Genomic DNA, 534,720 nt, shown 5'->3' on the forward strand with positions numbered 1-534,720 from the left:
GCCCGTGGTTTTCCGCAAAGTTCTATCGACAAGCCACGGGCGAGCGGGAGGAAGAGGGGCTGCACAGGGTGCAGTGGGCGCATAGGGCCATCATCGATTTTCTGTCCTACTTGGCTTGCAACGGCGTGCTGGGAATTGGCTTACAGCTGGGCTGCGAGCCGATGATGGGATCGCGCCGTTGAGCGCGTGTCAGCCAAAGGATGCATCCCGCTCCCAACCTGGCTGAGGCCCCGCCGCATAAGAGTCCGGCGCCTATACAGCACCGGCCCACGAGCCCGGAGACTAATGCCGCCGCTGATGCAGCCGCCCCCGACCTCGTCCGGCAGCTGGACGGCGCCTCTCCGCCGGTGCGGAAGGACACCACCTCGTCAACGTCGACGACCGCGACCAGCGCAACCCTAGCAACCCTCGCCACGAACGAGACGCCCGGCACGCCCTACAGTGTGGATGCCTCCCCCACCAGTTACGGCGGCCAGGCCGTCTTCTCAGCCAGGGATGGGAGTAACATGGCCTCGCAGCAACGCCGTGCGAACCGGCGGCGGACCGGTCCGCTCACAGCCGCCCAGCGCGAACGGGCTCATTTAATCCGGAAGATGGGCGCTTGCAATGACTGTCGCAAGAGGAGGGTCGCGGTAAGTTTGCTCTCCGGTTCTAGTGCTGCGAGGCTACCGACTTACATGGGTCCCCTAGTGCCATCCTAATCATCATGACATGACGTGGGAGGAAGCGGCCAGGAAGTTTAAGCTTGGTGATTCATCCATGCAAGCATTTGCGCAAATGGCCGGACAACGCCTCAGTCCGGCACCGGTCAACTCAAATCACGCCTTCGCACAGGCCTCCCAGCCGATGGACTTGGACGTAGCAACCTCACAGCCCGTCCAGCCCGGCCTCGCCGAGGCACGTATTAGTCGGACACCCCTTCCGTCGGCACCGCGGCTTGAGAAGACGGTCAACATGGCGCCTCTACCCGGGTTGGACGGTTTTAGAACAGACCTCCAGGGGAGTGCGGACCGTATCTTGGCGAACTCGTCCCGCAGCCGCTACGCCGCCGTCTCGGTGCTACTAGTACGGTGGCAGGATGACGAGGACATCGAAGCTAAAAAAGCCGTCCAGGACTTGGCCAAGGTGTTCGGCGAAGATTACAACTTCTCGATTCAGATCAAATCGATTCCAACATCGTCAGATGACAGCAAGAAACCTTGGATATGGCTGTCGCGGACAGTGGCCGACTTCATTGAGGCCCCTAACCAGCGCGATGTTCTGCACATCTTTTATTATAGCGGGCATAGCTACCTGGATGGTGACCGAGACATGGTCCTCGCAAGGTTCGTGCCGTGATGTCCGCCCCTAATTGCCCCCCCCCCCCCCCCCCCCCCCCCCCCCCCCCCCCCCCTTTTTTTTTTTCTCCTCCTCTGTTTCCTTTCGCCCTTGTCTTGCTTACACGCTTTCTCCTGCCAGTCCCAAACAAACCGACCGTGCGTCGGCTATTCGATGGAGTATGGTTCAGCAATTCTTTGAGAATGCGCGCTCTGATGCCTTGCTCATTATGGACTGTGCGTACTACCCCTCGTACAAGACGGTTCGGCAGCAGGGTATGCTGGAATTGATTGCGGCGTCTGCCGGCGAGGATCATGTTGAGCTCCTTGGCAGAAGCACTTTCACTCGTACCTTGACCGACCTGCTCCGGCTGAGGGCGGTGCAGCGGTACAAGGAGCCCTTCTCGGCGGCCGAACTCCACTCCAAGCTGCTGTCTTTGTACCCGCAGCTGATACGGGAACGGAACCCCGAGAAGGAGCTCATCGCGAGCTTCCCCACCCCTCTAGGAATGCAGCTGTCTGGCCTCAAAACGTTGCCATCTGTTCTCGTCGCCCCGCTCCGGAGCGGAGAACCGCCTCCCTCGTCTCCGGAAAGCGGGTCGCATCTCACCTTGACGTTTCGTCTCGAAGATAATTCGTTCCACGTGGACAGCTGGGCCGAATGGCTCCGCCTAATGCCACAAGGGATCAGGGAAGTGCGGGTGGAAGGTCCCTATCGCAATACGTTACGATGACAGCAGATATGTCATCCCCCCACTCTTGCAAACCGACATTGCTAGGTTCTCTTTAGCAGTTTGTCGAGAAGAGTTGTGTCCCACCGCTTTCAGGTCGGTGGATTGCGTACACAACATGTCTTTTTATTTTATTTGCAAACGTTCGTCACGGATCAGCTCTGGTTTCTTCTGTTCTGTTTTGCATGATGCATATAGCGCTTCTGCATTGTCTTTTCCTGACGAGCCTACGATCACAGCCCCTCTTTCATCCTCGGGTGCAGATTGGCCCAGAGAGAAAGAGCTATTCATAGTGTCTGAGTAATTTTTTTTATATGTTTTTTTTATATTTATTTTACTCTCCTAGTTGGAAAGTGTGAGAGTGGATACCATCCGAACAGAAGAACCGAACGGAAAGTAGATTGTCATGAATGCCATCATGGGGTAAGGGGATCTTGTTCAGGCGGGCAAGGCCAGAGCTTGAATGCCCTTCTCGTCCGCTGGCTTGTTCCAGCAAGCATAGACACTATGATTACGAATTAAAGATCATCTTTCCGCTCTTTCCACTACCAGCTGATGACCCCCCGAGGTATCTCGCTCATTCTTGCGCTTCCGTTTCTAGCTTTCCTGTAGTCCCGTTTATCGATCTCCCCTTTTTGCCGAAATACGAGGAGAAAGAAAGAAGGAAAGGAAAGAACGGAGAGAAAAGGTACGTCTCATATATAACTCCGATCGATCTAAATAGTGGTATCTCTCTACTGACTACCCGACCCATGCCACACAACAGCCGAAAAAGAATGCACCTTTCGTTCTGAAAGAACGGAATAAGAATAAAGAATAAAACAAGAAACGTAGAAGACATGGGGCAAAAAAGCCTGGCTGATCACACCGACGAAATGTCAAACCTCACAAAATCACCACCATGGCAAACAGCCCAACCACCAACCCCACCATGGATCTCGGCATCGACGATCCGGCCGACTGGCTGGCGTCGGCAATCTTGAAAGTCGGCTCGTACTCGCCGCTGGCCGCCACGTTGGTGAGGGTGGCGGCGGTCTCGCCGTTCCAGCAGTACCGCTCGAAACACGAGGCGCACTCCGGGGGTGCCGGGGTGCGCGTCCGGGCCAGGCTGCGGCTGACGACGGCGCAGGCGACGCACTTGGCCCACTGGGTGTCGAGGGTGCCGTTGCCCTGGGTGGCGGCGTCGAAGCCGTTGCGGATGATGGCGTCGCGCTGCTCGGCCGTGTAGCTGGGTGTGAAGGTGCTCACGTTGGACATGGCCGTGTAGGGCGCGTTGGGGATGTAGACGATGAGCGGCGGGACCACCTGGTCCGGCGACGCGAGGGTGAAGTTGGCCGGGTCGCAGCCGAAGAAGGTCGGGCGGTTGTTGAGGCCCAGCGAGATGAACGTCTTGTCGTCGGGCACGGGCGGGAACAGCGTGCCGTTGGCGATGTCGCTCTGGGACCGGTCGTAGCTCGCGCGGAGCGCCGTGCCGTTGGGCCAGTTGTACGTCGTGTCGGCCGACGAGTCAACGGCGAAGATGACGTCCACCGAGCGGAGGGGCTGGATCAGCGGGTGCAGCGGGATGTTTTGCAGGTCCAGCCCTCCGTCGACCAGGTCGAGCTCGTACGAGTCGTGGCTCGGGTTGGTGGCCTCGTTCCAGCCCAGGAAGGGGTTCGGGGCGTACTGGGCGATGTCGTTGTCGGCTTGGTCCAGGTCTTCGAGAATGCCGGTGGCGGCTTGGATGAGAAAGTCCGGGATCCCCTCTATCGAGCTGATGTTTTGCACAAGAAACGCGTTGAAGAGGGAGCTGCTGGTGCCGAAGACGTAGCTGGCCGAGTCGAAGCCCCTGACGCACTTGCCGTCCGAGGGGATGACGCCGCCGGTGAAGTTGGAGGCGAGGTACTCCATGGGCGCGAAGCCATACGTGGTCGGGTCGAAGGAGCCCATCTCGAAGGGGTTGAACTCGAACACGGTGGCGTTAAGCGAGATGATTTGGGTGCCGGGCGCGCGGCCGTCGGCGACCAGGATGGGAAAAGGTGTCCGCGCATTGGAGAACTCGTCGTCCAGCGCGATGCTAGAGAAGGTGTATGCCGGACCGCCGTCAGGGGCGTCGATCAGCTGGTAGGCCAGCGCCCTTCCCCAGCTATGGTTGGGTTTCAAGGGTTAGCACGCGGTTTTTAAGGGGAAGCCCGTGGGATGATAGAACTCACTAGTCGGTGATGGATGTCTCGAAGCCTGCGTCTCTCTTCGCACGGACCTGATCGGCAACGTCGCCCCAATACCGAGGCGTGTCGAAGATACCGTCCATGTCAGGGCCGTCAAAGATGGAGTTGGAGAACTTCCAGATGTTACTGTCCTCCCTACCCTGGCGCAACGTCTCAACGCTGCTGAAGTTGTTGGCATAAATGCTGGTGACCAGCCAACCACCGCCTGAGAGACCGGCCCTTTTCACATCGGTTAGTAAGTGACGTTAGAAATCCAAGTTTCCGGGCTTGCGTACAAGTAAGTGCTCGCCTGGAGAAGGCCGCCAATGCCACCATTTCCCGTCGAGCCAGGAGTGCGGCTGTCGGCGGCAGAGACGAAGCCGGCGCCGTTCATCAGGGCGCGGTAGCCACCCCCCGAGACGGCAATGCCGATGTTGGGCAGGTCCGTCACATCCGAGGCCACCCTGTTGATGTAGGCCTCTGCGTCGAAACCGTCGATGTTGGCACGCCTCAAGAAGTCAATCATAGGGTCGACGGTGGCAGGGCGGCGTCTGCTGAGCCAGTCTGTCTCGCTCTTGGAGAGCGCGTTGGCGCTCCGGATTCTGGGCTTGTCGTCCGGGCACGGCACCTGGGCCGGGGCATAGCTACCGCTCGGCGCGTTGGGACGCGCACGGGGACTGATGGCCAAGTCATTGTGCCGCGGTGGTATCCTCACGGGCTCGGCGGACGTAAGGAGGGGTTGAAGAAGAGCGAGTGGAAGGAGTGCTTGAAGATGCATGGTTGCTACCGAGGTTGGTCCTCTCAACAAATCATGGAAGAGTATTGTGCCGTGGACGGCAAGTGAGCGAATGAATGAATGAATGAATAAGAAGATAAACAAGGAGAACAAGATACACGTTGGAACGAAGGCCGCGGCTCAGTTTGGACGGCAAAGGTATAAACTGCTAGGAATGCACCTGTAGGACGGAAACAGCATAAAGCGCGGTCTTGCCAAGCAACTCGGGACGGGGGTCGGGACGGCGGGAAAGGAGAGGCACCCGGGGAATGGGCGACTTATGGGCCGCTTTGGACAACTACTGCCAGGCAACGCTTTGAAGGAATGGCACGCTAAGGTACAGTACTGTACTCGTTGTCCGTGGGCTGGGTGTCGCGGCCGGCAATGGTCGAGCAGCCGCAGGCGTCAGCCGAGCCTCGATGCGTATGCGGGATGCTGAAGGTTCTGACAGCGACGGCGCCTTGGGCGTTCGGATGACCAAGGTCGGTTTGTAGAACCAAACGACCACTTACAACAAAGACACGCCCGGAGGCCGCCGTCCTGCTCCGTTTTTGCCTGACCAGTGTTAAGCTTCTGATGTTTTCAGGGGGCCTGTCGGTGCCGAGCACCCGAGGTTCGACCCTCGCTCTTTTGATGGGCATCGTTTCACGTTTCATGCAGCAGCCGCCAGCCATGTGGAGTCTCAAATCACGGTCGGGTGGCTTGGCCGACGTCGTTTCTGGTCTGACTCGAGATCGGACGGTCGGTGAACTGCGCAGGAATACATATCGGCTGCAGATACCAGTCCGTCCTTGCGGAATGTTTAGACGCTGAAAGGGGCCTTCCGATGAGCAACGGCAACGGTCTGGCAGGTTGTGTACCCGCTGCGGTGGTTGGATCTGCACGGCGGGAAGCACCACTCAAAGGCTTGGCAAGCAGAGCGACACTGAGTAAGATGAGTCCCGGATTAGAGGATTACGAGTTGCAGTGGCTTGTGTGGGGTTGCAGGGATCGGCGTGGGTGTCATGGGTATCATGGGTTGTTCCAAGAACTGCGGCCCACTTCTGAACCGTGATCCAGTACCGTGATGCGGCGGCTACTCGCCAGCACTCGGAGAAAGCCCACAGTCAAGGACGAGGTCGTCCAATGCTTGCCCTGCCGGCTTCGGGTCCGCGTAGTAAGTGCAGTGTAAGTAAACCGACCCGTACCCCGTCAGCTGAGGCCTCCTTCTCGGGACCAGGCCAACCCACCGGCCTCGCTTGGCTCGGGATCTGCATCAACGGTCTTCGTGCCCGCCCGCTCTTCTCACCCAATGTAGTAGTTTTCGAGTCGGAGTTATCCATCCTGCGTCTCCGCTCGAGACGATTTTCTACAGATGGAGGTTTTCGAGGTGCATACATCGACGAACGCATTGGAAGGAAGAAGTCAAGATAGGTCTAGGATGTAGGCATCGCGCATCCGGGCGAAACTAAGGACCGCCTCGCTGGGCCAGGCCATTGCATCACCCCAGACCCGCATTGTCAGAAAACGGGCCTCTCAGCCGCAACCCAAACAGCTCATCCGATTTCAATTCTGGTCCAGGGACTTGTCTATTTACCTCATTCTAACATCTTGCACATATGCAACAAATACCAGAATCACCGGTTCATGTGCTCGAGCCGGATGCTCACCGCTCTCCTGTGGGCCTCGAGCTCTTCGACCTTGGCAAGCCGCATCACCGCCTCCCCAACATTCCGCAGACCCTCGGCTGTCAGGTTCGAACTCGTGATATGCTTGACAAAGGATGCAAGGTTGACACCCGAGTACTGCTTGGCATAGCCGTAGGTCGCTAAAACACCATCGTCAGTAACGGATACCAACATCCATCAAGGTAAGCCACTTACGCAGCGAGTGATTGACACCGGCGGAATAGTCCCCAACGCTCTCCGGGGTCCATTCGCCAATAAAAACGCTACCCGCATTCATGACTTTATCGACCACCTTTTCGGCGTCCTTGAGCTGGAGGATCAGGTGCTCAGGCGCATACCTGTTGCTGATCTCCATAGCCTCGTCGACCGTCTTGACCCGGACGGTAACGGAATGGGCGATAGAACCGCGGACAATGTCGACACGAGGGAGCGCCATCGCCTGCCGGTGCAGCTCATCCTCGATAGCTGCCAACTCGGTGTCGCTGATATCCACAGCAATCAGAATCACCTGGCTGTCAACGCCGTGCTCGGCCTGGGACAGGAGATCCGAGGCAACGAATGCCGGGTTAGCGTCCTTGTCGGCAATAACGAGCACCTCGGAGGGGCCTGCCGGCATGTCGATGCCGACACCGGCATTTGTGTCGTTGCTGACGTACATCTTGGCTGCTGTGACAAACTGGTTGCCGGGGCCTAGGATCTTGTCGACCTTGCTCACGCTCTCGGTGCCGTAGGCCATGGCAGCCACGGCCTGGGCGCCGCCGGCCAGGACGATCGACTCTGCTCCGACCTTGTGGGCGACGTAGACGATCTCGGGCGTGATACTGCCATCGGAACGGGGTGGCGACGCGATGACGATCTTCTTGCATCCCGCTACCATGGCAGGGACACCAAGCATGAGTGCTGTGCTGGGGAGGACGGCGGTGCCGCCGGGAACGTAGAGGCCGACGGCTTCGATCGGTCTCGAGAAGCGACTGCAGACGACGCCCGGCATGGTCTCAACCTGCAGCGGCTTGTCCTCCTTCTGCGCGTCGTGGAACTTGCGGATGTTCTCGAAGGACACGTCAATGGCCTTGATCGTCTCCTCAGGAAGCTGCATGAGGGACTCAGGGAAGGGTGCCTTGAGGACTGGCGACGTCAGCGAGGTCGCCTTCTCGAACTTGTGCGTGTAGGCAAGGACGGCTTTGTCACCGTTCTTCCGGACGTCGTCGATGATCGGAGCGATGATCTTCATGATGGCATCCGACGATTTCTGTGACGGCCGCTTCAGTGCCTCGTCGAGCTCCTTCGTCGTGACCTTGGACATGTCGTACGCCTTCATAGTAATCTTCTCGGCAGAGGTCTCCTCGGGCGCCTCTTTGACTGGGACCGTCGGAGTTGCGCTCACCGTAGGCTTGATGCCCTCCTTTTCTGCCCACTTGCCCTTCGCGTCCCCGGTCCTGCGCTTGACCTTGAAGCTCTTGGCATCGAGGTTCTTCTCGATGTCGGCAAGCGTCACGCCTGCGCTGACAGCCCTGGTCAGGGCAAAGTAAATGAGATCTGCAGCCTCAAAGGCAACCTCCTGCGGCGTCTTGGCATCGCAGAGCTCTTCAGCCTCCTCCATGATTTTGGCCCGTAGAAGCTTCTCGTCCGAGAACAAGCGAGCGGTGTACGAGCCTGCCGGTGCTGATTGTTTTCTCGAGAGAAGAGTCTGCTCCAATTTGGCAATACCTTTCAGGTCCCCGAAGCACCCCGACTGCTCCAGGTGGCAGAACCGCCCTTTTTGTTTGACGACAAACTTGAGCGCATCGTTGTCGCAATCCAGAGATATCCGGACAAGCTCCTGAGTATCACCCGATGTTGCCCCCTTATACCACAAGCCGCGCTTCCGGCTTTGATAGACGCCCGTCTGCGTCTTGAGTGCCTCCCCAACACTTTCTTCGCTGCTGTACACCAGGCCCAGGGCTGTATCGTGCTCATCGCAGACGATGGTTGGAATCAAGCCATCTGGGCGGTCTGACTTCCAGGTAGCAGCGAGAATTTTGGACACTGCAAGCTTCCCGGCCTGCTGCTTGCTGGCTAGGCCCGTCGAAGGCAGGATTGGGATGGCATTGCACTGCGCCGCGACGTCAATGAAGCGCTCGAGATCGGCGCCGGGAATAGGCTTGACGAAGAAGGACCTGATCTTCTTTGCCTGGCTCTCCTGGATGAACTCCGCAGCCTCTGAGGCGTTCGGATCGAAAGCGGAGACGAGAAGGCCGTGCTCGCTGGCAACGGCCAATTGACTGGCGCTGCTACCAGTCACAACAGGGGCAACTCGGGAGCCGAACTCTGCAAAGTCGGGGAGCCGTTCGGGGCGGACAAAAACTTTGCGGGCGCCAGCGTCTAGGAGCGAGACGATATCATCGCGCGATTCAAGGCGTGTCACATCGAAAAACGGCTGGAACTCGGTGTTGTGGCGGCCGAGAAAGTTCAAGAGCTTATCGAGAGTTTGGGGGGCGACCTCGAAAAACACACAGCCGAGGCACGACACTTCCTCGCGGTTGAGCCCCTCCTTTTCACCGCCGAGTCCCGGGGGGACATTGACGCTGACGAGGAAGGGGAGTGGCAGCGTCGTCTCCATGGCGTCAATGCTACTTGAACAACGATGGCAGAGGAGTGAGGTGCAGGTAGGTATATGCTGGGCCCGCTGTGACTCTGTTTCACGGGACTTATTATTATTATTGCTGGGCCGTCACTGGGCAAAAGAAATAACAGTCATCGCGGGATTCCCGACTCGCGCTCCTGTATCGGCACCCACTGTCGAGGTGGGGTTGCACTGACGACCTGCCCCTCCTTTGCTGGGTCGTCACTTAAGACTTTTTTTTTTTTCTCCTTCTTTGGCGGGGTCCTTGTCGACAATTAAGATGTGGTCAGTGCACTGTACGATGGCCTTTCCGCGGTGGCGGATCATTGCAGGCTCCGAATCAGCCAGGGTTCCATTGGCGACTGAGGTGCCGGGTCTTGGCGCTCTGCTGGAGCATCGCATCGCTTTCGCGACAATACCTGGTAGCAGAGCTTCGCGACTTGATCAAACAACCGCCGCATTCACTCCCGTTAGCTTCGACCGTAGGGATCCTTGCCAGCTGCAACTGTTACCCCAATTGCGAAACGCAAAAGCGACTCTACTCCACAAGCTCTGTAGAGCCACGATCTCGACGCCAAACCGGAGCCTCCTTTTGCAATCATCCACTCCCACCGCCATTGTCACCGAGCTCTGCACCCCCTGTCCCGAGCGAACACCCATCAATATGTCCGCCGCCGGCGCGACGGCGCCCCAAACCAACGGCGTCCCGCCCTCCTCAGCCTCTCAATCCCAGCCTCCAAATCCCACTCCCCCTTCACAATCAACAACAGCAACCGCCGCAAACCAGTCCCTGCCGCAGCCCGGAACAACAACAACCACAACAGCAGCAACGCCGACGACAAGCCAACCGCCGCCCTCCCAATCCCAGACTCAAACCCAAACCCAAACCCAACAACATCAACAACAACAACAACAACAACAGCCACCGTCACAAAACCCCCAAGTCCCATCGCCGACGGCGAACCCGACCGCGACAAACCCGACCACGTCCGCCACGACGGCCCCTCGCCCGCGCGACGCGCGCACCCTCGAGCTGCTGCTGACTGCGCAGGGGGTGACGTCGTTTGAGCAGCGGGTGCCGCTGCTGCTGCTGGACTTTGCGTACCGGCATACGTCGGCGGTGCTGTCGGACGCGCTGCACCTGGCGGCGGACCCGTATACGTCGCACGCGGGGGCGCGGCCGAGCGCGGCGGCGGGCGCGGCGCCCGTCAACGCCGGGGACGCGGCCATCACCGCCAACGCTGTCTCGCTCGCCATCGCCAGCCGCCTGGGCTTCCAGTTCCGCGGCGGCGGTGGGGGTGGGGTCGGCGGAGGGCCCGGCGGTGGCGGTGGCGGTGGTGGAGGGGTTGGAGGAGGCGGCGGTATGAGCAAGGACTGGATGATGGAGCTGGCGCGCGAGAGGAACAAGGTGGCCCTGCCCCGCGTCATGCCCAGCGAGTGGGGCACCAGGCTGCCAGGAGAGAGGTTCGTCCTGAGCGGGGTTGGTTGGGGGCTCAAGGATGTCTGGGCTGGCCAGGAGGGGGTGGACGAGAGCAGCGGGGAGGAGGAAGAGGACGAGGACGAGGCGATGGGCGACGGGCCTGGTGGGGAAGGACGAGCGGGGGATGCTATGGAAGGCGTAGAGACGGAGGATGTTGGCGGGGATGGGGTGGAGGGAGGTACAATTGGAGATGTATTTGGGGACGAGGGGATGGAGGACGAGGAGATGGCCGAGGCGTGAGTGGAAAGAAGAGGAACCTCCTTCACCTCGCTGCTGAGAACAAGATGGTGAATGTGGAACTGATCCTTCTTTGGGATCAAAAAAAGAGAGGAAAAAAAAAGAAAGAAAGAAACCCGGGGAATGCCCGTTTTGAGCGATTTGGAAGGCGCTTCAACATTCAAGGAGACTTGTGACGATATAGGTGGTGAGTTTGGTTTTGGGAATGGGAGTTTTCTCCTCGGAAGACTCCAGCAATGGCGTTCTTCTACTACTACTACTACTACACTCCATTCCGAATTCTGGCCGCGCTTCCCTCAAGTAGGCAGTGAATCTTGGTCAAGATGTATGAGCCAGAAATAAAATGGATATACGCGTCTACCAACACAGAAATACTAATAACCAGCCCTGCGCCACGCTATGCAATATGCGGACATATACCGTCCCTACCAATGCATCTCTCCCCTATCTATGGCCCATGGAATGACCAAATATGCAGCAACTCCATCTGTCCATGTTGAATACCCATCACCCTTTGAAATGACAGGCTACCGCCCAGTCTAATCACTTCTTCCCCATCTTTAGATTCTTCACTCCGGTAATAATCTCGGCGTCCACGTCCTCTACTACCTTCCGTGACGAATTGGTGCCGCCCGCCGCTGTGCCAACTGGAGTGAGCGGCGGCTCTTCTTCCTCTTCTGCCTCTTCGTCTTCACCATCCTCTGCCTCCTCATCTCCCTCCTCATCATCAGCGTATTCGTCTTCAACCATGGACCCCATCATCCGGTCTTCATCGTAGCTCCCGCTCATAATGCTTCCCTCGCCGTAGTCGTCCGCCGAGTAACGCGAGAGGTAGCTGTCTGCGAGACCTTCGCCCATCTCCTCGTCGTCATCCTCGGCATACTGGCTATCATGGTCTTCGTCGTCATGGCCGTCGACGTCATCACCATCAGTGTCGCTGGCCGAGAACTCGTCGAGCTCGAGTGGCGTGTCGCGCCAATACTTGAAGTCGGTGTACTCCTCGCCGCCTCCCTTGACGAGCGTGCTGACGGCAGGGAAGTAGTGGTCCACGACCTCGCTCATGTTGACGTAGCTGAGCTTCATCTTGTTAAGGCTCAACAGGTCTAGTGACACTTCGGCGTTGGAGTTGATTGTGAAGATGCGAGTCCGCGGCACATCCACCGTCCGGTACGAGATCTGGTCGGTGAACCGGTTGCCGAACCCGGCATAAAATGGGGTCCTGTCCGGCCCATAGAGGCTTCGGATATCGCGCAACGTGGACATCTTAAAGATGTGGGGTTTGCGGAGATAAATCTCGCGGCGCAGCGCCGCCATGGTCCGGTCGGGAGAAAGGATGGTAGGACCTTTTGGAAGTCGGTAGCCATCCTGGACAATCCCCGCCAGATACGCCCTCGTCGTATCCGCCTGTCCCACGGACCGACTCGTCAGGTACATGATGTTGTAACCGTTGGCTACGATGTCGCTGTACAACTTTGCAACTCCCGCGTGCGTCCAGTCCCGCCCAATCATGTTCAGCACGTGGCCGAGAGCATCGGATTTGGTGATGGTCCCGTCAATGTCTGAGATGACCACAGGGGTCTCGTGTTTCCACAAGTACATGTATGCCCGGCACGTCGCCCTGTTCACTGTGAAGCTCATCGAGTTCTCGCCAGGCTTCAGGTTCAACGCCTTTAGCTGGTCGCTGGTAAGCCGCAAGGTCTTGGCATAGTTCCGGTTGGGATCGCCGGCGGTCTGAGAGCCTGGGGAGCTGGGAGGCGTTTGCAACGCCATCTGGCCAACGTCTGACTCTGTCCTTCTGTGGTTGGACGGGGCCGGAGAAGCGGTGACGTCGCTGCTATCGCTCTGGTAGCCGGGGTCGGATACAGCGTCGATGGCTAGGCCCGGGTTGCTATGTAGTGCGGATTCCATCGCCCTCTTCATGGCAGCGTCTTTTGCCTCCTCGCTGCTGTAGATCCAGAGGTTTCCTCGTTCGTCGACTCCAAAAAGGGCGCCAATATCATAGTTGCCGTCAAGTTCTTCTGACAGCACCTTCCGGGCCAGGATTTCTGCCCTGATGGCGTCTTCGTCGCAGTTCTTGAACCCCGTCATATCCAACATCAAGTCTCCGGTTTCGGTGACTCGGGTCGGGATGTTGACAGCCGACAGTTCCCTGGAAAGATTCATGGCCCGCTGCAGGGCCTCTGCAGGCGCCAGGGGAGGCGGGCTATGAGATCGTTCCGAGTATCCCGGGCTGTCTGCTTCGGTCGAATCCTCCTCACTAGATGGCTTTCGTGCCGTCCGTCGCAAAATGTCGTCGCTGTGGGGACGCAGCGGAGAGCCGTCGCTGACGGACGGAATACCCTTGGAAAGCTCAGGAGAAGTCGATCGCGGCGTGAGCAGACCTATTCCCGGTTAGCCGGTCTTGTCAATCTTTACAGCCAGGTTCCCTGCTTACCATCTCGGCCAATCGAGTAGAGCGCCGTAGGCGGCGGCCGGGTGAAGCTCGACGACCGCGCCTTTACGACGGGGTCGTTGAGATCAAGCGACTCGGGCTCTTGCAGACCAGGTTGTTGGGGGTTCAGGGGAGGGCTTGAGGCCGGTGACACCAGAGGTGACGTCTGCAGGCTCTGAGGGATAGTGTCGGTCGTCTCGAAGACGAAAAAGGCCTCGCCGCCTTCGCCGAGCTTCATCGAGTAGGGCTGCTTGACGCCATTGACCTTGAACTCGACCTTCTTTTCGTATGGGCGCAAGAGGGAGAACTTGCCAAACCGCACATGGAAGGGAGAGCATGCCAGGCTGCCATCTTCCTGCTCAACGACGATCACGTCGATGGCACCGCTGAGGGTGGCCGGATTGATCGAGTTCCATGCTGTGGAAACCGAATCGCTGAGGTTCCTGACGTACTGCATGGTATGCAAATAGCCGACGCCCGGAGGGACCTTATCCGCTTCTCGGAGAGGCTCAAGGGCGCGGCGGCCTGAAGTGCTACAAAATTAAGTATTTGCTTCCAAAGAGGAAGAGGACCAAGGCAGGAAATAGCTGGGGATCCGTTGATGGTGGTCGAAGTTCGTTTGTCTCAAAAGCACGTCGATATGCGGGATAACGTGGGCTGAGTCCGTCGCCACGTTTGGTACTGTAGGCTTCCGTTTCCGGTGCTTTGGATTCTTGGAAGATTTGCCACTTGCTGGGACACGGCGAGGAATGCGAACACAAGCGATAATTTGGAACTTAAAGTCGGGAACGACTGACACTCGAACCGAGCGGATGGCCGAGAGACGCTCGAAGGATGAGCTTGACACTGTTGGGACGACCTGGGGAAGGCCCGAAGGAGGGGGAGGGAGAAATTGGGCAGCCGTGCGTGGGCTCTTTTTCAATGCTTTCTGGCTTTTTTTGACAACATCAAACGAACGAAGACCAGCGTCTCCAACAGGTTGCGGCCGAAATCGTGGGCTATTAAGGCACAGGCCGGACGTAGCGGTTCTCAAAACGGGGTCGGCCTCATGAAGTAGCCAGGCGCTTGAGAGAGCAGCTGAGGAGCGCTAGGGCAATCACGAGGGCCTCAACAATCCCGATCGCCCCATCAGTCACCCGCTCTTGGCCGAGCTGGGCATCCCGATCGAGACATTGCTGGTACCTCGGGTAGGCCTTTTTTACGCCAAAGTTCCGCCCTAGAAACTCCGCAGACGAGGGTACCTGAAAAGTCCTGCTGACCGTCCCCTGGTATTGGACCCTTGTCGCGACTGCTTGATTCCCCTCGCTGATGTCATGGATCCTACGCATTCGCTCGCCAAAATACAAGTACAAAGACCCTGATGACGGAGAGACATCAGCATGGTTTGGAAGTTGTCTCGACGAGTTACTGATGCGGAGAATCAGTGTCACTGCAGGCACCCAAAGACTTGCGCTTCTCCGTCCGAATGCAGGGGCCGCGCACCGCGACCTGAGGGCATTGGTCTCTCGGCGGACGGCGCCCCCAGCCGATCAGCGGCGCTGCCCGCACCTGAAGCATTGAGCCACTAAATTGTGGCTGACTTGGTTGGGGAACGACAATGCAACCAAGAGGAAGCTGACCAGCCTTGGCGTGAATCCCGAGAGTTTGGTGGGAGCCTTTTAGGCGGTGAAACGAATATATAGATGATCGGAATGAGGGTTATTTAAGGCACCACCGTCCAGGATTCTGGATAGCGGGAACAACTGAGCTTTTGGGCCCGGCGGAAGGGGAGAGCGTCTTGTCAACAGAGCCACCTAACCTAATCCTCAAAAGAGAAAGAGAGGCGACGATGCTAATGATAAGAACGACGAAAACGATAAGAATTAAAATTTTTCCCACCTGGGTAAATAAGCAAGGGGGTGGCAATTAGACACCGTAAAGGCGTCCTCCTGTACGCAAGCTGCAAGACGATTTTCTCCAGCCAGAAAGCCGCTCTGTTTGCTGGGGCTTGTTTCGGTATCCTCATGCCTACCGAGACCAGCCATGGGTGGCGGGATCGAGGTTCTTTGCCGAGGGCCGAACAGAAAAAAAGCAAAGACAACGGACGGAGAGCATGGCAAGACAAATTGACTGTGTGGCCTTCTTCCATCCGGCCCCATTACTATCGGCGATCGAGGGGGTTGTGATGGATCAACGTGCCTCAAGCACATGTGGGTAACCGTCCAACACTCCGCACGAATGCTACCCGCCACATCCAATTATCAACCGGGTTCAAGGCGGCCGGCCGGCAGACCGGGGCGGGAGTCAAATCGGCTGTTCTTCCAATGTTTCGAAACACGGCCGTTTAGGCTTTTCCGACTGCCTTCTTGGGGAATGGGACAGGCGATAGGCCAGGCTAGGTAATCGCCGTGCTGCCCCGCAAGTTGGGCGAGACATGGAGAAACGGATGGAGATTTGGAGAGAACGAGACCATAGGTACACTTGCGTCGTACTTCCCGGCCTGCACCTAAGGTACTAACTAAGGTACCTGTAGTGTCATGAACTTGACCCTGTGGAGGTGTCAGGAACTTCAAGCTGGACGCTAACTTACTGTGGGAGCTGGTTGACAGCCGACCCTGCTTCCCCGGCAGGCAGCTACAGTACCAATGCCAGGCTAACTAGCCTTTCTGAAACGGCGTTGACAGCGTTGTGAGCCACTATCTTGGCAGGTACCCCCGCTAGCAGATGCGCCAACAGTCTGTTTGAGCGTTGACTTAGGTACCTGTGCGCAAACCGTTTTTGCTTGCGAAAAAGTGTCTCCAATTTTTCGGGCAATCATCCATGCCCAGCAGCAGCAACGCAGCCAAGCGAATCTCGGCTGGGGAAGCATCTTGGTTTTTTCCTCTACCGACGTCTCTGCGACTCATTTCAACCGACCCCCACTCCCTCCGTTTCCTTTTTGCCCGACTCGTCTCAGCACCCGACCTCTCCTTTCCCCGATCGCAGCGCTATGTCATGGATCTCCTGGACGTCGCTCGTTCCTACACTTCTGATCCTGTCGGCCAGCCTCGCTTGGTGGTCCACCGAACTTAACAGCTCGCGGGTCAACTTCGCAGCCGTCGGCCTCGCATTGTGCTGCTGGGCCGTCGCTCCCGAGTTTTCTCGCAACGTCACGTACTCGGTGTACGCCTGGACAGTCGATGCCATCGCTACGCTACATCTCGAGCTCCTGATTTTGCGGCATGCCAAGATGCTGTTGACGGGTGGTGCTGTTGTCTGGTATGTTGCTGTGCTATTGCCGCGTCATCATCATCGCCGCCGCTGCACCGTCTTTTACCGTACCTGCCGCGATGCGACGCCCACGCTTTCCCAGTATGCTTATTCATACGTGATCGCAGGTTGGCGCGCCGGGCGTGGCAGACGCTGTGGAAGCCAGTCCCCGAGCTGATCGGCATCCTGGGTGTCGACGTCCCCGATCCGCCAGACGTATCGCTGGCGGGAATCCGAGCCGATGCCGCGACGGTAAACTGGACGCGCCCTCCGCCGAACAGATCCGTTCAGAAGTTCCTGATCCAGGTAAACGGGGTGGTCGGTGAGTACCTGGGGAGCCGAGCAGAATCAACCACGGTTGTAGAGCCTAACCTTCGACAGTGGGCGAGGTCGCTGCGAACCAGGAGCCCGCGATTGTCGTTAGCGGGCTGAAGCCTGATCACTTCTACAATGTGCGAGTAATTGCTGTCGGCTCCAACAACTTCCAGGCCGGGAGCCGTGTTATCCGATTGAGGACGTTTGGCCGAGACGGCCGACCGCAGATTGGAAATTCCCGACTTCCATCCAACTTCGCCGCAGAGGAGCCACACGGATCCACACCGAGTGAAATCGGCGACGAGACCGGAGGGTCTCGCACCTCCTTTCCAGCCTTAGAGGCGGCAGCGCCCCCAGACGGCGTCGGTTCGCCTGCGCAGGACAGGAGCTCTGTCGCGCCGTCGGGGCCGCGCCGGAACACAGTCACTCGACGCCACTCGCCATCCACCACGAGCCTCGATCAGCCGATACGAGATGAGGTCAATGCACATGCTACGAAGACGCTGCCGGAGCTGACGGAACAGTTTGAGAGCATCCGGAAAGAGACCGAGGACGTAATGACTCTGATCGCAAAAGAGGAGGCTGACAACAGGGTGCTGTTAGAGGAACTAGAGGCTGAGAAGCGGGAAAAGAAGAAAGAGCAGAAGAAAAAGGAGGAGCAGACGGAGAAGCTCAAGCGGGATGTTAATTCAACTGATCGGACTATGCGCAATGCAATGCAGCGCAAAGCCCAGAGAGAGAAATTGCTTAAGGAAAAGCAAACCGAGAGGTCAAAGTTTCACGACAGCATTGCCAAGTGGGAGAAGGGCGTTGAGGACATGCGCGGAAGCCGCAAGAGCTTCGACCAGCAAAGGACGGAGCTGGAAGAAGAGCGGGACCGGAAGGTCGAGTGTCTCCGGTCCGACAATGACGATCTGCATGCTGAATGCTCGCGGTTAGAAGCAGAGTTGAGGGAGAAGCGGGAGCTGGTGAGGGAACTGGAAGAGGCACGGAAGAAACTACCAGGCGGGGAAGATGATAGTGAATGGCAAGAGAAGGACGACGAATTCAAGCGGGAATGGGCTCGAAGGCAAAGGGAACTGCAAGAAGCGCTAGCCCTAGAGGCAAAGCGTGCTAGGGAACTCGACCATGAATTTCGCATCCTCACCATGCAGCTCCAAGCCAACCCGCACGCGGCATATGCCCTATACAGCCAGGCAAACACGTCCGGCCTCGAGTTCGATAATCCAGCGTTCGCTCAGCCGAGGCGGCGAAGCCGGCCGAGCAATTCGCTCTCAAATGCCTCAATATCATCAACTTTGCCGGCATATTCTCAGATCGACCCGGCCGTGTCGGCGCCTACTGGTTTCGCTACTTCTCGGTCAGCAAATGCCCCTCCGGGGTTTGCCCCGGGTCCCTTCATGATAGACCTGTCGGCGGACATTCCCGGCCGTCTCAACGAGCCAAGCAACAGAACGGCCCCCGCTCCGCTTAGCCCGTCAGCTACCGCGCTTCTGCCATCGAATATATTGGCAGATTTAGATGATGATGAGCCCAGTCCGACGGCTCGATTCGGACATGACCCGTTCATGTCACATCAACGGACATCGCCCGAGGACGCTCCGCAATCCCCCGCGTCTTCGGGCAAATCCCTCAACGTCTTCTCCAGCCCCCATGGCTCGTCCAATAATCTTCCCTTTCCCCCTTTCCCGAATGACGCGTCGGATAGGATGTCGCTCAACGCTGCCGCTACCGTACCCTCGCCTATCGCGGCGGAGCCACCGCCGAACAAGCTGGGCAGCTTCTTCTCCTTCCAGCGCTCAAGGCCGGCCAAAAGCATGGAGAAGGAAGGCCCGCTTCTCGGTAGCCTCAAACAGGGACAGAGTCAGTCCTTTCCAAGGCAGACAGACGAAGATGGCCTCATAAACAAACGCCGTATCAGCCTGTCGGGCACTTGGAACGTGTTTAACCGGAACTCTACCGGACCTGAAATCACCGAAGGGCACGCCATAAACCCGCGTATGTTTTCGAGGAATCTCAACCCTTTCTCAAGCTCGCATAGGCCTGCGGGCGGCTTGTTCCCAGAGCGAGACCCCAGCAGCCCGCGGCCAGCCAGCATCGCATCCTCGGACTTTCCTAGACCATCGACAGAATCGAGTTCAATTTGGGGCCCGCCACCAGACCCAGCAACACTGGGGAAGCCCAGCCGTCTGTGGTCGCCCGACGCGCCCTGGTCTCGAAACCCCTCTCGACGACCGTCTCTGCACGGATCTCCGTCGGCGCTAAAGACGACGTTGGCATCAGCTGATGATGAGATTCTCGGCGAAGAGATGCTACCCAACGTCCGTGAGGTGGGCGTCATTGGCAGCCGTCCACCGGCGCAGTCATCAAGACCCCTCGGCAGACTGAACCCAAACGCCCCCGCATTCATCGGTTCGTTCTTCAAATCCAAGCCCGATAGGGAGAAGGAAAAAGAAGGAAAAGAGAAGACCAAGGCCGAGAAGAAGGACAAGTCCAAAGCCAAGGACTCCAAGGAAAAGCCCAAGAGCAAGGAGGCGGCGTCCACGCCAGAGACTTCGCAGGCGCCGTCTATAGAGATGGAATCCCCATCTGAGTCGCGCAAGTCCCGTGATGGGATCTCTGTGCATACGCTGGCGTCGGTCTCTGAGTCGAGGGACTCGCTTTCGCTGGACCAATCGTTCTCCAACACGCCGTCCGAACCCACAAGCGCCGGCCTCTCGGGCAGCTTCAAGGAGGACAACGTGGTTAGGAAGCTGTTTCGAAAGAGCAGCTCGAGCAAGTTCAGCCTCGCCGGACGATTGGGCGGCAAGGAGTCCGGCCTGTTCAAGAAGGGCCCGAGCAGCATCGCCAGCGGGGGCGCTTCGGACAAGGGAACCTCGATAGAGCGGACGAGTATCGGGGACTTTGATGACATTACCGACGAGGTACTGAATTCGGGTTTTCTGGGCCGCAGTTATGATAGCGTTACCAGCAGTCCGGGGCTAGGGCCGACATCAAGCGCTAAGAGCAAGGAGAACAAAGGGTCGGTACGGTGGCTCAGCAACTTCAAGAAGGGAAAGAAGGAAAAGGAGAGCCTAGAGCTGGACAGAGGCCTTTTCTCCGAGCTTGATGGGCTGAGCGAGGAGGGCTCCAAAAATTGAAGGGGCGCGGTTCATCACTGTAAACAGGTAGTTGAAGTGCATACTTTGCATAGCACTAGCAGGCGTTAGTGCTTAGAATACGAGAGCGTTTGGTTGTTGATGTCGCACATTTGTTCCCAATAAAATTTATCTAGCGAGGCCAACGTCGATGAGCTACATAAGGTACTGTACTGTACACTGTGAGTGATAGAGTGCTGTTGGGGCCCCCCTGAGACCTGGGGAGCAAGGTGTGGCTGAAGCTGTCCCTCTGTGGCGTTGACGCTCCGCGGAGCTCCAGCGGCTGCAAGCACCGTTCCAACCCGTCAATCAATCAGCGTTGTACAGTACCACTACCACCACACGACAACACCACCCGACTTCCCAGCTTAACCCTCGACAATCCGGAAGCCGCACCTGCAATTGAGAAGCGAAGCGATTTTCCGACGCACTGATACTCGAACCGCGAATACAGAATCCGGGAATCTGCACCGCTGAATGGCCGCCATGGCCGCCGAGGGCGGCAACGAGGCAGAGCGCCTGCCCATGCCGTCGCGGAACCCGCTGCCGTTGTCGGCGACGCAGGAGGCCCAAGTCCGAGATATCTTCCACGAGCGGGTGAGGAGGAAATGTGCCGACGAAATCAAAGGTGTGTGTTGCCTTTACAAAGGACCCCCCAATCCTTCCTGAAATGTCCCCCCAGCCATGCCATTCATGACCTTATCCACTGATATTTTCCGGCCCCCCGGGCCCTGCCCACACAGCCTTCGCCGACTGCGCACTCGGCCGGACCTTTACGGCGCCTTTCGTCTGCCGCGAGCTGCACCGCGCCATGAACGGCTGCATGAAGGACCACGCGACGCAGGCGGAGCAGGACGCGGCGCGCGAGGAGTGGTTCGCCAGGCGGCTGGAGCGGCAGCGCGAGCGCGAGAGGAAGGCGCGCCGCAAGGCCGAGCAGGAGGCGTTCCTGCGGGAGTGGTGGGGGTTGCCCGAGAAGGACCGGGAGCAGGCGAGGAGGGAGATGGAGAAGTTGCAGAGGGGGGAGAGGGTGGGCGGGTTTGCGAGTAAGGACCGGGTGAGGCCGGGAGAGAAGACGGAGGGGAGGTGATGATCTTGATGAGGATGATGATGGGGGTGATCATGCTGTTGCTGGTGGGGATGGAGAGAAGGATGTGGAAATGATACAATCGTGGATCGTCATTATAACGGAGCGGCAGAATGCATGCCGCTGACGGGTCTGACGACTGTACTATACACGTCCCTACCTGGTTGGAGACGGGCTGGGTAGGCGTCTGGAGTGGACGGCTCAGTGCTTGCGTCATGCGGATGAGCCTGCTGAGGCCGAGCGCTGCGAGATAGGCGTTTGATGGCATACTGATCGGGCAGGCGTCCGCCCATCCAGGCCTTGTCCCTAGACGAAAGGGGTCATGGCACACGCAACTCTGTACATATATATCTACCGAAACGGAATAAAGAGAGGAAGAACACGAGACTGGCAAGTTTATCCTGTGGCAGCGCCTCTACAACTTCGCCGCCGCTGCTTCCCCCTTTAGATACCTCCCCACCCCCTCCACTACCTCCTCCGCAACTCCCCAAGACAGCTCATACCCCCTTCCGCCCAACCCATACGCATGCATCACGAACCCGCCGCGCTTGCCGCCCAGAATCTCCCCTTCGATCCGCGGACCCCCAATCCTGGTCGGCCTTCTCCCAACGATATCCCTCAAGACCGTCAACCGCCCCGTCTTACTCCCCTCCAGAATCCTAGGATACGTCTCGACGAACCTCTTCAACAACTCCCCTCTCACTTCCTCGGACGGCTCAACCTCCCAGTTATCCAACTCCTTAGTCCCGCCGATGATTGTCCCGCCCTCGAAACCTCTGGGCACGCAAAACGTCCAGCTGCCGTCGGCATTCTGCCGCGTGACTGTCGCGTCGCACGACTCGGCCACGAGGCAGGTCTGGCCGCGGGTGATGGTCATGGCCGGGTCCGGGACGAGGCCCGTGCCGGAGGCGTTGACCACTGCCGATACCGGCGCTGCAGGCGCCTTGGGCTTTGTGTTCGAGCTGGAAGGGATCGGTTCTGATGGTGGTGGTGGGAGTGGTAGGGAGAAGGCCTCGACGGGGGAGCGGAGCCCCCGCTTGAGGGCCATGGTCTGCCCGCCGCGGTGCGCGAACCGGCGGAGGAGGAACGAGCAGTAGACCATGGGGTTGACGCACCATGTGTCGTACTCGCAGGCCCAGGCGACTTTGGGGTCGGGGAACTGGGAGGCGGGGACGAGGCGGAGAGTGCCGGGCAGGCGGAGGCGGGACGGGTCGAGGGCGAGGTATTCGGGCCCCGGCGACTCGAGGTACTCGATTCCTTTGAGGAACGTGATTCCCGCTGTTTGGGGGTGGGTTGAGTAGAGGTGCTGCATATGGGCGAAGGTCTTGAGAGAAAGAGCATGTTCACGGTGGATGCAGGGTGGGGAGGATGTATGTGGCGGAACCCAGCGGTTGTCTTTAGAAAAAGGGGATTAGATTAGTTGGTGGTTGGGTCTGGCTATGGGGTTGGCAGCCACGGGGGACATACGGGCACCGCCCCAGGGAGAGGTGTAGTTGATCTGGGCAACAGGATCCATGGTCTCAAAAGGGCCGGGGAAGTCGCGGGCTACAATGGTCACGGTGTAACCAGCCTCTTGGAGGAGGATGGCACAGCTGAGTCCGATGACCCCGGCACTGGCATTTATTAGTTGGCATGGCTCCCTAGCTATGTATGCTGGCTATGAAGAGGCGGATCATAATCACCCGATGACCACGACATGTGCAGACATTGCTCTTGTAAATAAGCAGTCGCCGAACTTCTTATTGCCGATTGTCCGATTGTATGCTCGCTCAGCGCGTCGAAAGTCGCAACACACTGGAACTGTTGAATGAAAAGAATGCGGTATATCTAGTAACACTTGAAATGAGATTTCATAGACGCCGAAGAAGAAAGCTAAGGCTGTTGTGTATCTTGATGTTTGTAGGCGTTATCTCGTTGGCCTACCTAGGTCCTGTACCTATCGTTGTGTTTGGAATTTTGGACCCGGACCCGACCTCCCCAGGTCCATCATTCCCCGCCCGCCGGGCCGGATCTTATCACCGACGTATGCCGGAACCGAGTAACCGACCCACTTCCGGTCATGTGCACTTTTTAATGTTCCACGCCGCAAACTCTCTTCTGGATACCTATCTTACGAAGGCATGAGTCTATACTAGGTCGCCCGCACGGAGCGGCCGTTTACAAACATACCTGTTAACTCCGACACGCCCTTGATGTCGAACCAGGATAATCAAGTTCGAGTAAGATCATCTACCATGTCCTGTCTAAGGAGCAATGGCCCAGGCGCCTTTCCTTACGGTGCAAAATAAAATGGGTCCCCAACGGGTTCCAGTCGCCGGAACGTCATCCCAGTAAGTGTCGCCCTCTGATCCTCTGAGAGGGCCTCTGGTCCCTGGGGACAAACTCTCCTAACTCACTATCGCTGTGATTCCAATACCCTAGTTGTCCCCGTTGCTTTTTCGTTTTAGCAACCTAGTTACAGCGGAAGATAAAAAAGAGTATCGAGATGATGGTCGAATACTCGCTGCTGTAGATTGAGGCACTTCTGTAGCAAGCCTAGAGTGTCGCTAAGACGGCTTTGGCTGTGAGGATCAAGGATCTAAGGGTAGTAGGACTAGAGTACCTGGGTACAAGCAGTATATAAGTGACGTAGGAATAAAGTACTTGTAGGGGTAGAATAGTAGTCTTATTAGGTAGTTGCGGAGACATCTGAAGAAGACGATTCTGAGTAGTTTCAATTGTTTTAAGCTGTTTTGGTAGAATTATTGGATAATTTTGTTGCAAAGGTGTGGTGTATTGGTATATTGGTCTGTGTGGCATATTTGTATGTGGAATAGGTTAAGATATATTAGCTAATATTAATAAATATTGCAACTAACTGGCGTCTATTACTGTTGTTTCCTATTACTTGTCGATATAGGTTTTTCACCCGGCCGTTGTGGTACGGTTTTCCTATGTACTTAGCAGTAGAGGGTCCGGCACACCCTGTCTTGGGTAAAGCGGTGTAGGAAGAAATAAATAATATTAATAAATATAACGTATAATTAGTTTCTCTTTGAGTTAGGGTTACTATAGTTTAGTTAGATTATTTCGATGGAGATTACGATAGTTATCGGGGATAAGTATGGTAACGTGATTTGTCTGCCGAAAACTAAGACTAAAATGATGCTATTTAGGTAACTGTCGAAAGCTAACGCTAGAACTTGCCGTCTTCGCTCGTCGAACTGCTCGGCTAAGCCTTTATCGGGCTGCTCCTCCTCGCTTCCCAGTGAAGTTGGTTCATTGGGTAAACAGAATGTTGATTCGAATGGCCTCTTGATCGGGCCGTAGTGTTTGGCAGTTATATTTCAACTAAATGACTTAGTTTCTGTTTTCGTTTCTGTATTTACGCCAATCTGATATAGATGCTCGTGAGAAAAAGAAGGAAATGATAGCAAGGAAAGAAACAATAAACTAGTAGGCTTCGGTTAAATTCTTTCTCGAGTCCTCTGTCGATGAAACGGCCACATTCGCCCCAAGTGCGCTTTGCCGTTATTTTCCAAGCTGGACCGGTTATGCCACGTTGTCTCTGCTTTCTTCATCCTTCCCCCGCCCCCCTGCCGACAACGGTTCCGTGTGTTCTGTGCAAATTCAATTCGAAGTGAGAAATCGAGCCAGGGGTAGGATGTAGTGTTCGAGACCGGGAGGAGAGCTGACTCAGGATGACTGGGTACGTCAACTATTGTGCGGATGGTCAAACCGAAACCAAAAATGCATTGCCACCACGAACTGCTAAGGTCCTAGAGGATAATTAAAACGACCCAGAGGAATGGACAAAAAAAAAAAAAATTAAAAAAAAAATTGGGAAGTGATTACGCATTTCTATATTGTTCTATGGGGCTGCGGTCGTGAGCATGTGCTGCAAGCGATAGGGCAGGTGGTTTCAGGACGGTGTTGACATGGTTGGAGGGGCTACCAGATCCCTGCCAACCGACGTCGGGAAGGCTTGAGAATTGTTCGGTGATTTTGGAGATGGCGGTTGTGATGGTGGCATCTCTGGGGGTACTGTCAGCCTGGAATGAAGGACCTCAGTGATGAAATCCTTCTACCCGAGACGATGGTGATAACACTGTAACACAACACCATAACAATCAAGACGAGCGGCATGCCGGACGGTACTGGCTCTCATCTTCCCGGGTTGGCACCTGATCGAGCTTACTGCCCGAGTTGGAGGCGGCAGTTGCTTGCCGGGCGAGCGGATCGTGCTTCTCGTCGGGAGTTGACGGGTTGGGGGGATTGGATAAGCCGATGTTGACATCTATCATCTTCCCCCCTGCGGCTGATACCTTGCCGTCATCGGACACGCACGCCTTGCTGGATCAAGCTTGGGCACCTCTGAATCGGGTGGTTGACTCGGCAAGCTGGCCTTGTTCACGCCGACGGCAGGTGTTTCCGTTCCGGGAATGCCCCGGGTCCCCCGTGTGATGTTTATCACTGAAGGGGAAGTAAAGAAAGTGCATAGCCCAATGGACAGATCTCCAGATCCTCAAAAGACTGGGGTCCTGACCACCATCGTTTTGCCAAGATCAGAGGATTGACGGGCTAGGCATCGTGGTAGCTGAAGGAGATAGGAGGGTTTCATGGTAAAATATCTGGTATAGAGCGACTGCGTCCCAAGACTATCAAGAGCCGCGAGTCCTAGGACGTGCTATGCCACTCCTCTGAGTCCTTGGAGCCATTGGAAGCTGCCCATGGTCCAAGCCCAGGGCATAGGTGCGCAAGGACTGCGGAAGCGCCACCGGACCTGGCATGCGGTACCTCTGTTGATGTTTTCATTATAATTCCTATAATGCGTACAATGCCTGTAGCGGCGAGGTCTTTGGCATCTTTCGGCTTAAACGGGGTTTTGTTGTTTTTAAGCTCCACCCTGCAATCTTCCCGCCCACCTGTCTTCCACCCTGGCTCAATACAATACATTGTCCTGCACTCGACCACAAGGTTAGATATCAAATAGCCTTTCTTCTGTTCGCCATCTCATAGCCATTCATACTGTCGGACTCGTAGTTATTCTTCCTTCTACCCTGGTTATCAGACTCCAAGATGCACTCACTCGTCTGAACGATCTGGTTGGTAACTCCAATCGACCGCCCCAGAATACTCCTGTCGCTGCCAGTGTCCTCATCCTTTCTGTCGTAATGCAATTTCAACTGGTTCCTAGAACCCGTTACAATCATCGTCGCGGCTCTTGTTCCTTTGATATGTGACCCGACTTTGGGCTCGTGGGTGACGGTGCATTGTTTAGCGGCGGATCTGACATAGTGCAGGAGAACGCGGAGGATGGGTATACAGGCGGCCAGTATGGTAGGGGCGATCTCAGCCACACTCCAGATTGCTACATCCGAGGCGACATCTTTGGACATGTTAATACGCTATGTACAACACGATCAAGCACAGAATCCGGGGGCGCGCTAGTGAAACTTACAGGTAAGGTCGTCTCCAGAGAGTGATGGAAGTTTGGTGCACTTGACAACGGCGGTTGCTGCAGCCTGCATACCATTAGCCGAATGCCTTAACTATGGAAGACGTCAAGGTGCTGTCAGCGGAAGGACAGCGGAGTATCTCACAAGATGCCTATTCTCATTGCAATCGCAACACCAAGTTTCTCCTGTGTCCTTATCCGCAAGCTCCAAAGAATTTTCCACGGTAAAAGAGCGAGCGCGGCGTCCATTCCCCCGGAGATACCTAGCAGAGAAATTCGTCAGCAACTTCATCATCTCTCGTTGCCGAAGGATCCGTTCAGGGCCACACACCAGCTGAAAAGATGAAAAATACCATCATGACATCTGCGTCCCAGCACGTTCCCGGTGTCGACAGATCCCAAGTCTTGCAGACCGGATTGCACTTAACCCAGGTGAGGAGAGCAGACAACCCCATAGCAATGTTCATCACGACGATGATTATCCAAACACACATCTTAGTATATCCTTCAGTAATGCGTAGGAGAGTAACAGCAAACGATGTCTTGCTCAAGACGGCCGCGAGCATGGAGAAGGTGCTAGTAACATTGCTAATCAAGCCGATCGCAACGAGATTAGTAGGACTGATATCGAAAATGTGCTTGCCGAAGCCCAAGGGGATCACGGCGCTGCTAGCACATATTGACGCGAGGAACAAAACCTTGTGTTAAGTCTGTTAACTGCTGTTTTGCTCAACAAAGCACGTTGGTTGATAAAAGAGCTCCGAAGAGTAGAGTGCATACCCATGATACGATCAGGATATGATCGTCCCACCATAGACCTCAATGTTTTAAACTTGCAGAATAGTCGCGGGGAGAGGAATACAGCCGACAGTGCAACTCGGAGTCAACAGACGATGTTGACTTTGAGTCCCAGATTCTCGGGCTCTGATCTTCCGGTTGAAGATGTCATCGTCGGCTATTAGGGCCGAAAATTCGAGCCTGGGCTATTGGGCTGTCTCGGGCCGATGAGCTACATGAGAGGTCAGGGAAAGAAATGAAAAGTCCGAGACTGGGGAAAAAAAGAAAGAAAGAAAGAAAGAAAGAAAGAAAGAAAGAAAGAAAGAAAGAAAGAAAGAAAAGAAAAGAAAAGAAAAGAGGGCCATCCTGATGAAGAATAGGATGGAAAATTCTATTCAATGGGATCGTCCTCAATTAGTGGACGGTGGGCCACTGTGGATGACTGACAGGGAATATGCTCGTTACTAGACCCTCACCTTAACAAAGATGTGGTGCTTCATTCATTGTAAAGCAGAGAACCGGATCTCAAGCATTTAGGTTTCTCGGAAAGGGAACAGGCCTCTTCCCGGCTAGCTACCCCGCGAACTACGGCAATTGCAAGTATATGTGGAAAACCTGAAGACTATCGCTAATGCACCAGGTGATGGCGGTCTAGGGCTAAGCACGGGCGATTCTGGTACTAGTAATTGGTGATGTCTCTGCTTTGTATTTTACGACCACGCAAGGTAGGGCCTTGCTTTGGACCTCGCAGTTCCCAAAAGGCGGTCTCGACCTTGTCGATCTCGACTTTCACTATATCATTACACTCTAGGTAAGAGGTCCCACAAATCGCAAAACGATATCGACGCCACTGTCGTTCTAATTAGATCGCGTCCCGCTCTGGGCACGCGGTGTTTCCCCGGGCCATGTCAGTAGCCCATCTCTTTAATTTCCGGGCCTATCGTCATGCGTGTTATCGAAAGCCACTTCGTGATGTCTAGTTTTTCTACGGGGCGTCCGCTTGGTTGGGGGCCGGTCGTGGTTGCTCGGCGCATGAAGCTTGCTGCAACCCAGCACCCTTTGTTCTCCTCGTAAAAAGGAACGCCGTGAAGGTAAAAGGGAAAATGCTCAATCAGTTGAATGAAGGGAGCCAAGACGTCTCCATAACCCGCCATGCCGTTAATCCGTCGCCTCGATCTCGCTACCTTGCCTACGGTTCACCATTAGTAACAACGGAGGATAAATCAGCGCCGAATATCAACTTGGATGCAATCCGCACAACCTTTCGATATTTGCCAAGCAAGTCGCAAAGCCGCCAACACTTACCCCTCGCGGATTTTGCAAGGATCACGAGCACCAGAATTGACTCTCCTTCGTGGAATACAGAACCAACAAGAGTAGGATAGAAGAGTTTCCCATCGTCCGAGAATTACAGGTTCCAAGGGACCAACAGGGCGGAACGCATGAGCTCACAGTTTCCGAGGATCCTTGCGCTAGGCACTCCACAGGGAACCCATTGGGCCATTCCTCGGCTGAGTTATCGGGTAGGTAAGCAAAGCCAAAGAGGAAAACATATGCGAAGAGCAAGGAGTGCGGCGCCCTGTTCGAGAGTCCTAAGACACATTGATCTTTGGGGCACCCAGATGCCTTAGCGCTAGCGGCCTGCCTTGTGATTTTCCGAAGTTCAGATCATCCCAGGCTTCTCGATGTTCGCACTGACATGTCTTGGAACCCCGCTGGGCACCCGCGAAGATTTGCGCTGTCTAATTAATGTATAATAGCAACAAACCTATATATCAGCAGCAGCGGTACCCAAATCCCTACAGTACACCGAATCGCTCGAGTGCTACATCTAGTGAGCAGCGGTATAACTATAATGTAGAACAATATCCGTATCTTGCAGGCTTGTTGAAGGCTATATCTAGGATCTTTCTCCTCGGCGGAAGTCTAAGTATTCGTGTAGGTAGTAACGTGTTTTATATGCGAGTGGCCCATATAGGCGAGTGGCCCACTTTAACAGATTTTGGTTGGGCTGCACGCAAAAGGAAGTTAAGAATTTGTTAAGACTCACTAACAATTTCTTGGTAGCTTTTTACGTACAGCCCAACCAAAATCTGTTGAAGTGGGCCACTCGCTTATATGGGCCACTCGCTTATATGGGCCACTCGCATATAAAACACGTTATGTTATATTAAAACAACCGCTTAAAGGCTTTACCGGAAACGACACATATACACAGTGATTATTGTCCCAATGATTGTCGCAATCCCAGCAACTATTCCGATTATTGCCTCGGCACGTAATCTACCACCGGTGTTCTCCCCGTTGTTCTCGTCACCGGACGGAGATGATCCTCCTAGGTCGGTATCAGCTGAATCTGGTAAGTAAACTCACGGTTAGCCCCCGTCGGTCCCCCTCTGCGCCGCTAGCAACTGAAAAAGAAAGGGGTTTGATACTTGGTTGATTGTGCACCGAAGTTGACTGTAGCGTGCTTCTAGGGGTTTCTGTCGGCAATATTGCAGTAAAGGACGTCGAGTACGTAATGCTCTGGCTCGCGACTTGCTAGAAGAGATAGAGGCGATTAGCTACAGCTTCGATCAACATGATAGTATACAGCTAAGTAGATTGTATTACCTTGAATTGGGCCTCAAATGTTCCGCATTCATTCCCAAAGAAAGCCATAATGCCATTGTACGTATCCACACTGTACATACCGTCGTAGAAGCTGTCCTGGGATATCATACACTTGTCGGTCTCGTCGGATATGAATTGCGGGTCGGCGCAGAAGCAGTCCTTGTCGCTACACCTCGACCCATAACACACGGAATATATTGAATCGATACCACAGGTCCTTTGATTCGAGTTCAGTTGCTGGTAGCCTTCTGCTGATCGGAAGATGACGCGGAGTTCTGGGCGGGCAAACGCTCCTGTTAGGAATAAGAGAAAAGCAACCGCCCCAACCGAGGCGGAAAACGCAATGGCCATGACTTTCTATGGACAAGTTATGACGGCACGGATCATGAATAGAATATCATCTGCGAAAGGTTTCGCAACCCGCGGGAATCGGGGTCTCTACTTTTCTATAGCTACACAACCGTGATTTTGAGGGTCAAGCCACAGCGACACCAACCCAGTTATGTCCCCTGGCGGGCGCAACTTTGGTTGGGGCGGTATTTCAGCTGACTGGCTGGAGAGTCAACCCCTGGAGATTAAGAGACCGCGATTGGCCGCTATTAGTTGTGCGAGACGGAAATAGTTTGCGGGAATGCAGGGCTTCCCGAGCTGAAAAGTGCCTTCAGCCAATGGATGTCGGGGAGGGAGCAACATGTTCATACTTTAGTAAGCCACACCTCGGGCATTTCACCATGCTTGTATCAACACGGAGCGTCGCGCCGCAGAAGAACTTGTTCCCTGCGGCACGTATCACTTGATTACCACATACTAACTACCCTTAACTCGGACAACCCGTCCTTTAAGGTTTACTGGCCTAAGACACTGTCGCGCAAAAGCGATGCCGCAATTGCCGTCCAGCAATTGCACCTTAAGTATGACACACCCCCCAGGGCGAGGTACCATCTATTCGTGCAAAAGCGACGCCGCAATTATAATCTAGCAATTGCACTTTAAGTATAACAGACACCATTAAGGTAGTCTTTCCTCCGCAACCTAGTAGTTAGAATCGTATCTCCAGCTCAAACGACAGATCTAGTTTCGGTCCTAGTGATATACCAACAAGTCCTTTATTATAGGCTAGAGGCATACATCATAGGTATAATATCCTTTATATTGAGAATATACTCTTAGGAACATCATAAGCGAGATGTAGTTAATAGTATAAGAAGTAGTATTTTTGTGCAAGATTAAAATTCGTTGTATATTCTAACTATCTTAGAATTAGCTGAGAAATTAGATTTATAAAGATATTATAGTATTTGAAAGCGAAAAAAAGAGAGTAATCTTATTGTAACGAGAGTCCCTAGGCAAGACCGGGAGAACCAGCCGAATGATGGCAGATGATGTCACAGTACTAGGGTAGATAAGAACCCCGTGGGAAACCCTCTCAGGCGGAGAACTTCTGATCCGTAAAGATCAGTCTCTCTGTAATTGATAGGAGGCTGTTCACCAAGGTATCACTTGCTGGTCTAGATCTTTTTAGTACTAAGACATCGTGATCCATCTCCCTCAACGTGTTCTTAGAACAACCTCTTTACAGCGCTTTAACCCTTATCTAACCTTATACAGTTCAAACAGTATTTGTTGCGAAGCAAAAGATGAGGAAAAAGGTCTAATTCTGCTTGTCCCTCAAAGTAAGTGAGGGTCGAAGAACTACACTATTTATATGACAATGTTGGCCCATGACAGGCCGAGGTCACGTGATGAGTACACCAATGGGCCGAGGTTCAAACCTTTCAACTCGTAACACTGCCTGTATCGCTGTATAGGCTAGTACAAATGGTGTTACTGCTTTTGGTAGAAGATCCTTACTCGCTCTACATTGTAAATATAGAGTACCCTTGAAAAGTCTGTCTGTTCGATCTGGCTGTTGGTGTCAGATCGAAAGTGGGATTGCCGTGAGAAAGGAGAGTGAAAGGATAATTCGCATTGTAGGAGCAATGTCTACGCAGCTATCGCTTCTAAGGAGGTGGTGGATGACAGTATTGAACTCTGAACCTTCCAAAACTTCCGGCGAAGCTGGCAATTTATAGGCCTTACGGCACTCCCAAACCCAATACCTGTAGCTGTATGTCATAGGTGCGTGATATAAGCAAGTGGTGCGCAGCGTTCAATCACAGAGTGATTGAACTGGCGGATCTTTTGGTTCATTGGCAGAGTGGTTTACTGCGCGCCCTCTTACACTGTAACTCTGACCCTGGCAGTACCACTAAATATATGTCAGGTGCAGGAGGAGAATTGCCAGGGTCAGGGATACGGCTACCGGCGTCGGGTGTAGGGGAGCCGCAAAGGCCTATAAATTGCCGGCTTCGCCAGAAGTTTTGGAAGGTTCAGAGTTCAATACTGTCATCTACCACCTCCTTAGAAGCGATAGCTACGCAGACACTACTCCTACAATGCGAATCATCCTTTCACTCTCCTTTTCTTACCCACAATCCCTCTTTTGATTTGACAATATAGGAAAATATTACAAATGACATGAAAAAACCTGTAAGGAGTTGTTCACAGGTACGTTGAGGGAGTTGGGACACGATATCCCAGTACCGATAAGTTAACGATTATGGGTAGAAGTCTTCACGAACAGCCTCCTTCTATCGACAGAGACTGATCCTTCTGGATCAGAAGTTCCCCGCGTGTGCAGCTGCCACGCGGAGTTCTTATCTACCAGGTAACGTGACATTATTGCGGGGCATTCGCCCAGTCGTCCTAATTCCGTCAAGAGGCTCTCGTTATAAAACCCCATATCGGGACCTACCTTAAGGGAACTAGGCCGGGCCAGGTTTAGAGCGAATAAGGAAAAGCTTTGTTATGCTCCATAAGAGCTATAGAGAGCTTCGGAGCAGACTAATCAGGAAGAGTCTTGTATAGCTATTACAAGTCAGACGTACTTAGCATGGTAGCACGTGAGTTAACTACCTGTTACACAGAATAACCACTTCGCAGTCATTCTACACTTAGTTAGAAAATAGATAGACTTAACTACACTTTTAATACTCATACTAGAGTTTATAAAGTATCCGCCACAGGGTAGTTCAGTGTGAGGACCGGCTGAGCGGGGCCAGCGTGAGGCGCGGTCCGGAAGCCTCGGAGCCGCAGCGTAAGCGAGCCTCAGAAGCAACAACGGCACTAAGCTGGAATGGCATAATTAGCGCGTCAGATGAGCGTCGAAGGAGCGCACCAGCAAGGAGGACGACAAAGCAGCAGAGCGGGGAAGTAAGCCCTAGCGATACTGTCACGGGCATAAGAAGGAAGGCGGGAGACAGAGCTTAGGAGAGAGGCAGAGTTCAATGAGACCACCACTCGACCCCTAACGAGCACTCTGCTCCTACGTTGCGCGTGCACTGCTTGTACCCAGACACTCTGGTCTTCTACCCTTGGATCCTTGATCCTCACATTCAGCCTAACCTCGCTATAGTCTCCGCAGCGAGTAGCGAATACTCGTAGCAAGTAGTACCAACTGTCAGGTGCAGGAGGAGTACTGCTAGGGTCAGGGTTACAGCTACAGACATTGGGTTTGGAGGTGCCGCAAGGCCTATAAATTGCCGGCTTCGCCGGAAGTTTTGAAAGGTTCAGAGTTCAATACTGTTGTTACATGGCGGAGGCCAGTACTGCTCAGCAGTGTCTGGGCCCACATCTCGTCAGGGATGACAGCCCAGGGGTCATCGCTTACGTCTATAAAGACCCCTCAGATTTGTTCCCAGAAGATCTTCACTCAATCAACTATCATCATATCTTACTTTGTCATAGATCATGCCAGTGTTCATGAAGTGCCTACCTCAGCGTCAAGGCTGACGCCCTTGAGGTCACCAGTTACGGGACCACGACGGAAGCCCCATGGCAACTGTCATCTACCACCTCCTTAGAAGCGATAGCTGCGTAGACGTTGCTCCTACAATGCGAATCATCCTTCCACTCTCCTTTCTCACCGCAATCCCACTTTCGATCTGACAAGTACAAAGTCTGGTATACCCTATCTTGGGTAAAGCGGTATAGGAAGAATAATAATATAACGTATATTATAAGCGAACGGTCCATATAAGCGAACGGTCCACTTTCTACAACCCTACAAATACTATCTGCAATTGCAACACAACAACACTAGGAACCAACGATAATTACATTAGAAACAGCTGAATCCGAGGATTCTGCAGCCTCCCGGCAAGTACGCGCTTTATTGACAGGCTTGCCACACACACCACAACACCGAACCTTCGTACGACCCCCCCCTGTACTACTACCTTCTGGCTGTGTATCTCCCACTACCTCCCTACCTACGGCCTTCTGGGCCAGTAGATCCTGTGCATCTTGTACAGTAAGTGACCCCCCAAGCTGTATACGTGTTCTTTTAGCTCTCCGGCGCTTGCTTAGTGCCTCGTTGGCTTTGCGGAGCGAAGAGACCTCTAACTGTAGAAGAGCAACTTGGTGCATTACAGCCATTATACCCTTGGTAAGTTGATCTACAGCAGCTAACATCGAAGTCGGAGAGCTGTTTTGATGGTTGGTAATGCGAGTCTTGATAAGTATTGACTGCGATTCGGCTTCTCGGGGATTGTGTGGCGTCTGGAAGACCCAAGGTTGTACGGTATTCGACTGTGAGGCTGGGGGTGTTGGTGTACGAAGCTGTATATCCAGGGTAGAAAGTACCCTCTCTGGATTGTACGGTACAAGGCCAGCCCTGCAAAGCCACCTTGTATATTGCTCTCTGTCATAGAAGCAAAGAAGGCCTCGCGGAAGGCACAGAGGAACTCGAGCTTGCTGACGTGGTTGATATACATACGCATTAAGTCCTCGATTTGGCGACCGTATGCCTGCTTCAGTGGCCTAAAGCAGCCAACATCAAGTGGCTGGCACTTGTGGGAAGAGTGCGGAGGCATACAGAGCGTAATGATATTGTTCTGCTTGCAGTAGAGCTCGAACTCGGTCGAGTGGTGGCTTTCGTGGCCGTCGAGGATCAACAACCGGTATATGCCCTTTTTCCGGGATTTTGAGTGGTAGTCGAAGTACTTGATCCAATCTAGGCCTACTACATTGGTAGTCCAGCCATTGTCGGTAGTCGCAATACGCCAGTTGGCTGGAAGGTTGCACTCTCGGTACCAGTTGGCAAGGTAGTAATGCCCGGCCAAGATAATGAAGGGAGGGATAACCCAGCCAAGGGCATTGATACCCTGGATCACTGTTACCCACTCGCGGTTGCCAGGCTGGGCTAGCTTTGCCTTACCATAGCCGTCGGAGGTTGTAACGACCATACCCACAGAGATAATCCCCATTATAAACCCAGTCTCATCGAAGTTGTAGATATCGTCATCCACAATACCGTACTTGGCCTTAGTGTTCTGTACGAGTGCAAACCACTCGCCAATAACCTTTGGATCCTCGTACTTGGCCCTCTGGTAGTCGTACCGACGTGTCCAACGTGTCCGGAGCTCTGGCTGGCGTTTGACGAAGTTGTGGGCCCAGAGCTTGCCGACAGGGGGCGCGTCGCGTACACGTAGTAGTTGGTTGGCCATATCTTCCACACCACTCAGTCTAGGTGGGAATGCACGCTCAGATAGTTCAACTATATACTGAACTATCGTCAGCTCTTCGAGATCCGTAAGCTTCCGCGAGTTGGCTGGAATATCGTGTCGCGTAGGCCGGCCCTTACGACGGTTACGAAGAGTAGTATAGCTGACGTTGTAGACCTTTGCTGCACCTCGTAGGCTTAGGTTTTTGTCATTTTGAAGAGCGTCAAGGGCCAGGATTAGCCTGGCTTCCTTTGAAGTAAGAGGCATGTTGGGTTGTTGAGAAAATCTGTGTTGAGTGCAAGGGTGGCGCGTCGCGTTGGAAAGTGGACCGTTCGCTTATGTGGACCGTTCGCTTATAATATACGTTATCAAAGAGCTAGAGATTTACTATCTATATAATCTAGTTAATAAGATCTTCGAATACAATACAATTTTATATAAACTTTATATCTTCTAATAAAGTTATTGAGCTTCTATGTATAGAACTTCTCGATTTTATAGTGTATAAGTGTATCAGAGATAACGTAGAGATTTTACTCTATTCTTTTTAGAGATTATCTTTTACTCAATATCTAGGAAGTATATTACTAAAATTGTAGTTCTCGAAGGAGTTTCCCAGATAACAATAAGATAGAGGACTTAAGAGGTTCATTAGAATTCTCTTAGATGTCAGTAAAGTTTACGTCAACTAGTTACTAGATATAAAGATATTAGGCAGCCTGTTTAAAGAGTATATATGTGAGGATCAAGGATCTAAGGGTAGTAGGACCAAAGTGACTGGGTACGAGCAGTGCACGCACAACGTAGAAGCAGAGTGCCCGTTAGGGGTAGGATGGTGGTCTCATTGAACTCTGTCTCTCTCCCAAACCCTGCTTTCCACCCTCCTCTTTATGCCCTGTGATGACAGCGTCTGGGCTCACTTACCCCGCTCGCTGCTCCATATTCGTCCTTGCTTGTGCGCTCCTTCGACGCTCCTCTGACGCGATATCTACGCTCTTCTGGCTTAGCGTTGTTGTTGCTTTGGGGAACCCCGCTGGCGCTGTGGCTTCAGGGCTTCCGTTCTGCGCCAACACCGACCCCACTCAGTCTGTTCTCACAATATACTAGAGTGCCTAGCTGTCTCCAAGGTACAGTTTGATATATACTAGTACAGTAATCATTAAGGTCTTTATAAAGGGGTTGTTCTGAGAACACATTGAGTGAAATAGATCACGATATCCCAGTATCAAAAAGATCTTGACCAGCGGGCGATATCGTCACGAATAGCCTCCTACTATTACAGAGAGACTGATCCTTACAGATCAGAAGTCCCTAGCATGAGAGAGTTTTCTACAGGGTTCTTATCTACCCAGTATTGTGACATTATCCAACATCATTCGGCTGGTCTTCCCAGTCTTTGTTTGGAGACTCCCATTACAATCTTCGAGTCTATAGTAGACTTTTATAAGCTTAGAAGCTTAGGAAAGGTAATACTGTTATTACGAAAATAAAAAAGAGAAGAATTGATCTCTTTGACTTACATAAGCGTCCTATAACGCAATTTCTAACTGCATACAAAGTGGCTTAGAATACCAGGCTTATAACTATTATACGTATAGGAGCGTAGCAGAGATTGTAGGAAGTATATAGAATAGTTGAAGTCTCTAAGGATCTATCTACTGTAGTAGGAGACTGAAGAACTGGCTTAAATACAAAGGAAGTAGTCTGGACGAGCTCACGTAATGAGCTGCTGAGCTCGGCGGTCAGCCGAAGAGCTCCACAAGTGCGTTTACCAGCACGATACATCAGTAATAACATAGGAAGAAAGAAAATAAACAAAGGTAAAGAGAGCAAAGTGTCGCCAACCGAATCTAAATGTGTTATGGCCTCGCTCAGCAGGAGCCGGTTTCCGTCTTGAGCGGTTCGTCGCCTGGCGAATGTCAAGCATGATATCCCAGCATTACCATCCACCTAGACGATGGGGTTGTAGAAACGGAAGCGGTACGTTGGATCGTACCTGGCCTTCAACTCGCGGAGCCTCTGCAAGCGCCAGGGCTCCTGGCCGTACATCTGCTCGACGGGCTCGAAGCCGTTGGCGTAGTTGACGTACGTGTTGACCGGCCGTCCTGGCTGCCCGTTGTTCCATTGATCTCGGACCTCCCGGGCCCACTCCCAGGCGGTCCTTTCCAGTCTCTGGTTGCCCGGAGGGACGATCGCGTTGAAAAGCATCAGGTGGTGGTCGTCGCGGAAGGGATACGCCGAGTCGGCCGGGTTCTGCTCGAGCACGGCCTTGGTGGAGTAACCCTCGTGGAGAATGCCGCACCCTGCGGCAAGCTCCGGGTACCGCGCCACGCGTCGCTTGAATCCCTCGAAGATCTGCCGCTCGGCTGTCAGGTTGTACACTTGCAAGCCTGCCGTCGCCGTGACGCGTGCATTCCCCTCCTGGCAGATGAAATCATCCACGCTGTTTTGTTGGGCCTTGGAGATCAAGGTGTAGGGGACATCGTCGCTCTCTTCGTAGACGGATTCGATGGCGCTGAACGGAGCGAGGTACCGGTTGGCTTCTCTGGCCGGTCCGCGGTAGGCAAAGGTCCACCAGAGGATCGGCTCCTCTTCCGTGATCGTGGTGTTCATGAAGAAGAACCCAAAGTTGATGGCCATGTTGGGCGGAGTAGTGCCATTGTTGTGCAGGGCGTTGAGAGCGCTGAAGACGGCCTCAAGCTTGTCGCCACGCCACACGTAATTGTGATAGTGCCAAGTGTCCGGACCGCGGGGGAAGATGTTCATTTCAAAGCTCGTGACGATGCCAAAGTTGTGACCGGCACCCTTCATTGCCCAGAGGAGATCACTGTGGCTGGTGGCGTTCACGCGAATGCTACTGCCGTTGGCCAGGACGACATTGAGCTGGCGGAAGTTGTCGCTGACCATGCCATAGAGACCTTCATGGCGTCCATGGCCACCCCCGAGACCGGCGCCCAGTAGGCCGACGCAATCGCAAGAGCCCGTAGTGGTGACATAACCCCGGTCCCAAAGGTACTTTGTTACTTGCCCGCCCTTCGTGCCCCCTCCGAACCAAGCAGATTTGCCGCCGGGCTGGATATTTATGCTGTTTAGTCTCGCCATGTTGATCTGGACACCGTTGAATTCCCCGAGAGTTCTCGAATTGCCATGGCCTCCGTTAATGGCCAAGAATTCGATGCTGTTTTCGTTGCAGTATTTGACCTTGGATCACTGTCAGCTACCTGGAGCTTGCAAACCGACATTTGGTGATGCTTACAATACTCTCAACATCGGATTCCTGGCCGGGCTCAATGACAACTTGTATCTTGGGTGGAGCAAAGTTATTCCATCTCGCCGTGGCCGCAGCGAAACGACTATCCCTCGGTCCATAAATGACAGTGGTATTGGAGACGAGGGCACCGAGCTCCCGCTGCACCCGCGGACCGTCCAATTGGCGTCGGGTTATGGGAGATGCGTCAAAGTATCGAGGGATACTAGCGCCGGCCACAAAGGCCTGTAGAGTTGCGAGGCTGTATGCGAGTGTAACTAAGGCCTTCATTTTTGATTTTTTTGGCCGTATGGCTGAGTAGCAAGGAGGGAAACTAGTTGGATACTCGAAGCTTTGATTTCACTACCTAGAATACAGGCCCAGATACAGGCAAGTTATATGCCAACCGTGAGCGACGCCCCTAGCTCTCATCGGGGCCCGCTATTCCCAATTCATGATGGAGGTTGGGTGGGAACAAGGCGCTCCTTCGCCTAATCAGCTCATCGACAGTAATGCTTAGCCTCACTCGTGCGGCTGAGGCGCAAATATTGGATGTGGTAACCAGTCGGCGTCGCGACCCGCCAGTATGGATTCAGGAACAAGGTCATCATCCGATTCATCCCGTGGCGTGATAAGGCGGATCGGATGTTTTGAATTTTCCGTCTGACAGACAGACAAAGCGGGTAAAAGGGATACAATGCCGCAAAGCCGGGGGAACCGAAGACAAGTCAAGACTGGAGTTTGACGCAATCAAGCGTCGGCTCTAAGCCTTGATCGGCCGAACGACTTTCGGCCGACGCATGTTTAGGTTGTGCTGCTCTCCTGGTGGGGCCGACATAGGGTTGAACCAGACAACCGGGAAAGCGAATGGCTACGAATGGTTACATTCGGTTTTGATTGGCCAGACGCCCCGTAGCCACCGACTATGAGGGATGTGCGGGGCCGTCTTCGTCGGTGGTCCGGTGGTCCGCCGGTCGACGCAGATGGAGCGAACGTTTTCGTTCTGGCACTGATTCCACCCTCTAGCGATCGCCCGCCTCATCCTCATTCAGGGACATGTGATCTTCTCTCGCAAAGAGAGGGTGAGTGAAACAGGAGCATCAACTATGCAGATGCTGTCAGGTTCGCTCATGGGATAGGAACTCCAGCACCAGCAGCACCACTATCATCAACGCTTCCATTATGTCGTTGTCCTTCGATCGAGTCGTTCCCATCTTTGCCGACGGATCCCCTATCCGTCCCTATCTCATCGCCTTGGTTACTGTGTCCCTCGCCCTGTACTGCCTGTACCAATGGCTTCTCCCGAAACCGATTCCGGGCATCGCGTACAACCCGGAGGCGACCAAATCGCTGTTCGGTGACGCGCCTGCCATGATCAAGGAAGTCAGCGTGACGGGCGAGTTTCGTGTTTGGTGCGCGAAGCAGATGAGGAAGATGAACTCGCCCATCTGCCAGATCTTCATCCGCCCGTTCTCCAAGCCCTGGATTCTCCTGGCCGACTTCCGAGAGTCTAAGGACATACTGATGCGCCGCCGAGAGTTTGACAAATCGTCATTCCTCTCGGACGGTATGGCGTGCATGGGCGCGTTCCATGGCATCTACATGACGGGGGACAAGTTCAAATCGAACCGCCAGCTCATCCAGGATCTCATGACCACCAGCTTCCTGAATAACCACGTCGGCCCGGCCGTCTACAATAAAGGGCTCGAGTTGATGAGGCTGTTTGAGGCGAAAATGAATCTGGCAAAGGGGCGGCCGTTCAGCGTTAAGAAAGACTTTGAGTATGCTTCTCTGGATGTCATGCTAGAGTTTGCGTTTGGCAAGAATTGGGTGCAGACATCACTGGGCCAGCAATTAAACCTCATGACCAAGCTGAGCAGCTCCGATGTGGAACTCGGTGACTTGGATCAGCCGGTCACCTTTCCATTAAGCCCCATTGCGGATTTCCTGAAATCCGTTTACGAGGCGCCCGAGATTGTGGAAAAGACCATTAATGCCCTCATGCCAAAGCTGCAGACCTGGTGGTGGTCAAAACAATCATGGTACAAGAAGATCTTTGAGGACAAGGAGCGCGCCATGAAGGAACAGATCGCCATCGGCATCAAGAACTTCCGCGCCGGGCACGTCGAGACGGGCATTGAGCACATGTTGATGAGAGAAGCGGCCAGAGCAGAGAAGGAAGGCCGGGAGCCGGATTTCGATAGCCAAGTCTTCCGAGACGAGGTGAGTTACCCTTGGAAGGGATACGGCCCGGGACATCCTGATGTGTCTGACACAAACGCGCGCAGCTGTTCGGCGACATCGTCGGAGGCCACCACACGACCAGCGGAGCGATGATGTGGCTGACCAAGTACCTGACCGACTTACCGCACATCCAAGACAAGCTGCGGTCGGTGTTGTACGAAACATTATCGGCCGCGAAGCAAGAGAACCGGCTCTTCACGTTTGAGGAGATCCGGCACGCCAAGCTCCCTTACCTGGATGCCGTCATTGAAGAGATGCTACGCATCAATGCAGTCCCCGTCACCCGCGAGGCGCTCTGCGATACCACGATATTGGGATATCCTATCAAGAAGGGAACCCAGGTGTTCTTCATGTCGAACGGCCCGGGTTTCCTGTCGCCGTCATTCCCCGTCGACGACTCGAAGCGGAGCGAGAGCTCGCGGGCGGCCAAGCTCAACGCCACTTGGGACGAGTCCAAAGACCTGACACTCTTTGAACCCGAACGCTGGCTCGTGCGCAAGAGGGAGGGCGATGGTGTGCTGGCGGACGATGTCGACTTTGACGGAGCGGCGGGGCCGCAGCTGGTGTTCGGCTTGGGCCCGCGCAGCTGCTGGGGGAGGAGGCTATCGCTGATGGAGATAAGGGTCATTATAGCCATGCTGGTCTGGAATTTCCGGCTTCTCAAGTCTCCGCCAGAGCTGTCGGGTTATTCGGGGCTCGAGGGAATTGCACGCGTCCCGCAGCAGTGTTACCTTAGGATCAACAAGTTATAATTAGATACTTGGTAAAGGTACATATCTGGTTGTTTCAGTCGTAACCAACACAGTTCTTTAGCACTGCAAGATTATTTCTTGGGAACATCAAACGTGAATTGCACATCAGAACGGTTCGCCATGTGACCTCGGTGTTGGGCACCTCGAGTACTACTAATCGTATCTAAGTTGTCCCGTAGAACTTGACGTTACCTACAGGCATAATTACCCTACATTCGGTCATCGGCCATGCCCGATGCACTGAGCAATTTCCTGTAACCCTCGTGCCAAACATCGACACATTTGGCGGCAAGTCCGATTCCGATTTCCTTCTTGAAAGAGCCATCGGGGTTCGTCTCTTCCAGCGCTGCGAAAAACCGGTCGATATACTCGTCCAGCGGCATAGGTTGCACTGCCTTGTCTTTGCCTCCTTGTAGCGCATCTGTCTTGTCTCGGTGCGCCGCGTTCAGGGGCGTGTCGATATACTGCGGCGCGACCTCGACAACATTCATGTTTTTGCAGCCGGTGCCCTCCAGCTGCATGCGCAGGATCTTGACGAAGGCGGCAATTCCGGCTTTGGCGGCGCAGTACGTCGGGTAAAACGGAACCGGAAAGTAGGCGAGGGACGAGCTTGTGAGGAAGAGATTGGTCTTGGTCCCGGACTGCGCCAGGGTTAGGAGGTGTGACGCGAAGGCTTGGGCAACCAGAACGGGTGCCGTGAGGTCCACTGTCAACTCTCGGATGATCTCATTGTCGTCGGCAGGCTGCTCGAAGATGTTGTAGTAGTTCTGGATGCCAGCGTTGACGAAGACGGTATCGAGTTTGGGAAAACCAGCTAGGATAGCTTTGACTTCGGTTTGCAATATCTCAAGGCGCGCCAGATCCCACTTTGTGAGAGACGCTCAGTTAGCAGCCGAACAGAGGCCTAAGATAAGTACCTAGCTAACACAAGGTACAGCACTTACCACCCGGAATTGGAGGCCCGGCAAGTCCCCCGCCAGCCGGGTCAATTTCTCTCTATCTTCCTCGCGCCCAGTGACAATGACCTTCTTGCCCATGCGATGGAACCGGCGTGCCATAGCTTCGCCGATGCCCCCGGCGGCACCGAGAATCAGAATTGTGTTAATCCTAGCTGACATTGTGTTCACCTAGTAGATACTACTAAAGCTGGCGTGGTACAAATTCGGAATCAGGTACTACTTGTAACGGAAAAGACTAAGGTGAGAAATCGCGAAAATCGGGTCTTCATGACGAGTTCATCAATATCAAGGTAGTGGTAGCCCCCGCCATTCTGCATCCGTCCTTCCCAGTTGCTGCGTCGTGCGCATCGGGCTGCACGGCCGAGTACTAATCAACTCATCGGCCGAGGCTGTTTCGGGCATTTGGCGGCTCAGGAACGCGGACCCTTTCTGACGAATCATACGAGACAAAAGTCGACCATATTACCGGAAAGGGCAAAGTCCACGGCCGACGAGAAGAGCAACACGGGCCTGGATCAGTGATCACTTTGGACGGGCATCCCATTGTTCATGGCACACAGTGAGACTACCTAAGTACATGGGCCTCCCCAGCAGCGCTACAGTTGCCAGGTCGAATACAACCACTTATCACGCTTAAGATCGCTTCAGGTACACCTCGAGAAGCCCCAGGGGTCCGTTGTCAAAGACGTTGCGAATCTCGTACCTCGGATCTGCCTCCTTCAATAGCGACTCGAACTCGGCCTTGGTGCGCTGCTTGGCGCCGCAGTTTACCAGCATCACCATGTCCACCTGGCGTACGATGCGCTCCTGATGACGGGGCCAGGTGCCCGGCTCCGGGATGATGATGTCGTTGATGAGCAGCGGCGTGTCCGGGCTCGAGTTCTCCAAGCCGGGAACGAACGACTTGAAGATGGTGACGACGTCTTTGTCGGCCCAGTTGTGGGTGCATTGGCGGATCAGGAAAGCAGCAGCGTCTTTGACGGGCTGCGGCTCGAAGAAGCTGTGTTGTTGATAAGTCACGCGGCCGCGGAGATGGTCGGCAAGCGACTCTTGGCCCTCGGCAAGCATGTCGGCGTTGGAGTCTTGAACCACGAAATTCAGGTTGGGATACATCTGTTGATTTCCCGCAACGTCAGGTTAGGTCAGGCGTGGCTGAAACTGCAGTGGCTGGGACAAGGGCGTTGTGGAGAGAAACGTACCTCGGCCAGACTCTTGGAGATGTGGCCGTTGCCACCACCACAGTCAACCACCGTGCCCTTAAGCGCGGACCAGTTGAAGCCATCCTTGAGCAGGTAATCGAGGTGGCGGTCCATCTTTCTTAGGCCCGCCATGGCTTTGGCGAACCGGCGGGCCTTGTCAGGGTTGTTCTTGTAGTATTCAAAAATACCGACACCATGCCGCGTGACAAAGGGGTTCAGATTTTGGTGTGCCTCGTAAGGATGGGCCTTGAAAGTGATGTTGCAGTCGGCAGCCGCCTTCAGCATCTCGTCAAGCGAGTAGTGGACGACAGCCCGCAGTTCCTCATCTTGCTGCATCACGAGAGATGTCGAGCTGTGAGAAATTACCCTTGGTCGGTGCTCCTCGAAGATGCGGTAAGTCATGAGCTGGCGGACGACACGGGCGGTGCGGTCGACATCGAGGCCGGCCTGCTTGGCCAGCTCCTCGAGCGTAATCTCGCCATGGGCTGGTACCAATTGGAAAAATTCAAAGTCAAGAGCGACTTGGAGAGCACCGAGATCGTAGCCTGTGCAGCAAAAGATTCTCAACCACTTCCTGGGGCCGTCGATGAGACGTTGCAGGTCCTCCAACGACGTCTTCAGCGCGGCGTGGAGACGGCGATATTCCGGAGTGTCAGGTGGATCCTGAGAGTCGAGCGCAAATGTAGGAGCGACGAGGTTGTTGGCCTGAAAATACTTGGTCATATCCTGACTAAGTTCGAGGATATTCTGGGCTAGGCCCAGAATCGACACATCAGTATTCGTTTGGTTGGCCATGATGGAGGGGCGGCGGTAGAGGTGAGGTCTAGAGTCGTGATGGCTGTCTAGTGCTTGGTCCTAAGGTAGGATAGGTGTGTTGCCCGACCGTAGAAGCTACAGCGTCTGGTCCTACAAAAGCCTTGAAATGTCTGATCTATGGGAGCAATAAAGAGGGTTCGAGAACTTTGAGATGACATTTGAGATCTTCGGCAAAGTACTACTACTCCCCTCGCGCCCGGGGTCTTCCAGTCTAGACCAAACCCAGAGCGTAACACCGATACTGACTGCGACGCACGTAGGTCCCTTCGGGCATACGCGGTGCGGGTATTCCAGTTGAGGCGAAATATTTCGGCGTCGTCTTCGGAGCTCCGGTTCCGTCACTTACTTATCGATACGGCCTTGCCGGTATGTCGGCCGACGGGCTTCGGCCCTTGTCACTTAGACCGCGGCCGAGAAAATCTACGCCAATCGCAAATGCAGCTGCACCCACAACAAGGTTCCAGCCTCGCATTTTACCGAGGCCTGGTGTGTACTATGTGGTACATGTTGCGAATCGAATAGTCCGGCAACTTGGCATGAATTGTGATATCAGCGGGCTCTACTGGCCACACCACTACTTCAGTTAGTACTAGTATTACTAGCAGTATCCGAAGTCATCGAGAAAAGGGGCCCTTGATCGCCCAGCAGCTATTCAACATACTTACCGCACGACTCTATTCAACATTTTCCCAAACTTTCGCTGGTCGAGATCCGCTCGAGTTCGCAATGTCTTCTCAGCGTGACCAACATGAGCCAGTGGCCATTGTCGGCATGGGTAAGTGTCTGGTAACGAAGGACATTGCCCCATTGCTGTCAGGCAGGGACAGGATGCTGAGACGCTGCAACAGGATGCCGATGGCCTGGAGGTGCCCACGATACTTCCAAATTCTGGGAGTTTTTGTGCAACAAGGTAGATGGCTGGAAGGAGTTTGACGATCCGCGCTTCTCGACGCGAGCATTCCACCACCCCAACCCGGATCGCCCAGGCGGTTTCGCCATGAAGGGGGCTTTCCTTGCGGAACAGGATGCCCGCCTCTTTGACCATTCCTTCTTTGGCATGACTAGCCTTGAGGTAGAGACGATGGATCCGTCGCAGCGGAAGCTGCTCGAGGTAACGTACGAGGCGATAGAAAATGCGGGAGAGACATTGGAGAGCGTGTCTGGATCTCGGACCGGCGTCTTTGTCGGCAATTTCTGCCTGGACCACTGGATGATCCAGTCTCGGGATTGGGACAATCCACGGCCATATGCTTTTGTCGGTGCCGGAACCAGTATTCTTGCAAACCGCATAAGCTACATTTTCAACCTCCAAGGCCCCAGGTACGTCGAAGCTCGAACGGTCGTTGGCGCCCTTGGGGAGTGGTTTCTAACTCGGTATTCTCTAGTCTGACTATCGATACTGCCTGCTCATCCTCGATGTATGCCTTGCATCTAGCAGTCAATGCGATACGGGCTGGCGACTGCGACTCAGCTATTGTTGCGTCGGCTAATTGGATTGCGGACCCCGGCGTCCAGATCGCTCTTGACAAGCTCGGCGCGTTGTCTGCATCTTCGCGGTGCCACACATTTGATGCAACGGCTGATGGCTATGCCCGTGGGGAGGGATATGGCGCCATCTACCTGAAGAGGCCGTCTGTGGCAATAGCCGATAATTCGCCCATCCGGGCAATAATCAGGGGATCCGCCGTCAACTCGAACGGCCGGACCGGTGGTATTACGCGGCCGAGTGCCAGTGGTCAGGAGGCAGTTATTCGCGAGGCTTATAGGCATGCTGGCGGCCTCGACTTCCACGACACCAGTTATTTCGAATGTCATGGCACTGGTACGTACGTTGGCGATCCGATCGAGGTGGCGGCTGTTGGGAGGGTCTTCGCGCCGGTCCGAGCAGCCGAGGATCCTTTGCTTGTTGGCTCGGTCAAGAGTAATGTTGGCCACGGCGAAGGTGCTAGCGCTTTAGCATCAATCATGAAGGTCGTCCTCGCCCTCGAGAAAGGGGCGATCCCCCCGATCTTCAACCTCGAGACACCGAACCCCAACATCGATTTCGACGCTGCCAAAGTCAAACCGGTGACAGAAGTAACCCCATGGCCCGCTGGTCGACTGAAACGAGCCAGTATAAACTCATTTGGCTATGGTGGCGCGAACGCGCACTGCATCATTGACCATGTCAACAACGTACTACCCGACTATGTCGCCCCTGGCGTCTACAAGAGCAGCGCGAACGGCGCAACGAATGGTCACACAAACGGCCACACTAATGGGCACGTTAATGGACACATTAACGGGCACGCCAATGGAGAGAGGGCTGGCAACCCGAATGGGAAATCCGTACAACACCTCCCAATCGTCAAGAGACCACGGTTAACTGCTACACCAGACGCGGCCACACGCAAATTGGTACTCCTGCCTCTTTCGGCTCACAACGAACAGTCACTCAGACTTAATTTTGAAGCATTGTCCAAGGCTATCGACAGCGTTTCGTTGGCTGACGTCGCGTATACGCTCGGCGCCCGGCGCTCTAGGTTTGCCCAACGAACCTTCTGCATCGTGGATAAGGACAGGATCCATGGGACCCTGGTGTTCGACAGGAAACCTGTGCGCGCGCCTTTGCTGGCTTCCAACCTCGGATTCATCTTCACCGGCCAGGGTGCTCAGTGGCACTGTATGGGAGCTGAATTATTCGAGTACCGTGTGTTCCGGACAGCCATCGAGTACCTCGACTATGTCCTCACCACGCTTCCCAACCCTCCTTCATGGTCACTACGCAGCATCGTCTCTGGAGACTGCGATCCAGCGTTCATTCACAAGGCCGAGATCTCTCAAGCCGTCTGCACAGCCGTGCAGGTGGGCCTCGTCGATCTTCTCGCTTCGTGGTCTATCCGACCCTCGGGTGTCGCCGGGCACTCGTCGGGCGAAATAGCTGCGGCATACGCTGCCGGTCGCATCACAGCTGCCGAAGCCATTGTAGCTGCATATCTCCGTGGTCAAGCAGTCTCGAAAAATACGCGCAATGGCGCGATGCTGGCTGTTGGACTTGGCCCCGACGCAGTAGTCAAGTATGTACAGGGCCGAGAGAATTCAGTGAAGGTGGCTGCCATCAATTCTCCCGGGAGCGTTACCTTATCCGGAGAAGAAGATGCCATTGACGAAGTGTCCGCGGCTTTGGCCGCTGACAGCATCTTCAACCGGAAGTTGAAGACGGGCGGCAATGCCTACCATTCGCATCATATGCTCCCCATCGGAGTCGATTATATCGAAATGCTCCGACAGGGGAATCAGCGCATTCAGGAACTCGGGCTTGCCAATCCGGAGCATCGGTACCAGCACACATTGTGGGTCTCATCCGTCACGCCCAGCAAGACGACTAATGAGATGGATCTGGCATCGTACTGGCGGGCCAATCTCGAGTCTCCGGTGCGTTTCTCGGAGGCGGTCGCAGGCCTTGTGGGTTCGCAAGATGTCCCGATCCACGCTCTTGTCGAAATCGGGCCCCACCCGGCGCTCAAGAGCCCCCTAGAGCAGATCTTGAAGGCGGCCGGTAAGACTATCGCGTATTCTTCAACATTGAAACGTCAGGAAGACGCCCGAGTGTCCCTGCTACAGCTCGCTGGAACGCTGTTTGGCTTGAACGCCACGGTGGACCTTGCTGCTGTCAACGCAGTCGATGGCATTGACTCTGCCGCTCTGATCCACGGCTGCACATGCACGAAGCTTCCACCCTACCAGTACACATATGGCGGGCTGAACTACTACGAGAGCCGGGCTAGCAAAGAGTATCGATACCGATCGGTCCTCAGACACGACCTCCTAGGCTCCAAGGTCGTGGGTAATGCAAAGCTGCGGCCGCAGTGGAGGAATATTCTCCGCATGAAGGACGTACCATGGCTGGGCGATCATCGCCTCGTGCCAGACGCGGTTCTCCCCGGCGCAGGATACCTGGCGATGGCAATAGAGGCTGCGGCACGCATTTATAACGAGTTCCCCGAGCCGCTGAGAATCAAAGGGTTCTCGCTCCGGGACGTTGCCATCAAGAAAAGTTTGGTGATCCCTGAGGACGACTACGGCATCGAGGTTTTGACGAGCATGGAGCTGGTCGATGTGGCTACGGCCCGTTCGCCGGCATGGGCAACCTTCTCCATTAGCTCTGTGGGACGAGAGACCAATGAATGGACCGAGCACTGCACTGGAAGTATCAAAGTTGAAGTAGACGAGGATGAGGAGCGGAAACGCGTTGAACAAGTTCCTACAACCCCACGCACGGTCGATACACGGCGTTGGTACCGCAAGTTCTTGGAAGTCGGCCTCGGCTACGGTCCCGCGTTCCAGCCCCTCTCCGATATCCACGCCGATCCAACATCGAACGTGGCTGTGGCGGCCGTTGACCTGCACACTACGTCCCTCAAAGGTGGCGAATCGCGATATCCCTTGCACCCGGCCTCTCTCGACGGTGCCATTCAGCTCGGATTGATTGCCTGCCACGGCGGGAGCCCCGACGAGGCCACCACGGCGTTTGTGCCCGTTCAACTCTCTCGCTTGTATCTGTCAAACGACATTGACGAGCTCGCGGAGGATAAGTGCACCGTCGTCGCACGCGGAGAGAGACGCGGTGTCCGCGGCGCCCATCTTGACTTGAAGATGCTAAGCGCGAAGGGAGAGGTTCTGCTCCACGCAGACGGCCTGCGCTGCATCAGCTACTCCAGCGCAGCCAAGGCTGTAGACAGGGCCTTTAGCAGTCCGTTCACCCGGCTTGTTTGGAAGCCGGATATTCGCTCGCTCAGCAGCCGCCAGGCTCGCCGCATGTACCCCCCTCCCAAGTCAAACGTGGAAAAGGCGCCCGCATGGGGTATCACGAACAAGTTGGCCCATTTCGTGGTCTTCAGCATGTACCAAGGTCTCGGGAAGCTGCGAGATAGCGGACACAAGCCTTCAGGCGACGTGGGCCACTTTTTCGATTGGATCGAGAGGAAGGGCCAGCGCGATAATTCCGAGCTGATGAACGAGGCTAGAGAGCTCGCCAGTAAAGGTGTCCTCCTTGAAAAAATTGAGGAGCTGGCCAGCCAGGCCCAAGACATCATGGAGGTCAAGATCGCCAAGCTCCTACACGACAACATGGTCGACATTTTCTTCGAACGCCGAACCGGCATGGATGTCATCATCAGCGAGGACTTGCTCACGCCCCTTTATAAATCCGGTCTCTTGATGACGGGCATCTACCCACAGCTTCATCACATCCTGGCTACTGTCGCCCATTCGAACCCTCACCTCCGCATCCTCGAGATCGGAGGTGGCACCGGTGGCGCGACGCGCATCGCCATGAAGGCCTTTAATGGCCCCAACGGCATCAAGGCCTACCGGGACTACACATTCACCGATATCTCGGCCGGTTTCCTTTCCGCGGCCCGCGAATCCCTGGCCGACTTCCGCGACATGAGCTTCTCCGTCTTTGACATCGAAGGAGACCCTGTTGACCAGGGATACGTCGAGCAGACTTACGATCTCATCATTGCATGCCAGGTTCTCCACGCCACCTCGAACATGCACAGGACTCTGACAAACTGCCGGAGACTCCTCAAACCCGGAGGCAGACTCGTCTTGGTCGAAACCAACCAGAACTTCATCGTCCCCGGCGTCGTTGTCGGCACATTCACCGGCTATTGGGCTGGTATCCCCGACGGCCGTGTGGATGCCCCTTTCCAGAGCCTGCCCGCTTGGGACCGCTCGCTGCGGGAAGCTGGCTTCTCGGGTCTGGACGTGGTGTTGGACGATTTCCCGGAGCCGCACAACACCACCTCTGTGATCCTTTCCACTGTACCGCCGGCGGCGCCCGCCGAGAGTTCATCATCTACAGTCCATGTGCTCCACAGTGGGAAGACTGCAGCTCCCGCTCTCGTTGATCAAGTCTGCATGGAACTGGAGCAGCGCGGAGTCACGGCAAAAGCAGCCCTATTTGACGAAGCTGTGGAGAGCCTTGCTCCAGAATCGCGCGTGGTGGCATTCTTCGACGACGAGCATCTTCTGGTCCATACCAATGAGAAAGAGCTGAGCATGTTCCAGCGTCTTGCCCAGAACGCCGCGAGCTTGGTTGCCCTCACGAGCTGCGGTACGGTCAAGGGACGCAACCCGGATGGCGCCTTGATTCCTGGCCTGCTCCGCGTCCTCCAGAACGAAAACCCCGCCAGCCAGTACATCTCAATTGACATCGATGCCGACAACTTTGCTGTCGAGGCGGACGATGGGAAGGATCTCGCTCGCTGCATCGTCGACCGCGAGTCCGAACTTCACCAAGGTGACTTCACGGACGATATTGAGGGCAACCCAACGGACCGCGAATTCTCCTGGCATGATGGGTGCATGTGGATCAGTCGCCATGTGCCTGACGCTGGCTTCCACTCCCAGCATGGCCTAGACCCCCGAGCCATTAAGCCCGAGCCCCTACCGCTCGGCAGTCAAGGCGCCGTACGAGCTGCCTTTGAGACGCCCGGTGTATTGAACTCGCTGTGCTTCACACCTTACAAGGAACTTCTGCAGCCGCTGCCGCCGGGCTTCATCGATGTAGCGGTCGCAGCTGTTGGCCTGAGCCTACGTGACTTGGACCACTGGACCGGCCGCGTAGATGGAGATCATCTTTCCTCAGAATACTCGGGTATCATCACGGCAGTCGGTGCTGGAGTCAACGATCTCAAGGTTGGCGACCTCGTGTATGGCCTTGGAAAGGGTCAATTCGGCAACTACACACGCGTCCCCGCTTCCCTCGCTCGCAAACTTGGCCCAGAGAGCGATATGATCCGGATGGCCTCCATGCCGTTGGCATATGCCACTGCTATTTACCTCCTGGATCACGTCGCCCACGTCAGAAAGGGTCAGTCGGTGCTGATTCAGTCCGGCACAAAGGATGATGGCCTGGCCTCGATCCATCTTGCAAAGGCAAAAGGAGCCGATGTCTTTGCCATGGTCGAGACGAACGAACAGGCCACATTCCTTGTGAGCGAGCTAGGAATGCCCGCTTCGCATGTCATCTCGACACCCACCTTGGCAGCTCTACGGCGTGCCGCGCAGTCGGTTCCAGGCGGCAAATTTGATGTCATCGTCAGCACCGCCCGCGACGAGCTTGTCTATTCGTTCTTGCAAGTCCTGGCGCCTCTGGGCCACCTGATCGAGCTAGGCCGTGTCGACTCGCAAACTGCACCGGCGATAAGTCTGGAGTCGCTCCCACGCAACGCCTCCTATTCCTCGGTTGATCCCTTCGATATCCTGGGCTCGTGTCTGGATCTGGGTGCAGAGCTCATGCAAGCCGTCGACAGCTACTACCAGAAGGGCCTGATTGAGCCGATTCCAAAGATCTCAGCACCAGATGTATCCCAGTTAGGCCCTGCTATTGCGAGCCTCCCCAACATGATTGGCAAGCTTGTCGTGAGCTTCGAGAGCCCCGAAAGTCTGGTCAGGATGACGCCCGCGCCCCCGACCGTCGCTTTCGACCATGAGGCGTGCTACGTCATCACGGGTGCTCTGGGCGGCTTGGGCCAGTCATTGATCCGGTGGATGGGTGACCGGGGCGCGAGGCACATGGCCATCCTTTCTAGACGTGGCATCGCCGACGCCAGCGGAGCGAAAGAACTCGTCGAGTCACTTGGCCGCCGCGGCATCCAGGTCGAGTCCTTTGTCTGCGACGTCAGCAACAAGGATCAAGTCATGAGCGTGATGCAGCAGATCTCTTCCAAGCGCCCCATCAAAGGCGTCGTGCACGCTGCCGTATCATACCTGGATCTCAGCTTCGACAAGCTCTCGCCGTCGCGGTGGAACCAGGGTCTAGCAGCCAAGGTGGACGGAACCAAGAACCTACACGAAGCCACCCTATCGATGCCCCTAGACTTCTTCGTCATGGTCACCTCGGCCTTGGCCGTGTACGCGTTCGCAACTCAAGGTGCCTACACGGCAGCCAACAACTTCCAGGACGCCTTCGCGCGCTACCGCCGACGGATGGGCCTGGTCGCGTCGACCGCCTCGTTCAGCCTGATCCGCGACATCACCAACGTCGGCACAAGCGACCTCACCGTCGACCTCTTCGAGCGCAACAAGACGGTGACGCTGGGCGAATCCCAGTTCCTTGCCTCGTTCGAGCCGGCGTTCTTGAACAACATCACCTCAGCAAACAACAGCAACAGCAATAGCGACAACAACGATGCCAACGGCGACAACAAAGAGGAAGAAGAACAATGGTTCGGGCAGCACGACGACCCGCTCTCCGCCGCCAACCTGCACACGTACCTGGACCCAGCGGCTATGCTAGCGGCGAAGCAGCAAGAGCTGGCCAGCGGCGGGGCAATCTTGAGCGCCGTCCCGCGGTGGTACGGGGACGGGCGGGTGGCGCGGATGATGCGGGCATTCCTCGACGCGCAGCGGCAGTCGGCGGACCTACAAGCATCAGCAGCAGCGGCGGCGGACGAGGGGTCCAAGAACACGCCGGCGTCGGTGCGCAAGGAGTTCGAGGCGGCGGTGCGCGAGGGCCTCGCCGGGCGCGCGGCCACGGTGGCGCTCGTCCAGGGCGCCATCGTCCGGGCGGTCGCCGAGATGCTGTTTGTCGATGCCGAGGGCGTCGACCCGGCCAAGTCGGTCGCCGCGCTGGGCGTGGACAGTCTGATTGCTGCGGAGCTGCGCAGCTGGTTCCTGAAGGCGCTGGGGACGAGCATTAGCATGCTGGATCTTCTTGATCCAAGCGTGTCGATTGCGACGCGGGCGGCGAGCATCACTGATAAGGCGCTGGAGCAGAAGGCGTAGATGGGACAGGCTTTTGGATAGTAGCATTTCGTTTTTTTTTTGTTTCGTTTTCCTTCTTCGGTCTTTTGGATTTGGGATGGATGATGAGAGAGTACATACCTTAGTAGGCCTGAGGATTAGGGTAATTATGACGAAATGGGGCTGCAAGTAGTAGTAGGAGTCAGGACAACTTAGGGTACCCTGCTGGGCATGATGCATGATTATAAACATCGATGATACAAAGAACATGAAGATGATCCTATTCAAGTAAGTATCGTTATAGCAGACTTGCTTAAGGTTTCGAGTTGTATTGCATTTGCTTTTTGGCCATGCGTCTCTAAGGGGGATGATATTAGATTGGCGAATAAATATGCCGCTAAATTGAGTCAACTGGGGAGCAGGAGGGTGTGATTAAGCTTCCTTAACATTGCGTATATCGCTAGCAATGCTTAAGTAACAACCTGAAAGGGGCTACGGTTTCCAGCTAGGCACTGCCGCACTAAAATGACAACATTACCCTACTTACCTGATACACCAGACCATCGCTGTACCTATCTACGTGCCAGATTACCATGTCAGCTAATGTTGGGCATAAATGTCACGAGTGATAACATCACGATAGGGACGCTGGTGGCCCAGCAAGGCAATCAAGTTAAGGGCTCTGGTCAATGATGATCGCGTATCACCGGCCTTTTATCAATCCGAACCAAGCGCTAAAGAATTGTTTGAATTTCACTTTCGTTGCTCATTGTTTCCGTCCACGCACCCAAAGTGCACTACTCGTTGCGGGGTAATCCTGTCCATCCCCTACTCAGTAGTAGTCCCCTCCAAGCTCTTAGGGCACTGCTTAGAGAGGCTTCCGCGCGACACACACCACTCTCGGAACACACAGAGCAGCGCCGGCAACCGACTCGTCATACGCATCCGCAACCAGTTTAAAATACCTAGAGGCCGCCTCTTGTTTCCCGAGCTTCGCCAAACCCTCGGCAAACTCCTCGGCCGTAAGGAGGTGCTGTTCGTTGAAAGCCCTGGCCAACTCGGGAGGATCTCCAAAGAAGTACGCTTTAGCGTCCTCAAAACCCTCTTCAGTCATGAATTGAGGGAGCTTGACCGTCCAATCGTGGCGCCCATCAGCCCAGGACCAATCCCGCAGTTGGTCCAACGCTGGCGTTTGCTGGCTGGGGTCTACTTTCTTGACGGTCATGTTGACGGTGTCGAGTTCGTCCCACTGCAGGTACCCTCCCGGCTTCAGCAGTTTTCGAAGGTTCCGGATGATGGGACTGGGGTTTTTTGACTCGACGACGAGAAGCAGCAGTCTGGTGTGGACGTAATCGTACTTGCCGACGAGGTCTTCAGGGACATCGTCGAAAACGTTCCAGTATCTCATTTTGACATTGCGGGGCAGCCATTTCGGATGGGGGGCTTGATCAAGATTGTAGTCCAAGCCGTCTAATTGCGCTTCCGGAAGCTCTCGGGAAACGTCAATGAGCCAGATGCCGGTCCCCGACGCCACTTCTGCAATGGCGGCGGTTTTCGAGAGCGAGGCTGAAATCGAGGGGTGGATGTTGAATTTCAGAGCATCTTTCCAGAGATAGAATTGCAGATTAAGACGGCTGGCTGCAGCGTGACTGCGGTCGCGGTTGAGGATGTATCCCTGGCCGTTGGTTAGGCTCCAGTCGGTCGCTGAGGGTTGCTCTCCCATTGTTAGGTCAGGTACACACGGCGTGTTACGCAGATCGCGGCTTTGCTCTAATGCTAGTAGTACGTCTATCAAGACGATTTACCGGATGCCTAGGTACCTACTAGTAGCTAAGTACTTATGGCAGCGCAGCGTGATTTCCATCCATGTTCGTCGTGGCAGCCCTGTAATGCCATTTAGATCCCCAACATCGGCCGATGGATTGAAACAAGAGGCACACCTCACCCAGGGTAAATGATCCTAGCGCGGGCCACAGGTGACTGTTAGTGGCTGCACATGCTTTTTCTGGTAAGTTCTAACAGCGGGCCTATTACCTCGCTAGGATTATTTACCTTGGGGAGATGTACAAGCGAGACCTAAGGTGGTTTAGGGAGGTAGCATTCCGTGTTTGGCAGATTGAACGGGTCGAACATCGTCCGTCGTCATTGGATCTCGGGCATTGCATCGGGCGTCGGGCGTTGGTGCCTCTAACTGCACCGCCCTCCAATAGAAGCGAGCGGAATGTTCCTGTCAGATCCAAAACAAGTGCCGCCCAAAACACAACCAATTGAGGGCCTAAACATGTAACCGTCTCCAGCTGACAAATCTGAACTTGTTGGTGATTGCCAAAAGGCATTTCTTCTCCTCGCCCTCTCATAACAGTGGCATTTTTCTACCTTGGAGCAAAACTGCCATCTTCCACAGCTTCGTCCTTGGTTAGAGCATTGCAACCACAATGGCTTCGTTCCTCATCACTGGCGTCTCTAGAGGCTTCGGGCTTGCCCTCGTCCGCGAGCTTGTTTCTCTGCCAACCTCTCAGGTCGGCAAAGTCATCGGAACAGTGCGAGGGGATGTTCCTCCTGCTCTGAGCGAGCTTGTTCAGCAGTCATCTGGCCGGGTTGCCGTTGTCAAACTCGATGTTACCGACCAAGCTTCGATAAAGAAAGCAGCAGCCGAAGTCGAAACCGTGCTAGGAGACAAGGGGCTAGATGTTCTGATCAATAATGCTGGAGTGTGCTACTGGGCTTTCAATGGAATCCAAACCATGTAAGTGTTTTGGGCGTCTAGCCCCACCTGGGCTATTTTTTGGGCCATGATGGATTGATCAACTAACAGCTAGGCTCAAAGGGATGACCTTCAAGAAAGCTTCAACATCAATGTGATGGGAGTCCACTGGGTGACCCGGGAGTTCATCCCACTTCTACGAAAGGGCACCCTCAAGAAAGTAGTCAATATGTAAGGACGATAGGCCTACCACGGGTCAACTCATCTTGAACCTTGCAATTCTGACCCGGCGATCTAGTTCAACTACTCTAGGCTCTATAACGCTAGCTCGTCATGTTGCGGGCGCTCCTTGCCCCGCGTATAAGATCTCGAAAGCGGCCATGAACGCGCTTACCGTCCAGTACGCGCTCGAGTACGAAAAGGAAGGCTTTACGTTCATGGCGCTCTCCCCAGGTGTAAGCGGCGCTCCGAACCCGGTCCCATCCTCGGCATGAGGTGACGCATGCTAACGTTGTTTTCCTTAGTGGATGAAAACCGATCTGGGAGGTGGCGACGCAGATCTGACCCCAGAGCAGGGCGCCAAGGCTTCGCTAGACATTATCTTCAACCGGAAGGACGCCAACGGGACTTTCCCGAAGGTTTTCGTCAAAGGCTGGGAGAACGCCAAAGGAACGAATGTCTATGATGGGACGGATTCTCCTTGGTAGGCAACTAGCGGCTGAGGCTTCCTGGGGTGCATACGCCCATGTATCGGTCCGACGTTGTAGTAGTACCCAAGGAACCGAGACATGGGGGCGGATGGCGGGGAAACCATCAAGTCCTCGTGGGAGATCGCTCTTGCATCTGCAAGTCAATTCAGACGCCCCCAGCAGTTGCAGCCAAATCTTGGTTAGCCAAGAGACCTTGATTTACCGGACTGTGTCGAGGATAGCGATAAGTCGGTGGTAACCACCTTAGGTATTAGCGTATCAATAAATACACTCCTTCACTACCCAAGACCAGTCTCCTTTCCCCTCCATACAGTATACCACAGCACCCCAACCCAACCCCAACCCCCCCCCACAACAAAAAAAACAAAAAATGATTAAGCCATCTTCTCCGACAGCCACTAGATTGTTTCTTGCTAATTACCCGCTGCAATGCGTAACCTAGCGTGGTCAAAATAAGGCATAGGCCGTTGAAGTGGACCCTTAAAGGTACACGTACAGGATCTTGTATCACGCAGCGATCGCATGCATAACCATTGGTTGGCACCCAACCGACATTAGTTAACGTACACTAGTCACTAGAAAACATTCAAAATATAAAAAGATCAGCTCAGTCACTCATCCAATCGACGCCAGCATATCAGTTGCTTGGCAGTCATCCACTGGTCCCGCCAAGTCTTGCTAATTCAGCCTTGCTGTTTCGTGCTTCGCGAGTTGCAACCCCCACTTCTTGTGCCACCCACCCGTCGGACTTCGTTCGGGCAATTTGCCGGGCAGGCAAGACAAAAAAGTTACACTCGACCAGCTTTAGGATCACGAATTCGATCCTTCGGCGGGCCAATGACGTACTTGACTGGTTAGGTAGCTTTTTCTAGCAATTTCCAGACGAAATCCTACGCCAATCCAAAGTTCTCCTGATGTACACAGAGGCATCCGCGTCTCTGTCAGCACTTAGCAGAGGCTGCCGCTCGACAATTAGACCACAGCAGAAGACCATGCAAAAGCAACATGGCCGGGTCGAGAGCCGGTACTACCGTTATATGCAATGGAGAACTGCTGATCTTAGGTTTGGCCGTAAGTGTACTAGTGTACCGTACGGGATGCCCATCTCCACCCAAATCGTCGAAGAGGCCACCCACAGGGGGATTCTGACTTCTGACCGCCAAGGAAAGGATCCTCCCGGTGCCGACAGCCATCCCGCTTTTAGCGTGGCGGTTGTTTTCCAGAAGGTACTGTCCCTGTACCACGTACGAACATGTGTTTTCCACGCCGCTGTGGCACGTCTCCCCTCTTCTCCTCTCCACCTCCGATCACACACACCAACGCGGCCAAATCCGGTTAGGCTCCCCGGGCGCTTGAGCATACGCGATACAATACTTTGGAAAAGGGGTTACCTTGTACTACCCCGCCGAGGCAATACTCTGCCGGGGATGCGCAATCATCCTGATGAAAACCGATCAAACACATCGCTTCCAGGCGTGCAGGTGCAGGCCGCCCATGGAGAAAGCGGTGAGTTCCGAGTCATCTCGGAGGGATAACAAGCCGTATACTCTACTTCTGACTACCGAAAGCCCTCCGATTAGCCGTCCGGAGCGCTCTTCCGACCATCATGTTACCAAAACCGCTCGTATAGATGCGGTCGAGAGATAATTATGCAAAAACAAGGCAGCACCAAGAAATCGCTTCGACAGCGACAAAGCCTGCATGCGCACTTGCTACCCCGGCATGGGCCCCACAATCTAACGCAAATCTTAAAGATCCTTCCGAGAAATGGACGATGATAAGGTTCTCGGGACATGTTCGTGGTGTCGCCGAGGCACTGAAACACTAAGTAGGGCACCTCATGGACATATTCGAAATAGAGAATGGCGGTTTCGATGATGCTGCGTCTGCGCCGGGCGTGCGGATATTGCTCTGTTGACGAGAGCCACGATGCGCCCCGTTTCTCTAGCCTTGAGAACACACCCGCTGAGAGTTCTTGTTTACCCAAGCGGCAACGGGGTGTCGCTATAGCCCCTGGAACTCTCGTAAGCGCGCAGATGTGCGGCGCAGCGCATGGCCGGTCCCGTCCTGTTTCGGTGCAGCCTCCGTTACCGACGTAGGTGGCTTACTTCATTTGATCCCTACCGCCAAACCTAAGGTAATTGGCCTCTAGATAAAACCGAGAACCCCCCCCTATAGCCAAACCTGGCGCCTGGAGTAATGGTTGTACGAGTATTGGTGTGCCTCTTCGTCTTTATCAAAAGATGAGCTCTCGAAAGCGAGTCATTTCGTCGTGTATACCCTGCTATACCCGAAAACAAAAGGTAAGGTTGGATACCTACTACTAAGCTCCTATATACGAGTCCGCCCAACGTCGTACACCAAGGCTAATCATCCGAATGTAGTGCAACCGGGAGTACCCGTGCAACCATTGTGCTCGGCGACAATGTACCGAGGATTGCGTCTACCACTCCAACGGCACCAGAACGGCAAGCCAATCGACGAGTCCGATCGCGCTTCCCGAACACCCGATAGAGGAGAGATCTAGAGACGGCTTGGGTGCCAAGCGAAGAGCCAGCGGCGGGTCACTAAGCGCGCGGAATGAGTGGAATGCATACATCAAATCCGTAATGCCCGCTGTGCCCTGGTCGGGTCCGTCACTCGCTGAGTCGTTTGGCTATTTCGAAGACAGCGGCCGGAACACGCTGGCCCTTATCCAAAGGGTGAGCACTGCAGTTGCATTGGCTTAATACCTCTCTTGCCTTACCCTCTGGGGTCCTATTCACCCAAAGACGTCGTGGTACCTTGTACAACATGAAGCCAACCGCAATAACGTTAACTCGCTTCCAGTTAGGTTTGGCCGGTACTACTACTACCGCTACTAGGAGTAATAGTGCTAGCTGTCCAACCCTTATCCCCGAGGCCGCCGAAGAAGTCCATAGAATCCTCAAGCGAATGCCCGATCCCAAGATATTAGACTTTCTGGTGCAATATTTTGTCACCGAGGTGAACTGGTTAGTTCTGCACCCAGTTTCATTACGAATTGCATCCCCCAACCACCCAACACTGCGTGCGAGAGGTCTAACCCCGTTGGCTGCACAGGATAGAGCAGTTGGTACACACCCCTTGGCTCCTAACCAAATACCAAAGATGGCGAATGATGGAGCGGGTAACCTTGGTAGCAGAAGTTGACTTTGCCATCTTCATCCTGCGCATCTGTTCTTACGCGTTGCACTTCCTCCCCTCTCCGGGCTACACCCTCGACAGGATCCGCGGCATATTACTCTCAGATATCCGCAACCTTTGCGACGAAACGGCCGACAACCTCGAAGCGATCAGCACAGCGGCAGACGGCCGGGGATCCTTGATCCGGGTCCAGCACTTGACATTGTTTGGGCTCCAATGCCATATCGAGGGGAAGACCAAGGTGTTTTGGGAAGTGCTGAGCCGCGCTATTCGTGTTGCCCAAGATGTTGGCATGGACTGCGACGCGACCAGCTCACGGAGGGCCACGGACAAAGTCGACAGGGAAATGGAACGCCGGACGTTCTGCACCCTGTATATCTGGGATAGCCTGCTCTCTCGGCAGCTGGATCGCCCGCCCTTCCTCCCGGGACCCTTGTGCCCCGAAAACCGGCCACAAGTGCACGTCCTCCGAGGGGGAGGAGACAATGTCCTCCTAACCTCGAGCCTCGACGCGCCGGATCCCTTCACCGAGCGGCTCCTCCAAGCCGACCTGGCAGATTTCTGGCGCAGGAACGGCCCCGCGCAGGGCGCCGAGTACGACATGATTGCGGCCGAGGAGCGGCACGAAAAGTTCTGCCGTGAGTATATCTCGCAGCTGCCGCCCGTCTTCGCCCTCAAAGAGCCGGATGAGACGTGGGACAAGCGCTTTCCGAAATTGCCCCTGCAGCGGATGCTGCTGCACATTGCCATCTACGACTCGATGTGTTGGAATTTTCGGCCGCTGCTCCTGCGGCGGCCCGAGGCGTTGGCTCCGTACAAATCACTGATGCTGGGCTGCCAAAAGAAGAGACTGGCCGCCGCGGCACTGCGTTCTCTGGACGCCATCACGCAATTGCATGCCTTGATGGGAGGTTGCCACACGCGTCTACCCAGCATCGTCTGGTCGACTTTTGAAGCAGCCGTTGCTCTCACATACCTTTCCACAGATCCACTATTCCCGGGGGAATGTCCCAAACAACATATCCCTCCGCCCGGTGCGCTCGGGCCGGATCCTCTGCAGGCGGGCTCGTGCAAAATCACCCTTCCCGGATGCCTGCAGGCCGTCAAGGGCGCGCTCAAGCGTCTTAAAATGCTCGCCGAGGCAAGCAGTATGGCGGACGTCGCAGCAAGCGCTTTGATCCGGCTCTTGGGCAAAGCGTCAGAGGTCATGGGCCGTACAGGTACCGAAATGGATCTTGACGACGGGGTCATGATCCGAAACCAGGATGGGGCCACAGCAATAGCAACCACATTAGCCGCTCAGAGGGGAGCAATATCAGCCACTGCGGGCGAGGCGCCTTTGATCCAAAATCTGGAAATCCGCGGCATGACAACACCAACAACTACGGCTACGGCTAGAGAGATTACAAGAGCTTCCGATACTATGGGAGGGACGTCGGCAGCGGAAGAGGCAGCTTCCTGGATTACTGGAGACATGGCGGATCTGCGTTCGGTGAATGACTTCATGTCTACAAGCCCGACGCTGGTGGTAGGGGACATGGGAAACTGGCCCTTTGAAACATCTAGCACGTACTCACAGGAGATGGACTACTGGACGGCGCATAGAGCGGATTCTGGCCACTGATTCCCCATCCCTCCCGGAATGGATAGAGTACCTAATACCAAGAATTCACATCAAACCCCTGTCAATGCTACGTACTGTATAAAACCCCTCGATCAAACGGGCAAAAACAAGCGAGTTCGAACCGCACTTAGTTCCGTTCTTGATGTAGAGAGTACAACGCCGATCATCTGTCACTGGTCTTGGAAAGACTAACTACCTAGTATAGTAGGCTAGGCGATGTCCAATAGATCGCTAAGTTCTACAGGTATTGCAAGGGGGTAGTAAGAAGGTGCAGGACTTAGCAGGGTGGGTATCTGGCATTGCCTTTGACAGCCCAACCTATGTATAATCAGTCACGTCATTTCAAGGTAGCATTGCGTGCCGCAGAATGTTAAAAGTGGTTAGCATCATGTAACAGGACGAGCCCTGTCCCCCCCCCCCCCAGCTATGTACCGTACACCTAGAGTTGTGCCGGAATAGAGGGCCGAGGGAAATCACTTAACCCGAGCACACCACGTGTACTGTTATGTCGGCAGGTAAGTCATTTAAACGCTTGGATCAAAACCCTTGCGCTGCAACGGTAAGCGGCTCGCGTGCCACAGCAGGGTTACATACTTTATGCAGCAAGAGCAGAACCCCTAAAGAAGCTTCTCGCAAGAGCGAGATGCGGTTTTCCCCTGGCAAGCCGACCGCTGGGTCGTTCGTATTCGTTCAACGAGCACCAGTAGTGCACTTTCCCTGTGTTGATATCCTGTAGCCGTTGAGTGTGCTCTGGAAGGCAATGGCTGAGAGAAACATACGGAAAAATCGTAGCAGATGCGGTAAGACTAGTCATGTCATGGGTAGTATCGTCCTTGCAATGGTGAGCCACACACACCACCCTCCCCCCCCCCCCGGGCTTCCCTCCTCACTCCATCCCCCCCTCTCCTGCATCTTCCCGTTACGGCCAAACCCGGGGTTGTCCAAATACGGTCAGTCCCGACCTGAAAGTCGCCTTTAGCGAGACGCCGTGGAACCAATGGAAATAGGTAGGTATTGTATGAAATCGTTGTGTCTATAGCTTGTAGTTACCACTACGGCGCCAAAAGCCTATTGCCCGATCCGCGTGGCATCCGTATCCAATGTCCCATCCGACTGCTCAATCGCAACCGTCACCTCCTCATCCTTCTCACCCGCCTTCCTGATCCTCTTCCAGTCGAGCCCCCAAGTTACGAGGAAAGCACAGCCGGCTGCAGCGGCGCTGATATAGTATGTATTCCGCAGCCCTATGACATAGGCGCCGAGGACGGCATCTACAGCATCCAGACGGCCCATCTGCTCCAGGAAGTGTCGTATATCCGAGGCACCGCTGTTCACAATGATGGCGGGATCAATGTCCGGGGCATTGCGAACCAAATTGCGGATGAGGCCGTCTTCAAAGACAGTCTGCGCCACGGCGATGAACACCGACCCGCCGAGCGACTGGAAAAACTGCACGCACGCCGTGGCCTGCGGGATCAGCTCCTGCGGCAGTACATTCTGCACCACGATGATGGGCGCCTGGAAGCAGACCCCGGTGCCCAAGCCCATCACCACCTGGTACCCGAACCACTTGCTCAGCGGCGTGTCGATCCAGAAAGTCGTCACCAGTGCAGCGCCGGCTGTGAGCAGGGCTGTCTCAAAGAGGATAACAGGGTTGTAGTAGCCCGAAGCCGTCACGAGCATGCCACTAATGATCGAGCTGATGACCATGGATACCAAGAATGGCAGGATTTTAATACCGGACTGTACAGCGCTGTCGCCCTGTACGGCTTGGAAGTATAAGGCTGCAGCAGACCTGAATCAGTCGTGATCGAGCGGCCTAGGTGTATAAAAGACAGGCGGAACTTACATAAATAGTAAATCATGGGAAAGAACGAAGCCCCGTAGAACATGGCGAAAGCCATGGCCGAAAAAACATTGCGATTCTTAAAGAAGCGTGGGGGAACCAGGCTCCTATCCTGCTGCCAAATCTCCACACCAGCGAAGACAACGGCACCGACACCAGCCCCGACCAGCAGCCCGATGATCCTGGAGTGGCCCCAAGGGACTTCAGTACCTCCCCAGTGGAGAGCAAGCAGCAACATGACGATAGCCGGGACGAAGATGGATGCGCCGACCAGGTCAAGCTGTGCCAGCCTGGCGACGAAGGACTCTTTAATCGCATTCTTTTTGGCCTGCGGGATGCGCAAGCACAGAATAATCACTAGCATGGCTGCGGTGCCGATGGGCAGGTTGATGTAGAAGCACCAGCGCCAGGTGCTGTGGTCGGTGAAGCCGCCGCCCAACAACGGGCCCGCGATGGACGAGACCCCCCACAACGCGCCAAAGAGGCCAAACGTAGCCGGACGCTTCCTAAGGGGCAGCACGCAGCCCAGGATCACAAAGGAGCCCGACAGGATGCCGGCGCTGCCGAGGCCGGCCACCGCGCGCCCGGCGATGAACGCCGTCGACGTCGGCGCGACGGCCGAGACGAGACTGCCCAGCTCGAACAGTGGCAGCGCGGCCAGGTAGGTGAGCTTGATGTCGAACAGGCGGTAGACGGTCCCGTAGATGGGCGTCAGCGCCGTCATGGTCAGGAGGTACGACGCGCCGTACCAGCCGATGTCCTTGATCGAGTTGAACTCGGTCGTGATGGCCCCCAGGGCCGGCGCGATGATGGTCTGGTCCAGGGCGACGAGGAAGACGGCGAGCCCCAGCGAGAGGATGACGAGCCACAACTTGGGCCCCCTGGGATATTCGGATTCATCATTGTTGTCGTTGTTGTTGCTGTTGTTGCTGTTGTCGTCGTCGTCGTCGTCGGCGTGGCTGTCGACATTGTTGTCCTGGCTGTTTGGTACTACTGCACTCTTTGGGGCAGACTCGGGCCCTTGCAGCGGTTTGCGTTCGCTCCCCACGACCGGGGAGGTGGTCTTTTCAGTGGGCGGGTGAGCTATCGAGTCGGCCATCTCGAGCAAGGAACGTCAGGGCCGATAAATTGATGCGAGCAGGATACTACTGCTGGCGGTGAGACAAAACCGGCCGGCCCTACAGGCACACAGCAGCCCTAGGGGAGCTGGAATTAAGTCTTGAAAGGAAAATACTTAGGTCGGTGGCTAAGTAAGGTAGCAATGGTAGTGTACCTATTCTCTTGCATCCGCGTTTGGCAGGAAAAAACAACGCGGCAAATGGGAGGGTGACTTTGCTCTCCACCTCAGCCAACAAGCCAACCGCCATTCAGGTACGATCTACCTACCTAATCTAACATATTCAAACTAGGCACCATGTAGTCCATCTTTGGTCGAGTGTTTCAGCAGCGAGCCGCTCAGCTGCGCGCCTCATCGCCAAGCCAGCAACTACTACAACACGAACCTACGATTCAACAGTGAGGCACAGTCTGCTAGAAGCTGACGCCTGCTCGGGAGCACTGAGAGTAATCCCACTGCACGATCAGCCCGATCGCAGTTACACGTGGCTATCTGGGAAGAGTGCAGTACTGTACTGTTAGTGCACTGTACTTCAAGCAAGGTACCCCCGCTTACCTTTCTCGGCTTGACCTGCCGCCGCCTGTGCCGCTACGGACCGATGGTTGCACTTGCTTGGTTCCAATCATTAAGGTCGGTAGTTATGCCCGACGCATGCACCGAGAGCCGTGGGAATCTCGGCCGAAGACATCTCATTGGTCCCGCTAAGCCAATGGCACATTGCCGACGGCCGGCTAGAGAATGACACGCATCACAGAGACGAACATTCACGAAATGTCGTCTGAAGACGCGCTTACGTTCCGCATCCCGACAAGAGGGATCGCTATGTTTTTGCTTCTAGTTCGACGCTCTCTGGTCTTGGGATGTCTCATCATAGACTGGAGATTCGAGGCCGAAGCGAAGCGGTCAGACAGGATCGGCCGCAGCGGCGGCGTGTCCCGTGATTGCCGAAGGACTACCCTCCTGCATGATCATCGGGGTTACCTAGAGACCCTAGTAGCCACGCTCATAGCTCTCGGCCGACGCGATATCGGGCCTGGGGGAGTGTACAGCCACTTTCGCGCTATGCTTTTCATAACCCGTCAATAGACGTCAAGCCAAACATTTCATATCCGTAATGCCGCATTCCCATACGGCTCGGCTAAGGTTAGCACAAGGGGACCAGTCCGCCGGTTCGCCAGCAGAGTCGGAGTGAGTCCACCTCTGAAGTGAATCATGCGAGAGAGTTTGACATAATCCCCGCCCAGCCATCTTGGCCATAATCACATTTAGGTACTTGCGTGCATCCGTCTTTTCTCAGCTGCAGACTACCCTACCCCCGTTGTCTGTTGTCCGTCTCAAGTTGTCTGTCAGGCAGTAGCGCAGTGAATGCTGCCTTTGGAGATTTCCATTGATTCCCGGAGAGCGCAATAACCTCGGCCCGTTCCATGCCATATCGGACTGCCATGGAGCAACGTCTGCCGTTCTTAGAGCATGTCAAGATGTCCTTCCAGGACCCCTTCTCTATTGGAACGCGCAACATAATACAATCTTTTCTGCTTGTTTGTGCGGGTACTTGGATTGTCTACCAGCTGGCCAGGGTGATCTACAATCTTTACTTCCACCCCCTGCGTCACATTCCGGGACCATGGCTTTCTGCCGCAACATACCTGCCAGAACTCTATTACGATCTGGTGAGGTCTGGCCGCTACACCAGAGAAATCCAGAAGATGCACGAGAAATATGGTACGATGCACCCTTAGTGTTCCTCCAGCCAAAAGATAGCAGCTGACATGGCACGTCCAGGCCCACTTGTTCGAATCAATCCCCACGAAGTGCACTGCAACGATCGCCATTTCATCGATGAAATCTACGCTGGAGGAAGCAGGAAGCGCGACAAACCCGAGCACCAAGTCAGGGGCAGCGGAGTGTAAGAGTCCCCAACACTTCGACGTGTATACTATTTCATAAGTACGCTTCACATCGAGCCCAGGACGCTGACCATGCTTTCCCTTGGTGTCTTAGCGCTGAGCGTGCAACTTTCTCAACCACAAACCATGACGTCCACCGAATGCGGCGGAATGCACTGAATAAGTTCTTCTCCCGCGCCCAGGTCTCACGGCTGGAACCCACGGTCCGCGACCTGGCTGAACGCCTTTGCGAAAAGATCTTGACCGTTGGGAAAGAGGGCCCGTTCGATGTAACCACGGCACTCAGTTTGTTTACCACAGACGTGATCACGGGCTACTGTCTAGGAGAAAACCTCGGTCTGATCGCGCAGAAAGGCTGGGAGCCAAACTTCCGAGAGCCCTTGTTTGCGCAGCTGAAGCTGGTATACTTGTTCCGCTTCTTTCCGTGGCTGCGGCACGCGGGATTTGCTATGGCCATGTAAGCATCTTCCTGAGACGTCATACAAAAACAGTCGTTGCTAATAGCGAAACAGGTTCACAAAACGCCTCTCAGAAGACATGGAGACGTTGTTCAATGTGTTGATTGTGAGTTCCCAACTGATTACCCCCCCCCCCCCCCCCCCCCCCCTCTCAAACACACACACACACACACACACAAAATGATGGTGTAGCACAAATCAGATGCTTACCGTTCATGCACCGTTAGGTCGACATGCCCAACTACGTCAAGAGAGCAAAAGCCAACGTCGACAAGGGCATTGACGACGGCAGGACTGTGTTTGGCTCCGTGTTGCAGTCGGATCTGCCGCCGAGTGAGAAGACTCTCCAGCGTCTGGTTGAGGAAGGTTTTTCTCTATTTGTTGCAGGCACAGAGACCGTCAGCTGGGCCTTGACAGTCGTCACGTACCACCTCCTTACTAAGCCAGCGATCCTCGAGAAGTTGACCGCCGAAGTCCGCAGCGTTGTTGACAGCTCCGGCCAGCTGCCGCAGTGGGCGGCCCTCGAGAAGCTTCCCTATCTAGGCGCTGTCATCCACGAAGGGTTGCGTCTCTCGTACGGTCTCGCGAGTCGGACGTCTCGCATCGCGACAGGCGAAGACCTGGTGTATCGTGGCACTTGGACTCCCAAAGGCCGCAAGTCACCGACTCAGGTTGAGTATGTGATACCAAGAGGATATGCAGTCGGCATGTCGGCCGTGATCACGCATCACGACGAGAGCATTTACCCAGATTCGCACTCGTTCATCCCCGAACGATGGCTGGACGAGAAAAATCAGCACAGGAAGGAACTCGATCGAGCCCTTCTCGCCTTCTCGAAGGGGAGCCGGGGCTGCATTGGCATCAAGTAAGGCGTAGATACCCCTCTTGTTGATTTTCCCGAACTAATATGTGTTTCAGTCTTGCATACTGCGAGCTTTATCTACTACTCGCGTTGTTGGTCCACCGCGTGTTTCCGCGGATGCAGTTGTACGAGACCACCGAAGCGGATATCGCTTGGGACCACGACTTTTTCAATCCGTTCCCGGTGTGGGGTAGCAAGGGTGTAAGAGCCATTATTGTTGATGAAGCGCCCCGTGAGGGGATTGCGGTCTCGGGATAAAAGAATCGATATCATTCCGAAGGGGAATGAACTACTAGTATTGATACCACTTGAAAGACCAAATAACCCTGACGGCAAAGCATACCCTGGTTAACTAATCCTCGAGCCGTGGTTGTGCAATTCACATTTGTACCTGTGAAGAGGACCGGTTAGTAGTTGCAATACAATGTCTAGGTAGAGGCCATTACAGGGTGTCAGATATCCATCAGTGGGAACGCCGCGTCTGCCATAACTAACACTACCTTGACCATTGTGAACATTGCACTCTACCAATATCAACTAGCTAGACATAGCCATGTTACTTGCTGCAAGCACAGCATATAGGGGTCAAGGTGGTTAAGGTGGCAGCAGTAGTGACTGTCTAGCAGGGAAAGTAAAGTCTATATTATTGCTGTCTTCAATTACAACCAGCGCTGAAACTAACTGAGATCATAATATCCGGCTAAGCAGTATTATAACAGTGTACATAATACAGTGTTCTGTTGCTGATGCCTGGTCGGACAATAAGGTGGCCTCATTCAAACTTGTACTGCAAGTTCTGGAAGGAAATGTCAAGCGGTAGTTAATATGGTTGTGGAGAAGTCCTTTTGCTGTTAGTTATAACCCTCTCTAATCTGATACCTATGCTCAGGGATGAGCTACGTCCTTTAGAATGTTGGTATCTCAGGACACGACCTCGTTCTTTTAGTTGATATGGTATTCAACGATGGAGGACGGATGTTGGTCATCTGGTAATAAGATACGTAGGTTAAATATCCGCAGCTGAGGAGGGACTGCTCTACGATCCGTCGTTCTGCCTTGCTTCCCACCTTGGGCACTTGCTTGCCACATGGCTGGAGCCACAACCTCTTCCACACTCAACCGCCATTACCAACTACTGTAATTGCTTCCAGTTTGCTTCCACAAGTATCACTGTATCACGGGTGTACAAAAAGTGGGTGGACAGTCCAAGCGTACATCCCGCCGAACCAGGTATGCGGACCTGAGATTAGTCGGGCCGCCGAATGAAAACTGACCTTTTCATTTTCCTACAAAAAGCCGATACTTCTCGTCCCTCAATCGAACAATTGCAGAGACCTTTTACACTGTCGCAAGCCACAGCCCTGCTCCCGCTACGGTTACGGACATGCCTCACAGTTGTTAAAAGTCACCGGTACAGCACAGAACTCATTGTCAGACTCTTTGCCTCTCCATCACCATTGATCACCGAACTACATTTACCATAGCGATCATGTTACACTAACTGGTCTTCCTTTGCCGTCGGAGATACGCCTCATGGTCCTGGGATTCCTTGCACGGGAAAAGCGCGGCCTGGTTTCTTAGGCTCTAGTCTGCAAAGAATGGGCGGAGGAATCGGGAAGGGAAATTTCGGTCGACTAAAACTGCAGGCATCTTGCCTAAATGACTTGGAGCACATGCTCAGTCAACAGAGGAGCCCGGCCACACACCTGTTCAAGTTGTAATAGACCGAATCACCATCGCGGATGTCAAACAATAACTCCGTCATCAGTTGAGCAATATTGAAACGCTCTACGATCTTAACTACCTAGAACATAGCTGGTAATAGTCTGACTCTGGGGCTAAGTATATAATCCCCTAGCGACGTGGAACACTGGTTCAAGAACTGTTATTTCGAAACCGATGATGAAATTGGAGATTTTGGTTTTAAACCCAATAACCAACTACAGGAAAGCATATATGATCTAAAACTTGGTTGGGTCAGCGGCCAACAGGTTGCTACTCCTAACAAGTTAGTTGTACTGCGATTCTCCAAGCGGGGTACGTTGACTTTCCAGGAAGTAACTCCCCTACGGTTCACCTAGTCAGTCACGAAGCTTATACTACGTTGGCAATGCCGTTATCGGTTCCGCTCCGGGGCTCTGAGAATTCTATTAGATAAGCTTATTCGACTAGAATATACAGTCTTTGAGCTATGGCAAGCATAGGATAGAATTATGAGTGGGGGAAAACTGTCCTTAGAGAATAGGGTCCCTCTAATCAGAGGGCTATACTTACTGGGATAGCGCCCTAGAGGCTGGAACTTGCTGTAGGCCCAATTTTCTTTATACTGTAAGTAGGGCCGTCCTGGCTATTGCTCCTTAGACATGACAATCAATTCAGTGCTCTTTTTCAATACCTATTGCAGGCTCAATTGACGAGTTTTCTTCAAGTACAAAGCGATCTCCCTCTGACTAGAGGGAGCTCTATCTGCGTATATTGTTTTGGCCCTGTTTAGGCTGCAGAGACCGAATTTATGGTGGTGTCGCCTGGTCTGTCTTGTCTATCTTCTCTATCTGGCATTTAGCTACTTCTGCCCTCCCCCTTGTTTTGATAAGTATGTGGGTGTAGATGTGTGTTTCTGCACCATTTTACTAGTCCTCACGTTGCGACTACGTAATCAAACGGCAGACTGTATGGACATTTGCGATCTCTTAAGCTGCTGGGGCAGCTGACTTTACATGCAAAATACTAAGACCCTATGGAACGGTAGGAAGGGGGAAGCTTGCGTCTTCATATAGTGTCATGATTTTGACAAGTCTTCAATTATCTAGCGTGGTACTTGGGCGGTGAACCTGGAGGCTCGTGTAATTCAGGCTTGGGAAAAGATCGCCTCCAAGTATACTCCATACCATTTCAGTTGAAAGTCAACCGCCGTATTGCGGTATCATCGGCTCCCATGGCAACGGTATTTGCCAGTTGTGCTTGCCCCGTGAAGTGGATGATCCAGCCCATGTGGCAGATACAGAGGGAGGGATCGATCGGTCGGAGCAGAACTGTACCTGACCATAGCTGGAGTGAGATTTCCCGAATCCGAGCCAGAACGGTCCAGTACTGGGCTGTTGCCACATTATCTGTGGGAGCTTCGTGGTACCCTTTCTTCAACACTGCGGGGAGTAAATAATGGAAGCGATATGTTCTTTCTGTCTCATGGTACCATTTTGCCAAACAAAAGTGGTCTCTGCTCTCCTCTGCCTTCTTCTCTTCGACGACAACGATGATAACAATAGCACCATCAGCACCAGCACCACCAGCAGCAGAATGTCAGTCTCAGATAACAGGTATGCCGCAGTTTCCTGGAGGTGAAACCACCAGATGCAGCGGCACATCCACGCGAAAGAAGTTCATCCCCCTCAAGACAAGATATTCTTAGACGGTGCTACAGTCAGCAATCCCATACCGCGCCTGGCAGTATATATTGGCCAGTGCATCAAGGTCGGGATTCCTTGTTCCGGAAACTAGCTTATTCAGTCCAGGGTTCGAAAGCATCTATCATGCACGGCCCATTCCCATGGCTGTGGTTCGTCCGTGCAAAGAATGGGCCCGTGAGAGGTACCCTGTCGCATCCAGACTTGAATCCCGATAATGGTATCACCATCAATGCGGAGCTATAAAATCGAAATAGATAATCGACGGCCATGCCGTGCAAACTGACGCCGTAGCATTGCATTCTGCACTCCAGATTTCCAGTCGGGGAGGCGGGAGCTATTCATAACGACAACCGGGTTTTCGAGTTCCCGATGCACGAGAGAGGCTCTGGTTCGCCTGACTAGGTAAGCAATGTATTGATGGTTGCACTCCGACTCTGCTGAAAGAAGGCGTGTGGGACGGGCCGACACGGTGGCAGTTGCTGTACCACCCTCCAGAACAAACCTTGACATGGGCAAAGAAATTGCAAACGGCCCCAGCACTTTGGCCTGTAACCAAGTTCTTTACGCCGAGTAATGCGTCGTTTGAGGCTGGTCCGGGACTTTCTTCTACTCCGATCCACTTACCGTCCACTGGCTGCTTACAGAGAAGCACTTATGGATCGTCGTTGGCTCCCGTCGTCGTTAGCCCCGGAGCTTGCACAAACTCGCCTTAGAGACAAGGTAGGGTTCTTCCGCCGATCCGTAACCAAATGATAAGATTCCGGGGAGGGAGTCGCTGGGCAGCTCTTGGGCACGCACTTGCAAAAGCAATGGAGGCCACGCGAAAACAAGGCGTCACGGATCAATCAGCGTCACGGTGACGCGAGACTCGGGTTGCAGTCGCACAGTCACGGAGCTGACTGACCGCTTTCTGCGCGCAGAGAGGTAAAAACCAAAGAAGTGCCGCCGGACCAGCCTCGTCCATTTGCTTGGGTTGCCTTGAGAGCGGGAAGGGACAGACAAAGCAAAGGCAAGAGTGACAACGTCGTTGATGGGCGTCTAACTGCAGGGTGATCCGGGTGCTGATTGGCCTGGCATCGCAGGGGTGTCAAGCACTTCCATCTATTTTGGGCGGCTATCTCCCCCTCTCCCGCGATTGCCCCTCCGTCTTCCGCTGGAAACCCATTCCTCCTGTCCACTCACAGCGCTCCAACGAACGACCAAGTCGTCCCTCGCGGCCCGGGGACTCAAACCCAGCGCTTAGCCGTGCTCGAATCTCGCTGCAATCGGAAAGACAAGCTCCCAATGGCGCGCTGCATGAGGCTAGACCAGGGCCACGATAGGCTGGCAGCAGGGGGGAGCAAGACCCTCCCTCCCCAAGGCCATCCTGAATTCTACACGCGCGATCCTCGCGCAAGCGCACACACACATACGCACACACTCTCTCCCTCTCTCACACCCACACACCCACACACTTCTGCACGTACAACCGGCAAGGTACCCTTAGCACTCGACACCACCCACTGAGAGCTTACACCGCTCACACGACGGCACGCGAGACGTAGGACAGGGGTTCAGGGGTTGAATCGCCTGTGCCTATGGCTCCTTTGCTGCTCATACTCACCAGGGATTGACGCGGTGAACCGCCAAGATGTTCTCTCTGCCGCCGCCGCTACAGTTGCCTTCCCACACCCTAATAACCTCTCGAATAAAACGGATTGGTTCCCATGCGTTGTCTGGCTCCCACGGCCTTGGTTCAATCCCCATCATCAGTTGCTGTGAGAGTCGACCGAGGGACCGCAAAGAAGGACGCCACACTCGGTCCTCGTCTTTAATCGTGTCATCTGGGATCATGTTTCGGTGACAGGTTCACTGCCAATTCGTGTGTGATCGATTCACCGCTGGCGACAGAAACTGGGGAGCATAGCCACGCCGCCATGTCGGCACCCCATGCGGCCGGGGGGTTCTCCCTCTTCCCCAACACCAGCAACACCCCGAGACCGCCATCTCGATCTCAGAGCACAAGACCGCGGGCTGCTACACCCCAGGGAAGGCCGTCTCTCTCGGCAGAGGCAACGTCACCTCGGCCGGGGGGACATGCGTCAGTGCGGAGGAACTCGTCGGCCACCAGGGAGGGAAAGCAGAGAGCAGTTTCGAACAACCCGTGGCAGCACGCGCTCGATGCCCGACCGCAGCAGTTTTACGCCGACAGCACCGTAGGCCCGTCGACCGCCGCTGCCCCCGCCGCCACCGCCGACCCGGTAATAGAGACCACAACTTCCCAACCCGTGACTGATGTCCCGCAACGGTGCGAGACAGCCTTCTCCGAGGCCCAGACTCTGGTCCGGAGTCCGAGCCAGAGATCCCGGAACTCTATCGCGAAACCCCCGTTGGCTTATGCGCCAGCGGGACCGTCTTCCTCGGTGCCTCCCGGAACCGCAATCGGCGAGCCGCCGGCACTCCGATCCATCTTCCCCCGCTACAATCATGAACTCCCACTAGACCGGCAAGAGTACTACCCGACCCAAGCAAGCCCAACCCACATCCCGCAGGCAGCTATCAGTAGACCGCTCTACTCCCCCCGAAGTGCTGCTGCCGGCGCCTCGGGCGGCCCGCGGAGCCCGGCGTATGGTGCCCAGGTTGTCAGCCCAGCGCCAACAGCAAACTCGAGCAGCCGATGGCCCGGGCATCGGCACCACGAGCCGGCCGTCATCCCACCCGTCAGCACGACCGAGGAACTCCGCGGTCTATGGAAGGTAACGAACGGCTGGAAAGCGTCCTCTCTCGAAGCGCACAACTACTGCCTCAAGATGACGGCGGCGCCGGACGCACCCATGTACACCCTCTCCTCCTCTACCAGCCAGCCCTTCTACTGCCTCCGCGTCGACCCAACCTCGGCCTCTGCCCTTGTCTCCCTCTCCCGCTACGACCCCAACAAGCCCTTCAAAGCCAACACGGCAATCGCCACCTCGAACACCCCTTCCAACCCAGGAAACTCTTCCCCTTCCCCCCGGGCATCCTCCTCGTCCAGCCGCCGTTCAGAGCACGTCACCCAACTCCACAACGTCGCCCACTCCCCCTCCACCACGTCGGCCAAGCACCAGAAATACTGGCAAGAAGTCCTCGTCACGACCCTCGAACAGAACCCCCTCCGCCGCCGCCACCCAACCAGCAGCAGCAACAATAACAACGCCAACGCTGACGCCAATGAAAACGACGGCCTCGTAGCCCACCTCTGGCCGGCGGCGGCGGCGCGCCTGGCGGCGGACCGGGCCAACGACGCGGCGACGGTGGCGCTGGCGCAGCAGGAGTCGGCGCGGCTCGTCTGGGACGCCGACAGCGGCAACCACTTCCTGGTGCACCCGGCGCTGGCGGTGCCCTTCTGCGTGACCATCGAGCGCAGCCCGGCCTACAGCCGCACCGAGTACACGCTCGAGCACCTCGAGTCGCCGGCGCACCTGGCGCGCCTGACGCGCGACGGCACCGGCGCCGGCTGGCTCGAGGTCGACACGGGCATCGCCTCCAAGGTCGACGCCGTCTACCTCGTCGACGTGGCCGTCGCCGCCCTCGTGCTGGTCGCCCATTCCGACGAGGGCTTCGTGGGCGGCGTCGAGGTGTTTGAGCCGCCCCCCGTGGTGTTCGGCGGGCCGAATGGCAGCGTCCTGGGCGGCGGCGGCGGAGGAGGAGGGGCGGGAGGGGCGGGCGGGGAAGACGGTGGGAGGACGAGTAGGGGGAGTCGGAGGCTCGTCGGGGCGGTCGCGGCTGTCGCCGGCGCGGGGAGCAGGCGGGAGAGCAGGAGGGAGGAGAAGGAGAGGAGGAAGGAGATGAAGAGGGGGAAGAGCGGGGCCAGCGTGAAGAAGAGGATGGAGCACTTCGAGATGGATCTCGAGAGCCAGAGTAGCACGTTTGGGAAGGCGAGCGGGCAGGACAAGGACAAGGACAAGATTCCCGGCGTGGCGAGGGCGTTGATTGGGCTGTTGACTGTCACGTTCAAGTGTTTTGTGTGGTGCGCGACGCTGGCGTTCAAGGCGCTCATGGCGATTCTGTCAGGGCTGGCGAGGTGTTGCGGGCTCGGGAAGCTATAGGGGATATAATCACCTAAGAGATGAAGTGAGGGATATACCGGGTTGTGGTCGGGCATTTATTCATGGTCATGATATTCTGGCGTTGGGTATTTTGCATAATAAACCTTCCCCTTGGGGAGCGAAGCCAGATTTATCGCTCCCCGAAGGTAAATTGGATGACAGATAAGGACAAGAGGCAAGAAGACAAGAAACAAGACCGGCTGTACCCCGCCGGCTACCTCTTTCTCTCGCGCACCTTGATCCTCCTCCCGCTCTTGGTGATCCCCCCTGATGTCGCCGTCTTTGCCATCTTGGCCTGCTGCAGCTCGAGTTCGTGCTCGGCATCTGCCAGCGCTTTTAGCTTCTTCTTGGCGCTTTTGAGTTTCCGCTGGAGCTTCTCCAGATTCTCTGCTTTCCGACGAGCCTCTGCTGCCTTCTTGTCGTCCACATCCTCATCCAAATCTCCCATCTCCTCGTCCTTGTCTTCTTGCTCCTCCGCCGCCTGCTGCCTCTCCTCGACCGCGTCGAAAAATACAATCTTTTTCGGCTTCTGCGGCCTCGCAGATGGTGCGCTCATCTCCTCGTCACTTTCCTCGTCCTCATCGTCCTCGGCCATCTGCTCTATTCCACCCGCAAGAATGAAGCGCTCCTCCAGCTCGCGCACCTCCTTGGCAGCCACGTTCCGCATCGTCCGTATGTACCCCAGGTCTTGAGTCTTGAGTAGGCGAACCGTGTCCATGTCCATAGCCTTGTTGCCACGGTCGCCGTCGACGGTGCCCGTGAATGCCTTGCCGCGCGACAGGGTCGAGCCGGGCCCCTTGCGCGACATCATGCCGAAGTAGAACTCATCCTCGTTGCGGTCGGCCGCCTTTTGGCGCAGCGACTTGAGCACCTCCTTCTTCTTGTTGTAGTCCTTGGCACGCTTCTGGTAGTCCTTTTTCTTCTCGAGCAGGCCGAGCCGCGCCCGTTCGAGGGGCTGTGCCCGCTCGCGGTGAGCCCGCCGCTGGACGCTGCTGGAATCAGCATTTGCCTACCCGAGGGGATCCGGAAGTATGGTTACCTGTTCCGTAGTGACGACATTGTTGTTATGGGAATGTTGAGCGAGAGGGCTGGTTTGGCTGCTCAATTGCTTGCTGCTGCAGCCAAATTTTTGAACCATCATATCTACTTGCGATAAGATAAGCAGCGCGATGCCCCACAGAAGCCAGGACAAGGGAGGTTGCTCTTCAGTCTTGGCCAAAGCTTGGCAATCCTTGTTGTTCATCCAAACCTGGTCCCTTGGGGCTTGCATTGAACAAAACCTGAACCTGATTTGTGGCCATGTTGATCCTTTCAGACGGTGGTTTGAGTGGATAATTATTGATAGGCGATTTCAGCCCCTGGTCTCGGCTGACTTTGGGCACAACGGACAGCGACGTTGGATCTGACGTTGCGGTGGCCTCGGAAAGCGAGATCTCCCGTGATATCTCAGGACACTACGATCGGCCTTCTATTCTCCTTTCCATGCGGGATTGGGCCTAATTCAATTGCATCCCCGGTTGAGCTGCAGTGACCCGGAGAAGGTGGAGAATCTGCCATTTGCCCAAACAGATTACTCTCGCTTCGCGCTTCCATCTTGGGCACGTTGCGCGGTGGGCGCGAGGCTCGTGAACATCCCCTTAACGCTTCTCTGCCTCACTAGAATGTCGTGTCACTCGTCGTCTATTCGCGTTTCACTCGCCGGCTCTATTTCACTACAGCCTCTCAATGCTACAATTGACGCCCTGGAATAATGGCCACTCTGACCGGCCGCCGTAGGTTCCAACGCCTAGCCATTGTGACAACCTTCTTTCTGGTTGCCTACCTCTTGCTTGGCCGGAAGGGATCCTCTGGGCGGCAGACAGGATGGCGGGATTGGGAGTACATACCGAGCAGCTTCGACTGGGGAAGGCGGCCACAAGCATACCCAGTAGACGGGTCGAAAAGGGTCCGTCTACCAGAAGGGATTCCCCGCCAACTGCCCCGGATTCAGCACGAATTCTCGCGAGATGAGTTGAGCGATTCGCACAACACTACCCAGAGAGAACGCCGGAAGGCTGTCAGAAGAGTGGCCAAAAGGTCCTGGAAGGCTTACCGCGATCACGCCTGGGGCCAGGACGAGGTTGTCCCTCTGAGACTGGTCGGCAGAGACACCTTTGCCGGATGGGGTGCGACCCTGGTGGACTCGCTTGATACCCTATGGATCATGGGCATGAAAGAGGATTTCTACGATGCCGTGCGCCATGTCGCAACGATTGACTGGAATAACTCTACGTTTCAGGACTGCAGCCTGTTCGAGACTAACATCCGGTACTTGGGCGGCCTGCTCTCGGCCTACGACCTAAGCCAGGAGAGGATCCTCCTCGACAAGGCGGTTGAACTCGGGGATATGCTCCACGCCGGGTTCGACACTCCCAACCACATGCCTGCCAACACTTTCCATTTCGAGTTGGCTAAAGAGGGCAAGCTGGCCGCCGGCAAAAACGTCGCCTCTGCCGCTGTCGGAAGTCTATCACTCGAGTTCACGAGGCTCTCCCAGCTCACCGGCAACCCAAAGTATTACAGCGCCATCGACGGCGTCACCAAGGCGTTCGAGGAGACGCAGGACTCCACTAACCTCCCCGGGTTGTGGCCGGTCTTTGTCGATCTCTCGAGCGGGTTCGGCGTCCGGGGAACCGTATTCTCCCTCGGCTCCTCAGCCGACTCGGCGTACGAGTACCTCTCCAAAATGCACGCGCTGCTCGGCGGCCTGGAGCCGACCTACGAGAAGCTCCACACCAAGGCCATGGCAGCGGCCAGGAAACACTTGCTCTTCCGCCCCATGCTGCCGGACCTGCCGCCCGCCACGACGCCCGACATTTTGTTCCTGGGAAACGTCCTTTCCAATGGCATGACCAGCATGCTGCAACCTGAGGTGCAGCACCTTGGCTGCTTTGCGGGCGGCATGTTCGCCCTCGGCGGGCGGCTCTTTGGCCAGGAGGACGACGTCGGGATAGGCGAGCGGCTAGCCAGGGGCTGCGCCTGGGCGTACCAGTCCTTCCCCACTGGCATCATGCCGGAATTGTCGGATATTGTCCCATGCGAGAAGAAAAAGAAGAATAAGGATGAGGACGACTTGGCTCCCTGCAAGTGGAATGAAACGCGGTGGGAGGAGCAGTGGGCGCACGTCAGCAGGTTCCCGAAGCCTTTCAAGATGATCCGCGACCCGCAGTATCTGCTCCGACCCGAAGCTATTGAGAGCATCTTTATCCTGTACCGCATCACCGGCAAGGCGGACTTGCTGGATATAGCGTGGCACATGTTCCAGTCGATCAAGGACGCGACCGAGACCAAGTTTGCGTATTCGTCTATTGCGGACGTACAGGTGACCAAGCGGACGACCAAGTTGAATCGTATGGAGGTGAGTTGCTTAGCTCAGGGTTTTTCTTAGTTGTTGTGATCTGGGGCTAACTATGTGACGAAAGAGCTATTGGATCGCCGAGACGCTCAAGTACTTTTATCTCATCTTCTCCGAGCCAGAGCTTATTAGTTTGGATGATTATGTCTTGAATACCGAGGCGCACCCGCTGAAACTGCCAAAACCGGGCGACGGCACAATGAGGGGAAAGTAGACGACATTGGCGGCGTATGTATTCGATATTATAGAGAATATGAGTTTTGGGCAGTGTGCAGTGTGCAGGCTTCCCGCCGAAGCCCAGCAGGATAGGTGTGTATGGCCGAGTCGGAGACGGACAGCCGTCTGCTCAACAGGCTCTTTCTCTTGTCCGTCCCGGCCATGAGTTTATCTCGAGACCTTTTGTCTACCCTATGGCAAACAGGTAATGTCATGCGAGAGTCCAAGGGGAATAGATGACCCAGTGAGCGCTTCACCACTCATCCCCTCCTCACTCACTCCTCGTCATCCTCCTCGGCCTCCTGCTCCCCCTGCCTAAAAATAACCTTCTCACACAACTGCAAGCACTTCCTCACCGGCAACCCAATCACATTATCCACGCCCCCCTCAACCCTCTCGATAAGCAGCATCCCGCCGACCCCCTGGATGGCGTAGCCCCCGGCCTTGTCCGCGCCCTCGCGGGTGCGCACGTAGCTCTCGATGACGTCGTCTGGCAGGCCGTCGTCGGCGCGCGCGAAGACGACCCTCGTGTGCTCGACGTGCGCCGCCATCTCGTAGCCCGGGTGGCTGGCGTCGGCCTTGGGCGCGAGGACGCACACGCCCGTGAGCACGCGGTGCTCGCGCGTGTCGCGCAGGTGCTTGAGCATGCGCACGTGGTCGGCCTCGGACCGCGGCTTCTCGAGCACCTGGCCCGACCGCGTCGCGATGACCGTGTCGGCCGCGATGACCAGCGCCGGGTCCCGGAGCTGCTGCGGGTCGGCGAGCCCCGCGTCCTGCGCGTCCTGCGCCTCGATCGCGGCCTGGTAGACGGCGAGGCACTTGCGCCGGGCCGTGGCGGCGACGTACTCCTCCGGCGAGTGCTTCTTTTTGTCGAGGTCTTCGGGCTCGGTGGAGGGCATCACTTCGAGGTCTGGGAGGCCGATCTACTTGTATGTGGATGGGGTCTGGTTAGATTGGAAGACGCCGGGGGAGGGGGTGAAGAGGGGCTGTGGCGGACTTGTGCAAGTAGAGCTTTTCTTCGTGGGGAGGCGCTGGCTAGAATCACGCGCTTGGAGCGTAGGTACGAGAGGATGGGTAGCTCGAGGGGTAGCGGTCCCCGTTTGATAGGCGCGCTCTGGCGGATCGGTATGCCGTGGGCCCTGGCAGCCGTGATGTGGTCGGGCGGGGGGTCCAAGGGGTCGGTGAGGTCCATGGCGTTGTATCCCGGCAATTCGATCGGAGACGTGTGCCTTGAGAGGTTGCGGTACGTCAGAGACGTTTATCGGGGAATCTTTGGCCTAATGTAGATGGAGCTTAACGAGGGTGGATGAGGATGAGGCGGGGCACCAGGAACAGCCGGCAGAGCCCCGCCTTACCAGAGCTGCTGCACTGCGTCATCGCCATGGTCAAGGGGGGTCCAATGGATATTCTCCGCGCCGGTAACTGGGGAACAACCGGAAGCACAGCCGAGCTGCTTGCTGCCCACTTACAACCTTATTGCGCTGTACATTTACAGAGGGCAGGGGTGCAGTACATGCACGTACTCGTAGCCGTCTACGTCCCCCATGTTCCAATGTTGCCTACCTAATGGGAATAACTAAAGTAGGGCTAAACAACTGAAGAGAAACTAAACCTTGAACACTGACAATGTGAATATCCCACATGCGATAATACCGTTACGCTACCAGAGAGGCACCTCAAAACACGAACCAGGCCTGCGTCAGAGGTAACTCGGAAAGCGGCTCAGCCGTGCACACCGCCCCATCCGCTTCGACAGTATAACTTTCCGGGTCGACCTTCATCTTGGGCATGACGTCGTTGAACTTCATATCATTCTTGCCGACGGAACGGCAGCCCTTGACAGGCTCGACCCGCGATTTCAGACCGTACGACGCGGCAGTGCCGCTGTCAACACTAGCCTGCGAGACGAAGAGCACGCTCGTCTGCGGAACGAAGGAGGCGAACATGGGGCGGGCGATGACGGGCTCGATCGTGGGAATTGATCCGTTGGGATCGCCCTGGGCTGGTCAGAATGACAGTCTAAGTCGGGAAGCTGGGAAGAAAGAGTGCCTTACCATCTGCGACCAGGAGATCATGCCGCTCTTCACCACGAAACTCGGCTTTGTCCCGAACCACGCCGGGTCCCAAACCACCAGATCAGCCAGCTTGCCGACCTCGACACTCCCAATCAGATGCGCCATTCCCTGTGCGATGGCCGGGTTGATGGTGTACTTGCTCACATAGCGCTTAACCCTAAAGTTGTCGGCCCCGGTTCCCTCGTCCTCGGGCAGCGTCCCGCGCTGCAACTTGTTCTTGTGTGCCGTGTGCCAGGTGCGGAGGATGACCTCGCCGCAGCGGCCCATGGCCTGGCTATCGCTGCTCATCATACTGATGGCGCCCAGGTCGTGCAGCACATCCTCAGCCGCGATGGTCTCAGCGCGGATGCGGCTCTCGGCAAAGGCCACGTCCTCGGGAATGTCCTTGCTCAGGTGGTGGCAGACCATCATCATGTCGAGGTGCTCATCGAGCGTGTTGCGCGTGTAAGGGCGGGTGGGGTTTGTCGATGAGGGGAGGACATTGGGATGCTCTACTACGCGGATGATGTCGGGCGCGTGGCCGCCGCCGGCGCCCTCGGTGTGGTACGTGTGGATGGTGCGGCCCTTGAAGGCCGCGATCGAGGATTCCACAAAGCCCGATTCGTTTAGCGTGTCAGTGTGTATGAGGCATTGCACGTCGAGCTCGTCGCACACGGTTAGGCAGGAGTCGATGACCGCTGGCGTGGAGCCCCAGTCTTCGTGCACCTTGAGGCCGCAAGCACCCGCAATGACCTGCTCGCGGAGGGGGCCCGGGTCGCTGTCGTTGCCTTTGCATGTGAGACCGATGTTGACGGGCATCCCGTCACAAGCTCGGAGCATCTGTTTCATGTTCCACGCTCCAGGCGTGCAGGTTGTGGCGTTCGTTCCCTCGCTGTGTATCGTCAGCCTACACCCCTGTCACCTGCTGTACGACTCGATTCGCAACCCACCTCGGCCCTGTGCCGCCACCCATCATGGTCGTGATTCCAGACGTGATTGCGTCCTCCACCTGCTGCGGACAGATGAAGTGAATGTGACTATCGATCCCGCCTGCCGTGATAATCTTGCCCTCGCCGGCAATCACCTCGGTGCAACTGCCCACGACCATCCCCGGCATCACACCATCCATGACATCCGGGTTGCCAGCCTTGCCGATGCCCACAATCATGCCATCTTTGACGCCAATATCTGCCTTGAAGATGCCCGTCCAGTCCAACACGAGCGCATTCGTCACCACCAGATCCAGCGTCTCGGCATCCGACCGCCCCGTGGCCTGGCCCATCCCATCGCGCAGCACCTTCCCCCCTCCAAACTTGCACTCATCCCCATACACGGTGTAATCCCTCTCGACCTTGATCCACAGATCCGTGCTCGCCAACCTGACCAAGTCGCCCGTCGTCGGCCCGAACATGGCCGCGTAGGCCGCCCTGTCCAGCGTATACCCCTCAGTCAAGAACGCCAAATCCCCCGCCGGCTCGAGGACATGCGCAAACCCAGCTTGCTGGAGCCTCTCCAGGATCTCATCCGCCCTCGCCAAATCCACCTTGCCGGCAGCGAGCCCATTCCCGCCCCTGATCACCCTGCCGCCCCCGATCTCCACCAGCGTCACAGTCTTGGTATCCCCCGGCTCGAACCTGACCGACGAGCCCGCAGGGATATCCAGCCGATACCCGTACGCCCGCAGCCGGTCAAACTCCAGCAGCGGATTGACCTCGACAAAATGGTAGTGGCTGCCCACCTGCACCGGCCGGTCGCCCTTGCTCGTCACCCTCAGCCTGATCCTCCGCCGGCCATCGTTCAACTTCACCATCGCCCTCTCCGCAAAAACCATCGCGCCCGGCCGCGGCGGTGCAGCCCCCGCTTCCCCCCGGGGAGACGACGCATCCGGCGGCATCGGGAACAGGTCGTTGCTCGGCACGGGCAGGAAGCTGCCGTACAGCGCGCGGGCGAGGTCGCCGTCGTCGGTGGCGATGGGGTTGGCCACGGTGACGAGGAAGGTGCCCGAGGGGAAGGTGCCCTCGACCTGGATCTGGCGCAGGGTGGCGAGCGCCTCCGGGAGCACGTGCCGGCGCCCCAGGAGGGTGCCGCCGAGCGACATGAGGTCGGACACGGTGTGTCCGCCGTCGCGGATGAGCTCTTGGAGTGTGGAGGCGATCAGGGCCTAGCGAGCGGGCAAAGGGGGGGAGTTAATACACCGTTCGGCCGTGCGGTAGGGAAAAAAAAAAAGGGGGGGGTGGTTGAGAAGGCGGAGGGGGCTTTACACTGGCTTCGGCGTGGTTGAGCTTGACGCCGCGCGCCAGGCGGCGCTGGGCGAGGAAGCCCAGCTGCGAGATGGTGAGCTTGTCGAGCTGTTGTTGGTTGTGGGCGTTGGCATTGTGTTAGTCAGTCTTCCTTGAGTTTATTTTCATAAGTAGGTTGAAGGTTAGAAGGGGGTTTATAAATCGGAGGAATTGGACTAAGTGGAGTGTAAATGCAAGTGTAAGATGTGACTGGGCCCGCTCACTTACCTCCCTTGGGACGAGGAACATGGCGTTGATTGTATGGTAGATCCCCTGAAGACGCCAGAGAGAACACGGAAGAAACAAAGTTCAGTCGGAGATTCTCTCATCAGGAAGCCTTCGAAAGAGCACACGGAGCATATGACGTGAATGAGATGGACGTCCCTTGCAGCGATCACGAGCGCCGCATTGTCGCAGCGGGTATACCCATACCCCGCACTCCTGCTGATAAGCTCACCATTTGGTGATTGTCGTATTAATGTCGACGACCATGATAAGAGCACGATGGTAGGTATCATTACAAACTATCAGGTATACCGAGTATTTTCAAGATGCCGGTCGGGTGTAACTATCCTTCCAAACGCCAGTGGTTGGTCCTGTGATCCTCTGTTTCCAAGCGCCCCGGATGTGAAGTAAAACAAGAAAAAAGATGTGTACATGCAAATAGTTAGTAACCAACATCGCTCCAGAAATGCTGTCCTTGTCCAAAGTTTTATCCCAATGTCCAAACCATGGAGCGCCCTGAGCAAACCAAGACTCACATCGACTCGATCAATTTCTCCCCTCCTTTCCCCCTCGCCAGCACCTCCATGAACCTCTCGTTCTCAATCGCTCGTATCCTACTCCTGGCTGATTCCAACCTCTCCACGCCGCGGTCGATTGTTTCGACGTGCACGCTCAGCGGTATGTCGAGCCGCCCGCTAAGCAGCCCCGGCTGAGCGGCTCTCTCCCTCAGATCTTCCAATCCGGCCCGGACCTTTTCCAACTCACCGATCAGCTCGGTGACCTGCTTGACGGCGCCCAAGCGCTGCGCGTCGACCTGCTTAAGCAGCGACAGCTGGCTGTTCAGGCTCTTGAGTTGTCTGCTGTTGCCACCGACCAGCGTCCACAGCATCGAGAGTATCTCTTCTTTGCGGCCTTGGACCGACATTTGCGTGCGCGTGACAAAGTCGTGGATAATATCTAGGTGCTCCCCAGCCTTGTGGAGTATGTGCAGCACCGCTTCACCCTCCAGGACCAGCTCGCCGACCTTCTCTGAGACCAAAGTCATGTGCTCAATGTACGTCTTGAGGATGTCCCGGTCGGAAAAAACGGCGGGCTGGAAAGGAGAGAACAGCCAGCTGGTCCATTGACCGACAAGACCGCCGCTGTGTTGGACGTCGTGGCTGCCACGGTCTAGTTCGTCGAGGAAGCGTGCTGTCCACCGGTTAATGCTGATGAGCGAATCGACGGCCGAGCCGACGTGCGTGTTGAATTTTTGGAGGTTGCCCGAGGCGGTTCCCGCGGCTTCGATGAAACCGTCGAATTCGAGGACGAGCTCCTCTTTGTGTGCGAGGTTGCTGTAGCGTACCAGCGTGCGTAGGTCGCGGATGGAGGCTTCCGAGCGCTTCATCTCCATGGGCAGAGACACGCCTTGCGCTGACTTCTCCAGGACTTGCTGGAACTCGTCCTGAACATCCATCAAGCGGTCAAACTCGACCTGCCGCTCGCGCCCCTCGCCCTGTCCCTCAGTTGGAACGAAACGCGGGCAGAAAGGCAGATCGAACCACGACACGCCCGGCAGGCGACAGATCGGGGAGAGGGACGTGTAGAGCGACTTGGTTGCCATGTTCTGCAGCATGATGACGGCGCCAAAGGTCAGGTACAACGACAGCAGAAACGCGAGAGGCTTCTGTGCGTATCGGAATGCATGCCCTACGACGCCAAACAACCACGATAAAGCGCCGATCAGATGGCTAAGCATTGGTGCTGATAGCCCTTCATCAAACGTCGTCTGCTGGTCTCTAGAATACCCGTCACTCAGCCGGACACGCCGCTCCTTGGCTGGGCTTCCAGGAGCTGCTCTCTGGCGTTGTCTCAGCCCAGGTAGAGAGGATGGTGACGTAACGCCTCTCCCGGTCGCCGCCGATCGCGTGTTTGGCCTCCTCGGGCTCTCCACGTCGACACGGGGCATGTAAAACTCGGGTTCGGGCGAGCGGTGTCTCATGGCGTCCCGCGAGCTCTGGCGCACAGACTGCGGGACAGACGGGCGGAAGGGCGACCTCAAGAGCACCTGCTCGTCGTTCTCGGCCTTGCTGAGAAAGCTCTCGATGCTGTCGTCCTGCGAGCCGCCGATGCTGAAAGGTTGGGAGCCACCGATACTGAAGGGCTGCGATCCGTACTGTTGCGACAGCGGATCGCTACTCGAGATGATGAACTCTTCGTCATCGTGTATTATGGACGTGTCAAAGCTGTCATTCTCGCCGCCTTCTACCATGCGCCACGAGCTCTCTGGTTGGAAGTCGCGCTTCTTGGATGAGCCCGCCATGGTTGCGCCGCTCCGGACTTGCAGAGCGGTCGCGTAAACAAAATCTCCCGGCGCCGTCTCTACGCCGGGCCGGATGCGATATATACGGGTTTGGGCGACGCCGACAAACGGGGGATGTCGCGCGGTCACGCGTCTCGCGTCACAGTGGCAAATGCGGGCAGTTGAAGGCAGCAGCGCCTCTTGACAGGGTCTAAGTCGTTGAAAAGTGGGGGTCAGAGATTGCGGTCAGTTCGTTTCGTGAGGTCTAAATGAGTCACTGCAGGCAGCAGAGCGTCGATACAAATATATTGTCCGGTAATCGGCGTTGGAGAATCCCAAGCAAATAGCATTTTTTTTGGTTGTAGTTGGCAGCTTTCCCAGGCTGATAAAGAAAGACCGTCAACAACAGCGGGTGGTGGTGTATGCAGGTGGATGGGGGTTGGTGGGCTGGCTCGATCTGACCTCACTGTAGATGGCGCCCCAATCATCAGTAGACGGCACCGTGCGAAGGCGACGCCTGATCAGCTGGACCGGGCTCTCTTCGAATTTCTTCGCTTGATTCCTGCTTTGATGCACCAGGGCCCCTTGCAGAGACATGGGACCCCCTGGCGCCCACACTAGTGAAGCTCGGGGACAATGGGGCTCAGTCGAGCTTGTCTTGGATCCCGGAAAAGTTTCCAGGGTTCGCACGTGCTGTACCCGTGTGCCATCTGAACCACCACACCCACTTGAGAGGGACAGCAGATCCGCAAGCATCGGTGCGGCAGTCGGCTCAGAATGTGGCTGCGAAGATGGTCTGCGCCGAGTTTTGCCAGACAAGTTAGGACAGTGCAGCGACTCCCGACGCGCCGAATCCAGCACCGCTTCTGTTCGTCGTGCGGGAGTCCGCAGTCCTCCCCGACAAAACCGCCCGCGCCGGACCATCGAGCTCTTGGCCTGCAGCAGGAACTCTTCACAACATCCATCTACAGCCCCGGGTCGCCCATTTTCCTCCCCAATGGCGCGCGCATGTTCAACCAGCTGACCGACTTCCTCCGCAAGCAATACGTCCGCTATGGCTTCCAGGAAGTCATCACGCCGACCATCTTCAAGAAGGCCCTTTGGGCCAAGTCGGGACACCTCGAGAATTACTCCGAAGACATGTACACGGTGACGAGCACCTCGCCGTCGCGCGCCGAAGTCACCGAGGGCGGCGAGGAGGCAGAGTACGGCCTCAAGCCCATGAACTGCCCGGGCCACTGCCTCATCTTCGCGTCGCAGAGCCGAAGCTACCGCGACCTCCCGATCCGCTACGCCGACTTTAGCCCGCTCCACCGGAACGAAGTCTCGGGCGCGTTGAGCGGTCTGACGCGCGTGCGCAGATTCCACCAGGACGACGGCCACATCTTTTGCCGGCCATCGCAGATCAAGGACGAGATCGACAAGACGCTGGACTTCGTCCGTCTCGCCTACCGCGTCTTCGGCCTCGGGCCCTATCGACTCACGCTCTCGACGCGGCCGGAGCAGTATATGGGGGCGCCGGAGGAGTGGGACCAGGCTGAGAGCGCGTTGAGGCGGGCCCTCGAAGCGAGCGGGCAGGAATGGACCGTCAACGAGGGCGACGGTGCTTTTTACGGCCCCAAGATCGACGTTATCCTGAAGGACTCGGACGGGAAGGAACATCAGACGGCCACCATCCAGCTCGACTTCCAGCTTCCGAAGCGATTCGGCCTGGAATATACGGCGCCGGCCCCAGAGCTGGAAAAGCGCGGCGAGACGACGACAGACCCCCAGTTACTCGCTGAGTACGGTCCAGTCCAGCCGGTGGTGATCCACCGCGCCGTGCTTGGTTCGGTAGAGCGGCTCATGGCGCTGCTGATCGAGCACTACAACGGCAAATGGCCGTTCTGGCTGAACCCGAGACAGGCCATCGTCCTCACGCTCAACGACAACGAGCCCGTTGTGAGCTGGGCACGGCACACGCGAGACGTGTTGCTTGGGCTGTCATCATCATCATCATCATCATCATCATCATCATCGACGCCCTCGAGCGATGAACCAGCGTCGCCGACCCGCCTCGCCGTCGACATGGACGATAGCGCCCGCAGCCTGGGGCTCAAGGTGCGCGAGGCCACGGCCAAGGGGTATGGCCTGATTGTGGTTGTCGGTCCTAAGGACGTCGAGAAAGGGGTCGTGTCTGTCAACGCGACCGCCCTAGCAGCGGCCGACACCAGCCCGGAAGAGCTCAAGCGTCTAAAGCAGATAACCTTTTCGCCCGAGGATCTGCGCGAGTATATGCAGTCAAAGGTGAATGCTTATGAATAACGCCGGCCAGGAATTGCAAGTACTACTGTATTATAGGCGGTGTTTTGAGCGGAGAGGTCCGTGTTTAGATGGCCTCTTCCAGGTCTGTTGTGGCGTTATGTAGGCACTTAGACAGCGGAGACTGAAAATACTCGGCAAATGTACCTACCTTAGACTGCTGTCATTGTAACTGTCCAGTGTGTCGATTAAGGGTGCCAGGCAGGGCAGGGGAAAGCGGTAGGACTAGGATCAAGGCACTGTACTGTACCTATGCCTAGGCAGATACAGTACAGTACCTTGCTCAGGGTAATAAACTCTCCGCATTTTGGGGTGCGGCCATTGCGCTGCCAGTGACTCCAGAAGGACAGCGGCGCCTACCTCACTGTAGCTTGCAGGGCACTAGACAGCTGAATCCCACCTGCAGCGTTCCATGCCTGGGGTTAAATCTGCTTACTGCGTCCTTGAGAGAATGGTCAGAAGTTTGGAGGGGAAGGTTCATGCTGTAATAGCGGAGCTTGTCACACTTGGCGGACCAGACATTTTGAGCACCTCTTGATTCTCCGGCTGATGTCATTGCCTTGTTCTATTTATTTTATTTTATTTTATTTTATTTATTTATTTTTTTCTTTTATTTTTGGCGATAATGAAGTGATCAAGTTCCTGCGACCTTTGCTCCTCTGAATCTTGTGCATCGCATTGTTTCCATCCGCGCATGAAGGCAAGGACAATCAAGATCCAGTGCAATGCGGGAGAGCACCCATGCTGGAAACCGTCGGCATCGCATTCGGAGTCGTTCACCAGGAACAGGTGCAACACAAGCTGAAATCCATTTGATGTGTATTGCTGTTCGTATGTGCCGGTACAACTGTGGGCAAGAGAAACAAACCAGAGTAAATACAACAAATCCCCGAGCCCTCGCACAACAGGGAGATACTCCTATACCCGTGTATCCATCCGCCAGTCCCCCTCAAGAAGCCGCTTCAAAAGACCCCTAAAATCCCGTATCGATCCCCGCCATTGACCCCATCCAGTAAACAAACACTCAGAACCCCAGGGAAGCAAGGCTGCATAGTTACCGAATCTAGCTCGCCAAAAGCGAGACGCCTCCGGTGTCTGCAAGGGGTCATCCCCCAATGTCTCTTGTTGGGAGAATATCATCAAAAAGAGATGAGAACGCAGGCGCCAGAGGTATCATGAGTGGAAAAATGAACCAACACTAGACAGAAAGAGCTAGGCTACCGAGAGGCCTAACCGCTCTTGGTCTTCTTACGACCAGACTTCTTAGGCTCCTCTACCTGTTCTGCAGCCTTGGATGTCCTCTTCCGCTTCTTAGCCTCGGGGCTGGCCGGGGTTGCCGCCGCCTTTGCGGGCTCTGGCTCGGTGGCAGCTGGGGTCGCCGCCGTGCTCTTCCGCTTGCGCGTCTCCTTCTTCTTGGGTGTCTTGGCTGCCGGGGCGGGCTCCTCTTCAGACGCCTCTTCGGGTGACGGCTCGGCCGCCGCCGCGGCCTGTTGCAGCTGCTGCTCGGCGGTGGCTTCCTGATCGTTGCCCGGCGTCTCCTCAGTTTGTGTGAGAGGAGGCATCGAGATGCCGTACTGATCAGCGTAGGCCCTAGCTTCCTCGTCCGTCATATTTTTGGCATCCGGGTTGCCGTGCTTGTAAGAGTGAACGCGGGCATTGTAGAGACGGAGGTTATACTGGTACGCCTGGTTCCAACCAAGCTTCTCGTTGGGCGTCATGACGGACCACCTGCGCTGGCCCTCATCCTGGACAGCGCCCTTGGGAGCTTGCTCTCCAAGATCGCTGGCGATGATGGGACGTGCCGTCTGCATATAAAGGAAGTAAGGCGTCAGAGGACGCTTGGGCGCATTAGGGTCATGGGTGCGCTTCTTGCGCTCCTTCTTCTCCTCTACCGGGGGCTGCGGGGCTGCGAGTGCAGCGGGGTTTAGGCTGGCAAGGGTGCCGGCAAGGTGGTCCAGATCCGCTCCATTCTCAAGGTTGGTGCCCTCTCCAATGAGGAGATTGGTCTGGCGAAGATAATCCTGGGAAAAGCTCCTAATCAAGTCCTGGATAGTCTGAAGTCGTTGGTAGACCTATGATGAATTAGCAAGATCTGCTCGGATTTGTCCATGACCAAGATGGTGCAGGGTTCCAGGTGGGGTGGTGAGCTGGATTCCATTGGGGGTCCGCAGCGTGTTCAAGCGCGTCACCGAAAGCAGGAACTTGTAAACAATACGGGGGAGATGGGGGCAGTGAGGGATGGCCTGCATCGCTACTAAGGCTTTGACTGAGCAAATGCATGACCTAGCCACCTTGACAATGCATGATCGCACTACCAGCAGTAGCTGTGAAAAATGAAGACTGCAATTCCACGAGCCCTTGCACTGACGCGTACCAAGCTGAGTGCCGCGGGAAGGTGTTGGGAGAAGGGCGCGTGATGGGGGTTGTTTTGTCTCGTGTTGTGAGTCGTAATCCGAACCCGCTCTGCGGGATGCGGTTACGGGTGTGGGTGTGGGTTGGAGAGAATTGGGTGGGTTGGCTCTGGCTTGCAGAGTTGACAAACACGTGCTGAAGTTGGGGATCAGGGTGTTGGGTGGCTCTTGGGCAGGGATTCTTGGGGATGACTTGCAAAGTGAAGCTATGTGCCTTACCGAATCTCTGACGCGGATGAACTGGCCAACGTCGATGACTGGGGGGACCTGCTTGAGGGCGAGGGCTGCAGGCTGCACTGCGGCGACGACGGGAGGTGCTGCAGCAGCGACGGGGACTGGCGGCTCAGGCACGGCCTTGTTCTTGGGTGGGCGCGGCATGGTTGATGCGGTAAGTGGTAAAATGACGTTGGTCTTTGTCCGAAATAATGGTTAGTGGGATGGTGGTGCTAGGTTTTTGCGACCGCGATGGTGGATAGGCTGTGCTTTCGGAGGCCAAGCGCTGGGGATCTGCTGGAAAATGAAGGGAGAGAACAGGAGGAAAAATTCGCGGCGAATTTTGGGGGGGATGGCGGGGTCTCGGAAAATATACGTGGAGCGCCTGGGAGGGGCGCCAGTGCTGATTGACCTGCTAAAAATTGGCGGGCTAAAAAATTGCCTGCGCTGAGGTGCAGCCCCGGCGCAGATGGAAATCAGATCACACGAACCGCCCGGTCACTGACACTCCCCGTCTCGGGAACTAAGCAACGCCTGACGCAATGTCAAAAAAATAGGCGCCCGCCGCGACTCTGACAGAAGGGTAAAGCCGCCAACGGGACAAACTTCAAAATGCTCTTGCCCGCCAGGTCGCGCCTGTGTATTCCGCTCTCGCAGCAGCACCTCAGCAACGATATGCCTACCAGATCTTCTGGTCGCGCAAGTCAGACATGGTACTTATGCTTGGGGCACTACACAGTACTTGGGATCAGGTACATAAGGTTAGGTACCTTAGAGGCTTGCGCCGAGTTGGTGCAATAGAAACTCGAAAATCGGAGCCAGCGCCAGCAATTCGCTACCCCACCCGGTCCCAACCTCCACTGCACAACATCACCCAGACGCTGTCACTGATCTTAGAGCGTCTCTGTCTCCCCTTACCATTCCGGTTAAAGAGATTTCAGGATTTGCTTTGGAGCGCACAGTACCGAGTCACTGATGTGTGCAATTTCAAGTTAAGTTGGCTTTTGCACACTATTATGCGCCGTCTGCGCGTCGAATGCAGTGTTGTGGGCGTTCAGCGGGCGCTTTGAATTCGAGCCGCAGTTTTCAAGGTACTGGATGCAACTATCTCGACAACCATCGGGGTACCTGGCGCCCTGTCGCTCAGCGTTCGACAGCCAGCGAAATCAGTCCCGGCAGTGTCACACGCGAGCTTGCGTGGACAGTCCTCCAAAATGGCAGGGGTGTTTCCTTTTCCTCCGCCACCTTTCTTTTGGCGCTGATTTGCGCATTCCCGGTCGGCACAACTGCCCCAAAATCAGAACGTCCCAGGGCTCAGTTTCCAGCGCGCTCGATCTTTGTTGCTCCCGTCCCAAATTGTCCCGTCGCACTTCATCCACGGCCACCTGCGACAGTGGTTGCTGTACCTGAAGCTAGGGCCGTACTGCCTACTACGGTCTGAATTTTGCACAGGACAGGAACCAGCTGCTGTTTCCAGCTCATTTCCACAAGGCCGCCTCCATCGTCGTGTAATAGGTGCCTCGAGCACGATACTCTGAACGACTGATGCAGGCATATTAGCACCCATTCACTGCGAACTGTTTTTGCTTTACGTTTGAGAATCCTCGGATACATGTAGAGCCAGAACATAATCCTGGGGCACCTGGTGGACAACAAGTCCAAATCTTGCGCAGAGCAGCATCGGTTCCGGTCGCAATTGAGTTAGCACCAGCGAGCGCGTTCCCGCCATTTGTGTAAGGTAGGTAGGTATACGTCGGAACCCCTCACCGGAGGTACTTTGCTCACGTACCTATCTCGATTTAACGGGTGCGTCCAAGCTCCGGCACTACCCAACTGCCGCTGCCCGCAGCCCATCGATCTGGGACCCTTGCCGCTGCCGGCAGTCGCTGGACGAGGGTGTTTCCGGCCTGTCAAGAACAGAGCAGTGTAGAGCAATTGCTCTAGGATCTAGGGCATATGTCATGTCAGGCACTGAGTGAAATCCGGATAGTCCCCAGCCACGGGTATGGTCGAACATGATAGCGACGATGGACACGGCAAAGCGCAAGAACCACAGGTATCCAAGCCCCACATCACCATCCTCAGCACGAATAGCAGCAGATGGAGAAACTACCACTATACGCGGAGAATGTTCAATTAACGAGCCCAGTCGCGTTATCTCGTAGGTACTAGACACTTTAGGCCAGAGAGCGGGAACGAGCGGGAGCTACCTGTATGTTGACTGACGACGAAGCCATGATGGGGCCACACCAGCACGTCCCAGACTTTGGTGGTTGGTTCCGTTGTTGATGCTGACTGACGAGTCCCTCCACAACGCGTGGCTTGGCATCTACACTTAGACTTGTAAATACCCTGGTATCTCTCGGCAGCTCACCTCAGCTGTTGCAGGGTAGCTCTCGCACCCCACTTCTGCAGCGGAGCGCGCTCTCGACCAACCCCGCTCCGCCAAAGAACCCCTCCTCCTATGCCCCGCGGACCGAGCAAGCTGAATGGGTTGGCTTGGCACGTTTCTGATTGCCTGAAACTCGTGTTATACGCGATCATCAAGATGGGCCGCACATTTAAAAAGCAGCCCGAAAGAGGCGTACCGAGCCGCTGGTCTCAACCCAACAGGAGGGCAGTTGGATCGAATATTTCTTCTCGAGTCGGCTGTGCCGAAATCTACGTCTCGCCATCTAACAGCGTCCTCAGATCATCGCGAATCCACCCGCAAACCCATACTATCATCAGAGATACCAGGATCTGGGCTGGGCTCCTCTTCCTTCCTTTGACTGCCCCGCACCGTCTTTTTGCCATCTTTTCTTGCTCGTCCTCAACTACCGCCCAGTGTGCACTTCCTTGTCCTCCATACAGCGAAACGCACCACTCACCACACATTGATTTGACTGCAGCCGTAAACATGGCGACCTTCAAACCCTACCCGTTCCTACTCGGGTTCATCGTCCTCTTCTGCTTCGTACGACCTACGCTTGCCTTCGGCGCTGGTAACATTGCTGGCATTTCCAAGATCGAGGGTCTGAACTGTACGGTGTTTCCCACCATCCGCCCAATCCTCAGCACCCCCCACAGTCACTGACTCTCCTCCTTGCGTTCAGGGCGTCACGGCGATATCGAAGATGTCCTTCTCAAAATTTTCATGGCCCGCGCCGCCGGCGGCAAGAAGTTCGACAAGCTGATGGTTTCCCGCGTCTACTTTGGCAACTGGCTTCGTGACTATTCGCAAGCCATTGACGTCGGTACTGTCAAGAGTGTCTCAGCCGAGGCCATCCGTCTCCTTCTGTGCATCCTCGGTTTCCTAACATTCGGTTATGGGAGCCGCGAATTTGAGGTCACCGCAGAACGCCTCGGCTGCTACCGTCCAGAAGACCACATCGATAACCCGAAGAACTACGCCGACAACCTGGACGCAAGACAATATGACCGTCGTCTGCGCGGCCCTGTCAATGAGCATGTCGAGCTCGCCGTTGATGAAGAGACGGGAATGAAGAACTACATTGCCAACGAGAATCTCCGCATCATGACCTCGGCAAAACACGTCCGCCGTCTATTCGCTAAGTGCATCGACCTAGGCCGCTCTTATGGGCAAAGCGGGAACAAGGAGGAGCTCTACGAAGCTCTACGTCTTCTTGGCACTGGCCTGCACTGCCTCGAGGGTATGGACAACTCCAGTGATATATCCCATCGTTCTGAGCCCTGACACATGACGCAGACTACTTCGCCCACAGCAACTACGTCGAGCTGGCTCTGATCGAACTCGGAGAACGGGACGTCTTCCCTCATGTCGGCCGGTACACCAAACTAAGGATCCCCGGCGCTCGCCGCGAGGTCTACCCGATTGTCACCGGTACTTTTGGCGGTGTTGATTTCCTGCACTCGGTCACTGGAGAGGGTACTCTACCCCAGGCTTCTGTCCCGGTGGTCACACAAGCTAACAACGGACAGTTTCTGATAAGATGATCCAGAGCGAGATTGAGGACTTGGAAGGGACCCTTGACCAGAGCCGCAACAGCGACACCAGCATCCTTCGTGACCTGCTGGACAAGATCCCTGATGGCTTGTTCGGTGGCGATGACAAGAAGGCGAAGATGGAGGAAATCGAGCACAATTCGCAAGCTGCCCAGATGGAGACCATGACTGTGTCGCCCAGGGAACCCGAAGAGTTCACCATGTACATCCAGCAGGTCTTCAGCCAGGTTATGCCCGCCATCCAGTTCCACGACGAAGTCCTGCAAAGCATCTCGCAAGCCATTTCCCAGATCCCGGTTCTGCCCAAGATCGTCGAGCAATTAGAGGAGCAGCTGTCCCTCTTCGTCTTCTCACAAATTGCCCCTTTCGTCATCCCCGTCATTGACCAGATCAAGAACGAACTCGCGACCGGCGCCACCGAGATCATCGAGAGCAGCAAGAACGAGCAGCACATCGTCTTTGAAGACGATCACTGCACCGACCCGACCCACTCGATGTTGTCCAAAGACCACTTCACCAACGTAAGCTGGGACCGGTCTCGTGTCGTAAGGACGGTGAGCTAACAACACCTCAGATTCTCAACGAGATTGCCGGCCAGACCGCGTCCAAGGTCGTGGCCTGGGTTGTCCCGCAGCTCATGGAGGCCTGGGATGACGAGGGCATGGACGTCGACAGCCTGCTCAGCAAGATCATTCACGGCGTGCTGCACCACCCGGCTCAGCGCAACATGGGCCCGGACGGTGCCGAGGAGGGCCGCAACCTGATCTTCAACAGCGTCCGGGAATGGTGGGAGCAGATGGACGAGGGTCAGCGCGACGAGTACAGGTACAAGCTGAGCCGCGAGGGCGTCGAGCGCGGTGAGAACCACAGGGAGGGCGAGCACGACAGCGGCCACGGATGCGGTAAGAAGCTCAAGATGCGCAAGAACTATGACGACCTGACGCTGGAGGACCGTATCGCCGGCGCCGCCGCTGACGCCATTGTTAGTGGTGTCAAGGAGAGCATCTCGGGTGCGGTTGGGCAGTCTGGTTACGGTGGTGCTGACCGCCCAAATGACCTCGGCGGCTTATTGGGTAAGGTTGCTGGCGGTATTCTCGGCGGCTTCAAGCGGGAGGAGACCGAGAGTTACCGGTCCAGCGGCCGCACCGGTGATGGCGGTTACGGCGAGACGACTACCGAGTACGGCCGCTCCGGTGATCGCTACGGCCAAGCCGAGTATTCTGAGACGCGGTACGGAGACGGTGGTAGACGCAGTGAATACCGCCGCTATGAGCAAGAAGATGACGGCCGCCGTGGGGAGGCCTACCGTTACACGGAGCGCAGCGAGGCTCACTATGGAGGCGGTGGCTATGGTCGCCGTGAAGAGGAGAGCTACGGCGGCGGTTATGACCGTCGTGGCGACGATAGCTATGGCAGTGGTTATGGCCGTCGGGAGGAAGATAGCCATGGCCGCCGCGAGGAGAGCTATGGCCGCCGTGAGGAGAGCTATGGCCGTCGTGAGGAGGAAAGTCACAGGCGTCGCCGGGATGACGAGGAAGAGGAATCCGGCGGTGGCGGCCTCCTCGGCAGCCTTGCGCGGCGTGCCGAGCAGGCGTTCAACGAGCGCCGGCGAGAGAACGAGGGAAGAGGCTGGGGATTCTAAAAGAGAAGAAAAGAAAAATGTCCCAAGCTTGGATCTGACCTCGCTTTACAGGCGCTGCAGACGACCTGGAGACGAGGTGCTTTGAGAAGTTTTGCGCTCCTTTGATTATCTCAAGTTTGTTCCTGTTTTGTTAAACAGACGAGTTGCAGATACTCCCCTAAGTAGCTAAGCAAATACCACACATTACAATTTCTCTGTCATTGTCTTGACGATAACCGCCAGCAACATTGAAGTGCTAACCGAGCACCGCAGCGAACCCGGGTAAGTCATTGGTTCGTTTGCAGGGTGATGACGAGTGACGCCGCCTATTTTGGCCCGCGGACACCTACCCAGATATATATTAATCTGGGGGATTTATAGTGAGCCCCTCCCCACACCTCTGACCACCACTCGGTAGGTCTCCTTGTCGTGCGGGGAGCCAAGAGCAGGTAATATACCTGCCGCTCCTTACCTGCTCGCGCTATTCTTACTCTGATCTTCCACGTACCGCAGCAAGAAGATAGAGGGAGGGGTTGCCAGATGGTGCCGAACAGATGGAGACGCATGTGTGAAGGGTGGGTGATAAGTGGACGGGGGAGAATCAGGGACGGGTCACGGCCCAGGACACGGTTCGGGGCGTCTCCCCGACAACGTGATAGGCACCCTCCACACGCCACACCCCGGTCTCTAAACTGAGAGAGTTCATATACCGGCGGCCTTTTCGGGCTGGCTATTCCCACGGAGCGGTTGCGGAGTGGAAATGGTTCATTTGGGTATAGTACAGTGAGATAGAATCTCCCGTTAATAGTGTTAAGTTCCTGGCTACTGCGGAAAAGGGGAATGTTGGTTGGGGAGGGGTATTTCTGGAGATGTTATATTTCCTGGTTGCCCCGCTCTTGGTCCGGGGATTGAGATTTGGAGAGTGACGCTGTTGTTTATCTCGCAGAGGATCTGGTTCTTTGTTGTCGTCGAGTCTCTAACATACCTACCCTATCTTTACCCCTGCTTATCCACGGTCATACGTGATTGATCACTCACAATGCATCTCCCGATCTCCACTCTCATTACTCTCCTCCCCTTCTTCCTCTCCGCCACGGCCCAGGGCCCCTCGGGCAGCGGCAAGACGACCCGTTACTGGGACTGCTGTAAGCCGTCGTGCGCGTGGCCGCGCAAAGGCAACTCGCCGAGCCCCGTCCAGACCTGCGACAGGAATGATAACCCGCTTAACGACGGCGGCAACACGCGCTCCGGGTGCGACTCGGGCGGCTCGGCCTACATGTGCTCGTCGCAAAGCCCCTGGGCCCTTAACGAAACGGTCGCGTACGGCTGGGCCGCCGTCAACATTGCCGGGAGCAACGAGGCGGCGTGGTGCTGCGCCTGCTACGAGCTTACCTTCACGAGCGGGCCCGTAGCGGGCAAGAAGATGGTTGTGCAGGCGACCAACACGGGAGGCGACCTTGGGAATAACCACTTTGATATTGCGGTTGGTTTTATCCTTTTCTTTGGTTTCCGTTGTCCACCTCCCCCCGTCTCGTTTGTGTAGCTGGGCTTCCCTCCTCTCTCATCCCCTGTCGTCGTTTTGGAGTATGAGTAGGCTTGCTGTTTACTTACGCTAAACCCGCAACAGATGCCCGGTGGAGGCGTTGGTATGTTCAACGGTAGGCTCCCTATTCCCCCTTTTCCTCTCGTCTAAGGAGTCGCTGACATGTCGAAGCATGCACCAACCAGTACGGCGCTCCACCCAACGGCTGGGGCCAACGGTACGGCGGCATCGGGTCCAAGAGCGAGTGCGAGGGCTTCCCGGCGGCTCTCAAGGACGGCTGCAACTGGCGTTTCGATTGGTAGGTAAACCCAGGCGCACCTCCCTTTTTGCTCGTGAAAAGGAGGTTGTTGTCAAGCCTCTTCAAGAAATACAGCAACTCACATAACCGCTACAGGTTCATGGGCGCCGATAACCCGGATGTCACCTTCAGGCAGGTCGCCTGCCCAGCGGCTATCACATCCAAGAGCGGATGCGTCCGCCAAAACGATGTCATCAACGAGACGCCCACCGGGCCGAGCACTGTGCCCACCTGGACTCCGTAGAGGAAGGCAAAGGTGGTCAGCTGACGGATACGTGTGCACGAGGTAAGAGGGTGACGAACCGCTGGCCTGTTGTTCAAATGTAACATTCAAGTATATGCTTGTCTGAATGTAGACAATGAAAGTACCTCCTGTGGTGAACGAGGTTTCAGTGGCCCTTCACAGCCAGTGCTACAATAGCCGGATGCCCCTCCCTAGTGGGAAGAAGTGGTCATATGAGAGTGATGCATTCAATGGCCAAGTGCGAACGCCGAGGGCTCATAAAGAACGTCGGGCGGCTGTGGTTTCAAGGGCAGAGCGCTCGGGCTTCAAATGCGTATGGTAAGGTGGCATAATTATCGCCCCCACTGTATACTGCTTACTACTACTAATTACCTTAGTATGCTGGCACCACACTACATTGCTTCCATTCCCGTCAATCAAGGGAAGATTTGGTATCCAAATCAGCGCAACGCAGGACGCTTGGTAATACCATCCTATACCTCATAATTACGCAGAGCTGCCTCCACCCTGCTACCATCTATGTCAAGATAGAAGTCACGATGCCCAGACCCACCACGCCCGTCGGAAAGGAGTCCAGGAAGGAGATGCTCAACCCCAAGCTCTACGCGCTTCTCGTCGGGACGAGGACTTCCCGAGGGCACTCCTCTATTCACCATCACTGACGGCGAGCTAGGTGGCAAGCGTTGAGGTGGAGGGGACACGGACTTTGAAATTGACACAATCGCACTATTTGTATATATTGGAGGAGCTGCGGAGCACTTTCGGGTTCAATCCTCACCAAGACTCAACTGAGCCCGGCCAAGTATATGTACATACTCATCGGGCATCGGTTCCGAGGCGGCGCCGTGAGAGCAACAGAAGCACCGGCTCCTTTGGGGGAGAAACGGCGTTAGGAGGCATCTCAACTTCGGTACCATCAAGAGATCGCGCAAAATTGGGCTAGGTGCGAGGTCTCTAGCCGGCGAATAACAACGGAACACATTGGAGAGACGCCCTGGCAAATGCTGACCTAATCAACCTCCAATGGACCAATGGTCTTACTAGGAATCAAATGCTTCACAATACACAAAGCCTCTAACATCAATCAAATTGCCTTCCCCATACACATCGCTAAGACCGAGCTCTCCTCTGCACTGCATCGCCGCACTATCGTCGCGTACCTTGGCTAGAGGTAGCAGTTATAGCGGGTAAGAGAATATCGTTAACTTCTAGCCTTCTTGACTAGTGGGCTTGACTAATCTCGTAGCTATTACTATACTAATAGCGGCGCAAACGGAGTCGATCAGGGAGGAAAATAGAACACTCGCACTGTGCCATCATGGAGTCCTCCGCCCTCCGGTCTACCATACTGGCAGTTTGCCTGAGCCTTGGCGTCCCCGCGACCCTCTATCTCAGCCTCCTTGGGGCCATGATCGCCGCGCCTTCTTTCCAGGCCCACGCTGTATACCTGCACAAGGTAACCCTCACCTGGTTCAAGGACCTCAATGTGCCAGAGCAGTTTGGCTTTGCCCACCACCAGACCACGCCCTTTTACATCCCAACCAGCGATGGAGAGAACCTGCACGCATGGCACATCCTTCCCGTTGGCGCGTTCCTCGCCAACGAAGATGCCCTCCTAGCCCAAGGACCGGATACGGGCCTAGCCGAGCGATTCCAGGACACACTAAACTTCCGCCTGCTCAGGGAGAATCCAGACGCCCGTCTAGTTCTGTATTTCCATGGCACCAGCGGCACCATGGCGAGCGGGTGGAGGCCCGACAGCTATCGCTCGCTCTATGCTGCCGATCCTGCCAACACGCACGTCCTGACCTTTGACTATCGGGGCTATGGCCTCTCGAGCGGCCAGCCGTCCGAACCGGGGCTGATCATTGACGCGCTTGCCGTAGCCGACTGGGCCATGCACACAGCGTGCATCCCTCCCGAGCGCATCGTCATCTTTGGTCAGAGTCTCGGGTCCGCCGTCGCCATAGCTCTAGTTCACGAGCTCGCCAATCCACAACGCGAGCCGAGCAACAAAATCCACTTTGCTGGCCTGGTCGTCACGGCCACCTTCTCGGACATTGCCCAGCTCACGGCCACTTATCGAATCGGCGGCGTCATCCCGGTGCTGTCGCCGGTCGCCAGGGTGCCGCTCCTCTTCAACTTCTTCACCAGCCGACTCCAAAGTACATGGGACAACATGCGGCGGCTGGGCGAATTCATCCGCGGTGCCGAGCGGTATCACGTCACGCTCTTGCACGCCGAGGACGACACGGACATTCCGATGGAGCACTCGGTGCGACTGTTTAGGGAAGCTGTGCGCGTAGCCGACGAAGCTGTTAGTAGGAATGCCAAGAACTCGGTGCATGACGGCAGTGGTGATGATGGCGGCTCTGGGGTCTCCTCGTTCGACCGCAGGATCGAGGAGAGGACCGAGGCGCGAGGGCAAGGGGGCAATGTCACGGTGTGGCCTACGCGGAAAGGCGACATCAGACTAGACATTCTCAAGTACGGAGTCCACGACAAGATCATGTCCTTTCCCGTCACGGGCCTTGCCGTGAACAGGGCCTTTATTTCGGCTACTCAATCTAGATGATGGCTGAATCGACGTTGGCTGGACAGCACCGGCCACGTTGAGGTAACACTCGGTAACAATGGAGCGCGTCTATTTCCTGACTTACATATAGATGTCATTGGGCGTTTGCACGGTAATTGGTGTAATCTGGAAACAACCAATGCGTGTTATGAAAGGCGGCGTGGATGGGAGCGATAAAGACTATGTGCAGTAGTGGTAAAGACGGAAACAAAGCACGAGTTAACTTCTATCGCTATTAAGAGGGTCTTGGCAATACTACGAGTTAGCAAAGTCCTAGCCGCAGCTTGTGTATATACCTTACATGTATAGAGTAATCGCCAACCTGCTGTCACACCCGCCAAGAAAGGCGCCAAACCTGAAGGAAACAAGCAGCGCCGAACTGCACGAATGCTCCGTGCTTGTTGAGGCCCCGGTTTAAGCAGAAACCATCTAGGCCGGCCCCGACGATGAGGACGTGACTAGCGGCCACTGCCAGCGTGGCCCCAGACATGGCGTCGGCTAATTCTGTTGGCGGCCGGGCGGTGAATTCGAATTGGGTAAGATGAGAAGAAATAGAAGAGCGGCGGCGGCGTGGATTCAGACTGGAGACTTTGCTCTGGGGGGGTTGGGGGGCGAGGTGGGTTCATGTTGGTGTTGCTGTTGTGCAGCCGGGTGGTTGACCAACTGCAGAGGGTATAATTAGTACAAGAAGATAGCACAACATATTTTGGACGATATATTAGTGATTTTCGACAATAATTACTACGGTTTATGCCAAATCTCTTCCCTGACTCGTTTTGAGATCTTAAACAGTTTGTTTCTGGATTCGAAGGGCGCATATGGGAAAGGTTGACGTATTAACAATTTATAAGTATTATTCAGAACATGTGTCTGAATTGAAAATGATAAAAGAAATTCCACTACACCAAACGTAACGTGATATCTACTTCAAGTGCAAGAATTCCGTCCCGTAACTAAGAACGTTTGTTCAGGATGTACACAGAAATCAAAATATTTGAACTAATTTGAAGTGACCGCACCTCTAGACGAGGAGGATACTCGCCAGACGCAGCGGCGAGCCGATGGCCATACCCCCGTTCACCTTGGGTGAGTGCGGAGAAGAAGCCTAAGTATATGCGCCTCATCCAGCCTTCGCTGCTTGGAGCTTTCATTTCCAGCGGGCGTCTTGATTAATTACGACGGCTTCTCCGGTAGTGACCTTTCGTCCTGTGAAGATCATGAATCAAAGGACATTGAGTGAGGAGACAGAGCCAATTTTGACTGGTCCTCGCAGTCAGTCCAGAACACGGGTTGTAGAATGCACCTAGTATACACGTGCTTCGGAAGGATTGCAGCCATATCCCCATCCGTCTGTTTCTCACATAAGCACGCAGGCTCAATACCAGAAGACCTTCTCCTCGTGCATCTTGCCCTCCTGTTCCAGCTGCGCCAGCAGCACCTTGATGCGCTGGACAAGAGCCTTGCCATAATCTGGAGTACCAAAGGGAGGAGCGGGAATGCTCAGGTCGGGTCGCAGCCAGGGAACGGGGTGGATGCTGGCCGAGGCCTTCATCATGGCCTCAATGCCGGCATCTTGGTAACCACCACCCATGATGACAGCCACCGGCTTTGTCGAATAATCGTGGCTACCCAGCTCAGAGTTCGTCTCAACCTCCTGCTCACCCTTGAAAATGGCTGGGATCTGCGCGGCGCCGGCCTCGGGACTCATGATGAAGTGAATAACTGTGCAGATATATGTCAGCTGCAAACTCTCATTCAAAATCCGGGAGCGCAGGGCGAGCAGGATTCACGAACCGTCGAATTCGGGCTTGAGATCGGCGATAACGCCGGCGCCGACGGCTTCCGTCTTGCCACATAGAATGACAGGAGCACCCATCTTGTAATAGCGAAGTGACGGAAGGCCGGCGTAGAAGCAGTACTAAAGCAACTGCGAGGGGTGTGGCAGGGAATTCAGAGAGGTTTGTCGGATGATAAAGACCAGCACGAGAGAGGGAATACCAACATCGATGAGCGGCACTTGAGACTTAGGGTATTTATCAGATGTAATGACTAAGTACTAGTCCCAGACGAGCCGCCTGCGCCTCAACCTTACATGACCAACTGCATAACAAGCGAGCGCAACAATGCGAGGACTGCTCTTGTACAGTACTTACCTCGCTTATTCCCTGCCCGCCAAATCTGGTGGCCACAACAGCAAGTTCTTTAGTACTTACGGTGTAATTCGGTTAGTAGTGGATGCTGAAAAGAATGTTCTTTTACAGCACAATATCCTGCGCTAATAAAATGTGTGGAATCTCTCTTATATATATATACCGGGCCTGTACAGTACAGTTCTCCTCTGTCTTTAGCGGTGGAACATCCGGCACAACCTTCCAGGGAAGAACGGTGTAGGGAGGATAATACTAGTATTATATACACGCACACTTATTTTCCTGTTTCTACAGGATCAAGTACCTTAGGCACAACCTATCCTGACTTTCTCCCTGTCAATGCTCTAGCTTGCTCCTCACTTTTTGCTGCTTTGGGCTTCGTGCAGTGTGGCAACTTTACCCTCTTCCCTTCGATACTAATGTCCACCAAACCATCAATCATTGAAACTGCAAGCGGTGGACGTGAAAGTTGATCTCCTAACGTCTGGCAGCGGCTGAATAATGAATTGCGTGACGTACCGAAACTTACAACACTGAGATAGTGGATCGGCGCCTTGACACATGGGCAAGGCACGACGGATATTGAGCCCAGGCTTTTACGCTCCTAGGGCTTTCCCCAAGCCATCGCGGATTGTATGGGAGACCGGGCTATGCCACGGGCAGCGGCTACCAGGAGCTAGAGGCTTGGTTTTATCTATCAGCACAAGATGTTATCACTATCGTCTTAGGGCCGAACTCTTGAAACTCTTCATCGTTCAGCAGACCCTCAAAGGCGGTGCCTTTAGTACAACATCTACGGGAAGTGAAAATCGCTTTAAGATGCAGGATCCGCCATATTCCGACCCGTCTCGGCTCGTTCCGTCCCTCGAGATAATGCTGGTCCCCTGAATCGGCGCGGTTGTCCGGCGTCCACGCGATGCCTGCCTGGTCCTGTCCAAAATCTCATCTCACGTAGTAAGGGTTCTTCTTCCTGTCGACAAGCACAAGAAGCATTGCGTGCTTCATATCCTTTTTCTTCAGTACCTGTCGAAATTCTCATGTAGAAATGTACTAGGTGTGGGCTTCTTGCGCACGCGGGTATCGGGTATCCGGGACACGGGAATTCCAAGCGCTGGAAGGGCGCTTGTGGATAGCCAAGATGGCCTTGCTAGTATACTATACTGCGTTTCATCATTGGACCCCATTTCCGGGACTACTCGTGAAAGGCGCTAATAAGAGTGGCTGGGCCTAAGGTTCCCAGCTCGACACCACAGGACCGACGGTACATCCGATCGGTCCATTTCATGACATCACTTGCTGGCTGTTCGATGATCTAGACTGTGACCATAAGACGGCTCTTAGCTCGGGATAGCCTTCTAAAGCATTTCCCCTGCTGTAGCACGCTCAGGCCGCCGCCGCCATCGACTGTTATTTCGCTCTCCGGAGTAGGCGGGACTGCAACTGGATCTAATGATTCCTAGGCATGTCTGGTGCTTGGGCGACTCGGCAGGGCGCAGCCCATGGGGGCCTGCAGAATAGACCCCAGAGCAAATCGATGCCGCGTCATGAAATGCGCCAGAACGGAACCCAACGCGACCTCGCATCCGTCTTCTACAGTGGACGCCAGGCCGAATGAGGGAGGCGTTGGCAAGAGGGGGTACGAGGATGGAGATGAAAAAGATGAGCATGGTAGAGAGGACTCCCCGTCACGCTCCCCGGTAATGGATTAACCTAGCGCATAATGGACAGGAGCAAGGTGTGATAGCCTGGGAGCCTGATGCAATAGTGCAGTGATGTGGGCCGGGTTGGTACTCAGGTGATGTGCGGTATCGTCTGCTAACACACGACGAAACACCGAAGCCATGAAGCGCGAGGCGCAGGGCGACGCCGTCTCGAGATAGATATGCATCCTAATTGCAGGTAGCGTGATCTTTGGCGCGGCGTTAGTCCCCTGAGGTAGGGTAGGTAGGGAAAAGAGTAGCGCCCCTGGTTGAGCTTAAAAAGCCCCAAGACTGCCTCAGAGGAAAATACTGTACTCACTTCCTTTCCTGGCCGTTGTGCGAAGACACGCCTGAGGCACGAATAGGCAGGGCAGGGTATTCCAGCTGGCGTTTGCGGGGTGGCGATAAGGAACCTTTATCAGCCTTGACAGGCCTGGCCAGGGTGCCCGGTCCAAGAAGCAGCCGGAGCGCAAACACCTGGGCGGCTGGGCGGCCGCTCACCCCAAAAAAACAATGTTGGCTGTGTGCCCCTCACTGGCCCTGCTGACCGTCGGTGCGCTTCTGCCCACGACACCTCCCACTTGCAACATCGATCCTTCGCTCGCACGTCGCGCCCACCAAGGCGCCCCCGTCGCAAGCATGGCTCGAGTCTACGCCGACGTCAACCAGAACATGCCCCGTACCTACTGGGACTATGACAGCGTTAATATCGGTGAGCCCTTGTCGGTCCGGCCTTTTGGCCTGCGCTTTTGCGTCGCTTCCCTGGCGGCCAACCCGCGCAAAGCTAAAGCTGCAAGCGCTGACTTTCCGTTGCAGGCTGGGGCGTCCTGGAGAACTACGAGGTCGTTCGGAAGATTGGTTCGTTGTCTTCTCCCCCCCCCCCCCCCCCCTTCTCTCTTCGTCCCTCTCGCCCGTGTCTCCCTTCGATTCGCTGACCGCTCCCGACGTTGCCCAGGCCGTGGCAAATACTCCGAGGTTTTCGAGGGTATCAATGTGGTCAACTACCAAAAATGCGTCATCAAGGTTCTCAAGCCCGTTAAGAAGAAGAAGATAAAGCGCGAGATCAAGATCCTGCAGAACCTCGCCGGCGGGCCGAATATCGTCGCGCTCCTTGATGTGGTTAGGGACTCGCAGGTGCGTCCCGCTTCCTGTCTTTCTTGTCCTCCCCGTGGTTGGACGGCGCCCAGGCCTAACCCTGCTTTCTCTCGGCAGAGCAAGACTCCGTCCCTCATCTTCGAATACGTGAACAACACGGACTTCCGCAGCCTCTACCCGAAATTCAACGACATCGATGTGCGCTACTACATTTACGAACTGCTCAAGGCGCTTGACTTCTGTCACAGCAAGGGCATCATGCACCGCGATGTGAAACCTCATAACGTTATGATCGACCACGAGAATCGGAAGGCATGAGCTGCCTAGCCCATGGTTATCTCTAGAAACCGGCTGCTAACCTGCCCTAGTTACGTCTCATCGACTGGGGTCTCGCCGAGTTCTACCACCCCGGCACCGAGTACAATGTTAGAGTTGCCTCCAGATACTTCAAGGGTCCGGAACTGCTCGTAGACTTCCAAGAGTATGACTACAGCCTGGACATGTGGAGCCTGGGGGCTATGTTCGCTTCGATGATCTTCCGCAAGGAACCCTTCTTCCACGGCAACAGCAACGCCGACCAGCTGGTCAAGATCGCCAAGGTGCTCGGCACAGACGACCTCTTCGACTACATCGACAAGTACGAGATCGAGCTCGACGCACAGTACGACGACATTCTGGGCCGCTTCCAAAAGAAGCCCTGGCACAGCTTCGTCAACTCGGAGAACCAGCGCTTCGTGAGCAACGAGGCCATCGACTTTCTGGACAAGCTGCTGCGATATGACCACGCGGTATATTCCGACCGCTCTCACAGAGTTTATCTCGCCGCGTTTTGCTAACTCGTCATGTTAGGAACGCCTCACGGCTAAAGAAGCCATGGCCCATCCTTACTTTGCGCCCATCCGCGACGAGGCTACCCTGCAGCAGTATCTGGCCGGCGGTACGCAGCCTTAGGAAGATGGAGTGATATAGGAAACGGGGCGCAGATGTGCCACTTTCTTGCTCTATTGCGATTTCCGTCTCGGCCTTGCTCCACGCAACCTGCCTTCAACGTAACTGGCGCCTTCTAAAGCTTGCTGCGCACGTTGATCGCAGACGATGGTTCGGTGGGGGCTTATTACGTTCTGGAAGAGGCATGAAATCGGGTCCTGAAGTAGCCTAACCGGAGCCCCGAGTTTGACAAGGCTGTTTTACTCCGACCGTAAAACGTGCCGATGCATCACGCAAAGGCGACATGCACGACTTCTCTGGAATGGTTGCGCAAAAGTGGCGGTCAATATGGTAGCATGGTAACTTTTTTTGTCAGCGGTACTTCAATTTCATATTTCCCATGACGTGAATGAGTATCACAGCGTACGGTACGAATTTATGGATGGTGGGAGTCGGGGATGGGGTCGGCTGGTCGGCTGGTCGGCTGGCTAGGGGAGGAGGGGGACAGGACAGGTTGATAGTACATACCCCTGTCCTTTTTCAGTTCCATATCAAGAGGAAAGGCTGCAAAAAGGGGCGTCTACCTAATCGAGCACGGGTACGGGGCGGTTTGCCTTTTTCATGAATGTCCTGTTTGCTCGCTCAAGTGGTTTTACGACCACCGGTATCCTGATGTTGATTCGTCCATCCGGGACAGCTCCCTTCAATCCCACAGTCCACACCTCGGCGCATAATCGGCAGGCGGTCGAGCTTCTGAGACATCTACCTCGCAACTACTGATAGGCATGCTATGTACTGGCTGTACGAAGTATGCATGCGTGGCACGTCCGTCCATCCGTCCACCCAACTAACCACCCTTAGCCCCACTAGGCAACCCCCCATCGCTGTCATTGTCTCACTCTCCCAACCGTCACAAACAAACAAAACAGAAGTCCCTCCCGCACCGGAACTCGCCCTCCCCACACCTCCGCATCGTCCCTCTAGGCGTCTGCACCAGCTCCCCTTCCCCTTCCCCCTCCCCTCCCTCTCCCCTCCCCGCCGTTCCAGATCTAACCTTCTCCTTCGAAGAGGACGATAAAGGCGAGGTATCCCCGAGAGCACGACCCCCCGCCGCATTCCTTCTCTTCCTTCCCGACGGGGTCCGCAGCAGCGATACGCGGACGTGGTGCGCCGCGGGGGAGGTGCGGAAGGGAAGAAGGGTGGCGCTAGCGTCGGGCGGCGGGCGCAGGAGCGAGTATGTCGAGCGCGGCGTGATGGATAGCTCGTCTGCGCCTTCGTCGTCGCCGTCGTCTCCGTCATCGGGGACGAGGGAGAGGACGCCTCGTCTTTGTTTTTGTTTCGTTCCGGCTGTTGGCGGTGCTGATGTTGATGGTGGCGGTTGGGACGGTTTGGAGCGTCGGCGGTTGGTAGTTTTTTTGACTGGGGTTGAGGGCGGCTTTGAAGAGGTTGCGGGTTGTTTGGGGATAGATGTGCTCTCGGCTGCTTGGGCTTTGAATGATGGATCGGTGAGGGTTGGTGATGGTGCCCGGTCCAAGTCACCCGCGGAGATGGGGGGATCGGAATCTGGGATCTCCAAGACTCGAGCGCGTGATCTCCGCGCTGGTGAGATATTGTGTACTTCTTGGCCATCAGATGGCGCTTGTGGTCCCTCATAACGCTTTGATTCCGTGAGAGAACTCTCGGATGCCGTTCGTGTGCGCGTACCCTGTTGTTGAGCCTCGTTCGACGGGCTGCGTTTCCTCTTAGATGAACTTGGCTCCTCTGTCTCAGAGTTCGTTCCCAAGGGCACCGTCGTAGGGGACAGTTCCGAATCCTGCTGCAGTATCACGGACTCTCCTGGCTCATGCAGGAACTTCCCCTTTGGCTTCCTTGTCTTCTGTGGATTACCAGGCGCAGAAGTTGTCCCATCACTGGCCCCTTCGGCCACCGAGCTTAGTGCCTGTGGCGCATCCCTGCCCTCTGTTGACGGCTCACCTAGGTCGTTCACATGAGAACCCACGTTATCGTCCAGCTGGGCACTTAAAGTGGGTGACCCGGCTCCCACTGGTGCCGAATAATCTGGGTCTGGGAGCGGTTCACCTGGAAGTAGCTCCCCTCCATGGCCTATAACTTCTGCATCCATGCTTTGGCAGATTGCTTCCGGTGATTGGTGTCTGGCCCTGGTAACTTTGATTGGCTTTTGGGCTTTCCGACTAGGTAATGTTGGCTCATCCTCGTCTGAGAAGGAGTATGCGGGATCCACAACGTTCCTTGAAAAGACTTCAACCGGTGCTACTCGAGCCTGGCCACCAACTTCGGGGGACAGCTTTCTGTTTGGTTCATGCGGGCTCGTGTCCTTGGCCTCTGACACGATCGGGGCTTCCTCGAGGCGGCGTTCTTCAGGGATATAAATCTCCGGAGACCGAGGAGAATCCGCGTTGCTCATCTCAGGCGTGAGAACTTGGAAGGAGCGGATGTCGGCCGGTGTTCTAGCCGCTAGTTCAACTCGTAGGATCTGGTTCCGCGGTTTTCGCGTGAATTTTCCTTCGGGCCAGGAGAGGTCGAGGTAGACATCCAGCTCCTCCGGTTGGGAAGTATCGGAGACTGGTATCGCCTGATTCGACGGCCGGGAGCTGACAGCGGCCACTTCGTTTGTTTCTGTTTCGCTGTCCTGACTGCTCCCTTGACGCATAGCTTCAGTAGCAGAGGTGATGAGGCCTTGTTTCCCTTTCACCTGATTTCTACTGTGGTTTGTAGAGCCAGAAGAAGATGCGATGGGATCTGTAAGCCCATCTTTTTCGGCCGGGATTGGTCCAAGCTGTGGATCAATGTCTCTAGCAGGAATCTGTGAATCCCTTCCTAGTCTTGTCGGACTCGCCCCCAAATGAGTCCTACCTGACTCTGGTGTGGCACGGTTTCGCTTCGACAACGGCTTCTCTTCGGGAGTTTTTCGAGTGCTTTGGCCTTTGCCTTGCGTTGCGGCGTTATGGCAGCGCTTAGGGGTCGTTATCGACGGCCGCTTCTTTTTTTTGGCCGAGAGCTGCCCGGCGGGTGAACGGGGGAGGAGTAACTTCTTTCTTATCACAACCCTCTCATTCTTCTCGCCGTTCTGGCTGGCTGTAGACAGCTTCAGAAGAATCTCATCCTCTTCATCACCACCGTGCTCAAGACTGGCAGCGAGCGACATCCGTGCCTTCTTCAGTAGTGGGGTCCCAGTCTCCCCACAGACAACACCATTTCCCAAGAACGGCGAGGGTGACGGTAACTCTGGGGCACTCCAGGCCGGATCAGTGGCGGACGCGGGAGCTGGCGCGCCATACTGCATAGGAAAGCTGCCAAATTGCATCTGACCTGGGATCATCGTGGCCGAGAATCTTGGATGACCACCCAGTAGCGGTGCCGGTGCAGGCCATCCTCTCCCAAAGAAGGGAGAAGACCCGGCCTGTGGGGGGATCAAAGGCAGCGCATCGGCCTTTCCCTGCAAATGCCTTGCCTCCTCGTTCGGCGACCCAGCTTCGGATGCGGTATGTTCGCTGTTTTCCTCGTCATCGGCGCCACCCATTTGCGCATCCTTGAGCGATTGGATGTGGCCATTGTTAACAACAATCTCTCCGGTTCTCAGGTCAATCTCGTCGCCGATGCCGGTGAAATCCTTCTCATATTTCTCAAAAATCCGTTCAAAGGCCGACTTGAGTTTGAAGGCAGCAAAGGCGCGGGAGCGCTCAAGCCGCAGGCCTGGATCTCTCCGCGCATTCACTTCTTCTGGGCGCGAGTTCAGTTCGTCGGCTTCTGAATCGTCGTCGTCGAATGGAGCCGGTCCGAAGCGTGAACGCTTGTTTGGGGGCTCCATAATGTGCACATGGCCGCTTGCGTTGTGAGCTGTGAAGGGCGTTGAGAGATCGGGTCGCGTAAATTGAATTGTTCTCGCGCGTTCAAGGGTAGGATGCTACAGTGCGTGTACGCCATCCCCACACGGTTTGGAGGTCAAGCGGTGGGGGCCGGGAAGAGCAGCGAGCAGGGTCAAGCCAAGTGAGAGAATGCGCATCTCGAAGCCATAATCAAGTACATTAATGTGTATGTTTGGAGTGACTGACCGCCCGGTTTGTCAGAAGCGTGTCCGAATGCCGTTCTCGGCGCGGCCGGAGCCGTCATCCCTCTTGCCCAACCCTTCCAAAAACACCCATAGACTCCTTCTAGTCCACCCAAACGGCATAGAACAAGAAACAAACAGGCCGATACCCAGACGATTCATCTAAACTTGCTGAAGATGACGGCAATAATAAGCAAAACGAGGACTGTGATAATGGCAATGGTAATCACCCGATTCGTAGCCATCCTGGGATATATCATGTCAGCACGTTGCAAGCTTCGAGTGGGGGGAGAAAGAACGTCGTACCTACGGGCGATCCCCTTCAGACTCTTCAGACTCCGGTCAACGTAGCCTTCGCTCTCATAGAGGACCCGTGTGGTGTGGTCGATCGTTTCGCGCTGCTGCTGCAACTGCGCGAGCGTGTTGGCGCCAATCGCCTCGGTCTCGTTTGCCAACGCCTGGCTGGCCTTGAGTCGCTGGGTGCTGCGATCCAGGCGGTCCGTCCCTACAACTCATTTAGCACACCGCACCCGCCGAGTCGTCAAACTATCGAGTTAGACACGCACCTGCCAACAACTGCTGCCTTTGCTCAAAATGCGCATCTCCCGCCGAAGAGCTTGGGTTGTCGCTGTACCGTGCGCCAAACAGGGCGCTCCTATCATCGGCTAGCGTCCGCAGCTTGCGCCGGTAGCCGTCGACATCGGTCTTGTAATCACGCAGTCGCCGGTTGATGGCGCTGCGCTGTGACGAGGGCACGTTCTGCTTCTCCATCTGCATCTGGTCGAGCAGCTCGCCCGTCTCCTCCAGCGCCCGCTCGGCCGCGCTCAACGCCGCCTTCCTCGGCTCCCCTGACAACTCTGCGATCTGGTCGAGTTTCTGGACCAGGTCCGCTTGGACCAGCTGGTATTCCGCTTCATAGTGCTTGAAGAGCTCGGTGCCGGCGTCGGTGTCGAGCGGGTTGGCCATGGTGTACAGATGAAAAGGGTGGTCGGGGCGCGGATATTAGATCTAGTTGCCTTCAAGGTTCGGATCTGGCGCAGACGAAGCGAATCGAGATAGCGATGGGAGGCAATCGGAACGGCTGGATTCGGCTCTGGCTCGTGAAAACGGACGTTTGACACGGATCGTATATCTGTCGTCAATTTAGGGCGTCGATTCTGACCACGACGGGTTCGACGAGACTGGACGTATCGTGCACGGGGGATGGCTCTCAAGGGTGTTGCTAGTGATTGACGATGAAGTTGGCAAGTCTCGCTTGCGTTGCCTGGATTGCGTTGCCTGGATTGCGGATGCGGCAGAGCTCGGGCCAAGTTGGCGGCACATGACGATCACACGGGACAGGCACAACAGGCCGGGGTCAGACCCAGCGACAAACGGATTGAACTCGCGCACTGTGAATGTGTGTTTGTGGTTCCAGCGGCAGGGGTTCGTCAGCGGGGGCCGCCTCGAGCTGCGTGACGTTGACTTCGGCAGGCTCCAGCCCGATAAAGGACTTCGATTATCAACTTTAAAAGCTTCGGGGCCACCAAGAACCACTGCCTTCGCCTGCAATAGTACCGCCTTCTGCAATCTGGGAGGGGCGTATCCCAATCATGTATTGCCAGAAATGCCGTACCCCGCTCAAGCTCGACAGCTCGCTGGAGGACCTGAATCCGGCCGCATATGATCTGTTGGTCGGTAAGCAGCATCGCCGAAGCCGATGGGTCGTCGGTTCGCCATCGTGCACCTCGCTAACCGGCCTCTTCCCCACAGCCACGCATTCCCACCAAGCTCCCAAGAAGCCATCCGCCCCTAGAACATTACACTCTCAAGACAGGGCGAGAAGAGCGACTTACGACCGAGCTGCTCGAAACGCCCCCTTGCCCACCTTCAAGAGGCACAGCGGGCCTGGCAGGGGCGATGGCCATCCGCGCGACAACTCCATGTCCTTCGTCCTCTTGACCGAGTCACAGATCGCACCACCCAGTTTAGCATTACCGAGGAGTCAGAATGTCACCAGCGCCTCTCCTCTACCGGCGGGCGGCCCTGATGGTGCGGCCGACGACGATGACGCTACCAAGTCGTACGAGATGGAGCGCATTACGAAGCTCTTCGAGATCCTCTCGGCCCGCTCCGACATTGACCACCCAGTCTGCGTAGAGTGCACAGACATGCTGCTCGAGGAGTTGCAGAAAAAGCTCGAGACAACAACACGCGAGCGAGACGCATACGTCGCATTCCTGAAGGAATCGCAGGCTAGTGCGCCAACAGACGAGGAGCTGCAAGCACGGGAGGAGGCTCTCCGCAAAGCGCGAGAGGCCGAAGCAGTCGCACGCGGAGAACTACGGCGGCTCGAGCGAGAAAAGGACTCCCTCGATGCCGAACTCGTCGCCCTGGAAGAGGAATGCCGCCAGCTGGACGCCGAGGAAGAGGCCTTCTGGCGCGAGCGTAATGCCTTTGCAAGCCGACTAGCCGACTTCCAGAACGAGCGCGACAGCATCAACAGCAAATTCGACCACGACTCACGGCAGCTCGAGAAGCTACAGCGCAGCAACGTCTACAACGACACCTTCTGCATCAGCCACGATGGCATCTTCGCCACCATCAACGGCCTCCGCCTCGGCCGGCTCTCCAGTAAACCCGTCGATTGGCCCGAGATTAACGCGGCCTGGGGCCACGCTCTGCTCCTGCTCGTCACAGTAGCCGACAAGCTAAACTACCGTTTCGAAGGCTACGAGCCCCAACCCATGGGCTCCACCTCGCGGATCATCCGTTACGACCAGCCCTCACCCTCCTCCAGCCGCCTCGGCGGTGGCGGCGGCGGTGGTAGCAGTGGCAGCGGCAGACAAGACAGCACCGGGGGTCGCAGCGCCCCGCCGCCGCCCCCGAAACGCCACGTCCTCGACCTCTTCTCGAGCGGCGACATGCCCCTGGGCCTGACCTTCATGCACCGCAAGTTTGACAACGCCATGACGGCGTTCCTGGAGCTCGTGCGGCAGCTGGGCGCCCACGTGCAGGCGCAGACGGCGGCCGAGGGGACCCCGCTGAGCTTGCCCTACCGTATCGAGGGCGACAAGATCGGGGACGTCAGCATCAAGCTTGGCATTGCGCAGGACGACGGATGGACCAAGGCGTGCAAGCTGACGCTGACGTGCTGCAAGTTCTTGCTGGCGCATGCGAGCAATGTGAGCGCCGTGGGGAATGGCCGGGTGGCGGGGGCTTGAATGGGCTATGCTAGACGATCTGTGTAGCGGATTCTTGGTGCACCGGAGTCGTGAAATTTGGGGGGGAGTTACATCTATTAGAGGCAACGGTTCATTTTGATTTACAAGGTTCATGTGCCGAAGGTACGAGCGTGGCGTTGGTCGGCAGGGTATTCATCACTCTTTGGGAGGTGGGCAAATGTGGTAAGGGTAGGGATGGGGATGGATTGCACACTTCGGGTTGTGATCATAACATCGTCAATAGAGCAATCAGCTAGCGAGCATAACACAACGGAAACCGTCAATCATAATATCTCTGAAACCGTTCCTCATTCCAATCAGCTGCCAAGGCTCGAAAGATACGACCATTCCGAATTCAAATCATCAATCATCTCCAATATCTGACGACTCTTGGAAAACATCAGAAGAGGTTTCATCATTTTCTCCATCCTCCTTAATCCTTCTTGTCACCACGGTCACCTTCTTCTCCTTCCGCTTACTGCCCTTCAAGAACTCCTTAAACCCAGCGCTCATCCGGACAACGGCGCGCAAGTGTCGGTCGGCGACAGCGACGGTCGTGTCGAGCCCAGCCTCGAGCGCTTCCGCCTCGGCTAGCGCGACGGCCGTCTGCAGTGCGTTGCGTATCTCGCGCCCGTTCCATTCGAGCTCGTGGACCTCGGGGGACTCGAGGGCGTAAGCCCGTGCGGAGGGGGGGACGTAGACTTTCTGGGACGAGTCTCGTTCTGTGTGTGTGGAGAAAAAAGGGGTTGGTTAGTAGTGTGGTTGTCAGGGGAAAGGGAAAGGAGGGCCGCAAGTAGACGGTAGTACTAAGAGTAGCAAGATAGAAAAAGATCAGTCAGACTCACCCAACCTCTCAAAGTGCTGCATCCAGATCCTCTGCCTCTCCTCATCTCCCAGGTGCTTGTAATGCAACGCGACGTGGATCCGGCTCGTAAACGCATCATCAAACGCCTCCACCCGGTTCGTCGTCAGGAACAGCACGCCCTTGTAGTACTCGAGCGCCCGCAGGAAGATGGACACCAGTCCGTTCCGCCGCAGGTCCCTCGTCTTCCGCTTCTCGAGGTACACGTCCGCCTCGTCGAGCAGCACCAGCGCCCCGAACCGCTCCCCCAGCGTGAGGAAGTAGTTCAGCGACTTCTCCACAGAGTACCCGTCCATGCTCGGGCCGATGTCGCCGCTCGTGATGGCCAGGAGGGGCCGCCGCGCGAGCTCGGCCGCACACTCGGCCGTGCACGTCTTGCCGACGCCGGGCGAGCCGTGCAGCAGGAAGATGCGGCCCTCGCCTTTGTTCTTGACAAAGTCGGACGGCCAGGGGGAGAGCTTGCCGTCCAGGGAGGCGAACTTCCCAATCATGGATTTGACCGTGAGCTTGACCTCCGGGTCGAGAACGAGGTACTTGAAGGCGTCCTGGTCGGGGGCGACGTCCCGGAGGTGGGTGATGTGAATGAAGGCTGGTTTTTCGTGGTTAGCATGCTCGAGTTTCATGAGTCTGTATGTATTGTCTTTTGGCTGGCCAGTAAAAAATCACTTACCCCATTGTCTTTCCGCGAGGATAAACGCCGGGACGGAAGGATTTATCAAATGGAAGTATAGATCCTCGTTCGGCGGCAGGCTGTCGCTTTGGGGGTCAAGGTCGTCGAAGCCTACCCAGCGGCTGGGTTCCATCGGGAGTCCCGCTTTGCTGCAGGCTGTGCACGTACAGCAAGACTGCACTTGGGGGAGCGGGGGTTCCTTGTGATCATATCGACGGTGGCGCTCGCGGCGCATGTGAGGAACAGGCGGTGGGGGGAAGGCTCCGTTTCCGAAGCGCTCAAAGCCCTCGCAATCCACAATGACGCGACCGGTGACCTACGTCCAGCGCACCTGAGGTTAGTATCCGGGGTTTGTTATTGAATGAAGAAGGCTCGGGGGGGGGAACTCACATTAACCCTCTTTCTGTGCGTCGCGTGAACTGCTGGGCCGTCGTATTCCTTATAAACTGGTTGCTTCGCAAGCTCCCAAAATACCTTGCCGAGCCTGATTTGCTCCTCGGCCATGGCTTTTGCGCCTCCCGGCACGAAACGGGCCGGAATCACGGGCAATGTGTGGATAAGCCTCTCGCCGATCCAAGGATGAATGACGGCCTTGGTTGGCGTTCGCTCCATACGGCCCTTGGAGAAGCGGATGTTCCAGAGGTATACTTGATAGCCGTGGCCTGGTGGAACGCTCTCGATACCGCTCACTATGAAGGGGACCATCTGCCCGTGTTTCTCCCTGTAGACGATCTCGCCGGGCTCCAGGAGGAGCCAAAAGAGGTCAAAGGTTGCCGTCGCCCCCAACGGGTTGGCCCAGCGGGCCGATTCTAGGGAGATCTTCTCGGAATACTTCTCCTCCAAGAACGACAAGAGCACGTCGATGTCCCTGGCAGTGGCCGCCGCGTATTCGGCGTCGTGACAGGCAGGTTGGTTGAGCTTATACTGCTCCAGCGCCTTCCAGCGGTGCACCAGGACGCAGTAAGGGGCCTCGATGGCATAGAAGGCCTGAATAACGTCGAAGCCCGGGTAATAGCCGATCACGGCGCTCAGGGCGGCGCGGAGGCGGCTGGAGCGGATCTTCATTACCGTCGTTGGCGGTCTCGGAAGATCGCGGGGAGGCCTTGGACGGCGCCGGTGCGGATCGTAATACGCCGGTGCCGGCGGACTCACAACTACGCTGGTCAAAATCTCGATGACGGGCTTCTTGTCTTCGCCGGTGCCCTCGTCGTCTGCATTCACCGCGAGATGGTCCGAGGGCTTGTCACTCTGGCGAGCTTTTGGCAAATGTCAGCTAGGATTGTTCGGAATGCCTTGAACATATTGGGCTGGTGACCATACTGACTTCCAAGGAGCCTTCCGGCGTTGTTGTAATAGTTCACCGTATACAGGACCTCCGGCACTTCGTCACCCTCAAGGACCTCCTTCCCGGGAATCCTAGAGACGAGGGCCCTCTCGCCCCCACCCGACGCCACCGGGTTGATCAAATCATAACTAGCGACGGAGCGATCGTCGTCGCTGCTGTACACGTACTGTTTGGTGTTAGTCACCTCTCTGCCATTGCCCTTCTTGTGAGAGAAAACATACCGGGTCTGGGTCCATGGGAGATAATGTGCCCTTTTCGGAAGGGCGATTTCAAGCGGAATTTACGATACAATCAAGGCCGGGAGTTCTTGGGTAGAGGGAGAAAACGAGACCGGGGGAACCTCTGATGTCGAGGGGGTTCAGAGGTTAATAAATACGCGGTGGGCGAAGTGATCATCGGGCTAGCCTCTGTTCACTGCAGGCTTACCATGTCGCACTGAGGCATCCCGCTCTACAAGAGCCCTCAGCCCTCACGTTGTGAGCCACGCAGGAGTGGGCTGCATGATGGTAACCAATCATGCCTGGATCACTCGGTGAGGGGATGCTGGGTAAGCAGCTAAGGTACATAGGCGCTGCAACCTCTTTGCCCCCACACAGGCAGCTGCTCGGATCTTAGCAGCATTGTTGCCTGGGGACAAGGCAGCTCCTCGGATCTTAGCAGCATTGTCGCCTTGGAGCACCTGCACGGTCGGGTTTCACTGAGGCGATATCTGGAGATGCTGACCACTCGTCTGTCGGCTCTCAGATCTCGTTACCGTTTTCACGCGCCTCGGCGAATCAGAATGAAGACGACGAGATTGCCCAGCTTCTGCACTTGCGTTCCGGCGCGTCACCAGCAGAGAGAAACAGGTATAACCTCCCAAAGTTCTTAGTTCATCAGGGTAGAATTTGCGTTTCGTCCTACTTTGGTAGTGGTCATGTCATTAAAGCGTGATACGTGATGGCTATGTTGGCGAACGAGTCGGGGCCGGCGAGGTGCCGGGTCCGACGGATAAAGATGCCAGACTACTTGAAAACTTTCTTCCCTGCCGCCACTGCTCGGCCTTTGCCTCGAGCCCAATTTCATAGACAGGCCAATCGGAGCAGACGGCCTGCTCCAGAGGTCCGTATATCAGTTGTTCCTCTTCCATCTCGACGTGGCGCCTGAGCAACGCGACTTCTTCGGGCGGCATCAGGCTGACTTGGAGACGCAGGACCGCCCTCGCAATAAAATGGCACCGGCCCTGGTCGTAGATTCCTTTGGTAGTCAGCATTATTGTCGACCTGCGAGACTCGAGATATGCAGAATCGGCGCCCGACACTATCGCGTTCATCGATAGGTGGTTGAGGGTGCCGAGGAAATGGATAAGGAAGCTATCGCATGCTTCGAAGCCGTGACGTAGATAGTAGAGCCGGAGAAGCGTCTCGAAGTGCGTTACAGCTTCAATGTAAAGGTCACGGGGCATCCTGCACAGCCGAAACCCTTCGCTCCCGTTGCAGTCCATGATGGGCGAGAACAGGTCGATCATAATGATGTGATAGTGCATGTGAAGCTTGAGCTGGTGCGGAAGGACAATCTTCCTCGGCGTAAGAGGCTCTGGAAGACCGTGCAACCAAGCTCGGAACCTATTGTAGAATCCAAAGATTTGGTGGACCGGCAGCCGGGCGGTCGCCCGCGGGCGCGACAACGTGAGCAGCAAGAACTCGGTGATTATTGTCCAGTAGTCGGCTTTGGCCTTGAATAAGAGGCCGTGGTAAGTTGGCAGGCGAGTTGGGTTCAAGGGATACTTGATCCACAACTCGCCGTACCACTGCGGCTGGTCCATCGGGTCGGGAAGGGGTGTCTTTGGCGGTTCCTTGATACAGGGAGGGTTTAAGTAATGGTAGCTCTGGAGACTGCAGTGATCGTCAGCGAGCGCCAGCCACGCCGTTCCACGCGCGCCTTTTCGACATTACCTTTGCCAACAGAACAGTGCCCAGGCCGTATACGTCCTGACACACTCCATCTCGGGCCCGTGATGCGCCAGCGGCGGGCCCAAGAGTTGTATCTCGTGTGCCATTTCTATAGCCTGGACGGTATAGCGCCAGCCTATCTTATCGGAGCCGTTGAGGTCGTATATAAGGGTTATCATGAGGGCAGCTTGTATCGTGGTCAGCCGTCGCTGCTCCCACTCCATCTGTCTGCGCTCCGAGTATGGGTCATCTGGGATCCACACTGGCCTCTCGAGTTCGGACTCGAGCTCAAAGAGCCTCTTGGACTCGGCAAGAAACTGGTACCCGACGTTTCTCGGATTCCAGAACTCGGCACGACCCCTGAGGCCCCGATGGCAGAACTTGACGAGGCGATCAGCGATGAACAGCCAAAGAGACGGTGGTGACTTACACATCCTAGACATAACACGGCGTTGACGAGAAGCTCGGAGCAGAAGCGAGCCTGCTCGGCGGCCATGTCTTGGAGAAAGTAGTCTTTGTGGAAAAAGGTGAACCAATCATACTCGAAGAGGAAGTAGTCGTGGAGGAGCTTGCGCATGAAGCCATCATCGCTGCTGACGGCTGTCCACCTTGACGGCTTCACAGAGTCGAGCCAAGGGTGAACCACGGTAGCAGATAGGTAGGGCTTTAGATAAGGATCCTGCTGGCCGCCCCAGTAAACCGAACCGTTGCTACTAACCCCATTCCCCGCGTCGGGGAGCAACCGATGTTGCTGCGGTTGCGCATAGGCGGGGTCTTGGGGGCCGCGTAGCGCGCACTCGTAGACTTCCGAGTCGAGGTATGGGTTGTCCGGACGGCGCAGGAACGGTGGCATGTCGGGGAGATAAGGGAACTCGTAGCGGTACCTCGCCTCGGGGACCAGGGCAAGCTGCACGAGGACGTCGCCGTAATTGACGTGGCGCAGAATGGAGCCGGCGTCCGCACCTCTGCGGATGCGCTGGAATACCTCCCCGGCCTCCTTGTCGGTCCTCGTCTGCAACACATCGTATATCTGTTCAAATGCCGATTTTTGGTTCTGAAGCTCGCTGTACTTGCGCTTGAGGGCTTGGGTGTGCGTCTCGGTGGCATTGGTGTCGAATTCACAGACGGTGCCCCGGTCGCGGCAGATTGCGCACTTGGGACGCCCGCCATCGCACTGGGCACAGGGAAGCCACCAGTTAGGGCCGTAGCCATGGAGTAGCAGAGTTTAAGAATGCGGCGCACCTTGGACTTACGCTTCCTGCATGCGCCGCAGGCCGCAGTCGTCGCCTGGCCCCTCTTTCTCCGGGCGGGCGCGGGCGGGGTGATGCTGGAAACAGAGCTGGCGGTCGATCGGGATGGCGGCTTGCTGTGGGATGCCTTTTCTTCATCAGCACTCGCGGGCAGTAGCCGCCGTAGCGGTCCCGCGGGCTGCTGCTTGTCTGGGGGAGACGCCGACCTCGAACTCAGCATTCTCGGGCAGGAGCTCTCCCCTGGTGCGGGCACGATGGCGAGCGGAAATAGAGACGGGAGCGAGTGGAACGGTTGCCGAACCCGATACCTAGCGACAGCAGCATGGTTCTACCTCGCTCCGGCACCACTTAATGTATGTACAGTTCAACTCCCTCAGGCGGTAAGCCTTGGCTGCCCGCCCGAGCCCGGGGCTTTCCATCTGGCAGCGAATCACAAACCGGACTTTCCTCCGAGCACTCTCTATTCGCCATTTCCCAACATGACAGTGATTGCCTGACCAAACCCGAGCGCCCACCGCCTTTTATCTACGGCAGAATCGAACCCCATGTCGCGGGCCGGTGCGGGGCAGCTTGGGGGCAGTTGTGGCGTTAACGATCAAACCCCGTTCGATCTCTCGGTGGATCTTAAAAAATACCGTGCATGTGCATAGCGTATGAAACCGTCATGTGAAGTTATACACGTACTGTACCTCGCACATACTAGGCATGCAGGCTATCGCGACTGGATTGAATGCTTGAACTGCTTGGCTAAGGTAGCAAACAGCAAGGCACAGCAGTCTAGCGGGCACTGAGGTGCGAGGCAACGCTAACGCCTTAAGCCATAGGCCCAAGACTCAGATCCATCTTATCTACTATGACAGCTGCAACAAGGAAACTCCTTTAAATACTAAGGGGTAGATAGTTCCCGACTAATAAGATGTTGCGTAGTTCCAGTGTGTCCCCGTTGCAATTTAGTGATGAATCTAGTTTAGTAGAGTACGTCCTGCAGGTACAGCTTGCTCCAAAATTTCCCCAGAGCGAGAGCAAGGTTTTCGCCGCAGTCGGCCCGCGGGAACCCGTTTCATGGCAGTGACTCAAACCCAATAGAACTTCCTTGCAGTTGATTAGGAGACTCAGAGCCTGCTCTAGAGGCAGCTGCCAAGCTTGGACGCACATCACGTGATCTGACGCCTGTTGGCAAGTGCTCCCAGCTGTACAGAGTGCGTCGCTCATTTGCGACACCGACGCTCTTTTCTAACAGCATTCGAAGTCACTATAACTTATACATCAGAGATTTTTTCCCCAAAGCAGCAACGGGCCAGATGGTGGAGTACGTCCCAGAAAGGTAAAGTGGCAATATCACAGGGCCCCACAGATACATTCGCTGATCCTGTACGCCAAGGCGCTATTTCAGGCGCTAAGAAGGTCACTTTTTCGCTGTGAGGCCCTCAGTTCACCACCGCCGAGCTAATCCTGCTCTCCCCTTCACTACCCGCGCCACGTTCTACAATTTCCTACCTTGACCACCCGCAACAGAAAATTGAACAGCTACTTCACAATGGCTCCTACCGTGCTGCACCTCCGCAGTGAGACCAAGCCCCTCGAGCACAGGTCAGCCCTGACGCCGACGACGACCGCTGAACTGATCAAGGCCGGCTACACCGTCAACGTTGAGCGTTCGCCAGAGAGGATATTTGACGATGCTGAGTTTGAGGCTGCCGGTGCCACTCTGGTGCCTGAGGGCAGCTGGGTGAATGCGCCCAAGGAGCACATCATCGTCGGCTTGAAGGAGCTCGAGGAGAAGGACTGCAAGTAGCAACAACCCGGTTTGGCAAACAAGAATATCTTACTAACTCTCCGAGCAGTCCCTCTCAAGCATGTTCATGTGCAGTTTGCCCACTGCTGTTGGTACCGCCACGCCGTTTTTCGGGCAGATATCTGGATTCTAACCTGGCTACACAGACAAGCAGCAGGCCGGCTGGGAGAATGTGCTTGCCAGATTCCCCAGGGGCGGAGGCACCCTGTTGGACCTGGAATTCCTAGTTGACGAACGCGGTCGTCGTGTCGCCGTGAGTATCATTCATCTACTGACAAATTATTCCTGCCAGTCACTGACCAGAACCCCCCCTAGGCATTCGGCTTTCATGCGGGCTTCGCCGGCGCTGCTCTTGCACTCGAGGTTTGGGCCTGGCAGCTGAGCCACAGCGAGCCCTTTCCGGGGGTCGAGAGCTATCCTAACGAGGACGCGCTGATTGCCAACGTCAAGAAGGCACTCGATGAGGGTGCCAAGAAGGCTGGGCGGCTGCCGCGCGTCATTGTCATCGGTGCTCTCGGCCGTTGTGGTTCCGGGGCGGTTTCTGCTCTGCAGAAGGCCGGTGTGCCCGATGAGAACATTCTCAAGTGGGATATGGCCGAGACCGCGAAGGGCGGGCCCTTCAGTACGTCCACTCCCTATACCGTTCCCATCCGTGCTCTAGGCTGACCACGTCACGCAGAGGAAATCACTGACAGTGACATCTTTGTCAACTGCATCTACCTGACCAGCAAGATTCCCAACTTTGGTGACCTAACCCCTTCCCAAACCGCACCTTCCACAGCTCATTAACCCTCTCTACAGTTAATATGGAATCCCTCCAAGTCCCCGACCGCAACCTCTCAGTCGTGTGTGACGTCTCCGCAGTATGTCCAACAAACCCTAATGCCTCTCTCTTTTCGATACCCCTTCTTGAACAAATCTAAAACATACCCTGTCTAGGATACCACCTCCCCCTTCACCCCGGTCCCCATCTACACGGTGGCCACGACCTTTGACAAGCCCACCGTGCCGGTAGAGGGCCTCAAGAGCGGCCCACCGCTCTCAGTCATCTCCATCGACCACCTGCCGTCCCTCTTGCCGCGCGAGGCATCCGAGGCATTCAGCCGTGCGTTTCCCCCCAACCTTGTCCCTGAACTTGCACGTGTGTGTGTGTGAGACAGAGAGTTGATGGAAAGGCTGACCTGGGTCCATCTCTCTCTAGACGACCTGCTCCCGTCGCTCCTCCAGCTCAATGACTGGCACAACTCGCCTGTTTGGGCAAGGGCAGAGAAGCTCTTCAACGAGAAGGTGGCGACTCTGCCGGCGAGCGCTCTGCAGAAGCGGACGAAGAATATTTTGATTAAGCTCCTGGACTGTCTGTTTGAATTAATTTGTTGCTATAGACGGCGATGAAAAGTGCTCATCTTTTTGCATTGCGTAATAGACAAAAATCGGGGTGGATATCTCAGGTAGACCAGAATCAGCATTCCTGCCAGCTACAGGCGTGCAGGGACTTATACATGTATTTCTATGGCTGGATACAAAATCATCAGAGTACAAGTGATCAATTGAGCAACGGGAAACCATAAGGAGTCACATCTTGATCGGCATCGTTGCATTCTCCTATATTCGGAGGTGAGTGCTAATGGGCAGCGCCTCGGAATGATACCGAGGATCTTAGCTTCCCGGTTAGATCTTCCATGTCACAAGAAGATCGCGTCTCCGTCACCGCACCCCACCGCATCCATAAGAACTCCATAAGATGATGAGCAACCATCCTTTCGTTTCCTGTTTTTTTCCTGTTCACGATTCTTTTGGCTGTCGTTTCCCATTACCCAGTCATTAAGCAAAGAGCTTCTTCTCATACGATTCCATGTTCACACCACCCTCAAGCTGAGCGCTGGCGGTGCGGATCTCGAATCTCACCGTGCCGTTGGCGACATTCCGGTGAAGCTCCTCGAGACTGGTCATGCCGCAATCCTGCATAGAGTGTTTGAGACCGGCGGCAAGATACGGCACAAACTTGGAGATGGGGCTATCGAGAAGTTAGCATGTCATAGCATCACCCGAATGGAACGTATGCGCACTTACCCTCTGTGCGCCACAGCGCCTGAGACACCCTGAGCAACCAGGACGCTGTCGCCCTCGGAGAAGTAGCGAGCAGTGCCAGCATTGCTTTTCTGGCTGTCCTTGCTGCCACCACCGGCCTTCTTATCCTGCATCGCATCGATGCTACCCATGCCACGGTAAGCCTTGACGAGCTTACCCTCCCTTGACACGAATGATGTGCCGGGAGACTCGGTGGTGCCTGCCAGAAGACCGCCCATCATGACGGTGGAGGCACCCAGAGCAAGGCCCTTGACGATGTGACCGACGTTCTGAATGCCACCGTCGGCAATGCAGGGCACGCCGAATTTGGCGGCAAATGAGCTGACGCTGTGGACAGCTGTCGCCTGAGGGCGGCCAACGGCCATGACTTCTTGGGTGATGCAGGCACTGCCGCTGCCCATGCCAATCCGGAGACCGTCGACACCAGCAGCAATCAGAGCAGCAGCCTGCTCTCTCGTCACGACGTTACCGCCAATAACGTCCAGGTCAGGGTATTCTTGCTTGATCCACTTGATCATCTCAATCTGGTACATGCTGTTACCCTGGCTGCTGTCGAGGACGACAATGTCTAGGCCAGCATCCACAAGTTTCGCAAGACGAATCTTATCCTCAGGCCGCGTGCCGATGGCAGCCGCACAAATGAGTTGCTTGGAATCCGGAAGCTTCGAGGCCAATGGGAAATCGACATTCTTGGTCAAGTCGGAACGCGAGATCATTGAGACGAGGTTCCCGTCTTGATCGACGATGGGGAGCTTGCCCTTCTTGGATTTCGCAAGGATCTTGTTGGCTTCGCCAAGAGTGACGCCCGCCGGCGCGGTAATGAGGTCGGTGACCATGACATTTGCCACGGGCTGATCAAGGTCTTCCTCGAACTGGATGTCACGGTTCGTGACGATGCCCAGGAGCTTGGAGCCCAGCTTGCCAGATTCTATCGAGTCAACCGTCAGTATAGAGCCAATGGCATCAAGATTGTTAAAGATGGATGTGGACGAGCAGCAATCATAATTTTCAGTGATACAGTCCCCATGACACATAGGTCGATACGGTGGAACGAAAGTTATTGATTTAAGTTTTGTAATCATAGCAGCGGGGGAGATGATCTGCGGGGAGCACAAAACTGACCTGTTACGGGAAAGCCACCGAAGCCCCACTTCTCCTTAAGTGCAAAGGCTTCGCCAACAGTCGTCTCCCGCTTGATCACAACGGGGTCCAAGATGAAGCCGTTCTCATACCGCTTCACCTTCCGCACCATATCGGCCTGGGCGTCAGGAGAGCAATTGTGATGAATGACACCCAGACCACCCTGGAGCGCCATGTGAATCGCCATGTCATGCTCAGTGACCGTGTCCATGGGTGAAGACACAAAGGGTGTCTTGAGCGTGATCCGCTTGGTGATTGGCGAGTCAAGGGTGACGGCCGAGGCGGGGAAGCCAATGTAGCCAGGGAGCAGCAGGAAGTCATTGTACGTCAGACCACCGCGGACCTTGGAGTCCATGAGGTCGTCGATGCTCAGACCATCTCGGCTCTTGTACTCGTCGAGAAGCTCGACTGCCTTTCGGTAGTCGAGGGCCGACGAGCTGGCGTTGGGACCGTTTGTTGCCGGCATTTCTGCGCAGACAGCAAAGAATCAAAGGCGACTGGGCCTGCTGAAGGGATCCGGCAAAGAAGGGTTGTTTGGGGGAGACAGCAACGACGTATCCTTGGCCAGATCAGTCGACTGTTCCCCCCCAAGAGAAAGGAAAAAGAAGAATTTTGGAGTTCGCCTCCGAAATTTTTTTATGCCAGGCCTCGAAACCGAGTGCGGGGCAGCCGCCGGGCGGTGAGTCGAGGCTGCAGAACCTGCAGGCGGCGGCGCGACGGGAATTGAGCTGCGCACTGGCCACCTGATACCGTACCTAAGTACCTACCCTCTCGTACGGGCTATTGTAGGGCCGAAACTCAACCAGAGCACGGGCACCGGCCAGATCGGATCACAGTGGAGCCAGGGATGAGGTCACCTGCCGGCCGGCGGACATCCGTTGGTTGCTGGGGAGGCGCTCCCGGATGTAAACAACAGTGGGCTTTGCCTCTCACCCCAACCACTAAACTGCCGGCCCACCCCGGTCACTTCCGCTCACATTGCGACCCAATGCCCTCACGGCTTGGGCAGAATGAGGGCATCGTCGTGCAGGCTGCGTTGCTTCCGTCCTTTCAACAGAATTTTGTGAGCTTGGTTATTGGCGCTGTACGCGGGCGTTTGCGGCGAACCTGAACATCAGAAAACAACGGCACGAATTACCTCTGATTCCTTGGGTTTTTTTCTTCGGCCGCATTCCTCGCACTGCGCTGCAACCTCGACATCGATTCGTTTGCATTGCTCGAGTGAGCATTTTCATCGAACCCAAGACCACCATTCCGGCCGCCTTGCAATTGCAGTCCTGCAGCGTCGCTCCGACCGCAGGAAATCAAACTACACCGCAACAAACCATCTAAATGTTGTTGTCGCCCGCTGCATCGCCGTGTCACCGTCATTCTGCGGGCTATAGTCCCCCACCCTGGTAGCACCCCTCCTCCTCCTCCTCTGACAACAACAACAACAAAATGTCGTCGTCGTCGTACAGGCCGCATCCATTGCGGCAATCGCAAACAGCCGACTACGTCTTCCGTCAGCCTTCCAATGCATCTTCATCCGCATCTTCGGGTTATTCCAACGCCTCGTCCGGGACCTACGAGTTCAGTCGGACCCCCAGCAGCATGTCATCCTCGCCTTCGAGCGCCTATTCCACCTACGGGCACAAGCGGGGACTGAGCGAGGTCAGCCGACGACCGCCCGCACTCAACTCGTCACACAGCTCACCGACGTCGCCCATGCCCGAGAATATTTACCACGCTGCTCGACAATCGCTCCGACCACTGCCCCAGGTGCCCCGCCCGGTGACGCCACCCCGCACTGCCCATCGCCATGATCGCGGCCACAGCATCGACATTGGGAGGCTGTCCATTTCCGACCATGAGCGGACTTCACCCACTCCACCGGCGCCCCTGACTCCGCCGACGCCACCCCCGCGCTCATCGGTCACCCGTCCCACCTCCATGCTCATGACGCGCTCTGACACTGTTCGGTTCGGAGGCGATGCGAGTCCTCCGCCCCTCGTCCATGCACACACTGCTCCCCTCACAACGCCGGACCTCGAGAGGCTCGGCCGTTCGTCGACAAACCAGCTGCGCACCTTGTCGAAATTGGCACAGTCCGGCTCTGCTGATGAGTTTGCGATTACCTCCCAGGCGCAGGAAGTCGCCGGTCTTCGTGGTCGGCGGAGGCTGCAGAGGGCAGACAAGACCGGGTCTAACAGGCCCGCGCAGCGGACAGGCGGATATGGCTGGGAAGGCCGGAACTGGATGGATAAGCAGCGGCAGTTCCTCCAGGCGTACGAGTATCTCTGTCACATTGGTGAAGCCAAAGAGTGGATCGAGGACGTTATCCAGCGCACAATTCCGCCCATCGTAGAACTGGAGGAGGCACTGAGAGACGGTGTCACGCTCGCCGAGGTTGTCGAATCCCTAAACCCCCATCGCCGGCTTAAAATATTCCGCCACCCGCGGCTCCAATATCGACATTCGGACAATATCGCCATCTTTTTCCGCTACCTTGACGAAGTTCAACTCCCGGATCTCTTCCGGTTCGAGCTCATCGACCTGTACGAGAAAAAGAATATTCCCAAGGTCATCCACTGCATCCATGCCTTGAGTTGGCTCCTTTACAGGAAAGGCATAGTAGGCTTCCGCATCGGCAATCTCGTTGGCCAACTCGAATTCGAGCACCATGAGCTAGAGGCTACGCAAAAGGGCCTCGATAAGCTGGGAGCTAACATGCCTAGCTTCGGCAACATGGGAGCCGATTTTGGAGTTGAGGAGACCCCAGAGCCTGAAGAGACTGAGGAAGAGAGGATCGATAGAGAGCTCGCCGAGAACGAAGACATGGTGGTCGACCTGCAAGCGCAGATACGAGGCGCCGTGGTTCGATTGCGGCTCGGCGACCTCATGCAGCACCTCTGGGATTCGGAAGATTGGTTGATCGACCTCCAGTCCCGTATCAGGGGCGATTTTACGCGCCAAATCATGGGTTATCGGCTCCAGATGAGACGCTTTGCGACCAGCCTTCAAAGCGCCGCTCGCGGGTTCCTCGTCCGCCGTCGGCAAGCACAGACTGAGCAGTTCTGGAAGAGTACAGAGAAGGATATTCTGAGTCTTCAGAGTCTGATGCGGGCAAACAAGGTCCGCAATGAGGTACGAGAGCAGCATTCTCAGTTAATGGTGGCAGCGGGTCCCATTCGAGACATCCAGGCAACCCTCAGGGGCTTTCTGCTCCGAGAACGCGTGCACGCTCAGCAACAGGAAGTGCAGCACACGGAGGCTCCGGTGGTCGTGCTCCAGGCTGCCGTTCGTGGCCTGTTGCTAAGGAGGCAATTGGACGAGGACCGGGAAGACTTGCAGTCGCAGGCCGGCGTCATCGCTGACTTGCAGGCTGCCGCCAGGGCTGCGCTGACAAGGAATCAGGTTGCGCTGCAAAAAGAAGCCCTCGAGAGCCGAAGCCCCATGTGGGAAGCCCTGCAATCTGCCTGCCGCGGAAACCTTGCTAGATGCAACGTGAAGGCGCTCAAAACAGAACTACATGAGCACTCACCAAGCGTGGGCCTTCTGCAGGCCCACATCAGGGCTGCTGCTGTGCGCAGGGAGATATCCGAGAAGCTCGAGAGCCTTGGTGAAGCCGAGGACGACATCCTTGCTCTGCAGTCTATGATCAGGGGCATGCTAGAACGGAAGCGCTTGTCCGAACTCCTCGACGCCCTCGACCAGCAGACAGCCGCCATCATCGACCTCCAATCCCGCATTCGCGGTTCGCTATACAGGCAACAACACCAAGATTTCTTAGGTGAGCTTGGGGCTAATGAGGAAGAAGTTGCCTCACTTCAATCGCTCGCCAGGGCAATGCTTCTTCGGAGCAGCGTCGCCGAGGTGCTCGACCAACTTGAAGAAAACGAGGAATCCATTGGCGAGATTCAGGCTGCGGCCAAGGCCTTCGTCGTCAGAGCAAAGTTCGAGGAGAAGAAGCGGTTCTTCAACGAAAACATGCAGAAGGTGGTCAAGATCCAGAGCTTCGTCCGCGCCAAGCTGCAGGGAGAGGCTTACAAGAGCCTCACTTCTGGCAAAAACCCCCCGGTCAACGCCGTCAAGAACTTCGTCCACCTGCTCAACGATAGCGACTTTGACTTCAACGAGGAGGTCGAGTTCGAGCGGTTGCGCAAGACGGTCGTCCAGCAGGTCCGGCAGAACGAGATGTTGGAACAGTACATCGACCAGCTCGACATTAAGATTGCTCTTCTCGTGAAGAACAAGATCACGCTCGACGAAGTAGTCAGGCATCAGAGCAATTTTGGCGGCCACACCAGCAGCCTCCTCGCTAACAGCTCTATCGCGAGCGCCAATCAGTTTGATCTCAAGGCGCTGAACAAGAGTTCCAGGAAAAAGCTGGAGTCTTATCAACAGCTCTTCTTCGCTCTCCAGACTCAGCCCCAATATCTGGCCAGACTCTTCAAGCGTGTGCGCGAACAGGGCACCACCGAGAAGGAGTGCAAGCGAATTGAGCACCTGATGATGGGCCTCTTTGGTTATGCGCAGAAGCGGAGAGAGGAGTACTACCTCCTGAAGCTCATCGGGCGGTCTATCCGGGAAGAAGTCGAGGCTTGCAGCACCCTCCAGGATTACCTTCGCGGCAAGTTCTTCTGGACCAGGCTCTTCCATAACTATACCAGGTCCCCACGAGACAGGAAGTACCTGAGAGATCTTCTTGGGCCTCTTATCCGAGACAACATTATCGAGGATCCCGAGTTAGATCTGGAGAGTGACCCTATGCAGATCTACCGCTCCGCCATCAACAACGAAGAGTTAAGGACTGGTCGGCCTAGCAACCGACCTCTGGACATCCCACGCGAGCTCGCCATCAAGGATCCGGAGACGAAGGCCGTCTTCATTGACCACCTGCGGGATCTTCGGGAGATTTGTGACCAATTCATCCTAGCTTTGGAGGATCTCCTGCCTCGCATGCCTTACGGTCTCCGCTTCATGTGCCGACAGACGTTCGATGCGCTTTGCCAGCGGTTCCAGCGCGAACGCCAGCAGCGTCTGTTGCAGATAGTTAGCAACTGGCTGTGGAAGTCCTATCTGCAGCCAGCCCTGACGGCGCCCGAGAACGTTGGCGTTGTCGACAAGCAACTGAGCCCGCTCCAGAAGCGCAACCTAGGCGAAGTTGCGAAGGTGCTGAGCCAGATCGCCTCGGGCAGGCAGTTTGGCGGAGATAACATCTACCTTCAGCCTCTTAATGCTTTCATCGCAGAGTCTATCGAGCGCCTTTCCGTTCTGACGGAAAACCTCATCAATGTGCCTGATGCCGAGAGCACTTTCGACATTGACGAATTCAACGACCTCTACGCCAAGAACAAGCCAACGCTGTACATCAAGATGACCGACATCTTCGCTATCCACAGTCTCATCGCCGCCGAGCTGCCCCATCTAACTCCCAACCGGGACGACATGTTGCGCGAGATCATGCAGGATCTCGGTAGCGCGAAGCATAACGAGAGCGAGATGACAGCGGCCGGGTCGTCGGATATCCAGATGTTCCTGACCCCTAAGTTGCACGACCTCGAAGACCCCGATGCCGACGTCAAGGCGCTATTCATGGAGACAAAGCGATGCATCTTGTACATCATCCGGGTGCAGACGGGTACGAACCTGTTGGAGATCCTCGTCAAGCCCATCAGCCCGGAAGACGAGCATAAGTGGCAGATGCTGCTGCGGGACGACTTCTCCAACGGCTCCAACACGCGGGGCGCCTACTCGGACGCCAACATGGTCGACGTGACGAGGATGTCGTACTACGACTTGAAGAGGATAGCGCTCGAGAACATCATGCGGCTGGAGCAGATGGGCCGCATCTCGCGACACAATTACTATCAAGACGTCCTCAACGCCATCGCGGTTGACATTCGCACCAAGAGTAGGAGGCGAGTGCAGAGGCAGCGCGAGCTCGAGGGCGTCCGGCTGACGCTGGGCAACCTGCACGAAAAGGCAAAGTACCTGGAGCAGCAGCGCAAGAGTTATGACGATTACATCGAGCAAGCGATGGCGACGCTGCAGAACAAGAAAGGGTGAGTTTCTCTTTATCGGACTTGGTCTTGCTTGAGCGAAACGGCTAACGAGACACGCAAAATTTCCAGCAAAAAACGGTTCCTCCTCCCATTCACGAAACAGTACAACCACCAGCGCGAGCTCGAGCGCTCCGGTCGCGTGCCCAAGTTCGGCTCGTACAAGTACAGCGCCCGCGCGCTGTCGGACAAGGGCGTGCTCGTCTCGTGGTCGGGGATCCACGAGCGCGAGTGGGGCCAGATCAACCTGACCATCTCGTGCGACGAGGTGGGCGTGTTCAGCATCGAGGGCTCCCGCGGGCACATCCAGATCCCCGGGGCGAGCGCGCTGGTGCCGATCGAGGACCTGCTGCAGGCGCAGTTCGAGGCGCACCAGTTTATGAACTTGTTTGAGGGGGGGTTGAAGTTGAATGTGAATCTGTTGTTGCATTTGCTGTATAAGAAGTTTTATCGGACGCAGTAGTCGGTCCGGGCGGTCAATCAGAGCGGTTTGACTGGCGGCTTCTAGTGTCTGGTTAGAAGTGAAGGAGGAGGTTTAGGGGTAGACTTTTGTTTTTCTTATTCTTCATTTTTCTTCTTCTTCTTCTGACGGGTCATTCTTTGGCTTTTCTTTGCTTGGTTTTGTACTGTTGGCAAAGAGGGAAAGACACCAACACTGGGGAGGAGCAGAGCGCGGCGCGAGTTCGGGGCTGAGCTTTTCGTTTCGTTAGCTGGACTGATGGTTGGGGGAATTGACGATGATGGATGATGGACGATGGACGATGGACGAGGACATGATGGAGGCTTGGTTGCTGGGTATTTTGTTGGAGCTGGTAACTGGGCCGAATGAGACGAAAGAATGGATGGGTGACGGGAAGGCTTTGGGATGGTAGCCTGGGTGTGTGCTAGCGCACCCGGCCGATTGCAAAATGTTATTTTACTACGGAAACTGAATGAGTGATATCTTTTTAGCTTAAATATAACCTTACTGATTGCGAAAACCGAAAAGGATCGCGTCTCCTCAGCCCCTGGAACGAGTAAGGAACTGATAGTGACGGATAACACTTAAACTCAATGGCGGGACGTGTTTTGAGTCCAGTTGTAACAGCCAGATATTGGAGATAAGCTCTGGACAGTTGTATCTAATAATTAACGATACTACGCCCCATGTACATAAACAGCCTTTAAAAGACAAGTATTTTCATGTATATTCCTACGTTGAGAGTTTTTAGAAACCTAACGCCTGAAAATGTAACCTAAAAACTCCATTTATGCATACATGCAGAAACGCATCCATGAATAAACAGAAACGCCGGGGAATCCAAGAAAAACATGCCATGCAGGGTCGTGACTCGTCTTGTCGTGTCGTCAACATCGCCGTCCCCACAATCCTCGTAGCCGGTCCGTATAACATGCCCAATACCTCAACACCTCGACACTCCATTCGCCGCTCCGTTCCCGTTCATCGTCCCGTACGACCTGTTCCCCCTCTTCAACAACCCGTCCGAGTCAGACCCCGAATCCAGTTTATCAACCACCTCAAGCACAGTCACATCATCATGACCACCACCACCACCGCCCACCTCATTCTCCAGTAGACTTTCCCCTTCCCCCTCCTCCTCCTCCTCCTCATCATCATCATCCGTCCCAATACCCCTGCTCGGTCCCTCCCCGTCAATGATGAAGAACGGCGGGATGGCGCCGACCGCGGCGATCAGGGCCAGCATCCACCAGGGGGCGATCACGTAGCCCTTCTCGACGCCCCAGCTGAAGACGGCGCCGACGCCGGCGGGGCCAATGGCGCGGCCGAGGCCGCTGAAGGTGGTGGCGAAGCCGTTGAGGGTGCCGAGGATGCGCAGGGACGAGGCCGAGTTCGTGAGGAGGATGGTGGTGCAGGGGAAGGCGACGATGACGACGAAGCCCTTGACGAACATGATGGCGAGGAAGAAGGCGTAGCGGAGGGTGGCGTCCTGGACGAGGGCCGTGTAGGGGGTGAGGAAGTAGAGGATGGGGAAGATGAGCACTGTACGGCGGGGTGGTTAGTGAGGAGGGGATTGATCAATCAGGCGTCAAGGAATGGGGTGGGATGGGATGGGAGAACGTACTTGCGGCCCTGTAGCATGTCAGCACGCCGAAGCGCGCGCATAGCCAGGGGAAGAGGAAGAATTGGACTACGCCGCATAGGATGCCGTAGACCGTGTAGATGGTGCCGATCTTGTCCGAGGACAGGCCGAATCCCCCCGTGAACTTGAAGGGGAGGCGGGTGTTGGTTTCGTCGGGGATCACGCGGGGGTAGTTGAGGAAGACGGGGAGGACCTGGTCGTAAGCGACGGAATGCAGGGCCAGGAAAGTATATGATACGAGATTGATGGAGGTCTGCACGCCAAAGACGTCTCTCATCGTCGGCGGTTCAGCCTCGGCCGCGATGTGGTCGGAGCTGGACAAGGCTGACGGGGCCAATAGAGGGGCCGAGGCTTCGTCATCAACAAACGACTGCCTCCGGTGCTTCTTGTACCCCCGCGGCCGACGGAACGTGCGCGTCAGCTTCTCGCCCAATACCAACCCCCAGTCGCGGTGGTGGCGTCTGCCCTGGAGGGTTTCCTGTGTTTTGTGTTAGTGTTTGTTTTACACGGTAGCCCCCAAATGGCCCATTACTAACCTTGAGGAACAACAGTCCAGTCATGAAGGAAATGAAGAATACACAGCAAGCCATCAAATTCGGCAAGACGAAGGGGTAGCGCTTAAAGTACTCTATGCGGCCGAACAGGTCGGGATACTGATCTGCAGGTCGGGCAAAGAAACCACCAAAGGCGGGACCAAAGACGGACCCGATACTCCATACGAGGGGCATGAGTGAGAAGGCTTTTGGCTGGAGCTCTCTTTGGGGCACCATTTCCGCTACCATTGTTCTAATGATACCAACTGTTTTTGAGTCTGTCAGTCATTTTTTCGGGGGGTTGTTTGGTCATTGATTTAATTTTGACCTACCGTTGCCGTTGCCGCCGCCCATGATGGCGCGGACGGTGATAGCCATGGGAAGACTTGTTGACATGCCCCAGAGGAGGAAGCAACACATGGTACTTGCAAGACCGATGAGGATGACGGGTTTCCGGCCGAACCTGTCGGACGCCCTCCCCCAAGCGACAGCAGTCATACTTTGAGATACTGAGAAGATTGCGCCGGTGAAGCCGGCCCATCTGGCTACATCATTTTTCTCTACACCAAAGCTCGCTATCATTTCAGGGAGATATGGGAAGACTGATGTTAGAGCCAGCGGCTCAGCAAACCTAGCAACAGCTGCGTTGAAGGCAGTGTCAGCACAGCAATACCGGATGGGAGCAGTACCCGAGATCATGGAACCGGGATGGTCTGGGCGTGGGCGTCGCGCCAAGCTCCGAGTCGAGCGGGCGATGCCTTGATAGCGAACGACATCTCGTAGAATAAACAAGGGCGGTGCTACTCACCTAGGATTGCCAGCTGTTGCACGGGTAACTTGGGCCCGTTTCCTTTCTGATTGGCCATGATGTATGCAAGGCGCCAGGAAAACAACGAAGAACCACGGCTGAATGAATGCTCAGTACAAGTCCCACTGAGCCTCACGTTGCGACTTGGCGGGGGTAAACAGGGCCCGTCAAGTCTTGTTCATGGAATGATTTGATAAAATTAACATGTAAGAAAGAAAAGTATAGGGAATGGATGAGGGAAAAGTTACGAACAGGAAGAGTGGCGAAATACAGTTTAAAAACAAAAAACACAGCGTCAGAGGCGAACCCCAGCGAGCAAGGGTGGGAAGGCTGACAAAAGCGAAAATGGCAGAGCACCGTCGCCATGCAGAAAGGTGCATGCGGGCGCGAAACCCGGGACCCGGGGGTGTTGGATTCAGAAGGGATGTAATTGGCCGGCCCTGGCTGGCGGATGGGATCGATGTGTCGGTTGCGGGGCCTGTCCCCGGTGTGAGTCTGCCATAAGAATCTCGGCGCGAAGCTCGGAGAGCTCGGCGCCATCCGGGACGCTTGGCCACGGGCCGGTCATATCCTACGGGAGTAAGATGGGTGAAACCTGGAAGAATCATCCGCACAGTCAGATGCTCGCAGAAGGTTAATTGGGTCCGTAGCTATACGCCCCCCTCCGAACGCGGCATCTGATGAAGAAAACAATTCAAACAGCCAAAGGGACCAACAGCTGCGAGGTTGGTGGGCGAGCGTTACAATGCTGTACTCCGCAATCGGATCCCAGCTGCTGCTGCTGCAGATCGCCACAGAACCCCACATACCGTTTTGGTCTCGCGCGGCAGTCAAAGCGAGCTGCGAACTCTGCTGCGCGCCCTACGAAGACAAGATAGTGCCGGGGAACTACAGTACCCAAGCTCTAATGCACAGTGGGGGGCGCCGGGACACCCCCCAGTTTGTGTTTTGCTCTCTCGCGGGACGAGGGGTGCAGCTTCCGCCAGTAACCGTACAGGGCAGCCGCCTGAGTGCCGCGGATCATTCCCCCTGCGGTCGCGATCACGGGGGAGGAAATAAGGATGCCAATGGGTGGGGAGATGTAACCACACTTGAGGCTAGCCCATGTGCGAGGTTGAACGACGTCTGGACCCCCCAACAGCTGCGGAAATACGTGTAGTGTGTGGTGTAGTTCGAAAAGAGGGGATGATTCCCGTTACTCGGTTATCGATTGTCCGGCTATCATTGCGTTTAACCTCAAACGGCAATTGTTGAACGCACGCACAGTAACGGCAGCTCCCGCTATTGCGTCAGCATCACAACCAAGCAATAGCCAATCGAGGAGACCTGAGGCCGACCACAACCACGACCACGACCACGACCACGACCACACATCCACACATCCACACTACATCCGACATCCAGGTCGTCCAAACGGGTTGTTGACTTTAGCGTCGCTAGATGGCCTAAAGTAAAGCTCCGCAACCGAGGGAGCAATATTATGATTGCGACATCGACCTTGGCATGACGTGAGTTGGCAACCCCCTCACCGACACATTGTTTTGCCACAACTTTCTCATCTCCATGGCCGGCAACACGAGCTGACCCTGAACTAGGTCCAAGCTAGCCATGGCTTCCGAGCGGACGCCTCTCATCACTACCGTTCCGGTTGCTTATCCGCGGCCCCGGTACCCCCATGTCGTCCTGCGCCGCTTCTGCACCATTGCCCTCGCTTCGGTCCTGATATGGTTCTTTGTCGCCTTTGCCGTGTCGCTGATCGACTTCCCCTATGGCAATCCTCATCATGGCCACCATGGCCACTGGAACTGGCCTGGCTGTGGGAAGAGGAAAGTGAGCTACGAGCAGCTGCAGCGCATCCTCCTCGATACGCCAAGCAGTGAGCAGGCCGAGGAGTGGAGCAGGTATTACACTGCCGGGCCCCATCTAGCCGGCAAGAATTACTCCCAGGTCAGGCGGCCCGCTCTACTGTTTAGCGCACAACGGCCAGCTAACTTGCTCGTTCTAGGCGGTTTGGACAAAGAACTTATGGGAGAAGTTCGGGGTCAAATCTGACATTGTAGACTACGACGTCTACATCAACTACCCCGTGGACCATCGGCTGGCCCTACTCAAGAAAGGGAAGCACGACGATGCTGCCTCAGCCTGGAAGGTGTCCTTCGAGGCGTCCCTCACCGAGGATGTTATTGAAGAGGACCCGACCAGCGGCCTGGACGACAGGGTGCCCACTTTCCACGGCTACTCTGCCTCTGGCAACGTCACCGCGTCCGTTGTGTATGTCAACTACGGCACCTACCAGGACTTTGAGGACCTGCTCAAGGCCAATGTCACCCTCAAGGGCAAGATTGCCATCGCCCGCTACGGCGGCATCTTCCGTGGACTGAAGGTCAAGCGTGCGCAGGAACTCGGGATGGTTGGTACCATTCTGTACAGCGACCCGGGCGATGACGGCAAGATGACCGAGGAGAACGGGGTGTCTGTGTATCCCGACGGCCCAGCCCGTCAGCCGAGCAGTGTTCAGCGAGGGAGCACGCAGTTTCTCAGTTTTGCGCCAGGCGACCCGTAAATACCGGCAACCCCTTTTCCCTTCCTAATGAACTTTACTAACACGCTCACAGGACGACACCAGGATATCCTTCAAAACCGGGTGTTCCGCGCCAGCCAGTGCACACCGCCATCCCCAGCATCCCGTCGATTCCCATCTCCTACCAAGATGCCGTCCCTATTCTCAAAGCCCTCAACGGCCACGGTCCCAAGGCCAAGGACTTCAACAAGTACTGGACCCGTAACATGGGGCTGCAGTACAAGGGCGTGCATTACAACGTTGGACCGACCCCCGATGATGTAGTCGTGAACTTGTACAATGAGCAGGAGTATGTGACAACGCCTTTGTGGAACGTCATTGGCGTCATCAACGGCACCATTCCCGACGAGGTCATCAGTGAGTCGCCCGCCTAGACCTAAATGGAGGCAACAAGCTAACTACGGCGCCAAGTTGTTGGTAATCACCGCGATGCGTGGGTTGCTGGTGGGGCTGCCGACCCTAATAGCGGGTCTGCGGTGCTGAACGAAGCCATCCGGTCCTTTGGAGAGGCCTTGCGTCTGGGGTGGAAGCCTCTCCGCACTATTGTGTTTGCCAGTTGGGACGGTGAAGAGTATGGTCTGGTCGGGTCTACCGAATGGGTCGAAGAGTACCTCCCCTGGCTCAAGGGCGCCAACGTGGCCTACATTGTATGCACACCTCAGACCCTTCTGGCTTCCGCCCAACATTACTAACCCCTACAGAACACTGATGTCTCAGCCCGAGGCCCATACCTGCGCGTCTCTGCGGCTCCTCTGCTTGATAATGTCATCCACTCCGTAACCGCTGCCGTCCCGTCGCCGAACCAGACCGTCTCAGGCCAAACCGTCTTTGACCTCTGGGACAAAAAGATTAAAACCATGGGGAGCGGAAGCGACTTCACCGCCTTCCAGGACTTTGCAGGCATCCCCTCCGTCGACATCGGCTTCGACTCGGGCCCCGACACAGCGGTATACCACTACCACAGCAACTACGACAGCTTCCACTGGATGGAAAAGTTTGGCGACCCGGGCTTTGCTTACCACCGTGCCATGGCCCAGATTATCGGCCTGATGACCGCGAAGCTAGCCGACGTGCCCGTGATTTCCTTCAGGGCAGGCGACTACGCCAACGCGCTAGACCGCTACGTGGACAAGGTTGAGGACAAGCTCAACGCCGCCCTTGACCCTCTAGCCTCGTCCCTCTTGCCGGATGGTGACGACGATGAAAGTTACTTTGCCCTCCGCAGCCGCGCTGGCAACGCCTCCATCATCCGGCCCCCCTTGTCCTCGTCTCATTCCCTCTCCCATCCCCAGACCCCCAACGCGGAATCGTTCCGGCTCTCGCTCCGCCGCCTCCACCGCCGCATCGCCGACTTTGAGGAGCGCGCAGTCAAGCTGGACAAGCACGCTAAGAAGCTGGAGCATAGGTTGGAGAAGGGCGACATACCGTGGTGGAAATGGCCGGCCCGGATCAAGCTGGGCTTGGCGATCCGCAAGGTAAATACAAAGTACAAGCTGCTCGAGCGGAGTTTTCTGTATGAACAAGGCTTGGATGGGAGGCCATGGTTCAAGCATGTGGTGTTTGCGCCCGGGCTGTGGACTGGGTACGCTGGTGGTGAGTTTCCCCATTTCATGATTGCGTTTTGGGGCGTATTCCAGTGACGATGGGATGCTGACTGTTGTGGAATGAAATGTAGCTGTCTTCCCTGGCTTGATGGAGAGTATTGACACTGAGGACTGGACAAATGCTGAGAGGTGGGTGGATATTATCGAGAGTAGGGTTCTTAATGCTGGAGAGAAGCTGTGAGTTGGCTGGCTCGAGGGAGAGTTTTATCATTGGAAATGTATAACACAAATACCACTTTGGTCGATGAGAGATCTGGGTTGGACATAATCATGGTGTATATACATCCGTATCGGGGCTTAGGTTGCTAAGGAATGAGATTGGATTGCACTCGATTCTTCAACCGGGATCGATAAACGGTAACGAGTTACAACAACCGTCTCTTCGAGACTGGGTTTGAGGCGGGATTGTACCTGGGTTGACGAAGGGTTCGGATTACAGGTCTTTGCGGTAATCTGGGTTTGATAGAGGTGTGAGATTGGGTAACGGAGAACACCATGGGTGAAATCTAGCATGCTTGATTCTGAAGGATTTATTGGGGACCATATCCGCGCCGGTTAGTCTCCGGATATATTTGAGGATCGAACTGGGCCGTGTACAAGAGCGTTAAAGATATATACAAGTTGCAACAGGTTGATCAGGTTACTGTTGTAACAAAACGAAAACCTGGTATTCAACGATTTGTATCCCGAACCCCCTGCTCTGCTAAACTATAACAGCACAAAACAAGCCCAGACATGTCTTTGACAAGGAGAAAAGCCCCGCAATACATGTTTAGCCCGCGGATGTTTAGCACGTCATCTGCCGTGTTATGCTAAATGCCTTACAGATAGGAATCTACCGGAATGCGCAGGTATTCACAATTAGTGGTCGTGGTTCAGGCCTTCATTGGAAACCTCTGCCTCCGCCTCGTGCACCCATTCATATATCCTTCCCCGTGATTTAACCAGCAATCAGCACCCTCTCCCCCCGCCCTTTTGTCGCATTCTCCGATCTACTAGTTACCAGGCAACTGGGGCGGCATCTTCACGGGGGTGCTAACGTAGCTGCTGCCGCCAGTCTGCTGAGCAACGAGCTGCTGCGGCGGGGGCGGGCTCTGCGGGGACTGGGGTGCGTAGAACGACTGTCCCTGGCCGGGATAGCCGCCCTGCTGCTGCGGCTGGTGCTGGGGGTTGAAAGCCGGCGCCGTCTGATGCTGGTAGATTGGGGGCTGCTGCTGCTGCTGCTGCTGCTGCAGCTCGTAGGCGGACTTTTCGGCCGCGACAAAACCCCCCGTCGCCGGGCCCGCAGTAACCGGGTTAGGGAGGGTGCGAGGCATGCCGGGCATGCAGTGCAGGCCCGCGGCGCGGTGGCGGTGCAGGCGGATGGAGTGGATGATTAGGGCGACAATGTGAAGGATGCTGAGCGGTGGGAAAGAAGGTTAGAGGCGGGTTGGGGGTGGGGGGGGGGGGAGGAGAAGAAGGAGTGGAAAGGGAAGGGGGGAAGAGCGGCCACTTACAACTGAATACCACCTAGCGCCGAGGCACCAGCCTGCGCGCCGAGCCAGCTGATCCCGTAGACAGTGTAGGTATAGTAGTAGCCAGTGTCGTAGCTGCTATCGTAGCCGCTAATGTAACTGCTGTCGTAGCTGCTGTACGAAGGGCTCAAGTAGGCGAACAAGGGCGCAACGCGCGAGGCCTGCAGGGCGAACGCTGAGAGCCACATGACGATGAAGAAGATGTCGAGGCCGAGGACGGCCCAGTAGTTGTAGATGTAGGGCGCACCGTACTTGGCCACGAGGTGGTAAATGGAGCTTATGAGTGTCATGATGGCCTGAGATGGCCCCTATCAGTTCGGTTTCTCTCTTGGGAGTAAGGTTTGGCGACTTACCACGGCGAGAATGAAGGAATTGCCGTCGTAGGCGAGGAGGTAAACGCCTGCGGTTGTGTCAGCCATGCCATGTCTTACACGCTCAAACCACGGTCGGCAGTGACGCACTATAAGCGGACAAGCCCATGATGAGGACGGCTAGAATGAGCTGGATGATCCGAACGGCGATGAACCCCTGAGGGTAGATGGGGATGTGCTCGTGCCCCGGAGCCCGGGCGGCGGAATGTTGAGTATTGTTCATGTTGGATGATTCCCGTCGTTCCGCTGAGAGCAAGGTCACCAAACGAACCTGTCGAGCGAAGCAAGTGACGGAGAGGAGAGAGAGTGTGTGTGGCAGAGGCGGGTTAACAGAAAGTGAGAAGAGCAGAAGGGGCTTTGCGAGCAGCCCAGGGCGTCACGTCCTTTTCAATGCTTGTGCTGCCGCAATATGGGCAGGCTCAGCCTCAAAGATCACATACACAGCACAGCCCATCTCGCGTTCTAGACTTACCCAACACTCGGGGTCAGTCCGAGGATACCCAACCAGGCTGGTGTGGTGACACCAGCGATGCCCCCTTTTTGGCAATTGGCGGCGGCTCAAGCAGTCGTGGGGGAATTAGAGAAGCAATATTTCGGAGTGTCATGCGAGCGGCGGGCGGCAGTGGTTGGTTGAGAAGATAAAGAAGTGCGTGCGGCTGGAGCAAGCCGAACGCCACATAGTGACACAACAAGGGGCGTATGAGGTGAGATACTTCGTCCCAGCAGCTTGAGTTACTATCCATGTAGCCTTATTTCAATATGCTTGCCGCTTCTCTGGCGCAGCAAGAGATCGCTCACTTTAAAATCGTTGGAGTTTATGGGAGAATGCTTAGGTTAGGAGTTTTGTTTGAGCCGTAGACTAGTCCTAGTAGTAGTCAATTGCGCGATGGCTCGCCTTGTTCCGGCGGTGAGGTGAACAGGGTGGTTCTTGGAGATGGACGATAGACGCCACGGCTGAAGCCAGCTTGGCACGATCTCCGAACATTGGTTCAGCAGAGAAGAAAGGCGGCAAACTTTCTGCTTTTGGCCAATAGTTTGCAGAGTTCAGGCAAACCAGTGGGAAGAACTATCGACATAGCAGCGATTAGAGGGGTGGGAAGCTAGCCCTGCGTGCGTCTTCCCCCTTGGAAGAATTGGAACACATTGAAGCAAATAACAGTAATAGAATATCAGGTACCTAGTCTTCTACATGCAGCTGCCCGGCTGCTACGCGTTTCTCAACATCGCACCCCTTGAACCCACTGCTTCCCGTTCCGAGCCTTGCTTCCAGATGGCCATCCCCGTCTCTCCAGAATATCTGGACCTCTGACTAGTCCCTATGTCGAGTGATGTTCCATGGCTTCAATTGCTTCGGGAATAGTCAGTCGCCTCTCTTGTGTGAAGGGAAGGGCGTACTTACACAACAAAGTCTCGAGTCCTGTTCTCTCGTACGGTGAGGGCCATGAAGAAGACAGCCAGTGTATGCCCCGGAAGATGAGGACGGCTGATAAATCGCGAGTATCTTGGCTGTATGCTCCTGCCGTACTTCTGTCTCTTGCTCGTGGCACAGGGGAGATAACGCGCACCTTTCCGTGGGAAAAGTCCGCCAAGCGGGCCACCGGGACGAATGAGCAAACAATCCTTGGTTTCTCTATTCCAGCTATATACACACACGCGAACTACTATATGCTAAGCAACGCTAGCTCGGGACAAAACAAGACCCAACGCCTGGTTTAGAACTTGTAGACCTGCTCGGGCTTGTAGCCCAGCTCCTTCAGGATGCCCGTCAACTCGCCCTGATCCTTGGGGCTCTTCTTGTTGCCCGAGATGGAGTCCATCATGCCGGGGGGCCCGCACACAAACACCTTGATGTTGTCCGACTTGGGCTCGGGCAGGACCGTCTTGAGTAGGTCCTTGTTGATGTAGCCCTTGGCGCCGGTCCAGTGTTTGGGGGGGTTGTCGAGCACGTAAAACGCGCGGAAGCGGCGCGGGTAGTGGTTCTCGAGCGTAGCCAGCTCGTTCTTGAGCAGGATGTCGTCCTCGCTGACGTTGCCGAACACGAGCGTCACCTTGGTCTGGTCGTCCGGGTTGTTGAAGATGGCCCGGCACAGCTGGAACATGGGCGTGATGCCCGTGCCACCCGCGATGAGCGCGATGTGCTCGTGCTTGTTGGGCGACCACGGGTATTTGGGTAAGGGCCCCTTTACTTCGAGGCGCTGGCCCGGTACCATGTCGTGGAGGTGGGTGGACATGGGCCCGTTGGGGTACTTCTTCACGAGCAGGTCGAGGTAGCCCTTGGCATCCTCGTCGCTTATGGGGGTGTAGGGGCGGATGACGGGCTTCTCGGCGTCGAGGGGTTTGTATTTAGTCAGGATGGCGCTGGCGACGTGCAGGCCCGAAACCATGTCGTCCTCGGGTAGGCGGAAGCGGAGGCGCTTGGAGTTGTGGTTGACGATTTCGACCTCCTCGAGCTTGAGGCTGACGAAGCCTTGATCGCCACCCGTGAACGCCTTCTTGACCTCGCCAATCGGAAGCTTCTCGGACGCAGCGCTAGATGCCTCCTTCACCTTCTCCTCGGCCTTCTTTGCGGCCGGAGTGCCCCCAAGGAAATAGTATCCTGCGCCGGCCAGGCCAGCAGCACCGGCGATGTAGAGCAGCGTGTTGCCACCCTTCTTGGCTGGCTCAGAAGAGGTCGGCTCGGTGGCATATCGGCGGACCTGGAATTGCTATGTGGCAGAGTCAGCTTGGGGAAGCTCGGGAATGGGGGGAATAGACGGGAAGCTCAAACTCACCCGCTTGATGGGCGCGGCGGCGCGGAACGCAGACCGGCTGGCGACAAACAAGCTCATCGTGTCGGTTGTGCTGAGTTATGAGAGTACGGGAACTGCGCTAGCCTGCCAATTGAAGAGAATTGAGGCAGGTAGGTGGTGCGAAAAGTTGTGCCTTGTAAACAGCAGCTCGCAGTTGACTCCAGGATGTTGCTTGATAAGCCGTCGCGGGTACACAAAAGATTGTACTTTCCTGTCCCTTCTTGCGGCCAGGTTCGGGTGATTTACGTCATCTGTGGCCCCGCTGAAACTGCCCCTTGCGGCGGCGATATCGGGCGGTCTTCGGAGCAGCGTTGAACGGGTGGAGATTCCCCGCGCCTGTCCGAGTTCACTGAGGTCCGACACCGTCTCTCAACGCCGTGAAAGGAATTATAGGGCGCCTCTATACAGGTACGTTTTAGTAAGCCAAAATGCATTCTTTGAAAGAATTCAAGTCCTTAGGGAGACTGGGACACTGGGACACTGGGACACTGGGACGCTGAATCAACAGCCATTTCCCATTCTGTTGGGCAACATGAACCCATTGTCTTCCGGGCTAAATCCTTGTCAGTTTCCACCCACAGTGGAAACAAAATGCCTTCTGCTTGTCATCACGGAGCCGAATGAACCAACTGCTTCCTCGTATGCTGTGATTCTCTCTATCCACATCCTGCTTAAAAACGATAGCGAACAAGAAAAATAAAAGCGGGGGAAAAACGGCTTATTATTTAATAGGAAAGCTGCAAAGATTGGTAGAGCGGACTCGGATACTATGCATCCAACCATTGTCATACTATGAGCAGACACGGTTGATTATCTGGATTGGCCATCAGAGATGCTTTCAAAGTTGTGTGGAAAACTAGCCCACCTCCACTGTCACGTCACTGTCGAGTCAGCTCATAGTCGTGAAAGACATACAAGGGACAGATCCGTAGTGCAGAATCAGGATAAATTGCTCCCATCATCGTCATCGTCATCATCAGAGGAAGAAACCGAAACACATCAAAAATAGCAGCGCGCCGCTCCATTTTCCACCTTCCAACCCGACTGGATATTAGTACATGCTCACCCCGCCCGAGCCTTTCAGATTCCCCCCAGCCCCGATATGCTCCGATGGTAGTATGCCTTTGCAATCATGCCCCCATCCCGTCCTCCCTACTATCAAGCCCCCTTAGCCATGACAGCCTAACAAAAAAACTGGTATATATCACCTCGACTCCCTCTTCCGCTCCGCTCCTGACCCTTCCTCCGCGACCTCCGGCTCCTTCTCCATCTTCACATCGGGCAGCGTCTCTAACCCGCCCACGCCCACACCCGCCGCACCCTCCCCTCCTTTCTTCGCCGCCGCCAGCCCCGTCGTATCTTGGCTGGCCCGCCTCGAAGAGCCGCCACCGCCGGTGGCGGCGGCGGCTCCAAACCCCAGTCCTTGATGGATCGCCAGCGTGGGCGTGTTAGCCTGGCTGCCGCCCCTCTGGCCGTGGTAGTGCACCACCTGCGGGGGCGGTTGCCCGGCCTGCGTTCCCAGCAGGTGCTGCGGGTAAGGGTCGAGGTCCTTGCTCGACGTGGAGAAGGTGGAAACAATGGGCTGGTGGTAGCCATTCGCCATCGACGTGGATGCTGCCGCCGTGCTTGTGGCCGTGTTGTTGGTGGCTGCCGAGGACGAAGCGTTGCTGTTGGTCGTCAGCGCGGGCGAGTGCGGGAACTGGATCGAGGCTGAGTGTTCCGCCTGCGTGGGCGTGCCGACGTCGTTGGTAGTGCTCGGGCTGGCCGGGCTGGCCGTGTCCCCGCCCGTGTTGATGTGGCCCGTCAGGCTCGTCATCCCCCCCTCAATGTCCCGCAGCAGGCGGACGTATTCTTCGGGCACGAGCCCGCTTTCTTGCGTCTTGGGGTCCTCGGCCACCAGCCAGCCCTGGCCATACCGGTATGAGACCCAGATGATCTGCCCTTCTACGAGCGGGAGCTCGCTGTCGTTCTCCCGCTCAAAATCGAAGAGGGCTACGGCTTTGCCGTGCATTTCCTCGTCCGGAGAAGTGATGGTGAACTGGTAGTCCCGCGAGTATCGAGATTCGTCCGTGTTGTGATAGCCTGGAGAGGAGCACGTGCTCGAATCGTCCGAGCCGTAACCCCCGGGCTCGTACTGCCGCGGCTGCTGGCTGGCAAGTTGATACGCGTTGCCGCCGTGTCGCGCCTGATCCGGAGGGTACGTGACGTACTCGCCGCCGGGCCCGTTGGCTTCGTCCCCTTGATTGACGTAGTATCGCTCGCTGCCATCACCGCTAGTGCCGGCGTAATATCCCCTCTCGCGATCGTAGTTCTCGGCATTCAGCATCGAGCCCGGTTGCGCGTCGCGGCCGGCCCGGCTCCTCCCATATGCGCCGCCCGACGACTTGTGTTTTCTGTGCCTTGAGCTGACGACGGGGCTATGGAGATCCTCGTCCTCGCTCCACGGCGGTCCGTCCGCGAACTGAATCGACGGCAAGTCGGCCGGCCGGCCGGAGGCCCCGCTACCCCACGAGTGGCTATCCCAGCTTGTCCTGCTGTCCCACGACGTCGGGGGGTCGGATAGCCTCCGCTGCTCGCTCGCCGGCGTGGTCATGCCTGACGGGGGCCGTGACGGCTCCGGCGGCGGGCCATAGTGCATAGGATGCGATAGCGGATAGGCAAAGTCTCTCACCAGCGTGTAAGGCAGGCTCGAGGGGAGGATCGGGAAGATGTGCGAAGGCGGACGAGACCTCGACGGCATAGAGCTTGTAGTCGAGTACTGCGACAAGCGGTTCTTGGAGGCGTGCGACATTGGACGCGGCAGGGTGCTCCTGCGAGCAGGCGGCGATGTTATGAGCGGAGGGAGTGCGGGGTGCGCCGAGTTCGCGGCCGGCGGCGAGATGGCTGGCGGTGAGGTCGCTGGTGAGGAGCTGGGTGACATGATCGCCGTCATGGCTTAGGGTAGAAAGTCGGACACGGAGAGGAATGAATTGCTCGTGTGGGGTTTGCGCTTGCGCCCCGGCTCGATTTCGAGCGTAGCCTTTGGTGGGACCCCAGACACGCCGGCGCGGCCACCGCTGGAAGGTAGGAACCGGGGGTTGAAACTAGGGGTCCGCAAAGAGTTCGGCTTGCGCTCTTTCGGCGCGCCGTTTCTTTTGTTTGTGTATGTACTGCAGTACGATGTTTGATAGTATTGTTGCCGGGGGGGTTGTATTGTGGTTGAAGGAATTAGGAAATACTAAGCGGACGCCGACTGGTGCCAGGGAGGAAGCTCGGATCCGCAACTGCGACTCTCGCTCAGACGTTCAGACGAGACAGGCTATCCACATCTGGCACCCTGCGCCACGAGGGCGGGCTGTTTCCTTAATAGCGGCGCCGAGGGTCTCCTGAACCGGCGGGACGGCAGTGGCAAAGAGTGCTCGAACAGGATGCCGCCGGAACGGAGCCTCGGAGGACGATTGGGCAGGAAATGATGGCGGCTTTTGGTTTATGGAGTCGAGCCGAGGACAGACCAAACTGAAGTTGGCAAGGGGTCAAGGGGCAGCACCCGGCGGAAAAAGTAGCAGCCCCAGCGCTGCGCTGCAGCGGGCACAAAGCGGGCGGCTTGGCCTTTGCAGAGCTAAGCGCGCTGCAACCCGAGTGCAAGACCCCCGCCCCAACAATCGCAAATCACCGGCAGCCTGCTCCCGCAGCAGCAGCAGCAGCAGCACATGGGCGAGATGGACTCCAACAACGAAAAACACACCCAACGGCGGAAAAGTGCTGGGGCGGCGTCAATTCACCATTGCATCCAGGCGACTTCGCCGTTCAAGGGCCTGCAACCCTGGGTATGCACGGAATAGCTTGTGCCCACGCGCTGCTTCAATAGTCTAGTGTACACGTATTGGTGATCTCCCTCGATGCCTGTCGTCAGCATCCGCGCAAGGGTGGAAGTCTGGAAGCAGCGCTGTGCACCTGATTGGCGAGTCGCTTGCAATGTCTCAGGTGAGACAACCCATGGGGCCAGAGCATGCTCGTGTGCCTCGTGCTGGCGGTTCCCGGCTGGCGGAAGCGTCTAATAAACGGACGAGCCTCTCCCTGGTCCCGCTACATCAATAATTCCCCCCATCATACATGGGATTTTGCAGCAAGTCCGACGGAACAGCAAGCCGCCGGCCAGCCGTGTTGGGAGAACGGGTTGGTTTTGGTCTGGCACCACCAACGGCCAGACCTGGAGGTTGTTCAAAGTACCCAATAAGCAGAAACTTGGGCGCTAATTTTAGCAGATATGTACATAGGCCCAGGCACTCCATGGTAGCGAATGTCACAGCAAAGATATCTCAGGAGTCAGGCAGCCTTGCCTCGACTGCTGCATCCCTCAGGCTACCGTCGCTTCACTCTATCGCATCACAGTTGGAATTACCGTTCTCGTCTCGACCTCAGCTAATTCGCTACACACAGGAGAGATCGTTCTTTCGTGATTGGGGTCCACATTTTTCTTTAAGGACCCTAACCCCGAACTGTCGGACGGCGGAATGTAGAAGGCGGTCAGATATGGCACTATAATAACCTCTCAAATTCGGCCCCCATCTCCAAGAGCCCCAATCGCCGAAAACGAGGTCAAGCTTTTTGACCTCATCCATCCCCCCAAAGTACAGCCCACCGGGCCGCGCAGTGTGCACGCGAGGTTCTCTGACCAGAATGAGAACATAGCGTTGCTTTCGGCTCGGGTGCTTTCTCCAGGTAACACAGCAACCTCCCATTTGATCTTTCCCTGGCTTGCTTCGTGATGAACTCTTTATTGGAGCTGTCTGAATGACCTGCACTGCAGGCCTTTGATGACAAGTTCTATAATTACGCTATTCTCCCTGATACTGGCGCTAGTACAGCAGCGATGTTTCTGGACTTGGTGAGCGAGGGAAACACGCAGCTAACACTTGACATCTAGCGATTTTGCGGCGGCAACTCTCTCGCGGCACGGAACTGCGTTGCCACGGCCAACACAACCTGACCTGCGCCAGCTGACGCCTTCACCCGGTCACCCAACAATGGAACCGGTGAACGGGAATACGAGCGCCTCTGTCCCGGCCCAGAACGGCCAGCAGGAAGGCGAGCCACCGTTCAGGCTGAAATTCTGCACGGTCTGCGCCAGCAACCAAAACAGGCACGTCCCGTAGACGGTCAGCTTGTCGAGTGCAAGACTGACATATGCAGATCCATGGAAGGGCACCTACGCCTCTCCCAGGCCAACTACCCTGTGATTTCTTTCGGCACCGGCTCTCTCGTCCGGTTACCCGGCCCGACCATCACACAGCCCAACGTCTACAAATTCAATGAGACTTCGTACGACAGCATTTATCGGGAGCTCGAGGCCAAGGACCCTCGGCTGTATCGGGCGAATGGCCTCCTTAACATGTTGGGGCGAAACCGCGTCATCAAATGGGGTCCCGAGCGGTGGCAGGACTGGCAAGTGGGCATGCCACGGGTCAAACACGAGAAGGACAAGGGAAGCGCGGGCATGGAGGCTGGCGTGGCAGACGTGGTCATCACGTGCGAGGAGCGCTGCTGGGATGCCGTCATCGATGATCTTCTCAATCGAGGTTCTCCGTTGAACCGGCCTGTCCATGTCATCAACATTGACATTAAGGACAACCATGAGGAAGCGTCAATCGGCGGCGGGGCCATCGTCGACCTGGCCGACTCTCTAAACAAGGTCGCTGTGGAAGAACGGGAAAAGGTGGGACCTGCTGCATTTGACTCAGGAAGCGGCGCCGGCAGAGCGGGCTTCGACGAGCGGGTTCCCGAGGTACTGGCTGAGTGGCAAGAGAGATGGCCAAATCTCCCCGCCACATGGACCCTATCTTGGTTCTGAAGAGGAATCGGAGGTCAGTGCTTTCATCATGTCTTTTGCGGTTTCTTTGTTATAATCAAAGGCGTTGGTTGGTCGAGCAATTGGGGATCTTGAATTGGGCGTTGGGATGGGATCAAGGCAGAGATACCAAGCATCACGTGTCATGACTTTTGATAAAGCCCAAAAGGCTGGGATCTTCCGAAATAACAGGGCGGCCGCCGGCGACGATCGGGGTCCATTTCTGCTTTGGTGCCGTGGTGCTCCACAACCTCCGGGGTAACTGTGATTAAGGATCGGGACAGTTCTGTTTTGGCAACGGGTCCCTAGGATTACTACAAAATGAGGATGACAAGGATGGCGCGGGCGGGCTCCCTCCCGGAGAGTTCTCGGCCGGCGCGCACCAGCAGAAGAAGAACGACTTCGGCTTCTCGAATTACGTAAGGCAGGGAGGCTCGTGAGATTTTACCCGGCATACGGAATATCAAACCACCAAACATGGGGGATATGCGGGATATGGTCCGGGAGTCAATGCAGAAGGAAGACACGGTGCTTCTGTGTTGCCAAGCAGATCGAAGTGGCTCCCGAAACAACGCAGTGCCCTTATTTCCATCGACCCGGCAGATGCGAACAAACATGCGACTTGGAACTAGCATCGCGGCCATCCCGGGCCGGGTCGTGACGTTGGCCGGCTTACATCCATTCTCTCTGGGTATGGTTTTAAAAGGAAGGAAAATAAAATAAAATAAAATGTACCGATGGGGTGTTCCAGACCGTCCGGGCCGGCCAGGCCGGCTATTCTGGGCAAGTGTGTCGCGAATGCCATCACGGGAACCGGCCGAGATCATCCCTCTTTTGTTCTTTGTTCGGGGATTTCCCCAATTCAGCTCGTCATGCTTTGTGTCGAGGCGGGCCCTCTAGTGTACACTTAGGTACGCGGGAGCGTGAGCGGCGGGAGCGGCTTCCACGCTGACTTGCAGGCCGATGCACCCTGTCCCTGTCCGCGCCCGCCTTGTTCCTCCTTGTCTTCCTCCTGTCCACGGTAGCGCGCGACTAATAAGGAAATTGGACCCAGCGCCGTGCAGCGGGCCAACCCAATTGCCACCTGGGTCCGACTGTCACCCCGCTGGGTCTCATCGTCAGGGGCGCAGCTGGGCAATTGGGCAATTGGGCAATTAATTCCCCCTGTACGGACTACACATATCACTTCCCCCCCCGAGACAAAAGAGCAAATGGACGCTTATCTGTAATTACGACAGCGTCCAAAAGAGCTGACGGCGCTGCTTATCTCTGTGTGCGGCTTTGATTTTGCTCTTTCCCACTTCCCCGGTCTTTCTGATCCGTGGCCGCCGTCCATCTTCCGTCGCCACCGCCGCGTGATTGCGTGGCACACAAAACGACAGACGAGACGAGACGAAACCGGTGGTCCCCAAGACGGTCCCTAGACGGTCCCCCAGCCTCGCAGTTGATCCTGCGTTTACCTCGTGTTGTTCCAAACGGCCGGGCCCTGTCGGTTTGAGAAGGTCGCTGTTTATCTTTTAATTTTTTTTGTAGGTTTTTTCTTTTCTGCCGAGCTGCGCTGCACGCTAGCCACTCCGAAAAGCGACGCCAGTTGGCGGGCCGTCGATGCGTTTCATGTTGTGACAACCTTCGACGACACAACAGCCCGGTTGCGTTTATTACTTTTCTTACTTACCCTCCGCTGGGTGTGCCAGCGGCATCATACAACGACGTCACTTGCACACGTCTGACGCCACTCGATTGTGGCTGCGGTGGCATCTGGAAACGCGCGAACGTGGCACGGCGCCCGCTCACCACGGCCAACTCTCCTACTGAGCCGCCCCGAATACCATGAATGGCCGCAATGCACCGTTATCACCTGTCTCTGTAGGCGGTAGCGAGTCGTCTTATCCGATCGCCGACAAGGACGGTCCTTATTCGAATACTCGGGCCCAGCTCAATACTCCGCCAGACTCCGCAGGTGCTGTCAGGACAATGAACGGGAATTTTCCACCGGGGCCTCGCAGCGCCGGCGGCCCCTCACCGCCCCCCTCTGTTGGCAGGTCGAGCGCCGGCACCAACCTATACGCGCGGAGCGAGAGCGGGAGGAGCCAGAGCCAACAGTTGGAGAATCATGAGCTGGTGCTGTCGGAGCACTATGTCTCACTCAAGCGCTTTCTGTCGGCCACCTCGCGCGACGGGAACCCGAAGCCCCCGCCTAACAAGGCCCGCGACAAGCTACAGCGCCTCACTGGCGTTCAATTCCTCGAGCTCAGTACCGACGTCTTCGACGAGCTGAAGCGACGCGAACTCGCAAGCCGAAGACCCTCAAATGCTCCACCCAGCGCCGGCCCGCCGGAATTCCTATTGCCTGAGGAAACTTTCCACCCCAAACGGAACCAGGCGCGCCAGAAGCTTTCGTCTCTCGGCCCTCCCCGGTTTCGCGACCTTGCCACCGACGTTTTCTGCGAGCTGGAGCGGAGATTCCCGCGTTTCGCCGCTGGAGATGTTCCACGCATCGGAAGCCCAATGTCGTTCCGCGGAGGCCCGCCGAGTCGATCGCAGACGCCTGTCAACGGAATGAACGGTTTTCCTCCGAGAGGCCAAAGCCGGAGGCGCCCTTCCGAAGCCAGCTCCGTGCGGAGCGGGCGCGGGTTGCCGACGCCCCTAAATACCGGCTTCCCTGTGCCCCCGTCGCCAGGGCTACCAAACGGCGACTACGGGCGGCCGATGGCAAAACAGTTTCAGAGCAACACCATTGTTCCGAACAAGAGCACCATGGTGGAAGAGGACGACGACGCAGTTAGCCCGCTAAGCCCGGATCCTGGCGTAGCCGATGCGTACGGCTTAGGGAGGATGGCGGGAGACCGCGATAGCAAGCGTAGCGCAGGGCCATCCGAGGTTTGTTTTACCTTACCGTGACCCCCGACCGATGTCAACTAACCCTCCTTTTTCCTTGCAGAACGACAAGAAGCTCATTGAGGATTACGAGCTACAGGTCAGAGATCTGCGGGAGAAGCTCGATAATATGGAGGACAGGTTAAAGAGGAAGGACGATGAACTGAACAGCATACTGGACGGCGAACGCTCAAAAGCAAATGCCGCGGACATGGAGAAGAGGGAATGGGAGGAAGCGCGCGCGACCTTGGAGAACAGGCTTGCCGAGGCCCAGGAACTGAACGAGTCCTTGAAGAGAGAGCTGGACAGGATACAAGGCGAGCACGCGAGCGAGACCCGGCAACTGAGGGAAGAGATAGAGGAGGCCCGCCAATCCAGCAGTAACATGAGGCCAAACGGCGGCGCCAACTCGGACCTGGAAAAAGAAAACCAGGAGCTGCGCAGGGCACTGGAAGAACAGGAGCAAGTGACGGAGGAAGTGCGGCGGGAAGCCCAGGAATTCCTACGGGAGATGAGGATGATATCGCAGCAGAGCGGCGCTGCGTGGGAGAGGCAGTCCGAAATGGAGAAGACGATTGAGTCGCTCGAGAACGAAGTGCGGGAGTGGCAGAACCGGTACGCCCGCACCAAGACGCAGCTGCGCGACATGCGCGGTTCGTCCGCAGGCCTTACCGTGGATCAGGATGCTGCCAAATACGTCCGTGAGAAGGGCTTTACGCAGGACAACGGGCTGGTGAAGGACATACACGTCACAAAGTTCCAGATCGCTATCGACGACCTCCTCCAGAAGACACGTTCCGGTAATCCGGAACGGGTGATTGACTCGATGAAGGCGGTCGTGGTCAGTGTGCGACGGATCACCAAGGATGTTGATGGGCCTACGCAAAATGGCGACGCCGCGGTGTCGCAGCATCAGAAGCTCAGGGCTCGGGTATCGTCTACGGCCAATAACCTAATCACCGCCTCCAAGAACTTTGCCAGTTCTGCCGGCATCACCCCGGTATCCTTACTCGACGCGGCTGCGTCCCATCTGGTCGCCGCGGTTGTCGAGTTGCTGAGAGCGGTCAAGATCCGGGCTACACCGGCGGACGAGCTCGAAGAGGATGACGACGGAACGGTCACCCCTGTGGACTCGACGAGCTTCTTCTCCCCTCGAAGCAACGGGCAGAGTCAGATATCGAGCGTGACGTCAGTCCAAGAATCGTTGCCCCCGCCGCCTCCTTTCCAGGGCCTGGGAGCCGGTAGCCGGACCAGCATGGACTCGTCCGCGTACAGCCCGGTGAGCTCCCCGCGAGAATCATATGCCAAGGGTCCCATGGCTCGCAACGGCGCGATGACAAATGGCAACGATGGCGGCTACGGGAGCTTGAACAAGCGTTTACCCCCCGCTCCCAACGGGAACGGGAACGGGCGATACAATAACAACAACAACATGAACGGACGGCAGCCGGACAGGCGAACCGAGGATCTCAAGATCTACCTCGAAGACCAGACCGCGGTCCTTGTACAGACGATTCAGGAGCTCGTGCAGCTGATCCGAAACGACGCCGACATTGAGCAGGTGTCGGAGGAGATCAATACGATTGTGGACGTGGTTGGGCAGGTCATCTCGGAGACGGAAGCGATCGGGCCGAGCGGGGCCGAGCTGGTCCGGCGGCTGTCGTCGTGCCGAGAGCGTCTGATGGAGGCGGGCAAGCGCGGACTCGAGCTGGCGGCCGACAAGGCTAGCAAAAATGACCGCGAGTGGCGCATGTGGACGCAGACGCTGCCGCCCATCGCGTTTGAGATCGCGAGAGAGACGAAAGAGTTGGTGCAGAGGGTCGATGGGCTCGCGGTAGGGGGCTTGGATGATGGGGCTGATGACTTTGCATGATGGGATGTGCCATCTGTTCTGTTTTCTTTTTACTTTTGTTAAAGATAAAGATGCCGATGTTTGATTCTGACATCATGAATTTTTGTTACCTCTTGCATTTTTGGTCCTTTTTATGTTTTTTTTTTTTTTTTTTTTTTTTTTTGACATCAGTGCCACCCCCTCCCAGCAACCAGCGATTCATTGCTTTTACTTCCTTTCTAAGCTTCGCTTCGCTCTGATACCCATCATAGCCCTCCCCTGCTTTGTATTTTATTCTATTTTTGCAACTTCCCTGGCTTTTTCTTGGCCCCCCCCCCCTTTTTTTTTTTTTTTGCCGCTTTCCGCATCGAGCTTTTTGTGTTGCTAAAGACTGAAGGGTATTTTTGTTTTGTATGTACATAAAGGGGGGAAGCCAAGCCGAGAGGAATAGCTAAACCCCACCCCCCTAAAGGTCCTATTGTTTTGTACAAACTGAATGGAGGCGGACACTATGATGCTGACGAGAGAGGACGGTTACCACTTCACTTAGCTTAGATAGATGTGGAGGGATGAGTGGTTGGGGATGCATAGCCCAATGTGTTTAGAGAATGTCGCCGCCATTTTTTAGTCTGGTCCTGATTGATATGAGTGGATTCTGATGTGCTGATGTGTCGGTGAGTGACGATGCCTGGCGTCTGTGATGTTTATGATACAGGAACGTGTTGGCGTCGGGGCGGTAGGCTCGGGATCTGCACCCGGTGCCGTTATCGGGTGGCTGAATGTGCCGTACCTGTGCAGAACCTGGTGTTGTGGGAATGGACAGGTGCTAGGAGATTGGCCTGACATAAACAGCATAAAGTGGCGGAGGTTGGGGCGGGAGACGAAGCCGGGCACGTCCTGACATGTACAGAATACGGAGGTGGCCATGTTCAGAGAGATAGACGGATGCTATGTATCTCGGGTTCAACGGCAACCTCTAACTAGAACGAGGCTGAATACCCTCCCCAAAAAGCCGTTCTGATTCATCATACGCCATGACATGTCTTTGCCCGTACTCCTCCAGTCCCCAAATGTTATGATCTCACGCTCCCACTGCCAGCATGCTAACATCGTCAATTTATGACGGCCAGTGCATCCGTAATACCCAGACACATCCCACCACAGCTACCTTATGACAATTCCAAACCATTTCCCTCCATTGCCCACCGTCATCTCATCCATCCATCAAGTTCCCACACCGAGACACCACGTACAACACTCTGCGTAATGCAATCCGCGTTAGCAGGCCACCCAACATAAATATGGCCATTATAAAAGAGCAACGTGACATATGTGTCAGAGAGAAGATTAACTCGACATGTTCCAGCTAAGAGACAAGTCCCGAGAAGCTCCGGTTAGGGAGCCCCCCGAACAGCCTCCGCCGGATTTCCGGCTAAGGATGACGATACAAAAGATCTCATCATGAAGTACGATGCATGGTAATGGAGGCGGGCAGAGATAGATTACTTACCTTTTTTTTTTTTTTTTTTTTTTTTTTCTTTCTTCTTTTCCTCGTTCAAACTAGCCGCGGCAAGGCGGCATGACGATCGAACAACGCCGCCGCCGCGCGAGAGATACCCGCTCGTTGGTTTATGCAACCTCTGTGCTGGACACGTGTGTAGCCTCTCAATCGTCGTAAGAGATTCGCCGCCGCTGAACCGCGCCGGCTTGGGCTGGCTCCGCCTCCTCCTCGTCATAGTCGAGGGTCGCCAGGCCCTTGTCGACCATATCCCATGTTCGCTTGCGCAGATCAATCTGCTCTTCCCCATTCTTGTTCTTGTTCTTGTTCTTGCCGCGCTTCCGCTTCTTCTTGTTCCTTGCAGCTGTGCCGGTCGGCGTTGAGGATGAGACCTCGCCTTCCGACACGTCGTGCGCCGCGTCTTCCCGAGGGACCGTGGTTATGGATTTTCTGGTGTTGGAAGATTCTTTGGCGCGGCGCAGGGCTTCGAGTTCAGAGTGTCGGAAGATGGCAATTTGCTCGTCGGTGAGGGTGCGTTTGACACCGTCGGGATAGTAACCGAGCCCATCGTCGTCATCATCTTCCTCCTCGTCATGATACTCGTCGTAGTTCGTGCCGTCTGCGTCGTTGCATACGGCTTCTTCTGGCGCGGGAAGGTCGGGTCGGAGGAAGTGGGATTGGAAGTGACCTGTCGCAAGCTTGGAGAAATGCGCTTCATGGAATGCAATCATCTCGGCCTGCAGGGACAATCGTGTGTTAGCTTGTCCCGGCAGGAGAGTCGTCTAGGTTCTTACCTGGCTGATTTGCGGCACTCGGAATGACGCGGCAGCCATTTTTGGCGCGAGCGACGTGACGGTTGCTAAGGTTCGGTTAAAGAATGACCGAGAGACAAATTGCGATAGCTAACGACAGCGGTCACGTGCTCGCGGTAAGAGCAAGTCGGATTATTGCTCGAGACATTGCTCAAAGCTGCTCCGAGAAAAAAAGTATTCTGTTGTGTTCCAGTCGGCCTGTACTGTGGTTCATCGTGTGACTCGCGGGAAGTGCTCTCTGAGTAGAGGTTGGTGTTGTGCTGCGTTGGATTTCCACGCTGATCATGCATGGGCCAGCGATCAGGATGGCTGGCGACTGGCTGGGCTTAGGGAACTTGGAAAAGAGCATTGATCTAGGGTATATTGCTCGTATAAGGAGCATCGCCGCAGCCGCACGAGTCCGCTAGCAGAATGCCCGTCACCGGCCCTAAATTCGACACTAAACCCACAGGAGTGCATCTGGCAAGTGACGGCCTCCGAACCGTGATACCAAGTCCCGCCGTAGAGCAATCTGGACCGTTCACGGCATCATCAAACTCATCCGTCTTATGGAAGAGGTTAGGACTGGCTTAGGAGCGCCAGAGCACTCTGAAAAGCGCGCACAACCTCCGTCACTGGCGGCTGTTAGTTGGGCTCACGAGCTATGAGAAAAGCAATACGGCTCACGGTGTTTCTTCTTCTGCGCTAGACTCTGTTCTGCGATTTTGACGTATCGCTCTCTAGTTTGGAGTCTTTTGACCCCGCGCTCGGTATCATGGGCCGAGGCAGCGGACGCCCAGACATTGAAGAACTGCGACACTGTCAGAAGAGAGACGCGATGACGATGGCTCATGATTCGACTCACCTTCACAAGCTCCTCAAATTCTCTCAGGAGCTCCTGCTCGTGGCCATCAGCTTCGGCAAGAGCCTCCTCATAGCGTGCCTCAAAATCATCCCAATCAAAGGGCGCCAGGTGACCCGGCGTGCTAGGCGATCTCTCGGCCACTTCTTTTTGGCCGTTCATACGCTCCTTGGAGGGGCGCGGCTCAGGAGTCTTGACCTGGGCGCGGCTGCCCTGGGGTCTGGGCTGTGTGCTCTGAACGGCCGTCACGGCGCGGAGGTTGACAGGCTTCGGAGGGCTGCGCCGGAATCCCGCTGCCTGCGGTGAAGGGATTATGGGCGACTCAGGTATATCTGTTGGAGACTCGTGGCCGGGTGACCCTGTGGGGGGTGGAGATTGGGGTGATGCGCTCGCCATCAGGAATTGGGAAGCCCAGAACTCGATGAACTCAGGAACGGGCCGACAAGGTAGGAAGGTGCGTTCTCGTGACGCCCCGGAGAGTTTCCGGTATTTCTTAAAGTCGGCAAAGACGGGGATTTATCTCTCGGGATTTCTTTTGAAGGACAATGAATGAGAGCCGTGGGGTGCGAGGAGAGGTGCAGCAATAAGAAAGGTTCGCCCGGTCAATGCCTCGACGGCTGACTGCAGCGTCTGCGAATGAAAGAGACTCGGCTCGACCCCGCTCCCATGGCCGGGGACAAAAGGCCGCGGACTCGGCCTGGATGCCCAAGATCAATTGCGGCCGTCGTTGTGTTGACTGATTGGTGTGCCTGCCTCTTCGCAGATGGATGTGTGGATGAGTTGTCAAGACGGTTGTGGCTGTCGCCCCAGAGCGCGTCGCGAATAGGAAGAGCGCACGGTTCGCAGCGATGATCGGCCGAGCTCCCGGCAGGCACAGGGCGGCTGATTGGTGGCTCGTCCTCTGAGTGGCTCCCGGGGGAAGCACATGGGCCCCGGCAGCCTTCCAGGCCGCAGCGCGATAACGATGACGCGGGAGCGATAAGATGAGAGACCTCGATGGCCGACTTCCCGTCTTGCACACACTTCGCTTCTCTTGTGATACTTGACCAGCTGACTCGGCATCTCAAATGTCAACCAGGCGGTGACGGGGCCTTTCCTGACCCTCGTCCCTCTTTTTTTTCCTGGGTTCCTTTCTTATTCGGAGCCCGTTCCATCCCGCACTTTCCAGGCATCACCGCGCGCCGCACTGACTTTCCCTGCAATGCCTGGCTGCCAATTGAAGCCGCCTGTCGCATCAGAAGTATAAAGGGACCACGAACCTGTCCCTCGCTCTCGACCGGGTTTCCTGCGTTCTCCCCCCAGAAATCTGCAATCCGCAGGCCTCCCTCGTCCATAGAGTAATCAAACTTGCACCTTGCTTCGGTAACGAATCCCACCGCCAGCCATGATGAACTGCAGCGTCTGCCACCGCCCTCACCACCCGAAGAAGTTGCCGTTTCTCTGTGCAGTCGACGCGAGGAACCGCCTCTATGAGAGTCGCGTCGAGTACGCCCGGGCGCTGATGCAGACCGAGAAAGACCGGAGCCGAGTCGATGCCGCCCTGTTGAGCCAGGCGGGCGATACACGAGAGCAGAGCGCCGAATCGCAAAGGGCCAAGGCTGACTGGTTGATGGCCCAAGAAGAGGCTGCCGCGGACCAAACGAGCCGTATCATTGCGCAAGCAGAACTGCTAAAGACCAAGGTTGATGCCGCGCGAAAGGAAATCGCGGCAAAGAAGGATGCCGTCGCTCGGAGAAAATCCGATCTCGCCTCGGTCGCCGCCGGGACTCAGGCCAGGCGGAGCAGGCAGCTGGAAGAAGTAGAACGGTCTTCCCAGAGATCCAGGTACAAGTGGAATCGCAGCGCCGACACCATGGCAGCGACGAGGGCCTTCTTGTGCGAGGAGGCTGCTAGGTTGTACGGCCTTCGCCAGGTCAAGAAGGGCAGCGCGAAGCGGTACGAGATCGGCGGAGTCGAGATGTTTGACCTTCACGCCATGAACAGTAGGTTCTATTCTCTGGCACTATCCGACGAAGCAAAAGGTTGTTGGCCGTTGACTGACAATGCTGGCAGGTTTGTCGCCAGAGGTGATCTCCACATCGCTAGCCCACATTGCGCATATTCTAGTTCTGGCGTCGCATTATCTGGCCATCCGGCTGCCGGCCGAGATTACGCTCCCGCACCGCGACTATCCCCGGCCGACCATCTTCTCGCTTGCGTCATCCTACAAGCACGGAGAAGTGCCTTTCCCCGGATCCGCGCTGTCGTCGCAGATTCCCGGTGACGGTGAGCAACGCCATATCCCGCGACCTCGTCCGTTGTTCATCGACAAGCCGCTTCCCGCACTTGCCAAGGACGATCCATCGGCGTATTCGTTTTTTGTAGAAGGAGCTTCTCTGCTGGCATACGACATTGCTTGGGCGTGCTGCTCGCAAGGAGTCTCGTTTGGCGACAAGGATTCGTACGAGGATGTATGCAATATGGGCCAGAACCTCTGGCGCCTGCTCATTGGCGATCAACTCCACCGCCGATCTGTCGAGCCGACGTTCCCAACATCATTGACGCCACCGACCGGGAGCCCAAGAGATGAGGAACATGCCGAGATGACCAATCCAAAGTCAACGATCGGCCGCTGGTCGCATGGGACGGTACACAGCTTCCTCGGAGGAGCCGAAGGGACCGAGTTCGTTCGCAACTTCAAGATTCTGGCGCCACTGAAGCTGGCGGATAGGCTCAAGAAGCGGCTATCTAGCGAGGCCCCAATGTTGGAGTGGGAGAAAATCGAGGGTGACGAGGTCGAGGATGGATTCGAGGACGGTGTGTTGGTACGAGGTTGCGGCAGTGGCGGATCTGGTGCGCGCGACCTCGGTGTTGCCAGCGTCATGACGGTGCGAACTGTCGGTACGACTGGCGGCGTCTCCGATGGCAACACAACACGGGGAACAAGTGGCTGGACAAAATTAAAGAACCGATAGATGATGTAGGACAACCGTTGCCGATGAATGGTCGTAGATACGCAGGAAAACAACAGACGTATTCCATCTTTCTGGCCCACCCGCCCTCCCTATCCCAGAAAAGAATTGACCAAACGTCCAGTCGTTTATGCCGTCTTCATGTCCATGCCGCTACTGTTGTCTTTTTCTTTGCCTTTGCCATCGGGCGTCTTCTGCGTCTGGGCCGGTTTCTGAGCCGGCTTCCTCGGCTTCTTTCTCTCAATGAAGAGAGAAGGCACCGCCTTCTTGACGATGGTCGTGCCCGGCTGTGGCAACGGTTTTTGCAGCGCGGGCTTCGACCTCGGCGACCCATCCTTCTCCTTGCGCTCCAACTCGGCCAGCTTCTCGAGCAGAGAAGGCCCTGACGCCTTCTTGGACTGCCCGATCGGCAAGATGAGGGCCGGTTTCGGCGGCGGAGTCGGGGTCGCCGACGTCTCCAAGCGCGAGCGAAGAGACGCCGTCGAAGAGGATACCATAGTGGCGGCGGAGGGAAGAGGGCTGGGGGCCGACGGGGGCGACGGCGCGGATACTGGAGCAGGCACAGCCGCAGTCCCAAGCCTGTTGGCAAGGTGCTGACGGAGCGCCTCTCTCCCCGCGTCCGTCGAGAAGGTCTCTGGGCCGTACATTGGGATGAACGGCTTCTCCTGAGCGAAGGTTGTCCCTGCCGGCGGTTGAGCCATAAACTCAATCGCGGGCGGGACGTCTCCGAACAGTCCCAGAGCCTTCTTGTCGGTCTCCGGCTTGTCGGCGCGCTTGCCCGCGCCCCGATTGACGCGGACAATGCGAGCTCCGTCGTCGTCCATCGCGTTCTCATCGTTGTCGACATCAGAATCGCTGTCGACCTCGTAGAGATCCCCGCTTTGGACGAGAGCGGGTCGCAGCCTCCCGGGCGAGCTTCGCAGCTGCCTCCTGGGCACGCACCTTTGCCTCTTCAGCCGCCTTCAGCTTGGCTCCTCGGCACGCCGAGCCTCCTCCTCCTCGGCGGCCTTCTGCCTCGCTTCCTCGGCAAGCCTAGCCTCCTCCTCATCCTCGTCGCCCTCGAATTCCAGAGGACGGAAGACGGCCTCTTCGCTCGAGTTTGCCGCGACGTTTTGCCGCCAGGCCCCTTCTGACTGCTGCCGGGCTTCCTCGATCCTCTGGAATTCGAGGCGTACAGCAGCTTTCGCCGCTGCCCTCCCCTTTCCCTTGGCTTTCGCGACCGGTCTCCCCGTACCCGTTTGAGCCGCGTCCGCTTCGGGTTCTGGCGCAGCCATTGTCGCCTCCTCCTCCTCCTCCTCCTCCTCCTCCTCCTCCTCCTCGATCTCCCTAGCCCAGTCAGCTTCCCACTCCTGGATATCGCCGCTGACGGCCTTCCCCTCCTCCGTCTGCTGCAGGTATATCCTCCATTCTTCCGCCGTCATGGCGCCCTGACGCTCATCGAATTCCTGCGCAGCCGTCCTCTCGGCTTCGTGAGCTGGCATGGCCTGTTGGCCTACCTCCTCCGCCATCGCGAGGTCGGCTGTCCGGCGTTCTATGGTGGTCTGGGGTTGGGTTTGGGATGTCGGCGGTGTCATAATGGGCTGGGGTGTTGTCTGCTGGGGTTGGGGAATTGACGGGGCAAAAGAGAACTGGGATGCTGGTCCCTCGTGCTGGGAAGCCACCCCTTGGCCGCCGAATGTAAACAGGGGAGTCGTCTCGTAAACAGGCTCAAGGGCAAATGCTGCCTCCGGTTGTGCCTGGCCTTCCCGGATGGGAACAGGCGTCGCCTCGTCAACACCCTCCATGTCAATAGCGGCTTGCGCGGCCAATCGAGCATGTTCAGCGGCCTGGCGTCTTAGTTCTTCCTCCAATACAGCCTGCCTCGCCCGTTCCTCAGCGAGGAGTTGCTGCTCGGCAAGCCGCTGTTGTTCGGCACGGTGATGCTCCCACTCCCGCGCGGCTCTCGCCATCTCAGCCAAATGTTGTTGGTGTTGGCGCTCTAGTTCCGCGATGCGCTGTTGTTCCACTTGAAGAGCGAGCCGTCGAGCCTCCTCTGCGGCTTCCATAGCAAGAATCTCCTGTTCCAGCAAGCGCTGAAGTTCCGCTTCTTGAGCGGCCATGGCCTCGGCGGCGATCCGAGCCTCCTCCTGTTCAGCAGCCAGCCTTTGCTGTTCAGCTTGCGCTCTCCTCATCCCCTCCTCAAATTTAGCCTGGAGTTCAGCTTCCTCAGCGGCCTTCGCCCTTGCCTGCTCCGCGAGTGCGGCCTCAAACGCTAGTTCCTCGGCACGCTGCTGCTCTGCCTTCACCTTCGCCTGCTCAGCAAGCTCCAATTCCTCGGCCAGCTTCTGCTCCTCGACGACCTTCACCTTTGCTTGCTCTGCGTGGGCAGCCTCAAGCGCTAGTTCCTCGGCGCGTTCTTGCTCAGCCTTCACGTTCGCCTGCTGCGCAACCTCCAGTTCATCGGCGAGTGTCTGCTCGGCCTTCTCCTTCCCTTGCTCCGCTTGCACGGCCTCAAGTTCCGGTTCCTCAGCGAGGCAGTTGTGCTCGGCCTTCTCCTTTACCTGCTCCACAGACGTGGCCTCAGGTTCCGGTTCCTCAGCGAGTCTCTCTTGCTCAGCCTTCTCCTTCACCTGCTCCACAGATGTGGCCTCAGGTTCGGGTTCCTCGGTGAGATCCTGCTCGGCCTTCTTCCTTTGCTCCACGAACGTGGACTCAAGTTCTGATTCCTCAGCGAGCTCATGGTGCTCAACCTTCTCCTTCACCTGCTCCGCGGCCGCGGCCTCAGGCTCCAGTTTCTCGGCGAGCGTCTCCTCAACCTTCACTTTCTCCTGCTCCGCTTTTGCGATCTCAGGATCCAGTTCATCGGCGAGATTTTGACGACACTGCTCCTCGACAGTGTCCTGCCTAACATCCTCCTGCTGCTGGGGTTCCTCGGTATCGGTGTTTCCACCCAAGCTCAAACGCTCCAACAACTCCGTCAACCTCGTCCCCTCCGCGCACGCGGACTCGACTCTAGCCTCCAGAGCGACACGTGTGGCCTGTGCGGCATCAAATAGGGCCTTCAGCCGGGTCTCCTCTGCAACTGCAGACTCGAGCCCTGCTTCCTCGGCAGCACGGATCTCTTGGGCACGGCGCAGTTCTTCCTCTGCCTCCTTGGTCCGGGCGGCACGTTGGACGTCAGCGGTGCTGGGGGCACTCTGTTCGGCTTCCATTTCAGCGAGCTTCTTCTTCTCCTCTTCCTTTTGCTGGCGATACAAGAGGCGGGAGCACCGTCTCCAGTAGGAATGGGCGGCGGCGTGGGCGTCCATTTTCTCCTTGACGGCCTTGAACTCGACGACGCGGTCCTGGGCGTACTGGGTGATGGTAGACCTCCACCGGCACATTGCCTCGGCTTGCCGCAAGAAGACGGCGTGGGACTGCTCGAGGGTCTGACGGGCGTTCTCTAGGGCGACTTCTTCGGAGGTGAGGGGGAGAGGGGTGGCGGCGGCGGCGGCGAGGATTTCGTCAGCGGTAGGAGGGGCCAGAAGAGGAAGGGGAAGAGGGGATGGAGTGGAATCGGGCTGGTTGGCCTGTTCGTCGACAGTCTGGGAAGAGAGAACGACATCTTGGGATGTCGTGGTGAGGAGGCGCTGTCGGCGGTTGTGGGCACGACCGCGAAGGATTGTGCTTGCTGGGCCTGTCCAGTCTCCGATGCGGATCTGGGGATCGGTCTGCTGGGGTTGGCAGCTGTGGTACGGTTCCGGTTCCGGCTCCGGCTCATCATATCTGGGTGCTGTAACGGCATCCATCCTAAGCAAACAATATTAGTCGGGTGTCACTCTCCTGGAGGATCTCATGGGGCACTTGGGGGAAATTTCAAAGTGTATAAACAAGGAGTGTACTTACCAAGCGAGCTGAGGGCGGCGCTTGCAGATCCGGACCGTGTCTTCGATGGCCCAATGCTCCTGGGACCGAAACTTCAGCTGGTGTTCCAGGTCAGAGATTATGTCCTGGTTCTCCTTTATGGCCCGCCTGATCCGGAGGATTTTCTGGTCGGCCCAAAAGACGTCCCAGTCCACCCGGCGGCGGAGGCGAGTCCATAAACTGAGCTTCGGGAGCGGACCTTCTTCCGGCTTGACGGCAGCAACCCGGCCAGCGAACGGCGTCGGCTCCAAGAAGTCGTACTTCCCTTTGAGGTAATGACGATTATCGTTAAAAGCCTCTTTGGCGTTCCGAGCAACCTGGGCAACTTCCGTGTTCAGCCGGTCGAGTTTCGTCAGCTGCCCGCCATACACCAGCTCCTGCGACGCAAGGACGCGGCGCCTCTCGATGCGTCCCTCTATGTCGATGCAGAACCAGTCCACAAAGTCTCCAGCCCCGGCCTCGATCCAGTTCTTCCACAGGTGGTATTTCCTAAGAATCGCCGGCACGAAGGGACGCAGGACGAAGAGCAAGAGGGGCACAACGAGACGACGGAACACCCACGAGAGGAGTCTGCCGGGTGTACTCTGCCTGACGGCTTTGAAGAACCAACAGGCGGCGTCAATGACCGACCCGCGGGCCCGATTGACCCGACGAGCGGCTCCTGCAGCCGACGACTCCAAGGCCAGATTGACCCTGGAGGCCACCGTCGGGAGGCAAGACCGGAGGAAACCGAAGAAGTGCGCCAACGAGTTGGCCACGGCGAGGACGATGAGGAGGAGGAGGAGGTAGTCGGCGACCGACTGACGCTCCGTGGTGAGCTCGCGCATCACCTCGACGACGTTACGATAGGCCATCGGTGCGTCTGCGACGACGGCAAGGAAAAAGATGCCCACGAGGGCGAAAACGAGGAAAGCCAAATCCATGGCGATGGCGGTGTCGGTTGTCGAGTTAAAGAAAAGAAAAAAAAAAAAGAGAGAGAGATCACGAAACCGAAGAGACGATAATCTTCCCAGCAGCTACTGCTGTTGTAGTTGCTGCTGTTGCTTTGCGAAGAAGATTGTTGTGACGCGATCGCACTGGAGTTCGACTGAGGAAGGAAAGAGAAGTTTCGTGGGAAGAAGAGGAGGCGTATGAGATGATTTATGGCAAAGAATAGAAAGCGAATTTCGATGGCAGATTTCTATTCACCTGGGAGAACAATAGGACCGCAACAGGGACAATTGTGTGCGCACTCCTTCCCCCCTCCTCTTCACTTTTACTTCCTGCAGGCTTCTTATCGTACTTGGACTGTCAATCACCCTTGTTATGCGAGCACACTGCAAACCCAGATATTCAGGCCAATCCAACTAAATCCGTCCAACTGCCATAGCGTTGAACAGTCGAGGTAACTCCTCCGAAACACTCTTTCCCAACCCCATACTTTCGTGCGATGTAGGGTGATATTAGTTGTTTCGACGAACACCATCTATCTGATTGAAGCCTCAAAACTTCATGGGATTGGCAGCAAATGAATGACAGTAACCATGACAGCCTAGTGGCTTAAGATGAAGCCAAGGAGGTTGGCGACGTAGGCCCCCAAGTGGACTTTGACACCACCTAGAGTAAGCCAAACGTGAAAGCCGAAGCCGCAACTTATCAAGAGCTATCCCAGGAAATAAACGGTGGCTAGGGAAACAGGCAAAGTGATTTTAAATTTCGCTCTCCAAAGACGGAAACACCGAAGTTCTCCCATGTTTGCTTTTGCCGAACGTAGCGCAGGCCCTGAATAGTTGGGAAGACATGTACCACTTTTCTTGATACGGACGGCCCCGGGTTGTGATACGCACCCCACATTCTTCCGTGATGGAGGTCAAAGTTCTGTTTCAACGATCCTCGTAGTGCTTCCATGGATTGTCGAACATGTTCCAAATGATGCTGGTTGTTGTCAATGATATGTTAGCATACTGTTCCGGTTGTTTCATCTGGATGAGTAAATTTGACTGTTGGTTGAACAGACACTAAGTAATTCACTGCCTTACGCTCTCATGATTTCCGCGGTTCTGTCACGTCATACTCCATGCTTGACTCTAGAGCACGGCATAATTTGCGGGTTGAGACGCCGAAGCGCTTTTAGAAGGTATCCTCTTCTTCTTCCCACCGTTTCTCGCTCTGGTTGACAGCCGCTAGCCGTTTGCGTGCCGCGATGTGATCAAACCGGTGTCACTGAATACTACAGACCATATCATGCTGGATTTTGTCTTCTCTTATTATTTTCCATCAGACTTTTCTGACGCGATGTTCCAACGGCTCCATTCGCTGCTATGACATGCGCTTTCTTGCTTTTACGCGGTCAAGACAACACAGACCTATGTAGCCGTCAATCTGGTAATTGAGATTCTTCCCATCAAATTCACGAAAAAAAAGCTTATGTGTCCGTCTTTACAGAGACATGAGTTTGTTTCCTTGGTCGCGTTCCTCTTAGCATCCGCTCGTTGCTCTGGGGAATTGGTAATTCAGGGGTAAAGTCTTGGCATCGACATTGGTGGCAAATGTAAACATTCTTTGTGCAAACACCGTGTTGATGCTGAGAGCCGGATTACGAAAACTCCCGTCATTGCGCGCGAATGAAGCTGGCGCTCTTTATCAACCGCACATCAGTCCTGCCACTGCTGTCTGGTCCTGGTTATACACAAATGACGGAGACACAAGCGCAGACTGGCGACCGCCAGTCCGACCGGGACGCATTCCAGCACATTGGAATCAGAACAAAGATGTAGAGCAGTAAACCCATGCATTTGTATATATATCTCCCAAATCAATACAGTAAATCCAATCATCAAGGGGTATCGCATGCAGGCAATAAGCCAGTCAAGTCCAGGCCAACCGCATTCCATCCACTCCCAAGTCCCCAAGTCAATGCAAGCCACACCATCATAAACACCGAAGAACCCATTCCAAGCCACCGTTCAGATGGGCGAAGGCGCAGGCCAAAGACCGCCCGAGACGGTGGCAGCACGCACCACCTTGCCCTGTGGCCAAGGCGAAAGCACGTAAGGGTCTGACCGCCGGGGGTGTATAAGCTCGCTTTTCGAGACCAGAAAGCACCGAGGAGTAGAGTCGAGCAGTGGCCGAGCGGCGTGTAACGTAGGCACGTAGGCGCGTAGGCACGTAGCGTAAACTGTAGACCACGCCGCGAAGCCACGTGTTCGACTCCTGCTCGGTCGAAGCAAAAATCCCAAAGAGGTTTTTCGTAGCCGGCCACCCCCCTCCCACCGCGGAGGGGCCTAGGCGGTGAGCTTTTTGTCTCCCCCCCGCGTTCCTTCTTTTTCGTTTTCTTTTTCTTTTCCCCTTCTTAACCGTTCATGTGTAAAGCGCCACAACCCCGGTCAGGCCGCAGCCCTTACTCCCTTCGCCAACAACTTTCTATACAGCCCCAGAACGGCCTCTTCCCAGCCTGCCTTTGCATCACCTGTGACCCTCCCCGCCAAAAACTCAGTCATCTTCCCCACATTGAACCCTTCTCCATACACGACTCTCGCCTCAGGCACAACATTCACTTCGACACCCTCTGCCCCGCCACCATTCACCTCCAACGTGACGACCGCTTCTACTCGGGTCTGCAAGGGCGCCAGCAACAGCGATGACGTAATCTGCAGCGATGTTTCCGAGATCCTCGTCACGGTGGTTGGGAACGACAGGTTCAACAGGCGGATGTGTCTGCTGACCGAGTCGGCCTTGTCCCACGCCGAGCTGACGACCTTGACAAGGTGGCTGATGCCGAGGGAGGACGGCTGCGTGATGTGCGCGCGGATGCAGTCTAGGAAGAAGGCCTTTTCCGGTGGGCAGCAGCCGCGGGGTGAGGTGTCATTGTTGTAGCTGTCGGGGGGGGTGATATACCGGAGCTCGGTCGCGACATTTTGCTGCGTGTCAAAGACGAGTTCGATCTCGCGCTTGTAGCGCATGGAGATGGCGGTTCCTTTGATGGCGGTGATGGACCAGCCGTGCTGTTTTTCGAGGGCGTCTGTGCGGGCTGTAAGAGTGAGGAGGTGTTAGCTTGTGGATATCATCCTGATGGAGGGGGAAAGGGGGGTGGAATGAGGATCGGGCTTACCCTTGAGCTTGCTGATCTCTGCCGAGGACCAACCCCGGCACTCCTCTCGGATCTTGTCGGCTTCCCTGATCTCATCCAGGCACTGCTGCTTCTGCTTCGTACAGGACTCGATGCTTTCTACTGACTCATCGAGCTGCTGACGGAGCTCTTCAATCTTTCGGGTCTTCTCAGCGATGTTCTTGTCAACGGCAGCGAGCTCTGCTCGTGCGTCTTCAAGATCCTTGGGGTCGCAGTCTGCGAGCTCTCGCGCGACAGCTTCAAGGTTCTCGTGCTCGATCTCCAGTGCTTCGAAGCGTTTAACCATGTCGGGCAATACCGATGACAAAAGTTCCTGCTGCTTTTTGAGTAGCCGGTCGTCATCATCCATGCCCTCCGCCGTTTTCAAAAGGCCCTCCTTGAGCCCGTCTTGCAGTTTCATGCGCCACTCGTACCACATGGCTTTGCTGAGCAGCCTGGCGTGCGTCTTGACGTTCTTGAACTGATTGTCCATGAGAACTTTAAACTCGGGCGACGCCGTCATGTACTCCCGGAAGAGCGGGGGGTTCTCCTCAAACGTTTCAGTCTCGATCTCCCGAACGATGCGCCGTCCCTCCGAGATGTACTTCTTCAACTCACGGCACGACTATGCTTGGTTAGCGACGCCCTGTTGATCACGGATTTGGAGTACTTCCATGCTGGTAAAGTTCTAACATCGGCACTGTACATGCACCGGCAACGACACATCTCTCAAGGGACAGGTCGTCCTTACCTCCGGCAGCTGTGCTATCCCTGGCTGCGCCTGGAGCGATCGTGTGTCTCCTCTTCGTCGTCGTCAATTCCATGAAGCGGATGCTAGTCATGTTGAGGAAATCCTGCAGGTGGATGCGCTCTTCGTCACCTTCTTGCATCTCCACATCGTTCACTGGAGCTGTATGCTCGAAGTCGACGGTGTTCGTTGGCTCGTCGTCAGCGACGTTTCTAAACCGACCTTGACCCCTGGGCGTTGTTGCTCTTTGCGGAGAGCTGGCAACAGTCGGGGTGATGTTGTCAGAGTTTGTCGGCTCTGCGTGCATGATGCTTGGTCGTGTCTTCCTGCCAGTCGTGGTTTCGGCTTTGGAGGGGGGCGATTGCAACCTGATGTTTTTGACTGGACTGCTCTGGTGACCCTTAAGACGTTTTACGCCGTCCGTTTCCTCCCCTTCGTCATCGTCATCCAGTTCTACAGGCCGTTTCCCTAAAAGGCCTCTGGCGCTGCCCACATGGAGGCTCTTTCGCCCTCGGAGGAGATTCTTCTTAGGGCTGAGGCCTTGGATCATCTCCTTCAGATTAAGGGTCATATCGCGATCGTCCTGGGGACCATTGACCTCGCGCTCCAGGATCCTCCGGCTATCCTCCTTATCGTGCTCATCCTGCCGCTCCCTGTCGATTTCAGCCTCTATTACCCGCGGATCCGTGAACGCCACGGTCCGACGGGGATTGGCTGGTTGGCTAGGCACGAAGTCGGTCGCCGCTTCTCCGATAGACTCTCTACGGTCAAAGATTTCGGCAACTCGCGGGGACCCCAAACCGGGGCGGTCAGCGCCGACTCCTGACAGGCGACGGCCCTGAGGAGTTAGGACGATTCGTGGAGTGCTAAGTCCGGTGCTAGGATCCTGGAGAAAGAGTCTTGGCCTGGAGGGCGAGCGTGGTGTGGCTTTGACTGGGGAAGAGAGATTACGCATAGGCGAGCTAGACCGGCTGCCGACCATCGATGGCGGCGTCCTTGTGGGGCTCCTATCTGTCTGTGTCGTGTTCCTCTGGGGAGACGGCGTCCCTTTGAATGGGGAACTGCTGGGCTGATCTGGTGACCCGGTGGCCACCGGCCACGCGCGAGGCGGGCTGCGACGAAGACCCTTGCCTCGGAATGCAGAAAGCCCGGAGCTAGCATTCTCGTCCGGCATCGTAGGGACCGGTAGTTCTGGATACACCACTTCGGCAGACGCTGCGACGGGAGGAGCTGGCTCGTTGGCTTCCTGTTCCATGATTTTCCTTGCTGCTGTCCGCACCTCGGATGCAGATTCTGGCCTTATAATGCCGCCCACAGCCGTCGTCATATCCATTCCCATGGTCTGGTCACCATCTTCCAGCTCATCTTCCGCCGGCAGAATTCGGCCGACGCTCACTGTCATGTCCATCATGGTAGCCTCGTCGCCGTCGTCAGTTTCTGGGGCAATTGTCCTTCGACGGCTATTTTGTGCAGCACTCCTAGGGATACCGGTCGATAGGAGACCCCCAATAGCTGCGGTAAACTCCATGGACATGTCTTCGTTGCCGTCGGGATCGGCTAGACTACCGATAGATATTCTACCCTTCCGAATTCCTCCGACGGCCGTTGTAAACTCCATTGTCTGCTCGCCAAACTCGTCCTGTCCCTGTTGGGCACTAGGTTTAACGGACTTGCGGCGTACCTGAGAGTCGGATTTCGAAAGGATTCCTCCCAGGACCTTGGTTACGTCCATGGACATATCCTCGTCCGCCTCTATGTCCCTAGTCGGTGAACCGGGTTGAGGATGGAGGATTCCGCCCACAGCGTTGGTCACGTCCATGTCCATTTCCATATCAGAGCCTCGGTCTTCAGCATCGGCAGTACTGCCCAGAGCTTTATCCTCTTCGGCGACGTTCTGGGTAGAGTTCTCCTGCGAATGGTTCTTTCTCCCCCAGCCAGCAAAACCAGCAATAACCTCTTCCTCCTCATCGTCGTCGAGGCTCTGAGTGGCAGCTCTCCGGGCCGCCAGTCGTAGGTTCTCATCCAGACTTCCCGTAGAATCAGCGCTGAAACCAGAGCGACCTGATGCCACTGATGCCAATGTCACCTCCTCGGCATCGACTGTCATCATAGTCCCGTCTTCATCGTCGCTCGATCCTGTCATTTCCACATTCGTCACCTCGGCAACGCCGTCAGCATGCTCCAAGTCGGAATCGTAGGTCGTAGATGCAAAAGTATCATCATCTGTGTAGAACGACGATGCCGCAGAGCTCCGCCTGCGCTTCCTCTGTTGCAGGTCTCTCTGGTGGGCAGGGGACTCGGAGGCATAATCTTGGCCATCGTCAGAGGGTGTGGACGGCGGATCCGAGCTGGGACCCTCGTCATGGCGCGGTGTGGAAGACTGGGCGGCAAGAGAAGACGCGCGGCGCGTCGAGTTGGTCGAGGTGGTCGAGTCCGGATTATACTCGACCTCGTGGAATGTGTGCAGCGTAGCCTCTGCCGCGAAGGACACCCGGCGATTAGCCAGCGACTTCCGCCGTGCTTCCCTGCGGTCGCTGATCTCCTTCTCCAACTGTGCACGCTCCCTCTCCTCTCGCTCCCGCGCAGCAGCTTGCTGCTCTTCTTCGGTCCGCAAGGCGACCTTAGTCCCTGCAGCCTCGCCCCCAGCATTGCTGTTTCCTGGTGTCGACTTCGGCTTATATGAGGGAATCTCGGGAATCAAGGGTATCGTCGGTTTGAGAATCGACCGCGGTGGCGGTCCCGACGGAACGGCAAGGGACTGGTTCATGTCAGGATCTCCTCAGGCGCATTCTTCAATGGGGTTGGCACATACGGCTCTGCGGTTGCCGGTGCCCATCTTAAGGACATCGAGACCGCCGGGACCCATGCTCTTACTCCTCGACTTCTTTCGAGACGCAGCCATGGCGCTGCCCACGTCGACTGTCGCGTTCTCCTTGTCTCCTGATCTTCTCGATGGGACACTTCCTCCGATGGATTTGCGCGCACGACGCGTCGCGGGGAGCGTAGCTTCGCCCTGCGGCGCCATGTTTGCACGATTGAGTAGTTGCTGTGCTGGGCTTGTTGTGATGATAAGATTACCGCAAAAGTGCTACATTGGACGCGATGGGTACCTTAAAAGCCGCGACAAGGGCGTCTCGGGGGCAAGAGGGGCAGCTGTTTACTCGAGTGGGGGGCTTGATTGGTCAAACCACTCCGAAGTAAATAAAATGCCTGCACGTTGCCCCACCTCGTTGTCTTGTGGCTAGTGCATCCCTGCTGGCCCACCATTGGGCGCCCAGATGTGGCGCATGCACACTTTTTCTCACTGGAGCCACCAAAAATCAATCCCCAACTGGCAAAATTCCGGGGCTTGTGAATTTGGACTTTTCGACACCACTCCGACCCTCGACACTGCACATCTTGGGCCACGCCAGACCGTCAAGATGGCTACCGAACTTACCGTCCAGAGCGAGCGTGCTTTCCAGAAGCAGCCGCACAGTGAGTATTTCTTCCCAGGACGGCTGCACATGCGGGCCGTCGCGAATTGGCGACGAGGCGTGGGCTGACCACGATAATCCACAGTCTTCCTTAACAGCAAGACCAAGGTCAAGTCTGCCCGGCCGGGCAAGGGTGGTCGGAGATGGTACAAGGACGTTGGTCTGGGTTTCCGCACGCCCCAGAACGCCATTGAGGGTCAATATATCGGTACGTTGCGAAAGACAAGAGCGCGTTTCCCGCCGACCGACTCGCTCCGAGAATGCGGCCGACGAAAAGAACTCTCCGCCGACAATGGATTGGGATCGCGAGACGGGACGCAACACTGTGGAAAAGGGATAGCGGTTATTAACAGGTTCTTCGCGCAGACAAGAAGTGCCCCTTCACCGGCCAGGTTTCGATCCGCGGCCGTATCCTGACCGGCACCGTCGTCTCGACCAAGATGCACCGCACCATCATCATCCGCCGCGAGTACCTCCACTACATCCCCAAGTACTCCCGGTACGAGAAGCGCCACAAGAACCTCGCCGCTCACGTTTCCCCGGCTTTCCGTGTCGAGGAGGGTGACCAGGTTACCGTTGGCCAGTGCCGGCCTCTGAGCAAGACTGTACGTTTGCGCGCAATCACTGCCGGGCCACCGCTGCGAAATCCCCGGCCGTTTGAAGAATAGAGCCAGAAAGCGGCTGACACTCTGCAAAACAGGTGCGATTCAACGTTCTCCGTGTGCTTCCCCGGACCGGCAAGGCCGTTAAGAAGTTCAGCAAGTTCTAAAGGGTCGGCCGGGCTTTTCCATTGGGCATTTCTGGCGTGGTTTTGCTTTGAGGGATCCTTTTCAGAAACGGGACGGCCGGCAGGGAAAATGACTGCTCGGAAAGGACATTGATGTGTCATAGAGGCAGTTCTTTCTGAATGAAATCCGCCCAGTGAACTTGACAAGGCACAAGGCTGGCTATGATACCCGACGACACCACCGTGGACGCTGGGCCTAGGGCAGTTATCCGTGGGCTTGGAAGAGACGAGCCAAGGTACCACCGGTAGCACCCAAATAAATCACCCTAGAGTCAAGCCACGTTCGTGTCTGGAGTTTATCGAAGCACATTAATCTCGACCTGAAGAGACAATCCCGAGGCTACACGTCTGCAGCTAACCACACAAGCTATTACCAGCTTCTTAACGTTAAACTCTAGCTTTCACACAGCTCTCAATTATCTATGCAAAGTAAAAAAAAAAAAAAAAAAAAAAATTAAGTACTTAATACACGCGATCCTCCGTCACGTTTCGAGTGAGCAAACGGACAAGGCGTACGTAGCAGCAATAGCGCCTCTACAGACTCTCCTTTCTTACGGCCTCCCTTCCTTTACCTGCCCCCACCTCGCAATCCCAAATACAGCATGACCAGTTAAAACCCAAAATACAAATATCCCCCCCCCCCCCCAACCCCCACATTTCCCATCCCCTCCCCTATCCTCCATCCATCCATCCCCTTACTTCCACACCCCATCCTACTCCAACAGGCCTAGCATCTAGGAGTAGTCTTGCACCTAAGCCGTTCAAGAAGAAGAACGCAGTCACAGATTCCACTACTTTATCCTACCACAGCCTCCTGCCATCTCCCTCAACAGATCAATCAGTCCGCAGTGGGCGTACCCCCGTGCCCATGCGCATGCTGCTCCACCCCGTGGAACGCGTCCCCAAACGCCGAGTCCTCCACCATGTCCATATTCAAATCGTCGTCGACCCCGAGCCCACCCTCGTCACCGCTCGGTGGATCATAGCTCGCCAGCGCGTCGCCCGCCGTGTCCAGGTCGCCGAGCGAGCTGAAGTCGTTGTTGTCGCCGTCAAAGTTGAGGCTTGGCGTGCCGGCGGCCGAGACGGGTTTGCTCGACATGGGCTGGTGCTGTTGCGTCGTGGCTGTTGTTGTGATGGGCTGGTTGGCAGGCTGGGTGGTGGAAGAGGGGTTGTTGCTGCTATTATCGTTGGGTGGGATGTCCGCCTTGGGCACGACGATCCAGTCACCACTGCCCGTTCCATGATCCGGCGCAGTTGTGGTGTCTTTTGAGGCTTCCGGGTCTTCCATGTTGATGTCGCCTTGCGTAAGGCCCGAAGGTTGTGACGTCGGTGCTTGTGCTGGGTGTGGAGAGGGGACATTGAGATTGGCTGGGGTTGCCGCACTAGAAGGAATGGCAGAGAGCTGAGGCTGGGGTGTAGGGAAGCTGTTGATGGGAGTCGAGGTGGACGAGAAGCCGGTATGCATTTGGTCAAGGAGGCCAGCCGCTGTGCCGCCCATGTCGATATCAGAGTCGCCGATCATCACTCCACTGGCGTGAGACCCAGCATGGGATGGTTGCCGAGACATGGGGGCCGTGAGGCCGGCACCGGTCGGGTCTCCCGGTACTTGAAGCGGTGGTTGCGCGGTTTCTGGTTCGGGTGCCGGTTCCTGGTAGCCCCCATCCTGAACCCGATGGACGTCACGAACGACCACTGCGCGCTTGCCAACGATCTCCTCGACGCTGGCGACGATCTCCTCCAGCGACCGGTTTGGTTTTTGATCCCACTGGCTTCTAGATTTGTCGCCATCCTCAAGCCGCCCTTCCAACCGCCAGAATTCGGGGCCAGTCTCCTGCGTGGCGGCACGAAGCGCCTGTTCGGCGTCCTTGATAGCGGCATTTCCCTTGAACTTTGCCAACCGCTTCGCATGCTGCGCTTTCATCTGTTCGATTTCTACTCTCACAGTCTCATTCCTCTCCTGAACCCTCTTACGGAACTGCTCTGCCAGCCCTGGATCGAGCTGGCCAGTATAGGGTTTCTTGGGGCCGGCGGCCAACGCATCGCCGCCTTGAGCTTCGAATATGCCCTCTGTGAGCGCGGCGAGCTCGCCTTTCCGTCCTAGACCGAGGTCCGCAGCCTCGATCTGGCCGATGCGGTACGGCGATGACAAGATCTCCTCCATCCATTCATGATTCTGTTGGTAACGTGCCATGCTTATTTCCCTAGGACTGAGGTGGTCAAACATATCCCCACGGGAGATGTCCTCCTCGTCGTCAAAAGCACCCTCGACGCTCGTAAAGCCGGCGCCCATCATCTGAGGCTGGTTGCCGGCCGGGCCATGCCCCGCCCGCCGCTTAGGTGTGGGACCCACCGCCGGGCCGGGATGCGGAGGATAGGCCATTGCTTGAGGGACGTGACGTTGCGGCATTGGTGGTGCATACATTGACTGGCCGCGCTGGGGAAAGGGAATCTGAGGCCAGTTGACACGGTCCGACAACATGAAGTCCTTGCGGACGATCTGGCCCATCTGGAACAAGTGCTGACGGAAGCTAAGTATCTGCTGCATTGGAGGTGGGATTCCAATCGTATTGACGGGGAGTCGGTCGGTCTTCTCCGCCGGCCCATAGTGGACTATCCAGAGGTTGGGATCTACATGGGGGACGTTCGCGACGGGAATTTGAGGCGGACAGAGGCGGAACCGTCGTCTAGAGTGGATAGCGAACTGTTCGCCGATGCGATAGCCTGCCCTCTGAAAATAGATTTCGAGCACCTACTCCTGATGGTCAGCCAGCGTCGCCTAGGCGGCAGAGCCCAAATCCGGCGCAGGAACGTCATACCAAACCATTGCCTGCACTATGTTGGAAGGAGACCTCAGGACCAGCCCAAACGTATCCATCGCTGGCAAATTCGTTGCCACGGCGAGCAGTCGGCTGCCAGGTCAAGAAGATGGCACCGTCGCTTGGGCAGTCGAGGTAAGTCCAGTAGAAAGGCGCCGTGTCGCGGGCGATCTTTGGCGCGTGTAGCAGCCATTTTGTCACCTCCCCTAGATCGACTCTCGGCATCGACGCATATCGAAATGTCGACAATAGGTGCACGTGTGGGAGCTATCGCGCAGCCGATTAGCACTCTTGCGCCGATGCGGCGTGTTGCCGGCGACGGCAATGAACCCACCAAGTCCCCATTCACATTCTGGCTTGGGTCTCCAGCCATTTCTTTCCCGCTAAACGATGGGATTAAATCAAGGGAAACCGTCGAAAGATGTCGATGCCGATGCGATCATTCCGTTGGCAGATCAGCCAATGTTCTGGTGGGGAGGCAGATGTCGTATGGACACTTTGGAGGCTGCGCTGGGTGCGAAACGTCTTGTCGCGAGCTGGACTTTTTGAGTTTGGTGCAGTCGCGCTTTTCGCGAATGGGGAGGAGGGTGTGGAGCGTCAGTGACGGGCAGGTTGCCAGGACAAGGGGTGGCTCGGTGTATCTACCACGCACGTGACCTTGGTGACCTGTCAGGAGTCGGGGGCCGGGGCTCATGACACTGCAGCTGGGACCAGTCTCAGATAAAAAGAAAAACAAACATATCATCAAGTATTACTAAAACGCCGTCTCTACCTAGAGTTTACTCTACGTGAATATGGTGAGCTGCCGCTCCTCAGGCGGTCCCTCATCAGAAAGCAAACTTTTTTTCCTTATGCCTGGTATGTCGAAGCCGAAACATTGCCACCCCGTCCGGTCCAGTTGACGTGGATATCCTTGCCCTCGGGGTACTTCGCGTTTGCTGCCTCAGGCTTGATCCTGAAGGTGTGGGCGCCGAAGTAGTCGCGCTGAGCCTGCAGCAAGTTGGCCGGCAGATCCTTTGTCCGGTAGCCGTCAAACCACGACAGCGCCGTCGAGAAGGCTGGAGTCGGGATACCAAGCAGGGCAGCCTTGGCAACCACGTCTCTCCAGCCGGGCTGCGCCTTGTGGATAGCCTTGTTGAAGAAGTCGTCAAAGAGCAGGTTCTCAAGGTCGGGGTTGTTTCGGTAAGCCGCCGTGATGTCCTTCAGGAAGACGGAGCGGATGATGCAGCCACCGCGCCACATGAGGGCAATCGAGGGCTTGTTGAGCTTCCACCCGTACTCCCGAGCAGCCTATTGCTTTCTTGTTAGCGCATCTGGCGCGGCAATGGCACATCTTGGCCGTAGACGTACCTCCTGCATGAGCATGAAGCCCTGCGCGTACGAGATGATCTTGGATGCATAAAGGGCCTGCTCAAGATCGTCCAGGAACTGGTCCTGGTCGCCCTCGAACGTGTTGAGGCGACCGATAAACTCGAGCTTCGTCGACGCCTTGACACGCTGCTCCTTGATGCCAGACAGGCAACGGGCCAGGACAGCTTCGGCAATGAGGGTGACGGGCATGCCGAGATCCAGTGCGTTCACAGCCGTCCACTTGCCTGTGCCCTTCTGGCCGGCCTTGTCCAGGATCTTCTCGACGAGGGGCTCCCCATCGTCGTCATTGAAGTACATGATATCCCTGGTGATTTCGATCAGGAAGGAATCCAGGACACCCTTGTTCCACTTGGCGAAGACATCACCAATGTCCTTGTTCTCCATACCCAGGCCGCGCTTCATGATGTCGTAGGCCTGTAGCGAACCACGTCAGTTGCTCCATCCCCGAACACCGCCACCCAAGACCAGCTAGGGACGACGTACCTCGCAGATGAGCTGCATGTCGCCGTACTCAATGCCGTTGTGCACCATCTTGACGTAGTGGCCAGCACCCTCGTCGCCAACCCACTCACAGCACGCCTCGCCCTCGCTCTTGGCGGCAATGCTCTGGAAGATGTCCTTGATGTGCGGCCAGGCCTCCTCGTGGCCGCCCGGCATGAGAGAGGGGCCATAGCGAGCGCCCTCCTCACCGCCAGAAACGCCGGAGCCGACGAATCGGATGCCCTTGGTTGCCAGGTACTTTGTTCTCCGGTTGGAATCAGGGAAGTGGGAGTTGCCGCCGTCGATGATGATATCTCCGCGTTCGAGTAGGGGAAGCAAAGTCTCGATCCAATCGTCAACAGGCTTGCCAGCCTGGACTAGGAGCATAACCCGGCGGGGCTTCTTCAACTTGGAGACGAACTCCTCAGTAGAGTGCGCTCCGACGACGGATTTGCCCTTGGCCTCGTTGGCAAGGAAGGCGTCAACCTTGGACACTGTGCGGTTGAAGGCGCAGACGGTGAAGCCATGGTCGGCCATGTTCAAGATCAGGTTCTGGCCCCTGTGCAAGGTCAACGTCAGCGCCAGGTCCTTAACGTGTAGTATTGAAAGCCCCGGAAGGCATCGCAGTTTGTGACTTACATGACGGCCAGGCCGATGAGGCCGAGGTCAGCGCTTCCGCCATTGTTAGCATGTTTCTGCAAGAAGGAGCCAGCTTTCAAAGCTCCGCCAATGTTGATGCTCGCTAGGCGAGCGCTGAAGGGCACTCAGTAGGTGTGGTATACAAGGAAAAACCCCCCATTGCCCCGGGACGTATGGACTTCCTCAGTCCCGGGTTATTGCTAAGAAATGGGTATTATTTATGCCAACCTGGAGGAAAGCCCCCATCCAGATGCGTGATGGACATTCGGGTGGGAGACCCAATTCTGTCGCATGGAGGAGTCCAGAGCAGGAAGGCGGGGTAAAGGACTTACACTGCACCGGACATGGTGAATAGCTAGGCACGCCCTAAAGATGAAGGTGGGATTGCAATGTGTAGATGCGAGCTCCTCTGGCAATGAGGTCTCAACTTGAATGAAGCGGTTGTCAACGGATGGGGGACCTCAGCTGAGGGTTTGCGTGGGGAAGGAGAGGGAAAAAGGGAGAAGCGTTGGGACTGCATGACGAAACTTTTAAAGGATGGATGGACCTTCGATGTCGGAGGGGTCAATCGTGGGCAAAGGGCGGGTAATTGCCGCGGGGCTTACTCAGTGAGTTCTATCTACCTACCCACCCCCAGACAGCGCTCCAGCGGAGTGCAGCATGAGTTCTCCGGATCTGCTTGCCCCTTTCGCGTATCCCTCGTTGCCGACTCGCTACCGTGGTATGCTCAGTTCCTTTCCTTGGCCTGGAGCTCTTTTCTGAAGCTCTGGGAGCTCCTCCTCGGTGACCAGGGGTAACTCCCTTACTGGGCTCTGATGTTATCATCAGAGTACGGGGTATCCTAGAGTCGCCGGGATATTCGGCCTGGACCTTGTCTGGAGCTTGGGTTTCGCTCCGAGCTACCCTCATGCTTCCATTTCAGTCTCTCCTCCTCCCTGCAGACATATTCCCGTCTTCTTTGGTCCGACACAGACTGCGTCGGATTCGGGATTGTTGGTTTCGAAATGCCGCCCTCAGGGCAACACGGCACAGCTGAGCGGGTCGATCGCAACGGTGCTGCCCTGGTCTTCCGGCTCCGGATGCCGCCATGGCGCTAGCTCATGCCACCCTTTACCAGTCGGCGGGCCTGAAGTGCAGGGTCCGCTACCCAAGTCCATCCAAATATATGTACAATGGCTTGTGAAGTTTAAATGGCTGATCTGCTTTTCGGGCCTAGTCGCTACGGGGTCTCCTGCTGCTGTATCACAACTCCGTGGTCTCTGCTTTTCTGATCGCTCTATCTCTGCATATTCACCTCTGGCGGTCTCCGCGGATACACCGGACTTCGTTATCGCTCATCCAACCAGAAGGTCCCAGTGTCCCAATCCAAGACGTCGCGCCCGGAGTGCGGGAGTCCTTGGTCCAGTGCCCCCCACTGTGGGAGGCATCCAAATGGGGACTGAAGGCCCACCGAGGAAGGAGGCGGCGCTGCAACAGCTTACACAACAGCTTTGCCCAAGGACCCAAATTCCCGCAGTCAAGCACTGAACCTGGGGCTAGCGATTTCAGGCTCATTTGTACTGGCCAATGAGGTTGCTTAGAGACCCTTAGGGGTCATGGCCGAAATTCTCTCTTGTCTCCGATTGTTGTCCGTCGTCAGCTCTGTCGTCTTCTGCTGGCCTCGGAGTGGTTGCGCGCGGCAGGAAGTGTTGAGCCAAGCGTCGCAAAAACAGGAGGGGTTGAGGGGTTGGTGTTGCCCCTCCATTGGGTGGAGGTCGGACCAGATCCCACTGCATGACGCACCAGCGTTTCCACTGGAACCCAAAGACAAGCACGGCGTTGTCTAAAGAAACAGTGGCACATGCGTATGGGGCGTCGCCTTGGTATCGGGCAAAGCTGCGCGAAATGTATCTCAGCCAAGCCAACTGCGCAATCAAAGGCCGAATTAAACGCCATTTCTATATCGGCTGCAGCTCTGGGCCGGTCTTGATGACTGAAAGTATTGATTAACATTGTTCGATAGATAACTGCCACGGATGAAACATATAGCCCTGCTCTGTATGTAAGTTACTCCCAGGTTACCACGAATCAGTCTTCGCTGCATTACGCCACACCGCCCCGCCACATACTTACTAGCCACAGCCTGTGTGGCGCTTTAGGGCCAAGTCAGAACCGAAGAGTGGAATTTCTCTTCAGCCCTGGAAGCCAAGCGATTCGGTTTCCATTCCATCCACGATCACGTCGCATCTCGACACTGTGCAGCGCAACATTGCAGCTTTTACGTGAGCCAGCACGTCGGTCGAAAGGTTGCAGGAGCATAGCCTCGCCGGACTGGGCTCACAGGTACGTGACAACTACAGCGTATTCCTGAGATTTGGTTCCGTTGTCGGCGCAAGAAAGTTCATCATGTCGTACCCGGGTCCTCCAGGTGTCTCGAAGCCATCATCGCATCCCTCGCTACCACCGCGTCCGCCGACAACCAAGCTCCCCGGTTTCAAGCCCGCTTTTTCAGCCGCTCCGCCAGCTGTCTCAGCTCCCGGCTACACAGCGCCTGCGCCGTCATACTCCGGGTACGGGCCCGCCGCTGCACCACCGCCAGTTAGCTATGGCGCACCTCCTTCCACATTACCCTACGTGGGCAACCCGCCGGCGCCCGCCATAGGCGGCGGTCGCGGCGGCTATAGCCAAGCTCCCACGTACAACAGCTACCCGCAAAGCACCTACGCGCAGCAGCCGTCTTACTACGGCACCGCCGCGAACACAAGTTACTCGACTCCGCCTCAGATCCGAAACCCCTTTCCAGCTCCCGACGCCGCGGGCAGCGACTTCGATCCCGAGATGGCCGCGCAGATTGCGCAGTGGCAAAGTGCTTACATGCCGAAAGACCCCTCCGATCCATCCACTAAGCCGGTCGGCGTAGGCGGCCGCGTCAGTGCCGGCACCGGCACGCCAGCCCCGGGTGCCCAGGTTGGTGCGGCAGAGACAGTCGACTCCAACGCAGGAGGTGAGACCAACGAGAAGAAGAAGACGGTCTACCGCGAAGGCGGCGGCAAGAAGTGGCAAGATGATTCGCTCCTCGAGTGGGACCCGGCCCACCTGCGCCTCTTCGTCGGCAACCTCGCCGGCGAGACGACAGACGACTCCCTCCTCAAGGCCTTCTCCCGGTGGAAGAGCGTGCAAAAGGCCAAGGTGATCCGCGACAAGCGGACCACCAAGAGCAAAGGGTTTGGCTTCGTGAGCTTTAGCGATCCCGAGGACTTCTTCCAGGCGGCCAAGGAGATGAACGGCAAGTATATCCAGAGCCACCCCGTGGTGGTGCGCAAGGCCAAGACAGAGATCAAGCCGCAGGTGGTCAAGGAGGATCGCAAGGGGAAGAATCATAAACGGAGCGGTGGTGGAAACAAGAGCGGTAGCGGCATGGGTGCAGGCCAGGATGGTGCTGCCGCGTACGAACCGCATCTTGGTCCGATGGGAGGCGGCGGGATCACCAAGCCCGGCCAGAAGACCAAGGGTGGGCTGAGGCTGCTTGGTTGAGAGAGATATGCATGTCTCTCAATATAAAGTTACACCACATCTCGGCGTTGATAATCAGGGGGCAAGCCTTGTCTTTTAAAGGGGCGTTGGGGCGGGTTGGATGAGTACATGTACAGTAGACGGTTATCAAATAAGCCAGCCAAAATATTTATAATGCAATGCCTATGCTCGCGTACTGTCTCTATAGATGCATCCAGAATTCGCCGTTCCAACATTGTCCCCTAACTTAGCCACCTCTCCCCATCCCCGACCCCGACCCCGACCCCGAATCTTCCTCTTTTGAGCCCAAAATGTAGTATACAATAGATTGGTCGGTTAGTGTGGGTATCACAGGGTATATGCCACTCGAAACTCAACATGTAATCAGGTACGGAGGTGCGGGCCGCCTTCTCAGTCCGTCCTCCCCTCTCTCGCGGCCTGTCTGTCAGTCCTCACCGGCGACGTCTCCGGCCCGGGCCCGGCAACCACATCCCCGCCGTCGGCAGTAAACAAGAGCTCGTCGCCCCCATCCACACTTCCCCTCAGCAGCCCGGCCTCTTCTTCGTCACCATCCCTATCACTGCCGCTCCCGCTCCCGCTCCCGCTCCCGCTCCCGCTCCCAGACGACTCCGCAGCGGCCTCGTCCTCCTGCATGTGGCCCCTATGCACGGCCGTCTGCGCCTCGGCGCGCATCTTGGTGATCTTGAGCCAGTTGTACGTGGCGATCGCCGCTAGGGTGACTAGCAGGCCGGCGATATTTACCGGCGTCATGGTGTCGCCAAACACGATGGCGGCCGCCGAGATGGTGACGGCCTCCTTGAAGATGCCGGCGATGGATAGCGTCACCACCGAGGTCCGCTGCAGCAGGGCGAACTCGCTCGCCGTCATCAGGAACGCGATGACGCCGGGGAAGAGGATGATGAGCGGCGCCACGAGGAGGCCCTTCTCCTCGGCTATGGCGGCGAGCGCGGAGAAGAGGTCGCCAGCGCCCTCGACGGGGAGGGCGATGCTGACCAGCGTGACGAACATGACCGGCGCGAGGAAGAAGATGCTCGAGAAGGGGTTCGACGTGGCCGGGTTGCGGAGGAGGAGGATCTGCGTCAGCGCCCAGCGGAAGCCCGAGAAGAAGGCCGCGGCGATGACCAGGACGAAGCCGCCTAGCTTAAACTCGACCTCGCCCGCCACCATCATGACGACGCCGAGCGTCATGGTGGCAATGATACCTACAAGCTTCCAGTTCGGGGCCTCGAGGCGGAAGAGGAAGGCAAAGAGGAGGACGAAAGCGAGGGAAGAGGATTTACACATTGCTAAGGGGGAGGGGAGTTAGATGGATGTTACGGGAGGATAATCTGTTGTTGTTGGACCGTCTGACTTACTGTAGAAAGTAAGGGTAATGAATTGGAGCGATGTATTTCCCAGGCCAATGTCGAGGCCGGTTGCCAAACCACAAGGTCCAATTCTTGTAAGATAGAACATCTTTGTCATGACTGGCCCCGCCGGCTCGGGCTCATGTCTTGACTGGCCCATGTCTGACCTGTGGGCGTTCTTTGGGCGTAACGAAGGGAAAATGAAGAGCACTAATGACGCCAGGGAAAATTGCACCAGAAAGTGAACGGCTGTTGTAAACATAGGAAAGGGGAAGTTGAGCTTGTCGGGTGAAAACATCCATTTGTTGTACTGGTCGGGAGTTAGCAGTTGGTCCCAGGTTCCACAGACGGAGAGAGGAGGGGGGGACCATACCAGAGAGATTAATAGCGAGAAAAAGTACCAGAGTCCAATCAGAGCACCATTTACCAACAGACTCTTTATCACGGTGCGGTCGGCCTCGACCTTCTCCTCCGTGGTGATCTTGTCCCGGGCTATCCTCTGGTCAAGCAGCTGGTTGCGATTCCTCTTTCGGCGCTTTCTTCGCCGGTCCTTCCCTGTCAGGCCCGTTTCTTCGTCATCGTGGAGGTCTTCGTCCGACAATCCGTCCTCATCCACCTCGCCAAGCCGCGGGGACTCGTCGTCTGTGGTCTCCTCGACTATCTTTGTCTCGTCGTCGGCAGGGCGCCGAATCGATGGCGACCTTTGATGGGGCGACCGGTGACGGCTGCTTGTGGCATTGGCGGGATTGATGAGACTGCTCCGCCGGCGGCGGTGACCCGCGGAGGTCACCGAGTCCATCTCAATGTCTTCAGGGTCCGGACCCGCTGCCGGAGACTGGAGACCTGCAGTTGTCCGGGGTTCGAGACCCGGCGCAACGGCTACTGGGGCCTCGGGTTGGCTAGCAACTGCCGTCTCGGGCTCCGACGCTGACGGGGGAGAAACGGGCTCTGAAGGGTTGGAACCGCCAGAGGAGTCTTCGTGGCTGGTAGGCGACGGATGGGGATCGGGAATTGGGACGCAGGAAGGAAGAGAAAGTGTCATTGTTGAGGTGGAGGAGCCCTCGCCGGACTCATCGTGGTCCAATTGCACAGGCCCCGGCGACTCTTCGGCAAGCTCAAGCCGGTCGCTGCGAGCATCCAGGGAGGCCAGAGGGCAAGATGAGCGGTGGAGTCGCTCAGCTCACGAGGTGCGATTGGATTGGTTTATGCGGCTTCAAGCAGCTGGGATCCCTCGAGAAGGGCTGGCTTGGGGCTTCTGGGCTCTCTGGGGCCAGTCCCGATTTGCAACAAGATCGCTGGTTGCTGTCATGTGCCAAGACTGTCTGGAACAAGCGGATGAGTTTTGGCCAACAGCCCCTCGCTTGTTGCGAAACCCCGTGAGGGCCCTGGACGAGCCAAAGCAAAGCCCCGTTCCGACTGATCTTTCCCGTCCCGCCCTAGCTGGCCGGACCGCATTCTAGGTATGTCTGTGTACCACAACACCCCTTGCTTACATACGGTAACTGTACATTATAGCACTTGCCGCTACGTGGAAACGAAATTTATCCCGTGCCTAGGGATACTCGATTACGCAATTCGTTTCTAAGCCAGATGTCGAGGTGCATCATCGAGAATCCCGCCTCCTGAGGGACACATCCATCCCGCCAATCTTGGGAGCTGTCCCAAGAGATTCAGGGCAGCAGCCCCACTGGGCGGCAATCAATAAACGATGAAGAATTTGGAAAACGAACGTCCCATCTTCCACTTGCGTCTCCACGACGGAAACCAGCGAGGAAACTGCAGGGTTTTACCCTCGATCACTTAGGTATACTAACGTCATGGGCGTCGGCGGGTGTCCGATACGTCACACACTTACTCATCGCTGATGCGACTTTACTAAACTGGACCAACTCTGGGGACCTGTTGAATCCAACCTATGCCCTTATGCATTGTAACAGAGGGGAACTGGGTGCTTACTCAGTCCTCCGCTGCGGCCTGCAAGACCCTGATCATGAAGCTGAGCTCGGGAATGCAGGGCGAATTGAGCCCGTGACCCAACTTGTCCGTTCAACCCCGCAAGTAGTGTTTATTTATGGTGGGATCCCCCATTCAAGGGAACCAAGATTGCTCAAACATCAGCTCTGCGGTCCCTGATCATCTGTGCCATTGTTGGCGTCATTATCCCATTGTACTCTGTCCGTCTCGTCTCCAGTGTATTCGAACCGTGTTCGTCCGAGACACGACAACCCAAATTTCACTTCAGTTCTTTACCATAGTTCGTTTATAAAAGTATCCCAACGCCACCAGATTATCACGTAGGCGGTCTCTCGCCATGGCGGCACAATGCTCGACACAGACCACTGGGAGTCAGATGCGGAAGCATGGGGGCGGTTATCTGCCCATTGAGAACTATGGGTTGATTGGCAACATGAGAACTTGTGCCCTGGTGGGAATGGACGGCAGTGTCGATTTCATGTGTTGGTGCGTTCAGGCCGGCCATCCCATACGGCCATCACAATCCTAAACCACTCCAGGCCCGAGTTCGACTCCCCGTCCGTCTTCTGCCGTCTTCTGGACAAGGACAAGGGCGGACATTTCAGCATCCATCCGGGTGCACATCTCAGCTGCACCACCAAGCAGCAGTATCTCCCTTCGTCCAACATCCTCCAGACACGGTACATTCACGAGGATGGTGTCGTCGATCTCGTCGACTTCTTCCCGCGGCCAAAGAGTGCCAAGGTCATCTTCAAGGGGCCGAAGCAGAGCGCCTACCGCGAAATGACCAGCGTTCAGGAGGAGCTTAAGAGGTGGCTAGTCCGCCGGGTGGAATGCATTCGTGGCCGCCTCCAGCTAGGTCAGCATGCTTGGTCCACATAAAATATGGACTGAAGCTAATCTGGCCCAGATGTTGAGATCTTTCCCGCCTTTGACTATGCCACAGAACCGCATACAACCACCATTCTCCAAGAGGAGGGCATACCCCACGGACCTCAAAGCAAGACGGTGACTTTCCATAGCAAGAATGCCAAGCTACAGCTTGACGTTAGCATTGATCGCGGCGAAGATAACACCGACAGCTGGCCGGTTGTCCGCTTCAAGAAGGTGATGAAACCAGGGATGCTAGGCGAAGGCGTTGTAGCTTGCATCGACGTTTCCGAGGGCCAGGCAGTGTCCTTTGTCCTTCGCAATGACGTCCAAGAGCACGTCACTGAGAACATCACCAGTGCAATACTCGACACTCAGCAGCATGACACGCAGACGTATTGGTACAACTGGATCTCCAAGAGCAAGTACAAGGGCCGTTGGCGCGAGGTCGTGTCGCGGAGTCTCATGATCCTAAAGCTCATGACTTACGAGCCAACCGGGGCTATCATCGCCGCGCCGACATTCTCCATCCCCGAAGATATAGGCGGCGTCCGGTGAGTGACCTTTGCTTAGCCTCCTCCAGTTCTAACGAGGCCACTAATCCCAGACCAAGCAACTGGGACTACCGCTTCTCATGGGTCCGCGACTCGAGCTTCACCATCTACATCCTGCTACGCCTGGGCTTCACTGAAGAGGCGGACGCCTACATGGAGTTCATCAGCGAGCGCTTCCTCAAGTCGAGGGTGGCGGATGGCGGGCTGCCCATCATGTTCACCATCCGAGGCGAGACGGACATCCCCGAGAGTGAGCTGTCCCACCTGGATGGCTACCGCGGCAGCAAGCCGGTGCGCATTGGCAATGGGGCGGCATTCCACCAGCAGTTTGACATCTATGGTGAGCTCATGGATGCCATCTATCTCTACAACAAGTACGGCAAGCCGATCCACTGGGACCTGTGGTGCTCGGTGCGCGAAATGCTCGACTATGTCCTCACCATCATGGACCAGCCCGACATGTCCATCTGGGAGGTGCGCAACAACAAACAGAACTTCACCTATTCCAAAATCATGCTGTGGGTGGCCTTTGATCGTGGGCTGCGCCTCGCCGACAAGCGCAATTTTCCGTGCCCTAACCGGGTCAAATGGCTCGCGGCACGGGACGGCCTGTACGAAGAGATCATGGAAAAGGGCTACAACAAGGAAATGAAATGTTTCATCCAGAGCTACGAGAGCAACACCATGCTTGACTCGTCGATACTAATTGCGCCTCTGGTGTTCTTCATCGCTCCGAACGACCCCCGGTTTTTGAACACCATGGACCGCATTATGCTCCCCCCTGACAAGGGTGGGTTGACTAGCACTGGGTTAGTGTATAGATATGACACTGAGCTGTCAGAAGACGGTAAGTTACGCTTCCACTTTCAATGGATGTGAAAACCGGATGCCTAAACTAACGCCGCCCGCGCTCCAGGTGTTGGCGGCCGTGAGGGTGCCTTCAGCATGTGCACGTTCTGGCTAGTCGAAGCCATGACTCGCGCGTCTGTCTACGAGCCCAGGTATCTGGTGCGCGCAATCAACCTGTTCGAGAACATGCTGAGCTTCTCGAATCACCTCATGATGTTCTCCGAGGAGATCTCGCGCAGCGGCGAACAACTTGGGAATACGCCTCAGGCCTTCAGCCATCTCGCCTTGATCAGCGCTGCGTTCAACTTGGATCGTGTGTCCGAGTTCTCGAAATAGGGGTTCTAGAAGGGACATATAGATTAGAACACTCTGAATCAGGCAGATGCGGCTGAAGTATAAATACAATTGTGATGTGTCGCTGAGATCTTAGAGATCTCTAAAATGTTCATTATGTTTGAGCCCCGTCGAAGACAACCGAGCTGCCCACAAGTTTTGTCAACCACAACACCCTCCCCCCAAGTTATTATCCTTGACTGCAAACCCAAGGTGAACGTCTCAAAATATCACCCTCTGCTTCCATTCCAATTCCGTAACGCCATCGCTATGCTTTGCTCGGTCTCGAACTTCCCCTCACTTTTCTCTCAGAAATCCCACAGGCCATTTGCTCAACAAGCGCGACCTTTTCTCCCTATGACAAGTCCATCTCGTCGGCAATACTCCGACCCCCCAGCGAGCTCAGCCCCGAGCTAGGTGGTCTCGAATCCTCCCCATCACCGCCATCCCCATTAACATCTCCCTGCGTCTGCATCTGGGTCTGAGGTCCGGGCGTCTTTCGCGCCGCTATCCGCCTGCGCTCCTCCCATACAAAGATGCTCGGACAATCCCCGCCTTCAACCAACACGTCCCCGTGCTCAATGCTCCGACCGAGCAGCGTGCCGAGGTACTTTGAGTCGTCGTCGTTTTTGCTATGCTTCTTTTTGAGGGCTGGCCATCGCCACAGTAAGCCGTTTGTCGCCCAGAAAAAGCAATGATAAAGCAGATCAAAGGGCAGAGAAAGTGAGAGACGATAAAATTCCCCCCAAAAAATCACACTAAAAGGGAAAGAAACTCACCATCCAAATAATCCCCCGCCTCATCATCCCCATCTAGCGCGATCCTCTTAATCTCCCGGTTCACAGGCCCCATCGCCCACTTCAAGAACGCCTCGACACCCCTCATATCCTCCTCCTCCCCCTCTCCTTCCCCCTTCCCCTCCCTGCCCAATCCAAGATAGTACTCCTGCTCGACCTGCGAGCGCTCCGGCAGGAGGGCGCCAGCGCGCTGCAGCGCCATGCGCACGTCGACGATGGTGGGCGCCGCCGGGTGCTCGCTCTCGGGCACGAGGCCGAGGCCCAGGTCGAGACTCAGGTCGTCGTGGTTGTTGCCGTTGTGCGTCGCGTACCGCGCCGTCAGCTGGCACAGGTGCAGGAAGTAGCGCGCGGCCAGGTCCGTGACCGAGTCGATGACGGACGTTTTGGCGCCGTGGTAGCCCGTCGCGCGTAGGATCTGGAGGACGGCCGGGCGGAGGAGGGCGTGGAAGAGCGGTGGCGGTGGGGTCATATTTGTTTGATTATTTGCTTGCTTGTTTGTGTGTATATGATTATATTGTTGTGTGTTGTGTGTTGTGTGTTGTGTGTTGCGTGTTGCGTGAAAGTGTGTGTCTTGTGAGATGCGAAGATGAGGGAGAGCTTGATGGGAGGAAACGGGTCCAGTTGACGCAGAAGGAAACTTCAAGGTGAACGGCGTTAGGTGAAAGAGAAGGCACCTCTGTTTTTTCTTTTCAAATGCGGTGAATATGATGGAGCGCGCTCTCAGATGCCGTTCATCGAACAAGAAACCTCCGCGTCGCCATCATTTGCACAGGCCCTCTCTTTCAACCGCGCTTCCTCCTGCCGGTAAAGGCAGGTCTCGGTTTGATCTCTTTGCTGCGAATGTGTTCTCTCTTGGTTCCGCAGCAGTTTAACTACGATACGGATTATAGCGCGGCTGCTAGATTCACCGTCAGTAATGCTATGACAGGTATGTTTTAACGATGTTGAACTTTGAAGAGAGTTGAAGCGAGTCAAGGGCCCTGGCACTTGTGATTCCTGCCTCAGGCAGAGTACTGTGGGGCATTCTGGCTGCAAACATTGTTAAAAATTCCAGACCCTGGGTAACTTTATTAGCAGTGTAACCCTTGCTATTCCGTGCCAAGTGGAACCGGAAAACTCCGTCTCCACTCGCCCCATTTGCCGCATCATTCCTCTTTCGAGGCGCATCGCGTCGCATTTCTGGACCGACCTCTCATGAAAGCCAAAAGCGGTCCAGACTTTGGAACGGGGAGGCACCAGCAACTTTCCGTTCTGGGTCTTCAGGAACTTCTGTCTTCGCACGCGCCTCGTCGACAGCACTCAAGCGCATAGCGACGGTTTGTTCTTCGTTAATCCCAGCGTACGAGCAGCGACGAGCAGCGACGAGCACAAAGAACCGCAGCTGGGCCGACAGAGGCCCAGTCGAGATAATGGAGCGACCGCCGCCTCCCCCGAAGCGGCTGCCGAGCCTGAAAATCACAAACGGCCCATCTGGAGTCTCCATCACTGCCGCCAGCCCCTTAGCGATGACCCCGGGAGCGACCGTTCAATCGGCCGTATCGCCAGCTCCCCAGACGCCTTCTCAAGGGCCGATGAAGATCAAAATACTTGCGAGATCGCAACCTCCGACACCCGCTGACGGCAATCCCCCGACTCTCCCGTCTCACCCTCCCCCGATTGTCGCAGATGCCGCCCCGGCATCAGCACCCCCCGTCCCGGTTATCAAGAAGACCAAAGCAGGTCGATTACCAAAACCGTCAGCTAAAAAGCGGGCTAGAGACCAGAGCGATGACGATGATGACGTCCCTCTTTCTGCCGGCACCGCCCTAGAACCACTAGCCAAGAAAACCAAGATCACACTGAAGCCCCTGACGCCTGGCCTCGTTCGGCAGCCAACACTCAAAGTGAAGCCCGTAGGTAGGGTTCCTCAGCGGCCGCTCGGGGAGGGATACGATTCGGAGGCGGAGGATCGCGAAGTAGACCCCATCATTGAAGAGCAGTTCCTGTTCCGCATGATGCCCGGCGAGCACTGCGACTACCTACGGAAGGCGATACAAGAGAAAAAGATTGGTGTCCCCAGATCCCAGGGAGGCGCCGATATCCAGATGAAGTTCCTAGACGAAGAGGGCCGCCGAGCTTTTCTTATCATCCAAGGCCAACCTTTTGCGGCTATCCTCTTGGATCTCCCCACCATCACAGAGGGGATGAAGACGTGGGATAAAAAATCCATGGTCAAGTCATCCGACATTTGCCAGATGCTGTTGGTGTTTGCCAAGGTTCAGAGCGAGGAGGAGGCCAAGATGGCGCCGCTCCCCAAGGCGGTCGAGCACGGCCACCGATGGCCCCATGGCATCACACCACCAATGCACGATGCGAGGAACCGCCGGTTCCGCAAGCGCCTGAGCAAGCTGGAGATCAAAAACAAGGAGGCCGAGGTGGAGCGGCTGCTTGCAGCTGACCGCGAAGCCCTGAGTGTAAGGACCGAGTGGATCGACAACAAGCAAGACGCCGCCGAGGCCGAAGACGGCGAGGAGTACGAGGAATATGAAGAGGACGCTGAGGGCGAGATGGACGACTACTTTGGCGATGCCGGCATGGAGCAACAACGCGAAGAGGAGTTCGAGGTTGACGATGCTGCGCTCGAGGCTGAGTTCTTGGACGCAGTCGAAACACCAGCCGAGGCCATGGATTTCGCCACACCAGCAGTGGCACTTGACGCCGTCACGCCTGTCACGGCGAACACCGGCACCCCTGCTGCCCAGACCGAGGAAGAAGAGGTGGACGGTGCAGACGAAGAGGAGTCGGAAGAGGACGATGACGATGCTGACGAAGATGGGGATGAAGACGACGGTGACGATGACGGTGATGAAGACCGCCATGACGAGCTGGCTGGTGTTCGTAACGACATCGCCAACCTCAAGAAGCAACTCAAGATGTACGAAGACCAGCTGGCCAACTCGGTTCAGCCCATCATGCGGAAGCGCATCGAAGGCCATATCCGGAACGTCAAATCCGAGATTTTGCTTAAGATGTCGGCCATCGGCGAGGCAGAGGAGGATTAAGATAACTCGGAATGTCCTCGCCAGAGAGTTAATCAGCTGAAGACGACTTGAATGAACAGCGCAGCAGCCACGGCACTGAGAAGGGCCGGAATTTGTCTGGCCGTGAGGATCTGGAGACGGGTGCAGGTCATGGTCGGGACCACTACATTGCACCTCCGGCTGCGGCATTGGGCGGTAGTGGTGGCATCAAGGATGGGAGCAGACCCTTCTATAAAGATCTCTTTTGAGATTATGAGGGTAAAAATAGTTTAACTCAGGACGAAGGAGTCTCTGATAGTTCCACGCTCGAGTGGACAGCGAACGATGTCCTAGTTACCGAGCCAAGACCTGAGCGCTGTCGCAACAACGCCTCAAAGCAGCCATCATGCATGATGCCAACGAATCAAGGATCATCAGCCGCTATCCCGACTAGGAGATACCTCGGCTTGGCTGAGGGAGGAGTGCCGGGAACACATATAGTAATGTCAGAGAGGCGGATGCCCGGGATGATCCTCAGCAGGGAATAGAAACTGCCATCCTCGCAGTATGATGAACAGCAGAGTGTTGCGCTTGGAGATCCCATTGCCTAGAATGCGCTTGGAGTAGACAGGGGGCGGGGCACAATCTCCGTTTCACAGCGATATATCATGTTCATCATGGCCATCAACCGCCCGTTGCCTCTCCTAGCCAAGCACTCCTCGCCCATAGCACCGGTAGAACGAAGTAAATGCAACAGAGAGAAAACCATCGGCCGTGCCATGCCATGATCTAATATTTTTGTGCCAAATATACATAAACAATACACTGTATTTGTACACATTCGGACGGTCTTTTCCATCGTCCATTACTCCCAAGGCAACCTTGGCCATAGCCATAGCCAATGCCATACCCACCATACCCATATCCCCCACCCTCCCCCACACGTCTTCCGGTTCAACGAGCTCACATGCCCTTGAGGTAATTGCTCTCCTTGATCTTGGCCTTGCGGTCCTTGCGCATCGCCTTGCGCAGCATCTCCCGCTCGTCCACGGCCGCCATGGCCTGCTGCACGTCGCCAGCCTTGGCCGCGGGCAGGTTGACGCTCTGCTTGTGCAGCGGGATCTTGGGCACCAGCTCCTCGAGGTTGCCCGACGCCAGGATCCGCTCCTCTTGCTGCCGCTGCCGCTTGAGCGCTAGGCGGCGTTGCTTTTTGGACTTGGCTGTTTTGGTTAGTCCTCTGATTAGCATACCATACGGGATGTGGGGATTATTGTTTGGGGGGAAGGGGGAGGAAGGGAGGGAGGAAAGACGAACAGAATTCATCGCCCGCATCCGCGTCGGCCGAATCGTCGGCCTTCTTCTGCACCTCGAGACAGTTCCATAACCAGGCTGGGTACTCCTCGTCTGGAAGGGCGACGGGGTCTGTCTTGCCCTTGAAATAGTTCAGGCCGTTGAGCACGGTGCCGGCCGGGCAGGATGAGACTGGGGTCGATTTTGCGACGTCGGCGATTGCGTCTGGGTTAGAGGGAGTTATGGGCGTCAGGTCTGGTGTCTTCGAGTCTGCTGCTGCGGCTGTTGCTGCGGGAGCGGCATTGCGCGCAGCGAGGGTTGTGGTGAAGGTCCGCCCTGGTATTGTTGACGCAAGCGGTCGGGATGCTAGTTGCCGGGTTGTGAACCCTGCGGCTCGTCGGAGACACGTTCGGCAAATCATGGCGTGTGGGTGCGGGAAAGGAGCGTGATGTTGTGCTGCTTCTCCCGGGGTTGCAAGTTGCAGGTCGCTTTGCGGGTGGATGAAGCTAAAAATTTCTACGGCTGTCGAGATGAGCCGCTTGCGCAGTTTGATAATGACCGGGGTACAACTGGCCGGAAAGGATGTGATCGAGAATCAGCCGAACAGGCCAACTCTGACATATACGGTTGGGCAAGCGTCTAAATCAGTGATTTACAGGTCTCAATTGCTTGTATATACAATTGAATCCCTGGCGCTGGGATTCAAAGTCGGACAGTTGCAGCGCCGCTGTCGCTGCGGATCCTGCCCGCCTGTGCTGCTCGCCGAAGGCATTTCCTCCCCAAGAGCCGGTTCCCAGTCCTAATGAAACGCTTGCACCCCAAGTCCCAAAGCTGCCGCATGTATCTCATTGCTGGGATTCCTTCGACCAGTAGTTCTGTTGCTCGAACAGGTAACCCTTGACCTTAGCGTTCTTGAGCAGTTCGAGGTACCGTTCTGCACCTGCATTAGCACCTCTCTTGGTTTGGAGATAACACCAAAGTCAATTCTGGGGGTCGGAAATATGTCTCGCCGGTTGTATTCCAGCGGCTTCCGCCTTTCCCATAGGAACTGACCTCTCAGCCGACCGCACTTCTCCAGGTGGTTAACACCTTCCCGGTAGTAGCATTTGCTCAGTTCCTCCCGGACCAACCGTCCCATCATGACCTGAACCCATTGCTCGCGGATTATGGCATCTTGGGCCTGCTTCAGGCGCTTCGTGTCCTCGTAGTCGACTCCGTCGAAGGTGGGAGGGACCGTAGGCTTCTTGGCCAGGAAGGCCTCCGATTCGGGAGTCGGCATGGTTGTGTGGTGGCTACTCCGATATGTCCTAATTGATCGGTGTAGGTCGTCGCTTGGAGTGGTGGGCGGCTGATTTCAATTCAGTCCAGCAACGGAGATGCCCACTCGAGAAGCGTGACGGAGCCAATGCAGCTCAGCAATCCAGCTCCAGAAGTTAGTGCCTGAATTGACAGGCAACACAAACCCAAACGCCCAGAGCTTCTTGGCGCGTTTTACCGCCCTCGGCCCCGCTCAAATTTTGCGATAAGGAATTTTTCCCAGAATTTTTCTGCTATCAGGCCAAAGTCCAGCCCCCTTCCGAAGCACTCCCTCCTTCCCCTCTATAAAATTTCTTCCTCTGCCCAGCTTCAGTCTTTCCTTCTGCAAAGCCAATCCCGCAGAAAAGCCTCTTTCTTCCTTTTGGTATTCTCAACCTCAATCATCATAATTCATCATGGGCAAGACCAAGGAAGTCAAGGCCACCAAGGCCAAGGCCGCCGCTGCTAAAGCCGTTGCCCCCGTCAAAGCTGCGGCCACCAAAGCAGTCGAGAAGCCCACTGCTAAGTCGGCCAAGGATATTGCTAAGAAGGGCGCCATCTCCAAGGAGAAGGCCGTCAGTGACAAGAAGTCCAAGAAGAAGGTCGAGTCTGAATCCGAGGAGAGCGACTCCGAGTCGACGGCCAGCAGCTCTGATGAGGAAGAGGATAGCACCAGCGACGCTGCCAGCGATTCCTCGGATTCTGATTCTGAGTCTGAATCGTCTGACGTCGAAATGACCGACGCGAAGCCTGCCGTGACCAATGGCAAGGCCAAGGTCAACGGCGCTGCTAAGAAGGCCTCCGAGTCTGACGAGTCATCCGACTCTGAGTCGGACGAGGAAGAGGAGAAGCCCACCAAGGCTGTTAAGAAGGAGGTGAATGGCAAGGCCAAGAAGGCTGCCCCTGAATCCGATTCTGAGTCTGATGTGAGTGTTACCCCATTACGCATTGTGCGGCTTTCTGGTGACTGACTCGATGCTTAGTCTGAAGATGATGACGAGGATGAGGACGGTTCCAGCGACTCTGGCTCCGACAGCTCCGATTCCGATGAGGAGGAGTCGGAGGAATCCGAGTCGACTGAGGAGAAGGTTGAGGCCGAGAAGCCCTCCAAGAAGAGGAAGGCCGAGGAGGAGTCAGAGTCGGCCGGCGAAAGCGCCAAGAAGTCAAAGGCGGATTCTGATAAGAGCGCTACCCTTTGGATCGGGAACCTCGGTTGGGGCGTCGATGACAACGTGCTGTACGAGGAGTTCCAGAACAACGAGGGTCTCGTTGGTGCGCGTGTCGTCACCGACAAGGAATCTGGCCGCTCACGCGGCTTCGGTTATGTCGACTTCGAGTCGCCCGAGGCTGCTGAGAAGGCTTACAACGACAAGAATGGTGCGTTCCTGCAAGGCCGTGATATGCGCCTCGATTTCGCCTCGAAGCCCAGCACCGACGCCAACCCCAATGCTCGCGCCGCCGACCGTGCCCGCAAGCATGGCGATGTCATCAGCCCCCCGAGTGATACCCTCTTCGTCGGTAATCTCGCTTTCACCGCCAACGAAGACTCTGTCTCGGCATTTTTCAACGAGGTTGCTCAGGTCCAAAGCCTCCGGATTCCGACGGACCAGTGAGTACCCTTCTCTACCCACGATGACCGCAGAGAACTAATCATTCTATTAGGGACTCTGGCCGTCCCAAGGGCTTCGCGTATGTTACGTTCTCGTCGGTTGAGGATGCCCAGTCTGCGTTCAACGCTCTCAATGGCTCCGACTTAGATGGCAGGCCCCTGCGTCTGGACTATGCCAAGCCCCGTGACAACAACGGAAGCGGCGGCGGTGGCTTCGGTGGTGGCTTCGGTGGTGGCCGTGGAGGCGGTCGCGGAGGCGGCCGCGGCGGCTTCGGTGGGCGTGGTGGTGGCCGCGGCAACTTTGGTGGTCGCGGTGGTGGTCGTGGTGGCGGCCGTGGTGGGTTTGGCGGAAACCGTGGTGGTGGTGGCTTCCAGGGCAAGAAGATCACTTTCTAAAGTGATATTACACGCCGCACATGAGGGGATCCTTACGAGGGCTCTACACAGTCACATTCGAGGGATTGTGGGTTGTCGGCTTTTGAACTCTTGCGCTCCTGCAAAGGAGCTGTGGGCTTTGAGAGACAGCTTCTGCAAAGAAGCAACGATACACCTGAGGGCTTGATCTCATATCGTGGGCTGGTTGGCTCTTTGACAGCCCCTTAACGCATCCGCCCTGAGCGAATGCTGGTTGGCTTGCTGGATCTCTGCCTCCGTGGCGATCAACTCTGATCACGATGGGTTTCCCTGCGCTCTGTGGGCTCGTTGGCTCGTTGGCTCGTTGGCTCGTGGGATCTGTGGACATCTATGGCAAATGAAGTATGGAAACAAGGCCTCGGTGGGCCTAGTCCAGCTTCCAAGCCAAGCTTGCGGCTTCCTGAGGGATCTGAGGGCTTCGAGGGTTTTGTTTCCTTTTCCATTTCTGAGGGTATGAAAAAGTTTGGGCTTAATTGCGATGCTTTATGACGGCCGTGGGCCATCTCGTTGCTTTTATCTTTTTCCGGCAGTTCCACAACTGCGCGATTGTGAAGTAGGAGTCTCGAGAGGTATAAGGGCGATTTTACAAATGGCGTTTGTCTGCCTGGTAAGTATCCCATACCCGACGTTACTTACTTCCCAGCAGTGTCGATACCCCCAGTCGGCCATGTACGAGTAATACTAGATAGCCGGGAAACTTGAATTGTTTAGTGCAGCTTGCTCAGCCAGCCTGTTGGAGGTGTGTGTGACATGGGGATATGGAGAAAAAAAAGATGGTATTTATTCGATCTGAAACTATCGGTATCTCAAGAACACCTCCCCCCCCCCCCAGAAACCCGCTAAACAAAAAGAGAATCACCGCGAATAACGAAGTAACAACCAGCGAAATCAAATAAAAAGATGTTGCTGCTAGCAGTTATGACCAACCAGCCAAGAGGCCAAAAAGAAGAAAAGAATAAGTCGCATACTAAAATGTCGTTGATCCCAATCGTCACGACGTTGCCTCATTATCCATTCATGCCATGGATGCATTCCAAACTCAAACCCCTCGCCCCCGCTTGTCCTGTGGAATGTCAAATCCCACGGCTAAGCAGCCACGCTCCGGCTCACATCCCCCCATCTAAACCTCCTCAGCGTCCCGCCGCCGCCGGCGGAAGCAGTCGACTTGACCAGCTCCCGGCCACAAGACGAGGCGTTGGACGGGATAGTACCGGCGGCGGATGACGAAGAACCGAACCCGCCGAAGGACGCGGCCGCCTCTTGCCGGCCGACCTCTCGGCCGATGACGTAGCCGGCGCCGAAGCCCACGACCGAGACGAGCACGACCACGCCGGCGCTGACCACCCAGGTCAGGAGGGTAGGGCTGAGGAAGGGGGCGGTTGCTGCTGCCGATGCCTCGCCCTCGAGGAGGGCGGCGGCGCCACCGGTGCGCTTCTTCTTCGCTGCTCGCGAGGGCTTGTTGTTGCCTTGGGCTGTCGTCGTCGTAGTCGTATTAGTAGTAGTTGCGGCTGCTGCCGCCGCCGTCCGTTTGGTCTTCTCGCGGCCCGAGTTGGAGCTGGGAGCGCTGGGCGCGCTGGAGTTGGACGCCGTTCGCGCTTGTGGGGAAGCCTTGGCCGCGGCGGGGCCGGGACCCGCTGCTCCGCCTGCGGGAGCGGGTGGTGGGGTCTCGGCCATGAGCTCCGATTCCGGGACGAGGCGGAGCTCCATTGGCTGGGAGCTTGGGATGACGCCGACGCCAGCGCCGGGGGCGCCGGGGGTCCGTCTTTCTTCTTGCTGCTTGGGTAGGCCGCGGGCGGCGGCGGCGCAGGAAAGCAAGGTGGTGAGGGAGGCGCGGAGGGCGGCGTCGTTGTCGGCTTGGTATGATGGTGACATGTAGTTGGGTTGACCGCGATGGGGGCGGGTATGCGGGCGGTTGGGCATAGAAGGGCGGGATTGATGGTATGGGTGCGCCGAACCAGTCGAGTGACGGTGGGTCAAGTGCGACGGGGGATGAGAAAAGGCATTTGGTTGTGGCCGGAACACTGGCGTATTGGAGGGACGGCCGAGTGCTGTCGCATTCTCGTCATCGTCGCTGTCAGAGTCCGATTCCACAGCGGCCCTGATGGCGGTTTGTTGGCGGAGTAAACTGGCCGACGGGTGTATCGCCTCGGTTGAGCTGGTCATCACCCTCTCCTCTTCGCTCTCTGTTTCATCGTATTCCTCTTGACTACTCGTCGCGCCTGCTTGGGAAGCGGGGTGGCCGACAATGAATGAGGCGGGCATGGGCTGCTGTTGTTGCGACCGTCTCCGCCTCGGTTGGTACGAGGTACTGCCAACTCTCAGTCCAGTTGTCACGATGTCTTCGCCAATAGATGATAGGGATGACGACGACGGCTGCGACGCTACTTCGATCCACGACTCTGAGATTGCAGTCGTCAGTCTCTGGTCACGGCCGGACACGGTGGCATCTAACTGACCATCATTCCGGCGCTGGGGTGATGCCGCATGCGACGGCCCCACAGTCTCGGGGACACTGCTGACGTCGCGCTGTTCCGGCTGCCGTGTGCGCTGGGAATCCGACGGCGCCATCGCGAAAGACAGTCAGATTACTGGACGATGGAAAGCGAAACGGCACTCGATGGATGTCGGTTTATTGGGCGCTCGCTCCCCCCGTGAACGGTTGCGACGTCTCGCCTCGCCTCTCCGTTAGTCGTTGGCCCCGCGGCGAGCCCCGCCTCCGGAAGTGGAGCCGTGAGACGAGAGAGCCAGGACGGGCTCAATAAGTGAATGGAACGATGAGTTTAGGAAATGAGCTGATTCGCAGCTGTTAGCTTCAGAGAGGCCCAAACGAGGCCGGGCAGAGGTCGAGTATGTCCCGCAGCTCCGATTACTCTGTGCACCCGAGAGGACGGACTCGACAGCTCCGGACTTTGGGTGAGGCTTTGTTTGCCTTTGTGGCCTCTCAGCACACTCAGCCAAGAGGTGAAACTTGGCAGGCAGTGAGATTAGCAGTGGCTGATAAGGCGAGGAGCGTGACCCCACCCTATTTGCAGGAGTGGGACGGTCAGTCCGGCATGCTCTCTGCTCCCATTTGCTGTGCCTAACCAACCGTACCCACTCTGGTGCTTCTGGGGCCACAGGGCGCACTGCCCAATGACGCGATGGTTTGCGAGGCTGCGGTTGCGTGGGTGCGATAGTCTCTTGTCGGCACCGCGAGGTCGACCAAGAGTACGCATTTCAATATCTGGACTTTGCCGGGATTATGTTGTCGGAGTAACTCAGCTCGCACTAGATCGACTCGACGGGCCGAAGGCGCGCATTTGGCGCAGACAGCCCCCGAACCACCACAGTAGCGAGGCAATGCCGGGCAATGCCAGGCAATGACGTTGGCGACCACGTGGCTCGTGCACCGGTACAGTACCTCGTGGTAAGGGTTGCCCAAATGGCTGTGTAACTTCATTAAACTTCAAAGGTGCCGATGTTCGGCATTTTCCCTTAGAGGGCTGAGAACCCCACCACTCATGATCTCCTATCTACGGAGTTGGAGAGCAGTGTCCAGGCATCTAGCTCCTCTGACCAGAGAAATGGACATACTCAGAGCAATGTGTTAGCGGCAAAATCATACAGGAACCTACTCGTTTTTTGCGCCCCAAGTAGGGCTGTTTAGGCTATTGATCCTTGAACTGAATATGATACCACGCCTCCCTCGTTCTGCGCTTCTTGCTCGTTCTAGTTATTCGGGCGCTTTTCTTATATCCAGGATACCCTTCCTTTTAACTAGATAGATCTCTATCTATATATACTACTTAACCTTTTTCAAAGTTGTGGGAATCTATTCAAAGATAAAGCAAGGGACAGCCTCCCCTACTTTTGCTAGAGCAACGGCGCCTGCCTGCACCTCTAGCATATTAAGTCTTATACTCGGCTTGGCACGCACGACGCAGAGGATGCACTCGAAATTCAACCCCAAAGGGAACAAGGTATTACTGATTGTACTTAGAGTCCTGCGGCAGAAGAAGCTGATTTCCGAGGAGCTAAATGTTTGGCGGCATTTCTCTGCGCATCAAGTGCCATATTAAGGGTTTGGTCATCTCTATGTTGATACCATAGCCTCCACTGTAGCAGGCTCGATCGTGCCCAGAGTCTCCGTCGGGTTTGCTGTTGTCAACGCGGTTCCGTGCTTCATACCGAGCATGCCAGTTGTAATATAGCATGCTACGACAAGATGAATGTTGGTCATGGCGCCAATGGCTCTGGACCCGCACTGTTTCCCGGGTATCGCGCGGACGGGGACGTCCTTGTTTTCGAGGCCTCAGCATACCCATTTACCGGCTGCCACCCGCGTCCCTGAGTCTTTACTAGGCCGCTGAGCCGATAAATGCATGTGAATGCCCGAGGCCTCAACACCCTCGATAACGTGCGGGAGAAAGACGGCCTTGTACCCGTGGTCCAGAGCACGTCTTCTGATGATTTTCATTGCCTGGACGAACTCGTCGACAGCTGCCATAGGAGGCCTTGGACTTGTCGCTATCTCGAGTTTCAAAGACCCACCGCAGGCATGGAATCCTTCGGCGAATATTTGTGCTTGCTGTAGGCTTTGACACAACCACGTAGGCATTCTCCCGGCCGTCCATGGAGGGAGGCGGTGTGTTTCTGGAACGTGTAGAACCTTGTAGGAACTCGGTACTACAACGAGTCCTCGACGATCTTGGGGATAACCAAGCAGAGTTCAATCTCAAACCCAACCAAGACGGAAATTCCGAGGCTTTCTGCTGGTTCGGAATCGAGCCTACGGCGAAGCGCGCGTCGAGGGCAGCTAGCGAAGCGGTCTTCCCTTACTAGCGTATCTACCCCTTCCTCCGAAACGTCGCAGAGTACCGAGCCCTCTCCGGCGCCAAGGTAACAAATCGAGACCCTGTATGGATGGAGGCAAGTATACCAGGAGATGGTCCGGTCAGGTCGGGGCCTCCAGGAGCAGAGGCCAACAAGGGTCAGGGTAGACACTTTGAGGGGTTGTTTGCCGAGGCGAGCGAGAGGCACAACCGCTTTGGGACGCAGTGCAGTTATCCTTGAGAAGGTGACGAATCGGAAATGGATGAACTCAGCATCCTAATAGCGCTTAAACAAGGCTTGCAAAGAAAGAGCTGAGATAAAGTCTCACATTAATAAGTTATCCAACACGGAGCTCTGTACTCTCCCCCTATACATGTCTTCGGTAGCGGCGGATGGAGCGCTTTCGCGGTAGTCGACGAAGGAGATATTGCCATTATTGTCTCTTAGCAGAGCAAAACCCGCTCCGCCGATACCTGCCAGATCGGGAACTATTCATCGGCGAGCAAAGGCGATTGCGCACGGTAGGGTTGACCGGGCTCACCCTTTTCGCCCAGGCAAAACTGCGTGCAATGGCTTAGATACACCGGGACTATCAGCAACGGCGAAAGCGACCGACCATTAGGGCCAGGTAAGATCCACTAATTACATCTACCGTGGGTTTAGTCTTTAACAGTGCAAGACCAATGCTGCTACACGAAGCGGGTCCCGAGTAGGCTTCGCCGAAAGTTGGCCTGTGGCTTCCACGCCACAGCGATTGTGGTAACTGCGGATCGGCCGCTGCGCCCAGGAGGAGAAAGCTTGTAATCAACGAGGCGCAGGACATGATGACGCATGCGCACCGCGGCCGTGGTGCATACCCAAGCATCACCGGTGCTGTTTGACTTCGGGCCTTTTCACGGGCCGCCGGCCGCGGAGCAATGAGTTTTACGTTTGTCGACAGATGTCTCCCCACACCTTGCTCATCCGCTCTGTGGCGGCAGCGGCTCACGCACGGGATGGAATGCCGGGACGGAACGCATGGAGATTGACAGGAGGTTATTAGTAAAAACATTTGGGGATGGGCGTGGACAAGAACGTGTCCAACTTGGGTCGCACAAACATCACGGCCAGGCTGTCTCAGTGTGACAGTGTCTGATACGCCCAGAACACGTTACAAAAAATAGGCAGGTTACCAGTCTAGCCCAGATCATGCGCCGGGCTGGGTAAGGTGGAGGTAAGGGCAGCCACCATGGACTCTACCTGGAAGTCCCGATCAATTATTTGTGTCACGGTAGGTGGAAATCAGCTAGATTAGAGACCTGGTAGATCCTTTTTCTATTATGGAGAAGTAATACGAAGAAAAGTGAAAAAAGAAAGGATCAAGTCACGTCCCACGACGTCGACGCTGGTGGAAATAGTGGTATTTAGGCTTGATGGTGGCCAACAGGCCTCACAGCTAGCTTGGTTTGGTAGCTGCCACACTGGGTAGCCCGCCAAGCAGCTCGGAGAGCTATCTTCATCCACGATAGGAAGTTAATATTACGCGATCGCGCGGGGGAAGTATTGTGTGGACTGTGGAGGAGAGTGTGACTCCGGGCTGTGAAGTCTAGAGGTGGAAATGGTGCGGGTGCACAAGCCGCATAGCGGTTCCTCCTTGGAGACTATCTGATTGACATATCATCATACGTATGACTAGCGTCCATCTCCCATCCTCGGATACGGGGTATCAGGAGTATAAGCCATAATTAGCTACGGAAATCATTTAAAGGTTCTAGCTATTATCCTAAGCAGGAAGAAGAACAATAAACCCGGGACTTGTTTGAACTTCCTCTTGGTTATAGGGACCTACTGTTGTAGTCGCCTAGCCTTATCCGTCTTTTCTAAGGTACATGACATTTGTTCTCCCCTTTTCTGGTGGGGATGATAGCGTAGATGTGTGTTTTCCTCAGTTTCTGCACCGTTTCACTGCACACCGCCTCGAATACCAACTGATACCGCGCTGGCCTTGGCCTGGGCGGGCTTGGCGCCGGAGCCGACAGCGGACAAACGAATTACCTGGAGACCCGACATGAGCTGCAACCGGGCCCCACTCCGACTCGGCAGCCCGCTTCTTCTTGTGTTACTTTCCCTTTGCCAGCCCAACTACGTATCAGGTAGGCCGACATTTTCTTAGGTTGTATCCCCAGCGCAGCTCTCAGGAGAGTGGGGGCGGCTGGCCTCAATACATCCAGTGTCAATAGGGGCCGGGTTCGAAACTGCGGGACCACAGAGATCTCTCGCTTAACCTCCTATAATACCGATGGGGCACGCGAGCGATAGCCTCATGCGGGCCTGACGGACACAACATGTCTGGGTTGTTAGACAGGAGGCGGCGGTAGGGCCACACTGCTTTCAGCACGCAGCAGCCGTCCGGAGCGGGCGCGGCTCTACGGGCCATCTGCCGCCTGGGTCATGCAAGAGTCCGATATGAGGTCAACACGACGCCACCCAAGAAATCCCACGCCGACATTTGTCATGGGACAAAGCGGTCCAATATAAAATCTACCAAGTACCGGCACCGTGACCTTTGCATAGCTGACGTGGCAATAACTGCCGAAACCTGGCTTCCACAGCCCTGACCAGAGACGGGCGCGGGGGAGGCGTCGTTGGGAAGCAATGTTGTGTCATGAATATTATCATTGGCAACAGCCGCACCCAGCGCCCGGCACACAAACATGTTGCCGTCGACCCGAGTCCGTATCCCAAACCAACGAAAGCAGCCACGATTCGATCCCGATCCCGGGAGCCGCAACATGCACCTAGGCGTGTCGCGTGAGGGAAGCTTTACGCTGTAGCTCGGTGTGCAAGGCGAGTGGTCGCGAGCACAGCAGTCAAATCGCCAAAGTTGCCTGGACCGGATTGCCCATGTAGTCCTGGGACTGCGAAGACGAGATCACGGCGTTGCAATGGCGCGTTCTTTGACCTCGTCTTCGCGTGACGTTGATTCAAGCGTGCGGAGGCTCCTAACTGCTGCGTACCACGCAAAATTACATTTACGGCATTAGGAAACTCGCGACGAGGTGCCGTGCTGGTTAGCGCTCAGGGGAAAATATGATATAATATCTCAGCTGCCCAGCATTCTATGTCTCGTCTGGCTTACCCCTGAAATATTCTTCTTCAACAGGCCTTTAGATCCTAATAAAGGCGTAAATGCCAGCAAAGATGTTTAGCTTTCTGTCGGCCCCAGACTTGAAGTGCTAAGCTATCGCAGCAATGGGGACTGAGTAAGCAATCTATTCCCGGGCCAACGAGCTTGGCGGGAAAACCACCCGGAACCTCCACAGCCAGCAGCATGAGACTGACACAAACAAGACATTTGGCCCAGACTGTGTTCGCGCCGTCGGACATTGCAGAGCCTGCCGCTGTCCCGGCAAAATGCCAAGCAAACAAGCAAGCGTGGAGGAAGCCGCCAACGTCGACCAGGCCGCAATAGCCGGCCGCCGCTGCATGCCGATGGGGAAGTGGGAGAGGGAGCAGGAGGGACTCCCGACGCCGACCAAATCCTGGGGATGCCGAAATACCTGAAAGTTGAGGCTCTTCTCTGCTTGGGCCGCTCCCGTCCGAAAGGAGTGCCTGCTGCCACACTCTGTAACCCTCAGAGCGCCGTCGCGATGCAAAGTCCGCGAGCCTACCAATGAGACGTCCAGGCTGATATGCACACTCTCTGCCCGGGTTTCGGCGGGTGGTTGCTCAAGACTCGAGCCGCTCATGTGGACGACTTGCTCTCCGGGTACGTTTGGCATCAACCCCTCTCGGGTTGTACGTACTTGAGGCTCAAAATCGGCCGGCTGGTGGGTATAAGTAGGTAGTCGGTCATTCAGGATGGGAGGCGAACCTTGGCAACCCGGGGCAGCGCTTTCTGCGTGAGCTAACTCGCTTCTTTACGGCACTCTCTCTCACACACACACTCTGTCTCACTCTACACTCTACTCTCGGAGCCCGAGTCTACTCGATCTCGAGTTCACCTGCTTGCACCATGGATAAGAAGAACAACGCCTCTCTCAGTGGCCAGTCCGCCGGGGATAAGATGACACTGCCCATGGAGGAGAACCAGGAGCTTCCACCGTTCTACCCCAAACCCCCGCCCAAGCCCGACCCGACACCTCAGCCTTCGCCTCAGCCTCAGTCTGCGTCGGGAGATGCCCGAACCTAGGGCATGTTCTCCCATGTCTCTCATGGCACTGAAGCCATTGCTAGCCTGGCCTACTCCAACGGTGAGTACATTATACCCATGGCATAGAAGCCGACCGCAACCGGCCAAGGCGAGACCCGAATCCCCATCGGCCTCTTTAACTGACACTGTCCCGTAGCAGGACTCCAGTATTACGGGGAGGCAAAACCAACCACCGCAAGGGGCGATGGTAGCACGGGGCAACGGAGGAGTGGTGCTTGGCGAATTCCTATTACTGAGTGGACCCAGGCGGCTGGCAAAGAAATGGAATGGACCTCTACCCCCCACTGCTAAGGACACCACTCTCCCTTCCTTTGTCAAACCATTTCACATCCTTATCTTTCTTTCCCAAGTATTCTCTTCTTCCATCCCTTTCACAAATACAATGCACCTAGAAACACAGGCATTGGAACAGAGCAATCCACCCGCCGAGTACGATCATAAGCGGGTTCATGAGTCATGACTTCATTATACCCCAACACCTCCTTCTCATTACCCATCACTGGCACATTAGCCCTTCGCAGCTGGGGGTCCCCTATTAGTACTTTCCATCCTTAGCTAGGTAGTAGTCATCAGAGTAAAGAAACACGGCAATGTTTCCTTGTCACATATTGCTACTTGCCTATGCAAACTTTTAACCAAAGCTACACGCACACACCCACCCACGCGCAATGCGTATGCCGCACCATGGACACACTCCCACTGCCTAGCCATACAGAGAGGCCTTTTGCCAGAGTTAAACCGAAATTGAAAAAAAAAAAAAAAAAAAAAGACGGCGATGATAGCCCTTTCGTTAACTCCTTTAACCAACCCATGCATTGAGTACCTATACATACCAGAAGCAGGCAATGACATCGCTCCCAGCCAGTGCCGGCTCATACGCACATCAGGCGCAAATATAGCGATAACCTCGAACCCCTTCTCCATCTGCACCTTCCCTTTCTATCAAACTCAACCCAACCCAAACCCAAACCCAAACCCAAAGTCAAACCCCGTCCCGCCTAGAAAGCCCCCAGATCCAACGGCACACTACTCCCCCTACCGGCGCGGTACTTCCTCGCGCCGCCCACAAACTCCCTCGGCTTGGGGAAATTCTCCTCACCGGTGAACTTCCACCTCGCATCCTGCACCACGTACCTACCACCTCCGCCAGCACCCCCGCCGGCCGCAGTGGGCGACGCAACCCCGGGCGACCGGCTGGGGCTGGGCGTCTTTGCCCCGCCCCCGTTTGGCGTCAGCGTGAAGCTGCTCGGGTCCAGCATCGACGACCAGACCGAGGATGCCCGCCCCGACGCGCTCGACGCCGAGTGCGAGAGTGAGGGAGCGGCTGCCGGCGGCGGGGCCGGGGCTGCTGAGGGAGGAGGAGGAGGGGGCGCCGGCGCTTCGTTCGGCGGGGGCGGGGGTGGTGGAGGTGGTGCTGCTGCGGGTGCAGCGACGCTGGAGGCGGCACGGATGGCGGCTTGGGCTGCGATGCTTTGGGAGATGCTGCTTGTTGAGGCGGACGGAGGGGGAGGCGGCGGTGGTTGGGCGCGCGCCGGGGCTGGTGGTGGGCGTGGAGCGATAGCGGGAGGTGGCGGTGGGGGCGCGGGAGGAGGCGTCAGAGAGGAAGAGGATGGGGTCGGCGGCGGCGGAGGAGCTGGTGCGTTGGGGAGAGGAGGGGCTGACGGGGATATGTTTGACGATGGTTTCCGAGAGCCTGGAGGCGGCGGCGGCGGCTTCTTGCCGATTGGAGGGGGTGGGCCCCTTAATGATACTGAGGATAATGGTCTCGGAGCATCTGCATTTGCGGTTCTTCTTAGGTTCGCGACAGAGGGGTGGAAAGTCGGTGCGCTGGTCGTGCCCGGCATTGACGGTCTGGTGGGAACAGCCGGTGCGGCTCCCACAGGCGGCTTCGGGGCGGATCGTGGGGAAGCCTCGGAATCTGAGAGGTACGACGCGTCCCGGCTTGCTGGACAAGAGTTAGTTGGGCCTCAACGAATAAATATAGCGGCGGTCCTCACCCCCGGTATCAACGCCCCCTCCCGTCTTGCGCAGCTTCGGCATACCCCCCGCGAACAAACCGGCGAGCTGCGGCGGGCCGTCTGTATTTGATGTTGCCGGCTGGGTTCTATTGCCCTGGTCGCTATTGCTTCTGGCACGGATTCCGGGAGCGGGAGGCGCTAGGCCGCTAGGAGCCTTGGGCATTCCAGGAATAGGGGGAGCGCCGAGCGAGGACGGCGCCGGGCCGCCGACCGACGACACCTTTCCTATCTGCGGCGCCGATCGGTCATTTGTGACAGTCTTCTTGAGAGCCTTCCCCTTATGGATGTCTGAGAGCAGCGCGCCCTACGAAACTGTCAGCACGATCCTTCCCCGATGAGCAGACATCTAGCTGACTCTATTCGGCAAGGCAGCCGGGGCCGGCGGAGGTGGGGGGGGAGGAGGAGGTCCACCGAAGCCGGACGGCGGAGGCGGCGGCGGCGGAGGAGGAGGCGGCATCGTGGAGGTGAAGACGAGGGCGTCGGTCGAAGTCCAAAGGCCGAGGAATCAGAGGTCGAGTGGTTTATTTTGAGTCTTGGAACCACGTTGTAGCGTTTCCTACAGACGGCTGTGGTCAGGCTTGATGGTTCGCCAAGATCGAACCAAAAGTTGCGTTGTGAGAGACTCGTTTAGCGCTGATCTGCCGTCGGCGAAAGTTCCCTTGTGCCTGGCTGCGTCACTCCTTCCAGACCTGTGGCTGAGCCGCTGCGTAACAAGGTGGGGGCAACGGGGGAATTGGCAGGGGTAAGAGCCACATGCCAAATGTCGGGTTTTGATGCCAAGATGGCGGTGCAAACACCGTGGTTAAGCTATCTGTTTGGTACCTTGGCTTGGGGACCAGCAGTATCAAGCACGTAATGCTCTGAATGCGCCAGGGGAATCGTAGGGAGTTCCTACAGCCCTCAGCTCAGCTGTTTCTTTCGGCGCCTCTCCCATACTGTCTATCTCTAAGAATACCACAGCGCGGCGTACAGTGCGAAGGCTGCCCCTCTATATGCAATGTACCGTTGGAAGTGGGATTTTGGAGCAATCGGGGAGCAGGACGGCTGTCGGGACAATGCAAGGATCTGCATGATCGCCTCGGATTCTTGGAAGCTCTCTTTTGACTGCAACACGCGCCTCTTCACTTCTAATTTTTCGACAGCACCCCGACTTCCCCGATACCCCGGATTTTTGTTCTCCTCCTCGTGTTTCAATCCATTGGCCGCTCCCTTCAATTGAGCTCGGGCATTCATCGTCTCCACATCGGCAGTCACTTCTGGTCGGGCTGCCGTTGTGGCGGCGCGGCTGCCGGCTTCCAGGACAGAATATCCGACGCTCCGTGTTGACTGCGGACTTCGTCCCCAACCATGTTACGTCGCCCGCATCCAGCCGGCTCGGGCATACGGCTGTGCCAGGCCTGCGGGCTGGTCTCCGGGCGTCAGTGGGTGCAGCCTGCCAAGCGTCCGTTCGTGGCACTGCCCCCCGGCGTGGGTTTGACTGCCGTGGTGTCCCGGTCAAACCCTCTCTGGCTGTCCGCCCGTCCCTTCACAACATCGCAGCCGTGCCTGGTAGTCAAATGGCCGCAGAGCCCGCAGAGCCTAAATGCCTCGCCGAGCAGATTCGGCAGGGCCCAACCCAGCGCCTATCCGCTGCCGGACTTGGTAGGAAGCGTTGCTGCTGTCGACCGCATCATCAAGGCGTTCATGGCCCATTCGGGTCTTCCGTCTGAAGAGACGACCCTCAAGGCGTTACGGGGGTGCGCACGCATCGATGTGAGACAGTTGGTGGATGTTGGGGAGCGCCGCTCCGAAGATGCTGCGGCTGAGGCTAGCCCTGCCTCGCAGTTGTTAGATCTGGACGGTGTCGTCCAAAAGCCTGGGGAGAAGCCCGCTCCCGAAACCAGTCCATCCCTCCGGCCGCAGGATGTAGTGGACAAGATCTCAGACGCGGCGTACGCAATCGTCACCCACCCGAACGTTGTCATCACCCGGAACGTGCTCGAGGCGTACGTCCGCCTGCAGGCCCGCCTCGGTAGGCCGCAGGCACTACCTCAGGTTCTCGCTCTCTACGCGAGCAAACCCAAGCCAAAACTGGTTGCGGGAACGGTTCGGTATGTCGAGCGCAACCCCAACAAGGCGGAAAACGCTGTCGACCGCGCCATTGCCGACACGGCCCTGGACGCCGCAATCGAGGCCAAGGACCTGGAGGCCACCATCGGCATTCTGGAAAACACGTACGCGGCAAAGGCATTTATACGGTCCAAGCTCATTAACAAGGCCCTTCTGCCTGCAGCCACTGTTGCCGCCACGCCATTGGCTCTCTATTTGGTCGCCACAGAGCTAGCGCAGCTGCAGTACTCCTTGGAGCCGACAACTGCGACCAACATGGCCTTCGTGGGTGTCCTCTGCTACGTGGGTTTCACGGCAAGTATCGGCGCCGTGGCCTTTTTCACGTCAAATGACCAGATGAAGCGGGTGACCTGGCAGCTGGGCACGCCGTTACGCCATCGGTGGCTCTACGAGGATGAGCGGGCCGCCCTCGACAAGATTGCGTCCTCATTCGGCTTTTCTGAGGAGCACCGTTACGGCGAAGAGGAAGGGGAAGACTTCATGTGGCTCCGAGAATATATATTGCAGCGATCTATGGTCCTTGACAAGGTGGATCTCATGCCAGGCATGAACTAGATTGCGGCCCTTGCAGCCGGAGGTGTCGGGCAAACGAGCAGCGAAACAACGGCAAAGCAGCTAGCCATGATGACTGCGGGAACCTGTGCGGTGTCGTGGGACCTAGAGGGTCTTGGCGGACGGCGGTCGAGGAAACTTGGATCGTCATCATTCAGACCCGGCCACCCTTGGCCAAACATCTTACCGCTGTGCGAGCGATCGGCCGTGGGGCACTTTGCTCTGCCGCAGTCCGCCGTGGCTGCCAAGGATTGTGGAGCAAAATATTCAATCTACTGTGTGCATGCCAAACCGCCGAGATGGGTTCCAAGACCATTCACCTCGACTGCTGTGCAAGGCTCCTTCTGCGGCTTTCCATGCTCTCTCTTCCGTCCCTTCAGGCTTCAGGCCAGGATGCCTGGCGAGTCCCGTCTCAAGACGATCCCAGTTACACGTTGACAATTTTTTTTCTCCCCCCTTTCTTCTTCTTTTCCCCGTCAACACACACACCCCCCCCTCCACAGGGTGTTGTCCTAGTGCATCCCTGCCTTCCCCCGGGAAGTTCACCGGTTTTCCTCATCTCCATGATACCTGTGGCGTTGGGGAGCTGCATTGCTTCCGATGAGGCGCTGGAGTCCAGATGGAGCTTACGCCTCACCTTATTTCACCCTCGTCATCTTCCCCTTGTCGTACACGACCCCTCGGCGTCTCTGATATAAGGCCCAAGCGGTCCCCCGGTCCCAGGAAGCTAGGAGCCACGCCCAACGACAGGGTACCCGACGCCTCGCAAAATTATTCTTCTAGGCTGTGAGCACTAGCTTGAATAAACACCCTTACCGCTATTCTCATCCAATTTTTTTTTCCCCCTTTGTTTACTTCACTTCACTTCACTTCGTGTCGTTCTTTCTTTTCGTTCGAGCCTGTCATGGCCGGCGGTTTTGATCCTATTGACCCTCAGCGGTGTGAGCACTATGCCGGGTTTGCTTCGCATCTGGACCGAAGGTCTTTTGACTTTATCTACTGGTTCCTCTTCGCACTCGTTATTCTTATGTTATTCTTGTCGTCATGGAAGTACAGCGGGTTGGTCTATATCTATGATGCTCTCCGGCGCGGCGGTGTGACTGACGGGTGACATTGCGTTAGTGACCTCGAGAAGGTGCGGATATTGGGCTTGGAACCCGGGTCCCGGGGATACAGAAACAGGATGAAGAGATGCATGATGATATGCAGCGTCTACGCCTCCGTGTCCATCGTCGCCGTCATCATGGAAGTTTATGCCTTGATGGCGCTGCAGTTCTGCGACGGGGAAGATCTCATGCCGCTCTACTGGTCGACCTGGACCATGATGCAGGTCGGCTCCGTCATTGCCATCTTGGGTATCCTGCTCGCCATGTTCAACAGCCTCCGGGGGAACAAGAACCCGTAAGTGACTGGAAACGTGTTACAACAAGGGGGGCCATCATGCTCTAACATTGGGCGTGTCTAGACCATGGGCCCTAGCCCTCGGCACACCCGTGCTTGTCGTTGCTGGCATCGGCCATGCCGTTCACGGCGCAATGCGCAAGCGTGTGCAACGGGTCCGGTCCAGGAGCCGCAGCCGGAGGCGCGGAGTGTCGGCCAGCAGCTCCAGGCGTCACCTCGAGGTGAGCGACTTGACTATCAGCAGAGAGTACGTCTCGCAAGTGTTCCACTCTTCTCCCTGACGAACGTCAACTAATACAATTTGTTTTCTTTTCACAGGCAAACCATCCGTGCGGACGACAGCGAAAAGGAAGACGCCGAGATCGCGGCCAGGTTTCTCGGCTTCACACCCGAGGGATCGCCCATCGTCAAGTTTGTGGACGACCCGGGCCGAATCGAGCCCGATCACGGCGTGATCATTGGCCGGAGCGACGGCAACGTCATTGTCGCGTTCCGCAAGCCCATGACGGTGGTCTCGGCTGAGCTGCAGTCGCCGCCTCCTTCGCCGTCGTACCCGAGTTCCAGTCCCGTGACGCCGCCGCCCATCATAAACACCACCACCACCGGCGCCGTCGGAACGAACCGGGTGAGGATAGCTACGCCACAGAGGAGAATGTCGGAGGATTCGCCGGTCTGAGAGGTCAGAAGGGGAGGAGCAAGGCCGGTTTGTTCCGATCTCTCTCAAGGTCCCTTGCTTTTACGGGCATCTTTTTGGGTGGGAGTTTGTGTCTTGGCATGTGTGTTTCACTGCGTCCGGCTGAGCCCGCTGGGGATTTCTTTTTCGGGGCTGGATCTTGCATCTCTGCCCGCGAGATACTTCCTAGGGCTTGTGGTTGGGTGCATGGGATGTGTGGGCTGGGATTGGTGCTCGTTTCAAAAAAAGGTACACAGGCAGGCTGGTTGGGGGTGGGGGGATACCGGCCATTGGGTATGGGTAACAACATATTGGGGGGATTTCATTTTCGGTTATGGTTTGTCTGGATTTTTATTTTCCCGTTGCATTTGCATGTCTCTCTTGTTTATCTGCCTAGTTAGCGAGTATGGTCTTTCCCTGTTTGCGTATCTCTTTTAAGTTTGATGTTTTCCGTATTTGCATCTTTAACGGCGTTTTTCTTCCGCACTCGTTTCGATATCAGGACTTAAATTTTCACCTTGCATCTGTAATCACTCAGCATAGCCACGTTGGTATACAAGGATCGGATGTTCCGGATAGGTATAACAAGGCAGAAACGAACTTTCTACACTCATTACACCGTGCACCGTGCAGGATGCACAAATACGTGCTGACACGAACCCTGCCAGTGACGCGTTGCGCAGCATTGTCCCAGATTTTTCACACGGTGACTCTCTTTACCGGAACTGGGTAACGGCAACGGTAACGATGCACTGCATTCTTCCCGTGCAAGGCAAGCAGGCGTCTGCCATCCGCTTGCTCTCCTCCGGTTGTATTGGACGCAAGCGGTTGCACGCTGGGCCACGGGGTTGTTGTCCTCTGCGGGGTGCAGCAGCCCGTCCTCGCGCGGTTGGTTGGTGGGTTGCGTCTCAGTTTAGGGGGGCTTGGGAGAGAGGGGGGGCGTGAAGGCATCAAAGCAAATCACAAGCTGTCCACGGCAGTTCGGTGTGTGTTGCGCTGGATACATCTGGGACGTCCCGCATCAATCTTGTAGATCCTGTGAGATCTTTGGTTAGTCTCCCAAGGTCTGGGCAAATTCACCCGATTCGTCTGTGATAAGGGGGGGTTGCATTCCTGACTTTGACGCCAAACGGGGGAGGCTGGCGGGACCCATTTTTGTGAGAAGTCGGTCTGTGTGTTGATGATGATGATGATGATCGCTTCTCTGTGTGAGATTGCTCATCATCGTCCCACGGGATAACGGCATGGGATGCGAGACCTTGTTGCCGAATCGGCCCTGTCAAACGCCCCGACACGTGGAGAAAGCTGTGGCCATGGCTTTGCTGACCGGTTCCAGTCAAACCGTTTTTTATTTCCAAACGCTCTGCAGACGAATTACTGATTGGGGAATTGGGGCGAGACATCTGCTGCCCAACTACGAACGCGAGGGGAGAGCAAAATGACTAATGGACGTTCGATATGTCGGGTACGGTAGGCAGCTACACGAATGGGAGGGTGGTAAAAATTAGTCAAGGATCCAAAGAGGCGGGATAGGGGGTATGCGAAAGCCCCGGTTGCCCATGTCACCAGAGCTGGGATTTGGGATTGGGATTTCCATTTGGGTGGTTCGGAAAAACCGAGACCATGCCCACCATTCATGTCAGAGCCAAGAGACGGTTGGGTTGCACCAGAGATCTCCGGGAGCCGCTTCTAACCCGCGCTCCGGAGATGGCGTTCACAGCGAACGGAGGGTACGTACCGCACGCCCAGAATACGGTAAGGCTGGATGCATTTATTTTCCTTTATTTTTCTTTTCCTTTTTTTTTTTTAAGCTATGATGCATATCGGCACTTCTGCTGCTGCCGTTTTTGCCCAATGCCAGCTGCAGCTCTCCACCCAAGCAATCCTCACTGCCGGCCCGCCCCAATCATCTTTCGGTCTTTTTCTCGCCCTCACCTTCCCGTACCGTTCCGCCCCCTATCTGATCCCCGCCGCATCTAATAACTGAAGAAGCCCAATCCCAGTTTCTTCGCGTCGGAGGCGTCCGTCCAAGCCTTCTGGACACCGGCTTCGGGACTTAAGCTTCCTGTCTCCGCCCCTTGGCAGACATTCTCAAGGATCGAGACTGCATGAAAAAAAAAAAAAAAAAAGAAAGGAGTAAACAATACGTCTTTCCAGCTCCTTCCTCTTTTTTCTTTCCTCACTGCGCCCTTCCGGCTCGGCCAATTTGCAGGATTTCACCCGTTAAACGATCGTCACTTCGCAGCACCGGCCAAGAGCTGCCGTCCGCCTTGGCCAGTGACACCTCTAGCTTGGTGCCCAAGATCTTGAAGGTCGACTTGGCAGCATCGATGGACCCATACAGCGGTACCTGCGCCTTGTAGCGCTTTGGCACCGGAGCATCCGTCGTAGGCAAGTCTAGATTTAACTGCCGTTCCTCGAACTCCACCTTGGCGGCGTCCTTATCGATCTTTTTGAGGAAAAAAGACGCAATCACCGACGTCGGCGTCTGGTAGAAATCGTGTCTGTGAGGGAGGTGCGGTGGGCGCCTGTGTCAGTTGGGCTGCAATCATCATGGCGGTCAAGGTGGTCAAGGAGGTCAAGGTGGTCGCTCGGCCAGCCGTCAAGGTGTCAGCAGGCACAGCCAGCCTTGGCTGATCCTTGGCTGCGAAACAACCTTTGTCCACTAACTTGCTCGCCAAGCGGCGCTCGAGAAACACAGACAGTACTCACCTGACCGCCTCCAGTAGTTCCTCACCCCCGGAGATGGCCGGGCCCTTGCCGGCTGCGCCTTTCTTTCCGCTCCCAACGAACAGGTGCCGGGATTTGGTCTTGCAGCCCTCAATCTTCATGAACTGGTCAAACTCTAGCACTCGCCGCTTGCAGCAGCTGTATCCCTTGCTCCCCTCGTGGAAGATGGGCGCGCCAGGGTGGTGCATGCAAGTCTCGCCTTCCCGGTTGGATCCCTTCCTGTAAGAGGCACCGCAACCTTTCCGCCGGCACACGCTGCCGTCGGGGATTTCGAGCGTCTCGTCGTCCTCCTCAGACTCCGGGGGGGGTGGAGGAGGGGTGGGTATGTGCTGGGGTGCGGCGATGGGCGCACGGGCGGGCGGAGGAGGGAGGCTTGAAGCTTCGACAAGGGCCGGGTCAACCTCTTTCTTCTCGATCTTGGGCGGCAAATCTGTGGTGCTGTGCTTCCCCTCTGTGCAAGGTTCTATCGTCATGAACTCTTCAAAGGTAAGAACGCGCGGCTTGCAACACTTCCACCCTGCGTGCGAGAAGTGACAGTCAGCTTGGCAGTTCAAGAGAAGCGCAGTTGGGGTCCAGCCCGCAGCCGCCCGCAGCACCCCAGTGCGTCGGCGGGCTGCAGCGTGACGCCTCAGCGGCCAGGATCCTATGTAGGACCCGGGAAGCATACCTTTCTGGCCCTCGTGAAAGACCGGCGGGCCCGGGTGGTAGCGACAGACCTCATCCGGATCTGTGTAGCTCTTGCCGCAGCCTTGGTGGACGCATGTCTGAGCCATGGTGGGATGGAGAGATGGGGCGGTTGCTCGGCGACGGAGAGCTACTAAATTAGGCTCGATAGGCTCGATAGGCTCGATGCTTTGCTTATTAAAATATATTTCTTCAGCTTGCGGTTTCCTTGTCGTATCTGTGTCAAGAAGGGCGAGAAACCGAGCAGTCAAATCGCTGTCAAGTCGCTGTCAAGAAGAAGGGGCTGCTTGGCGTATGGAAGCTCCCTCGAAGGGAATGGAAGCTTTCCCTGCTGAAAATCGCACTGCTCGCTGGGCTGAGAGAAGGTGGGGGCGGGGAAGCTGGCCTAGCAGGTACCTTGTACCCGAACTTTCGCCTCAGGGGCTGCAGGAATGTCCGGACTAGCCCAGATTGGTCTGGCTCTTTCACCACGTTTGGGATCAATCCCGATTCATTTGCAACGTCTCGATTCGAGGTGCCAGCATCTTCTTCCCATCTCGCTCGTTGTCAAGACGGTATTTGCAGCCATGCGTGCCACAAGCCGGCTGCTGCAGTCCTGCAGGATAACGCTCTTCACCCGCGAAAATTGCGGGCTTTGCTCGCAGGCGAGATCGGTGCTGTCGGACGTATGGGACAAACGGCCGTTTGCCTTTACGCAAGTCGACATCATCAAGCCTGAATGGAGGGCGTGGCGGGACTTGTACGAGTTTGACGTCCCTGTGGTGAGTTTAGCCAACCGGGAAACACGAGCTGCAGTTTCCCTCTGCCGCTGCTGTCCTTCGTCTCGCGTAACCTGTACTCAACCGTATCCAGATCCATATCAGCAAGGCTCAATCACCTGAGGAGGACCCCGGGCTGTCATCCAAGGCCATCAAGCTGATGCACCGCTTCACGGCTGACGAGGTTGAGGCAAAGATGGACGCTGCCGAGCGCGGCTAGATCACCATCGCGGCGATCGATGCTACATCGTGTGGCGTGGCCATCTGTTCCCGACGATCCGACGCCTACTCTATGCGAACAATCTGTGCAACAAGAAATGCGAGACCGCACTGTTCCGCATCCCCATCAGCTCGGTTGCTTCTCCCAGAATCTACCAAAGATGCACGGAATCCATGGGTCGAGGATGCTAGTCTACTTAACCACCACCAGGCATCTCCTGCACCTCCAAAGTACACGCCATTGCAAGGCCCGCTTGTCTCATTTCGATTCTCCCCGGGCGATGGCCATCGTGTCCACCATTGCGGCACCCAGAGCTGTGTAGTCGGTTGCGACGCTGATCATGTGGAATCCTTCGTCAGCGTACTGCTTGGCCTGCTCCCCGGAAGTGCAGTATATCCCGCACTTCTTGCCTGCTGCCACGGTGGCCTGTTGGATCCTTGCGATGGCCTCGTCCAGTTCGGGCTCCATCTTTCCGTCGATTATTGGGTGCCCAATGTTATTGCCAAGGTCAAACGGCCCGATGAATACCACGTCGACGAGCGGCGCTATCTCCACGACCGACTCTAGCGCCTCCCGGGTCTCAATCTGCACCATGGTCAAGAGGCTCTCGTTTGCCTGTTGTAGGTATTCGGTCAAAGTCAATCCGGACTGGAAATTCTGAAGTGCGAAGGGCGAGCCGAATCCCCGCCGTCCTTGTGGTGGGAACTTGGCTGCCGCAACTACATCCTTCACTTCGGCAACAGTCCGAATGAGCGGCACTAGTATCTTAGAAAACGGTCAATGAAGACGGCCTTGGCATCAAGACCAATGGGCCCCTCTTACACCGTGTGCGCCACTATCCAATGCTCCTACGAGGGCGTCAGCAACTGCTGGTCTATGGACTTGGGCCGCAGCCTTGCGTTGGGTGCTCACGTTTCACCATCCACGGCTGAAAATCTGGGAGCCTGACTATCGGGGAAACACCCAAGGCTGCAATCGCGGGGACCGCCTCGTGCATCGCAGCATCTGTAACGGGGTCATTAGCAGTGCACTCGCGCGATGACGTTGGGATGCGACGTAGGATCTGGTGTTGGTTGCACAACGAGAGATTGGTCTCGCACCATCCATATTGCCATGTTCGCAGTCGACCATCACCCAGTCCGCGCCGGACCTGGCAAGGATTCTCGAAATGTTGGCTCCAGGCAGCATCTGCCAGAAACCCATGGCGGGGCGCTGGGTCTGATCGAAGACCTGTTTCAACCGGTTGGAACGCAGCATCTTTGCATTCACATCCACCGTGCTTATTAAACGAAGCGGACTGATGCGGGGGCAACCGAACGCAATGGGCTCTTGGGGATGACGGCAAACCACGGGCCCTTGTGATACCGTACGGAGGAGAAGCGAAACTGTCCGGTTCATCGTAGCCCTCCTCAGTTCTGCTACCCGGGGATCTCGTCCACCATGTGACAAAACTCTGGTCCAAATAGCAATCAGCCAGTCGGATCCCCAATGACTGCCAAGCGGAGCGTTGAAACGGATGGCCTTAGGATGAAGATGATGTTGTACGTTCAAGGATTCCAGGAAACACGGCAGCAACCCGGAGGCCAGATACCCCCACATGATTTGGGGGAACCCTCGGACGGAGCTGATCTCCGGCTCTGCGGGGTAGCTCCGAGCGCGACCACTCACCCGCCGTCAGCCATTTCCGGGGACAACCAAAGACCTCCCATTGGTGGCCGCAGTCGCCTGGTCTTAGTCCCATTGCTTTCCACATGGGATTTGGTGTGGTCCTTGACGGGGTCGCTGGAAACATTGCCATGACATAGACACCACATGTTGCCCGCAAGATGTCTATTCTCGGGAACCAAGATTTGGGCGCCGACTCAAGGAGACTCTTTGCCAAGCTGTGCCCAGAGCGGAAGGGAATTCAGAGCCCACCCCCAGTCAGCTCCAATTATGCATATTCTGGTATCCCGGCCATCGATCAAGTTTGCCGTCGACACTGAGGCGTACGGAGCAGGGTGGTTCGCTCGCGCATCACAACTCGCACTCCCTTCCTTAGCCCGCCAAGGACAAGGACTGCTTAGGAGCAAATGTCAACCTGCTCCGGTGTCGGTCAACGGCTGAGATTCCCCTTGGCTTCTGTTCCGTAAGCGAAGGCGGCAAGGCCGTCGGGCCAACATGGTAGGATCGAGAGTATTCAAGACGATACCCATTTACCGATTAGGGGAAGTCGAGCCGGCTACTCCCGTAGGGCGTCCTCGACACGGGACGCGTAATTGGCCGTCGCACAGCGTCACATAGACGCGCAGCTGGGCCAAGCTCAAACATTCCGGGATCATATTAAGCTTGTTGGAGCCTGTTCTGCGCGGCTTCTCTCGTCCAGGGGGTTGGCGCCGAGCCTCATTGTTCCGGATTCAGCCAACACGACAATCCGGGGTGCAATTAGCTCCGTGTGGAGGCTTGCATTCGCGACGCAGATAAGCTTCACGGTGCAGGTATACGTCGACATCAGTGGCTACAGATGACTACCGCATCATATTCGGCCCTGCCTGCTGACCACCACTCTTAGCTCCCCGATGTCCGAGATGCCCAGCACAGCAGCCTCTCAACGCGCTACCGTTCCGAGGTGCCGGGGCCACCTGCAGAATCGCTTGGAGATGTTGTGAACCCCCAGCTCCACCCCATGGCGTATCCCTCGGTCGAGACTACGCGGAGGCCTCTTCGGCCCCGACCATAGACGGGTCCTGCATTTTCGGCGACGAGCCTCCGTGCTGGGGATACTGTCATGTTCCGCACATCAATATGCAGCCATGTCCTTCACATCGGGTCTCGGATGTACGGGACGATGGATGTGACCCCGCCGTTCCTCTCTCCTCTTGGGTCGGTATTTTCTTGAACTCAACGTCTGCTGCCGTCTGCTTGGCATGCATGCGTATCATTTCCGATGACCTATTGAATATACACACTTTCGCGTCTCGGTTCTGTGCTCACTTCCGCATCCTTGTCATCTCGGTTTCTCTCCTACAGCGTTTGTCGACGCCTTCTCCTGTTTTTCCGGGAGAGATCTTTGAGAGCGGGCAGAATCCGCGATATCCTAGGAAATTTTCTAGGTAGGGGTTCTTCGTGACAGTGGCGATACCGTGTCTCCCACCCCCGACTTTGGTTGGCCTGGCTTAATACCTAACTTGAGAGAGTCATTGAGTATGCATTTACCTTTTTCTAGAGGTAAACAGGTCCATCTTATGGGAGTCAGTGGGGAGCAACTGTTTACAACTTAAGCGATCCTCAGGTCAACCACTGATTGGAATCATTGGATGGCCGCTTATTGCGCTCATGGCCAGGAGGATTGGCCTTGCTCTCTACTTACACTCGTAGCGTCATGGAATGAGTCGGAGATTGACACAGGTTGCTAGCTAAACGATCTCTATTACCAACGTCGCTCGTGGTGACTTCAATGCCAATGTTCCTATGCTACATAACCATCACACACTCAGCTAGTTTCAACAACCCTCCTTGCTGGAAAGGAAGGACGGTCAGCGCCAACAGCTTGAACTATCTCAGCAGGTATGCGATATCCGGTACGTAGGTATGTTCGAGAGATGGCCGTGTATACCAGGGCTATTACCATGTATATTGGCACTGCTACTCTCTATCTGTCACGGTTCGGGGCGTCTGTGCCTACGTGCTGAGCAGCAGCGACCGCGCAAAACAGCTGCTTAGCAGGAAAATTCATTGCATCAACGGCTATCTTGATTTAGTCTTTATTCAACATGTATCGAACTTGCGGAACTCGACTGCCATGGCGAGCGTTGAAAGCTGTGCTGTAAAACACAGGGTATGTCAGGGGCTAACCGACTAGTGCATAACCCGCTAAGCAAAACACCCCGGTATGATTTGCACCCCACCTCCACCGCAACAGTGCCCGCTGCCAAGCATCACGGAGCAGTGAAGCTCGACAGAACCCCAGCAGCTACCTCAACCTTCGATCGCTGGCTTGCTGGTCTCGCAAACAGGGGAGAAAGACAAATAGGTATGAGCGAATGAACAGCAGCAGCGCGACGAACCACACACTCAAACATCCCTTTCCGCCTACCTACCGCATCGCCTGGTAAGGCGGCCCGATCTTCTCGATACCGCACACCACAACCACCGCGGGCACCATGTCGTTAAACAGCTACGTCGAAAGTGAGTAGCCACCTCTCTCCCCATATCTCCCAGCCCACCTATCCTTGTGGTTCATGTACTTAAATAGCATGCATTTGCAAAAACAGAAAAAGTGTGCATCATCACCACCGACGGCCGCAACCTTGTCGGCGTGCTCTCGGCGCACGACCACACCACCAACCTCGTACGAGCCTTCTTTACCCCCCCCCCCCCCCCCCCCCCGCCAAACACCACCATATGTCAATTCTCTTCCCATTGCTAACCGCTAGAGCTGGGGTGGGGAGCTCATAGGTTCTGAAAAACACCATCGAGCGCGTGATCCGCGCCCCCGACGACGGCGAGCCCTCGGCCGAGGTGCCGCTGGGCCTGTACATTGTGCGCGGGGAGAATGTGTGCCTGGTGGGGCTTGTTGACGAGCCGCTCGATGCGAGCATAGACTGGACGCAGGTCAAGGGTGCGGCGATCGGGACGACAAAGCATTAGTCGAGTTTGGGGTCCCGGGTCGCAGGTTTACCGGCTGTGGAGAGGAGGTAGTCGGGTCTTTGTCTGGTCTGTGGGTATGGGAGGGTATGGAGATGCACACGGATATGGTATAGATTAGATGGAAGGGATGGCTGATATGGCTGGCTAGAAAGAAGAGAGGGGGGGAGGGGGGGTTGTTTCGTTCTCTCGACGGGACTGGCGTTCGGTATTATGGTATGGTTTTATGGCTAGATTGCCTTTTCTACAGAGGGTATACCCGAACTCTTCTTTTTTTTCTCTTCTCGTTTTACTTCGTTCTTTTCTTGTCAGAAATTATTCGCTGACATCTTTACCAAGAGACATTGCTTGGTCTACGAGATACCCGGAATGAATGAAGCAAACAAACCAGGGTCTATCGAGCCGTCTATCTGCTCTATCTACGCGAATACCTTCTGGATCAGGACATCAGCAAAAATGTCATGACCGGGCGAAGCAACCATCCGGTTGATCCTGTTGCCCTTGCGCACGCTGAGCCAGCCCATCGTGTCGCCGGGGACTTCGTCGAGTGTGACGGCGTCCATGGGATCGTCCGGGTGCGTCTGCACCGTGCTATCCTTCTCGCCTGGCTTCGCCCTATGGCGCTTATCGATGACGTGCATACCCCGTGTCCAATACCCGCACGTCTCGATGCGGATGTCCTCAGGCTTGGCTACCGTCTTCCACGAGGGGTCGTCGTGCGTCAACATGTACCAGATGCAGAGCGGATCGTGCAGAGACAGGCCCGGCTCGCTCCCATCCCCGAGCATCTCCTCAATTTTCTTGAAGGTGCCGTTCATGAAGGTGTTAGTCCACTGGGCGAGCGGGCTCCCAGATGCTATGAGCGGCTGGATCTTCTCGTTGAAGAACTTCTTCCGCAGCTCGTGCGGGCTGGTGATGTCGAGCGGGAAGAGTGTCAGTTTGAGCTGGCGGGACAGCTTGGCAGGGTAAGGGGGCAGGATGGATTCGCCCTGGATCGAGGGCGGCATGGTCGACGACGGTAGGGGCGAAGTCAGGGCGAAAACTCTTGCAGCGGCAACAGAATCGGCAAGGCAGTTGAACTCGGCGCAAGGGGTAACGTTGCCCTCGACTTCCACAGCGCCACCCATCACAACAAGCTCTTTGACGCGCAGGAAGGTCTCAGGATCCTCAGATGCAGCCAGGGCGACGTTGGTCAGCGGGCCGATAGCGACGATGGTGATGGTGTTCTCGGGTTCCTCCCGCAGGATCCGAAGCATCTCCTTGTGAGCAGGGACCTTGCTCGGGGTGAAGTATCTCGAGTACGAGGGGGGCTCAAGAGAGCTGGTCGATCCGCTTGCGTTGCTGTCAAACAGTGTGCGCCAGGTATCCGCCGGAGAGAGATGGGGATGCTGTATTGATTGGTTAGGGGGGTTTCGCCGAGAGAGAGAGTATTGTCTTTAAACTCACAGCATCGTGGACACCGTGCAGGCCATCAGATCCATCTGAGCAGGTTAGTCTCTCGCCCAAGTAGAAGGCTAGGTATACGCTTACGGAAAAAGTCGGCCACAAGCTCGGCGTCTTCGAGCGCATGCTCCGCGCCGACGGCAACGATGGGCTTGTACGTGTGGAACGCGCCGTAGGTGGGCTTGCCAGCAGCTGTTCGCCAGCTCATCTCTTTCTCCAGCACGTGGAACAATGCTACGACATTGCGGAGGCAACTGGAGTCGTGTTAGACAGACAGTTAGACAGACAGCCGGCAGCACAGCGTCTACAAGCATGATCGAGGTCGCACGCACCTCTGGAGCGGCACATTTCCATATGTGACCGAGATCATGGCAACCTCAAGCTCCTCGGGCGAGGCGCTGAGTGCCAGCAACAGGGCCATAACATCGTCAACCCCTGATGCCGGCCGTTAGCTTGCAATAAAACAAAGCAGAATGTGGGAGCAACGAATTTGGGGCGTGCAAACCTGGGTCTGTGTCGATGATAATGCGGTGTTTGGGCGCCATCGTGGTTGGCGAGTGCGGGGCAATCGAGGGGCACAGCACGGAGCGGAGGATGTAAAAGCAGAGCTTTGTTTGGTTCTTGCACCCTTTTATTGAGAATGATATAACCGTTTGCACCCAGCCACACGTCAATCTCAGTCACCCAAGCGCCCTTGCAAACGCTGTGTCTTGTCGATTTGTCGGGCAGGCTAGGGTGAACTCAAGCTGGATACTTGTAGGTACAGATGGGTACTGAAATACCTTGATACCCAGACAAACGCTTGCGACCAATCCGGTGTCCTGCGTCCCACCTTCCTCATTGAAGAAATCGGCGCCTGCAAACAATGCCCGTTGTTAGCCCGGCTGGGACCGGCCGCTTGGGTGGATCTTTCTCATGGAACTTCCTGGAAACACTGGTTCCAGAGAAAATCAATTCACCGTGCCTCTGCCCGCTCAATGGAACCACCTGAGAGGATGATGCTGTACATCTCCGCCCCCGGGATTTGTCCATGAGTGGTAAACAACACATTAAATGGCTGTCGAGTTTGCCTTCCAAGAGCACCAAAGACAGGATCTAGTGTTTGAATGCTGAACATGCTCCAAAAGGAAGAGGACGTGGCACGTGTGCACTCGTGGACGCAGTCTGATATGCCGGACTGCACAAGTATGTAGCTGGAAACTTTGAAGTTGCAGTTCCGGCAGCACAGAGCTCAGCCGATTTCTTTTATCCCCTCTTTATATATAACGCCCACTCTTGTCCATTTCCCACCACGCTCACAGAGCAAATCCCGCCCGCAGCGCCTCGTATCTCGGGTTGCAAAAGACTCGAAGTTACGAGGTGAGCCAGCATCCAATCACGTGAGTGCATGCTGCCAAGCATCGCTTAATATGGGATGGGGTTTGCCTTGAGGTCTTCCCCTGTCAGCGGCAACTTTTCGCGTTAGATTAACTGGGGCTAACGGGGAACGCCAGAAATGGAACCGAACTTCTGAACACCTTTCACCTGCAGCAGCGGCTCGTTCGATACCCCCGAACGTCTTCACCACATCCATCACCGTCCATCTTCTGCCGCCGCCAGCCTCTATCTGTTTTCCTCTGGCCCACAATACGGCATTCACTATACCGCCCGGGAGCACAGACAACGCAACTCAGGTTCGCCCTAACGTTCCCTGCCGCAAACTCTCCGAAGCCTGGACCTTGTGCCATTTGTTTGCTAGTCAATTAAAGAGGACCCTGATCTGCCTTTTCCTTTCCACCCCCGCATTGAGCTCTGGCGCACTCTCCAGACCTCGACTGACCCCATTGCCTCTTCGACATTGGCGGGCCCGTCACCTAATCACTTTTTTTTTCCCCAACACCGGTTTCGCATCACCCTATCCTCGACACCCCGTCCCCCTTCGTTCGCCATGGGTGCCTCGGTGTCTACTCTGGTCGGCTGGGCCGTGGTTATTGGATTCGCCTACGTCGTAGTCTTCGGGCTCCCCGGGAAGAAGAACGCGCGAGACGCCTTACGAGGTGCTTCTCAGCGGCAGCGGTTAGAGGATAGACAGACTCGCAAAGAACCAAAGGAGAAGGCCAAGCGCCAGAGGGTAGAGGCATACAGCAAGGACGCCGAGGAGGCGAACAAGACAACACAGCCAAAACCACGGGCACCCAAGCCGCAGACCTCGGGCCAATCCGCCGAGTACAGCTCCGATGACGGCGTCGACAACCGCGAGTTCGCCCGGCAGCTGGCCAGCGTTAAGCAGGGCACCAGCCTCAATGCGCCCAAGAAGGGCGACGAGAAGCGCCAAAAGTCGGTGAAGCAGTCGCGTGCCCAGATCATTGACGAGGAGCCTAGCGAGGTCAAGATCTCTGCTCCATCCTCCACCGCCGGTGTCGATGCCGACGATGACGAGTCATCGACCCCCTCCCCTGAGATCAAGGCCGTCGATGCCGGTGATGTCAGCGACATGCTAGAGCCCAAGGCTTCCGGCCCCTCGGTCCTCCGCCTCACCGATACGGACAAGGCCAAGCAGAAGAAGGAAAAGAAGGCCAAGTCGCCTGAGAAGGTCGAGACTAAGAAGCAGCGTCAGAACCGCCAGAAGGCCGAGGCTGCCAAGGCCCTGCGCGAAGAGACCGAGAAGCAGAGAAAGATTGATATGGAGGCCCAGAGGAGACAAGCCCGCATCGCCGAGGGCCGGCCCGCCAAAGACGGCTCCGCCTTCACCGCCGCCCAGGCACCGCAGTCCGTCTGGACCGGCAACGGCGTCAAGGGCAGCCCCAGCAGCAGCGCCACAAATGGCGAGTACGTCCCCGTGCAGCCGCTGGACACGTTCGACACCAGCAGCTACACGGACGTGTCGGCTCCCAAGAGTGCCACCGCAGCACAGAACACCGCCGAGAGCTGGATGGCTTCCCTGCCGTCGGAGGAGGAGCAGATGGAGATGCTTCGGGGCGAGGAAGCCTGGAGCACCGTCACGACCAAGAAGTCGGGTAAGAAGAAGAAGGAGGCTACGGCTGAGAGCCCGATCGACTCGGAGCCCACGGTCGTCCAATCACAGCCGGTCACCCAACCCCGGACGATCAACGGCGCCACGGGCAAGTCGGCCAAGCCGATCTCGCAGCAGTCTGCCTTTGCGGCTCTGAGCACAAACGACGAGCCCGAGGTCGAGACCGAGTGGGACGTCTAGTACCGTACCGTACTCGGTCAGTCGGCATCGCAGCGGCTACCTGCCGCTGAGCCTGCAGGGACCTGCCTCCGCTTCCCGCCTCCTTTCCCCGCTTTGCCTTCTTGCTTCTCCTTACCAGTCTATCAAGGGACACGCTACCTGGTAGCTCAGTTCATGCTGATCTGTTTTGGCGCCCTGTTTCAATCCTTCGAATCATCCTTTCATATAACAAAACCGAGCTTTCGGATCTTTGATGGGCCAAGGGCAAAGGAGTTTCGTGTGTGTATATTACCGTCCGGAAAAGCCTCGGGAATCCTCTAGCCTTCTACTTATTTATTTATGTCCTTTCTATCTTCAATTTCTTCACAGTGTATGGTTCGGTCCTTGTGATTCTCCGCTTCTCCGTCATTTGTGCTATTATGGATTCTCAAAGCAAGGAAGGGGGACTTGGACGGTGGGAAAGGACGAGAATTACAAGTGGGCTGTGTAAATGCCATAACTACCGTGGGGCGGATGACGATCGGAGAGACGCGTTTTATTCGCCAGAGACCGTTGTCGGGATGCTGAAAAGGAAAAAAAGAAATTGTGAATGTAGGCTTCGGGTGGGTGCTGATCGCTGGTCAGGGGGGTAGATCTCGGGTATTTTTTTTTTTAAAAAAAAAAAAAAAAATAAAAAGCGTGGCTTGTGGCTGTGCAGACAAAGCCAGGCTAGTCTGTTTTGTCGGTTGCCGATGCCATTTTTCGAAATAGCCTGAGAGCAACAAACCAATGTGGTCTGCAAGTAGATACCTCAGCATCTGTAAAAGTTCCAGTTCAAAATGTCCATGTATATGATTTCTACCTGATGTGTATGCGGCCCGTGATAACAATCTGGACAGGTCGACCGTGTCCTGGGATAGCATGGTCGTATCCAACTGCATCCCGCTTGAAATAGAAGAGAGTAGGATAGAAGGAAGAAAACATAAGAAGGATATTGTTTGTTTATGATTCCTACTCTGCTCCTGTGTTGGGTGTACTGGACCTTCTGCTGCTTTCGTGCACAGGAAACCGTACCCTGAGAGGCCGGATGAAACCCGGATGGGTGTTAAAAAGAGAAATAAACAAAAAATCGAGAAAGAGAGAGGTGGGGGTGTTACGGAGGAGGAAATAAATAAAAATAACTGCAATTCATATGAATTGTACTTTTGGGGGCAAGAACTGAGATGGCTCAATGAAGTGTGTTGTAAACTGGTAATGAATATCGCAAGAAAAAATTCTTTCCAACACAACAACCTGTGTTGATGGGCACTGTGATCTTCGATTTACTCAATAATACCTACATACAACGTAGGTACTCCGTCAAAAGTACCAAGGGCGAAACGTGGCAACAGGGGGCGGGACTACACTAGTTTTTAGTTTGCGAAGCACCGAGCCGCTGTTTGCCAAGCGAGTTGAACGGGACGGCGTGAGGAGTCGATGGCGGGGAGTTACACCAGTAGGGGCGATGTAACTTGGGCCCTTTGTTCTGTTTGGTGGACGGGACTCGGCTGATTAGGTACATGCATCTGGGATCTCTCGGTGTGTCGTGGTGGTTGCTCGGTTGATTCCCCCGACAAAAATGCTTCAGCCCGGCCACGACAGAAGTTCGTCACTCGAGGCGTCTGGCGTTTCGTGGTTGACTTTGCCAGCCTGTTCCTGAATTTGAGGCGGGGTAATCACAAGCCCGGGATTATCTAGTGGTCCTTGGCTCATCTCGAACAAATGGCGGCTCCTCCCGTGGCTTTGCGACATCTGGATCAGGAACAGCCCAACAGCCCAGTCGTTGTGCGGCAGGCACGTACTTTGGCTCGCCAGTGCGCCCGCCGGGCTCCCGCTAAGGTCCGGCACCTTCCGGTAGCACCGTGCATTTGGGGGCGAATGACGGTTGAGGAATCAGGCAGAGGCCCAATAACGAGCCTCCGTTAAGCGGGTTCCAGATTGCACTCCAGCAATTCTGTAATCGGGAGCACCTGCAGGACAGGCTAATGCAACCAGGACATTGGGCCTGCAGTCGCATGGCCGGACTCTACTTCTTACAACTCCTCATTCCCCAGATTGGTAGGTCGGCAAACGTATCAGGTCCGTCCACATCTTTCTGGCGCTTTGAGCCACGGTGTGATCAAGCGCGGGCCCCCCCGGCGAGCGCTTGCAGCCTCGCTTGGGCCGGCGAAAGAAACATTTGCTGTGCCCCGTTGACGCGAATCCGTGAAGCGTGGGGTTCAAGGATTGGGAGGAACGGGATGGGGCTGGAATCCCTGCGCCTTTTTTCCACGTCAGTGCTGCTGATCAGGGCTGCGGGTGGGCGTTTCCAGTGTTTCCAGTGCTTCCACCCCTGTCTCCCCCATCCTAACCCCTGGTCTAGGGGACGTTGGTCTCGTGTATCAAAATTACCTGCCCTTTCGTCCATTCCCCCCCCCCCCCTCCTCCCGCGGGTTGCCTCGACGCCATCGACATGGTCTCGTGTTATTCGAATTGTTCGATTCACAAGCCCCATTTGTGCTCTTGTTCTTTTAGCTTTGCTTTCGTTGTCCTCGCCCTTTCCTTTTTTCGCTTCTGATCGCCAAATATTCCTGCCGCTGGCGACAACATTGCATTCCTCTCTCCTTTTGTGTTTGATTTGCATTTCTCAACCGGACTTTTTTTCCCTTGACAAACGCATGCTAGGAGGCTCCCGGTTGCTCCGCCGTTTCGCGTTCACTCCCCTTTTTGGGGCCTTCTTCCCCGGACTCGAACCTAGCGACCAATTCGCATACCAGCGGTCTGCATATGCATACTTCGCTGAGGGGTAGAAGCTCTTTGGCTTCTCGCTAACTTCTCCTGAGAACCGGCTGGTTGCACACCATTCCCCTTCCCCCACAGGTTCCCCTCGACGGGCCACGACAACAAATCCGGGTTGCCACTGCTCCTCGGTTGGTCCTCTGTTCGCCGCATCGACTTGTGCGTCCCACATTGTGCCTATGTGCTTTTGACGAGCATACTATCCACACCCGAATCATTTTCGGCCCGGCCACGGCAAAGAGGGATTGTTGCGAGATCTAGCACATGTTCTGGGGCCAGAAGAACGAGATTGGGGAGGACACACTGCCCAGCTGGGATTGAGGCCGGCGAGGATGTCGTACTTTGCCGCCGCCCAGTCCGCCCTCTTCTATTTTCTCGCCTGCACGCCATGTCTCAAGATCCAGAATCATCACCGATCCCGGCAGCAGGCCAAAAAGGAGCGGGCGGTGAAGGAACGTATCGTGATGGAACAGCCACACTTGTACCGGCACCCGGAACCCTATAACACCAACCCTTATTGGAGCGAGGAGATCAGGATGGGGCCGAGCTTGCCGAGGAAGGGCAAGGGGCCAGACCGGTCGAGCAAGAGCCTCAGCCAACGCCGACTAACGGCCGCAAGCCGGGACGGCCGTCCGAGCATCGGCACCGGCAGCAGCGTTGTCATTACAATGTCTGAGATGGGTTCTGTCGCCAGCCCAAGGCCCTCCACCTGCCCGACCAGTCCCCCGGGGCTCGGAAGCGCCCCAACCGTGGTCGTGGAGGAACCCACGAGCCCGGCACTGACCAAGACGGCCTCGGTATCGACAGGAGACTGGAACTTCAAGCGGTATCAGCGAGAGGATGAGGAATTATGGGGGCATGAGCCCTCTTGGACCGGACACAAACTGATGGATGCAATTAAGCAGGCTGGCTCGAGTGCCGGCCGTTACGTCGAGTCGAAGCTTGGGTTCGAGAAACCAGTGACGGAAGAAGATCGGTATAACTTTTACTTTACGCCGAGAAACCCGCCCGTTAACGAATACCACCCGCCCGTGGTCAGCAGCAAACCCGCGCACAAAGATGCCCTGCGCTGGATGCTCCAACCGCCGCCGCCGGCCAAGGTCATGGATGGCAGGGTCCCTGTCAGCAGGAGCAGCAGCATGATGAGCGTAGGCTCGAGAAGGACGGTCAGCACTTACGACGGAGGCTCTCTGGGGAGGACGGTGGGTGAGAAGGCCCTTGAAGCCAGGATCCGAAGGGGCGAGAATCCCTTCGAAACCGAGTTACGGCCACCAGTGTCCCCAGCCAGGAGAAGATCGCGTGTCGCGAGGGCGTCGTCAGTAGCTAGGACGAAGAGTCGCCGCACGGCGAGGACCAACAGCTTCACCGAGTCGGAGGACTCGTCAGACGAAAAATTCAGCTACAGGAGGCGACCAAGCCACCGGTCCGTTATCGACCCCGAGGCGAGATCTGAATCCGACGACGAAGACGAGTACGTACCCAAGAGCCTCGAGGCTTCAAGCAATAGCTCTCTGCCGACACACGCCGCCCAGAAGCCGAGGTTGCCCACCATCATGAGCTCGAGCGCGCATGAGAAAGAGACATCGGCCAAGACAGAAAAGAGCGGGCCAATGTCCCCTCTACAACAAATTACCAACGCGCAGTCAGAACCGGACTTGGCAAGACTCAAGGCCCAATCTACTCTGCTGGCCGTCCACACTAATGTGGCGATACGGGCTTAGTGCAGCGGCATGAGCCTTGGCCCTCGCCAATCATTTGTTTCCTTTTCAGTCTGAAGTTCCTTGCACCTCGGTCTCCGTTGCAGCATTGGTCCGGCATAGCATTGTTCACATGGTTTTGCATCTCATAGGGACTGGGATCGGGTCTGGGTTGGGGCAATGGTGCAATGGCGTTGGGGCCGGTTGCATTCGATCACGGCAAGCACAAAGGGGGTTGGGGGGTGGCTTTTATCAAAGTTGCATAACACATTTCCTCTGTCCTATCTTCAATTCTCGCTTCTCGTCATCGTTTCCCGCTCTGGGATGTAATGTTACACAAACTGGGAGGTCCTATTCTGCTTTAACCCCCTACAGTCATCGTCACGGACAGTCAAAAAGAAAAAAGAGCATATTTTAGCGTCATAAACTGTGACTGGGTATTGTGACTCGAGGCCTCTCTTACCCATGTTGAACCAATCAAACAAGTTTCTTTTGGAACCATAACCCCTAACGCCTTACATATCATAACCGTCCCTCGTCACAAGTGCAGCCCACCCTCTTCCTCATCCTCATCGGCCTCCCCAAGGCCCCTCAATTGCTCCTCCATCCTCCGCCTTAGCTCCTCGTCCGTAAGCGAACCCCCGGCCTGTCTCGCCCCACCTCGACTATCCATATACACCACCCCATCCCGAATCACCCCAGCCTGGAAGGTCCCGTCGCTCCAAGCAGAGTGTGCGCGCCGCGCGCCCTCTTCTTCATGCACCGTGCCGTCACCGTTCACGCCGTTGACCCCGTTGACCACCATCCCCTCTCCTTCGGCAGCGCCCTCCTCCTCCTCCTCCTCCTCCTCCTCCTCCTCCTTCTCCCCAGCCTTCCTCTCCTCGTCGCTCTGGAACTCGGCCCAGCTGACCCCGCGCTCCTCCACCTCGACCCGCACCAGCCGGATCCGCTCCTGCATGCGCTCAATGACCTGCTCGTTCTCCTGGATCGCCTCGATGCAGTCCTGGTCCGGCTGCGCGGCCTGCCCCTCCTGCGCGCCGGGTGCAGGCTCCGGCTGGGACGCCGTCGCGGTCGCGGTCGCGGTCCCCTCTGCGTACGGCCGCAGCTGCTCGTTGGAGTAGTCTAGGTGGGCGATGCTGTTGCGGAGCTCGAGGACTTTGAGATGGAGGGAGGACAGGGGCAGGTCTTTGAGGGCGGCGGCGAAGGCAGCGGGGGTTATGGGTTGGGATTCGGCTGACATTTTCTTTCTTTCTCTTCTTCTATCTTGGTTGTTTCTTTTCTTTTCTTTCCTCTTTTTTTTGTTGTGGGGCTTGTGGTTGTTGCTTTGGCTTGGTCGTGTTGCGAGATGGCGGGGTGGTGAGCGAGAGCGGGGTTGATTGGGAGGTGTTCAAGAATGTGTGGGTGTTGGTTAGTTTGTCGTTGGTCCTTTTTTTGGTGTCTGTATGCTAGTGAGTGATGTGAGAGAAGAGTTGGCGACAGTGATTCTTATTTTGTCTGCTGTTGACGCAAGCTCAGGGAGCTGCCTGGTGGTCGCTGCTGCGGGAAGCTCCACGGTGCGGGAGCAGCAGACCCCAGCTATTTGATATGTACATACCTACCTTATGGAGATACCCCTGTTCTGGTGGATTTGGTCAAACAACAGTGCTCAGATCGAAAAGGAATTGAAGAACAATAAGAAGAAAGAGGAAAGTGAAAATAAGGCAAAAGAAAAGAAAACGGTATATTGTAAGTTGTGCGATTCCCTTATCACTATTTTCTCATAGATTGGGTGTTACGTTGATATAACAGTCGTGCTCATCACGGACAAGGGCGAGGCCTTGATGCCCCGCTGTGGATCCAATGTGTATTTTGCCGGGCCGTTTCGCGTCCAGCTTGCCGGGTCCGGACGGAAATTTCTCGAGCACGTTCCGGCGTAGAACAAGCACAACCTACCATCGTCTATCCCCGACCCTTTGCGCAGTTAATGGATAGTTTGCGCGGCGCTGCGCGACTGCAGCCGCCAGATTTGCAACAATGAGCTGCTGCGGCCTGGGCGTCAATGCCTTCCGGTCCAGCGTCCAGATTGCCGCTCAGCACGTCTCTAGAAGTACCACCCGGCTACTACCGGCGCCGTGCTCGTCCCGACGTCTCTCGTCCTGGCCCTCCGCGGCTCACCAACAATGCAAACTGCGATACGGCCGCCCCCCAACTGTAGCCTCGTACGCGCTCTTACCGAGAAATCGCGCGCCATTCCTGCCGCAATGTCCCGGCATCCGCACCATTTTCAACGGCACTGTCATCACCCACTACGTCGACATACCGCCTAACTACACGGACCATGACGGCTTACCCTTCCGCAAACATGACTTGGAAGCGCACGAAGTGATTACGCTCTTTGGGCCAACCATGAGCACCGCCGCGGCGAATCAGCTCCTGCGGATACTCCACGGTCGCCGCGTCGCCGGCACGCTCGAAGACCCCAATCTGCGGGTGAACACAGCGCACTTCACAAAGCAGCAACAAGCGATTGCGCTCGAATACCTCCGCAAACACGTGCCCGTCGATGAGATTGCAAACGCCGGCCTCCGGGCCGAGGACGAGCTAGCGGCTCTCGAGAACCCCGAGACAGAAGAGACGGAAACAAGCTCCGAGCCGGGCTACAAGAGCAGACTGAAGCTCTACAAGGAGCCAGAGAGCCAGGACAAGCGGAGCGTTTACGGGACCAGCCAGTTGGATGCGATCCGCGCCCGGAACCAGGCCAAGTGGGAAGCCAGGATCAAGCGGCAGGAGGAAGAGAAGCGAAAACGGGAAGAGGAGGAGAGGCACGGCAAACCGGGCGGCCTGCAGGTTATAGACGAGACACCGCAGAAAGGCATCGGCAGAATCAGACTACCCAGCCCTAGCCCCGCGCTGCAGAAGTATGCAGCCCTGGCCACCAGCGATCTACAGGAACCGCCCAAAATGCCAGCGTGGAAGCGGATCCTACCATCAGCGGTATTCGCCCTTGCCGTAGCTGGCCTCGCCGTCGCGTATGCAGAGTTCTACCACCCGCCGAGGCGAGCAGATAGGTTGTTCCCCGATATCCCGCCGGCGGCCGCCACAGTCGGAGCGCTGATACTAGTTAACATGCTGGGCTGGCTTATGTGGAAGCTGCCCCCGTTTTGGCCTTTCCTGAACCGGTACTTCATGCTTGATGTGGCGGTCCCACGGGCTCCCACTGTGCTGTCGTCCATGTTCTCGCACCAGAAGTTCTTCCATCTCGTGCCCAACATGGTTGCCTTGTGGGTTTTGGGGACGCGTCTTCACGACGAGGTCGGGCGGGGCACCTTTCTTGCCACCTACCTCGCTTCTGGCACGATTGGGGCGGTGGGAACGCTGACTTGGGCGGTGATGACGAAACGACTGGCCACGACATCGTTAGGGGCATCGGGGGGCGTCTACGGAGTCATGGCGGCGTATCTCTGGATGCACCGGCTCGAGACTTTCAGGGTCTTGGGCCTCCCTCCACCTCCGAGCGAGGGTTTCCACGGGACGACTTTCCTCGCGCTGGCAGTAGGATCGCACCTCGGTATTCTCCTCTCCAGGCGAGTGGTGCTCACGGATGTGGCGGCGCATATGACAGGCTTGGCGGTCGGCGTTGGTGCCGCGCATCTGCTTGAGCAAAAGAAGTCGGCCCAACGGCAGCCGCAGGGGCAGTTGGAGCAGGGGGGCAGTGATGCGCGCCAACCAGTCACGAAGGGCAAGGCGTGAGTTAGAAGGCCGCGTTGGGCATATACAGAGCGTATAGAACGGGGCGTCGGAGCTATGACGGCTGTGTAGGATTGACATGTATCTATTAGCCATCAATCTCCTGTGTAGGCACAGACTTGGGGTTTGTGTTGGAACTTTTGTTTAGTTTGTTACCTAATCGGTAATCGTGCGGAGCAACGAGGTGATTCCGGTGCTTTGCGGCGGCCCCAAGCGATGCCGGCTAACCGGTCCTGGGAGAAGCAGGTCCCTGGAGTTCTGGACCTGGAGACAGAGCAGCCAATCGCTGGAGACGGAGCGGGGCCGCGCTGACGCAAGAATGCTGCATCCAGCGCCCGATGCTTGGCTTCTGTGACAGGGGTGTTCGCTGATCGCCAACTGCAGGCCTCCGACAATGGCAGGAATCGAGGCGTTGTCGTGACGGAAGAACAATTCTGCAGACGTCGGCTGGAAACAAAGGGATGAAACTCGGCAGCGACCGAAAGCCCAGCTGCTACTGCGGTATGAGCCACAAGCCAGCATAGGGCACAGCCGTTGCAAAAGCAGTGGTAGGGGGGCAACGGGAAGCGAACAGGTCCCCACCATCCCACCTTCAACATCACCGCAAACGCTGCAGGCTATTCCCGCCAATGGTTACACATTCCAACTTGTTTCCTTGAATCAGCTCATTTACGCCAATTCGAGATGACATATGGCATGGCACGGGTCGCTTCGCCGCCCCGTTTCCGAGAGGCTGTCATCCGTCGCAGCTTGGCGTGCCTTTGATCTGCTTCTTGAGCCCGGTTTGGGGGGGTAGGATAGGTAGCCAGGCTGCAGAGCAGGGGGAGTGAGAGCGCTTGCATCCTTCAGGTTCCTGGTCGCTGCATGCGCCGATGCAATTTCGCACACCATGGCAGATCAATGAATATCCTTTTGCTGCCCCTCGTTTTGCGTTCCTCCTGACATCGATTGGCCATCACCTGGGTTCGAGTATGCTCTGAGGCCATCGTCGCATTCCACGTGCCTGTCTGCCCGTCTGCCCGTCTTGTGACCCGCGCCTGAGACCCGCGCCCAAGACTCGCGCCTGAGACCGCGTCCGTCCCCGTCGAGCCTGGCCTTCCTGACTCAGTTCTACCAGCCCGCCATGGCTTCGCAGTATACCGCGCCCGGCGATGGCGCGCCCACCAGCAACGACAGCGCCGGGAATCCCTATGCCTCGGCGAACCGCTGGCGCCATGCCGAGTCGACCGCATACGCCAAATACGAAAAGGCCCGCAACGGGCCCGTCGCCCGTGACGCCGACTCGCGCCGCGGCGTCGGTGACCTCGCCGACTTCCTCAACAAGTCGCGCGTAGAGCCCGCCGAGCCCGCCGCCGGCGGCACTCCCATCACGCCGAAATTCAAGCCCATCGTCGCCGGCGCATCTGAAGCGCGAGCCGCAACGAGGGACGGCGTTCAGAGTGCGTCGGCCGGCCCTCCGCCCGACGGCAAGGAGATCGCCTGTGGCCCGCTGCTCAACTACCGCCGCACTGAAGGCAATCGCTGGGTCGGCAGCGTCTTAGTCGTCACGGTGGGCGGGGGGAGGACGCAGCCGTTCGTGCCGACACTGATCCTCCGTAAAGCCGGCGGCGACGCCGGCAGCTCTGACGTCGAGGGCATCTGCCTCTACTCGGACGCGCGCAACACGTTTTGGAGGTTCAACCTGGAAGTCGACATGGAACACGCCGAGATCAAGTGGGAATACGAGCTGCCGGACATGCGCTTCATCAGCAAGTCGAAGCCGCGCGTGAACAGCTTCTTTGTGCCCGCCATCACCGAGTCCATGCGCATCATGTTCCACTCGTGCAACGGCTTCAGCGTCGGCACAGACGAAGAAGCGTGGAGCGGCCCAGCGCTGTGGAACGATGTCGCGCGGCGTCACCAAGAGACGCCGTTCCATGTCATGTAAGGCGCTCTCTCATGGTGGCCACGGTTCGGCTCTCTTGGCCCGTGGAAGCTGACGGTGTCGCAGGATTGGCGGCGGCGACCAGATCTACAATGATGGGATCCGAGTTTCGGGGCCGCTCCACGCCTGGACGTCCATTTCCAATCCCAAGAAGCGCAGGGAGTATCCGTTCCCGGAAAGCCTCCGCCGGGAGTGCGATGACTACTACCTGAACAACTACATCCGCTGGTGAGTCGGCTCTGGCCTTGCAACAGCGCTTTCGCTAACAATGGTCTTTCAGGTACGGGACAGAACCGTTTGCGGGTCTTAATGGCCAGATTCCCCAGCTGAATATCTGGGACGACCACGATGTATGCTCTCCGTCTCTTCCACCAAAACGGGGGTTGCTGACCGCGATCAGATCATTGACGGATTTGGATCATATGTGAATGAATTCATGAAATGCGATGTAAGAAGACCCGCTGCAGACTAGCCAAACCTCGGTGTTCTAATGGAAAGACAGGTTTTCAGGGGCATTGGCGGCACTGCTCACAAGTATTACATGCTCTTCCAACATCACCTTCCTCCACCCGCGTCCACGTACACCTCAGGTAAGCGCTCCAACCCCAGCAGAGGTGCCCGCACTCTAACCGCGGACAGATGCCGTTCCGGCTGCATCAGTCGAGGAGGGTCAAGGAATCGATCCCAACCAGTCCATGAACGCATATGTGCACCCAGCCATGACCGAACCCAACTATATCAATGGCCCACGATCTGGCGTACGTCCACCTTGCAGACTATGGCATCGGAACCGCGCTTACACGCCAGTAGCCCTATGTTGCTGAGCACTCGCACAACATATTTGCCCGGCTCGGAGCTAGGATCGCTTTTCTGGGTATTGACGCACGCACAGAGGTATGGTTCTTCTCAACGGCTCGCTCGAATTCCGTCTGACGAGGCGCACAGCGTACGAGGCACCAGGTCAACTACCCCGAGACTTACGATGCAATATTCAGCCGCCTGAAGCAGGAGCTTTCCGATGCCGCAAGTTCTGGACAGTCATTCAAGCATCTGATCCTTCTCTTGGGCATCCCCATTGCATACCCCGTGAGTCTTTTGTCACACCAGATCTTACCAGGCATTGGCTGACACTACACAGCGCCTGACGTGGCTCGAAAACATCTTCTCGAGCCCGGTTCTGGGTCCCATCAAGCTCCTGAACCGCCGCGTCGGCCTCGGCGGCAGCTTCTTCAACTCGTTCGACGGCAGCGTCGACCTCCTGGATGATCTCGACGATCACTATACGGCCCGGACCCACAAGAAGGAGAGGAACTGGTTGATCGAGAGGCTGCAGGGCATCTGCGCCGAGTTCTCAATCCGCCTGACCATCCTCAGCGGCGACGTGCACCTGGCCGCGCTGGGGCGTTTCTACTCGCACCCGCGCCTCAACATCCCCATCGAGAACGACTTTCGCTACATCGTCAACGTGGTGTCCTCGGCCATTGTCAACAAGCCCCCACCGGCGGCCGTGGCCAACCTCCTTTCGCGCCGCAACAAGATCCATCACCTCAACCACGAGACCTCGGAAACCCTCCTCAAGCTGTTCAACAAGGACCCCGGCGAGAGCACCAAGACGGCCTCCCACAACAGCGTCACCATGCCCAGCCGTAACTTTGCCATGATCACCGAGAACTCGCCCAACAACGACCCGGATCTGACCCCTCCACCCCCGCTCAACGGGGGAGGCGGAGGAGCCGACCACCTCGCGCCACCAGGCTCCTCGGCAGGGCAATCCCACCGTTCCCGCCATTCCCACCGCACCTCCCACTCCCGCCGCCGCTCGTCATCGTCGTCCTCATCGTCGTCGACGTCCCACACCACCGGTGGAGGAGGAGGAGGAGGAGGAGGAGGAGGGCGCGGACGGAAGAGCTTCCGCCGCCACAAGGACGGCCGCCTGCCCCTGCACGCGGGCGAGGCCAACTGCGGCACGGCGCACAAGGCCGCGCAGCCCGCGCACCACGGCAAGGGCTCCGACGGCAGCCTCGACGTGTGCATCTGCGTCGAGGTCGACCAGCACGACCCCGAGGGCCGGACCGAGGGCTACGGCCTGAGCATCCCCGCGCTCGAGTACAAGGGCCCGAGGCCGCCGAGCGTGGCCGGTGGGTGGAGCGTGCGGAGCAAGATCAGTGGGCGGAGCAAGCGGTGAGTAAATCATCGGGGAGCAGCAGGGCGTTGGGGCGGGTTGGTGCGTGCTGTTTAGATGCCGGATACCAGGCGGGATGATGATAATGTTGATGACTGGGGTGGAGGGGCGGTTTGTTTGGGGTTATATACCAGGATGTATGAGTAATCGACGGGATGGATGAGGCGATGTCTGAGGGAGGTCTGGAACGCGAGTCGGGATGGGCCAGTCAATTGGATACTTGAACTTTTGGTAGATACTACAGAAATTTTGTTTTGTTTGATCAGCTGTTTCGATTTTAACTGACCGCTCATAGATCAGCAAGGAACAGGGGATTGCACATGCTGAACGAGGATCCTTGAATAAGGCATCCCACGTAAAGTGTATCAGTTACACCGAAGATTGCCACGTAGACGGTCAGATGGAGAAGCCTCGCTCTGCCGCAACCCGGTTTATATTACTCACTTCTTTTTGCCTATGCCACGCCTCTATTTCAATTTCCTGTGTTTTGCGTACGGTACTAGGAGAAGGTATAGGTGAATATCTCCAGCAACCACACGCAGTCAGACGCTTTCCCCAAATGAGTGTATATAAAGAGAGACAGAGATAAACACCAACAACCGCCCAAAACACAAACCCTAAAGCCAAACCCAGGAAATATATACAGTTCCATTCCCGTTCCACCACGCCCTCTTCCCTCCTCTCTCAACTCTATTTGTCAAGCCAGCACCTGCCCTTCCCGAAAGACAGACGCAGCACCAACAGAAAAGGGGCTCTGTAGTTCACAACGCCCCAAAACAGGAGAAGAAGGAGGAGGAAGAGGGTGAGTAACGACAGCAGGAACAGCCAACAGACCAGCAACACCCGTCACCACGGCCCCGTATCCCTTTTCCCCTCCCGCACCAGCCTCACCAGCCTCACCCAATCCCAATCCCGCAGCACCACCGCCCAGCAAAGAGGCGATCCCCGGACCATCCCAGTACCGCGCAGCCGCGAATCCAAGCACGAACCCCGCCGTCGCAACGAGTAGCACCACGGCCGCCGTCAGGCTGGGACTCACCTCGCGGTTGATCCAGCGCTGGCGCAGGCGGAAGCGCCCGACACGCATGTAGAAGAGCTCGGCGTATTCGTCGGCGACAACGCCGGAGGCGTCCGGGACAAGCTCGGCCGAGGAAGAGGGACGAGCGGAGGGTTGTTTTTCGACTCTTTATATAGGTAAAAAAAGAAATGATTCATCGGTCTCGCTCTCCCCGGAGGTTGGGGGAGGAGGCGGGAGGAAGGGGTTTACGTCAATGACGTGATGATAAAAAGAGTTGGTTGGTTTTTGTTTATTGGCTGATAAAAAGGGGAGGAGAGAGAAAAAAAGTAAAATTAGTTTTTTTGAAATGGGAAACATAGATTTGGGTCGATTTTCTTTGCGGGCTGAAGCTGGGATTGGGGAAGGGGTGGGGAAAAGGAGAGATGGCTTACAGCAATGTCAGCGAAACGTCGCCCTGCAGGCGCGCCTTCAGCTCGACCTCGACGTCCAGGTTCAGCCCTAGCTGCAACCGGACCGGCTTGGTGTCGGCTAGGCGGGGGAGCACGGCGGGGTTGGTCAGGCCGCCGGCCTGGGCGAGCTGCTTGTTGTTGCGGCGGCGGCGGCGGCCACGGGAGTCGACGGACGAGGCATCCGAGGCCGAGTCATCGAGCTGTTTATAGACACAAACGTCATTCCAGTCAGAGTTTTGATCATCTTTTTAAAACGCAGGGGGAGAAGGCAAAAACAGGCGGAGGAGGAGGAGGAGGAGGAGGAGGAGGAGGAGGAGGAGGAGGAGGAGGAGGAGGAGGAGGAGGAGGAGGAGGAGGAGGAGGAGGAGGAGGAGGAGGAGGAGGAGGAAGGTGGGCACTTTATTTACCTGGCGGCGCAGGTCAGCGAGAAGCCTGTCTTTGCCTCCATCGCCAGGGCGGGAAGATGTGGAGGGGATGCTGGGGAGGGGAGCAACCTTCGGCATGATGGGGTTGGTGGCCATTTTTACGGTGGTTGGGGACGGCGCCGACGAAGAGTCTTGCTGATGGATGGTGATGTAGGTGAGCGACTGGATGGCGCTGCGCGAACGCTGGGCGTAGAAGACGGGTGGTCTTCGCTTGCGGTTGAGCGACTCTTGAACGAGACGGAGTGGTCGAGCCTTGGTCGCGGTGAAGACGGTCCTCGAGCGGGTAGTCTTCGGTGGAGAGGTTGGGCGACGCGAAGACTGCGGAGTGGCGAGTGAGTTGTTGGGAGAGTAGTTGGCCGGGGCGATGGGGAGGATGCGCGGTCTATATACTGCCGGAGTTCTCTGGCTGTGGAGGTCGTGGCCGGAAAGCGGCGGGAGAGTGCGCGGAGTTGAGAACTTGGAGAGCGGCGAGAACGGGTCCTGGATTCCTTCTCCGGGCGGATTGACAGGGAACCGGGGAAAGGTGCAAAGATAGGTAGCCCGTTGTTGCTTGAAATCGGCGCCGGATGGCTCACGGAAGTGATGGGCTGCCAGAGCCGAGAACGATGAACATCAGAGGATTGCTTCGAGAAGCTGCTGCTTGCTGATGAAAAGCAAGAACCGACATCTAGGTTCCGGATAAGATGGACATAATATATAGATAGATGAAGCCTTATGAGATATGCCCTTCCGCCCGACACTCAGGGTCCGAGACAGTTCGTGTTGTGACAACCGCCTCCTTGCGCCCTCTCGCCTGAGCGGGATGCGAAACTCCACACCTGGCGAGTCGCCATATCGCCTCATCGTCAGCTCAAGCTCCACGAGAAAGGCCGGTCAAGCGTCGCCGTCCCCTGTCGTCGATGTCTGATCTCAGGGATGTCACGTGCTGGACAAGGTCAGGGGCGAGAGACCCAAGGCAACGGCAATGCTTTCGCAGAGCTTGGACGCGGGTTACAAAAGCACCCCCTCGTACGATAGGCGATTTGAAACGCCGAGTTACTCTACTGCCACGGGTGGGAAATGTTTCCCCAGCGAATCAGGCTCCCGTCTGCGAACCCCATGGAACCATTTCTCTTCGAAATCGACTGTTTGCGCCCAGCGCTCCCAATTTTTGTTGCATTGTCAACGACAAAGCGATGCTATTGATGATTCTCCACAATGCAAGTCAGAGACATCCAGAACTCTTCCTTTTGCAGATCGTAGATCCCCCTTTCGACCGCCAAAACGCTCCAATGCCCTCAGATGCTACTCCTCGTACCATATGTCCCGCCACTCTATCCGTGCTTGGCGTCAGTCAGTAAAGGCTGGGGGGTGAACTAGGCGCGGTAATTGTCTTCTTTTCGCGTCGCGACGTATGCATAGTCTTGGATGGGCGTTTCGCCGGCGTGCTCGGACATGCAGGGCAGAGGGATGGATGGGCCCAGTGGCACGAGATTGGATTCACCCACTCCTCTCTCAACCCATTGACACAACCGACATAGCGGAAAGGAGACGCGAAGCATCTTTTGTTGGAGTGACTGGGCCTTTCTGGATCAACAACTCAGAGGTCCCCGAACCTCGAGTCAGCTGCCGATCTGCGAATCAACGTGCGGTGATGCAGTGCGATTTTTCGGACGAAGACGGTTACATCCAGCCCGGGCCCGGGGTCGAACCCAACCCCTCGGCGCCCCGAATGTCTATCGCCTCCGCAAGAGAACATCGGTCCCTTGTTTCAACCGCGCTACCGATCTCCTACCGAGTCTCCCCTGCCGAGAGGATCAGATCATATGAGTCCCGCTTCGACTCCGGCAAAGACCGCAATCGTCCAACTTCGCGCCGAGACCCTGGTGACTCGAACGACGATCGTCCAGATCGTCCTCAGCTGCTGAGCAAATCCTTTACACTCATCCCCCGTCCAGGGGCCGCACTGCTACTAGTACGCCTGTCCGTCTGGTTCAGCATCAACAGGGCAGCAGTGGCCTCTTGGTCAAGGTCCCTTTGAGGTGGCAGAGCAGGACTCGTCAGCGCCGAGCCATATGCCGAGAGCGGACGATGAGCGTCTGCATATGCCTGTGGTCCGAAAACGGGCGATGTGGCTGCCGGTGTGCTGTAGCCGTGGAGGCGATGCTCCGTCGAGATTGACGAATATGAGTTTTGGCGGTTCCGGGAGTCTTCGGGAAGCAGGGCCGGGGATATCGACGGCCGCTGAGAGCGCCCCGCAACCGGGGTCATGCCCGGAGAAGGCGCACCTGACGAGCTCGTCATATCCATGTCCGGCGAGCAAGAGCCAGCGGTAGGAGCATAGCTGTGGTCCCCACTGTAGGCGCCACCAAAAGAGGGTGACGGCAAACGCGGCTGAGCTGTCGCGGGTTCCGAGTCAGATCGCGCCTCGGCCCCATGTTGAGCCTTGAGCTTGGCAACACAGTCCTCCAGGTACCTGACATATTCGATGGAGGCCTGGACTATGGTATTAGTAGGAAGCGGGACGCGACGCTAGACTCGGTAACCACTAACCTGAAGAATAGCCAGCTTATGCATCTCTCCCGTGCACGCGGGTATCAAGCTCTTGAGGATAGCAAACTCCTCATTCATTTTTGATCTCCTCCGCCGCTCAATCAGGCTGTGTGCCGTCTTTCTCGCGATCTTTCTGCCCGCCGCACTCGTGGCCGACGGCTGCTTCCTCTTGGTGCCGGCTACCGGTGTCGCCGAACCGGTTGCCGTGTTGCCCTTGGGAGCGGCTTTGGAGCCCGAGGCAGTGGCCGCGGCCGCAGGCTCCTCGCGGGGCTTCATCTGAATGATCTTTCGAGAACGGGTGGGCGGAGGCGGAAGGGCAAATTGGTCCTTTTGCGGGCCGTTGGCGGCCGACGAGCGCCTTCGGGACTTGACCGTTTCGCTTGCCTGCGACGGAAACGGCGTTCCAAGTGCGTTTGGCTCGTTGCCCGTCACCGCAGGCGGTGGCAGCTCGAAAGAGAGTTGTAGGGAGGCCATCTTGGATCCATCCTGGCCTTTGATATCGGTTGACGACGCAGGTGTCGGAAGCGATGCGCCCCGAGGCATTGTGATGGTCTGGGTACGAGAGAGTGATGGAGGATTACCCGGGGAGTCGATGCGTGCTCTATCGTGTGTGGTGTAAAATCACCGATACAGGGCCACGGGGCTTGTCGTTGATGGGTCAGAAAACGGCTGATTTATCCGTGATAGCTCACAATTTCACTGTTCACGCGGTTTCACGACAGGAGACGCAGAGTTGATGTGTACAGAAGAGAGTTGTTCTGAGCAGACCGCTGCCGTCCGGCGGAGCGACGAGGCAAAACATTGAGGCATTGCAACTGGGCCTCGTGTGCGCACGGGAGAGGAACATGGCCACAAGGATGGACGGGAGGGGCGGTGCCTGGTGAGGGAGGTAAGGACAGTCGCGTGCTCAGCTTCTCTGTAGGAAGCACGGGGTGCAACCGCGGCCGCTGATTGGACGGCGGGGCGGGAGTGGTGAATCGGGCCCTTGAATGTTACAGAAAATACAGCCGAGCCCAGATTTGGTCATGGCATCAGGGGCGGGTTTCCTGGAAATCCGCATTCTTCACCTTTCACCCGCTCAGTCCAGACTCGGGGTTCCGTGGCAGATCTTCTGGGCAACGTCAAAGCCGCCGCAGCACCACCCCAGCACCACCCCCATCGTCCAACAGCATTCGAGCGCCACGCCCACGCCCCGGGGAACCTTGCGGGTTCGCTTCGCTGTCGCCATCGACATGTATGCGTCACGGCCTGCCATCCAATGCTTTTGCCCATGCACCAGGCCATGCCCCCGATATTGCCCGGTCAGAGTTCCATTCGAGCCTTCTGTTCAGCGGCTCCGGGTGCAGAGGAAAGACTGGGATTCGGTAACGTCTTGATTAAATCAAAAATTTCATAATGCTAACCAGACTCCCTAATGCACCGCTAAATTGTCCCACCTACGCCCATAGACCTCCATACACCTGTTAGGACAGTTATGCTATTTTCCTATGCTCCCGCGCGCCTGCTCATCCGACGAAGCCCCTCAGAACTCATTGCTGGGGTACTGGACCCGTGTAGTGGCAGTGAACTCCTCCTTGATGCTCCTCATGCTGACAAAGCGGCCGAGAATGTTGATGCTGCCAGCCTTGTCGTTGGTCCCGCTCGCCCGGCTGCCACCAAACGGCTGCTGACCCACCACGGCGCCGGTGCTCTTGCAGTTGATGTAGAAGTTGCCCGCCGAGTTCCGGAGCTTGTCCTCCGCGAAGCGAACGGCAGCCCGGTCCGCCGCGAATACAGACCCCGTCAGCCCGTAGTCGCTGGCCGAATCGACAAGCTCACACGCCGACGCAAAGGCGGCGACTGGGTCCTTGGTGTCATCATAGACGTAGACGGTCAAGACGGGGCCGAACAGCTCCGTTGAGAAGAGCTTGTGGTTCGGAGTCCGTGCCTGATAGATAGTCGGCTGGATGAAGTAGCCCTTCGAGCCGTCATAGGTGCCACCCGTGAGCAGCTCGAGGTCCTTATCGTTCTTGGCGTCGTCGATGACTCCGGACAGCTTCTTGAAGGAGGCCTCGTGAATGACGGGTCCCATGAAGTTCTTGTGGTCGCATGGATTGCCTACTGTCAGCTTCTCCGTCTCCTCGACCAAGCGCGTCTTGAACTGCGGCCAGACCGACAACGGCACATAGAGCCGGGAAGTGGCGCTGCACTTCTGGCCCTGGTACTCAAAGGCTCCGCGCACTGTCTGTACGACAGCGTTCTCCAAGTCGGCCGATGAATGGATGAGGTGGAAGTTCTTTCCGCCCGTCTCGCCCACGATGCGGGGGTACGACTGGTATCGACCCTCGGCCACCCCTGCGCCGATCCTCCCATACAGCTGACAGAAGACGGCGGTGCTGCCCGTGTAGTGCAGTGCGGCGAGCTTCCTGTGGGCCAGCACCTCCTTCGTCACCTCAACCGGGTTGCCTGGCACAAACTGGATGACGTTCCGGGGCAGTCCAGCCTCGAGCAGAATGTTGTACAGCAGCCAGTTGCTGGCAATGGCGTAGTCGCTTGGCTTCCAGACCACGACGTTGCCCAGCAACGCGGGAACACCAGGAAGGTTGCCGGCGATGGCCGTGAAGTTGAAGGGGCTGACGGCGTAGACGAACCCTTCGAGCGGCCTGTACTCGACACGGTTCCACACCGCCGGAGAGTGGTGCACGGGCTGCTGGGCGTACAGCTCCTCGGCGTACTGCACGTTGAAGCGGAAGAAGTCGCAGAGTTCTGCGGCGGCGTCGATTTCGGCCTGCCATGCGTTCTTGCCCTGGCCCAGCATGGTTGCGGCCATGATGTCATAGCGGTACTTGGTGCTGATCAGATCAGCCGCCTTGAGGAAGATGGCGGCGCGGTCGACAAAGGGCAGCGACTCCCAGTCGGCCTTGGCCGCCAAAGCCGAATCGATAGCATTTCTGACGTCTTGCGGCGATGCTAGCGAGTAGGTAGCGATAGTTGTCTGGTGGTCGGCCGGGTTCACCTGCTTCCCCGTCGAGGACGTCTTGATCTCTTTCCCGCCAATAACGAGAGGCACTTCGAGTGCGCCCTTCTTCTGCAGGCTCTCGATGGCAGCGGTCAAGCCGGCTCTCTGTGCTGAGCCCTTAGCATAGTGGTGCTGTCGGCAGTGTCAGCGAGTGTTAGCGAGCATTCAAGTGTCGGATGCACCCCTAGCCCGGTGGCCGGCATGCAGCACTTACGTTGGGCTCGTTGACCACCTTGGGGATCTTGAAGGCAGCAATGGTCGACATGGCGGCAGCTCTCGAAATCCTGGGTGCAAGGTGTAACCTGGGTTTGCTGGCAGAGAAGGCTGCTCGTGTGATGCTGGACGGCAACGGCAAGACTCGAAGCTGCCGCGACGCCATGGTTATGATGGATTAAACAGGGCGCGAGGGGTACGGTCGAGAGCGGTTTGGATCGGCAAGGAATGAAGTAGCCGGTCTCTTGAATTATATGCTGTGACAGCCACCAGCCGACTTCGGTTTCCGGCTTCGCCCCTCTTGTTCGTCGAATAGCAAAGCTCTACCCCTCATCCGATCGACTGCGTTGTGCTTCTTGCTATCGGATGAAGAGAGATGCCGCCCGTTGCATCGCTTTCCCGCGGCTTTACGCAGCAAGCTTGCCCGCCATGCCTGGCGTCATGAGGGGCGGGGGGTCATCCATTGGCCAATGGTATCTCCGGGCTTCGGCCAAGGGGCTCCCCGATAAGGACGGGGCAGGCTTATCGGGACCCAGTGCCGGGGCGGTTCGGCGCTTGCTAGAGCCGAGACCGGGGTGTTTGGAGATTCCCGAGCATTCAAGACCGACTCGGCCCCGGGTCACGCGATCTCTTGGATTTGCTTTCAAGTAAGAGAACGTTATTATGGAACCCTATGGGCCCTTGGAATAGCCGAAAGCAGCGCGCGTCCGCAACCGCTTCTCGTCGACTTCGACATTTCGTTCGGCAGTTCAAACCATCATGGCTATCAAGACGGGTACGGTAGCAGCGGTGGAGCCCGCACTTGTATGAAAGGTCAGTGGAGCCCCACCACCCGTACGAGTTATCTCGGAGGCTGTTGGGACCAGCTTTCCGGCGGCGTCCTTGAGGTACGAGCATGGGCGATAATGTACGTTGATGGACTTATTTCGGTTTTACTGCAATTGCACCGAACGAGGAGTACCTAGTTCGAGGAGAAGAACGGCCAACCAATGTCAACCGCCGTCACACGAGCGCTAAGATTACTCTGGTTAGAAACACTTCAAGAACCGGAGAATGGAACAGCGTTTGGGCACCGAGGATGATTGGTAGAGAAATGTTGCCGTTGGGCTGAAATGGTGATGATCTTGCTACCTGACACGTGGCTGTCAACACATCCGTCATCCCTGCAGGTACAGCATACTCTAGATGTCGAGTTGCTTTTTGAACCCACTCTCCCGGGCCGCCGCCGCCGATGATGATGATGTCTCAAGTGTCCTCCTCCACTTAGTCCCCCAAACCCACGCCGCCGGTTCCATACGTCCCACGCGGGCGCCGAGATAGAACATTCCAGGGCCCATCCCAAGATCCCACGTCAACTGAAAGGAACGATAAAATGAGTGTCCCTCCCGATGTCTGGAATGCGCTGCAGCTCATCACGGCCCTCGTAGGTGTGGCCTACAACGGCATCCGGTCCGATCCGACCGCCCACGAACTCGCCGAGGCACGCCAAATCCTCACCGACTACCTCCACCAGCAGCGCGAATCGGGCGACACGCAATTCCAGGCGAGCCTGGGCCATATCGCCTCGATTCTCGGGCTGCCGCGAGCCGTCGTAGAACAGGCATTGGCGACGGATTTCCAGTCCATCCAGGAGCAGGTGGATGAAACGACGGGCGTGTCGGCATCAATCTCGGCAGACCTAAAGTCATTCACGAAGCCGAGCGTGCTCGGGCAGATCGTGGCTACCGGCGGCTTGTCGACGGGCAATGACGCCGTGGCCCATATCAAGCGGCTGGCTGACCACGATGGAAAGATAACCCGTAGCCTTGGAGAGGTTGGAGACAGTGTATACTTGGAGAACTCCCGGGGCGACAAGTTCCCCGGCCATGTCCACTCTTTCGTCCTGAGCATGATAGAGAAGCACCAGTCGGAGAGCACGCTGCACTACTTCTTCGTCTTCAACCAGAGCACCACGTGGCACCCCAAGTTTGATGACATCAAGCGGGCGAAGCCTCTCGGCGACCGCTTCCTCGGCTACAGCCACGACCTGGACGAGCTCGTCGCATTCATCGTCGAGGTCGCGCGACCGCGCCTCGGCCCCGAGCCGATAATCCACATACTGATGCCGACCATCAGACAGCTCGCTATTACTGAGTCCATCACCTTCCCTGCCGAGATGGGCCCGTTCCGGGTGACCGGGCAGCTCGGCGAGCGCGGCCTCCCGTTTGTCTACCTTCACATGCCGTTGGACCAGGACCGGCGGAATCTCTGTCACATCGGCACGCTGAGGCCCAAGTCTTGCTGGGTGCTGCATCAGCAGGTCGGAATCTGTCTACCCGTCTTGAACCGCTGGTTCGCGACGAACCTGAAGCCCATGTATTTTGACGACCCATACTTGAAGGTAGCCATGCGTGGCATGCTAGGGTTCTACTCGGCGAAGTACTTCCAGGCTGCGACCGTTCCGCCACGGACATTAGGGATACCGCGTGGGTCGTGATTCCATATGTGCTGAAAGATGCGAATCCATCGTCGCCGATGGCCGCGCCTTTGCGGCTGGTAGAGAAACTGGCGTCTACGATTAGCTTTCTCGGCCATGCTTCAACGTCGGCAGCAGCCGTCCGATCTCCTCACGCTCATGTCCCCATGAGCTCAGTCCAGCTCGCGCTGACTGAGCCTGCCATCTGCAGAGACGAGGCCGAAACTATCTGAAGTTAAATGGCCCCCAGGTTGGATAGCCGCCACACCACCACACCACCACACCACCACACCACCACATCACTACTGGGAGACCGACGTATTGCGCACGAATTCCATCTGCATGTGCGTGTGCATGATGCGGGTTGGCGGCGTAAGGAGGGGTATTGGATCTTTGGGAGCGGTTAAACAGGCGGAGGTCAGACGGGTAAAGAGCTCCCGCTTTGTTCAGGATAGCCGCTCCTCGCGATGTATTTTCTTCTAGATCTGCGATAACAGTAAGTACCGCTAGAGGTAGTCCTAAGTTACGAATGTGATCCCTCGTCTCATGGACTTCTAGCTGCATTCCTGCAGGTTCTTCTCCCAAGAGCAACTGTAAGAAGGGTCCTCACCTTTGCATCACCCACTCTCAAAACAAAATCCTGCCCAAGAACCCTCCAGGTCCTTGTCCCCTCTTATATGAGCCAATCGGCCTTTTCGGATGTCATCTTCAGACCTCAGCTCCCCTTCCCGAGGACACTACTGTGCCACTTGGATACCTCCTCGTTTCAGCACGCACTTTACACAATACGCAAGAATCGTCCGCACTCGTGCTTGGTTTATAATGTATCGGCTGCGCCGCATGTCGTGTCTGGTGCTCGACTGGTCAAGGGTGGCCGCCAGAAGCTCGCTTAGGTACCCTGCGTTGTTGGTGTGTTGTACATACATCGTGATGAGAGTCCACGGGTCAACTACGCTGCGCCTCTTCAACCCCGCATGGAAGGTCCCAACACGGTCAAGCCATCAATCTCCCACAGTTGCTGCCCAACACTATCTCTGCATGCGGGAGGCACCGTGATAGCGTGAACAGACAGATAAAGTCATGTGACCCCTCCCCCCCCCCCAAAAAAAAAAAAAAAAAAAAAAAAAAAAAAAAAAAAAAAGGAAAAAGGGGAACTTGGAATCCTACGACGCCTAGGATGTTTATATACCTAGTAGATGATTTCCTCAGACAAGTATCCCGGAGTTGGGAGCAAGGGTAAACTCTGTATTTACGTCGTTAACTCAACCTTTCCGGTTTGACAGCAGTGACATTATACTCTAGATGATAAGTCGGAATCCCGGATGCCATCATCACGTCAGCAACGGTAATCTTCTTACCAGCGCGGCTAGGAGGGCAGTCGCGGCTTGAACATGGCTAGAGTCCTGTGACCCAGCTTTACTTGAACTTGCTATTCAAGTACTTTGTATACTCCCTGTTTTTGCTGCAGTGCAAAGCGACGGGATATGTGGTTGCACAGTCATGCTCTCGCACTTGCCAAAGAAGCCGCACTGGTACATGGATGCGAGCGACACTTTTCGGACACTTGAGGGTTCGTCTCCCGAGAAGGTGGCTGCACGAAGCAGGGTATCCCGAGGATCTGTTAGTGGTTGTTGCTGTGCCTCCGTCTAAACCGAACCGTGTGCGGAATCGCTCCGGTCAAGTATATCGGTCCCGATTGGTCTCGAATAGATGAATCATGACGACAGCCAGACCTAGCTTATGTTCTAGGAGGGCTGAAGCTCAAACAACACCGAGCGCCATGGCGCTGGGTGCGTATCCAAAGAAGGCAGCCGCTGGAGTGAAACCGGCAATGGAGCTCCTGGTGGCTCAAAGTCAAGCTGCAACTGCCGTTCGGATCAAAAAGACTCACTCGAGTCTCAGCCGTATCATGACAAAATGTGTCGAGGTGCTATCATCGAATCAAGGATCGGGAACAAGCTTCGGATCCCCCCCTTGTTCGGCAAGACGAGACGGACCCCGCTTGTTGAACCAGTGGTGGGACAACCGTACCTGAAAGCCTTCACTAGTAGTATTCATGGCCGAGCGGGTGTCTCGCGTTTGGCGCTCTTGATTGGCCAAGGGGCCAGCTTCATCGGCCCTCACGTTCTCGGCCACGTCACTGAGGAACTGCTGCGGCTCCGGGAGCGGGCTCCTTCCCGGTGATTTTTAGGCGGGGCGGTGACGGACGCCGGGCCCTTGAATGGTTCAACGGGAAATGGGGGGAGGGGCGAACTGTTAGTCAACTAAGGAGTTGCAGGGGCCCTCGGCTGCCCTGGTTTTGCGGAGTACGGAACGACGACAGTTGAGCGATAGCGGTGTATCCCAACGAGCAATCGCAAGCAAATAGCCGCATCGGCTCTCTGTGGCCTCGCTCTGTTTCGCGTTTTTGCAGAGTTGTTCCCCACACTCACCAGCTGCCCCGGGGTGGTGGGCAGTGAGGTTTCGGCAATCAATGCATGCGCCGTGGGTGGCAGCCCAGGATTTTCCTCTGAGCCTCAAGATCATCCCCGGATATGGTCGCCTTTTCCATTTGGCGCGCTATGCGTCTTGGTGGGTGCTGAGGAGTCTCGATGCCAGCCGTGTCGGGGTTTATGCGCCTGGACGGGAACGGGAAGACGGGCGTCAGCCCAAGCGTCTAAGGACCGTAGCCTGACTTCAACCGGCATAAAGAGTCTAAGCTGCAAAGTGGGCGAATGAGGTGCCTTGTTCCTCCCGTTGTATGTGTGGGTGCCATTCGAGACGAAGGCATGGTCGAGGTTCAGTTTTGTGGGCTGGTTGGGACTGAGTCAGAAGCCATCGTATACAAAGAAATCGTAGAGGCCTGGTGGGTGTGCGTGGTTGCTTGGCACGTCAGCCCCCCTGAGAGGTTCGGGGAGGCGGTCAAGGGGTGTGTGCGCGTGTATGTCTGTGTGAGTGTGAGTGTGTGGGCGGAGAGAAACCGACTTGATTCAGAACCTCGATTTGAATCGAGTACCAAAGAAGATCATCGCCACGACAGCGCGAGGCCAAGCGACCATTCGACGCTTGTAACAGCCGCGTTTACAAGCACGGACCGGCAAAAATAACATGCTCATCTTCTGGATAGTGTCACAATCACCCTGGCGGCTGCTCGCGCGAGAGAATCGAGCCGATTAAGCGCAAACGCCGTCGGGTACCTAGCAGATTCCGTGGTGACATTGCCGACGATGCAGCGGAAGAGATTGGGCAGTGTCCGTCTTTGATTGGCCGTGTCGGCAGCAAATGCTGCAGCGCACGGTTCTGCTTTTCTAAAATGGCAGATGCGACAGCACGGCCTTGACAGCTCGAGCCGCGAACATGAAGTCATCCCACGCAGAAGCTACCGCAGGAAACCGCGGCGGGTGCAGCGGAGGCGAACGGCTCCGCTGCGTGCGGATAATAATACCATAACGAAGCCTGTGTCGGCTTCGGTTGAAGGGTGGAAGGCTCGCAGGGAAACCCTGTCGGAATGGCGAACACGCGGGCGGTGGTTGGGTACCGCTTTTGGTCCCATGCAGGAACCATCGCAACGTGATGTGCGAAAGTTTGGAGCCAAGATTTCTCGATGGTGCCGGCGAAGTGGTCCGAACAGGAAAGAGGACTGGTTTGCTTTCCCCACCCGGAGATTCTGGCTTAAACCGCCAATGATGCGCATCCTTGGCGTTACGCAATACGGTAACGACAGGTAACGGCCCCTGGCCCCTGATTTAAGTTTCAGGAACTGTCATCCAGCAGGGAGCTTCACCGCTCTGCTCTCCGCTCTGCTCTCTGCTCCCCGCTCCGCACAGAAACCCACCACAAACTATGTGTAGCTTGCATGCATTGGAATGGGGTTCGTGGAATCCCGTGGCAGGGCGAGGCGAAACACGAAGCAAGGGCTATATCCGGGTCCTCGCAGACGAGCATTTGTTTAGGGATAGCTGCTGCGCATCCTTGCCCGCCCCTTCTGCCTCTGTGTATTGTAGAACCCCTCAATGGGGCCCTTCCCGGGGCAGCCGCCGGCTTTCTGCATTCTGTTCTAGTATGTCACTGCAAGCTGCAGCCACTATCATCCTCCATCGTTCTGAGCGGTTCAGGCACGCATTCCTGTATTCGTCCCTTCTTCGGGTTCCCGTCGCGCCTCGGTGGGTCCGGGATACCCCTCCTTCTTAAGTGCGGATGGCACGCTGTGTGTGAGCTCCATGCATGCCATCTTTGCCATTTCCGTTGGCGGCAGGTACTTGCACCGTCCTCCTGGCCCTGTCCTGGCCCTATCCTGGCCCTGTTCCTTGCTCTAAGCTTGCCATGACGAGGTCCGGTCACGAACCAGCGTCGATCGCCCTGGCCAACCCGAGCCGTCATCTGCAAGCACTTTGCGCAGGCCCATAAGCTGCGTTTCAGGTACGTGCTGTGCTGGCAGAGGATCGCTCTCCTCTAGTAGCTTATTGAGCAAGCCACTGCCAACACAACAGCCCCGAGCTGCAAACCTTTTTGCGTCTGCACACTCTCTATGCACACTCTCTACAAGGTCTGCTCCTCACCTTCTCGCACCATCCCCTGCGGCCCCCCCGTCCGCCCCGCCCGGCCTGGGCAGCGGTAATGTGGGATGGGTTTATGGCAACAGGCCTTGACTAGGTAAGGTGCTGGAGGTGTGGGGTGTGCTCGAGCACACGGGGTATATCTGCCGGCTCTCCCAAGTTACGTTGATATTTTTAAGATGGCGCTCGCTTGCTCGGCCGGTCACACACGCCTTTTACTTCCCGTGTTGACCCCCATCCACATAGAGAAGCCTGGCTTCCACTTCTGGATTTAGACGCGGGAGCTTCCCTCTCCGTCTACTTCTTGTCCCTGTCTCCCACCTCCAGTTCCGTTCGATTCAAGAAAGGCCTCGTGCCGCCGCAGTGATGCCCTTCCAGCATCCGCTGCCCTAAGTTGACTTGATCCTGTTTGTCTCCCCAAGCTCTCATTGCTTATCTGCACATTTCTTGCCCGAGGCTCGAAAGAGGTAGATCCGAGCTTGAGCCTGCCCGATGGCTAGCTAGTACACACCTCTTGCCTCCCTGCCTCCCTCCTCCACCTCCTCCTCCTCCTCTGAGTGCCTTGTATGCTGGAACCACCATGCGTTCGCCGAAGCTATTGGCGTGGGCGTGTACGCCAGTGCTTGCGTGGGCGAGTGATGCCTGGCCAGCCGTGGTTGACGACTACAATGTTGGAGGTCGGGGCCTGGAGGGTCGGACTGGGCTCCCCCTCGAGCCCAGGCAGTGGAGGCGCCCGCCGCCTTGGTTGATGCCAACAGTTGCAACAACCACAACCGTGCTAACCATCACAGCTTCAGGACCAGCTCGTTTGTCTTCACTTCCTTCCGGATCCGGCGGGGCATCAGCGACAGCCACAGGTGACGGTGGCATATCTGGAGCTCCATCAGATCCGACGTCTGCGTCGACGAGCCCGCTCACGCCTCCGCCTCCCGGCTTACTCCCCACTTCGAGTACGGTGGACTGGCAGACGTCTCGCGAGGTCCTGGTGACCGATACTATGCCCTCAGATACCGCTAGCGCAACCGGACCCCCGCCCACGACTGATACCTCGAATGACGCAGGTGACGCCGGAATTGCGAGCAACAGAACGCTCGTTATTACCCTGAGCAGCGTGCTCTCGGTGGTGGGGCTGGTCGTGATCGTTGGGGTAATATGGATTTGCCGGAGATATCGCCAACGACGAGTACCTTTCCTCTCGCGAGGCATATCACCAATTGACGACGATGAAATCGCAACGTGGAAAAGCCCTAGGGACGAGAAAGCCGGTTTCCACGGCGCCGATACCGACGTCGAAGCCGACGCAGCCCTGAACAAAGAGACAGGGGGCCCGTCACACACCAAGCACGCCTCGACAAGCTCGGTGAAGAAGCCGCCGAGCGTGATTGTGTACAGCAATGCCCATGGCCAAGGGTTCCGCCGGTCAACCGATGGCGATTCACCCCGCTCCTTCGCGCATAACCACCCGGCCTACGGCGGCAAGGTGAGCCTCGAAAAGGCGCTGCCGCAGACGCCCATCCAGGCTAGGGCACCGAACGCCAGGGCGGGCCTCACGGACGAGACGGTCCCCGGGGACGCGCCGTTCCTGCCTAGCCCGAGACGCCAGCCGTCGCGCCTCTCCAAGTTCCCGCCGAATTCGGCGTCGCAGCGTCGCGGCCGACACGCGAGGGCGAGGAGTTCGAGAAGCAGCACCCGCAGCTTCGGGGAGTACGGGTCCGGCGGATCGGACATGGAACTCTCGCCGCGCCATTCCCATGATCATGTCCGCACTCGCAACCACAGTGGCAGCCACTCGCGCGTCTACTCTTCTTCGTCTATCCCCCCGAGGCTGTCGTTTGGCGATGAGGCGCTGTTCAGCGGAGTCTCACCGGGCAGGCCGTCGTTTCAGAAGAACGATATTGGGCGAGCCCTTGGCTGAGGGATGGTCCTCTTCAGCGTTTCTTTTGTGCTTGGACACTTGCTGTACGGATGAGTCCTTTTCTTCTGCCTAAGCTTCTCTGCGCATGGGATGCTTTCCGGCGTTCGGATTTTCACACGGGACATGCAGACTCCGGATCGGAGAGTCTGGAATTCTCTTCTTGACTTTTTTTTTTTTTTTTTTTTTTTTTGGACTACCCAAAGGCTGGTCATACATCAGGGCTCGTTATTCGCAATGCGGGGACGGAACCCGCTGGCACAGATTCTTCTTTTCCCCTCTTCTTTTTCTTCTTGGACGTCGAGTTTAACGACGCAAACTTGAGGTGCAGCGAGCAACTGGCTTACTTGCTACGGAACTCCTTGCACCTTATTTTCCTTATGATTGATGAAAGACGGTGGATATACCCGAGTGCGTATCGAGAAAGGAGGAAGAGATTGCTCGTTCGTGTTTGGAGGGAACGGGTGCCTCGGCGGCCTGGACGGCCCGATTTTCTTTGGATGGACATTGATGTCACATTTGGTGGAGGACGACGAGTGACCTGTTGCTCTGTTAACGGCACCAAAAGAGTACATCGGTCAACAGAACAAGATGGATGAAACTCGATCCCCAACTCTACAGCGGCCAAAGAAAGTAACCCCATTCCGCATTATCGTGTCCTTCTCCCAGCTGTATCATGGAATACAAGTTGTATGAATAGCATACCCAATACGAAACGATTTGCGGACCGCACATTCCGACTGAGGGATTTGGAAGACCTGTTGCAAGCGAAACATCCTTTCATCAAATGGGACGGCCTCGAGCAAGGAAACCTGAAACATGAATATCGGGGTCCGAGCGGAGGCCGGGAATCGGGATCACCAATAAGCTCCTTGCGGGGTGAGGAAGATCCGGAGATGGAAACTCGGTGGAATGAAACGATGTGCGGAGAAAGTGCCGAACGCGGTTCTTGTAATGGAGCGAGGCAAGCCGGAAGGAAAACGGGGCGATGAAAGAAAGTTTCCAAAGACGATATGGGTCTCAATTCACCACAAACCTTATCTAGGGCTTGGAGGGTAAGGAAACCCTAACCCTCATAATGCGGTTTAGTTAAGCGATCCACTTCAACCCAGGATTACTGAATTGCGGGGTGATCTAGTCTTCTCGGTAAGATAACGGCTTTCGCAACTGTCTCCATAATATTCGCTAAGGTATCTTAGGTAAGCAAGTAGGTTGCTTGGTGAGCGGGTGGCAAGCCGACCCTGGGCTCCAGTCTACACAGCCAGGGTTAGGCGTGGAGCTATGACCCCGGGTATCCAATTTACGCGTCCAAATGGGAGAAGGCGCGCGACGACGCGCCACAATTTCGTACATCGTCTTGCTCCACTAGCCGCAACAGATTGCCATTTAGTGCAGCCGACCAGCATTATCCGAAGCCCTCTCATCGAATTGCAATTCTACACGGCGCATGCGATATTAAACGGATTTTACGCTACTTGCGACATCCGACGAAGACATTGACTACCTGTAACCTCCAAGACCAAGCAGGCCCCCGCACCCCGAGGTTGGCCGTAGACAGCTTCGAAACTTCTGAAGACCGGCACCCACCAGTATGCCGGCGCGCAAGAGTGATACTCGCCGGAGTGATGTCTCCGTGGCGAGGTTCGTGCTTGCCGACGATGACACCCCCATGGCTACCGAGTCGCCCGCTCCTGAAGCAGCAGAGCCCTCAGCTTCGACTTCAACACCCGTCGCACATTCTCTTTCTTCCGATAAGAAAGATAAGGAGAAGGAGAGGGAGAGGGAGAGGGAGAGGGATGCACTGACTATTGAGGCATGCTCAGCCGAGTCCCGCACGTCTGTGGCCAACCCAATGCTGACGATACTCCGGGGACGGGGGAATACGTATAGGACCTAACGCTGCCCAAATCCATCATCACACGCCTGGCCAAGGGCGTTCTACCGCCCAACACGCAGATCCAAGCTAATGCCATCCTGGCTTTGACCAAAAGTGCGACCGTCTTCATCAACCATCTAGCCAATTCGTATGTGCCTGCCTCAAACCACGTACCTAAACATATCTGGTGCTTTGTCTGACCGGGATGCAACAGCGCGAACGAGTTTACAGTCTCGTCTGGTAAAAAGACCATCATGCCCGCCGATGTCTTCAAGGCACTCGACGATATCGAATACGGCTTTATGCGGGAGAAGCTGGAGGCCGAGTTTGCGAGTGAGTTGCCCATGCCACGCCACAGCCCCAAAACCACGCGCCCGCTAACAGCATGCTCTTCCCGTAGAATTCAACGAGGTCCAAACATCAAAACGCTCAACCTACCGCAAAAGGGTAGCAGCAGCCAAGAAAGCTGCCGCCGCCGGCGGAAGTCAAGCCACCGCGGCCGACACTTCCATGATGAGCATAGGTTCCGCCGCCACCGGCGCCGACGAGACCGATAGGAGCCTTCTCGTGAAATCAGGTTCAGCAGGCCCGTCGAGGGCGGCCAAGAAAGCCAAGATGGATCCCAGTGCGGCAGATTCCTCCAAGATGGAGCTCGACGAGAATGAGCCGTCCGATGCCGAGACTGTCCCGGAGGACCCCGAGGAAGAGGAAGAAGAGGAGGACGAGGAGATCGAGGAGGAGGATGAAGAAGACGACGAAGACGAGCCAGAGGGTGCAGACGAAGAGCGGGATGATTTGGAGGAGAGATCAGCTCGTCACGGGGACGAGGACGAGGCTTTAGATGACGACAGTGACTAGGCATCGCGATGCTTACACTCTTCGATAAGCGCATCCTAGAAGCCGCCTACCAAACCGAGCTCAGAACGAGGAGCCTTACTTGCCCCTTAGGACCTTGATTAATATCAAAACGTAATCCCCTACTGTGCCGTTTCTTCCTGGGGCGATGACATGCAAAAAGCACCGTTGCTACAATCGGGCCTTGAACATACAGCTCCAAAGTAAAGTGCTTCACCTCCGTCCACCCAATCCCTAAGTAACAAGTATAACCGGTCGAACCAATCCAACGGCGTCATATCATCAGCAGTTACTTCCCCGCTAACCTCCACGGTGCCATTATCCAACCATTCACATCTCTCTCTAGTGCAAATGGCAAAAAGATAAAATATACATACAATATCCGCCTTCAGCTGAGATAACCAAAGGGGCAATAAACTCCCAGGTTCCCCTGGAGGAGCCAAACAGAAGGGGTCGGAAGGGAGACTGTGAGAAGGAAAAAAAAAAAAAAAAAAAAAAAAAGAGGTAAGCCCGGCGATATCTCGGCCGTTTCTCCCGAGGTTACATTTGTTTGTCCCAGTCACAGCCATGCCAGAGGTCAGCTCAGTATGCGCCTCAGGTGACCTGAGTTACGTTACTTCCAACCCATCAGAAAACGGTGAAGCGGGCGTGCGCGAAAGGGAAAGGGATAGCCAGCTACCGGCGGCAAATGTCATGTCGTACAGATTATGCGCCTGCCCTAGATTCTTCGAATTCCGTGTGATCAGCTGGCTTGCTCGGTCTCAAGAGCTATCACATTCCACAGGCTGGTGGGTGGAGGGCGGGATTGATTGATTGGAGACAACGGCGATTCCGGGAGACCGAATAGATTAGAGGAAGACCGGGATCATGGACTTTGGCGCTGACCTTCCATACAGTCCAAAGGGGTGTACGGGGGAAGTTCCAGCTGTCTATCTCGGATATTGTGTAACTCCACACCATAGCATAGCAATTCCCCTTCCGCGGTGGAGGAACGTCGGCCATGAACAACACAACAGGAGAGCCTAGAAGCGGGAAAAAAAAAAAAAAAAAAAAAAAAAAAAAGCCAAGCATATATTATCCAATGTGCTATCCTCGAAACGAAACAAAAATAGCCCGGGTATTGCCGAATGATCAATAACCCTTCACCCAGACCGGAGAAACGTCCCAGCCATCCCATTCCATGCAGAGATAGACAGATAGATAGGGGAACAACGTGTAATATTCAAGCCAAAAGTGGGGGTAAAAAGTAAAACCAGAATATAACAAGATAGAATTTCGGACCAAAGGCCACCATCCATCCTCACCCAGCGAGGCGGATCAGGTACATGTCCAGACAGAACAGGCTATCCCGTTGACGTCAAGCGAAGAGCAAACAAGGGGGGGTCGCAAAGAAATGAAGGAAAGAAAGAAAATAAAAGATAAAAATAAAACGAAAAACTCCTCCAATGCTGCCTAGGCGATCATCGGTCGGCAGGAGAACAGCCAGCTCGGGGTACGTGTGATAAAGGAGTCCGAAAACAAAAGGTGTGATTAACAACACATAGCGAAGGGAATCCAAAAGCCAAAGAAGTGACCAAAACGTAGAAGGATGAGCAGTACAAAAACGGAGAAGAAACCACAGAGAGAATTTCCAGCCATGTGTACCAGCTAGGCCTATAGCCTCCCAAGCACACCAATCTCCCTCCTCGTGACAAGTGATATCGACAAAAACTACATACTGAGCATGCAAGACGAAAAACCAAAATATAAAAAAAAAAGGGGGGCCGTAACCACCAAATCAAAAGGATCACGCTGAGTTGCACCCTCCGGCGCACGCGGCCATGCCGGTAGCACCCGGTCCGACCAGCGCCAACCATGCCCAAAGGACTGAAGAAGCAAGGGAAAGGAAAACCCAGACGTGATGAAACAGGCAAAACGCCACCGCTTGGCTGCTTGCTCGCTGTTGCTGGACGCTCAAAACCGTGTCGTCGTTCTCAACATCAACGGCCATCGCGTCGTTGGCATCGTGGCGTCATGAAATGGGTCGGGTCGGTACGTCGCCGGGCGGGAGGGGGGGACGGAAGAATCGAAAGCAGACTGAAACGGGCGAGAATAGAAGGAAAAAAAAACAAAGAGGTATCGAGGTATCGTAAATCAAAACACAAATGGTCCCCGCCTCCCCGGACTCCTCTATACCCTGCCCTCGTGTGCCAGGCCGAATGCTGCTCTCGTAAAAGCCGACCATAACCCTGCGTTGCGTACGTGCGTGCCTGCTGTGAAAGCACATTTGCCTTCCCCATCACCCAAACCGCCCCATCCATCATCCGTAACAAACAAATGCTTTGCCCGAAATGTTTCGCAAACAGTCAAGAAACTCTGCCAACCCCAAGAGGTGCCGATCCCCCTTCCTCCCTTCCCGGAAGCGGAGGAGGGGATCAAACAGCCGCACCTATGAAACTCAAAGCTCGTCGAAACGGGGTTTATTGCGGCTGATTTGTCCACCACTGAGCGGGTGTCTGTTGCTGGGACCACGCCTGCGTGACCGCCGGTGGCTGCGCGCTCTGGTGCATGTACTGCCTCGGTGTCTGGTCGGCAGGATACATTCCCTGCGCAGCGGCCCCGTACCCCTGGCCCATCCCGGGCATTCCCGGATAGGACATGCTACCCGATTGCACCTGGCTTGTCGCGCTCGAATGGCGGAGCTGCGGAGCCGGTGACTGCTGCGGGTGAGGCGACGGCTGGGACTGGGTCGTCGTGTAGGCAGAATAACCGTGCTGCGGGGTTTGCGGCGTCGGGGGCCACATTTGGTTCTGCGTGTAGCTGTAGTTCTGTGTGGTCTGCGGCATGGGTCCGGCGGAGCCTGATGACGGATATGTTGGTCTCGAAGTGGTCTGGGCTGGGTCGTGGGCCATACCTCTCATCGCGCCCTGGCCGACCGGGTTCTGCGCGTGTATGGGCTGCGAGTATGGCGCGGCCGTCATCAACATCTGTGGGCTCTGGTTGGGGACGATGCCCGGCTGCTGCATCCCCGTCGTCGTGGCGGGGCGGCTGGTCGGAACAGACGTATCCGTCGTGCTAACCGACTGGCCTAGGGTTGTCGGGGGAGGTTGCTCGTGAGGCCTTCGCCAGACACCTTGCATATAGTCATTCCGCATCTCCCTCTGCTGGTTAACTGACCGGTTGAACTCGGCTGCGTGGTGAGCTTGCGCGTGTAGTTCTGATATTGGTGTGGGTTGGATCCGATCCTGGTAGGGCGGTCCCGTGATCTCCTGTCGCGGGCCCGTCTTCAAGATGCTGGAATAGTCCCGGCTCCGGGTATCGTTGTAATCTGGTCCTAGTGTTATCACGGGCATTCTGGTCGAGCTTCCCGGCGGTCCTCCAATCATACCTGGTTGAACGAGGTGCGGTTGAGGCGCACCACCGAACTGGCCTGGGTTTGTGCTGTAGACGATCTCGCCATGAGGAGCCCCGAGCAACGAAGCGTTATGGTTCGCCTCGGCCTCGCGGGCTTTGGAGGCGCCAGGGCGCTTCTCGCCAGCCGGGTCGGCCTCAGTAAATCCTTGTTTGCGTGCCTTGGTCTCCCAGTAGTCGTCACGGACCCTCCTCCCATTCACGATAACCCGGCTCCCGAACTGCCGGAACATGCTCCGCGCCGTTACAATGGCGATCTGGCGTGACCGGTACGAAAACGGGAGAATCTCCTGGGACACTAGGTCATCCTTTTCAACCTGGCTGGCGATGATTTTATAGAGCGACCTGTTCTTGTTGAAAAGCAAGTATGAATCCCGGTATCCAAGGACCCGCGCGCATTCGGTTGCTAGCATGAACAGCTTGTCGCCACGGTTTGGAACGTGGAAGGTCCGGCAACGGTATTCGCGGTTCCCGGTGAGCTGGCCATTGGGTAGCACCTTCTTCTCGCCGGCCTCGTCGATCTCGCGCGGGAGGTACTCGTCTCCACCGGGCCCCAGCTGGTCCGTCGTGTGGTCGCGCACCGTGGGGAGCGCTTTCAGGGTCGATTTTGTGGGTGTCGACTTCGGTGGCGACGTCTGGGGCGGCGCGTACGTGGGTGTTTGCGCTGGCAATGACGCATTCTGGCTCTGCGGTGTCTGCGGAGGAATCGTCTGGGGCAGTGGCTGAACAGGCGGGCCGGGCGCCGGAGGGGCAGTCTCCGGAACGCCCCCAGATTGTCTGGCCTTCATCGGTCTTCCTCGTTTCCTGGGCTTGTCACCACCTGCATTGCGTGGCAGCGTCATCAGCCTGTGGCCATAAGAGTCATACGTGCTGGGGTCGCACGACCAAACAAGCAACGCGGGGACGTGGAGCGGGTCGCAAAGGCGCAGATACACAGAGACAAGCACAACATACCGTCATCACCGGCCGATCCCGGTGCCCCCGAGTCCCCGAAGTCGTCCGGGGAACGGCTCCGCTTGACGCCTCGAGAGGCGGGATCGATCAGGTCTGTCGGAGATTGACCGTCAGTATGCGCACAGAGCAGGAGGGGCAGACGCCCCCATCTTGGCGGCGCTGCGGACGAGCTGCCGGAGTAAGACGCGACGGCATGACGCGTAGCAATCGATGGGGGGACGAAGCACGACGCAGAAGCCGATGGCGACCGTGGAATAATCGTGACGACTCGGGCGAGTCGCCAATCGATTCAACTCGCATGCTCCGAGAGCTTCGCGCCCACCAAACACCAGCCAACCACGCGCCCGCACACGGCCCCGGGGGCAAACGACGGGGCTCGCGCGACCAAGGGGTAATTAGAGGTGACGTACCTGTGTTGAGGGCAGCTGGATTGATCGTTGCACTGTCGGCGCCGTTGGGCTGTGCAGCATACATCAGTGCCGTCGACGTCGACTGCGTCCAAATGGGTCTGCGAAACGACGTGTCTTGTTATAGTTGGGCTGGGTCGAGGAGGGGCGACACAGCCAAAAAAGCACTTAAGCTTCTGCTCTGGTCGGGAATGCACGCGCTGGGTGATGCAGACAAGGAATGTTCATGCATACGCTGCGTATGGTTGGCGCAAATCCACGCCGGTTCCCAGGAAATGGGGTTGTCGAATGAAAGGCAAAAGTTATAAAAAAAGACGGGCGCCGAGTTAAGAGGCAGGGTGCGTGCTTTTTCCCTTGATTTGCTAGCCTCTCTTTACTCATCATTTTTCTTCCCCTGCTCTGCGCGCTGAGGGCCGACTATTCTTGAAGCTGGGACCTTGCCACGGGCGGGCGTGTCTACAGAGAGGCTCCGGAGCTTGCTTGCCCCCAAACATGCCGCAGGGTACACGCATAGCGCGGGACCGGTCTAAGCCTTTCTAGGAAGTGGCTGGGTCGCCTGTCCAGTCACGGCAAGGCAGCGCGATGCGAGGACTGCTGTATCGACGGCCACCGCGACGTTAACGCAAGCTGCGGCAGCACAGATTGGGACAGGAAAACGCGACCTCTGATGGTACAAGCGCTGCCGTGCTGCGTAATTGTCCAGGTGGGATGGACGGGAAGTGCCCGGACACGCTTGAGGATCTTGGGCCGAACTTGCAGGGGGGGGGAAGGGCTCGGTTTGGTGCTCGCCTGCATCTTGCTCGCCTGGGACCCCGCGACGCCGGGATAATACACCAAGATTCGGCGATGGTCCGAGACTGCCCTGGTCCTGGGCTGGGGGATCGAGTCGTCCCTGGCTGTTGGTGCGCAAGAAATGGCACCCAGAAATCGCTTCTTCAGTGCGCACAACATGGATATCTTAGCAACCACCACCTCCTTCAAACCTGCTGCTGGCTGTTGTGCCATGCTGCTGAGACGCTGTTTTCCTAGACGCGAAGCATCGTTTCCAGCGATATCAAAGGTGCGGCGTTGTGCTCAGATCTAAGTAGCGCCCATTGCGTCTGCCATGGTAGGGGCCTCGTGGAACCTCGCCGCGGAAACCACCCTCCTTTGGCAAGGAGGGGTCAGGTCGTGGTGGAAGGGGCGGAACGGCTTCCTGGATGACGGGTCTGCCGTTTCTGAGACGGCTTTTCATGTGGTGGGGACAGCGGGTAAGCACAGCAAGGGTGCCCGTTTAGCAGCGCTGGAGAGGCTTGTTGATGCGTGGTGCATCCGATCACCCTCGCTCCCGATATTGAACGTGTAGGAGTAAACTACAGCGCCGTTCAAAGTTCTGCAAATCCGCTTCCAACCGCCCTTTCGAGAGTTCGAGGCCTGATCCAAACGGCGTTCATGAGTATAGGTACGTTTAACTCCACCGTTTGCACAGGATAGGCAGGAGTCTCCGTGAGACAGTAGGTGCAACCTCGATCCGCGAAGAAAACCACATCTAGAAGTAGTTACCTCCATTCGCGCCACGCGGGGTGTGGGTCAAAAGCACGGCCAGACGAGCCACGCTTGTCACGGACAGGGATCGAAGCACGATTACGTGCGGGCCACAAATTCTTGGCACGAAGCCTTGTTGGAGGGAGACCGGGAGGGATCGCGCGCTGTGCCGAGGTAGCCCACCCCCCCCTCGCATTCAATCTTGACAAGGCTCATAACCATGGGCAGCAGATCGCAAAAGATGACTGGTTTGGCCGCACGAACCGATGGTTCGTGACTAATGTGAATAAATCTCTTTCTCAGATCAAGGCGCAAGGCTCTTGGAAAGCCGAAGAATTATGGGGTCATTGTATCAGCCCTTGAATACGGGCACATGCGCCGGCGGGGCATCAAGGGACAGGCACCCTCTAACAACCACGGCGCAAACTGGAGTTTGACGTCGGACAAGTTGCGGCGCAATCGACGTCGCTGCAGAGGCACGAATCGATAAATATTCGCTGAAACTACCATAAATCGCGCAGGCGCGAGGCACGGCGCTGCTGCAGGTTCAAATGGCAAAAAGGGCTGAGGAATATGTTGATCAGCTCTGCAGTCGCTGTCGCTCAGCATGCCGTGCAATAGGGCAGCGAATATTAAGGCACGCAGTAAAACACAACGTCGCCATGCAAGTCGGCGTTGAAGAACTCGGGTCCGTTTGACAATGTGATCGTGTGCTTTTGCTGACCGCGCCAGCCCTTGTCATCCGAAGTCTGCCGTCACTAGATAAGCCGATCTCGTTGTCGTTGTCAGCTGAGGCGTCAGGTGCGAGCTCCGAGGGATGGAACGGGGAGGGGTGTTGGTGTCGGGTTTCCCAGCAATTTGGTCAGTGTGCCTCCCTTCCAAAGTGTTTCCCAATGACGAACTCGTCGGCTCAATCCGAAGGCCTCTTCAAGCCCGCAGCGGCTGTGCAGGCAAAGATTATCCTGGCGGGCCCCTCGTCCGGGCCCTCGCCGTGTGCAACGTCGAACAGATTTGGACAGAACGGTCCCTTATGCAAGGCTCCCTCGGCTCCCTAGGCTGCAGCTGGGAGGAAACAGCATCCAAGGAACATCCGGAGAACTTTGGTCAGTTGCCGCCCCGTGAATTTCCGTGGCGTGCTCTTTCTCCTCGCATGGGCTGAAAAGAAGGTTGATTCTTCAACCTTGCTCGGTCTAGAACCGGCTGCTGCATCGGGATAACCTGGCTTGCTGAGACAAAACATTTTCCAAGTGACCTCAGATTCCCTGGAAGCGCACATCACAGAAACCTCCATCCCTGATCCGCTGGAAGCGCTGCTAGAGATTGCACTAAAACTCTGGTCCGGGGCACTCGCAACGACAAGGGAGCTGTGCATGGCAAAGTCCCCAATGAAGCCGATGCGGCCGGGCTGCCGCCAATACGATAGCTCAATAGCCGGTCCAAGGCTGGGGATTTTCTGATAGGTCTACCCCCAGTAGCATCGCCCGGGCACATCCATCAGTCTACCCGGTCTCCGAACTGAACTTCCTCGTCGTCTGACCCCGACCACTGTGTTTCGCTGAGATGCTACGTTTCAAGCGAGAGATCGCTTCCGTGTAAGGACTGTTGCAGATGCAAGGACGAAAGCCAGAACCTGGTGTTGCCGGCTTACCCTGAGCCCCAAACCCACTTGATAGAGGTTACCAGCAAGATGAGGTCAGCCTGCGGTTGGACACAGGTTTTCATACCTCCATATGGCTCTAGTTCAACGAGACTTCCGGGCGCCGGGCGCTCATCAGGTGAGGAAGATCCGAATACATTTCCAAAGCTGGCTTGTTTGCTCTCCCCGCCTAACCTGTGAAGCGAATCCTGCCGTCATCTGCCGTGTCAGGGCATGGGATCACATGAATGATCACGGTTCAGATGGGCCTCCCAGGCACCTGTGCGCTAGGAGGGATGCAACGGTCAATAGTGGCTCCCAAGGTAATCCGGTATTTTGGCTGTCACCAAGATCCAATCACCCGCGCAACAAATGCCAGATAGCTACTACCTTAAGTTACCCCATTGATCATCCGCTCTGTGCTTCGATGGCAACCTGCCTGATCGCAACTAAAAAGGGGTAGTGTCGTTACACGGATCTTGATATGGAGACTCGCATGCTGTCGTCGATTGCCAGGCCCTCAAACACTCGGCGGAGATTCCGCTCATGGCCGAGGAAGGTAACATTTTGTTGTCACGAACTTGTCCGGCCAACTCCACGGCCATTCATCAGCTGCCAATATTGACTACCCCATGTCGTTTTGATTGGCCAAATGCACGCCCGCTCGGGGGCAAAGAATGACGCTGCAGCTGAAACTTCTCTCAAAGAAAAGGAGGCTTTGATTTTTCGGCGTCCTCAATCAGGCCGGGGATGGTGACAAAGTGACAGTGGCGGAAGACGCGGGCGATGACGAGCCCCGAGACTCCCGGGGGGAAGACGCGTCAAGTGAACAGCCGAACTGCTGGTCGGCCCCTACCTCAGCAAATCAAGAACTCAGGGCGGCTTGACCAGAGTGGAAATTGTCGGGCTGGCGAGACGCGGCTTCTGGCTTGCCTACGCGATAGCGTTCCCAGAGGCTGGTCATGACTCTTGTAAAGTGCGGCGGAGCAAATCAAACTTCACCATGGCACCGCCTTGGCGTCGCCCGTCGCTGCCACTTCCGTTCGCTGAATCGCCTGCTTGTCACTCGCCAGAACCTCCTCCCTGCTTCACATTGGACACGCGCCCTTCTAAATCGCGATCGGCCCCGCTGCCGGTTCAAGAACTGGCCCCCCTTCACAAAGCAGCTTTATCGATATTTGGTATGATTTCTGAGAGTTGCAGCAATCCACGGTGCGCCACGCCATGTGCCGTGCGCGTTTCGCGTGGGTGCCGGAAGAAACTACTGCGAGCTGGCGCAATCAAGCCACTTGCAGAAGCTCCAGCAGTCTGGGGAGAGACGAGTAAAGCAAGGAAGATGGTGTGCTCAGGCGCAGGCCGTGGAGGAGGGGTGGTCTCGCAGGGCTTGGCCAGGATGTGAGGGGAGGGGTGAGAGGTGGGGACGGCAAGACCGGGGTGTTCGAGAAGTGGATGCCGCAGGGGGTTGTAAGCGACTGGCGAGTGACGGCGACAGGCTTGGCGGGCCCGAGCTCAGTGGACGTTCATTGGCGCTCGTCCCCCCCTGCAACTGTGCCAAGCAGCTGACACATTTTTGACCACACCCTGCAAATCATCGCCTGCCCTGGGATTCACGGGTCGTTCCCACTCCCCAACCCAAGCTCCCCTCGTTCCAGTTCAACTCCCATCTGTTGGTCCCGTCGCTCTCGTCACGTTCCCGCTCCTCATATTAGTGCGATGCTCTTCTTCGCGGCCGAAGAACGGGCGACTTCGAACGCCTTGGCTACTCCTCCGGCTGTCTGTCCCATCACATGCGGCCGCCGAGATCGTTCGAGTTCGCGCAAGCGTTCGTAGCGGCGGCGCCAAACGCGTGGGAATCCCACCACACCTACAATTAGAATCTGGGGAATCGGCTGCGATCTGGGCAGGACACAAGCACAGGCTCACACACACACGCACGCACTTTCAAGCTAAGCTTGCATGAGGATTCCCAGGCCGCGTCCCACCTGGCCGCTGCAACCTCTTCGCAAGTGAGGGCCCATCCAAGGGGTGCGCTTGTCCCCAGGATCTGTTCCCGACTCGTGCGCCGTAGGAGTGCTAGAATCTGCACTTTCGTCTCTTCTTCGTCGCATTTGCAGCTGTCGCTGCAGCACCTGGCGGGCGGCCCCTTCCCGCTCCTGCAGAAGGTGGAGGTCGCTTCACCTCGTCTACCCGTCGCCCTGAGGCCCAGTGTGCAAGGCATCGGCCGAATAAGCTTCTCCAGTGTGTGCAATCCCCCCACCGCTCGCACACACACTCCTCTGCGTATCATTCTGCACTCGCGGGCTCCATGTAAGTCATCCGCTGGTCGACACCACTCTGCCATGAAGGCCGTGGCCAATAGCCAGCCCGCCAGCTGCCGGGTTGTTTCCACCAAATTCCGCTGTCAAAGGAGGAGCCGCACCGTCGATGGGCCTCGCTGGATCCAAGGATCTGCGCTCCCACACCCGCTCTCTCCCCCCCCCCTTCCCCCATACCACCTTGTCTACCATTTTAATCCTACTTGAGCCCAGAACCAAGGCCTGCTCTTTCCAGGAAACGATAGTGGGGACTGTATCAGACGGGCGCTAGAGCGCAGTGCTTTGACATGCAGGCCAGTCACCTACCCGAGACTGCCTCTCGACCCGGATGCCACTCTCGGCATTTTGTTCTTTACGTCTAAGAGCATGGGTAAAGACGGCGCGCTGCACGGCCTTCACTAAGAAGAGACAGGCAGACCCAGAACAACGTGAAGACGGGAAGACGAAATGGAAAGAGAGGTAGCCCCGGCATGCAGATGCCGATAGGAGACGTTTGGCTGACCCGCCCTAGTGCCCGGTCTATCTTCAATGCCTTATGCATACACCTAACGTGCGGATGGACCGATTCGCCCGCGAGCCGATGCAGTTGTACATATCTGCAAGCCTCTGTCTCACTGTCTGGGGTGTCCAAGACAGGAAAGCGGGCCTTTTGGCGTGGGCGAGACAATTGTGCATCCTGATATTGTCCGAGTCGAAGACTCGAGTATTTTTGCGCGTGCACCGCGGGACCCTGGCATGCCGTGCCTTGTGTCTACATGGTTCGCTTGCGTTTTTTACGTCTCCTTGGCTCAAACAGGCAGCACGTCGCATCGAGCACGGCGCATTCGCGGGAGCTTCCATGCATGCCGACCAACTCGGACGCTTTGGCGCCCAGGCTCGAACTCGCGGGCCGGCCATGGCAGATCGAGCCCGAGAAGCCGGTGTCAAAAGACGCAGGCGAAGGACAAGAAACGCTACAGCGTCAACTATTTTTGGGAATAAGGGGAATTAATTAAGCACCCCCGCTCTAGATTCGACGTCGAGCTATCCGGTGTAAGAGCAAACGGCTATGCTTGTAGGATTGCTAGCCGGCGACAGGCCCAACTGGACGCCACGCGGGTCCGCCGTGACCCAAGATCCGTCTGCAAGCAGAAACGGACAAGGGTTTTGCAATCTGGCAAAATGTGCCGGTTGAATACGGTGCAGATCAAATGATGCAGGAAACGGACTTCTGCAATATTGCTTCGCAATTAACATGTCGACATCCGTGGTCGTCACTGTGCATGGCTCACTTTCGAAGTGACAAACAAAAGTCTCTCAAGGGGTGGGTGAGGGTTTGGAGGTTGATGTTGTTGAATTCGAGATGAGACGGCCACGGGGCCAAGATGATGCCGTGCAGCGGTCTCCGTACGGTATCACCCCGTAGACAGGTGTAGGAGGATCTAGACTGACGGTTCCCTAACGACTGAGCTCTCTTCTCAGGTTGGGGAGCATGAAACGTCGATCTACACAGTAGATATAATGACGGGCCCTCTCCACACCTTCACCCGGTCTCGTGGGGAGAGGGTGGGGAGCTGTCTCGATTAAGGAGGGGGATCGGAGAGTTGACCAAGTGAGTTGGGGAAATACAAGGTGCTTGGGACAAGGTAAGATAGGTAGACAGCCGCCGGAGTTATTGATCCAGAATTCATTCCACGTGCTAATTCTGCATACTACTAACGATGCAGTCAGTAAGGCACGTAACTACTGTCCAAATGTAGCTTTTGTCTACGAGTCCGTAGCTCTCGACGAGCCACCATGCGGGGCTTATCGATAAGATAAGATTAGATGGGCTGTCGGGCGGCGCAAATCGCGATTGGTTCGGGGGCCCCGTCAACACCAAGAAGCAGCAACCTCCACCAAAAAATGCAAGGGATGCAACCCTGAGAGACATCACATCCGTATTCAGAACGTATTCGGAGTCCGACTTGTGAAGCAGTCGTCGCGCTGCCACGCTGTCTCAAGATGGCAAGCCTCAAAAGATCGTTCGACTCGGACCCCCTCGCGGCCAACATCTCGAGCAAGGTCTACGTGAGGTCGACAAAGAGCGGGAAGGTCCAAAAGATCGTCCGCGAGGTGTACCTCCGCCAAGACATTCCATGCTCATCCAGGCTCTGCCAAAGCTGCCTCAAGGCCGCGCCTAGAGACGCAGCCGGGCGATGTGCGATACCCCCAAACGCTTGTCCGTCCTGGATCCTCGCTGACCCCCTCCTATAGCCACGCCGTTTGTTCTCTCCGAGGCGCCCGCCGGCACCAGCGCCTTCCCTCAGGGCCATTACCTGGTGCCTGACACCAATGCCTTCCTCACTGCCATGGACCTCTTCGAGCAGAGCTCGGCCTTTTACGACGTTGTCGTCCTGCAGATCGTTCTGGAGGAGTTGCGCAACCGTTCCCTGCCACTGTACAACCGCCTCATCAGCCTAACCAAGAGCGAGGACAAGCGCTTCTATGTATTCTTCAACGAGTTTCGTCTAGAGACCCACGTCGCTCGCCTAGACGGCGAGTCAGTCAACGACCGTAATGACCGCGCCGTCCGGAAGGCTGTCGCTTGGTACGGCCAGCATTTGGCCCGGACGGGGGCAAAGAAAGTTCCTGCTGTGGTCATGCTGACCAACGACCGCGATAACCTGCGGAAGGCGAAGCAGGAAGGCATTCCCGCTTGCTCCTTGGCTGACTATGTCAAGCAGCTCAAGGATGGCGAGCGGCTCCTGGATATGATCCCGGAAACCGAGGATAAGGAGGCCGTCAAGGAGAAACGGCCCGGAGAGAACCTCTACCCGGAGTTCTTCAGCATGTCCAAGGTGATGACTGGAGTGAAGAGCGGGCTGCTTCATCAGGGAACATTCAATGTTTCGCCCTATAACTACCTGGAAGGTTCGATCAGAGTGCCCGCGTTCCCCAAGGCGTTGCTCGTTCTAGGGAGGGAAAATATCAACCGTGCCATCGATGGCGACCTAGTTGTCGTAGAAGTCCTCCCCAAGGATCAGTGGAAGGAACCGTCGACCCAGGTCATCGAGGAAGACGCCATCACTAAGAACGAGAACCCAGACGCTGAGGAGGCCGAAGACTTCGTCTCGGAAAAGGAACGCAAGGCACTGCAGGAGGAAGTAAAGCGGACTCACTCCAAGACCACCGAGGGCCATGCTCAACCTACTGCCAAGGTCGTTGGCGTAGTAAAGCGGAACTGGCGTCAATACGTTGGCCACATCGACCAGTCATCCGTCAGCCAGTCGGCGCAGCAGGGCCGGAAGCAAGACACTGTTTTCGTCATTCCTATGGACAAGAAGATCCCGAAGATCCGACTACGCACACGCCAAGTGGCCGAGCTCGTCGGAAAGCGGATCCTCGTCACCATCGATGCTTGGGACCGCAGCTCCCGCCATCCCGTCGGCCATTTCGTTCGGTCCCTAGGCGAGCTAGAGACCAAGGCGGCCGAGACGGAAGCCTTGCTTCTGGAATACGATGTCCAGTACCGGCCGTTCCCCAAGACTGTCCTCGATTGTCTGCCAAAGGAAGGCCATGACTGGAAGGTGCCGCAGAGCATGGACGATCCCGGGTGGAGAGGCCGCCAGGATCTCCGCGATCTCCTCATCTGCAGTATCGACCCTGTCGGCTGTCAGGACATCGACGACGCGCTCCACTCCAGGCCGCTCCCTAACGGCAACTTTGAGGTTGGTGTGCACATCGCCGACGTGTCTCACTTCGTGAGACCCAACAATGCGATGGACGCCGAGGCCAGCATTCGCGGCACGACCGTGTACCTGGTCGATAAGCGCATCGACATGCTTCCGATGCTACTGGGAACGGATCTTTGCTCGCTCAAGCCCTATGTTGAGCGATATGCTTTCTCCGTCATCTGGGAGCTGACCCCCGATGCTGACGTCGTGGACGTGAGGTTCACAAAGTCGGTCATAAAGTCAAGGGAGGCATTCAGTTACGAGCAAGCGCAGCTCAGAGTCGATGACGATTCCCAGCAGGACGATCTCACCAAGAGCATCCGGACTTTGCTCGCCCTGTCCAAGAAGCTGAAGCAGAAGCGGCTGGACGCGGGCGCGCTCAGCCTCTCGTCGCCGGAGGTCAAGGTGCAGATGGAATCCGAGACCTCCGACCCCATTGATGTTAAGACCAAGGTGCTCCTCGATACCATGTCTCTCGTCGAGGAGTTCATGCTTCTCGCCAATGTCAGCGTCGCGCGCAAGATCTACGAGGCCTTCCCGCAGACGGCCATCCTGCGCCGGCATGGTGCACCCCCGAAAACCAACTTTGACGAACTCGCCAACCAGCTCCGAGTGAAGCGGGGCCTCGAGCTGAGCGTCGAGTCCTCGCGCGCCCTAGCCGACAGCCTCGACAGGTGCGTCGACCCCAACGAGCCCTTCTTCAACACGCTCGTCCGCATCATGGCCACGCGCTGCATGATGGCGGCCGAGTACTTCTGCTCGGGCACCCAGGCATACCCGGAGTTCCGCCACTACGGCCTCGCCAGCGAGATCTACACGCACTTCACGTCGCCGATCCGGCGGTACGCCGACCTGGTGGCGCACCGCCAGCTGGCGGCGGCCATCGAGTACGAGGCTGTCGACCCGAGCGTACGCAGCCGCGGCCGGCTCGAGGCCGTGTGCCGCAACATCAACGTGCGCCACCGCAACGCGCAGCTGGCCGGCCGCGCGAGCATCGCCTACTACGTCGGGCAAGCCCTCCGCGGCAAGGCCACCGAGGAGGACGGGTTCGTCATGAAGGTGTTTAGCAACGGGTTCGTGGTGCTCGTGCCGCGGTTCGGGATTGAGAGCCTGATCAGGCTACGGGACCTGGCCGAGCCGGAGCCGGCAGCGACGTACGATGCCGAGACGTACACCCTGACGACGAGCGGCAGCCGGGAGGTTACGGTGGAGCTGTTCCAGAAGGTGAGGGTGCGGGTGACAGATCAGAAGGACGAGACCACAGGGAAGAGGGGAGTGAAGATGGAGCTTGTGAGCGTGTATTGAGTGCGCCTGTGTACCGTGAGACTTTTGAACGTAGGCCCGACGGTACATGAATGATTCTATCTTTGGGCAATCTACCTACGTTTCCACCTCGTTACTCCGAAAAGGGCATCAAACCGGAGCCAGGAGTTGAAATCCTTTCTCTCCCATAGAAGATGTGAGAAGATGTGAGAAGATGTGACAGATCAGAAAGACAGCAGGCCTTCCCGGGGGACTGCATTTGCCCCTTCAGAGCGAGAAACATAAAAGCTGCTGTGGATCTAGCCCGGCACCGCCTAGATACAGTTCAGCTGCACCAGAGTAGAGAAAAACTCGGTATGATATCGGGCAACATTGCGTCCTAGAATCGATTATGATGCTATCTTGAGCCTACCCCTTTTTTCGACGCCTCAACGCCTAGAGCGTAAAAAAACTCCGCCACTTCCACCACCAGCCAGCCAGCCAGCCAGCCAAACAACAACAAAAGCTAGTAGTAGTAGGTAGGTAGTCAGTCAGCCAGCCAGCTCGGTGCTACTGCTCCATCTCAACCTCCGCGCCGTCCCCTGCTCCCTGACCATCACCGTCATCATCTCCCCACAGGCCCTCAAGCTTGAACTCTTTGGCCCACTCAGTCACGATCTCCTTTTGGTCGGCCATGACCTCCTCGTCCGCGATCCTGGCCGGCTTCTGCCCGCCGCCAGCCGCCGCCGGTGGTTGCGGCGCGGGCGCGTCCACCCACCCCTGGATCCGCCCGTCCCGCCAGTCGGTGACGACGGTTATGGCAGCCGCTCGGATGTTGGGCACGCCGCCGCGGCCGAGGCGCCCGCGCTTGCGCGCGACCTGGACCAGGAAGTCGGTGGTGGCGTCGCCGCTGTCCGGGCTGGCCAGCAGGGGCGGGAGGTCGTAGACCTGGATCATGCGCTGCAGGAGATCCGGGGTGGCCGAGAGGCGGCGGAGCAGGAGGGCGACGGCGGGGACGGGGTCGTCGATCTGCTTGGGGGGCACGGCGTTGAGGAGGACGAGGTGGGCGTGGGCCTCGGTGGGGTTCTTGGGGACGAAGGCCGAGGGGGAGCTGGTGGAGGGGAAGACGATGCCGGGGGAGTCGAGGAGGGTCAGCCTGCTGTCGATCTTGACGGCGCGGATCGAGGTGGTGACGCCCGCCTCGGCGCCGGCGGGGCAGGCCGCGCGCTGGCTCCGCGCGCTGCCGCCGAGGCGCGAGAGGAGCGCGTTGATGACGCTGGACTTGCCCACGTTGGGGTAGCCGATGACGCCGACCGAGATGGCGCGCTTGAGGTTCCGCGAGGCGGCGTACGACTTGAGCGCGCGGAAGAGCGCCGCGCTCGTGCTCTGCACCGTGATGTCGCGGTGGTTGAATGTGTGCGCGTTGGGGGCGGGCCCGGAGGCGCGCAGGGGGAGGGTGGGGAAGAAGCGGCGCAGGTGGGCGAGCCAGCCGCGGAGGACGGGCGGCGGGACCAGGTCGACCTTGTTGAGCACCAGGATGAGACGCTTGCCGCCGCCTGCCGCCGCCATGACGGACCGCTCGACGTCGCGCGAGCGCGTCCCCTCCGGGTCACGGGCATCGAGGACGTAGAGGATGACGTCGGCTTGCTCAACAACCTGCTTGAAGACCTTGTCATAGGCCTTGCGGGACGAGGCGCCACCGGGCACTTCGATGACGTCTGCTTCCGCTTCGTCCTCGGAGTCTTCATCTTCCTCGTCGTCGTCCATCTCATCCCCGCTCCGCAATTCCTTCTCGTACTGCTCGGCGGCCTTCTTGGCGCTGGCGACAAGAGCCGCTAGCGGATTGGATTCGTCGATGTCGCTACCGTCCTCATCCATGGCGTCGTCGATGTCGGACGCCTCAAACTCGCCAATAACATCGTCATCCATGCGTTCGTCGGCGCCGTCATCTTTCTGCGCCGTGTTCGCCGCCTTGGCGAGCTCGCGGCGGCGCTGCTGCTCCTCTTTCCTCCGGGCGCGATCCTCCTCGATCTGGTGCAGGAGTTTCTCCTTGTAGGGGAACAGATTAGGAATGCCGGGATCCTTCTTCAGCTTGCTTCGCCATTCCGGGTTCTTCTTGGCGAGCTTCCTCTGCTTGCGCTGCTTCGCGGCCGAAGCCTTCTCGATCTTGTGGCGCAACCGGACCGGCGTCCGCTTGGACTTGGGCTCTGTGGGCTGCCGTTAGCATGTGGGGAGGCAAAATTGGGTGACATATGTCTCAGAGGAAGCTACCGACTTTTCGGCTTGTTTATTGACCCGGCCATTGCTGCCAATTTGCGATCCCCTCGTAGATACGCTTTGGCTCGGACACTGTACCGCACTTTGGAAGTCAAAAAATTATGGTGGTTTGAAAATTTGTGCCAGTGCTCACCGCCCCGATAAGCATTCTTATCTGCCGAAACCCCCACACTGCCCCTCTTCCCAGCACATTTGAATATCGTGCAACAAAATCGCCGATCACCTCCGGCTCTGCAGCGCTGAATCCACAGGGCCTCAGTTGTTAGCGGTGCTTGTGGGCTGTAGGCTATAACTTCCGAAGGTACATTGGAACGGGCCGATTTGATGCTGGACACCCTTCGAATCCGAGCCCGGAAAGGGTTAGGGTCCGAACCTAGAGACTGTAGAGGCGGAGTTGCCCAATTTGTTAAGCGCGAACATGTGGATGCGTTCCTGCTTGACGGGATTCCGATGACGAGCCGACGTGCTTCGTCTCGCCCGAGTCTAAAAACCTCAAATACCAGCTTCATTCTCCTTGGTAGTCACCTCTGACTGCCTACCTCAACAAGAGTTTACTTCTCTGACAATCATACCTAGGACACTATAAACATACATCGTAGTTGCATCTACATTTCCCGAACAACCGCTGAGCGAACGGAACAGACTCTCAGAATGGACAGCACGGCGCCAATAGTATCCGACTTTTCCGCGCCACCCGAGGCCGTCACCTTTGATGGGCTCCTCTTTGACATGGACGGCACTATCATCGATTCCACCGATGCCGTTGTCAAACATTGGGAGACGTAGGTACCTAGGGAAACAGTTTTCCCGGCCGGCTTCAGTGTTATGTGTCCGTGTGGCTAATAGATGGTCAGCGTCGGCAAAGAAATTGGCGTCGACCCAGTAGTCATCCTGCAGTACGTGCACGCATCATGTACTATGTATGCTTCCTCGCTCCGCAGTGTTGCTGACTCGGCATCTCCAGAACTTCTCATGGACGAAGGTCGATAGACATGCTCAAAGTCTTGGCCCCTGAAAAGGCAAACTGGGAATGTGAGTCAACCGCTCCCTTTTCTCCTATAGGACGCCATGTTCCGGGGACTGAGCGATAACCCATCTTAAACCGAAGCTGACAACACTCCAGACATCCGGCACATGGAGGGCCTCCTCCCCAAACACCACGGTGCCGACGCCGTCGAGATCCCCGGGGCTAGGTCCCTCCTCCAAGAACTGATCGCCCGCTCCGCCCCTTGGGCAATTGTCACGTCGGGCACAGTTCCCCTCGTGACAGGCGTATGCCCCCCCCCCTTCCCACCCATCAACATCCCGATTAGAAACCTCTTACTAACTGTTCCCCACCAAAAGTGGCTGAACGTCCTCAACCTCCCCACCCCAGAATACCTCGTCACAGCCGAGTCCGTAGCCGACGGTAAGCCGGACCCCGCCTGCTACCGCCTCGGGCGCGAGCGGCTCAATCTGAGCGGCGACGACAAGCAAGTGCTTGTCCTTGAGGACAGCCCGGCGGGGATCAGGGCGGGCAAGGCGGCAGGCTGCAAGGTCCTAGCTGTCGTGACTAGCCACACTGTGGAGCAGGTGCTGAGCGCGGAGCCGGACTGGGTGGTGCGGGATTTGGCATCTGTGAGGCTGCTGCGGACCGAAGAAGGGGGCAAGGTGACGTTGGAGATCAGGGATGCGTTGGTGAAAGCCTAGGGGGTTGCAAGGGGAAAAGGGGGTGGGTGAAGGGCAAAATACGCGGACGAAAGACTGGGTTTGCTCGACCACGGCGCGTTGATAGATATGGATAGAGAGAATCACCAGAGGACGAACCTGGGACGTTCCGACAGGGCAGTTCAGGGCCCCAAGACATGTCTCCTGTGGCAGTTTCAGTACATCTCGCCGTTCGCTTGCTGAAAGGTAGGTCGGGACAAGAAGCCTCGTCTCGTGCCGGCAATAAGGAGCCAATGCCCCGCCCTGCGCTTTCCGTCCGGTTTTCCCCTCTCCCAGCGCCCTTCCCAACTCGAACAACATCCGATACCTCGGTCACGGGATCAGTATCAGACTCGCACTCGCCACCCCACCCCCTCCTCCTCCTCCTCCACCAGCTCCGTCTCTGCCGCGACCAGCCGTGAACTTTTCAGCTTCAAAAATTCCCAAGCCGGTATTCCGTTGGAGTGTAGAAAGTTTAGAATCACCTCAGCCGGTCCAAGCCGTTTTGTGAGTTGCCATGTCTAGTCAGATGACACATTGTGCGGCCAGGTGGTCCTCCCCTTTTTTTTCAATTTTTTTTCCCCCTCTTAAGTTCGTGTGTGGCGGCGTGTCAGCCAGGTTTTTTCAACCCAATACCACCAAACTACTACCCCAGTTGATCGACACTGCATTCTCCCCTCGCAGCATAGCGTAGCCTGCCAGTTAGCTGGGGTTCAGCGTGGTGTTGTGTTGTTCTGGAAGATTTTGTGGGGAGGGGTTGCCCTTGTGTGGACTTTTCTCCTTTCCCACCCACCCGCTCTCCGCAACCACTACCTCGCTCGACCACGCGACCCATTCCGCGTATGACGGCGAGCCGGGGTCTAGAATACCGGACATCCCGTGTGGTGGCGGTGGTGGAGGACGAGGAGGAGGAGGAGGAGGCGGGGACGGGAAGGGCGGATGTCAACCTTTCTCTGTGTGTGTGTGTGTCTCTCTTAACTTCTAGCGCCGCTGCTGCCCGTTGCCGATGCCGCTGACGCCGCCGGCGTGCAGGCCAGCTCATGACGGGGCGAGTGGCAAGTCGGCTCGCCTTGCTCTTCCCTTCCCCGCTCTTCGGACCCCTCCAGGCGGCCTCTCCTCGTGGGGAGCTGACGCTCAGGTGAGGCTGGACCTTGTTCATATGTGTATCTATCCCCCGCATCCGGAGTCCTGGAAGGTGTGTAAATTATGTGGATTACGTGGGCAGGGGGGGGATTGTGCCGCACTGCGGGAGGGAGGGAAGATCATGCCCTAGCTGGGTTGGTTCCCGTTGCCCTTTTCCCGGGGTTTGGTTTCCTCTAACGTATGAGGGTTGGTCGGGCCATGACGGATTTCTTGGTGAGCCCACCTCTTCATCTTTTCATGAGAGTAAGAAGTTGACACATCTGGTATGGTTCGGTAGAGAGAGGTGTGGTGATTCGTAAGGAATCCCATGGGGCGGTCACACAGTAGGTGACGCGGATAAGACATGAGAATAAGCCTCCGTCCTAGGCCGTCCAGCTGGGCATCTCTCCTGGCTCGGTTTCGTTGGGATGGCAGTGAATGGCAAAGCGATACATAACATTGAAGTTGCATGACGTTGGGGCTGATATTGCGGTCTTGGGGATACGGTGTGATGACGGATCGTGGTAGGGATGAGGGAACCAGAGATGGGCGCTGCAAGGTCGCACAGTGTCGTATGAACGCAGGTCCCGTGTGACCAGTTGACGAGAAGCGGGGCGTGCTGGGCAGCTGGGCAGCTGTGCACACTGTGTGCCTGAACGCTTATCTGCATGCGGGCCCTTTTTGACAGGGCGGATATGGTCGGCGATCTGCGTAACGTCGGGCTCAGGCTGGGGCAAATCTGTTCCTGCAGATCGAGGTCTCGACTGGGACGCCAATTGCCAATTACCAATGACGGGCGCCTATTTCGCTCGACTCAAAGCCGCCGGGTGTGATACAACCCTTAAACAGACCTCGTCAAATTAGCAGTAGGTGTCGATGCCAGGCGGAGTAGTCACAGTCTTTCAGCCTCAGAATAGGTCGGCAGGAAAGGAATGCGACGCGAGATGGGCGCGAGACAAGTTAGACACGGGGCCAAGCGTAGTGGCGTTGCAAGGGGGGGCCGCCGTTGTCCGATTTTCGCCCTTTCCCCCAGCCGCCCCTGCGCAGTGGGCTTCGTCCGCGTTGGAGATTCGCGGGTCTGTCCCTGCCCGGAGTTAGCTGCAGGAACAAGAGACAGCGGAGGTGCTTGTTTCTCCTGGGAGGAGACGCAAATAATCGGTGATTCGAGGGATGCACCGCTAGGTTTAGCATGCTCTAGATGGCGGGTCTGGTACTATTAGAAAGTTGTAAGTCAATGCGGCTCAAAACAAACATAATTAGAACGCGGAGCGGCGCAAATGAAGATTTAGATTGATCCCCCACATCGAGATCATCTTTCCACGCAGACTTCTCTCCGGTTCCGACGACGGCCAAGCCAGCGTGATACGCCCCTGAGGGAAACCCGTGAGTCCACAGTGGGGAACAGGCATCCATTCACAAAGCCGCGGGCAGCTAATTCCAACCATTTCTTACGGTTTCCCTTCTCTGCTCGGTGATGTGTGCTTGGGTTGGTGCGCGAGACGCCCGTGGGGGAAGGCTTTCTCGAGAGACCAACCGAGCGCACCCACGGGTGGTGATCTGTGCGGATCCAATGCAGGGGTAGCTAGTGGATCAACAAGACGGGAGGATTGCAAGTATCCCCAGGTACCTCCCGCGCTGCGGATACACGGCACAAAGGCATGCATCTGTTCCGGCCAGGGATACTGTGGACAAGGTTCCCTTCCGGAAACACGTGGCCGCCGGGTCCAGAAAATGAATCTCAATCTCCCCCCCTCTCCCCCCCGTGGACGTGCCCCATCGCGATTTCAGGCCACGCGCATAGCCCTGGAGCTCATTGGGCTCCGTCGCTCGGTGATGACTTGAGAGCGCGTTAAGTAGTAGTCCCTAATCTTGATTCTTTTTGCTTCTTTGCTGCGAAGCGACACATCGTGCGCTGCGAGCAGTTGTAGCCAACTGTTGACAATCACGAAAGCGAGCATGGGATGAGAATGAGAAACCCGTTCCCCTGCCGAGCTGATTGCCTGCTTCAGCACACTCATGGCAGCGTCGCAGTCGGGACTTTCTCTGCTTCAGCTCCCGGGCCCCCGCGCACCACGGCAGAACTTCCGTGAGCGGCCAGTTGCCGTCGAGCCTCGCATCCGTCGGCTGCCCGCCAATGCCGGTGTCGGTGGGGTGTGAGACTCGTGGCCCCCAAACGAGTCCTGCCCGAGGGACGAGCAAGTCATCCGGGGCTTGACGGTGAAACCGACCAAGACAACAAAACATCCCCGGTTGCTTATATGCCCCGGCTGCTCTGTGCCATAGTCCTACCTTTCGTGGTGGATGGCTCGCTCGAATCCCGTCAGACTGATCCATTGCTGCTGCCCACCGTTCCGGTCTTTGTTGGTGTGTATTTGGGAGATACGCTCGGCTGCGTCGTAGGCCGTCCAATGAGGGCGCCAACGCGGACGAGTCCCTCAGCAACCCAAACGGCTTGGGGCGGACCCGAACATCCCGGGATGGGTCGCCAGCTCACTCCAACTTTGGGGCTTGATTTGGGACCGGATCTTTTGCTGCTGCTCTCGTCATGCTCACACTGCGTAACATCGTTCTTGGCGGGGCCACCATGGCCCATGCTTAGTTTTGTGTCTGTCTCCAGAGACTGCTCTCTTTGGGACAACAGCACAAGCACGGGGACTGGCGCTGTCACTGTTTTGCCGCCTTTCTACCACCTTGGAACGCGGCGCCGTAAATAATTGCGGCCCACATTGCTGGAGCCAGTGGTTTCGACCTTTCCTCGCTTCTTAATCTCCTCGCAGCAGAATATTCCTTTTATTCGATCGGTGGTGATGGTGATATCACGCCTCCGCACTGGTTCTGGCCATTATAAGGTTTGTCGGGATCGGCAGAGATCGACCGATGCTGGGCGGCGCTGAAGTGATCAGCAGTCGAACAAGGCTTGCCCGGACTGACCCACTGGTCCATCTCCCGCGCCCGCTCCAGCAACATCTTTTCAATGTTATCCAACAGGGAACCCACCTTCAGGTTCCAGGTCGATCTCGACCTTGCTTTAACCGATCGCACGAAAACTGTGATGACCTCGAGTGTGTTGCCCCGAGGTGATTGGAGCCCCTTGACGCCCGCTCACTTATTCTTCGCCTTTACTTTTCATTTCTCTCGTGCGCATTGTCTGCTCATCACTCCGATCGGCTTAACACATCGTTCTTTTTCATTTCTTCAATGCCGAACCACTCCTCCCAAATCAGTTGCTGCGCTGCGGGAGCTGTTGCGACCCCACCATTGACAGAACGGTACGATGTCACCGTCTACAGCGTCTTAACGTACATCTTAAGAAAATCCTTGGGCTGTGGGGGGACGGGCGGATTTGGGTTTGGTAGCCAAACAGATTGCCGCTTTCAAGCCACAGAAAGCTAGGCATGCCGACCGCAAACGAAAACCAGCCCCTTTGTGGTGGGACACGAGAATCAGCCTGGCACCGTCAACGACTCTTGCTGACCCGACAGTGGCAGGCAGCTGCCGGCGAGGTTGGCTCGCCGATTTCTGGACAGTGCGGGCCCGAAGTCGAGGCGTCCAAGTTCGAGCGGGCGGTTGCGTGCATCCGTCGTGTTGCAGTGATGTCGTCCATCCCAGTTCGCAGTGAGCTCATCAGAGATTGGCATAGTGCACACAGGCAGCCCCGGCGAACCTCTGTGCTGGCACCCATCGTTGCTCTGGCTGACCCGTCCACTGCGACGGATGGCCCCTGCTTGTTTGGTTCCCCAATCAGAACCTTCGCCTAGGAGCAAAGACCCCACTTCTCCGAAGTTGGAAGCAAGAACGGGTGCCAGAAATAGCAGCGCAGCTCCCATGTGCATCTTGTGTCACTCTGCGGCGTCGCCCCGTGATTTCTTGTGTGTGTACCCGCATCTCTTGCCGTCCTCCAGCTCGCAACTTCGCTGACAAGGTAGGACGAAGGCGATGTATTGTGAGCGGTTGGGTCAGCGCTGCATGTTCTAGGTGCATTTGGATGGAGTGAGGCTGTATGCTGTGCCAATCCAGGGGCTTTCTCAGCAGGCGGAGGGGCATGGTGAGAAACGGAGCGAGAAGCCCAGTCGTGATGCGACCTGTGCGTGAAATGAGACAGACCCGTCCGAGTCAGTGGTCTCCTCTGAGCGCTGGACACTTGAAATTGTCGCTCAATCAGCGGCACGGGAACGGAATGCCGTGTGCCGATGGGTGGGCGTCCGTACGCAATCTCCACTCTACACTAGAATCTCTGCGGGACGGGGCGGTGTCGACGCCCCGCGCAAACTACACAACTGAGCCAGTCGGTGAGCATCACGGCATGCGGGGCCCATGCATATCATTGTCCGAGAGGGGAAGCAAGCCGTCCCAAAGAAAAAAAAAAAAATGCAGAGGCTTTTTTGCGTGATTCCCCCTCGTGGGCAGTCTTGCTGCCCGCTTACAAGAGTGGTTTGCTTGCCACCTCGGAATCGGGTTCTGGTTTTTGCTCTCCAGCCCCAGGGTCACAGTAGGATGCGGCCGCGATGCTGGTGAATGATTCGGCGGCGCTCACATCAGCGGGGCAAGCCCGCTGTGCCATCAGACGACTTCTGGATTGCAGACCGCCAGGGCGTCAAGGCCAGATGCCAATTTGCACGAATCAGGCGTAGTGATAAGCGAACTGACCCACAAGCAGGGAACGAAGCAGCAGGAAACCAGGGCTCACCAGTCGGAGACAACCCACTCACCAAAGAGCCTGGTTCGTTCCCCACGATGATTTCCCACGACCGGGCTCATCTCTCACCACTCAACCAGGAACAGCGGGCGAGGCAAGGCGGACAGCACTCGCCGACAGGGATGAATTCGCACTGCCTTGAGATTGCAGCCCGGGACAGCAAGGAACCCCAAGCTTGTGCTTGGAGACGTATCCGGCGGTCGGCTACGCAGTAAAGCGAGAAGCATCGAGGGCCGCTCCCTGGCCTGTTCGCTTTTGACTGTTCAGCACCTTTCAAGCCAGTCAGTGTAAGACAGGGAAGCCCGAGTTTTAAAGTCTTGATGAAACACGGCCAGGAACCGAGCTTTGTGAGGAAGAAACGGTCAAGGCTCTGCGGCTGGGTCCGACATAGCGATCCGGCAACGCGGCCGCGGCGGCACCCACCGAGCTCCTGTGGGCTGGGTTGTCAAACCCGAGAGCGCGGGACCGGGTTGCCAATGTGTTGGTAGTGTAGCTGCTATTTCCATCAATTGCGTGTTCTTGGGTTTGGCGTTCTGGTTTCTCTGCAACTCGTTGTTTGCTCGAGGCGTTTTGGCCGGTAGACGAGGCGAGGGAGAGGCACGTTCCAACTCTTTCGCCTGCAGTCGGCGCGCCGAGGTCATCGGGTTGCAGCGACCCGACCACTCGCCTTGCCCCAGCGCGGGTGCCCACATGCCAGGGACGGCAGGGACCTGGCGCCCGGACCCCACGCAAAATTGTGCTAACTGTGCGGGCACAGTGGGCAACGGACAGGATGGCAGGCGTGCCAGATGGTTGAGCCAGCCTCATCCAATTGGGCAGCGCAGAGGGCCCTTGGCTGACACCTTCTAGGTAGCCTGCCGGCATCGCGGACAGGAAAAGTCTCCGTGGCAATCTACAACCGCTCGTTGGGCGACGCAGCAAGTGTGAAAGGCGGAGAAACGTCTTTTCCTCGTCGCGCCTTGGCATTGAACAGCTGTTTCAGGCCTTGTTCTTGTTCAAGGGATTGCCCTGCGCCATTGCCTGTCGGGTTCCGTCCTCATTCTGTCTCCCGTCTTGACCTTCCAGGCGGGATTCTGGGCCTGACCCGAGGCAAGATGTCGGCTTGCGGGCTCGTCGTCTTCTCGCAACGCGGCGACCCCGCCAGGCTGCCTCTTGCTCAGCAACGACGTGGGAACTTTCGGGGTGTTGCAGTCCTCGCGATGCACCCGATGCAATGGCCACGCTTTGCCATGCACATGTATACTATTGCCGCTCGTTCAGCTCAAGCTCCAAGGCGCGCTGTGCTGAAAGCCGCTGTGGGAAGACACGGCTGCCCCGCTGACCGGGGGCCCGGGGCATGTACAGCCGCGTATGAATGTCCGCAGTACGTACATAGTGTGTGTCTTTGTGTGCGTGTGCCGTGTGCGTGTGCTTGTGGGTGTGTGTGTGGGTGTGCGTCTGTTTGTGTGTGCTGCTGCATCTCTGCTCTCATGTACCCTGGCCCAACGTCCAGACGGGGAGCTCGGCAAGCCAGCAAGCCAGGCAGACAGGGTGGGGTTTCCTGTCCCAAGACGGTCCCGCTCGCTCGCCTGCAAGTGTTCTGTGCTGGTTCCACAGCAATAAAAAACCAGCCCCGGGGAGCTGGTCGCCCCAGCAGCTTTAGCTCCCTAGGGTACCTGACCTTTCACAGTGCAGCGCTCCGTACCCGGAGGTACATACCCTGGTGGCAGGACACCAACCCTTGTCCCTGTTGAGGATCGTTCGCCCACCTGTGGCATCCCCCTGCCCACAGGCCGTCCCGTCGTCGTCTTGACGCGGCATCGAACACGACGATGAAGTGATGTTGTGAAGCGGCCAGTGTCTGTAGTACAACACCAACTGCCCCCTGTCCCGAACACCCCCCCCCCCCCCTTCCCCCCTTCCAACCTACCCCTTCGCTTGTCTTGCCCTGTCGTGATTTGAGACTGCAATGCTGCTGCTCTGCAGGCCCCCAAAGTCCTCAGCAGATGAGCCGATGTGAGAGAAACCGAACGGCAAGAACCCTGTTTTCATCGTGCGCGAGCCTCGCCCACTCTCGCCCACTCTCGCCCTCTCTGGACCCTCTCTGGACCCTCTCTGGACCCTCTCCCTCGCCCCTCCTCCACCGGCCCGTCGCCCAGACTTAAACTGGTTAACTTCCTCGGCCAGGTGCCACACCATCCTAGTTTCGTGGCTCTGGGATCCTGATCGGGCCCACACGTTCTTTGACTTCCGCTTCCTCTTCCCCCTCCCATATCTCCCACGCGGCTGCTGTCACCTCGTCCATCTAACCCCGAGTCACTCTTTTGGTTGTCCGCCAACTGCCAATCGAACCCCCCCCAAAGATATCGCAGAGACGCCGTCTTGTAAATTCTCTCCAGGACGCCTCCTTCACACAGTAGTTCGCCGGAGAAGGCGGACATCATGGACATGGACTATATGGATCACTACCGCCAGCGCTATGCCGGCCTGGCCATGCATCCCTACGGCCACCAGCAGCAACCGCAGTCGCAAGGGCCGCAGCACCCGTACTGGAATCAGCTAATGGCGTACTACCAACATCAACAGAGGACGGCGGCGCTGATGGGTCAGGGAAACATGCACCTCTCCAAGCCAACAGAGCCCAAGCCGAGATTAGCAAAGGACGAAGTGGAACTGCTGGAGCGCGAATTCGCAAAGAACCCGAAGCCAAGTAGCAGCACCAAGCGGGAATTGGCCGAGCAGATGGGCGTCGAGGTACCCCGGATAAACGTTGGTTTTCCACAGGAGACGAGCCCCATGGCAAAGGTACCGAGCTGACACGGTGTGATAGAACTGGTTTCAGAACCGCCGCGCAAAGGAGAAGCAGATGAGGAAGACGGCCGAGTTCGAGGCGCAGCAGGCGAGGGAAAGGGCGGCGTCCGAGGCCAAATCAAGCGACGAGCAGGACCAAGGCGTAGTGAGCGAGTTCTACGGCTTAAGCAACCAGCACCAACCATTGGCCCCGTCCACTGCCACCTTTGGGGATGACGAGGATGCAGGCGATAGCGACGATGCGGCATCCCGCCGCGAACCCGTCAATCCGACTGCTCCGGCTGAGATGTCGGCGCAAGCCAGGGAGACCCCAGATGGTTCTGATTGCGATGGTTTCGTTCGTATCAAGTACGAATCTTCAGCTTCGCCAGCCCATCACCCACAAGGCATAACCGAGCTAGCATCGCCAGCACCCATCTCGGGCTCGTTCGGTCCGGCTGAGACGCAAGCCGAGTTTCCACATCCGACAGCCTTTGCGTATAGACCAGCAGACGGGACGATGCTGGATGGTCTCCAAGGCCCGGACTTTGAATCCCTCCAGGCGCACGGCGGTATGGGCATGGGCGATGCAGCCGCATTCAGTCCGTTTTCTGAGCAGGACTACTTCGTCACCCCGTCCGTCTCGCAGTTCCCACCAGAGATGGTGGCCACGAGCGCGCCGAGCCACAGCGGACGCCACCACCCGCTCAGGCATTACACATCAGACGAGAGCCTGGCACACTCGGACGCCGTTTCACCCACCTCGATGCCCGAGTCCCCCTCGACCGTGTCCGACTTACGCTTCAAGTCCCCTCCTCCGCCCGCCGATATCGCCGGCCGTCGAAAGATGCGCCGGCCGGCGCCGCTCGGACCTTCATCCCTCAGGGTTGGCCCGGGGCCCAAGACAGGTATCGACGCGCAAAGGAGGACAGACACGGCGAGCCCGATGAGGAGAATTTCGTCGGCAACGGGGAGCCTCTGCGGGCGAGTACAAAAGACCTTCATGGGGCCGCCGGGGCCGCGGTCGCCCTTCGCCACGGATAGGACCAAGGAGGCGCTCCTCCAAAGTCTCCAGGGCACCACTACTACCGGCCAGGCCGCGATGATGGCGTCTCTAAACAGCGCCATGTCCCCGATCAGCTCGGACGGCCAATGCTCTGGGGAGAGCACAGTGATTGCGAACGTCTCGGACGAGGAGCAAGGCTACCCATTCGGTTCTTTAGGAGCCATGGGTGGGCTGCCCACGTACAAGACGGAGCCGAGCATCAAGACGACGCCGCCGGGCACGCCAGGTGTCCCGATGGGCTTCCACGAGCCCTACTTCCCCGGCTCGATGGACCACACGTGGAATTTCGTGCCGCAAGACGAGCCACTGCCGACGCCCAGCCTCTGCAGCCACGGCGGATCCGAGCTCGAGTTCTCGATGGCGCCCCAGCTGCCGGGCTACATAGCCAGCCAGCCGGTGACGCCCTCGTTCCCTCCGACTCTGGGGCCGGCGTACAACGGCTTCTTTGGCACCAGCCTGGGAGCGCACACCGAGTACCACTTCCCCGACTCGTCGTATCAGGCCGAGTCGTCCACCCGGTCCTCGCCCGTCGCGCCCCCGAGGTCTAAGCAATTCCAGTTTGCGCAGAACATTACTCCCCAAGACTTCACCGACAAGCCATGAAGGGGGGCCAGCAACTGGCGACACTTTGTACGTTTTCTGAGGCATTTGACGTCGATACCTCCCGGAGGCCTCGGCTTATATTTTGGCATCCCAAGTACCAAGGGATTTGCTTTGTACTAACAACTTTTTCCATTGTTTTTCGCTCTCTCTCTCTCTCTCTCTCTCTCTCTCTCTCTCTCTCTCTCTCTCTCTCTCTCTCTCCCCCCCCCCCCCCCCCATCCCGGGCGACAAAACAAAATCTCGGATCCATATATTTTGGGGGTGGACACATCGGAACTGGAACACCATCTTTCGTTCTTGTTTCCTTTGATATATATACTGTCCGGGATCTGGAGGGTCTTCTTTTCTTGCAGCTTATACACGTGGCTGATGAACCGAAACAAATCAACAATACCAACCAAAACCACTGCCACTACAAGAAAAGACCGAGCGAGCGCCTTTCGTCTTTCTAATGTAATGATAAATGGGGTAAAAGTGGGGATTCGCGGCTCGTTTTTTTTTTTTTCTTTTTTTTTCTTCTCTTTTTCTTCCCTCTTTTTTCCTTTTCGTTCTGGATACCCCTCTGTAGGGATAGGAGAGTGGAGAGAGAAAAAGAGAGAGTGAGGGGTGGGGCAAAATAAACAAGACAGCCGACTCCTGGTGTCTTCGCACCTTTCCAACCCCTCATCTCGTCTCCTTCCTTACAACCTACGTTTTCTGGCGTCGAGGGAGGCGGAGAAGCTGAGGGCTTTGTTACGGGCGTCAAAACAAACGAAGGACTTCTTGGTGTTACGCATCGCGTGGGCGGGGGAGGGAGGAAACTATGCTGTTTGGGCGGATGGGTGGCTTTTTCCGGTATGGACAAGGTACTTTTTGGTGGGGGATGTCTACCCCAACGGACACGCTCGCACAGGAAAGGGATTTATTTCTGACATATGTATGTGCAAATGGCTGGGTAAGGGTACCGCCACAACTACTACCGGGTAGGTAGTGTTGGCGACGAGAAATCAGGTTGGGCTATATATATATGGCACTCTATCAAGCTCATGTATAGGAAAGCAAAAATGATAGTATACGTGTGCCGACTTCCCCGCTCCTTCCTGTAAATAAATATGCTGTAGCGCCTGTGTAGGTTGTGTTCCCCAGTTATATTGGAATGATGGCCTTGCGTGGGGTGGCACTTGTCGCACTCGCCGAGTCAAGATCATGCTCCGCACGTCAAATGGCAGAATATTCTTGCATATATGATGGAAGCTTTCTCCCTTGCAGGTTATGGCCACAAAGAGGGAGGGGGTTACTGGCGTCCTAGTAGCCCACGTCGATCCCGTACTTTGCCACGCGATCCTGCAACACCAAGATGCAAGGCAAGCCACGGGGATCCAGGTGGCGGCCGGTTAAGTACTGGCATTTATTCACTGGGTGCGGTTCGTCCCGTCCCGTCCCCATTTCCATTCCCATGGATTCTGGGAGGAGCATGTGGAATCCGGGTAAATACGTGGGCTGGAATGGGATGTCACAACGCAGGCAAAGCGGAGGGGGGAGTGCTAATCTATTTGATACTGCCGGTACCAAAGTCACAGGTCCTCGGCCCCGCGAGAGGCTGCAGTGCCGTGCTTGGACAAACTGACCGGCTGGAAACCTCAGAAACCTATCCGGAGGTTTGGTACCTTTCTGCCGACTCGAGATACAGATGAACGGGGAGGTATGGGTGGTGAGTGCTATAGCGTATGTCTGCAGTCCGAGACTCACCCTCCCTCTGCCGCACAACGCGCCCGGTGAAAAGAGGATATCACGCTCAATTCATTAGTTAATGTATATAGGAACCTTCGCACTGCCCTATTAACCTGGCCCGCTCGGGCGCCGGACAAGACCTCCATCGACGTTGGTAAACCCTGAAATCACCCAAAGAAATATCGAGAGCCGCTCCATTAAATACGCGTTTCCATGCCCCAGATCCCGCAAACAAGTAGAAGAAGGATTCCCATCAGGAATCACCCGACCCGCCATACAGTTGGTTAACTCCCAAACGCTCGTCCGCTAATGCTGGCGCCTCCCACCCGTTGAAGCGGCCCCCGAGCCATTCATTCCGACCGAGAGCAATCTGAGGTCACGAGGACTTCCGTCCCACAAAGATACACAGTAAAAGACAGAGTAAGTAGCCGACGGGCTACAGGATATCGCCCCTGTGCTTGTCATCTGTAACAGGCTGGAGAAATTAAAGCAGTCGTGGAAAAAAACGGAGAGATCAAGGCAGACTCAAACATCACCCTCCCCCTTTCCCCACTCAGTAAAACCCATCACTACCCAGGGTAGCCCTCATCGATGAAGTGCCCGCGTTCGGCGTGCTGCTCGAGCCGCTCGCATCACTACTCGGCGTGGCCGGTTCAACGACGCGGTTCCTAATCGTCATGATCCACTCGTGTTGCAGCAGCTCAACAGCCGTGTCGCGCTTCTTCGAGTCGCGCACAAAGCAGCGCTTGAGGAAGTCGATGCCCTGCGGGCTGAGCTGGTCCGGCGACGGCAGCTGCGGCGGGTTGCCCTGCGCAATGTTGTACATGATGGCCCACTCGTTGTCGAGGTTCGCCCACGGCCGCCTCCCGGTGGCCATCTCGAGGATGACGCAGCCCAACGACCAAATGTCGACCGCCCCGAAATGACCCGGGTTCTCTCCCTTGATCACCTCTGGCGACATGTACATGGGCGTTCCCGTCATCGATTTGTTGGGCTTGGTGCTCGTGATATCCTGCACGAGCGTCCGGCCCTGCCGCGCGATAAGTTTGGCGGCACCAAAGTCGACATACTTGATGATTCCGTTGTGGTCGAGAAGGATATCTAATTGAGTGTTGTTAGCGTGTTCTGGTCACTTATGAAACTATAGTTGCGAAAGACTTACTCTCGGGTTTGATATCGCGATGAGCAATCTTTAGCTCGTGGAGATAGGCTAGACCTTCGAGTAGCTGCAGAGCGTAGACCATGATGACCTGCTCGTCCTCGATGCGGCCATGCTCTAAGAGGTTGGCGAGCGAGCCGCCGGAGCAAAACTCCATAAACATGTAGACACGGTCTCGATGCACCTCGATACCGTAGTAAGACACGACGTTGGGGTGGTCTACCGTCTCCAAGACGCGCATCTCGTCCCTGATCTGGCCGGCGATGTTGGGGATCAGCTTCGGATCCTGCAGGCGGATCTCTTTGACGGCCATTAGCTGACCCGTGTCGAGGTTCATGGCCGCGTACACGTTGCCAAACGTGCCGCCGCCGACAAAGTGGCCTTGCTGCCATCTCATGGTAAAGTTGGTGGCCGTCGAAGAGAGCCAGGCAAGCGAGCGGTCCACCTCGTTCGAGGCCTCCAGCACGCGGCCCATAGCCGAGCGCTCGACCAGGATCTGTTTCCTGTGCTCCTCTACCCTGGCTAACTCTTCGAGACGATGCTCCTCGACGTACTTTGCCGCCGTCTGGTCGTCCATGATCTGTCCTTTGTTGAGACGTTTTAGCTGGCTCATGAGCGCCTCCATCCGCTGCCTCTCGGCCTGCGCGGCAATGCTGGACCTGGCGCCCATGATGTCAAAGTGAGAGATTAGGAGTGCCATGCACCCGGCGACCTTGGCCCGCAGCTTGGCGTATTCATCGTCACCAAGGGCCAGGATATGCTTGCCCCTCGTCATCACCATGGCGAATTCGAGAGCTTGCACCGTCCAGCGGAATGTCTTGCGGTCGGACGAAATGCAATCGTCGCAGACAAAGCTGACCCAATCGAGCGCGAGCTTGGTAAGCTTCATATTGTTCATCGTCCTCCTGTTGTTGTCCATGTAGAGCAGCGACCGCTGCCCAAACTCAGTGGCGAAGATGAAGCAGGTCTGGATCAGTTCATGGCAACTGAGGCCCCGAGTTTGCCGGCGGATCGTCTCCACGCTGTCCATGAAGGCATTCGACAACTTGAAGGCGACCTTTCGGATCTCCATGAGCCGGACGTTGACTTTTTGCAAGCTTGACCTCTGTTCCACTACTAGGTCGATGTGCATGTCGATGCTCTCCAAAAACGTCTTCCGTGCGTTGACGAGCCTCGCCTGGGAGCCGCCGGCGATGAGCCTCATGTGTCCTAGCTTGATGTCGAGTGGCTCGTCCCGCAGTGGCAAATGAAGCTTTGCCCCGAACCAGGTAGGCGGCTGCTCGGCCCTGATGATCAGGAGATACGGGTCTGAGGGATCCTCCGTGTTCGTCTCGTAAGAGAACGTCTTCATCAAGAGCTGAATCTCGTTCGCGCGACCATGCAGAGAGGGCGAGGCAATGATGATGACGCCCTCGTGCTCGGATTTCCCAGTGTAGACTTGGAAATGGCCGGACTCGACTAGGCGGTCAAACAGTTCCTGCAGCTTATCGGGGCCCAACGCGACAGAGAAGTCGCATGCGTTTTCGTAGTTGTCGCTGAGCATCCTTGAGAATCTTTGCAGCATCCGCTGCCGCACGCGGACGGAATCGAGGATCTGCTTGTACCTCTTCGTCATCTCAGACACGCTCTCCTTGGGCCGCCTCTGGATTTCTTTCTCAAAGGTCTGGTTGAGCCGGTTAAGAGCCTTGTAAGTTAGCGAGCTGAACTGTTCGGCAACCTCGACATCGCCGTGCTCCAGGTTCTTGCCGATATCGTTGCCGAACCCCCATTCTTGGAATAGCAGCTCGGCTTCCTTGAACGTGTTCTTGTTTCCGCTGAGCTTCCAGTTGAGCATCTTGAAATAATACTTCAGTGCATCCAGCGTGACACGGTCAAAGTCCTCGTCGATACAAGGGGGCAAGTCCCAGCCCGGCTCTCTCCGAGAGATGGCCATGTACTCGGACTTGATCTTGATTGCTAATTTGAGCAAGACCTGGAACTGAGAGATCATCTGGTCCTGCATCATGGGGTTCTGCTGCGCCGACTCCTTCATCTTCTTGGCGTAGGCCAGCCGCACCTTGATGATCTCCTCAATAAGCCGAGACGGGAAGCTGATGAGCGTGAGGAGCTCCTCGATGTAGGGCGGCAGGTGGCGCTTCAAAAAGCCTTCGGCGTTTAGGATGAGCGTCTCTTTGGCCTTAGTTATGACCATCGAGATGCCGTCCAACATGCTCCTCCTCCTGAGGTTCTTGCCGTCGCCGCCGTTATCTTCGTGCAGCGTCTTGAGACCCTCTTCCTTCATGAGCCGGTCCAGGAAGGAAGTGTCATCGCTCAGGCCATTTCCATTGGGCGATTTCTCCTTGGGCCGCTGAAAGTCGAGGGCGTCATTGCCGACCCACTTCTTTAGGATGGCCAATTCGGTATTGATCATTTCGTTGACATTGTACCATGATATCACGGCATCGCATGTCTCCTCGTAAGCCTCGTACGTGGCGGGCTTGAGCGCTGCGATCAGCGCTGTCCTCGAAGGGAAGAGGCCCTCGATCTTCTCGATCTTGGCGATGGCATCGCGGACCTGGTCGACGGGGGGCTTCCCGGCCTCGCTCTCGCCGGCAATCGAGAAGTTGATGATCTCGCTTACTGAACGGTCCAAGTTGCCTCGCAACTCCTCAATCATCCGCCGCTGGACGGGCAGGTGCCTCCCGCAGACTTTTGAGCGGATTCCGAGCCAGAGCTCTGCCTTGTGTGCGCTCTTGCCCCATTCCTCGTCGGCCGAGCCAATGAGGCGCTTTTTCTCCTGCCGCACAACGTCGCCCGTGAGCACGGCTTCGAGCATGCCGTGCCATTCCAGCCTTTCGCGGCTCTGCGAGTCCTTCAGATCCTCCTCTGTGATCTGGCTCTCCTCGCTGTTGACGAACATGATGTGGGCGTCCTCGTAGCTATCGAAGTGGCTTTCAGAAGACGGCGTCTCGCCCTCCGAGTCCGAGTCATACTGCTCTCCGGCGCCATAGGCCTCGAAGTAATCGCTGTTGTAATCCTGCTGGCGCAGCCTCCGCACGTATTCCCGCTCCTGGGCCCGGAACGTCGAGGTTCCTGCCTGCCGGGGCCGGGAGCCGTCTCTGACATGAGGGGGGCCGCCGCCGCCGCCGCCGCCGCCGCCGCTGGTGTTGATGAAGGCAGAGGGCTGCGCGGGCTGTGTGGGCCTCCGCTGAGTGTAGGGTTGATAAGTGTTGGAAGGGGTCCTGGCGGGGCCGGTGGGGCGCTGAGGCCTTGGGGTGCTCCCGTTGCTGGAGTACGAGACGGCCTCGGCCCCGGGGCGCGGCCGGCTGCCGGCGCCGTTTGCCAATGTGGCGGGGGGGTGCGGTTGCACTTGGACGTCGACGTATCGACCAAGCGATCCGAGCTCGTCGTGCGGGTCCAGACTGTGGGGACTCATCATATGCAGTTCGCTCGACGATTCCGAGTCCTCCAACTCGGAGGTCAGCGGAATGGTGCGGGGGCCATTCTTGAGCTTGTCGGAGCGGACATGCTGATCGTCGTCGGGTTGTGAAAAGCGCACGGTGCGGGGAGAAGGTTCGCTCGCCATTCCTCTGCGCGTCGCCGTGGAAGCAGCAGGTGCAGGGCCGGTGGAGTGCGCACAGCTGTTGGGCGGGCTGTATCAGAGGGCAAAGATGCCGGATATTGTACCGTGGGAAAAAGGAGTCGATGCGGGCAAAATCACCCGCTGCTCGGGGAAATCGAACTGATACGGCGGCGGTTCAGCTCGTCCATCGGGCATAGGCAGGGCGGTGAAGGCGAGTACGGCGGCAGTCGTGCAATTGACTCGAGTAAGCCTCGTGCGATCGGGCGTCTCGAGCCAGACGGTTCGCGGGTTGTCGAACGGCAGTTGGGAGCCGGTGGCGAAGATAACCTGGCGACGGCGACGCTGCGGTCGAGCTTGCTGGGGAGCTCCTGGTTTCCGGAGCGGAAACGCCGCCTATTGGCTGGGTCTGGTCACACCCAGAGCGGGTGGGGACGTAGCAGAGAGCCACAGTGCCTCTCCAGCCTCGGTGGCCATATGCAGCAGTCGTTGGCTGACAGTTTGGCGGGCATTGCATACTGTATTTCATCATCTCAGCCGTTGAGTCCAAGACATTGGATCACGAGCATTGCCCCAGATATACGGGCTCGAGGCGAACCCCTGCAAAATGCAGCCCGTTCGAACCGATCGGGAAAGAAACCACCACTCAAGCGATCGGATTGTCGCCCAAGCATCGCCGACCGGCCTGCAGGGCATCCTGATGTGGGCCTCGATCGAACGAATAATCGACACAGTGACGGCACCTTTTCTTGTTTAGAGTTCATGAGGCTGTGTGGTGATGCTCTCTTCTGCCCCATCTACAAGCAGAAGCAACGTCCTCCTCCTTTCTTGCTTTTTTTCCTTTCGACACTACATTGCCGAACTGCAATCTTGCAGAGCGGACGGAGACTCGACGGACAAGTGCCGCTCGCGTTTGGGATGATGGCCGCTGATCGAGAAGACTTACAAAACGTAAATGAGTACTGCGTAATAGATGGCCCGTGCGCCGTCGCGTCCTACACGCGAACACCAGAAGTGGGACGCCAATTGACGTACCTCCCCTGGTTATTTTCGGGATTCTTTGGAGACATCCCACACTCATATGACTTTGGCGAAATCACACGTACATTTCAATGTCTACAATGTCCCATTGATGGCCAGACGAGTCCCTTTCTCGACATGTCCTCAATCGCAGGGACGAACATCGGCGCGTCGCGTCCCTTGAGCAGACCATCGAGCAGAGCATCGTCCAGACCATCGTCCAGACCGTTGGTCGCCGGCATCCTCACTCCGTCTCATGATGCACGCCTGAACCAAGCCCAGAGCCAGAGCCAGAGCCAGAGCCAGGCGCGTCCGAGTCTCCATGAGCCAAGTTCAGCCAATTCCAGTTCCGGGAAGCGCAAAAGGGATGTCTCTGCTTTGGCAGCAGATAGCCTGCTGAAGGCTCCAGTTGTTCTTAAGGTGTGTCGTCCGTCGTCACTGTTCTAGCCCGTCCTCTTGGTCTGGATTATAAGAGCTTAATGTGTCTCTAGCCATATCCCTCAAACCTGACCGCGAAGCCGCGTATATTGCATCCTTTAATGCTCCTACCTCGCGAACACTTGCCTCTCTCCGCACTCGATCTCGATCAACCCCGCGGTGATTTCCCCGCTAGCCGCCTCTTCGAATCCAAGATTAAAATTCTCGACCTCGAGGACCGTCTAGGGTCTCGCATTGTCCTTCTCGCCCGCTCCGAGACGAGCCGCGTAGTCTATGCCGTCGAACACGAGAGCAATGGCTTATATGCGTTGTGCAAGCTCGGTCCGTGGGCGGATATCGAGAGACTCGGCGAGAGCGCCACAGTTGTGTGTAGGGAACGGATGAGCAGCGGCAAGCCAACCAAGCCCGAGGACACGAGCGTCACCCCATTTGTCACGCCTCTTATGCACAAGGAAAGCAAGAGGAGGAGATTGGCCATGAACGAGATACATCTTCTCGTCCAGCGGCGCCCCAGTACAGCTCCCGAGAAGGACTCTCAGAACCATACGTCAGCTCTCGCTGAAGAGAAGTCGGGATCTGGGAGCTCCAATGGCCAGAGCACGGAGCCGGCCAAGGAGCGTGCTCAAGCTTCAGCCGAATCTCTTTCGACATTGTGCGGGCAAGACGCCCCGACTTCTCTTCCAGTTCCTAGTGATGATTTCGCAGCCCAACCAAGCGCCGAAGGCATTTTCCAAAACATCAGAGCCCAATATTTCGAGGCCCTGTACCATTCCAAGGTTGGTTAATTACTTCATACCTTGCCTGTACGCGTGTGCTGATTTCGGCAGGGGTCGTTGGCATATTTTGCAAAAGGCCCTCTCTCTAGGGCCAGGGCAGCTTTCCACCCGGATCACGACACCAATCTTGAGATGACTGACCTCGTAGATTTCTTGAAGAGCCTTGTCATGACCACGGTCGTGATAGACAAGAAGTACCGGGAGACAGTGCCCGAGCTTGTGACCAAGATCAAGACGTTTATTGACGATTCGGACGCCGGTGCCTCGAAATTTAAAAAGAGAAAGCCTAAGAAACCGAAGCTTGGGAAATCCGGGCTATACCCCGCCGAAGATGAACATATCAAGAGATGGTGGTCCTCGCTCCAGCCAGTGTCGCGTGGAGATGAAGAAAAGGTCTTGACGGCCGCAGAAATCAAGTACCACATATCATGCCTGCGAAGGAGAGAAACAAAACTGCAGATGATTCTGATATTGGAGATCCTAGCACTTGAGCCTCTGGTGCGGTCAAAAGATGCTGGTGGAGACTGCCAGCTTCCTGAAGTGGAGTCTCAGACTGCGTCTCGAGAAGCTAGCCAGGAGCCATCAACAAGGAAGAGGAACAAGCACAACTTGCCCATGCTCCTTGATGTTCATGCAGACCGCCTCTGCATCTGGCAGTCTACAACATTGGATGAGGTCAAGGCATTGGCCGAGAGTCAGCTGCCCGCTCGCGGTGACGAGTCAGAGAAACCGGAGAGGGCCAACTCTGACCCATTAAGGGATTTCTGTGTGGATATTGTTGTGCCATTGTAGGCCACCCGCAAGTTCGCTGTCCTGGTTACGCTGCTAACCCCCTCCAACAGTTTCTCCGCTCGACTGCCTGGACTGTGCGACTCCCTTAACCGGAAGCTGGGTGGGCCAGTCGTGCAGTCGCCGCCCAAGGAAAAGGTTGCGAAGCCTGCTTCCGCGGTCAAGCCGAGACCTGGCGCCCCTGTGAAACGCCTGCCAGCCTTGAAGAAGGACAGCCATAGGACCCTAGAGCGTGCGCTCTCCCACGAGCGGAACAGGCGTAGCGTCTCTCGGGGACCTGCCGACGCCATCGCCCTAATGCGATCCGCAACTACTACGACGATCCCGGGGTTGAAGCGAGAAGCGAGTGAGCCGCTCTTGATGGGCTTGCTTCAGAGAAAGGAGATTGCCTCGCTCCAAGAACGACCAGCCAGCATTTTCTCGCGGAGCCTAAGCTCAGCAAGCGGGCCGCAGAACCCGAGGGCAAAGAAGAAGGCGGAAGTGGAGGCCGAACTCAAAGATGCCATCTCGGCGCTTAAGAAGCCGAACCGCAGTCTGGCTGCTAAAGAGCTGGCTGAAGCGGCCGAGAAGCGGGCATCAGTGGGGCAACTCAAGAGTATGTTCCGCGATCCTCTCAAAGGCCCCCTTCCCCCGGAATAAAACTAATAAATCACATAGAACTGAAAAAGCCCAACCGCGCCCCAGCTATCCAAGTCAAGGCGACGCCCGCCAACAACCGCTTCAAGGATGCGCTCGCCACCGGGACTTCGCGGTCACAACCCGGGCCGGACCTCCCGCCATCAAGTGCCTCAGTCGTCCCATCCTCCACTCTCCCCCGCAAGTTTGCGAACCGGCTCAGTAACCCCGCGGGTAATACCGACCATGTCCAGGTCACCCCTCTGCGGCAGACGACGTTCACTTTGCCAGCGCTGCACGAAACGCCCGCCGACGGCATCCCCTCATCGTCGCCGATCATGGCCAGAAAGGCCGCGCCAGCCGCCGCTACCCAGCAGCACCATCAGCGCTCCCAGCCCCAGTACCTGTCCGTTCCAGCGGGCCGTTTCAGTTCCTCCGAAGGGTGGGATGGAGACATACCCTCATCGCCGGGCTTGGCCGGGCTATTTGAGACGCCGATTGCGCCGCGCTCGCGGTCGGGGGTGGGCACCGGTAGGCTAGGGCTAGGGGTGCTAGATGATACGCCTATCAAGGGAAGACTCTTTGTTGGTGGTGCTGGTGGTGGGGGAGGAAGAGGAGGCTTCTCGGACAAGATGAAGGAGTCGGGGCGGACAGACGGGGAAGAAGAAGAACGGAGTGTCAAAGAGGAGGTGAACATTTATCAGCGGCTTGGGTGGGATACGACCGATTTGGATGATATTGACGTGTTATGACCTGGACTTGGGAATCCATCAGAGGAGGGACTGGGTACGTATATTGTCGGGTTATTTGTACTGCACTGCATGGCGTTTAGCGTTCCGTGAGTGGGACATAGAGTAGGTTTTGATGTTTTGGTCGCAGCGGGCTAGGACGCGACTGCGGTGGTATATCCTTGCATAGCCCGATGCAGCAGCTCTCGGCGTATACCTGGTACATAGCCTAACCCACATACGGTAGAATATGGTACAGACAGTATAAAAGCACATATCAAGGCCAGTCGATATTATCTATCCGATGACCAGTAGCAAGTAGTGGGTAGGATACCCGCGACCTTCTCTACTTAAGTCTTTGGTATTATCCTTTCGATATTCCCCCCTTACGATAGCCAGCCCCAACGGCCCCTTCCCTTCCACTGCCTTTACCTCCTCACATTCCCCTCTTCACCATTAACGACAACAACCAACGGCAAATCCCTCACATCCACGTGCTCCTGGCTCCCCAAATCCACCACCCTCACCGCCTCCACGCCTACAACACCCTCCCGCAATGCCAGGAACCTCAGCTCCGCCACCGCGCACGCGTCGGGCGCAAGGGGCCCCACCCGCACGTCGGCGGACAGACAGACCACCTCGGCGCAGTCGACCACGCTGTTCCGCTGCATGGCGTGCACGACCGTCTCGTCGAGCACGGCGTCGGCGATGAGGGGGTCTCGCTGCTGCTTGGAGCTACCGGCTGTGACACCACCACCACCACCAACTCCTCCTCCTCCTCCTCCTCCTCCCCCTCCTGTGGCCGTGGAAGGCGGGCGGATGACGCGCAGCTCGTTGCGCCGGGTGCGCCGGGGGATGGGGAAGAGCATTAACTTGCGGGAGGCGATGATCATAGGCGGATTGGGGGTGGTCATGGAGGGGGTCGCTGCTGTACCGGTGGGGGGGTGGTGATCTGGTCGGCTGCGGTTGACGACAAAGACGGTCCAGACGAATTCCTCGCCTAGACGGACCGGTCCCGGCGGGCCCGTGAAGGTCATGGTGATGCCAAAGTCCGGGAGGGCGGTCTCAACCGTGCGAGCTGCGGCGGCGGCGGCTTCGAGGGAGGGGAGGGCGTCGGGCCGGCTGACGGAGGGCGAGACGAGCGACTGAGCGTCGACGCCGCCGCTGATGGAGAGCTGGCTGGGCCGGTGGGAGCGCTGGATCGGCTGCGTCATGGGTTGTCCGAAGTTGGCATTGACGGGGGGAGTGAAGTCCACCGGCGTTGGCCAGGTCATGACTAGGCGGGGAGTGCAAGAGTTCGGTTCACCCTCTGGGCGGATGAGGACGAGGACTTGGATGGTAATGTTGAGGTCTTGGGATGGAGGGGTCTTGGCGAGGCGGTCCAGCTGTTGCGGAGCAAGTTTGTAGAGGAATGTGAGGTGGTCGTGGGCGACACAGCTTAGGGGGAGGCTCATGCCATCTTGGGCGTTGAGGTATTCGACCGTGCCGTCCGTCATGCTGAGGGTGATCTTGTCCAGCAAGACTTCGCAATCGAAAAAGGGGGTAAAGTCGATCTCAAGGATGGCTATCAGGGCTGCGCTCGGCGGCGCGGTGTTGGGTCGTGAGAAGCGGACCCGGGTGTGGAGGACCGGGTAGATCTTTAGCTTGAGATTCTGCAGTCCATTTATGCGCTGGAGGGCGTCCTTTGGTTTTGTAACCGGCGCGACTCTCGACACTCTCTGGGCGGAAAGCCGGGGCTTGACGCCGCCGAGCATCGGATCGTTGGTAAAGGCTTCGAGCAGGTTCATCCCCGACGGCATACAGCTGGCCATGTACCCCTCACGTAACCCACTGTGCTGATCGGGCGCCGCCGGCCTCAGGCTCGCGGCTCCCGAGAAGACGGCAGATGGCAGCTGTAGCCTGATCCTGGGCCGGCCAAGGAGGACCGGGAGCTTCCACAGGGCATAGAAATGCTTCTCACCACCATCGGGCGGCTCGCCTGCCATGACGAATGCCTGCTCGACATTCTCGACCGCACCATTGTAGATCATCTCGGACGCAGGGGGGGTATCCCGGCCCGAGGAAACGCTGTTCACGATGTGGGCGTCGAGAGTGACGACAAGGCGGCGCAGATGCAGACGGAATGTCTGCTCGTCGGCGCATGGCGCGCGGAGTATGAGGTACACATGGACCGTCTCATCTGCAATCTGCAAATGAGCTATGTGAGACACAGGAGCGGGAACAGTCTGCGAACCTCATACCAAAGAACAGCCGGTCGCGTTGCTCGATGCTGGAGATTTTGCTCTCTACTGAGCCGTCGCCTTGGCTGAGAGCAGCCTCGGGATTAAAGTCGGTTGCAAACGGGACTATGTATGTGAGGTAAGATTGTTGGAGGAAGGCGTCGGCCATATCGCCAACCTCGCCGGGGGCGATGCTGTCTAGGTCGGGAAGCGCCATCATGTTTGGTTGCCAGGCGGTTATCGCTCTGCCTCGTCTGGCCGTAGTCTTGAGATCATTCCGTTATTCCAATCGCAGTTAGGCCACCGGAACTCCTGTATTTCCCCTGCATACTCAGTCCCAAGTATCAGACAAAACAAGAAGACGACGAACAAGATCGAAGCTGTGGGACGACGGCCATTGGGACCCCCCCCCCCCCACCCCCCTGTGCCTGCAGACGGAAACCCTTGCAGCGAACCCCAGCACAGTGGGCACCCCAGCCTTGGCTTTTTAGTCTCACGGCTCTTCGCTAAGGTTCAGGTTAATGGTCCGTGCGGCGATAAGTGCTCCCTGACGTTTTCAGATTTTATCGGCCGCGTCTTTTTGCATCTCGCCTTCACGTCGTCCCCCAGCGCGTTGTGCAGCGCGAATCGACAATTTCCACAACAGTGCGCCCCCATCGCCTTGCCCTAGACCGTACCTGTCGAACGGCCCATCACGATGAACGGAATGAGCGGGCCCTTCCCCCCGCCGGCGGGTGCTGCCTGGCAAGAGCATCGCACTCCTGATGGCCGCAGCTACTACTACAATTCGGCGACCAAGGTCACGCAATGGACCAAGCCCGAGGAGATGATGACCCCCGCCGAGGTATGGGCCCCCGAATGGCTTTATATATGTGCGCCGGAATATGCTGACCTGGCCCTATACAGCGCGCGCTAGCGAACCAACCATGGAAGGAGTACACCGCCGAGGGCGGTCGCAAGTACTGGTACAATACCGAGACGAAGCAGAGCTCGTGGGAGATGCCAGATGTGTACAAGCGAGCTTTAGGCGGCGGTGAAGCAACGCCGACAACACCTGCGTGAGCAGTCCCGACATGTCCCAGCCCGTGCTGCCTGGCCTTACTGACCCCCCTAACAGAACGCCTGCCACACCGTTCGCTGCTCCTGGCGGTGGCCATCATGGCGGATATGGAGGTGCCGACCATCACCGCGATCATCGTGAGACTATTAGTGAATCGCGCCAGCTGACCTACGGCAACAACATCCAGGCCCAGGCCTTCGTCCCTGCGACCAACGACCCCGAGTATGCGACTGCCGAGGAAGCTGAAGCCGCATTCGTCAAGCTTCTGCGCCGGAGCGGCGTTCAGCCGGATTGGACTTGGGAGCAAGCCATCCGGTCAATCGTCAGGGACCCGCAGTTCCGCGCCATCAAAGACCCCAGGGACAGGAAGGCGGCATTTGAGAAGTACTGCCACGATGTCATCGTTCAAGATAAGGAGCGTGCAAAGGAGAGGCTGACCAAGCTGCGTGCTGATTTCGCAACCATGCTACGGAGCCACCCCGAGATCAAACACTACACGCGCTGGAAGACAGCGCGCCCGATGATCGAGGGCGAGACCATCTTCCGCTCCACCAACGATGAGAACGAGCGGCGCCAGCTCTTTGAAGACTACATCGCAGACCTCAAAAAGGCACACAAGGAGCAGCAAGTCGCGCTGCGCAAAAGTGCTATGGACGGCTTGATCGAGCTGCTCCCAACTCTGAATCTCGAGCCTTATACGCGTTGGTCTGAGGCCCAAGGTACCATCCAGAATGCCCCGCCGTTTCAGAATGACGAGAAGTACAAGTCTCTTAGCAAGTACGATGTCTTGACCGTCTTCCAAAACCATGTCAAGGCATTGGAACGCAAGTTCAACGATTCTATACAGGAAGAGAAGAACAAGAAGCTCCGCCGGGAGCGCAAGGCCCGTGATAACTTTATAGCCCTTCTCTCAGAGCTGAGAAAGGCCGGCAAGATCAAAGCCGGCACGAAATGGACCCAGATCCATCCCTTTATCGAGGACGATGAACGCTACAGGGCCATGGCGGGCCAGCCTGGTTCAACCGCCATGGAGCTGTTCTGGGATGTGGTCGAGGAAGAAGAGCGTGCTCTGAGGACTACAAGAAACGATGTTCTCGACGTTATTGATGTAAGTTTGCCTGCTTTTGGACCTTGAGTGAAATTGGTCAGCTCACATTCATCCAGGACAAACGCTTCGAGATCACTCCGAAGACCACATTTGAAGAATTCGAGTCAGTGCTCAGAGGTGATCACCGCACAGCTAACATTGAACGCGATATCTTGGAGCTTATATTCGAGCGGGTACGTAGCCATCCGCCTAAACTCTTCCCCAAGGAGTCTTTGCTGATGTAAACAGTCTCAAAAGCGGATCAAGCGCTCGGACGAGGATCGCCAACCCGATCGCCAGCAGCGCCGTGCTCTCGACGACCTCCGTTCGCATATGAAGCGGATGGATCCTCCGATTGCCATCGACGACACTTACGAGCAGGTTAGGAGCCGGCTTGCTCATGTTCCCGCCTTCCAGGCTGTAAGCTCCGACGAGGCCCGACGAGGCGCCTTTGAGAGGCATATCCGCCGTCTCCGAGAGAAGGAGGACGAGGCCGAGAAGGACCGCTTGCGTCGCCGTGACCGCCCGGATGGCTATCGTGATAGAGGTGAGCGATCTCATCGCAGCAGTGGACGTTCTGCTAGGAGCCGCAGCCCCGAGCACAACAGCTATGAGGCGGAGCGCCGCCACGCCGTGGCCGAGCGCGAGCGCAATTACCGCAAATCGAGCACCGCGGCCGATGTCCTGTTGTCAGACCGACGATCAGCCGACTCTCACCACGACCCGCTACGCGATCGGGAACGGGACCGCGACCATGACCGTGACCGAGAACGAGACCGCGAGCGGGATCGTCGCGATTACCGCGATCGCGGCGACCGTGACCGTGACCGGGAACGGGAGCGGGATAGGGAGCGAGACCGTGAGCGAGACCGTGAGCGAGACCGGGAACGCGAGCGTGATCGTGAGAGGGACCGCGATCGCGACCACCGCGACCACCGCGACCGTGACCATCACCGCCGCGATGATTATGACCGCCGCCCCCCGCGCCTCGGCGACGAATCCAACCACTACGACCGCGAGCGCCGCAGCCGCGAGGAGGATAGGGAGCGCATCTACCGCAGGCGAGTCCTTGACCGCGACGTCGACGAGCTCCCGTACGGTGACGAGAACACCACTCCTACCGTATCTAGCAGCGGCAGGCCCAGCTCCTCGTCGCGCCGCCCCCGCCCCGCTGAGGACGACGACCTCCACGATAGGCGAGGTAAGCGCGTCAAGCTTGATGATCGCGACCGCGGTGACCGCGACCGTGACCGTGAGCGTGGTGAGCGTGATCGGCCTCCGAGCAGCCGAAGCACTGCTGGTGCTGCTCGTACGCCGCTCCACCAACAACAGCAGCAACAGCAGCAGCAGCAGCAGCAGCACAAGGACAAGACCCCCAGCGTCCGGGCCGGGAGTGAAGAAGGAGAGATTGAGGAGGATTAGAGGGTGAGAGACAGTGAGGGAAAGAAATGACTGTCGTGGCTGGTTTTTTCGGATTGTTTCTCTTTTTTTTTTCCCACGTACGTTGCCCATTCACACACACCCCTAACCAGTTTATCAGTCAGTCAGTCGGTCTGCCAGCCAACCAGCCGCGCCCGTAGTCTTCATGTCCGAATCTGTCGGTCAGGCAGGCCGTTTAGGCTGGTTGATGTTTTACAGCCCGTCCACAAATTCTGCAATAGTAATAAAAGCTTATCTTTCCGCCTCTACGATTCATTATGTCTGTGAAGGCTTTGCTATCCATCAGCATGTCAGGCGAGTCCGATTAAACGTCAATCAAACCCACACGTATATGGAGTACATCCAACATGCCGCATCAACTAGAAGAATCAAGGGATCGACTTCGTGTTGACTTTCTATATAGAGTCCTTCCGTAACTCTAGAGCAGAACTTCAAGTTCACCTCCCTCGGCCCTTTCGCAGAACTACATGCGAAACAAAGGTCTGGCGGCCGCCACCCAGCTTGGGCCATTGGCCCTCAATCTACCGAGACCAGATCCCTCGTTTTCGTCCCCTACAACCCACATAACGGGGACGGTGATCAATGTCCCCTAGGGAAACTTCACTCGGTAGGACCAGGCAACAGGGGATCGACAGCCGCCGCCGCTGCTAAATGTCCGGATCGTCGTCCTCGGACACGCCACCTTCCTCCGATGCAACATCGAGACCACCCCGGGCGCCGCCGGGCCGGCTTTTACAGCTACCGCCTTTTTGGACGCCTAGAACGCCAGAATCCGATGCATCGTTATGGAAGGGGCGGCGATCATGCTTGTGTGCATCTCTTGGGATGCCCTTTTCAAGAGCTCTTGTCTGTATCCTCCAGGAAGAACTGTAATCAGAAGCGTCAACGGACCAGTCAGAAACCACTACATACAGTACCAGGCGACTTACATAGTTGCCGCTCAGCTTCTGTTCCTGGTCAAGCTGCGAGTTCAGCTTGTTGATACGTGGCCGGAAGTTGGTGGGGTCACGACGGAAAGTAACGTCCAGGTTCTTCAAGAAGGTGTTGCAGCCAGTGAGAAGCGACTCGGGCTTGTTCGCATGGGCATTGATACCCGGCTGGCCATCGAAGACAATGACCCGGTCAGCAAGATAGGTCGCCATGATGAAATCGTGTTCGACGATGAAGGCAGTCTTCTTGGCGTGCATGATGAAGCGCTTGATGACACGGCTGGCCACAATACGCTGTTCAGAGTCCAGGTCTACATCTTCGTCAGCAAGCTGCGTCACAATAATCAAGCCGATCATGGAGATATGTCAGCTTACAGGCAGACGGTTCATCAATGAGATAGATGTCGGCAGGGAGACCAAGCGCCAGGACAATGGCCACCTACCCACGGTTAGCATCAGCTCATTCTGGGCGGTTACATGGAGAGGGGTTGCGTACTCGTTGAAGTTCACCACCGGATAAATTTTTCACTTCCTGGTCAATGAAGTCATCAAGCTTAAGGGGCTTGACAACATCCGTCTGGAATTGAGGGGAGAGGAACGCCGCCTTGATCTTCTTGAAAAACAGTTGCCGAACGGTGCCTTCAAATTTGGGCGTAATCGTCTGAGGCTTCATGCTGATCTTCATCTCGGGGACCTTCTTGGTCCCGTCAGGCTTGAGCGCGCCCGCGAGGAGACGGCAGAAAGTAGTCTTTTTCTGTTAGCCTCCTGAGCGGATCCTAAAGGACAGCCAAGTACGCCTCACCTTGCCGGTACCGTTCTCACCCATCATAACAATGATCTCAGAATCGGAAAAGCTGCCAGGATCAATGCTCAACTTGAAGTTCCCAAGCGTCTTCTCCATTGCCGGGTAGCGGAAGGCCCGAGACTTCTCGGCGACGAAATCCTCTGTCCCTTCAGCGATACGGAAAGTCAAACTTTCCTCGCGGAAGCGCAAATTCTCGGTCGGAATGTGGCCATCCAAGAAAATGTTGATGCCTTCTCGGACCGAATGAGGGAGAGTGACGACACCATAGACTGCCGGCTGCCCGTAGAGAACGCAAATGTAGTCGGAGAGATAGTCAAGCACAGACAGATCGTGCTCAACGACAATGACGTAGTCGTTGGGGCGCAGGAGCGAGCGAATGATACGCGCAGCGCTCAATCTCTGCTTGACATCGAGGTAGGATGACGGCTCGTCGAACATGTAGCTATTTAATGGTAAGCGTCACCGTAAACCGTGGAAGACTGCACAGCCGACTTACACATCGGCCTTCTGGACGCAGACAGTGCCGATAGCGAAACGCTGAAGTTCACCACCAGAAAGGAGATTGACATCACGGTCATAAATGTGGCGCAGTTCTAACCTATGTTAACGTACTTCGCTTCGGATAGGCCGGAGAGTACGGCAAGGCAAGAGCGCTTACCGAGAGTGTCGAGCACCTCATCCAAATTGTCCAACGACAGGCGGCTCTCAATCAGGGCCTGGACGCTCTTATCTGGTGTGCGGATAGCTTTCGGGATCTGGTCCACATACTGCGGCTTGACAACAGCCTTGAGATCGTCCTCAAGCAGCTTGGTGAAATAGTCTAGCAGTCGCGTCAACAAACGTTGGCTGGCACCCGGTGAGACACGCCTTACTCTGCAACTCGGAGCCACGGAAGTATTTGATGACGTCCTCCCAGTCTGGCGGGTTGTCATATCTGCCCAGGTTGGGCTTGAGTTTGCCACTGAGGATCTTGAGAGCCGTGCTCTTGCCGATACCGTTTGTTCCCACGAGCCCCAACACGTTTCCGGGTCTCGGCATGGGCAGACGGTGAAGCTTGAAGCTGTTTGCGGCATAGCGATGCGTGATCTGGCTCTCGAGGTTCGTCGGCAGGTTGATGATGGTGATGGCGCCGAAGGGGCAACGCTTCGGGCAGATACCGCAGCCGATGCAGAGCTGTTCAGAGATAAAGGCAATACGAGATTCCGGCGTCACCTATCGCGATAGATGTTAGGCCGCGCATGTCCTCGGAGCAGGCGAGTTGTTGTCCCGGACACACCTCGATCTAGGAGATGATTAGCTACTGTTGCCCAAATCGACAACTGGATGATGCATACACAGAGTTTGCCGGACCGTACGACAGGGCACGACTTCTTGCACTCTTGACGGCATTTCTATTCCTGTCAGCACATTTTCTCGGACCCTCAGGTGGCTGCGCGGACCTTTGGTTTGCACTGTTTGCATCCATCGTCAGCCTGAGTCAATCTTCCTTTGTTGTCTCCTAGTGATAGCGGGGCAAGCGGATTCGAGCTGTCTGACGCACCTTGTCGCTATTCACAATAGCAACACTGTCGCAAAAGAGTTAGCATATGCTTTCTCGCGCAGCCTAGGGAGTCATTTGGGGCAACAGCCAGCAGACCTACCGAGTAAGTTTGTCCGCCATGGCGCTGTTCGTTTACGTGACCTAGGCACTGGATCGCGGGGCAGCAGTGGCAGCAGGGGTATATTTCCGAACCGATGATGGTTCGTCTGTTGCGTCAACGACAGAAGAACGGTGGTGGGAACAGTGTTGTCACCCTCAATGTCTACAAAGCATGGGCCGGTGCGCGAGAGGATCGGTAGGAGCAGGCAAAAGAAAACGGAGGCCAAAGGAGGGGCAACGTGGGTCAAAATCGAGGTCCCGCGAAAATGTTACTCTTGTTCCTGGTTGTGGAGGAGAGGGGCAGGGCAAAAAAAACGAGGACCCGCCCTTGCCACAGTTGGGTCGGTAAGCTAAAATGCGCCACAACTGATAGGCTAATGGCCCACGGCCTCTGTATCCGTAGGTCAGCTTACCTTGTAAGCAGAAAAATGGTCAGGGTCAACCGCTGATGGTTGGAACACCTGATCGAAACATCGAAAGACCAACGTAACTCAACTACTTTTAGCTGTGAGTCGGAGCCATAAAATTTCCCCTTTCCTTTAAAAGAGACGGAATAAAAGAAAGAGAACAAGGGTAAAAGAGAAAGAAAAGGAAAAAAAACGAACAACGATAAGGGGAGCCATCTGCCTCGTCCTGTATGAATCTACACAGCTCGTCGCCCGAGTCACTGCGGGTGGCGAGAACAAAGCGATTGTGGACCACGAGTCACCTCACATGGTCACCACCGAGGCGGGTGGCCGCAGAGAAATGGTGACGGCGAAGTATACGTCCCAGCGCTCTGTAGCCCGCTGCGGTTTCCTCAAGTCGAGAGCTTCGAGAGCTTCGAGAGCTGGAAGAAGGTGTTTGTTCCACGGCTTTACAATCTCACGAGTAGGGGAACCGGCAAGAGCGTCGAGGAAATAGCCTGGCGGCGTTGCGCTTGACAACGACGCGGTCCGCGCAGCGCCTAAGTTTTTCGCGTGTTCAGAAACCCAACTCAGCGTTGTCGGAAGACTAGGTGGAGGCTAGTGGAAGATGGGAGCGAGCTCCGGTCGACTCTTTGAAGGTAGTGACTTGTCCGCTCTTCGCGTCCCCTACAAAGCACATATGCTGCTGTGTTAGAAGAAAAAAAAAATTCGAAAGACATCACGAGCTCTTTGATTCATCGTTACACACAGATTCCTACAAAGCGGTGTATTGGACTGCAGTTGAGAGATGAAAGTTGCAGGGAAGCCAGCTGTCAGCCTCAGCGCAACGCGCAGTTGGGGCCAATCCGCCGATCGCAGGTGGGGCTGGGGCCCGGCTGAGCACAGGCCACTGTGGTGCCTGGCTCCTAATTCACCATTTTCCATTCTTTCTCCTCCGACCACCACTGCGATTTTCCGCTACACCATCATCACTAAACTACACTGGGGTCTCCAACCCTTCACAACCCCACCCCCCGGCATTTGTCACGACAGACCCCAAGCACGTCTCAGCGACTTCTGCTGCCTGGAGGTCATTGTTAATGTCCTGTAAGTGCTGCACTTGGCTGGCCCTTGCACTCTCAGCCACGTCGGGAGCCTGCCGCGTCTTGTCCATCAAAATCCCCATCGAACCTGGCACATGTCCATCAAGATGCCCCTCCCGCTACCCTCCTGGCCCCGTCCGACACTCGAAATTTGATGGAATCGGCTCGTCTCGATGGCCTGGATGCGATCCGCGCTACTAAGTCCGCGTCTTCGGTCGCTAGAGGCCGCAATCGCTACCTGCCCTGGCTCTGGCCTCGTCTCCATCACGTACACGTCCGGGATGCGACAAGTATCATTGAAACATGAATATGCCTGTTTTCCCGTCGTCATATGTTGATTTCGAATCGCCCGAGCAGTCTCTTGCCCGAGCCCTCATTTGCGAAGCCTCCAAAGCGAGACATTTCTTGCTGACGTTGTCGTCTTGCAGCAGGCAGCTCGCCGTCAGAAGATCGCCATGTCAACATCTCCGGAGCCCGGTCCAGTGAATGGACACGCGTCCCCGTCGGCTGACGAAGATAATACACACGTGACAAACGACAACCGGAGCGAGAGCGACCTGTCTGAGACGCAACCTGCCGCGATCGGTGTCCCGTCGCCCGACTCGGCTGATGCCGTCGGCTCGCCGGACGACGGTCTCGAGTTGGCTCAAGAGGCGTCGTCCGACTCTAGCGATAATGACGCCGAAGATGACGGTGACTTCGATGCGCCAGGCAGCCCAGCCTCTGTACAGAGCAATGTCGATGGTGACCGCGCCGCGTCAGCTTCGGCCCGGCCTGCCACTAAGCGCAAGGCCGCTCAAGCAATAGAAGATGAATTTATGCGAGAGAATCCCGAGCTATATGGATTGAGACGAAGCGTATGATGATATCCTCCCCGGTCGATGCACCCGGCAGCTGACAGTTGTGGAAATAGTCGCGTCCTACACAACGTCGGAAGATCGTGAGTCTTGGCCATCTTTGGCACCCCGTAGTCCGTATAACTGATATCGTGGGCCAGATTGAGTCGGATGACGAAGAAGAGGCATCCGAGTCAGATGCCACTCCCGCGCCGCGAAAGGCGGTCAAGCGCCGGCGCCTGGAGCGGTCCCTGCCAAGTACGTAGAGCCTCATTTATAATCAGGTGTCGTGTCGCTGGCGATAACTAACCTGCGCCTGAATCCGTAGCCTCCAAGCGAGGGACCCCCGCCCGCCAGACCTCTGTCGACGATTCGGATTCCGATACGTACGGCGGCGCAAAAGCCCGCAGCTTCCAGAAGAAAGCACGACGCCAACAAGAGCTACAACCGGCGCTGGCTTTGGCTGAGAAGCGATGGTCCAGCCGCCGTGCCGCTCAGGTTTCAGTCGGCGCTTACCAGGAAAGCGAGGTGGAAGAAGAGGAGGGTGAAGATGATCTCACTCCCAACTACTGGGCGGCCGATTTTGAAGACAACTCCCCTTACATTGAGAAAATCCTCCGTCACCGTGTCAAGGAAGGCGTAGAGCTCACTCCCGACGCTACTCGGCACGACTTCGAGTACTTCATCAAATGGCAGGGCAAGTCCCATCTCCACAACACTTGGGAGACCACCGAGACCGTCGCCGGATTCCGCGGATTCCGCCGGCTCGAGAATTACTATAAAAAGGTTGTCGAATACGAGCTTGATTTGCAATTTGGGGGTGATGAAGTTAGTCCTGAACAGCGAGAGCAGTGGTCGCTGGATAGGGAACGCGAAGAGGAAGCCCTACAAGACTTTACAAAGGTCGAGCGTGTCGTCGCTGTCCGAGAAGGGGATGATGGCCTCGAATACTTTGTCAAGTGGAAAGGTCTCCAGTACGACGAGTGCACCTGGGAGGCTGCCTCGGTGGTCAGCAGCCATGCCCAGGACAAGATCGATCAGTTCCTGGACCGGTCGTCGCGCTCGTGGCAGTCGGATCGGAAGCAGTCTAACCTCGATACACGGTCGAGGATGGTCTTGATGGACAAACAACCGTCCTATATCAAGGGGGGTGAGCTCCGCGAATTCCAGATGAAGGGCCTTAATTTCCTCGCGCTCAACTGGACACGCGGAAACAATGTCATCCTGGCCGACGAGATGGGTCTTGGGAAGACGGTCCAGACCGTCTCGTTCCTTAGTTGGCTCCGCAACGAACGGGACCAAGAGGGACCCTTCCTCGTCGTGGCCCCCCTCAGTGTCATTCCGGCGTGGTGCGATACCTTTAATCACTGGGCTCCTGACATCAACTATGTTGTTTACCTAGGGCCTGAAGCGGCTCGGGCCAACATCCGGGACTACGAACTATTTGTGGATGGCAACCCCAAAAAGACCAAGTTCAATGTCCTCGTCACGTCATACGACTACATCCTCGCCGACGCAGACCATCTCAAGGGCATCAAATGGCAGGTGCTTGCGGTTGATGAAGCTCACCGTCTGAAGAATCGTGAGTCGCAACTGTACTTCAAGCTCAATAGTTTCGGCGTCCCTTGCAAGGTCCTCATCACCGGCACGCCCATCCAAAATAATCTCGCCGAGCTCTCGGCTCTTTTGGATTTCCTCAACCCCGGCAAGGTCTTGATTGATGAGGATCTCGAGCTACTGTCGACGGCGGACAACAAAGATGTCGTCGATGAGGAGCAAGACGAGGCGAAGCGGCGGAAGACGCAAGAAAAGCTTCGAGACCTGCATGATGCTATCGCGCCCTACATCCTGCGTCGGACTAAGGAGACGGTCGAGTCCGACCTGCCTCCCAAGACCGAAAAGATTATCCGTGTCGAGTTATCCGATGTCCAGCTGGATTATTACAAGAACATCCTTACACGCAACTACGCGGCCCTCAGTGACGCGAGCAACGGGCACAAGCAGTCGTTGCTCAACATCATGATGGAATTGAAGAAGGTCAGCAACCATCCATACATGTTTCAGGGCGCCGAAGAGCGGGTCCTCGGCGGTAGCACCCGCCGTGAAGATCAAATCAAGGGCCTCATTACGAGTAGTGGCAAGATGATGCTTCTTGACCAGCTCCTTGCAAAGTTGAAGAAGGACGGTCACCGCGTCCTGATTTTCAGCCAAATGGTCAAGATGCTTGATATCTTGGGTGACTATCTCCGGGTTCGCGGCTATCAATTCCAGCGCCTTGACGGCACAATTCCCGCCGGGCCCCGGCGCATGGCAATCAACCACTTCAATGCCGAGGACAGCGATGATTTCTGCTTTCTGCTGTCAACGAGAGCCGGCGGTCTCGGCATCAACCTGATGACTGCCGACACCGTCATCATCTACGACTCAGACTGGAATCCGCAAGCAGATCTGCAAGCCATGGCACGAGCTCACCGGATTGGGCAAAAGAAGCCGGTCAACGTCTATCGACTGGTTGCCAAGCAGACGATTGAAGAGGAAGTTGTCAAGCGTGCCCGTAACAAGCTCTTTCTCGAGTATCTCACTATCCAAGCCGGCGTCACGGACGAGGGTAAGGCCCTCCGCGAGCAGTTCAGAGAGCGCGGCTTGAAGATCGACGAGGCCAAGACTGCCGAGGATATCTCCATGATCCTGAAGATGCGTTCTCAGAACCTGTTTGAGCAATCGGGCAACCAGGAGAAACTGGAGCAACTCGATATCGACGCGATCCTCGAGAATGCTGAGGTCACAAAGACTGACGTAGACGACAAGATGAACCTCAGCAGTGGCGGTATCGACTGGGATAACTGGATGAACGTCACAGATGTGAAAGTCGACGACTTGGCCCTTGACTGGGACCAGATCATCCCCGCTGAACAGCTTGCCGTCATCAAGGCCGAAGAGGAAAAGAAGAAGCATGATGAATATCTTGCCAAGGCCATGGAAGAGAACGCTCCCCGCAAGGCTGCCTTGAAAGGTTCCAAGAAGAACACCGAAACCGATCGGGCTGAGCGTCTCGCCAAGAAGAGGCAGCGGGAGAAGCAAGAGCAGGAAGAGCTGGAGGAGCAGCGGGCATTGCTCTCGGATCCTCGACGCCCTCTCAACGAAAAAGAGACGCGGAATCTCATCCGCGCCTTCTTCCGTTATGGTTCTCTTGACGACCGCGAGGAAGAAGTCGTCCAGGACGCTCGCCTGAGCGATCGAGACCGGGACTTCCTGAAGTCGATCATCGACGATCTGATCGCACTGAGTCAGCAAGCTGTTGACGCTAACAACGAGAGGCTCCGCGAAGAAGAGGAGAGGGCGGGCAAACCGCTCGCAAAAAAGGACAAGAAGGCTGTCCTGGTAGACTTTGGCGAGGTTCGGAAGGTCAATGCCGAGACCGTCGTCGAGCGGCCCCCTCAGCTGAAGCTCTTACGCCGGGTGCTTCGTGAACATGGCGACCCTTTGACGTTCAGGCTACCGGATGCCACTAAATCCGCGGCGTACTCTTGCGAATGGGGGGCGAGAGAGGATGGCATGCTGTTGGTCGGCATCGACAAGTATGGCTTTGGCGCCTGGACGCAGATCAGGGATGATCCTGAACTTCAGATGCAGGACAAGTTCTTTCTGGAGGAGCACAGGGTGGATAAGAAGGAGGAGCGCCGGAAAGCCGACGATAAGGGCATCCAGTCCCCCGGCGCCGTCCACCTTGTGCGGCGGTCCGAGTACCTGCTTTCCGTCCTCTTGGCCAAATACTCTAATGATGCAAACGCCAAGAAGGCGGTAGAGAATCACCACCGCAGCAAGAAGCTCCTGACAAACGGCACCCGCCGTGGCGACCCAAGCTCTGTCTCGGCCTCTCCAGCTCCGCCCACATCTAAGAAGTCCAGCCAACACCGTGACCGTGACCATCACCGGTCTTACAGCAACGCAAATGATCGCGGCACACCCAGGCCAGACAAGCGCAAGTATAACGATGATTACGACGACCGCAACTCCAAACACCGACGCGTGGATACCGATGGGAAGCACGAGAAGAAGTCCAAGGAGAAGGACAAGCCGAAGATGGACCCGGAGACCATGGAGCGATACAAGCGGGAAAGGCAAAAGGCGGTCGAGCGGTTCCACGAACTCGCCAAGCTCCGCGACGACGAAATCGACAACTCTGACAATGCACAGCTGGTCTGGTCTGTCCTGCGGCCTCTCAAGCCGAACATGGAACGCATCATGTATTCCAAGGAGCGAGTCCCTGCCGCAAAGGAACGCGCCAAGATCTTGGGCGAGGAGATCCGCGCGTTTGGAAACTTTCTGAAAAGCCTGCGGGCGCAGAACGCAACCGACCTTGAAAGCCTGGAACCCCAGTTCTGGTAAGTGAACTTCTGCCCACCGGCGGGGCCTTCTACTAACACTCGTCAAGGGAATTTCTGTCCTCGATCTGGCCCATTGGCGAGGTCAAGGTGTCGGGAAAGCGGCTGCAACGGATGTTTGGAGATCTCCTGGAAAAGGACAGGGCTAAACGGGAAGAGGACAGGGCGAACGAGCTGAGGCGGGCGAGGAATCCGGATTTGGAGGACGGGGAGATTGCGAGCGACCGTGAGGAACGGCGGGCGCCCCGAGACCCATATCGAGATGACCGTCGCGAGGAGCGCAGGGAGGAGCGCCGGGAGGAACCCAAGCGTCGCAATTATTATGAAGACGGTGACCGTCTCAACTTTTACCGTCACCGTAGGCCAGGTGGCGGCGGCAGCGGGGGCGGGGGCGGGAGTGGGAGTGGTGCTGATAGAGGGGTTCCCCTCCGCCACTCGCAATGGCAGAGCAGTCGTAGCCCACCCGCGAGACACAGTCCTTACTAGGAGGGGAGGTCCTCTAGTACGGTCTCTGGAGATGGGCTTACCCCTATCACTACTGAAGCCATGGATAGCAAGAGGTCTTTATTTTTTACCTGATATTCTTTGTTTTTTTTTTGTTTTCTTTTTCATTTTTACAAGCGTGGCGGGCTGGTGATGGGTTGGTTGGGTGTCGTCGGGGATTGTCCGTCCTTGGACCATTGAATCATATAGTGCTTGCATGGGTCTGGCGCAAAGTAAATGGAAAGACATGGCGAGTGGGGATTATTGATTTCTTTATCCTGTTTGTTTATTCTGTTCTCTACCCTGCGAGAATCGATAAACTACTGAGTACATACCCCGGTATATTGCATTGGCGATGGAGGCAAACAAAGTTCTGCGAGAGGCGGGGCGACGCCGCTGGGACTTGGGATCGGGCCACGCTATGTTAGGATACTTGGCCAAATGGTGGGTTGACGACTTTCAGTGGGAGGGGGGAGTGAATAAAAAGAGAGTTGGGCACTTAGTGAGCTTATTTGGGAGGGTTGGGGGGGGGTTGTGTTTGTGTCTTTTATCCTGGTTAATCATTCCTGTCCTGTTCTCTGTTAGACAGGCTCGCAGAAGGTCGGCGGGTTTCGGCAAAGGGCATGAGCTAGGGAGAGTGGGATGAAGCAAGGTGGCGTGACATGCATAGCATGACGTGTGGATGTTTGTTATCGAGAGACGAGATAGCGGAACCGACTATTGTAGCGAATGCACATCCATTCATCCATATCTCCGTAACTGCCTAGGTAGGTAACTTCAGAGTCCGGATCTGAACTCTCGCTGCTACATGTGCTCTGGGTGCTGACTTGATGGCCATCTTCAGCCAGGTCTATTTAGATATATTACTCGCTGTGGAGAATTGACGGTCCTCATTCCCATCCAGCCATAGTGGCCCCAAGAACAAACGCCTGAGGGTGTGATGTGTGCATAGTTGGGTACGCTAGAGAGGTAAAAGCGCTCTAGAGCTGAGCCTGCAGCGATGTTTCTCTATCTCAGCAAAGCCCCCCTCCCCTCCTCCACCCATCCTGATCCATGGTATCGCGCAACGCAACTACATTAATCGACCAGTGCTACCCGTCATCTCATTCCCAAGAAAGCCCAATAGCCGAGCAAATCCCATGGGTATTCTCAAATGATGATGAGAGCAATCCATCCAGCCCCACTCAATAACCATGATCATGTCTAGCTTGCCGTCTAGGCCCATGTCTGCATCTTCCCAAGAGGGGAGATGGGAACCCCTCTCCCGTGCTTTCGTAGATATGTATGTGGAATAAACCGGCGCCTGCCTGTGTATATACATTCCGGGGCCGAGTCCTCGCAGGGCAGGACGCACACACTTTCAAGAGCAACGCAACAACCCTGGTTAGCCAATAAGATGCCCCATACTCCGTGGTTTGGACGTCGGGGAAATCGTCCCAGCCGTGGTCACGGCGGCAGCAGCAAATTCCGTGGCGGCTGTTGTTGTTGTTGTGGGTGTCCGCGGAGGACTTGCCGTCCCCCAAGCGCCGTTTAAGTCGCCTTCTTCCGGCGGCGGGGGAACTGTGAGCGGGGCAGGTTTGTGCATTTTGTTTGCCGGGCGTAGCGATGGGAGCCCGAGGAAGTCGCTGGGCAGGTCGATAGGAGAGGACAGGTCTGAAGAGTCGGCATCCTGCGCCAGTTGCTTGCGCGGGGTCTTGACGTCTCTGACAGTGAGGGTCTTGGTGGTCTTGAACGTCTGGTCGAGGCGGTTCTTGGGCTTGGCTGGCTCCTTCTTTGGCTGTCGTGGTTTCCGCTTGCTGGGCGCCGGCTTTTGTGCCGGGGCGGATGCCGGCTGCTGGCTACCAAACGCGAGCGTGCTCTGTTTGGTTTTGCCCTTAGCCATGAGGTTGGCCATAGGAAGCGGGCTCCGGACCCTGGGGCTCGCGCTCGGCGTGGGCATGCCCCCTTGCTCGGCGAGTTTGGACTTCCGGTCCCCGGGCGTCTGCACCTCCTGGGACTGGGAAGACGCAAAGCCCTCCTCTTCGGCGCTGCCCTTCCGCTTGCGTTCAAGGAGCACGTCGATCCGATCGCGATGCAGGCTAGCTGCGAGCTGTTTCTCCTTTTGCTCGTCACCAGTGACCATATAGGACTCCCTATCTCCAATATCTTGCTGGTCCCAGGGTGGTAGGTTGACCAGCTCGGCGATGTCGTCGCATTTCCCCCGGATGACAAGGTCCCAGCAGTCCTTGAACTCGACGCTCTGCGGCTCCGGGTCGAGGTTGATCCAGGCGGTGAGGCCATCCCGTCTGCTCCTGGTCAACTGACACATCTCCTTGACTATCCTCCGCACCCCCGGGATCTTCAGGCTTGTGCCCACCACAATGACGGCATCGGGAACTCTGCGCAGGTCGGCCTTGGAAACGTTGCCGATGGCTTCTTCGTCGGGGTTATACTCGTTGTAAAGCACGATCCTCGGACGTAGCCTGCCAATCCCATGACTCCGTTTCCCCGCGAAAGCGGTCCGCACCTGATCCTGCTCCTTGCACTTCTCGCACAGCGGTGGTTCGGGGCCTTGGAACAGTGACGCGTTGAAGGGCTCCAGGTGGCCGCATTTTGTGCACACCATCTTTTCAAGGCCTCCGTGGAGCTGGATGGTGGTTGGCCAGGGGCCCTTGGTGTTCAGAGGGACCGTTGTTGAGAGGGGCGGCATCTGCGTGTCTAGAGTGTCGATATTTTGGCTGTACATGCGCATGAGCCGGCCTTCGGCGGCGATAGAAGCCAGCATGTGGTGGAATGGCGTCGGCTTGGCCGTGGACGTCATCTGGGCGAGCTCGCGGACCATGGTGTGGAAGGATTCGGTTGATGAATCATGCTTATACACGGACGCGTCAAATAGATGCTTGCCAGATGCCTTGAGTTTGTGCTGCTCGCGGAGCGTCGCAAACAGGCCGGTCGACGAGCGGAAGTCGGGAACTAGGAAAAACGCATTAGGAGACCGAGTTTGGCGGCTCTTCACGGGGGCAGAAACGTACTCCCGGCGGACACGGAGATGCCGGCACCCGCGATTACCACGATCTTTTTCTTTTTTCTCAAAGCTGACAGCAGTCTTCCCAGGGACTCCTCTTCCTCCTCGCCACGGTTCTCAAGGTCGACGTAGGCGGTTGTGCGGGGTTTTGGAGGCGCCGCGATGCGACGCCGCTTCGGCGGCGGAGGCCCGTCAGTCCGCACTCGGATCTCGTCGGTCAAATCTGATATGTCCGAAGACTTGATTGGCGACGCGCGGCCAGATGTCGCAGCACTGGAGGTGGGCGAAGGGTATCGCTTGCAGGCGTCCAGCGCCGGGGAGGGAGGAGAGGGTGACTGCGAGAGAACCGACAGCGGAGAGGACGGCGGAGAGCACGGCGGAGAGCACGGCGGAGAGGAAGGCGGAGAGGATGGCGGAGGTCGTAGAGACGCCATGGTTGCGGTTTAGGCTCGGCGCGAGCACACTGGCACACCTAGAACCAGAATTGCGCAGCAACCGAAGGCTCGAAGGGTTGTTGTCGAGAAGGGTTCGCGAAGGCTGTTATGTGTTATATCATGATTGACATAGGACTCAATTTTCCTTTCTTCTTTTCCCCTGGCACTGCTCCTTGGTCCGAGAGCTGAACTCAGTCGCGTTCGAAAAATGAATGGCGGCCCAGGGCTCGTGTTCACGCGTCGCGGGTGCAGAAATGGGAGAAAAGAAGGTGGTTGAAGGACAAGGCGGGTACGAAATCTTACTGCGGGCTGGGCATGGTTGCCGAAGCCAGTTGACGTCCTTTGTCAGAACGCCCGCGGCAAGGGGGAAGATGCGAGTTGGCCATTGGCAGAGCCCTGGCAGAGCCCTGGCCTCGAGCTGCAGTGGGGGCCTGAACCAAACATCTGCTCAGGCCGTTGCCCCAGAAATCAACGGCTCGGCTGTCCCGCATTATCCACCGCCAACTGGTCGGGCAACAGCAACACGCTCGCAATCGGGAACTGCCTCTTCTCTGAGCTACAATTGGCGGTGACGGCTCCAGATTGCGAATGCGGGTCTCAACTTGACTGGACAGCGGTGCCTGGCTAACGTATCTCGAGTCCTTGGTTGGGCAGCTGCGCCAGCGTCCACATGGCTGGCCCGGAAATCCTGCGTTGCTCTTCGCAGTCCCAGACGGCAGCATTTGGTCATTCTGTCATGCTGCAAGCTTCTCACCCACCACCAATTGCTTCGGTACCATGCAACTTGCTGAAAATTACAGTGCGAGGCACTTACGGAGCAAATTGGCTCCGGGGCTATGCCTTTAGCCAATCCCAAGGCTTATCCGGACCCTCGACGCCGTGGGAAAACAATGAAGCTGAGCTGCAGCACAAGATCCACGGTACAGTATCATGCTGGTTTGCTTGTGAGCGCAGTCCATACCCGGCAGAAGAAGCAATTCTGGTACAGAAAATTGCGAAACAAGTCTATAACAAAAGCAGCTGGATCTTATCTAACCACCTTTTTTCCTAGGAAACATTGGTGGGTTGTTTCGTTGAGATGGGATTCTGTTGGTTAACATGGGGGTCGGAAGTCACGTGCTGGCGATCAAACATGACCTGATCTGCAAATGCGGTATCAAGATGCTACACTATCTGCCAAGGCATATGTGGAGAAGGGGCCTCCACATGTTAAGATCATTAAGGGCTGCCGAGAACAGACAGAATACATTAAAACTACTTGCTCCCTCAAACACTCATTGACCTCGGCCGAGAAGAAATGAAGCCCCAAAATCAAATCCGAAGCTCTCACGGCACATCATGCACTGCGAGCGGACTGAGGCCTCGTCTGGGGCGCATTAACTCGCTTCGGGTTGAACTAAAGCGGGACCCAGCTCGGGACTGGGCCCAGATTTTGCCGTGGGGTTGGGCCTTCATGACAGCTTCCTCCTCATTGCCCTTCTGGGCCTCTTCGCTGCCAAACATTTGGCGCCATTCTTACGCTCTCTCAGGGTTAATCCGATGGAACAGGTGCTCGGCTTGTCCAATCTCATAGCCCGGTCTAACGGAGTCTGCCGCCCAGCGATCTGGGATCGCGAGTGGGTCGGCCCGCAGCTGTACATTGATCGATTCCGCTGTTTCGGGCATGTGCGGTGCCAGGGGAGCGGCGAGGAGGTGGGCTAGGTTGATGGCCAGGCCGATGACAGCCGCGCATTTTGAAAGTTCGTTCGCGTCGAGATTACTATCGACTTGTTCGACTGGAGGAACGAATTACCGCACAAGCGATCTGGAGAACGGTGGACAAACCGGCACGGAGTGTGACAGCATCGAGTTCCTTGATGTATTGTGCGAGGTACCCGTTGACTTCTTCTTTCCGCACAGAATCTCCAAACACGCCGATATCCTGCGATTTGGAGAACTTTCCACTCTCGTCAGCCAGGTAATTGTCGTGGAGAGATGGTGTAGTTTGCTCCAAGTCTCTCTTGTGCCAATCTTTGGTAGCAGGAAAGATTACGGAATGGAAGACAACATTTGTCCCTTCCGATGATTTGACGCAACTGGACGTTATCTGGATTTCGCCACCATTGCTGCCAACGCTCAGTATAGCAGGCCGTGATGGATACGTAACTAATGCAAGCATCGAACTATGAGTATATGACTTTTTTGTCGTAGTCTGGTAGGGAAACTGCCGTTCTCCATCACATATCTCATGTGATACTTCACGGGGTGTAATCCTTCCTTGAGCCAGCCCGCAGTGATAGACTTCCCGTTGCTCGACCAACCGCCTTTCGTAGCCGCCTCTTGGAAGAAGCCGTCTGTTTTCCGGTTGCAGCTTATCCAATTCCAGGAATATGTGCTTGGTCTATTTCGTATTTAATGTGAAAAAAAAGGTGTCAATTTTTGCATCGTGGTCGTATGAGCTCGAGTGGCCCCAACAGACTGCCACAGAGGTCGCACTGGTCACCGCGGGCATCCACGTAACTACAAAGAGGGCACTCGCCTTCGATGAAGCGGTCAGCAAGGAACGCACGGTGTGCCTCGCAATAGAGCTGGGTCATCATCCGCGCCTTCAAGAAGTCGTTTTTGTTCAGCTTCAGGAAAATGACCTGTGATATTTGTCTGATGCTGGGTTGTGGTGCGTGTCTGGCGAAGATTGTGCAAGGATGATGCTTGACGAAACACTGGGGGAGCGACAATGGGCCGCCCGCAGAAAAATCCCTACGGAACACTCGCGTCGGGGGAGGACCGCATCGCAATGGAAACATGAAACGCAGGCACAGAACATCTATCCTCGTCACACTGCAGCATTGCTTCTCTGAAGCGCCACTGCGGTCGGGGTTCTTGGACCGGGCAGGGGAAGTAGTGTACAAATATTAGGGGGTGTAGCGTCATGTGATCATCTCTTTGGACCCGACAGACTGGAACGGGGCCCGGTCCGAAAGACAGGGGTCTCAAGGTTCCTCCACAGCACAACACAAACGGCATTGGCGTTCTTCAGGACTCGAGACATCATTGCAATGTTAGTCAATTACTGCTAATTAACATGGTTTATAACGGAGAGTGCTTCAAGCCCACATGCAGGTGTCTTCCGCTTGTCTTCCCTCCTTTCCTATCGTAAGCTATATAAGCGGAATTGGTTTTCCAGGTAGCACGAAATGAATTCATTACAAAAAAATAGTCTGTACTAGTCAAGGGCGAGTCGCGACCAACGGGTGCACGAGTGGAGATGGTTTTCCGTCCTCACCTTCGTAGATGAACTGACAGCGATCGAAGATACGAGTCACGTTTTCGGTCCTGGCAGCCGACCGGACAAGCAATGCCGACAGTTCAATGTCCCGTAATGCCACGGAAACCGGTCGCATTCCCGTCCAGTGGGACGAGGTACCGCAGCCACCACCAGCGATGCCCAAGCCTGTCCACCTCCTCCATTGACTCGCTCAGTTTACCGTAGACGCTGCAGCATACCACCACGACACCACTTAATGAGGTGGGCGAAATAGGTTCCTCGAAAGGGTCGGAAATTGCCTGGCGATTTGGGGGGAATACGGTTGCTCCATCAAGGGCTCAGATGACATTGGCGAAACCGTTGCATCGGGGAGCTTCGAGGCCGGGGTTGACGCCCGTTACTTGAAAGTCATAATGTCCTTTGGGGGCGCACATGCCGCCACGCAGTTGCATTTGTCAAACCAGAATCAGGAGCCATAGCCAGACACGCAGCTGCCAGACTTGATTGAGGGAGTTACCCTAGATCCAAGGGTGGACGAAAGCCTCGGGTCGCCGTGGTAGGCATATAGACGGCAAGGGACTGAACTCACCATCCTCGAGACTTGCTTTACCAGTAAAAGCTCGGAATCCTGATCGCAACGCATAATCAAAAATATGATAACACAAATCTAGAAAGAGAGAGAAGTCCGCGAATCGCAATTAGCGTTGTCGGCTCCTAGAACTGATCCCACTTACACCATTGGAGTCGTTCTCAGCCTGCCGGTTCTGCTTCGCAGCACTGGAAATAACTAAAGTTACTGTCCCCAGAAGTTGACCTGGTCCGTTGGAACACCAGATTCTACGTGTACAGTATCGCGAATAGTGTGCGACTGCGTCGTCGAGAAATTGGGTAGTTAATAGTTATATAGCCAACCGAAACCATAATAGCTTTAGAATGTTATATTTGCTTTGGCTATCAAACCCTACTAATAGTTGTGTCTTTAAAGGCCTATCAGGCAGCCTTTATAACTAATTATCTTGCTAGACTGGCGGCCTGGTGGGAACGGGGCCAGAAAAGTGGAGGCTGGCGTGGTGTCGGCAAGGCAGTACGCCAGCACGGGCCACGTCCTTCCAAACAAACCCAAAGGTGGATTAGTGTGCCCCACCTGCTCCCGGTTTCGCAGCCCGCCTCGCGACGGTTGAAGATGGCTCGACAGCCTTGCGGCATTCAGCGTTAGGGCACATCTGTGCTCATGGCCCGCTAGCATTGAGTTGGCACTACGGAACAAGACGGTATGGGCCGGACGGCTGATCAGACACCGTGTCTAATCCTCGCTATCGGTCGCTTCCGGACAACTTGTTGAACTCTTGAGTGTGGCTACCCGCCGTCGTTTCAACACGCCCAAGTCGTTGCTGTATAATACCCCCACACACTGCATAATTAGGTGCATTCCTCTCCGCTTCTAGACCCAGCGGTCGGGCGACTGGCGTCGGGTCTAGGATCCGCAGGGCGAGACTGCAACAGCCTAGCCGTAGCGCCGTAGCGCCGCCGCGGAATGGCGACCCACGACATGTCGCTCCTCTTAGACGGAGACGCCATGAATGTCGATGCAGGCATGCCGGGGATCCAGGGGATCCAGGGGATGCGAGGCATCGACAGTGCCATGGCACTGGACGAGGTCGACCTGTTCGGGGACCCCGTCATGGACAGCGCCCTCGCCAGCCTGCCAGCCCGGCCACCGCCGAGCAAGCCGCTCCAGCAGCGCCTTGACGAGCTGCGCACCCGCGGTTGCTGCCAGGGAATTGCCTGGTCGCGCCAGGGCACTATCGCCGCCATCTCCAAGGATGCCATGTCCATCGACCTGCGCTTCATCCGCTGCAACCCCGACGACGGCGACTGGGACATGAGCGAGCCGAGTCCCTGGTCCGCCGTCTCGCAGGGCCCCTCCCCCGGGCCCACCCCTTCTTCATCCAGCCTTTCTCTGGCCTCGGCCGGCGCCCCGTTCGTCCACCTCGCCTGGTCCCCGACGACTACTCCTGACCTCGCCGTCATCGACGCCCTCGGCCGCCTCACCATTCTGACCTTCTCCATCACCCTCAACCGTGGCTACCTCGCTCGCCGCTGGGACGCCGACCCCGTTGATGATCTCCACGCCATCGTCGGCTGCTACTGGTTGCCCCTGGGAGTGCATCCGAGCAGGCAGGCAAGTACTGTGTCTCTCTCCGTAATTGATATCGGTCCCCTTTTTTCTCACACTGGCCACAGCTCCACGGTATCCACGGACCCGCCATCTGGATGCAGTCCGAGTACAGGTATGACCAAAAAGTTTACCCGGCCTATGGCCCGTGGCATCCCAATCCTGGCAAGAGTGCTCTACTGTGCATCACGACGAATGGCTTCCTCAAGCTCTTCTTCTCGCAAAACAACAACCGGATCGAAGAGACCGCCCTTGAGCTCGAGAGTGTAACATCTTCGGATGACTTAATAACCCACGCATCCTTGTGCTCAGATATGAGTAAGTATGCGCCCGAACAAGAGGTGGTGGGGGGGACCTCGCCTCTCCCACCCACCCGTCACACAGTCAGCCTAACACAGCTGGTTAGATACGCTTTTGATCGCCCTCGCCACCGCCTCGAAACAACTGAGGGTTGTTCGGGTTAATATCCAGTGGGGTCTGCCCCAGGTCGATAGACAGGTGCCGCCCGGCAGTTTGACCCTGAGACCGTCTCTTCGAGAGAGCCATGTGGCCGTTACCAGCTGGTTCCAGCACGGGCCCAGCGAGTCAGCCATAGACACATCCATGGCTCAGCTCTCCCACGTCGAGATCCTCCCTTCTGCGCCAGAGGCGCAGGGGCAAGTTGCCCCTGCCGTAGTTCTGACAGTGCGGTCATATATCCCGAATGACTCCTCTCCTTACCATCAGGAGTGCCAGAGCATCATTGATCGCTGGGAAGTGGCAAGCGATCAGCCGCAGTCGCTCCATTCAGCGTTTGAACAGCTAGGATCCAAGAACGGAGCCGGACACGCCCCTCCAGTGCGTATCCGTGATGGCTATCGCGAACTGTGGCTAACCATACTTCCAGAACATGACCCGTCTACGTAAGCTCGACCCCATAATAATACCGAAAATTGTCATGGCCGTCCACACGATACAGCTTGGCAGGATCCTCTGCTTTGCCTTTAGTGACGGTTCCGTTCAGTACCGGGACCGTTTCACAATGAACGAAGTGTACAACGGGCTAAACCCCAGCAGCATCATGAGCCCGCTTCAAGCTGGCTTCCACTTTGTCAATGATACCCCATGTGAGCCTCCTCCCTGGCCGGCTGCGGCGGTTCTTTGGGCGCTGCTGACCCAGTTACTTCCCAGGTCTTCAAATAGCCTTCTCACCTACAAGCTGCTCCTTTGTCCAGATATGCGAAGACTGGACTGTAAAATGGTGTAAACTACATTACCCAATAGATGAACCCAACATGGCCCTGCAAGGTGGTACGTGTCCGCTTGCCATTCCGAAACGCTGCTCTCACAACACTAACCCGGCTCCAGCTCAGCAAAGCGCAGTATTGGCCGCACTGAGCCTCGCCATAGCCGCCGCTGGAAACCACACTAACTATGACGATATCCTGGCAATCGCGCGCCCTTTGACCAAGAAGAAGCCAGGTGCGTGTCTCGTTGGGCCAAGCCTAGATCACTGCTTCTAACCGCCACGGCAGACTTCACATATGCCTGGATACGGGAAATCGTCAATATGCTCAAGTTCCCTGTAGACTACTCGGAGGAGGCGCATCACGACCAGCTCGTCAGAAACTCTTCCCTACAGCTCTGCTTCAGCATCATGAACCACCTCGGCTTCCACGGGGACTTTCAGCCCCGCTCGTTTTGCGGCAAGTTTGCCATACTAGCCTTGAACGTCAGGAATATGGTCATACTCGTCACCCTTGCCAGCAATGCGCCGCCCAACCTCAGGGAGAAGCTCAGCCCTCTGGACGAACCAGAGGTGGTGGATGCGTTGGCCGGATGCGCGAGGTGGGCAGTGGATCTGCTGTCGTGGCTGACCGACTGCATCTTCCAACTGCTCGACGATCCGGAGGTCGCTGGCATGCTCTCGGACCCCAAACGCTTCTCGGAGCTGGCAGGCTACCTCCATTCCCGGAATGACGTCTCGCTGCACATGCTGCTGTGCTCCTCCACGCGGGGATTCCTGTCGGCTGCATGCCGCCGACTGGCGCACCTCGGGGCCGTGAGCGAGAAAGCTAGGCTTCACTATGAGGCGCAGAAACACCAACAAGCCATGGATCCCAGCGCCGCCGCCGCCGCCGCCACCGGCTCGAGCACACACCCAGCCCTCTACCAAGCCTACCTGAAGCTGCAGCGGGCCGTCTCGCAGACGCTCGTCAACGTCGAGGCCTTCGACCATCTCCTGGGCAGCCTGGGCAAGGACATCCAGGCGGCATACCACACGAACCTGTCGGGTGTCCTGGAGAGACTGAAGCCGGGCCAGGGCGTCACCGAGCAGCAGCAGCAGCAGCGCAACGAGCAGTTCATGAAGAACGCGCAGACGCACTGCGAGCTGGGCATGCTGCTGGCCGCCAACCCGCCGCCGACCCTGCGCGAGGTGTTGCTCAAGTTCTTCACCGTCAGCCTGCCGGCCTTCCGCAACCAGACGGACCCGGCCAAGCTGTATTTCGCCAGCTACGACCTGCTCGAGGTCGAGGACGACCCGAGGAGTCTGGCCGTCAGAAAAGCGGCCCGGAGGTACATTGATGTGTTCAAGCGGGTTGAGCTGACCAGCGGGCCGCAGTCCAAGACTCCTGATGACCACGTCAATGGGGTGGCGAAGAACGGTATTGAGGGGTTGCCGGCGAGGAGCGGCGTGACGCAAGGGAGCGGTGTCGCCGGCGGCGATGAGGGAGGCAATGGCAACAAGAACGGAAACGGAAGCGGCAGCGGCAGCGGCCCGCAGTGGCGCCGCTGCGTGCGCTGCGCATCCGTCATGGAAGACATCTTCGGCCAGCGGCCTGGCTTCACGTTTGTGCTGGCGCAGCAGAGGAAGTGCTCGTGCGGAGGGAACTGGGGGTTGTTGCCCAAGGGGTCGTAAAGGTTCATTCGGTTTGAATGTTGGGGATCCAAGGACGCGGCATACGCAAGCGAATGCCACCGCGACTAATTCAAAGTTCGAACAACGCCATATATAGCAAGAAAAAGAAGAGCCGCGCGCGACAGCGAAGAAAATAGAAGTTTATATATACCATAGCCGTTACTTGCTTGGGCTCACCCCACTCACCTCTCACCCTCCCACACAAACTCCTGCTCCATCCCCTCCACCAACGGCCTCAAGGCCATGCCATAATCCCCGCCATTCGGGGTCCTCAAGAGGGTATGTATATGAAACTTGGCCGGCTCCTTGTTCGTCAGGAAGACGCCGGAGTGGTGATCAAACTCGACGATCACCACGGGGCTCTGCAGGCGGTAGTAGAAGGGGTCCTGGTCGCCGAAGCCGCCGATCCAGCAGAAGTACGTCTCGTGGTACCACGCCTCGATCTGCGCCAGCCGGACCCCGCGCGCCCGGGCGGGGAGATAGAGCAGGTACTGCTCCAGGATGGCCATCACCAGCCCGCGCTGCTGCGCGTCCATGTCGGACACCAGGATCCCCTCGTACGGCACCACGCGGTTGTCGCGGTAGGCGCCGCACAGGTGGCGCTGGTCGTCGTGGTTCCACCGGCCGTGGGGCATGGCCGGGTCGCGGAGGAGCTTGTACACCTGGGCGCGGGCCTGCTGGCTGGGGGGGAGGGACTGCATGAGGCGCAGGCCGAGCCGCTCCTCCTCCTCGAGGATGCGCGTGCCGCGGTGCAGCCCGGCGTCGATCAAGTTGGGCTCGGCGCCCGTGAACCAGGGGGAGATGACGGCCTGGGTCTTGTACAGGAACACGTTGAGGCAGAGGTGGTGGCCGTAGAAGGAGAAGCCCCAGGGCGCCGAGGCCGAGGGGCGGCCGAACAGGACAAAGTTGTAAGAGAACTCATTGCAGACGCGCGGCGCCTTCACGAGCTCGCCCAGGAAGCCGTTAATGCGCATCGCACCCACGGCTTTGGCGTACCCCTCCGGAGAGAGGGTCGCCTCGAGGACGGCGAGGACCGAGTCGCGGACGGGAGGGGTGAGCTCGTCGAGGCGGATGCCCTTGGGGGAGAGGAGGAACTCGGGGTTGGACCAGGACCGCCATTCGGGGGAGTCGATGTGGTATTGGACGAGCGAGAGTTGGGCAGGGGTGAGCTGGGAGAGGAGGGAGGTGGTGGCGTCGAGGATGGAGGCGATGGGCATTCCCTCGTCTTGGAGAGTGAAGAGGTCCGGCCGGACACGGCCTAGGGGAGGTGTAAGTGGAGGGTGCGGAGATGCAAGTTGGCATAGCGAAGCATACCGTCGTTGGTGACGCCCTTGAAGGGTTCCTGGAATAGCTTACGCCAATGCAGGTACAGGCCGTGCAGCCATGGCGGGTTGCCGCCTTCTATGAAGACCTTTGCGTACTCGTGGGCATCCTGCTTTTGCATCTCTGTAAAGCGGGAGATGCTTAGGTCGGGGAGGTGCTGGCGGTATGCGCCACCATGCTGGTCTTCTGAACCGGCCATGATGATGATGATCTGTAGCTCTCTCACGCTTGGAGGAACGGATGTGGAGATTGAGAGGGAGAGAGATGAGATTGGGGAGGTTTAGGAGACGCCGGTTAAGAAACCATGGTTGCGACAGCTCTCCACTTGGGAGCTGACCTGTTCCTGTTCCGAGCAGGCGGGACGCTTGTCCAGCCGGTGGTTGAATTGCAGCTCTGCTGCCGGTTGTTCGAGGCAAAACTATGACCCGGACGGGCCCTGCAGAATAATCGCGTAGAGGGAGCCTCCAAGATGTGGGGGAGCTCCGTTGTGTGGAGTTGCCCCTCCCCCGCTCCCTCACAATGCGACTCACCCCTTGCGTCTTCGCGTCTTGCGCCGTGTGAGGCGCCCGTGATGGCCTGATTAGGGGATCGCCGGCAGATTATGGTCTTCCCGTCTCTGGACGTACAAGAAGCCCCGTTGAGGTCTGGAAGGATGCCACGAGGATCATCGTTCCCTCTCGGATGTATCTTCTTCGGATGTACATGGCGTAGCTAATCCTCAAAGTTGCTTGAACCCAACGTGGAACAAATCCACCGCCCTCCTCAGTGTCCTGAGCTCGTGGATATTATCTTGGATAGCTATCATCACCGTCAGCATCAATACTCTCCCCGCCACCGCAAGAATTCAGGTAAGTAAGTATACTCACCACCGGGCTTCCCTTTGGCCTCTAAGTGCGCCTCCTTACTCGTCCTGTTTCCAAACTGTTAGCCACATTCTTTCCCATACCCATCCTCCACTACCAGCCAATCCGCGAAGAAAGAAAGGAGCGTAAACAACCGTAAATACCTACCAGCCAATAACCATCCCTACCATCTTCTTACCTCCATCCTCCTCCTCCTCCACAGCCCCAAGGGCGCCGCCCAAATACCCATCCGGCCGCGCACCGTCCACCATTGCCAAAAACCTCTCGCAGTTCCCCATAAACCCTGGCTCGGCGTCAAACGCCGTGAAAACTTCGGTACAAGGCGCTTCAAATACCCGGCCCGCATCCACGCCCGACAAGAACGACGACGAAGCCGTCCCCAGCTTGAAGGCCTTCGTCTCCCTCATGACGATGCCCAGCGATACGGCCAGCGGCGGCGAGGAGGACGAGGAATAGACCTGCGCCGCTTCAAGCGAGGACCACTCTAGCCAACCGCCCGACATCACACATGCGTGTTAGCTTGAGACGCTATGTGTCCGATGTGATACATAATCGACTGGGAAAAGGAGAGGCGGGACAGGGCGGAGAAGAGAAAAAGAAAGGCCTCACCGGTGCACAAGACACTCGTGTCCGGATCCTCCATCTTTTGCCCGTAAAACGCCCGCACAAGGCCGTCCTGCTTCTTGACCTCTACTACGAGCGCTGGGGGCGGCTGCCCGTCTTGGTCATGCTTGGAGTCCAGTGTCTGGAACACTACAGTTGCCAGCGCAGCCATTGCTCCGGTTGCGTGTCTCAGCCGGGTGTTGCATGAGGATGCATGTGTAGCGCCCGAAGAATTAACTGGAAGTGAGGGGGACAGACGTCAAGGGAAATGACGTTGGTTGGTGCCTTGCCCGCCCGTTGCATGTAGCTTTCTCGAGTCCGAGAGTGCGCACATGCTCCACAGCCGGCAGCGCAATATGCAACAAGACACATCAAGACACCGAAGTTGGTGACAATGTCGGGCTTGAATTTGAGAATGTCCAGCAGACAAAGTCTATCTATCTAGGCAGAGAATCAAAGAGTCATCCCGGCCCCCGGACACAAACCCCCCACCCGTAGTCACGCTTTGTCAAATCTATGTCGGAATCATATAGTTGGAGAGGAGCCAAGCAGCGGGCTTTGGAAACAGCACGACGTGTAGCGTAACCGTCTCCCGAGAGACGCGACCAGCCCAGCCCGGATGCCACATCGGGCACCTACCTCACCAAGCGATGAAGAACCAGCACCGCCCAAGACAAGAAGCCTGCGGGTTCGGCGGTTCTTCTGGATCCTCCTCTGCAGAACCCTGTGTTAGCAAAGCGCTTCCGAGCGGGCGGGGTGGTCGTCATGCCGCACTTACCGGCCGAGTCCGAGACGCTGGCTCCGGGGCAAAGTAGCCTCTGCACAAGGTCTTCCTCCTCCGTCCCGTGGAATTGAGAGTGGCGAGGAGGTTCCGGCATATCGCCCTTACTATCGCGCTTATCCCCTTCAGAAAGGATCCTCGCTTGCGTGGGACAGGCGGAGACGGTTCTCTCTTGCCAAGAGGGAACACAGAGAGTAACCCGTAACCGCCTCCAGCGATGCAGACCCGTCTGTCCACACCGTGGATTGTTCTCTGCTTGGCTACAGAGTCCCCAAAAACTCCAGTGCACTGTTATTCTGTATTATGTTTCGAAAAAAAAAGTCGACCAATTCGAGCGCTTTGCAAAGTGGTGTAAATGCCTGCAACCGGCATCGCTGAAACCAACAACAAATGGGTACGGGCGCGAAAATGGCGACCCCATAACATCTCGCCAAGCGCGAGGCTGTGCGCAAAGCCGTGCGCATCGGAACACTGTCTGCAGATGTGGCTATCCTCGGTCGTCTTGCCCACCAGCCACGTACATCTGCCATATCGGAGTGCTGGTGGACGCCAGCCGGATCCTTGGCTGGTCGAGTTTGCAACTCCTGATCCTTGCGGATCTATGGTCGTCTTGACCTGCTCCCGAATCGTTCGTGGGAGGTGGATCCCAGTTTCCAACGGTCGGTCCATACCGGGGCCTTTTAATGTCCTGCCCAGGACAAGTCTTGAAAAGCATTGTCCACGCCCCTGGTTCCGGTCAGCAGTGACAAGGACGTTGACGGGTCAGGGCAACTTACGTGCTGAGGAGAATGACTTGAATCAAAGCCAGCTGGAAGTGCAGAGTATTCCGAGCCTTGTACAATGCAATGACGCCAAACGCAACAGACTGATCAGTTCTCCGACAACGTACCCAGGATTGACGAACGCGGAATGGAAACGATGCGCTTGATGATGAGCCGAAATTCAAAGGTTGGAGCTGGGAGTCATTCCTCAATCCATCGTACAGCATTGACATGTCGTGTCACTTTCGTCCGCCTTTATTTGGCCAGCAACGCCTTCAGTGCCCGAACGCCGCTGGAAAGAACCGTCTATACGAGGTGACTACGCCATGGTTAGCACATAGCATCCAGCAAAGCCGGCTGCGAGGCTCACCCACTAACACCAGTCATAAAAAGCCAACCTCTATGGCGTGAAACACACTCTGTCGTGGCTAACGCGTGACGCATTACAATACCACCGAACCTTGTTGCCGATGCATCCGATCCACCGAACAACACTTTAGGCCTTTTAACGTCCTGCCCAGGACGCGACGGGAAGGTTGGTGCAGACCGACGGCTCCAAGATGGGCGCCTGTCCCGCGTCCCATGTCTTTCGGCCGGACTGAGCACTAGCACTCTGGAAAGGTGATCCGGCGGATGGTCCGCCTTCTTGTGCCGGCCGAGCCATGCCGTTTGTACGGTGCAGTGGCTTCGCCCGAGTTTAGCGGCGCTATACTATCAACCCAAGGCGGAGGAAGGCGACGTGCCGCAATTTGTCATCGGGGCTAGAGATAGAGTCGGCCTGGAGACGTGGCCGCGGTCGAAGTGATAACCATGATGCAAGGGCCATGATGTGATCGGCATTGCAATCAGTTCAGGAGTTGCCTGCATCCGCGAGACTGAACGACGCGTGTCTGGTTGTGGAAGAGAAGCGGTGTGTTTGATGTAGTGCGAGAGGCGGGCGTTTTGGCATCGAATTAATACTGTCACGAAGGATCGGTTCCTGCCACGCTGGCAACCCCAGGTGCCAGAACCCAGAGAGAAGCGGCTGCCATGGTCAGGTCGCGGAGGGCAAGAGGAAACGTAAGCAGAGTGGTTTGCCGGAAGAAGTTCAGAGAAGGCGCGCTGAAGGGCAAATTGAGGGGGGGAATCACCACATCCCGAAAAGCCGCGTTTGCCTAGGGTCCCGCCAATCACCACCGATCATTTGAGTAATTTGTGGGGCTTCTGGGCTTGTCGCAAGGAGCATTGTGGGACTCGCCCCAAAAGGGCAATTAATACAGGTACCCGGGTGCAGAGCTGGGAGGACAACTGCTCTGGTTCAAGCTACCAGAGGAGATTGACGGCATTGTCGCCTTCCTAGGAATAGGAGCCGATAATTCGGCGTCGAAAGATACAGTTGCCGTGTTTCGGGTTATTCTTCCCTTCCCTGTGAATCAGTTGGGGCACATCGCGCCTCCCCACCTAACCACCCCCCTAAATGCTCAGGTACCTTGGGGCGCTGCCAGGAAGCTTCCGTTCTACTGGCACAACTTTGATGTTTGTTCTGTTGATGTGCAGTTCATCTAAAACCACTTTTATGGCTGGACAATGTTCCAACTGTTGCGAATTGCATCCCTGAGCTTTCCTCCCACATCTACCACCCCCCATGGATACTCTCATGCCGGCCAAGTCTGACCAACTTCACAAGTCTCTCAGTGCTGCCTGGGCCAGTTTTCTTGGTGCTCAGCAATGCAGCCGCGAGACGAGCGCGTTGAGGAAGACGCTCGATGAACATATCCAGGTGACGAGTTTGTCTGTCACGTCTCTGCAGCGAGACACCGCGCGCCAACATGAGCTTGCCACCGCCGCCATCGCAGAGTCCAACTCCAGAATCGAACAACACGCATCCGACCTAAAGAAGATGGCCATCCTGCGGGACAATCTTTCCGCCTTACAACAGGAGACTAACCAAGACAGAGAACACACATCGAGGAAATTCACTGAGCTGTCTGAGAAGGTTGTAGCCCAGCAGGAGAGCCTAGAAGAGATGCAATCCGCCCTGTCCCGGGACGTAGGCAGCGCCCAGGAACAATACCGCTCTGCACTTGAGAAGGTTGAGCTCCTGCAAGGAGAATTGAGGGAATTGAGGGCAGAGAAAGCGGTCGCAGAACAGAGGCTGGCGGCACTTGAATGTGAGATTAGCACGATGGCCCAACCCCGCCAAGTACAACTCTCGGAAGAGACAGCCAAGTTTCTCGACCAGATGTTCTCCCGCCGTGATGCATTGACGAAGTTGCTCGACAAAGGTGATTGTGAAATTCCTACTCAATACAATGCCGAAGCCCGTAAGTGTTTCCCCGTTCAAACGGACATGCCAGTCTCACACTTCTACTCCAGAGCTTAGCGGAACGATACAGGAGCAGGCCCCGGCCCGATACGAAGAAGGCAGAGCCCGAGATAGGGTAGAGGACACACATCCGACCGCAAAAGCCAAGCGGAAAGCGGAAGAGTCCTCCGCGACGCACGCGAAACGCTCAATGCAGTTGGACGGCCAGGACATCCGGACGCTCTACCTCAGCTTCCGCGATCGATACAAGATGAGTCCCCCAAAGTGCGACGTGGATTTCGTCTGGGAGTTTATCAATCGCATCGAAAGCCCAGCCATGTCAAGACACATACAAGAATCTCTTGCGGTGATGCTGCCAGACTATGTGACGCGGAACAGGAACACTAGGCGCAAGAACCCGCAGCGGCATATCAACATTTCGAAAAGTATCACCTGGAGGAAATTTCGAGAAGCGCTCGTCAAGATTCCGCCACAGAGTTGAGGAAGTGAGTGAGGGAGGCGAGATAGGGTGTAGTTTCCTTGCTGTCTGGGTACAATATGGCTGCCGATATACTAGCTGGATCTCGCAAGATGTGATATCGATCTGGCAAAGAGACCTAGAGACACTTGGCTTGAGGACGGTTGGTTGCCACCTACCAATGCGTCTTCAAGACTTGTCCGGATCACGCACGTAAACCGGGGCCGTTAGAGAACTGGGTCATGCACCGAGGGGCCGAGATGTACATTAGTTTGCTATGCTTGTGCGTGCTTGAAGAGAATCCGCACGTGGTAGCTTCATCGCCCCTGCATCAGCCGCGCTCCAGTTTCATCGTGCCGCCCCTTCCAGGCCAAGGATAGCTTAGTATGCTGATAAGTCCATAAACGCCCTTGTTTCTCAACTCCGAAAAAGCCAGATACGGGTACCCTGTATGCCCGGGAATTTACATTAAAAAAGCCGCCGCCAGCCAACCAGCCATTCCGGCACGACGCCCTCTTCCCAATTACATAGCCCAGATCCCACTCCGCAACTCCAAGTAACAGCTCAGACAGAGCCGTTTCCCACTCTAATTCTCCATCTCCCAAAAACCCCCACTCCTCCTCCCTTTCCTTCTCCTCATCATCTCCCCCCTAGCCCTTGCACCGGCTCTAGCTCCGGCCCCAGCTCTAGCTCCACCCCCAACCTGGTAAACCTTCAGCTCGTTCACAAGCCAGTACACCTCCCGATACACGTCGGGGTTCGTGCCGACATACTCCTCGCACGTCGGCGCCAGAGCCGAGCAGACCGGGTCGGCGCCCCACGCGCCGCCCGCCCAGTCGCCGCAAAAGGTGGTGTCGAAGACGATGTTGTGGTCGACGAAGTGCTGGGCGATGGAGCAGCTGTCGCCGGACGGGTAGAGGGCGGCCATGGGCGGGCCGAAGGCCGAGACGTCCAGGTGGGTGGTGCTGTTGGTGCTGTTGGAGCTGGCGAGCGGGTTGTAGGGCCCGTCGCGGGGGAAGAACCAGAGGCGGATGGCCTCGTCGGTCCACTCCATGGCGTAGACGCCGCCGCCGTTGGCGTTGAAGGCCGGGCCGTAGTGCGACGCCGGCGCCGACGCCGCCGGCCACTGCGTGCAGCCCTTGTGGTCGTTGTTGCAGTCCAGGAGGCCCGGCGGGGAGGCGGCCGAGGACGACACGTCGTCCCCCCCAGCCGCCGCCGGCGACCCAGTCAGCGAACACCCCTCCCTCGTGTGCAGCGTGAACTTGGTCGTCGCCTGCGTGTTGACACCCTCGATGATATCGATCTCCCCCATGTCGGGCCAGTCGTAGCCGAAGGTCCAGAAGGCCGGCCAGATGCCGCAGGCCGGGGCTCCGCCCGTGCCCGCGGGCATGTGGGCGATGTCGGCGACGAAGAGGCCCTTTGTGAACGTTCTTTTGGAGGTGACGCGGACCGAGGGCCGGCCCGTGGTGGTGGGGTTGATGTGGTCCACGCCGAGGTAGACGCCGCCTTGCGTGTAGCCTGCTAGGCCATCGCGGTTGGCCGTCTCGGCGGGCACGTAGGTGACGAAGCCGTGTGTTGGGTCGGGCCCGTCGAAGAACTCGAACTCTTCGAAGAAGTTGGTTGCGTCGAAGACATCGACAAGGATGTAGTTGGACGAGTTGGTAACTGCTTGCACCAAGGTGGCCATCAAAGCCACGATGGCGAGGTGGAATAGTAGCCCAGGCCAGACCATTGTGATAGACTGGAATTATCGACTCCTCTTCTGGCTGTTCGTTACCGTAGAATTCTTAGAACTCAGGTCCAAGGTGAGACCTGCTCAATATATAATGAGTGGGTTGCTCAGATTCGCTGGATGGCTGGGCTGTAGGCAAGACTAAAACAGCCCTGCTGGTTAGTGCAAGAGTCTGTTCTCTGGTCATGCGAATCCAAGATGCCACCGGGCGTTTAGCGTAAATAGAACGATGGGCGAGTCGACAGAGAGTTAGGCTAGCGCGTGATCAGTGCTATTGTCAACTGCTCGTCAATAGCAACACCGGCGTCGATATGAATAGAGAAGGGAGGCTTTCAATAGCTGACTGGCAGCTTAAACGCCACGACACAGCGTAGAGAAGGAAAAGAAACGAAACAACACAGCCGCATAGGGAGCGACGGCTGAAGGTCGAAACTCGGGGGAAAAGCACGATCTGAAGTTGTTGAACAGTAGCCCGGCACTAAATGCAGACGGACTTCTGCACACACTTCACCGGACTCTCGGTTATGCACCAACTATTCCGCTGTGTTCTTCAAGAAAATCCTGCAATACACCTTGGCAACGCATTGCTCCGTTGAGAGCAACCGGTCCCTGGGCGGCGGTATCAAACCCGATCAGGTCCTCTCGCCCCGTATAAGGGTCAGCGGAGACGCGCTGTGCCAGCATCTCGTCTCCCCAGCCAGTGAAGGACAATGAGGCAGAGAATGTTGAACATCAGACCAGAGGGCAATTGTAACAAAGTGAAACGAAACAGCTGGCGACTATCCAGTCACATGGATCGATAGTATGCCGCGCGCCACAATCTGGGCGAAACTTGACAAGAGGGCGACCATCGCACTGATGCCATCCCGGTACTTGGGTGTGTTAGTGGGAAACAGCCGTTGTAGGCGTGAAACTTTGGTTTCCAATGCCCCATCCAGGCCGGGAACGACGGTGCCCTCCTAGCCCGTCAGGTGAGCTTGGCTGGGTTTTCAAGCCCACAGGCGCTTCCGCAACTAATTAAGAAAGTAAGGAGGCCACAGGAACGGTCAGTGAGGCGATTGGGGTGAAACTCTAGTAATCCTTGGACGTTCGTTGTTGAAGAAGCGACAGCCAATCAAGCAGTGAGACGCCGCGCACAGTTGACAAATCGGCCCCACTCCGCAGATGCCCGCCTTGAAACACTGGAGCTTGTTTGCTCGGTCTCGACAATGATCGATTTGTACTTATCTCTGCGTGGTCGTCTGTCCCGGCAAGATGAGTGGCTGAACACTTTGTCCCTTCTGAGGCATTTCCCATCTTTTCATCCGCAGGCTATGGTACAGAAGTCCACGTCTAAAAGTAACTACATGTATCCCTGCGGAATGTCCGCCTTAAAAAGGAGCCAAGGATGAAAAAAAAATAAAAATAAAACATCTCCCGTACAGGTGCACCTCATGATAGATCTTTTTTTTTCTCTACTACAGAGTACTCCGTTACTCCAACGCCTGGTGGATCGTGTTGTGCATGTATCGGGAACTAGACTCCAGAGTCAAGAGAAGAGAAGCGCTGATTCCTGATCAAAACGGGTAGGTTCTCTGTGGTTGCCCTCCATCCACAGTTCAAGCAATCAAAGGTCGTGCTCCTCTGAACAGCGTTATTGGTTCCTCATGTCGGCGTGGCGTAATGTGTAAACATAACGGGTATATTAAAATAACATAAAGAGCCCGCCCGTGGTGATGATGGTGCGGCCCTACTATTCAATGCCGCTACTGTTAAAGCCGGGAAACTGTCTGCCCGTCCGGGCGCCTGCGCGGTGGATACAAGGCGGTGCGTTGGCGCCAACTAGACTTGCGGTGTCGGCTAGATGTCGTGATATCTTGTCTGCGTCCGATGGTGGTGGTCGAACGCCGTTAAAACTTGACTTTCTGGCCCGTAAGCTTGAACCAGATCAGGGCCAAGAAGTCTTCTTTGAAGCGCTCCCACCATGTCCGGTTGAGGTAGTAACTGAGTTCGCGGAAGTTGTACATCTCGCCCCAGCAGTCGCGCCCCCATTCGCAGCCGGCCATGTTGACGAGGAAGTCCCGGTCCTTCTCGTTATAGTGTATCCGAGTGTCGTTCCCGTTTTCCGAGCAGGCGCCCGTGGGGAAACTGTTGATCATGCGCTGCGGCAGGAAGGCGGTGTGCTTCCGGACCCACGGCTGCGAGATGTACAGCTGCTCTAGGGCATCCTGCTCCTTGTGCGGCCAGTCCATGTGCTTCTGCTCGTAGGCCACCGGGTCCCACCAGACGTCCAGCAGCCGGTCGGTCCAGGTGCTTCGACGGACAAAAAAGGAGCCCAGGTTGAATCCCGAGCAGTCCTGCGGCAGGATTAGGTGGATGGAGCTGGCCTTTCCATCGCCCACGGGGCTTCGCGATTCGGCGTCGAGGTATGCGTCGGCCAGGGGGTGTGTGATGTTCAGAGGGTTGTATTCGTTGATGTCTCGGTAAACATGTTTCTCGAGGTTGTCGAATATGTGATCTTGAAGAGAGTAGGATGGCTCCATGATGAACGTGTTTAGGTCCAGCCACCAGATCCTAGAGCACGGTCAGCTTGGATCCTGCGCCCAGGCACAGACGGTTAGACACATACCATTCGGCCTTGGGATATTTCCTCAGAGTTGTGCGGATGAAGTCGACCTTCTCCCAGCTCTCCCGCCACTCGTGCGCATAGCGCTTCTTGGTGCTCATGTCAACAATCTCGAGATCGTACCCCCACCGGGCGACATATTTCTTCTTATTCCGCACCGAGTCTCGCTCAATGGCCCATTCCCGCGCGCCTTTCCATTCCATGACCCCACCACCAATGTTGGCCGCCAGTATTATGACAAACTTTTGCCCTCCCCCAAGCCATGATGTTCGCCGCCAGTGGTAGACCAAAGCTATTTCCCCCCCCAGCAGTGTTAGCATTGCGCCCATCCTTCACCAGGCACCCCGGGGGGTCGCAGTCGACTACTCACGAGTATTGTAAAAGATAAAGATGGATAACAAGATCATGAACAAGATCAGCAGCCGTATCTTCATCTTCCTGCCCATGCGCGCCACGATCCCTCGTATCCTCCCCAGCAGGGGAACATTGTGAACCGACCATCTGCCGCGACCAAGCTTCTCCTTCTCGGCGTAGTTTGAATTGGCGTTGAACCGCGGCAGGCTGCTCGATATGCGGCGCATGTGCCGGCCGAAGAAGCCTTGGTTCTGGGTCGAGAATGACGGGTATCCGGCGGCGCCGCCCCGTTTTAACCTCGACGACTCCCACATGACAGGTGTCCCACTCGACCCCGTGAATCCCCTCGTCGGACTCGATCGGCCGCTCGCGATGTTGAGGCCGGGACTCGCCCAGCCGCCTCCGGGTACAGGGGACGGACTGCGGGATAGAGACATGGGGTTATTAGGGGTACCTGCAAAGACGGGTCAGAGGATGATGGAACAAAAGACCAAGCCACATGGCCTGCACACGAGGGCCGGGGTACCGGCTGCGGGGACCCGACGAGCAGCGTAGGGCTTGGGAGGCGGGGAGGGAAGGGAAGGACACGTACCTGGAATAGGCGAGAGACGACCTGATGGATGATGGGGCTGAACCCCGAGATACTTGCGGTCGTCCAATCGGAGGTCGGGAGGAGCGGCTACCGATGACCGTCTCCGATGGTGGGATCGCGCCGGTCGGTCGCTAAACGACGACGACGCACCGCCGAGTTTGAAGGGCGCCAGCTTTGCAGGTGCCGGATGCAACCAGGTGGGCACTTTCCGGCCCTTCTGGTTCAATGTCGTACAGCGAGGCTAAATGAATGGACAGCCGGATACCCGGGCTTCCCGTTTGGAGCCGGGGCCTGCCAGGCGGCGCCGAGGGGTTCAGGAAGAAAAAGAAACGAGTCCAGTGCAGCGCAGAGGCGTCGGTATCCCGAGTCGAGTGGGCCAATCGCGAACACGACAGTGTCCTGGACCGCCCTGCTGCTGTCTATCCGTCGCACTTCGTATTTCCGTATTATTTATCTCGGCCGGGCCTAGAATATAGCAAAAGCGTGGGGCCGGTGTGCGGCAGGTACGAGGAGGATTTTCTCACAGTTAATAAAGGCAAAGGAGCGTTGAGTTCGCATCGACATTTGAACAGAGTGGACAGTCTGTAGCCAAGACTCTCCGGTCCTTGCTCAACAGGGTGCCCCCCACTTGACGTTTGGCGTCGCCCTTCCCGTTTGCCGAGTCGTACCCTTGCCGTGCCACAAGTTTCGTGGTGTGCGCGTACGGCGACGCACGGGAGACGGGAGATGGGAAAAGTCCTCGTCACTGATCAAAGAACACCAATTCATTACACCAAAAACTCCGCCACACAGCCATGCCAGACCTACTTTATTGTTCTGTCCTCGGGAAAAACATTGGGGATGATTTTGCCAACGGATAGCGGAGATAAGTCTCCTTTGCATGCGGTACCGAATTTAGTGATGCAACCCCGTCTACCACACTCCATGGTCTAGACAACGACATGTTGGGTCTGAGATGTCGCTTGATGCCTTTCGTGGATTAACTACTTTGCGCTCTCCGGGGTTTAATTGTCTGTGGGAGGAACGTTAAGCGCCTGTGCTAGCTGTTTTGTGAACGCACATCATTACTGAGAATATTATTGCAAGGTGACGCGAGTGGTGCACCTCCAGCTGTCTTGGTGACCCCTTAATCCTGCACTCGCCCAGATTGCGCCATCTTGGTATCTTGGCGTTTTTAGGGTCAGGGCGAGACGGAAGACTTGAGCGGCGTCAATTGGCTCCGTTTGATCACACAACTGAACAACCAAGCCTGACTAAGCAAAGACTGCCCTCCGAAAAGGAAGTTATCCGGACCTCAAGAGTAGCTGTTCTCTGTAGGTGTTGAACAAGATCACCTAAGCGGCTAGTAGGGGTCATGCGGGAGAGTGGGGTTGGTAATTACTTGCTTCTGCGGGATCCGGGCACTAACCAATGGACTCCCAGGTTTTCGCGGAAGTTTCCCGTTTCCCATCACCGCCATTGTGAGATTCGGCGGTGGCAGTTGCGTTGGACAGGCACGGGATGGCGATCGGCAACTAGCCCACAAGCTCACCAGGAACCAGCGTACAAGTGTAACCAAGAAATCCTGGTTCATTCTACTGTGTTTCTTCGATCCCGCTACTGGGTAAATGCGGATTGTTTCAAGACACAAAACGCTCCCGTTGCTTCTTGGCTCACGTGACTTTCATGTGAATCTGTTTGATCAGAGCGATCTGGGTGACTGCACCGTTCTTCTGTTGACGAGGTTCTGCTGGTTGACAGCATCTTATTGTGTCATCCTCGCCAAACCATCCGAGACAGGGCGTTGACGTAGCGGAGCTGGCGGTCCCGAGTGCAATTGTATAGCAACACTCATTTTTGAGATCCCAACAGCATCTCCAAAGAAGGCAGGCAATGCCCATATAAACAGACGAGCTCAATAAGGACCATCCGTCAGCTCGATAGCTACCTAGGCAACTGAGATGGGACGCAGTGTCTTTATTACGGTGGTAGGGTCCCCGTCCGTGAATTGGCCGTTACCGCCGTGGAGTCTCGTCCGGGCAGGACATCTACACGTACCTAGCTGATGCATCTCCTGGGGTGGCGTCTTCCGCTGCAGGAATCTGAACGCTTGGCAGAAAGCTTGGCTAGATCTGGATGTCTTGGCAGATCTTGGCTTAGATTCTCTGCTGTGAAAATCGATCTTGTCTGCGATTCGGCGATGTGTTCCGATCGCTGAAACGGGATTTGCTATGGTGCTGTGGAGCGACGTGTGGCTTTGCAAGCCGGTTGGCAAGCTCAATACTGCTGCTTGTCGTGACCTGAGAGGATTCTCCCACCACTCCGAAGAGTCATTCTGGCGCCTCGAGTGCTTAGGCAGCTTCGATAGTGTGTATACTACCCGACCTAACTTCGATGGGTAATATAAAGAAAAATAAATGAGTTTGAGAGGTGTAGGAAAGAGATCTTCTATCGTTTTACGGTATAGTGAGATGCGTTCTATAGCCCAGAGAGATATTCTCCTCGGGAAATCCGGTCCCAGATCCTATGCTCTAATTAAGCACCGCCGGACTAGGGTAATGATATACCGAAACAACAAGGTGGAACTGGCAGAGAAGCGGAGCCAGGCAAAATAGGAACACAGGCGCATTGTCCGGGGTGTTTGAGAGAATGGGAATCGATAGAAGCCGTTGGGAGTAACTACGAGAGCGAAAATCTGCATCTGTGACACATGGTTGATGCCCAGCAAATCTCTAAAGGTCGGGCGCGCTTGGGTAATACGGATTAGCGATGAGGAATTAATCACCTACTGCTGGGTGACGGCGGCATGTGCGTGTAAAGGACGCAAAGCGGAAATCTCTTGAGCCCGAAACGTTCAAAGGTGCCAAACAAACCCCTCCGATACGTTTGAGGCAACCCGCAGTTCGAGAGAGCCGCCCGGGTGGGTCCGTCATCGCGGGCCGCGTCAGGCGTTCCGGGAAATGCTTGGCGTCTGGGGCATGCTGCCCAAGCTAAAACAGCCGCTTCAGTCGCCGTATTCAGGGCATCCACTCGCCCATGACGCATCTTCATCCCTCTCCGTTCTCTCTAGCCGACATGACGCAAAGAGCTTCTTCCGTACCCACTTGGCTCACTGAAAAAGACGAAGAAACAGAGGGCGAAGCGACAAGTCGCCCGGCGATCCATTGGCTGGCTATCCATTTGAGAAACGAGCGACAAGGAGCCAATGAGCGCCCAGCCCAAGAATCCGGGCGGTTCCCGGCGGCCAATCCGCTCAGCGGCAGCCGACCTCGCGGCGCTTATTCCATACCAACGCTGTCTTGCTTGTCCATAGAGAGCACGCTCTTTGACGACGAGCCCTTCCGCGTAGACAAGGGTAGACGCAGGCCGAGACTGATTAGCCATTCCCCGCGCCGCGATTGGAACGAGTCGGCCCCATCTTGAAGCGGACAGCAGATGAGCCAGAAGGGCGAGGTCCCACGGTAGGCAAGATGCGGCAGCTAAAGCTACAGGTAGGTAGGGCAGGTCGACGCCACGCGACACGCTGGCTGTCCCGTCGCGGAATCATACCTTGGTGTGATTTTGCCTCTTGTATGGTTTTCTTTCCCTTTGTTTCCTTCTTGGTCACACCATTGTTTGTACCTCCGTTCGTCCCTATTGAGGGCCTATTGTCTGTCGCTCGTCGGTGTTGCCACGCGCCAAAGAGAATGCCTATTCTAGGCCAATCTGTCTTTCTTTATTCTTTTCGACTTTGACCAACAAGGCCCTTTAATCACGGTTCGCCTGCATTGCAGAGGCTATTATGTGAATCTCGATAATTTCCATGCACTCGTTCTTGGATTTGTTGCTTCCAACCTCAGAAAAAAAAGCCCGACTAGTTCTTACCATCACGGAAACTAACCGTGCCGAGAATAAACGACAATGAGCGATCCATGGACGCTCCAGAGCGGCTCTGGAAGCCGCTCGTCTACCACAACCAAGGAGGAATGGGAGGACTGGGAAGACGACGAGGTACTGTCACCTATCACCAGCGATGGAGAAGATGTTCTCTTGGACCGGGGAGAACCCGACGGCGTTCCAAAACCAACGGGCGATGTCTCGGGCGAGCACACACAACAGCCGGAGCGACGGACATCGCAACGGATCCCCAGCTCGGCCGCCCGCCAGTCTGTGCAGAGGATTAGGAGGTTACGGTCCCGCCACAGGCAAAAAGCTCAAAATGCCAGAGCCGGGATCAAGCTCGTCACTGACATGTCCGAGCTCCGCAAGCAACAACAGCACATGGTACGGCAGATGAGGCCCGGGGCTGAGAACCGCCGGACCGGTAAGTTTGTGGATGCCGCTGCGTTGAAAGCACTCGAGGGTTCTCCGTCAGACGACTCGATCGGCACCTTTGCCTGGTTAAAGCGGAAGCCGACCAAGGGCAAGAGAGTTGAAAGGTTGGCCGTTGAGACACCTCCACAGGATGATCTGTCTCCCAGCGCCGGGCCCATAGTTATTGGCTTTGCGATGCCCCAGGATTCCAATGTTATCATCAGCCCGCAGACCGCCGTGGTCGAAACCCCGGTCGACTTCCCTCGATACTTCAAGCCAGCCACGACCGTCTCGCCAAAGTTAACTTCGGCCTGGTCTCCAGACACTGAGGATGGCATGTCGCCGCAGGACTTCGGCAATGCGGGGCTCGCTGAAAGACTGGGAGTGCCCGCTGTCCCCTCAATTCCGAGACACCACCAAGCCGCCGATATCTCACCCTTAACAGCAAGTGACAATGAGGAGGGGGTCCCGCTACCCAGTGACAAAAAGAACCATAGAGACACGGGAACGACATCAATTTACATTAGTGACAACGACGACATGGAAACCCCGGTTACGCTGTTCGAAGAGGATGGAAGCCCGGCGACGACGCGGCGCAAGTCTATCAAAGTCAAAGGCCGGCAACGGTCAGCCATGGCCGGGAGCTCACAGTCCCAGGGATGGTGGGACCAAGTCACATCACCTTTCGCGCCGCCAACCCCCGCAACGCCGCAAACGCCAACTTCCAAAGAACCCAAGTCGGAGAACAGTCAATCACAGTGGAATAATACGCGCGAGGAAAAGCCCCACTCCCTTATTATCCTAAACCCGGAACCGGAATCCTCAAATAGGCTGCGGATAGTGGCGGCGTCAACACCCACGTCGGGCTCCGTTCAACCTAAGCCCGAACCAAGTCGGACGTGGTGGAATGATGTGAATAAGAGAAAGGAACCGTCCCCTGTTGCTCCAAGGCCGGAAAATGTAGTTTCGGGCCGTCCGCCGCGTGTTGCGACGCCACAGATGCAGGGCTTTGAAAAACCCAAGGCCGAGGACAGCCAACAATGGTGGAAGGAGGTAGACAAGAAAAAGGAGCCCTCGCCTATTGCTCCCGGGTCTGACGTTGAATTTTCGGGACGCCCGCGACGTGTTGCAACGCCACAGATGCAGGGCACTGAAGAACCTAAGGTCGAGGGCGGCCGGCAATGGTGGAAGCACATGGACAAGAACAGGGAGCTCTCTCCTGTTGCGCGCAGGTCCGAAGCCGAATCCTCAAGTACGCCGCGGAGCGTCTCGGAACCACGGCATCATCCTCCAGTAATCATCATTGAGGACCTCTCGCCAACACTCCGTTCTTCAATAACGGCCCCGACAGCCCCTCAGACTACAATCCAATCCGAGAAGTCAGCACTAGCTGAGGAGGTGAGGATATCAACCGATTTGCCGCCTCCGTACTCGCCGCCGACTAAACATCAGGATGCTCGCTATCGAGCTGTTTACCCCCCGGGTCATTCTCTGGACGCTACGTATCCGCCATCGCCTGGCCCTGTCCCACCTGACTTGTCACAGACCATGACATCTCAAGGGGCAATCAATCTCACAGATGTCCCTCTAACACCTCCTCCTCACTCGCATCAGACACCTTTGCCGGACCGGCCGCTAGGATCATTTGTGCCGGGCGATCATTTTCATGAAGTGTCAGGGCACGGCCCTAGACAAAAAGCAGAGCGCCAGCGGCGGCGGCACGAAAAGGAGGACGCCATTGCTTGGAAGGCGGGTAGGCTATGGGGCGGCCGTAGCTGCTTCTCTCTGCGCGGCTGCTTCGGAAGACCCGGGCGTGAGGGAAGGAAGCGGAGACGGGTGTGCTTGGGCATTTGCGTGACGATGCTGGTGCTGACTGTCGTCGGCGTTGTTCTCGGAGTACTGTTGTCACGCCAGACCGTCGCCGACGCAACTGTGCCATCACAATGGCTGAATCTTACCAACTTCCCGCCTATTCCCACGGGGATCTCAACCGTGATCGGACCCGATTCCAAGGCCGTGACGGCATGCGTTCAGCCTCCAACACTCTGGAGCTGCTCTCTTCCCAAAGAACAAGCCGAGTCGGTCACACCGTTTGACGCGAGCCAGCCAAGCTTTGTCTTCCAGATCCAGTTTGACAACAATACCCGGCAGCTCTGGAACGTCACGGGGCAAGAGCCTCCGCGTCCAACCCCGACTGACCCCGGAAATACGATACCGATTACGAACTTGACTTCGCCAAAGTCGAGTCCGACAGCGAGCCCACGCGCCACCCTGCGGAGTGCGGGTATCGGGTCGTTGATTCGACGGCTCATTTTGGGCCGCCGTGATGAACCAGCATCGAGCCTAGACTTACTGTCGGAGCCCGCTCCGCCGAGTTTCCAGGAGATGTTCTTTCTCGGAAACACAACCGACGGGGTGGTGTCTGACGATAAGGCGGGCGAGCCAACTCCGTTCTACATCACGATGCTCCGGTCTGTGAACGACACGGTGGGCTCTAACCTCCTGACGCGGCGCGGTGTTTTGAATATGCGTGATGACCGGCCGCAAGGAAACCTGACTGCGGGAGCCGGGTCTCTCAATGTGTCGGACGTTGCGCCGGCACCGGTCCTGAACGAGGATGGGACGGGCGTGGATGCCGTGTTCCTTGGGTTTCCGAAGCAGCAGCCGCTACGGCTGTACGACCGGGGCTTGCCAACCGAACGTTATGGTTTCTATACCTACTATAGCAAGACGCTATATCTCAAATCCGTCGACCCCCTGCTTCCTGGAGGCGAGACCACCCCGGTGCCGGCGGATCAGAACGGCGGGTGCCTCAAGTCGGAAGCAAACTTCCTAATGACTTGGTCCTCGGTGCGGTTAAAGGTGGAAATCTGGACGCGCCGGGACAACGCCACCCGGCTGGTGGGCGGTTTCGAGGGTGGCGCCTCGCCCAGCAACGGCACGCAGCCGGGCACTATGCCGTATCCGATCACGGTCACATTGGATACGCACGGGGGCGAGTTTGGCAACAAGTGGAACTTTCACCGGGGCGTCGACGACCGGGGACGGATTATCCTGAACGATGCCAAGCTGGTGCTTAATAACATGAATACGACAGGGGACTGGACCAACCCGGCGAGCACGTTCAACCCCAGCTTTGGCGGCCTGGATGGCGGCACGGGAGGTTGCAAGTGCGAGTATACCAACTTTGTCGGGGTGAACGGCCAGACATGAGGACACGGGGAAAGTTTATGGTATCATGGGAAAGACACGAGTAGGAGCATAGAGTAGTGATGCCTTTGCCCGAGGTACGATTTACACAGCAGGAACTGGCATTGACAAGGGTCAACGGGGGGTACTGGGAGGCGGTGCATTATATATTGCATACATAGTATCCGGTGAAAAAAGAAATTTCAAGCACAGTAATACTGAACTGTTTACAATTAACTGATCACAGCCCCTGGACATTTGATGTCCTAAAATGTAGAGTGTCGGTCAGGGGAGTTTTGGTGAACACAGCTGGCACGAACTGGCAGCAGCTGCCAGACAGCTCGAGACCAAGAGAAATTTGGACAAGCCACACGACCAACACGCACCTTGATGGCCTTCACCGAACAAACTCGACACAACTTTTATTTGCAACAAGCACGGCAAACGGCTTGGAATAAAATCGCTAGACCGGTGCTTAGATATCCCTGTTGGAGTTCAAGTGGATCGATCGTCGTTCGAATCTCTAGGAACAGATATAGGTTCATGAGTTGAGATGATCTCTGAGAGAGGGAACCGACGATGAGACTCGCGACTTATGGCCTGCTCAGATGTAGAGCAGGGCCTTACCAAATCCTACTTCACAGGCATCCCTTACACCGGTATCTCGGTACCAGTGCCAGCAGAAGGAGCCTGTTGACGCTCGCCATCGAGACATCATGCGACGACAGTTGCGTCGCCATCCTCGAGAAGTCCGGTTCAGCCGCGCGCCTGTTATTTAATAAGAAGATCACGTCCGACCACCGCGCATATGGCGGCGTGCATCCTCTCGTCGCCGCCGAGACGCATTCGGCGAATCTAGCTCTTCTGGTCAAGGAGGCGCTAGGATCACTACCCGAAGGCGGTAGCGATGGGTTGCCCGTCCATGATGCCAAAACAGGCGAGACTACTCGCCGCCGCGTCCCCGACTTTGTCAGCGTCACCCGCGGCCCGGGCATGAAGTCGTCCCTGGCAATCGGGCTGAGCGTGGCCAAGGGGTTGTCAGTAGCATGGCAGGTGCCGCTACTTGGGGTGCACCACATGCAGGCGCACGCCCTGACGCCGCGGCTGGTGGACGCCCTTGAGCAGCCGTGGCCTTCCCCGTCCGCTTCGCCGTCCTCCTCCTCCTCCTCCTCCTCCCCCTCCCAGACAACCCCCGCGTTCCCCTTTATGAATCTGCTCGTCTCGGGGGGCCACACCCAACTAATCCTCTCGCGCTCCCTCACCGAGCATACCCTCCTCGTTGACACCCCCACGGCCGCCCTGGGAGACATGCTCGACAAGTGTGCCCGCGCCATCCTCCCCCCGGACGTGACGTCCTCATTGCCCAACGTCATGTACGGCGCGGCACTGGAGCAGTTCGCCTTCGCGAGCGACCCAGATAGCAATTACAGGCCGCCCTCGTACTCGCCGCCTCGCCGACGCATCAATGAAATCGCCCACTTCAAGCCCCCAGTGCGAGACGGACAACCCGCGTCAGAGCGAGATTGGTTCCTGACCCCACCTTTAGCCCGTACGTACATCCACTGCTATCACTAAAGAGAGACTCGCGAGATAGAGCCCCCCCTTCCTTCTCTCTCTCTCTCTCTCCCTACCGTCTTTCTTTCTTTCTTTTTCTTTTTCTTGGTTTCTCCCAGTCTTGATCAACTAACCTCTTTCTCCTCTCCCCCCCTTTTCCCGCCCAACCAGAATCCCGCGCCATGACCTACGACTTTGCCGGCCTCAACGGCCAAGTCCAGAAGATCGTCACGCAGGACCACCCGGCCCTCTCCACCCCGTCCCGCCGCCTGCTCGCCTACGGGGCCATGAAGCTCGCCTTCGAGCACCTCGCCAGCCGCGTCATCTTCGCCCTCGACGACATGGTCGCCGCGTCCCGCCCCAAGACGCGGAAATCGGCGCCATCCCCCGGCCACGACAACGACAACGACAACGATAACGACCCCAACCACAACCCCGCCCCGCTCCGCCTCACCCGCGCCCGCCGCAGCGCCGCCAAGCTGCCCGTCACCACGCTCGTCGTGTCGGGCGGCGTGGCGAGCAACAAGTTCCTACGGCGGGTGCTGCGCGACGTGCTGGACGTGCGGGGGTACCGAGGCCTGGAGGTGCTGGCGCCGCCGGCGGAGCTGTGCACCGACAATGCGGCCATGATCGCGTGGACGGGCATGGAGATGTACGAGGAGGGGTGGCGGTCCGGGCTGGAGATTTGTCCCGTGCGGAAGTGGAGCATGGATCCCACGAATCCGGCGACCGAGGACGAGGAAGGGTGGGGGGGCATTACGGGGATCGCGGGGTGGAGGAGGGAGGGGGACCCGATGGTTCGGTGAAGAAGACGCTGTATTGTATACGTGAAGAAGTGTAAGATCATGAAATCCGGTTTGGTTTGGAAAAGAGGGGGGGGGGGGGGGTGGGGGGGCCTTTACTTACCTAGGGTAATGGGTTGATAGATGGGCACCGGAACTGTAACATCACGTACTTGTATCGACGGGAGGGAGCAAGGACACACGGGGAACTTGGTGGTTGAGAGCGGATTGCCCTCAAATTATCATGCTCCGACGAGTGTTGTACACATCTACACGTCTGTATTCGTCTTTATTTCGTTCCATGTTCCATCAACTGACGCCGTGCCCGTGGAATAAAAAAGGAAAATAAAACTGAATAAAAATAAAAAATAAAAAATCAAGTCAACCCTCTCTATCTTGTCCCTGCCCCACTTCACTCGGCAAGATCGCTCGTGACGTTGCTAAACTCGCCCTTCTCCAGCTTGGTCTTCCAGAACACGGGGTTGGTGTCTGTAAAGCCGTGCTTCTCCCACCCGTTCTTCTTGACATAGTACAGGTTGATGAAGCCGCCCGAGTAGGCGTCGCGGTGCGTGGCCGCCAGGATGCTGCGGCTGCCCAGCTCGAGCGCCTCCTCGACCGTCAGGTCCTCGCGGTACTCGGCGTCGAGCACGCCGTAGGCGAACGTCTGGCCCGACCCGACGCAGAACAGGTTCCCGGCCAGGCGCGTGCCGTCCGAGTCGATGTAGTACAGCGCGGGGCCTTCCTCTTCGGTCACGCCCGCGCACATGGTGCCCATCGACAGGCCCATGCCCTTGTACTGGTAGACGAGGTTGGCCAGGATCTTGGAGGCGGCGGCCACGCTGATGCGGCGCTTGTGGCGGAGCTCGTGCAGGCGGCACTGCATGCCCAGCCAGGCGAGCCAGTACTGGCAGTCGGCGGCGCCGCCGGCCATGGTGCCCAGCAGGGCGCTGTTGATCTCGATGACCTTCTTGACCGTCTGGCTGGCGATCCAGCTGCCCGCCGTCGCACGCGAGTCGGTCGCCACGATGATGCCGTGTTGGAACTTGAAGGCGAGCGTCGTCGTGCCGTGCGCAATCTTGATGGGGCATGACGGGTTCGACCGGTCGTCTGTGGCAGCGCGGAGCCAGGCTGAAGGCTAATGAATCGTGGAAAGCATCTCCCCGTCAGCGAAAAACGAAGCCCTTCCGAGTAAAAAAAGAAAAGAAAAGAAAAGAAAAAAAAAAAAAAAAAAAAGAAAAGAAAAAAAAAAAAAAAACAGAAACAGGCGGGGGCTTACATGGGCTACCGGCGGCATGGCAAACTTGAGAGACAGACTGGGCACGGCGTCTGCGAAGTCCTGCTGTTCCTGCTCTGAGAAGAGCTCATTCTGCTGGTAGGCCGGGCGGCTGTACCGCGCCACGAGGGTATCCATTCTGTCTCTATGTGCGTAACCGGGTGTGGCGTGTATCTTTCGGAATCGACGGTTGATGTTGTGGTGTTGTACGTGCGGCCGTCGAAGTGGTCGGCTTCTGGTGGGTGGAGGGGGAGGCTTTGGTGTGGAGTTGGTCGTTCAGGTCGCAGGAGCTCAAGGCAGCTCCCAATGCAACGCGTTCACGGCCGCCTTGGAGGCCCGAGCTTCCTGGAGAGCCCCCACACGCTTTGGCACTGATACACTCCGATAGTCTAAGTAGCTCGTGTACGAAGTTGGTGTACTATGTAGCATGGGGTCTCGGTAGTTTTAGCTCGTATTGTGCGCTTGACCATTCTTGTTGAAGGGGCCGGCTTTGCAAAGGACACAGATATTTTAATTCGGGTGGCAGCATATGCTACTAATTAGCACCTAAGATAACCCTAGCCCTGATAACGTATCATGTCGTAGAGCAAACTGCCTCGGCCGGCCATCTTGTTATCCACTGCCCTGTCCACACTTGCAACAAACCACCCGAAAGTAATTTTGTTTCTTTATTCCTTTTATCTTCCCACGACTCCAGAGCGGCCGAACCAAGGTCGCCCGCCCAGTCACACTACCTAATGTAGCGTCACAAAAAGTGCGCCACCCCCCTTATCCCTCGGTTGCCGAACCCCCAAAGCAGCCCTAGTGGACCTGCCTGGTTGGTATTGCCATGCCACAGACCGGCCCGTTTAGATAATTCGAGCCGTCCCGGAAAGCCCCTCCTGGCGTCCAAGCGTTCAACCACATGATCAAGAAAAAACAACAGTAAAATAGCCCCATAACAAGCAAACCCTGCTCAAACACCCCCGACCGATGCATGTCCCGTGTCGTGCCAAAAACCGCCAAGCTGAACTTTTAAACACTCCTTGCCATGCGATACAAAACGGCTCCGTCGCGCCCGAGGTAAAAGAGTCCCGTCCGCGTCGTAATGATAACCCACCCCCCTATTCGCCGCCCCGCAGGCCAGAAAACGAACGAACGTAACGCAATCGGTTTAGACGTTTTCTGTCTTTATCGTACACCCTCCTCAAGAACTCCTCGGGTTGTGTCGAAGTCGATGGGTATTGAATGCAGCCTCCTTCTGGAAAAAAACAGCGTTGGTTAACAAGGAACGGTCTCGCCACAAAAAGAAAATCACTTCCTCCACCCCACGTTCCAGATAACGTGGGCAATATCCCGGGCCGTATTTACCGTATCAATGACCCGACCGATCAGGCCGCCGTCGCCCGAGGAGCTCGCGCTGCCTTCCTCAAAGGGCATGAACATGCCGGACTCGGTCCTGCGCATCCCCGCCGGCTCGGCCGACAAACTGCTCGAAGATACCGATCGACGCAGGCCCGATGAGCCTTCGCCGTAGTGCAGAGCCGAAGATATGCTTGGGCCGCTGTCGCCTCCGCCAATCCCCCCGTCCTCCTCGTCGTCGTCCCCGTCCTCGTCGTCGCCGGCAATGAAGAGCTTACCCGACTTCTTGGACGGCCGCAACGTCTCCTGCGACGACGAGGGCGATATTACCGGGCTTCGGAACACGCCCGTGCTGTGCTTCATCGCCGATTCCGTCGGTTCCGGCGTGTCTTCTCGGTATTTCAACGTCGTGGAAGGGAGCATGGCGATCGTCTTGCTCTCTCCAGTGTTATTCGGCGTCTTGGCTCGCCTCAGAGTTGGCCGCCTCTTCTTATATTGCGTCCGTTTCATCATGATGGCCCCGTCGTCCGAATCGCTGTCGTACGGATATCGGCCGTCGTCTTCATCGTCGTCGTCGCCCTTAACCTCGACTGCGATGCATTGGGATACCTGCTCATTGAAGTGGATGTGCTTCCGCTCCCCACTCGGAGAAATGATGCCGGATGATCTTGTTGAAGGAAACAAGCTCGTTCCGTCGTGGCTCAACCCGCGCGACGAGAAGGGGAATGTGATGTAATCGGTAGTGGCTCGCTCGAGAACCGGTCGCCTGCCTATCCTCTTCAGGCCCTCCTTCTGCTGCGCTTGCACTGCTGCAGCGGCTTGCTTTACTAGTGATGATGTGGACAGTGACCTTTGGAGCATGATTTCCGACATGCTCCTCTTCTTCAGGATTGGCTTTTTGTGGATGAACGAATTCGACTTGGACAGCCTGGAGCTGTTCGACGTCGTCGATGTCTTGTTCAGGCTCGACGACCCCGTCTGCAGCGGGCCATAAAGCCATGTCACGTCGCAGTCCTTGAGCCTGGTACCGTGTCAGAAAAGGCAACAGTAAAGTTGGCGCGCAAAGTCTACGTACCAATTCAGCGTCTCGGGCGAGACGGTGCTTAGCTTGTTCTTGGCTTTCATCCATGTCCTCCAGGAAGCATTCTCGAGGCGAGCCGCATTGCTGTAGTCACCTCTCCTCGAGACGATGTGCTTCCACGAGGACCATATGTCTTCCTCGCGCCAGTTATGCGACAAATAGTCAACATGCCGGGAAGGCTGCGCTCTCAATGCTATATCGTCCTCGGCCCTCCCCGGAATCTCGGGACTCCCGGGTCTTGACGTGGCGGCCGAATCATCCTGTTCATTAGGTGAAGGCGCGGGCGAGTCGCCCGTCTGCGGACTCGGCGGCGGTTCTAATGCCTCCAGCCGGCCGAAATACCCGACATCCTCATATTGAGGCAGGATGATGTCGTCTGGCGTGACCGACCCACGGGAGGCGGCCTCGTCACAATCCGACGCCAGAGAAAAGTTGGTGGCAGGTGTCGACGAGCTCGACAAGTCGGAAGATTCGACTTGAGCGGCCCGCGGAGACGATGGCGCCGAGGAGCTTGGTGAGTATGGAATCGAGGCGGAGGGCTCACGGTAGAGGTCAGCGAGCCGAGAAGCCGAAGCCGAAGTGTGGAAACCGGCGCGTTTGGTGACGAACTTTGGCTGTGAGTGGGAGCGGCGCAACGTTGACGAAAAGTAGCTGTCCTCTTCCGACCCGAGAACCACGGCCATTTTGAGGCAACAGAAACAACCCTGGTGTACAATGGACCGCCGTCCAAGTCACCTTCAATCCTTCTCCAACAGAGGCCCAGGAGAGTTCCTCATAAGCATAAGTGGCGCAAGTCCCAACTCAATTCCAGTTCCAATTCCTTGCGGGAGGATGAGGCGCTTGGCGAGGGAAACGACAATGCCGGCCCCGTATTCTTTCTGCTCCTCTGCGGTGGGTGGCTGACAGGGCGCCCCGGGGAAGACAAAGGCGGTGACGGGAAGGGAGGGCTTCCAGATCGCGTTCGGGAATGCGAGACTGCGAGGCGAACTGCGAGATAAATTATGATTAGACCTGAGGTGAGAGGTTCCGGCGGAATGGTGGTGGGAGGCGGGAGCGGAAGCGGAAAAAGAAGGACGAAAGGAAGGGACAAGCAGGATATATCCTTGTGCGGTGATTGCTGGTGTTCGAGAAGGGGTTTGCGCACAGGGCAAGGAGGTGTGCGGGTAAGTGCCCCGGCTCTTGGGAGTCTAGGCAATCTGAGGTGCAGGTCGAGCGGAAGCGGGTTGAGGGTTGCGGGTTGCGGGCTGCCCAAGTTGCCAATGGCCATGCGGTAGGGAGCTCCCATACACCCTGCGCCAAAACGTGGGATGCGTAATTGCGAGGGGAGGGGGGCTTTGATGCTCAAACGGGGGGTGTGGGAATTTGGGGGGTCCAGAATGGGGGTTCCCGCAACTGTCGTTTACCTTGGCTTATCAGCACAGGCGGACGAGTGTGATATGTTGGCGACGTATGAGCCGACGAGGATCGGAGACGATCTGCCCATGCGCATCCACGGCTGCGGGCCTCCAACTAGGTCGGAAGGTTGCAAACTCTGTGGAGTGCAGGGGAAAGCTCGAAAGTTATAGGCTCCAAGAGACCTTCATTCGTTCAGCCCAGCCGGCAGTCACTGGGTCCCTGACGAGCACACTCGATTGGGTGACGTTGTCGATAATAGACAATCATGGAAGGGCAGGGCGGACAGGGCGGACAGGGCGAGAGAGCAATGTGACCTGCAGAGCGGGAAAAAAAAAAGGATGAAGAATTGAAATTTCACATACGCTTTTTAACGGCGATTTCGCGTCCCGCTAAGTCAGGGCGCAGCCAGGGTGGCGGCGGGCTTTCAACCCTTGATGTGTTTGGTACCGTACCGTACAGCGCTTCCCCGGCGTCTGGACCCCCGCGTCCTCGTCTAGCTGTATGCTGGTTCCTGGAACCGTTTCGGCTGTTGGTTTGGCGCGCTGCGTTGGACGGGCGCTGAAGAGATGTGTGTGGTGCGCTCCAGAAGCCTCCAGCCAAGGTACGCCGAGTCTGGTATCCAGCGATCCGATGTTGCTCAATGGCGACGTAGCAGACGAAGAGAACACGGTCGGGTGGGCAGAACCGGAGTAGGAACCGGGGGGTAGAAAACAGCAGGCCAAAAAATTGCAGGCTTGGGGTTCTGTGCGACACTGACGCCGAGAATTTGGAGGCGGTCTGGAGGCGGTCTGCGAGCATTGACTGCAGGTCACCAGGCCTGCAGCTTGCCGGGGTATGGCGGGGGCGTTGGGAGGCGAGAGCAGACGCGGGCAGGCGGAATGGGTGGACCGGAATGGAAACTGGACGTTCAGGGGCCATTTGGCACCGGCGTGTGACCTGCTCTGCCCATTCTGCTTGGTCCGCCTTGGTTCTCGTTAGTCAACGGCTTCATCACCGTCCATGGTTTCCACGGCCCAAACAATTGGCAGGAAAATTCCCAGTGACACGTCTTGAAATTGCCGTTCGGCAACTTGGACACCTCACCATCCTTGGCTGATTCCCGATGCTTGGAATTCGTCGCCAGAGACGAACAACGCCGTTTGCAGATACCCATACCCCAAGGCATTATCCATCGGCGACCAGGGGGGTTGGACTGGGGAAATGGGGCCTTCCCTATCCAACGCCTCGGCCCTTGGATCGACTCGGAAGACCCGGCCGCGGGCCAAGATACGAAAGCGCAGAACGTCCTCACCGGCCCAGAACTTTGCAATTCTTCGCGGGAAGTCTGGTGCCGGCACAAGATGCACCCCTGCCATGACCGGTCCGCGCCTCTTCTCCACCTTGATGTTCTCAGCAGCAAACGCGGGGTCCGCCAGTCGACTGTCTGGACGAGGAGGCGGGAGGCTCTTCCGCTCTGGCTGTGCACTACCGCGTCGGTATCCTCGGCCCTACACTCGCAGTGGAATCCGCTAAGCAGACTGACGCCTGGCAGCTGCTGCCCGTGAATTGCGCCATCGTGCTTGCTGCGACGCTCAATGTCCGTGCAAATTCGGGCATTCTTTGACACAGGGCTACTCCGATTTCTCCCGTTGCCGTCATGGTGTCCACCGTCAGTGTCTGCACACCACAGCATTTGTGCGTTAGGCGTTTGCATCGTCAGCTCCACTCTCTGGGAGGGCCCCCAGCAATCTCGCTCATTTTCACATTGTACTGCGCCTTAGCCAGCCTAAGGTACATAGCTTAGTGCTAGCCATTGGCGGATCAGCGCATAGCTAAGTGAGGGCGATCGGTCGGGAACTCGGCTGACACCAACGCCAGATCGCGGGACTCTCCACGATCCGTGCCTCGATGGCGGCTTCTATGAGCCGAGGTTTTCAACAACAGGATGACGTTAGTTACGGCTTCCCCCGACCTGATCCCGAGAATATATGTAATGAGCGAACAAGCCGGACTCGATAATTGCGGTAATGTGTATGCAGCCATGACGGAGGCGCCGTAGCATGGCCGGTTTGCCCAAGTTTCTCCTCGTTCAATGGACTGAAGATGGAGACGTTCTGGGATTCATAACGCCGGTTTGGCCTCACAGACGCAGAAAGATGCGCAAGTCCAACCTTCGGGGACTTGCGTGGCTGCTAGCTTAGCCTGACACGCAACTCTCAAGGCCACTATATAAAAGCTTTACAAAGGTGGCGACGCAATCCGCCAAATTCAAGCTAACGGTGTCCTCCTCATCGCAGACAACACCAGCAGCAATGAAGAGGGGATGCTAGATCGGCGGGCGGTTCCATAGCAAGGAGACAACAGGCGGCGGAGAAGAGGTTGTCTTGCTTTGCTCTATTCCACCGGTCAAGACGCTAATGTTCAGAGGCCGTTTCCAACACGATAGCCGGGTTGTCCAGGAAGTAATCACAAACCCTTTCCATGTCAGAGACACAATCTTGAAGCACCAACAGTACTGTGTCTAGATTGGGCTCGAATCACAATGATACACCAATGGAGGCCATCCAATGCAGCTCATGACGGCTATTTTTGGTGTCTACAGCAGAAACTGGACAGCATGGGGCTGAAGCGGGAGCTGGCGCAAGAGTGGAGTATGAAACAGCCCTGCGAGACTCGAGCATTCAAACATCCGATTCCTGATCGCCGTTGCGAAAGAAGCAACGCACATGACATCGAGTTAGCTAACTCCGCCATTGTCACACACCACACATTGGCCGGCAGGACTTGGTTTCGATGCCGTATGCAGCATGACGCTCTCGTTGAACGCGTACGCACGGAACCAGTGTGTCCTATCGCATGTCGTCTACTGAAGGGAAGGCGTGTACACGGAGCCGTGCCAATGGCTGATGGTTGCGGACACAGAATCTGATCCAAGCACTATCGCAAGCCGTTTTCGGTTCCTGCGAGTTATCTTGTGTCATCGACGCCCTCGCTCCCGATTATTCCAATCTCGTTGCCCCACTCCGCTAACCCCCGTCCGGATCCGAACTAAGCAACACCTCGGGAGCCGCGTCTTGCTCCTGTTATCTCGCGTCCTGCCGAGGGCCACAATGCACGAGTTGTGCGTCAGCTTGTCCCGGCCGCATCGATTGGCTTAACCCATCCAGGCGTCTGTCAGTTCGCACACACAGGGAGTGGTATTTGCCTATCTCAAGTGTGGCCATCTTCAACATCGATCGGCCCCGGAATCTCGGCAGGAGAAGCGGGTCGGCGGGACCTGTGCAACACACAGGATGGGCCGGGAGACGTTCCAGAACCATTGCAGTGCTGCGGTACACCCGCAGGATGGGAGGGTAGCACCGTACGACAGATGATTGGCATGTCAATGCGAACAGCAGGTGGACTCCCGTTTACCTCGGCCGTCTGTCATCCCTCGGTGCGGGCTAGACCTTTACCCCCTCGAGGCCCGGAGTCATGGGATGCCACCCTGCGGCGTACTTTCCACGGATTGCTCCATACTGCCCCTTCTGCCTGTATTCCAATTTTGTCAATTGCAATTGGCACTGCTTGAGAGCTTGGTGTCTTCGGCCCTATCAGATGAAGTTGTGGCTTTATCACGGACCACAGGCCGATGCACGGCCGATGCAAGGCCCGGCATGCGCGGGCGCCCTGTCGTGCCTTGTTTCTCTTGCATTCAACATGGTCCTTCGGCTGCACGTCAAGACACCCGCGGTCTAGTTTATCTCGTGCCGAATCTATTTGCTCGGCCTCGTCAACGGCTTCGGGTCTCATGAGCTGTCCCACCCTGCTTACATGATAGGCAGAAGTGTTGTCTGATAAAGTAACCGGCAACTACACTACCATGAACAGCTTGCCCATTGAAGGCAGCTTCCGACGGCACCACTACAGTTCAGCGTTAGCGATTGGCTGGCCTAATGGCGGAAAGCTACTACAGATTACCACCCTGCCATGCCGGCGTCGCCTCAGGGCGCTCCACCTACGCACAGTGATGGCTGAACCCACTGTGCGGATGCAGTATCCTCAACTGACAAAGACCTTCACCTCGCGACCGTTTGAACAAGCCGGTACGACGTGGCAAAGCTGACGGCCTCGGACCGAAAAATGCAAGTACCGGCCCGTAGTGGTGTAATAGGCTGGAACGGGTGGGTGGTTGTGAGCTTTGTGATTGATACGACTCGGCAGACTCGAGAGTGGCAGCCGCTCCCCGCTCAACACCCTCTTTCTCTCGTCAGTATCACCACGCGGATGCTGCCACCCCTCTCCCCGGGGGAGCCTCGTGTCGGTCGGTTGTAGCACGAATGAAGGGGGCTGTGACCCTACCAAAGCCTACGGTGGAATAATCCTGGAGCCGAAAACGGCCCAATATCCTCCCGTCCGTATTCAGTATCGTCATGATTATCGTGACAGTGGGATCGCGATCACACAATCTAGGCGCAAAATTCGAGGTTACATGGGTCGGATCGCGCATCGCGATTGCCTGCGTCTCCTCTCTTTGCCCGCTTCCGATGGCTTTTCATATTTACCCTGACTTTGACTTTGACAGCTCGAGTGAGACCCACAAGAATGTGATTAACAGCAGACGCGAATGCGCCAAGTCCTGCATCGGCTTCCATACTGCTGCAAGATGGAGTCTCCTATCATCGGTGGATAGAGATGTATATATTTATATACACAAGAAGACTAGGCCGAAACATGCCCTATGTGGACCCCCTGGCGTGGCATTGTAGACCGTTGGATCTTGTAGGCGCATCTAATTGTAGCACACAAGCAGATATAGACATGATCAACCGCTGCGTATGGTTGGTGCTTGCATAACGGTTGACGGTAAAGTAAGTGTGATAATGCAGGTACTGGGGAGTATGCAGGCACCCGACATGAACTGAACACTTTTGTGTTATTGATATGATCGTTGTCGAATTTCCTCGCCATCATCAGCGCCATGCCCGCTAGGAACGCAAGCTAGTGTAACTAGCAGTCAGCAACCGAGCCACCAGACAAGGGCCCCCCAAGCGCGCTCTCTTTCCCTTTCTCTCTCTCTCTCTCTCTCTCTCTCTCTCTCTCTCTCTCTCTCTCTCCTTATCTCCGCGACCGGTGACTGGGGATCCAACCCCCGCCTCCGGACACCTCATCCAAGCGAAACCCCTCCAGACTACGCGGTCAGCGCCCTAGGACCTAGGCGCGAACGCGACCTCGCGCGGCAGCCTGAAACTCGCGCAGTACATCGTCTTGGCCGGCGCGACGGCCCTGACGTTGTGCACGCTGACGGCACCCTCCACGTCGATATCGTCCCCCGGTCGCATGGGGAACCCCAGCTCCCGCGTGATGCGCCCGCAGATGTCGTTCAGCGGCGTCTCGTCGTCGGCCTTGACCGAGAAGCAGTGCACGTGCACCACGGGCAGGCGCCTCCCGGCACCGGCGCCGTCGTCGAAGAGGGACTCGTGCCCCGCATAGACCCCGCGGTAGCTGCCTAGGAACTCGATGGCCGAGGCCGGGAGGTTCATGACGAAGTGGGAGATTGTCGGGGGGATGGGGATGTGGGATTGTTTGAGGGGCTTGGATCTGGGCTTGGCGTCGGGGCTGGGGGTGGAGTTGGGTTGCGGTTTGGACCTGTCCCTGTGGGTGACCAGAGCGTGCTCGCCGTTTTGAGAGGCTGCTAGCACGGCGTCGGTGGCCTGGTGGATGAATTGCCGGCCGTCGGCGCAAAAGGGGCGGACGAATTGGGATACCTGATTGGATGTGAGCTTGATGCGGTCGGATATGGTCGCGAGAGGACGAGGGTTCGTGCTTTACCTTGTTCTTCTTGATCGCAGATTCGAGGCATTTGAAGCTCTCGGGGTTCTTGTCGTTGGCCCAGACGAACACGCTCTTTTTGCCCGCGGGCACGGCGAAGGGCCCGATGCCGGCCATGACATCGCAAACCACCTCGCCGGGCTGGAAGATGTTGATGAGGCGGCGGTGCTCTGTTTCGAGCCTGCTGTTCCAGTAGACTTTGGAATAATCAAACTCAAAGGTGCACCCGCTCTCGGAGACTTGGACGTTTAAGTCGTCCGGCCCGGCCAGAACTTCGTACTGGAATGTCCGGAATTCGGACTCGGTCCCGACGCTGTCGATCTTGTTGATGACAGTCTTGAGCTGGGGGTTCTTGTCCAGCAGGATCTCTGCCACCAGCTTCTTGAAGGGGAGATAGTTCTCCCGCAAGTTGAGATGTGCTTGACGTTGTCAGCAAAACAGCAGCGATAGCGATGATCGGAAACCCGCCAACGTACCCACATGGCCGGCAATGTTGAAGCCGGAAGGGATGTCGTCGTGGAGCTCCTCGGGCAGAATCGAGGTCATGACATCGCCTATATAAACAATCAGGCCATATGAAACGGCTGGCAGGCTGGAATAAAAAGAAGGGTTGTATTCATACGGTAATTCCAGTAGTCGTAGTCGAGCTGCAGCTCATAGGGGATGACGGTCAGCTCCTGTTTCTGGACGCCATCCTTGAGCACAGGGCCCCAAGTATCGGACTCTGAGTACGTGGCATATCAGCGCTTTGTCGCGGCAAATCTTACAAGTCAAAAGAAAAGAGAGCATTCTGACCTCCGGCCTTGACGGTGGGATTTAGCAGCAGGCATTTACGCCCTTGGTTGGCAAGTGTCTGGTCCGGGTGCGGACGAATGGGCGAGATCCTGTCTACCTGCAGAATCTCCTTGCTTGAGTGCAGTGTCTTCCGGTACTGGGCGATGAGCCGGGCATCGTGCACAGCAGCGGCAGCCAGATCCACCTTCTTGGTGAAGAGGGTGCGGTTGAGTGCCGCAGTGCCAGTGCGGATGATGGGCGGGCGGAACATGCTCATGTCCACCTTCTCCTCCCCCTGCACATCGCAACCTGATGATGTATCACGCTGCAAGGTCATAATCGTCAGTTGCCAGCCCAGATCTGTGTTCTGCAGGAAGCGATGCACTTATTACTCACCTGTGAAATCGGGCGAATGGAGCCTGCAGGTAGGTGAACGGAATGGGTCACAAGGCTGGCCGCGGTGGAAAGTTTCAATGACCCGCCAGGAGAGTAGAGCAGCCAATGGGAGGCCTGCATTTGCACTCATATCCGCAAGGCTGACAGCAGACTTGCATGTTGTCCCCCTGAAAAATGGGACGAAGAAAGACAACGACGGCACGAGACAGATATAATAAGTCTACCAATACGAATACTGCGCTGCTGTCATCTAATGCCTTGAACCTCGGATCTCTAAGACAATCCTAGCAATCTCTCTCGGGGGTCATCTCCCCATCCGCATCTGGGCCCGCGCATACTTGCAGAGTGCCCGGTAAAACACCTGGTACCCAACTCCCTGATTATCCTGCACATGGAAGATCTCGGTCAGCCGGATCTGCCACGGCGGGTATCCGGCCAGTTCGACGTGAGGTCCAAAGAGGACGAGCAAGTCTGGCTCGCCCATGATGTTCTCGCTCAGTTCCGTGTCCACCAACTCCATTGTGATGTCGGTTGTGCTGAGGTTCTTGCGCTGCGACATCTCGGTGAGCGTCTTGGTTAGGTCCACAATCGTCTCACGCCCGTCCCGTTCCGAGAGGAGGAGGACCGAGAGGTGCTTTCTGGCGGCGACATCGTTGCCTGCGCCGGGGGCAACGACAGCGGCCGACTCAAATGGGGTTGTGTACGGGGCGCCTAGGCTCACGGTCGGGAAGTTGGGCCCAAAGTAGGCTTGAAGCTTTTGTTCAGTCGCGCGGTGTGCCTTCTTCATGTACTTCTTCAGAATGCCTACGTCACTGGTTAGTCCCAAGGCGTCCTTATGCCGTCGTCTTCCCCGACAGGCGGCACATACCGGTCTTTTCGTAGATTGACAAATGCGGAATACCAGCGCTGGCACACCACGCCGCAATATTGGCGGCCTCGTCAATCAGCTTCTCAGTACCGTCCCGTTTATGGTCCTCCAGCGTTAGAATGACACTGAGATGATTAGGTAGCCGGCCAAGCCCTTTAACATCCCGCTGTATTAACTCGGGCGTCCGGTGGTGGTAGTAGTAGATCGAGTATATGCAGTTGCCGACGGCATGATAGGCCTGCCTGAGGCGGATGTATAGCGAGAAGACGGCATGGATGATGGTAAAGATGAGAACGTAAAACTGGCGCTTGAGGAAGCGTCGCACACCGAGCCTGGGCTTCTTCCCTTCTCGTGTCTTCGATGTCGACGGGGCGGTTCGGTGTGGTGAAGGGAGGTAGGGCTGTTTCGAGTGTGAGCTTCGGACGCCAGTGCTTCTGCTGCCGTCTACGCACCTTGAGAAGTTTTATCCGCTCGTCGGGAGTCAGTAGCTTTCCCCCAAGCCGTTCATCTCGCCGGTAGGCGTCCAGATCTCGTGCGCTGACAGGCATGGCGTGGGGAGTGTATGCCGGCGCGAGCTCGGCGACTTTTATGCTTTGCTTTGCCTAGCACAATGCAAAAAGATAATCGAATAGTGAGATTGAAGACGACGAGAATTGAATGGCTAGCCGCGCACCGGAATCAGGCTCTTGCAGAGGCGGCTGGTGCTTTTCCCCGCGCAGGCTGTCGCGTAACTTGCAGATGGGAACGGGTGAGCGCGGGTTCGTTAGCCACGTAGTGAATTGCATCGACACATGACGGCGGCCGAGCTGCTGAATTCAAGCCATGACGGAATGTGGCTGGAGTTTTTGGGCGACGTTACACTGGCCGGCCCACTGTACAGGCAACGACAGGGGCCGGTAACAGACCCCCCCCCCCCCCCCCCCCGCGCCCACTGCAGCCCCGAGCGGCAGCTGCCCGCTGTGCAGCCAGCTTCGAGTCTGACAAACGAGCATCAAAGACCAGACATCCCACCCCGGCATCCAAAGGCAAAAAGATCGATTAGTGCCCGGCACTCGCCGCCCCATGCGCGCTCGCCGTCAGGCCGACGAGAGGTGACAATCGCCGCCATGGAACGCGGCGGGTCCAGCGCATCGCGCTCCCTCTTCCCCAAGGGGCCCAGCTTCACCCTCGACGACTTCTCCAACAAGGACTTCATCGTTGGCGACTTTGTCGACACGCTCGCCGAGACTGCCGTCCCCGCGAGCCGCCGCTCCGGCCCGGCACACCATGCCTTCGACCCGAAGCCGCTGATCAGGACGTTTGAGAGTGAGCCGACTTCCTCGCCTCTTCTGTCCCCGTCCCCCCGCCTGCTGACCTCTTGTGTGTCGCAGATGCCCTCTCGCAGTTGGGCGCCCTCTCCGAGGAACTGCAAGAGAAGGAGTCGGAGCTCATGTCGCAAGTTCGCCGTGCCGAGATCCAGCATGATCAGACCCTCGAGACCCTAGGTCGCAAGCTCGACCAGTCCATGGCCCAGTTCGAAGCACTCGACCTGTCGCTCAACAATCCCGGCACCAGCGTCAACGGGGTCGGCCGCGCGGATGGCGGTGGTAACATCGCCGTGCAGATTGGCGAGAAGCTCGAGGAGCTCGACAGGAAGCGGAGGAAGGCGCAGGACGCCAACTTCCTGATCCAGTGCTGGATCGAGGTGATGGAGACGGGCCAGCTGACATCGCTCGAGGAGATCCAGCGCCAGGGAGGGGCAGAGAACAAGGTCCGCTGCGCCGTGATAGCTCGCCAGTTGATGCGCATCAGCCAGCGCCTGGATCCCACCTCGTGGGGCCAGGCGACCAACGGGTTCAGGGGGAACGGCATCACCAACGGTGTCACGGGCACCAACCGGCGGCACAACACGAGGGAGGCGCTGGAGAAGTTCTCGGAGTTGCTAGAACAAGACCTGCTAAAGCAGTTCAACAACAGCTACCGCCGTCAGAATTTCGATGACATGATGGAGTGCGCAAGGGTGTTGCACGACTTCAACGGCGGCGCCAGCGTCATCGCTACTTTTGTCAACCAGCACCAATTCTTCATCGACCGCGACCAGCTCATTACCGACGAGGTCACCACTGATAACGAGACCTGGGACCAGCTCGCCGACCCCGACTCAGACCCCCCGGGCGTCGAGCCGAGCCTGCAGTCTCTGGTCGACGAAGTCAAGATCGTGATGCAGGAGGAGTCCTTCATCATCAAGAGGGCGTTCCCATACTATGAGACTGTCCTGATCAAGTTCATCCAGCGTGTATTCCAACAGTCCATCCAGCAGAGGCTCGAAATGGTCCTGGACAAGGCGACCACCATATCCTCCTTGGCATTCCTACGTTCGCTCCACGCATCGCGGGCGTACATAGGCGCGCTTGTCGAGGACCTCAAGACGCACGGCCTGACAGAACACCCAGAGCCCTGCTCCGCTCAGATCTCGCAAACCCTGGACCAGCAGCTGGAGGAGCTCTTTATCCCTTACCTCGTTGGCAACTCGTACATCGACCGCGAGAAGCGCAGTCTGGAAGAGATGTACAACTCGCTGCTGTTCAAGTTCACTATCTACCACTCGAGGAGGAAAAAGGCGCCGACCGGGTTCATGGCCGCCATCGCCCAGCAGGGTACGCAGCTGATCGCCTCGGCCAAAGACGCCTATATGGAACGTCTCGAGTCGTCTGACCTCACGCCGACCCAGAAGCGGATTATGCTCCGGGTCGCCCGCATCCAAGACAGCAGCAGCAACAAGAACGACATTGAAGTCTCGGAACAAGACGGCGTCCTCAGCGTCGACTACGCCAAGCGCATGATCGTCTGGCTCGCCGAGAGCGTCCGCCGCACCCTCGAAATGGGCTCGGCTAGCGAGACCCCGAAGGACGTCAACGTCCTCCTTAACCTCCTCCTCACCTCCATGGGTCAAGTCTACGTCGAGACGGCTCTCGACGCGGCCCTGGACCAGGCCACGTCGCAGGAATCCTCCAAGACCGAACCGGACCTGACCTACCTCCCCAACCTCCGCCCGGCCGTCACCATCACCAACCTCATGTCCCGCTTCATCTCCACCGTCCTGATCCGCCTCGCCGAATCCAACACCACGGTCCGGCGGAGCATGGAAGCCCAAGCCAAAACCGCCATCGAGACCACGGAGCGCAAGGCCAACGCCGTCATGAAGAGCACGCTCGACGTGGCGCTCAACTGGGTCACCAAGCTCCTCGCCCAGCAAAAAAAGATGGACTTCCGCCCCAGGGACGACGACCTCGAAGGGCTGGTCGACGCGCTCCAGACGCCCGTCTGCCAGGCGATCTGCACCTTCCTGTCGTCCAAGGTCTTCGCGCTCGCCCGCCAGGCCGTCGACGGCCAGAACCTCGAGATGTTCTCGTCCGAGCTCGCCCTGGCCGTACACCGGCTCCTCTTCGAGCACTTCAAGAAATTCCAGGTCAACGCCACCGGCGGCCTGATGGTCACCAAGGACATCGCAAAGTACGTCTCGACGGTCAAGGAGTGGCCGCTGACCAAGGAGGTCGAGCAGATCGTCGAGGTGCTCACCGAGGTCGGCTACCTGTTCATCATCGGGCCCGAGGCCCTCCGCGAGCGCTCGCGCAACCTGGGGTCGTCGTCGGCCGCCGCCTCCGCCTCCGCCTCGGGGTCCGCCAAGAATGCCTCCGGCCCCGGCCAGGCCGGCCGGAAGCTGCTCAAGGCGGATTTCAAGGCGTTTGTGCAGAAGCGCGAGGACGCGAGCACCGTCGGCGTGCAGAGCGTGCTGGCCGGGTTGTGATATATCCTGTCTCGTTCGTCGAACGACTATGGAAAAAAAAAAAAAAAAAAAAATCAAAAAATCACGGTCGTTGAATGTGGGGGCGGAGGATATATATATAGAGAGAGAGAGAGAGAGAGCCTTGGGTGGAAAGGGGCGTGATTCGGAAAGAATATTTCTCTTTGTTTTGTTTACATCTCACTGCGCTCATGTAGGACCGCTGGCTGTGTGGGAGGTAGCTGGCTATGCGTGTATATACCGCCCTGTTTGCGTTGTTTTTGAGCTCAATGATACCAGAGAATGTTTGTTGGATGGAGTTAGCCCGTCCCTTTCCCCTATACGCCTGACCTCGTCTTGTCCTCTGGTTTGCGAGTCTCATCCCCGGCTCTAGGTGGAGGGCTCATCCCCCATTGTTTGAGGAACCGGGTATCCCATTGCGTATCGTAAGTCTATCTAGCGTACATGTCGTGTGTTTTATACATTTGGCGTAGTGTTACAATAATATAGAGGCTGGGCTATATAAGGCTTCACGTGGCATCCTCACACCATCTTTCTCTAGCAGCGCTCAAAAGTTGGGTTTTTACCAGCCATAGTGACCAGTTCAACGTCCTCCCAATCCCGGGAAGTACGCGCCGTCTTATACCTTATCTCACTCAACCTTCTCCAGTAATCTCACGTAAACCTTGTTTGCGTGCACATTGACATTAGCGAGCTCCACGCGAAAGACATCGCCGGGCTTCACATCGGCCATGAGGACGACATCGTTCATATGCTCCAGTTCAACCACGGCGCGGAGGTCGAACCAGTCGAGACGTCCCCTGATGGAATGTCTAAGCATGACCTCCGAAGCGGTGAAGCGGAACGTCCGAAGGATCTGCGACGAGCCCTCTCCGAAACGCCAGGCACGCACCAGGGCTTGAAGGATCCACTGGTTGTTTCCGATATTATTGTCGAGCAGCTTGCCATGCCGCTCGCGGACACGCATGCGGGGGAAAACAGACTCTTCGAGGTATCGTTTGTCAAAGGGCAAAAATGATGGCGCATCCCTCTTCTTCTCTGCCGCCCGGGCGGGCTTCTTCTCGCTTGCGGATTGTCCGGGCGATGTCTTGGTAGCAAGAGACTCGCCGCGGCGATGCTCCTCCAACAGGGCGGCCTCAATCTGCCAGTGCACGAGTAGATCCGGATACCGACGGAGCGGGGATGTCACTTTGGTGTACAGGTCCAGTCCCATCAAGACCTGTGGGGCCGGCACGGATGAAATGTCGAAACCCCCAACGAGCGCCATCAGTGTGTGGAAATCCTCCGCCGGGGGGGTTTGGCCAGCGAGAAGCTTGGGGTAGAAAACATCCCGCGTGAATGCGCGGAAAGCATCTGCATTTTGAGCGGAAAGGAGCGAGACGCGGTATGGGATTGGGATGGACCGTTCGTAACACCACCGGGCGGCAACCTCGCCGGCAAGCTGCATCAGACTGCTGACGAGGGCGCTGCCTTGGCCTTGATATGAGACACGAATGTACGGATCGCCGCGGTAGTGTACCGAGCCCTCCGTCGTCGTCATGGGCACCACGCCATCTAGCGAGACTCTTGCCGCGGCGCGGGGCGGAAAGGCGGGCACTGCTCCGTTGTCGATACGAGCCCGTTGGAGGGCTTTTGCAAGCCTCGATAGCGTTTTGAGTTCGTCTCGTTGGCGTCTCGACAGTTCGTAAGGTTTAGCCATTTTTCTTGTTTCTGTTGTGGCCGTGGCTGCTGCAGGGCGTGTCCCAACCTCGAGCACCTGGTACGGCAAGTCTGACGACGAGTCCCCGTCGCCGCACACCGAGGACACGTCCCCGGGCGTAATGTAGACAACATCCCGAAGGGATCCAGGCGTGACCTTGTAGTCCACTAGACGACCCTCGTCGGTGACTCGGGCGCTGAACGTCAGAGTAGGTTGGTTCGGGCCCAAGGAAAATGCTTCGCGAATATCGTCGTGGTCAAACATGCGTTGGTAGAAGCCAGTGAGATAGCTGGTTTGGCATCTCACGCCCGCCTGTTCCGCCCACGCACTACCGGGTCTGATGCGAGAGGCTGGGTCAGCCACGTGGATGTGAACCCAGTATTCTCCGTCACCTGCTTCTTCGAGCGAGATTCCATCGTCAACGTCAAGAGTGTCAGCCGAGTCTATGCAATAAACGGTCGAACGGGCAAAATCCTGTCTGAGGTGAGCCAGTTGGTCAGGTTCAAGAGTAATTGCAGGGGCGTCGGCTTGGTCCGGCGAGACGCCAGGGTGGCGGTCGAGCTTGGCCTCTGGGAGGCGCAAGTAATGACGGGCGCTCACGTCCCACGGCGGAATCCAGCCGATCTCTTGCAAGAAAGTCCAGCCGGTGGTATTATCGAGCATGGCATTCTCGTACCGACCAAGAGCCCGCAGGATCGAAGCACCGATCCAGTGGCAACGCGACGAAGCAGGAAATCCGCCTGAGGCGGCCCAATGCTGCATAAACCTGATGATCATGAGACTCGTTTCGGACCATGGGTGAGTCTGGATGGCAAAAGGTTCGGAATCAACGCGACGAGCTCTTCTGCTAGGCCCTGTCATGCCATGCGGCGACCATGAACGATCTTCCCGTGCCTGGTCAATGACGTTTCTCGCATGGTCTAGGAACATGCCGAAGGCCCTAGCCTGTGGAGCAGAGGTATCTCCTCGGCCACAGCGATGCTCCCAAAAGTTACGCACAAGGTGCTCAACTTGGTACACGTTTGTGCGCTCGAAGGCCGACTGGACGAAAACGAGATAAGATTCGTGGTGGCGGGCGCCCCGCTGGAGAATCTCGAAGGCGATATCATCCTGGTAGATGACAGAATAGACGGCGTATAGGGCCTCTGGAGGGAACGATGTCCCGTTCCGCTTGAGGCTGGCCGGGAGCAGAAGGTCGGCGATTTCGCGCAGACTCATGAGTTTCTCGTCATCGCCCAGCCTCGTGTGGGCACGGCTGAGCCTCTCGACATAGGTCTGGTGGATGAGGCGAGCCGCGGACTGAAAGGCGTACATTTTACGGATCAACGAGGCGGCGAGGTCTCTCGACGGGCCGATATTGAGGTCCTGGAGCTCGTTGAGAACGGTGCTCGAGGGCGAGACCGAGGGGATAGCGTCAATGACTGCCTGAAGCTCGGCGGGGTCGTCGATAAATCTCTTGATGACGAAGCCAGAGCGGAAATTGCGGCTCGTGAACCACTTGCCCGTGTTTGTGTAGAAGTGGTCGTGACCATTGTACTTGCCCAGGCAGATGGCGAGGAGACGGATCCTGAGCTGGCCCGAGCTACAAACGACGGGTCAGCGCTCGTCTTTGCGTAGAGCAGGGGGTTGACGAATGCCGTACCTGACTTCAACTAGGTCGCCGGCGTCGAGCACCTGACTGTTGAGGCCCAGATCGACCACGTCAACGCCATCGAAGTGGGTGTGCACAGTAGCATCGTCGTCCTCGGAAAAAAGATCCAACTTGAAACTGCGCTCGCTGCGGACCCTTGACATGGAGTTGAAGATGCCGCTGCCGGGGGTGTCGTCAGCGAGCCCGATCCGGGTGGGCGAGGGATTCTCGGCCTCCCATTGTCTGAGCTGTTCACGGATGCGGTTCTCTCGGGCGGAGGAGCGGATAGCAGTGGTCAGGGAACGGATCGGCAGACGAAACGCCGACGAGGGTACCGAGGGCGCTGTTACTGCCGACCATGATGCTGTCGCCGGTGCTGAAGCCCGGCGGAGCGCAGTGCCGGCGGGTCTGAGGTTGAGACATCTCCAGCAGACATAATTCTGTCTGCCGGTGCGTCGCATCATGGGTGATCCGGGCCTAGGGCAGGCAGATGTGCAACCGACGACGCCTTAAAATTTCAGATGCGCGCCACCTTTGAAAAAAAGCTGCAGCTGCTAAAACGCGCTGTCAGGTGACCCGGATTGCTCCTCTCCCTTCCATATAACCCTAACCCTGTAGTGTTCCGCAGATGTCCCCGGGTCCCGTCTGCTCTGACAAGCGCTCTCAGGTTTCTCCGCGGCCGCCTGTTTGCCACCCTCCATGTTCCCGTCCGCAGTTTTGCTTGGACTTGAAAAATCACCCTGCCCTCGACCTAGCGCTCCACTGGGAGCCCACTGCCATATCCAAGAAAGGGGGTTGTAATCAGCGATCCGCACCGCGATCGATTTACCGCCCCGTACCTACTGAGTGTGATCCGATCAAACATTGAGCCCAGCAGATGCAGCTGCCTTTTGGCTGGTGATCGACATTTTAGCGCGAAATTTCCCGGCGCGAATTGATTGCAGCAGAAGAGATCCGTTTCCTCGAGTCGTTGCAGAACCGGGCTTGGACTGGTCTGGCCTCCGCAAGGTTACACGGTCCCTGAATTTTGGGCCTGCCAAGCGGATGCAGGTACTGTACGAGGACGGCCCCACTGGCCATCTGCTCGTGTTCAGCATTTTTTTTGTTGGCTGCGTCGAGAAGTCCCCACAGGCCCGTCCGCCATTTCGCGGTCTTTACCGCATCGCAGATGGTGTTCACTGGGGCCCAAGACAAATGGATTCTGCAGTTGGGCCAATTATACACATAGTGCCTTCTCCTCCTCTCTCTCTTCTAACGTCATCTGTGAATGGCACGGGGAACGCAGCGGTTGGAGGGGAGGGGCTAGTTCGTGACGGACAAATCGGCCATGCATAAACAAATCAGCATGCCAACCAACAGCTGGACGGCCGCAAAGCAGCCAATGCACAGGCAACTGGCGGGCGGGATGCTGATGAACAAAAATAAAAAGGCCCTCCTGAAACAAAGCTGGGATGGACGCCGTGATGGAGGGGTGTTGACCCAAGATGGTAATTTTGTTAATGTCGCTTAATTCATTTCCCACACCGATGCAGCAGCCAACTGCCTTTTTTGCCGCCTCTGACCACCCGCACCCACCGCCAAATCGGGCTTGGGGCGGATGCGTGCTGCGCCGTCAACAACACACGGACTGCAACCTCCTTTTTCTCTTGGACGCCGCCGTCATCTCACTGCTAATTTGCCAACATCGGATCCCCCAGAAACTTGGAGATGCACAATCCGACGTCCGTTATTACACTACTCACGCCACTGCTGTGAGTTGTGTCCTGTCAGCGGTCGTCATACAGAAAACAGGAGAGAAAAAAAAAAAAAAAAGAGCTGTGCTTTGCTTCTCCTGCGTGCACAGGACCCGTAGTACATGCAGCACTTTGACGCTCGACACCGGCATGGCACTGACCGCTCGCATTAATCCCGACACCGACATAACAGAGTAAAGGTATGTGGAAATGGGAGGCCATCACCGCCGTTAAACATGTCCGGGGAGGACCCTGCTAGGGGCTCACTCTCCGCTGGCCCCAAAGGCCCGGCGTTGCTCGGCGAAGCAACTCTTCTAATGAGCAGCTCCACCCTCCTGGCCAGGCCATCCACCACTCAGCACGCCCGGCACATCGACAGGGGGGTTCATGATCCCATGGTGGACGCCTTCGGATTAGGCAGGCCCTGGCCCAGAGAGGAACAATCTCCATGGTGCCAAGCGTCCATCCCCCCCGGCGCGTGCAATCGTACTAATTACCGCCGTCTCTTCCCCGTTTCGACCACTCTTCTTGATTTCCCCATTCCCTCTCCACCGGACCGTGCATGTTGATATAGTCAGCATCGAGAGCTTGTTTTCTGCTTTCGCCGTTCGTTTCCCTTTCTTCCCACACCACCGCTTCACTCCTTTAGCGGGCACTCGTTTCCTAGGACGCGGACAGTCGAAGAAACAAACCAAAAAAAAGCCAAAACAACTAATTCCGTTCCTGCCGCTTGGGTCTTGTTGGGTCATCGAGAAAAAATGAAGGCAGGAGTTGTGGCAGCCGCTGCGGCGGTCTTTGCCGGCGGCGTGAGCGCCAGTCGGGCCCACGGCCATCGTCATGCTCACCAGGCCCTCTTCGAGAAGAGGGGCCACGGTGGTGACGTCTGCGTTCCCAGCTGCACCACCATCTACAGCACCATCACTGGTGAAGCGACGAGTATGTACTATCCTAAGCCCGCCGCAAGTCCCCCTGGAAGAAGAAAGAGGAAGGGGATTCAAGAAAGGGAAAAAAAAAAAAAAAGAAAGAAAGAAACTAACACGACCGCCAGTCGTCCCACCTGCGCCGAAGCCCACATCCGCTGAGACACCCCCCACGACCGATGTCGTGCCCACATCATCGGGGCCCATCACGGTGCCCACGCCGATCCCCCGGACGTGCCCGACCCCCGGCACCTACACGTTCCCGGCCACCACCGTCGTGGTGACTGAGACGACGACCGTCTGCGGCGCGTCGACCACCAAGGTTCCCGAGGGCACTCACACCCTCGGCGGCGTCACGACTGTCGTCGAGACGGCCACCACGGTCGTCTGCCCCTATGCCACCACCAAGACCGAGAACGGTGTCGTCACCAGCGTGATCGAGACGACCACCTATGTGTGCCCGACCCCCGGCACCTACACCATTGCCCCGATCACCACCACCGTGACTGCCAGCGAGACCACCGTCGTCGTGCCCGTCGTCACCACCATCTGCCCTGGCACCTACACCGCTCCTGCCGTGGTGACGACCATTACCGAGACCAGCGTGGTCGTCTACTGCCCCTTCACCTCGGAGACGCCCTTCTCGACGTCTACTCCGGCCCCTGCTCCCACTTCGGCCCCTCAGGATCCTCCTGCCCCCCCTCCGTCCAGCTCGGCTGTCCCCCCACCCCCTCCTCCGCCCCCCAGCCTCGGCGGAAGTGGCAAGCTGTGGGCCATGACCTACACTCCCTTCCGGCCTGATGGCCAGTGCAAGACGGCCGACGAGGTCAACGAGGATATCGCTGCAATCGCCAAGGCCGGCTTCACCACGCTGCGTGTCTATTCCACTGACTGTGACACTCTCCCCAACGTCGGCGCCGCCGCCCGCGCTCACGGCCTCCGCATGATTGTTGGCATCTTCATCGGCAAGGTTGGCTGCGATAACAACAACCCCGACGTTGCTGAGCAGATCAACGCCCTCAAGGAGTGGAAGCAGTGGGATCTGGTCGACCTCTGCGTCGTTGCCAATGAGGCACTCTTCAACGGCTTCTGCAGCGTCTCGCAGCTCACCGAGCTGATTATTCGCACCAAGACGGAGCTCGCCTCGGTTGGCTACAACGGCCCCTTCACCACCACCGACGTCGTCGGCGCCTGGCTCGAGAATGATGTCGGCTCCATCTGCAACGTCATCGACGTTGTTGCCACCAACGCGCACGCCTACTTCAACGGCCAGACTCTCCCCGGCGATGCCGGCAAGTTCGTCGCTGGCCAGCTGTCCCTTGTCGAGAACGTCTGCGGCAAGCCCGGCTACGTCATGGAGACTGGCTGGCCCTCGGCCGGCATCTGTAACGGCGTCGCCTGCGCCGGTCAACAGGAGCAGCGGGAGGCCATCGAGTCTATCATGAACGAGCTCGGCAACAAGGTCGTCTTCTTCTCGTTCCGTGATGACCCCTGGAAGCAGCCTGGCGCCTGCCAGTGCGAGCAGTCCTGGGGCTGCGGCAGCATCTTTGGTGTCTAAGCCTCAAGCGGACCGTGGTCGTGCCTCATACGCGGCCAGCTCGTCCACAGAAAATTTTTGAATAAAACCGTTCCACTTGTCAGCTGTTCCCCTTTGTTCCAGTCGTGTATATAACCCCCTTTCTGGACCGTCAATCACCCTCGCCAGCGGGTAACAACATGAATAAGAACAAAGCACGCTGCATTTGGACAAAATGACGCCAAGGATCATGTCCCCCCTTCCGCTTTTTGCAGACCTGATGCTTCGAAGGCGGCGGTAGTGTGAGAATCGAGGTGTCTGGCAACGGATTTATGACGTCGGGTACGATTGAACTTGGTTCTTGCGACTTTTACTGGGAATCTGATTCATAATGTTGTAATTTATTAAAACCTAGTGTTTAGAAATTGGTTTTGGCAATGTTTCGTTTTGTTTCTGTCTTGTATGTATGTACTGTACTGTACAGCAACATCCCTAGGTATATATGATCTACGACTGCGTTCTCTCGTGCCTACCTTGTACTTCGCCGGCTGCTCCCAGTGGCGTAGATCAGCAAGCCCGGCGCCTCGCCTTACTGTCGTCAAACAGGGAACGTCCGGCCGGGCGTTCCGGTTGTCCCGAGGCAATGCAAATCATCTGGGCTCTCGACCATCGATCGGATCTTTCGGGGAGGAAGATCCCCCCCCCCCCCCCCCCCCCCCAGATCGACGGCGATCGGGTCTCGCCCAAGCCAAGCTAGTCCCGGCAGCTCTGCCGAAAGCCGGTAGTTGCCATGATTTCCCTGCCCGGCTGTGTCTCTCGCTGTTGCCCGAACATGGTACTGGACGGCCCGGCGCAAACAGAGACAGAAACACAAGCACAAACACAAGCTTAACCCGAGTCCTACCCTCCCATCGCTAACCAGGGAACACACACCATTTCCAAATGCTACCTCTCCGCATGCTTGCATGTAACAGATCACGGTCGTGCATTCGAAGTGTTCCACGGTGGAGCTGGGATTTGGAGGGGGCAGAAACAGATATCAATTGTCGAGAAAGAGTATCTCTACGTATTTGCCGAGGCTGGCTCCTTAATGTGTGCGCCCGCGGGTATGTGAATATGAGACGTCCATTGTACTAGCAAGGTACTTGCTTCTTAACTGCGAGGTACTATTATCGTCATATTTCCAGAAAGACTTAACAGGACGTTGGATGATCGTTTAGCCATGTCTCTGCACGATGTAGGCGAGTCTCTGGAGACCACAGCACTTCCCTACTGGTATTGCCGGCCCAATACGCTCCGTGGGCTCCGTATGAGCAGGTACACGCATCAAACAGTCCATGACGTGTCGATGGTATTATTTCCAGCGACCGGGCCGTTGTATTTTCCCACCAGCATCGGAAGCCGTTGCGGAGTACCAGCAACTACAACGCGAACAGCCCGACTTCACGCACCTCACACCTTCACGTAAACAACCCTGTTAGATGAACGCATCGGAAAAGAGGATGAAGGCCGATAGCCCGATATAATAATATATTATACTCCCTTAACCCCCAACACCTGAACCGCGCTTGAACACCAACCATGAAATGCATCATCCAAAATAAATAAAAATAAAAAAAGTAGAAAATAAATAAATAAAAAAAAATTGAAGAACCGACGCCCCAGTGCCTTGCTTAGCTTCGAGATCGAGAAGCTCGCCACGTTTCGCAACGTGGGTTCCGAATGCGTCTCAGCCAGCAGTTAACGTTGCGAGGAGAGAAATCTCCTTATACCTTCACCAAACGTAGGCCCCGTTCGTACCCAAAGGGGCGCATACTAATACACCTCCATTATCCCGCCTCCCCTCCACCGCAGCTCATCCTTCCCGATGGTGGTTGTGAGCGTTGATCGCCGGATGGACTCGCCCTTTCGGACAGGCCCACGCGTAATCCCCAGCGCCCGAGTAGGTCATCGACCTGCAAGCGGCCGGGACGCCGTGGCTTTGTCCGGGACGGGGGCCCGCCGCCAATGCATCGATTGGCACGGCATATCTGCCTCCGGACCCCGTCGCCGCCTTGTCGCCGGTTGGCCCATCATCCACGGGAAGGCCCGAACCATTTCCCCCTAAGCCTGTTCGCTCTTCAAACCAGACACTCAAAACGGTTCCAAGTCAACACCGGCCGCGGCATCCCTCCCTCTCCTGCGCGCCGCACTCTCCCTGACGCGGCTCCGCTCCGTAAACACCGACCTGGGCCAGTCATGCGCCTGCGCGCCCCTTCTCTGCCGTCGATAATGATACCCTCTATACCCTACCGCTCTCTGCTCTTCCCCTTCTCGCCCTTCCTCTTCCCCGCCCGCCCCTTCCCCATCATAATACCCCCTCTCTGCCTCTTCCGCCTCCTCTTCCTCTTCTTCTTCATCCAACTCCAAATCCCACAGCCCAAACTCCCCCTCGTCGCCGCCCACCCCCGCCCCGCACCTCTCCAGCTGCAGGATCCCCCCTCTCGTCCGATCGCAGCACAGCACCATGAGCTCCCGGCCGCCGTCGGCAAACGCCACGCCGCCGAGCTCGCCAAACACGTCGACCGTCTGCTTGGCGCGCCACGTGGACGCGTCGATGATATTGACAAAGTCGGCCTCCTCGGCCGCGACCAGCACCCGCTTGCCGCCGCCGACGGGCGAGAACTTGACGCTCCGCACGCCCGCCATCTCGCTGCGGATCGTGCACACGGGCGCGCCGCCGAACCACCGCGCGTCCCAGATCTTGACCGCCTTGTCCTGGAACGCCGTGGCGATGGTCCACCCGTCGTCGGCCCAGTCGCACGCGAAGCCGTAGTCGCGGTGGCCCGGGAGGCGGTGGAGGATCTCGGGCCGGCCGCTCGATCCCCCACCCGGCCCCGACGACGACGACGACGACGACGACGAGGGCTCGGCGGCGGTGATGAGCACGTCGAGGCTGTCGCCGACCATGACGCGCAGGCGGCCGTCGGGTGAGAGGGCGGTGCAGTTAAGCGGGAAGTCGAACGTCTCCTGGGAGAGGAAGGTCTCGGTGGCGAGGTCGAGGACGCGGAAGACCTTGTCGTTGGAAGCGAACGACGCCAACGGGGTGGATGAGGTGCGGGCTTGGTGTACCCGCACGTGGTTGGTGATGCCGCTGTGGTTGGACGTGATGACGCCTTCGTGGCAGGCCGAGTCGGGCGTCGGGGAGTCGAGGTGACGGATGATGTACTCGCCGTGGAAGCTGCCCGCGACAAGGAAGCCATGGCCGGCGTCCAACGCCGAGATTTGCGAGCCCGGCGCGCCGCTGAGCGTCATGACAGGGCGGCCGTGGCCCGAGCTGGGGTTGAATTGGTGGATGGCGCCGATGCCCGGGTAGAAGACCCGTGAGCGCGAGGTACTTGCCAGCACGTTCCGCAGTTGGAAGTGTGAAAGGTTGACGTTCCTCCGGACGTCCATACACCTGAACCGGAAGAAGTTTTCCCTGCGAGGGAGGGCTACATCGGGGAGGTTCGGCTGCGGCACAGAGTGAGATTTCAGACACCAAGGATAGAAGGGGGGGAGGTTATGGCCAGGCCGCACTCACTGTCCACCTGTCCGAGTCTGCTATGTTTACGTAGTTGCTGTAGGTGAGATGCCGGCGCTCGCGGGCGTCCGCTCGGCTGACGCCGATTGTCTCCCAGTCAACGCCTTGAAAATCGCACCTGTCACCTTCAAGATCGTTATAGCGAATCCTCGTGACCTCGGATGCAGCTAGGTTGTTGACACTGGCGGGCCACGGACATCTCCCCCGAGCTAAGCCATGCAGGATGCGGCTCTGGCGCGCCCAATGGTGCAGGAAGTCGGTTAGGCCGTAGTTGCTAGGACCGATGATGGCGGGGTTAGGATTTGACAAGGCAACCGGATGAGTGCCTTCGAACCAGGCGGCAAGAGGTTGACCGCCGGCTTCTGCAGCAAGCTGCTCGACCGGCAGAGGTAGAGCGGGCGGATTGGGCACTGGCGGAGGGATGGGGCCAGCCGGGACCATGTTTATGAAGGCCACCGGTATGGGCGCCGGGGATTGAGGCTGAGCTGCCGGGGCATCAATAGAAAGCGATGGTTGCGGGCCGCTGCTGTCGCCACTCTCGCTCGAGTAGCCGAGCTCGCTGCCCACGTCGGAGGAGTTGCTGTCCATGTCCATGCTGGGGCCGAGTATGTCGGCGACCAGGTAGCCCAGCGGTGCTCCTGCGTCATCGGACATGTCTAGATCGTCTGACAGGTAGCCGTCCAGGTCCTGGTCGTGCACGGACTGATGAGGTGGCAGATGGTGATGGTGAATAGGGCAGGTGTGGTGACCCCCGTAGTAGACGGTCTCTTCGTCGTCTTCGTACTCCTCCTCGTCCTCCTCGTCCTCCTCGTCCTCCTCGTCCTCCTCGCCCGCTGCTGCTGCTGCTGCTGCTGCTTCTTCGTCGTCGTCGTCGTCGTAGTCCTCTTCACCGTCGTACTCTTCTACCAGGTCGTCGTCGGATTCCTCTTGCAACCCCTGGTCTTCGTCGTCGGCCTCGTCGTGGACGTACACCATCAACTCCTCGTGGTGGTGGGCGCCATCATTGCCGCTAGTGGTTGCAAGGACGGGTGTTGACGCGATCGACGGCGTGAGTGTGGCAGAAACCAAGCCCAAGGCTACTTCACTAAGAGATCCGAGTCTGCGGGGCCGGCCCTGTGAAGAGGAGCGCCCAGGAGGCCCGGGGCGCATGGTTGGCAAGCCGTTTTATGTCGTGTGATGAGCGGTGGCCAACTGGCTGCATCGGGACCGGCAACTCTAGAGTAGAGAATGCAAGATGTTCCCTGGCGCACTTCTGTCTCGCCTCTCTTTCTTTTTCTTCTTTTTTTTTTTTTTTTTCCGTCTTGACTGGCCTGCCCCGATCAGCAGGGCGCCCCCGGGCGGGTCCTCCAGCTGCAGATGGTCGAGCTAGCGTGACGCCCAAGACAGCCTCTGACTTGGGCCGTTCTGCAAGCCTCACTCACCCACAGTGTGGAGGGAAGGGGATCGTCTGCCACTCGGCGGGAACACGGGCCCAAACTGCGAGGATCCTCAAAGATGCTCTGGCTGGCGCATACGGACACAGTGGACAACCAGTGTCGGGTCGTCTGGCGGGAAAAGGAAAACAGAAAGCTCGGGTACCGGTGATGCGCGTCGAGTTAACGGCGTGAAAGACCTTATCTTAGTGCGAAAAGAAGCAAAGTGTTGAACATGACCGCATCCGGGTACATTTGCATGTCTTCCATTCTTGATCGCATACGCCCCGGGCGCCCACAATGGGCTGGGATGGGCACTAATCAGGGTACCAGGGGGCGGAGAGGAGGGGGGGTAGGGTAGGGGGTGGGGGTGTAAAAAGACGTGTGAATGCCACTGGGGGAAAGTCGCAGCCAGTCGTGGTGTTGGAAGGGACCGAGGCGGGCGGAAAGCGGGAAGAGCACTGAAGGGATGCATAGCCAACGTGTGCATCGCACTGTACAAATCGGAAGGCTGGTAGTATTACGCATCTATCCCTCCAGACCCTGGAGATCACCTGCAAAGATCAAATCCTCGTCTCGACTCGGACAACCCAGCGTCGATGCATGCGCCGCCTTCTCTGTTGGGCGAGAGATGCGGCGGCAGGGACGCTTCCTGCATGCGGGGCCGCATTTTAGGGGTGTGAGCTGAAAGAGCCGGCACCCGCGTCCAACCTCCCCACGCGCGCCCGGGAGAGTCCGTCGATGCCTTTCTCTGCAAGCGCACTTTGCGACACCATTGTATGAGGCTTACGAGAGACTTCCCGCCAGGAGGGCAACCGGAACCGCAGCGGTGTAGATTTATATTTCGTGATCTCTCCCCTAAGGAGGGGGGGGAAAAAAAATTAAAAAATAAAATAAAAAAAAATAAAAAAATAAAAAAATCCACCGAGCAATGTGATGGCTCACATCCCTTCAGGAGAGGGGACGAGGTTATTTTGGTTCCATGCAGCCATGGTTCGCGGGCTAGGATCCCCTCCCCCCCCCAGCCCACCGAGAGGGATGCCCGCCCACCGCGGTTCCATGCTCTTTCTTCTTTCCCACAGTCAGCGTTGTCCAGTGGCGCTTTGCGGTCTTCACCGGCTCCTGCACGGGACAGATTCAAGGAAATTGTTCACGAGTTGGTGGCGCCCGGCCCGAGACTCTCGTCCTAGCCTTTTCGGACCGGCCATGCCAGCAAATCCTGATCACAATATAGGTACCTTATCCAACTCGGATGGATCGACTCTGTGCCTCTTGCCTACACACCCCCATTCCCGTTCCAGAAGAGCATTTAGTTAACACTGCGTGTGCAGCCCCAAGCGAGCTGACTTGGACAAGTTCAAGTGCCGGTCTTCCAGCCAAGCCCCGTGGCCTCTGCGCCGTCCACGACTCACGTCGCACCAGAGTCAGACGAAAAGGAGTGCATGACTGTTGTAACTGACCAACCCGGGCCGTCGGTGTGGCAATACGTCGGCATAGATATGGCCGAAGTAAGCCTGCTGCATCATTCGGTGTATTAACCCCCCCCAAAATGAGAACTCGTCCGTCAGGGGTGTGTGAAATTATAATAATAGCCTTACTACAAGTTTTCATGTTGCCTATTTACAGCGGCAACGCATTCTCATCATAATAATCCAAAGCGCGAGAAGAGCCCAACGTGCGCCGTCCGGATGCCCCATGCATCCCCTCTAAACTCTGATATCATGGCTAAGGAAAAGGGGAGCACAATGTCGAGCAAGGAAAGGTTTGGGAAGATGTAACTGATGGATAGGGGGAAAAAGAAAAAAAAGAGGGAAGCCGCCCTGACAACCTCCTAAGACACATCCCCTTTCCTCTCCAAAGGCTGGAAACCAAACCAAGGGCTCAGCACCTTCGGGTCACATCCAAGTGTCAGGGAAAAGGACAACAATCGAAAGAAAAAAAAAAAAAAACATCTTCCACGCTACTCCGTATCGATGACGGTCTATGTACCAATATATCGCTCAAACACTTCCCAAATCCGCCCGCTTCAAACATCCGAATAGTAGTCGTCGTAGGGGCCGTGACCCTGAGGTGCTTGGCTTCCGCCAACCACATTTTCCGACGAGCCCCAATAGTTGTTTCGGACTCTGCGGTCGCGCTCAAACTCGGCCCACCGCTTCATTGTGATTTTGCTGCTGTCGAATTCGCCCTCATACTCGAGTCCCGCTTTCTTGGTCTTCTCGCCTGCAGTCTTTCTTGTCTCGCCCCAAGAGAAGTCGTCAAACTTCCAGAACGCGTATGTAGGCAGGATAAAGTTCCAGACCGGGAGCGAGACCAGGTAGATGAGCATCCAAACGACGTACGACCAGCTGTGAGCCGTCACGACAATCAGGACAGCCGGCAGCCCGAGAATCAGTGCCAGTAGGACAAGCGGAATGATCTGCGGAGGCGAATTGATAATGGATATGATAACTAGAATCGCCAAGTCAGAACCTTGCCTCCAGAATGTTGACATTCAAAATCGCATAGACGAGGTTAGAGCACTTACCGACATAGAATGTGAAGGCGATGGCGGCCGGCAAAACAAGGGTGCCGATGAGCTCGATGAATACAATGAACTGCATGCTGAAGCAGAAGGTGCCGCACAGGTCCCTGACGAGCACAAGTTCCATGAGGTTGTGGATGGTCGAGTTGATCCACCGACGGCGTTGCGAGAGCAGGACCATGAACTCGTCGGGGACCGTCGTCTTGCACACCGCCTGGGGCACGAACACTTGCTTGCGCTTGGGGAAGGTCCGTAGCATGAGTGTCGACAGGTATCGATCTTCACCGAGCAGCAAGAGGTTCTTCTTGTGCAACGTGTCAACCACGTTCTCCGAGTAGTGCTCAACCACATCCGGGTTGGCCAAGATCGGGACCCAGTAGTTTTGAGCGCCCTTGGGCGCCTTGATGCGGTACATGCAGAAGCAGCCGGGAAGACAGGTGACGCCGCCGAAAACGGATTCAAACGACTTGGCGAGATGGTGCGAGATGAAGTATTCAAAGACTTGGATGGCCGACACCCAGCTGGCTCGCTTGTTGGCGATCTTGGTCTCGCCACAGAGGCCCATGATATCAGGGTCTTTGACCATGGCCGAAATCATGTGGGTGAGACTGTCGGGGAACACCTTGGTATCGGCGTCCACCATGAGCACAATTTCGTAGAAGTCGGGAGAGATACCCGTGACCTTCCAAAGCCCGTTGAACATCTCGTACTCGAGCTCCGTCATCCGCTCGTCGAACATGACCTTTTGGAGGAAGGACATCAAAATGATTTGGCTGTCGCGCTTGCCACGGTTTCCAGGCTTGGACTTGACTGCCTCATCCGGAGTACCACACTTGACCACGACCATCATGGGCACACGCTGCTGCTTTTCGACCGGAATGGCCGAGTTGGCGCCATAGTCGTAGAAACCCGAGTACACCTTGGCCATGTTGTGCCGTTTGGAACCCGTCGCAACTGCCACGTACGAAAAAGGCTCCACTTCATCCGGAGGAGTGCTATGATCCTTCATCATGCCGAGAACGAACTCGGGGGTCGACCTGGATTCTCCCTTGCCCTTGATGATACCGTCGCAAATAACGAGGATGACCTTGTGGCTGTTGGGGTAATCCGTCATTGCGATCGAGTCCAGAGTCGTCCGGATGCCGAGCTCACCCTCCGAATAGGCTGTTACCAAGCAGATAGCGTGGGCCAGCGGGAAGCCGAACGGCATCCAATCTGACGGCGGCTGAGGCACGACAGCTTCGTGGATAAAGCCGGCCGGACCGGGCCCGTCTGTTGGACTGCCACTGGGCGCAGCGTAGGGGTCGGGCTTGAGAAAGCTGGATCGACTGTCGTTGCCTTGGCGATATATTGAGCCGGGATTGAGGAGCTGGCTCGCGGCGTTTTGGCTGGCCATGGTAGTGGGAACCCCGGACCTGCGGTTGGTTCGCTCGGCGCCGTAGACGGCCGAGAAACGAGATGTGGTAGGCAAGAAGGCGCTGCTGCGCTTGCTTTGCCGATCCGACCCATTGACGCTGCTCCCAATGTCACCGGGGAAGCGCGGCGGGGCCCGGTAGATGTCTTCTGACCAGTCTTCGATCTGCCTGTTGCGCTTCCGCTGGTCTGACGTCTGCGAGGTCTTGGCGGCAGCATACGTCTTGCTGATGAACCACTGGAAGACGATGGCAAGCACGAATCTCGCAGCGACGACCGAGAGAATCAGGACCAGAGAGACGTAGAGAACAACCTGAGACGCAATGCACCCAACCGTGTCCGTGTCAACCGTGCCGACCTTGATGATCTCCTCGAAGCACTCGGCATTCTGCTTGTCGCTCGAGGACTGGAAAGCCCGCGTGATATCACGGCCCCGAATCGCCTGGTTCGCGGGCGAGTTTCGGTCTCTTAACTCTCTGAAGCGGGCGGGATACGTGACTTGTGTGTCGTTGAACCAGTTCAGGAGGTCAAGGTCGAGAACATTACCAGAATAGACAACGAGGTTCCGAGAGCTGTTCTTGATGTCATCCCATGTAAAGTAAACATCAGCCTGGCCCGCTAATCCCAGGTAGAACGCGTCCCGAGAGTCGAGAGTAGTGTGACAAGCATAGCCGAGATAGTACGGGATCGTCAGGTTCGGCGTCGAGGATCCATCCTGGTTGAAAGTGGTGCATGGGAAATACCACGCTAGGTTGCCGCTCGCATCAGTAGGGACATCGGAGCCCGGAGCCGCTGTGATGAGCCCCTTGCACTTTCCATTAACGTTCTGGAACAAGAAGCTTCCGTCCTTCCCGCCATGCTTCTCCGGGAGATCGTAGAGAACATTCGCACCGCTGCCGTCTTGCCGCAGGGGGATGCCCTCGGCAAGAGGATGGCTTGATCCAGAGAGGTCGTAGGCAGACCCGTGGAAAATCATGTAACCGCCCGAGACCTCGTTCACACGTAGTCGCAGCGGAGGACGACCGCAAACGACCTGAGTAAAGCCGAATGTGAGGAAGCCGACGAAGCCCATGATGAGCAGAATGATGCTGATCAGGCCCATCTTCTCCCTCCACGCCCTTTGTTGGGCCTTGGTCGGCATCCCAAAACATTTGAGGACGAAACCCGGACACCAGAACGTTATGATCGCGCAGTATATGTTCCAGAAGCTCGGGGGCCGAATCTGCTCGGCGGCCTCGCGCTGGCGCTTCGACTCCTTGGTGATCTTGCTGTGCTTCGCTCCACTCGATGCCCTCCGCCTTGTTCGACCTGCCTTTTCTACATCACCTCCATGGCCGCCATGGTGCCTTGAGGAACGATGCCTTCTTGGCGGAGACTGGTCCGAGACGGCATCGCCGTTCCTTGAACCGGAGCCCGAAGGGTCTGTCGTCACTTCCAAATCCTCGGCGATCGGGTCATTCCCGGTTGAGGAGGGGAGGGTATCCATGTTTGCCGCATGTTTCCGGTAGTGGTAATTCGGGTGATCTTTGTCTATCCGGTTCCTCTCCGGCCTGATCAGACTCCGTTTCCGCTGGAAGGGCGAGGTGGGCGATTGGGCGTGGTCTGCGGTGGGCGACAGGGGAGTTCTCTCTATTTCTGGATTAGGAGACGCAATAGTCTCGGCGAAAGAGGAGGCTGATGGCCCACGTTGATGGAGTGACTGCCTGGCGACGGGGGCATACCCGCCGGCCTCGAGATCCGCCGGCCGATGGCGTCGCGACGTCGTGTGCCGGTAGCTATGCCGCTCCTCGTACGAGGGTGTCGCGCCCGGTCGTTCGGGAAGAGACATGGTCCTAACAGCAGCTAAGATGTTAGCAATCGTGTTCTTGGTCCCCTTTGCAAAGCGACGCGATCGGACAGGGACTTCACCCTTCACCCAGTGCGATGGCGGCCTTGGGGGCCTGGGGTAGACCGCCGCGCGAAAGACAACACAAGATGCGAAGGAATCAAAAAGAAGACAACCCGGCCACAGGGGATTATGGGAGCAGAAGAGCGGGCATTGCGGGTGTTGAGGCGATCGAGGACAACCTACAAAGTCTTTGTTTTTGGGAGAATGGCAGGCTGTGATCCGTCGGATTTTGGATATATTGGGGGCCCTGGCGGGCCACTGGCGTTGCTCGCTCGATGCTGCAGCGGCAAGGGCGGGGGTGTTCCTCAGGAGACGAGCAGCCACCAAAGGTGGGCGCCAAACAGCTGGCTGCCAAATGGTTGCGCGCCGATTCCTCTGGGCCAAGGAAACACGGCAATTCCTCGCCCGCGCTAGCCAAGTGCGAGTCTTTTTGGTGTCTGTCGGCCAGGCTATTCCCGTGCGAAGAAGGGCATTGGCGGTGCAGCGGCGCAGGTGCTTCCTGCCCAGGAAAAAAGTGGAAAAGTCCGACTGGAGGTCAACACAGGTGCGTGAGACGCCGGCAAGCAAGACGGCGCAGAATTTAGCAGTGGTTTCAAGGGCAACGCCAACGCAGAGACGATCCCCCTCGCATCCGCGTTCTGCAAACGAAACTGTTTCGAGCCGACTGTTCTCCAAAACTCGGCGGAGCAAAGGCCCAGACGATCGATAGACGGCGCTTGACAGCGTCAAACGTCAAAAAATGGAGAGATGAGCGAATGGATGGCGGCGGCGCCAAACGAGAGACAAAAGTAGGCAGGATTCAACCGCTGGCGATGGTGAGCTGGCGGGACTCGGAGGAAGAAGATAGAAATCGCGAGGCGATGCTGCAAGCCTTCAGCTCAGGGGAACAGCGCACCGTACGTTCCTGGGCCGCGCTGCACTTCTTACTGTGGGCGAGCTGGGTTGTTCCTGCCTGCCTGTCCACGGCTCAAGCGGTCACAGTAAAGGGGGTTAGGGTTGCCAGCCTGTAAACGAAATGGTCGGCCGGGCGTTGCAGCGATCGGCCAATCATCCCGGAGATTGGCACACCCTTTCACCCGATGCGGTATCTGTACCTTGCCAAACAACAACATCCCAACAGGATGTTTACAAGCTGACACAGCACATCCACCAACGTTGCAGAATATACTTGCTCTGGGTTACCCGGGCAGCAAGTACCAAAAGTCTGATTGTTCAGAATCGTCAGGTTCTGAGGCTTCCGCACTGGGAGCCTGGCATACCCGTCTGAACTTTGCCCCTGGGTCTCGTATTGATTTGATTGCAAGAGCAGTGCCAAGACCATTTGACTGCTTTGCAGGGAATAGCCACATTCCACTTCCGTCTTGGTCTCCACCTTGCGACGATGCAAATCGAAGCCCCGCTAATGGCACCCCGCACTGCATATTGTCATAGAGTACCTTTTACCTCGTCCTCCGAACTAAACGTGGGCCTTGCTTGTTCTAGTGATCTTACTTTGTCTGTAATATAGATGTCTATTCCAAACAAGACGGAACAAAAGAAGAGCATGATTGCGGAAAAAAGAATGGAAAAAAGAGAGAGGCGGACGAAAGAAAGAGAAAAAAAAAAAAAAAAAAAAAAAAAAAAACACCTAATCAAGGCCACGGTAGGCAGAATGAATATGTACATACCGGGACTCAATATCACTGCCAGATTTTTATAGGTCAATTCTTCCCGTCTTTGGTCGAGAGTGACATCAGTCCCCCAACCGGGTTGACTTTCTCGGCAAGCTGCATCCACACGACTTGCAACTAGTGTAACATGCACACCCCCGGGAGATGGAGTTCTGCGAATTGCGGTATGTTGCAATCGCAGGCGCTTTTTCCTCATGTCAACTATGCATGATCCGCTCGATGTGATCAGTCCAGACTTTGTTGTCCCCGCCAGGGCTTAGATTGTCAGAGAAGCGCGGGGTAAAATGGAGGCTCTTCGTCTCGGATCACCTGGTTCCTCCCGAGCAGCCAACCAGCCAAGCACCGGGCATCTTCTATTTTCCCATGAGACAGATACTTTCATCCGGACTCCACGGCCAAGCCGGACGAGTTCGCCTGCGCCAGCTCATCGCAGCGCAACATGCAATGCAGCCTCCAGATGCATATTTGAATCTCTGCTAATCGATCCGTAAGTAGTGGACATTGACACGCCTTGTGATATGTTGTACCGAGAAATAAGCCCTTTCGGAGGCCCCGTAAGGATTCCACGTTCCCGCAGCCGCTCTTCTTCCGGGATACAAGTCTTGCGAGTTTTTTTTTGTTTTTTTTTTTTTCTTTCTTCTTTTCCCCGGGGCCCGGCGAGGTTTCAAAATGGGCGGCTATACCGTCTTTCACCAAATATAGATATGACGTGGCCAGGTGAGCAAAGGGTCAGGGCTCGGCGAGAAGGTATATGTCTCGGGTTTGGCCGCAGCGACAAAACCCCGTGACGTCCAGCAAGATTCACGGTTGTTGTGGTCATGTGCATTGGAAGATACCGATGTGCGTGACGACAGCCGGCTGCTTCCCGGCCGCCCGCCTTCCTCTCTCTATCCCGGTTTGGAAGCGTTTGGGCCCTGGCTTCACATCGAGCCACTCGATGGCACAGGATTCGGGCACAGCAGGCAGCCTTTGTCGGTCTACCAATAGAAGGATACACTCCGGCCGCCGCCCTCATAAACCATCCCACGAAACCAAAGCTAGATCTTGCGATGAGTTTACAAGGATGAGCTTGGTTTTACCTTAAAGTGCTCACCTTATTTGTTATAGGGATGGGCAATTGACGTTAACGTTACGTCGGAATTCGGCACACTCATCGGCGCAGCTAGGGGATTGACATGTTCCATTCCGTTGCTAAACAACGTTCCGTAACTCTGTATGACAGCCAAGCTAACTGACACGAGCGTACAGTAAAATGGATGTACGCGCGTTTGGCTCATGGGGGGCTTTTTGATCTTGGTTCCCCGTGGCTCGAGCGAGCCTGCATAACTACAGTAATGCAGTGCATGATCCGCTAGTCCGTACCATTGCAGTGCAAGGCGCCGTATGTACAGTGCTGTCCGTAATACCCCATAATAGGAGCGTTTGCCGAGCTGGCAACCGGCCGTCCGCGGCCATCGAGCGAAGGCCGATTTTATGAGCTAACGCCAGCGTTATCGATGCCAAGAGGTTGACGGCGTCGGGACCCAGCTTCAACCGGGTGCATCGGAATGGAATGCATGCGGCATTGGGGCTGGGAAAAGCGAGAAAGAGTGAAAATGGGCTTACAGGGAGCAGCAGAATTCTCCCTCAGCCCAAGCCATAGCGCATTCCTGTCCGAAATCCGCAAACGTGGCCCAAGGGGCGAGCACGGATGGGTGGGGCTGTTAGGCGAGACATGAAGTCATTGAACCGCTCAGTCGGCAGCGCCCCGAGCCTCCGGAGCTGACAGGACTAGGAACAACTGCCAAGTTCTCAGTCCGGTCTCGGTCTTAAGAAGTTTGAAATTCAATGCTTCCCGCTGAGTGCTGACGCGAACCAACCATTGCCAGCAGAGTTACGCCATCCCGCGCCACTCGATGCCTGCCCTGGGAGGCTCGGCTTGCCGTTGGTTCGTTGCGATTTCAGCACGCAAGAAGGGTCCAGAGTCGCAGCGGGTGACGATGACGGTGCGGTGGATGCGGAGGATCGGGCGACAAGCTAAAAAAGAAACACTACAAACCTGGCGCATGGCCGGTCCCGCACGTGGCTGTCTGAATAGCATCATGTCCGCGACTCCCTCGGCGGGGAAAGCGAAGCTCCGTCAATACGGACAACTACTACCCAACACATTCGTTAAACACGAGCTGCTCTGTCGTGGAAAAGTGCCCTGCCTTAGATTTGGCGCGGTCAGCCAAACTCTTGGCTTGGCCCCGGGCCTTGGCCGACTTGATGAGAAGGCCGGCACTTCGGGGACACGGAGAGAGGGCGCAAGCAAGGCACGGGCCAGTATGCGCAGCCACTATTCGAGGCCACGGCTGCCGTGGCACCGAGTGCAATTTGCACCATGTGCAGAAAAGAGTTGGTTGCTATTCATATTTTGTGTCACTTACGCCCCTTCCCTCCTCCCGCCGGCTGCTATCAGGTACAGTACCGCGCGTGCTGCGTGGTCTGTGGGAGCACTGGAGGACCAGAGATGAGACATGGGACATGGGACATGGGAGCGCAGACCCGCGTGCCAGATGCAACACAGGGCAGAGAGAGAAAACTGCCCGGTTGCGTCGCTGACTTGCTGCGCGCGGGCTTCGGTACATCATACGCAGTGCTTCCCATCCGTGGAATGCCCGATTCCTGTGGTTGGATGCGGGTGGATAATCTCTTTGCACAACCTTACGTTGAAGAGGGGGCAACGAGAACTTGGTGTAGACCAATGGTGCGGAAGAGTGGGCGGACGGAGCTCCCTCACAGGCCGTTTCCAAGCTGCTTATTAGAGCCCTTCCAACCTCTCGTTTACTGATGAGGGGGGCCCGTTTTTGGGGCTGCAGCAGGGCCCCTCAGAGCGTACAGCACGTTAGCCTGACCGGGCAGCCAGGTAGGGATGCGTACGGAGGCACCGTCTGTCCCTTTCGCTACAGCAGAGCCACCCACAGCCTGCCAGATGAAGTGGGCCGCCTTCCTTGCCGATCTTTAGTTCTCCTTTGAAGAGGTTGCCGTCTCCGCAACGTCTCGTACTTTCGTAGCCCGCCACCAGACTTAATTCCCTCTACCATCACGGCCCCGACGCTCGCTGGCCCTTTTTCTTATTTTTCTATTTTTTTTTTATTCTTTTTGGCATTCGATTACGACGTACGCTCGCTGCCGTCCTCGTCGCTGACGCTCGTTTCTGTGATACCGAGCAGCGAGTACCCGCCGCGCGCTGCTTCCTGCGCAACATTAGCCGCTTGGTGCCGACGCCGTCCAAGTCTAGATCCCCCTCAGAGAGCAACTAGGGAGCCACCAACAAAGCGGCCAGACCAAGTTCCCGCAGATGCGAGCGCGAGAGGGGTGTCCACGAGCCGTAATACTACCAATCCAAGCTTTCTCGAATCTTGGGAACGTGCATACCTGAGCTTAGAACCCACGCTATTCTCCGCCCGGCGCCATAGATCGACGCTGCCGGCGTCAGGAGACCGGCGAAGCTCAGAAACGAAAAGAGATTCGTGGGCCACGCCGTCCCATCCGAACCGCCCGCAATGGCGGCCGTCGGGTCTCCACCGTCACCCGCATCGCCATCGCCAAGTAGCCCCATCCGCCGGAAACCCGTTCCACTGCACGGGCTTTCGCCTATCCAGCGCAATGACTGGGGGGAGAACGCGAAGGCACTGCCCGACGTCCCGCTGTCCGAGCCGCCGAGGTTACGGCATTCCCCTGTGTCACCTGTCAAAGTTAATTTCCAACCCGACGACTGGGCTCGGCCCTCGACCGGGAACATCGAGACACATGTTTCGCACGGCAGGCCCACGACGCTTTCCGTCCTCGACCGTGCTCTTCCCAAGACGCCCGATGCCCCTACTCCTCCCCCGCACACTCCTCTCCACCAGCCCGAGCACGGCGGCGAGCAGAGTTGGGTCCCAGATGCCTTGGGCTTGCGGTCTGCCTCAAATGAGGCAGAGAACCACCTCCCGTCGCCGGCTCACGGGCCAGGCGATGAGGACCGGGCAGTCAGCGCTCTGAGCTCGGAAATCGACCAGCTGGGAATAAGCAACGAGCCGAGAAGGAAAGGGGCAAACCGTAACAGCGGAGAGACCGACGCGACGGCGAGCACCACACAACAACAGACCTCGACCGACTCTTCAGCGACGACGAGCGCGAGCTCTGTGTCGGGAATCCTCGACTGCTCCGAGAACCAGGACAACTCGGCAGACGCGTCCGCCGAGAGCTCCATCATCGACGATGGTGCGTTCCGGCCGGAGCCCGTACCCCAGCTGCAGTATCACCACTCGGCCTTTCTCGAACGGCCGGCGAGCATGTCGGTGCAGCAAGATCCGAGGGCCCAATCGAATCCCAATCTGACCGAGGCTGCTGCTAGCATCAACCGTCATCTTACGCCCACTACCAACTACATGAGGCGGAGCTCGTTGCCACGGCCTCAGTCGGCTTACTCGGTATATTCCGACTTCGGAGCTCGAGGGCGGTCGTCCGTCCTGTTGGGCGGCTCACAGAATCGCGCGCCCTCGGCCCACTCTAGAAAATCCCCCGAGACGCGGCCGTCCTCGTTTGCGGAGCTGCTCAACGTTCCTTACCCGCAACCGGCCCCAGCACCCATCACGTTCGATAATTCGCAGCTGCGCTCAGCCGTGGGCAGCAATGCGTCTCTCCTTAGCGCCCAGAAGACGCTGGAGATGTACCGACAGAACGTCAAGAAGACAAACGACTTTTCCATCCTGTACTCGTTCGCCGTATTTCTCATTGCTACGGCGCAGGAGCAGGGCCTGGACTACGAAGACCATGGGAGGAGGAGTAAGAGCCCCAAGCAGAGTCGAGACCGGGACGGCGCACCCCGAGATGCCGTTGCATCGTCCTCGCACGACCTGGTGCGTGAGGCGCGCGCCATCCTGCAGAAGCTGTCCAACAACGGATATCCCTTTGCGCAGTACTACCTCGCCGATGGCTACGCCTCGGGCCTGTTCAGCAAGGGCAAGGAGGACTACAACTCTGCGTTTCCGCTTTTCGTCCTAGCCGCCAAGCACGGCCACGCAGAGTCGGCATACCGTACCGCGCTGTGCTACGAGTTCGGCTGGGGTTGTCGCAAGGACCCTGCCAAGGCCGTGCAGTTCCTGCGCACGGCGGCATCCAAGAGGCACCCAGGCGCCATGACGAGGCTTGGGAAGGCGTGCCTATCGGGCGATCTCGGCGAGAAGCGATACCGGGAAGGCATCAAGTGGCTCAAGCTGGCGACGGAAGCGGCCGACACAATCTACAATGCCGCTCCTTATGCCCTCGGGTGTCTGTACGAGACGGGCTATGGCGACGACATCTTCATGGACCCGAGCTACGCGGCGGAGTTGTTCACCCAGGCCGCCGACTTGGGCCATCCCGAAGCGAACTTCAGGATGGGTGACGCTTATGAGCACGGCAAGCTCAACTGTCCGAGGGACCCGGCTCTGAGCGTGCATTTCTACACCGGCGCCGCGGAGCGCGGGCACCCCGAGGCGATGATGGGGCTCTGCGCTTGGTACATGGTGGGCGCGGAGCCGCTGCTAGAAAAGGACGAAGAGGAAGCCTATGAATGGGCGCGGAGGTCAGCCGAGCTCGGTAAGTTATCCTATCCTAATCCGTTTGCGAAAAGCGTGTGTACCACGGAGTCTGACGCTGACGATGGGACGGCCAACACAGGCTTGGTTAAAGCGCAGTATGCCGTCGGCTACTTCACCGAGATGGGCATTGGATGCCGGCGAGACATCCTCGAGGCCAACGTTTGGTACGTCAAGGCGGCCGACGCGGGCGACGAGCGCGCTAAGCAGCGCCTCGCGGCCATCCGAGCGGCCGTTAGTGGAGGGACACCGATGGACGTTGCGCCGCCTCGGAATGCTAAGATCAAGAAGAGCGGCGGCGACGACAAGGACTGCATAGTAATGTGAGATCTGGGATTCTCGCGCAACGGCTAGACGACTACATACATACACAAAAGGTGAAGAGGGAGGCGGGAAACCCTCGAGTACAAAGATGGGATGTTGGCAATCGGCGACCAGCGATTGGGTTGGGTAATGCGATAATACGAAAGGATCATCACGCCGTCCGCGGGCCCGAGTAGCAGCTTGGGGGTTTGGGGCATTTTGCTTTTCAGGACGCCCAGGTGGACAGCTCTGATGGTTACAGCGGTCATCTAGATATGCTTTGGTCTGGTTTGTCTTGTTATGCATCCCCCTCCGTTTTCCCCGTGTTTTCGGAGGCGGTGAGCTTTTGGATACCCAACAGCGCCAGCTCGGGCCGAGAATTTCTGGAACACCGTCTTCTATCAGATGTTGCCGATATTACCGTTTCGAATGGCCGGGGATACGGACGAAGCTACCGTCGGCATCCGGACAGGATCGTTTCCCGGAGGTAGACACCACTGCGAGGGATCTCCTCAACAATTCCAAGTCCTCCTCGGGTGAGGGACAATGGTGTTCGTTACGGGGCTTAGCTTTTGGCTTAGCCGTTCCATCTGCTCCGGCCTTGTTTGATTCATTTGGATGAAGGCATTTGCATGGGTACATTTGCTGTGGGCAGAGGGAAGTGGGAGCGAGTCGAAAGTGAGCGGGGACAAGCAGGGAACGAAAAGGGAATCAGCGGCGGACTTAATACCTCTCCATCAAAAACTAGGCCGGAATGGCGGTCTCTTTCCTGTCTCGCGTTGGATTACAACCGGGGCCTCCGACTTGCCCGTCTAGCCCTTTCCCCGTTATCCTACGTTATTTTTGTTTATGCGTTTCTTTTCCGTCAACTCTTTTCCCCCCATACATTCACTGGCGTCGGCGCAGGTTAGCTGGTTGGTTCAGACATTCAAAGTATCTATTTGGAAAAGGATCGGGGCCCCCTTTGGGCCAGAAAGGAGGCGAAGAAATCGTATGTACAGACCCGGAGGGCGAATAATAATACGAAACTTTCGTGCAAGGCCTTTTTTCGGTTGGACTCGTTTGTCTTACCACTTGATGACTGTCGGCTCTCTGACTGTGAAGGCGAATGTCGTGAGGTTATTGTCTGTGTTGGATATTGTGGCATCATTGCGTGGCCAAAAGCGAGTAGGCGGGGCATCGCGGTGTCCCGAACGAGTTGTGATTATAATGTAGCCACAAGTGATTTTGTACAGATCCAAGAGAGAAAAAAGAAGAGCAGGAACCAAGTTAGCCGTCGAAACCCTGCCAGCGATGTGTGCAATGCTATCCATAACCCCCTTTCCCCCCTTTTCCCTCCTTTCCCTCCCCAACGATAGGAACACCCCAGAGCCGCTCCAACGCCACGCTTCTAGCAGTACCGTTAAATCTGCATGCACACATATATCAAAAGCATCAAGTCTAGTTATGCCTTTGCCTTGGGCTTGCTTTGCCGTTTTGCCTTTTGCCTTTTTGCATTAAATCCATTTGCCCAACCGCCTATATCAATCACGAAAAAAGAAACCGTTAGCTTCGCTCTCTCTCACACACACACACACGCTATCTCTCCCCCGGCGTGTTTCTCTTTTTAATCTCATACAGACCTCAACCTTGCCGTGGCCCAAGCGGCCATCAGCGAGCTCAAGGCCCCGATAAACATGGACACGGCGATGGCGTTGGGCCCGTGGGCCGGATCGCTCTGCTCGTCGGGGAGCGCCTCGGCGGCCAGCTCGGGGCTCTTGCCGGGCTCGAGCACGGCGAACACGGCGCCGGTCATCAGGGTGCTCAAAAACTGCGGGATGGTGACGTAGATGTTGAGGATGCCAAAGTAGACGCCGCTGAGCTCTCCTGTCGAACTGCTGCCGCCGCCGCCGCCGGCGGTTCCGGCTTCGAGGCTCCCGCCCTCGAGTCTCAGGACGTCGCGCATCTCGATGTTCGAGCCGGTCGATAGGCGGCGGTAGGGGACGGTGCTGTGGGGGGAGGTGGCGCCGGGCTCCGAGGAGCCGCTCATCTTGTTGACCTCGATGCCGAGGAAGGTGACGGGAGCCCAGGAGGCGATGGCCCACGGGATGCCGCAGAGGGCGACGATGGCCGTGGCGAAGCGGAACGACGTGGCGAAGGGGGTGAGGGACATGGCGAAGGCGAAGAGCACGTTGCTCACGATCCACGTGGACAAGAGGTCGGGCTTGACCTTGTTGAAGGCCTCGATGAGTGGGGCGATGCTGGCGGGCGGGCGGGCCGTGTAGGTGTCGTCCTCGGGCGCCCGGATGAGGGCCGGGAGGACCCAGGCGCTGAGGAAGGAGACGGTTGAGTAGACGGTCAGGGCCATGCTCCCGATGCGGCCCATGTCGCCGAGGGCGTCCTGCGAGTGCCGGGCGTCGGCGGACACGTCGTAACGGAAGTAGGTCTCTCCGACCCAGGTGCTGCTGTAGACAATGAACGGGAACCAGCCGATCCATGACCAAAAGACGGCATTACAGATTGCGCGCACGCGTGGAGGGAGGGTTAAGACGGTCGACCAAATCTGCCGGACGACTTTGAAGCGGCCCTGGGCCTGCAGGGGGTCGTGGCGCACCGAGACGAGGACGCGCTCTGTGACGGCCCAGCAGGTAATAGACGATGTGATTAGCATACCCAGCGCGGCGATGATTGTGAGCTGCTTGAACTGGCTGTCTCCGAGCCTCGGCCCGAAGAGTTGGACGAGATCAACCGCTCCCATGGCGTAACCGATGATGTGTCCGAGGGAGTTCATGCGGCTCACTGCGCCGAGGCGTCAGACAAGAAGTGCGCGTGTACACACGGAATAGGGGCTTACACCACGCAGCACCCGTCTGCTGCTTTTGTATGGGCAGGGTGTCTACAACCAGACTCCTCGAGCAGGACATGACTAGAGGGGGTCAGATGTTAGTCTCGCGGATCGGAGCAGGGGGTCCGTGGTCTGTCCTTACCCGCGTTGATGGCGAAATCGACGACATAGAGCGACAAGACGGCCAGCATGATGGTCAAAGTCCTAGCAGCTCCCGGGGCCGAGACAAAGGAAGTAACAATCTCCTTGGTAAAACCCAACGTAATCAGACTGCAGGCAACAATGACGGAGCAGATAGCAATGATGGGCCGTCGTCTCCCCCATTTCGACGTCGACTCATCGGCGATGACCCCTATGATCGGCTGGACGATCAAGCCCGACAAGGGGCCCGCGACCCAGACCAACGAGGTCTGGCCTTTTGTCAGTCCAAGCGATAGGAGGTACGGCGTGCAGTCTGTGCAGAATATACCGTCAGTATGTGCAGCTGCATGAGATGCCGAAGAGGCTCCCGGGGGGGGGAGGGGGGCCGTCGTACATGTCATCTCCACACCCCAGGTGAAGCTGCAGGGAGAGCGTCAACAATTGGGCCTTTTTTGTCTCCAGTAATCCCGATCATGTGTGTACTAACGTAATGCCGATGGAAACGCAGGTCAGGAGCACCATGCGCACCGTCTCGGAGCTGCCCTTCACCTTTGGTTGCCCCGTCCATGTCGACATGATCGCAGAGTTGCCGCGGCCGTTACAGCCGTCGTTATAACTGCTCAACCTGCCGTCTTGGAAAGACTCTTAAAGAGGTCCGCCGGTCGGTTGTTTGCACTGATTGCGCGTTGGCCGGTCGGCGCAGCGGGCTGCGAGGCTCGTCTGATGGAATGCGAACTCGATCCGATGGCTAGGTCGTCTGTCAAGGACACGGCGTCAGCATCCCATCTCCAACACGATAGCCGTCCGCCCGGCGCATCACGATCGCCTCGGCGCCAAACCACACGGGTAGGCTGTTCCGGGCTGGAAGAGCAACGATAAGTTCTCTTACCACCGCATCAGGGTTCCGACCGTCGCACCTGCTCATCGAGGAGCAGCGCACAAGGCAGAGAAGCACAGATCTAATTTAGTTCCCAGGGAGGGGCGTTAGATTGTTGGTTGCACAATTCGGTGCAACTCGTGGCCTTTCTTTTTCATCAATCTTGCAAAGCGAACGAGGCAGATGTACACTAGGCTACCTAGGTGGTTGGGAGAAATGGGAAATGCATCGAGACACGAAGCGAGCGTGTGCACCTGGGACAGGAGAGAAGGGTTGGCAGGAAGAGCACGCGAAGGGCTGGCTTATCTATCTTTTTTTATTTTATTTTTTGTTGCAGCAGGAATCGCATCAACGCCGCGGTGCCAAGCCGACCAAGCCTCCCCGGAGAGTTGTGCGACGCGGCAGGGGCCCACTGATAATAGGGGGCTCCGTGACGTACTTTGGTTGGCAGTGGGCCCGTTTCCGCATTGCACTCCTGCTGATCTGGCCACAGCCAGAGATCAGCAGGAGGCAGATTGAGAGAAGGCCGTTTGCACCGGGGATGGCATCCGAGAACGTAATGGGGTTAACGTTATAGAATATAGTCTACATATACAGCTATCTATGCAGCACGATGCATTCACAAGCTTTTCGTTTTCTTCTTCTTGCTCCATTTCCGTTTTTAAAAATAAAACAATAAAACAATAAAATAATACAAAATCATGTCTATCAACCGACGGGGCCCCCGCAGAGCGGTTATGTAATTGAGTCACTGGGAAATCAGTCGAAGCGTGCCCCTGTGATTTGGGGGCTCTCCTCAGGTCTTACGGTAGCTTGGCATGGTACACACCGCAGCACGGCGTATAAGCCAACAGCCGGCCCATGCTCTCTGCCCAGGACATCTCTGCTCCACGGGCCGCCGTGGGACCCAGGCCGGGCTGCTACCCCACCTTGGAGGGGCACCAGTGACAGAGCTCGGATCCAGGAACGTGGACTCCAAGCAAAAATCCAACCTGAGACTCGACGGCGCTTGACCAAGCGGAGGGTGTTATACAGGAACTTACTGTAGCTCTATATTGCTCGCTCTGGCTCTTCCGCTCTGCCGCCGACATCCCGTCTGCAAATTGGACCGTCACAGGGCGGCTGCAGAACATCCCGCCTGCGCAGTACAAATGTATGTTCTGGCAAGCCCACCTACCCCGCCATCGCCGTCCTTCCTCCCATACAACCCCCCAATTGTTGATCAGTCCCCTACCGAAGCTCACTCCTCATTCAAAAAGCGCACGCTGTATATTAACCCCCCCAAAGTCCGCCGTCGGGGCTCGGCCAGCCGACCATGGATCTGGTAAACCAGTGAGTTTCCGCCCATCCCCCGTGGTCGTCGCCTTCGGCCTGCCTATTGCCCTTCATGGTGCCCTTCTTCCGTTCAGTCCTGTGTCGCGCGGTCAAGGCGGAACCCCCGGCCGCCAGGGCAAGAGATAATAATCAAGAGCCACCAGAGCTGATCCGCCAAAACAGCCTAGAAGGCCGCCTGCTCTTCGCAGTCCCCAAGAGTCTGTTACTCCACCACAGCTTCCCGCAGCCCAGCAAAACCCGCCTCTTCCGAGACACCGCTCATGCTGACCCCTTGCTTCCAAAGAGGGTCGCCTCCTCCAATCTAGTCTGAACCTGCTAGAAGGGGCCGACATCCAGTTCAAGCGCGAGAACCGCCTAGATATTGCCCTGGTCAAGAATCTGCCCATCGCCCTCGTCTTCCTCCCCGCCGCCGATATCCCTACTTTTGTCGGCGAGGGCCGTGTCGATCTGGGAATCACGGGCTATGACCAGGTACAGGAGCACGATGCCGGCGTGCGGGCCCTCGCGCGCGTCCGCCGCATGAGCAACGAGTGGACGCCCTCGGGCAAGCCCCAGGGCTGCGAGACGGTCATGGACCTCGGCTTCGGCGCCTGCCGCCTGCAGGTCCAGGTGCCCGCCAAGGGCCAGTACGCCAATGGCAAGGACTTGATCGGGAAGAACGTCGGTACCAGCTTTATCCACCTGGCGCACGAGTACTTTGCCCGCCTGGAGATGGAACAGGAGGGCGTGACCGACACGGCACAGCTGGCGGGCCGGAAACTCCGCACCAAGATCATCGAGCTCAGCGGCAGCGTCGAGGCGGCGTGCGCGCTAGGTGTGGCCGACGGGATCGTGGACTTGGTTGGTTCGTGGACCCCCTCTTGCCCCGTTTCCGTCCGTCCTCTAGCTGGCTAACTTTCTCGTAACCAGAATCCGGAGAGACCATGAAGGCGGCCGGCCTCAAGGCAATCGACACGGTAGTCGAGTCCTCTGCCATCCTGATCAAGTCTAAGGCGCCCAGCAACCCGGGGATGGTCGACCTCATCGCGTCGCGCATCGGCGGTGTCATCACAGCCCAAAAGTACGTGCTTTGCCAGTACAACGTGCCCCGGACCAAACTCGACCAGGCGACCAAGATCACGCCCGGCAAGCGCGCCGCTACCGTCACGTCACTCGACGAGGAAGGCTGGGTGGCCGTCAGCTCCATGGTCGAGACGAAGCGCATCGCCGTCGTCATGGACGAGCTGGTCAAGGTTGGCGCCGAGGACATCTTGGTGTTGGATATCCAGAACACTAGGAGTGGTTAGGAGAGCCAGGCATATTAAAAATGATAAAAGGCTAGCAGGGCTGTATACAGAATTGAGTGTTCTATCTTATGTTCCGGAGATGGAACGATGCCGAGCAAGTTTAGGAGATAGAAAAATGTCATCATGGGCCCCCGGAACCGGTACCGGGCGTGGTAGCAATCCCCTCTGTCTAGTATCACCTTCCGAATGACTTCAACAAATCCCCTGACCCAGTCAAAACAAACAATCACCATTTCAAACTGCACATAAGCACGGTATACAAGTTTCATCCAGCCTTTATTTCCAGTCTAGGCAACTGTGCTCAGCAGAAATAGGAGAACAACTTCAGGCATAAACTATTCACTCCTGCCAGTCTATGCCAGGGCCATTATTATCACCGGCGCCTGGATACCCCAAAGAGACATAATTGCATAGTATCCTTAATCAAAGTCCAGCAGGTACATCTGATGTACAGCACAACATAGTGGTAACATATGTCAGTTGTGCCAGCTCGCCTCGCGTTTCCACGCTCATTCCTAGAACGCCTGAATCATCCCGAAGCCAGAAAGCCGCACTCAATAGGAGATAAAGAGAAAAAAAAACAGAACAGAAGAACGGAAAGGAAAGAGAGGAAAGGGCATAGAAAGAAAGGATGGGCTAAGTAACTGTGATGCGGCGCCGGCCGCACACTCACACATGCACACATACATGCATATACCCCCCCGCTCGCAAGCCAGCAATCGTCCTCCCTTCTTCCTCTCGTGGCCTCATCCCTAGCCGGTTCCATAAAAATCCCGCGAAGGTTTGGTGAATAGATACATATAAAAGTAGTACAGAACAACTGACAAGGGGGCTTAAAACGGCAGGCAAATAGCTTACCGCTGCCCATCTTCGCCATGGAAGGTGCGTTGAGGCGGGATGACAAATAAAAAAAACAACCCCCCCCCCCCCCCCCAAAAAAAAAAAAAAAAAGAGAAAAAAAAAGAGAAAAAAAATTCAATAAATGGGCCTCGCCTCCTCCCACTTCCGAAGCTGCACCACCCTCCTCTTCCTATCCGCCATCTGATCCTCCGCAGCCCCGTCATCGCCAGCCTCCGAAGCGCCCGGGACGCCCCACGACACGCGCCCGCTCCTCCGCCGCCTGGCCGTGTCCTCGCCGCTAGCGCCGAGCCTGCTGGGTCCTATCCACTCCCAGGCTGTGCCGACCTCGCCGTTGCGGCCCTCGCGCTGGCCGCGGCGGACGTTGCTGTTCTGCTCGACGACGGCGCGCACGCGCTGCCAGAGGCGCTCGCGGTCGGCGAGGCTGTGCATGGAGCGGAGGACGTCGTCGCGGAGGTTGGGGAGGAAGAGGAAGGCGTCGTCGTCGCCGTCCTCAAACGCGACCTCCTTCTGCGTGGCGAGGCGGTCGAGGACCTGGTCCACCAGCGCGGGCACCTGCGCCGCCAGCGCGCGGTTCGCGAGGTACCGCTTGCGGCCGTAGAGCAGGGAGAGCAGGGAGAAGATCAGCCCTCCAATGCTGATTCGATGTCGAGCCACTCCGAGTTTGACCGACCGGCGGAGCGCACAGGTGTACGAAAGGCGAGCGAGAGAGGTCGACGATAGTTTGGTGTTTGGAAAGGAGGGGGTACCGGGGGTTCTACAGGTCCGGCGACGGGTCTGGTTAGTGGAATGTGTCAGATAACTGATTGTGTTTTTTTTTTTTGAACTGGACGCGTAGAGGCCGAACTTCCCGGCCCGTGCGTGGCAAGGAGGACTGGTAACTTACTCAGGAGTGGGTTCCTCCGACTGGACTTCGACTTCGTCCCTCGCCTTGACCTCTCCAAGGGCCGCGACCCAGAGTTCGTCAAACTCTTCGGCTGCCATTCTCTTGCTCCGCTTCCGGCTGAGAATTTCTTTCAACTCATCCTCCTCGATAGCGGGGCTGTCCAGAGGTTCGCCCTCGGGCTCGGTTGGCTCGCCGCACTCGTACTTGGCCCTCCGATCGCGCAGCTCTTCAACTGCCCTGTCGGCAACAGCCTTGACCCGGCGGACTTTCTCGCCGTCAGGCTCACAGGTGGGTGGCAGAGGGACGAGTCCACCGAGGGAAAGCGGATGGGGCTTCAAGATGAAGTCGGGTTCGCAACGGGCCGTGAAGTCCTCGTAGCAGTAAGCATGGGGAGGACAAGGCTCACACTGCGGCTCAAGGGCAGTGTTGATCCAGTCGGGGATCTGGATGCTATGGATATCGAGTCTTGAAGCGAACTCCGCAGCCCAGTCCGGGATTTGGATGTTTGCGGGAATCAACTGCGTCGGCTCCCGCCCGAGCCCGCAATATCCGACTGCGAGCTTCTCCTGCCTGTACCAGGCTGCATAGGCGACAAAGAGCGTTGTAATGAGAACCCAAATGGGTGTCGACAAGCTTGACCCGCGCTTGGCAGGGCTCGCTCTACGCGCAACTGCCAGCTCCGGGTTGGCTCTCTGTTCCTGGTCCAATGCGAGTTGCTCGTCCGGTGTAAACTCCTCGTCAGGCTCATCATCCGGAGTCCCTGGCCTCCCGACATGGCGGATGGGCACCTCGAACCCCCGCGATACGGGCCGCGGCTCCTCCATCTCACCAAACATGGGGCCATCCGTCATCCGACGAGCAGTAGAGGGGGTGTGTTTCCGAACCGAGTCTAGGCCGGTGGTCTTCCGACGGTTAGTGGGCGTCTTCAGCGCAGAGACGGGCGAATTGGCTCCACTCTGGAAGGGATTGTCGCTGGTGAAAACGCTCTCTGTCTCGGGCGTGCGTTTGAAGAAGTCCTCCTCCTCCGGCGGCTCTAGCTTTGGGGCGGGGGTCATTCGCCGGACCGACCGAACCGACCGAGGTGGTTCAGCATCGGGCGCCGTGTCTGTGTCGGAAGCCGTCGCTAATTGGGCGCTGGCCGACCGCGACTGCCTCTTCCGAGGGCTCTCTCGGCGCGGCGCGGGCGGCGCGGCGGGGATATGATCGGCCTCATCAGGCTCGTGCTTGACTCTGGTCGTCTTCCTGGGCGACCGCGATCGCCGTGCTGACGGCGGCGGCCGCATCGTTGTATCTTGTTCGTTGGAGAAATCAGTGCTCGTGGTGCTCTGCGAGTCGGCATCCACGATTCCTCTACTTGTCCGCTTCGCACGGGCGCGCGTCGCTAAAAGCTGCTTCGACTGCGGCACCACATGCTCGGTGAACAGCTCCACCAGCTGTGGTTTCTTGGCCTGCGATGGGTATTGGACATTGTGGGTGACGAGGATGGACCGCAGGCGGGGGACCGTCAACGACCACGGGTCGAAGTCGGCCTGCAGATAGTCGACGCTCTCTGAGTCGTAGTCGGACATGGCGATGATGACGGCGACGGCGATGCACGCTCCGCACCTGGGTGACGCAAGAGATGTTGAACAGGATCTGGCCAGATAGGGTCTAACCAGAGCTTATCGCCGTAGGCTTTGTCGGTCAGGTCGCTAGCCAGTGCACCCGCATGCGGCAGCTGCAAGGTGGATCAAGGCGTAACTGATCGTCCTTGACTTGCGATTAATTGAGATGAGCAGACAAGGTCGCTCTTGTAACCAGGCGATAAGATGAATGGCTGGGATTAGTGAGAGGAAGGAAGGGGGAGAAAGAAAAAAAAGAATCGATGTTGATGCAGTGCGCTGAAGCGGGTAAAGCGCAAGAACCAAAACACTGGGATGACGAAAGTGGAGTTTTGGTTGTCGGTGGCAACAGATGGGGCTTTCCGGTGCTGCCTGCATTGATTACGCCACACGTGGCATGCTGTTACGACGCCGCCGCCACATTTCCTCTCTCTCTCTCTCTCATCCTCTACAACGACGTACACTCAATATAGGCTTCCTTTACAAGCACGATATCGTACTTTTACGAGGATAGACAACTTGTATATGTTTATTTAAGTTCTCTTAGTGGTTATCATGCCTCTAACTCAAGGTGCTAATCGCCAACTACGCCTTACCAGCTCTCGATCGTTCTCCCTCCGCGCTCTTTGGCTTAGAGGGAGATACATAATCCGTAATGCTTCCTTGGCCTTCTACATACGACCATAGGTAGTAGAGAATACGGGATCCCGTCCGCTCTTCCTTAGTCAAGCTACTAACCGCCAGACTAGTAGTTGGGTCGGTGACAACCAGCGAATCCCTGGTGTTTTATGTTATTTTTCTCTCTTTTTCCCCCACTCTTCTCCCCTTTCGAAGATTGATCATGGCGGGCCCCCTTCAAATGGTACCCAAGCGTAGGTCTCCCGGAACTCTCCCTCCAAATATCTTTCACCTCCTACCCCCAGATCTCCCCTAACCCCTTCCAAACCCTTCTCCCCCCTTGGCAGGAGCATCAATGATCTCAGCCTCAGCAGCTGACGCCGCAGCTGTGATGTCATACAGATCCACCTCCTCCTCCTTCTCCTCAGTTTTGCCGGCCGGTATGGTAGCCGTCTGTGTATGTACACTTAGTTGTGGCTCTTCTGTCCTTGTTGTACTTGTTTGCCCTTTGGTCTGCTGCTGCTTCTGATGGCCACCACCAGCATTACCGTCATTGTTACTCTGCCGCTCAGCTTCGTTGGCCTCGGCAATCTCTGCCTCGGCCACCGCTGCGGCGGTGGTTATGTCGTATAAATCCTGCTCTTCCTGCTCCTTGGGGCTGTCGCCGCCTCCCTGGAGGGGAGGAACAGTGTTTGGGGACATTGGCTTGACGCGTTTGTTTCCAAATGAGATATGAGTTGACTTGGATGTGAGCGGATGTTTATGGTTGTGAACCGAAATCCACTTTGGGGTAAGTACTGTAGACCACGCAGCTTTAGGTGTAAGTCCCGATGCTCAATGGATGAGACGGCGCGTCTGAATTCACTATGTTTGTAAGGGACTAGGCCAAGCTGGGAGAGCGTACATTTAGGGCCCAAGCGCGGGTGTCGGGTTGATATGTTCGCCACCCGTGACGTTTCCATATTGGACCCTTAAGGACCCTAGCTCGGGTACCTTACTTTCCCTGGATTTCTTAAGTTCCATGATAACGGGCCGCAAGGGGCATTGTCAGACAGCGAAGGGTTGTACAGCGTCGCTGCGACGGGGCATCGCGAATCGACATGTGACACTGCAAGCAGCAGCCTTCTTCCCGACCCTTTTGACTTTTTCTATTGTATCATATCATGTGATCCGTCGCTTTCATTGGGTATTTCCAACCTGTGTGTCCTATCTCATCCATGAAGCCAGTAAACAGCTAACCGTCTTCTACTTGCTTCCCCTCTTCAGACCATCAAGGGATACAGAGACAACCATCCATCTCAGTAACGATATACGCTGTGATCTCGCGACCTCTGAAACCTCCTATATAACGATCCGGCGACGCCATTCCTGCTTCCCCCTTCCCACATGGATTAAAATGCAAGAGTCCCTCCCCCATCAGACCGTCATGACCACATCCCGACAGAATCCCGCCCATATATATATATATATATATAGACTATGCCAATATGTTCCATTCCATTCCCATCAAATTACTGCCCCTTTTTTAACTCAAGCTTCTTCTCCGCCTCCTCCGCCCTCTTATTGGCCGCGGCAACCTCCTGCTGCAACTGTTTGATATACTCAATGGCCATCTCGACCGTGCTCGCCTTGCTATTCGGCACGCTCCCGCTGCCGCTACCAGCCTTTTCCCTTTTGCCATCACCGCTTCCCTCGCCCTCGCTATCCTTTGGCGGAGGCCTCGGGAGCAGCGTCGCGATCTCTTGTAGCGCTGAGTTGATCCTGTTCCGACGGCCCTGCTCGGCAATTTTGTGGGACGTGCGCTTCGACGTCAGGTTGGTCGATAGCTCGCTAGGATACGAGACGCCGGGTACGGTGTTTCCCTCGAGGATACGTTGGTAGTTTGATTTTGTCGCCAAAAGGTGCGACGCAGCCTCTTCGACATCAGGACCGCCCGGTAACAAGGGTTTGATGCTAGGCGAGATCCTTGGTCGAAGAGCAGGTGAGACGGGGATCGAGCTAACGCTTCCTCGCTTCTTGGACCCCCTGGGGAGGAGCTGCGGTGTCTTCCTTGTACCCAGCCCGGACCCGGCCAATAGCTGTGGGCTTTGGGTAGTTGGTGTGGTCATAGGCGGTTTGGTAATTGAGGGCGAAGGGAGGGGCGCGAGGGCTGGAGTTTTGGAAACACCAGCGTCTTGGGAAGATTGCGTCGGCGTAGGGCAGTTGGCCGATGTGGTGCCCGAGTTGGAAAAGTTTGCGGATTCGGGAAGCTCAAACATCTCGATGTGCTCAGTGTCGATGGCCTCTTGGTTACCAGTTGTAGCGCCAGTACCTGTGCTACGGGCATTCGGCGAGCTTAGTTTCATCAATGATGCGGGCGTGGCGGGGGACGCCATCCCTGGCCGGGGAGGCTGCAGAGTGCTGGTGGCGCCGCTGTTCTGTGGGGCGATATAAGGAGACGGCTTTGCAGAGCGCGGTTTGGGGAGAGGCGGCGGGGGCATCTCAACAGGAGTGATGTCGTTCAAGGCCTCCGGGGATACTGATCCGTCTTCCGAATCCGTGGCAATTGTCGTGGATGAAGAAGAATTCTGCATCATGGGCCTAGGCAGTTGTTGCGAGTCCTGACCTTGCTCGGCATTCTCAATCAGCTCGCTCAGCACCTGGGCATTCAAGCTCGGGGTCGTCCCGGTCTTCCTCCGTAGCGGCTTTGCGATGGGCGACTGCTTGATGCTGGACGACTTGGCTCTAGCCTTGGCTGCATTTTTTCGCATCTTCTTGGCCAGATCCCCCGGCGTCGAACTCTGCGCCGTATTCGTAGACACGCTTGAGTCAAGGTCCATATCCACAGGCGAGCTTGTGGTCGCCGGGCCATGTCTCTGATCAAAGACGGCAAGAGGATCGCTCTGGGCATGTAGAGCCGGCGAAGTCAAGGGGCTAAAGTAGGCGCCTGGTACGGCAAACTGGGAGTCAACCGAGAAATGAGTATCTAGCGGAGTGACAGCCGGTGATACCAGTGGAGTGAACGACATCTGGTTAAAGGTCAGCAAAAAACTCGCCCCCCCCATGAATGACGATCGGGACTTTAACAGACATCTTGCTGCTCTTTTAGCCTCTGATAGCGGTACTCAATAGCTTGCTGCTGCTGCTGCTGCTGCTGCTGCTGCTGTTCGGCAGTACGGGGCTGGCCGTAGTAGTGATTACTCCCAGGTTGGATCTCCAGACTTTGAGGGGTTGGAGGGACCATCCGGCTCGGCTGGCGGGCGAAGAAGGCCGCTTGTTGTTCCTCCATCTGCCTCTGCTGGTGCTGCAACTTCTGCTGTTGGAGAAACTGGATTTGGGCGTCGATGCTGTCGACAATGGCCTCGCTCGGCGTGGGAGGCGGCATCATGGTCGCCGGTATAGTCTGGTAGGAGGCGGTGGTTGTCAAGGCCGGCATCTGGTGCTGCATGGTGGAGACGGCCGGCGAGAGGAGCATCGGCGCGTCGGCGCCGCTCATGGCAATGTCGAGCGGCTCCCGGGAATGCGATTGCAGCAACTGGGTACCAGGCGAGGACTGAAATTCCTGGAAAGTATAGTTCATGCCATCCGTCAAATTCCCCATGCCGTTCATGTCGAGAAATTGTTGAAAGTCATCCTCGGTGGTCGAGTGTACCGAGTGATTCGGGACAGCCCATGTTGATGAGTCCATGCTAATGGGCACGGGTTGTGACCGCGCGCCCGGATGCTCTAGGCCAGCGAGATGTAGAGCGCGAACAGAAGTCCCCGAGGATACCGAGACACTTCAATTAACCGCCTCCGGATCGGGGAAGCCGTCTAGGATTGGCCGTATCGCGAAGAGCGTGCACTACCGCGGCGGAGACGTTTGATCGGATGCGGGACCAAAATCGTCGGGTATCGTTGACCAGGGCGCACCGCGGCTGTCGACGGCGCCGCGAGAGCGCTTCTCGAGGAGAGTTGGCGCTGGTGTCTCCGTCAAGGAGTCGGCCGGTGCGGTATGGCGGCTGGCGGCGTTTTGAACAGACTCCCAAGAAAGTTGCGTCCCCCGGGGAGCGGGTGATGGTGGGGGAGCGCAGGATTGAAATGGCACCAAAGCCCGCCTGTGGCCAATGCGGAAGCATGATGCCCCACGTCGGAGCCTGGTGCTCATTACCTAAGGCACTCTGTTAGCGGAAATGTTTCCCGCTCCCTGGCCCCGCATCAGTCCCTCAGCTGTTTCCAACCGGGGGCTATGAGAATGACGGCCGAGGCCTCGGGTGTTTTACTAACGCTGCTCAGTAATGGTTACATCAGGCCGCTGTGGCTCCGAGTCCGGGCCGGAGAGAGCATTTTCGCTTCTCAACCGTGGGAGAGCCCCCCCATGAGACGAGCAACTGGTCCGGCCGAGGACTTCCTTGGGGGTTTCTTGGCAGCGAACAAGATACGGGAGTTGAAGCGATCTAACCGGTTCCTCGCGCGGACACACCCAGCGTCGGGTCTGCAAACGATCTGCAGATGACGTTCTTTCGGGCTGCTCACACGCCCTGACTGTGGGTAGTTAGGTCCTTGGCCACGCGTTTCGCAGGAGGCTCGCATCCGTGTCACACTTATGACATGCAGTGGTTGGGACGGAAGCACAGGCCAGGGGACAACTCCATGTGGCCAAAGATGGTCTCCCGGTACTCGCCGCCCTCGATTGCCGCGGAAGTCCAATCCCGTCGACTCCCTAGAACTTCCAATGGGACGAGGGAATGGGGCCAGGCAAATTACATGAGTGCGCGATCGTGCTGCCGGGCGGATCCCACCAGGAACTTCCCGGCGGAAACATGTCAACCCGCATGGAATGGTTGTTGACAGGCGTGGAACCCCACGTCTCGTGGCTGTGAAGTGGGGGGAGGGGGGGAAGGGTGGGAAGCGCCGGGCCATTTGACCGAAGCACAAACCCGTCGAGCATTTGAGCATCCGAGCATTGGCAATCCCAATTCTCAATGTCTCGAATTCAACGACTGCGGGCTCCCAAGGACAAGAGCACCCAGACAAACTCTCGGTAAGGGAATTAGCAGAAAGGCACATCCCGCATTCAAGCCAGCTGCATGGTGCAAGTCAGGCGGCTCGGGTGCATGGCGCTTTCGAGAATCGGGCTAGACACCCAGCTCGTTTCGTCGACCGAGGACCCTGAGAGCACCACCGGTGGCGCAACCCTTGTGATGTGGTGGGTGAGAGTGGCTTGCTTTCAGGGGAGACATCTTGAGTACTATACCTTGCCATCTGCTGTTGTAGAGACGTCGGATGCGATACCCCAAAGGGACAATGAATGAGTTATCTGTCTCGCTCCACCACCGAGTTGGCTCCGCATCGAAACAGGGACCGGCTGGGTCAGTTTCATTAATCAGACAGCACTCAATGCCGATGTTCGGTGCTGACTGATGCTAAGACAAATATTCGGAGAATCATCGCGGCACAGGACATTGGAAATGAGTGTAAAGCATTGGGTATTATCATGACCCTCCGCTCGGCAGCTAGGAGGTGCAGTCGTGGAGTGCTGAATAAGCACCTAGATACAAGAGCGCAGTTGTCAGGTCTCACCGTCCAGCCCGACTACATCCCTAGCCCTGACTCATGACGCGTTCAACGGCGTGTACTCTCCCTCCAACCCCCACCATCAGATCCCAATGGCCAGAGTATAATTACCGCAGTATCACGAGGGAAAAGGAAAAAAAAAATGAAGCAATGAAGCGCCGTAGCTACAAGGTATCCCTGGCGCAGAGATGGTATCGAGCGTTGCTGATGAATACAAGCAACTTCCTTGTTATGCCAAAGAAGAAGGAGAGACAAAGACCGACAGAAGGGGATTGTGACCGAACCCGGGTCAGCAATGCTGGTTGCAATGCCAGTGCCAAATGAAGAATATAAGAACGCCAAAATGTACAAGGATATACATATGGGGAGAGAAATCAAAAGATTGGTATATGGACAAATCCCAGCAAAAAGAAACTGCCGGTAACTTTTGTTGCGCCGCAAGGGAGGATGCGGGTGCTGAGGAAATCGTGCTTCCAGGATAGCACGAAACTGATTCGGAATAATCCGTGGGGTTGATGGGCCGGCCCCTGCCAGGGTTGAGTGCGGCGGTGGTGGAACGGGTCCTTGTGAACGCCGGGTTCAGGTGGCCGAGGGGAGGAGCGTAAGTGGGTGGCATGCTGGGAATGCACAAGAGAGAAATCTACAACGCTTCCAAGTCTACGTATGGGGTATAGAGCGATGGGCGCCGGATTCACGGCAGGTGGTGCCGCCGTCATGGCGCGGTTGAGCATTAGGAGAAAAGGGACCAGCCGTCGCCGGGCGCGGAAAGAGTGTCCTTAGGCGCGGATGAAGGAATGTGAGATTTGAAGGCCTGCCACGTTTAGCTCCCGAGGTTGAGCCAGCTCATGTCGTCGCGCACGGTAGCTTGCGATGGCCGCGCCGGTCGGGGCGGCGGCTGTGTTGAAGTCTTCGAGCCTTGTGAAGCGGGGGCGAGAGGCGTCGAGTAAATGCCCGTGTACGAGGCATTAAGTGACCGATCCGAGCCCCAGGGCTTGCTCGCGGCGGTAGGATCCCATGCCTCATGGACCGACTCGGGGATGCCGCTCGAGTATGCCGATGCGGACCCGTCGGTCACTGCACTGATGGGACGTTGCGTCTCGATCTGGCCCCTCATCCCTTCCCTGATCTTCTCGTTGTGCACCGCGATGGTCGGGCTGTGCGAGTTCACGCGGCTGAAGGACAGCCGGGGCTCGAAGGTCTGCAGGGGCGGGACGGTGGCGCTGTCCTGGGTCATACGATGCGGCTCGCTATAATTGGAGCTCCGGTCCGAGTGCACCGTGGTCCGCCGTGAGTTGTTCGCCGCGCCATTGCTGTTTCCGTTGCCGCTACCGAACCCAAGGATATTCAGGGCTGAGCCGCCAGACCAGTACCTATTCCAGCCCGAGCTGCGCCGAGCGTTGCCCTGACCATCGGCGCCCGTCGTCAGGTTCCGTGGTTTTGGCTCCGCCGTGCTGGTTGCAAAGGCGACACCCTTCTCGTCCCGGGTCTGCTGAGATTGCGATGCTTGGACGGTAGTGAGCTGAGCAGCCTGCGGGATTGGCTTGCTGATGGTGCTCTTGAAGGCCTTAAAGGTGCTGTCATACGAGTCTCGCCTGCTTTCGTTGCTCGACTTGCGGCTGAAGCCGGACGGCGTTGACTTGTGCTGGCCTGTGCGACCCATCAGAATCGCCATGGACGAGAAAGAGTTCTGTGAGCCGTGGTGCTGGTGTCCGCGGAAGACTCCCGGAGGACTCTGGCCAATGTCTTTGGCAAAGCCGATTCCATCCTTCTCAGTCGACGAAGCCCCGCTGGCCCTCCTTACGTGGCCTGCTTCCATGTGAGCCCGACGGTTCCGCTGTCTCTTGATACAAATATAGATAATGGCCAGCAAAATTGTCAATCCGAAGAAGCCCCCCAGGACGGCGCCCAGGATTGTGTTAAGGTCGGGACCAGAATCTCCTGGCACTGCCGGCGCAGCTGTTGATGTAGGCGTTTCAGTAGCAGCAACTAGGCCAGCGCTCGTAGATGCCAATACGGATGAGGTTGTGGACCGCAATGATGACGTTGATGTTGCCGTCGACGTCGACACTGTCGATGAGCTCTCAGTAGAGAGGATCCTGGCCTGTCCCAGCAGTGACTCGGTATCCTCCCAGCTGTTCTGTCTAACATTGAACATTGATAGCACGTCCTCGTCGTTTCCGCCTGCAATCACAACCATGCCGTCCGGACCCTGCGCGAGGGCATAATTAGTAGCCCTTGTGATCTGCGGAGCTAACGTCGAGTTGTATGCAGGCCAATTGTTCAGCGTCAAGGGCTCAATGTTCCTTCTCTCCTTCCTCGCCGTCCGCCTGCGAACTGGTACAGCATTCAAAACCGGCACTCCAGGGCCGCTGTATAGGATTGTTCGCTTGACTTCGTTTGGCGAGACTGTCGCGTCGAATGTGATTAGGTTCTTTGACCCGTCAGCGCCCGTCATCAAGACGCCCTGGATCGCCGACGTGTCCTTGGGCAGCGGCGCTGACAGCGATGCTCCCGAGTCAACCCATTTCCTTTCTACGCTGAAGAGCATGACCTGCGTGTTCCATGTGCTGCCGCCTACCATGACTGCCTCGCTAGTAGACCATGGCAGGAGGATCGGCTTGATTGACGGCGGCGCGTACGAGTCCCAGGACCGGATTTCGTGCGGCGCCGACGCGCCAATCGTAAATGTGTGTGATGATGGGTTCTCGGAACCATCCTGGTTCCCGGCGTACATGAGAATAGAATCCGTGCTGTTGAGATAGACGGCGCTGTGTCCTACCCGCTCGTGCGTCACGGCGATTGATAGCTTAATCGATTCCCATTGTCTCGTCGCATAGGTGTACTTTTGCAGGCCCTGGTAACCGGCGGATCCTCCCTTTCCCCCGACCACAAAAAAGGCCGACGTCGCCGGATTGCCGGTCGTTGACCCTACGCAGACACCTCCGGTGACACGTTCACCCTGTGGTAGTTCCTCCCATTCTGCGCCCGGCTCTAACGGTAATGATTGGAAGGCCTCGGCCGAGTATGTGTATAGCGTATTGTTGAAAATGACTGAGCACGCGTTGTTCAACGCGGTCTTCGGTTGAGGGAGAGACATGGTGACTGGAGCTCGTCGCAAAGTCAATGAGACGAGCGACCCAGGCAATCGGTGCCTTCAGGAACAGAGAGGGGTCGTCCTCGATGATAGTCCCAGTCAAATAGACATGTCGACGTTGACATGCAATGCGAGCTTCGAGTCTGTGTTCCCGGTCGTCCCTCGGTCGGGAAGAGAGATGTTGAGCTCCAAAACTTTGCGGCGTGGAAGCCACGCAGGATCTACGAAGTCTGTCTTTTGCGAAAGGGACCAGAGAAAGGGATAGGCCCGGGGAAGGAGAACGGAAAGGGGCACGGGTTTGATCCGAACTTTGCAAATGCCCTCTGGCGAAAGGTTTCGTGCCTGGCAGCGAACCGAAGGAAAACAGCGAACGTAGATCTGGAAGCTTGAGGGCCGGCCCTTGTTGACGGGAGGAAAAGCGTGATCGACGGAACGAAGTTTGGATCGTTTCCGAGAAGCAAACGGACTGTGAACGCTAGCGGTCGATCGTGACGGCGAAGAAACAAAAACTCTCCGGTCCTGGAGGGTTTCACGTCGCAGGATGGAGAGGGGGTGAAGTGCGAGATGTCTGGTAGACGGCACGCCAGCCTCCTGCGAGTCCTTGGCACCTGTCGGCCCACGCGCCGTCGAATCTGGGGCTGTGCAAAGCCGCGTCGTGGTTGAGCTGATGCCGGAATATGGTCTGTAAGGGCGTGTAACCGGTGCTCGAAAATGTTGGAAGGCTGCAAAACTGTGCTAGACGAGTTGCGATTTTGCCTCCCAAGGCGAGTTCCCAACTCTTTGGAATTGAGCACAGTCGGTCCGTACGGCAACACGGCAACCCTGACACCAGGGGGGGGGGAGGAGAGGGGAGCGAAGGAGGAGACATCGGGCGACCGACTGGTCGATCCACCCCAAAGAGAATGGGAGATGAACCAGACGGAGCCGGGCAGAGGGTCTGACAAGGGGCACGGGTGCCGGGGGCTCGGTCGAATCAGGAACGCCAATGGGGGGGGTGAGCAGGGGCTCGCTCGACCCTCATTTGTAGCCCGTTATGCGAGTGACTTCTCAGCCCCATCCAACTGCAGTATCCGCGCGAGGTAGCGGCGTGTGCAAGGGGACATTGGAACATTGGCATACCGGCCAAGAGACTTTGGGGGAGGCCTGGGGAGGGCTTGGCCGACAGGCAAGGGGAAAAGGGGCGCAGGCGCACAGCAGAAATTTGACGGGCTGCGGGATGCTAGAGCCTGCGAATCAAACCGCGACTGGGCAAAACTAGACTTTCGTTTTCGTTTTGCGCTTGCCTAGTCCTTGTCGCAAACCCCAGATTTCTCAAAAACAACCACGCAGATATCGAGGGCCGCCATCTCTGAACACGTCCACAGTTTTGCACCGCAATCCCATCGTCAGGTCGTGGGTTCTCAGATCCAGTGCTCGCTCTGCTCGCACCGCGCAGCTCAGCCCGCGAGAATAGCACCACGGAATATTTCTGGGGACTCTCCAGTGTCAGCCCACCACACGAGAAGGAATGTGTCAGCGGGGTGACATTCTGGGGGATTTTGCGAAAAGCGATACGACAGCACCGACAGGACAATTCGGCTTCGCAAACAGTGACAGTGGCATGGGGTTTGCACTTTTTCTGAAACGCTGAGACCCTGGATAGCGCTCGGGGAGACTAGCTGGAAAGGGAAAGCGCCTTGCCCCTCCTCCGCCGCCCCAAAGCACGGTGGCTTGCGGATAACCTGAACCCCCAAGAAAATGGGGCCCAACTGCGGCCCGTGTCTTTCCAAAAGAAAGGAAAACAAACTGGACGGGGGCGCAAATTGCGTGTTTTGCTCCCAGGGTAAGCGATGATGTCAGTGTTCAAGGAGAAGCCCCAACGGGGTCCGGCTACATGGTTATCATCATCTTCAGCCGTGGTCGATCTGCAGCTCTGCTCTGGAAAGACTCGGCGGGGCCTAGCAAATGGTGCTCAAAGTAAGCATCCAATATGGCGACGGAACAATTCCACACTCGTTGCAAAGCAAGACTTCTTAGATCGCAATATTCTCGTTCACCGCTGCGGCATATCAGCTGCCCTCCCTTACACACACAAGTTTCCCGCTGCGTAGCCAGGACCGACTTTGACCTCGGAGTCGTAGGCGCCTTGTAAGCCCCAAGGTGAAGAACATTGCTGGACGGTTCGACGAGGATGATCTTCAGAGAATCTTGGCAAGGTAGGCAAGAGATCGAATGAGAGACGACAACCACACCGCCCCGCCGTCAGACGGCGCTGATGAATTAGACATTTCGGCGGACTTGTAATTTCTGCGTGTCGCGCATGCATGGTCGTCACAGCGCTTTATCAATGGGCTCTTCAACGAAGATACCCGTAGAGCTCCGTAGACAGGCAATATCACAAGCCCGAGCCTTGCAACTATTCCCTCCATCAGTTCTCAGTTTGGCGGCAATGCAGCTCCCTCGACAAGCAGCACACTCTCTCCCGCGACAGCCTTCCGGGCGGATGCAGCACATCACACCACACCACACCACACCACACCACACCGCGCCTCCGTAAGCCGGATCTCTGCGTATCTGCAAGCCCCTCGGAAAGTTGGGAGAAAGGAACACGCACCTCAACTCTAACTCTAAATCGGACAAGCCTTCACTGGTGGACTTGCATAGGCGCTGAGAGGTTGCATCACGAGATCACAAATCACGGCGCCAATCAGGTGCATGTAGGACTCGATGTCGACAGCAATAGGCCAGGAACGCAGCCAATGCCCGCTCAGCGGGAATGCAATGCAAGATGTGATCGATTGCGCACGAGGGAAACCGCCGCATCTCGGCCAATCGATCCGACCATCGCTCGGGCGCTCAGCGATCGCCAGACCACAGTAAGCGCCGACGTCGGGTCCTCTGCTATGGGCCGCAGAGGCCAGAGATTTAGTGGCCTACTCGCGAGATCTCATGACTGATTTGAAACCGGAGAGGTCAAAACGACATGCTCAATCTCAAATGAGAAAGTGACATTGAATCATGTGCTGTTCTACTACAAAATCAACCGCTTGAACTCCTCCTATGCCCGTGTACAGCCCGTGAAGAACAGGAGACCAGAAAACCAGACCCAGAACCGAAAATCTCAAATACAACAGAAAACCAGCCACAAAAAGCCAGACACACAACCGCTCTTGGTATCATGCACCCCAGAAAAACCAAAGCCAAACAACACTCGCTTTTGATATACCGCTCCATGCCCATGCTTATGCCATGTTCCGTGTTCACCTCCGTATCCGTGCCCATCACAAAATCATAACTCGCTGAATGTTCCCATCTCCTTCCTCATGTCCTTTTTCTTCCTTCTTCCGCTGATTAAAATCCGAACTTCTTCTTCAACTTCTTCGACAGTGCCTCCTAAGCAATAGGCGTGATGAATGCGTCTCTAGGCAGGTTTGCCTTTTGCTCCTCGAATGACTTGAGCGCCAACTCAAAGTTCCAATTGGCCACGCCCGTCAGACACAACTCGGAGTATTGGGCGTTCATGCCAGTTTGTCTCGATAGCTCCAGGATCATCTGGGCTTTCAGAGAGTCGTCTAGCGCAACCCGGTCGGGCGCAAACTTGAGCTGCCCGTCGAGGTTCTGAAGGCATGGGAACCACTTGAACAGCTCAGCCGCGTAGTCCGGCTGGTTCGCTACGGGGTTGCCCGAGAGGTGGAGCTCCTCGAGGAAGCGAAACTCGTCCCGCCATTTGGAGAGCTTGCTCAGGTTCTCGAGCTTGTTGCAACTGAGATCAAGCCGGCGTAGGTGTGGCAGGGACTTAGCCAGCGTGAAGACCTGGTCGACATCCTGGATCCCGTTGTTGGCAAGTGATACCGCCTGAATTGCTTCTCTCTTCACCTCGGGGTCCTTGTACTCGGAGCCGGCGAGGTGCACAAGAGCCTTGAAGGATTTTTCTGCCAGTGCCTGCGAGCCGAAGGTGCCCATGCTGCCCAGAGTCTCGTCGGCTCCGAGGCCGGATAGGTCGAGCAGCTTTTGTTCAGCGTTGTAGCGACTAGCCAACACTGAGAGCAGTTTTTGTTTTGTTTCGGCGGTGGCGGTCCGAGAGCTTGTGCTGTCGGCCGTTGGCATGGGGTCTGATGTCTCCTGGATGGCCAACTCGGCGCCGGCAAACGTGTATCCGTTGAGACGCAGCAGAAGGGGGGCATCATCCTTATTGACTTTGACCCACACGTAGTCGCCAGCAATGATGGCCTAGTTCACGTTAGAATGAATGCCTGGGGTAAAGGAGGGCACGCGATAACATACCCTGCCGAGCGTGATGCGTTTGTCTCGGGAAGCCTTGCGCTCTAGGAAGTCGAGAAGCGAACGAAGACCGCCGTCGGGATTGTTGGCTGCCTTGCTGCTTTTGAGCCCGAGAATCTTCAAAGTTGTCTTGTCGAATTGGGGCTTTTTCGAGTCTTGCGAGTCCAGGTGGTAGTTGATGTTCTGGGCAAGTCGTGTAAAAGTTTGAACGTCCCGCGCCGCCCCGCGACTGTGGCCACGGCCGCGACCGCGGCCCCGGTTCCCGGAGGGTCCGGTCGGTGCATTGACAGACTCGGAATCCATCAGGATGTCACCGTCCTTGTCAGTCATTGGGGTGCTCCTGCGTTTCGTGACGCCTCCGGCGCGTGGACGACGCGCTCCCCTAGGGGCACCGCGACCACGACCGCTGGGTGGGGCCATCTCGGTGTGTCCTTCTGTTGGGGTCTATTGTGGCCCGTTGCCGATGTGTCTCAACGGTCTCTGTGTCTTGCTCTGCTGGTGCGTCTTGCCGTTGGTTTGAGCGTGGTGGTTGTTGTGATTGCAAACGAGCAAGAACGATGAAGTTGTGAAGCGAGGAAGCTGCAGCGCAGGCTGCGAGCCGTTGGCTTTGTCTGCGCCGCCCCACTTCGTCTTGATTGGTTACATACAACAAAGGGACCCCGTAAGGCTGTGGGTCGCCGAGTGTGGCTTATGCATGCCTCGTCAGTGGGGTTTGCACTCGAACCAAACCACGTGCACTGGCGAATTGGCGCGTCTCGCATCTCGGATCCCGTCGCGTCTTCGCTATCGCCCTTCCGCCCTATCGCCCTATCGCCCTTCCGCCCTATCGCCCTATCGCCCTATCGCCCTATCGCGCGTTGGGCACCGCCTCCCACGAGTGTGACGAAGTCTGTGAAGCCGACAACGACAGCGCACAGCGCAAGCACATGTGTTTGTTTACCCATCGCCCCCTAATGAATACAAAGAATGACTGCGGCCTCCCCCGCATAGTCGACTTTCAATCGGGCATTGTTGCATGCCGTCCTTTGTCCGGCTTTCTATTTTTGGCCACCGGCAAGGACGATGGCAATGAACGACAATGACTTTGACGACACTCTCGACGAAGACATGATCCTGGCACTCACCCAGGCCACGGATGCTGCTGCTGCCGCCACAACCGCGTCGGCACCGACGAGGCCGGTTCCATTCGGCGGCTCTGCGAGAGCCCCGCCTCGGCCCCAGAACTTCCGGCAGACGACGCTGTGGGGAAACACCCTCAGGGAAGACCAGCGCCCAGCGCCATCGCAGGGGCCCAACAGTCGTCCATTCCGTGCAGACCTGCCCCCCGAGGCCCCGACGCACCACGAGCTCAACCACCATGAGCTGGCCACCTGGGTCTATCCTCTGAACCTGGGCCCCATCCGGGATTACCAGTTCAGCATAGTCAAGAATGGCCTCTTCAACAACACGCTAGTGGCCCTGCCCACCGGCCTGGGCAAGACCTTCATCGCCGCCACCATCATGCTCAACTATTTTCGCTGGACCAGACGTGCCAAGATAGTATTCGTGGCGCCTACGAAGCCCCTGGCCTCGCAGCAGGTTCAGGCTTGTCTCAACGTGGCTGGCATACCACGGTCGCAAGCGACACTGCTCACGGGAGAAACCGCCCCCGTGTTGCGCGAAACGGAATGGGAAAGCAAGCGCCTCTTCTTCATGACCCCCCAGACCCTGATGAATGACCTCTCCAAGGGATACGCAGACCCCAAGTCCATAGTCCTTCTAGTCATCGACGAGGCGCACCGCTCGACAGGTGACTACGCCTACGTCAAGGTCGTCGAGTTTATCAGGCGCTTCTCGAAAAGCTTTCGGGTCCTGGCTCTGACGGCAACGCCCGGGTCGACAGTCGAGGGCGTGCAGGACATCATTGACAACCTCGGCATCTCCCACATCGAGATTCGGACCGAGGAGTCCATCGACATCCGGCAATATGTCCATGCGCGCAACATTGACACTGTGACCTTTGACCCCTCCGATGAGATGCTCGTGGTGAGGGACCTGTTCTCGAAGGCTCTGAAGCCGCTCGTAGACAAATTGAGCGCCCAGAACGTCTACTACGGCAGAGATCCCATGAGCCTAACCACCTACGGCCTGCTCAAATCCAGAAACGAATGGATGAGCGGGCCGGGCAGGCACGTAAACCAAGGGACGAAGTTCATGATGATGGCCGTGTTTGGCATTCTTCAAAGCCTGGCTCATGCAATTAAGTTGCTCAATTTCCACGGCATCAAGCCCTTCTACAACAATCTAGCAGAGTTCCGCTCCACCGAGGAAGACAAACCCGGGCAGGGCTCCAAACTCCGGCGACAGCTCCTCAGTGACGAGAATTTCCAGAAGATGATGTCCACGATTGAAGGCTGGATGAAGCTGAAAGAGTTCAATGGCCACCCGAAACTAACCTATCTCTGCGAAACGCTGGTCAATCACTTTATCGACGCCGGGGAGAACTCCAACACGAGAGCCATCGTCTTCAGCGAGTACCGTGACAGTGCCGAAGAGATCGTCCGCCTTCTCAACAGCCAGCCGCTCATCAGCGCCACCGTATTCGTGGGGCAGGCCGACTCAAAAAGGAGCGAAGGCATGAAGCAAAAGCAGCAGATCGAAACAATAGAGAAATTCAAGAGCGGCAGTTTCAATGTCCTCGTCGCCACCTCGATCGGCGAAGAAGGTCTCGACATTGGCCAGGTCGACCTGATCGTTTGCTACGACGCTTCGTCCTCCCCAATACGCATGCTGCAGCGGATGGGCCGCACGGGCAGAAAGAGGGCAGGGAACATTGTACTCCTACTCATGAAAGGCAAAGAGGAGGACAAGTTCGCAGAAGCGAAGGACAATTACCAAAGAATGCAGCAGCTCATTTGTAACGGCGAGAGCTTCGCGTTTCGCCACGATCTCTCCACGAGAATCGTTCCGCGAGATGTCAGGCCCGAGGTTGACAAGCGGCATGTCGATATTCCCATCGAGAACTCCCAAGACCCGTCTCTTCCGGAACCGAAGAAGACGGCAGCTGGTTTGAGGAAGAAGCCAGCCAAGAAGAAGTTCAACATGCCCGACGGCGTGGAGACGGGGTTCATAAAGGCGTCGTTCTTCGGTCGGTCAGCCGCTCAAGCTGTTACGACTCCAAGAAAGCCGGCTGAAACGGATTTTCTGGCCGATGTGCCTGAGCTCGAAAAGGTGCTTCTAAGCAAGCCGCAGACAGACACCCTCGAGAGGGTGTACAAAAGTCTACCGTCGCATCCATTCGACAAAGTGGAACATATCGGGGACGTGCAGCTCGGGGCTTATCCAGCCGCACAGCGAGCGCTGCGTCCAACTGTACAGTTAAAGCACGGTGGTTACACGAGAAGATGTGTGAGATTGTTCAGGACGCTGGGGAAGTCTCAAGATCCGTCGCGGAGGTACACCCGCCCGTACGGCGAGACGGACAGAACATCGTGGCAAACATTGCCTGTCAAGCCCTTTGCGGAAGACTCGGATGGAGAAGCAGTCACGCAGCAAAAGTGTACACGCTCGAATAATTGGCCAGAAGGCAACCAAGGCGGACGCGGAGGCAGAAAGCGGCCGGCTGCTGGAAAGACGAACAAGAGCAACAAGACTAGGAAGAAGGGCAAAGCGGAGCCCGTTTTTCTTAGCGACTGTGAAGAAGGAGATCACGACAAGGATGAAGATGGAGGTGATATCACAATTGAGGGGCCGACACCAAGAGGTCACCGGGGTCCGGGCAGAGGTCGAGGGGGCAAAACGGCATTCAAGCGAGGCCATGACTATCTTGAAGATATCGGCGACGATTGCACCCGCACCAGCGACATGGAACAGCCGGAGGATTCCGACAGCGGCGCCGATCTCGCCGACTTCGTCGTCGGAGATGACGATGATGTTTTCATGTCCAGCGTTCCACAGAAATCGACTGGCCCAACGACCCCCCGCTCTTCAGGTCTCAGCATGAGATACAAGCCTGGAGGGCGGGCTAGGGACAATGGACAAATCACTGCCAAGGAGAAACCTTTCTTTGAGCCGATGCAGTTCGTTTCAACGCAGGATACTGACGACGAGATGCCGGACGTGGACGAGCTGGTCGCTAGGAGCGTGTCGGCTAAGAAGGCGAAGCTACGGACGGATTCGAGGGCTATGCTCTTCGACGATGATGACTTGGATGATACGCAGCCTCTACCATCACCGAGGAGACCCGCCGTGAAGAGGAGGAGGCAGATAATGGCAGATAGTGATGATGAGTGAATGGCAATCAAGGTTTCCACTATGGCTGTTGTGTGTTTCCGTGAGGTTTACTTGATGATCGCGGACACGGTTTATGTGAAGTGCAGGCGTCTATGGCCGGAGAGAGAGGGATCAACTTCCAACTCTATTAGATACTACTCGTCATGGCCTAGGATATATGGTTAATCAGCACTACTATGTTCTTAAGGGGGATTGTTTTTACTACTTAGATGTGATGCTACTTGGCATGCTCACAGCACTTGCTACTCGCTGTGACAGAACAAAGAAAAAGACCTACCAACTTCTACTATTACCACATCTCCTCCCAAGCAGCTATACACAAAGAGCGGACTCCTCACTCCCAGCCTGCCACGCCTACTAGTGTTCCAGTTACTGGTAGTACTCTACTACCGCTTCCTACCCACGACGTATATATCAGTGCCCTTACCATCTAGAAGTATTCCACTCACCTTCGTACTAAAAAAGTGCTCCTGTTACGCCGGATCAACGCCGCCCTTCCACGACCCACCTATAGCTCCCGTTATCTAGCTCATCCTCAAGCCCGCGCTAGTCAATCAGGTGTACTTCCCTAGAAGAGTCAGAGTTCCCTGAGGTGAGATGGACGCGAATGGGAGGGTTGACTAGTAAGACCACTTAGACTGGCGGAGCGCGTGGGAGTGCCCTAAGGGGCGGTGCAGTGATTGGGATTGGGGAGGGGTAGGGGCTCGGAGGAAAGGGACGTGCGATCTCGCGAGGAAGTGGTGGAAGGGGTTTGTTGCAGACTAGGGTTGGGGTTTTAAGGGGCATGACGGTTTTCTGCGTAAAGGAGGTTAGTGCCTTGGGATCATGGTCTTGGGGTCTGGGAGGGCGTGCTACCAATTTGAGGTTTGGGGGGCAGCGGATGGTGGTTGACATTGAGGGTTCCGTAGGCAGTGGATGGGAGGTCGGCGGTTTGATGGCGTGGCTGTAGTGCCGTCTCGCGTTGCAGAGCCTCGTGTGCGAGTCGGGGCCCTGGTATGGCCTCCAGGCCCGCGAGCTGTCGGCTACTAAGGGGGGACAGCTCCTCAAGCCATCATAGACCAGGGTCGTGCTCTCGGTCTTAACATTGCCGATATCGAGGTCTTGAAGGTAGCTGTTCATGATTAGCTCGTCAGCGCCTTTGCGCAGCGGTGACCCCCGATAAAGGGTAGTATTGGAAGTCCTGGTAAGACTGTGTGGTGTCGCTCGGTCTAGCATTTCCTGGAACGGAGTAAATGCAAGCGTGTTGCTGCTGGGTGGTAGCCCGGGAGTCCTGCTGCTCTGGGTCGCAATGTTTCGAGCTTGGAGCACTTGCTCCAGGGCCTCCTGGCTCGGGTTTGACATCCAGGCCAGCGTCTCTGCTTCGCCCCGCGACACCAAATTGAAGTCCTTCCGGACCAATGCCGGGGTTTTCGAGTCCCTGGCCTTGCGTAAGGCTTTGGCTTTTACGGCCGGAAGCTTATCTAGAATGCGAATGTTGCCGTTGAGGTAGGACCAAGTTTCCTCGTAAAAGTACGGGATGGAGCACCACAACCTGCCAGTCCAGTTAGGCCCAATTTGTCCGCGGTCAGCTATCATCACGACGCCAGATGGACCTACCGTTATGACTTCACTCGCTGTCTTCGATCGAGGAAGGCGAAGACCTTTCTTGTTAGGTTTCCGGGCTACTTGGTCCTGGGAGCCTCTGAGCGTCTATTAGCTTTGCCCTGGAGAGTTAACAAACTCAAGAGGGGGTGGGGGTAAAGGAAAACACTCCCGGTGAACGCTCATCCAACAAGTATCACAGCCAGAACCAGTCGGCTATGGGATATTTTGTTGTAGCTTCGAGAAGCAGTTGTGATCCAACGGTGGGCGGCAGTCCCTCTTAACTAGTATGACATCCCGTCTTTGTTGAGAGACCAAACAATAGCTAATAGCCCCTTTAAACAAAGGACAATGAGGTCCAGGGTTCAGAAGTGAAAGCCATTCCTGTAGCAATCTTTCAGGTCAAAGGTAATTGTGATAATTATGGATCAATGAAGTTCTAACCCGGGTCTACAGATTCGCACTCCCCCTGAACGCAAGACTCGGCCTACAAATCCATGTTTTAGGTTACTGAGCGAGGTTTGTTGGACTTACATGCTATCACTGTGTCTCGAAGTGCAGACAGACAATGGTGGGCTACCGGGGTTTTGCGTCTCGTCACTACAATACGCTTTTCAGGAAGTTAGGTTGGCCAGTGATTGTTCTTCGTGTCATGCAATGTCATGTTCAATCTGTGCGATCAGATAAGATACCCAGGCCGAAGTCACTGACCGTTGAGTTCGTAGTCCGTAACTTCCAGTCTAGGGCATATCTCATGAAGGCACGGCCTCAGCAAAGCATTTGATCCTATTTACACTCGCCGTACAGGAAATAGGACACAAAAGCTCAACAGCCCGCCTTTGAAACCAATGCACTGCGCGGCCCTCAAGACAGCTGAAGATGGCCGGAGTACTAGAACACTCCCACAACAAGACCTAGACTAGAGGAATCGCTCTGTTCGATCGGGGACATACAAGTCTGGGCCGGAAAAGCGTTGGCGGCACATGCTCTGTTGTTCTGGTCTAGATGAAGCCCACCAGCCCACCAGCAACCGCACATCTGTCAAGACAGCATGCCGGGAATATCAAGAGAATACAAATCACCCCATGGTTAGACACCATAGAGCCCTAGCATATGCTATAGACGCGAGCACATCACGCCAACCTAGAAATCCGCCACAACGTTCTACTCCATTACTTTATGTGCCAGTTGGACTACGGGATATGCTTACTCCTCGCAGTCTCGGACAGGAATCAGTGATACACATTGGTGTGAGTCCACACCGCCAACCAGTTGAGTCCTATGGTAATAGAACAACCTTCGCAGCTTCATCGAGAGACTAGCCAGGTAATCCTAGAGGCTTCAACCGAATGCCATGGAGAGGCGCAAGGTGGTGGACGCTAATAACCCCCCGCCCCCCCCCCCCCCCCGAGAGAGGGTAGTAGATTGAAATACTTCAACGAAACGCGGAAGCGGCATTCATTCATTTCTACTAGTCCGGTTACAGAGGACATCTCACTACAAATGCTCTTCAAAGATGACATTCACACTACACTCCGCACCTTGGATCAGGGAAAAATGAAAATAGCTACAACCCAGCAAATAGGACATGCCAAAGCAGCTGACCTACTCTCCTGTCTCCTGTCTCTCAGCAAACAGCCAGGTTCGGCCCTGAGCCAGGAGACGGACGGGTCACAGGCCGACCCTTCGACGCATCGCTCATCTCCCCAGCATCTAGTTATAGCGGGCGTTGGCCAAGTTCAACGCAAGAGAAGTGATTGTTCACTCCAGGATCCACGCTTCCAAGCGGCCGGGTCTACTGTAGATTGCCAAGCACCAATGGCAAAGGGACTTCCGACCGCCAGCCTTGGTTTCAGGCCGGATCGACGGCAAGCATTCGAAGGCAACAGCAGGTATTGGAACAGGTCTCTATGTATACCACATTGCGAATGGCCCGGCTTGCTTTGGGCTGCCGTCGTACAATGGGAGATGAGTCGTGGGCTGACCCCATGAGCAGGCTCGCTGGCTGGGAAACCAGGCGTGACAGGGCTTCTCGGAGGGGCAACTTTCCGGACGGAATGCAAACGCTAAGAAAGTCTAACGACAGCAACATTATTGATAACTATGCGGGGTAGGGTTCTATGCGGGCTACGGGATGGTGAGACGGCTCATACGGTTCTCAGAGACGGTCTTTGCTAGCCGCCGTGCACATGAAGGTAAAACTGGTGGATGACGGAGACAAAACAGATGAAAGACATATCACATCCCGAAGTACTGTGGTATTGCATACATTTTCCTGCTGCCTTGGGAACAAAAGATGCTGCCTTCATGGGCCCAGACTCTCAGCAGTATTCAAGAGAGGAGAACTTGCACGCTTTCGTTTACTGAACTGACAGGATAGCGGCTCGGAAGCGAGGCACGCGAGCTCCGGTATCACTACTGCCTACCCGCAGTGCTGCACTTGACGGTTGGCGAAAGGCAACGGCTTTCAACACACTTGGATCTGAGGCCCAGAGGTGCTCGAGGAATCCAGGTGCCTAGCAAAGAAGAGAGAGAGCAGAGGGATGTCGGCGTGCCGGGCCTGCGGGGCACTTACTTCTGCCACGCACCGTGTGCGTCTTTTCCCCGAATCTTTGACCGCCCCCTCCGCATTGGCTATTCGTAATCGACTTGAGGCTCCCAATTCTCTGGCGCCCTATTCGCTCGAATATCGCGGCAGGGGTTCTTAATCAACGGTTATGGGAACGAGCGTGCCGCGTAGGGCTGAGATGCTCCGATGTGTCTGTCCGGTTGACGCATGCGCAATTGTCTTCCGTCCAACGTCGTGCTCGGCCGTTCTTTGCCACGCTTGGCCAATCGATGGCGACAGGAGATGACGGCGGTGCGAGGGTGAGCGCCCCACTCAATTGATGGGCGGGGGCCGAGCTGATCCTGGCCGTACCCCAAAGTTTTTGGAGGAACTCTTGGGTGCGTGTGCAGGACTGTCCCCAGGATGTGCCAGCCCTACGAGGATGCAGGACGACGCAGAACGCATCACAACCAATCTTGGGTCTCCCATTATGTATCGCGAAGGCTGGTCGGACGGTGCCCAACGTCGATCATCGTCAATAGCTATGCGGTTCTGGCTCCCCCGTGGAACGGGAGAAAAAAAAAAAAAAAAAATCTGCACCGCAAGACTGACCTGTCCCCTAAACGGCTGACGCGAGTGTCCTCAAAGGGGGAAGCGAAGAGTTGTGGTGGTGTTTTGTGACCGCAATGCCGCTTGCCGCTCTCACCGTCAGATCCAAAATTCCTTCTCTTTCCTCCCTCCTCTGTGGCGCTCCGAGTGCTGGGGGCCGCATCAGTGATGCTTCAGGTTTTGGCTGCAAGCAAGCGCTCGCGCTCATCGACTGGTCTTAGCCTCTTGTCTCCGCCGCAGCACTGCATCGCCAACTTTTACCCAACCATAATTGGCCTGATGCAAGTTAGTGCTCCCGGACCATCTCACTGTTCGTCCTACCGCTGTCTGGCTGGGCCGCGGGGTACCGCGCTCCCGGCCAGCCAGTTGACAGCGGGCGATGGGTCGGGTGAGACTGGGGCCAAAAGGCCCAAACTGCGTGGAAGAAGGGTTGATGAAGATGCCGTCCCGTCTCGGCCACCCGGAGAAAATCCAGTCTCGCGAACAAACGAGAAAAGAGAAGCTGGGGTATCTAGCCTGTACATTTTAGTCCGCATCGCGCAGCCACGTCCCAACCATGTCAGACTGCACGGTGGTTGCAGGAAGCGAAGCGACTTAGCCACATGAGCCCAGCTCTGCGCCCATGGCTCTGTAAACCGATGTGGTCGTCCGCCGTGGTGGCCCCTGGTCGCTGGGACCGGGCAATCTCTTGATTGTCTTCTGAACTGAACACAAGCATCGATCATGGAGAGGTTGGGCGGTTGACGTGTCTACTTGTTTAGCGGCATTTCGTCATGCCGTCGCGTCCGCGATTGAACCATCTGATCGAAGCATGGAAACTGTCTGCGTCGACAGTTGCGTACTAGGACTTGCGTTGGTTGCAGAGCTCACGACATGTTCACGGTACCTGGGCGACGGCTGGGGACAGAGGGGGGGTTCTGGTAGCGCGACACCTGCGCTCACTGGCTAAGAGGCGGCGGGATACTAAGAAAAGCAGCGCGGCCCTGGAGGTTATGTACTAACATCAGCCGCAAGCAGCACGCAACCGAGGCGCTGTCCCAGCGACATTGCAGCCAACAGACACTATCAGCAGGGTGCCATTGGAGCTGTGCAGCGCATTTTGGGAGCACAATTGGAAGGATTCGGGCTGGCCAATTAGGGCTCGGAAACACCGAGCTGCGCCTGCCTGAGGACCCACCTCTGACCGGGGTCGCTCATTGCCCACCCTGGTCGCCAGAGCAGGCAGCAGCGTTCGACGGCCCCATCCATTTCTCATCATCTCGCTCCAGACCCCATCCCGCCCGTCTGACGACAAACCTTCTTGTCCCCCCGAGTCTCCTATCGCCGTGTTTCGCGTCTTCTTCCCCTTTCTTTGCGCCTTCCGGACCTGAGGCCACAGCGACCGACCACCCCCAGAACGGCCAAGGCCTCGCGTCATCCCCTCGCTGTCCTTTGTTATAGAACTTCTCCTCCCTTCGGCCCGCATCCATCTGACCTTGATCGTCCTCCCTCACATTTGTCCTTCGGATCCGCCATCAAGGCATCGTTCTACCTCTAGGGCACCGCACGACCCATCGCAGTGCCGCCAGGTCCTGATTCCATCGTGTCTCGGGTCGCTGGCGCCTCCACTCTCCACCACCAAAATACACCGCTCCAGGCTGGGTAAGATATCATTCCTCCCATCTTCCTTCTCCATCTCCTCCATCTGTCCTGTTCTGTTCTTTCTCCCCTGTCTGCGCCATCTCTTGGGAAGGGTCAGGGAAGGGACAGGAGCTGCATTCGGTGCTGCATATCAACTGTGACTCACTCGTCCTCTGCCGTTCAGCCTGACAATGAACAACCATTGACCGCTGACCTGAGGACTTGACACAGTGTCCGGCTCACCCAATTACCACAAGAGGCGCTTGCTTCACCCCACGTCTGCCGGCAACCATGTCGCCCAATCCTCGTAGGACACCGGTGACTCGCCCGGACTCGAGGGGCTTGACCGTTAAGACCAACATCACCCTCAAGAAGGGCGCGACTTTCCACTCTCCTACAACCCCCCCTTCTTCTCCTGAGAGAGTCTTTAGGCCGCCGCCATTGCCCCGCCGGTCCCAAACCAACCTGGACGATGTCATCGACTCTCATCGCCGCCGTGTCGCGTTGACGCTCGGCGACATCGATAAGACCCTCGCTGGTCTCTCCAAGGACGACTCGTCCTCGTCTGTTCGTAGAGCACTGCGCGACGACAGCCTTCCCATCCCCCGCGGAGTGCTGAACCACACTCTCGATTCGGCTATGGCCAAGGAGCAGCCGGCCGAGCGCCGGGTGCTCCGCCCTCGCACTCGCCGGTCTGCTCGTTACCACGAATCTGACAGCGGTTTGGGCACCTCGATCGCATCGACCAACGAAAAGATGGCCGCCGCCAAGAAGGAGAAGACGGCCAAGACAACCACTGTCACCAGGTCCGCTGCCGCCCGCGAGACCTCTGCCATGAACCTGCCGGGTCTTAGCCCCCGCGCCACGAACCGCATCTGCGAACATACTCTTAAGCCACTCTTGGGCAACTCGGCGTTTAAGGACTTTCACTCGCTCTTGCTCGAATGCCCCAGGAAGATCCAGGAGAAAGAGATTGTCTGCTTGAGAGATCTTGAGAAGACGTTGCTTCTTGTCGCTCCAGTAAGTGAGCTCATTGCTGACAAAAGTGTGAGGGGTGATACTTATCGCGCCTTACTGTTAAAGGAGAGGACCAAGGCGGCCGGACTCTATCTGGATTTCTGCCTCTCGACGATTCGGTGTATCCAGGCCACCGTTGAATACCTCAGCGACCGTGAGCAGACCCGCCCGCGCGACGTCCCTTATAGCAGCGGCTACTTCATCGATCTTGTCGACCAAATACGCCAATACGCCCAGCAGCTCTCTGACGCCAGGGAGAAGGGCAGCCAGGACGAGATGGACGTGGATCCGTATGACCCCCTTATCCGACCCGCTCCTACAAACGTCACTGACACATTCCTTAGCACCGACGAGATCAAGCTCCACGGAGGAATCCACATCAACGGACGGCCTGCCGAGCTCGTCCGCGTCAAAAAGAATGGAAAGATGATCTCTATGGCCACGGGTGAACCCGTCGAGAGGATCGAAGAGGAAGCCGATGACTCGGTGAGAATCAAGCGCTCCGCCAGCCAGGAGCTTGAGGATGAAGAGGAGATCATGAGGTCCATGGCCAGGCGGAAGAAGAATGCCAGCCCCGAGGAGCTTGCCCCCAAAAAGTGCCGAGAGCCGGGTTGCAATAAGGAGTTCAAGCGCCCTTGCGACCTGACCAAGCACGAGAAGACGCACTCACGACCGTGGAAGTGCCCTGTCCCCACCTGCAAGTACCATGAGTACGGGTGGCCCACCGAAAAGGAGATGGCCCGCCACCACAACGACAAGCACTCGTCGAGCCCGCCCATGTTTGAGTGCTTGTACAAGCCGTGCCCGTATAAGTCTAAGCGGGAGTCGAACTGCAAGCAGCACATGGAAAAGGCTCATGGCTGGACCTATGTCCGCACCAAGACGAATGGCAAGAAGTCCGACTCTAGCGTCAATGGCAACTCGGCCCATCCCACTCCTCAGCTCCAGAACATCCCGACGCCTTCCAGCGAGCATAGCATGGGGGTGGCTACCCCTCCGGATGATTGGAGCCGGGTGTACGGGAACAACCTAGACTTCCCAGCCTACATTCCCAACGATAGCGACTTCAACATGATCCCGCAGGAGATCTCGCTTGATTATTCCCCAATCGACAACCCTACTCCTTCCACGGATTCCGGCATGGACCATAATTCGGCCTACCAGGATATCCCGACCGACTTCTCCCTGTACGAGGATATTTACAGCGCCAACGTTCAGCTGCCGACGCCTATGCACGTCAACATCTACAACAAGGATGCTGCGCAGCAGTTTGTTCCGTTCACGGCCGCCGAGCTCTGCCAGCCGCAGCCGGCCCAGCTCTCGCCTATCGGCCAAGGGAATGCCATGCTCTACACACCCACCTCTCTTGCCGAGGTGGACGAGGGCTTTGACGAGCACCATGAGTTTGCCGCCATTGCCAACGCCGCAAACGGCGGTGACTTCATCCTCTTTCCGAACGGGGCCGGGGTTTCGAAGCCAATGTTCAACGAATCCCTCTTTGCCGCGGCCGAAATCCCAAGCTTGACAGCGGGCTATTCTCAGCCGTCTTCCCAAGACCTGCTGAATGCCTATAACGTCGATTGGTCGGCGCACGACCTTAGCGCCTTCCTCCCTCACTAGGCGCGAGGGTTGAGGCGCGAGAGCAGCGCTCTCTGGCCGGCAAGCTCTTTTCGATGTAGAGCCGCTTTGCTATAAAGGGTGTACGGAGGGAGGGTAATTGGCGACGCGTGGGTTGACTTGTGGCCAGCGGAACCGGGACATGATCTCTGTTATGATTTAATGAAGCGGGCATTAGCGATTCCAGATGGTACCGTGGAGGCTCCTGGGGAAGGCAGGATCGTAGCGGACCGTCTCAATCTGTGTCTTGATAGTGATTTTTTTGTTTTACAAGTTTGCCTCTCTCCTTGCATCTTCAGCCTTCCCCGATGATTGCACAATGGACGAGTCGAGCAGATGGTATGATGGAGCGATTTGGGATATTTGAGATATTTGGGGTATTTGGGATACAAAGCAAAGGGCGGACTAGTATTAGGTAGATGCCTCTCAATATCCAGATGGCGATTCATCACGAAATCGTTTCCGGGCGGTGACTGCACAGTGTCCTCTTTTTTCCCTTGATTCTAGCAAATTTGGTTTTGCGCTCCGTGCTCGGCATTGGGCTTGCCGGAAATGCAGCAATAGGGCCGTGCGCTCTCTCGAGTAACTCGTCTGGGGGGCCCCTGTGGGGCAATCGGAAGCTCGGCCGAATATTTTCCACGCAGATTCTGCGGGACCGACTAGGTTTTTCTGGCTACCTCAAACCTCCATCAACGGCCGTTCATATGTACTGAGGATCTCCCGATACTGTGCCAGCGAGTTGCTCCTCGAGAACCGGGCCAGTTTGCTGGCAATTTTGCCGTTGAGCTGTAGAAGCTAACTGTAGCACCCGATTCAGCTGCAACCTTTCTGAACTAATCCTCTGCTCTCTTCTACAGGCGGCAGGAGACATCTATCCCTACGGTACGTTCTAATTTTATTCTTTTTCCCCTCCCTTTTCCCTTCCGTCTCGTGAACGCAATCTACCGAGAAAGAATGAGGAGAGACCGCAAAGAAAGAATGAAAGAATGAAAGACAGAACGGAAGGGAGGACAGAAGGAAGAAAGAAAGAAAGAATTAAAGAGCCAACCACATGATGATCTATGCAACGCCTCGTTGCAACCCTACTCAATACAATTAGGAAGAGCCGTCTGAACCTCCCCGGCTGGCTGGGCTGTTTCTCTTTCTGATTCCCTTTCTCTTTTCTCTGACGTGCCCTTTTTGCTCGCCCCGGTATTGCTTGCATCGTCATATGCTTGTCAGGGGTGGGTATCAAGTGGTCGTTTGGAGCGGGGAGGGGAGGGAAGGGGCCAGTTTAGGCGGCTGGGGTTTGGTGGTGCTTAAAAATTGGGTTTCTGAAGGGGCCTTTTATCTTCTTTCTTCTTGTTCACCCTTTGTGTTGGGAATGGGTGTTGGAAGTTTTGGAATGAGTTGCTGACTCGGTGTTTGGTCTGCTGTCACAGGTTCGTGTTCGCGAGAACGTAGGAGTCGACTGATTGATTGATTGATTGATCAAACAACGGCAGACTGGAAAAATAAAATAACGAGGGAAGAAGACGGGATTGCTAGGTAGGTAGGAAGTGTTGCCTGTCACAACATATCTGCGTCATTGCAGTATACGAGTTATATGGGGCCTGTTGCTGCCCTCGGAAAATGCATAGTGCAGATCAAAGAGCGTGGGAAACCAAAGATTTGACAATCGTTCTGGACTTGTCGGCTAGGGTGATGTGGTTCATTATCTGGACGCAGATACACGTGCCTCCACCATAGCTAGCGAAAATGACAAGCCATTAAATCCTCCGTAGAAGCAACCTGCCCGCCTTCCAGAACTCCTTGACCACATCCCATGACTCTAGAAATAGCATTGTTGTTCTCTTGACCCTGAACCACTGCTGCTTTTTGACATCTTACACTCCTCCCCATAACCCCCCAGCTGATACAAGAAACCAACTTTTTCCCATAAAACAGCCTTCTATTTCGCAAAGTGCAGGTCATAGCCCAGCCACTTCCTCCGGATGACCTGATCGACCGAGAGACCAGGGTAGCCGTACGTCAGAGGCAGGAAGAAGTACCAGCTGGCGGCGACGGCGGTAAGGATCACAATGGCTGCAATCCACGAGCCCATCAAACTCTGGCCGGCGAATCGCTCGCGGGCGGTAAGGTGGCGCTTGGGCGGCAAATTCTTCTTGCCCGCCTTGGCCGCCTGGTAGGCCACCTCGTGCTCGATAGCGTCCTGGCTGAAGATGAACTCTACCAGCGCGCCGGTTACGAGGGTCGAGGCAAGGTGGGAGGGGAGATAGTGGTGCAAGAACAGCTGGCGGCCCATCACGTAAAAGGGGAAGTAGTGCGTAGCCCAGGCAAGGAAGAAGAAGCCGGTCGAGTTGTAGAGGCGGGAGCGCGAGCCTGTGTGGTGGGTTAGCTGATTGGGGCTGCCTATGGCAGGGCTTCGTCTCGGAACAACTTACGATGATCCAATGCATCCATGCCGCGGCGCAGGGAGAACTGGTCGGCCAAAACGATGCCAGCGTAAATCGCCAGTACACTGCTTGCAATCCACCATCCAATGGGGTTGCCGAGGAAGTAGATCTGCTGGCGGGTGTCGTTCTGCGTCCAGAAGCTAACACCACGGAGCAGGAACGGCCATTGGTAAGGCAGCGATGCGTAGGGGTGGCTGGCCGTCAATTGGTTGTTGTGCCAGAACATGGACCGCTGCAGCTCGAACCACTTCCGCAGGAACGGGAGCGTCTTGACCTGCCGCTCGGGTTTCTCGCGACGTTTGTGGTCTGCCGGCAGGGAAACAATGTCCTCAACCAGCCAGACATTAGAGCTTGGGGCGATCTGCTTGTTCCCGTTGATCTCCTGCTGCTTGTAGGCCCACTCAGGGAGCGGCTTGGTGTGAGTCCACATGGCCACTTTGCTGGGGTTGTGGATGAACTTGAAGTGGCTGGACACGCTCTTAAACTCCTGATTAGGTTTGCCGTGCTCGATGCGGACCTCAAACAGAGTGTCTGCAGCCCGATCGCCGTATGCATCCGCAAGAGAGACGGTGGTAAACTCCTGGTTAGTGGGGTAGTACGGAGAGGCAACATCGTGCGACAACAAGATGGTATCCGTGACTAGGTGGCGGAGCCTCACGAGATCGTGGTTCTTGACGTGACGGCCCAGCTTCTGGTCATCGGCGCCGGCAGGGAGAATCTGCCAGTGGTTATTGGTGTCGTTGAAGGGGTAGCCGGTAACCTGCTGGCCCTGGCTAGAAACACGACCATCGTCGTACCTCAGTGGGTAGCGATCCGGATGGCTGTGGAGATAAGCCTTGGTCTCCTTGTGCTTGATGGTAATGGTGTCGTAGTAATCAATCGTGACGGCATTTGCAAGCATGACGTTGTCGCTGAGCGTTTCCTGGAACTCGGGGGTCATGAAGTCGTCTCCGGGCCCGGAGCGGGTGAGAATGGAGAAGTGGACCTGGAACCAGAAGAGGTAGAAGAGGAAGGGCATGATGATCAGGCCAAAGGCGCGGGCAGCGAAATGCTTGCCGAATTCGGGCAAGCTCAGAGCGCCGCCTGGTCTTTTGATGTCCAGAAGATCCCAAAGATCGATCACGACGGCGGAGCCAATGGTGATAAAGGCAAACAGGCCGACGTATTTTGTCGAGATATCGCACGACAGAGCGAAGCCCGTCAAAATGAGCCACTTCCACCACTTCCTTGAGAAGGGTTCGTGGCGCAGCTTGTAGAACTTGATGTAGCAGAGCAAGCTGCAGGCCATGGCGAAAACAAGGGTGGCGTCGAGCAAGATCAGTCGGGTCTGGCCAATGTGAGCATTGTCGAGGAGGATCAAGCCAGCTGCGACAATGCAGGCGGGGAGGCTGTAACCCGACTCCCACATGATCAAGTAGACAACCGAGACGGTCAGGGCACCGAGAATAGCTGGCAGGGAACGGAAGGCCACATAAGGGACCTTGTTAACGATGTACGAGTCGCCAATGTTCTCAAAGTGGAAATGTCCATCGTATCCCACCAACCAGCCCATGAAGGCGAAGAGGAGCTTGCCGAATGGGGGGTGCACGTCGAAGAAATACGTCTTCTCGAGGTAGTACGAGGCGAACTGGCGAGAGACACGTCAGCCAGGCAGCCAATTTCAACGGCTATGTAGGAAGCGCACCTTGCCAAAGTGAACTTCGTCGAAGACGACCTCATTCGGGTGGCTGATACCCCAAAATCGGGTGAGGAAGGCCAGGGCCGTGATGAATGTAAAGACGATCTTGTGGTCGCGTTCGGAGGGCGCGCCGGGTGGCTTAGTGGCGGCCTTCACGAGCTTGTCAAGCTCGACGTCCGAGGAAGCGCCATCTTTGGGCTTCTTGGACGAGCCGGGAACGTTTCGTTGGCGCAAAGTGGCCTGGGGTGTCGATGGGGCGGCCATGGCGGGAGACTGTCGTGAATCGGAAGTGTCAGTCAAGGATGCTCAGAATGGTCAGAGGCTGCCGCGCTCAATTTTCAAGCTACTCGCGGCCGGCAAATACAGGCGAACTGGTTGAAGCCATTGATCGCTGGGGAGCGCGCCCGACGCGTTGATGGAGGCGAAGCCGGATGATCAAGGTGTTACGCAAATCACGGAGGAAAGCTGGCAACTTACCTCGCCAGCACGCCGCAATGATTCCCTATTCCCCGAAACCAGCAGTAGCAGAAAAATAATAGGGACGCAAAAGAAAGATTAAAGACAGTAGAGAAGCTGGTGGTTCGGGTTGTGGAAAGAAAAAAACTGCGCAATTTGGAGTTGCAATAAATTGCTGCTGCACCCCTTTAAGCCTCCTAGCGGCAGGGCTGAGGAACAAATCCAGCTACGACGTCCGCAAAGGGGTTGATCTTTTTCTGGACACTTGGCGAAACCTGGATTCCAGGCTCGAGTCACGATATGCCAAGAGTAGGGAGGTGGTCCAAGCTCCCCATTGGCATTTGGACCCCGGCCAATCGAGCACCCTTCCGTCTTTGCCATTGAGCTCTTGATGTTTGTTCCTCCCAGCTCCAGGCTATCCGGCGAACCTCAAGTCTCCAACATGATGAAAATGCCAGGTGCTCATTGTAACGGTGAGTTTATGTTGAGAACAAGGTGGCTCTGCTTCATTGATTCGGCTGGGTCTCTTTCCATCCCCCGCTGGTCTGAATGGAGGGGTCTTGGAGCTTTTGCCAAGTATGTGAGCAAGCATGAGGATGAGTTCCAGTTCTTATGCTGATTAAGATGCAACACAATTGTTTGTTGGATTTTAGCAAATCGAATCGGCAGGAACGGGATACCTTACAGTAGAAGTGACAACCTATCTACATAATGGAAAGAGCAGCTGTTGCGGGCCGGCCCGGATTGCGGGGCAGTTCCCCAGGGCCCCTCTCTTCCAGTCACGGTCCGAAGAACGGAGTGGGACGGAGAAAGCATGACCCCTCTTAAACCACGCCGCGGAAAGCCGTCGCACCCAGGCCCGTAATTGAACTCTATCGACTTGCCTATGTTCTCAATCGCTACCAGACGAGCTCTCCCAGTTCTTGTCCGGCCCGCCTCCAGAAGAGCAGCACAACAACAACCCCTCCGTTATCCCATACGCCCTCTCCACAACATGTCTGCCACGCCCGTCTTCACGAAGAACGCAGCTCCGCGTACGTTATTGGTTCCGGTTGCAACGTCACTTGGTAAGCCAGTGCTAACGAGTGTATAGCTGCCGGTCCTTATGTGGGTATTCAGCACTCGTTGCGACGCAATCACCCATCTGACATCCCTCCAGTCCCAGGCCATCAAGACTCCCAGCGCCATCTACTGCTCGGGTCAGATTCCCTGCGACGCCGAGGGTAACCTGGTGGAAGGCACCATCCAGCAGAAGACGGCGGCCTGCATCAACAACCTCAAGGCCGTCCTGGAGGAGGCTGGCTCGTCCGTCGCCAAGGTGGTCAAGGTCAATGTCTTCCTCACCGACATGGCCAACTTTGCCGTGAGCGGCCCCGGCTATCACCATTGATACCTTGGAATATGCAAGTTTACTGAAATCTCTACAGAGCATGAACGAGGAGTATGCCAAGTGGTTCACCCACAAGCCGGCTCGGAGCTGCGTCGCTGTGAAGCAGCTGCCTAAGGGCGTCGATGTGGAGATCGAGTGCATCGCCCTTCCGTGATGCAATTTATCATGAGCTTCTGAATGGCTTCGTCCATAGTTTGTCTATAAATGGTATAAGACAACATAGAACATACGAAATCCAAAACGTTGGTTTGTGCCCCGTCCCGACTCTCTTCACTGCCTCGGAATCTGCAATTGGTGGGGTATCCACACGATTATGACGAACTCACTCCTAAACCACCAAATCTATTACATCTAGGATAATCGATCGGTAGATTTCGGGTCCCGCCGTCGATTATTCGCTGATGCCTTCTGCCGCCAAAGTGCCAATAACGTCTTTCCGGAAGTTTTGTGCATCAGCATAGGTTTTTGAATGGTCAATGGAAGGATCACATTATTACTCAGCCTCCCCCGTGACATGCTCATTGGCGCACGAAGCTTGATCGCATTCATCGGATTCCCCAACGATCGAGCCGCGTCACTCACCTGATTCTGGCAGACACCCCGAACCCACCTTATCTTGTGCACTCAGTGAGCCGTTTGGGCGCCGACTAGCGCAGGCGATATTAAGCTCGCAGCTGCGTCTCACAGGGCCTCATCACCAATTTGATTTTTTCCTCACTCGTCGAACATGGCAACGCCTCCAGTGCCCGTACGCCCCAACCAAGCCGATGCTGCTGCCGCCGCCGCCGCCGCCCGCGGCCGTCCACGGACATGGGAGCAATCCACCATTTACAGGGTACGTACATACAGTAGCAGCTGTAGTCCTCGCACTTACAGCAAGACAACTTTCCCAACTCTTTTTTTTTTAATTTTTTTTTATACCATCCTCAATCATTAATTATACTCTAACATCCCCCCCCCTTTCTCCCTCCCACCAACCAGCTCATCATGACGCCTCTCATCTTCACCTCCTTCGTCGTCTCCCTCGTCCTGGTCGACCTCCGCCACTCGGCCCTCCGCGCCCACTACCACGCCGACGCCAACCAGCCCGGCCGCATGCCCCGGTGGCTGCACCGTATCGTGTACCGGTACCTGCCCTACCGCTACGAGGGCGATTCCCCGTCGTCACCACCCCCCACCACGGTGACGGAGGGGGATGGCCGGGGGGATTATTACCACAGCAAGCAGAGGAAGCTGATGAAGATGGAGGCGGCCGAGGCGTTTGAGATTCGCGGGGTTGTGTTAGTGGCTTTAGGGTTGCTGAGCTTGGGTGTGTTGTGGGGGTTCTGGAAGGTGGTGGGGTGGGTGTTTGGTCTTGTTGGGAGGTTATTGGCTTCTTGATGGTGATGGTTTTGATTTGTGGCCTTGGCGGAAGGAGATGTGGCTCGCTGTTTGAGGGAGTGGGAGGGAGTGGCGTAGGAATCAAGTCAAGTCCGGAGGATGGCAGCATGTGTGAACATATTCAGGAGGCTGCGGGCTTGTCTGTGCCGAGTCCTTAGGGGATTGTACGATTATTGCTGAACGGCCCTAGCCCCCCTCCAAGCAGCCGGCCGGAGTACCGTTTTAGCTCCTGGCGTATTAGTGGAATACAAAACGAACTACAGAGCTACGGAAAAGATGTATAAGGAACCAAGTTTGCTCAGGTGCCGCCATCCCGGCGCCAAACAAAGTCCATCGACATAAACCCCTTTCCAAACGCATCAACCCACCTTCCCCCGGCTTCCTTAAATCCTACCTTTTCATACATTTTCTTCGCCACAGTCGCACTCGGGATCATCGACAGCTGGCACTCCCTAAAACCCATCTCCCTCACAAACCCCATCGCTGCCGCCAGAAGCTTCCCGCCAGCCCCCAGGCCCCGGGTCGAATCATCCACGATGAAACACCGCAGGCGCGCGACACCTTCCTCACCGACGCACTCGCCGTCAACGTAGACGACCCCTATAATGCGCTCCACCGGCGGCACTTGAGGGTCCCGTTCCGAAGGCGTTGCCAGGACGGCCGACCAGACTTGGTTGGCCGGCCGGTCCAGCCGTGTTAGCAGGTCGCCTATGTCCTTGGCCAGGGATGCTTCGAACTCGCGGCCCCATCCCGTGATTGGGGGGTAGTAATCAAGGTGCATTTCGAGGGTGCGGCCGAGGATGCCGGGGCGGTAGCCGGGGACGATGGTGACGGTGCGTTGAGGAGGCGGCAGCGGTAATGGAGAGCTTGTGGTTGGCTCTGGTGTGCGCGCGGGAGTAGGGTTCGTTTCGACGAGTCTAGTTCTTTCCAGGGCAGCGGCGTAGGCGCGGAAGGCCGCCGTGATGTCGGCTGCTGCTGTCCCCAGAGGCGTCGCTGCGAGGGCCAGGGTAACTTGTTTTTGTGCGTAGGTGTTGATTTCGTCGAGGGTCTTGGTCCCGACCGGGGTCAGGAAGTACCTTTCCTCCTCCTGCTGCGTGGTGGCCCGGAGGCTATTGCCCGTTGGATGGCTCTCCCGTTTGACATTGCCGCTCGAGATGAGCTCCATCAAGGTGCAACCTAGCTGACTGGGAGTCAGGTTGAGTTCGCCGCATAATTCGGGGAAGCCGTGTCTTCCGTGGTCTCCAATTTCGATCAGGCAATGCATCGCGGCCGGTGAGAGAGTAAAGCCGCTGGGCGTGGGACGAAGAAATTCCCATTGGCGTACCAGCTTCCGTGATGCATCACGGAGTGGTGAAACCACGTCCTCAGCCGGCCCTGCTTCGAGGGCTGTTGCCAAAGAGAGCGCGGGCTTGGATGTAGCCATACCCGTTGCGTTCATCCAACTCGAGCTTGTTCGCGAACCCGAGAGTCTAATTCTAATGGTTTCTGGCCCAGCCAAACGGAGAGATGGAGATTCCAACTTCTGGTGGTATTAAATGAGCCGTGTCGTTACATCCGATGTCGGGAATCCGCCGAGACCCCTCCCTAACTCAGCGGCTTCGCGGTCGACCGATTCCACTCTTCATGAGCGAATGATGCTGTCCCTGGCGGACTGCTCCTCTGAGCGCTTGCCTGCCGCGCCCCGAGCACCAGGGCGCATGGTCGCCCGAGACGGCTCTGCGCAACGCCTCCCCGTCGAGAAAGTATTCGGAGAAAACATCTGGCCGATGTAGAATGATTCCTGAAGTGCAGGTGCAGTCGAGCAAAAGGAGAGGACGTCCGGACTGCGTCGGGTGCTTCGGCTTCCCACGCAATCCGCGGATTGCTATCGAGGTAAGTGCCTTACCTAGGTTTTGGAAGGAGCAGTTTGAGAACAAAGGTAATCACAACGGAGGTGTTGCGGGATCTCGGACTCCGCGGACTCGGCATTCGTACACCTTATATTCCTCCTCGCAACTGGTGTAGCCCGCGCCGTAAGGAAAGGCGCAGCGAAAGGACTGTGCAGTGTACAGCTGGATACGTGACCGGCGCCCCGCGATGCCCGCGACGCCTGGGCCTCATCCAACCGGCAACAACCGTTCGGCGACATTGCGCCGCCCTCTGTACCATTCATCTGCCCACCAGGACGCCTATATGGCAGCGTGTCCCCTGTCTGGGCCAGAACGGCGCTATGATAAGCCAGCGGATATTGGGTGGCGCCGTATATTGCTAAAAGGGACCGAGGGGAATTCTGATTCCACCGAGTCACCTGGCCGTACCACAGTTTTGCTCTCGGGCGTCGATGCCCGTCGCGCCGTTGGCACGGAGTCGGAGCAAAAGACGGGACTCCGTGTCTCAAGTCGGGGGTGCAACGCTACCCTGTCCAGTTAGCCCAGTCTAAATTAACCGGGGTTCATGGCATCCAAAATGTAGTTACTCGTTCAGCCCTGCGAAAGGCTTCGACTCCCATAAAACCCCAAACGGCCTTCAGTTGCATGGATGCCTGTTCATCACCATGACATACCACCTAGCAACAAGAACTCTCACGTTTTGACTTCGCTCACAGTCTTAAAACTACTTTGCCAGCCTTTGCCACCATGGCCTTTTGGTTTCGCGCCGTATCGGCCATTTCACTGGCGGGCGCTTACCTTCTGTCTTCTGGGCGAATACCACAATGCCCGGAATTTGGCTTCTTGGCCGCCTTCGCGGCATTGTGGACAGTCCAGTTTCTGATGTTCGTTGTATGGAGTGTCATACTCTACCCCAAAGTCTTCTCTCCCCTTCGGGGCCTCCCAGAACCTAGCGGCAATTCATGGTTCATGGGCCAGTTTAAGGAAATACATAGTAAACCAACTGGAGGCCCCCATATGCAGTGGTATGATTTTTTTTCCAATCGAAATCTCGGATACTTAGCCAACCTGCTGACTGTTCACAGGATTAACTCGATACCAAATGATGGCGTCATAAGATATTTGGGCCCCTTCAACCAGGAGAGGCTTTTCATTACATCACCCAAGGCTCTTGCCGAGGTGCTCGTAACCAAAAACTACGACTTTGCAAAGCCCTATCAGTTCCGCTTCAGCATCGGCCGGATCTTGGGGATAGGCGTACTCCTCGCCGAGGGGGAGGAGCACAAGGTGCAGCGCAGAAACCTGCTTCCGGCATTTGCCTTTAGGCACATCAAGGATCTGTATCCAGTTTTTTGGGATAAGGCGCGAGAAGGCGTCGAAGCCATGACTCGGGAAATCCTAGGCGATGCTTCCAAGGCGGCATCCGAGGAAAAGAAGACAGCGGTGATCGAGGTTGGCAACTGGGCCTCGCGGATAACTCTCGACATCATCGGTGTGGCCGGTTTTGGCTGCGACTTTGGCGCCATCGCTGATCCAACAACCGAGTTGAACCAGACGTACCAACATGTCTTCAAGCCGAATCGCCAAGCGGCCATCCTGGGGCTGCTGCAAATCTTCATCCCTGTCCAGCTTCTCAATTTGCTGCCCCTTAAACGCAACGCCGACGTCCAACAGGCGGTCAAAAAGATCCGCGCCACGTGCACCGACCTGATCAGAGAGAAGAAGCAGAAGCTTGCCCGAAAGGAGCTGGCCGACCTTGACATCCTCTCGGTGGCCCTTGAGTCCGGAGGCTTTACCGACGAGAACCTTGTGGACCAGCTCATGACGTTCCTTGCCGCGGGGCACGAAACAACCGCATCGGCCATGACGTGGGCAGTGTACTTGCTCGCCAAGCATCCCGAGGTACAGGCGCGCCTCCGAGCGGAAGTCCGCGAGCGCCTACCGCCCATCTCTAGTGGAGAGGGCGGCTCGACCGTGTCCAGCCTCGACATCGACCACATGCCGTACCTCAATGCCGTGTGCAACGAGGTTCTGCGCTACTTCAGCCCCGTACCCATAACACTCCGCAACGCCGTCTGCGATACCAGTATCCAAGGGCATTTCGTCCCCAAGGGCACGCAGATCATGCTCGTGCCGTGGGCCGTCAACAAATCACAGAGCCTTTGGGGAGAAGATGCTCTCGAGTTCAACCCGGACCGCTGGATGCCCAAGTCGGATGGCGACAAGAGGGCCGCCAGCGGCGGGGCGACGAGCAACTATGCTTTTATGACCTTCTTGCACGGGCCTCGCAGCTGCATCGGCCAGTCTTTTGCCAAAGCCGAGTTTGCCTGCCTGATAGCTTCGTGGGTTGGGCGGTTTCACATGGAGCTGCACAACAAGGAAGAGATGGACGAGGGCAAGGTTGAGATCAAGAGCGCCGTGACGGCGAGGCCGGCGAATGGCATGTATGTCGAGATGACGGTCTTGGATGGTTGGTAATGATCGTCAATATTAAAGGGATGCTTTTTCTTTTTTTTTTTTTCTTTTTGTAGTTTTTTAGAGTATTTACTGGTAATGTTCTATGGTTCATCTAGACGAAGGGATCTATTCCAAGACATTTTGTCGAAAGACCGAGCCCGAACCGAGTCGCGGTGCAGGAACCTAAGCCAACAATGAGGCGACAGCTCCTCCCAACTAAACAAGCATTCAATTGCAGTTCTTACCCAGTCAAGATCATTCTCTCGACCCTCGGCCGTGCCGTAGGATTTGCCCCCCGCGCGCCAACACAAAATCCGAAAGTAAGGCTCGCTCCTTCGCACCGCATCAGCGAACCAGAGCCGACTGCTCGCACCCTGCATGACGGTCGATTTCGCAGCACCTCGCTGACTGTCTGACAACGGAAAGGGAGGGAGCTGGAGGGAGGGATCAGGGCTCGACACGGGCGGGAAGAGAGGGGAGGGAGGACGGAGGGCCGTCAATGCCGTCGACGAAAGATGCGTCTGTCCCGTTTGCTATGACCGGCTCTGCGTCTCTGCAAGGACGGGATACTTTCCCGCGCGAGGCGGATGGGGTGGTCGGAGTCTGGATTCCCCGCCCTGGCCTGGACTTACGACCAAGACTAGATCATGGAGAAGGAGGTCCTGGCTCCTGAAACATTCTCCCCTCATGGAGTACCTTACGTCACGCCAGGGTTATATTGTACGGGAGTCGGTAGAGCCCGGGAAGCTGGGTGGCATGGCTAATCTGCAATTTGGAGTATGTATAGTAGGCAGGGAAGGGCAAGGGTTATACTATAACCCTCCCGTTCGCCCTTGTGCACAGCTCAGGGAAACATGAAACATCCCGTCCGTGCCCAGAGCGTCATCCATCATCCATCCCTAACCATGGAACGGTTAGGCTTTGCGGCAAGCAATCACGGACCATGTTTCATCAGCCTGGTCGGGGGTGGCATTACTTGCGTTTATTATCATGGTTCCTGAAGCAAGGCGACGGTGCAGGCTGCCAAACTAGTTACTACCTGATTAACCCAGTGTTGGCGAAAGGAAGGGAGCTGGATGGAATGATGTCTGTTTGGTTGGCTTCCGTCCCCGTCCGCCCGTCCGCTCGCTATCCAGCTCAGCTCCCCCACTCATGTTTCTATTTTATTCTTTTGCATTGCCGCGTTTGCTGTGCCCTCGGCAGCGGCGTTGGAAACGTGAGGTTGGAATCTACCGAGTTTCGACCGTTCCTGAATTTTGTGGGAGCGACGAGTACCTTAGGAACGGCGGCGGCTCCCATCCGTCATCATCCCTTTGGCTCGAACTGCGCGGGGTGGGTGACTATGTTGGTAAAGGTGAGACATGGCCTGAGGTTGAGGCCTGGGGAAAGGTCCGGTGAAGTTCGGTGAGCTGTATTGAGCTGCTGTGGTACAGTACAAACAGGAGTGTCTTCAAGCCACTTTCTCAGAAAAGAAGTAAGGAATGCTTTAAGTTGTCTAAAATTCTACGTCATCAATTCATGTAGTAGTGATAAAGGTGAGGCTAGACAGCGACCCAGGTCGGTCTGCCTGCCTGCCTGCCTGCCATGAGATGGTTGGTATCATGACAGGAGATGCGTATCCAAATTCCTCTCCTCCCAAAGTCGATCTGGCCCCTTGAACACTCCCCTGCCTCCGGCCTACACGCAAACGCCTTCAAACCAAAAACGCCTGTCCGTCCGCCCTGTCTCCTGTAGATAGTGGTAATCGTAAGAGTAGTGGTAGTAGGTGTTATTACAAAGATAGCAATACAGCATCGTAGAAGAATAAAAAGAGAGAACCAAAAACCTGGAGAGGATGACGCGCTCGTCACCTCAGTAGCAATCACCTCCACGTCCCATGCAATTTGGCCCGCCGACTACTCCCTTTCTTCAACCCCACATCTCCATTGAGCATGAGGCTCTTCCACCTCCTCCCCACGCTGCCTCGGTCTTTCTTGCCCAGGCTTCGCGCGCAGTCTTGCCAATCCGACTTGCTCAGCTTGAGCTTCTCGAGGACCAGCTCGACGAGCATGCGGTCCTCTTCCGTGCTCCACGTCTCGCCGTCTGCTTCGACGACCACGTCGGTGCCTTGTGCTATTTGGCTTGTGTTGCTGTCATGGAGTACGCCGTCGGCGTGCAGGACGTGATAATCTGATCTTTCGAGGCCCAGGGGGAGGACTTCTGGCGCGATGCGCGAGCGTTTGGGGGTGTGTGGCGCCGGTGCTGGCAGTGCGGACTCTTGAAGAGGCTCGTTTTCTTGATTTTGATCGGTTGACAAGGTCTTGGTCGTCTCCAGTAGCTCGGGTTGCTCCAAATCGCTGATGTCAGCGTCGCCGTCGTCACGGCCCATGTCGTCGTCCACGGGGCGACGGCGCTTGTTGGGGCCCCTCGCCGGCGGTGCGACCGAGCGCTTCACGATGCGCTTCCGCGGCGGGCCGTGATCGGCGGCGTTTCCTCCCGTTGCGGTGGGGTCTGTCTTGCGCGAGCGCAAGCGCAGTTTGAGGGGTGGCGGCGCATGCGCTAGCGGTGGAGTGGGCAGTTGCGCGTGCGACGAGTTCGGAGGGGTGATGGGCTCGTGGTGATCGACATTGGCCGGCGGAGAGGGCGCCGCAAGGAGCGACTGTAGCGAGCGACATGTCGTAAAGATGTTGCTAAAGGTTGTCTGCGGCGACAGCTGCGAAGGGCTCGCGGGCGGAGAGGCGAAGAGCGCTGACTGGAGGCGCGTCAAGGGAGGTGGTTGCGACGAGTCGCACGACAGTGCGGATGGCAGTAGCATGGTTTCTCTTTTCTGTTTGTCGACGATGCAGGACGATTCGAGTACAGATCGGGCCGCTAAACGTAGGTCGGCAGTGATATAAGAGGCGAGAAAGATTCCCAGGTTTGTGGCTAAATGGGCGAGGGCTGGAAACGGACGGTTTGCGACCAAGCGAGGAGATGCGCCCGATGCGCCTGCGGGACGGTTACGCGACGCTGAAGACGGGGCACACGGGGGGTTCAGGAGCGCGTTGTCACAGTTGTTGACAAAGGACTGGTCGGCGCAGTTGAAGACGAGTGTTGCGATGGCGGAGTTTCTCTGTGCAAAAGAGCTTGAAGGTGTAGGGGCGGACTGGCGAAGGTGAGGGAGGGTGGTGAGGAAAGAAACGGAAGCCTTCGTCGACGGGGGACGCCTGAGGGCGACGCAGAAGGAATAATGCGCCTAATAAGGGTGGGACGGCTCTATTGCAGGGGTGTCGGTGCGCAGAGAGTGAGCCACCTGACGGGGGAGACAGGGCAGTGTGGAGTGGGAACAGGGCGGGCTTGCCAATCAGGGCGAGACTGCACAATGCAAGTGCCCCTCATACCCTCCCTCCACCGTCTTGCTCATGCAAGCACTTAACGATAATGGAGCCCTTCGAAGCCCCTCGCACTGCAAGAGCGGTACAAGAAGAAGTCGGCATGGCATCAAGGGAGACAAAAGACGGTGAACCAATACCCGTGCTGGACATTTCGTGCGCCGCTGGGATTCCGGACACCGATCGGCGCATGTACAGTACAGTACAGACACTGGGACAGAGGGGCACAAGTGCTTCATGGCGATTTCTTATTCTGGAAGACATTAATAATTCCCAGGTGACTCGATGTGGGCTGGCCATCCGAGTTTTTCTTTTTCTTTCTCTAGCTCAGGAGTTTCACACCATGCTGGCTAGTGTTGCTGCCCGGCATTGGTGCAAACCAAGCAGAGATCCACACCCTCTTTCACCTCAGGTGAGCAAGAGTGCCTACTTGTGGGATGGGAGGTATCTGCAAAGTACTCCGGCTCGTCCGGGTCACGGGTGATATGCCAGGTTGTAAGGGTGCTGAGCCTGGTTCGAGGTCTCGCTTGCGTCACCTATCATGGCCCATTGGTGTGAGCGCGGACTACGCACAAGTTTAGCCGCCTGTTGCCCAGCGACCGCCGCAGGCAACGCTCTCGGTGGGCGAGGCATTTCGATTGCTGCCTCGATCCCTCGATCCTCGGGTGATACGTATCATAATGGATGTGCTAATTTCGCGAGGCGTTCCCCGGAGAGCGATGAGGTCAGGGCCAACGGGCTATTTGCTGATCATGACGACGTTCACGTCATGGTCTTGACAGGGCAAGGAGAATCACACCGGCCACATCAGATGGCTGTCACCTCTGCGTACCCTAACTGCAGACGAGTTGAAGACAGGGAGGCTTTCTACGACATTAAGCTGCAGGAACCGCCTCGGAGGGTTGACGGCGAGAGGGGAAATCTGTCGGAGGGGCACTGCAACATTTGCCCCCCCCCCCTTCAGTGAACGATAAGCTTGACCCTCGAGAGATGCGGCTTTCTCCCTCTCTTCGTCGCCCTCGCTTCCATCAACACGCGCGGCGGTTGCATGGAACTCACCTCCCTCCGCACTCGCCAAATCCGGGGTAACTAAGGAGAGACATGTCCCTGAAGGAGGAGCCTCTGCTCAAGGCTCCGCAAAGCCAACCTGCGTGATAGGGAGGTCGCAGCGGCTCCTCGCATCATCCCGGATTTTGCAAAGCGCCACGGGTCTTGCCAAACTGACCGCTGCAGGCCGGCTCCAAGGGCGGGACGCAGAATCGGCTGGGGCGCCCGCGGGGCGCTGCGTGACGAAAAGGCTTGCAGTCAGGAGACGCGTCTCGTCGCGAGAACCACGCGTCGGAGACGCGGTCGCCGGTGGAACTAATTTAAGCCATTGGCCAATAATCGCGCATTGGGAGGGTCGGTTTGGGGAATGATTGGCTCAGAGAAGAAACGGTTTTCGCTGACCCTGGGCCGTGCCCACCGCACCCCTGCTGTGCTGCGCTTTGACCACCTTCTGGCTCGGATGGTGGTGGCTTGCAGAGCTGCAACCAACCCCTTGGACCTGTCTCGATTCTCTCCCTGCTCCACGCGCCATTCGGCCCCCGGTCGATCCGCCAGGACGGGCCCGGATTCCTTGGCTTCCCAACGGTCCGCTGGACGTCTGCCGACTGCGGATCCGGATGCAGCGGGATCCCGTTTCCGTGTCAGAATTCCGGCTTCGAGCAGCAGCAGACGATACAACTACAGTTTTGCCCCCTACAATGAAGTTATTGCTACCTGACATCTCCAGCCATGACAGGCGCTCCTCGCGCGGGGCTGACGTGATTATTTAGATAGGTGCTGCTTGATTCTGCCCGTTCCCGGGCATAATTAGCCAAGTGGCCTGTCCCTTTTGTTCAATCACCAACTGCTGGGGTCTCTCCAACAATTCTCAAGGGAGCCCTGCATTACTTCGCGGCTCTCTCTATTTGTATTGATTAGATTACAATTGCGTATTGTTGTACACGAGGCAAACGTTCCTGCCGCTGTTTGAATTCCTACTTGCTACTGCCCCACTGTAGAAGTTGAGAGCTGGTAGATGAGAGGAGCCTGCTATGCCATTGTGGTGCCCGACGGGGCACCAGCATGTCCACATTATTTATTCCCTCGGTCGTGATGTTGCTCAGTTGGGTGTCATCACCTCAGCTGTCGGCGATGGCAAGGCAGTTCAGGTAATGACAAAGACGCCCAACCTCACTTACTAAGTATCTCCTTATGCCTTTCGAGATGAAGAAGCTAAACATCGCAGCCAAACGGCGCAACTTTAACCAGCACCAAATTCACACATGCTCCCAGACAAAGGGCTGGCTCTTTGCGCAGAGTCGGTGTGAGGCCAGTGAATATCAAACAAGACGTGGCGAGCAGCTTGAGAGAAACGTGGGTGAAGGCTGCGAGAGATAGAAGCACCCGCCTAGCAGGTGACCACTCGTCTCAATTTGACCATTGGAAGCGGTGGGATGAAGACAACAGCGAGGCAGTGGTACTGGCGGTCAAGTGACGCCCAGTACTAGTGGTTGAAGATCCGCCGGGTTGCCAACAGCGGCAGAGTTGCCGTGATTGAACAGGATGCTATAATCTGAACACCGAGCACAAACGTATCTGTTGCTAGCCTGGCCAGGCCCATAGTCACTTCTACTGCCATCCCATCGAGCAACTGGCTCTGTGGGTGGTACCTGTTAACCCACTCTACTATGCCGACAACCGAATTCAGATCTTCTGCCCGTGGCCACGTCAATTCGAAGCCTCCCACCCTTCACCCTCTGATATTTAAACCTACCTCTCTATTCCCTGACTTCTCCCCTCAAACTTATTCCTTCACACCACCGTCCTTCATCCATTCTAGCGGGCTTTCACAAGTAGGCCCTCGACTGGTTTTGATTCTTGCGCAATTAGTTCTTCCTGCCTTGCTCTCCTCGCTGACTGTCCGGTCCTGTCCAAGATGGTCCAGGAAACGTGCGACCACGACCTGAGCCCCCCGGGAAGAACCACTCGCCCCAGCACCGACTCCGCGACACTCATGGAGCCTGCTGGAACCGCGGAGGCACGTGCCTGTCGTGCCCTTCGTTCCGCTCCTCGTTCTTCGCCCAGCAGCGACTCGATCGCTCCCACACTCACTGGCACAAATTCTGCAACCGGTCAATTTGGCTCGTTCGCCTCTCGCACCCACCGCACTTGGACCCCAAAATACGGTAGAGTCCAGAAGTGCGACTTTTGTAACTGTCGGTCTCCGGGGACTCTCCACGTCTGCACTACGTGCACCCTCCACATCTGTGAAGCGTGCTCTAGAAGCGGTCGCTGGCACTCCGACGGGAAGCACTTCATCGACCCGGACGCCTGTGACTGGACCGAGAAAAAGATCAAAAGGAAGCGTGGGGCTCAGCGACGCGACACCATGCGCGACGAGAGAAGCAATCGCGGCACGCCGCAGCCAAGGTCGGCACTGGCAGCCTCCAGCAGAGAGTCCCCCGGGTGGACATCCAGCACTAAGGACGACACCGATTATGACGACGACGAGTACAACGGCAACGGCGACAACAGCCCGGATGGCTCGAACCGTGCCCCCAAGCACCCCCGCTTGCCCTTGCCCTCCATCGACCGCCTTGGCCCTACTTCGGTGCCTGCTTCGCACTCTCACGCTCACTCTGGAAGAGCTGCTCAAGCTTCCCCAGCTGCCAGTTCACGCGATGAAGACGGCTACCATGCTCGGATCACGGCAGCCGCAACCCGCCCGAATGTTCGCCAGATGGCTGCTCAGGCGCTAGCCCGGATGAGCCAGCCGGATCGCCATGTTCAGCCTAGCACTAACGATGGCGACGATGACAATGACGAGGATGAAAATGTTAACGGACAAAAAGGGGTTAACGGCAACGTAAACGATCGCCGTGGCGACCTCGCACCGAGCATGACCGGCTCCGCCGCCCACGGCACTAGTCATAACCCTATTTCGACGCCCGCACGGCCCGATACATCGGCCTCTCGCACGACAAACCAGTCCCCGGAGGCTGCGGCACACGACCAGCTCGTCCTAGACATCTACCAGCACATCTATGGCCACCGCCCCGAGCGGGTGCCCAGTATCCGCACAGCTATCCCCATACGATGGGATGGAGACACGCCGCCGCAGCCGCAGCCGCAGCCGCAGCCGCGGCAGGAAGACATCGCTTGGCAACAACACTACGAGCGGTTCCACCAGTACGTCCATGACATGATCAACCACTTTCAGCATCCCGGCAGCCTGGGCCCGCCTCCGCCGGGCTACGAGAACTATTCTTTTCACAACTACCCCCAGGTACGTCCCCTGTTCCCTCCCAGTGCACACGACAACCACAAAACAACCCCCCACTAACGTCTCCCTTTCCCTCCCCCCCTTTCCCCCATTTATAGTACCCAGAACCCCCGCACACCGCGGCGCAGCGCTACCTCGCGCCGGTCCGCACCACGCCGCGCTTCCACCCGTACAACGAGCTGCTTCCGTCGGAGCTGGAGCTGCTGCACAACGACCGCCAGACGCTGCGCGAGATGCTGCGCGCCTGGACCCTGGCCCTGGCCCAGGCCCACTGCGACATCCGCTTCGTCGGCGTCGCCGTCCCCCACCTCGCCGGCATGCGCCGCGCCGGCCGCCACGCCGAGGCCCTGCAGCTCCTGTGGGACGTGTTTGAGCTTCGCCGCACCAGGGTCGACGTCCGCGACTACTCCCAGACGGTCCGCTGGTTCGTGGGCGAGAAGAGGGTGATTGCCGTTGATGAGGCCGAGGCGAAGGCGGAGGGGAAGGAGAGGGTTGGGGGGTCTGGTGGTGGTGGTGGTGGTGGCGTTGGGGGTGTGAACGGTGGCTACTACGATGGGAATAACATTTGAGGAGGAGGGCGAGGACGAGGAAGAGTGGAAGGAGGTGGTGGTGGTGCTGCTGTTGCACTATCTGCTGGCGCCGGTTCCGGTTCCGATTCCGGTTCTCGTTCATTGCCTCGGATTGTGGGGTAGTGAAGGCACGGAGCGGCGGCGGGAGAAGAAACAGGAGCAGGACGGTGGATGATCGATGCTATAGACTGCGGTTGGTTTACTGGACCGACACGCTTGCGGGGTAGGAGGTTAACGGCCTGGGTTGCTGTGCCCGTGGGTATGAGATCGGGGGTTCTTTACCGGCCTATTGGGGCGGGATTTGGCGTTTCTTTTTTTTTTTTTTTTCTTTTCCTCCTTCTATCTCTGCGGATTCCGTCTGCCTTGTCGCAAGCACTGCCTCGCGGCGTTTGACGTTGACAGTTCAGAGTGGATAAGAGGGAGTGGCTCACGCCTGGACTCACCAACTAGTCTATCACTGGTGGCAGAGTCTGGGGCTGCTTTTCCTTTCGGAGGAATATCAGAGGGAGGACAAGATTCGGGCTCATGGGACGAAGGATAATGGAGCTGGGGGTAGCCTGGGTGTCAAAGGTCAGACGGTTGCGAGATGCGTCCATCATGTTGCCGCCTCGAGCTGGGCTCTGGCACCGAAGCTGATATCTGACAGTAACCTCCATTCACATTTCCTTCTTTGTATGTAGAGTAGATACCTGGGCATCGGCCATAGCAATTCACCGTTGCCTTTCATTCTCGAGGTAGTTCGTCACAAACCAGTGTTCACAGGCAAAGCCCGTCTCAATCCCAGAAACTTCAGAGGAGGCTAATATTCAGCACTTTTATTCCTCATATCCCGAGTGTGGAAGGATCTGGCATTGAGTGAACATCAAAGCACGTCAGACTACACGAAACAAGGCAGGCAAAAAGGGAGAAAACTGCGGTAATGGCTATAGATTTCTTAGTAACTGCTGCTTGCTCTTTAACCACACGAAATTTTCCTGTTATCCTTCCGCCAAGACATCTCCAGCAGGTCTATTTTTATTGAAAGGAACCCAACCAATGCTCCAGTGATGCGCCAGGTTTTAGCTCACAAGAATCCGACCTCCATCAGGCTTGAACACCAAAGATCGATTGTACCACCGCCTCCTTCTCCTCCCCCAAAATCATCTCCATCAACTTCTCCTTCTCGGCACTCTTCTGCACCAACTCCCAGAACCCCCCGGTGCCATCGGTCTCGCCCTCACCGCCTTCCTCGCTTTGCAGGGTACTCTCATCACTTTCCCTTTCCCTCCCCTCGCCCAAAACCCCAGCATCACTAGTAGCATTAGCAGGAGTAGCAACCTTCTTTTCACCCGCCGCCGCCCTCCTCATTCCCCGCTCCAGCAACTCCCTCGGGCTCCCCACCTCAGCCACCCGCCCTTTGTCCAGCACCAACAGCCGGTCAAAATCGGCCACTGTCGACAGTCTGTGGGCAATCACCAGGACGGTACACCCGGCCGCCGCGAACTCCTTGCGCAGCGACTCCTGGATGTTGCTGTCGGTGCCGCGATCGACCGCGCTGGTCGCCTCGTCGAGCACGACAATCTTGGGCCGCTTGAGGAGGGCGCGCGCGAGGCAGACTAGCTGGCGCTGGCCCTGGGAGAGGTTGGCGCCGCCAGTGGAGATGGGGGTCGAGAGGTTGGTGAAGATGTTCGTATTGTTGGTCGCGGATTGCGAGCCAAGATCCGAGGCGGCGAGTGTTGGCTGGTCAGGTTCTGCTGGTGTTGATGTTTCTGTGGCTGTCGCCGAGTCGAGAGCGGGAACGATGGCTGATGAAGAAGTGGACGCGACCGTGAGTTCAGCCGGGGGGTATACGGAGGGACGGTTGGGGTCTTCGGCTGCTTCGATCAAGTGCACGCGTTGGAGCGCTGATAGCAGTTCGTAGTCATCTAGAAGGCCCTCCATATCCAAGTTCGAACGCAATGTGCCTCTGGATCATTCCGTGTTAGCAGTATCCCCGGAGGGCACACGAGGGAGACAACTTACGAGAAGAGGAAGGGGTCCTGGGGAATAATAGCAAGCCGGCTTCGCAGCTGAGTCAACTTCAAGCTCGCAATGTCCACATTGTCAATGTGGACAGTACCCTCAACCGGGTCAAGGAGACGGAAGAAGACGGCGGCAAGGGTCGATTTCCCCGCTCCAGTCCGACCAACGATGCCGATACGCTCTCCAGCGCCAACAGTAAACGTGACATTCTTCAAGACTGGCGGTAGGTCCTCGGCATAACGGACAGTCAGGTTGTCGACTTCGATCCTGCCTTCCGTCGGCCAGGCCGCTGGGGCATCCTTACCATCCTCGGGCTCCGTTTCGATCTCGGCGTATTCCAAGACTCTCTCGCAGGCGTTGAATCCCAACTCAACAGAGGTCATGGCTTGGAGAAGTGAAGTCAACGCGTTCGTGTAACGCAGCGCAAAGGCCAAGCTGAACCCGGCCAGCGCGGCGTCGACGCGGCTGAATGCTACGGCATTGGCGACAATGGTGACGAACAGGGCGCCGAGGACCCCCATCCGGAACGCCATCCAGCGGCTGGACAACTGCAGTGCCCAGGACGCTTTGGCACTGTTGTCGATAAGCCCGTACATGCGCTCCATATAGAACTTGGTGCGGCCGAAAGCGCGAATGGTAGACAGACCGGACAGAACTGAACTGAACTGGTCGTAGATTGGAGAGTGGGCAACGGAATTGATCCGTTTCACCTCGCGGGCGGCGTTGATATACTCTTGAGCGATGCGTACATAGAAGATCAAGAGGAAGAGACCGAAGAAGATGACGTATACCGATACTGATAGACTATTTCGATTCAGTCAGAATGCGTAGGGTTTGCCAAATCACCGACGGCGGACATACCTGGTACCAATGATCACCACCAGGAACAGCACGGTGCGGAGGAAGGTAAAAGTCTGGGTGGAGAGCCGTCTATCGACGGTGAAAGTGTCGGATGTGAAGCGGTTGAGGATGCGGCCAGCCGGTACCGTGTCTATCCAGCGTAAGGGTGCTCGGAGGATAGCGTGCGTCATTCTTTGGAAGAGTACCTTGGACGCCGTCAAGCCAACTATGAAGAAGATCATGACCCGAATGAGCTGAACTATAAGCATGCTGAAGTCGATGACGAGAAACGCGCCCAGCCCTGTTGGATTTATTAGTCAGCAACTGACTGGTGGTAGGACCGGAAGGCCTGGGAAGCAGGAAATTAGGGAAAACATACAGAAGTAGATGCCACGCTCAACCTTGGACGTCTTGGGAAAGCCAACGACGTCGGCGTAGTTTGGAGAGGTGATCATCTGCACGGTTTGTGATGCGAAATGGACCGTCTCGGAAGCTGCCTGCTGGGCGAGCTCCTTCAAACTCCATGTCCGAGCAATGGTCAAGAAGTGGCCGAGGAAGAGAACGGCTATCCCAACTAGCCATGGCAATGCACCGCCACTGGCTTTATAATAGGCCTTGTACACCTTCCACTTGACACGCCCGGTCTCTCTCTGCTCCTCGTCTTGGCTTGCTTTTTTGGCTTTCTTCTGACCCACTGGGACGGCATGGCCGTTTTGAGCGTATGATGATGTCTCGTCCGGCGACGTAGCGGCTGCCTCCAGCTCAGGATCCAGATCCACCGGCGAAAGAATCTCGGCCGACTCTACCTCGCCGCTGCGGAGGCGGACCAGGTAGCTCGCATGAGGCATGACCAACTCCGCGTGATGAGTGGCTAGAATGCGGGTCCTCCCTCGAGCAAGCTCTCCCGAGAGGGCTTTGTCGACGATCAGCCTACCAACGTGGGCGTCCACAGCGCTAAGAACATCATCAAGCACCAGGATGCCGGCGCGAGAGTAAAGAGCGCGGGCAAGTGCCGTTCGCCAACGCTGCCCGCCTGACAAAGTAACGCCCTTAGGTCCGACCTCGGTCTCGTCACCATCGACTAGAAGCTCGATATCCTTCTCTAGAGCACATGCTGCGAGCACCTTGCGATAGCGATCCTCAACGAAAGGGAGGCCGAACACGATGTTCTCTCTGACGGTGCCACTCTCGATCCAGGGCGTTTGTGAGACGAAGGCGGTTAACTGAGGAATGATCCATTCCTCGTCCGGAATATGCTCGGCGTTCTCATCGAACGTTGGCGGAGTCGGCATGCGAACTGTACCCGCCAACAGCTTGACCTCGCCCAAGAGCGCTGCGAGCAGGAGACTCTTCCCTGATCCGGTCTTCCCCGTGATCACGCTGAGCTTGCCAATTGGAAACTCGAGGTTTACGTCCCGGAGCATTGAGTGCGCCCCCCGCTGCTCTTGGGTGCCTCCTTCGGGGGCCTCGGAGTCCTCGATCCTCGGCCATGCTACTGTGGCATTCTCAAAAGCAATCGCATCTCCCGGTTCCGACACGGGTTCCTTGTCCGACTGCTTGAAGTATTTTTCCAGTCTCACAGCGCTCGTCCATGCCTCAAGTAAGTACATTTGCAGGAGGGGCAGGAGGGCCACGGCCTCGTAGAGCTGATCAAACAGGCCGAGCGACGTGAAGATGACTGAAGCCCGGATATGTGTTCCATTCTGCCACACGTAGATGAAGAAGGTGACGCTTGCCAGCAGCACGGGGCTCAGATTGACGACGAAGACGACGAGGCATTGCCAGAGGGCTACTTTCCAGTACTGCCTCAACTCTTCGTCCCGGCTCGCCAATATCTTGCTCTCCCAGTGTTGCTCGAGAGCCGAATACCGGATCTGGCGCATGCCTTGCAGGGCCTCGGTTAGGAGGTGAGCCTTGCCATCACGGTACTTCATCAGGCCAAAGTGCAGCGAGGTGTATCTTTTGGACAGGAGAGAGCTCAAGGGGATTACGAGCGACCCGGCGGCGAGACCGCACAGCACTGGCAGCCAGCCCATCAGACTGACGGAAAAGCCTCCTGCGAGGATGAGCTTGAAAATAGCCATGGGAAAATTATTGTTGTATAGACAGAATATAGTGACACGACCACTAGAGATGCTGTTAGGAACGGGAAACGGGCGGGTCGTCGATAGTTTCGGGGCCATACCTATCAAGCTTCATGTGATTGATGACCGACTGCCGGGTCTCGGGTTCCGTGTCCTTCTTCGCCTTGCCATCTTTGGGATTACCCTGGCCGCTAGATCCGTCGCTCTTTTCCACTTTCTGTCCCGGAGGCGCGGTCTCGTACTGCTTGAGGGCCTTCGAGAAGACCAGCGACTGCAGCAGCGAGCCCACTGGGATCTCGAGCCTGGTTGTCGTGATCCACCGAAGCCAGTTGCTAAACCCAACTTGGAGAAGTTGGCTCAGCAGCAAACCAAGCACCCATATGAAGACGGTGGGGTCAGCGGACGTGTGGCCTTGCCTCTGCTCAATTCTTGACAGGAAATTGTAGAGAACAACCTGCGGAAACAGGGACAAGAAGGCGATGACCAGGGTGAGACCCCACTGCAGTGACAACTCGGCAGCGTGGCCCTTGATGAGCTGCCACCAGAGGGGGCCCTCTGACAGCCTGTCGAGGAACCTGGTCTCCAGGTTTCTAGACCGAGTGGCGGAATCGAGGTTTGGGATGTCTTCGATCTCCATCTGGCGCTCCCTAGCGACGTCGAAGATCACGCGATCCCAGGAATACGAAAACAGGGACAACAGCGACAGGGTGTGCTGTTGGTCGACAAGGCCGGTTTTGTCGTAGACATCGGGACGACGGGGGAAGGCTGCAAACGCAGCTGCCGTGGCGACAGCCGAGAAGAATTGGGCGAGATAGAGGGACCCCAAGACCACTGCCACCGTATCCCTCTCGGGTCGGGCGACTGATGCCAGCGCTTCATAGCCATAGCGAAGAGCCACAGACACGGCAATCAATAGCGACGAGACGAGGCCTACAATGGTCAGGCGGAATTTCGCCTGGTGCTGGTGTCTAGCGGGGAGACATGCGCATTGCAAGCACACAAGCACCTGCGGCCGTCTTAGTCAAGAGTGCTAATAAGAGCGTAGAGGATGGCTCGTCTTACCCAGCACGTCGGCTCTGTCCAGTGAACCAGTTCCTCGGAGAGCCGAGGTGTATCCTGGGCGGTTCTCAGGGTCACGATTCTGGCAGCAACCGACGCTGCCAACCCGATGATAGCCCCGAGACAAACAGCAACTCGGGGGCGCGTATCCGAGTAGGCGCGGATCGACTCTTCGGTGGCGATACCATCGTGGTCCTCATAGCTGTTTTGGCCGAGGTGGGCATATCCTCTTCGTCTCCAGCGCGGCGTAGCGGTTCCCAACGCATAGACAAGCGCAGGCGCTGTCAGGAGCGCGACCAAGAGGGCGGCCGCGCCGCCGAAAAGCTTATGCAAGAGCTCCGGATCCGACATGACGGCGTTCCGGCTCGCAATCCCCCACGGAGGATGAGGTGTAGCGGTCTTGGCGGGGGACGAGTGGAGCACAAGGACAACCCTTTCGGGTCTTTATAAGCAATTGATTCTATCACCTCTGGTCGTGCATCGCACCGGAGTTCATTTCTTGCTGGATCAAAGTTGCGGACCGAACGGATCATTTTTGAACCCAAAATCCATTCAACCAAAACTGCCAGGAGCGGTCAAAGAGTCGCCCCCCCTTCATCCACGCACAGTGCGGCCCCCAGGCAGCCATCAGGGTTCCCGGTCTGGGCGAGGTTGGGGCGGATCGGTGTTAATGCAGTTGCGCCCTCGGCCCTCAAGGTACCCAGCCTGGCGCCCGGCACTCGTTCGACGCTTCGTCGAGGAGAATACACTTATTGCTGCATGGCGCCTTTGTGGCAATCGCGGCTACTTTTATTTCTGTTTTCTTTCTTTCTTTTCTCTTTCTTCTTTTCCCCGTACGGATCCATCCGCGAGGGGAGGGCATCAATACAAAGCTACGACTAAGGAAAAGGCTTGCCTCAGTTCACAACACTGTGTGTGTATACCAGGATAGCACCGTGGCCCATGGCAGAATTGCGCAACTGCCGAGACCTGCTGCATCTGGCAAGCCTCCCGTCTCTTCTCATCCGCCTTCTGACAATCGTGACCAGTTTTACATGGCAACCCAAAGGGACAAACAACTGCTTTGGTGGTGCCCAATTGACCCCCTCCTCCTCATTGGATCTACCTGCACAGCCTGCTCTCCTAATTGAATATTATTCCCCGCGCTAACCGTTGACAATAGTCCCGCCGTTGCAGTGGATCGTCTGGCCACTGATGCAAGAGCTGTCAGAGGAGGCTAAAAATACCACACAGGTAGCAATCTCGCTCGGCTCTGGACATGTAATGTTAGCCATGGTATCCCCACGGGAAGGGCTCGAAGCACACGTACGCGCTGGTCGTCCCATGGGACTGGTGAACTGCTTCTGCGCGTCCTCGGTCATGGTCGACGGGATGAGCGGCGTCCACACCGGGCCGGGCGCAACCGCGTTGACCCGGATGCCCTTACCGACCTGCTGGTTGCTCAGTCCGCGCGTGAACGACACGATGGCGCCCTTGGTCGACGTGTAGTCAAGCAGGTCGGGCCGTCCCACGTATGCGTTGATGCTGGCGTTGTTGATGATGGTGGAGCCGCGCCTCATGTGAGGCAGCACGTACTTGGCCAGGAAGAAGTAGGGGTGGATGTTGGTGTTAAAGGTGTGCAGCCACTGGTCCCTGCCGCTAGCATTAGCACTGCGTCTTGCCCCTCTCTCCCTCTCGGGGCGCCATGGCAAAGGACATACTCGGACAGCTCGCTGATATCGTCAACCGCCATCTGGTACGCAGCGTTGTTGAACAGAATGTCGATCTTGCCGTCGAAGACCTTGACTGCCTCGTCGACCACCTTCTTGCAGTTCTTGGCGTCTCGGAGGTCGGTGGACACCAGGTGGCATTGCTGGCCGTACTCCTCGACCCGCTTCTTGGTGTCCTGGGCATCGTCTTCCTCTTCAGGCAGATAAGCGATGAGCGAGTTGGCGCCCTCCATGGCGAACAAGATGGCGGTTGCACGGCCAATACCCGAGTCACCGCCCGTGATGATGGCGTTCTTGCCCTTCAGCTTCCCCGCAGCCTTGTACTTTTGGCTCTTGCCATCGTCGGTAGGAATCTCGTCAAACAACGGATGCGGGTACGGCATCTTCCCCTCCTTGCCCGGGAACTCCTGCCCCGAGACGGGGATCTTGTGGCCTGCCGTTCCACAACTCAATCTCAGCCTCAGAAATCTATGGAAATGATGCGTGGTATGTTGTGTGGTCTCACTTACCGATCTCGAATTGAGATTTGGACGTCATCTTTCAGCTGGACTATTAAAGTGATGGCTTATTCAGAGCGTCTCTCAGTGGATAACAAGCGGTTTCAAAATCCGTAGACTTTAATTGCGACAGTTTCAATCACTAGTAGTTGGTCACAAGCCGAGTCCCGATTATCATCTTCCAATCCTTATATGGTTGTGGGAGCTATGACACGCTCGGTTCCTTGTCTTTGCATCTCATGTTGGGTCAATGACGACATGGATGCAAACCTCCACTTTCCCTCGCACAACCGAACCACTTCATTCGCCCCCGGTAGTCCCGGACCTCCTTCTCGATCTCCCACATGGGGCTTTATTAGAGGTAGGCCGCATATACAGCAACACATGACTGTGCGACTCGGCTCGATGAAACATTGCGGCTACGCGAATATGCTCACGACTGTTTACCTTCTCCCTCCCTCCCTCCCCCCCCCCCCCCGGGGGCGCCCAGAACCACAGCACATTCCATAGCGATGCAGTCACCCGATGTCATGATAGAAACTCCCGCCCATTAACTTTTCACCGGCTCCCTATGTTCCGTTTGCATTTCCCTCTCGGTATCGGTCTTGCATACGTACTTGCTCACGTTGCCGAGGCTATTCTCCGCAGCAACACGAACACGGTCACGGTAAGGTTTAGTCTAGGCCTGGACGGGCTTGCCGACATCCAGCTTCTTCCTCCCCCAGCGCCGCGCTTATGCAAACCATCCACGCTTTGGTCATGGAAGTCAATTGGGAAGGAGCAGCAGCCAGGCTAGCAGCCCCGCCGTTCGAAAATCGGCGAAGTCTTAGGCTGGGGCGTCGTATTCACCAATGCGCACCAACTAGACGGAGATTCAGTCAAGCGGTGTCAGCCCCCAGGCCGTTGCGGTAGGTACCGTGTTGTTGCAAGGCCGAAATACGGCAGTCCCAGGTATATGGCCAGGCTATTCAGCCACCGCTGAGGCTTTGGGATGTTAAGCTTCTCATCCTTTCCCTCATGGCTCGGCCGGGCTCCTCGCGATACCGTTATTATTTTTCAAACAAGAGGAGAAAATGGCCCTTGAATACCTCGACCCACGAGTGACCAAGCTATTTGTTCTGCAAATTACGGTTCTGGTCCTTGTCTTGATTTTCATTTTTTTCCGGTTCTGTGCGAGATTCTTAGCTAGGAAGGACTTGCGCTTACACGACTGGTTAATGTTTGCATCTGTGGTGTGTGCTTCCCATCAGCCCCTTCTTTAGAGGCGCCGTCCACGTTGACTCGGATGCCAGATCATCTACACGGCACAGGCCGGCCTCACTTTATTTGGCATCGTCGATGCGAGTAACCAGGAAAGAGTTAATCCACTCGCGGCCAGGCGCGGAGCCCTCCGTGTGTGGTTCCTCTGTGAGGCGATATACACACCGCTCTCGGCCCTTATTCGCACCTCGATTGCAACCTTTGTCCTTGATATTATCTTTGGCACGAACCAACCGCTATTCCGGCCCATCATTCATGTCAGTCTCGGATTCATATGGACGTTCTCGGCCGCATATTTCTTTCTCGTCGTATTTCAATGCACACCTCCCTCATATTTCTATAAGCAAGTATTGGGTGGCCGGCAGGGACACTGGTACGCATCCCATTGTTCTCGAGAGGGACTTGGTTTGACACCCAAGATGAACCAGTATCAACCCTGAGATAGTTCCCCGCGCAACCATAGCCCACAGCATCGTGTCTGCTATGACCGATATTACACTGGCCGTCTTACCCATCTCTGTGATATGGAAGCCCCATTTCAAGGATGGTAAGACAGTGAAGATCGGCCTCTGCGCGTTGCTAGCTATGGGGATCTTGTAAGCCGATTCTTGTTCCTACATACAATACCTGGCCAACCCAGACGACATCCGTTGACCACAAAGGAATCGATGAAGCGCTGGGACTGCCATACTCGCCCGCATACCCCATCTCAAGTACATACCCATTGCATCACCCGAGTTCCTGGACCAGAGCGAGTGTGTGAGCCCTTAGCAGCTATTTGGGTTGTGTCTGACCACTGACTTTGCTGTTAGCGGCGTTGCCTTTTGGAGCATCATGGAGACATCGCTCGGTATTATCGCCGGTTGCGCAACGGCTTTGAGGCCGCTCGTGCGAGTTCCCCGGTCCAAGGGTGAGTTGCGGACTACGGTGGAAGCCGAGATCGAAGCAAAGAGGGCCGAACTGCTCCAGAGGCGCCGCTGCCCCAACAGAGCCGAGGGTTGCACACTCTCGCACCTCATGATCTCTGAAGCCTCACTACAGGTAGATCGTGACACCCAGCACGGACGGATCGCCCGTCTATGCACCACACCGACTGCAGTCCATGTTCAGACCAGTATTGAGATCATGAGAGAACTGGAATCAGATGCCAGCGGGCGGGGGACACCGCTTGGTTTGCCATCTGGCTTGGTACCGCCGGGGCGGCAGCAAATGTTTGTTACTAGTATCTACGGCCCGGTAAGACGGGCTCGTCCTACGCCTATATATATAAAGTACGGTAGGGGCTTGGCATCGAGACAAACAAAGGCTGACTCATGAACCTGGACGTCGCACTTGTCAACATGGAGATATATATTTCGGAAGGGGGGCTTCTAGTATTCCATCACCTGCCAATGGGTTCTGCCAAAAGCCACCCACAGAAACGGAGGATCAATCTATATGGATGGCCAAGAGACAGGGGCTCCTTTGCATCCGGTTCTTCGCATGACCGAAAACAGATGGCGTTTAAGACGTCAGCTTTCCAAAACAAGCGGTGATCTAGCCTGTGTGTGTATTGGGGGGGGAAGGGTATTAGGAACGTGTATTAATGGCACCGCCAGCGACGGAGTTCCAATGCTCACATTAAATGTGGCAAGCCTGCTCTAGGCACTGTACTTTGTATCGCCTTAATATATCATCAGATGAGCCGTCTCAAGGCAGGCTAGGGAAGCTTATCATCGCCCCACGGCTCTACTATCGAGGTCCCATAATGTAGAGGATTCAGTAGTCTACGACATTACCCAACATCTCCCGCCACCTGGTCCAAAATCACCAAATTCCCACGGTCATCGTAGCCAACGCGGCCCATTTCCACAGCCATTCGCATTTCGTCCCGGAGAGGTTCACGCTCACCAGTCAGCGGGTCCCACTCCCAGCCTTCCCGCATCCTATCATCATGTCAGCTCGCCATTCTTTCTTCAGCCACAGTGGTTCCACGGAGCCAATGCAGCAGGCACTTCGCTACCGACTCCGGGCGGAACCAGCCAGGCAGCCGTAAGGGATCCATTGTGTGCGTAAAGCAACAAACAAGGCACGTACCACATCCAGCGCAGACACGCCCTCAGTTCCTTATCCATAGGCAGAACCCGCATCCACTCGGGCTGGAACCCGGGCTCGCTCCCCTCGCCGGTCCAGTGCGCCGACCTCCCGAGGAGCACATCGCGACAAAAGATGCGCCACGAGTCCAGCGCGTACGGGCCCTGCGTGAGGTGGCCGATTTCCCACGCGCACCCCACCCCCCTTTGCCTGGCATCCGCCACGGCATCCCCTTCCCTCTCCCCCTCCCCGTCCGCGTCCCCGTTCCGGTCCGGACGGTCATCATCCTCTGGCCCAAAAACCTCCCCAGCCCTCACGCCCCGCCCGTCGCCGGGGAGCGGGTAATTCTTCACGGCGTACCGGACAAGGCGGGTCGGGAGGCGGGCCAGCCAGAGGCGGGCGTAGCGCTGGATGGCGGCGCAGCGCACGGCGGACAGGCCGAGGGGGCGGATGCGGGCGACGATCTCCGGGGCGGCGGCGGGGGCGGCGAGGGCGGCCGGGGACGGGAAGCGCGCCATCAGCTCGCGGAAGACGGGGATGGCGGCCCGGCCGGCTGTGCGGATCAGGAAGGTGACGGCGATGAGCAGCCGGAACGGGTCCGCCGCCAGCTCTTCCTGGATCAGCCCGAAGCGCGCCGCCGAGAGCGGCGGGATCGGCAGGCTGGAGACCGTACCCCGTGGCGGGCGCGGCTTTCTCTTGTTTGACGGTGGGTTGGTGGGTGATGGGGTTGGGTTTGGTGAGAGTTTGTCGCCGGGCGGTGTTAGGGTGCTGAAGAAGGGCGATCTGGAGGTTCCTTTGGCTTTGACTGGCCGTTCGGTATCTCCTTTGCGGTAATTATCGGAGCAGGCAGTAGTGTTGGGTAAAGAGTGCCCGCTGGGGACAGAGGGGCTCTGGTTTTGGGCAAGGCTAGGATCTGGGACTGCCTCATCCTTGACATGGGAGGTCCCCCTGTTTCTGGTTGACGGAGAACATGCGGCGGTCTCCCGACTGAGCACTCGGCTGTGTCCCGCAGTCTGCCGTATCGACTTGACCTTTTCCTCACTCCCCCCTTCAGGTTCAGGCCCTCCCCAAAAGTGCGAAACACCCTTACCCGTCGCTTTCCTCGCCTTACCTTCCTCCTTCGCCATCTCATCTCTCTCTACCTTCCTCTTCCCCTTTCCCGGCTGACACAACGCACTGTCCGTTCCAAGCAACCTCACCCCTCGACCAGCGAGAACATCGCCAAGAAACGGTACGAGGCTCGTCTCCAACCGCGTACTGCTACTGCCTTTCCGAGAAGCTCCGCTCCTCTCCCGGAGCGACTCGGCGCACGCAAAGAGCATATCCCACTCTTCAACCCCACGCATGAGGCTAAGATGCTGTAGCTCATCTAGCTCTGCCTGCGGCGCTTTGCGCGAGCTGACGAGGGAACTGAGAAAGTCCCTGGCCTCTTCATCGCGGATGTCGAAGCCCTGGAGGAGCTCGTCGGCTGGTGCTTGTTCAGGTTTTGCGAGCATCGATGGTGCGGCGGGTGAGCTGGACATGATGGATAGGTGAATGCATCACGCCCTTATAAGGTGTGTAGACGGCGATGTAATTGTAATCGTGGAATTTGCGTCGAGAAAATTGCTACTGATGAGCGATGGGAGTAGCCAATATCATATTGGGAGATTTGGTCGTCAGAAAAAAAAGAAAGTCGCAGGATCCGTTATGTGCGTGGATGGCGGCGGGCTGTTCATTCGGGAATGTTGGAGTTGTTGCGTGAGTATTGGGCGAGAGAAAACGTGAAACGTGGACCAGGCTCGCTGAATAATTTCCAACCATGGATGGATACTAACGGAAGGCCTTGATTTCTTTCGAAAGCGCACAGGCGGCCAATGCAAGGTATAGACTCCGATCCGAGCGAAATAAGGCCAGAGAAGAAAGAGGTTCAGAACGACAAGGAGAAAGTCTAGTTGTATTGAGACCGAGACAATTGATTTACACTCCGCCCTTAAACCCCCGCTCAACCCGCTATGCCCTGCTCTCTTTCCCCCGAGGGCATGTCCCTTTCTTCTTTTTCGTCTACGCCAACACAAAAACGTGGGAGAGCTCAGCAGTATATTGGTACATACAAAGAGAGGCCAAGCGTCTTCTTGCTGCGGCTTCGCCTAGCGCTCAGTGGCGGGTGCTGCCCGTCTTTGGCGGGTCATAGACGATCTTCCTCGACTTGAGCCACGCCCACTTGTACCGCTTGACCCAGACGCTCATGGCAAACAGAACCGACGTGACAACCAGCACCTTCATGCCCATGCGCTTCCGGTCGTCCATTTCGGGCTCGGCCGCCCAGTTGAGGAACTCGACCACGTCCTTGGCCATCTGCGACGTCGACGCGGGGGTTCCGTCTTCGTACTCAACCAGGCCATCGTACAGGACACGGGCCATGGCAATGCCCGTACCGGGGAAGTAAGGGTTGAAGTTCAAGCCCGCACCGACCTGGGCGCCTGCAGGGGGCTCATCGGGGTAGCCGGTCAAGAGGGAGAAGATGTAATCGCAACCGCCGTGGCGGCCCTTAACGATCAGGCTGAGATCGGGGGGGAGGGCTCCGTTGTTGGCGAAGCGGGCAGCCTCGTCGTTCTTGTAAGGAGCGGGGAGATAATCGGAAAGCTTGCCGGGCCGCTTCTCGATCTCACCCTGGTCGTTGGGCTCCGTGTCGTACTCGTTTTGCTCGGCAAGCTCCTTGGCCTCGTCGACAGTCAGGATGGAGCCGACAAGGGCGCGGTAAGGCACTCTGCTGAGCGAGTGGCACGAGGCGCAGACTTCCTGGTACACCTGGAAGCCTCTCCGGAGTCTGCATGGGGGTCTTGTGAGCAATCCATATACCAGGTTTGCGGGGGTAGGAAGCTTACGCCTGATGGTCAAAGGTCTTGAACCACTGCTGGTGGACCCAGGGGTACTTGGTAGGATGTAGACTGCATCGAAAATCAGCCTCGTGATCTTTCTTTCTCCTGGGTCGTGTCCGCGACAACGCGGCTGGCCGAATATGCCTCAACGCGGACGGGGTAACCTCGGCCCACGGCAAAGTCTCGGCGGTAGCACTCACCCTTCCTCGGCCGGTGTCATGGCATCCGCATTGGGTCCGTAGAGATGGTAGTACCAGGCAATGGAGCCGGCAGCGACGGCGGTAGCGGCGGCGGCAGCAATGTTCAACCGGAGCGGTGATTCGGCAGTCGACCCGGAGCTCGAGGAAGACGCAGCGCGCTGGCAGACATGGGCGTTAGCTACGACAGGGACACACGAGACAGCTCCGGGGGTGGTTCGATGGACGGGGCGGGGTTGGCGGTGCAATTGGGCGAGCCGGATGTCGTCGTCGATGGGGTCATGCCACAGGCCACGGCAAGCACAGAAAGCATACCTTGGTAAATTGCACGGCGCCATTTCTCGCGCCGGCGAATGCGCGCGCCGTGCGCAGGCAGGACCTCGCCAGCATGGTCGGCACGCCTTTGCGGAGCTTAGGAAGGTGTCGTCGGTCGGTTTGACAAGGCAATTGGCTGCCACCGTCGGTGTTTTGAGGTTGTAGGCTCGAGCTGGGGAACGTCGACTCCAGGTCAGGTTTCTCAGATTCGGGATTCTTAGGAACTCTGGCCATCTCATTGGCCAGCCAATCAAGCTCTGTTCACTCTACCCACGGCTGATTGATTTTCCGCCCAGCCTTTTCCTCCCGACATCCCCAAGCTCCCGACGGGGCTGGCGGGGCCGCGCATGCTTTCGTCCTCTCGATTTCCAGGGTGCATACCCGTCACAAGTAAAACAATCTTGGTCTACCGACGCTGTGTTATATTCTATGCTAGATTGAAGCTCCGGGTTCCCAACATCTCGACAGCTAGATCATATTCCCCCGAAGCAAATGCCAGGCGCCGATGTAGTACTTGCGCAGAAAAAGAATGCAACAATCGATCAATTCCGCATTGAATCGATACATATAGACTCAACAACGACCCTACGGTGCCCACCAAGCTATGGGTAGGATATGTTAACACCTGGCGCTGGCAATTGATCCTTTGTGTGCTGGACTTCAACCTTTACCCTAACTTAGCTCCGGACCGGCCATTGTCGTCAGTCCTGCCTGTTCCTCTCGGGATCCTTGAATCCAGCACCTTCTTGCCTGACCTTTCTATGGACGGAAGATGGTCGTCCCTCAATGGGCCGAGGCATAAAGTACTCAGCTTGGACCCAGTCCCGATTTCTACTAGATGTTTTCATAGTACCCGCGATGATCAAAACCCCCAGTTTGTCATTGAGCGCTGGCTGTGAGTATACCATCAACAGGTGGGCCCTGATTTATGCTGGCGATAGACCAGGATTCTGCATGGCTCGTCAATCCGGACAACCACGACGAGACGTACGCCAAGCGATCAACGTTCCACCAGAACTAGGATGACACGTGGGTTCTTCTGCTAATGTCTTGAGCGTGTTTGGACTGAAGCCATATTACCGTCGGATTAATTACCGCTTTTCCTTTTCCCCGAGACTGCAAGATCTATGGTCAAGGTTCTGTATGGGAAGACGGGTGGACCTCGATGTCCTAAAGGACATTTCCCCCAATCCGGGGAAACGCGCTCAGTCTGCGGCTTTGCAGGCAGGTTATTGGCGCCTTTCCAGTGGCAAACAAAGACCGGAGGTGATTGGCTATCCAGAAACCCTGGTGTTGCTGCTGCTATGGAATGTCGATATTGAGGATCTTGATGTCCTCCACCGGTTTCTCCTTGTACGTCTTGACATTTTCGATCCTGTGAATTACGTCCAGCCCTTGCACAGCGCGGCCAAAAATGGTGTGTTTGTTGTCAAGCCAGGGCTAAGGACGTGTCAGCATGCATACAACATCGGGCAGTGATGGAAAGTGACATTACCGTTTTCTCTGTTGTGATGAAGAACTGGCTTCCGTTGGTGTTAGGACCAGCGTTAGCCATACTGACGGTATACGGCTTATCGTGCTTCAAGCTGCTGAATTCATCTTCGAACTCCTTCCCCCAGATACTTTCACCGCCAGTACCATCGCCAAGAGGGTCTCCGCCTTGGATCATGAATTTGCGAATCACACGGTGAAAGATTGTGTTGTTGTAGTACCCGCGCCTAGAATGTGTCACGAAATTCTCTACCGCCTTTGGTGCGGCATCGGGGAATAGCCGAATGTGAATGTCGCCGTAGGTGGTGTGTATGATGGCCGATGTACCCGTCTCGGCCGCCTTCTTTTGCTCGACCTTCTTTTGGCCTAGCACAGCGGGTTTCTCGTTTTGGACATCTCTTGTCGACTTGGAAAACTCCTCTTCGTTGGTGAACATGTAAAAGCGAACCCTCCCCACCCCCGTGGCAACCAAGATTGGATCCCTGTTTTCCGACTCTTGCAAAAGGGGGTTGCTCGAGGCCGCCATGGCGACAGTTGTCACGCCCTTCTTCTGGGGTTGGCCTTGGTACAGCGCCAACGCCAATGGACGGAACCCTTCTTCTCGCCCGTACACCTTTACCACCTCGTCTGTGTACGTGTTTAGAACTTTGACTCCCAGATAGGAGCCGTATAGGATGAAATGGCCCGACTCGTCAAAAACGAGGTTGTACTTGTCACGAAGCGCCGGCGAGTCGATTTCACGCTCCTGAGCAAGCCGGCGACCAAACTCGACGGCATCCATTTTTTGAAGTGCTGTACCGGCTTGCTGCATTTCCTCGATGACGGCGAGAGACTCGTCATATGTCCGCTGAAGCTGAGCCGTGGCGAAATCGAAAACCCGGATCTTCCGGTCCGGAAAGGAGATGATCGCGAACTGACTACCATCCGGCGACAAAGTGAGCGATGTCGGCACAGACTTTGCTTTTTTAAACTCGAAAAGATTGGTCGAGCTTTTGTACTGAAAGACGTTGTCGGGCTTCTCGTACGATCCTCCCGGGCGCCAGTATTCGATCATGCCGCCTTCGTCGGCCGATATGACGCAGTCGTATCGGTCATTGAACGCCATAAGGGATACGGGACTCCTATGCAGACCCCTAATGGTGTGGATGGGTTCCTGGCTTTCGCCCCTGCCGTCGTAGATGCGAATGCTCGGCTTGGCTTCGCTGTCGGAAACCGCCAGGAGAGGCAGAGAAGCTCCTCTCTTGTGAACCCAGCACACGCAACGCGGCGTAAAGTCAAGTTGGACGACAGTCAAGAGATCAAAAGTGACCACGTCAAACAGCTTGACCGTCTTGTCCACGCCGGCCGTGGCAAAGCTCCGCCCGTCGTGGCTGGAAGAAACAGATCGGATTTCGCCTTGGTGTGCCTTGAACTCCTTGACAAACTCGATGCCTTCTGCAACCTTCTTCCAGAACTTTACTACGCCGTCAACCGATGTCGTGATGAGAAAGTCGGTAAGTGGGGTCATGGTGATGAAGGACAGTTGCTCTTTGTGCATCAGGGATTTAGAGTAACGCGCCGACTTGGGGAGGGCCGATATGTACAGCTGCTCGTAGGGAAGAACGCGCCGCTTCTTCTTAGGGGCTGCCGAAGGCAACTGGGGCCCCATATCGTCGTCCGAGGAGCTTTCTAAGGGCGCGAGGGTTAGCTGGTACGCCCACTCGAAGGCGGGAGCTGCGGGGTGTTCCCAAGCCATACCGGAGCCATCGTCGCCTGTAAATTCCGCATGGCTGCGCTTGTTTGACTTTGCGTCGTCGTCGTTGCTGGTGTCGGTCATGTTGAGTATTATTGTCCGTTAATCCGGCCAGAACGTGATTCCCGTCTAGATGGTTGTCGCGAAACGCCCTCCACGTGTCTTGGCGCGCGACCCCAAAATGGGGAGCTCTTGCTGCAGGAAGTGGAGAAATCACGGCGGGTCCCTCATCGATGCCAAGATTGATTTGCGGTGCTAGAGTCTTGCTCTTCATTTTGGGAGGGGTCGAAAGACTCTGCATAATATCAATCATGTAATTGGCTAACGGCAGGGTTCCTGTCCCAGCGTCTCAGTACAGTTATTAGTGACAAACATATGAACTGTACTGTACATAGACAACCGTCTCAGATTCCCAAGTCTTAAAATCCAGCTGACTGTCTGCTTGTTGGTCATCTCCACGTAACAGACATGCTCCGGGCTAACCGCTCTAATTACAAACCGTGGGAGTCGAGATCGACAAGGCAGTTCTTCTAGGAGTAGAGACGTATAGTGTCAGGTAATCCATTGGCTATCAGACCTTTTTCGGGGCTTGCGGCCGTCACGAGCCCTCGGGAATATCCTGGTTTACAATGGCTTTGTTGCGCACTCGAATACTACCCTGGGCGAATGTCCACTTCTCTCATGGGCATGTCTACTGTGAAGTGACCGGGCGATAGAGCAATCCCTACTAAATCTTCCTGGGTTCCATCGAGACGCGATGGCCTGACATGTGCTTGCTGCCGAAGTCGGCGTTTCTTCCAGGCGAGTGGTTCAGCTGGACAAGCACCCCACATCGAGTCATTCCGCTACGGCGCTACAAACTGGAAAACAGTATGAGGGGCCCAAACATCACTTAAAGAATTTATCCGCCTACGTCTCCCGTCGTAATAGAAACATCATTTGGCTGACTTGCCTACCCGCACCTTGTTCTCTGTTATAGAGTACGGAACTTTGCACTTGGTGATAGCTATCGACACTTTTTGGATTAACAGCAATAGCCCAGCTTAACCGCGACAGTTTGGGACGGTCTGCCACGGTATTTGACTGACTGCTGGGTGCCAGTGTTGTAGCAGTACATTAGGTGCAAGTCAATCCGGGCCGTTGCCGTTGATCGGTGCCGCCGCAGTCCGTCAAAGGCGTTGCAGTTGATGCGGGCCGTTATCGGCAGTCTATCCGGACCGCTAATATGGATCTGACAGGATCCGGCCGCCGTAGTTGATCCGGGCCGCTGCGAGTGGCTTACGAGGACAGCTTCCAGCTGCCAGAGGTGGAAAGTATTGGTTTGCACAAAATCGAATCCGTGGACTGGTGAGAATGAACGGAAAGTAGGATTTTCTTCATTCTTCCCCGGGGTGGGTTTAGGATAAATTTGCGAATGGATTTGGACCATTAGACAGTTTCCGATTTATAGCGCCGTAGTTGCCCCTCATCATTCGGAGGGGCAATGGCAGCTCTACCCCTTTGACCGCCGTTGGCGAAAAAAAAAATAAACTAAAACAGATCGTCTTCCTGTCGTCCCACCCTCTAGGTTTCCCTGAAGCTGCTCCATAGTGTTGAGTGTGCGGCCTTTCTTTTTCGCTATCGATTGGCCCGTATTTACCTGAGTTGCTATTGAAAAGTGCCGACAACATGTCTGTAAGTCAAATGTCGCTGACACTCGCCGCCCGTCCGCCATGGCTGACTCACTGGGCCCTCCAGACTTCTTTCTACATCGAAAACAAGAATGTCGGCAACAAAGCCGAGAGCGAAGACTGGAGGAGTAGGAGATCACTCCGCTGCCCTTTGCGCATCCAGCACGCACTAACTCGGGACCAGTTCGTGGCTACAACCCGCTGACCCCCCCCAACCTCCTTCAACATGAAATCCCTCAGACGGCCAAGTCGAAGCAAACCGTTCTCCAGGGCCGCGAGGAGGCCGTCGCTGTTGTCAACGGGACTGATGAGAAGCAGAGACTGCTGGTGGTTATTGGGCCCTGCTCAATCCACGACCCCCAGGCCGCGCTCGAGTACTGCGACATGTTGCTGAAGGAGAAGGAGAAACACAAGGATGAGTTGTTGATCGTGATGCGCTCGTACCTTGAGAAACCGCGCACGACGGTGGGGTGGAAGGGCTTGATCAATGACCCGGATATTGACAACAGCTTCAAGATCAACAAGGGCCTGCGGTTGAGCCGGCAGCTGTTTGTTGACCTCACATCCAAGGGCATGCCCATTGCCAGCGAGATGCTGGACACCATCAGCCCCCAGTTCTTGGCCGACGTGCTCAGCGTCGGTGCTGTCGGCGCAAGGACAACCGAGAGCCAGCTCCATCGCGAGCTGGCCAGCGGCCTGAGCTTCCCCGTGGGCTTCAAGAACGGCACCGATGGGAGCCTGACAGTCGCTGTTGACGCTATTGGCGCCGTCAAGCACCCCCATCACTTCCTGTCGGTAACGAAACCTGGCGTCGTGGCCATCGTGGGAACCGTTGGCAACGAGGACTGCTTCGTAATTCTGCGTGGCGGCACCAGGGGCACCAACTACGATGCGCAGAGCATCGCGGAAGCCAAGGCGGCGCTTAAGAAGGCGGGCTTGCGGCAGCGCTTGATGGTGGACTGCAGCCACGGCAACTCGCTGAAGAACCACAAGAACCAACCCAAGGTTGCCGCAGCATTGGCCGAGCAGATCGAGAATGGTGAGGAGGGTATCATGGGCGTCATGATCGAGAGCAACATCAATGAGGGTGAGTCGCTCCCCAAGCCGCTATCGCCGCCGCGCACTTCTGACTTGGTATGCAGGCAACCAAAAGGTTCCCAAGGAGGGCAAGGAGGGCCTCCAGTATGGTGTCAGTATCACCGACGCCTGTATCGGATGGCAGGACACAGTCGAGGTCCTAGATATGCTCGCTAAGGCGGTGAAGAAGAGGCGGGAAGTGCTGAGCCTAAACGGGCATCACTGAAACGGCCTAGACAGAGACGCTGCGAGGTGATTTTTGAATCTGTAAATAGGGATCTCTTCGATAACGGGCGTTAGCAGGCAGGCATAGATTGATTGCTTTTCTTCAAGAAGAATGCTGCTGGCCCCTCTTACCACGTGCTTCTCTGGCCGACCGAGTCCGGTAATCGACCTCTAGTCCACAAGATAAACCATGGACGGCCTGATCTTGCCCTCTTGCCCTTATACCCCCGCAACGCAGCAACACGATCTCGAAGCGCGAGCAGAACCATCAAAGCGACGACTTGACATCACCCCCATAGTTAATCCTCCTCAGCATACTCCGGTTCAACTCACCCACGCTCTTCACTCCCGCTAAACCCATCGACTGGTCAATATCAGCAAGCAGTCCCGCCAGCACGTGCCTCGCCCCTTCACTCCCGGCAATCCCCAGACCATATATTACCGGCCTCCCAACCAGCACCGCCTTTGCTCCGAGCGCCAGCGCCTTGATCACATCCGCCCCCGTCCTCACCCCCGAGTCGAACAGGACGGTTAGCCTCTCCCCCACCGCATCGACAATCTCGGGCAACATCTCCAAGCTCGGCACCGCCCCATCCAACTGCCTCCCGCCGTGGTTACTCACGATAATCCCATCGACCCCGCACCTCGCCGCCATCAGCGCATCCTCAACGCTCAACACCCCCTTGAGCACGATGGCCCCGCCGTCCTCCCCCCACATCCGCCTCAGCGCTGCTAGGTCCTCCCAGCGGTGGGCATGCCCGGAGAAGACCTCGGCCGCCCACATGCGGCTGGCGGCGAGGACGTTGTCCTCGACGGCGTCGGCGCCGTGCCGGGCAGCGAACTGCTCGCGGAAGACGCCGTCGCTGAAGCCGAGCGCGTTGCCCTCGCCCACCGCGAAGGGCAGGTACCCCGTGTCGAGGTCCAGCGGGCGCCAGGCCATGGTGAAGGTGTCGAGGGTGACGACGAGCACGTCACACCCGGCCTTGCGGGCGCGGCCGAGGAGGGAGGAGGTCAGGGTGTCGGAGAGCGGCCAGTAGAGTTGGAACCAGCGCGGGGGAGGCTTCTCGGCGGCGGGGAGCGGGACGCTGTCCATGGCTGCGGCGACGGCTTCGATGGGGGTGCTGGCTGCGGTGCTGTAGATGAAGGGGACGCCGAGCGAGGCGCAGGCTGTCGCAACGCCCGGTTCGGCGGACGGGTGGTAGGCAGATTGGACACCTACTGGGGCCATGAGGAGTGGTGTGCCTGGGTTGATTTCGTTAGTTCAACTGACTTGGTTTGGGCTCCCGTACTCATCACACCCTCCTCCCCCTCCCCCCCCCTCTCCTTCTCTTTTTTCTGATACCTACTATAGGTTTTGCCGAACAAAGTCACGCGAAGATCACGGGGCAAGGTCGGCCGCAGCATGCGTGGAATCAGTTTCCACTGGCGGAACGCGAGCCGGTTGGCGTGCATCGTTGCTTGCTCTCCGGCACCGCCAGAGACATAGTTGAAGCCTTGGGGCGTCATGGCCTTCTTAGCCTCCTGCTCCAACTTGTTCGGATCGGTCGTGACAATGGGCATCTTGCCGCCGATGAGGGCCTGGGCATAGAGATCAAACTGGTACTGGCCGTACAGCGGTCTTTCGCCGTTGCTGCCGCTTCCATTATCACCAGGTTCAGCCATATCTCCTCAGATTCCTATAACAGTAGATTTCCGCTTCGTAGAGAATTATGAAGCCGGTGGTAGATTCCCACCAGATCTAGGCAAGACGATTATGGACTTTCCCCGCACCATCTTTCAGGGATGAGTGTGGGGCCGTAGGAATTCACCGACGGTTTCCTGTGATCCTTGCAGGAGGTAACGTACGGTACCGGGTGTGTGAAGAAATCAGAGCCACAGCTAATGCTGAGGGCGCGTATACTAAGAGGTACATCCATCCCATCTGTAGGTCCCTCGATGTCGTGACCTACTCCAACCCAACGCCCGACTCTACCCCGGACCCGAGCCGTCGAACCACAACGCCGATGTGCTGCCTGATCTTGGGGATATGTGCCTGGTGAGGATACGCCTCATCTTCGAAGATCCATAGGGCACAATGTTCTGTAAATCTCGTGTGCCACTTCCGCGGTGCGATACCGTCACGAGACGTACCCGGCCCTCAAGCTTCCACTCCCACTACAAACCTTCAGGGTTCTGTCCTCCAATATCGTCCCAATAGTGTACAACTGCTATCCTGTCTCCCTTCCGATTCGGCCTTACGGCTTGATAGACCACAGTTCTCGTGACCTACACTCTGTCAGTCGAGGTAACCGGCAAATGGGAAATACCGAGCCATCGCGAGGAAGAGTACGTACCAGCCCATTTCTCTTATCTTCTTGGAGTTGGTCTGCGACCCCTTTTTGTCGCTTGTCCAAATCGCCAATGCCTTGCTGCAGGACGTAAACGCTTCGAGCAGCTCCTTCATCCTGTTACACTTCATAAATTCCTGGGCCACATCCGAGCCCTTCTCAGCAATTACCGCGGCGAGCTCCATGCACTCCAGGAGGTTGTCCCGCGAAAGGGACGTTCCCGCAAAATGCAGGCAACTGATATAAGCCAGTACTGTCTCTGGGATGTAGGCCTCGCGAAGTTCTCGGAATTCGTTGTCAACTACCGCCACTCCGTTAGTCCCCAAAACCTCAGTATCACGCAAAGGCGCTCTTTCTCACCATCATTCGATACCAACAGCCAGTTCTTGAGCACCGGCTGCATGCATGCCTTGGCCGAGCGCACCTCTTGGCTGGTGTGCTGCCACATCTCGCGCGACTTGCTGGGTTTCCTGGAACCGACGATGTTAGCCCATGATTCCGACTCGAGAGCCGCGAGACGGAGAACATACTCCCTGCTGAGCCCAGCCAACGAGGACAGAGTCTCCATCGAGTCCAGAGCGCGGACAAGACACTCAAGCTCCCACACATTCCGAACAAGCGTGATCAGCTTATCCTTGGTCAGACTGCAAGTCTCCAGGAACTCGGCTGGAAAATCAGCATTGGCGAACTCGTCGAACCAACCCGGTCCGGCATCTTCGCTAGCCTCCCTGACTGCGATAGGCGTTTTTATCCTGATGATTTCTCGACCAGAGATGCGTTCGCTGAAGGCGCGAGCGGCGCGCAGGCGCATGCTTTCTGTGGGTCGTTAGCATCAAACAGTGGAACGGAAACTCGGAGCAGCTGGGGACTGACTTAGGAAGTACTTGTAGATACGGATGGCGTAGGTGCATGTCTCCTCGAACAGCTCCGGAACAAGCATGAGCCACTCCATGGAGCGAATGATCACGTCGTCATCCTTGTCGACAAATTCAGCATCCTCTCCGAAGAAATCCGGTTTAACGACGCGGCCGTATTTCAGTGTTGGCGGTCCGTTCTCAAGGATCTTAAACTGCCCCTTGGCCCCGCAGCGCAGCGACTTGTCCTGAACGTCGTCCAAATAGATTTGTGGCTGACGCTTGACAAATTCGGCCAGATTGAGCCCAAGCTTCCGCATGATAGTGAGCTGGTGCACGCGGGAATCATTATCGTCGATGTGAATGAGGTTTCTACTCAACGTCTCGTACAGCCGGGTGCCGTGCAGCTTAGAACAATACAACGGTATCATTTCCTCGAGCTTGGCGAGGCGGAGATAACTGATGTAGGCCGCGATGATGTGTTCTTGAGCTTGATGCCGCGTTTGTAGGGGTCCGCTGTCTTTTGTGAAGCCGCCGAGGCGGTCGAGGGTGGAGACGATGATGAGAACGTGGGCAAGTATCCGGAGACCGTCGTGGTCTGCTAAACCGAAATACTTGTTCTGGTTGAAGCTCTCAAGAAGAGGCAAAGAAATCTCAGGAAGCAACTTTGACTTGTCTTTCAGGTTTGCATGTCGGGACAACACCAGGCCCTGGTGGAAGAGGTGCCGATCTACTTCGTTCGCAACGATAGCGCCTTGCAGCGCCTTTGAGGTACGTATCGCCTCTTTGCTAGTTCTCGGATCCGTCTCTAATGAGGCGACGAGGCGCTTGCCAACGGTCATGGGATCGCTGTGGTGCACGACCGCATTGAACGCGGGGAACTGCTGAACAACCTTTGCCGCTTCTTCGCCGCCGTGCTTGGCCAGAAAAGAATCGAACTGTGTCCTGAGAAGAGCGTTGTAATGTGCAAAAAGGAAGTCATCCCACGACTTGGACACCTTCTCGACGCTGGCGATATCACCAGCCAGCAACCCGTAGACGGCCCTGTCATATTCGCTTGTCCCGCCGGTCTGAGCGGTGGCATAGCACATCCGTCTCCATAGAATTAGAGAGCTTGGGTCGAAGTCTGCCTGCTCTTCATCCTCGGGGTTGGAGAGCGGCAGCGGGGAGATTGATGCGGCTCTCCAGAGCTCTGTTCTCACCGCACACCACTCCCTAATTTCGGCCATGGAACAACCCCGGCGAAGCATCTCAAAGCACCCCAGCCAAATGGCGCGTTCGAAGAACTCGTCCTGGGACTCCAGCTTGCGAGCTTGACGTGTGATGGCATCCGGATCGAGCTGAGTGATGAGAGTGTTTGAACCCAAATGCGACTGGGCTGCGGCAGCGTCGTTTGGATCCAGGACGCCTTGGTATCCGTTGACACTCTTCTGCAGTTTGATTTTGTGACGGGTATGGAGCCAGCCGTGCGCCAGTATGTCCCCTCTCTCGGCGTTCTGCTGGAGCTCACTCACAACCTCGTCAATGGGCGGCCCATGGCTCGCACTGCTCTGGAGCCACTCGAGCACAATCTTTCTTTCACGGGCGAGCGAGTCGGCCACCATGAATTCGTCCCACCACTGGCCCCGCGTCCGAGCCGACGAGTCGTTGACTGTCCTCTGCGACGCTGCGGTGGCATCGCGGTATCTCAAGGGCAAGATTCGCCGCAGGAGATCCCATGTCTGCGCCTCCTCTTCCACTCGCTGCACCTCTTCGGGGCCGGCAGTAGCCCGCCCGTCGTCAACTTCGTCAATGTCCATGTCGGCCGAGCCTGCCCTCTGCCAACTTCCCCTTCGTACCGATCGGTCCTGGGATTGGCGATCACGCAGCCGGTCTGCCCTCTTCCGAGTGTAGGCATAGTACGAGTCGACTAGCTTGAATACTTGAGCACGCTTCTCCGCGGGCGATCCCCTAAGGTTCGTGTTGTAGCGGTCGAGCTGCGCTGCGAAATAGTCGACCTCCTCGCCAACCTGGATGGTGCTCTCTTGATATGTGGCCTCGAGGTCCGCAATCTCGTCACGCGCGGGTTCTATAGCCGCGTAAGCACCTCGACACGGATGGCGCTAGCTTGATGTACGGGGTTAACCAACCTTGAACAGGACTCGGCGAGGGCGACTGGGAGGCCGCATCGAAATCCTAGGATTTGGCAACGTTAGGAACAACTAATCGCACAAGTATGGACGATTTGAATGGAGGCTCACAAATGATGGCGCCATATTTGACGGAGGCCTACGGCTGATAGACTTTGTTGTGCTTGGATCGGTGTGGTGGTTAGCTGGTTAATTTGGTGGCGGGTGGTCCAGGTTTTGAAGAGGTGTAGAGCTTCGGCAAGTCGGCCGCTTCTCTACCGCATTCTGCGGGATTGATTGGCGATTTCCCCAATGGTGGCAGAACTGGAAGCGATGTCGTTTCTACCCAGGCCGCTCGAGGCACAGAATCGCTCAATCAGCAGACGCCGAGGTACTCTTCTTCCGTTGAGAACGCGGGTCGCGTCAGATGCGGCTCGAAAAATCGGGCAAGGGCCAATCGAGAGCTGTCACTGGCGCCAGCGACAACCAGCATCTTCCGTTGTCCAGTAACGTACTGTACTGTGCACCTCTTGGCCCATAGGAGCACGGATCTCTTAGTGGCTACAGCTGTTGTGCAACAGCTCATATGCCCCCACCTTCCCGCCCGGCCCGGGGGAGTGGGGAGGTGGGTTAGAAAAGTCTTCCAGATCGAAAATTTTAATCCTTTTCCTCTTCTCTCATCAATGTCAATGGCATTCATATTAGAGTCTCGGAACAAGACCATCACTGCTTGTTCAGGTCCATGCGGCCTCACGCGCGCTCAATGATAGCCTAGAGGAAACCCAGCACCTTCCTTCAAAGTTACCTGGCGCCTCTCGGGGTTCTTCAGGTGGACATATTTGGATGTGTGATACATGACGTTAGGTATCTTCTCACTGTATGCCCTTTCTCCTCTGCTCCATCTTCAACCGCAACAGGTTTGCCTTGGGGCAACTGACAGTCACCGCATTATCCCCGTTCCTCTCGTAGAATGCCTGGCAGCACTCGTAGAGCGCATCCACGAACTTAGCACATTTGGCCTCATTATAACCGTTCTTTGTTAAGCAGTCTGTGGGTCAAAGTGAGTACCACTCCTGGCGCTTCAAGTGACGGCAGAAAACTGCAGCCCTGGAAGGGCTGTAACATACCTTGTATCGCGCACTAAGAGGGCCAGACACACATGTCAGCATGAAAACCATTGTGTTCTTCCGCGATAGGACGGACCGCACGGGGATGGCAAGGAGGGTTGCTCTTGAGGTCTTGCTCAAGCGTCTGTGCCACAATCATTCAATTAGTTCTCGCGGCCAGAGGCATGAAAGAAGCAACATTTATCACTGACCATTGCTGCGGTCGTCTCTGTCGGATATGGGCGAGCCTAGATGTGCGATTATTTAATCTAGTTCCAGGGCATGTGCTTTGCAACTGGTGACGGGTGGCTTTTAGACAGTCGGAATGTTGCATTGCGCCCCTGAAGGTTGTGATGGATGATGTCAGGAATCCAATCCGGGGCCGCTAGTTCACGAGTGTACGTGCAGCTGGAGAAGCTCCCGTCATTGTTGGCCGGGTGTTCAAACTAGGTACCGGACGGCGGTAAAGAGTGTTCCCGCGCCACTCTGTGGCTATTAGGTAGCAGTGCTGCCTTGTCGTGCCCAAAAACTAGCCAAAGGCAACCTCCGCTGTGCCGGGCAGAATACCTCACAGACAGCTTGCAACACCCGGGGAGACCAGCCCTGCACAAGGCGTGTTGTCAAAGGAACTTCTTTACCGCCTGCGGGTTTCATCAACAAACCGCCAATCCCGGACTTTGATTGTTGACAAAGTTTCACCTGAGGCTTTGATTCACGTTTCGACTTGCTTCCCTTCACTTCCGGTCTTCTCTCTGCCTCCTTGCCGCCATTTTGAGCTGGTCGGCGAACTTTCTCTGCGAAGAACCCAAGCCTCTGACTTCTGGAACTTTTGTTCACCCCACCACAACGCAAGCCCACCGTTTCCCCGCCACCACAGACCCATCCCACCTCAATCCCCCCGTCGTCGGTCAGACCCCGCCAAAGCCAAAGTCTCGATAAATACCACAGCCATTCAGCAGCGGCTCATTTTTTTTTTTATTTTTTTTTTTTTTTTTTGCCTTTGCGTAGGCAAACAAAGCCATCCCAAACATCGGTGATCCAGCGCTTGCTCAGGTATATCTCTCTCGCCTGTCTCTCCGCCTGAAGCGTGTAGACCCGGTGAAACTTCGCCTTGGCACGTTCCCCCGACCGCTGTCTATCGCCCGTCTCCCGTCTCCCGAAGCAGCTAACGCAAGTAACTTCCCAACAGTCTAGACCTTTTTTTTTTTTTTCAGACTATCCAACTTACCGCGTCCAAGCGAGAGAACCCAGCTTCTCCGATCACGATGGCCGATACCGCCGAGAACGGAAGCCCCGGCCAGCAGCCAGGCGCCGAGTCCCACCCCGCGGCCGGCGCGACCGAGCACCTTAACATCAAGGTGACGGACAACAACAACGAGGTCTTCTTCAAGATCAAGCGTAGCACCAAGCTCGAGAAGCTCATGACGGCCTTTTGCGAGAGGCAGGGCAAGACCCTCGCCTCGGTCAGATTCCTGTTCGAGGGCCAGCGGGTGCAGCCAGGCGACACTCCGGATACTGTGAGTTTCTTCATGGAACTTTTCTTCCCCCCGGCTATCTATTAACGCATGCTTTTTTCCCCCCATTTAGCTGGAGATGCAAGACGGCGACACTCTGGAAGTCCACCAAGAACAAGTCGGTGGATGCTGAGTGACCGAGATCGGGATACGGAAGATAAGCAGTTGTTGGCCGGCGACTACGCGGATGTGCAATTGCGGGGCAGGGGTTGCCATGGTTGGGTTATGGGATAAAACATACTTTAGTTGGGAGGGAATACCAAGGGGCGGGTTGCAATTATGGGGATCTTGTCGCTGCGCTCCTGCCAGCAATCTTCCTGGCGCATTCATGGAGCCGATACCTGGGACATAGGTGAATTACCACCTTAGACTTCGCATTCTATTTTCTACCTTTTGTGGTGTTGTTCTTTTGGGTGCGTGCCCTTGACACTTTCCATCCTGTGCCCAGGGGGGTTGAACACGGATCAAGGAATCACCCCCCCCCCCCCAACTGGAAAGGTGAGGACGCCTCACGCACACCATCACCGGGCAGACAGGGCCGTATTCGAGGTGTTGCAAAGTCCGACTCAGTCTCATTACATACTAGAGAAGCCAAACAAACGCCCACGCTTCGCATCCCACCCAAACCGGCTCAGAAAAGCAAACAATTAAACAACCAAACAACCCATTACGCCTTCAACTCCATCTCCATGCACTTGGTACACAGAACAACCGTCTCTCCAGGCGCACCCCGGCCTTCCATGGGGAAGATCTGGCCATCATCAAACCCGCCATTGCAAGTAGCACATCGGAAGCACTCGTCATGCCACTCCCCGCCCAAGGCCCGGATATACTGGCCGACCACGGCCTTCCTGCACTTGCGGCACTTGGGGGCCCTCCGCTCGGTGCGCTTCGTCTGGCAGGACACGCACCACGCATAGCCGTCCTTTTCGATATGCGTCATGCCCCGCTCGAAGGGGTCGCCGCACTCGGCGCAAAAGAAGTGGCCAAAGTGCCAGTGGGCGCCCAGCGCCACCACGTGCTCGCCCATGATGGGCGTCTTGCAGTGCTTGCAGCGGGGCGCAAACAGCTCGTGCCAGTCGAGGTGGCAGTAGAAGCGCAGGCGCTCGTCGCCGTCCTCGGCCATAGTCTCGCCGGGCTCCTCGGGGAGCACCTCGCCCCTAGCGCGGCGGGCGATGCGTTCGAGGCGGGCCGCGCGGTGGGCGTCGGGCTCGGGCGAGATCTCGAGGGCCTCGAGAGATGTGCCGCACGAATAGCACCTGAAGCACTGCGGGTGGAAGCGTTCGGAGCTGCCGGCGAGAGATACGAAGCGGCCCTCGATGAAGTCGCCGCATTCGTGGCAGCGGGCGGTAGCACGGCTGCCGACCGGTCTCGGAGCTGGCGACCAGTGCCCGCGAGGACGTTCGGGCTGCCGGATTCGAGGGCCCCCTTTTTGGGGGGTGGGAAGCGGCCGGCGGGAGCCACCGGCCGTCGTGCTGGAACTGTCGTCAGGGGTCACAATAACGGGTATGTTGGGGCCATCACCTGCTCCCTCCGGCTCGATCACAATGGCGGGGCCGGAAGACGGGGAAGAGTCAGAGTCAGACACCGCAATCACGGGCACGGAAGGCCCATCTACTTGAATAGCGGGCGGAGGTGGCTGTGAGCCTCGTGAGCGTGACGGTGACGGTGACGGTGACGACGACGGCGATGGCGAGGTCGCAGAATCATTAGTAACCGAGATAGCAGGGATCGTTTTCGACTGCTGCTGCGACTGCTGGTGGCCGAGTCCGCCTGGGACGAGGCAGGGCGGGTGTTTTCCGGCTCGCCCAATTCTGGACTCTTCTGACTTGTCGTCAGTAGCCTCCCCTTGGGGCTTCCAATCTCTATCAAAGCTTACGATAGGTCGACCAGGGCTATCGCTGACAGCGGACGGCGTCGGAAGCTTGGAGCTGCGGTCTTTCAGCCTCATGCTGGTGGCCTGCCTGATCTCGTCGCTGCGGATCTCCATGCCGTGCTTGCGAGGCACGTTATCAGGTGACGGGGTGGAGCGCGCGTTGGTGGTGTACACGGGGTTCCGAGACTGAGATGGAGGGTTGTGATGTATCTCTCTCTTGGAGACCAAGCTCTCTGGCGACGGAGAGGAGGCGTTTGTGGTAGACGGGCCATTGGAGGCGAACTGGACCCGATTCAGGGGGTTCTTTGGCTTTGGCCGCAAGGGACAAGCGTTGTCCTGCGCCGGGTTCTGAGGGTGGCCGGGGACCTGACCATCTGGCTCTTCCCAGATCTGATCTCCCGAGAAGGGCTTTTCGACCTCGCCACTGATGTTTCTCTTTAGGCTGCTTCTGCATCGCCCCCCGTATATTGGAGCCGGACCGCTCGTAATCCCGCCGTATGATTTGGAGCCACGGGGCTCGGTCGATCCATTCCGCGCACTGTCGAGACTCTCCCGAGCAGACTCACTCGCACCATGCGCTTGACGAGAAGAGGAAAACGAGGTACGGCTGCCGACCGGCCCGGTGCCATCGCCTTCGGCAGAACTTCCGGATACTGAGCTCGAAGTAGGGTCCCGCGCAAGGCCTGTTGGGGCGACGTCGCTTCCGTACATACCCGCACTCGCGGTGCGGGCATGTGCGTAACTATTCTTGCGCAAGTGCGGTCGATATCGGTAGGGCGCGCCCGGCTGGGGTACTCGGCTTGGATTTTGGTGTTGCCAGACCAACTCAGCTGCCTCGTTGAGGGCGGCTTCGTGAAGGCGCTTGTCTTCGCTCGTCTCTTGGTCGTCCTCTTTGCCTTTGTCCGTCTGATCTTTGAGATCCATATCCTCCATGGCCTGTCGCAGACTGAAGGCCTCCTCTTTCTCCATCCAGCGTTGGCCGCGCTCGATATAGGTTGCGCTGGGGACGACCTCTGACGGTTTCAGTGGCTGTACTGGCCGATCGGGATAGTAATCCTTGCCGCGGTTCGCTGTTGAATACCTCGACGCGACACTCCCGGAGATTGACGGGCGGATGACAGAGGGGGGCACGCTGCTGGCGTCTGATTGTGCTCGTTGATGGGTGGGGTGGCGGCTTAATGAAGTTTCCGAAGGGGACGAGACCGCAGCAGGCGACCGGCCATTCACAGACAAGCCGAGGCTATCATACTTGGAGGCAGGCGGAGGACGGGCGCCTACAGGTCTGTTGGTTCTGTGTTTACGCAGGTCTGCGAGATAAGCAGCTGCAGTTGCACATCAGCAAATGACCGGACGTCTCACTCAACCCCTATTCCGGATAGCGACCGGAGAGCAGCAAAAACGTACCGAATTGTTCGTTTGTCATGTAGGACGGTGACGGCGGCGTCACCTTCCGGTTCGAGCTCCGTTCCTTGGACTTGCCTTGGGTGAACATGGCTGCTCTCGAACAGCGCTGCAGCTGCAGGCAGCAAGGTGATTGAGATGACGCTGGCTGGGATGCAATTTTGGGAGCGAGAATGGCTTGGGCGGATGCAGTCGGTGCAGTCGGTGCAGCAAAGCAGCCGGGCCCGTGCCGTTGATGACCGTGCCGTTGATGAATATATTTATGCACCCTCCTCAGAGGCACGGGACGGAAGAGATAATGTTTATCCCGTCTGTCTCAGCGTCCACCGAGGTTGCCAGGCAGTCCGAAGGGCCACAACAGGGCAGCGAAGAGGGAATTAATGAGTCAAGGAGACTCTAGGCCCGGGCGCACATCCGGTGAGGTGGAACAAGCCGGATGGCTGGTCATGACAGCGATTGACGGCGTGCGATTGGGCCACGCAGCAAGACAAACATGGTTGTTCCCACAGCGACGCATAGGGCGGGAGGTGGGAAGCGCCTGCACAAGAACGGGATTGGAGAGGTACGTACCATGCCGGAGAGCGCCAAGAGCTGAGTGGTCGAGTCCCAACCACACGGGGCCAGGAATGTCTCACGTCCCGCACGCAACAATTCTGTCTGTTCAACATCACCTCATCCGTGAATCAGCAAGTCGGATCGTGAACACTTGTTGATGACACAATTCCGAGCCGCCAGGCCCGCATCCAGGGCTCTACCAACCAGCTCGGCCGAGGTGACGGTTCGGGTTTGGTTCCACTCCAGCCGAATTCCGTTTTGGGCCGTGCTGCCCAACCGCCACCCACGATGTTGGGAGCGTACTAGAGTTAGTGTACAATCCTTCCCCGCATCCAGGTGTGCTCCACTGCAAGGATGAACACGAAGGAACCGTCAGACCTGGAAAGGCTACACTACCATTGCCCTGTCCACCATGAACATTCTCTGCCGAGAGTTATTCCCGGGAAGCGTTTCCATTTGGGTCGCTTAACTGTGTACACACCAACGCTGCCTTAAGGTATCGTGCCTGAATCCAAAGACCAAACACACGAGATTTTCTGCTCCTGTGCTTCTTCCCACGTATTCTCTGTGTATCTGCGTCCATCTCGTCTGCCAAACGAAGCCGCTCCGTCGAGAACGATCGATCTTCGAGAACAGCCAAGAATGAAGCTACTGCATGGCGGTTCCGCCCCGCTAGGGGCGGCTTCGATCCCCCGTGGGCATGGTGAAGGTGGGTGGGGATGAGTAGCGGCAGGGTGCTTCGCTGCTTCGGCCGTCTACCGGAGTCGCGAGCCACACTCGGTATATCTCCGAGTTAAGTTTGTAAGCTAGTTAGTATCCGCGGTGAGGAGGGTGATTTATCTATTCAAGCCTACGTCGGGACTGCTTTGCGACGTTTTTCTTGGCCACTCGCCACAGCGTTCCCCAACTCAGAGTTGTTGTTGCCTTTCCCTGTTGGAAAAAAACAAAAAATAAAAGTCTTTAAAAATCCTGATGATCTCCTGAAACTGGCTTAGTTCATCTCTTTTCCCACACTGGTCCCTAATTCAACCGAAGGACTGCAATGCCTCAACGCGCAGTGTCCCCAGGCAAAGCCGGTGCCTTAGCCCCTGAATCGGCGTTCGCTTCGGCCTCGCCCCGTGACGGTACCCATCCCGATCTTCAAGGCGAGAAAACGAGTGGATCGGAAGACAGTCCTATCGAGACAGATGGCTCGGCCGGAGAGGCAGAGTTTAAGGAGGGGGGTTATGGCTGGTTAGTCGATTGCAGAACAGACACCTTCCCACCTACGCCCTCTCTAACGTGGCTTGACAGGGTCGTTGTCGTCTCAGTCGCGTTAGTCAATGCTCATACTTGGGGACTCAATTCGTCGTACGCCATCTTCCTCGCTCACTACCTGCGGTCTGGCACCATTATTGGCTCTTCTCCGCTTGCCTTCGCCTTTGTGGGCGGTTTGTCCATATCGATATGTATGGCTGCTGTCTCCCATTAACGCCAGAGAGGCGCGCTGACAACTGCTTCGGCAGCACTCCTCGTGTCTCCGATAGTCACTTGGTGCATTGGGCGGTACGGGACAACATTCAGTTTGCGGATTGGTGTTGTGCTAGAGGCGTAAGTGTCCAACCGCCCGGGCTCTCGTTTACGCGCGATATTGACACGGTAATTGCTAGAATATCCTTCATTGGCGCTTCGTTCTCGACCCACATATGGCATCTCCTGCTCAGCCAGGGCATCTGCTTTGGTGTAGGGCTAGGCTTCTGCTTCACATCAACCGTAGGTGTGGTCCCCCAGTGGTTCACCAAACGGCGCTCGTTCGCAAACTCGGTAGCCACCTGCGGCTCCGGTTTTGGCGGTCTCATCTACTCGCTGGCCACCAATGCCATGATCTCGAACCTCGGCCTGGCTTGGGCATTTCGCATTCTGGCAATTCTGGCCTTTGTGATCAATGGAGCATGTAGCTTGGTCCTGCGCGACAGGAACAAGGCGGTCGGCGCCGTCCATGTCCCCTTCCACAAAGCTCTCTTTAAGCGAGCCGAGTTTTGGCTCTTCGTCGGCTGGGGATTCTTTAACCTCATGAGCTATGTCATTGTCGTCTTCTCCATTGCCGATTATGCCCAGCAGGTGGGTTTTACGGCGAGCCAGGGGTCGCTTGCAGCGGCTATTTTCAACCGTAAGTCTATAGCACTAGCAGCTCTCCTGTGCCTCTGGCTAACTTTACGTCTCTGATGCTTTAGTATCCCAAGGCATTGGCAGACCTCTGATAGGGCTGGCCAGTGACAAGCTCGGGAGGATCAATGTTGCCGCACTAGGGACCCTAGTCGCCGGCCTCGCTGCCTTCTTTATTTGGATCTTTGCTGGCACTCATTACGCGGGCCTCATAGTCTATGTTCTTTTTGGTATGTTTGCCGGTATCGTTTGGCCATGTGTTGCTCCTGTTGGAGCCGAAGTCGTTGGAATACAGTTGTTACCTGCCGGTATGGGCTGCTGCGCACCGCTGTGGTCGCGACTGAGACGCTAACTCGAGGTACCAGCCTTGTCAATATACTGGCTTGTTTTGGTCCTGCCAGCCACTTTGTACGTCGTTGACCCCGTTTCCCTTTTTCTCTTATTTCGCCCCTAATCCCTATGAAATTGCTGACCGCCAATTGTAGCGCCGAGGTGATCGGTCTAAGTCTGAGAACCTCAGGTATCAACGGCTACTTTAACGTGCAACTTTTCACCGGGACGATGTATATTGCCTCGTTCTTATCCCGTACGTTTAACTTTTCACGACGTAGTTAGCTCACCGTTTCGCTTCAGTCTGCTAACATCACCTGTAGTATGGATCTTGAGAAGTTGGAAATTGCAGCAGCTGGAATTATTGGGTTTGGGTGATGGGCAGCGTCCTGGACTGGTCCGTTCGTACCTGCTTGCGATGTTTACTGTCGAGCGGCTATAGGAACGATACCTTAGACATAAATCACATTGGAATATAGAGTTGTGTGTCATATCCATATCATCGGGCGATGGAAGCGTCTTCGGAGAGGGAAACATATTCCTAAAACTAACCCAGGCTCCACTCCTTAATCACACTCGTGCGCTTCTCGATAGCTCGATTGCCTTGGAAGCGGCCTCTTCAAAGTCATCAAATGCGTAGAGGGGTAGGCCGCTCTCCGCAATCAATTCCTGGCCCACTTTTTCATTTGTACCCCTAATTCGCACCACCACGGGAACCCGAGGCGACAGCTCCCTGAACGCCAACATCACCCCATTCGCAATCATGTCCCCGAGGGTCAAGCCACCGAAGATATTGACAAAAACCACCCGGACCCTCGGATCCCGCAGGATAACTTCGAAGCTCTGCTTCACCGTCTCGCTGGTCGCTTTGCCGCCCGTGTCAAGGAAGTTCGTGGCATTCCCGGAGAGTGCGTCAACTGTGTTCATGGCGAGCCCCGCGCCGTTGACCAGCGTGCCAATGGTTCCACTCCCCCCAAGCTTGATGTACACGATGCCATTTTTCTCGGCTTCCAGCGCGGATGGGTCTTCTGCTGCGGTATCCCGCAGTGCCTGCACTGCGGCCTGGCGGCCGCAGCTCCGATAAGCCGCATCGTCGAATCCGAAATGAGCTCCGACAACTTTGATCTCGCCCAAACGCTCTACAATAGAAGTGGTCAGCAAGAACGCCTCCTTCTCGTAGAAGATGGCCGTCAAGCCTTTAACAAGCCGGCGTAGCGATTCGACGATGCTCTCCTTTCGGCCCAGCTGCAGATGGTTTGCGATTCGATCGACGGAAAGCACATTGGGGCCACTGTGATAGTCGAACGGATGCCGCTTCATTGTATCGCGTAGCCGATCTTGTTCGACAGTCGGCGCAGCGAGGATGCAGGGAGACCGAGTAGAACGATCGATGCCAACGGCCAAGAATTTTCGAACACCAGAACCCGAGTAAGCGCCACAGTTGATCCCGCCTGCTTCGCGGAGCAGATCCAGGCATTTATCCTCAGTAATGTAGATGTGCCGTCGTTGCTGTCGACGCACCGTTAAAGACGGCTGCTCCCTTGCCGGAATTCTGCGGAGGGCCGTGTGGAACTGGCGGCGTTGTTCTCTTCCTGTACCACTGCCTGACAATGAACCCGTGGTGTTGCTTCTGGCATCTAATCTTGCCTTCAAGACAGGGCCAAATTGTGCGGGGTGGCTGATTACTGTCGCCCCGGCGGCCTCAAGCGCGGCTATCTTCATCTTTGCGTCTGGTTCCCCGGCAATAGTGAACGCCCCGGCGTGGCCCATAATCCGACCGGGCGCTTCGATGACGCCGGCGACGAGAGCGACTACCGGTCTGCCAGTTATATGTCAGTCTAGTGGAAGGAAAACCAATGATACGTCTCCCCACTCACTTTGGCGACACGGCCCTGAAATAGTATTCACGGACCCTAGCCGGCCTCAGTTAGTCATATCCAGAGCCCGAAAAGGCGCTCCCTGATGCGTACCAATCCGCAGCTTCTATTTCTCCCACCCCACCAATCTCCCCAATCAAAGCGATGGCATCCGTGTCGGGGTCATGCTCTAGTACAGCCAAGGCTTCCCTAAGATCGGTTCCGGGAAGGATATCACCGCCCACGCCTATACACAAGCTCTGGCCGAGACCTGCCCTGGTAGTTGAAGCGACAGCTTCGTAGCTAAGTGTGCCGGATTTTGCAGCAATACCGATCCTTCCAGGGCTAAAACATGGAAGCGGTTGGAAACCTAGGGAGAAGGGCCAAGTTAGTGTGGCTCCGCCGAGATTAAGTGGTCTTGGGCTGGCGAACCTATGCGGCATTTACCAATCGCAGATATGATGCCGGGGGAGTTGGGCCCGACAAGACGGGATTTTGATTGGGATTTCAGCATGGAATGAACCTTGGGAGAGGTCAGGAGACGGTTTGATAATATGTACTAGATGGGCTACAACGGCAGTGCTTACTCGAAGCATGTCATGCAAAGGGATGTGCTCGGCAACTGCTACTATAAGAGGGACTTCGGCCTCTATAGCTTCCTCAATCGCAGCCGCAGCCTGGTGGGCTGCCACATAGATGGCTGTGGCGTCTGGCTTCAACTGCTCCATTGCCTGCGCGTCTTACTGTTAGCTCCCGGCCGGATCCGGGGGGTATGGGCGGAAGCGGCAGACCGAGCGGACGGTGGGGAGAACAGGAAGGCCAAGATGTTCTCCGGTCCGGCAAGGTCTCACGCCGCCAACGATATTGGTGCCCCATGCAATGGAATCCGTAGCATTCGCCGTCGCCTTGGGCTCAGAGTCAGCAGACCGTATCAGTCACCTGGGAGACGCAGGCAAATCCCGGACCTGCTTTCCAGTGAAGCCTTGGAAGATAACACGAGTGTGGCCTCCGATTCGGAGATTGGGAAGTGTCTCAGCATAGCTCTGGAGTTTTGAAGTTGACCACAGGAACCGGCGGCGCTGGTAGTGCAGCCAGGGCAGGTTGCTCCGGGACTCATATCGACGTTGCCGAAGAACTTGATGCATTCTGAATGACTGTGGCGCCCGTGTCGTTCTTGTAGATGTTGTTTGACTGGCTCCTGGACGAAATGAAGCTGAATGCGGGAACGTGGGTTGAAGCGCTCCTGATCATGTCCGCCAGGAGCCGAGGGTCGATTCTGTGATCAACCAGACATGTGGTTCTCCGAGGCTCCTCCCCCCACACTTCACAACAATAACCCCCCTGCAAGTAGCATGCAGTAGTGGGGTCTCCACCGAAAATCACCACCGGAGCTCGCCTTTCACCCCTGTCTCGCTGCCGCTGCCGCCGCTGTTGTCGCTCTTTCTGGCCGGCGCTTCGTCCTTGTCTTTGAAACCCAGGTTCTTGAAGTCGTCCTTTGCCATGAGGTTGCTGGGACTCCGGTTAGTCTGCCTGAGAACCGGGATCATAAGGATAGTGCTCTCAAGGAAACCACGCACCGATCCATCCGGCACGTCAGGTAGGATTTCGCTAACAAGCGGCACTGGTCCTCGTTCACCCCCTTGACCTTCTTGATGCAACTCAAGTAGTTCATCATGACATCCTTGCACTCCCCTAAACTCCAAGCCATGAATGAGTATCTGAATCGCTGCCACCCACAGGTAAAGCGGCCAAACATACCGTCATGATCTAGTGGAAAGCTTCCCCTTTGCGGTCTTTAGAGAAGTAGACAGTTAGTTGGTAGCAACGTCGAACAGGGTCAACCTGCGCCCACGATGCCGAGCGAACTTACGGAACCGGCTTCGTGGTTGGCAACTGCCCCGGACTCCCAAAAGTGCTCATCTCGCCTGGGTTGCTACGTCAAGCGTCGATTGTTGATGGACGCAAAAAAAAAAAAAAAAAAAAAAAAAATTGGCCTTCAGGTAGTTCGCAGCCGGCGAAGGGGGCGAAACAGATTGCAATTGACAATAAGGAGCGGATGATAAGGCGCAAAGAGCAGCAATATCAGTGCTCTGTTGGATAGCTGCGTCCCGCCGTCTGCACGTTGTCACGTTGTTTAGGTGCCTTCTCGCGTCGGTTCCGGTCTATTGTTCGGATCGGATGATAGAGGCGGGCTTGCAATTCAGGGTTCAAGCCTGAGGCCCCAAAAAGCACAAGCACTTCACGCTGCGAGACCCCGGCTTCGACGCGCTTTGCCCGCATAAGACTTGGAAATTTGGTTGATGCGACGGCAAATCCACAACGGCCAAGTCTCCAATCGCCCCAATTTAATACATCGATTTTGTCTCGAGCTTGCCGACTCGCCAGACATACACACTTTGTGCTCTCCAACAGGCTATCGCTTCTCCCCTCCCTTCGTCACAACCAGGCGTCGGCTGGCCCGCTTTATTCTTGACGGCCGGTCCTCCGTTTCGTGTCGCATCGGCTGCTGTTGTCCGACTTTGACACCTGACGTCGTCAAAGTTTGCTTGGTTATAAAAAAAAACAACTAAAAATCCGAAAATAAAAATAAAAAAGAAGAAGAAACTGCCGGATTGTTGGCGCATCCTCGCCCTGCCCTCGACGCGGCTTAGGCATCCGTGGCCTACACAACTGTCGCCATGGCCGCACTCGGGGATGACTTGCTGTCGACCGTGAACAAGTTGCAGGATCTGGTCTTCAACACCATTGGAAATGATTCCTTGGATCTCCCGCAAATCGTATGCATGACAACGGTCGCCGTCACCCCCCCCGCTCCGGCTCAGCTGTGCTAATACTGTGCGCGCTTTTACAGGTTGTTGTTGGCTCCCAGTCCGCGGGCAAGTCCTCGGTGCTCGAGAATATCGTCGGCCGAGATTTCCTCCCTCGTGGCAGCGGCATCGTAACCCGAAGACCCCTCATCCTACAGCTCATCAACGTTCCCAGCGACGACTCGGACGATGCTGTGAATATCAGCTACAGGAATCCCGACCAAGCCGCCCGCAATGAATGGGCCGAGTTCCACCACATCCCCAACCGGAGATTCAACGACTTTGGCGATGTCAAGCGGGAAATCGAGAACGAGACGGCGAGAATTGCAGGGAACAACAAGGGCATCAATCGCCAGCCCATCAACCTCAAAATCTTCTCCCCCCACGTCCTGAATCTGACTCTGGTCGATCTGCCGGGACTGACAAAGGTCGGCTGCCATGTCCCGCATTCGACTTTGCTGCCCGCCCCCTCCTAACTTGATGTTTTGCAGGTACCCATTGGCGACCAACCAACAGACATCGAGAAGCAGACGAGGAATCTCATCTCCGAGTACATTGCGAAGCCCAACAGCATTGTCCTGGCTGTGTCGCCTGCCAATGTCGATATTGTTAACTCGGAAGCCTTGAAGCTCGCCAGACATGTCGATCCCCTAGGGCGGAGAACGATCGGCGTACTCACCAAAGTCGACCTGATGGACCATGGTACTAATGCGCTCGACATCCTATCGGGCCGCGTCTACCCTTTGAAGCTGGGCTGGATTGGCGTGGTGAACCGGTCCCAGCAGGATATCCAGGGAAACAAGCCCATGGAGGATGCTTTAAAGTCCGAAGCCGAATTCTTTAGGCATCATCCCGCTTACAGAAACATTGCGACCCGCTGCGGCACGCAGTTCTTAGCCAAAACCCTGAACACGACTCTAATGGCTCACATTCGTGATCGCCTCCCCGATATCAAAGCTCGGCTGAACACGCTCATGGGACAAACCCAACAGGAACTCGCCAGTTATGGAGATATGCATTTCAGCGGCAAGGAGCACCGCGGCTCGCTGATCCTGCAGCTCATGACTCGATTCGCGACATCCTTTATCTCGTCAATCGACGGCACGTCGACCGAGATCTCGACTAAGGAGCTCTGTGGCGGCGCACGCATCTATTACATTTTTAACTCGGTATTCGGGAGTTCGCTCGAGTCAATTGACCCCACTTCCAACCTCTCAGCTCTCGACATCCGCACGGCGATCCGCAACTCAACGGGGCCGCGGCCCAGTCTGTTTGTGCCCGAGATGGCGTTTGACTTGCTCGTGAAGCCTCAGATCAAGCTTCTCGAGATGCCCAGCCAGCGTTGTGTCGAACTCGTGTACGAAGAGCTCATCAAGATCTGCCATACTTGCGGGTCCACTGAACTCCTGCGGTTCCCAAGGTTGCAGGCTAAGCTCATCGAGGTTGTTTCCGACCTCCTTCGGGAACGGCTTGGCCCAGCCTCCGCCTACGTCGAGTCGCTCATCTCGATTCAGCGAGCCTATATCAATACCAATCATCCCAACTTCCTCGGCGCTGCTGCTGCTATGAGTCACGTTGTCAGCAACAAGCAGGAGAAGGAGAGGAAGCGCCTGATCCAAGAGGAGCGGGAACGGCGAGAACGGAGACGCCTGAAGGAGCTCGGTGCTAACGGCGGTGCTGACACTCCAGCGGAGGAAGAGGAGGAAACCGCGGCGACCGAGAAAGGCGAGGTTCTTGTGGTGCGGAAAGCCGCCGGAAAAGCGCCGCGCAGCCTGTCCCCGGCGGTCCGCGAGAGCGCGGCTGGCGGCATTGCTGCTGCTCTCAACGGGACGCGGTCTGCATCCCCCTCTCGGTTCAACGGGCCAGCTTTGGGCAGCGCCAAGGACTCGTTCCTGAACTACTTCTTTGGCAAAGACGGCGCCATTGTGCCCGGAGCGCCGCCCCCTAATGCGAACATCGGTCGTCACGTGAGTCAGTCTGTGGAACCGACATTCAGCCAGAGCATCAGGCGGCCAGAGGAGAAGGCACTACGATCGCCAGTCCAAACTATGCGGGGTGATGATGGCATGGATTTTACACAGGCCTCAAAGGCCGACCTGGTAAGCATGCTGCTTCCCCAATCCCCGCCACTTGGCAGAAACTGACGGCTTGGCGTAGACCAACAGCGGCGAACCTGCCATGACTGACCGTGAGGCTATGGAAACGGAGCTGATCCGGGCATTGATCAGCTCTTACTTCAACATTGTGCGAGAGAGCATCGCGGACCAGGTGCCTAAAGCTATCATGCACCTTCTTGTCAACCACTGCAAGGATGTCGTCCAGAACCGGCTGGTTAGCGAGCTGTACAAGGAGTCGTTGTTTGAGGAGCTCCTGTACGAGGACGACGCGGTCAAGAAGGAGCGTGAAAAGTGCGAAAAGCTGCTCCAAACATACCGAGAGGCGGCTAAGATCATTGGCGAAGTCGTATAGCCGCGGTGCTTGCGCGCTGCTGTACTGTATAAAGGCCCGTCCCCAGGATAGGGGAAGAACGGATGGCAGTGTATGTTGGCGGTGTTTGGGATTTCTGGGTTTGCTCGGTCTCTTCTCCTAGACAGGCAGCCCTGCTTTCGAGAACTCAAAGACAGTAAACGCGGCAGCTAGAAGCGAGCGTGGTGGAGATGTTGACGTCGTATTCTACATGTACATAAGTAGTCAGACCAACCCGCCCCTCGATTGTATTTGGAATGTATACACAGATAAATGATGGCGGGCATGGCCATGCTCGTAGCCTACTAACCTAAACCCTGATGGCCGTCTTGGATGCCACGTGCAGATGATGGCCCGTGCATTCCTACATACCCAGGAACTCGTTCCTGCTCTGGGAGTCTTCGGCAAGGAACTTTGACGCGTCGCCTCGAAAAACTCGTTGATCGTTTATTCTCCTCGACGTCGCCGAGTGAATCACTAAAAAGACGCCAGTCACAGCCGCCTGAACCGCTCTTCTCATCGCAAGAGCGATTGGCACCACATCCGCTTCGTCACCGTCACTCTGCGCAATCTCGACGTCTTTCGGTGCTATCCGCCCATTGCTCCGAAATCGTGATCGATTGCCAATTTTATCAGATCCATCCGGGTGCTTCTCTGCCGACCCGTTGCAGACCCGAGCGAGCATCATCGGCCAGCCTCGGCGCAACGAGCCTCTCCCGCCTTCTCTCTCAAGATGCTGCGTTCCCAACAACACATAGAGAACCGGTAGAGTGCGTGTTGGGTTGGGATTGAACATTGGGGCCGCTAGGGAGAGTAGGCGCCGGCCGGCTCCTATATCCAGGCATAGGAGGTGTCTCGCGGATAACGACTTCAGCCCAAGTCGTTGTCCATGCTTTTCCGTTCCCATTGACAAGTGTTATTTCATATTACTGCTGCTGTTGCATCCAGGACAGCTGGTGCGACAAGTCTTCTTACTGGTTTCTCTTCTATTCCGACTTCTCCCTCCCTCTCTCTCAATCTCTCTCTATATCCTTTCCCGCTCCCTATCTCTCTTCTTGTTAATAGCCGAAGACATGGGCACAAACGACGCGGGACCTGGACAGACCGATCCACTCTCCACCTTGTCCGGCGATGTGCACGCGCGCGACCCGGCCGGGTCTGTGGGCTTGGTCGCGGACCGCAGCCACGGGGAGCCGGTTGACCTACTGATGAGGTTGGAAGACAGCAGGAGCGGATTAGAGGGATCGCCCATGGTCTCCCAGGACAGCGGCTCGACAGCTAAGCTCACCGTTGATGAATCTATAGAGATAAGTGATCGGACGGGACTAGCGACGAAGCGCAAGTCTCCTGATGACAGAGCTGAATCCGACCTTGCTGAACCGGCAGAGCCTCGTGGGGGGGCCAAAAAGAAGATGAAGTTGGGCAAGGACCACGCCATTCAGAATACCACATCATCGGTAACAACTGGCTCACTGAGGCCGGATAAGTCTCTCCTGTCTCCCGAGGTCTGGCATCACATCTTCACTTTCTTGCCCCCCCAGTCGCTAGGCAATCTGTTGGCTGTCAACAAATTGTTCAACATTTATCTCGATCCTGCTTCGTCAGTTCGCAAGGAAGTTCCCCCGTCTGTGATTCGCGGCGTCCTGAGCCCGCTGAAGCCGAACGCTATCTGGCAAGCTTCGAGGCGGTTTTTTTGGCCACAAATGCCTGCTCCCATTCGCTTAAAGACTGAACTGGAGATGTGGCGGCTTGCGTGCTCGCACAGGTGTCAGCATTGTGGGAGGCTCCATGCCGGGGGTCAGAGTGCACCACCCGATCCCAAGCATCCAGGCCCCGGGCAGGAGGGGGTGGCCGCCGTTTGGGCTTTTGGCAGCCGCATGTGCGGGCCCTGTCTGATACAGAACTCCGTTAAGGTACGTGTTGTTGAATCGTTAAGTAACATCACGGTTGTCTAACATCTTTCGCAGGAGGTCGACTTGCTGCTATCGGCGTCTATTCCCTCTGCCGTGCTACCCGCACTGCCGTTTATATTTCTCACCCAAGAGCTCCACGTCTATTCTGCTACCATGCTTGAGCAGGGTCAACTACCTATCGATCAGCAAGTCACTAAACGATTCTCATCCTCGGATGTTGAGGCCCTGACGGAAGAGTTTCTACAAGTCAAAGACATGGGCCAAGGCACCGCGGGTGAGTGGCTGAAAGGCCTCGCTGGCCGAGGCAAAGACATGCAGCAAGACGCCTCGAAGTGGGAAAAGTGGGAATGCTCTGGTGGCATCGCAAGAATGTGCTCACAACTGTATCCGGGATACGTGAGGAAATCCCCTGTCTCCACAGCCGCAGAACCATCGAGCACCCTCCCTGTTATGCTGTCCAGTCCGCCAGTATCGACTGCATTGCGTTCATCCTTGTCTCAGGCACGTCATGAGCGAACTGCGGAGGAGGTTGCGGAACTAAAAGCGGCCAGAAAGGCAGAGATTGAGCGGAGAGCCTTACTCCTGGATCCTCCCTTGACAGCTGACGTCCTTCGGCACATCCCTTCGTTCCAAGCCGCGACACATATCGTTGCCCCCTTGGATGATAACGCCTGGGAGCTTCTCAAGCCACGCTTGCTGGCCCAGCGCGCGGATGCAGAAACCCAAGAGGGTGAGATCACAGCACAGGCCAAGGCCAAGCAGGGGCGTCCCGACCATGGCCGCCTCGAGACAACGCTGGCTAGTACAAAGGAGGCTCGGGATCGCGTCGACAAGGACTGGGAGGAGGTGCAAGCACCACTGCGCGCTAAAATTGCCGGTTATGCAGATGAGGTCATCCAGGATGGCTGGGGAAAATGCAAGAAAGTGACGAGAGAGAACTGCTCACGGTTCGCCATAGACGTCCTGGTAAACGTTCGAAGGCGGTTCTACGCCGAGGTGGCAAAGGACGTCGCAGCAGCGAGGGCAGCGGGCGAAACAATCCCTACTGACCCCCCCGAGGGGCCGTTCACACAAAAACTGACCCTGGAGAACATGAAGTGGATCTTTGACACAAAGATTAGGCCCCACACTGAAGCGTTGCGCAAGGAGCTCTTCTATTGCAGTGGTTGCGAGGGGAACTACAAGACATTTGGCTTCGAAGGCGTTATTCAGCATTACGCTGCAAAGCACACGAACGCCCTCAGCGTTGGGAACGTTGTCGTGCATTGGAGGGCCGAATGGCCAGAGCACTCTCCGTTCAGTGCAGAAGTCCGGCCAGCTAAACCCTCCGGTTACCCCTATGGCATGGGAAGTTTCGTCGGTTCGGGGCCGCCCCCCCCAGCGAGCTACAACTACCCGCCAGCAGCCACGGCGGCTATCCCGTCCCCGGTCCATCCACCTAGTATAGGATATGGATACGGTGTGCCGACTTACCACGACCATTATCAGCAGCAGCCGCCACCTCTGCCGCCACAACCTTACCACCAACATCCACCGGTCCCCCCTTTCGCACCCCAGCCCGCCTATGAACCACAGCCCTCTTATGTCCCCCCGCCGGCCCCATATCAACCCTATCCACCTCCCGCCGCGCCGTATCCTCCTCCGGTTGTTGAAGTAACGCAAGGTTATGTTTCACCTCAAAGCGGACAATACGATTACAACTATGGGTCATATCATGCCAACAGCAGCGGTACCTATGCTCCCCCGCAGGTACCTACGTACCCAGATCTGTACAAGACTAAGCTAGAGGATATTGCTCGTAACTCTCGCGAGATTTGGCGGCTGTTGGGCGATATTAAAGATCTTCCTGGAGCCGCAAGGGTCTTCGTGACCATTCATCATCTTGTCAAGAGGTTCCGGTCCAGGTTCTATGAGACACCTCCGTTGGCCATGTTCATCGACGGCTTGTCCAACAATAAGGAAATGCGCCCAGTCCGCAACGTCAACGGACTAATCTGCAAGGCCTGCCATCTGGGACTCGGCAACGCAGCCTCGGTCGAACAAGACAGGAAGTATTTCTCCCTGCCCCAGCTGGCGAATCACTTTCAGTCCAAACACGTCGAACCGATGCAGAGGGCGCAGATGCAGAACATGGCTAACCCCCTTGACTGGGTGGTGGATATGGTGTCAATGCCGGATCTTTCCGTCATATCCAGTCTTACTTCCTCACTCAACGAAACTCAAAGGAGCCTTTTGACAGCCGCGCTCCCATCCGCATTTGGACCACAACGAAGTCTCGGCTCCATCTCCGACTACCCTGAACAGGTTGACCATCGGAATGAGTTAGCCCGCGTCGGAGGCTCTGTCCCCATACCAGGCAATGCTCGTGACGAACGGTATAGGCAGCCGGCGCAGCCACCGGCAATCGCTACGGGCCATGCAACTAGCCACAATTTCATTGACAAGTACTCCGTCGGCGCGGATTCTGCTGCAGCCGGCTTTCTCGCCGATTCCCGTAGCTCTGCGCAGTCTCCCACCAGCGGGACGCCCGCGACTATGTCGGAGAGTGAGGGCGGCCGGCATTCGTCGCAAGGATCTCGGCAAAATCGTGGGCAAAGCCGATTCCAAACCCACAGGAAGGGCCATGGCAAGAATAAGCATGCAAAAACAGAAAGTGGCATAGGTTCCGGCGATCGCATGTTTGGAAAACCGTCCAAGACAGGCGGGGAAATGGCACAACGCGACGAAGCGGACGTACGTGCCATGTCAGATACACACCAAATAGGGGATCCGCGCAGGTACTCGTCCTCTGCGCAGTCAATACTGCCGAGAACAGTCAGGGTTCCGGAGACTCGGGAGACTCGGGTGCCAACACAGCCAGCTGCAACGTCGTCACAAGATTCTGACAGGAGTCAACCGTCCCGGAATCGCCCTATTCCCCCTGCCAGTACGCGAGGGGAACCTGACATCATGGCAGCATTGGAGTTGCGCCTCGAGCAGAGACTTTCTGCACCGTCCTGCTACCCGGACAAAGCCCAAAGGACAGCGCAGTACATGGACAGTCGGGGTTATGTCACGGCCCCGGACCTTCAATATACGTTAGGGACATATGCTCAGCTCAGAGAGAGAGAGGACTGGGCAGGGTCTCCTACCCTCAGGTCTCGTACCCTCGGGTCTCGATATCACGATCCCAGACCGGCTGGCAGAGACAGGAGCCCCTCCGGGCGACAGTTCGGGACCGTGTATTACTCCACCTCGGGGCCAGTTGGGCGGCGAGAGGAGCGGTGCGGCCCCCAATTGACGCAGCGCGATCTCGCCGAACCACCGCCGCGACATACGGAAGAAGCACGCTTCAGCCATCCACCTCCCCGACCAGAAGACGATAGCCTTCGCGAGGCAGAGCCGCCGTCACTGCGGGACGCAGAGCGCTATCACTATCGCGATGGCGCCACGACGCGTTTGCAATCGCGGCCGACGCCGGTCGAAGCGTACGAGATTGTGCAGGTCATTGACGAGCACGGGGAGTACTACATCCGGCGGCCGGCGCGCCGGGAGCAGAGGGACGCGCGGTACGTGTATGAGGAGCGGAGGGTGTTACCTCGCGATGCCAGCCCGCATCCTCATCACCATCGTCACGTTACCGCTCACGAACCTGTCTACGTCTCGTCTCGGCCGAACCTGGCTCAGGATGGGGGGAGTGTCCGAGCTAGCATGGCGCCTGAGGGATGGGCGGCGGATCGGCGTGCTGATCCGGCTTACTATGAGGAGTATGACCCGCGGTTTCCGGCCGCTTGATGGGACTCTCCCCGGTCTGTCTGGTACTATAACGGCCTGCTTCCCGTCTGTTTCCGCGGGTATTTCCGTTTGTCGGAGGGGACTTTTCTTGACGAGCCATCCGTCGATTGTCGGACTGTTGACCAGCTACTTCTGTGACGAGTTGGGGGAGGGGGGTGTACTTGATACTGGAACATGTGTATAACAGTGCGTCCCAAGTATATTAATGGATACCAATGATAAGAAGTGTTGATGTCAGTTGTGATACGGAGAATATGTTGGGAAACAATTGGCAAGCGAGGCGATGCGGCGGCGTAAGGAAAATCCTCGGTTCGCTGAGCCGCTCCCGTAGTCTTGGGGCGCCGTTTCCCCGACCTTGGCAAAGCTTGGTAGAAACTCCGAAACCATGGTGTTGGTGAGCGAGGGCCTAGGGCCTTGTGAACAGCCCAAACAGCGAATCGGGCCTTGATGTGCGACTTTACACATGTGCTACACATCCGATTCGCTTGCTCGTTTCCCGGTCCAACCCGCTCCTGCGTCAGGAAGCGTGAGTCGGCCGCTCATCCGGGCGGCCCATTGGCCGGCCCTGAGACGACGGGCCGATCTAAACGGGCTTCTGTCAGCCTCCTGTTTCTTCAACTTAAGACTATGGGTCTTTTTACAGCCTTTGTCTCCACTCCACCCAGCTCAGTCAGCGCTGCGAGTCCACGCCTCTAGTATCAGCTTGGTTCAAAATCGGCCGAGTGGTTGGGCTTCAGGAGGACAGCAGACCAGGGAACAAGAAACAATGGGTGAGTTTGGGTTTACGGCTCGCCGTTCCGGGTGTAAATATCGACCTCGAGTTTCCTTTCCGACCTTGATCTTGCTTATCACCAGGTTTTGATATAACATATATATATATATATATATACCTTTCGGTCTTCCGGGCCACTGAAGTTCTCCCTTCCCTTTACAGTCCTCACAGCTCACAGCTCAACTGTTTGATGAGCTGACGCGAGCGCCATATCCAGAACAACATCGTCCGCCCTGAATAGCCCCCCCCCCCCCCCCCCCCCCCCAGCTAAGCAATGCGCGCCCAGTATATCTCTGTCCTCCTCCTCAGCGGGTTAGCCGCAGCCTCGCCCCTGAAGGCTAGGCAAGCTCCCGCCACAACAGAAGCAGAACCAGCTTCAGAATCGGGTGCCGCCGCTGGATCCAGCAGCAGCCAGGGCAAGGGCGGCGGCGGCGGCGACATGGCCAAAGCCATCCTGGCCATCATGCCCTCATCCAACACGTGCGACGGCGCCGAACTGCCCGACGACTGCCGGACGGCAGAGCAGGCAGCGCCATTCGTCGCCGAGGCGTGCGCCGACTTCAGCGACGGCGAGACGGCCGCTATGTTGGCCCTGATGGGCCTCGAGAGCGTCGACTTCAAGTTCAAGCATAATCGCTCTAATGGCAATGCGGGCCAGGGGACGGCGAACATGATGAGTCCAGATGTGAGTCTCTTTCCTCCTCTCTCTCTCTCTCTCTCTCTCTCTCTCTCTCCTTACATTTCCTTTTCGCACGGAGGCGACTCGACTGACAAGGAGGTTGTCTGGCACAGTACGTCAAGAAGTATGCTACGTCCATCTTTGGCGCCGACAAGGTGGAGGGCAAGTCACCCGCAGAAGTCCTCGACATGGTCACGCCCGACGAGTACAACTTTGGCTCGGCCGGTTGGTTTTTGACCACGGAGTGCGACGCTGGAGTGCGAGAGGGCCTCAAGACTGGCACTGATGCCGCTTGGGACGCTTACATGGCTTGTGTCCGTGTTGACGGCTCGGATAGCCGGCGGATGGAGTACTGGAACAGGGCGAAGGCGGCGTTTGGCCTCTAGCAGTGACGCGGATGGGGCTGGTTCCCTTTTGCATTTGCTCAACAAAAGGCGTAGGTTATTTGTACCCAGATTTGGAGCATCCGGCGCGGTGATCTTTTCTTTGGAGCATAAATAGCATGTACACTACTAGACGGGTGTTGTGGCAGATACCCCTATCCAACTGGCGCTTATGGAGCACAAGAAATCTGTTAAACTACTCCTACTACCACTACTCATGTTGCTACTACCACTACTGACTAACTGCGCCTCACAGCGGCGCTCTCGCGTGCCCAGGTTAACCTCCGTTTGTTAGCCCTGCCATGTGTTGCTAACCGTGGCAGTCGCGCAAGGCACCGTATACGAATGGTTTGGATCAGCCTCCCATGCCACTGACCCAGAGCTGCTGCTGACCTTGATGAACTTGTACTCGACCACAGTGCCAGGTGGGAGGCTGACTGTCCCATCCCAGAGCGGGTTACTCTGTGTATAACGCGAAGAGTTTAAGGTTACTGCGTTGCTAGGGTTCCAATTGCCCAAGGCCGGGACATTGCCTGTGCTATCGCATATCGTTCTGTTAGCCTCGAAGACCGATGAGATAACTCTTCTTCATTGTACTTGCACCTTGACCGTCTCACCGAGGACGGTGGTCACTATTCCGTTGAAGGTGATGTCTACTGTTGTCGACGAACAAGTTGGATTGACTATCCAGTTCTGTGAGCCATTGTGTCCCGATTAAGTTGTTATCAGCCACCGCCCAGAGTACGTACTGACTGAGGTCACTGTCACGGTGGGGCCCGACGTTTGAGTTGCCGTGCCAGAGAGCTCAGGGCAGATGCTGCTATCAATAAGACGTGCTCTGGGGTACAGCACCCTTGGAAGACCGCCGGTGAGGGTCAAGGTAATAACCCCGCTCGCGTCTGTTGTGTAAGCGCTGCAGCTCATGACGTCGACAAGAGGCTGATTCGCCTCGAAGCCCGTAGCCGAGGAGGCTAGAGTGACGCGGGCTGACGAGGAGGACCCGACGTTTGTGAACACACCCACGACATGACCCTTGCGCATAGCCATCGTGTGGTTATCAGAGAAGGTAGGCTGACTGCTGTATGTGAGATAACCGGCGTCCTCGTCGATGGCATGAGTCCGGATCTGGTTGAGCTTGGTGATCCACGTATAGAGCTCGGAACTAGTTGAGTAGCCGGAAAGCCAGACCGCCTCACGGTTGTTAGGGGTTCCCCCGCCAGCGTAATGCTGCTCTTGCCCTTGGTATATGATGGGGATACCTAAGCATGAGGTTAGTAGTCGCGACACGCGTAATATGTTTAGCTAGGATCTACTCACCATCCTTGAGCATCGTGAACGAAATTGCCTATTTGTAGTATCAAGCCTGGATCAGTCCCCAAGCTAATTCCCACCGCCAATGATATACTTACATTCTTCGCCAACGCCTACACGAAAGGTTACCGGTCAGCCCTGCTAAAACGAAGCCTTATCTACTGCGAAAGAGTCCGCGGGATAACCCACCATGTCCTGAGTGAACGACGCAAATCGCTCTACATCATGGTTCTCTAAGAACGAACCGTACAAACTGAGATCCGAAGCAGCGTTTCGAAGCGTGTTGATGCCGTCGACAAGCTCACGGAGACTACCGCTTGTGGATTGGAAGGCCCGAAGCATCCAGTAATAACTATTTCCGGGGTTCAGCACTGAGGATCAGGAAAGATGGCGTATCAAACGGGATATTCTCACCTCGGGTAGTCCATCAAGCCATCGAAATGTTGTTGGTAGGGTACCACATACAAAGGGTCACCGTGGAAGACCTCACCCACCATATAGACACCGGCAGCAGCCGAAAAGCCCGACCAGAAAGATGTCTCAACATGCTTCGCGCTGTCAACTCGTAGCCCGTCACTAGAGACAACAAGTGTCAGCGTAAGCAGCGCACGGTCAGCCTCGGAGCAGAGCTTTGTTACATCGAATACGTCGAGACCATTTCGCTAATCCATTCGTTCCAGATGCGGCGCACGGATTCACTGTGATTGTGGTTACTATCATCGGCAAGTTGCAGATGTGGCAAAGAGCGCGAATAGATAGCTTTACTCACTCCTCGGTGCGCAGATCGGGCAGGCTGAGACAAGGTTAGCTCGCCATCAGACAGACTGGGAGCACTGGCAGACAAGGGGGGGATTCATGTTCCTTAGCATACCTGACGGTGTCGCTACCTTGCCAGCACCTAGTATATCATGTTAACTGAACTGGTCGGCCTCTAGGATTAATCTAACGGGCAGCTGTGTGTACACTTCGACCGATGTTTGGCTCTCATAGTCGATGGAGCAGTATGTATGGAAATATGAAGACTGCCAATGTCACTGCTTAAGTGATCTGTCCCCCTCCCCACACTGCCGGTCTCGGGAAGAGGAACCATACCGACGAGAAGGGCTTAAAGCGGCTGTAGTCGACACAAGAGCCGCAGCCCATGTATGCCATGTGATTGGTGACAATATCAACCATGAGATACTATCAGCACGGCATATTAGCGAACCATTCGGGGTTTTCGGTACCAAGCACACGTGCTCACCATGCCTCGAGCGTGCAGAGCGGCGGAGAGCTCAGCTAGGTCGTGGGAAGTCCCAAAGGCCGGGTTTATGCCCCAAATATCTTCTGCCCAGTAGCCATGGTAAGAAGATCTGCAAGTTCACGATCCCGAATCCGTCAGCAGAACCCTGCTAATAGTCACTGGCCGCCGGCAGCTGCTTACCCGTCGCGGGAGTTGCCATCGATCTGCTTAACTGTAGGGGATATCCACACAGCCGTGAAGCCCATGCTCTGGATGTAATCCAACTTGGAAATAAGCCCTTGCCATGTCCCTCCACAGTAGGCCTGCTGTGCCGTGTCGCAAGGCGTCGTGGTCGAGAGGTCGGTTCGGGCGAATCGGTCAGTGACAACCTGGTAAATCGACTGCTTCCGCCACTCGGCGGCCGAAAGAGCAGCGGCTCCCGATAGCTGGAGAAGCACCTCCGCCAGGAGAAGCGCGTTGCTGATGATACGCATCCTGAGCGGTTCAGAAACGGAAAGGTCAAGGCGGTAACAGTTATGGTTGTTCTCCCCAAGGTTTGACCATGGTGGAAATTAAGAGGCCCCGTGTCCTTCATAAATATACATGTATATAGATTCGTAGACACCGGCGCCCCGCGTGGTCAAACACCGGCGGTCCAGCCGGAGGGGTCCTACCGCTCACGAAGGCGACAAAGGAGATGCCGAGCACTAACCAAAAAATAGTGGAAAGCAGGGCAAAGGAGGAGAAGGCCCCAATATGCCTGCTTCAAATCGGCCCGTCCCATCATCACGTCAAGGCCCTTCACACGCAATGTGTTGGTGAAGTGAGCCCGGTGCTGTAAGCGGCTGATACAAGACTCGGGCATGGACATCCGAAATAGGCAAGGTACCTCTGTCTGCCAGGCATGGCGATCACCCCGCTCCCCGCAATGTCTAGCGATTCGCCTGGCACCATGTACCGGCCTGGGGCGCCAGAGTACCACACATATAAAGGTTCAGAAGGCCCGAATGCGCTACCGAACTCCTCCGGGGCCCATTGCAAGTGTGGTCCTCGGCACAACTCTCCAACATGGGCAACGATCAATATGTGAGGGTTTGAATAGCGGAGCAGATCACAGGAGCCTGACAAAATGGCACGCCGGGTTGATTTGGTCGCTGACCGAGAGAGCGGGGATATGTTGATACACACGCCAGAGACATAAGAGTGAGGCCAGTGCCCGAGTTCCTCCCACCGCACCCTCTGTTCCCGAGTTTCTGCGCCTCTCCATCCCGTCGCCCAGATTAGGAACCGGATCCCCTTAGTCTCTACAATACCCAACATTTGCTAGACGTCTAGTTCCCCCTTGTCAGGTCCGGGCCGTATGTGAACAGAGGGCTATCTTGAGATGTCTGCTGCTGCGACTGGTCTGTATTGCTGGAAAAAAACTGAAACGTCTCACCGCCCCAGTGGGCGGTTTGCGTATAATTCTCGAACGACGCCTGTGGATAGCACACGTAAGCGAGAGCCTTTCATGGCTACCATGTAGATCAAGTGGTGAGCGGGAGATATCCATACCCAGTCAAAGTCGCCCGCCAAACCCATGCTGCTGTCCGCCATGTTACCAAACATGCTTAGCGGAGACTGTCCGCCATCGAGACCTGGCGCAACGCTCGGGAAGTCTGATGCTACAGTAGCTCCTATACCCGTGCTTGTGCCCAATTCAAAGCCAGCACCCGCCATGTCTAGGGTGGGGTGAAATCCCGGGTACATCGTGCCCGCCGCACTCCGCGTCGAGTTGAATGAAGCGGGTGCATCGTGCACCATCCCGTTAGAAAGTATGCCGAGTGTCATGGCTGCCGAGTGCTCCGGCTGCGGCTCGGACGAGGATGCGGCGCCGGGGACATCTGTGCTCGCGGAGCTTTTGATTTTTGCCAACATGATCTCGAGGACTTTGGATGCCTTGAGTGCTTCTATCGAGGTGTCGGATAATCCCTTCCAGATTTCTTTGGTCAGCTCGAGGCTGTTGACCATTTCCTCGTGCTGTTCTTTGGTCCAGAACTGTAAGTTCTGCGAGTCCTGACGGTCCCCCGATCTCTGAGCCGCTTTGTCAAAATGCAGGTCCAGAGCGACGAGCATGGCTGGTAGAAGGAAGTCCTTGGTAGCCACCGATGTGACGTACCATTGAATTGGCTGTAGCCGCCCACCGGGTTGTGACTCGTGATGCAGCGTCGCTAGATGCCGCAGCATTTCCAGGGACGCCTCGATGGCGCTGCGCCGCGAATGTGCATATCTGGGATTGTGTCTCGCCCGCGGTACGTATTTCCTATGGAGTAGGCACACAATCTTTAGGTATAGGACAGCGACGCTGAAGCGTGAGACTATGACCAGGACTGGCTCCTGAGAAGCCTCCAGCGGCTGCATTTTTAGGTGAGGGGGTAGGTCCGCGTGTATGTCGCGCAATTTTGCATCGAATCGAAGGATCTCATCATAGTGCACCTGATTCTTTACGCGACCTGTGGCCTGCAGAATAGAACCTAGTTCCTGGCATAGCCTGACTTTGAAGATCATGTAGCTTATGGGCGTCGGTTCGGTGATGGGTCTAGATGGTGGTAGAACCTCCGAGCCCGGGCCGAATTCGTTATCGAGGATGTTGTGCGGTAACTCTGTGTCGCAATCTTGCTCGGAGATCATGCTGGGTAGCGATACGTGGTGCGAGAAGAGCACATCCATCATTCGGACAGTAGCCCAAGTCCTCCGTCTCATTTCCTATGATTAGAACAGTGGTCACAGTTAGACGGGCATCTGGCAAAGCTAATCGAGCAGATGTGGGAAGCGGGCATAAGGGCACACGTACAGCCTGGAAAGGGGTAAGTGTCGGGAACCACTTAGGGTCTCGATGATAACCCATCCGGAGCGCAATTCTCACGGTCATGGATATTATCATCCATACGCCCAGGTCGGCATCCCAGCGAGAGGAGTACTCGCCGAAGGAGTAGAGCATCATGGCTTCCACAGTGTACTCGGTCGGTTTCGTGAAGTCTCCCTCAATCAGACACTGAACCGTCCGTAACCGGTACTCGTCGGCCAGGTCCAGGGCCCGCCCTTTCCACTCGGGCGGTTCGTCTCCGACTTTGGTATAACTCAGCATTGCCAGACATAGAACCGAATAGAGCAACGCTAGCCACATGATTGGCGTCTTCGACGGATCCTGCCAGTGATCACGGAGCTGCTGATAGAACGTCGGTGCATGGATGATGGTGACGGAATTGTCCATCGAATTGAAGTATCTGTCACATAATGTCAGGACAGCAGATTTTGGCGGCAACTCTGCTCGGAGCTCGACCTCGGACGCAGGGGTCGCGCCCATCAACAAGATGGGCGGTTGCTTGGCTGTCGGGGGCTTGGCCAGGCCAATCTTCTCATAGCTCTTCTCCAAATCCTTCTTATGGTTTGCGAAGTAGTTCTTGACCTCGGCAATATCGATCAAGATGGTGTGCCAATGCTCCTGCCCAATGTAAATGTGCTTCGTCCGGTCCGGATCCACTCTCAAGAAGCCAAGGGAGCTTGCCAGCTCTTCGTCGATATCGCTTTCGTCCCCTTCGTGCATCATGCCATCCTCTTGACCGTCGGCCTTGGCCAGCAGGGAGCTGCTGTCGGCGGCGGAAGGAGAAGTGTTTGAAGCGGTGCCACCAGAGCTGGATGCGACACCGGCCGACGAGGATGATGTGTCCAGGGTTGCGCCTCCGTGCATCAGGGACAGGACTAGGCCTTCCAACCTATCGATGCGGTTCTGCATATCATCTGGGCTGTGATCCCCGTGGTCCTGGTTCTTCCGGCGGGACACTGGAGTGGCGTAGGAGCAAGAAAGAGTGTCCGCGCCCTCACGCTTAGTGCAGTTGCTACATGGGTGAAGCCTATCGCACTTCCTAACGCGTACATGTGTAAGTTATCCTATGCGAACGCATTACCACGGCGAAAACAGTGGCTTACACGGGAAGAGCCGCCGACTTACAATCTGGACGAAACGGCATTAGCAACCTGCCACGACAAGACGCCGGCACGGAGCATGCATCGGAGAGGCTCACTTTCTTGAACGGCAAGGATAGCAACTAAGGGGCACTCTGTTTCTCTTGCGGACAACCTTGAACTGCGCTTCAGGTGATCGACCCGTCGATGGCGGTGTTGGCGTCATGGCGGGCGGTACGTCGCGCTACGTGTGTATGAAGTCCAACTGGGGCCAGCGTCGCTACGGGCGGCGGGGCGGTGATGTGGAGAGGCGCCACGACCCGCCGTCTCTTCTAAGATCTGATGTACTGTGTAGTCTATCGCCACGACAGGAGCGGGATCAGGCACAGGTTCGCACTACGTATCGGGGGGGGGGGGGGGGGGGGTGGGGAACCTCGAAGAACAAGAAGTTCGGCCTCTAGTTGAATGTCGGTTTCGGAGAGCCTGTGTCGCTGCCCGAACCAACTTGAGTGTGCTACCGTTTGCCGACGGCTGAGCAACGAGAGGAAAGCGCACTGTTGAACGCGCGTTCCCCGCTTGGCTGCAAAGGTCCAACCTGCGATGGTGGCTTGATTCGGGATTCGGTGGTATTACAAGTTCAACTGTTGATGGGATGACAGGACGCGCATGAAGAGGGACATTTATCAAACGGCGCGGGCTGCTGATTGCGAATCGCCGAGAAGCTTGGGGGCCTGCGGTTCGGGCGAGAGTGGCCGTGTACTGCCGATGTACACAGTGCTGACCAAGAGTCATTCCTCTTACTGTGCCCTGGGGACGCAAGGCTGCCGGGATAGAAGCCCCACCGTAGCCTATGGTGCAGTACCTGGCAAGTCAACCGCTTGCAAGTTGTCTTGCGCGTGGCTTCCGACCATTCCATGGCATATGCACAATAGTCAATTGTCTCTAAACTCACACGATTGCTAAATCGGAACACTCTGAGAACCAAGCCCCCTTCAAATCAATGTCATTCCCGCAATACGCAGTGGACGAGGGGGCGTTCAACTGCGTCTGTGCTTACTAAGTTGCCGCCGGTGTGAGTCACACACAGAGCAATGCGGTGTTGCAAAGCTTGAATGCGAGGGGGCTGCGGGACCCCTGGCTCCTGTCCAACCACGACCCAGTCTCGCGGGCCTGAGAGTTGCTCGAGAACAGAGTCACCCCAAGGACTCGAAGTCCACGAAACGAGTTTAGGGCGTGCAGCCGATTGGTCTGTGTGCTGGTCACCTTGACGGCAAGCATACATATAATCTGAAGCACGACGTTCCCCATCAAGAAGCGCCACGGCGATTGAGCTGCCCTTGATTACCGGAGCGCATCACGGGGCGGCAGCGGAGGCATCGCCGTTTGCTTTAACGCTGTAAGGCTTCAAGAATCCATCATCATTAGCCAATTCCTCCTTGACCTGCCGTTCTGTCAGTACAGGCACGCTAGCGACTGAGAGAACGGGAAAGTAAAAACGCACAATGTCAAGGCCGCCGACTAATTCGCCGTTAACCCACAATTGAGGGTACGTTGGCCAGTCGGCAAACTTCTTCAGCCCTTGCCGCACTTCGTCGTCGGCCAATATGTTGAAGAAGCCATACTTGACAGCGTTCTCGCGCAAAATCCCTACAAGCTGCCGCGAGAAGCCGCACTTCGGCTCGCTGGGTGTGCCCTTCATGAAGAGCATCACGGGCGCCGCCTTGACCAGATCGCCAAGGCGCCTAAAGAGTTCTTCCTCCTTTTTCTTTGGGTCTTCGGTCTCGACCTCGCCCTCATTGTTGCTAACGGCAGCTGTGACACCAGCGTCCGCCGTAGTCGCCGCCGGGGCTTTGCTTGCATGGCGCTCGATCGCGTCCCGCACCTTGACCGCGCTGCTACCGCTGACTGTTTCAAGTACTTTCCCGTCCCGAATGAGCACGAGAAACGGTACGGCTGTCACATCGTAGGTCTCGCTGATATTAGATAACTCCTCCGCGTTGATGGATACCCACGACGTCGACGGTGGCTCGGAGACGGGGTATTCGCTTGCCAGGGTGGAAAGGACAGTAGCCATCTGTTTGCAAGGTGCAGCCCATGGTGCGTGGAACGAGACAATAAGGAGCGTGGATGGCGGCAGTGACGACCATAGTTGCTCCCAATCCCGAACACTGGTTATTTCCTTGATAGTCGACATGGCGAGGGAGTGAGCGTGGACTGGCTGAAATCGAAGAACAAATGTCTGCTGGGGAGAAGACGGTGTTGCGGTCTTCCGGCGATTCGTTATCGGCCTTGTGGCAACTGTGTTGGCACTTGCTCCGGGCAGTCCTGAGATGTTCGATTATTTTCGTTAACATGCGACTTCACGGCTGCCCCGCGGACCCGCCGATGACGGATGACCCCGCATCTGCGGGGTTTGGAAGTTTGATTGGCTGTAGGCCGTTGCGTCATTTCTCGGTTGGTCCCCAATTCCCTAACATCGCCCGGTGCTCCACATTCCCTTTGATCTCCAATACGCATATCGATGGTTTGCTTGAGAAAGGGTTATTGAGTACTTCCCGGGGATTCGGCATGCCTTGCGGCTAATGCAAGGTCGGTGGTTGTGATTGCTTTTATAAACGCCGGTCACCGGGCACCGGGCTATGCCAGTTTTTTCTATGCATGACCACTTTTGCTGACGGCTTGTTTGGATATGATGCGAAAGTGATACCTAGGTAGGGGAAGGATGCGATTCTCATACTTCAGCATCTCGTGATCTGGTACTTTGAGGCGATGTAGTGAGGTTGCAAGAGTATGGTTTTTGCCTTGCCAAGTGGCATGGTGTAAAACTTAACTCATGTCACTAGTATCGAATCGAGTTTTGTTTTGCCGCCACCGCCAGCCACCGCTCGTTTGTATTCCGACTCCCGACTCATCTGGACCAACCCGACCGTACCAGGTTAGCTTGCTTTACGCGGATTGCGAGGTAGAAAAGCTAGAGCAGAGACACCTCCCACCCGCTCAACCAACGGTTTCGAGTGCTTGGCACCTGCCCGCCACTGTGTCTACAGATTACTATCCGCGATGTCGGCCCAAGAGTACTATCAGCAAGGCCCCGGGCAGCAACAAGGCGCCCCGCCGCCCCAACCCTATCCACAGTACCCGCAGCCTGTAAGTCTCTATACCCAACTGGCTTTTTGGATTATTAGCGGCGACAGACATGCTAATAGCCCCCTTTCCACAGTCGTATGGCGGCCAGCCCCCGCCACAAGGATACTACCCGCCTCAAGGCCAAATGCCGATGCAGTACCAGCAGCAACCTCAGCCGACGAAGAAGGGCGGCAGCGACGGTTGTCTCAAGGGCTGCCTGGCAGCACTGTGTTGTTGCTTCCTCTGCGAGCAAGGTTGCGAATGTTGCGCCGAGTGTTGCGAATGTTTCATGGACCTCTGAGCCTGGCAGGGAGACATTTTCCGGGAGGCCCGGTATCTGGATTGCAAAGCGCTTTTCCCTGTTGTGGCATGGAACGACAATGTTTTAGAGCGACGGTGGACGGGGGCCGGACAATGGCGATGTTGGGTAGTTGGATAATGGGACCATATTCCGAGTCCGCGAAACTGCTCATTGGGGACAAACGGCGCGATGAGCAGAGGAAATAGTCTACTGACGTACCTCACTCTCATCCCGCGCGATGGATCCAGCCCACTCCGAGCAGGAGCCGGTCTCCACTTGTAATTTACATTGGTACAGAGGTAAGATACGGATACCATTGTAATACAATAGTTGTGGCGCATGCAAGTACCTTCCTGCCAAGCCCAAGGCCAGGGTCCTGGGCAAGGAGCGACCTGCACCGCCTCTTTGACGTCTGCTCGAGAGCTCGCCTCCACATTCCCGGTTCTCACCTAACGAGATAAACCACCCGCAGAGACTTGGCAAGTCCAACACCAACCGACCGCCACTTTGTTCCTTGGATCTTCTGGAGCTCTTGTATCTTGCGAAGAGCAACCAAATCACCAGAACAATGGCCTCGCTCAATCTCTCAATAAACGGGCCGTCGATCAAGAGCAGCTACCAAGGTGTCATCAATGGCCCCGCTGTCTCGTCAGCCTCTCCGACGGCCGCCCGATGGGCGCTTTTCACGGTGCAGGCGCCGCTGCTTAACGCCTTCCAGAACACTGGTGCGAAGGAGAGCATTCTAAAAGTTGAGAGCACTGGTGGTGAGTGCGACAGCGCAGAGTCCCCCATCCCGACATGGCCCAGAATGCCGTCATTGCCCTTGTCAAGCTAATTCGACTCCCGCGAGTAGAGGGCGAACTCGCCGAGCTCACCGAGGATTTCAACGAAGGCCGCATTCAGTTCGCTTTTGTCCGAGTCAAGGATCCGAATTCCGGTCTTCCCAAGAATGTGCTCATCGCTTGGTGTGGTGGAGGCGTCCCCGAGCGCACCAAGGGGTACTTCACGAGCCATGTCGCCGCCGTCGCGAAGGTTCTTCATGGATATCACGTTCAGATCACAGCGCGCTCCGACGCCGACCTCGCTCCCGAAGATATTATACAGAAGGTCGCCGATGCCTCGGGGGCCAAGTATACAGCCGGAGGATCTGCCCCCGCCCCTGCAGCGGCACCGCCTCCGGTCGCCAAGAAACCCGTCTTCACCCCAACTACATCCAGCTCCGGGAGCTCCTTCAACCCGATTGTCGCCGCACGCACTCGGAGGCAAGAGAATACCGACGATGACGGCTGGGGTGCGGATGCGCCGCAGGTCACCCGCACCCAGCTCGAGAAGGTCGAGTCGGCATACAAGCCGACAAAGGTGGACATTGCGAGTTTGAGGAAGAACCATGACGACTCGCGCTTCAATGGGCCTTCCAAGCAAGACGACCGGCCGAGCGATATCGTCAAGGGCGGGTACCAGCCCGTGGGCAAGGTCGACATTGCCGCTCTCAGGGCGCAGGCAAAGCAGGATGACCGCCCCACCGTGGTCAAAGGCGCCTACGAACCCGTTGGTAAGGTCGATATTGCCGCCATCCGCGCAAGATCGCAGCGTCCAGCTGAGCCGGTAGAGGAGCCGGCCGCGTCGAAAAGCCTCGCAGAACGCAGCGCTGCCTTCACGCAGTCGGAGCGTCTTACCGAGCTTCCTAAGCCTAAGGTTGCAAAGAAGTTTGGCGGCACCCCTTTCACTGGAACCAAGGCGCCTACTCCCGTAGGGCTAGGCTTTGGTGCTCCATCGGCCCCAGTACCACCGCCCGTTGGCGCGGCAAGCAGGACCTTTGCCGATCAGGGCGGCAAGACTCCGGCTCAGCTCTGGGCGGAGAAAAAGGGAAAGCAAGGTGGCGTGGGCAGCACCCCAGTATCCCCGCCGGCGGCGTCACCAATCACTGCCCAGAAGAGTGGCAGCGAGTGGAAGAGCGGCTACACGGGCAAGAGTTGGGCCCCCGTACAGGCGGCAGGCTATGGCCGAGGCGGTGTAGAGACGCAGAAGACGGGTGGAACCGAGCGCTCCGAACCCGAGCCCGAACAGCCCGTGACCCCTTCTGGGGGGGTTTCGGCGCTCCGGGACAGATTCAAGGATGCGAAACCCATGGGCTCCACAACTCGGGCTTCCACCGACGGCTCTACTCACGACGAGCGCGAGCAAACTCCGCCGCCCCCGCCGATGGGGAGCCGGCCAGCTGGTGGTTTTGCTCTTCCCGGTCTCCCGTCTCGGCCAGCTGCTACAAACCAGGAAGAGGAGGAGGCGCCAGAAGAGCCACCTGTTATTCCATCACGCAACTACGAGGAGCGCGAACCGTCTCCCGTTCGAGTTGCCATGCCGGTGGCCCGCAGCGCAGCACCCGCGATCGAGCCCGCGGTTGAAAGGCTGCCTCCCCGCCCGGTTCCAGTTCCGGAGGAGCTGCCCAGGGAAGAGGAGATCCCGGCTGAACAAGAGACTCAGGACCCACGAGCTGCCGCTGCGGCAGTCGCGGCAGTTGCTAGCGAGGTCGTTAGCCACGCTGCGGATAACCGGGCTGGCGGCCCGTCTGGCGGCCTGAAGGCATTGGTTCAGTATGATTACGAGAAAGCTGAAGACAACGAGATCGAACTCCGGGAAGGCGAATATGTTAGCAATATTGAGATGGTGGACGATGATTGGTGGATGGGCACCAATGCGCAAGGCGAGAGCGGTCTCTTCCCGAGCAACTATGTCGAACTGGTCAATGATGACGAGCCGGAGGCCCCGGCGGCTCCGGCAGCCACGCTTCAACCACCCGCACCTGCCCCGGCAGCACATGCTGAGCCCGAGCCCGAGCCTGCCGCAGCCGGCGGGCATACGGCCACGGCCCAGTTTGACTACGAGGCCGCGGAAGACAATGGTACGTCTCAGGTCCCCCGTGGATTGGACTGTATGACTAACGAAGACTACAGAACTCAGCTTCCCCGAGGGCGCCACAATCACTAATCTAGAGTTCCCAGACGAAGATTGGTGGTTTGGTCATTACAACGGATCATCCGGTCTCTTCCCTGCCAACTACGTCCAGCTCGATTCTTAAGTTGAATAAATGGCTGGCTCCCGTTGATTGTTCCTGGTAGGGTAGAATGGTAGCCAGACTTAGCACGTGGTGTTTTATCAGGCATTCTAATACAAAATCGGTGAAGGTGATTGAAGGTCTTTGGGTTGGGCCGCATGTCCAGATGTGCATCGTACGAGTAAGAGCGAAGCCGGATGGCGAGCTTGATTACAGGATGGTGATGATGATTTTGAGTTACTAAGTTTACTAAGCAGTCGCTTTCCGGCTGTTCGATGACGATACCTGGGTGCCTGGAGGCAATTGGGGGATTGCGTCAGGCAACCAGCTGGCGTAGACAGAACCCAGAAGCGCCAAGTCTTTCATTCGTGTGTATTCTGCAGTACCCCAGACAGTGCGGATTACCACTGCCCCTCCTCGTTATCTTATCTCCCGAACATCCAGCAACTTTCCCAACTCAACCAAGTGTACTAGCTCCTTCTCTCCCCCCCCAACCAAGGTCGGCCACCGCGACAAGCAGCCCTGGCAGAAAACAGGACGACGGCAGAAGTAAGGTAAGCAATAGAGCCAGCCAGGCACAATGTACACCCAGACCCCGCCTGCGCCGCCGCCGAAACCACCTGGGAGTCACGATGTGAGCCGGATGAGCACACCAGCTTCGGCGCAGCTGCCCCGCCCTCCACCTCTGCCAGAAGCAATCGCCAGCGAATTGGCCGCCGTGGCCGCCGAAGAGCATACCGTACCGCCCCAGAACATACCGGATCCAGGAGACCAATGGCTGCCCAAGTTCTTAGAGGACAAATCGTACGTACCCTATCCTCCTCTCTTTTCCTCCCTCTGTGTCCCTCTCTCGTGCTCCCTCTCCGGCCATGCTAACATGAGCGACCGGCCTCGGCGCGCGGCTCGCCTCCCACCAAAACAGCAAACAAGATCTCGCCGACATGCTCTCGGACCCGGCGCTCCTCTCGGCGCTCACCCACGCGCCCCAGACGATCCACCCCTCGCTCCGGCAGTCGCACGACGTCCTGCAGGCGTCGCTAGCCGACAATATGGAGCGCGCGGCGCAGCTGCTCGATTTTGAGGCGCGCTTGGCGCACCAGCGCTCGGCCGCGCAGGCGCAGCTGCTCGCGACACACGCGCTCGAGCGCCAGTGGCGCGCCAAGCAGGCCGATATGGACCACGCGCTGGCGCCGTTCGCGCCCGCGAGCCTGTACCAGCGGTTGGGTCAGGGCGTGCTCGAGCAGGAGAGCGTGTGCCACGCGCTCGAGGAGAGCTTCCTCGAGGGCGAAGGGGACGGGGCGCTCGCGACCGAGAGGGAGGCCGGGGAGTGGGTGAGGAGGTATAGGGAGGCCAAGAAACTATATTATTTGCGCCAGGAGAGGAAGGAGAGGTGGGATGAGGGGAGGGTTGGCGGTTGGCGGTGAAGGGCGGATGATACAGGCAGAGGAAAGGTCGGGTAGGGCTACGCTTGAAGTGTACCTCGGCTATCGTCAATGACGGAGTAGATTCGCAGCGGGCAAGAGGTTCGCATGCGTGCAAGCCACGCAACAGCAGAGCTGGGGACAGGCACCGGCAACATGCCTAGAGGCGGGAGAAACTCGGAACACTACACGACACTAAAGGCTCTTGGCGAGTACAGGGAGAAAATAACATGGCCAACTATCTAGGTAGATAATCAACTACAAACCTTCACACCAGGAGGTTAACTACATTTCCCAGGACCAAAGATTTTGATCCCTGGGACGTGATCCCCAACCCTCCGCTCTACCGCCGGATTTCAAGGCTCTTTTGCGCCATCGTGCCCTGCAGCGTGTCGACGCGAAGTAGCTGGGGTTTCGTCACTTCCCTCCTGTGAGGACGGGGGAAGCCGAAAGCCGCGGTTGCCCACGAGTAGACATTATCGGCATCTATAGGATACTAAATGGGCTTCTCTTCATTTCGGGACTGCGAGGGCTCATCGGCAGAGCGAACAAGTCCTCCTCGGTTGGATCCTCAACACCCGCCTTGACAGCAGTGGCCGAAGCTGGCGGTATTCCGCTCCCTACGATGGCGTCAAGGGAGCCAACACCGCCGCCGCCAGAAACCGGTTGCATGCTCCGGCCGCCAAAGCTAGCAAACGACGAGACGGCCACGTCCGAGGCCGCTGGAGAGAGTGATGTGACCAAGGGCTGCGTTCGTGGCTGGGCACTTTTTGCGGCTGTACGGGCAATGTTAGTGGCCGGATCTGCGTTATAGTCTTTCTCTCCCTCTCTGACAGCGTCCCTGGTTCCTCCCGTCCCCCCCCCGAATTCGACCAATGTGTAAAATAGACAACAACCCTATATATATATAAAAGAAGAAAAAAAGCATACCTTGAGTGGCAGCGGCTAGCTCTGCCGGGCTCGTCGCGAGCTTAAGTCCCTTCAGCTTCTCTCCTAGCCTCCCCCCTATCGGACTCCTGGGGCTCGTTGGACCGGTCACTCCTTGCGGGATATGCAGTTTCGTCGGCTTGGGCCCGCCCGCGTCTGGGGCGAGGCCGAAGTGGTCGACGATCCACTGACGTTCTTGCATGGCCATCTCGAGCCCCACGCTCTCGCCGTTCGTTCTCATCTCCGCCACGATCTCCGCCTGGAGCTCGGCCAGCCGCTTCTTTGCCCATATCGTGTGAAGCACGCCGCGCCGGCCAGCCTCTTGCTTCCCCGTCAACTCGGCGGGGAAGATGGCGGGCATCGGCTGGGTGCGCAGGATCGTGCCACCACCCACCCCCCCTTTCGGCGTCCCGTCTCCGTCGTCCGCGGCACCCTTGTAGGTAATACTGACAAGCGCCGGAATAGGGGCGCCGGGGGGTAGGAGAAAGTACACGCGGCGTACGCTGCCGCTAGCGTCTTGATCTGCATCGCGGATCGCGAGCACTGTCGTCTTCCCTTCCCATGAAACCTCCCAGTCGCCCCCTTTCTTCCCCGTCTCACTCGGGTCACCTCGTTTATGAGCCGAGGTGTCCCATTCGACCATGAGGATCTTGGTACCCTCGTTACCCTTGCCGGTTTCGAATTCGAAGCGAGAGAGGGCCAAACCCGAAGACGGTGAGGTGGGTGTCTCGACCACGTCCAAAGGTTCAGGCGGCTCGGTCACCGGCGCCGGTTTGCCCAAGGAAGTCATGGCGTGCCGGGGCGGGGGGTGGGGGAGAACCGCACAGGAAAGGGAGAGACGATGCAACGGGCGGGAAGAGATATGAAGCAGCGGGGGGCGGGCCGGAGTTAGCTTCGGCCGGACTTGTCCGGTCGGGAGGGAGGGGGGGGGGGGGGGGGGAGGCCGGCGAGAGAAGGGTGCCCTGGCCGGTTCAACTATGAGGGTCGCAGGCAGAGGTATCCCGCTAGCTGACGGACCGCGGCAGCAGGAACAGCTAGCTGGGCCGTAGGGCTGAGCAATGATGTCGAGGCACCACAGCAGATGTGGGCAACAAGATGCAATGCGTCAGCCAGCCCGTGTTCCTGCGACTTCCTTCCTGTGGGGTTCTGACGCTTCTATGCGTGACTGCGAAAAAGAGCGGCCAGAAGCCGAGGGCGCTGGCAAGTCGGGTCGCTTCAAGGCAACCGAGGGGTCGGACTGGCCGCTGAATAGCCGCAGCGTCGGGATGGTAGGTAGTAGCCTCTGTCCGCCCGGCCAAGGTAGTCACAGAGCAGTGCGTGGTGGGAGATGGTAGTTACCGGGGCAGTCAAGGCCCGGTGTAGGCTAATATGAAAATGCAGGCTAGCCGCGGCGGGAGTGGGAATCCGGGACTGGATGCGCGAGACCTGACTTGCGAGGCTGGGCAGGTCTACTTTGTACTTCGCGGGGCGCGGCAGGAAAGGTGGTGAGATGCTTGCGTCACTTTCTACGAGAAAGGATGAAGAGGGATCAATTCAAGAGAAGACTTGAAACTTTTGTGGACTGATAATCGCTGGGGAGGGTCCAGAAGCCTGGGTGAACCTGCTCGGGTCATAGGCGGGCGGTTGGGGGGGGGGGGGGGGGGGGTTTCGACCGATGAAGCAAAGCAGTGGAAAGCAGCATATGAGGCACGCGTTTCTAAAGAACCCCGCGAAGATCGCCATTATTTCCCCACAAGGTCGGGCCCCTGGGCCGCGACTTGCTGCTGACATTTGGGCGCTGTCCCGTCGTCCACGGAGGGATAAGGGTCGGTTGGCCAAGGGAAAGGAGAGCATGCGTCCTACGCTCGCGACTGGGGCGCGGGAGCAAGGGGCAGCATCTGAAATCCACATGCACGACTATTATGTACAATGTGGTAGCAAACCAATGCACGCATCAATTGGGAAACACACAGTGTCTTGGCCTGCCGGCGCTGCGTGCCGCGCCGAATCGACCGGGCTTAAAATAACTCTTCGAGTTCTACACCCCTAGCAAAGGCAACAACAGTCTTGGGCGGAGTGTTTCTGGAGAAGGCTGGAGAAGGCCAGAGAGGTTCGAGTGCGGTGACTAGCTAGTCATGGCAAGGAATGCTCTCACATTGCTCTTGTTGCGGTCCAAGGGCAAAGGGAAGGGAAAGAATGGAACTGAATCATCAACCATGTGACGGGGGAGAAATCGCAATGAGGGGCACTGGCGCCATCGATTGCTGCCAAAAATAGCTCCGTGTTGCTTGGCATCAAGCATTAGTCGAGTCTTGGGCTTCCGCAGCCCTGCCACGCCGGCGTGATCAGGAGCTCAGTCCAGTCGAGATTCTCAAGCAAACCGCTGCCGTCGACAAGCCTGCGTGCATTGCCCATCCTGTCCACAGGCACGTACATCGCTAGTCCCTCCCCGAAAGGGATATTCGTAACGTCTCGCACGCTATATTAGCGCCGCCAGCGTCACTAAACACAGCTAGTAGTCATGGTTTGAAATCTTTAACGGACAGCCTGTCATGTGCTCCGCCCGGCGTCTGCGATCTCGAGCGCCTGGGATCTCGAATCCAATGTGGAGGTCCACGGGCATGACGGCAGGCCGGCCTCAGGGACGGGACGCTTAAAGCCCCGTGCCCCAGGGATCCAGCCGGCCCGACCCTATAACGCCGTCCTACAATACCGTCCTACAACACCGTTCTACAACACCGTTCTACAACGCCGCGCTACAACGCGTATTCCTAGGACCTAAGGATTTGGGAGCTTGACGCTGCGGCAGAGAGATACACTGTCGGTGAAGATACCGTCCGCCGCGGCCGACTGTGGGCAGCGAACCCGGCGCCCTCTGTGTCTCATCGCTCGCAGCACCGCTCGGTGCGACCCGGCTGCTTGTCGGCTTTGTCCTCGAGAACATCCGCCGGCGACTGCTCGGTCGTATTCCGCCATGGAAGACTATGCCGCAGGCCACGGGGCCTGTACAATTTGCCCCGGCGAGCCCGCAACCCGATCGTTCCGCCTGCGCTTGGGAATTTCCGGTGTTGCCAGTTGGCTGAGGTGACGGAGGGCGCTAGTCTAACCAAAATCCATCGCAACCATGAGTTCGTCGTGCTAGGTTTATGGCGACTCTTGTTTCGCGGCTCATATGCGTTTTCCACAACATACCGCCGCTCCCGTGACTGCAAGCACCGGACCCGCCTGAGACAATGCCTTCAGTCTGGATTTCGAAGTGCACTACCTACCGCCTCATGTTGTTCCACTCCATTGTGAGCCACCTCGGGAACAGCTTGAATGAGTGCGAGCCGAGAACCGATACACGACGGCAGAAAGAAAAAGGAAAAAAAAAAAAAAAAAAAAAAATATGAGGTGTGATGCTGTGGGACAAGGGAAGATGTGGAAACATGTCGACTTGTGATATCCTAAACCAGTCAATCTTAGGGCTTAGTAGGGAAGGTGGCGGCTTTTGAACGACATCGTGGCCGAGAGTCGGCCGAACCCGATGGTTCGGAACCCGGCTCTGTTAGAGTTAGGCCGATAGCACCTCCGACGTCAAGACCCCAACTGTGGCAGAAACCGCCCAAAAGGGTTGCGCCCAATGTCCAATCATCAACGTCAGGCCCTCTGAGCACGAGAGAAAACGCGAGAGCGACCGGAGAAGGGCCGTTACAAGCCAGCTCGCCACCAATACCCCTTTCGGCTGCAGAGACACGAGTGTATGCGGCTAAATTGCGTCCCCCAGATAAGAAAGCCCACGCTCTGCCAGGCGCTGCCAATTTGTGTCCCGTCCATTGCAAATGAGCGGCTCCAATGAGGCAATTGACTGTGTCACACGAAGGACCCGCGTCAACGAATTCAACGCGGCGTTAGAGAGAGAGCATCTGGCGCCGTGAGTTGCGGCCGTGCTGCAACGGTTCCAATCGCATGCGGCGACTGCAGAGAGCCCACAAGAGCTGTCGCAGTCGGATGACGCTGGTATTCTTGAAAACCAGCCGTTGTCAGCGGCCTAGTGTCGACTGTCCATAGTAGGCTGCTTAGCCAGACCCAAGCCTCGTCCACTGAGTCTTGGCCGCGTGTAACTTTGTAATCTGTGATAATCTGTAGATCCGTCCAAGTCTTTGTCAGACCGCCATTGGATTCGCCGATGGGCGTCTTCTTCAAAGTCAATGAAGCGCCACCATCCATAGATCTTCCCCGGAAAGCAGACAGGGTACCGTATCTGTCGAACGGCAGATACCTCGCAGTAGCGGGTTATGGAACAACGGCGTGTCCCACCGGGGTTCTACCTCGGACAAAAGGTAGTGGTTCGAAGGACCGTTGTCCCTCGCGTTACGACCCTCTCATATCATCCCCCGTTTCTGATTCCATCACACACAACCCCAACTGCCGATAAGAAAGGTCCTATAATACCGCCCAGCTCGGTTGCATTTCCCATTTGCTCGTACCCTTCCCGCTCAGCCGTGCTGCCCTAGAACGTTCGATAAAAGGTAGGGAATCGAGGTAAACGTGTATTGATGCGCGGGCACTTCCGATGCTTTCCCGTGATGCCCAAAGCCCATTCTTCCTTTCTGAACCTGTTCTTTGCACTGTCTCACCGCCGCGACAAATGTCTTGAAAAGTGCCGCCCAGGGGTAGCACAAATTCCCGAATCTGGTGGTAATGCACCAGGTGGCATGAAACATTGACGCAGCAATGATCGGCGAGCCGCCAGCCAACAAAAATGCCAGGTAGAGCAGGGCCGCTCTCTCCGCACTGATTGCAGAACGTTGGCCTCTGGCTGGAATGCCGAACACGGCGGGTGTTGGGAAGAAAATGATCAAAGAAAACTAAAAAAAAAAAAAAAAAAAAAAAAAAAATAAAATAAAAAAGAAAGAAAAGAAAAGAAAAAGAAAAAGGAAGAAAAAAGCAAAACAAAACAATAAGGGAGGTTGTGTGTTATTTGGGGTGGTGAAGCTCGCGAAATCGAGATCGAGTCAACATTCTGAGCCTCTGTTTCGATCCATGGCGGGCATGCCGGCGCAGGAAAATGGCGCGGTTGCTGGATTGTGGTGGTGCGAGACTGCAACAGCGCATTTGAGCCAGAGTCCGGTGCCCGCGCGCGGCTCACTGTCATCTCACGGGAGGGACCGCTGCTGGTGTTCTCGAGCGAAACGACGAGACGCACCCTCCCTCTCTGAGGTTGGACTGTGTGAAAAAGGGCTCCCCGTCCTCGGTGATTTTGACCCCGGCCTATTGGCCACGGCTAAATTACGACGTGCCCGCAGAGCTGCAGCCAAGCCACGTAGTGCTGGGTCTCGCTACTGCGGATCTGCTGCTCTGTGTTTAGCTAGGGCGGCCTAATCAAGCCTCCGGCTATCTTGTCTCACCCTGACAGTGTACCCGCTACATCGGGCGGCGCACACGCCACCCAGCCAGGAAACAAGCACTGAACAGGCCCGATTGGGACGGGGCAGCCCAGCGTCTCTGGGGCGCATCACTCAATGAGTCGCGAGGAATCGTCCAAGGGTGCGGGCGACCTCCCCTGTCCGGTCAGCACGGGTGGGCGATAGCAGGGTACACCGCGCCCCCCATGATTTCCCCACAGCGACGCAAGTATTCGGCTCGCAGGCCTGTGGGGCCGGCTTGCCGCACGTCGCTCCTGGTCGCTCGCATTTGGCTGCGGGCGCTGGCCCTGGCTCAGCGCCTCTCCACTATTACGCCGGCCAAACCGCCGTGGTCCATCCATGGACCATCTCATCGTCGCTGCACGGCCAAACCTTCACCATCCACAATCTTCCCGACCCGGCCCCATTCTCATCCTCTCACGGATGAGTTGCGCTGCGCGATTCTGGGGACTTCAATTCCTACCCCCGCGCCATTGGTTTTCTCGGCCGTTCCCTTTGCACGGCGCCGACTCGGCCTTCTCATTTGGCGCTTTTCCGTTTGATTTCGGTGCGCGGCGGGCACGTCCATCTTCGCCTCTTTTCTCTTGTGGTTCCTTTTCCCCTTCTTCCCACTACCACCCCCACCCTTCCAAAACAGGCTCTTGATCTCGTCCTTCCCCCGTCCCGTCCCGACTCGCCCGGCCCTTCTTGATTCCATCGCTGCCGGTCCTCTCTGCACTCCTTCTCTCAATCGACCCAGAGCCGCCCGCTGCCGGGGCCCCTTAGTCCCGCACCTCGATTGACCTGGTCGCCCGACGCTTCCGCCCGGATCGCGCAGCTCGTTTTCCGTCTCTTGTTGGCGGCCTTTCCCGCATCGAGAACCGCGCAGGGAAAAGCCCGTGTTCGATCGTCTTTCGCAAAACAGGCGGCCCAAGGAGAGAGAAGGCCGTGGCCCACGCTCGTTACTGCGCGCCTTTCTCCCCATAGCCTGTCGGGCAATCATCGTCGGACCCGGTCGCTAGCAGCCCAATTCACGTCCGTCTTCCGACCAAGGTTATCCACGTCTCGTCGCGGCCGACGTCCTTAACAGCCCAGATGCTCCCAACATGACAAAGCTGCGATCGCGTCCTGCTGCCAACATCGACGAGTTGCCTTTCCTGACGACACTGCTGCGGTAGAGCAGGGAGACAAGTGTTGCGAACTCCCGTATGCGTCTGTTGCCTCTCGGACCTGTCCACCTCGTTCTAGGCTCTGCGTCGCCGCCATCGCCGCCGACTGGCAGCCCGAAAACATGGAGCCCCTACACATGACAGAATTCGGGTCGGACCGGTACCTGGAGAAGTTTCATCAGGCGCAAGCACAAGCAAATGCGCCGCCGGCAAGCGCGCCCGTTCCCGCTTCTGCATTCCCCCAGTCCCCCTTTATCTTACCCCTTCGGGGGTCAAATCTGTCGGAGACGGAAGAATCGCCCGTCAAACAGGGTGACCAGAAGCGCCCCGAGAAGAGAGGATTCGGCTTCCTGAGGAACAAGTTCCACGTCAAGAGTTCCACGGTCCCGGCCGCTAGCAGCGAGCCTTGTGAGCGACGACCCTCAACCGCCAAGCGGAGGTGAGTATTCGTCCAAGTTGACAGTTTCGTTTTGTACCTGCAAGCTAACGGTGTCCTCCTAGCCTCCCGTTCGATCAACTCTTTGCTGCCCTGCCTAATGAGCTGCAGGTGGAGATCATCGCGTCGCTCCCGCTTTCAGACGTGCTGAACCTACGGTTGGCGTCAAGGTCTCTGCACACTCTCGTATCACTAAACGAGGCGCCGATTACCCGCTACCACCTTGACCACCACGTGCCCGCGTACGCCAAGCGACTCTATCCGGCACCCGAGGGCGTCCCCCTAAACTTCCACTATCTCTGTGGAATCTGGCATCGGCTACACGTGGCCGCGAAATTGTCGTACTTGATGTGCGAATGGATATCCAAGGAACTATTCTTGAGGAACACGGAAGAGAAGAAGAGGGAGTTTGCCCCCCAACGGGAACGGATGCGGCGACGTCTCATACCGGTGCTGTTCACCGTCTTCCACTTCTTTGAGACTTATCGGAAACTACACCTAAAGTATCTCGCCGAACATGATGGAAACGGGTTGCTCAGGACGCCCTACACCGCCAATCCCATCGAGACGGAAATTCTGAACATGTATGATGACCGGACCCTGCTTCGGGTGCACGAACTCTTCCCTCTGGTATTATCGTCATTTTGCAGACGTCTCCGGCCCCCGTCCTACGTTGGCCGAGTCGAGCGATCGTTGAGGGGTTACCTGCGGGAGAAACCGCCTGACGAGGTACACGTCGCAATGCTCTGTATCGGCGGCCTACGCGAAGTGGAGAGGATCTGGGAAGTCAAGGGCTACAACGCTCGCCGGGCCGCTGTGGACCATTGGTATGGTTCCCTCACGCGGGACTTGTCCGAGCCGGAGCCGAAAAAGAAGCGAGGGATGCTAGGATTGAAGCGCAAGAAGTCTTCAGTCGCTGTGGGGAGGACAAGCACGAACGACACCATGAGCTCTCGAAATTCCAGCTCTACGAATGTCTCCCAAGGAAAGCTGCCGGAGAGCTTGGTGTTCTTGACCAGTCTAGCTGCCGGCATGCCTATGGGCCCGCTGGGCAAGGAGGAAGCCAAGTTGCTCATGCCCGACCTGCCCGTACTACAGAAGATCTGGATGGAGACGGCTGAGGCCATGATCCTGGACCGAAAAATCGTTGAGCGACCGTCAGACATTCGCCGCAACGCCCAGATATTTACCGAATTGATCCGCGAGGACTGTGTCGAGGACGAAGACCAGTGGCTGTACGGCACCGTCGCCCCCGAGTCTGTACGGCCGAACCTTGACGCGATCGAGGAGGATCCCCTTGAATAAACTATCCGACCGCGGAACTTCTTCCGCCGCGTTTTTCTCATATTCGCCTTTTTCTCGTTTTCTTTTGGTTGTTTTTTTTCCCCTTCACGGTCCCCGACTAAAGGGGTAGTGAGCAGCGGCCTTGAATCCGCCACGTCTTTTTCCTATCACACGTCAAGTTTGTCACGAAGCGATGACAGCTGACTGCAAACGCACCCTACGTATTTGGTTTTCTTTGTCGACCTTGGCTTTTCCAAAATCAAAAGGCATTTACAGGCGTTCTGGGGCTTTCTCACCCGATATGTGCGGGTGTCTCTGGCAAGAGATCAGCATGGCGAGCCGGGTGTATGCGGTCTTCCCCCTGTTGTATTTCCTGGGCCTCTCAGGGGAGGGAAAGGGGGTGTTTGTCTGGGGTTAACTTTGTGTTTCTTCTTTGCTTCCTTCTCTTTGTGCACTTTGGGATTCTGCTGCATGGCATTGTCAGGGACCTCATCGTCACAACACAAGGGGGTGTCTTTCGAAGGAGCCTCTCTTCTGCCTTATCGAATACCCCTTCCGTCGTAGTGGCTGGACGACCATAATAGACCGCCATCGGCTTCCAATGTTCTAATTCAAACACAATATTCACCCATCATCTGATCCAATGCGGGGTATCTAACATTGAAATGCAAGAGCCGTGTCGTCAGTGATTTATATCGTTTCTTGTATTACTTAAAGGCTAAGCTAAGCGCCCCTTCGCCTTGAAGGTAAAAATAACCTACAGTCATTCACTGCGTATGTTTCTCAAAAAAAAGGAAGGACCCTGAAGTCATTATATTTTGTACACCGCGTCGCGGGACGGACAACGAAAAAGCCCCACAATGTAGCCCGCAAGATACCCGGCAAATAGGTGACACCCCAACTCCGAGATGGCGACCCTTTCCCTCTCAACTCGAAGGACAACAAAGCGATTACCAGCCAGAGCATAGCTAATATGAGAAGAACCTAAGAAACGGCAACGCTCCTAGGAGACCAACCAGACACCATGCACAGACGACCGAAAGAGAAAAAGAGATAGGAAAAAAGAAAAAAAGAAAAGACAAGAAAGGCCGAATCCATCGAGAAACCCAAGCATCGGCCGTTTTCTCCACACCCATGTTCTCACGCAATCTTCCATGTTGACCCAAATATAAGAAAAGAAGGTGAGAAAAGCAGGACATTGCCGGTCCTCACCTCCGCCCGACTCCATAGTAGCGGTCGCCACTGCCCAGACCAGAGGTATCAAATGCCCCCAGACCGGTCGGCGCAAACGCGGATGCTGTGCTGGGCGGTGCCCGTACGCTTGCCGCGTTGACGCCGTAGTTTGCGTTGCTCAACGCCATCGCCCCTTGGTGGCCCGACGCGTCCAAGTGACCAGCCTCAAATAGGCCCCAGTCAGTAGCAGCAGCGTTCCCCGTGAACGTCTGGACACCGGCCAGTCCTTGCATGCTTTGAGTCGTCGAGTGGCTTGTGCTACCAGAGCGTTGTGGCATGCCGCCGGTGGATGTACCAAACGAGGGAGAATGGTGCTGTAGGCCGTGTGTACTGTTGGTCCGGAAGGAGGTGGCAACCGACGGCGTGACAGACTGGTTCCGTTGGCCATAAGAAGTGTTGCTGAGAGATGCGGCTTGGTTGCGATAAGTTCCATCCGTCGTGTTATAATTATTGTTCGCGGACGCACTGAACTGCGGGGACTGCTGCGCTGTGTACGAGCTGGTAGCTGCCGAGGTAGTTACGAGCTGATGTTGGTAGCGCTGCTGCTGGCTGGTTGAATACTGCTGCTGCTGGTTTGGCGCATACTGCTGTTGATTCGGAGCATACTGCTGCGGCTGGGTTGCGCTCGTCGGATACTGCTGGGCAGACGGTACCTGCGTGCTTTGCGAGTGTTGCTGTCCTCCTGGAAACTGTTGCGGTTGCGGCTGCGGCTGCGGTTGCTGCTGTGGTTGTTGTTGTTGTTGTTGTTGTTGTTGTTGCTGCTGCTGCTGCTGCTGCTGCTGCTGATCCGTCTGCGGGGACACATAATTTTGGTGTTGTTGTTGCGGCTGCTGCTGGTATTGGGCGTTCGTAGCACGGTTCTGATTATAGTGGTTTTGAGAAACTCTTGCCTGTTGCTGCGCGATTGACGGGCTGTTGGTCGCTTGCGAATTTGGTAGTTGTTGTTGCGGATTGGGGGATCGACTATGGGCAGTCGAAGCATGCTGCTGCTGCTGCTGCTGCTGATGCTGCTGCCTCTGCTGAAGTTGCTGCTGATGGTGGTGGTGATGTTGCTGGCCGTGTTTCTGTTGCTGATGTTGCTGGTGTTGCTGCGGCTGTGGTGGCAGTTGTTGCTGCTGCTGCTGCTGTTGTGGTTGTTGTTGTTGTTGTTGCTGCTGCTGCTGCTGCTGTGGTAGGCGACTTGATATGAGTTGTGTTGGATCTGTGCGGTTCTGAGAGGCCATCCCTTGCGTCTCAACCTCGGTATGCTGCTCCAACTGAGCTTGCAATTGCGCCTCGTAATTCTCCATCGTAGGAGATTGCACCTCGAAGTGGCTCTGATGAGGCGAGTGTATTGATGGTATCTGCGGCTCAGTAGACACTGACGTCGAAACCAGGGATGGCTCGGGCTTGTTGACTACTGCAGGAGAAGGAGCCGGGCCCGGTCTAGGGCTGGGATTCGGCGCTGAGTTTGGAGACAGCAGCCCCCCCGCAGAGACACTCCCAGGCCCTCCAGCCGCTGCCTCGTTACCCACCCGTCGTGGAAATCCTGGCTCTTTTCCCTTCCGCGGACGCTTAGGTGGAGGAGGCCCAGCAGATCCGGGTGGAGGCGGTCTCGAAGTACTTGGTGGCGTCGGTAAGGTGAGACCATTTACTTGTGGAGATGGGGGAGGCGGGTTATTCATATCAGGGTGAGAAAGACCGGCGTCTTTACCCCCCTTCCTTTTCCTTTTCTGCCCGGCATTGCTGGAATCCTTTGTTTGCGCTGGATTAGCCGTCGGTGGAGTGGGTACCGTCAGAACTTGCCCCTGAGAACTCTGAACCGTCTGCGGCACTTGGTAAGTCGGCGCTTGCGCCTGCGTAGCTGGTAAGCCCGCTAACGCGGCTGTTTCGGATCCTCTTTGCTGCTGTAATGCTGGTGAAGCTTCGCCCAACTGTGCTTGCGCCTGCTGCTTAGGCCCCGAACCCCTTGGCCTCCCGACTTTCCGCTTGACGGGCGCTGGCGTTGTTGAGTTGACGGCCGTAAAGGATTGGCGTGCCCCAGAGCCCTCCGGTAATTGGGCTGATTGCGGAATTTGCTGCACCAGGGGAGCTTGCGAGGACGCGTCCGGAGTCCGGGAAAACTGGGTAACTGCCTGTGATGTCTCCCCAGACATTTGCGAGGAACTCCCGGCCGAGTCCTTTGGCCGGTTCTTCGAACCTTTTGGACGACCCCGTTTCCTGGCACTCGATGCGCCCTCCGCTGGGGCGCCCCCGGTCGCAGGAGCCCCGGGCAAGGCTGTTCGAGCTGACGCACCTGGCATAGTAGCTGCACGCGGAGTTTCTGGTTGCGGCTGCGGGCTCGTGGCTTGGGCGAGGAGCATAACATTTGCATCGACATCATCCATGGCATCGTCATCAATGTCAACCCAGCTCTCGTCTGGAGCGTCCCCTTGCTGTCGCTGATTCGCGCTTGAAGAAGCCCTGATGGGCCCCTTCTTGACGCCTTTATCTCTCCGGGATTTCGTAGCTTTGCTCCCTTTCGGCCGGCCGCGCTTACGCCTGGTTGCTTCAGGCGTGTCAAGCTGCCGTGCAGCGTTTAAACTCTGCTGTCCAGAGTTCCCTCCCAACTTGGGAAATATCTCGGCAACCCAGCCTACAAAGAGGCTACCTGGGCCATTTGCCTCTGCGCTTTCGGGGAACGCACCATCTACGGGTGGCGGCGCTCCAGGGATGCCGCCGAAAAAAGCAAGCGCCTTACATATCTGGTCCACCACGAGAACTGGATGCAGACTCCTTAGCAGAGTCAACAAACGCGCCTGCTCAGACTTTGTCTCTTCGGGATTCAGGGGCGTACGGCGCTCGGGCTGGCTCGATGCAGAAGCTGGCGTTGAGGCGGGTATGAAGGGCTTGGCTACTGGCTCGTCCGGAACGTGTATGAACCGGCTCCTCCGTAGAGAGACGTAGCCATGTTCATAGGCACGTTTGGCCGCCAGCTCTGTACTTTCGCTAGTTCTCTTCGCCTCAGCATCGCGCTCTGCGGCCTCGCTCCTTCCAGCGACCTCCATATGCATCACACTGAAATTCCCCTTGGAGCCGTCGGTTTTTCCCTTGAGCTTGCTTGGTACGGGGTTGCGGATTCGGCCATCCCGATGGGGACCGCTCGAGGCGTCCTCGATACTAGCAATGGTACCAAAGCAAGATGCGGGTGCGGGTGGGGCTGTCGCTGCTGAGGCGCCGTTTAGCGTCTGCCTAGACGGTGCGGCATGGCTGGTAGAGGGAGGAAAAGACGATATTGCGCCTGGCTTAGGCACCGGAACAGGAGTCACTTTAGGAGCCGTCGCGGAGCTAGAGCGGCCTGGTGCAACCCCAACTATATTAGCAACGCCAGCTTCGCAGTCAGCGACCGACTCTTCCAAGAGAGAACCACAGAGCGGCTTACCTGACGACGTCTCCATCCCGAAGAGATCACGCCGCAAGACGGCCGCGGGCTCCGCTTGAACGAATGGGGATTTGTTCCGAGGTTCTCGGGTTGCTCTGACGAGCGCACCACTTGGGCTGGATGCTGCGGCGCGGCAGGGCTTGCGGTCAGGGCACAACCGACATGTTCGGTGGACGTCAAGGCCAAGGAGTTCCACAAACGGTCCGAGGACAGGATTGACAGCGAGAGAAGTCCGAATGAATGAAAACAGGCGTCGCGACTCCACTCGCCTAAGACGTGCGACGAGGATTGCCGCCGGAGGGCTTCACTGGGCTTGATCGCCGCAAACTCCAAAACCCCGAGTCGTAAGGAGGGAGGTAGATACAGCCACGCAACGTGCTCGATATAATTCGGGTCGGATGGCTGGCTGTGAGCACCTAATCTACCGCGCTCTACCCGAAATGGTCGAAGTTGCGGAAGGCGGTCCCGTGCGAGCTAGAGATGGCACGCTCGGCGGGAGAGGTGGGGGGAGACTCAGCCGCGCGGCTGAATGTGCGTCGACAGTCTCAAGACTATGTCGTTGATCGAGAGAAGACTGCCATGCCGGTTTCGCAGCCGGACTGCGATAGCTATTCAGAGAACGATATGCCGCTGGTTGCGAGAATTCGATGGTGTGGTGTGGTGGTGGGACTCCAGAATCCAAGGCATGACCAATGGCCTAAAAGCCGTAGCGACCCTTGGTGGCACTGCAGAAGATCGAAAGCCAGAGGTACCCCCCAACCAGTAGGGAAAGGGCGGAGAGCAAACGCCGTATGAACCTTGGAACGAAGATTTTTGAGGAAAAGCTCGACACTAACTCAGCTACTAGCTACAAACTGTCATTCAACAGCGAACTTACTCAAATCCTGAAAATCCTGTCAGGTCGCAGCGATTGGCAGTGCCTAAGGCTGTCTCCTCGTATATTACAGGCGCCAGTACTGTAATTACAGGATCCTACCGAGGCTCTGACGGGATGCCTGTACATACCGATTGGCATGGCTTGGGAATTACACAGAATTTCGCCAGAAAGTAATCTGTGCCTCGAGTAAGGTTAAGGGCAACCAGGGGCAGGCAGAGCTCCCCACTTTCGGGTGTTGGAGGTGTTCCAACATCATCGATCCAACGCGCGGCACAAGCTCACCACCAAACTCTCGCCCATCAGATATCCCCTCATTTGCGCTGTTGCTCGCGCTCACTTTCTACCCATTAAACTCCTCCGCGCTCTGATCCGCTGCTTTCATCTCTCCAGTCCCCGAGTGACGTCTTCCTGTAAGCGAACTGCACCAGTCAACACGTCCCCACTCCGCTGCAACCATCGGTCCAGCAAGCCCACCCCGCGGAACAAACCGCAACACCGTGAGAGCCATCCCTTACTTTGGCCCTCTGGTGCCACGCTGACGACAAGTCGCCTGCTAGCCGTCCGTCCTTCGCTAGCTCCGAAGCATACCGGTCACCCACTCACCACGCTGTTGCGATCGACCATGCAGCCAGCTCAATACGCGCTTGTCTCACTCCCGCTCCGAATCTTCGACGATGATCCCATGACAGCACTGGCCGCCACGGTCGGGCGGGATAATGGCGAGACCCTACCGTTTTCAATACCATCGTTCAAGATCGGCACGCTCGACGCCCTCGTGCAGCACGCAGACGACCTAGCCAAGCTCAATGCAACCTGCGAGGCAGCTGTCGCAAAGGTGGCCGATTCCCTCAGAAGTATTCTCGACGGTGATGAAGACAAAGCGGCGCAACAGAAGATGGTCAATGACAGTAGGCATTCGGATCCCCAGCCGGCCATTCAGGCGTCGCATGTCTGACCGAAGATCCACAGAACCCACAGACCATTATCTGCGCTCCTTCCAATGGAACAAGGTCCGATACGCAGTCGACAGGCCGTTGGGAGAGTTGATCGAAAACTTGCAAAAGGAGCTGCAGACTATCGACAACGACGTCAAGGCCAAGTTCAACCAGTACAACGGGGTCAAGACCACCTTGGCCGCACTGCAAAGAAAACAGACGTAGGCTTGCGGGAACTTTCAACTCGTCCGCCGCCAGTGGAGGCGCTAAATCTGCAAATAGGGGAAACCTTTCGACCAAGTCGCTCACGCCCATCGTTGACCCTAGCCTGCTTGTGCAGGACTCGGAGTACCTGGAAACCCACCTCATCGTGGTGCCAACGAACGCGCGCAAGGACTTCCTCCGAAGCTACGAGACGTTGGCCCCCATGGTGGTGCCGCGGTCGTCTATCCAGGTCGCCCAAGATGACGAGTTCACGCTATTTGCGGTAACAACGTTTAAGAAGACCAGTGCCGAGTTCCTGCAAAAGTGCCGCGAGCAGAAATGGACGCCTCGCCAGTACAAATACGTTGAGGGCGGCAAGGAAGAGGAGCAGCGCGAACTTGACCGCGTCACCAAGGAGGAGAAGAAGGTTTGGGGGGAGGCTCTGTGGCTGGGTCGGACGGGGTGGAGCGAGACCGTCATGATCTGGGCCCATGTCATGACATTGCGAGTGTTCGTCGAGACGGTCCTAAGATACGGCTTGCCGTTAGAATTCGTATGCGCACTCGTCAAAGTAAGATCCGAATCGTACTCCAAATTATTTCGCCTCGGCTGACATGGTCCCAGACTACCCCTAAGTTGGCCAAGAAGGTCAAAACAGCCCTAGACTCGGCATATTCTTACCTCGGCGGAAACGCGTTTGGAAGAGACAAGCGAGGTCGGGTGACGAAAGACGACGCATCGCTCACGTCCGAGCTGGCCGCCGCAGGACTGGGCTCTGGCGAAGGCAACGAGTACACGGCATATGTGTATTATGAGATTGATCTTCCTTAGTAAGACCGGGTTCATGCCAAATGGCTGCGGAATCTTGCGCCAAGTTCCACTCCTAACCCCATCGTTATATAGACCAAGCCCCATCAAGCCGGATAATAAGACATGCTCAGTCTCCCCCGGCGGGCGCCTTCATCTTGTTTCCTGCGTCTGAGTGATCAGGCCCTTTTCCGCCAAGTAATCCACAATCTTCCGGACGCATTCTTCGACGCTCAGTTGGTCCGTTCGGATGGTGATCTCGGGCGCTTCGGGCGCCTCATAAGGCGCTGAGATCCCGGTAAAGTCCTTGATCTCGCCGGCCCGTGCCTTCTTGTACAGACCCTTGGGATCCCGCTTCTCGGCCTCCTCCAGGGGTATGTCGACAAAGACCTCAATGAAGGGCAGGGGGTCATCGCCCGCTTGTGAGGACTGGGCATGCAGGTCACGCGCGATCTGTCGGTCCGCGCGGTAAGGAGAGATGAAGGATGTTAGGGCGATGGTGGAGGAGTCAGCAAAAAGCTTCGCGACCTAGCGGTGGAGTTAGCAGAGAGACGAGAAAACGAGCTGCCGAGTGCACGCGAGAAGAGCAGATATCCGATACATACCTCAGCAATGCGACGGATGTTCTCGTTACGATCCTTCTCCGAAAAACCCAGGTCCTTGTTCAGCCCGAAGCGCACATTGTCGCCGTCGAGCCGGTAGGCCGCCAGGCCAATGTGAAGCAGGTGCTGCTCGAGGGCCGTCGCAACCGTTGACTTGCCGGAAGCCGATAACCCGGTGAACCAGACGGTAAAGCCGCGCTGGCGGCGCAATTGGTTCCGCTCGTGCCGCGTGAGCGACGGGTGCCAGGTGATGTTGCTGCTTTGCCCTTTAGTCTCTGTAAGGTATCACCGGCTTTGACATGGGATGAATGTGGTGTCCGAGAGTCCCGCCGGCTGGCCGCCGTGGGATTGGTGGGGCGGAAGGCGGGGCAGAGGCGCGCAAGAGAGCCAGTAGGTACTTACGTCGCCATTTCCTGTATCTAACACCCCTTAAAAGCCAACACACAAGTTGATAGTAGTGTCCAGCAGGGATGCGGAAAATACAACTGAGTGAAACGCAGGGTGGAAAAGTAACAAAAAGTTAGGCAGCAGGCTGCGCTGATTTTATGGATGTAGAGGCCTAATGTCGCAAAAGAGAGAGAGACAAGTGGGGCAGCACCGATCGCGGCCACAGGTGCCGCCGTTCCCGCCGGCCTCCGACGGAACGACTCGGGCTGTTCTCCGGTCCGGGGTGGGGTGAACCAGCGCATGCGCCGTCTCAGGGGTAGATGGCGTCATTTTAGTCGGCGATTTGCGCAGAAAACTCGACACGCCACCATTGTTCTATGCTCTCTATTTCTAGGGTGCCCGGTGCAGGCAGGTAACAATGCACCCACACGCCGGAACTCCACAGCACTCTGTATCCGTGCTAAGCTCCCTCTATGCTCTACTACTCTATATCGGCAATCTTTTTCGGTCACCGATGCCATCGCGCTAAAAGTCCGGGGTTATATACTGTCGACAGACCTAGCTCACCGGGTAGACCTTTGCCATCATCTAATTTTTAGAAGGAAAAGAATTTCGATCAGCAACAGAGAGTCACGCACAGCGGATTATGGCAGACGCCAGCATGTATAGGGGAACGTACTGATGCCTGCCTGGGCGAGATGTAAAGGGCGCTCGCCGTTGCCAATATGGTTGGCTCCTGGCCCTCCTCGGTAGGAAGCGTCTCAATATGGCCTTCGACCCACGCTTTTCTCCCCTGCGCTTTGACAGTTGTGGCCCGGAGCACCAAATACTGGTCCGCCATGGCGGGTGCCTTGTAATTGATCTCCAGCTTTGCCGTCATGCCCATGTTGAAAGGCAAGACCGGGAAACAGCACCTCGCCAAGCCCTCATCCAGCATCGTGGCCAAGAAACCGCCATGGATAATGCCCATGTGACCACAGAGATCTGTTCCCACGTGCGTTATTTGCACGTAGCTCTTGCCGGTTCGTTCGGTCCAGCTAAACGGCGGGATGACCATCTTCCCAGGGCCTATCAGGGTGCCGCCCGTCAGGTTATGCCTCCGCCATGACGGGGGAATCTTCATATGCGGGCGCGATTCGATAAAGTCAGGGTCGGCTCGGAGGGATGCGACTAGCGGGTGCGAGTTGATATACTCCTCTTTTGTCTTCGACTCCTCGTCCTGCGCCGCGAAGAGGTCAAGGCTGCCAGTGTCGCTTGGAGGCGACAGGATCGCCGCCGCTGATTCATACGCAGGCGCTGCGGCCATGATGAAACCGAATGTGGTGAAGAGTACGATCCGGCCGGTGATGGAAGCTGCTCTGCGGAAAAAGGGCGCGCGGCCAACTACCGGTGCGGCGGCGCCTGCGTCTGGGGTTTAACACAATCCAGGAAGTCAGCCGACTAAACACAAGACGATGACACCGTGAATGGGACGGATTACCGGCTGAGGTCGTGAAAGTACGAGGAGTTGGAGTTCGGGAACAACGGGGGGGGGAAGCTAGCGGAAGACTACGCACACGGCGGCGCGAGGTGGAAAATAACCGAGAAGACATCCTCGCAGGGCGGAGCAGCGACGAACGGGGTCTCGGTTGCCTTTTGCGCGGTGGGATACCGGCTATCGCGAAGCAATCGGCCGGTGAGTCCAGGGGCGGACCCACCTCTCTCCAGTCAGCGAGACTTTCACGGGCATACGGATCACACATCACGGTTTCGGCACACACATACCTAGTAGCAAATCGGCGCGCCCTGTTCTGAGGTGTGTGCCACTTCCCGCAGCCGCACCACATCCGGATGCGCCCGACTCCTATGCTTCCGTGGGCAACGCACAATCGGAAACGCCGGCTCCTCGAGGCAAAGCAAATGTCGTTCTGTATGGTTTTGGCAGATATCGCATGGTAAGCTAAGGGACCTTTCTTATGGCCGCTGACCGGGATTACGCTTCTAGAAGAAATCCCGTCCCATGCATAAATCCAGCCTCGGCTTCTCGCCCTTGCTGATTAGATAACAGATCACTAGGTCCCACAAACGCGTTTCCTTATAGGAGTGGTTCCCAGCACTTACCCTTCAATAGTAGGTCGCGCTACGGGCCATACTGTAGTCATGGCATACTTGCTTTGCCTTCTCTATAAGGCATATTATCCCATCTACTACCAGGGACATAGAACAGGAGGCAAACGGAAGCTATGAGGCGCTCAGATACGCCCGATGTCAGCCACTTGACCACTTGACATGGGAGGCGACACTCCCCAGGTATCCGCCTGAGTCTATAAGGTAAACTTGAGCTCTGTCATCGTTTCCCGAAATATAGCGGTCTATCTCTTGTGAGCGTGGGGAGTGAGAGTCAAGGTTGGGGGGAAACGACGCATGATTACCAGAGTGGAGTATTGAGCTCTGAGACGTGATGCATGAGGTACCTTGGTACCACGCTTCACGGAGAGACGGATCCCTTCCCCGCCGACTCCTGGAACTGACGCAACCAAGCCAGCATCGACAACAACTGTGCAAGTTCCAACACCGGCTGCCTGGGCGACACCAAGCATCCATCTACCACGGGTATCGGACTGAACTAACAGCATCAGGAATGGTGAGCACATGATGCCGAAATTTATAGACTGGATCGCTCCCTTCCGGGGTCTCTGCTAACACAACCAACCCGGCCCATCCAGGCAACCGCAGACACAGTGGACCTCAGTGAATCACATGCGCCAAAGGAAGAGTCCATCAATGTGTTCAGGCAGATTGAGCACGAGCTAAAGAAGACTCTGGTGCATCTGCGCCACGAGCACACCAGTGAGCTAACTATCTTACCCTTGTGCCCTCTTCCCTCACCCTCTGCAACCAGGCCAGGCACGTTGCTCACGCCTCGCACGCAGAACACGAGCCAGAGTATTTTGCCGCCGTCAAGCACCTCAGTGACGCGCAGCTGGCAGGCTTCGGACCTGACGACTTGCAAGAAGTACGCGTGGCCGTCTCCGCCTACGGGGTGCATCTGTTCGGCAAGGTGCGCATTCCAGCCATGCCCGACGACGGCCCGGCTTATATCCACTTCCGTGCCTTTACCGGTGGTCCTGATGACCAGGCCTCGCTTCACAGCATCCGTACGTATCCACCCAGGAGAGAGGTTGGCGTTGGGAGCGAGGTGCTAAGACTATACTGACACACTCGAGCCCAGACACGGAGGACAAGGAGGAGCCGGATGGAGGACACACCTTCCGGGCCATCTTCACAAAGAACGACTCGCTTGAGTGGTTCGACACCTAAGGTAGAGCATGAATCGACGCTGGGCGTCTTTGACTAGAGTTGTGCTTCGCGAGTCTCGATGACCAACATAAAGTCCTTCTTCTACAAGACTTTGCAAACCGAAGCTCCCACGTGTGTTTTGTTGATCCAGGCAAATGAGAACGCAACCGCGATTCCCGCCCGCCCTTTAGTCATCCAAATCGTCTTCTGCAGCCAACATCTCAGCATAGTCATCAGCCGATGCAAACGTCGGAAGGCTCTTCATCTCCTTCCTGCTAAGTCTGCCCTTGCGGCCCTCCTTACTAGATGGCGCCTTTCCAACCTCACGGCCAGCCTCGTCCACGCTCGCGCCAGCCTCGTCGCTCCCTTCCGAGTCATCAAAGATTCCTTCAAAGCCAGCGTCATCCTCGGACATCTCCTCATCGGCATCGGGCCCATCGACTTCCATATCGTTGTCCGAGTAGTCATAACCGTCCAGATCCGCATCAGAGTCTTCACCGGCATCTGGGCCTTCGACATTTGGTTGCGAGTTGGCCAAGGCCTCCCAAATCTCTTCTTCGTCAGCTTCATCCCCTGGCCCAGACTGGTCCTCAGCCGCCTTCTTGGCACGCGCTGTTTCTCCCGGTTTGCCGATGCGGGCAAAGTACTCGTGGAAGAAGACATCCTCCGCCGAGACCTGGTCCAGTTTAAGATTCCAGAACGACGAAGAGTTGACGATCGGCTGCTGCCTCGCGCTGGCCTTGCTAGATACCACAATGTGCGCTGCACTGCCGGAGGCATGGACCGGCTGCATGATGGAACCGCCACGTTTAGATTCCTCGGCCTTGGGGTTGCGGTAGACGAACTTATCAAGAAAGTGCATGAGAGTGTGACTGGCCAGATCCGGTTTTGGTAGTGCCTTCTGCCGGACCAACAAATTCATAGCAAATACGCAGACGGAGGGGTGGTAGTGGGAGAGGAAAGGCACCTATGCTCTATCAGTCAATCGAGTTCACCAACCATAGTGATTATTTTGTTTTTTTTAAAAAGTTGGTTGGTTGTTATTGGGGGGGGGGGGGGGGGGAGTAGTGGTGGTGTTCCCAGAGCCAACTTACAAGTTCCCACAGGCAACTACGATGTGCGTTGCTATGCTCAGGGTCCCGTTTTCGGCCATCATACACGGCACAGTGTCTGGTGCCCATCCCAGATATGTCTTGCGAGCCGCTGTCCGCTTGAGGTTCATCTTCCCGAACGTCCTTATACATCTCTTCGCCATCGTCATCGTCATCTTCGGGCTCATCCAGTAGCGTATGGAGGTCGGGGAAGGTTGCTTGCAACTCGGCGATCAGGAAGAGGATGCCGCACGTGAATGACGGCTGATGCAAGCTTAGGATCTGGATCAGTCTCTTGACAAAGGCTTTGACCCGGCGAACATCCACGTCATTCTTCATTGCCCGGTATAATAAGTTGAGGTACAGGGCGTGTTTAGACGAGGTGATGAGTCTGGGGTCCAGAAGGGATTCATAGAGGGTCCGGTAAAACCTGTCAACAGCGAGCTGCTTCGACGTCGCCAGCTGCTGGATGAGCATCAATGCCTGCACGCTGGTGTTAAAGTTAGAGGAATGAGTTATCCTGAACAGTGTGTTAAGATGCTTCTCCAGGGTCGAGTCATCGGCGGTGGCAAACGGGATGGCCCGGTTCACGCCCGTGAGCAGAGACGAGATAAGTTTCTGGGCCGTCTCTTGCTCATTTCCGGGAGCCGCTGCGCTGCGCTCCCCCCGCTTTCGTGACTTCTTCCGGGTGGCGCTCTTTTCGTTGTCACCACCCGGAACCGCAAAATCACCCAACGACCCGCTCTTCAGGAGGGCGAGAAAGGCGTCAAAGTAAATACGAAGCAACGTGTCCGCAATGACTGGTTCTTTGGTGCTCAGGATTGTTTGATTCAGGGTGTTGATGGCAGAGTACCTGGTACGTAAACTCTGGCCGGGCTTCAAAAGAACCTCCTGTTCCACGGTGCTGATGACGATCGCTTTCATCCCTGGGTGGACGTTCAGCAGTTGTAAAAGGAGGTACGATGCCCTCGAAGCAATCTTTCGCTCGCGGTCGCCGAGCTTGTCGACCAGCAGCCGTAATAGATTAGCTTCTTGCTCTGGCTTGCTCTTGAGTAACCCAAACACAAAGTCGAGAGCCCGTGACCTAGAGTACTCGATCTCATCTGAGCACCAAATTTCGAGTAACTGAATGATGCGAAAATATGCACTTTTGAGCCAGTCCTCATATACCCAGACCATCAAATGAGTCTTGGTCAACTTTCCTGGGAGTTTTTGCCCTTGTGTCCAGGGCGATTGTCCCTGCCGGGCCAACGCGCCGAGCAATCCAGGCTGGCTATTGAAGGGACGGAGGCGGCGATCATAAGGAAGCAGGTTTCCATTCCCTAATAGGTCGACGAGAGCTCCCAGAGCCGCAATTGCCTGGCCGCGGCTCTTTTTCCCAGCTAAGGTTATCAGGCTCTCAAAAGCTTTGCGGCTATGAAGCGGTGACTCCTGGATCGACAGGGTCAATGCAGAGACCTTGTCCGACAAAGTTCCGGATGACATGATTGTTGACATGAACTTTTGTGACGAGGTAGAAGCTTGCATAGCGGTATAACTGGCCGAATCTTGCTCCAAGAGCGTC

General features: G+C 56.6%; 161 protein-coding genes and 1 non-coding gene across 162 annotated transcripts in view; 71 read left to right on the forward strand and 91 right to left on the reverse strand.

Annotated features, from left to right (window-relative positions):
- Positions 1–200: 200 nt before the first annotated feature.
- Positions 201–2,050, forward strand: MFIFM68171_01225 (Tyrosine-protein phosphatase non-receptor type 6; the record flags this gene model as incomplete). The annotated part of the gene is made up of 3 exons (XM_071056647.1): positions 201–632; positions 691–1,325; positions 1,459–2,050. The coding sequence occupies 3 exons, from the start codon at positions 201–203 to the stop codon at positions 2,048–2,050; spliced, it is 1,659 nt and encodes a 552-aa protein (XP_070912748.1).
- Positions 2,051–2,932: 882 nt separating this feature from the next.
- PLB1 (Lysophospholipase 1) lies at positions 2,933–5,011 on the reverse strand (the record flags this gene model as incomplete). Its single annotated transcript, XM_071056648.1, has 3 exons — positions 2,933–4,172; positions 4,240–4,473; positions 4,530–5,011. 3 exons carry the CDS (start codon positions 5,009–5,011, stop codon positions 2,933–2,935), a joined length of 1,956 nt encoding a protein of 651 aa, XP_070912749.1.
- A 1,613-nt stretch (positions 5,012–6,624) lies between these two features.
- Positions 6,625–9,274, reverse strand: HIS4 (trifunctional histidinol dehydrogenase; the record flags this gene model as incomplete). Its single annotated transcript, XM_071056649.1, has 2 exons — positions 6,625–6,815; positions 6,871–9,274. 2 exons carry the CDS (start codon positions 9,272–9,274, stop codon positions 6,625–6,627), a joined length of 2,595 nt encoding a protein of 864 aa, XP_070912750.1.
- A 667-nt stretch (positions 9,275–9,941) lies between these two features.
- TAF9 (Transcription initiation factor TFIID subunit 9) lies at positions 9,942–10,997 on the forward strand (the record flags this gene model as incomplete). The annotated part of the gene is made up of 2 exons (XM_071056650.1): positions 9,942–10,575; positions 10,633–10,997. The coding sequence occupies 2 exons, from the start codon at positions 9,942–9,944 to the stop codon at positions 10,995–10,997; spliced, it is 999 nt and encodes a 332-aa protein (XP_070912751.1).
- A 540-nt stretch (positions 10,998–11,537) lies between these two features.
- Positions 11,538–13,882, reverse strand: ned1 (lipin Ned1; the record flags this gene model as incomplete). The annotated part of the gene is made up of 2 exons (XM_071056651.1): positions 11,538–13,375; positions 13,429–13,882. The coding sequence occupies 2 exons, from the start codon at positions 13,880–13,882 to the stop codon at positions 11,538–11,540; spliced, it is 2,292 nt and encodes a 763-aa protein (XP_070912752.1).
- A 2,511-nt stretch (positions 13,883–16,393) lies between these two features.
- MFIFM68171_01230 (Fibronectin type-III domain-containing protein) lies at positions 16,394–20,108 on the forward strand (the record flags this gene model as incomplete). The annotated part of the gene is made up of 3 exons (XM_071056652.1): positions 16,394–16,662; positions 16,782–16,975; positions 17,035–20,108. The coding sequence occupies 3 exons, from the start codon at positions 16,394–16,396 to the stop codon at positions 20,106–20,108; spliced, it is 3,537 nt and encodes a 1,178-aa protein (XP_070912753.1).
- Positions 20,109–20,582: 474 nt separating this feature from the next.
- On the forward strand, positions 20,583–21,192 carry MFIFM68171_01231 (COX assembly mitochondrial protein; the record flags this gene model as incomplete). Its single annotated transcript, XM_071056653.1, has 2 exons — positions 20,583–20,733; positions 20,849–21,192. The coding sequence occupies 2 exons, from the start codon at positions 20,583–20,585 to the stop codon at positions 21,190–21,192; spliced, it is 495 nt and encodes a 164-aa protein (XP_070912754.1).
- A 412-nt stretch (positions 21,193–21,604) lies between these two features.
- On the reverse strand, positions 21,605–22,897 carry MFIFM68171_01232 (D-amino-acid oxidase; the record flags this gene model as incomplete). Its single annotated transcript, XM_071056654.1, has 3 exons — positions 21,605–22,584; positions 22,657–22,802; positions 22,872–22,897. The coding sequence occupies 3 exons, from the start codon at positions 22,895–22,897 to the stop codon at positions 21,605–21,607; spliced, it is 1,152 nt and encodes a 383-aa protein (XP_070912755.1).
- A 3,256-nt stretch (positions 22,898–26,153) lies between these two features.
- MFIFM68171_01233 (Rhodopsin domain-containing protein) lies at positions 26,154–27,575 on the reverse strand (the record flags this gene model as incomplete). Its single annotated transcript, XM_071056655.1, has 6 exons — positions 26,154–26,557; positions 26,630–26,715; positions 26,772–26,889; positions 26,958–27,324; positions 27,407–27,444; positions 27,515–27,575. The coding sequence occupies 6 exons, from the start codon at positions 27,573–27,575 to the stop codon at positions 26,154–26,156; spliced, it is 1,074 nt and encodes a 357-aa protein (XP_070912756.1).
- A 9,934-nt stretch (positions 27,576–37,509) lies between these two features.
- Positions 37,510–39,097, reverse strand: MFIFM68171_01234 (FAD-linked oxidoreductase OXR2; the record flags this gene model as incomplete). The annotated part of the gene is made up of 2 exons (XM_071056656.1): positions 37,510–38,760; positions 38,816–39,097. 2 exons carry the CDS (start codon positions 39,095–39,097, stop codon positions 37,510–37,512), a joined length of 1,533 nt encoding a protein of 510 aa, XP_070912757.1.
- Positions 39,098–39,988: 891 nt separating this feature from the next.
- On the forward strand, positions 39,989–41,802 carry MFIFM68171_01235 (Cytochrome p450 monooxygenase; the record flags this gene model as incomplete). The annotated part of the gene is made up of 2 exons (XM_071056657.1): positions 39,989–41,029; positions 41,095–41,802. 2 exons carry the CDS (start codon positions 39,989–39,991, stop codon positions 41,800–41,802), a joined length of 1,749 nt encoding a protein of 582 aa, XP_070912758.1.
- A 209-nt stretch (positions 41,803–42,011) lies between these two features.
- MFIFM68171_01236 (Oxidoreductase DltE) lies at positions 42,012–42,920 on the reverse strand (the record flags this gene model as incomplete). Its single annotated transcript, XM_071056658.1, has 2 exons — positions 42,012–42,668; positions 42,747–42,920. The coding sequence occupies 2 exons, from the start codon at positions 42,918–42,920 to the stop codon at positions 42,012–42,014; spliced, it is 831 nt and encodes a 276-aa protein (XP_070912759.1).
- Positions 42,921–43,394: 474 nt separating this feature from the next.
- MFIFM68171_01237 (O-methyltransferase sol2) lies at positions 43,395–44,755 on the reverse strand (the record flags this gene model as incomplete). The annotated part of the gene is made up of 2 exons (XM_071056659.1): positions 43,395–43,874; positions 43,961–44,755. The coding sequence occupies 2 exons, from the start codon at positions 44,753–44,755 to the stop codon at positions 43,395–43,397; spliced, it is 1,275 nt and encodes a 424-aa protein (XP_070912760.1).
- A 747-nt stretch (positions 44,756–45,502) lies between these two features.
- On the forward strand, positions 45,503–53,551 carry PREU9 (Polyketide synthase-like protein Preu9; the record flags this gene model as incomplete). Its single annotated transcript, XM_071056660.1, has 3 exons — positions 45,503–45,551; positions 45,625–46,096; positions 46,162–53,551. 3 exons carry the CDS (start codon positions 45,503–45,505, stop codon positions 53,549–53,551), a joined length of 7,911 nt encoding a protein of 2,636 aa, XP_070912761.1.
- Positions 53,552–54,377: 826 nt separating this feature from the next.
- On the reverse strand, positions 54,378–55,232 carry MFIFM68171_01239 (Methyltransferase domain-containing protein; the record flags this gene model as incomplete). Its single annotated transcript, XM_071056661.1, has 1 exon — positions 54,378–55,232. One exon carries the CDS (start codon positions 55,230–55,232, stop codon positions 54,378–54,380), a length of 855 nt encoding a protein of 284 aa, XP_070912762.1.
- A 712-nt stretch (positions 55,233–55,944) lies between these two features.
- On the forward strand, positions 55,945–56,920 carry MFIFM68171_01240 (C-factor; the record flags this gene model as incomplete). The annotated part of the gene is made up of 4 exons (XM_071056662.1): positions 55,945–56,255; positions 56,337–56,444; positions 56,512–56,668; positions 56,738–56,920. The coding sequence occupies 4 exons, from the start codon at positions 55,945–55,947 to the stop codon at positions 56,918–56,920; spliced, it is 759 nt and encodes a 252-aa protein (XP_070912763.1).
- Positions 56,921–59,166: 2,246 nt separating this feature from the next.
- On the forward strand, positions 59,167–61,712 carry MFIFM68171_01241 (Transcription factor domain-containing protein; the record flags this gene model as incomplete). The annotated part of the gene is made up of 4 exons (XM_071056663.1): positions 59,167–59,226; positions 59,308–59,625; positions 59,753–59,916; positions 60,005–61,712. 4 exons carry the CDS (start codon positions 59,167–59,169, stop codon positions 61,710–61,712), a joined length of 2,250 nt encoding a protein of 749 aa, XP_070912764.1.
- Positions 61,713–62,780: 1,068 nt separating this feature from the next.
- On the reverse strand, positions 62,781–64,657 carry MFIFM68171_01242 (Efflux pump roqT; the record flags this gene model as incomplete). Its single annotated transcript, XM_071056664.1, has 2 exons — positions 62,781–63,496; positions 63,562–64,657. The coding sequence occupies 2 exons, from the start codon at positions 64,655–64,657 to the stop codon at positions 62,781–62,783; spliced, it is 1,812 nt and encodes a 603-aa protein (XP_070912765.1).
- Positions 64,658–66,153: 1,496 nt separating this feature from the next.
- On the forward strand, positions 66,154–68,160 carry MFIFM68171_01243 (Trichodiene oxygenase; the record flags this gene model as incomplete). The annotated part of the gene is made up of 6 exons (XM_071056665.1): positions 66,154–66,397; positions 66,458–66,581; positions 66,677–67,039; positions 67,095–67,146; positions 67,268–67,905; positions 67,959–68,160. 6 exons carry the CDS (start codon positions 66,154–66,156, stop codon positions 68,158–68,160), a joined length of 1,623 nt encoding a protein of 540 aa, XP_070912766.1.
- A 5,065-nt stretch (positions 68,161–73,225) lies between these two features.
- On the forward strand, positions 73,226–75,373 carry MFIFM68171_01244 (Acetylserotonin methytransferase-like protein; the record flags this gene model as incomplete). Its single annotated transcript, XM_071056666.1, has 1 exon — positions 73,226–75,373. One exon carries the CDS (start codon positions 73,226–73,228, stop codon positions 75,371–75,373), a length of 2,148 nt encoding a protein of 715 aa, XP_070912767.1.
- A 214-nt stretch (positions 75,374–75,587) lies between these two features.
- UTP11 (Small subunit (SSU) processome component) lies at positions 75,588–76,432 on the reverse strand (the record flags this gene model as incomplete). The annotated part of the gene is made up of 2 exons (XM_071056667.1): positions 75,588–76,362; positions 76,413–76,432. 2 exons carry the CDS (start codon positions 76,430–76,432, stop codon positions 75,588–75,590), a joined length of 795 nt encoding a protein of 264 aa, XP_070912768.1.
- Positions 76,433–77,123: 691 nt separating this feature from the next.
- Positions 77,124–78,981, forward strand: MFIFM68171_01246 (Glycosyl hydrolase family 47; the record flags this gene model as incomplete). The annotated part of the gene is made up of 2 exons (XM_071056668.1): positions 77,124–78,770; positions 78,835–78,981. 2 exons carry the CDS (start codon positions 77,124–77,126, stop codon positions 78,979–78,981), a joined length of 1,794 nt encoding a protein of 597 aa, XP_070912769.1.
- Positions 78,982–79,258: 277 nt separating this feature from the next.
- On the reverse strand, positions 79,259–80,175 carry MST1_1 (threonyl-tRNA synthetase; the record flags this gene model as incomplete). The annotated part of the gene is made up of 2 exons (XM_071056669.1): positions 79,259–79,906; positions 79,981–80,175. The coding sequence occupies 2 exons, from the start codon at positions 80,173–80,175 to the stop codon at positions 79,259–79,261; spliced, it is 843 nt and encodes a 280-aa protein (XP_070912770.1).
- A 484-nt stretch (positions 80,176–80,659) lies between these two features.
- On the reverse strand, positions 80,660–83,565 carry URE1 (Urease; the record flags this gene model as incomplete). The annotated part of the gene is made up of 5 exons (XM_071056670.1): positions 80,660–80,980; positions 81,038–81,929; positions 81,988–83,198; positions 83,299–83,385; positions 83,545–83,565. 5 exons carry the CDS (start codon positions 83,563–83,565, stop codon positions 80,660–80,662), a joined length of 2,532 nt encoding a protein of 843 aa, XP_070912771.1.
- Positions 83,566–84,073: 508 nt separating this feature from the next.
- MFIFM68171_01249 (Alpha beta hydrolase fold-5 protein) lies at positions 84,074–85,843 on the reverse strand (the record flags this gene model as incomplete). The annotated part of the gene is made up of 1 exon (XM_071056671.1): positions 84,074–85,843. One exon carries the CDS (start codon positions 85,841–85,843, stop codon positions 84,074–84,076), a length of 1,770 nt encoding a protein of 589 aa, XP_070912772.1.
- A 756-nt stretch (positions 85,844–86,599) lies between these two features.
- On the forward strand, positions 86,600–88,126 carry MST1_2 (threonyl-tRNA synthetase; the record flags this gene model as incomplete). The annotated part of the gene is made up of 1 exon (XM_071056672.1): positions 86,600–88,126. One exon carries the CDS (start codon positions 86,600–86,602, stop codon positions 88,124–88,126), a length of 1,527 nt encoding a protein of 508 aa, XP_070912773.1.
- Positions 88,127–89,352: 1,226 nt separating this feature from the next.
- MFIFM68171_01251 (Nonhistone chromosomal) lies at positions 89,353–90,912 on the reverse strand (the record flags this gene model as incomplete). The annotated part of the gene is made up of 2 exons (XM_071056673.1): positions 89,353–90,195; positions 90,754–90,912. The coding sequence occupies 2 exons, from the start codon at positions 90,910–90,912 to the stop codon at positions 89,353–89,355; spliced, it is 1,002 nt and encodes a 333-aa protein (XP_070912774.1).
- A 2,734-nt stretch (positions 90,913–93,646) lies between these two features.
- On the forward strand, positions 93,647–96,355 carry MFIFM68171_01252 (Heterokaryon incompatibility protein Het-C; the record flags this gene model as incomplete). The annotated part of the gene is made up of 5 exons (XM_071056674.1): positions 93,647–93,770; positions 93,843–94,400; positions 94,457–94,636; positions 94,690–95,234; positions 95,288–96,355. 5 exons carry the CDS (start codon positions 93,647–93,649, stop codon positions 96,353–96,355), a joined length of 2,475 nt encoding a protein of 824 aa, XP_070912775.1.
- Positions 96,356–97,373: 1,018 nt separating this feature from the next.
- On the forward strand, positions 97,374–98,419 carry MFIFM68171_01253 (Cellulase; the record flags this gene model as incomplete). The annotated part of the gene is made up of 4 exons (XM_071056675.1): positions 97,374–97,817; positions 97,962–97,992; positions 98,049–98,175; positions 98,272–98,419. The coding sequence occupies 4 exons, from the start codon at positions 97,374–97,376 to the stop codon at positions 98,417–98,419; spliced, it is 750 nt and encodes a 249-aa protein (XP_070912776.1).
- A 1,318-nt stretch (positions 98,420–99,737) lies between these two features.
- On the forward strand, positions 99,738–100,994 carry MFIFM68171_01254 (AB hydrolase-1 domain-containing protein; the record flags this gene model as incomplete). The annotated part of the gene is made up of 1 exon (XM_071056676.1): positions 99,738–100,994. One exon carries the CDS (start codon positions 99,738–99,740, stop codon positions 100,992–100,994), a length of 1,257 nt encoding a protein of 418 aa, XP_070912777.1.
- A 1,375-nt stretch (positions 100,995–102,369) lies between these two features.
- On the reverse strand, positions 102,370–102,870 carry MFIFM68171_01255 (uncharacterized protein; the record flags this gene model as incomplete). Its single annotated transcript, XM_071056677.1, has 2 exons — positions 102,370–102,716; positions 102,789–102,870. The coding sequence occupies 2 exons, from the start codon at positions 102,868–102,870 to the stop codon at positions 102,370–102,372; spliced, it is 429 nt and encodes a 142-aa protein (XP_070912778.1).
- Positions 102,871–105,357: 2,487 nt separating this feature from the next.
- Positions 105,358–106,890, forward strand: CKA2 (Casein kinase II subunit alpha'; the record flags this gene model as incomplete). The annotated part of the gene is made up of 6 exons (XM_071056678.1): positions 105,358–105,556; positions 105,661–105,702; positions 105,800–105,978; positions 106,057–106,251; positions 106,308–106,727; positions 106,789–106,890. 6 exons carry the CDS (start codon positions 105,358–105,360, stop codon positions 106,888–106,890), a joined length of 1,137 nt encoding a protein of 378 aa, XP_070912779.1.
- An 886-nt stretch (positions 106,891–107,776) lies between these two features.
- MFIFM68171_01257 (uncharacterized protein) lies at positions 107,777–110,695 on the reverse strand (the record flags this gene model as incomplete). The annotated part of the gene is made up of 1 exon (XM_071056679.1): positions 107,777–110,695. The coding sequence occupies one exon, from the start codon at positions 110,693–110,695 to the stop codon at positions 107,777–107,779; it is 2,919 nt and encodes a 972-aa protein (XP_070912780.1).
- Positions 110,696–111,093: 398 nt separating this feature from the next.
- Positions 111,094–111,901, reverse strand: vti1 (t-SNARE VTI1; the record flags this gene model as incomplete). Its single annotated transcript, XM_071056680.1, has 3 exons — positions 111,094–111,181; positions 111,242–111,440; positions 111,502–111,901. The coding sequence occupies 3 exons, from the start codon at positions 111,899–111,901 to the stop codon at positions 111,094–111,096; spliced, it is 687 nt and encodes a 228-aa protein (XP_070912781.1).
- A 626-nt stretch (positions 111,902–112,527) lies between these two features.
- On the forward strand, positions 112,528–114,138 carry atg6 (Vacuolar protein sorting-associated protein atg6; the record flags this gene model as incomplete). Its single annotated transcript, XM_071056681.1, has 2 exons — positions 112,528–112,612; positions 112,688–114,138. 2 exons carry the CDS (start codon positions 112,528–112,530, stop codon positions 114,136–114,138), a joined length of 1,536 nt encoding a protein of 511 aa, XP_070912782.1.
- Positions 114,139–114,501: 363 nt separating this feature from the next.
- On the reverse strand, positions 114,502–117,251 carry MFIFM68171_01260 (AAA+ ATPase domain-containing protein; the record flags this gene model as incomplete). The annotated part of the gene is made up of 6 exons (XM_071056682.1): positions 114,502–114,860; positions 114,984–115,589; positions 115,671–115,986; positions 116,061–116,926; positions 116,995–117,181; positions 117,237–117,251. The coding sequence occupies 6 exons, from the start codon at positions 117,249–117,251 to the stop codon at positions 114,502–114,504; spliced, it is 2,349 nt and encodes a 782-aa protein (XP_070912783.1).
- A 707-nt stretch (positions 117,252–117,958) lies between these two features.
- Positions 117,959–120,416, reverse strand: MFIFM68171_01261 (Nitrogen assimilation transcription factor; the record flags this gene model as incomplete). Its single annotated transcript, XM_071056683.1, has 4 exons — positions 117,959–118,889; positions 118,950–119,326; positions 119,377–120,120; positions 120,189–120,416. 4 exons carry the CDS (start codon positions 120,414–120,416, stop codon positions 117,959–117,961), a joined length of 2,280 nt encoding a protein of 759 aa, XP_070912784.1.
- Positions 120,417–121,733: 1,317 nt separating this feature from the next.
- Positions 121,734–123,383, forward strand: LYS1 (Saccharopine dehydrogenase; the record flags this gene model as incomplete). Its single annotated transcript, XM_071056684.1, has 8 exons — positions 121,734–121,983; positions 122,041–122,079; positions 122,138–122,244; positions 122,307–122,613; positions 122,671–122,736; positions 122,793–122,854; positions 122,931–123,096; positions 123,193–123,383. The coding sequence occupies 8 exons, from the start codon at positions 121,734–121,736 to the stop codon at positions 123,381–123,383; spliced, it is 1,188 nt and encodes a 395-aa protein (XP_070912785.1).
- Positions 123,384–123,812: 429 nt separating this feature from the next.
- Positions 123,813–125,685, reverse strand: IMD1 (inosine-5'-monophosphate dehydrogenase; the record flags this gene model as incomplete). The annotated part of the gene is made up of 3 exons (XM_071056685.1): positions 123,813–124,005; positions 124,062–125,007; positions 125,202–125,685. 3 exons carry the CDS (start codon positions 125,683–125,685, stop codon positions 123,813–123,815), a joined length of 1,623 nt encoding a protein of 540 aa, XP_070912786.1.
- Positions 125,686–126,659: 974 nt separating this feature from the next.
- On the forward strand, positions 126,660–131,726 carry IQG1 (iqgap-related protein; the record flags this gene model as incomplete). Its single annotated transcript, XM_071056686.1, has 2 exons — positions 126,660–131,266; positions 131,336–131,726. The coding sequence occupies 2 exons, from the start codon at positions 126,660–126,662 to the stop codon at positions 131,724–131,726; spliced, it is 4,998 nt and encodes a 1,665-aa protein (XP_070912787.1).
- Positions 131,727–132,666: 940 nt separating this feature from the next.
- On the reverse strand, positions 132,667–134,764 carry MFIFM68171_01265 (Major facilitator superfamily (MFS) profile domain-containing protein; the record flags this gene model as incomplete). Its single annotated transcript, XM_071056687.1, has 5 exons — positions 132,667–133,265; positions 133,348–133,843; positions 133,902–134,164; positions 134,231–134,539; positions 134,707–134,764. The coding sequence occupies 5 exons, from the start codon at positions 134,762–134,764 to the stop codon at positions 132,667–132,669; spliced, it is 1,725 nt and encodes a 574-aa protein (XP_070912788.1).
- Positions 134,765–136,314: 1,550 nt separating this feature from the next.
- MFIFM68171_01266 (Glutamate carboxypeptidase) lies at positions 136,315–139,072 on the forward strand (the record flags this gene model as incomplete). Its single annotated transcript, XM_071056688.1, has 6 exons — positions 136,315–136,653; positions 136,712–137,265; positions 137,322–137,644; positions 137,699–137,934; positions 137,989–138,880; positions 138,963–139,072. 6 exons carry the CDS (start codon positions 136,315–136,317, stop codon positions 139,070–139,072), a joined length of 2,454 nt encoding a protein of 817 aa, XP_070912789.1.
- Positions 139,073–139,886: 814 nt separating this feature from the next.
- Positions 139,887–140,999, reverse strand: MFIFM68171_01267 (MARVEL domain-containing protein; the record flags this gene model as incomplete). Its single annotated transcript, XM_071056689.1, has 4 exons — positions 139,887–140,289; positions 140,388–140,701; positions 140,759–140,805; positions 140,867–140,999. The coding sequence occupies 4 exons, from the start codon at positions 140,997–140,999 to the stop codon at positions 139,887–139,889; spliced, it is 897 nt and encodes a 298-aa protein (XP_070912790.1).
- A 1,489-nt stretch (positions 141,000–142,488) lies between these two features.
- On the reverse strand, positions 142,489–143,604 carry MCR1 (NADH-cytochrome b5 reductase; the record flags this gene model as incomplete). The annotated part of the gene is made up of 2 exons (XM_071056690.1): positions 142,489–143,481; positions 143,548–143,604. The coding sequence occupies 2 exons, from the start codon at positions 143,602–143,604 to the stop codon at positions 142,489–142,491; spliced, it is 1,050 nt and encodes a 349-aa protein (XP_070912791.1).
- A 1,165-nt stretch (positions 143,605–144,769) lies between these two features.
- On the reverse strand, positions 144,770–146,497 carry NBP2 (HOG (high osmolarity glycerol) pathway protein; the record flags this gene model as incomplete). The annotated part of the gene is made up of 1 exon (XM_071056691.1): positions 144,770–146,497. The coding sequence occupies one exon, from the start codon at positions 146,495–146,497 to the stop codon at positions 144,770–144,772; it is 1,728 nt and encodes a 575-aa protein (XP_070912792.1).
- Positions 146,498–148,571: 2,074 nt separating this feature from the next.
- SSU72 (RNA polymerase II subunit A C-terminal domain phosphatase) lies at positions 148,572–149,395 on the forward strand (the record flags this gene model as incomplete). The annotated part of the gene is made up of 2 exons (XM_071056692.1): positions 148,572–148,687; positions 148,738–149,395. 2 exons carry the CDS (start codon positions 148,572–148,574, stop codon positions 149,393–149,395), a joined length of 774 nt encoding a protein of 257 aa, XP_070912793.1.
- Positions 149,396–151,222: 1,827 nt separating this feature from the next.
- Positions 151,223–154,142, forward strand: SPA2_1 (component of the polarisome; the record flags this gene model as incomplete). The annotated part of the gene is made up of 2 exons (XM_071056693.1): positions 151,223–152,272; positions 152,334–154,142. The coding sequence occupies 2 exons, from the start codon at positions 151,223–151,225 to the stop codon at positions 154,140–154,142; spliced, it is 2,859 nt and encodes a 952-aa protein (XP_070912794.1).
- Positions 154,143–155,765: 1,623 nt separating this feature from the next.
- On the reverse strand, positions 155,766–156,431 carry MFIFM68171_01272 (Cut8 proteasome-binding domain-containing protein; the record flags this gene model as incomplete). The annotated part of the gene is made up of 2 exons (XM_071056694.1): positions 155,766–156,335; positions 156,393–156,431. 2 exons carry the CDS (start codon positions 156,429–156,431, stop codon positions 155,766–155,768), a joined length of 609 nt encoding a protein of 202 aa, XP_070912795.1.
- Positions 156,432–156,968: 537 nt separating this feature from the next.
- MFIFM68171_01273 (Extracellular mutant protein 11 C-terminal domain-containing protein) lies at positions 156,969–157,647 on the reverse strand (the record flags this gene model as incomplete). Its single annotated transcript, XM_071056695.1, has 3 exons — positions 156,969–157,024; positions 157,077–157,200; positions 157,255–157,647. The coding sequence occupies 3 exons, from the start codon at positions 157,645–157,647 to the stop codon at positions 156,969–156,971; spliced, it is 573 nt and encodes a 190-aa protein (XP_070912796.1).
- A 988-nt stretch (positions 157,648–158,635) lies between these two features.
- On the forward strand, positions 158,636–160,205 carry MFIFM68171_01274 (Autophagy-related protein 14; the record flags this gene model as incomplete). The annotated part of the gene is made up of 2 exons (XM_071056696.1): positions 158,636–159,233; positions 159,304–160,205. The coding sequence occupies 2 exons, from the start codon at positions 158,636–158,638 to the stop codon at positions 160,203–160,205; spliced, it is 1,500 nt and encodes a 499-aa protein (XP_070912797.1).
- A 125-nt stretch (positions 160,206–160,330) lies between these two features.
- Positions 160,331–161,026, reverse strand: MFIFM68171_01275 (uncharacterized protein; the record flags this gene model as incomplete). The annotated part of the gene is made up of 1 exon (XM_071056697.1): positions 160,331–161,026. The coding sequence occupies one exon, from the start codon at positions 161,024–161,026 to the stop codon at positions 160,331–160,333; it is 696 nt and encodes a 231-aa protein (XP_070912798.1).
- Positions 161,027–161,164: 138 nt separating this feature from the next.
- Positions 161,165–165,007, reverse strand: MFIFM68171_01276 (uncharacterized protein; the record flags this gene model as incomplete). The annotated part of the gene is made up of 2 exons (XM_071056698.1): positions 161,165–163,970; positions 164,067–165,007. The coding sequence occupies 2 exons, from the start codon at positions 165,005–165,007 to the stop codon at positions 161,165–161,167; spliced, it is 3,747 nt and encodes a 1,248-aa protein (XP_070912799.1).
- Positions 165,008–167,449: 2,442 nt separating this feature from the next.
- Positions 167,450–171,944, reverse strand: MFIFM68171_01277 (Spc7 kinetochore protein domain-containing protein; the record flags this gene model as incomplete). Its single annotated transcript, XM_071056699.1, has 4 exons — positions 167,450–168,093; positions 168,175–168,796; positions 168,891–171,677; positions 171,732–171,944. 4 exons carry the CDS (start codon positions 171,942–171,944, stop codon positions 167,450–167,452), a joined length of 4,266 nt encoding a protein of 1,421 aa, XP_070912800.1.
- Positions 171,945–172,341: 397 nt separating this feature from the next.
- Positions 172,342–173,164, forward strand: RPS11B (40S ribosomal protein uS17; the record flags this gene model as incomplete). The annotated part of the gene is made up of 4 exons (XM_071056700.1): positions 172,342–172,396; positions 172,481–172,603; positions 172,762–173,000; positions 173,096–173,164. 4 exons carry the CDS (start codon positions 172,342–172,344, stop codon positions 173,162–173,164), a joined length of 486 nt encoding a protein of 161 aa, XP_070912801.1.
- Positions 173,165–174,020: 856 nt separating this feature from the next.
- Positions 174,021–176,371, reverse strand: MFIFM68171_01279 (SWI/SNF and RSC complexes subunit ssr4; the record flags this gene model as incomplete). The annotated part of the gene is made up of 3 exons (XM_071056701.1): positions 174,021–175,931; positions 175,999–176,265; positions 176,333–176,371. The coding sequence occupies 3 exons, from the start codon at positions 176,369–176,371 to the stop codon at positions 174,021–174,023; spliced, it is 2,217 nt and encodes a 738-aa protein (XP_070912802.1).
- A 476-nt stretch (positions 176,372–176,847) lies between these two features.
- GND1 (phosphogluconate dehydrogenase (decarboxylating) gnd1) lies at positions 176,848–178,834 on the reverse strand (the record flags this gene model as incomplete). Its single annotated transcript, XM_071056702.1, has 5 exons — positions 176,848–177,288; positions 177,349–177,783; positions 177,853–178,408; positions 178,489–178,602; positions 178,821–178,834. The coding sequence occupies 5 exons, from the start codon at positions 178,832–178,834 to the stop codon at positions 176,848–176,850; spliced, it is 1,560 nt and encodes a 519-aa protein (XP_070912803.1).
- A 2,039-nt stretch (positions 178,835–180,873) lies between these two features.
- On the forward strand, positions 180,874–182,001 carry MFIFM68171_01281 (RRM domain-containing protein; the record flags this gene model as incomplete). The annotated part of the gene is made up of 1 exon (XM_071056703.1): positions 180,874–182,001. One exon carries the CDS (start codon positions 180,874–180,876, stop codon positions 181,999–182,001), a length of 1,128 nt encoding a protein of 375 aa, XP_070912804.1.
- Positions 182,002–182,391: 390 nt separating this feature from the next.
- MFIFM68171_01282 (Putative nucleotide-sugar transporter YMD8) lies at positions 182,392–184,389 on the reverse strand (the record flags this gene model as incomplete). Its single annotated transcript, XM_071056704.1, has 3 exons — positions 182,392–183,287; positions 183,357–183,657; positions 183,721–184,389. 3 exons carry the CDS (start codon positions 184,387–184,389, stop codon positions 182,392–182,394), a joined length of 1,866 nt encoding a protein of 621 aa, XP_070912805.1.
- A 1,269-nt stretch (positions 184,390–185,658) lies between these two features.
- Positions 185,659–187,930, forward strand: MFIFM68171_01283 (Six-hairpin glycosidase-like protein; the record flags this gene model as incomplete). The annotated part of the gene is made up of 5 exons (XM_071056705.1): positions 185,659–185,807; positions 185,861–186,180; positions 186,232–186,745; positions 186,799–187,592; positions 187,662–187,930. 5 exons carry the CDS (start codon positions 185,659–185,661, stop codon positions 187,928–187,930), a joined length of 2,046 nt encoding a protein of 681 aa, XP_070912806.1.
- Positions 187,931–188,282: 352 nt separating this feature from the next.
- On the reverse strand, positions 188,283–189,193 carry MFIFM68171_01284 (Transcription initiation factor TFIID subunit 3; the record flags this gene model as incomplete). Its single annotated transcript, XM_071056706.1, has 2 exons — positions 188,283–188,578; positions 188,707–189,193. 2 exons carry the CDS (start codon positions 189,191–189,193, stop codon positions 188,283–188,285), a joined length of 783 nt encoding a protein of 260 aa, XP_070912807.1.
- A 940-nt stretch (positions 189,194–190,133) lies between these two features.
- On the forward strand, positions 190,134–191,765 carry MFIFM68171_01285 (TAFII55 protein conserved region domain-containing protein; the record flags this gene model as incomplete). The annotated part of the gene is made up of 1 exon (XM_071056707.1): positions 190,134–191,765. One exon carries the CDS (start codon positions 190,134–190,136, stop codon positions 191,763–191,765), a length of 1,632 nt encoding a protein of 543 aa, XP_070912808.1.
- A 921-nt stretch (positions 191,766–192,686) lies between these two features.
- Positions 192,687–193,434, reverse strand: MRPL37 (mitochondrial 54S ribosomal protein mL54; the record flags this gene model as incomplete). The annotated part of the gene is made up of 2 exons (XM_071056708.1): positions 192,687–192,943; positions 193,038–193,434. The coding sequence occupies 2 exons, from the start codon at positions 193,432–193,434 to the stop codon at positions 192,687–192,689; spliced, it is 654 nt and encodes a 217-aa protein (XP_070912809.1).
- A 424-nt stretch (positions 193,435–193,858) lies between these two features.
- On the reverse strand, positions 193,859–194,292 carry MFIFM68171_01287 (NADH-ubiquinone oxidoreductase 12 kDa subunit, mitochondrial; the record flags this gene model as incomplete). Its single annotated transcript, XM_071056709.1, has 2 exons — positions 193,859–193,947; positions 194,067–194,292. 2 exons carry the CDS (start codon positions 194,290–194,292, stop codon positions 193,859–193,861), a joined length of 315 nt encoding a protein of 104 aa, XP_070912810.1.
- Positions 194,293–194,725: 433 nt separating this feature from the next.
- NSR1 (nuclear localization sequence binding protein) lies at positions 194,726–196,314 on the forward strand (the record flags this gene model as incomplete). The annotated part of the gene is made up of 3 exons (XM_071056710.1): positions 194,726–195,235; positions 195,293–195,918; positions 195,972–196,314. 3 exons carry the CDS (start codon positions 194,726–194,728, stop codon positions 196,312–196,314), a joined length of 1,479 nt encoding a protein of 492 aa, XP_070912811.1.
- A 1,104-nt stretch (positions 196,315–197,418) lies between these two features.
- On the reverse strand, positions 197,419–198,900 carry MFIFM68171_01289 (REJ domain-containing protein; the record flags this gene model as incomplete). The annotated part of the gene is made up of 1 exon (XM_071056711.1): positions 197,419–198,900. The coding sequence occupies one exon, from the start codon at positions 198,898–198,900 to the stop codon at positions 197,419–197,421; it is 1,482 nt and encodes a 493-aa protein (XP_070912812.1).
- A 7,434-nt stretch (positions 198,901–206,334) lies between these two features.
- MFIFM68171_01290 (WH2 domain-containing protein) lies at positions 206,335–207,811 on the reverse strand (the record flags this gene model as incomplete). The annotated part of the gene is made up of 3 exons (XM_071056712.1): positions 206,335–207,281; positions 207,334–207,658; positions 207,710–207,811. 3 exons carry the CDS (start codon positions 207,809–207,811, stop codon positions 206,335–206,337), a joined length of 1,374 nt encoding a protein of 457 aa, XP_070912813.1.
- Positions 207,812–208,701: 890 nt separating this feature from the next.
- MFIFM68171_01291 (uncharacterized protein) lies at positions 208,702–210,018 on the forward strand (the record flags this gene model as incomplete). Its single annotated transcript, XM_071056713.1, has 1 exon — positions 208,702–210,018. The coding sequence occupies one exon, from the start codon at positions 208,702–208,704 to the stop codon at positions 210,016–210,018; it is 1,317 nt and encodes a 438-aa protein (XP_070912814.1).
- A 901-nt stretch (positions 210,019–210,919) lies between these two features.
- Positions 210,920–212,092, forward strand: MFIFM68171_01292 (Transmembrane protein; the record flags this gene model as incomplete). Its single annotated transcript, XM_071056714.1, has 4 exons — positions 210,920–211,074; positions 211,138–211,416; positions 211,481–211,663; positions 211,735–212,092. 4 exons carry the CDS (start codon positions 210,920–210,922, stop codon positions 212,090–212,092), a joined length of 975 nt encoding a protein of 324 aa, XP_070912815.1.
- Positions 212,093–214,268: 2,176 nt separating this feature from the next.
- MFIFM68171_01293 (Cysteine and histidine-rich domain-containing protein 1) lies at positions 214,269–215,592 on the reverse strand (the record flags this gene model as incomplete). Its single annotated transcript, XM_071056715.1, has 3 exons — positions 214,269–214,593; positions 214,802–215,336; positions 215,487–215,592. 3 exons carry the CDS (start codon positions 215,590–215,592, stop codon positions 214,269–214,271), a joined length of 966 nt encoding a protein of 321 aa, XP_070912816.1.
- Positions 215,593–216,069: 477 nt separating this feature from the next.
- On the forward strand, positions 216,070–216,481 carry MFIFM68171_01294 (Glutaredoxin-like protein (Fragment); the record flags this gene model as incomplete). Its single annotated transcript, XM_071056716.1, has 2 exons — positions 216,070–216,264; positions 216,356–216,481. The coding sequence occupies 2 exons, from the start codon at positions 216,070–216,072 to the stop codon at positions 216,479–216,481; spliced, it is 321 nt and encodes a 106-aa protein (XP_070912817.1).
- A 258-nt stretch (positions 216,482–216,739) lies between these two features.
- On the reverse strand, positions 216,740–217,879 carry MFIFM68171_01295 (HpcH/HpaI aldolase/citrate lyase domain-containing protein; the record flags this gene model as incomplete). The annotated part of the gene is made up of 4 exons (XM_071056717.1): positions 216,740–217,246; positions 217,304–217,329; positions 217,394–217,486; positions 217,582–217,879. 4 exons carry the CDS (start codon positions 217,877–217,879, stop codon positions 216,740–216,742), a joined length of 924 nt encoding a protein of 307 aa, XP_070912818.1.
- A 2,744-nt stretch (positions 217,880–220,623) lies between these two features.
- MFIFM68171_01296 (U6 snRNA-associated Sm-like protein LSm8) lies at positions 220,624–221,110 on the forward strand (the record flags this gene model as incomplete). Its single annotated transcript, XM_071056718.1, has 3 exons — positions 220,624–220,648; positions 220,735–220,811; positions 220,919–221,110. 3 exons carry the CDS (start codon positions 220,624–220,626, stop codon positions 221,108–221,110), a joined length of 294 nt encoding a protein of 97 aa, XP_070912819.1.
- A 416-nt stretch (positions 221,111–221,526) lies between these two features.
- Positions 221,527–223,095, reverse strand: MFIFM68171_01297 (Inosine/uridine-preferring nucleoside hydrolase domain-containing protein; the record flags this gene model as incomplete). Its single annotated transcript, XM_071056719.1, has 5 exons — positions 221,527–222,495; positions 222,554–222,588; positions 222,638–222,804; positions 222,883–222,985; positions 223,056–223,095. 5 exons carry the CDS (start codon positions 223,093–223,095, stop codon positions 221,527–221,529), a joined length of 1,314 nt encoding a protein of 437 aa, XP_070912820.1.
- A 1,382-nt stretch (positions 223,096–224,477) lies between these two features.
- On the forward strand, positions 224,478–225,743 carry MFIFM68171_01298 (BSD domain-containing protein; the record flags this gene model as incomplete). Its single annotated transcript, XM_071056720.1, has 1 exon — positions 224,478–225,743. The coding sequence occupies one exon, from the start codon at positions 224,478–224,480 to the stop codon at positions 225,741–225,743; it is 1,266 nt and encodes a 421-aa protein (XP_070912821.1).
- Positions 225,744–228,850: 3,107 nt separating this feature from the next.
- Positions 228,851–230,239, forward strand: MFIFM68171_01299 (Signal peptide-containing protein; the record flags this gene model as incomplete). Its single annotated transcript, XM_071056721.1, has 1 exon — positions 228,851–230,239. One exon carries the CDS (start codon positions 228,851–228,853, stop codon positions 230,237–230,239), a length of 1,389 nt encoding a protein of 462 aa, XP_070912822.1.
- Positions 230,240–230,753: 514 nt separating this feature from the next.
- On the reverse strand, positions 230,754–231,455 carry MFIFM68171_01300 (Secondary alcohol dehydrogenase; the record flags this gene model as incomplete). Its single annotated transcript, XM_071056722.1, has 1 exon — positions 230,754–231,455. The coding sequence occupies one exon, from the start codon at positions 231,453–231,455 to the stop codon at positions 230,754–230,756; it is 702 nt and encodes a 233-aa protein (XP_070912823.1).
- Positions 231,456–232,228: 773 nt separating this feature from the next.
- Positions 232,229–233,944, forward strand: MFIFM68171_01301 (Rhomboid protein 1, mitochondrial; the record flags this gene model as incomplete). The annotated part of the gene is made up of 1 exon (XM_071056723.1): positions 232,229–233,944. One exon carries the CDS (start codon positions 232,229–232,231, stop codon positions 233,942–233,944), a length of 1,716 nt encoding a protein of 571 aa, XP_070912824.1.
- Positions 233,945–235,064: 1,120 nt separating this feature from the next.
- On the forward strand, positions 235,065–238,050 carry MFIFM68171_01302 (PhoD-like phosphatase domain-containing protein; the record flags this gene model as incomplete). The annotated part of the gene is made up of 9 exons (XM_071056724.1): positions 235,065–235,864; positions 235,932–236,093; positions 236,146–236,215; positions 236,266–236,313; positions 236,368–236,455; positions 236,505–236,623; positions 236,676–236,759; positions 236,811–236,951; positions 237,004–238,050. 9 exons carry the CDS (start codon positions 235,065–235,067, stop codon positions 238,048–238,050), a joined length of 2,559 nt encoding a protein of 852 aa, XP_070912825.1.
- Positions 238,051–238,744: 694 nt separating this feature from the next.
- MFIFM68171_01303 (uncharacterized protein) lies at positions 238,745–240,606 on the reverse strand (the record flags this gene model as incomplete). The annotated part of the gene is made up of 4 exons (XM_071056725.1): positions 238,745–239,231; positions 239,497–239,714; positions 239,922–240,321; positions 240,515–240,606. 4 exons carry the CDS (start codon positions 240,604–240,606, stop codon positions 238,745–238,747), a joined length of 1,197 nt encoding a protein of 398 aa, XP_070912826.1.
- A 1,229-nt stretch (positions 240,607–241,835) lies between these two features.
- Positions 241,836–243,014, reverse strand: MFIFM68171_01304 (Transcriptional regulator of form adherence 6; the record flags this gene model as incomplete). The annotated part of the gene is made up of 2 exons (XM_071056726.1): positions 241,836–242,414; positions 242,472–243,014. 2 exons carry the CDS (start codon positions 243,012–243,014, stop codon positions 241,836–241,838), a joined length of 1,122 nt encoding a protein of 373 aa, XP_070912827.1.
- A 979-nt stretch (positions 243,015–243,993) lies between these two features.
- Positions 243,994–245,848, reverse strand: PUT2 (1-pyrroline-5-carboxylate dehydrogenase; the record flags this gene model as incomplete). The annotated part of the gene is made up of 2 exons (XM_071056727.1): positions 243,994–245,601; positions 245,684–245,848. 2 exons carry the CDS (start codon positions 245,846–245,848, stop codon positions 243,994–243,996), a joined length of 1,773 nt encoding a protein of 590 aa, XP_070912828.1.
- Positions 245,849–247,054: 1,206 nt separating this feature from the next.
- MFIFM68171_01306 (uncharacterized protein) lies at positions 247,055–248,158 on the forward strand (the record flags this gene model as incomplete). Its single annotated transcript, XM_071056728.1, has 1 exon — positions 247,055–248,158. The coding sequence occupies one exon, from the start codon at positions 247,055–247,057 to the stop codon at positions 248,156–248,158; it is 1,104 nt and encodes a 367-aa protein (XP_070912829.1).
- Positions 248,159–253,669: 5,511 nt separating this feature from the next.
- On the forward strand, positions 253,670–254,587 carry MFIFM68171_01307 (Mid2 domain-containing protein; the record flags this gene model as incomplete). Its single annotated transcript, XM_071056729.1, has 1 exon — positions 253,670–254,587. One exon carries the CDS (start codon positions 253,670–253,672, stop codon positions 254,585–254,587), a length of 918 nt encoding a protein of 305 aa, XP_070912830.1.
- A 1,588-nt stretch (positions 254,588–256,175) lies between these two features.
- MFIFM68171_01308 (DNA polymerase epsilon subunit D) lies at positions 256,176–257,318 on the forward strand (the record flags this gene model as incomplete). The annotated part of the gene is made up of 4 exons (XM_071056730.1): positions 256,176–256,397; positions 256,475–256,608; positions 256,675–256,793; positions 256,861–257,318. 4 exons carry the CDS (start codon positions 256,176–256,178, stop codon positions 257,316–257,318), a joined length of 933 nt encoding a protein of 310 aa, XP_070912831.1.
- A 2,456-nt stretch (positions 257,319–259,774) lies between these two features.
- MFIFM68171_01309 (Chromatin structure-remodeling complex subunit rsc7) lies at positions 259,775–262,133 on the reverse strand (the record flags this gene model as incomplete). Its single annotated transcript, XM_071056731.1, has 4 exons — positions 259,775–260,628; positions 260,683–261,525; positions 261,660–261,752; positions 262,070–262,133. 4 exons carry the CDS (start codon positions 262,131–262,133, stop codon positions 259,775–259,777), a joined length of 1,854 nt encoding a protein of 617 aa, XP_070912832.1.
- Positions 262,134–269,524: 7,391 nt separating this feature from the next.
- Positions 269,525–272,541, forward strand: DIS3 (exosome catalytic subunit dis3; the record flags this gene model as incomplete). Its single annotated transcript, XM_071056732.1, has 2 exons — positions 269,525–269,720; positions 269,777–272,541. The coding sequence occupies 2 exons, from the start codon at positions 269,525–269,527 to the stop codon at positions 272,539–272,541; spliced, it is 2,961 nt and encodes a 986-aa protein (XP_070912833.1).
- Positions 272,542–273,048: 507 nt separating this feature from the next.
- Positions 273,049–274,781, reverse strand: NUG1 (nuclear GTP-binding protein nug1; the record flags this gene model as incomplete). The annotated part of the gene is made up of 2 exons (XM_071056733.1): positions 273,049–274,685; positions 274,754–274,781. The coding sequence occupies 2 exons, from the start codon at positions 274,779–274,781 to the stop codon at positions 273,049–273,051; spliced, it is 1,665 nt and encodes a 554-aa protein (XP_070912834.1).
- A 625-nt stretch (positions 274,782–275,406) lies between these two features.
- GPP1 (DL-glycerol-3-phosphatase) lies at positions 275,407–276,444 on the forward strand (the record flags this gene model as incomplete). The annotated part of the gene is made up of 5 exons (XM_071056734.1): positions 275,407–275,537; positions 275,610–275,651; positions 275,720–275,787; positions 275,879–276,027; positions 276,100–276,444. The coding sequence occupies 5 exons, from the start codon at positions 275,407–275,409 to the stop codon at positions 276,442–276,444; spliced, it is 735 nt and encodes a 244-aa protein (XP_070912835.1).
- Positions 276,445–284,680: 8,236 nt separating this feature from the next.
- MFIFM68171_01313 (Homeobox domain-containing protein) lies at positions 284,681–286,697 on the forward strand (the record flags this gene model as incomplete). The annotated part of the gene is made up of 2 exons (XM_071056735.1): positions 284,681–285,007; positions 285,069–286,697. The coding sequence occupies 2 exons, from the start codon at positions 284,681–284,683 to the stop codon at positions 286,695–286,697; spliced, it is 1,956 nt and encodes a 651-aa protein (XP_070912836.1).
- A 2,263-nt stretch (positions 286,698–288,960) lies between these two features.
- Positions 288,961–293,131, reverse strand: SSK2 (Suppressor of Sensor Kinase (SLN1); the record flags this gene model as incomplete). Its single annotated transcript, XM_071056736.1, has 2 exons — positions 288,961–289,508; positions 289,570–293,131. The coding sequence occupies 2 exons, from the start codon at positions 293,129–293,131 to the stop codon at positions 288,961–288,963; spliced, it is 4,110 nt and encodes a 1,369-aa protein (XP_070912837.1).
- A 1,152-nt stretch (positions 293,132–294,283) lies between these two features.
- On the forward strand, positions 294,284–297,515 carry MFIFM68171_01315 (DNA replication regulator Sld3 C-terminal domain-containing protein; the record flags this gene model as incomplete). Its single annotated transcript, XM_071056737.1, has 5 exons — positions 294,284–294,565; positions 294,637–295,359; positions 295,411–296,147; positions 296,202–296,743; positions 296,806–297,515. 5 exons carry the CDS (start codon positions 294,284–294,286, stop codon positions 297,513–297,515), a joined length of 2,994 nt encoding a protein of 997 aa, XP_070912838.1.
- Positions 297,516–297,919: 404 nt separating this feature from the next.
- On the reverse strand, positions 297,920–299,927 carry MFIFM68171_01316 (TRAPP trafficking subunit Trs65-domain-containing protein; the record flags this gene model as incomplete). The annotated part of the gene is made up of 2 exons (XM_071056738.1): positions 297,920–299,670; positions 299,732–299,927. The coding sequence occupies 2 exons, from the start codon at positions 299,925–299,927 to the stop codon at positions 297,920–297,922; spliced, it is 1,947 nt and encodes a 648-aa protein (XP_070912839.1).
- A 480-nt stretch (positions 299,928–300,407) lies between these two features.
- On the forward strand, positions 300,408–303,279 carry PRP40 (U1 snRNP protein; the record flags this gene model as incomplete). The annotated part of the gene is made up of 5 exons (XM_071056739.1): positions 300,408–300,554; positions 300,617–300,768; positions 300,828–301,878; positions 301,935–302,051; positions 302,107–303,279. The coding sequence occupies 5 exons, from the start codon at positions 300,408–300,410 to the stop codon at positions 303,277–303,279; spliced, it is 2,640 nt and encodes an 879-aa protein (XP_070912840.1).
- Positions 303,280–304,131: 852 nt separating this feature from the next.
- RLI1 (Fe-S cluster-binding ribosome biosynthesis protein) lies at positions 304,132–306,691 on the reverse strand (the record flags this gene model as incomplete). Its single annotated transcript, XM_071056740.1, has 13 exons — positions 304,132–304,164; positions 304,227–304,537; positions 304,602–304,665; positions 304,723–304,974; positions 305,029–305,473; positions 305,528–305,624; positions 305,690–305,851; positions 305,904–306,243; positions 306,308–306,313; positions 306,366–306,422; positions 306,471–306,482; positions 306,572–306,596; positions 306,672–306,691. 13 exons carry the CDS (start codon positions 306,689–306,691, stop codon positions 304,132–304,134), a joined length of 1,824 nt encoding a protein of 607 aa, XP_070912841.1.
- Positions 306,692–308,614: 1,923 nt separating this feature from the next.
- Positions 308,615–313,866, forward strand: hrp3 (ATP-dependent DNA helicase Hrp3; the record flags this gene model as incomplete). The annotated part of the gene is made up of 5 exons (XM_071056741.1): positions 308,615–309,016; positions 309,073–309,099; positions 309,157–309,253; positions 309,324–313,380; positions 313,431–313,866. The coding sequence occupies 5 exons, from the start codon at positions 308,615–308,617 to the stop codon at positions 313,864–313,866; spliced, it is 5,019 nt and encodes a 1,672-aa protein (XP_070912842.1).
- Positions 313,867–315,247: 1,381 nt separating this feature from the next.
- Positions 315,248–317,301, reverse strand: MFIFM68171_01320 (DHS-like NAD/FAD-binding domain-containing protein; the record flags this gene model as incomplete). The annotated part of the gene is made up of 2 exons (XM_071056742.1): positions 315,248–316,815; positions 316,875–317,301. 2 exons carry the CDS (start codon positions 317,299–317,301, stop codon positions 315,248–315,250), a joined length of 1,995 nt encoding a protein of 664 aa, XP_070912843.1.
- A 4,778-nt stretch (positions 317,302–322,079) lies between these two features.
- sin4 (Mediator of RNA polymerase II transcription subunit 16) lies at positions 322,080–325,620 on the forward strand (the record flags this gene model as incomplete). Its single annotated transcript, XM_071056743.1, has 7 exons — positions 322,080–322,727; positions 322,790–323,039; positions 323,128–323,558; positions 323,608–323,827; positions 323,892–324,011; positions 324,069–324,182; positions 324,236–325,620. 7 exons carry the CDS (start codon positions 322,080–322,082, stop codon positions 325,618–325,620), a joined length of 3,168 nt encoding a protein of 1,055 aa, XP_070912844.1.
- Positions 325,621–325,802: 182 nt separating this feature from the next.
- MFIFM68171_01322 (Putative holliday junction ATP-dependent DNA helicase) lies at positions 325,803–327,142 on the reverse strand (the record flags this gene model as incomplete). The annotated part of the gene is made up of 2 exons (XM_071056744.1): positions 325,803–326,878; positions 326,935–327,142. The coding sequence occupies 2 exons, from the start codon at positions 327,140–327,142 to the stop codon at positions 325,803–325,805; spliced, it is 1,284 nt and encodes a 427-aa protein (XP_070912845.1).
- A 519-nt stretch (positions 327,143–327,661) lies between these two features.
- On the reverse strand, positions 327,662–328,581 carry MFIFM68171_01323 (ABM domain-containing protein; the record flags this gene model as incomplete). Its single annotated transcript, XM_071056745.1, has 4 exons — positions 327,662–327,741; positions 327,810–327,853; positions 327,954–328,290; positions 328,416–328,581. The coding sequence occupies 4 exons, from the start codon at positions 328,579–328,581 to the stop codon at positions 327,662–327,664; spliced, it is 627 nt and encodes a 208-aa protein (XP_070912846.1).
- Positions 328,582–331,575: 2,994 nt separating this feature from the next.
- MFIFM68171_01324 (Testis-specific serine kinase substrate) lies at positions 331,576–332,737 on the forward strand (the record flags this gene model as incomplete). The annotated part of the gene is made up of 2 exons (XM_071056746.1): positions 331,576–332,254; positions 332,307–332,737. 2 exons carry the CDS (start codon positions 331,576–331,578, stop codon positions 332,735–332,737), a joined length of 1,110 nt encoding a protein of 369 aa, XP_070912847.1.
- Positions 332,738–333,299: 562 nt separating this feature from the next.
- On the reverse strand, positions 333,300–334,445 carry MFIFM68171_01325 (Putative endo-1,3(4)-beta-glucanase; the record flags this gene model as incomplete). Its single annotated transcript, XM_071056747.1, has 1 exon — positions 333,300–334,445. The coding sequence occupies one exon, from the start codon at positions 334,443–334,445 to the stop codon at positions 333,300–333,302; it is 1,146 nt and encodes a 381-aa protein (XP_070912848.1).
- A 1,889-nt stretch (positions 334,446–336,334) lies between these two features.
- On the reverse strand, positions 336,335–337,841 carry MNN10_1 (alpha-1,6-mannosyltransferase; the record flags this gene model as incomplete). Its single annotated transcript, XM_071056748.1, has 3 exons — positions 336,335–336,998; positions 337,054–337,342; positions 337,421–337,841. The coding sequence occupies 3 exons, from the start codon at positions 337,839–337,841 to the stop codon at positions 336,335–336,337; spliced, it is 1,374 nt and encodes a 457-aa protein (XP_070912849.1).
- Positions 337,842–341,875: 4,034 nt separating this feature from the next.
- MFIFM68171_01327 (Glycoprotease family protein) lies at positions 341,876–345,481 on the forward strand (the record flags this gene model as incomplete). The annotated part of the gene is made up of 1 exon (XM_071056749.1): positions 341,876–345,481. One exon carries the CDS (start codon positions 341,876–341,878, stop codon positions 345,479–345,481), a length of 3,606 nt encoding a protein of 1,201 aa, XP_070912850.1.
- A 555-nt stretch (positions 345,482–346,036) lies between these two features.
- On the forward strand, positions 346,037–347,817 carry MFIFM68171_01328 (Glycoprotease family-domain-containing protein; the record flags this gene model as incomplete). The annotated part of the gene is made up of 2 exons (XM_071056750.1): positions 346,037–347,006; positions 347,183–347,817. 2 exons carry the CDS (start codon positions 346,037–346,039, stop codon positions 347,815–347,817), a joined length of 1,605 nt encoding a protein of 534 aa, XP_070912851.1.
- A 388-nt stretch (positions 347,818–348,205) lies between these two features.
- PRE2 (Proteasome subunit beta type-5) lies at positions 348,206–349,204 on the reverse strand (the record flags this gene model as incomplete). Its single annotated transcript, XM_071056751.1, has 2 exons — positions 348,206–348,928; positions 349,070–349,204. 2 exons carry the CDS (start codon positions 349,202–349,204, stop codon positions 348,206–348,208), a joined length of 858 nt encoding a protein of 285 aa, XP_070912852.1.
- Positions 349,205–350,359: 1,155 nt separating this feature from the next.
- Positions 350,360–352,171, reverse strand: REG1 (protein phosphatase regulator; the record flags this gene model as incomplete). The annotated part of the gene is made up of 2 exons (XM_071056752.1): positions 350,360–351,428; positions 351,483–352,171. 2 exons carry the CDS (start codon positions 352,169–352,171, stop codon positions 350,360–350,362), a joined length of 1,758 nt encoding a protein of 585 aa, XP_070912853.1.
- Positions 352,172–358,048: 5,877 nt separating this feature from the next.
- TRM5 (tRNA(m(1)G37)methyltransferase) lies at positions 358,049–359,784 on the reverse strand (the record flags this gene model as incomplete). The annotated part of the gene is made up of 5 exons (XM_071056753.1): positions 358,049–358,609; positions 358,674–359,092; positions 359,150–359,227; positions 359,296–359,397; positions 359,469–359,784. 5 exons carry the CDS (start codon positions 359,782–359,784, stop codon positions 358,049–358,051), a joined length of 1,476 nt encoding a protein of 491 aa, XP_070912854.1.
- Positions 359,785–360,147: 363 nt separating this feature from the next.
- Positions 360,148–361,259, reverse strand: MFIFM68171_01332 (ditrans,polycis-polyprenyl diphosphate synthase [(2E,6E)-farnesyldiphosphate specific]; the record flags this gene model as incomplete). Its single annotated transcript, XM_071056754.1, has 3 exons — positions 360,148–360,647; positions 360,712–361,111; positions 361,164–361,259. The coding sequence occupies 3 exons, from the start codon at positions 361,257–361,259 to the stop codon at positions 360,148–360,150; spliced, it is 996 nt and encodes a 331-aa protein (XP_070912855.1).
- A 558-nt stretch (positions 361,260–361,817) lies between these two features.
- SEC10 (Exocyst complex component 5) lies at positions 361,818–364,498 on the forward strand (the record flags this gene model as incomplete). Its single annotated transcript, XM_071056755.1, has 2 exons — positions 361,818–362,016; positions 362,082–364,498. 2 exons carry the CDS (start codon positions 361,818–361,820, stop codon positions 364,496–364,498), a joined length of 2,616 nt encoding a protein of 871 aa, XP_070912856.1.
- Positions 364,499–365,126: 628 nt separating this feature from the next.
- MSU1 (3'-5' RNA exonuclease complex component) lies at positions 365,127–368,288 on the reverse strand (the record flags this gene model as incomplete). Its single annotated transcript, XM_071056756.1, has 2 exons — positions 365,127–367,776; positions 367,837–368,288. 2 exons carry the CDS (start codon positions 368,286–368,288, stop codon positions 365,127–365,129), a joined length of 3,102 nt encoding a protein of 1,033 aa, XP_070912857.1.
- A 2,027-nt stretch (positions 368,289–370,315) lies between these two features.
- MFIFM68171_01335 (putative beta-glucosidase btgE) lies at positions 370,316–372,035 on the forward strand (the record flags this gene model as incomplete). The annotated part of the gene is made up of 2 exons (XM_071056757.1): positions 370,316–370,493; positions 370,606–372,035. The coding sequence occupies 2 exons, from the start codon at positions 370,316–370,318 to the stop codon at positions 372,033–372,035; spliced, it is 1,608 nt and encodes a 535-aa protein (XP_070912858.1).
- A 2,091-nt stretch (positions 372,036–374,126) lies between these two features.
- MFIFM68171_01336 (WD40-repeat-containing domain protein) lies at positions 374,127–376,704 on the reverse strand (the record flags this gene model as incomplete). The annotated part of the gene is made up of 2 exons (XM_071056758.1): positions 374,127–375,485; positions 375,556–376,704. 2 exons carry the CDS (start codon positions 376,702–376,704, stop codon positions 374,127–374,129), a joined length of 2,508 nt encoding a protein of 835 aa, XP_070912859.1.
- A 2,289-nt stretch (positions 376,705–378,993) lies between these two features.
- CHS3_1 (Chitin synthase, class 3) lies at positions 378,994–382,732 on the reverse strand (the record flags this gene model as incomplete). The annotated part of the gene is made up of 2 exons (XM_071056759.1): positions 378,994–379,418; positions 379,495–382,732. The coding sequence occupies 2 exons, from the start codon at positions 382,730–382,732 to the stop codon at positions 378,994–378,996; spliced, it is 3,663 nt and encodes a 1,220-aa protein (XP_070912860.1).
- A 5,257-nt stretch (positions 382,733–387,989) lies between these two features.
- Positions 387,990–390,377, forward strand: CHS4 (Chitin synthase 4; the record flags this gene model as incomplete). Its single annotated transcript, XM_071056760.1, has 2 exons — positions 387,990–390,051; positions 390,133–390,377. 2 exons carry the CDS (start codon positions 387,990–387,992, stop codon positions 390,375–390,377), a joined length of 2,307 nt encoding a protein of 768 aa, XP_070912861.1.
- Positions 390,378–391,965: 1,588 nt separating this feature from the next.
- Positions 391,966–393,894, reverse strand: MFIFM68171_01339 (Sucrose transporter; the record flags this gene model as incomplete). Its single annotated transcript, XM_071056761.1, has 5 exons — positions 391,966–393,131; positions 393,187–393,258; positions 393,320–393,631; positions 393,713–393,738; positions 393,806–393,894. The coding sequence occupies 5 exons, from the start codon at positions 393,892–393,894 to the stop codon at positions 391,966–391,968; spliced, it is 1,665 nt and encodes a 554-aa protein (XP_070912862.1).
- A 1,616-nt stretch (positions 393,895–395,510) lies between these two features.
- Positions 395,511–396,816, forward strand: HIS1 (ATP phosphoribosyltransferase (ATP-PRTase) (ATP-PRT); the record flags this gene model as incomplete). The annotated part of the gene is made up of 4 exons (XM_071056762.1): positions 395,511–395,527; positions 395,693–395,727; positions 395,814–396,374; positions 396,440–396,816. The coding sequence occupies 4 exons, from the start codon at positions 395,511–395,513 to the stop codon at positions 396,814–396,816; spliced, it is 990 nt and encodes a 329-aa protein (XP_070912863.1).
- A 975-nt stretch (positions 396,817–397,791) lies between these two features.
- On the reverse strand, positions 397,792–400,128 carry SRC1 (inner nuclear membrane protein enriched at; the record flags this gene model as incomplete). Its single annotated transcript, XM_071056763.1, has 2 exons — positions 397,792–398,431; positions 398,561–400,128. The coding sequence occupies 2 exons, from the start codon at positions 400,126–400,128 to the stop codon at positions 397,792–397,794; spliced, it is 2,208 nt and encodes a 735-aa protein (XP_070912864.1).
- A 708-nt stretch (positions 400,129–400,836) lies between these two features.
- MP_IFM68171_r2 lies at positions 400,837–400,947 on the forward strand. Its single transcript, XR_011605961.1, has one exon. It is a non-coding gene; the product is annotated as a 5S ribosomal RNA (ribosomal RNA).
- A 144-nt stretch (positions 400,948–401,091) lies between these two features.
- MFIFM68171_01342 (uncharacterized protein) lies at positions 401,092–401,481 on the reverse strand (the record flags this gene model as incomplete). The annotated part of the gene is made up of 1 exon (XM_071056764.1): positions 401,092–401,481. The coding sequence occupies one exon, from the start codon at positions 401,479–401,481 to the stop codon at positions 401,092–401,094; it is 390 nt and encodes a 129-aa protein (XP_070912865.1).
- An 809-nt stretch (positions 401,482–402,290) lies between these two features.
- Positions 402,291–404,446, reverse strand: MFIFM68171_01343 (Phosphorus acquisition-controlling protein; the record flags this gene model as incomplete). Its single annotated transcript, XM_071056765.1, has 2 exons — positions 402,291–403,787; positions 403,850–404,446. The coding sequence occupies 2 exons, from the start codon at positions 404,444–404,446 to the stop codon at positions 402,291–402,293; spliced, it is 2,094 nt and encodes a 697-aa protein (XP_070912866.1).
- Positions 404,447–407,134: 2,688 nt separating this feature from the next.
- On the reverse strand, positions 407,135–409,411 carry MFIFM68171_01344 (Pre-mRNA splicing factor CLF1; the record flags this gene model as incomplete). The annotated part of the gene is made up of 1 exon (XM_071056766.1): positions 407,135–409,411. One exon carries the CDS (start codon positions 409,409–409,411, stop codon positions 407,135–407,137), a length of 2,277 nt encoding a protein of 758 aa, XP_070912867.1.
- A 3,369-nt stretch (positions 409,412–412,780) lies between these two features.
- Positions 412,781–414,088, reverse strand: MEX67 (nuclear mRNA export, poly(A)+RNA binding protein; the record flags this gene model as incomplete). Its single annotated transcript, XM_071056767.1, has 2 exons — positions 412,781–413,617; positions 413,672–414,088. 2 exons carry the CDS (start codon positions 414,086–414,088, stop codon positions 412,781–412,783), a joined length of 1,254 nt encoding a protein of 417 aa, XP_070912868.1.
- Positions 414,089–414,730: 642 nt separating this feature from the next.
- Positions 414,731–417,940, forward strand: MPH1 (3'-5' DNA helicase; the record flags this gene model as incomplete). Its single annotated transcript, XM_071056768.1, has 1 exon — positions 414,731–417,940. One exon carries the CDS (start codon positions 414,731–414,733, stop codon positions 417,938–417,940), a length of 3,210 nt encoding a protein of 1,069 aa, XP_070912869.1.
- A 633-nt stretch (positions 417,941–418,573) lies between these two features.
- MFIFM68171_01347 (uncharacterized protein) lies at positions 418,574–419,515 on the reverse strand (the record flags this gene model as incomplete). Its single annotated transcript, XM_071056769.1, has 1 exon — positions 418,574–419,515. The coding sequence occupies one exon, from the start codon at positions 419,513–419,515 to the stop codon at positions 418,574–418,576; it is 942 nt and encodes a 313-aa protein (XP_070912870.1).
- A 5,074-nt stretch (positions 419,516–424,589) lies between these two features.
- Positions 424,590–426,935, forward strand: MFIFM68171_01348 (Zinc finger transcription factor ace1; the record flags this gene model as incomplete). The annotated part of the gene is made up of 3 exons (XM_071056770.1): positions 424,590–425,318; positions 425,382–425,605; positions 425,660–426,935. The coding sequence occupies 3 exons, from the start codon at positions 424,590–424,592 to the stop codon at positions 426,933–426,935; spliced, it is 2,229 nt and encodes a 742-aa protein (XP_070912871.1).
- Positions 426,936–428,862: 1,927 nt separating this feature from the next.
- Positions 428,863–431,309, reverse strand: PMT4 (Dolichyl-phosphate-mannose--protein mannosyltransferase 4; the record flags this gene model as incomplete). Its single annotated transcript, XM_071056771.1, has 3 exons — positions 428,863–429,293; positions 429,356–430,994; positions 431,052–431,309. 3 exons carry the CDS (start codon positions 431,307–431,309, stop codon positions 428,863–428,865), a joined length of 2,328 nt encoding a protein of 775 aa, XP_070912872.1.
- Positions 431,310–432,495: 1,186 nt separating this feature from the next.
- On the forward strand, positions 432,496–433,045 carry MFIFM68171_01350 (putative BRT1 protein, down-regulated by mating factor B; the record flags this gene model as incomplete). The annotated part of the gene is made up of 4 exons (XM_071056772.1): positions 432,496–432,535; positions 432,595–432,608; positions 432,661–432,864; positions 432,929–433,045. 4 exons carry the CDS (start codon positions 432,496–432,498, stop codon positions 433,043–433,045), a joined length of 375 nt encoding a protein of 124 aa, XP_070912873.1.
- Positions 433,046–433,618: 573 nt separating this feature from the next.
- On the forward strand, positions 433,619–434,271 carry MFIFM68171_01351 (uncharacterized protein; the record flags this gene model as incomplete). The annotated part of the gene is made up of 2 exons (XM_071056773.1): positions 433,619–433,726; positions 433,873–434,271. 2 exons carry the CDS (start codon positions 433,619–433,621, stop codon positions 434,269–434,271), a joined length of 507 nt encoding a protein of 168 aa, XP_070912874.1.
- A 298-nt stretch (positions 434,272–434,569) lies between these two features.
- Positions 434,570–435,694, reverse strand: MFIFM68171_01352 (uncharacterized protein; the record flags this gene model as incomplete). The annotated part of the gene is made up of 1 exon (XM_071056774.1): positions 434,570–435,694. One exon carries the CDS (start codon positions 435,692–435,694, stop codon positions 434,570–434,572), a length of 1,125 nt encoding a protein of 374 aa, XP_070912875.1.
- A 1,192-nt stretch (positions 435,695–436,886) lies between these two features.
- On the forward strand, positions 436,887–438,617 carry MFIFM68171_01353 (Cytochrome P450 monooxygenase; the record flags this gene model as incomplete). Its single annotated transcript, XM_071056775.1, has 2 exons — positions 436,887–437,164; positions 437,225–438,617. 2 exons carry the CDS (start codon positions 436,887–436,889, stop codon positions 438,615–438,617), a joined length of 1,671 nt encoding a protein of 556 aa, XP_070912876.1.
- A 1,840-nt stretch (positions 438,618–440,457) lies between these two features.
- Positions 440,458–441,390, reverse strand: MFIFM68171_01354 (Myb-like domain-containing protein; the record flags this gene model as incomplete). Its single annotated transcript, XM_071056776.1, has 1 exon — positions 440,458–441,390. The coding sequence occupies one exon, from the start codon at positions 441,388–441,390 to the stop codon at positions 440,458–440,460; it is 933 nt and encodes a 310-aa protein (XP_070912877.1).
- A 3,518-nt stretch (positions 441,391–444,908) lies between these two features.
- Positions 444,909–446,824, forward strand: MFIFM68171_01355 (uncharacterized protein; the record flags this gene model as incomplete). The annotated part of the gene is made up of 2 exons (XM_071056777.1): positions 444,909–446,258; positions 446,354–446,824. 2 exons carry the CDS (start codon positions 444,909–444,911, stop codon positions 446,822–446,824), a joined length of 1,821 nt encoding a protein of 606 aa, XP_070912878.1.
- A 1,083-nt stretch (positions 446,825–447,907) lies between these two features.
- Positions 447,908–453,159, reverse strand: MFIFM68171_01356 (Putative ATP-binding cassette (ABC) transporter protein; the record flags this gene model as incomplete). Its single annotated transcript, XM_071056778.1, has 6 exons — positions 447,908–448,769; positions 448,826–449,629; positions 449,687–449,966; positions 450,045–451,792; positions 451,851–452,755; positions 452,812–453,159. 6 exons carry the CDS (start codon positions 453,157–453,159, stop codon positions 447,908–447,910), a joined length of 4,947 nt encoding a protein of 1,648 aa, XP_070912879.1.
- A 794-nt stretch (positions 453,160–453,953) lies between these two features.
- Positions 453,954–455,054, reverse strand: MFIFM68171_01357 (Putative oxidoreductase YhxC; the record flags this gene model as incomplete). Its single annotated transcript, XM_071056779.1, has 4 exons — positions 453,954–454,060; positions 454,118–454,440; positions 454,509–454,950; positions 455,027–455,054. 4 exons carry the CDS (start codon positions 455,052–455,054, stop codon positions 453,954–453,956), a joined length of 900 nt encoding a protein of 299 aa, XP_070912880.1.
- Positions 455,055–458,048: 2,994 nt separating this feature from the next.
- Positions 458,049–459,870, reverse strand: MFIFM68171_01358 (Methylated-DNA-binding protein3; the record flags this gene model as incomplete). Its single annotated transcript, XM_071056780.1, has 2 exons — positions 458,049–458,199; positions 458,351–459,870. The coding sequence occupies 2 exons, from the start codon at positions 459,868–459,870 to the stop codon at positions 458,049–458,051; spliced, it is 1,671 nt and encodes a 556-aa protein (XP_070912881.1).
- Positions 459,871–460,483: 613 nt separating this feature from the next.
- On the reverse strand, positions 460,484–461,795 carry CYT1 (cytochrome c1; the record flags this gene model as incomplete). Its single annotated transcript, XM_071056781.1, has 4 exons — positions 460,484–461,156; positions 461,215–461,277; positions 461,409–461,566; positions 461,721–461,795. 4 exons carry the CDS (start codon positions 461,793–461,795, stop codon positions 460,484–460,486), a joined length of 969 nt encoding a protein of 322 aa, XP_070912882.1.
- Positions 461,796–463,022: 1,227 nt separating this feature from the next.
- Positions 463,023–465,027, reverse strand: cyp15 (Peptidyl-prolyl cis-trans isomerase cyp15; the record flags this gene model as incomplete). The annotated part of the gene is made up of 3 exons (XM_071056782.1): positions 463,023–463,160; positions 463,216–464,879; positions 464,949–465,027. The coding sequence occupies 3 exons, from the start codon at positions 465,025–465,027 to the stop codon at positions 463,023–463,025; spliced, it is 1,881 nt and encodes a 626-aa protein (XP_070912883.1).
- A 1,584-nt stretch (positions 465,028–466,611) lies between these two features.
- ARO3 (3-deoxy-7-phosphoheptulonate synthase) lies at positions 466,612–467,916 on the forward strand (the record flags this gene model as incomplete). The annotated part of the gene is made up of 4 exons (XM_071056783.1): positions 466,612–466,617; positions 466,681–466,741; positions 466,798–467,700; positions 467,756–467,916. The coding sequence occupies 4 exons, from the start codon at positions 466,612–466,614 to the stop codon at positions 467,914–467,916; spliced, it is 1,131 nt and encodes a 376-aa protein (XP_070912884.1).
- A 267-nt stretch (positions 467,917–468,183) lies between these two features.
- MFIFM68171_01362 (FMN-dependent dehydrogenase) lies at positions 468,184–469,577 on the reverse strand (the record flags this gene model as incomplete). Its single annotated transcript, XM_071056784.1, has 2 exons — positions 468,184–469,157; positions 469,262–469,577. 2 exons carry the CDS (start codon positions 469,575–469,577, stop codon positions 468,184–468,186), a joined length of 1,290 nt encoding a protein of 429 aa, XP_070912885.1.
- A 572-nt stretch (positions 469,578–470,149) lies between these two features.
- On the reverse strand, positions 470,150–473,351 carry NUP84 (Nucleoporin nup84; the record flags this gene model as incomplete). The annotated part of the gene is made up of 7 exons (XM_071056785.1): positions 470,150–470,180; positions 470,249–470,543; positions 470,603–470,712; positions 470,773–471,058; positions 471,116–473,164; positions 473,226–473,271; positions 473,337–473,351. The coding sequence occupies 7 exons, from the start codon at positions 473,349–473,351 to the stop codon at positions 470,150–470,152; spliced, it is 2,832 nt and encodes a 943-aa protein (XP_070912886.1).
- Positions 473,352–474,076: 725 nt separating this feature from the next.
- On the reverse strand, positions 474,077–474,470 carry CMC4 (Cx9C motif-containing protein 4, mitochondrial; the record flags this gene model as incomplete). The annotated part of the gene is made up of 3 exons (XM_071056786.1): positions 474,077–474,252; positions 474,332–474,344; positions 474,408–474,470. 3 exons carry the CDS (start codon positions 474,468–474,470, stop codon positions 474,077–474,079), a joined length of 252 nt encoding a protein of 83 aa, XP_070912887.1.
- A 1,105-nt stretch (positions 474,471–475,575) lies between these two features.
- Positions 475,576–475,957, forward strand: SMT3 (SUMO protein smt3; the record flags this gene model as incomplete). The annotated part of the gene is made up of 2 exons (XM_071056787.1): positions 475,576–475,827; positions 475,898–475,957. The coding sequence occupies 2 exons, from the start codon at positions 475,576–475,578 to the stop codon at positions 475,955–475,957; spliced, it is 312 nt and encodes a 103-aa protein (XP_070912888.1).
- A 534-nt stretch (positions 475,958–476,491) lies between these two features.
- Positions 476,492–479,192, reverse strand: MFIFM68171_01366 (LIM zinc-binding domain-containing protein; the record flags this gene model as incomplete). The annotated part of the gene is made up of 2 exons (XM_071056788.1): positions 476,492–479,022; positions 479,105–479,192. The coding sequence occupies 2 exons, from the start codon at positions 479,190–479,192 to the stop codon at positions 476,492–476,494; spliced, it is 2,619 nt and encodes an 872-aa protein (XP_070912889.1).
- Positions 479,193–480,698: 1,506 nt separating this feature from the next.
- On the forward strand, positions 480,699–482,573 carry MFIFM68171_01367 (Major facilitator superfamily domain-containing protein; the record flags this gene model as incomplete). Its single annotated transcript, XM_071056789.1, has 8 exons — positions 480,699–480,889; positions 480,950–481,104; positions 481,162–481,246; positions 481,306–481,805; positions 481,870–482,109; positions 482,167–482,209; positions 482,287–482,387; positions 482,455–482,573. The coding sequence occupies 8 exons, from the start codon at positions 480,699–480,701 to the stop codon at positions 482,571–482,573; spliced, it is 1,434 nt and encodes a 477-aa protein (XP_070912890.1).
- Positions 482,574–482,701: 128 nt separating this feature from the next.
- Positions 482,702–485,132, reverse strand: MFIFM68171_01368 (Putative ATP-grasp subdomain 2; the record flags this gene model as incomplete). The annotated part of the gene is made up of 7 exons (XM_071056790.1): positions 482,702–483,950; positions 484,009–484,044; positions 484,102–484,357; positions 484,420–484,510; positions 484,575–484,718; positions 484,779–484,892; positions 484,953–485,132. The coding sequence occupies 7 exons, from the start codon at positions 485,130–485,132 to the stop codon at positions 482,702–482,704; spliced, it is 2,070 nt and encodes a 689-aa protein (XP_070912891.1).
- A 234-nt stretch (positions 485,133–485,366) lies between these two features.
- COX19 (Cytochrome c oxidase assembly protein cox19) lies at positions 485,367–485,907 on the reverse strand (the record flags this gene model as incomplete). Its single annotated transcript, XM_071056791.1, has 4 exons — positions 485,367–485,496; positions 485,565–485,679; positions 485,746–485,780; positions 485,858–485,907. 4 exons carry the CDS (start codon positions 485,905–485,907, stop codon positions 485,367–485,369), a joined length of 330 nt encoding a protein of 109 aa, XP_070912892.1.
- A 758-nt stretch (positions 485,908–486,665) lies between these two features.
- On the forward strand, positions 486,666–489,263 carry DNM1 (Dynamin-related GTPase protein; the record flags this gene model as incomplete). The annotated part of the gene is made up of 4 exons (XM_071056792.1): positions 486,666–486,764; positions 486,839–487,222; positions 487,286–488,893; positions 488,952–489,263. 4 exons carry the CDS (start codon positions 486,666–486,668, stop codon positions 489,261–489,263), a joined length of 2,403 nt encoding a protein of 800 aa, XP_070912893.1.
- Positions 489,264–490,333: 1,070 nt separating this feature from the next.
- Positions 490,334–494,947, forward strand: MFIFM68171_01371 (F-box domain-containing protein; the record flags this gene model as incomplete). The annotated part of the gene is made up of 2 exons (XM_071056793.1): positions 490,334–491,173; positions 491,228–494,947. The coding sequence occupies 2 exons, from the start codon at positions 490,334–490,336 to the stop codon at positions 494,945–494,947; spliced, it is 4,560 nt and encodes a 1,519-aa protein (XP_070912894.1).
- A 1,046-nt stretch (positions 494,948–495,993) lies between these two features.
- Positions 495,994–496,784, forward strand: MFIFM68171_01372 (uncharacterized protein; the record flags this gene model as incomplete). The annotated part of the gene is made up of 2 exons (XM_071056794.1): positions 495,994–496,404; positions 496,512–496,784. The coding sequence occupies 2 exons, from the start codon at positions 495,994–495,996 to the stop codon at positions 496,782–496,784; spliced, it is 684 nt and encodes a 227-aa protein (XP_070912895.1).
- Positions 496,785–497,072: 288 nt separating this feature from the next.
- Positions 497,073–499,808, reverse strand: MFIFM68171_01373 (alpha-amylase; the record flags this gene model as incomplete). Its single annotated transcript, XM_071056795.1, has 14 exons — positions 497,073–497,319; positions 497,383–497,474; positions 497,535–498,040; positions 498,099–498,126; positions 498,191–498,205; positions 498,282–498,444; positions 498,507–498,668; positions 498,731–498,790; positions 498,862–498,885; positions 498,964–498,990; positions 499,056–499,114; positions 499,185–499,274; positions 499,336–499,444; positions 499,516–499,808. 14 exons carry the CDS (start codon positions 499,806–499,808, stop codon positions 497,073–497,075), a joined length of 1,875 nt encoding a protein of 624 aa, XP_070912896.1.
- Positions 499,809–500,645: 837 nt separating this feature from the next.
- Positions 500,646–503,485, reverse strand: MFIFM68171_01374 (Pyrrolocin cluster transcription factor fsdR; the record flags this gene model as incomplete). Its single annotated transcript, XM_071056796.1, has 4 exons — positions 500,646–500,792; positions 500,869–502,059; positions 502,148–503,219; positions 503,379–503,485. The coding sequence occupies 4 exons, from the start codon at positions 503,483–503,485 to the stop codon at positions 500,646–500,648; spliced, it is 2,517 nt and encodes an 838-aa protein (XP_070912897.1).
- A 1,128-nt stretch (positions 503,486–504,613) lies between these two features.
- On the reverse strand, positions 504,614–505,453 carry GRX3 (glutaredoxin; the record flags this gene model as incomplete). The annotated part of the gene is made up of 2 exons (XM_071056797.1): positions 504,614–504,700; positions 504,761–505,453. 2 exons carry the CDS (start codon positions 505,451–505,453, stop codon positions 504,614–504,616), a joined length of 780 nt encoding a protein of 259 aa, XP_070912898.1.
- Positions 505,454–507,254: 1,801 nt separating this feature from the next.
- ABP1 (actin binding protein) lies at positions 507,255–509,762 on the forward strand (the record flags this gene model as incomplete). Its single annotated transcript, XM_071056798.1, has 3 exons — positions 507,255–507,450; positions 507,540–509,585; positions 509,638–509,762. The coding sequence occupies 3 exons, from the start codon at positions 507,255–507,257 to the stop codon at positions 509,760–509,762; spliced, it is 2,367 nt and encodes a 788-aa protein (XP_070912899.1).
- A 556-nt stretch (positions 509,763–510,318) lies between these two features.
- MFIFM68171_01377 (VPS37 C-terminal domain-containing protein) lies at positions 510,319–511,162 on the forward strand (the record flags this gene model as incomplete). Its single annotated transcript, XM_071056799.1, has 2 exons — positions 510,319–510,542; positions 510,661–511,162. 2 exons carry the CDS (start codon positions 510,319–510,321, stop codon positions 511,160–511,162), a joined length of 726 nt encoding a protein of 241 aa, XP_070912900.1.
- Positions 511,163–511,645: 483 nt separating this feature from the next.
- On the reverse strand, positions 511,646–512,876 carry MFIFM68171_01378 (uncharacterized protein; the record flags this gene model as incomplete). The annotated part of the gene is made up of 2 exons (XM_071056800.1): positions 511,646–511,935; positions 512,090–512,876. 2 exons carry the CDS (start codon positions 512,874–512,876, stop codon positions 511,646–511,648), a joined length of 1,077 nt encoding a protein of 358 aa, XP_070912901.1.
- Positions 512,877–518,743: 5,867 nt separating this feature from the next.
- Positions 518,744–520,362, forward strand: MFIFM68171_01379 (F-box involved in pathogenicity; the record flags this gene model as incomplete). The annotated part of the gene is made up of 2 exons (XM_071056801.1): positions 518,744–519,060; positions 519,123–520,362. 2 exons carry the CDS (start codon positions 518,744–518,746, stop codon positions 520,360–520,362), a joined length of 1,557 nt encoding a protein of 518 aa, XP_070912902.1.
- A 1,187-nt stretch (positions 520,363–521,549) lies between these two features.
- MFIFM68171_01380 (DNA binding domain with preference for A/T rich regions-like protein) lies at positions 521,550–524,990 on the reverse strand (the record flags this gene model as incomplete). Its single annotated transcript, XM_071056802.1, has 2 exons — positions 521,550–524,890; positions 524,975–524,990. 2 exons carry the CDS (start codon positions 524,988–524,990, stop codon positions 521,550–521,552), a joined length of 3,357 nt encoding a protein of 1,118 aa, XP_070912903.1.
- A 1,483-nt stretch (positions 524,991–526,473) lies between these two features.
- Positions 526,474–527,821, forward strand: VMA5 (Vacuolar ATP synthase subunit C; the record flags this gene model as incomplete). The annotated part of the gene is made up of 4 exons (XM_071056803.1): positions 526,474–526,759; positions 526,821–527,007; positions 527,069–527,561; positions 527,615–527,821. 4 exons carry the CDS (start codon positions 526,474–526,476, stop codon positions 527,819–527,821), a joined length of 1,173 nt encoding a protein of 390 aa, XP_070912904.1.
- Positions 527,822–527,950: 129 nt separating this feature from the next.
- Positions 527,951–529,088, reverse strand: MET14_1 (Adenylyl-sulfate kinase; the record flags this gene model as incomplete). Its single annotated transcript, XM_071056804.1, has 3 exons — positions 527,951–528,325; positions 528,403–528,665; positions 528,998–529,088. The coding sequence occupies 3 exons, from the start codon at positions 529,086–529,088 to the stop codon at positions 527,951–527,953; spliced, it is 729 nt and encodes a 242-aa protein (XP_070912905.1).
- A 256-nt stretch (positions 529,089–529,344) lies between these two features.
- Positions 529,345–530,092, reverse strand: MET14_2 (Adenylyl-sulfate kinase; the record flags this gene model as incomplete). The annotated part of the gene is made up of 2 exons (XM_071056805.1): positions 529,345–529,374; positions 529,466–530,092. The coding sequence occupies 2 exons, from the start codon at positions 530,090–530,092 to the stop codon at positions 529,345–529,347; spliced, it is 657 nt and encodes a 218-aa protein (XP_070912906.1).
- Positions 530,093–531,406: 1,314 nt separating this feature from the next.
- MFIFM68171_01384 (SnoaL-like domain-containing protein) lies at positions 531,407–532,086 on the forward strand (the record flags this gene model as incomplete). Its single annotated transcript, XM_071056806.1, has 4 exons — positions 531,407–531,409; positions 531,492–531,615; positions 531,699–531,923; positions 531,998–532,086. The coding sequence occupies 4 exons, from the start codon at positions 531,407–531,409 to the stop codon at positions 532,084–532,086; spliced, it is 441 nt and encodes a 146-aa protein (XP_070912907.1).
- Positions 532,087–532,252: 166 nt separating this feature from the next.
- Positions 532,253–534,720, reverse strand: part of MAK21 (RNA-binding ribosome biosynthesis protein mak21) — a gene marked incomplete at both ends in the record, with an annotated part of 3,245 nt that continues 777 nt past the window's right edge. The window contains 2 exons of the mRNA XM_071056807.1: positions 532,253–533,032; positions 533,160–534,720. The exon at positions 533,160–534,720 is cut by the window's right edge and continues 116 nt beyond it. Coding sequence (XP_070912908.1) covers positions 532,253–533,032; positions 533,160–534,720 — 2,341 coding nt within the window. The remainder of the gene's footprint in view (positions 533,033–533,159) is intronic.

The sequence above is a fragment of the Madurella fahalii genome (assembly GCF_045866475.1).
Source record: "Madurella fahalii IFM 68171 DNA, scaffold_1, whole genome shotgun sequence".
Taxonomy (NCBI): domain Eukaryota; kingdom Fungi; phylum Ascomycota; class Sordariomycetes; order Sordariales; genus Madurella; species Madurella fahalii.